The following is a 576,716-nucleotide window of genomic DNA, read 5'->3' as shown; positions in this document are numbered from 1 at the left end:
CTGTTAGGACCAAAGCAAGCTCTTCAAGAAAGAGCAAACCTATCTGGTGGTCAACTGCCATTAACAAGTTTTACAATGAAAGGAAGAAATTGCTGTCTAAGAGTAGAGGACAGGCTCTAAACTGGAAAAACTCCCTCCTCAGCTTAAATAAGCAAATAAGACTTCTTGTGAAGTCCTCCAAGGCAAACTTCGAATCCAAGTTAGTTTCTTCAACAAAGGACAGCCATAAGGCATTCTTTAGTTACATCTGTAACCTAAAAGGTAAGGCCCAGCTCTGCACCAGACTGGTAGTTAATAGTAACCCATATACTGAGCTGATGGACAGAGCTAACCTGTTATCTGACAGGTTTGGTGAAAACTTCACTCCCCTGTTCCCACCACAACTACCCCATGACATCCCTACCACCTGTTCACTACCTTGTATCTCTAAAGAGCAGGTTGTAAATGCCCTCTCTACGGCCAAAAACACAGTATCAATGGGACCTGATAACATCCCAGGCTGCATCCTACATGGGCTCAAACAAGAATTAGCATCACCATTGGGTACTGTTTTCAATCATAGTCTAAGCACCAGCTTTGTCCCAGCTAAGTGGAAAACAGCCACCATTATCCCCTTGCCCCCATGGACAAAGGTGGTGTTTCTACTGACCCCAGGAACTACAGACCTGTTAGCCTGACTAGTCTTATCTGCAAGACCATGGAGAGAATCATCATGGACCTTATCAACAAAGATATAGGTAATCTCCAAACACTAGAACCTACGCAGTTTGGATTTGTCAAGGGGAGGTCATGCCTGTTAAACCTAGTAGACTGCTTCAAGACAGTCTCCAGGGCCTTGGATAAGGGAAATCTGTGCATACAGCCTACCTAGATCTAGCCAAAGGCATTTGACACTATCTGTCACTCAGGCATCATTGACAAACTCTCCCAGCTAGACATCAACCCTTATATTGTAAGATGAGTTGTGATCTCTCTCACTGATAGAACTCATACAGTCAAAGTAAGGGAATCCACCTCCAATACCAGGACCCATAACCAGTGATGCTCCACAGCAATCGGTCCTGAGACCTCTATTGTTCAGAATCTATTTCTCTGAAGTACAAGCTAAAACCAAGGGGCTGTGGTCGACAAAGTTTGCTGACGACTGCAAACTGATTGTGGTCATAGAATCTCCAAACAATGTCAACATCCTTCAAGAAGGTCTTACTCAAACAAATGGCCTCAAACGCAATCCAAAAAAATGTATTATCATCCCTTTTGGTAAGAGCGATGTTCCTGCAAATTACCACATCTATGGCAAAAGCCTAAGTATGCACTCACTGGTGAGAGATCTAAGCACTCAGGTTGACAGCAACCTTGCCTTTGATCACCATCTTTCCACAGTAGTAAAAAGGGAATTATATATGGCTCATCTGATAAGAAAAGGCATTGCCTTGAGAAAAGGAGAAGTTATCACCTCCCTGTACTCTTCCCTCATTTAGGCCAATAATTGAGTACAACACTCCTTTTGGTATGTACCTTTCAAAGTACCTGCAGCAATTGGAGAGACTACAAATGTTCCTCACAAGGAAAATGCAAGGTTTTCAGCAGCTATTCCATGCAGATCGTCTGAAATCGCTGTCACTTTATTCTGTTTCATACAGACTACTCAGAGGAAATCTTTGCCTTGCGTATAAGGTGATCTCTGACCCTGCTTTATTGGAATTGCTGCATATCCAGAAGTCAAATGGCACATGGGTTACTCGCTCTAAGGACCTTAACCTGGTATGTGACATCAATAGAACCTGCTGGAAGGACAGATTTGTCTCTCAGAGGTTACCATGCCTTGGAATAGACTCCCACTTCACGTCAAACAAAACACCTCATTGGCCCTCTTCAGTTGCAATCTTGATGATTGGATGGGTAACCATAAATTCACCCCGGGAGTTCCACCTGTGTCCCTATTGGACAAGGACAATATATGCTGATCATGATAACAAGGGTAAATTTGGCAAGGCTTGTAAGGGCCCTTGGGCCATTAGCCTAGTAACTTTCTATGATCCTATGATCCTATGATAGTGCATTATAATCTTAAATTTGACCTGCATATACAATATTGCATAACAAAAACTCATCAAAAACTAAGTATGCTTTACAGAGCCAAAAACGTTCTCACCGACACAACTAAAGATACACTTGCCACTACTTATCACCTTCCTACACTTCTTTATGGTACTCCCATCTTTTCTAACTTTCAGGCATCACAAAAATCAAAACTCTACCAATGCTATAACAAAGTTGCTAAATTTGCAGCAAATACCCCTTTTAGAACCCACCACTATGTAGCACTAAAAAAGTCTAAATTGGTTAGAACTATCTCAACAACTAACATATACATAGATCCTCACTACCTATAAGATTATCCATTATCCAGCTGCTTGACCAACACTAGCTAACATTCTACACAGCTATGTTTCCGTGCAGTTATTACAATCCAATGACCAAAACTACTGTCTGTTCAATAAATTATCAAATCTGCTGGGCATTGTCTATATTGGTACCATGTTGCTAAGGCCTGGAACTTGTTACTTGTATCCATAAGGTCATTACCCTCCCTCCCATCTTTCAAAATCATTCGTAAGACTTCCTAGCCAAAAGCTGGCTCTTTTCTTGCTTAATACTAGGATAAACTATATCCTTAAATGTGAACAGGTACCTATTCTTACCTTACATCTCCTTCCTCTCCCTTTTTCACTTATTTCCTTACTTCAGCCAATTTCTCTCTCCTGGCTTTTTCTGTAAGTGTACCATTAGCCTGCTTTTCTCTCACTTCGTATTGCAATTCCTGTTTTGGGGGACACTGTAAATAACACTGAGTATAATGAACCGAGATGGATTATTGAACTGGGAGCCAACAGATACCCTGGTCTAAATGGCGTGGTGCCTTTAAAGCCTATACTCAGTAGGCGTAGACCATATGTAAAATAATTATGTTGAGTGTTTAATTGTTTCCATTTGGTGATTGGTCAGCATGTATATTAAATAATGTGACTGTTAGATGTTTCTATGTCTGAGGAAGGGTTTATACCCAAAAGCGCTAACTTCACCTTTGTTTTAAATAAAAAACTTTGATTTTAGCCTGGTGGTCTGTGGATTTATCTTCTTTATTTCTACATTGTTTTAAACCACAGACTTTTATTTCTGCCAACCTTATTATTTCGCTGACTGTTTAATACTCGGAATCTGTCCAGTTTGATTCTTCAGATGGTGTGCAGGTTCAAAAATCCAAACAGGTGTTCACTTTTCCACAGATGCCAGCTAGGTTTAGAGTTGTATTTTGAATGGAAGCAATCTGGAGCTGTGCCAGAGACTGGGAGAGTTTAGGACCTTGTTGATGATGAGATTCCAACATTCCAAATGTTTTGGCCTTTCTTCCTTTGTTACTGGCCTTAGAAAATGTCTAAAAAACTTCACGCAAAACCCCTTTGGGTGGAAAACCAGTTCCTAAAAAGAAAATGAGGAAATACATTTACTCTGATCTTGCAGCTGTCTTTGCTCCTTCGCCAGTGGATTCAGCTGGAGTTTCTCCAGCTCCCAACTCTAACAAGAGGTCCTTGGCTTCTTCTAACCCTGCACCCCTGGATAAAATTGACAAGGGGTTAGAATCTCAAGGAAAAAGTTGGTTCAGTCTAGTAATTTAGTCCTTAGAATTCTAATTTATCTAGCCTTTATATGGAGGTTTATTTTACAACCTGCTTACAGTTTAAATGACTTTGCTGTATCTTTACCTGCTGAACAGAAGTGGTATATGAATAAGATTGTTCCAGTGTGACTCAGGTTTCAAAACATGCTTTGAAAAGTGTCTTGGAAGTTGTGGACACAAGTTCTAGAAATGCAACCACTTCTGCTGGGTATTGAGAAGGTATGCTTGATTACATAACTATATTTTTCGGAGGATTTAATAAATGTGATTTTGAATGCTCCTTTAAATTTTAAATTGGTGTTTGGTCCTACTGCTACCCAGAGTCTCAAACAATGGGACATTAAAGGTAAATTGTTACTCGGGGCACATAGAATGTGTCATATTCCCAGGTTCTTTCCTAACTAGGCCTCCAAAGGCTAAACAAACCAAATTTCCAGCCTAACTAGAGTTAAGATAACAAGAGGAAATGGCAAGAGGATAACACTTCCAAACCAAATAAAATGGGTTTCTTTCTCCAAAAGGATCAATCCCCTACTAAATGCTGTGACTCATGTATTCCTTTCCTTCCTCTTGTCCCAGCCTCACCTTTCCTCTTCCCTGGCTTTCACTCAAACTCAGCAGCCTGGCCAAAAATTGTCTCAGACAAATTGGTACTGAGTGTAATTCAGGGAGAATATTCGGCATTTGACAGAAAATCCTCCTTCCTTCAGTGGAATTACCCCGCACCCACAAGCATGGACACATTTGTTCTCCCTGGTACTCCTTTACATGTTTCAAGGAGGGTTATAGATCCATTTCCTACACAACAAAAGGGAACATGATTTTATTCCAGAATCTTTTTGATACCCATAAAGGAGCTACTGGGGAGACCAGTGTTAGATTTGTCTTGCCTAAATACTTTTCTGAAAGTATCCATATTCAAAATGCTCACCCAGTAGATGGTCCTACCTCTTCTTCTGGACCACTGTTTCTTGGGGACTCTAGATCTGAAAGACGCTTATTATCACATTCCAATTGCTCCCAACTTCAGGAGATACCTGAGATTTGTTGTGTCTGGGTCATATTATCCTTTTTTGGCATTACTCTTTGAGTTATCTACTGACAACGTGCCTGGCTGCAGTACTTGATTAATGCAGAACCCAGGGCATCCACATTTTCCCTATTTAGATGATTTGCTGATTTGTGTAGAGTCTGTATCAGGTGTTTAGAATCATTAGATAAAGTTTAATCTATTTCAGCTTACCTGGACTTCTAGTTGAACCCAAAAAAGTTCTGTCTCACTCCCTCTGAAAGAATTGTCTTAATGAGGTGTATGACATGGAAAAAAGAATGTGATTTCCATCAGAAGACATAGTCATGCCATATCAGAACATTTTCAGTGATTTCTCTCTTCAATAAGCTGCCTCTGCAAGAGGCTTCATGGCATATGATGTCTCTCAGTCCAGGCTACCCTTCTCTCTCCAGACCCCAGTTCTGTCAGTCCATATGGACTCATCAGATTTTGAATGGGGAGCAATGTCCAGAGAAGTTCAAGTGTAAAGTGAATGGGGTCCTTCTGATGCTACAATGCACATAAATGTCAAAAAGATGTTAGCAGTGATTCAGACCTTAAATGTTCTTCACCTCTTATGGTCTCTTATGGTCTCCAGTCTCCCTTTTATTGACCACAGAGAACACCTTAGTCATGTTCATAGGTTCATAGGTAGGTACTAGGCTATTGGTTCTAGGGCCTATATAAGCCTAGCCAAAAAGGTACCCTGGCTTTCTCCACCCAAGAAAATTATTGTCCTGTGCCCCTGTTGAGCAGAGCCACAGAAGTGATCCCCGGGATGAATTTCCTATCTCCCATCCAGTCATCAAGATTTTTCTTGAAGAGTGCTAATGAGGAGCTTTGTTTGATATAGATAGGTAGTTTGTTCCAGAGTATGGCAAGTCTCTGGGACAGTAATCTATCCCTCCAGCATGTTCTGTTTATTGCAGTGACAATGTTTAGGTCCCTAGAGAGTGTAGCTCGGAGGGAATGGGATCTCTTTAAGTGGAGCATGTCCAACAACTATGGGTTTGACATAGCTTTGTATGTTAGGCAGAGATCGCCTCTGAGTAGGCAATATGCGACGGAGTAAAGCTGGAGTTTTTTTAGATGGCCTGCGTAGGGCATCTGTTTGAGGCCAGTAATCTTTTTTGTGAGGTATTTCTGTGGCCTTTCCAGTTGTTGTAGATGTCTTGTGAGGTACATACCAATAGGGGTGTTGTACTCTATAATGGGTCTAATGAGTGACTAGTAGAGGGGAACAATGACCTCTTTTTTCCTGGATGAGAAACCTTTTATGATGAGCTGTGCCATGTAGAAGGATTTCCTGACTACTATGGCGATGTGATTATCAAAGGAGAGACTACTGACCACCTCTGTCCCAAGGTCTCTTATCACACTTTCAGTGTTAAGTATACTACTACCTATGTGGTAGTTCATGGGTACAGAGTTTTTACCAAAGGGGATGACACTGCACTTTTTGGCATTGAGTTGAGGCCATGGCTTTGACACCAGGCATCTGTCTCAGTGAGGCCCTTTTCTTTTGTAAGATGTCCACATCGTTAGGAGTTTCGATTATGGCTCCTAGTTTGCAGTCATCTGTGAACTTCATTATCCAAAGCCCTTCTATGTTAGCCTGTACTTCAGAGAAGTAGATACCAAACAGGAGAGGACCCACGACTGAACCCTGTGGTACTCCACTTGTCACTGGTCTGAAGTCGGATTTGGAGTCTGCCACTTTCACAGTGTGGGTTCTGTCAGTGAGCCAGTTGGCAACCCATGTTGTGACATAGTGATTTATACCTAGTTTAGTGAGTTTATCTATAGTTCCAGAGTGGGGAATGGTGTCGAAAGCCTTGGGGAGATCTAGATAGGCTGTGTGAACCACCTTACCCTCATCTACTACTTTGGTGACCGCTTCAAAGAAGTCTGTCAGGTTTAGGAGACATGAGCTGCCTTTTACAAACCCAAACTGGGTGGGGTCCAGAGTTTGGAGATTACCAATATCATTGTTTATAAGCTTCATGATAATATGTTCCATAGCCTTGCAGACCAGGCTCATCAGGCTAATAGGGCGATAGTTCCTAGAGTCCGTGGTGGCTTCCCCTTTGTGGAGTGGGATAACCATCGCTGTGCTACCTGATACCTGAGCAGGTATTGAAGGAGACAAGAAATCCTCCAACTCGAAACTATTATGTTTACAAGTGGATGAAGTGTTCTAGGTGGTGCCTAACCAGTAACAGAGGTGTTTGCCTCTTGTGGTTCTGAAATATTTGTGTATGATGCTCAACAATGGCTTATCTTATGTATCTGTCAAGGTGCACCTTGCAGCAGTCTCAGCTTGTCTGCCCATGGATCCCCCTCTTTCATCTCTTTTTGAGGTTGAACAGTTTATGAAAGGAGTGTTATACTTGAGACCTCCTCAGTAGTATTTTCCTCCCCCAATGGATCTCAACTTTGTTCTTGAAAATTGACCTTATCTCCTTTTGAACCTTTCAGGCTGATTTAAAACTGTTTTGCTTATTGCTCTGACATCTGCAAGGTGAATCTGTGAGCTGCAGGATGTCAGGTTGGGACAACCTTATCTGAAATTCCACAAGGACAGAGTTATTTTATGCACTAATCCATGTTTCATGCCAAATGTTGTCAATCTCCCAGTTTCTTTTCAGAGCCTAAAACAACGATGTGCACAGGTATATCAGATACTACTTTGATAGAATTAAACCGTTTAGGGCACAGGACGTTTGGACCCCACCAATTCATTGTTTTTAGGCTCTGGAAAGAAACTGGGATATTGATGGTTTGATTTAGGGCAAATTCAGAAACAATTTTTGGCATGAAAGATGGATTAGTGCATGAAATAACTCTGTCCTTGTGGAATTTCAGATAGGGTACAGGACGTTTGGACCCCGCCGATTTGCCCCCGGATGATTTGCCCCTGACCAGTTTGACCCGGGACAGTTGGACCCGAATAAAAAAAATAATGTAAGTGAAGCCGAAGCACATCAAAGCATAAATAGAAAAGAAAGACTGTTTAAACATTCTTAAAATTGGTTTAGACAGTCTTTTTCTTTTCTATTTATGTGCTTCGACTACACTTACTTTACAAAAAATGCAATTAGTTAGTTGAATTATATAGAAAAAAAACAATAACTGCAAAAACAAGAAGGAAATAAGCAGTAGCAATTACATCTGGCCGTTTGCAGCACTAACTAGTCCGGAGTTACCGTATAACGGTAAAATTAACATTGTATAAAAATGAATAAAATTAACAATAAAAATACAATTAAGGCATTAAAAATAAAGTATTCCTACAAATATAACTTAAAGTAAAAATGTAAAAACACATATATGCAATAAATCAATGAACAGAAACTCCGGACTAGATAATTCTGCGAACATCCAGATTCGTTATCAAACCGTTGTAAAACATAAATATTCTATAAATTCTTGTAGCTGTGACTCTTTTACTGACCAGAAAATGAAAAGTCATCAACAAAACAACACTACACATGTATGTACTTACTTGAAGGAGAATTAGAATTTTTTCTCCAACACCATACATTTGAATAATAATTGCATAAATCAGTACTACAGTTGTGTCCATAGCTATTCCTTTTTTGATGAAAATATCGGTCTTTGTATTGCCTTTCTATATTTTGAATACTGTAGTTTGTTTTCTTTACCTTGTGTTTTGCTTGCATTCTGTTTTAACAGCATATTAAAACTTCAAAAGAGACCACAGCTCTCTCTGTTCTGAGTCAGGCAGAATTTTTTCCCTCCCTCCCATCCATTTAAGTTGTCTTGTTAAATACCACTGTCTTTCTAGTTGCCCGCCTTTTATGTTAATCTGACCATATATCTCATTTCTCTCTACTTTCACTGGCTTATGTGAGTAATAACAAAACCATCACTTTTGAAATCCCACCCCTTCAATTATTTAAATTTATTGGCCATCCTACAGTATTTCATAGTACCAAAATACAAAAGTAACCACCCCTTTCAGTCCATCTTGCTGTTTTAAAAATAGTAACTCTCCACTAAACCTTAACTTTTTAAACAGGTAAAACTCAAGTTACCTACTTTCATATCTAACTTCTCTAGTGCACACTGCAGAGTGCATTCTTTTCAATCTTACCTTTAAGCATCCCTGTTACTAGCACTTTCTCTAATACCTAAAAAGATCATCTCTACTTGACTCCAAGTAGACTTTTCTCTATCTGTTAAACCTAGCACTTGCTCCTACAGTACTTATTACCTTGATACGGCACTCTTATAGATAGCACCCCAAAAAGGCAAACCCCCATTTCACCCACGTCCCCCGGAATCTCTTTTAAAGTTTTTTTGTCTAGTCCTTCTAGCATGTCGAGGGATCAGTTGCTAGTGTCCTCTCCTGCTCAGCTGGTGAACCTGGGAATATTGAGGCAATGTTACAATTGCCTCATGTACACAGACAACCCTCTCCTCCTCCCACAAAACACAAATACATGCGAGAGATGCAACTATACGGCCAAACTGGAGGCTGAGCTCTCTCAACATAGGACTGGCAAGACCAGTCAGGAGGAGAAGGTTACCACACACACTATAGACCCAGTCTCACATAGTACCATCGCAACCTCAAATCATACACATAAACACACAAAGACATACTCAGAGGCTCTGATCAAAAATCTACCAAAACAGCAGAGGCCACCAAAGCAGACACCCAAACAACCACCACCTCAGAACACAACACCTGCAACACATAGACCTCACAGTCAGAGTGTCAAACAGTCACAGCCCTTAAGGCCAAACACAATGCCAGACACACTAGTCATTGGTGACTCCATAGTCAGACACACTGACGTCCCGCTCACCAGACTGAGTAAGGAGAAGGTCACAGTAAGCTGCCTGTCGGGCGCTAGAATCCGCCACATAACGCAAGCACTCAGGTCTCTCAACAGCAGGTACAAATACGACTCAGTCATTGTCCACGCTGGTGTAAACGACCTGAGATGTACCTCCTTGGACTACATGAAAAGAGACATTGAGGAGCTCTCTGATTACGTAGCCCAGGCAGGTATGACCCTGACCTTGAGCAGTATCCTACCTTCACCAAGAATGATGCCACAATACAGAGATAAGATGATCAGCTTTAACAATTGGCTTAAACTCTGGTGTCATTCAAAGGGGATCCAATGTCTGTCTGCCTGGGATGACATGCTGGACAAGCCACGCTGCTTCGCAAGGGACGGCTTGCACCTGTCACCCCTGGGATTCCGGATATTGGCAAAGGCTCTTGCCACCCCCATAGTGCCTTTTTTAGGCAAGGCTCAAATTCTAAACCTACCACCCTAGAACACAAAAAAGGAAAAAAATTAAGGGTAATGCGCTCAATGCCAGAAGTCTAAATCTCAAAATGCACGCACTCGAGGCTCTTCTCAGTATGGAGAACATCGATGTCTGTGCAGTGACAGAAACCTGGTTCAAGGCTCCTGAGAGCACCCCAGCACTATCAGGTTTTACCTCTTATCATGCGTTCCGGCCCCAAAATCCGGACAATACCAAGAAAGGAGGGGGGGTATCCATATTCATCAAGGACACCCACACCTCAAGACTGGTGGCAACGCACGATGCATCAGAGACCATCCAGGTGCAATTAACCATAGGCAAGACTGCTCTGCAAATTGTAGCATGTTACAGGCCACCCTCACAAACTCAGGAACCTCACATGGCCTTCCTGAAAACACTAGAGGGGATAAATGTATCACCAAACACCATCGTACTAGGTGACTTCAATTACCCTAATATAGACTGGGAACACTACTCAAGCCCAAACACCCTAGCCCAAAAGTTCCTGGAATTCATAAACTCAAATGCCATGGAACAACTAGTCACCATCCCCACAAGAGGAGAAAACATACTTGATCTCATCATCACGAACATGGGAGCACAATGTTCAACACCGGAAGTATACCCCTCACTGGTGAGATCAGATCACAAACTAATCTCGCTGGAGGTCCTCATCCCACCCCCACCTGAAATAAAAAAGACCACAGTAAAGAATTTCTTGAAAGCCGACTTCACACTTCTAAAGACTAGTGTGGTCTCCTTTAAGGCCCCCGTGCCGGCGGAAAACAGTACTCAAGCCGCTGAATCACTTACAAATGCCTTCTACCAGCATCTGCAGGACTGCATGGATAAGGCAATCCCAAGCAAAACAAAGACTCTTTGTACCAAAGGCAAGCGTCCAGTCTGGTGGACCCCAGCCATAAACAAACTCTACAACAAAAGGAGGAAGCTACTACAAGATAGAGCAAAATCCTTAAAAGGTAAGACACCCTTGATCACTATAAGTAAAAAACTAAGAGCTCTCATAAAATCATCCAAAGCAAATTTTGAGAGAAAAATAGCTAAAGACTCAAAAGACAATCATAAGGCCTTCTTTAGCTATGTTAGAAACCTGGGAGGAAACTCCCAGATATGCTCAGAACTAGTTCAAAATGATGTGAAGATTACTGATCCTACAGACATTGCCAACATACTGGCTGACAGGTTCAGTGCAAACTTCTCCCCTCCCCCAAAAGGAGAGATATCTATACCAAGCGATTGCAGCCCCCAAACATCTCCAACGCCCAAGTGAGAACTGCTCTCTCCAAAGCAAAAACACAGCATCCATGGGACCTGATGGTGTCCCCGGCTGTGTGCTCCACGAACTCAATGAGGAATTAAACCCACAGCTAGGACAGCTGTTTAATCATAGTCTTACCTCTGGATACGCACCCAGTGAGTGGCGCACTGCAACTGTGGTCCCACTTCACAAAGGCGGTGCCTCCACCGACCCTGGAAATTACCGCCCATTAGCTTGACAAGCCTTATCTGCAAAGCCATGGAGAGGATCATAATGGACCTCATAAATAAAGACATAGGAATTTGCAGACTTTGGATCCATCCCAGTTTGGCTTTGTCAAAGGCAGATCATGCCTTCTAAACTTGGTTGACTTTTTCAAACAGTCACCAAAGCCATTGATGAGGGAAAGGCAGTCCATACAGCCTACCTCGATCTGGCGAAGGCCTTTGATACAATACCCCACTCGGGTATCATTGAAAAACTCATCAGCTTAAATGTTAACCCATACATCACAAGATGGGTTGCAAACTGGCTGAGTGACAGAACCCACAGGGTCAGAGTTGCTGGCGCCATGTCAGACTCAAAGCCTGTCACAAGTGGTGTACCACAGGGCTCAGTCCTGGGCCCACTCTTGTTTGGCATCTACTTTTCCAAGTACAAGCAAACACAGGAGGGTTATGGCTGACAAAGTTTGCAGATGACTGCAAACTGGGCGCCATAGTAGAAAACACATCTGACACAGATATCCTTCAGAAGGGTCTCACAGAAACGGATAACTGGTGCCAGAGCCATGGCCTAAAGTTAAATGCCAAAAAATGCATAGTCATACCCTTCGGGAAAAACAAGGTTACCCCTAGCTACCAAATAGGTGGCAATCCACTGAGCACAGAAGAAGTTATCAGGGACCTGGGGACCCAGGTTGATAGTAGTCTGTCATTCGACACCCATGTAGCTAAAGTAGTTAGGAAGACCTTCTACATTGCCCACCTTATCATGAAGGGATTCTCATCTAGATCAAGGGAGGTCATTGTCTCCCTATACTCATCACTCATAAGACCAATGATTGAGTACCATGCCCCATTCGGAATGTATCTGACCCGACACTTGCAGCAGCTGGAGAGGCCACAAAAGTTCCTCACCAAAAGGATAAAGGGTCTCAAACATCTGTCCTATGCTGCCCGACTGAAAGAACTCCAGCTCTATTCAGTCGCCACCGCTGCTCAGAGGTGACCTTTGCCTAACATACAAGGCCATGTCAAACCCAGATTTGATGAATATGCTTCACCTCAAAAAATCTAGATTCATCAGAGCCACAAGGGCGGGAGACTTAAACCTCAACAGGGCTATTAATAGGACATGCTGGAGGGATAGATTCATCACCCAAAGACTCCCTATGCTGTGGAATAAAATCCCGGTATATGTGAGGCAGAGCACCTCGCTGGCCTTGTTCAAGAGAAATCTTGACCAATGGATGGGAGATCGCAGATATACCCCAGGGATTACCTCAGTGTCACTGCTCGACAGAGGCACAGCAAAATAATGGGTATAGTTCCCCATACTAAAGGGGTGGCGTAAGCCACAAAACTATGGGCTAGGCTTGTAAATGCCCTCGGGCAGATAGCCTAGTATGAACCTATGAACCTATGAACAAAAATTGTGAGGTACAAGATCCATAATTACACACACACACTGCCAATCATTTTTCTATTAAAATCATATATATATATATATATATATATATATACAAAAAATTATATATATATATATATATATATATATATATATATATATATATATATATATATGTGTGTGTGTGTGTGTGTATGTGTGTGTGTGTGTGTGTGTGTGTGTGCAAAATCTTTCTTAAAATATCCAACCCATCATCATATTGATTTCATTTAATTTTAAACAATTTATTTATAGTACATAATAGATTGATTAAAATATCAACATAATATAAAATAAAAAAAAATTTTAATTTTTTATAAAAATATGTTATAAAGTATGTTATAAAGTAACATTAACATAACACTAGTCATTATATGTTAAAAGTGTATGTGTTATATTTATACTAACCAATGTAATTAAATAAAAATATTAAAGTAAAAAAAATATATATTTACAATGAAAAATTAACAGTGTTATTATTGAATAATTGATTAAATAATAACCTAATGATAAAGTACTTACTAGAATATATTTGGGGTCAAACAGTCTGGGGTAAAATAGTCTGGAGTCGAAATGTTCACTAAAAAATCACATATACAATACATATACGTTTATACTTGAAATTGTATAGAAATGCATTGGGGTCGAACCGGCTAGGGGAGAACAGTCTGGGGTCGAATAGTCCTGCTTCCCTTCAGGAAGGCCAAACAGCTATTTATTTCCTATTCTGGGGCTAAGAATGGGTCAACCTATCTTTAAGCAAATGATTGCTCATGGGTTATCCTCTACTATTCTTTTTTTACTCCCACCTTGATAGATCTAGTCCAGGCAAGGTTAAGGCACATTCTACCAGAGCCTTATCCTCTTTCTTGCATATTGGAAAGGAGTGGACCCAAGATGCATTCTAGAGGAAGTAAAATGGTTCTCTGTTCATACCTTTACAAAGCACTAAGTTCCAGAGCAGGCTTTGCAAGGAACATTGTTCTCCAGGGGTTTCTGCATCCTTATCCGTCATCCTTCCAGGTAGGTTAAGCTTTGGGAGTCTACCCATATGCAACCGAAGCAGTGTGAATAACGGACGTAGTACAGTTGCGTAAGTCCTACTTACCTCTAACAGTAGATGTTCAAATTTCACTCTGCCTTAGTCCTTAGTGGCAGCATCCAACTACCATCCCACTTATTTTATATATGTATAGTTTGATGGTATCCAACTATGTTGTGTTGTTAATTGGTCTTGATTATTTGTGTTGGTGTTTTTAACTGTGAATTGGTTGGCTTCAAGCAATTCTTTCTTCTGTTCCTTCTTGGTTCTTCCTGCTTATCACTAAAAGCCTGAACAATTCACTTCCTGTGACAGGGGTTAGGCTTCTCCTGATGTGAGGGGTTTGCCAATCCCCTATCACAGGGATCCAGAGGAGGGAATTCTGAGCTCTGGAAAGCTACCAGTGTGGGTGTGTGCAGGCACAGAATGTATATGGCATTGAGGCAGTGTGGAATTCGAACATCTACTGTTACAGATAAGTAGGTAAGTAAGGGTGTTTAACATTTCCTCAACAAAAAAGCCATCACAAGGTCTTTCAGAGCCACAATGGCTTAACATTACTATTCTACTTACTTTCTGATGCCCAGGAAACCAAAATACTTAGGCTGACCATAGAGTTCAGTGATCTAAACATGGTCACAGTGGAGTCTTTTCATTTACTCACCTCCCTTCCCGTAGTTACTTTGGAGCAAGTCCTTTTGACACTTTTCAATATTAAAATTAAAATAAAAATTTCCATGGGCCCTGACAATATTCCTGGATGTTTACTGAAAAGTGCCAAGTCCCATCTAGCAAAATCCCTCCTTCAACTATTCAACTTCAGTTTCTCGACTAGTTACATCCCGAAGGTGTGGTGAACAGCTGTTGTGGTGTTCTTGCATAAATGTGGTCCATCTACTGACCTGGAAATTACAGGACTGTCAGCTTCACTAGTATTATTTGCAAGACTATTGATTGTATTATAGCTTTATTAATTAATAACAGTATAAGTAAACTTGTTTCCCTAGATAGATGCCACTTTGGCTTTGTAAAAGGCAGGTCATTCCTGATCAACCTGGTTGAGTTATCTGAAAGGATTCTGGGAACATATATAATGGTCATACAGTCCACACTGCCTACCTGGATTTTGTCAAGGCCTTTGATACTATCCATTGTGGTGGCATTATTGACAGAAATCTCTCAACAGTAACTGATCGATAGGAAACTGGCTGATAGAACCCATACTTTTAATGTCAGGGATGTTTGCTCTGGACAGAAAAATGTTACAAGTGAAGTTCCACAGGGTTCTGTCTTGGGTCACTGCTCTTTGGTGTATACTTCTCTAACATGAAAGATGATATCAATTGATTATGGCTGATATCTACAAACTGCAGGTAGTTACCAAATCCTATTCTGATACTCATATTCTCCAGCAAGAGCTAGACCAAACAAGTACTGGGCATGTTACTCATGGGCTTTTCCATAATGCCAAAAAGCTGCAGAGTCTCCTTTGGTAGATCTAGCATTACTACCCCATAACATGTAAATAATGTTCCACTTAATTCTGACATGATCATCATAGACTAACATGGTGATCAAAGACTGACATGGTCATCATAGACTGGATACCTATGTTGATAACAAACTCTGCTTTTATTATCTTGTCTCTCCTGTGGTTACATAATCTTTCTACCCTGCACAACTTCTAGTTTGTGGCATCTTCTCAAGCTTCAAATAAGTTATAGCCCACTTTATTCAACCCTCCACCCCCATTAAGTCCATCATTGAAAATAATGCCCTGTTTGATATTTACCCTGCTAACCTAAACTAACTTGAGAGACCTCAGTATTTCCTCACCCCAAAGAGATCTCATGTCTAAGTACCCTGAGCTACTGTGGTAAACTAAAAGCCCTGTCCAGCTAATGAGTATTGTCCATATTTATAAAGGGTGGTCTCAGCTTAGTCTTCCATGTTATGAATGACTCAACATTCTTTGAACTCCTTCACCTAAATAGAACCAGTAGTAAAGCAAACACCTGCCCTAAAAACCTAAGTTTGTACTACCACATCAACAACATCAGACAGCATAATAATAAAACAAGAAACCAAGGCGAACTGGAGCAGCGTAAAAAGTAAATCAATTTAATAAATGTTAGCGCTTTCGGAAATAGACAATGCTTTTCCTTCTTCAGACAAGCAAAAAACAGTTAAGAGTTCTTTTAAGCTTAGTAGTCTACGTAACAATTAATCAATTAAGTCAAAAAGTACGCCATTTTAAAATTGAAAAGTAGATTGATTAAAACCTTCCAAAATGTTAAAAAGCCTAATAGAACTGAATGAAAACAAGGTTAAACACATCGCAGCAAACCCTAATTTAACAAATTCTAAATTTCACATTATTCACTACAAAACAAGTAAATACTTGCAATAATAACTATGTAGTAACAAACTACTGCATCATAATTATTAAATGAAACAAAAAATAAAAATAAACATATAGCCAATAAATAAAACGTCACTAGGCTGTTGACAAACCAATAAAAATAAATAAAAAGGTGCCAATACATAAATTCATCTTTTTAAAGCCAAAAGCTTAAGAAAACATTTAATTGAAATTGTTTTATTAAGACCTAGAGGCAGGTAGGCTGCAGTGTTAATTTACCACCTCAATTCCTCAATTTCAAGTTTGATTTGCCAAAGGCCACCTCTCTCATCAACCCCTATCTGCTTTAATACAGTGAACTTAAAGGTATGATTTGGAAATTCATTAATATGCCTAGCTAAAGCATTGGTCTTATCCCCGCTACTTATGGCATACTGGTGCTCATATATACGTTGTTTGAGCTTCCTTTCGGTCTTTCCAATGTAGAAAGCTTTGCAATCTTGACAACAAGCACAATAAACCACTCCTTTTGTATCACATGAAAATTTACCCTGGACTTTGTAAAGAGTGTCCCTAATCTTAAATTGGTAAGCAGAATTTAAATGCTTACATTGGTGGCAAGATCCACATTTAAACATACCCTTGTTCTTAACAACTAATGATTTAGTGGAGTATTCTAGCAAAATTTTAAGATTGCAACCTCGTCTAAAGGTAATTTTTGGTTTATTGCCAAATAGCTTATGCAAAGTACTGTCCTCAGTGATGAGAGTCCAGTTCTTATTAAGGGTCTCCCTAATAAAAGAATGGTCTAAGTTATAAGTACATAAAAAACTAGTAGTATAACAGTGGGTTTTGTTAGTTGTAGAATCTTGGACCTCGTACAACAGAGTGTCCTGTTCTGCCAAAATGGCCATAGGTAGTAGGGGCCTAAAATGTCCACAATGCCTTTTAGTAGTAACTTCAGTGGAAATCCCAGAAGCTAGACTTAAAGGATAGCCTCTACTAAGAAACATTTTCTCCAACAAATGACATTCCTCCATAAAATCAGAGTCGTCTGAAATCATTCTGGCTGCCCTCACCATCTGACCCTTAACCACTGCTCTCTTTTGATGGTAGGGGTGGCAGCTAGAAAAATGAAGGAATGAGTTAGAGTAGGTAGGCTTCCTATAAATCATACTTTTAAACCTGCCTTTAACAAGGTCTTTGTAAATGAGAATGTCAAGAAAATTAATAGTATCACTTTGCAGGTTAAAAGTAAACTCCAAAAAGTTAGTTGAGGCAGTTATTATATTAATGAATTCCTGCACTACTTCAATAGGGCCTTTCCATAATATGAACATGTCGTCTTGGTAATGAGTGTACCAAGCGACATTGTTCTTAAAAATAGGATTCTCAAAAAGCAGGGTAGTCTCCCAATGTGTCATTATACAGTTGGCAAAACTGCCACCACAGGGAGACCCCATGGCAACCCCAGATTGTTGAAGGAAAAATTTCCTTCAAACCACATAAAGTTGTTAACAAGAACTAACTCTAGGAGGGTTTCTACAACGTAAATAGTGTTATTGTTGATTTTCCTTAATTGCAAAAAGTCCCTGATCCACTCAAGGCCCAAAGTTTGTGGAATCACAGTGTACAAATCCCTTACATCAACTGTCAGCAGCTGATAGTCCTGATGAAAAGGGATAGTGCTAAGTTCCGTTAGAAAACTCTACGAGTCTCTGCATATTTGATGCTCCTGCTTAACTAAAGGTCTAAGAATACTGTCAACATATTTGGCACAACCGTATGTAATAGATCCACGCCCATCAACAATGGGTCTAAAAGGTGGATCAACAACTCGCTTGTGGATCTTAGGTATGCCAAACAGTGATGCCATCTTGGGAGCTGGCATTGTTAAAAAGTTAAACAGGTCTAAATCAATAGCTTTTTCAATGAAAAGTTCAAGTGTGGACCTTATTTTTCTGTACGCCATATTGACTTCATTTAAACTAACTAGTTGATAAGTTGAATTGTCTAGATGTTCCATCATACTAGTAATGTATGTGTTCTGGTCCATACAGACCAAGCCACCCCCCTTATCTGGCTTCATCAGCCTAATCTTGAAATCCTTCAAAAGTTTAATAAAATCACGTTCCTTTTCGATAATGTTAAAGCGTCCTCTCCTATTTCTTAAACTTGTGAGAGCAAAAGACCTAAAGTCTATTTCACACATTTTTTCTAAAGCAAGAATATTAGGGTGAAGGGGTGGATTAAATAAACTAGAGACTCAGAGTGAGTTGGTAAAGGAAGAGCTGGTACCCTTACGAACAAATAGTTTAAGATCAGCTATCATGCTAACTAAGTTCATTCCTGAATCTGGGACAAAAGATAAACCTAATGCAAAAAAATCAATAATCTCTTGAGGAAACGTTACATCAGAATAATTATAAATGTGAAAGTCCCCACCAGAGTTAGAAAGAATTTGTGGGTTTAGTACATCGGTTGCCACTATCTCCTGCGCTGATTCCTTCGGTTCCGCTTACGCCCTTGGTACTTGGGCGTTCTCGGATTGTTCGATGAGTTGGGCTGATGCACTGGAAAAACCTGTTGGGAGCTTGATGTAGATTGATTATTGCTATAGTTATTATTATTGTTGTTGCCAACAGTCTGATTGTTAGAAGAAGAGTGATTATTTCCATTATTTCTAATTCTTTCACTTCTTCGTGGCATATTATCTTGCCTTGGTAGAGCGTTTGTCTCCATATCGGGATCATTAGTCTCCCCTTCTTCCACAGTATTACCATGTTCATTAGAAAAAACTTGAAAATTGTTAGAAGAAACAGGTGGCGGCGGGGGATATGCAGATCTAGTGGCATATTGCTGAACATCCCTTGCTATTTTTCTTTTCTTAGCATTAGCTAATTTAATCATGGTAGCCTCAATACTATTGAAAATCCTCGTGTATTCATATTTATACTGAGGAAAGTCAATACTGGACTTGATAGCGTGTACTAAAATTTCAAGTTCACTTTTAAGTGTCAAGACTTGTGATTTATGATAGTTAACTAAAACTTTAATAAACTCATACCCCTGCTTATTAAATAAGTCTAAACGTTCATGGTGAAACTCAGACTGGTTAACTAACCCAACAGGGTACCTCCACTGCCTAAGGCCCTTAGGAATGATCTCTTTTTTCAAACACTCCTCCAGATACGAAATTTCTAGCTGTAGTTTCCTACAGCGAAACAATTTCTGATCGAACAAGTTAATGTCCACTGAAAGATTATTTGGTATGGTCGATTGTGTTAAACTTGAGTTGGAAACAGAATTGTCACTAAAAAAATTTTCGTTACCTAAAAAATTCCCAAGAGATGGGGTCAGTTCGTTGGTAATCCTATTTGAGTTGCTGGCAACCAGCTGATTAGAGTCTCCCATTGCTGCCGGTAACTGCTCACCTCTAACTGTTTCAGTCCCGCTTCCTTCAGGTGGTGCACAATTCCTAAGGTGGCTAAGAGTTGGTGAAACACCATTAACAATAGCCGGTAAAGCAGTATGACTAGAAGGTGAATGTTGTACAAGAGGTTGCTGTGTGTTAACAGTTCCTTGTTTAGCAATACTTGCTAAACTCTCTACTTGTTGTGAGATAGCATGATAGATACCTAACTCAGTGTCTTTCCCATTTTTAGAAAAGGCTGCCATTACATATTAAGCAGTGTACTTCCGCGGCAATCTTTAAAACTTGACTGGATGACTGGGTGAGTGATTGCAAATTTTCCCCTGGGATATGTGGGAAAAATCTACTTAATGGGGGACATTGTTAGTCTCCCACCAGGACTGGGTGGTGTCAATGAGTTGCTGATGATCTCAAGTGAAGCTCTGAGTCTGAAGATTCTGAATATGGCTGGCTTCAGATGCGTGTCAGATCCGATAACTCACAGGGTGAGACAGACAGATACGGACAACTCAGATCAATCATTATGTAAACACATAACTTCTACTTCTCCAGTTCAAGTTCTCACATTCACCACACCCTGGATATAATTATTACCTCATGGGAGTCTCCTTCCCCTACACTATACAGTTTTTGTTATAAAATCTTTCCATGGGATGCCTGCAGAAATTTGTCTCAGGTCTCTGGGTTTAATAGCAATGTCAGTCTTCACAGCACATATATCTGGTTTCATATTAGGGTTGTCTAGTCGATTCTCTGCATTCCGTGACCTCAGCTTACTGTATTTTTCACCCCAACAAGAAATCTAAGCTGTGTTGTTCACAGCTCCTCATAGAAAACCCTCCCTAACTCAAACTCCTGTGGTGATAGCCACAGTAGATGTGTCTGCCTTGTGGTGGGAAGATGGGTATTTTCATGGGTAGACAATCCAGGAGAACTGTAAACACTGAAGTCTCATTTCATTTAATCAGCATCTTAGAGGTGAAGCAGTGCTTTGTACATAGGATATTAGGAGATTACTAGGCTATTGACCCAGAGGTCAGTTTAATCCTAGCCATTTCATCCCAATGTAATACCATAGAAATGCTAGGCAGTTCCCAAGATTTTATTTAGTGATGACTGCCCATGTCCAGGAGGATTGTGGGCTCTATCCCCTGTAAGAATTTATGGTGCTCCATCCACTCATCCAGGTTCCTCTTGAACAGTGTCATAGAGAGCTCTGTTTCATATGAATTGGTAGCCTGTTCCAAAGAAGCGGCAGTCGCTGGGAGATAAATTTGTCCCATCACCGGGTCCTATTTAAGACACAGGCCATATTTAGGTCCCTGGAATGGATAGCCCTAGTCCCATTTGATTTACAGATATGCAGCAAGTTCATTAGGTTTTCGACTTAGATTGCTCTGTAAGCCAGGCATAAGTCTCCCTTAAGAAGTCTATATGATACAGAATATAGTGACATGGACTTTAGTCAGTCTGTGTAAGGCACATGCTGGATCCCTTTGATCTTCTTTGTTAGAAACCTCTGAGGTCTCTCTAATGGCTGTAGGTGCTTAGTAATGTACATGCCAAATGGGGCATTATACTCAGTTATGGGCCAGATAACTGCCGAGTATGGGGGTGGGGTTATAACTTCTTTTGCTCTCCAGATGATGCCTTTACTAATCAAGTGTACTACGTAGAAAGCTTTCCTTACTACAGTAGACACATGGTGTTCAAAGTTAAGGTCACAGTCAACTTGTGATCCCAGGACCCTTACCACTTTATTGGTACTTAGGGTATTGTTGTTGATTTGATAGGGTGAGAGGATATTGTTTGTGCCGAAGGGAATGATGATGCGTTTCTTTGCATTCATTTTGAGACTGTGTCTAATACACCAGTCATTGGCCTGCGTGAGACCCTCCTGGAGTATACTGACATTATTTGGGGATGCAATGATTGCACCTAGTTTGCAGTCATCTGCAAAATTGGTCAGCCACTACCCCTTAGTTTTGACCTGAACTTCTGAGAAATATATACCAAACAGTAGGAGGCCCAGCACTGACTCCTGTTGCACTCCACTGCTAACAGGTCTGCTGATTGATGTGGAGTCACCCACTTTTTTAGTGTGTGTCCTGTTTGTGAGCCAGTTGACAACCCATCTTACCATGAATGGGTTTATATTCAGTTTGCTAAGTTTATTGGTAATTTATTTATTTATTTATTTCCAGTTGGATGACCGGGGAAGTCCACTGGGTCCAGAGAGCCCATTTTCAGTGGAGGGCCAGAGAGAAAAGCTCCACAATACAAAATACAAGTACAAATACAATTGCGAAATACTAATACACATACAAAGGAGAATATTTACAATAGTAATAAAGAATATCAAACAGAAATATCATGTAATAAACAGTAATAATTTTGAAAACATGTTCATAATAACATGGTGGAACGCACTAAATATTCCAATGTGATGAAATGGTTGTAATTTAGTGTTGGTGACTGTCGGTAGGCAGCATCAGTTTCTATACGTTAAGGGATAATAGTGTAAAATGGGTGGAGTATAGCTTAGTAATAGAAGGAGATTGTTGGGCTAGAAGGGAGGTATAAGAGAGTTAGGGATGGGTAATGCCTGAATGTGGGATTGTGTTGAAAGCCTTTGCCAGGTCAAGGTATGCTGTGTGCACAGACTTGCTCTCATCAATAGCCTTGGTGACATTTTCAAAGAAATCCACCAGATTTAGCAGGCAGGATATGCCCTTCACGAAGCTGAATTGGGTAGGATCCAGGGTCTGGAGGTCACCTATGTCTTTATTTATGAGGTCCATAATGATACGCTGGGTCTGTTGCTAGGCCACTTTTGTGGAGGGGAATAACTGTTGTTGTTCTCCATTCTGCAGGAACAAAGCCTGTGGTGAGGCAATGATTGAAAAGGGTACTTAGTGGTGATGCTAGTTCATGTTTTAGCCTGTTTAGAAGACAGCCTGGGATGTCATCTGGTCCCATAGAGGCCTTTCAGGAAGCATCTCCAGATAGAGCCTTTTTTTCCTTCATCCAGACACATGTTGTAGTCTGATATTTCAGCAAATGAGGTGAACACAGCCTTACCCTTTCTGTTGAGAGGCCATGAGTGACAGTAGGTGCTCAAATTCCTTAATTCCTGGTGGTAGTGCACAATGTAGAAGAAGACAGTTCTCTAGTGATCAGACTGAGTCACAGTGTTCTAATGGAAGCATCCAATATACTACCTGCTTCCATGTGTAACAATTTCAAGTGCTCTAATTACTATTCATTGATACCACCTCACAGGGTCTGGCAAAATATGTGGCTACCCTACCTGTACTCAAATAACCTTTTTTATGCCCTTCCCTCTTTTCCTGCAATGATGAATTTCATCCAGAATGAAAGATTACTCAGTGCCAAAACTGATTATCATAAATCGTTTTGTCCAAGCAAACATCATTCTGTCTTTTCTCACTCTTTGGTTACACGGAACTCTAATGCTACAGACTTCCAGAATGCTGCTGTCATACTATTACATGAAGTCACAGCATAGGTGGACATGGCCTCTTAAGTTTACTGCTTGGATTTTGCAGAACAAGTGTAAAGGTTTTTCAGAAAGGGTAGTTTGCCTTACCACCTATACCCAATGGCTATCCTCCCTCATGATGTACTATTACAAATGAACTTGGTTTTCCCTTTGATCATCTAAAAAGAGCGCAGACACCTTTTCTGCCCATATCATGCTGTGCCTTTGATCTTTATCCAAAATCCTAGATTCCATCCTAATTTATTTTTCCATAACTGTTTACCCCAGTGGATGTTACAGATGGCCACCAAATATAGATTCAGCTTCTCTAGCTTCGTTAAAGATTTGTAAGGCAGGGCTTTCCAGCTCAGGCCTCATATCAATAATATTATCACTGCTTAAGGTATTTACTTTTTATCTGCAAAGTTTGTCCTGGTGCTATTCACTCCTGCATCCTTGCCTGAAATTAAGTTCTTGTCCTGGAAGACCTTCTTTTTCTGGTGATAGCTGCTTCAGGAAGAAAATTCTCTGAGTTTCAGGCTCTTTCTTAGCAGGCCTCCTTATCTGATTTTCCATAAGCAAAGGCCGACACTTAGAAGTAATCTATCCTTTATACCTAAAAGTTGCCACATGGTCTAAACATAAACAAATCAAGTCAAACATATAAAACTCCAACCTCTTTACTGCATATAAAGTGTCTTCATTCAATAATTTACAAAATTACTGAATTTATTAGAGAACTGTGATGGTGGTGCTGCGGTAGTGTTGTCGTCTCACAGTTAGACATTGCCCATTCGATTCTCAGCTAGAGCATCTTCTGTGTGGTGACATATGTGAATGGGCGTTGCTTCGTTGAAGGTTGTGCGTTAGGCCCGGCAAGCCAGCACATAAAACTCTACTGCCAATCATTAGCGGATCGGAGTTCCGCTGTGGCGACCCCTAACCGGGAAAAGCCGAAAGACACAAACAAACTGAATTTATTAGAGAAAAACAAACTATACTTAGATACAAGGGACAGTTAAGTTTATACCAATCAATAAAGTTGTATAATAATAAAATTAATTATGATCAACCCATGTAAAGAAACAGCAGTGTTTCAGAGTCCTTTGTTTTGAAAGGGTTTTAAACTCATGGTTTCACTTAAACAGGAGAAACATAGGCATTCAGTCTGCCTGCCATCAATATTCTTTATATTTTAAACATGTATCTACTTTATCCATAGTTCTATTTTGGCGGACCATTATTGAGATTGAAAAATGAAACCTTTTGAAATTCTGGTATACTTTACAATGTTTTAATGAAGCAGTCTCTTCTTTCTTGGATCCAGTAGCATATAGATATGCATAAATTCTCTGTTTTGATCCTGTCATGAGTTTATCTACATGAAATAGATGTTTCACAACAGCAAGGTTGGCATAATGGTTAAGGTGTTTACCTTACAGACACAGGTGCAGGATTTGATTCTCACATGGGGTAACTGGCTAGGCTTAAAATGGCCCGCAAAGACAGTTAGCCTAGTAAGAAACTATGAAAAGTGACACAGTAGCTCAATATAAACAACACAGAAAGTTTTGCAAAATGAAAATATTAAACTTCACCTTGGATACAGGCCGCATTAAAACAGGTTTCAAAAATACATTTGCAGTATCAACTGTCTTTATAGTAAAATGTGCATGTCTTGCCTAGCTGCACCAAAAACTGTTCCTTTCCAGAATATTTTTGATTTTGGAGCCTTTGTATAAATAACCTTAGATCATCAATAATACAGGCTCTATTGTCTATATTACCAAATACAATATTTCATTTATTTGATATAGAATTTTATAAGCTGAGAATCTCTGATAGTCATCAAATTTAATGAGAAGACTACAAACTAGGAACGGTTCCTAGAATGTCTCCTCCTAGTTAAATGAAAGGGTGAAAAACGCTTGTTTCCTGTGCTTGCAAATTTCCTGGAAAGCTTTATCAGCTCATGCTTAGTATGACGACTTTCAGTATTTCAAAACAGCAATGAGTAATTCCCCAGAGTTCAAAATTCAAATAAATTGTGGATTTACCACAATTGTTTATAGAAAATGGATGTGTACTATCAAACTAAAAACAGGTGTTCTTTCAGCAGTCTTCTTGAAAATTTTACCGTTCAGAACATTAGCAAGTGCATCTTTGCTAATAATTACATCGAGGAAGCTGATCTCTCAGCACTATAAAGAAATAATGAATTTAGTAAGTTCCAGTAGCTTGGAACTGGAACCCTTCCATATAATAAAAATGTCATCAGTAAAATGAAAGCAACATAAAATATACTGAACTATGAAAAATGAAGTAATCTCCCAACAGGAAGCATGACACTTGGCATAGCTAGAGTCAATAGGTGCTCCATAACTGTTCCTTTAATTGTTCAAAAAGCATTTCTCCAGATAGGAAATACTGCATTAAGCTAGTTAAAGCTAAAAAAGGACGTGTTCACTTTAGAAATGGACGAATGAAGGCTCAAAACTATTCTGACTACCTCCACATCAGAATAACGCTGGACACCGGTATAGAGGGGTTCAGTGTAGATGGTAATAAACAAGGGAATGTGAGAAAGGTTACCACAAGGGATAAGCCTGTTTTACCCCTCACAGTACCCATTTCTAATTTAATGACAACCCTACCCCAGTGTTGTTACATGAAGTGATGCAGCACTGTGGTAGAATGTGTGGCCTACTGCAAATGCTAATGAGGCATTTGGGGGCAGTGGCCTATACTAATTAGTCATGGTCATCTCTCCCCATGGAATGCCTTTGGTAATGCATTTATGTAGCCAAGCAACTCAGATAATCATTTGGCTGCATAATTTACTTTTGCTGGCTGTGTTAATAAACACAGGCAAAACCTTACATTTGCATGTTCATTCCCATAGGTGAGATGACTTTAGAGGTGAGTGCTGGGGAATTTAGTGCTCAGATAGTTTTAGGGGTGTGTGTGTGTGTGTGTGTGTGTGTGTGTGTGTGTGTGTGTGTGTGTGTGTGTGTGTGTGTGTGAGAGTGCATGTGTGAGTTTATGCAGAAGGATGGGTGACCTCAGGTGGAAGTGTACATGCTTGTGTGAGTGTATGTGCGTGTGCGTGCGTACGTATGTGATTGTGCACCTACCTGGGTGGTCTCAGTGGGAGGGGTTAGTTGGGGATAGGTATAGTATAGCAATAACCCACGCCTGGGTGTGGGTAATGCGGGATTTAACCACGGTTGGCGTGGTTTGGTCCCGAGGGCGAAGCCCGAGGGACCAAACAAAGACAACCGTGGTTAAATCCCGCATTACCCACACCCAGAAGTGGGTTATTACTATTATACAATGACATTATTTAAGAAAAGAAAAAATTACTTTTCTTAAATAATGGCATTGTATAATGCCTCTTTGCTGCCCTTCCGCAGCTGTCTGGTATTCCGCGGCAGTTCTGATGTACTGCGCATGCCTACGCAGTACATCACAGCTGTGGGCAAAAGCAACGGAGAACGCAAGATCTTCGTTGCTTTTTACTGTTTCGCTATGTTAAATGGGTTTAACATAGCGAGACAGCTTTAAAATAAGCAAAGGAGAGTTCCGTTACTTATTTTAAAGCTGTCTCGCTATGTTAAACCCATTTAATATAGCGAGACAGGTTTAAAAAATTACACACTGTGTCGCTATGTTAAAGGAGTTTAACATAGCGAGACAGCTTTAAAAAAAGCAACGGAGATCTGCATTGCTTTTTTTAAACCTGTGTCGCTATGTTAAACTCTTTTAACATAGCAAGATTAGTTTATACTAACGGAAAAAGTCCGGGCGACTGGACCTTTTTCCGTTAGTATATTGAGGGATTTACAACGGGCATGCTGGTTGGGCTGGCCAATCAGCGTGCACGTTTTAGAGGAAGAATTGTATAATAAGAGTTTTGTGTGTGTGTGTGTGTGTGTGTGTGTGTGTGTGTGTGTGTGTGTGTGTGTGTCTGTGTGCATGAGTGGTATGGGTGAATGGGTGTGTCCATATGAGCAATAGAGTGTGTTAGGCTGTGAATATGCGAATGTGGGGGGGGGGTTGTCATACCTTCACACACTCCGAAACTAATAAGTAAATCCTGCAATATTGGGGGGTGGGGAACACTAGACATCAAGAATACTCTTTATATAATACCCTAAAAGCACTTAAAAAGCTAATATAACAACATTTTGCAGCATTAAAGATGTGCAGTGGGGGGGAACACCAGACACTTGGGGTACTCTTCATATCATGACTTAAATGCACTCGGAAAGATTCAAGCCCTGTATAGTTGACTTGACATTCACCAAAAGCTGTTTATCAGAACTTTAGCCCTCAGGACTGTCACTAGACAATAGGGAGTCTCTTACGTAATGCCTTAAATCCCAGTACCATACCCAGTACCATACCCAGTACCATAGTGGAGTGTTAGTTCTGTGCACCTGCACTAAACACCAGGAAAACTTTTACATAGTAAAAAGGATGGAAGTTTCAAATCTTGCACCATGGCACAGAAAGCAGCTAGGCAAACCAGAGCCTTAAACCTATACCCTAACTGATAAGGCTTGTGCTAGAATGTAATTTTTACTCTATAATAAGTATGGAAATCTAATGTCTGTCATTATTCACTGACTGTAACTGTCTGTGAGTTATGAGGTAAAAGGCACATGTAAGAGGCAACATCAGGAATGTTCTGTAAAATCAGGGCCAGTTTTAGACTATTACTTGGACTTCCTTAAAAAGTTAATAGAGCAACAGTTCTAGCATCACAGTGCACTTTATAAACAATAAGAAGAATGGAGGTCTAACATCTAGCATTACTGACTGACTGACCCCAAGGATCAGTAATTTATTAGGACAGGAGACAAAAGTAACAAGATACATCAGGGATGTTCTATCACCTCATGGGTTGATAAGGGGAATGTGTGTGTGTGTGTGGGGGGGGGGGTGAAAGAGAGAGAGAGAGAGAGAGAGAGAGAGAGAGAGTGCCATTCTGTGCCAAGATGATGCAGGGGCTGCCAGTGGTGACTACCACAGGAAAAAGCTGATTTGTACTCGTAATTATGTGTGACTCAGAGACATGCAATTTACCCAATAATGAGGTTTTTCCTCATTGCAGAAAACATGTCAAATAAACAAGAAAGGAGGCGGTGTAGCTATAATATTTAAACAGCATCTAAACATCCAGATCTTAAAATCATCAGCTCCACAAATAGGCAATGAAGAAATAATATATATACCAACCTCAAAATAAACCAAAACAAAACCATCAACATAATTGGATGCTACTTTCCACCTGGCCAAAACATCCCTCCACTAGAAAACCTCCTCAGCTGGTCTGCCCACCATCTCCACCAAGAAACTATAATTTTAGGTGATTTCAATATTGACTGCCAATCCTGTTTTGGCAACCATCCAACCCTTCACCCAACTAGTCCAGTCGCCAAACAGGATAAATAAAAACTCCAGCAAGCACACTACCCTGGATTGGATACTAGTCAGTAAGAGCCCCCAGTCATATATAACAGGCTGCTTATCAGATAGTCTCAGTGATCACTCCCCAACATTCCTACTCAAAAAATACATATACCACGCTAAACCTGTCATTTACCATCAAATACATAAAAACTAAATTTTAACCCACTCACATTCATCTCATCCCTCAAAGAATGTAACTGGCATCCTCTAAAGTACCTCAGTCTTGATGACGCAGTTGACTTTTTTAATACTACCTTCTAAGCATCCTTAATTACCATGCCCCCATAAGACTTTCCAGAACCAAAGCACAACCCTCCACATGGCTACAGAAAACCACTAAGTCAGAAATGAAAAACAGGGATAAAGCCTGGGAGCACTGGCGCAAAACCAAAACCCCCTCAACTAGACAGAATTGCTAGAACTACGCAATAGAGTCAAAAAGCTAATAAAACAGGACAAATTCCAATACTACCGTTTGCCCTAGACTCCTCACAACACAGCCCCAAACAATTCTGTTCCTCCATAAACTTCTTCCTCCACCCAGGTAAAGTCAGTACCCCTCCTCCTAACATCCCTCACTCCTCAGAAAATATTGCTACCTCATTCAACACACACTTCACACAAACCATACTATCACTAGCTAAACAACACAACCCCTCCCTCCAACCCACACCTTCAACTAGTAATCTCCCCACTGCCTTCTCTTTTTCTCCTGTACCTACCTCCAACATAAAAAAACTCTTAACTAAACTTAAGCCCACCAAATTAGCAGCAGGCAACCTCCCAAGTGAATACCTACAAATCGCAGCTGATGCTCTGACCTACCCAGTATCCATCTTGATTAACCGATCTCTGTCAGAAAGTTACGTTCCCACACTGTAGAAAGTATCACATATAATTCCCCTCCACAAAGGCAGAACCTCCACAGAACTAACCAATTACCGCCCAATAGCTATTCTCTATCCACTCTCCAAAATACTAGAGAGATGCATACACTCTCAGGTCTCAGACGACCTCCTTACTAACAGCCTCCTTTCCAGTACTCAGCATGGTTTCTGACCAAACCATAGCACCACCACTGCCTTACTCTCCTTTACTAACACTATCCTTCAGCATAAAAACAATGGCTATCTCTCCTCTGCTACTTTCCTAGACCTATCTAAAGCATTTGACATGGTCCCACACACACAACTTATCTCTGTCCTCAATAACCTATCCTTCTCTCAATCAGTCACCAAATGGTTTCAGAGTTACCTGTCTGACCGCCAACAATCCATTGTATGGCAGAATAACATATCTCCCCAACTACCTGTCTCCATAGGAGTTCCCCAAGGATCCATCCTTGGACCCCTACTCTTCTTTGTTTTCACCAATAATCTAGCCTCTGCCACCAAACATGGCACACTCATACAATACGCAGATGACTCAACTATCATCTGCTCAGCCCAGTCCCTGCCCAAACTGCAAAAAGTCACACAGGAAGCCTTTTCCTTTGTTGAAACTTGGTTATCCGATGCCCAATTAATACTCAACCCAAACAAACTAAACTACTCATCTTCTAACCCACCAAACATACTCAAAACAACTATCACTTTAACATCACAGCAAAATACAACACCACTATATACCCAACTGAACACACCAAATTGCTAGGAGTGGAAATAGACAATAAACTAAAATTTGACATTCACATATCCATGACCATAAAAAAGTCCACAAAAAATTAGGAGTGTTATACAGAAATAAGCAACTTCTCACCAAAGCAGCAAAGATTTCAATAGCAAATTCCCACCTTATCTCCACCCTACTTTATGCCTCTCCAATATATACCAACCTAATGCAATGCAATCTAAACAAGCTAGAGACCTGCTACAACAAAATCACCAAATTCGACACAGGGGCATCCTACCGTAGTCACCACTGTCTCTCACTTGTTGAACTGGGCTGGCTTGAATTCCCTCACCTCCTTTAATGGTATCAACTCTCACTCGCCCACAAACTAGTAAACCATCCACTAAATGTCCCATCCCTTCAGAATCTACTCCAACCCTATCGCACCACCAGACCACTAAGATCCAGCAACAAAAATCACTTGCAGATCACTAAAGCCAATAACTCTGCTGGTGAAGCACTATTCTCTTGCACCATAGCCAAATTCTGAAACTCCCTCCCACCCACAATTGCCTGCATACCATCATGCACCCACTTCAAAACTTTACTAAAAGCGCACTTAAAAACATGCTGGCTTGGCTATGCCTTTGCAACTCCCACTCTAATATCACCCACCCCATCCAACCACTACCTTTCTTTCCACTCCACTAACTACCTTGATTATAGCAAGCTCAGATGCTCATAAGCCTAGTACTTATTATACAGCAGGAACTTCTTATTGTAACATTTGTTAATGTCTATTATGTACTTCACAGATAAAGATTCTAGTTGTCTACTGATGTACTATGTTCTTCATCTGTAAATATGTTGTAAGTAATTGCTATGTTAAATTGTTAATCGCTATGTAATCCAATGTAACTACTGTCTGTTTATTTTAACTGTGGAGCTTTTCTCCCCGGGCCTCCGCTGAAAATGGACCTACGTCCAGTCGGACACTCCTGGTCAACAAATGTAAATAAATAAATAAAATAAATAAATGTCTGTAAATTGCATTTTCCATAAAACAGTCTCTTTTGGCCACAGCTGTTACCCATGGTGATGGGGTTCTTTCTATATGCCCAGGAAAGCCTTGTCAGACCCGTGTATATTTGCTTAAAAATCCCCTCTATCCAGAAAAAAGGAATGAAAATTGAGCATGAATTATTATAATTTATATTCTAAAACATAAGTAGCCATTGTCTTTGTAATCCAGCATTTATTTGAAATAACCCAGGCCTCCACTGAAAATGGGCCAGTTTTAGCCCAGTGGACATCCCAGTAACCAAATGCCAATAAATAAATAAGTGAATGTGAAGAATCTTTATGCAATTTTTGTTAGGCTAAATAAAAATGATGATATAGTAGACTCCCTCTTATCTGATCTCTCTTTAACCAGACATCAAATTTCTGCCATAGTCTTAGCAGAACAGAAAAGAACAAGACGTCTGCCTCCTCTGGGCTAAATAATGAGAGACATTTGAGTTTTAGACATCATATTCATTAGAAACAAGCATAGTAACACAAATCTTGTTATTCTAGCTGATTTATAACCTATAAATATTATTTTTAATGCTTTTTCTGATTAACCAGCCATTTGTTTATCCAGCCTAAGGTCCACTCCCAGAGAAAGCGGATAAGAGGAAGTCTACTGTATAATTTAATCTGTGGAAAAATAAACTTGTAACATATCAATTATGTATCCAGCACACAAAAGATCATCTGAAGTATTTTGAAAGCACTGCTTTAAATTTATAACCTTGATAAACTGTATTTCATTAAATGTTTCTACATCTCTCAGGAAAGATGCATGGAAAATAAGTAAAATGCATAATTCATAATTGTACCACTGATTTTACTAGTTTATGCAATCATTAAACTTTACTTGGCATAATTGTATCCTTGCACCCCTCATGGCTGGACTGTGCAGAAGTGGGCGTAGCCTGTGTGATTGACATGCCAAATGGATGTGATGTCATATGCAAATGACACAATTGCCTGAATTTGCCAGTGACATCATGCATACATTGGTTTTCGCACACACACGTGTGTGTTGATTATTAGTTATTAGAAAATGTGCACCTCATATTTATCCCAGTTTTTAGTATTTTACTAAACAGAGTTCTTCGTAAGAATCCTTGTCCAGTGCATCATTTCTGCTCGGATTTGATTTTAAAGTATTCATGCCATATTCATGCCTTATACCATAATTGTCTTCATATAAGTAACAACAGTTGTATATTTACTTCTGTAGTAAGTTTGTAGTTGTAGTAATGTTATATACTTTTTTACTGTTATACAAATTATTTAACTCACCAAACAAAACTTATACTGCGAGTTACACAGTTACAGTGTTGTTGAGAATTGCAAATCCTTCAAGAAATATACATTTGCACGGTTCTTTTAAAAATCAGTGTTTATTTCTATGAATCATATTTTTTGTTTGTTAATAATATGAAATTGTGATGTGATGAAATGGACAACACAACATGATTTAAAAAAAGACAGCCATTGTAGCAGCACTGCAAAGTGCCTGATTCCTTTTGTTTGCTTTTAACAGTATCAGCATAAAAAACTGAAAATGTGAGATTACTCAGCACAGTTATTTTTAAGAATCAGTGTTTATTTCCCTTCTTCTTCTTTCAGCTTTTTCCCGGTTAGGGATCGCCACAGCGGATGACCTGTCCGCTCATGATTAGCAGTGGAGTTTTACGGTGTCGAGTTGCCAGCCCGGCGCCCAACCTTCTACAGAAGGCACACACGCGCACACACTCACACCTAGAGCCAATTTAGAGTGTCTAATCCACCTACAACATGTCTTTGGAATGTGGGAGGAAACCGGAGCACCCGGAGGAAACCCACGCGACCACAGGGAGGACATGCAGACTCCACACAGAAGGCACCCCGGCCAAGGATCGAACTAGGGAACCTCTTGCTGTGAGGCGACAACGCTAACTGCTGCACTTTGCCCTAGTGACCAAACCACACCAACCGTGGGTAAATCCAGCATTACCCACACCCAGGCATGGGTTATTGCTTAAATAAATTCTGTAAAGTTTCTAACACTGATTGGTCACCCTTAAATAAAATTAAATAAATAATGGTGAATTTAGAGACCAGCACTGTAAAAAATTCTTTCTCACCATGTATTCAAAAAATGTAGTTGTATTAGTTTGGGGGGGAAATTTTCTGGACTTTTTGAAAACAAAATATGTATCAGCTTCTTTGCTAGATTTGAAAACACTTAAGTCACCTTGTAAAAATGTAATCTATCTTTTTGCTTGTTTGACGCAAATGACAATCACTTGTTTTTAATCAAATTTTGCTAGATGATCAGAAATATAAAAATATATATTTGTCATGTCTGTGTTTGCTGAAAATTGTGGTAGATGTTACCAGTCATTTGGAAATGTACTCTTTCTCTGTCTAAAGTGTTTTATGTTTACATGTCTTCCTGAATCTTGAGCTATGTCATTCATTGCTGCCTAATCATAATTACTGATTGGTTGATTATCCATTCAATCATGTTTTTCATTCTGAAATTTGTAAATCATTCTTCAAGAAACCTGCTTATGTAGAAGAAATCAGACTGTAGTTATTGTAGCATTAGAATCAACAGCTACTTTCTCTACAGTGGCCACATAACCAGTAATTTCAGTGGCCACATTATTGTCTTGAATCAAGTGTTCCACTTTTGAATCACAAATACAATTGTTGTTATATTCACTGAAATTTCTATTTGTTTTCTTTTCCACTACAATTATGTGTTATTCTAAGAAAAAGTATCAGCTAAAATTTTCTGAATTTTAAATTAATAAGCAAAATATAAAGGTGAACTTCAAAGCGTTTACTCAGTGAACAGGATATCATGTTAAATTTACTTTTCCTTGGCTCCATCGTGTTTACATACAAGGATAATCTACTCCAATTAGCTCATTCAGTTATTTGCTGTCTTACACAAACGATGGTCTACTGTAACCACCTTTTAGCCAATTAGTAATCCTCAAACCTCTGGAAATAACTTTTCTACCAATATAAATTTCAAACACAGTCCTTTGCCACTCTAATAATTTGAATATTTTTGTTATTGGTCAACAGCTTTCAGCCTTTATCAAAGCTAATGCTGGGATACAAATTGTCATTAATAACAGGAAATTGATTTAAACAATTAACAAATGGATTTGCTGTCATGGCAAACACTTGAACCAATACCGAAACAAACTGAGTAGGAGGAGATGGTAAATTTCAGGTAATTGTTCAACATCTGGAAAAGAAGCTGACATTTCATTAATATTTTGAACCCCAAATATAAATTCTCCAGTTTGATTTAGCTGTTGTGAAACTGAAAACTAACTATTCCAAATCATGCATGGCTTTATCCCAATGTTTCCCAGAGAGTCTTAAGTAGAAGCAGTCTGTCACTTTGTGTTTTCCCCAATTATGAGAAGTCTTTTCCACTATAGAGATTTCCACATACAGTTTAGCTCTTACAGGGTCAGAACAGTCTATATACAAGCATAATTAGCTGTTTCTCTCTTTTGCTAAGGTGCAACTGGGTAAAAATGTTATGGGGTACACCCTTTCCAAACTAATAGTGATTGCATTGTTTTTTTTCCTTTGTTTCATGAAACATGGAAGTGCTTGAGCTCTGCATGCAGCCTCCTGGGCTTAATCTGTTAGAGAAGTGGGTACTTTTAAGTCTGTTTCCACAATGGCACCGTAGCTAACATTTTTGCAGCCACACTTTGTCTTCGCTGAGCACATTCATGCGGTACTATAAGCTGGAATTTTTTTCAGGTCCGTATTTTCTGTTGGAGCTACTGTCTTCAGGGATATGCTCCTATGAATGTAACCACCCTGGGAGATTAAAGAAGGACTAGCTCTTCCTGGTTGCAGAAGATGAACCTTTTCTTAGTTATGAAAGCTATGTATTTACCACAATAACAGATCTGTAAGATGACTCATCTTTGGTAGCATGCATTCCGACAGCCACCACCATCTCCCTTCTTCTTTCCTCTCTCCTGCCTGCCAGACTTTGTAATGCATGATATGAGTGCAGATGTCTGGCAGCCTGCTAACGTTTTCTCTGCAGAGGAGTTGTATCTTTCGGATTTTCCCGGTTATGGGTCGTCACAGCGGAACTCCAGTCCGCTAATGATTGGCAGTAGATTTTTACGCACCAAGTAGCCAGCTCTGACACACAACCTTCAACGAAGGTACGCCCATTCACGCATGTCTCAACACAGAATACTCTTTAGCTGAGAAATGAACAGGACAACGTCATACTGTGAGGCAACAACACTACCTCAGCACCACAATCGTAGTAATAATGCTTATTGTGTCAGCTCTACTGGTTACTGAAGATGAGCTTTTTTTACAGATCTATCATTACAGTAAGTACATAACCTTCATACTGTGGTCATAAGGATGCATCCTTACAGTTTTAGGCCTTCAGTCCTAGAATAGTAATTTTAATGAACCATTAATATAGCCTGAAAAAAATCACAATTAACCGATCTTAAAAAAACCCTCCCCATAATAACAGTTTTAACAAATACCAAGGGTGCCAGAAACCCCGGTGAGAGTCTTTTCAAGACTTGTGCAACAAAAACTTGAGGCATCCTAATTTTCAGCCACCAATACACAGGTCAAGAAATTTATTATAGCAGTTTTGTAAGGAATAATAAACCTTTTCTGATTATAATTTGAAATCTGGACCTGTAGCTTAAACTGTACCAGCACTTTCAGAGGGACCTGGAACGTCTTCCATTCCAGCAGGTACTTTGCTCTTTGCTAGGGAATGAGGTCACTGGATAGATCCATTAAAAGGATTTATACCTCTAGTACTGAATTTATTTAACATTTGTTGACCAGGACAGAGCCTATTTTCAGCTGAGACACGGGGAAAAACCCTCCAGACACATGTCTTTGGAAGGAAACCCATGCCAACACAGGGAGGACATGTAGACTACACACAGAAGGCACCCCAGCTGAGAATCAAACCTGAGAACCTCTTGCTGTGAGGTGACAACATTAACCACTGTACCGCTCAAGCACTGAGAACTCATAATTACTTAGCTTACATGCTATCTTTTCAAAATTATGTCTTTTAGCAAATGTAGCAAGTGAGTAATGTAGCATTAAAATAAGAATTGCTTGCCAAAATGAAAACTGTTGAATCAATTGTTTTTCAAGCACTAAGTTGTGCTTACGATGCAGTACATGCAAGTACAACAGCATGCAAATGTATGCTTGGCTAGCACCTGCAAATCTGTTTGAGGATGATAAAGATCTAATTTTAGACTTCACTCACAAGACATTTTCTCTTTTGGTCTTCCAACTATGGAGTTCTTAAAGTCCTGGAAGGAGAAAGATAAATTAAGGGACACCAAGAAAGAGGAGTGCTGTCCAGGTGTTCATTCCCTTCATCAAAATGATTCTCTTCCAAACCATTACTATGAAGAATACCAGCTCAACGGCTTTTCTATTCTAAACATCATAAATCTAAATGAAGACAACAAACATAAAACTTGAGTGAAATATATACCCATGGGGAAATATTCAGAAACATTTAGCACACAGCATTAAACAAAATAGTGCAATAAGTAATGATGCTTGGGGAGTGTCTGATTCCAGGCACGTAGTGAGATAGCATTTTGGGAGAAATAGTGCAGTATTCATGGTATGTAAACAGTAGCATAATGTCATGCAAATTAGTGTCTACATGCAAATAAGATTCATGACATACGGAGCTGACAAAATAAGAAATGACAGAGTGCTTCAGAGTTGCATAAATCCAGCACCATTTGCCATGGCATTCATTAGTTTTGATACTAGGATTTTTCAGTGTACAGGAGCTTTACTCATCCTAACATGCTAGAAATAGCAACAGCTATAAATTAACATCAAATGATAAGAAGCTGCTCTCAGAGCCAGTGGCAGCAACATTGTGCATTATCACAGTCTGCAGTGCAAATGCATTTCCCAGCAGTTGCTGACCACTACTATGTGGATAGGGACATTATACAGGAGTTAGTAGACATGTGTTACTCACACACAGACTCAAGTAGGATGCATGGACTTCCTGTCCCTGTGGACATGAAGGCTTATGTAGCATTAATCTTCCTTGCTACAGAGACCTTTCAGCATCCAACAGTAAATACACTACGAAGGTCACAGGCATCAGTCACACGAATCTTAAACAATTTCCTTGCCATGATGCTGCTGCATGTGGAGAAAATTATATGATTTCCAGAGGTAAATAGAAGAGAGAACCAACACTATATATGTATTTTATAAAACAGACAATTTCTCTGAAGTCCTTGGAGTAAGTGATTGCATCCACATCACCATCAAGGTCACATCTCCTCCACATGTCCTGCACATCAACTGGGAGGGCTTCCACTCCATCAGCTGCCAGCTAATGTACGATGCACTGGGTATTATATAGAAGGTATCTGTCTACCACCCAAGAAGTTCCCATGATTCGTATATCTAACGCATGTGCAACCACTATCAGCATTTCATTTGAGGCGACTTCCCACAGGGTCATCTAGTTGGTAGGTGTCACATTCATGGGTACACAGGCCAGATTATATGATTTCCATTCAAGCAGACATCAGGCCACATATAATGGTGTCCACTATTTTGTGTGTTGCAGATGATGTTGGATATGCACTGATACCTAAAAACTGCAAAACAACCCTGCATATTCACAGGCATGGAATGTTGTTGAGTGTGTGTGTGTGTGTGTGTGTGTGTGTGTGTGTGTGTGTGTGTGTGTGTGTGTGTGTGTGTGTGTGTGTGTTGTGATTCCATAAAGGATGCTTCCAGTGCTTAGGTAGATGAGGTGGTGCACTACAGTATGCACCTGAGACTTGTGGTCAAGTACTTGGGATATGCACCAATTACACAGTATGGCAGTATAGAAGCAGGTACAATATAGAAACTTCATGGTAGTTCCATTGAGACTTGTTGCAGAGTGGATAAGAAGTCAGGTACATAGTGATCAGAGGAACCATCTATGTGGCACCCCAAGCAAGGTAGAGACAAATGCAGTGCATTATAGCACTGACAAAGAGGTAGTATCAGGTCTGTAACTGTGGACCATGATGCAGACAACACAGAATAAATTTGATGCTTGTATTATTACTTCAAGGCTTTGCATTACAGTGAACTGACTGGCCATGCTGTGCACCATACATTACCTTACCTGTACAAGCTAGAGGATGGGGACAATAAAATCACCATTTGTGTAGGTGAGGTGAGGCATAGTGACAAGTGAGAGCAATGTTACCATATGTTTAAGGGTTAAAGGAAGTGGATGTGTTAACCATTAAGGTGAGTAGCAGGTTTGGGGGAGTCAGGACTCACAACCTCCTGTGGCAGGGTAGAACTGCCATGTTGCAAACATTGGCCATGTGTACCAGAGTCCCTGCAGTTTCAGGACTTAATGCATTCTCTGGTAAGAATGGCATAACATCTTATGTGCATATAACGGGTCCCTAATATAATTTCCCAAGTTATAAACCAATAGATAAATGGCAACCATGACCTGGATGATGGACACAGAAAGACATGCCCTCTGTTAGCCAACAAGGGACAGAGATGGTGTAGAACTGTGGGAACTGGAGTGGGTGATCTGGAAAGGTAGTACAGGGATGAAACCTAAGGAGCTTTATTGTCTAAGACTGTGGGAAAAGCCACACTCAGGTGTATTGGCTGTGGCTAGGAGTGACAATGGTGCAGTCTCTGGAAGAGTGCGTGCCATCTATGTAAACCCAGTCTAGGCCCTTTTTCCTTGCAGCCAGACCCTTGCATAGCCACAGCTGGTATGGCCTGTAGAGGCATAATGGAGAGCTATTGCCAGCTGCCTAATAGATGCAACACTGGATCCTATGTGAGTTACCATTGGCTTGAACAGCCATTTGCTCCAACTCTGTATATCTCATTGTTTTTGACACAAGCATACTCAACAAGAAATCCAAGGAGCCCTGTAACCTGGAAGAGCATAGTCATCTGAACAGGAGAGTTTCCTTTACTCCGGGGTTGATTGTGCCTGTCTTCCACTTGTTTCAATCATAAGATACTGCGCCTAAAGAACACAAAGTAAATTGTACAGCACAAAGTAAGCTATATGTAGCCTGCAGTTTGGCAAGTTGCACAAATTATTAAGAACAGCAGATGTAATTCCTGTGGTGCATTGTTTGATTCCCCTCAGACCTCATTTACCTACTGTATGACCTTGAGCAAGTCGCTTAACCAGACAGTGTTTAGGAGCAACTGGAAATGTGGATTGGCTTCTCAGTGGCCTGCTGATCTGCAAAGCTGGTAACTAGCTATAAGTCTGTAAATGTTTAAAAGTTAGAAAATGAAAGCATTGTTAAAATCAACTTCTACACTGCTCCTTTGTGCCTCCTGCATTCAAAGGCAGCAATAACTTTCAGTAAACTGCACTTATTTTATTTAATCCCTAGCCAATGTTTCCATTTTATATAAATATGTACCTCCAGTTATCAGAAAAGTACAAAAAATCAACTTTATATAATAAATGGTGGTGGTGGTGTTTTGTATCCCTTGGTGCTGTTCAATTTACTCCCAGCTCTCTTTGAAAGTGGAAGAGTCACGCCTTTGTTTGGTTAATGCATTGTATAAATACCACCATATTGATACACCAAAGATATGAATTAAATGACATCAACAAGGTCTGTAAAATGACCTTATAAAAATCCCTTTTATCTCTACCAGGAGAAAAGTGTTTAGCATTAAACTGAAGCAGAATAGAATCCTTTTAGACAATATTGTTTATTCTGGTAAGTATGTAAGTATGACTGTGTGGGTATTCAGCCTGTTGTGTGTATAAAGTGTTTGTATGTATGCGTGTGTGTGTGTGTGTGTGTGTGTGTGTGTGTGTGTGTGTGTGTGTGTGTGTGTGTGTGTGTGTGTATTTCTCCCACCATATTTCATTTCCTATTTTTCCTATTTCCTATTTTTATTATACTAAACTTACCTTTAATTTCTCCAAACTGGCTAAAATTTCTCTAAATATTAAATCATTGCCATGTAAGTTGTATCTTTACTTAACCAATATATCATACCTCTCAACTGTATACATTTTTGCCTATGTTTTTGGTCTGTTCCTCATAGACTTTGTGCTTTTCTGACAGATCAGTGAAGATTAAATTCTCTAAATAATGACCCACATTTTAGTTTCAGACGTTATACCCTTCAGAAAATGCACAGTAACACAAAATCTTTTATTTATAACAACATTATTTAAAATTTGTCCCTGTTTTGGGGCCTTTGTATGCCCACTGTTTTTGGCTTTGTCCAGATTTCTTGCGCTAAGAAGCTAATGAGGCCGCTTGAGAGGTATGAGTAACAATAGTGGGCTTTCAACTCATTATTTTTAAATTTGCCCCTATTTATTGAGCAAAGAAGTTGAGAGCTGTGCAATGTATTTGTATAATGTCTAGTCTGAAATAAATATTTGAACTGTACGTTTTTGTATTATTTTTGAAGACTGTAAAATTGTTGTTCTTACAATGTTTTTGTTATACTTTGGAGCATTTCTATCCAGGCTTCCACTGAAAATGGGCACCTACCAACCTACCCAGTCAGATTTTCCAAGTAATCAAATGTCCATAAATAAATTAACAATAAATATAATTGTTAAATTTTGTACTGTCAGTTACAGGTTTCATTGTTTTATCTTCCTGCTTTGTTGCTGACAGCAATTTTTAATGTTCATCATTCTCGCTGCTGCAGTAGACTTTGAGTTATGTCCTACCTAGATTAGGTCACCTGGCCAGCTTTCCAAAGCTCTAACACCTCCCCCAACACACAGTCACTCAGGTTGTCTATAAACTAATCCCTTTTGGAGGGAACTATAAAGGTCACCAGAGTGACTAAAAATCTTTAGTACTTTCTTGCCATCTCGTGCAGATGCATCTCTGAGGCCTCTCTAGTGCAGCAGCTGGTCAAGGCTTCCTGTCAGTCAGAGAAGACCATTTTATAATAATTTTAGCATTTTCAAGTATTTTGGTGAGAATTGTGGTATGTGTCTTTAAGAATACTGTCGTTTTAGGCATGTTAATAGACACTCCTTCATTACCGTTATTGTCTGTCTGTGGATTGCTTTCTAGGCATAGACTATCAGTTGGTGCCTTAGGTCTTATTTTACATCTATTTATGTGTATTGTATCACCTTTGGACAGTCAGAAAGTATTTTTCTCGAGACAAAATGGGATTTTATGTGAATGCTTGTGTTCAATTATTATTTATATATTTACATTAATTTTACAGAGCAATTAACATCTATAAAAAGTCTATTTTTACAGAGAAAATTTCTGTTCTGCTTGTGTAACTTTGTTGTGGGGAATTGATTCCTTTTTGTAGGGGTTGTGTGCTGCTTGTCTATATTAAGTGACAACTTATCTTCTGATTCCTACAAGTATAGTTTGCCAGCACTCGGCCTTCTTACCTAGCAACAGTAAGGATACTTACCTCGGTCTTCCTGGTTATTCTTCCACCGTACCTAAAAGAAAAAAAACTGTTAAAACAAGAGTCATTGTCTTCCAGTGTGGGCTCCTACAATGCCTCAGTTGAAGGTTGGTGACTCTACAGTTGCCAGTACTGGTTCCTCAGACTACTTACCTGTTTCCTAAGTCCCTCTAGTGTAGATTTGCCAGCCACTATGGGTTAGGGGTCAGACATGTCCTGTGCAGCTGTTCCTGTAGCCTTCTTGGTCATGGGAGAAACATCCATTTTGGGCATGAGAGACACCTCAGGAGGGTCTTCTCGAGGTTCGCTGGGAAAAAGACCTCTTTCTCGGGATGAGATGCTTTCACCTAGTCATTCTTCCTTTTGGGATGCACCTAGGAAAAAAACAAAAGGTTAATCATATTAAAACTAGGGAGATGGTTCCTGTTTGTAAAAATTATGTTCTTACCTTAGCCAGGAGGTTATTGCAGATAGTCAATTCTAAGCACCATATACCTTCTTCTAATGTCTGTGCCCCTACTTCCAAGGAAGAGGACACCTTTTCTGATGCTTCAGTTGCAAACAGAGACTGGGTTATGTCATTCAAAGATTCCATACCCCAAGACTCTGACTCTCTTCATAGTGAGCCTGGAGCTGTACAAATGGAGGCTTTCTCATTTACTGAGACTGTTTCCAGACTAAGGGATGTCTATTCTTGGGCACAAATAAATGTTCCTCCTGATGTGGGCAGACATGATTTAACAAGAAGCCCCTAAAACTGCACCCACTTCTACTATTTTTCCAGCTTTGGGCAATGCCTTTAAAGCTGCCTGTAATGTTCCTTATTCTTTTTCATCAGTTCCTAAGAAAGCAAACAAACCTCATCGTGTTTATCAAGCTAATAAATGTTTTTACTCTCATCTTAGAGCAGATCTGGCTGCATTACTCATGTGGCTCCTACTGCTAGAAAACTCCTAACCACTTCCAATCCAGTTCCTGTAGATAAGGAGGGTAAATGACCGGACAGAGAGGGTAATAGACTTTTCTTTTTCAACTCTAGTTTTTATAATCCTGAATTAGCAGGGCTATATGTGGAAGTTAATTTTAAAATGTGCCAACAGTTTAGGAGAATTCTCTACTTCATCCCTGAAAGTAGGCATTATATAAATAAGATGGTGTCTGACCCTGAAGTTAGGTCTTATATAGGTTCATAGGTTCATAGGTTCATACTAGGCTATCTGCCCGAGGGCATTTACAAGCCTAGCCCATCGTTTTGTGGCTTACGCCACCCCTTTAGTATGGGGAACTATACCTATTATTTTGCTGTGCCTCTGTCGAGCAGTGACACTGAGGTAATCCCTGGGGTATATCTGAATATGAATCAGACAGTGTCTAACCTAGCTGAAGTTTCTAGGCATACCTTAATAACTGTATGATTGTGCTGATGCTATTTCCTGGTCAGCTACTTTCTTGAGGAGATCTGGATGGGTGTATAACCAAAACTTTTCAGAAGAGTTAAAATGAGAAATTTTGAGTTCCCCTCTAGATACAGAGATTTCATTTGGGCCTGCTGCTATGCAGGTCCACAAACAATGGGATGGGGGTATAAATTGATGCAGAGAGTTTCCAGTATTATTTCTGGTCCCAGAATTCTTCTGTTCCAAGCCCTCTACCTCCTTCATGGGGCATTGAGTACAACACTCCATTCAGCATGTACTTCGCAAAGCACATGCACTAGCTGGAAAGACCACAGAGGTTCCTCACAAGGAGAATCCAGGGCCTCAAAAATCTGCCATACACAAATAGGGTAAAAGCCCTATCCCTCTACTCTGTTTCATACAGACTCCACAGAGGGGACCTCTGTCTGGCATACAAGGCGATCTCGGACCTTGCCTAATGGGACTGCTACATATCCACAAGTCAAGCTCCACTCAAGTAACCCACACACGCAGCCTCAACCTGGTCTGTGACATCAATAAGATTTGTTGGTGGGACAGATTTGTGTCCCAGACACTCCCCATCTATGGAATAGACTCCCTCTCCACGTCAAGCAGAGTACCTCTTTACCCCTCTTTAAGCGCAACCTGGATAACTGGATGAGAAATAGAAAATACATCCCTGGGATTCCACCAGTGTCCCTGCTGGACAGGGGCATTGGATGCGGATTTGTCTATGCATGGGCTAAACTTTTGGCTAGGCTTATAAGGGCCTCAGAGCCAATAGCGTAGTAACTTCCTATGATCCTATGACTTCCTATGATCCTAAAACAAGCAAAAGCAGCTGCCTAATAACAGGCAAACCACAAAAAAAGAAATGGCAGGAGAAAACCAATTCCAAAGCCAAGTAACAAGGACCCTTTCCAAATAAATGGTCAAGCACCACTTGCAATGACTATGCTAGGGACTGGGTCACCTTCTCTCCCCTGTCTTCCTCTATATTTGCTCCTCTTTCACACAATCTGATCCTTAATCACCCAGCTTGATGTCAGACAATATTGGATAAATGGGATTTGAAGGTGATCAAGGAGGGTTACAACTAGTAATGGATAGAGTCCCCATCCTTTCAGGAGATTCCTTCTCATCCTTCCAGTCAAACAGAATTATTTCCCAAGGTTCTCCATCCAGTGTTACAGTCATGAGTCATAGAACTAGTTCCTGTAGAACACTTAGGAAAGAGCTTTTCTTCCAGAATATTGATGGTCCCAATAAAGGAGAACTTATCAAAACCAGTTTTGGATCTTTCCTTTCTCAATCTGTTTGTAAAAGTTCCAAAATTCAAGATGTTAACCATTCAAACTGTGTTAACACTTGTTTAAGACAATTTTGTTATGGTAATATTATACCTCAACTAAGATTTTGTGTTATCTCGGTCACATTACCAATTTTATGTATTACTTCTTGGGCTGCATACTGCACCAGTATTGTTTACAAAGTGTATAGCCCCAGTGGTGGCCCATTCCAGATCGCAAGGTATCCACATTTTTCCATATTTCAACAAATTGCTTATTTATGCAGAGTCTTTGTCCAGATGTCAGGAGTCATTAACAAAGATTACTTCTCTCATCACTCATCTGGAATTTCAGATAAACTTGGGAAAATCCTTCCTGTTTCTGTCACACCAGATTGTATTTCTAGGGTGCCTTAGAGACACTCACATGAAAAAAAAACTTTTTACTTCAGGACAAGGTGGATTCATATTGAGAACTTTTTACTTCTGTACCAAGCTTCAGCCAGAGAATTCCTCAGAATTCTAGGTATTATGGCTTCTATGATCCATTCAATACCACTTGACAAACTGCACGTGAGAAAGATTCAGTGGTATCTCAAAAACTTGTGGATCCATCAAAATTACCCCATAGAGTTTCAAATTCCAGTACTGGGTTTTATAAAATTAGAACTACAGTTGTGGAGAGATCAGATGTCTCTCAATCCAGGGCTCCCTTTTTTCCTCAGATTTCTCTTGGGGTGCACTTTCTATGGGAGTAACAGTGCAAAGTCTATGGGGCAATGTGGGCAGACAAAAACACATAAACATAAAAGAAATGCTGGTTGTAATTCATGCCATAATGGCTTTCCATCATCTTTGGGAGCAAGGCCGTCTTCAGGTGATTACAGACAACACAACAGTGATGTGGCACTTAAGCAAATGAGGGAGTATCAGATCATACCCTCTGTACTGGCTGGCAGTAATAGCTTAGGAGTTAGTTCTTCAGCATTCCCTTACTCTTCAGGCTTCTTATATAGTGTCAGAGCAGAATATTGCAGCAGACAAGCTCAGCAGATCCTGAACAGACCCTCACAAGTGGAAGCTCAATCCAGAGGTATTCCAGAACACGTCAAGTAGATCTGTTGGTCTAATTTCAAAACAGACTGCTAGACAAATTATGTTCCAGAAATCCTTGCAACCAAGCCTGGAGAACAGATGTTCTTTTTTCCCCTGATGACAGATGTTCCTATTTACTTTTCCACTCATTCCAATGATTTCCAAGGTACTTCTGAAAATTCAGAAATATTTACCAAATCTCATTGTGGTGACTCCATTTTGGCCCAGGCAAAACTGGATGTTCATCACATTGATCACTGCTGCAGTAGCCTTAGCTATATGGGTTAAATGCTGCCAAGGACATAACACCTGGCCAGCTGCCAAAGCTTCAGGCACTTTCCATGCACCCAAACTGTCAGGCAGCTTGAGCTGAGCTGACTAAAAGACAACTTTGGGCACCAAGCCCTTCAGAATTTTACTGCCACTGAAGGGTATGCTAATTAAGGTACTCATACTAAACCTAGAGTACTTGATAATAGTTTTCACTCTTACTCACAACACTGACTAATCTACAATGTATGTACTGTACCTGTGTACTATGTATGTATTCTACCTATGTTCCAAATTTCAGCTGTACACCACAAATCTATTAATTACCTTTATTTTTAAATTAATATTTTCTTGTTTGTTCTCTCCACTGTAACTGCTGATGTGCTGCATACCACTGTAAAACATGTCTGTTGTAATTTGTGTGTATACTGATCATGTCTAAATATCTAAACGTATCTGTAATTTTTCTATGTGGAGCTTTTCTCCCTGGGCCTATGCTGAAAAAGGGCCTTTTCGGCTCAGTCAGACATCCCCGGTTAACAAATGTAAAATAAAATAAATAAATAAATTAAAGGCTTGCAAGGATCGATGGTCAGCTTGTGCTGCTGCTTTGATGGGCAGATAAGTTTCCTCCATTTAATAATTTTATTGTTGATGCTTTCCTCTTCGGGAAAGCTATTTTAAAGCTAGGAGTTTGTATTTTAGCAGACTGTCATACGACTGTACTGTACTTTTAAACAGGAGCTCTCTCTTTTCCTGCCAGTTTAAAAGTTGCAACTTTAAGTAACTAACTGTAAGTTGCAACATCTGTGGAGAAAATGTGTTTATTTTACTTAGTGGTCCTGACAAAGTGTTTAAAGTGCCCTTTAGTTTGTTTGTGAAAAAGGTAATTTTATGCTTGACCATGGAACAGTCTGTCAGTCAGATGGTTGGTCCTTCTTCGAGCCTCAAAAAGAAAACGTTACACAAACAGCCTTTGCCACCACAACAGGCTAGCAATTTACCTCATCCGCAGGTCAGTGTCTATGCTGTGACCATTAGTTGTACCTCACACCACTCATCTTTTACACTGGAACCCTGTCTTCTAGTGCCTATGGACTGGGTATTATCCATGTCCTCTGCAGCTGTTGGGGTCCCCTCAGTGGGCAAAGGAGAGCCACTCTTGCTGCTCCTTGGAGAAGGAACAGGAAAGGCTTCCCTGTCAGAATGTTGTGCCCATGCCTGGGTATGTTTCTTCTGCCATTAATACCACTGTTGTTCCCATTTTTCCTGTCAAAAAGAAACAAAGCCTAAACACGTGTCTACACCTCCTCAAATTTCCTTAGATAAGAGTAGTTTAGTCTGTCTGGTTCTGGGTTTAATTCAGACTATTGATCCTTCTTATGAAGTAGTTTCTGGGAAAAGAAAGAGGGATGTTAACTTTCTAAAACAGATTCAAGATTCTGAATCTGGATAGGAGGTGAAGGGATAGATGCAGGTTTTTCTCCTCAGATTTCTGATATAAACTCAGAGAAGAGCTCAGTTTCTGACTGTCCCTCTTGGGGATCTCTTTCTCTGAGACTATTTCTAGAGTGTACCTGTGTTTTCAGTTGGAGAACAGTGAGGTTTTCAGTCCCTAAGAAAATACTTTGAGGTGTTACAGAGGGAAACTATTTCCATCAGCTTTGGAAGATGGGTGTGTTACTGCCTGCAATTTTCATGACAGTCAGTCAACTGTGCCTAAAAAGGCAGATAGGATATATAAAGTTCCTCATTTTTTTTAATTTCTGTATACTCTTCCCAAATCTGATCCTGCAGCTGTAGCTTTAGTTAATCTTTCTGCTGCTAATACCGAATTTCACTCATGGCTCGCACACTACTCCCCAGATATAGTAGCAGCTACTAAAACCTGGTTAAAACTACACATTCTAGGTACTGAAATAGTCCCTCCAGGATATAATATTTTAAGAAATAACAGAACCCATAACACAGCAGGAGATGTAGCATTAATCTATTGTGACACCCTTGCAATAACCCCCCCCACTCCCCAAATGGGTCTATATTAGAAGACCAAAGATCCATTTGAGTGAATCGCAATTGAGCGACACCTGTAGCATGAACTACGGTAACGCCGAACGTCCAAAACCATAAAACACGAAATGTTGAACTGTCATGGTTGACCCATCTGCGGTATATCTCCGTAAGGTAAGAGTGCGGTAGTTATGGTTAGGGTTAGGGTGCAGGTTAAGGTAAGTGCATAGATAGGTAATGTATGTAAGGTTTAGTGTAGGGTTAGAAGTGGGGTTTGGTTAGTGTATGTATGTGTTTTATTTATTATGTTTGGGTATGTAGTATGTAATGCGCGGTGGTGTTGGCCGACTATGACGATTCGAGATTTTAAATTTCGTGGTTTAGGGGGTTCGGCGTATTTGCGGTTCGGGCTATGTGTGTCGGTGTTGTGGTATTAGCTCAAACGAGTTTTCGATTTCCTAATATAGACCCTGTCCAAACCTGTTCCATCTTTTGGTAATGCAGGACTTCTCTTAGCATCCCTACAAATAAACAATTCTAAACCAATATCTACTGGAGTAGTCTATATACCCCCTGACCAAAACATCCCAATTCTTGAAGATTTTCTTTCCTGCACTACCAACAATATTACCAGTGAAACTATTACTGTGGGTGATATAAATATCAACTGGGAAAAATCTTATGACTTACTCCCCAATAAATAGCATAAACCGTCATAGCTTTATACAACTTATCACCAGCCCTACTAGAATGCAAAATAATAACCAACTAGGTGCAGCCTTAGATTGGATCCTAGTTAGAGATTCCCATAAATATTCCATTTCTAGCACTCACCCAGACAGCCTAAGTGACCATTTACCAACATATACTGTACTTATAGGACCAATCCCCTCAAGACCTTAAACTCCATACCTATAAAACATCAAAAAAATGTAACCAAATTAAATCAACAATTATTTAACAACATTCTAAAAGGTGAAGTAAAAACAGTCACAAAAACTGTAAATCCATAGAAACAGCGTTTTCGCTACTATTAAGGATGCAGCTTCATCAGAGATACAAATACAGGTGCAAAAGACACACCTTTATAAGAACAGGAAGTGACACGGAGACCACGTCAACTCCTTATACATAAAATGAAGATGTTATAAAATCTAAAGTGCACAATCAAACTGTCCTTAAAAAGTCAAAAAAAAAAAAAAAAAAAAAAAAATGTATTTACAAAAATATTTTTCCATTGTTATTGAACCCCTTATAGCGTTCCTTCTATTTACTAAAGGAAACCAAATCGAGGCTAGTATAGTCCATGGTCATGATTTTTTTTTGTCCTTCACTCCCTGTATTCCATCAACATTCGAATTCCCCGCCAGGTACTACCAGTAGTAAACCATGCTTCGCGTTGAGTTTTGTCACTACTTTTAATGTCAATTCACAGGCAATTTGGTCAATTATTTGCAAGAACTGGCATTTTATCTCCAACAACACCTTTCTCCTTGAGAAACTAGGTGTTCAACCTTGTGTGACTTACAAAAGGGGATGTAATTTGAAAGAACTATTACAAAGGAACCTGTCCCAATTTTCATATAGTAGACAGAAAGGTATGTCACCTTGTGGGTTTTGTAACTGGTGTAAAATGGTTAAATCGGGGAATTCTTTTGTAGTCAGAAACAAGAAATATCAGATTCATCACAAGTTAAACTGTGAGTCAAAATCTATTATTTATGTAGCACTATGTAATTGCTGTCCAGCCTTCTACATAGGGAAGACGGACCGTAAGGCCCGTGAACGCATTTACCAACACGTCTACGCAATTAGGAAGAACTCAAATGATAATGCATTAGCTAAACATATTAGAATTTATCCAGGACATAGTTTTTTTATTTATGGGCATAGACCATGTCCCTACTAGTATTAGAGGGGGTCCCCTTTCCTTGATTTTAGAGAACAGGGAACTTGAGTGGCAGTTAAAGTTAGATGCCTTCAAGTTCCCTGGGTTGAATGAAAATTGTAATATTTCAGCAGAGTTATTTTAGATAGATAGGATTACGCTTGTGGCGCTTTTTGTACTTAGAATCAAAATTGGTTTGACTTTTTCCGACTGCCATCTGTACCTAGCACACAGTGGTAATGATATAGGTTTTTTGTCTTATATTTTATGTATTCCATAATTGTCTTTCATAATTTTTATAAATAATGTCTGAAAATAATTTTTAATTACATGAAGTCTTTGGCATGATAGGTATAGGCTATGTTTCTCGCTGCTTTTTCCTTTAGTAAATAGAAGGAAAGCTATAAGGGGTTCAATAACAATGGAAAAATATTTTTGTAAATACATTTTTATTTATTTATTTATTTTTTGACTTTTTAAGGACAGTTTGATTGTGCACTTTAGATTTTATAACATCTTCATTTTATGTATAAGGAGATGACGTGGTCTCCGTGTCACTTCCTGTTCTTATAAAGGTGTGTCTTTTGCACCTGTATTTGTATCTCTGATGAAGCTGCATCCTTAATAGTGGCGAAAACGCTGTTTCTTTGATTTAATAAACGTGCGTTCAGAAAGAACTTTTGGTCTCCTGGATTTAAAGTTACCTGTGGTCTCTTGGTATTAAGCGTCTTTTTTTCTTTTTGGTATTAGTTTGTCGTGAATATGGCCACAGGTAGTCCTGTTAGTCCTACGAGTCCCAACATGTTTGGTACTAATCCAACGGAAGTGGGCAAAAATAATTTGGACATACCCACACTATTAGCCTCCTTGACACAAAGGCTTGAACAACTTCATACACGCATGGATGCTTTCGACAAAAGGAGGTCGGAAATGATGACATCAGGCATACATCTACCAGGTGTTTCTTCCTTTAACGGACACAGCAGTGGTAGTTTTGATGTACTGATCCCGGCAGCTCAACCACAAGCGACTCAATTACAGGCTTCTTATTCTGCCATTGCCGGCGTTTCTGGCCACAACGGTAATCCGCCTCCGAGCAATATTTCTTCTAGAGGCAATTCTGCCTCTGGTTTACCAGCAGGACAAACTACGCGCCTTCCTATTGCGAACGATGTGCCTTCCTTATCAGACTGGATTGGAAACACGGATAATTTTTCGTTCTCTACTACATCTAATCATGGGAGTGTGGTAAATACACCGGGACATGAACCGACCAGCAATGAAGGCATTGCTGCAAAACTTAAGGTACTGGACAACAAACTTTTAAAACTTAAAAAATTGCAATTGGAGTCAGCTTATTTTGAACAATGTCTAACTGAGAACTTGGTCCCAAAGGGGCTACGGAACAGTTTTTCCCTTTCTGGCCTCCTGACTGATCCAGCTTTTTCTGCCGACCTAAAGGCACTTTTTCAGCAACAAGGTGCCCAACTACTTGAACTTACAGTGAGGCATTACAAAGTTTTTATTTGTACACTTACTGGGGACATTAATGTCTTAGATAAAGCTATTAAACTTGACATTGATTTTCTCAGGTACAAATACGATTATAATCGTATTTTAACAAGTATTGATGCCTTTTTGGTTAAATTAAAGGTCAACAAATCTAAGAAACTGGTGAGAGACAGGCTTGCTTATAACAATCATACTGCATATCCTAAACTTGAAATTTTTAATCAAAAGCCAGGACTTGCTAGTGACAGTCCTGGACTATCAGACCAAGACACAGGGCTTGAACTGGTGGAGGATAGAAACAGTAATGAGATTAATGGAGATCTAGGCCAAGGACCAAGGTGCAGCAATAGAATTAAAGGGTACAACAATACAAACAATTACAATAATAATAATAATTTTTTAGGAGCACTCAACAAACGGGGACCTGGGAAGAAAAACAAGAACTGGTACAATTAGTTGGCATTAATAACCCACACTCCTCTATAAGTACTTTGGTGGACTCATGCCCCACTATCATCTATAATAGAAAAGGTGATTTTAAGACATATAACTTTTCGGGCATCACACTTGACAGTGATTTAGTGGAACTATTGGCTTATGGGAATACTTTTGTTCCAAGTAGGCAAGGTAATTTAACTAAGGTCATTATTGACCTAAAATGCTTTGTCCGTAAATTGAATTTAAAGGTCCTATTTTGTGATGAAACAAGGACTTCTGATTCCCAGTTAAAGTTACCTAGTTCTTTTAATCCACCTCTTCATGCAGCCCTCCACTTGTTTGAAAATGTTTGTGAGGCTGACTTTAGATATCAGTTTTCCCAACCATCTAGGAAAAGTGATTCTAGTAAATTTAATATTACTAAGGAACAACTATCTGCCTTGGACAACCTTTGCCAGCTACCGATTAGATTGATAAAACCCGACAAGGGAGGTGGACTGGTGATTTTTAATAATTCTATGTATAAAGAGAAGATGTTAAAAGTACTAAACTCAGCCGCTTACAGCGATGCCTCAATAAATGAGGTGAATGGGGCTCATCGTAGAATTAGGGGCTACTTTAGAGACCTGTATTTAGCAGGTAAAATTGATGTCAACATTTACAATTTCATTGATATCACTTTTCCCAAATTGCCGGTAATGTTCGGTATTCCAAAGATCCACAAGGACACCCTAAATCCACCTATGAGAGCCCTTGTGGATGGCAGGTCCTCTATGACCTACCCCTGTTCCAGGTTTATTGACAGTATTTTGTCAAAATACCTTAAGTTCATTCCGGGCCTGTGTAAGGATTCTTGGTCTTTCCTAAGAAGTATCAATGACATCCCATTTGGTGATATGTATAATTTCCTCACAGTAGATGTTGTAGATTTATATACGTCCATCCCACACCAAGAAGCTGTTGAATGGATTGGCCTACTTTTGAGCGAGTTTAACACCCCTAAAGTCGAAATAGAACTGGTCACTGAGTTATTGGACATCGTCCTTACTACAAACTACTTCATTTTTGGGGAAGGCTATTACATTCAGAAACAGGGGGTGGCCATGGGCTCCCCCTGTGGGGCGAGTGTTGCCAATTTCTTTGTTGCTTACTGGGAGAAGAACTTCCTAATGAATAAACCTGATCTTATGAAATACGTCAAGTTTTACACCAGATTTCTTGACGATATCTTCATTTTATTTCAAGGGGGCAGTGATGAAGCCGACCATTTCATCCAAATCCTTAATAAAACCACTGAGTTTCTAAAATTTACTTTTAAATTTTCTACAACAGAAATTGACTACCTTGATGTGAAATTAATTAAGGACTCCACTAGTAACACCTTTTCCTCTACTATCTACAGGAAACCTACTTACTGCAATTCCTTCCTCCACTTCTCAAGCTTCCATCCCTTTAAGCAGAAACGGTCCATTGTTAAAGGACAGCTTGTGAGAGCAGGGAGGATGTGCAGCACTATTACTGACTTCCGGGTTGAATGTAACCTTTTAAGGGAGATGTTTTTAAATCGTGGGTATCCTGTCTCATTACTTGACGAGCTGATTCAAGAAGTTGATATGAAAAGGACTGATGGAATTTATAAACCTATCCTTAACCAAATCGAGGCTAGTATAGTCCATGGTCATGATGTTTTTTTTCCTTCACTCTCTGTATTCCATCAACATTCGAATTCCCTGCCAGGTACTACCAGTAGTAAACCATGCTTCGCGTTGAGTTTTGTCACTACTTTTAATGTCAATTCACAGGCAATTTGGTCAATTATTTGCAAGAACTGGCATTTTATCTTCAACAACACCTTTCTCCTTGAGAAACTAGGTGTTCAACCTTGTGTGACTTACAAAAGGGGATGTAATTTGAAAGAACTATTACAAAGGAACCTGTCCCAATTTTCATATAGTAGACAGAAAGGTATGTCACCTTGTGGTTTTTGTAACTGGTGTAAAATGGTTAAATCGGGGAATTCTTTTGTAGTCAGAAACAAGAAATATCAGAATCATCACAAGTTAAACTGTGAGTCAAAATCTATTATTTATGTAGCACTATGTAATTGCTGTCCAGCCTTCTACATAGGGAAGATGGACCGTAAGGCCCATGAACACATTTACCAACACGTCTACGCAATTAAAAAGAACTCAAATGATAATGCATTAGCTAAACATATTAGCATTTATCCAGGACATAGTTTTTTATTTACTGGCATAGACCATGTCCCTACTAGTATTAGAGGGGGTCCCCTTTCTTTGATTTTAGAGAACAGGGAACTTGAGTGGCAGTTAAAGTTAGATGCCTTCAAGTTCCCTGGGATGAATGAAAATTGTAATATTTCAGCAGTTTTAAATCTTAGGAGTTATTTTAGATAGATAGGATTACGCTTGTTGCGCTTTTTGTACTTAGAATCAAAATTGGTTTGACTTTTTCCGACTGCCATCTGTACCTAGCACACAGTGGTAATGATATAGGTTTTTTGTCTTATATTTTATGTATTCCATAATTGTCTTTCATAATTTTTATAAATAATGTCTGTAAATAATTTTTAATTACATGAAGTCTTTGGCATGATAGGTATAGGCTATGTTTCTCGCTGCTTTTTCCTTTAGTAAATAGAAGGAAAGCTATAAGGGGTTCAATAACAATGGAAAAATATTTTTGTAAATACATTTTTTTTTTTTTTTTTTTTTTTTGACTTTTTAAGGACAGTTTGATTGTGCACTTTAGATTTTATAACATCTTCATTTTATGTATAAGGAGTTGACGTGGTCTCCGTGTCACTTCCTGTTCTTATAAAGGTGTGTCTTTTGCACCTGTATTTGTATCTCTGATGAAGCTGCATCCTTAATAGTGCGAAAACACTGTTTCTTTGATTTAATAAACGTGCGTTCAGAAAGAACTTTTGGTCTCCTGGATTTAAGGTTACCTGTGGTCTCTTGGTATTAAGCATCTTTTTTTTTTTTTTGGTATTAGTAAATCCATAGAAAGAAGTCAGGAATCCACACAAAGTAGAATTTAGCTCTTTCGTCTCTTTATTAAAAACTTCATCAGAATACCTTTTCTGATGAAGTTTCTAATAAAGAGACGGAAGAGCTAAATTCTACTTTGTGTAGATTCCTGACTTATTTCTGTTGATTAACATTCTAAAAGCCATAAACTGGTCCCCATTAAAAACATTAGCTACCCTTAACAGCTTAGCTCCCCTCTGAACCAAAAGGTCAAAAATAAACCACACCCCTTGGCTAACAAAAGTCACAAAACAAATATTACTAACCAGAGACTGAGCCTGGAAACAATAGCATAGAAATAAAATTGAAATCAACCAACTTAAATATAAGCAGCTATGAAATAAGGCAAAAAAAAAAACTAGTCATTGCTGACAAAAAAATCTCTTTTAACAAATATCCAGCCAGACCAATAAACCTTCAAAATTTAGGAAAACTTTCACTGCACTTCTCAGTCCTGGAACCTCACAAAACCTATCACCAACCCCAGACAAAGAGTCACCTTAAATAGCTGATGTTTAACTACCACTTCATTGATAGTATACTTGTAAACTTTTCTACACCTAATACTAACTCCAGCCTTATGAAAAATCTAATCCTAGAAGATTCAGTTAATAGGAACCCCAACTCACATAACTTCATTCTCCATGGAATCTCTACAGTTTGCCCTACATCCTCTGGTTTCTCTCTACAATCTGTACCTACCTCACTAATACATAAGCTTCTTACCAAACTAAAACCTTGTTCCCTATCCACTGATAACCTTCCTTTAGAATATTTAAAACTCGCTGCTCATCCAATACCCTACCCAGTTAGTATTCTGATTAAGATATTTATCACAGAATCTGACGTTTCCAAACGCTTGAAAAAAATCTCTCATAATCCCATTACATAAGGGAGGAAAAACTAACAAATTAGCAAATTAATGACCCATCTCTATTATCTCTCCTCTATCTAAATTACTGCAAAAGTGCATACACATTCAACTAATGAAATATATTTCTGATAATCTCCTTGCACCTTCCCAATATGGTTTTCGACCAGAACATAGCACAACCACTGCACTACTGTCCTTCACAGATACTGTCAACAAAGCCATGGACGCTGACCAACTAACATCAGTAATCCTACTAGACCTATCAAAGGCCTTTGATACAGTGTCACATCATAAACTATTGCAACAACTGTCTACATTAGGATGCTTTCACCTTACCCAAAAATGGTTCTTCAATTATTTAACCAGTAGATAGCAATGTGTTAGGTGGTAAACTAGTCTGTCAGAATACCAGGTTAATAGAACAGGAATCTCTGAAGAATCCATTCTTGGACCCTTGCTCTTCAATATTTTCATTTATAACCATCATACTGCCTCTCTTCAAAGTGCACTCATCCAATACACTGAGGACTCCACTATTATCTCCTCCTCCAACAATTTTCAACATCTCCTAAAAATGACACAAGATGCCTTCACTTCTAGTGTAACCTGGTTAAATGAAGTACAATTACTACTTAATCGTAATAAAACTAAGTTATTATTGTTCTCACCAAACCCTGTTTCACATGGTTTCAAAATATGCTCACAAAATATTTCAGAAATTGATCTCATAACTCAGGCAAAACAATTGGGTATCACTGTAGATGACAAACGTACCTTCGAGACACATATATTAGTACTATTAAAAAAACTCATTTCAAACTAAGTAAACTCTATAGACTCAAACAGTTCATGGACAACCCCCACCAAAAAAACGCTTATTAATACCTTTTTACTCCCCTCCCACCTGTATGGTGTCCCCACTCTCACCAACCTCTATATGACCCTAAGGAACACGCTTCAAACATGCTGTCATAAAATAGCTAGATTTGCAACTAGCACACCTCACCACATACAGCACTGTCATACCCTCAAAGAACTAAACTGCCTGGAATTCGCCCATCACTTTAACTTCATACAGTTATCTCTTGCTCGTAAATAATTTATAAACCAGCTGGTTCTCTTTCCTTAAAACTTATCGTAAAGCCCCTACACCCCATCCCGAAATCTCTGTTCCACAAATAAACAGATTTTAAATGCATATAAACCTAATAAAAGAACTGGACATAGCGTCTACCCCTGTGTCATCACAAGACTACAGAATGCCCTACCTCCTAATATCAGTGCCTTAGATTCTTTTAAGACTTATAAACGTATAGTAAGAAAATCATTTTTTCAACATTCATATTTGCCCTTGCTCCTTAACTAAAGACTACCACACTTATTTTATCTCCCATGACTCTCCCCAATGCTTCATGTCCCTGCCCAAGTAGCTGACACACACACGCTTTGAGATAAGAGTTTATACAACCACACATACACTCCTGGGGAAGGCTGGCACATCTTCTCCAGCTGTGCCCCTTTTACCCAGATTATATGGTAGAAATCACTGCCACCACCCAGCTAATATTTATCAGCTACTCAAAGGCCCTTAAAAGGGTGTCCATTTATTACTGTGCAATATTATTATCCAAATGGTAAGTCTGACTGAACAGTCAAGACTTTAATTAGAGTGACTTGGTACAGTATCACTATATACATGCAATGTACTCTAGAGCTTAAATTAACTCTACATAAAGCACCCACAGTTGAAAGGTTTAAAAATATTTAATAATAAATAATAAAAACACAAGACAATACTTCTTACTACACAGTGCTACTCAAGAGTTCAGAGATCACAGAGAAATACTTAAAATAATACAGTAGAAAAGTTCTAACATCAGCACAGAAAACACTTAGTCTAATCTTCCTAATTCCTAGCTATTTCTAAGAGAAAATACAGTTCTAAATAACCAATAACTTTTATGGTTCATGAAATTCCTGTGTGGATTTATAACATAAGGAGTTTTCTGTTTGGGACAGCTTTTTGGATTGTTGTTTTCCTATGCTGATACATTTCACCAGCCTTGGTTTGCACCTATACTTTTTATTTTATATTATACAGTTCTAAATAACTTACATCTAGAAACAGGCAGTGCCGGTGATGTTGGATGTTCTCAAGGCAAATGCTCTGAGCTCTCTGATTCTCTTTAAAGTGATAACACAGAGCTGCTTCACATGACATCATTCTTCACACTTCTCTGGTGTTCCCAGGCTAACAAAAACTACATTTACATTCTTTACACCTGGTAAGAAACCAGAGCAATAAAGGACATTTATACATGCAAATTCTAGCCATTAACTGTGGTCTCAAAACAATAGGCAGACGCCTCTCTCTAGACATATCGGCTCCAAATTTTGACATCAAAGACAATTATAAAGTGCTTGACTTAGCTTTCTTACAGCATTGTGGACTGTTGTTGCATTTTTTGCAGTTCAATATCCAATGCAGTTTTTCACATTTAAGAGAACAAACCTGTGGCGTACATTAATATTTACAAATGACAGAACTATCTACAAAATTCTATCTGGCTAGGCTGGCAGATCTTCACACATCTTCCCTCCTGAAGAACTCAAGCTAGTTTTTCAAGTGACCCTTGAGAAACACTGCTTGAGAGGGTTAGGTCTATCTGAGAATACCTTACCCCATTCCCTGTCTTAAGAGCCCATCTGCATTGGCGTTGCTAATCCCACTGCGGTGCTGCACTGACATATCATATGCTTGTCACCCTAGGCTCCATCTTAGCAACTTAGCATTTTGCTGGCTGGCTCTGTTCTTCCTTGTCAGGTCTGTGAGGGGAGCAGCTATGGTACTATAACTGGGGACGAACTTTCTGTAGTACCCTTCTGTCCCTAAGAATGCCTTCACCTGCTTTTTGGTAACAGGTGCAGGCCATGCCTGAATGGCTTCTACTTTGGCAGGTTCTGGCCTGATCTTACCACTCCCCACTCTGTGTCCCAGGTAGGAGACCTCTGACATACCTACCTGACATTTGATTGACTTAATGGTCAACCCTGCCCTCTGTAGTCTGCCCAGTACCTCCCTGACATGTTGAAGGTGATTTTGCCAGGAATGGCTGTAGATGGCAATATCATTTAGGTAAGCGAGGGCAAACCCTCCTGCTCCTGCTAGGATATGATCTACCAGCCTCTGGAAAGTTGCTGGGATATTTTTCATCTGAAAGGGTATCTTTGTGAACTCATACAAGCCAAAAGGAGACACAAAGGCTCATCTCTCTGTAGCACTGAGAGTCAAGGGCACCTGCAAGTAACCCTTGGTAAGCTCAATGGTTGTAAGATACTTAGCCCCACCCAGCTGCTCTAGGGCCTCGTCTGTCCTAGGCATGGGGTAAGCATCTGACTCTGTGTGACTGTTTCATTTCCTGTAGTCCACACAGAACCTGGTGCTGCCATCCTTCTTTGGTACCAGCATTACTGGGGAGGCCCAGGGACTGTTGGACTCTTGAATCACCCCTAGTTCCAATATTTCCTGTATCTCCTCCCTATGAGTCTGTTTGACTCTCACGCACCCTATAAGGGGGGCCTGCCTAATAGGCCTTTGGGGTCTGTTATCCACCTGGTGCTGCACCAGGTGGGTGCACCCTGGTTTCCCAGTGAACATCTCCCCAAACTTCTGTAACATGCTGAGAGTGGGTAGGACATAGCTGCTGGGACATCGCTACCCCTTCCATTGAGGTGTCAGTCTGAGCCTCACTGAGGAGATCAGCCACCAAATCTCCCTCAGAGTCATCCTGCAGTCCACTGCAAATGCTCAGCACAAGGGCCTCCCTATCATGGTAAGGTTTCACCATGTTAACATGATACAATTTGTGCCTCTGCCTTCTGCCTAGCAGTTCTTCCATGTAGTTAACATCACTTACATTTCTTACCACCTTGTAGGGTCCCACCAAAGCTGCTTGCAGCTTGTTGTGTCTGACAGGAATGAGAACCATTACCTGCTACCCCACAGCATACTCTAGCTCGAGCATTCCTGTCATACCACACCTTTTTCTGTTGCTGGGCTACTGCCAAGTTCTCCTGGGGCAAACCCATGAGTTCAATGAGCCTTGTCCTGAGGTTTAGGACATATACCACAACAGACTCCTTGTGAGGTTCACACTCACCTTCCCACTCATCTCAAATTAAATCTAGAAGTCCCTCACCCTATGCCCATACAGCAACTCAAAGGGTGAAAACCCTGTGGATTCCTGGGGAACCTCTATAAGCAACCAACAGATGGGGCAAATATACTTGTCCCACTCCTTCTTAAACTGGTCTGCAAATGCCCATAGCATGGACTTGATTGCAGAGTTTAACCTCTCAACAAGACCATTAGTCTAGGGATTGTAGGCAGTGGTCTTCAGGTACTTCACCCCACAGTGCTTCCACAGACAAGCCAGTAGGTCTGACATCAAACTGACATCTCTGTCAGTCAGTATTTCTTTTAGGAAACCTACCCTGCTGAAAATCTCTAACAAAGCATTTGCCACCTTTTCTGCCTCAATGGAGGACAGAGCCACTGCCTTGGGGTATCTTGTAGCATAATCTACTACCATTGGGATATACTTTTTCCCTATGGAACTTGGGGTACTCTGAGGCCCCACAATATCCATAGCTATCCCCTGAAATGGCTCCTCAATCACAGGCAAAGCCATCAAAGGAGCTCTCAACTTGTCTCCTGTCTTGCCTACCTTTTGGCACTGCTCACAGGTCCTGCAGTTCCCTGTTACATCTCTGGAAATTCCAGGCCAATAGAAGTTCTGCATAATATGTCTCTTTGTATGTTTTATGCCAATATGACCTGCAAATGGAATATCATGGGCTATGACTAGAAGAGCCAGATGGTAGGCTCTAGGCACTACCAACTGCTGTATCCCCTGACCTTCTAGCCCTCCCTCAAGGGTCTACTCTCTTTACAGTAACCCTTTGTCCCAGTATACATATTCCCACTTCCCTTGAGAATCAGGTGCTTCACTAGCTACCTGCCTCAGACCTTGTAATGTAGGGTCTGAGCTGAGCCTGTCTCAACTCTCTTTGTAACCTTTCCCAGCTCCCCTTCCACAGGAAGTCTGACATCCTCTGACAGCAGTGCCTCACTGTCGGCCTGGGTACTACTACTCACCTCTACCTTTGCAGTCACTCTGTCCAAGGGAACATCAGTACCCACAAGCAGCTGTGACTCACCTTCAGTCTCACTGCTACAGAGTAGCTCCCTCCCTGAAGTAACCACCTCACCAGTCCTGGCTGCAAGTATGTGGTCTGTCTGGGTCTCCCCCAGGCTACCAGACCCATATGTTTGTCTGGAAGCCTGACTGTATGTAACTGCATTATCAGATAGTACTGCCTCATCAAAACCCTTCCCTATCAAGACATCTGCATGATGGTAGTTTGCTACCCTGTTGTCTCAATACAACCTACTATTGGCATTTTATCTTTCCCACTTACTGGCTCCCTCACCTTTTGTTTCCCACCTTGCCTACTGAGACATCTGTATGCCTCATGGCCTCACTGGTTGCATTCAAAACATTTAACCCTAGGTCCTGGATGTGTCCCTGGACTAGTGGCTTCCCCTGCTACTGGCAGATTCTGTTGGGGCAGTCTGGGCTGCCCACCATGGGTTCCCTTAGACGCATGAGCAGTACTGGGGGTCTCTTTCCTGTGCAGGGATGCCCTGCTTGCTTGGTATAGGTCTCCCTTCTTCCCCAATTCATCTGAAGTAGTACATTATCTATCAGCTAACCAGATCTTCATGTTCTCAGGCAAAGTGCTAAGGTCTTGTTCCCTCACCAAAAGGTCTGCCAGCTCTTCAAAAGTGGTGACCTGACATCCACTCACCCACCTATGAAAATAAGTGCTCAGTTCAGCAACATATTCACACACACTTTCATTTGCCTTGCGTCTATGCTCACAAAAATTGTTCCTATAAGTTTCAGATGTTAGCTTAAAAAATTCTAACAAACAATTCTTAACAGCAGTATAATTTAAGAAATCATTGTCTGACAGTTTGGAAAGTACATTTACAGCTTTACCATGGAGTAAGGGAGTCCGGAACTGTACTCAGAGCCTTTGGTCAACATCATACTGTTTACATACCCTCTCAAACATATGAATGAAATTATCAAAATTATCTCCCACTGTAAACTGCGGAAGAAATTTACTAACATTTTGTGCTTCTGAGGTCCAGTTACTCCCTTCCCCATTACCTCCATGACTCTGGTGAAGAGTCAGCATCTCCTTTTTGTGCTGCCTCTGCCTTTCCTTCTCCGCAGCTTTCAGGCATAGCAGTTTCTCATTCTCCTAAGACTGTAGACATCTCAGTCTCTCTGCTGCTTCTGTTTCCAAATGCCTGGCCTCCAACTCAAGTCTCTTTAGCTACAGATGGATTTTTAAGTCCTTTGCAGAAAGGTTGAGCTGTCCATTCTCTGAGTGTTGTACATCTCTACAGCTAGTCTGATTGCCCTCCTGATTGCTGTTTTCTGATGCAGCTGTGACTAAAGCTGCAATCATGTCTGCCTTAGTCAGGTTTCCATGCACCATTCCCTTAGCCTGGCACATCTCAGCCAACTGGCTCCTTGTCAGCTTGCCTTACTCCTCTGCTGACATGCTTGTCTGCTCTCCCTGACTAACTAATCTAACAAAAGAAATAAAACAATTGTGATCTGAACTCTGAATATTCACTGCATGGCTGATTTGGAGTACAAAAACACCTTCAGAGATGACTGTACACAAGCTACATGAATTCATTATTCACAGCACTACAAGCCAATTACCAACCAATTAATATGTGGTGTGGATATCCCACCACTGCCAACCAAGTAATATGTGGTGTGGATATCCCACCACTGCCAACCAATTAATATGTGACATCCTTGCACTGGCCCAGTAATCAAGGAGCCTCAATCCTCACCACTAACACCAGTGAGAGGCGTCCACATTGGGAAGGATAACAAATACAGACACAGTAAATTACAATTTCCCTTAAGAGCACACAGAGATCACAGTCAGTCTGGGGCTGGTTTCTCCTTTTCTCTCCAGATCCCCAATAAGACTCCCTACTGGCACAGATAGGGTACAGATCTCAGCCGAGTAGTCAAGCCAAAACCTCCAGTGCTCTCTCTGTCCAACCAGTGCTTCATGTCCCTGCCCAAGTAGCTGACACACACACACTTTGAGATTTGTTTTTTTATACAAATACACAGACACTCTTGGGAAAAACTGGTACAGGTTCTCCAGCTATGCCCCCTCCTGCAAGATTATAAGGTAGTAATCACTGCCACCAACTCCTCTTATCAGCTACTAAAAAATCCTTTACCAAAGGGTGTCCAATTATTACTGTGCAATATTATTATCTAATTAGTAAGTGTGATGAACAGCAAGGCTTATTTGGAGTGGCTTTGTACAGTATCACTATATGCATGCAATGTACTCTAGAGCTTAAATTATCTCTACATAAAACAGCCACAGTTGAAAGGTTTAAAATATTTAATAATAAATAATAAAAACACAAGACAAGTCTTTTCAATTCAACACAGTGCTAGTCAAGAGTTTAGAAATCACAAGAAAATGCTTAAAATAATACTGTAGAATAGTCTGACATAAATATAGAAAACAGCTAGTCTAAACTTATTATTTTCTATCTATTTCTTAAGAGAAACACTAAAGTCTAAGATCCTACTACATACAGACAGAGCAAAGCAAGCGCTGGTGACTAGTCAGTTCTGAAAACAAATGCAAAATGCTCTAATTCTCTCTCTCTCTCTCTCTGAGAAAGACCTAAAAATAATACATCACTTCTGACTCATTTCAGCTTACATCATTCTTCTCTGGTTTCCAAGCTAACAGAAACTCAGAGTTTTAACATTTCTTTGATCTTGCACCTGGCCAGGAAACTACAGCAATAAAAGACAATAGATATATAAAATATAGCAATTAACTCTGGCATCAAAACAATATAAGGAATTCCTCAGTCCAGACATTATGTCTCCGAGCTTTGAGATCAAACAGTCATACAATGCTTGACTTATCAGCTTTCTTCCAGCAGAGTGCACTGTGGTTACAGTTTTGAAATTCAACATTTAACACAGTTTTCTTACATTTCAAGAGGACAAGCCGGTGGATTATATTCATATTTACAAAAAAAAAATTGCACTTTATTTTACTTTTGCCTCTTTTTAAAAGTGCTCAATTGTATTTATTCTGCTGCATTTATTACTGCTTGGTAGTAGCCTGATTAAATTGTAACTTTTTCTAAGCCTTTTGGTTTAAGCACTTGGGCCTCAGACCAGTTGTTTTTCATTAAGAAGGTTTGTGGTCTGCACTGTTGTAGCAGGACAGGTAGCTTACAACCTTCTAAATTGGGAATTGCTGATTGAAGGCTCGGTGTCTGTTATTCTAAAAGTGTATTAGTTCTGGTTTAAGCACTTGGGCTTCAGGCCAGTTATTTTACATTAAGAAGGTTTGTGGTCTGCACTCTTGTGGGAGGAGAGGATAGATTCTGCCCTTCTGAGCTGGGAATTTCTGGTAAAAGGATTATTGTGTCTGCTTATTTGAGCTGTTTCTTTCTGAAATTGGTGTGCCTTGTTTGCTGTAGCATAGACTAGATTCAGGCATGCTGAATCTAACTTTGTTTGTATAACTTCAGCACTAATCCAGGCCATCTTTTTTGAAGACAGTTCCCCTGCACCCTAGTGGCAGGAGTGTGCAGTTAGAACTTGTTTGATTGAAGACTGCTGGAACAGGGCTCAGTTTTGAGCTGTTTTACTGGTTAATTGGGTAATTTGTTTAAATCCGTTTGCTAGTTTTCTATTGTTATATAAAAAAAATTGCACTTTATTAATCTGCTGTTACTGTATTTGTGTTTCTTTCTACTTTATTGCATTTATTCTGCTGCATTTATTACTGCTTGTTAGTAGCCTGATTAAATTGCAACTGTTATTCTAAGCCTTTGGTTGAAGCACTTTGGCTTCGGACCAGTTGTTTTACATTAAGAAGGTTTGTGGTCTGCACTGTTGTGCAGGACAGGTAACTTACATCCTTCTAAGTTGGGAATTGCTGACTGAAGGCTTAGTATCTGTTATTCTAAGAGTGTATTAGTTCTGGTGTAAGCACTTGGGCTTAGGGCCAGTTATTTTACATTAATAAGGTGTGGTCTGCACTCTTGTGAGAAGAGAGGGTAGATTCTGCCCTTCTGAGCTGGGAGTTTCTGGTTAAAGGCTTGTGCCTGCTTATTTGAACTGTTTCTTTCTGAAAACGAATACACTTTATGCATCAACGCTTAGCTAGGGTTAAACTGCTCCTGGCACCATAAAGTCTGCTCTTCAAGTTTTCCCTTAGAACTAGCCATTTTTTTAGTTTTAGCACTCAGATCTGTTTCTTTGAGCTCAGCACTTGTTCAGAACTCGTAAGCACTAAATAAGCTACAAATTACTACAGCACTCAACTTTCCTCACTTGTCTAGGGGAAAACAGTTTTAAATATTTAATAAATAATCACCTATCCAGGCATGTCTAAGGGTCAGCTCCCGGTGTTTTCTCCCGTCTACCTGATGAATCTGGGCATCTTGGGACAATGCAGCAATTGCCTCATGTAGACAGACAACCCTCTCCTCCTACCACCCAACACTACAACCTGTGAGAGATGCACTTATATAGCCAAAATGGAAGCAAAGCTCACTTCACCCAAGACTGGACTTGACAGTCAAGAGGAGAAGGTAAACACTTGCACCACACCACACTCATCAGATAGTCCCTCAAAACCTACACCACCAAAACACACACATGGCAACACAAAACACACACCTACATTCGCAGAGGCTGTCAATAAAAATCTGCTCAAGCAGAGACCTCCAAAGCAGAAACACATGCAACCTCCACCCCCAACACAAGCCAAATGACACATAGCCCACAAACTCAGTGTGTCGCTCAACCACAGCTCATAAGGCTTAACAACATACCCAACACTCTAGTCATAGGTGACTCTATAGTCAGGCACACTGATGTTCAACTCACCAGGCTAAACAAGGAGAAAGTTACTGTCAGCAGCCTATCAGGTGCCAGGATCTGCCACATAATGCACACACTCAGGTTACTCTACAACAAGTACAAATATGACTCAGTCATTGTCCATGTTGCTGTGAATGACCTGAGACGTACCTCCCTGGACTACTTAAAAAGAGACATGGAGGAGCTCTCCGATCCTGTAGCCCAGGCAGGTATGACCCTAGCCCTAAGTAGCATCCTGCCATCACCCAGAATGATACCAGAGTACAAGGACAAAATGATTGACTTCAACAATTGGCTAAGCTTCTGGTGTTATTCTAAGGGGATCCAGTATGTGTCTGTCTGGGATGACATGATTGACAGACCATGTTGCTCAATGTTTTCTGGAATTCATAAAGTCCACTGCCTTGGATCAACTTATCCACACACCCACCAGGGGCAGCAATATCCTAGACGTGGTCATTACCAACATGGGCGGCCAGTGTTCCATACCAGAGGTCAATTCCTCATTGGTCAGATCCGACTACAAGCTAATCAGCATAGACATTCACATCCTGCCCCCACCCCCCATTAGGGAAATCACTGTAAAAAATTTCTCCAAAGCCAACTTTATGCTTCTTAAGACAGAAGTGGCAAACTTCATGACACCCATGCAGACGGACAGTAGAGGTACGACTGCTGAATCCTACACAAATGCACTTTATAAACACTTAGATGAGTGCATGGATTGTGCTATCCCTAGCAGAACCAAGATGCTATCATCCAAAAAAAGGAAGCCAATCTGGTGGTCCCCTGCCATAAGCAAACTCTACAACAGAAGAAAGAAACTGTTGCAGAAAAGAGTAAAATCCCATGACTGGAAGAACTCCCTGGTCAGCCTCAGTAAGAAGCTGAGATCCCTCATAAAATCCTCCAAAGCTAGTTACAAAAACAAAATCACCACTGATTCTAAAGACAACCACAAAGCATTCTATAGCTATGTCAAGAATCTCAATGGCAACACTCAGATCTGCTCTGAGTTACAGCACAATGGCACTAAATATACAGAACCAACTGATATTGCCAACATCCTGGCAGATAGTTTCAGTGCTAACTTTACCCCTCCACCCCCCTAAAGGGCCCATCTCTATACCGAAAGAATGCAAAGTTTCTGTAATCATGGCTACATAGGTAAAACCCACACTCTCCAAAGCCAATAGCACAGAATCCATGGGACCTGACAAAATCCCAGGCTGCGTTCTACATGAACTACAAAATGAACTGCCACCCCAACTAAGCACCATGTTCTATCATAGCCTCACCTCAGGCTTTGTGCCCACTGAATGGTTCACAGTGACAGTTATCCCAATCCACAAAGGGGGAGGCACCACGGACGCCGGGAACTACTGCCCCATTAGCCTAACAAGCCTGGTCTGCAAGGTCATGGAACGTATCATCATGGAACTTATAAACAAAGACATTGGTAATCTCCAGACTCTGGACCACACCCAGTTCGGGTTTGTAAAAGGCAGATCATGTCTCCTAAACCTGATTGACTTCTTTGAAGCAGTCACCAAAGCCATAGACGAGGGTAAGGTGGTCCACACAGCCTATCAAGAAATCGCCAAGGCTTTTGACACCATCCCCCACTCTGGAATTATAGCTAAACTCACTAAACTAGGTATAAATCCCTATATCACAAAATGGGTTGCCAACTGGCTCACTGACAGAAACCGCACTGTGAAAGTAGCAGACTCCAAATCCGACTTCAGACTAGTGACAAGTGGAGTACCACAGGGGTCAGTCCTGGGTCCTCTCCTGTTTGGTATCTACTTTTCTAAAGTACAGGCTAACACAGAAGGTCTTTGGCTAATGAAGTTCACAGATGACTGCAAACTAGGAGCCATAATTCAAACTCCTAACAATGTGGACATCCTACAAAAGGGCCTCACTGAGACTGATGCCTGGTGTCAAAGGCTCAAGCTCAATGCCAAAAAGTGCATTGTCATCCCCTCTGGTAAAAACTCTGTACCCATGAGCTACCACATAGGTGGTTGTCTACTTAATACCAAATGTGTGGTAAGAGACCTTGGGACACAGGTGGACAGTAGTCCCTCCTTTGATAATCACATTGCCACAGTAGTCAGGAAATCCTTCTACATGGCACACCTTATCACAAAAGGTTTCTCATCCAGGAAAAAAAAGAGGTAATTGGTCCCCTCTACTCATCACTCATTAGACCTATTATAGAGTACAATGCCCCTTTTGGTATGTACCTCACAAGACAGCTACAAAACTGGAAATGCTGCAGAAATACATCACAAAGAGTATTACCGGCCACAAACAGATGACCTGTGCAGACCGTCTCAAAAAACTCAATCTTTACTCCATCGCATATCGCCTACTCAGAGGCCATCTCTGCCTAACATACAAAGCTATGTCAAACCCAGAGCTGTTGGGCATGCTCCACTTAAAGAAATCAAAATAAACAGAACATGCTGGAGGGATAGATTCCTGTCCCAGATACTTCCCATACTGTTGAACAAACTACCAATCTATATCAAACAAAGCTCCTCATTAGCACTTTTCAAGAAAAATCTTGATGATTGGATGGGAAATAGGAAATTCATCCCGGGGATCACCTCTGTTGCTCTGCTCGACAGGGGCACAGGAAAATAATTTTCTTAAGTGGCGAAAGCCAGCGTACCTTTTTGGCTAGGCCTGTATAGGCCCTAGGGATGATAGCCTAGTACCTACCTATGAACCTATGAACAATGACATAGAATTATCTACAAAATTCTATCTAGCTAGGCTGGCAGCCTTCACATATCTTCACACTCTGTTTCAGCCTGAAAGACAAGTGGAAACATTTATTGCTAAAGGAAAAATGTTTCATTATATTCAGTGATCTCATATTTACTTGTTTCCACTTAAATTTTGTTATTAGATTAAGCTAAAAGTCTTAATCCAGACATTCACCTATGCAAAAGTAAGTGAAAACATATCAGCTTTTACATATGTGATATGTGTACTTTTACACCCTATCTCCCACCTGAATAATCCACAATTGCAGTCTATTAGCTTAGAGATGCTTTTGTCTGTTTTTTTTTCTCTTTTTGTACGGTAATGCCAGTTCCCTAATACCAAAAAAAGAAGAAAGATAAGAGGAAGAAAAAAGCATCTGTTTACTTTAATAACTTTATCACATACAAGAACACCTAAAAATACTTTGCTATAAAATATACAGTTTATATTGTGAAAAGTTACTTAGAAATACTGTTAAGAAAATAAATTGTTTTACTTACAGTTATCTTATTCTGTCATCCTCCCCTCCCCTCGGGGTCCTTCCAGACATTAATGACATGATGCATGGCAAATGCCTTTCAGTCCCTCACAAGTTTAAAACACCAAAAAAAGTGTACAACCTCTGCCGAATGTCATACACCAATAGCAGTCAAAAACCCAACCAAAATACTCCTGAGCAAACAACATGCAATCTAAATCCTGAACACTCTGTTAAAAGGCAGTGAATAATAATAACAAACTGACAAATGGTTAAAAATAACTGTTTAATAAAAATACATTGAACCAATCACTTTTGTTCATGTTTTTCACATACAGACTTCATCAGACTTAACCACAAAATGCAAATCTCTTCTAATTTTTAAAATAAAATAAACACATGCCCTGGGATTCATTAAAGCCTACACTAAGTGTACACTTTTCAGAGTGAACAGACAACACAAGCATAACTCACACCTTCTTCCTCCTATTTTTTTTCATACTCATTTTCTTGCAGCATTAAATAATGAGGGTGATTCTTAAAGGTTACCACATGTGCTCTTAGTATAATCTTTCTGAGTAACTACAAAGCACAAATAGGGTGGTAGGGATGTTCTTGAATACAGATTTTGTACATTTAGTGTACACTTAGTGTAGGTGTTATTTAATCTAGCCCATGATCTATACAATAGCCCACCTGATCACTGTCTAGTTGAACTGATTAGACAATTCAACAGTAACATTAAATAATTGTGAAATATAAATTACCATTTTGGAAACATAGACAATCAAAAATAAAAAAAATTAAAATATTTATATAAGTTGAATATCCAATCTTTAAAAATCCCATGTTAATAATTTATAATCATGTTTCTAACACAAAGTAGCTCGGTTTAAATACATTAGCCTAACTGCAAAATAAACCATAACACCAATAAAATGCAATACAATAAGTATTTTTTGGAATGTATAAAGGTCAAATGGGTTCCCAAGGGATTTTGTTATGCAAAATTTCCCAATGGGACTCAACCTAATTCTACATTTTCTTTCGAATTATTGAATTAATTTAATAAACAAAGTATAGAATTAATTCAACTTATGGTGAAATACAACAAATCACTTTTCAGTAAAAGTTTTTGGAAGTAAAGACCTTATATGATAAGATATCAAATTTCTTGCTTTTTTTACATGTATCAGGATGAATTAGACAAACTTTATGCTATAATTGATAACCATGGTGAAATTAAAAAGAAACAGGGATGTAAAATCCTGAAAGAGATGCCATGCAATATGAAGCTAAAAAGGCCTACCCATTAAACAATTTAAAAAAAAAAGGTTCCTCTTAATTTACTTCCAATATTATTGGATCAAGGTAAGCTAATGAGGTTATTCATCAAAAGGGAGAAGTTGCACATTTAAATAACAATCATGAAGTAGGGTTTAACCTTGAAGACCCTTTAGATTTCCTTCCACTCTGGATAGCAGAAATGTTGTTGAGCAGGTCCAAAAACATAGCTAGACAATTCAAGCAGAGAGGAGTATGAGTTCAATTGGAAACACAATCCAACAACAGGGACTCCTACAAGAGAGGAAGGGGAAAAGGAAGAAAGGGAACAAAAGGCAGTGGCAGACATTTAACCCAATGACTGTTTCAACTCCTCCATAGTTTGATAGTATTGTACTAATTAGGAATAATTTTAAGATATTAATTTATAATCAACTTGTTGTCACACCAGAATTCGAGGGATTTTCTGGGTAGATTAGAGCTTTGGGACAGAAATTTAAGATTTTTAACAGTAGACATAGTGGACCTCTTCACATGCATTCCACAAGAAGAGGGACTTGACTATATCAATGAAGTATTACTCTCCTGTTTTTTTATCGACTAGTGAAGTCAAAATGGTCAAGGAATTTATGGAAATTGTATTAAATAATAACTATATTTACTCTGAGGAAGAGATTTATAAGCAAATTGCAGTGTAGCAATGGGAGAAGCATGTGCTCCCTATTTTGTCAAGATGGTAATGCTGGCATGGGAAAGGAAATTTGTGTTCAGTTTTGAGTTTTTTCATATACTGTAGGCTATATTTGTGATTCCTGGATGATATATTAATATTATATACTTGACCGTAGAGTGAAATGTAATTGTTTATACAATGCATTTCGGGGACAACTAGTTTTTTAAATTTCACCTATCAGGAAAGCAACTATGAAATCAATTATGTAGAGTGAAATGAAATTGTTTATACAATGCATTTCAGGGACAACTAGTTTTTTAAATTTCACCTATCAGGAAAGCAATTATGAAATCACTTATCTTGACACTTATTATGTCAATAGTGGTAAAGGTTTTATATCCACTATTTATAGGAAACCCATGTTTTTCAACATGTACCTACAGTTTAACAGTTGTCATCCTTTTTCTCAGAAAAAAGGTCTAATCAAAGAACAATTTGTAAGACTAGCTCAGATGATTTGTAGAAAAATATTTTTGAGGAGGAAAATAAAAAAACTTGAATGTGTGTTTTTAAACATGGTTACCCTATTTTTTTTTGTTTGTTTAAAGATATCAGTACAGAAGTACTAGAAGGAAGGGGTACCAACTATAACCCCCATAGTGGGTGTTGGCTTAACACCAAATACAGCAAAAGAAGATTCAACATTATCAGACATCCTCCCAAAAACAAAACAAAACAAAAAAGCAAAAAAACAAAAAAACAACCTGGAAGGGCTTAGTAATTTTAAAAGAGCTTTAATGATTGAATACAACACAAGTGCTAAAATGATGAACAGTATACTATGAAAAAATTGGAACATTTTAATATGTATGGACAATATTTCAAAAGTGGTAGGAGAAGAATCACACTTTGTATTTAAAAGAACAAATAACATAAAGGGTATTGTAGAAAACAAAGATAAAACAAAAAAAAATCTTCAGGTATTAAATTAGGCACAAGTAAGTGTGGTGCATGTAATTAGTGTACATACATTAGTAAGGTACAATCTCTTAGATTAGATAATGGAGTGAACATAATTGTTTCTACTCAGGCTGGTAGTTGTGGTACAGTAGGTTTAGTTTATTTAGAGAAGTGCTCTGACTGTCCATCATTTTATGTTGGCAAAACAGAGAAGAGCCTTAGAAAGCGCAGTTTTGAACACAACTAGGATATAGTAAGGAAAAATCAAAATAATGTCTTTCTGTTGGATGTACACATTTCAAGTTTACTTTTTTATATTTGACAAAATTGAGAGGAACACCAGAGGGGGCTCGTGGGAAATATCTGTTGAGTTTAAAGTAAATGTTACAGTGTTACTTGGTATCAACAAATCAATTTCAATAGTTTCAGTACTTAAAAAGAGAGCAGCAAAGTTATGAAATGACTGAATTATATTTTATGGTTTCTTTTGCAGTTGAGCTAATATAATTACATTGAGGTGCTTTGTGTTAAAACATGGTTATAAATTATTAACATAGGATTTTTAAAGTTTGAATATTCAACTTATGTAAATATTTTTAAGTTTTTTTAAATTTTTGATTGTCTATGTTTCTTAGATGTTATTTAACATTTCACAATTATTTAATATTGCATTTGAATTGTCTAATCGAGTCAAATAGACAGCAATTAGGCAGGCTATTGTATAAGTCATGTTTAGTTTCTTTTAAAAACTGGATGAGGTTTGTATTTTGTGGTTAATTCTGATGATGTCTGTATGTAAAACCTTGAATGAAAGCAATTGGCTCAACATATTTTTATTAAACAGTTATTTTTAGCCATTTGTCAATTTGTTGTTATTTTTTGTACTGCTTTTTAACAAACTGTTTGGGATTTAGATAGTGTGTTGTGCAGGAGTCTATTGGTTGGATTATTGACTCCTGTTGGTATCTGACATTCTGCAGAGGTTGTGCACTTTCTTTTGGTGTTTTAACTGGTTGGAGTGCACTTACATGTTCTTCTGGAAGCATTACTAGTCCTTACAAGTTTAACAATGTCAACTAAAGTCCACTCTTTCCACGTATTCTTATACAGCTGTATTTCACAAATGTGATTGTTGCTTTGCACTCCCACATTTATTCACTAATTTCCTGTTGCTGGTCTTCTTCCTTTTTATCTCCATCTCCCACATACACACAAAAGCTTTGAAATATATTTTTAGCCATTTGTCAATTTGTTGTTATTTTTTTACTGCTTTTTAACAAACTGTTTGGGATTTAGATAGTGTGTTGTGCAGGAGTCTATTGGTTGGATTATTGACTCCTGTTGGTATCTGACATTCTGCAGAGGTTGTGCACTTTCTTTTGGTGTTTTAACTGGTTGGAGTGCACTTACATGTTCTTCTGGAAGCATTACTAGTCCTTACAAGTTTAACAGTGTCAACTAAAGTCCACTCTTTCCACGTATTCTTATACAGCTGTATTTCACAAATGTGATTGTTGCTTTGCACTCCCACATTTATTCACTCATTTCCTGTTGCTGGTCTTCTTCCTTTTTATCTCCATCTCCCATTTCCAGGTTCTGGTTCAATTCCATGGTGCTCTCAATTCTTCTGGTCATCTCTTATGCTTTTTTCTGTCTCTCAAGCATTTTCCTTTGGAACAGCATAAAATCTTTCACTGGTAGAGTCTTTCCATATGCTTTATTATCAGAAGTATGAGAAACAGAATCCTTTTCTGCTTGATGGTTATTTTTTTGTTGTAGAAACTTTTGCATTTCCTCCTTATCCTGTCCTGCATCAAAAATTAGTTTAATCCTCCAGTAAAAATATTCTGAATCTCATACTTGCTTCTTGACATTCAGTGATTATTAGAATATATTTGTTTCTGTTCTGCCTAGTGTACAGTGAATAATCATTCTCCAGAAACACTCTGCTGTCTCCAACTTTTAATACTTTGCCATTTTGACACAGTTTTGCCATGATCAACTCTTTATACTGGTAGGTCTGCATCTTTACTATTCGTCTTGGCTGCTTTCTCATGGTCATATTTCGAGCATACACACAGTGTGCCTTTTCAGTTAAAAGTTATTGCTTTGGAATACAAGTCCAGGTGCTTATTTTTGCCTTCATAAAATTAATATATTCTGTTCCTTCTAGTTTCTCTGGTACAGCAGAAAATCTCTGGTTTTCTTTGTGTGCTCTGTCCCCTAACGCTGCCATATTTTAAAACAGCTCCTCTTGAATAGTCTCATATTTGGACAGCCTTTTCTTCATTTCAACCTTTGATTTATGTAGTTTTATTAACTCATCTGAATAGCTGTTTAAAGCTTCTTCCATTTTCTTCAGCCTTTTGTTATTTGAGTCGATATACTCCTTCAATGTTTTATTTATTTTAATCATCTCTAGGACATTTGATTTGTTTATACTCTAAATTACTGGAAGCCATCTCTTGAACCAGAGCTGAAGCTTGAATTTCTTTTTGCTGAACAGCTTCACAATTCTTCCATCAGTGTTTTCTCTTCACTTTTTCTAGTTGATTTTCTTTAAGGCTGTCTAAGTTCTTTGCGGGCATCCAGGCAGTGTGCTTAGTAGCCAGTAACTGAATTTTACTAAAACTGGCAGAATTACTGGCTCTTATCTGTTAGTTTCTTTTTCTCCTACTGGGAAAGTCGAAAATAAGCTGTTGACCATTGTGCAGCCATCTAGGAAGTCCATGTGATGCCCCTGCACTGGCCCAGTAATCAAGGAGCCTCAATGCTCACCGCTAGCACCAGTGAGGGACATACATATTGGGAGGATGACAAGTACACACACAGTAAAGTACAATTTCCTTTAAGAGCACAAAGAGATCACAGTCAGTTTGGGTCTGGTTTCTCTGTCTTTCTCCAGATACCCAGTAAGACTCCCCATTGGCACAGCTATAGAGTTGAGTCGTTAGCCAGGGTTCCAAGCCAAGTCCTCCTAGTACTCTCTCTGTCCAATCAGTGCTTTGTGTCCCTGCCCACGTAGCTGGCACACACACACGCACACATACACACACACACACATAAAAGCTTTGAAATGTGTTTTATACACAAACACATACATGGGAAAGGCTAGCATAGGTTTACTAGTTATGTCCCCTTCTGCCCAGACCATAAGGTAGTTAACACTGCCACCAGAACCCCTTATCAGCTACTTTAAGGCCCTTCCCAAAGGGTGCCCAGTCTTACTGTGTAATGTTACTAGTATCCAAATGGTAAGGGTGACCAGGGCCTGGGCTATTTAGGAGTGGACTATACAGTATCACCACATACATATGCAAGTTCTCTAAGAGCTTAAATATATCAAAACAAACCATCCCCAATTAAAAGGCTTAAATATATTTAATAATAAATAATAAAAGAACAAGATAATACTCAGTAACTCAACACAGTGGCTACAGAGTTCATAATCACAGGAAATATTTTAAAACAGCATTGCAGGACAGTCTTAAATAAATACAGAAAACATCTAAACTAATCTTACTATATTCTTATCTATCTCTAAGAGAAATCACTGTAATCTAGTTACTTACTATTAGCAAGGCAAGTGCTGATGAGAGGATGTTGTCAGATCCAAAAACAAATACAAAATGCACAGACTCACTCTCTGAGATAGCTCTTAAATTAATAATATACACTACTGCTGGGTTATCTGGGATGGCCTCATTCTTTGTCACCTGGCCTCAGTTCCCAGGCTAACAGAAACTTAGAATTTAGCACCTCTGTGTCTGAGGTACATGTCTCTCAGAAGTTTGCCTAGAACTGGAAGTTGTAAAACAGTTAAACACTTTTACAATTGAAACCTAGTTATTATTTCTGTTTCAAGACAATAGGAAAACCTTCAACTCTAGACCTTGCGTCTGCTCTGAGCTGAAAGAGGGATAACAGAATCGTAAACCATTTCCACTTATTTTCTTGAGGTTTTGCAAGTTAACTCTGCATGCTCCAACTTCTACCATTAAAACACACATGGTTGCATTTAAAACATTTAACCCTTGGTCGTGGACATGTACCTGGACTAGTGGCTTCTCCTGCTACTGGCAGACTCTGTTGGGGCAGTCTGGGCTGCCCACCATGGGTTCTCTTAGACCCATGAGCAGCACTTGTTGTCCCTTTCCTGTGCAGTGATGCCCTGCTTGCTAGGTATAGGTCTCCCTTCTTCCTCAACTCATCTGCATTAGAGTATTGTCTATCTGCTAACCAGATCCTCATGTCATCAGACAAAGTGCTAAGGGCTTGTTCCCTCAACAAAAGGTCTGCCAGCCCTTCAAAATGGTGACCTGACATCCACTCACCCACCTATGAAAAGAAGTGCTTAGTTCAGAAACATATTCACACACACACTTTCATCTGCCTTGCGTCTATGCTCACAAAACTTTTTCCTATAAGCTTCAGGTGTTAACTTAAAAAATTCTAGCAAACAGTTCTTTACAATATTATAATTTATACAGTCATTATCAGACAGTTTGCAAAGAACAGTTACAGCTTTACCATGGACTAAGGGGTCAGGAACTGCACTAAGAGCCCTTGATCAACATTATACTGTTACATACCCTTCAAACATATGAATAAAACTATCAAAATTAATTTACTGACCTTTGTTGCTTCTGGGTTTGGTTACTCCCTTCCCCATTACCTCCATGACTCTGAGGAAGAGTCAGCATCTACCTTTCATTTTGCCTCTGCCTCTCATTCTCTTCAGACTGCAGACATCACAGTTTCTCATTTTTCTCAGCCTTGAGATGGTGCAGTTTCTCATTTTCCTCAGCCTCCAGATGTCTCAGTCTCTCTGCTGCTTCTATTTCCAAACACTTGGCCTATAGCTCAAGCCTCTTTAACTCCAGACAGATGTTTAAGTCCTCTGTGGAAAGGTTGAGCTGTCCATTTTCTGAGAGTCATACATCTCCACAGCCAGTCTGATTGTCCTCCTGATTGCTATTCTGCAGTGCAGCTGTAACTAAAGCTGCGATCATGTCTGCTTTAGTCAGGTTGGCATGCACCATTCCTTTAGCCTGGCACCTCTCAGCCAACTGGCTCCTTGTTAGCTTGCCATACACCTCTGTTGACATGCTTGCCTGCTTTCCCTGACTAACTAAGCCAACAAAAAAATAAACCAGTTGTGATATGAACTCTGAATGTTTACTAGGTGGCTGATTAAGAGTACAAGCACCGTCAGTGACCAAAGTACACAGGCTACAGGAGTTCAATATTCACACTACTACAAGACAATTAATATGTGATGTGGATATCTCACCACAGTCAACCAATTAATATGTGATGTGGCTGTCCCACCACTGCCAAACAGTTAATATGTGGTGCCCCTGCACTGGCCCAATAATCAAGGAGCCTCAATCCTCATCACTAGCACCAGTGAGGGATGTACACATTGGGAGGATGACATGTACACACACAGTAAAGTACAATTTTCCTTAAGAGCACACAGAGATCACAGTCAGTCTGGGGCTGGTATCTCCCTTTTTCTCCAGATCCCCAATAAGATTCCCCACTGGCACAGCTATAGAGTCCTTAACTAGGGTTCCAAACCAAGTCTGACAGAACTTTCTCTGTCCAACCACTGCTTCGTGTCCCTGCCCAAGTAGCTGACACATACACACACAAAACACACACACACACACACACACACACACACACACACACACACACACACACACACACACACACACACACACACACATACACACACTCTTTGAGATTTGATTTATACACAAACACACACCTGGGAAAGGCTGTTACAGGTTTACTAGTTTTGTCCCCTTTTGCCCAGTCCATAAGGTACTGCCACCAGAATCCCTTATCTGCTACTTTAAGGCCCTTCTCAAAGGGTGACCAATCTTACTGTGTAATGTTACAATTATCCAAATGGTGTGACCAAAGCCAAGGCTATTTAGGAGTGGCATATGCAGTGTCACCAAATACATATGCAAGTACTCTAATAACTTAAATATCTCTAAACAAACCAGCTCCAAATAACAGGTTTAAATATATTTAATAATATATAATAAAAGAACAAGAGAATACTCAACTGAATACAGTGGCTACAGAGTTCACAATCACAGGAAATATTTTAAAACAACATTGCAGGACAGTTTGTCGCCTCACAGCAAGAGGTTCTCCCATTTGATTCTCGGCGGGAGCACCTTCTGTGTGGAGTCTGCATGTCCTCCCCATGGTCGAGTGGTGTTCGAAAGACATGTGTGAATGTGCTTGCCTTCATTGAAGGTTGGGTGTCAGGCTGGCACCTCGGCACTGTAAAAATCAACTGCCAATCATTAGCGGACCAGCGTTCCGCTGTGTTGACTCCTAACTGGGAAAAGTTGAAAGAAGAAGAAGAACAACAACATTGCAGGACAGTTTTAATATAAATACAGAAAACATCTAAACTAATCTTACTATATTTCTATCTCTAAGAGAAATCACTTTAATCTAGTTACTTACTATTTTGCAAGGCAAGTGCTGATGAGAGGATGTTGTCAGATCCAAAGACAAATACAAAATGCACAGACTCACTCTCTGAGATAGTTCTTAAATTAATAATACACATTACTGCTGGGTTAGGTGGGATGACATCACTCTTTGCCACCTACTTTCAGTTCCCAGGCTAAATGAAACTTAAAATTTAGCACCTCTGTGTCAGAGGTACATGTCTCTCAGATGTTTGTCTAGACCTGGAAGTTGTAAAACAGTTAAACACTTTTACATTTGAAACTAGTAATTATTTCTATTTCAAGACAATAGGAAAACCTCCAGCTCAAGACATTGTGTCTGCTCTGAGCTGAAACAGAGATAACAGAATTGTAAACAATTTCCACTTATTTTCTTGAGGTTTTGCAAGTTAACTCTGTATGTTCCAACTTCTACCATTAAAACACATATTTGCACAGGCACATAGTCCATATAAGTTTCTGTTCTTTTTTGGTAGGTTACACTGTGGTTACTTTCTTAAAGCTCAGTACATAACATACAGTTCAACACACACTTCTGCACCAGTAGTTTAATACACACATATATCGTTCTATTACATTTGTAAGACAAACATATGAATCATATTAATATTCACAAATGACATATAATTATTTAGAAAATTCCAGATAGCTGGGCTGGCAGTGTCACATTTTTATATAAATCATATTAATATTTTCAAGTGACATATAATTATTTACAAAATTCCAGCTAGCTGGGCTGGCAGCATTTTGTTTTGTCACAATTAATTTCAGGTGTTTCTTGAGATTTGCTGTATATGGCATACAAAGTCCCTGTTCTACTATTTGGACTTTCCACTACACCAAAGGTTTTCACAAAACACATAGCTTCAGTGATTGCCTATTACAGACTTCAAGGCATTCACATTTTTTCATATTTGGACACCTGGCTTATATTTGCTGTCAAAATGCTTTAGCAACTGTTCAAGCACTGCTTCTCAATCTGGTTTTTCAAATACAGAAAGTCTGCTCTCATCCCTTCTTGCAGAATGATTATCCTGGGATGTTTGTAGAACTATGCTTTGGGAAGAACTTTTCTTCTTTCAAAATGGACATGTTTCAACATTTATATTCATTATTATGATCACTGTTGCAGTAGCCCAAGGGATATTTCCTGCATGGGATATAAGAGATAGCCAGTTTTGAAAGCTTCAGGACACCTTCCATGTGCCTAAATCATTAGGCAGCTTGAGCTGAGCTGACTAAAAGTCAGGTTTGGGCACCAAGCCATTCACTGCTTTCCTGCCACCAAGAAGAGTGCTCCTCTGCAGGCCTTTGAGGATTGATAGTCAACTAATGCTGTTCCATTGCTGGGCAGATACATTACCTTCAGGGAAAACAACTTCCACTTTATTTTTTTATTACACAGAAGTTTTTTTATCTAAAAGAGGTACTTTTAAGCTTGGGGGCAAAAGTGTTTTTATTAACTGCCTCATAACATTTATGAGCTTTTAAATGGGTCCTTCTAGCATGTCGAGGGATCAGTTGCTAGTGTCCTCTCCTGCTCAGCTGGTGAACCTGGGAATATTGAGGCAATGTTACAATTGCCTCATGTACACAGACAACCCTCTCCTCCTCCCACAAAACACAAATACATGCGAGAGATGCAACTATACGGCCAAACTGGAGGCTGAGCTCTCTCAACATAGGACTGGCAAGACCAGTCAGGAGGAGAAGGTTACCACACACACTATAGACCCAGTCTCACATAGTACCATCACAACCTCAAATCATACACATAAACACACAAAGACATACTCGGCGGCTCTGATCAAAAATCTACCAAAACAGCAGAGGCCACCAAAGCAGACACCCAAACAACCACCACCTCAGAACACAACACCTGCAACACATAGACCTCACAGTCAGAGTGTCAAACAGTCACAGCCCTTAAGGCCAAACACAATGCCAGACACACTAGTCATTGGTGACTCCATAGTCAGACACACTGACGTCCCGCTCACCAGACTGAGTAAGGAGAAGGTCACAGTAAGCTGCCTGTCGGGCGCTAGAATCCGCCACATAACGCAAGCACTCAGGTCTCTCAACAGCAGGTACAAATACGACTCAGTCATTGTCCACGCTGGTGTAAACGACCTGAGGCGTACCTCCTTGGACTACATGAAAAGAGACATTGAGGAGCTCTCTGATTATGTAGCCCAGGTAGGTATGACCCTGACCTTGAGCAGTATCCTACCTTCACCAAGAATGATGCCACAATACAGAGATAAGATGATCAGCTTTAACAATTGGCTTAAACTCTGGTGTCATTCAAAGGGGATCCAATGTCTGTCTGCCTGGGATGACATGCTGGACAAGCCACGCTGCTTCAAGGGACGGCTTGCACCTGTCACCCTGGGATTCGGATATTGGCAAAGGCTCTTGCCACCCCATAGTGCCTTTTTAGGCAAGGCTCAAATTCTAAACCTACCACCCTAGAACACAAAAAGGAAAAAACTAAGGGTAATGCTGCTCAATGCCAGAAGTCTAAATCTCAAAATGCATGCACTCGAGGCCCTTCTCAGTATGGAGAACATCGATGTCTGTGCAGTGACAGAAACCTGGTTCAAGGCTCCTGAGAGCACCCCAGCACTATCAGGTTTTACCTCTTATCATGCGTTCCGGCCCCAAAATCCGGACAATACCAAGAAAGGAGGGGGGGTATCCATATTCATCAAGGTCACCCACACCTCAAGACTGGTGGCAATGCACGATGCATCGGAGACCATCCAGGTGCAATTAACCATAGGCAAGACTGCTCTGCAAATTGTAGCATGTTACAGGCCACCCTCACAAACTCAGGAACCTCACATGGCCTTCCTGAAAACACTAGAGGGGATAAATGTATCACCAAACACCATCATACTAGGTGACTTCAATTACCCTAATATAGACTGGGAACACTACTCAAGCCCAAACACCCTAGCCCAAAAGTTCCTAGAATTCATAAACTCAAATGCCATGGAACAACTAGTCACCATCCCCACAAGAGGAGAAAACATACTTGATCTCATCATCACGAACATGGGAGCACAATGTTCAACAGCGAAAGTAAACCGGGCTCTGGTGAGATCAGATCAGAAAATAATCTCGCTGGAGGTCCTCATCCCAAGGCCACGTGAAATAAAAAAGAGCACAGTAAAGAACTTCTCGAAAGCCGACTTCACACTTCTAAAGACTAGTGTGGTCTCCTTTAAGCCCCCCGAGCCGGCGGAAAACAGTACTCAAGCCGCTGAATCACTTACAAATGCCTTCTACCAGCACCTGCAGGACTGCATGGATAAGGCAATCCCAAGCAAAACAAAGACTCTTTGTACCAAAGGCAAGCGTCCAGTCTGGTGGACCCCAGCCATAAACAAACTCTACAACAAAAGGAGGAAGCTACTACAAGATAGAGCAAAATCCTTAAAAGGTAAGACACCCTTGATCACTATAAGTAAAAAACTAAGAGCTCTCATAAAATCATCCAAAGCAAATTTTGAGAGAAAAATAGCTAAAGACTCAAAAGACAATCATAAGGCCTTCTTTAGCTATGTTAGAAACCTGGGAGGAAACTCCCAGATATGCTCAGAACTAGTTCAAAATGATGTGAAGATTACTGATCCTACAGACATTGCCAACATACTGGCTGACAGGTTCAGTGCAAACTTCTCCCCTCCCCAAAAGGAGAGATATCTATACCAAGCGATTGCAGCCCCCCAAACATCTCCAACGCCCAAGTGAGAACTGCTCTCTCCAATGCAAAAAACACAGCATCCATGGGACCTGATGGTGTCCCCGGCTGTGTGCTCCACAAACTCAACGAGGAATTAAACCCACAGCTAGGACAGCTGTTTAATCATAGTCTTACCTCTGGATACGTACCCAGGGAGTGGCACACTGCAACTGTGGTCCCACTTCACAAAGGTGGTGCCTCCACCGACCCTGAAAATTACCGGCCCATTAGCTTGACAAGCCTTATCTGCAAAGCCATGGAGAGGATCATAATGGACCTCATAAATAAAGACATAGGGAATTTGCAGACTTTGGATCCATCCCAGTTTGGCTTTGTCAAAGGCAGATCATGCCTTATAAACTTGGTTGACTTTTTCGAAACAGTCACCAAAGCCATTGATGAGGGAAAGGCAGTCCATACAGCCTACCTCGATCTGGCGAAGGCCTTCGATACAATACCCCACTCGGGTATCATTGAAAAACTCATCAGCTTAAATGTTAACCCATACATCACAAGATGGGTTGCAAACTGGCTGAGTGACAGAACCCACAGGGTCAGAGTTGCTGGCACCATGTCAGACTCAAAGCCTGTCACAAGTGGTGTACCACAGGGCTCAGTCCTGGGCCCACTCTTGTTTGGCATCTACTTTTCCAAGTACAAGCAAACACAGGAGGGTTATGGCTGACAAAGTTTGCAGATGACTGCAAACTGGGCGCCATAGTAGAAAACACATCTGACACAGATATCCTTCAGAAGGGTCTCACAGAAACGGATAACTGGTGCCAGAGCCATGGCCTAAAGTTAAATGCCAAAAATGCATAGTCATACCCTTCGGGAAAAACAAGGTTACCCCTAGCTACCAAATAGGTGGCAATCCACTGAGCACAGAAGAAGTTATCAGGGACCTGGGGACCCAGGTTGATAGTAGTCTGTCATTCGACACCCATGTAGCTAAAGTAGTTAGGAAGACCTTCTACATTGCCCACCTTATCATGAAGGGATTCTCATCTAGATCAAGGGAGGTCATGGTCTCCCTATACTCATCACTCATCAGACCAATGATTGAGTACAATGCCCCATTCGGAATGTATCTGACCCGACACTTGCAGCAGCTGGAGAGGCCACAAAAGTTCCTCACCAAAAGGATAAAGGGTCTCAAACATCTGTCCTATGCTGCCCGACTGAAAGAACTCCAGCTCTATTCAGTCGCTTACCGCTTGCTCAGAAGTGACCTTTGCCTAACATACAAGGCCATGTCAAATCCAGATTTAATGAATATGCTGCACCTCAAAAAATCTAGATCCGTCAGAGCCACAAGGGCAGGAGACTTAAACCTCGACACGGCTATTAATAGGACATGCTGGAGGGATAGATTCATCACCCAAAGACTCCCTATGCTGTGGAATAAAATCCCGGTATATGTGAGGCAGAGCACCTCGCTGGCCTTGTTCAAGAGAAATCTTGACCAATGGATGGGAGATCGCAGATATACCCCAGGGATTACCTCAGTGTCACTGCTCGACAGAGGCACAGCAAAATAATGGGTATAGTTCCCCATACTAAAGGGGTGGCGTAAGCCACAAAACTATGGGCTAGGCTTGTAAATGCCCTCGGGCAGATAGCCTAGTATGAACCTATGAACCTATGAACCTATGAGAGGGGGGAAACTGATTCACGGAATTTTGCAGATTTTTCGGCACTCCTTCTCTATGTTTTTAAAGGGATTCTTCGCTCTCTCATCTAACTTTAGTAAAAAATAAAATAAACAGTTTGAGCAAAATGATGGTAAGCAAGCATTTAAAAAGCAGTGTCAGGAAGAGTCTACAAATAAATTTGGAACCCTTCACAACAAAGGACAGTCCAATAAGTCAGAATGACTATATGAGGGACCTTGCCCCCCCACTACCAAACCTGGCAGTCCCTTAAACCTCCCAAAAACTTTGAATCTCAGTTTCTCTCTTTGGCACAGATTGTTTCAGACAAGTGGGTCCTAAATGTGATCCATCTAGGCTATAGATGTCAGTGGGAGGCTCTCCCTCCTTTTTAGGGCATTCTTCCTCATCCACCAAATCAATATCTTCTCTTTCCTCCCGTCTTACATCACATATTGTCTTAAGGGGTGCTAAAATCTGTTCTTCCTTCTCAGTCAGAAAAAGGTTTTTATTCAAGTATGTTTCTGCTGCCGAAGAAAAAAGACTCTTGGAGACCAGTTGTTGTCCTTCATGAACCAGTTTGTGATAGTGCCCAAGTTCAAAATGCTGTTACATCACAATTTATTACTGCTTCTTCCTCATTTGAGTGATTTAGTGACCTTAGATTTTAAAGATGCATGATATCACATGCCTGTTAATCTAGATTTCAGGCGCTTCTTAAGGTTTTCATAGTTTCATAGGTAATTACTGGGCTAATGACCCCAACAGCTCTTTTTAAGCCTAGCCATGCTTCTCATATATGAGACTCAAACCCTGTACCTTGTGTTTGCAAGGTAAACACCTTAACCATTATGCCAATGATACAATTGTTTTGTGTGTCTGGATCACATTATCAGTTCTCTGTCTTATCCTTTGGGCGAACCACTGCTCCAAGATTGTTCACAAAACGTCTAGCCCCTATGATAGCCCATTGCAGAGTGCAGGCATCCCACATTTTCATTATTTAGATAGCTTACTTATCTTTGCAGAGTTCAAAGTATCAGGCATCTCGCTCTTGGGTAATGGGTCTCTTATACAAGCTGGGATTGCAAGAGAACATTCAGGAGTCTTTTCTGACTCTTTCTCACATGATTGTTTTTCTGGGGTACCTGCTGGAAACCTCAGTACAAATAAGTTTTTTTTTTTTCAAAAGGAAAAAAATGGATCCATATTTAGATCTGTTTCTGGGGTTTTCCACACAAACTTCCATCTCAGCAGGGAATTCTTTAGGCTCCTGACTCTCATGGCATCCACAATTTTTATGATACCTCCTGCAAGACTCCACATGAGAAAGATACAATGATATTTGCAATCTCTATGGTCCCAGCATATTGATTTTTCAAATATCAGTCTTGGGATCTGTAAAAAAGAGATCATGTGGAGACATCAGTTTCTCAGAATCCAGGTCTCCCATTCTTCTCTCCTGCTCTAGCACAGTCAGTCACAACAGACACCTCACACTTTGCTTGGAGAGAAGTATCAATGGGCATAAAAGTTCAGGTTATTTGAAACAAAGAGACAAATCAAAATGCATAAACATAAACATAAATAGAAAATGATGCTCTCAACTTTCTTAAGCATCTGTTGTTGTGAAGACCTCTACAAGTATTTACAGACAACAGCACATCAACATAAACAAGCAAGGGGTGCCCAGATCTTACCCCTGTGCAGACTAGCCATGTTAGCATGGGATATAGCTTTACAGTATAATATCGCTCTACAGGCATATTACATCCCATCAGAGCAAAACTGTTGTCAGGCAAACTAAGCAGGAATGGAGCAGACCATCACATTTGGAAAGTGAATCGGGGGAGTGGTCTTCCAAGATTTGCTCCATCTGTGGGGAACACCTTAAGTAATTCTTTTTGCCTGTTTTCTAAATAATCAAGTGGCAAAATTGTGTTCCAGGACTCTATACAAGAAAGCCTACAACTTGAAGAGAAATGCCTTTTCTTTTCTTTCCCTTGGGCAGAAATTTTCCTATATGCCTTTTCATCCTTTCCACCAATTTCCATGTTACTTCTGCAGATTGAGAAGGACTCCCCAAAGATCATTGTGGTGACTCCCTCCTGGCCCAGACAACATTGAGTCTCCCTTCTTTTGGAAATGAACAGGGGCAATCACCGCAAGCTCCCTCACAGACTGGACTTACTCACACAAGATCTGGGTAATTCATACATCCTGGCCCCAAACAACTGCAGCTGACTTCCTGGATAACAGGATTTTAATATCTTTTAGGCATCTGTTTTTCTGAGGATGTGCAGTAGGTATTAATGGAGTTAGGAAAAACTGCTACTAGAAAATCATATATTAGCAAGTAGAAAAGGTTTTCTAGTTGGTGCCAACAAAATAACCAGCACCCAGTCTGGGCTGATATTTCTCTTTTTTTTAGTATCTGTGTGAGTTGGAATCCTATTATCTTATCCTCTGTCAAGGTTCATTTATCGGCCATTTCTCCAGTCTGACCATGGTTTCCCCTCTTTCAATGCACTCATGTGAAAATGTTTTTGACAGGAGTTCTAGATAAGAAGCTGTGATGATGTGAGGTAGGGACAGCTCTGCCAGAGCCAGAGTAGGGTAGTGCATGTGTGACATATGCCAGCTTAGCAAGCTGCAGTTTTGCAAAGATTTTTTTTGTAATTTGTATATCAAACTGATTTGTACAGATGCTTCTGTTAAAATGTATTTGTAAAGCTTTTTGTGTTAAAAATATATCAATAGTGGATCCTTCTGGACAGAAAAGAAATATACATGTATGTCAGGCTGTATTGTGGTAACTGCTGAAATATATATATGTTAACAGAGGATGCTAGAAGGGAAGGGGTTAAGCTCAGCCCAGCTTACCTTAAGAAAAATAACTTGACATTAAATGACTTGGTTTAGGCCATAAAGATTTTATCTCACAGACCTGAATGCATCCAGAGACACAATGTCTGGTCTGGGATCCTGCTCTTATTGTCCTTAGTGGTGAACTAATTGCTACTCTGGGTGCCAGAGAATGGCGGGTTATTCTCTACAAGAAGGATGAAAGTATTGGAATTGTTTTACAGTCTCCAGAAGCATTAGCAAAACTCTTGGTGTGTATTGTGACACTTTTGTGCCAGATTCTGGTTCAGCTTCTATTCAGGGGGGCAATGTGGAAACTACAGAGTCAGGTGACCAGCTGTGATGTCATTCTATAGCCAGCAGTGAAATTATTTTAGATACTAGTGAGAGATGTGATAGTGACACTTAGTACTCTGTTCTTGGGAACCTGACAACAAAGACCACTCACCCACTTCATCTTGCCTTGCTTTTTTAAGTAACTTAACTAGGGAACAGTAATTTTTCAGTTAGTTAGAGAATATAGTGAGATTAGTTAAATACTGTTTTTTCTGTATCTGATTGAGTCTTTCCATCTGTGTTATTTTTTTATATTTTCTGTGACTTGAAACTGGTGTTTATTGTAAGTAGATATTCAGTATTTTCATGCTTCCTATTTTTTTATTTAATATTAAATACATCTAAACCTTTCATTGTGGCTCGTCATTTAGAAATTAGACTAACATTTGAGAGTAATTGCTTTTATTTGGTGGTACTGTGGGCTTCATCTTCCTGAAAGTCTTGTTACTAGGAAACACTACCATTTGTATAAGTCTTAAATTTTACTAAGAGTAATTGGGTACCTTGGTAAGATCCTTAAAGTAGCTGGCTGGTGGCAGTGAATCTACCTTATAGTCAGGGCAGAGGAGGTATATCTTGGAAATCTGTGCCAGCCTTTCCCAGGCATGTGTGTGAAAGCCATATTTCAAAGAGTGTGTATGTCAGGTACTTGGAACAGGGACACAGAGCACTGGTTTCTGCAGAAAGAAAGATGAAGTCTTATTTGGGGCCTGGAGAGAAATACCCAGCCCCAGGTCTGGAGGGTGCTCCCTGTGTGCTCTTAAGGGAAATTGTGCTTGGTGCAGAGAGCTGCATCTGAAAATACTGTGTCTATTCATTTTGTCCTAGGTGACTGTCCCCAACCAGTGTCAGTGGTGAGGATTGAGGGTCCATGATTACTGGCCCAGAGGAGGGACGTCAAAGAAGCCTTCCAGAAAAATAATGTCTCTTCCTTGGGATCTTAATTTTGTGTTACAAAGTTTAACTCTTGCTCCATGTGGACTAACTCTTCAGGCTGACTTAAGGTTCTTAACATGGGAGACAGTCTTACTCCTTATTCTGACTTCTGCAAGATGAGTACATTGATTTGCAAGCTTTTTTCGTGGGTCACCATTATTTTATTTTCTGCAAAGATAGGATTTCTTTAAAAAATAACCCTTTTTTAATGCCTAAAGTGGCATCCAATTTTCCCTTAAGCCAATCTATCCATCTCCCTGCCTTCTTTCCAGAATCTAAAAATGAGGGAGAAAGGATACTTCATACCTTGAATGTCCCTAGACAACTCAGGTACTATCTTGATAGAATAAAATCTTTCAGAAGTTCTGTTTAATTGGTCATTTCTTATGAAATAAGAAGAAAGGCCAATCTATGTTAGAGCAGATCATTTCCAAATGGTTGTCTCAGGCTATAACTTTTTGTTATTCTCACCAAAACAAAACTACTCCAGGCAGGTTCAAAGCTCACTCTAGAGAGGCCTTGGCTTCATCTATGGCATTTTGGAAAGGGTTGCATTCTAGAAGAGTTCTAGAAGCAGCAACTTTGGTTATTTATGCATTCCTTTATAAAGTACTACAAACTAGATTCCTTCACTAACTCTACAGTGGACCTTCCTAGGACCATTCTCCAGGGCCTCTTAGACCCTCATCCTTCCTCCTCCCAGTTAGTATAAGCTATGGTAATCTACTGTAAAGCTTAGGCTGCTGCAGCAGTGATCAAATGATGAACATAGTACAGTTGTGTAAATAAACTTACTATAGCGGTAGATGTTCAAACTGACACTACTACAGTAGCTGCTGCCCCCCCCCCCACCTCCCTATTTTTGCATGTTTTTCAGGCCAGGATGAAGACTTGTATTTTTATTTTCCTAGCATAACCCTTTTCAGTGCTGTAGGTTCCCTCTCTCAGTTAACGCAAAAGCTCTGAACAGTTTGATGCCCAAACCACTCTTTTTCTTCAGATCTGCTTAAGAGGGCAGTGGTTTCAACATGTGGAATGTGCCCCTAAGCTTTTGAAGCTGGTCAGCTGTTATATCCATACAAGAATATAACCCATGGGTCTACTTCAGTTTACTGAATTAATATATGACCAGAATTGAAAACAACAAGATGACATTGAAACAGCACAACAACAAACATTTAGAAACCCAAAACTCAAGACAACGAAAAAACTGCTGCAGATGCTACACATAATTTTTTTTTGGAACCTCATAGTTTTTGAATGGAGATTGTAGTACAGTGAGGATCGGGAAATTCACCCTTTTCCCCACTGTAGTGTGATCTTGGAGTTGGTATACATGAGGGGTGCAGGGGGGATTGCCCCCCTGCCAAAATGCAGAAAAAGGTTGTGAATCTAAACAGAACACTGTGTTCATCATTTCACTAGAACAGTTATCATCTGGAAAGTGCTCCATGTTTGCCACAGAAGTTGCTGTAAATCACAGTGTAGTGTAAAGGGACAGAAGTCTATTTCTCCTGTAATGGATTGAATGTGCTTGTTTCAGTCTTGTAAGTTTCGCTTTTGTAAACACTCATTATTCTGCGGTTTCAATGTTGTCATCTCATTCTTTTCAGTTTTGGTCATATGTTAATTTGGTAAAGTGACATAGACCCTAACCCATATAGTTAAGGCTTCCTCAGCATTGATCTTGCAAACATCTACTGTGTGATTCTTACCATCAGGATCAGATGAAACACCTGCAAACTTTGAACCAGGAACGACAAAATAATACACTCAAAGAACCAACGAAAAGCAGCAAAGGACCATGGCTTATCCAAACCAAGTTTTATTCAAATACTGAGCGCTTTCATCTGCACTATCATCAGACTTCATCAGAGTATACAATGGAAATCACACACTTATTTAAATACCCTCTTAAAACATCACATGACTCTACACACCCAATCAAATAAAATACGAAATGAAATGAAACACATAAAATCATGTTATTACCCAATAAATTAAAAATTACTGATCACTACAAACACCACAGTTATTATCATTCCACAAAATACTGTTAATTATACTTGGTAAGATTTTAATTTTAGCACACTACCGATAGAGGTTTGTTCATTAAGACCAGGATGCACACCAGCATTTAACCTCATCTAACCACACCTGCAAACTTTACCATCTTCAGAGACTTTTCTAAGGCAAATTTACTTCAATTAGATGAGGACCTTAGGATGTTCAAGAGCCCCTTTCCCCTGGGAGACCCAACTTATTTTTTTTACTTAACATAATGTTGTACAGTCAGCCACTAGCACTATGCCAGTAGTGTTAATCCTGACCAGAAATCTTCATTCCAGATGGGACTTAGTGAACTCAGATGGGGTGAGGCAATTAAGTAAAGTATAATGTCAATATATAAATGAGAGGAAACTAAAAAGTTGTAACATAGGTCATAAAGTGCTGATTACAGATTACAAGACTGGCAAATGGGCCAAACTATGACAGTACTGGGTCTTAAGGATACATTGTTGATTTAGGATGTGATATCTGGAGAAGACACATAAATACTTTAATAAATATTCAACAAATGGGTGTTGTACGGCCAGTTATTAGAGAGATGAGTGCAGAAGAACCACCTGATCTGTAAGATGATAACACAGAAGTGATGGCTGTCAACATTCACCGTTTGGCAGCATCTATCCAGATCCATACATAACCTAACCCCAAGAGAGATATATAACCAGATGTGTAACAGAAAAAGAATGGATCACAGATACAATTTTCAGATAGAAAAGGAATGACAGAACATGTCTTTGACTATGATAAGTTTCAGAGGATGGTGAAAAGAAGGATTGATCAATTTCTCACTCCAGTGAGGCAACAGACCAGACCTTTGACCATGACTATTCTAGGAAGGTGACTGAATAGTTTCACAACTCAACATAGATGATAGAGAAGAACTTTGATCAGAGAAGACTTGATGATCAAAGTCAAGCGTGTCACTAAGCAATAGTGAATCTCGCACCAAGTCATCCCCTATGGAAAATATTCAGAGGCCCTATCCAGGCCACTGTCCCAAGTCCAATGGGCCACTGATGTACTGCCTTGATCACCTGAGGACATTCTCTTAGATGCTAAATTTATAAGGGGAGAGTATATTTTTGATTTAATAATTGTTGTAAACACCATTAAAATAAGTATTATATACCATTATTTTCAGTAAATAAGCACTGAAAAGTAATAAAATAATGTTGTGTAAAAGTATTTTGAGAAACTAAACCGATATTTATACTTAAAGTAGGATAACACCTGGATTTCAAGAACATTGATTTAGAGGCAGCACTGTCATGCTCAACTAAATGATATGTGCAGCTAAAGAAGTAATGTGAAAATGAGATGTATAACTGAGAAAGTAATGTGAAATGTATTTATGTATGTATTTTTGTTTCTTACCAGAGTAGTGCACTGATCACAACTTACCATTTTCAGACATAGCCCTGATAAAGTAAAAGAATTCACATGAATAACGCAACAAATATTAACATTTTAACATACTAAAAAGAGCAATTAAAGAATGTTAACATTTGCATAGGTTGCATAGTAATTTCAAAGCGGTATAGTTCCATTTTCCTGATAAAAAGATTTAGTCGATTAGGCAGTGCAGGAGAGAACAGAGAGGTTTAGAATAAGTGTTAATAGCCTATGGCTCATGCTTATGTAAGTCTCTTTCCCTTAGGGTCAGAATTTGAAAGAGAAGAAGGTAACATATGAGATAGTAATTTATGCACAGATATGAACTCATGTATCAGCTGAGTGTAACTGTTGAGAGTCGGTCAGTAGGTAAAAAAAATCACATTGAGTTATGTCTGTGGTCTCTGTGCATTCACTATCATTTTGCTATTGTATGTTGGATAAATACTCAAGAAAAGTCTTTTAGCTTTTACTTGCATACAGTGTTCAGTCATGTTTTGCACTCTGTTGACCAATGATTTTGTTAATGAAAACAAGGAAGCATGACTTCCTCTGGACAAATTATAAGCCAGAGAAAGGTAAAGGATGTAGAGGGGCTGGCTTAGCTCTGGCATAGCTTTGTCTTGTGGCAGTTAACTGTCACTTTATCTATTGTGACTGCTTACTTCCTGGTGCAGACTACTTACCCAGTTATGCTCTGGACTCTGTTGATAGTTCGTTTCCTCGATACAGAACTGAAGCTTGCCTTAAATAAAAAGGCTATGATGGAAAAAGGGCGATGTGTGGAGGAAAGAGGTTGATGGGTTTCTGGCATAAGTAACTGTCTTTCTTATCTGTGTCAATACCAACTGCAGCATTATTTTTATTAATTCCTTTGTGAACTAAGTACACTAACTAGTTCTTCTCAGATCCCTTCAGACACAACCTGGGCCACAAGACAAAAATAAATAAATGCCACATAGGGGATCATCAATCATGTTTTGGGGGAAGAAACTTAAATACTCAAAAGTACAAGGCATGTCATGCAGTTACAGGAAGACCATGCAAAACTCCACACAGATGGTGACCAAGGTTTAGGACTGAATCCTACAGATGTGAGGTGGGGGTCTTACCACTGACCCAATATATTGCCCCTAGTTATTTATTTAGGATCTTCAAACTGTAGATCACGTTGCATTATAAACGATTTGTGCAGTCTGCAGTCTCTATTTCTTCATATTTTGTTGAGAATTGTTTTCGCTTATAAAACAGAGGTCCTGCTGTTACAAAAAGGTTATTTCAGGAAAAGACAAAGTGAAACGAGTGTTGTGGCACAAATGAATGAAAGTTCTTTTCTCATTTGTTGCAGTATTAGCCACCTCCTTTTTTGTATGTGTATGTGAACAACAAACCTCTGAAATGCAAACTGTATGTCTATTCTGCAGTGTTATTATTCATTGCATTGAAATGGACCATATGTCCAAAGAGAAGACAGAATAAGAAAAACAGATGACGTGAAAAGATAGATTGACTAGTCGGTGGCAAAGGTGACTGCATATTTATTATCTGTGATTGTTAACCATCACATTATTAGTCTGTGTCTACATATTGCAAATGTCTATGTAATGACAACTTTGAATTCATTCTGCAGTACTCATTTTATTCCCTTCTTTATGTTGATCCACTAAAATAATTGCCTGTCCTCAATAAAAACACAGAACAAGAAAAAAATAAAAGTAAAGTATGAAATGAAGCATAATTGGAAGGGCTTGGACGAAAGCAACGATGGCTGTATGAATGACAGAGAAATGCTGAATTATATGTAAAATTACATTGGACTAACAACACAAAACATAGTCTAAAAAATAACCATCTGTTTCTACATCAGATGTAAAAAAATGGCTCACCCAGAATGTTGGACAATGCACTCGAAGGAACCACAGAAAAAACACCAAGGGACCACGGCTTCGCCAAACAGAGGTTTATTAATGAACTTCTGTTTGGTGAAGTTGTGGTCCCTTGGTGTTTTTTTCTGTGCTTCTTTCAAGTGCATTTGGAGTACTTTGTGTTCCTGGTTCCTAGTTTAATGTTGGACAATGACCTTAAATTAAAGGAATAGTTGGCACCAGAAGCAAAGTCAAGCCAAAGTAACAGCACTCTATGTACTGTAGTGCTAGCATGGATTTGAATAAAATGGATGGGGATAATAGAGCTCTGAAGGGTGCAATAAGATACAAATAGGAGAAGTTTGATTTGAAAGGAGAAAAGTAGAAGGAAGTGACAGACACAGAGGCAGCAGATATGTATGTATTTATTGGAGAAAATAGCAGTGGGCTTGAAGATTGGAAGGGGGGTGTTACTAATGGTGCAGATTAATTTAGGTAAGGGATTATCAAACACAGATAAAGGCCATGTCACTCATATAGACTACAGTACTGCCTAGAGGACAGAAGTGTTGAAACAGAAAAAAAACTGAGTAGTGTCCAACCTTTCCATAATAAAAAGACAGAGCAAAATGAAAATGCTGAGCTATATCTGATTATTCATAAAATGGCATCTAATGTGAAGTCTTATTTTTCTAAAGATGCCTATAACAAATTAAGAGTTTGCATCATCTATGTAAAAGTCATCAGCAGATAAAGCAAAAAACATGTTTTAGATATGTCACCTTTAAGAAAATCATGTATAAAGATATAACTCCTTGCATCGTAAGTAAACTGTTGTGATAAGAGAAAACGTGTTAGACAACACCTCAGCTTAAGCCAATCAAATCTAATGCATTTGAAAGTATATCTTCTGTTTTTTTGAGTATAGTGGTATCAACTCTTTCACTAGCCTCTTTTGCATTAAGCCCAAGTCCAGACAGAGGTGATAATATATGCATCATCATCTAGAGGACCTAAAGTTAGTTACCAAACTACAGTACCTGAAAGACAGCTCACAGATTTACAAAAAATTAAATATTAAGCGAGGTATCAGAATGGTTATCATGAAACAGCTGCCATAATGCAGTCACTTGAGGAGAGAGCAGATAACAATAGATCCAATGTTGTCTATTTTCATCTGATTCAACATTTGGGTTGTTAGATCAGATCAGACCTTGGCACCTTCACAGGATCATAGGAAGTTACTAGGCTATTGGTCTTGACGCCCTTACAAGCCTAACCAAGAATTTAGCCCATGTTCCAACAAGTCAGCATCCTATGCCACCGTCCAGCAAGGACACAGATGGAATCCCTGGGTTGTATTTTTGTTTCCCATCCAGTAATCCAGGTTGCACTATATAAGGCTCTGACTTTTCCCCTACCCATAATCCCCTCCCCCTTCCTAATTTACCACAGATCTCATTTGCTATCTGAGTCATCCATATGTATGTCAGAGATCTCTCAGTATTTAATGATAAGTGAAAAAACTTTAATATTTTTCCTACCTTTGACTCTTCCCTTTAGAATTTGAAGTGTAGTGTTAGATATTAGAATTTTAAATTGTTATATTGTTGGGATTTGATAGTTTTTATAGATTTCATTAATAGTTTTTTGGTGTGTCTTTTCTAGATCTATAACATTTTCTTAGTAGGGTTTAACATAATGTATATTTTTTGCTAAAGTCTGGATTGCTGTGTAATTAATATTTTTTTCTGATGTCAGACAAACCCTTAGGTTTTAACAAGTACTCCGATTGTGGACACAAGATCCCTCCCCAAAACCCACACTCTCTTTGTGTTTATAGGTTCACAGATTTATAGATGTTTATTGGCTAATGACCACAAAGGCCTTTATAAGCCTAGCCATGCATCCCAAAGCACTGACAAGTTCTGATACCTTTGATAAGTGTAAGCAGGGGCTTGGGAGATGAAACATTTATAAGCTAGGGCTGGGAGATGAACCATTTACACATTGCCTGTGTCCATTAGAGACACAGGTGCCAAACCAGGAATGAATTTCCTGTTCCTCATCCAGTTGTCTGAGTAGCACTTGAATTGAGTTAGTGAGGAACTCTGCTTCACATGGATGGGAAGCCTATTCCAGAGATGGAGTAATCTCTGGGATACATACCTGTCTCTCCAGGAGGTCCTATTTATATCACAGACAAGGTTGAAGCCCTTAGAATGGGTAATTCTAGTGGTCTTTGTTTTGGGGATATGCAGGAGGTCCATCAGAGTGGGGTCTGACAATGCCCTCTATGTCACACATAGATCTCCCCTCAAAAGCCTATAGGAAACAGAATAAAGGGATAGGGCCTTGAGATGGTCTGCATAGGACATTTTACTTAAACTCTGTATTTATTTAGTGAGGAACCTCTGTGGACATTCAAATTGTTGGATATGCCTGGTTAGGTACATAGCAAAGGGGGCATTGTACTCAATGATAGGTCTGATGAATGCCAAATACAGGGGAGCAATGACTTCCTTGGACTTGTATTCTATACCTTTGTTTATAAGTTGTGCAACATAGAATGATTTCCTAACTACTGCAGACTCATGATGGTCAAAGGCTAAATTACTATCTATGTGTGTCCCTAAGTCCCTGACTACTGGGTCAACGTTAAGGGGTGTGTTGTCAATATGATAGTCACCTGGAGTGGATGACTTCCTGAAGGATGCTATTATGCATTTCTTGGCATTTAGTTTTAGTCCATGGCTCTGACACCAGTTGTTTGTCTGTGTCAGCCCCTCCTGGAGAACATTTGTGTCAGTTTGGGATTCAATGACAGCTCCTAATTTGCAATCATCCGCAGATTTAGTCAGCCAGAGACCACTGACATTGTCCTTGACTTCAGAGAAGTAAATGTCAAAAAGGAGCTGTTCAAGGACTGATCCCTGAGGGACTCCACTTGTGACTGGCCACTTTTTAGGGGTGGATTCCCCAATTCTAACTTCCTGGGTCCTGTCTATGAGCCAGTTGGCTATCCACTGGGTGATATACGAGTTTGCACCTAACCTCTTGAGTTTGTCAACAATGCCCAAGTGCAGTATTGTGTCAAATGCCTTGGCAAGGTCAACGTAGGTAGTGTGAACCATTTTGGCCTCAACCATTGCTTTGGTGAACGTCTCAAAGAAGTCTACCAGGTTGAGTAGGCATGATCTGCCCTTGACGAAACCAAACTGGGTTGGGTCCAGGGTCTGGAGGTTTACTATATCACTATTGATCATTTCCATGATAATTCTTTCCATGGCTTTACATATAAGACTAGTGAGACTTCTGGTTCTGTAGTTTCCAGGGTCTGTAGATGGCCCACCTTTGTACAGAGTATGGAGTGTTGCTGTTCTCCATTCATGAGGCATGAAGCCTGTTTGGAGGCTTTAATTAAATAGCAATTCCAGAGGTCCTGATACATCATGTTTCATACTATTTAGAAGACATCCTAGGATATTGTTTGGGTCCATTGATGCAGTGTTCTTGGCCATAAAGAGAGCATTAAGGACCTGTTCCCTAGTGATAGCAGGGGTAGTTATATTTGATGGTATTTCCTGAGGGAAGGTTGATGGGGGGAGAGAGGGGTAAAGTTGGAGCTAAATTTATTGGCTAGTAGGTTTGCTATATCTTCTGGCTCAGTACAGGTGGCTCCATTTACAATGAGCTTCGCACACAATTGTGTATTGCCTTTGAGGTTGCAGAGAGCTACAGAATACCTTGTGGTTGTCTTTGGCCTGGGAGGCCAAATTCACCTCAGATTTGGCTTTGATAGACATTATTTGTCCTTTGAGTTGTTTGTTTAGTTTGATGAGAGTGCTTTTATCCTGTTGGGTGTTGCACCTCCTAATTATTGCCATGCTTTTCTTCCTCCTGTTATACAGCTGATTGATTTTGTGATTCCACCAGGGTGGCTTGTTTTTGAGTTAGTTCTGTACTTCTTCCTGGTGGGAACAGCTACCTCTGTGCAGTTATTAACATGCTTGTGCAGGGTTTCTGTGAACAGTTCTGCATAGGCAGCAGTGTTCTCAGGGTTCATGGGGGCTTGAAATGTTGCCAGGTTATCACTTAATAGCAGGAGGTTAGCCCTAGAGTAGTTCCTGAATATTCCAGGTTTAGCTGGGGATCCAGGTTTTATTTGTACTTCAAAGGAGACCATTTTGTGGTCTGACCTTACCAGGGAAGACATTACAGTAGAGGGCGTGCACTGATCTCCCATATTAATGAGGACCAGCTCCATTATTGCTGCACCCCTGGTTGGTGTATTAACTGTCTGGTTCAAGGAGTTTGTGTTTACAAAATTCAGGAATCTCTGTGCCTGTACGCTTGGTGTCATATAGGATTCCCAGTTAATAGTGGGGTAATTAAAGACGCCAATGAATATGGTATTGAGTTGGATGGTTAGTGTTTCTAATATGTTTAAATACATAGCATGGGTTTCCTGGGTCATAGAGGGGGACCTATAGCTGCCAAAGAAGTGATATTTGATTTTGCCTATGATGATTTGAACATGGTGCAGCTCAAGTGCACTTTCCTGTTTGACCAGTCTTGAGGTATTTTTATTTTTGATGTAAATAGAAACACCTCCACCTTTAGTCCCTGTCTGTGTAGTAGCTGGTCTAAATGTGTGGAAGGCATTATAACCTTTTACTTTTGGTGTGCTCTCCACGGCTTTAAACCATGTCTCAATGACCACACAGACATCAACATCTTTTTTGGGTGAAGAGAGCTTCCAGGTAGGTCTATATTATGTCTGCGAAAAATGAATTAGCTGAACTGCATCTACATTGAAAATGCAGTTCATCTAATTCGTTCTTGTGGGGGGCAGAGTCCCCCACACCTCCCGCTAATTATATATACCAACTCTGAGATTGCACAACAGTGAGGAAAGGGCAAACTTTCCGATCCTCACTGTACTGCGATTTCACTATTATCAATTCGCTGAACTGCATTTTCAATGTAGATGCAGTTCAGCAAATTCATTTTTCATGGACATAATATAGACCCCTTCCAGGTAGTTTTTTGTTTAGACTCCTAGCATTGAGCAGTAATACCTTTAGATTTTCTTGGTTTTGATTTGGTATGTTGAAAGTACTTTCAGTTTGGCATTGCCTAAAAAAGGCACTATGGGGGAAGACAATGTTTTACCTAATATTTGAAAGCCTAGAGGGGAGAGGTTGAGACCATCCCTAGCAAAGCAGTTTGGTCTGTTGACCATCTCCTTCTTTGCTCATAAATATTGCACCCACTAAGAATGACTCCAAAAACTAAGCCAATTGTTAAAGTCAATCATCTTTTGTTCGTATTATAGAATCATCCTTGGAGAAGGTAAAATGCACTGCTAGGCTCGTACCAGCCTGAGACACATATTCCTAGAGCTCCATGATGTCTCTCTTCATATAGTCTAGGGAGGTACATCTGAGGTCATTTACTCCCACATGGAGTATAACTGTGTCTTACTGGTACTTGTGGTCCAATGACCTGAGTGCGTGCATAATGTGGCAGATCCTAGCCCTGATAAGCAACTCACTGTAACTTTTTCCTTACTCAGCCTGGTGAGAGGGACATCAGTATGTCTCACGATGGAGTCTCCAATGACCAGAATGTTGGATTGTGTGGTGGCTTGCCTTACAGGTGTACAGGTAGACGCTCCATGAGATGCGGTTGTATGTGTTGATGTGGGTGTTGATTGGAAAGAATCCCTTTGGGGCTGCTGAGGGTATTTATTATGCGTACTTCATCTAGAAGGTCTTTGTGGTTTAGGAAGGTTACATTTAAGTGCCTCAGTATATGTGGGTCAATATGTCTGCTTTGAATTGTGTGTGATGGGTGCAGTGTATGTATTACTAATAACGTTATTGACATTAGGAGTACTTTTATGTGAGAGCTTTGACTGCAGTGACTTTGTGTAAATCCATCTCTCACATACCATATCAGTTTGTTTGAGAATTAACTGGTTGTTAGTAAACATAAGGTAATTTCTACATCACTTCAGGATGCCCATATCCACCAAGCTGGTAAAAGAGATAGTGAGAAAGTTCATATCCATGACAACAGACCTTTCTTATTGATGAAATAGCTGGAGTGTGAATATAAAGCAATGTCAGGGGTAGCTGGTTTGCAACTCTGGGGACAGTGCTTGTCACTGCAAACTAGTTGGCCTGTGTGCATCTAGGTACTTTTACAGGAAAAATGTCACTCAAGGTGTCTGACTCTGTCCAGGCATGGCCAAACACTTGACGTGAAGCTAATACGTATACCCTAAAATTTAAGGATGAAGTATTTAGGCAGATATTCTGAAGTTAGAAACAAATCGAGCAGTACTTAATGAAAACAAAGCATTAGCTTGTCAAGAATGATGAAAGGAGAGGAGTCACATGAATGACTACTGCTTGGCTACTACTAGTGCTGGTCTCACCACAGCTTCACTCTGCTGGGATACAATGCTCCTTTGCTTCTTCTCTCACCAGAAGCAAAACGTTAGCACCAATCCCAAGTTGAGAAGCAGGCCGCAGCCTGTTCAATGATCCACAGTATTGTCCCAGATGATGCAAGGGTCTGTAGGCTGGTTGTAGTCTTTTCCTGGTAGATACCTTGAATAGCAGCCAGACCAATCAGGAACGTTAAGTACAGATACTCACTGTCCAACCAGAAACATTCAGGAATCAATGCACTCTGCTCCTTCTCTCACTGCCTAGGTGATGTTTATTTATAGGATAATTGCGATATTTTTGTTGCTTTTGAGTCTAGGGGGATTCAAGGCAGGAGCAAAAAACTCATTTTAAAAGACATACTTGCCTTAGAGACGGAATCTTCTTCTGTAGTCTTCTGAATTCTGACCAACTCCAGCAGCAGGAAAGAAAAGAGAAAAGAGAAGGAAAAAGATAAGTTTAAAGAAAAGCACAGAGAAAAAGAAAAGTCTTCAGAAAAAACAGCCTGAGGAAAAGAAGTTGGAAGAAAAGAGATTTGAGAAATCAGTGAAAAGGTCCCTGGATCAAACAGGTCCTTTGGGTCTGGTACCTAAAACATTGAGGCAGTCAGATCCACCTGTTAGTCAGCTCTGAAATCTCTTTCCTTGTGCTATATTTTCTTCAGAGCTGATGAGCCCTTGGCTCCATTCACCCATTTTACAGGACAAATGCCCTTCCAGACCTTCTTCAACAGCACCATCATCAAGGTCAGTCCGATTTACCATAAGTCACGTAGAAATGCATGCCAGCTGGATGATGAGGACATTCTTAAGGACAACTGGGAGTCCTGTTGGTGCTGTCTCCAAAGGAAGGTCCAGTTTAAGGCCCATCAACTCCGTCACATTTTCCTCTAGTACCGGTTCAGTTTTGGAACCAGTTCCAATGGGTCCAAACCCTACCAGTGCACCTTAGTCAGATCCAACAGTTCAGGGAACTTGCATCAACACATTCCTTCCTCTCTCGACTTTGATGCTGTTAGATAAAGGCATGTTTGGAGCCAAAGCATCAGTGTTGGGTTTCTGGTGCTGGAGTAGACTCCAAGATTTTTGGAGCCATCTCTTCCTCTTGGGGCATCAGCACTCAATAGCTAATTTCTAAGGTCATCTTCAGGGCCCACCTAGATTGGAACAGGTGGAGTTCTTGAGATGTTAGATAGAGAGAGTACTTCCACAACATCATCTTTCGAGGCTGTTGAAAGTGCTTTGGCTGCACCAAGAAGGCAGTTGTGCACACCAGTTTCCCAATAAAACTTGTACCTTATTCCTGTCATTTGGATCAAGATGGGCACTCAGAACCCATAAGTTTTGAGACTACTCAATACATGCATTCCCAGTCTGATTCTGACATGTTTCCACCAGAACCCCAGAGGCATGTTCCCATGAAACAGGCATATAAATGAAAGCACTCAGATTTGGATGAAGTCAAAGGATCCCCCAGATCTTCCCCCTACAAGACTTCACTTTTGGAGACAACATAGAATTGATGAAGCAGAAAGGGGGCTGTCCACTAAAACTCCTTCCCCGATTAACTTCTCCTGTGGTTGCACATGTTAAGTGTTGGGCTGAAGTCCACATGGTCCTGGGTTCAACTACATGGATTGCAGCCTTTATGCACTCACTAGAGGCCATCCTCACACTGGAAGATGCTGATGTCTGTGCAGTCACATAAACTTGGTTCAGGGCTGAGGGGAGCACCCCTGCCTTACTAGGATATACCTCATTCCACGCATTCCAAACCCAAAATGAGTTTTGGAAGACTAAGGGTGGTCTCTATCTTCATTAAGAACAAGCACACCTCCAGACTGGTTTGCCAGCATGATGCACTGGAATTACTCCAGGTGCAACTGACAGTTGGCAGGACACCCACCCAGGTTATAGCCAGCTATGGACCCATCTCCATGACTTAGGACACCCACTCCTCTTACCTGGACCTACTTGACTCCATCAAGGTACCCCCTAACACCCTGATCCTCGGTGACTTCAACTACCCCACCATAGACTGGGTGAGCTATTCCTGCACTAATGCACTCACCCAACACCCAATGATTCCTTGACTTCATCATTTCTAATGCACTAGACCAGCTCGTCTCATCCCCCACAAGGGGAGATAACATTCTGGACTTGATTCTTACCAACATGGTTCTTCCCTGTTGAGATCAGATCATTGGTCCATCTTATTCAAAGTTTCTACCCACCTCCAGCCATAGCCAGGCTAAAAAACTTCTTAAAAGCTGACTGCAACCTCCTAAGGGAGGGTATCAGTAGCTTCACACCACCACCCGCCCTCAGAGCATGCAGACAACTATGCTGAACAGTACGCCAATGCAGTATACAAGCAGCTGTATAACTGCATGGACTCAGCCATACCCAACAGAACTAAAACCTGCTCCTCAAGGAAACACAAACCTGTCTGGTGGACATAGTCTATCAACAGGCTTTACAACAAAAGGAAGAAACTGTTGTCTAAGGGTAAAAAGGAACAAATTCCAAATTGGAAAAACTCCCTCCTCAGCCTCAACAGCCCAATCAGAGCACTAGTGAAGACCTTCAAAGTCAATTATTAATTGAAACTAGCCTCCAAAACACAGGGAAACCACAAAGCCTTATTCAGTTACATCAGGAACCTCCATGACAAAGCCCAGGTTTGTTCCGAATTAGCACTTAACGGTACCACTTACACTGATCCTGTTGACTTAGCCAGCCTGCTAGCAGATAGGTTCAGCACAAACTTCACCCCCCAATCCCCTCCAAAGGCCCATTCAACATCCCCAATACTTGTCCTGCACCTCACATCTCCATAGATCAATTGTTAAGGCCCTATCCAAGGCAAAGAACACAGCCTCCATGGGACCTGATAGTATCCCAGGCTGTATTCTGCACCATCTCCAGGAAGAACTAGCTTCCCCATTGAGCACCCTATTCAACTACAGCCTAAGTACAGGCTTCATGCAAGCAGAGTGGAGACTCACCATTATCATACCCTTCACAAAGGTGGCACCACTACTGACCCTGGAAACTACTTCCCCATTAGCTTGACAAGTCTGATCTGTAAAGCCATGAGGGTATTATTGTTATTATTATGGATCTCATAAACAAGGACATAAGCAATCTCCAAGCACTTGACCCCATCCAGTTTGGATTCGTCAAGGGCATATCTTGCCTACTGAACCTGCTTGACTTCTTTGAGACTGTCATCAAGGCCTTGGATGAGGGGAAGTCAGTACGTACAGCTTACATTGACTTGGCCAAGGCCTTTGACACAATCTCCCACTCGGGAATCATTGAAAAGCTAACACAACTTGGTGTAAATGCCTGTCTCATCAAGTGGGTAGACAACTGTCTCACTGACAGGACCCACAAGGTCAAAATAGGCACCTCCACCTCTGACAGCAGACCTGTCTCTAGTGGTGTTCCCCAAGGATCTGTACTTGGACTCCTACTGTTTGACATCTACTTTCCAGAGGTCCAGGCAAAGACAAAAAGGCCTGTGGCTGACCAAGTTTGCAGATGACTGTAAGTTGGATGCTGTCATTGACTCCCCAAATGATGTGTACTGCAAGAGGGTCTCACAGCAACAAATGACTGGTGCCAAAGTCATGGCCTTAAGTTAAACACAAAAAATATATATATTAGCATACCATTCTGCAAAAACACAACCCCTACTGATTACCACATCAACGGCAACCCCCAAAGCACACAACCTGTGCTGAGAGACCTGGGTACTCAGGTTGACAACCTCACTTTCGACCATCATGTAGTGGCAGTGGTCAGAAAAGCCTTTTACTTGGTTCATCTCATAAGTAAAAGGGACTGCATCCAGAAAAAAAGGAGGTTATTACCTCTCTGTACTCCTCCCCCATTAGGCCAGTAATTTAGCATAATGCTCCATTTGGTATGTACCTCTCCAAACACCTGCACCAACTGGAAAGGTCTCAGAAATACCTCACAAAGAGAATCCATGGCCTCCAACACCTGTCCTATGTGGACAGGTTCAAACTACTATCACTGTACTCGGAATCATACAGATTGCTCAGAGGTGATCTGTGTCTCATCTACAAGGCAACATCAGACCCTGCCCTACTAGAGATGCTACATGTCCATAAGTCTAACTCCTCCTGCATTACCCACTTGAAAGGCCTAAATCTGATATGTGACATCAACAACACCTGCTGGAGAGACAGGTTTGTCTCCTAGAGGCTGCCCCATCTCTGGAATAGATTTCCAATACATGTCAAACAGAGTACCTCACTGACCCTCTTCAAGTGCATCCTTGATGAGTGGATGGGAAACCACAAATTTGTTCCAGGGGTTCCACCAGAGTCCATAATTGACAGGGGTGACAGGTGCTGACTGAGGTTTTTTTTTGGGGGGACAAACTCTTGGCTAGCCTTGTAAGGGCCTCAGCTATTAACCTCCTATGATCCTATGATCAAATATGTGTTCCTTGAAGCTTACAGAACTGTCTCATCTGTGTCCTGGGTGGTTCCCATCCAGATGTCTTTATAGATACTATAGCAAAGAGGACAAGGTAGGACTGTGATGTCATAAAACCTATCCCAACAAAAGCTGGTAAGATCTTAGTAGCCTCAAGGGATAGGAAAAAACAGATGAAAAGACCCCCCCCCCCAGTAGATGCTATGGCAATAGCATCAGTCACAAAGAAAGAACCGTCTGAGGAGAGTTCTTCTATTCATCCTTCTAACATGGATTCAAGGATGTTGAACAGACTAGGGAAGCAGGCATATGCTTCTGTGACCTTTGCACTTAAGAGTGCTGAACTACCTTGTGCATTTAAATCATTTTCAGAGGGACTTAACCAAGGAGATTTCCAAGTCCCTCTCAGGTAACTTGCCTTTGGATGTTCAAAAACAGTGGACACCCAGTTGTCTAACCTACAATCACCTCTAGTGTAGCCATGCTCCTGCTGTCCAATTCAGCAGATGGTACAACAAGAGCAGCTGGCACAGGCATTACCATGCATCACCATCACTGCCCCTTAGAGGGTTCCACACTATTCAGACCAAGAGTTAAACAGATGCTTACTAGGAGTGTGCAAGATGCTGGCACTCTCTGCCATAGGAATCCATTTCTCCATACCTAAGAGGTCCTATTCTAGGAATCAAAGGGGTAGTAAGAAAATGTGGTTCAGAAATTCACAGGGTTTTCACCACAACAGTCCTGGAGACAGACCCCCCCCTGAGGCAGAGGGGGAGATAATTCAAATGGACATCACCCCAGAGTCAGTTGCGTACTGCATAATCAGGGCTTCTGTGGCTCTTTGACCAAGAAATCCATCAGCACCCAACTGCCTCATTCTAGAAGTATTCACGGGGCACTTAACCTTTCACCCACAAGCCTGGCAAAATGTTACATCAGACAGCCTGGAAAAACTTTACATCAGATTCTTTGGTGCTAAGGATAATCACCAGAGTTTATTTCAGTCCTTTTTTCTACCCTCCAAAAAATAGGTTAAAGATTCCTGATATTCCACCCAGTCAGTTGGAATCTGGAGCAACAGAAGCTTCAAAGTTACTAGAAAAAAAGTCATCCATCAGGTCCCTCAAGTCAACAGCATTAGTTGACCTTAAGTATCTCTCTTCGAAAAACATTTTTTTTCTGATTGCAATTGCATCCCCTAAATGAATTTATGAATTACACATTCTGTCATATGTATTACCATTCCACATTTTCCATAAAGACACAGTTTAAATGAGAACGAATAATCTTCCTTGATACCACTCAAGTCTTCTTTAAGCAGCTTGGGAATCTGTCCCAAAAGTTGAATCAGATGAAAATAGACAACAGTGGATATGAAAGTTATGTTCTTAACATAACAATAGATCCATGTTGTCTCAGTTTCATCCAGTTTAACATCCCTCCCTCCTTCCCCCCTTCCAAACTGTCACTGTAAACTTCTGATACTCAGACAGGCATCGAACAAGACCCTGTTTGTTTTAGGTTATATCACCCATACTGACATATTTAGTAAGCTGTTGGCTTTGATTTCTATAGGATGATATACTTTTCAAGAATACATATATATATATATATAGAGAGAGAGAGAGAGAGAGAGAGTCAATGAACTTGATCTGAGATAAATTAGGAAGGAGGAGGGAAATTATGGATAGGGGAGGGTCAGACCCTCAGATCCAAAAATCTGGAAGAAGGTGCCAAGGTTGGAAACAATCGGATCTGGCAACCCAAATGTTGAAGCCAAACAAAAATGTGGCAAAACAGATCTATCATTATGGTACATACATAACTTTCATATATATGGCTTTGCAGCACCATAAAGCATATTATTAACTCAATTAGCAATAACATTTCAAAATTATGGTGCAATTATTGAGTCCTTTAGTGAAGTTTCGACAAAATTTAAATGTAGTGTGCTGCATGACAAAAGTTGCTATGTAAGTAAAACATTTAGCTGTATATTAAGCACTACAGTGTATATAACATGTATCCTTTTAATACCAAAGCAAAATAGGGAGGGTAAACCTATTTAAGAAATGCATTGCCTGCATGAAAACACAACTAGCACAAACTCTTTAAAGATATGTGAACACTTATGATTGTATGTTAAACAGTTAACCATCGATCAGTTAACATCAAAACTTGACCATCAAACTACAACATCACATAACAGTGAAGAAAAAAAATACTTCCAGCCCCAATGTTATGCTTTCCTGCCATTTAACATGGGTTACAATGGAGATTCTACAATATTTCATCAAATTCAAATACACATCATTCAAAAACATAATCTCAAAAACACACATTATACTGCTAGAAAATAAAATTAATATTTTATTCCACCCTAGTTCTTCAGCAAACAAGCCTATTTGTTTGTGGAATGAACAATGACAATTACTTTCTCTTTGATGAATGCCTTATATAACATTTTTCCTCTCATTAATTGCCAAACAGTTGATGCTTCCCACTGCACTTAAAGAAACATTTCCTTTTTTTTAAACACAATAAATGTATATGTCACTAGAAACATTTCATATATTATATTAATTTATCATAAGTAATGGGAAGTAAGACATATTATAAAAATGGTAGAGGAATAAGAAAAAAAGGAGGGGAGAAAGAAGCAAACATTTTCTTCAATCACATAATGTCTTACAAAAATATAGGGCTAAATCCATTTATTAAATATTTCTAGGGCCAGTGTCAGATTATAATGGGGCTATGTGGACAGTTGCCCAGGGCCCTTGACTCCAGGGGCACTCATGGTTGGCTGACTAACTATTACTGCCCCCTGCCCTAAGCCCTAAACCGCTGCTGTTTGTTTTTAAACTAACCACTTTTCTTTCTTTAAAAGTGCCAACTACAAAGGGTGCAGTACCAGATGGCAGGGTATATTGGCATACATAAACCTCAAGATGTGCTTCTGCTTTTTCTTTAAATGAACCCTTTTTTCTTTAAACATATCCAATTGGTGCAGCAATGGAAGTATTAACACCCTTAAGTCCAGTGGCAGCTGGTGACTTCAAATCAAAGGGGGGCTGCAGGAGATAGCTGAATGGGTGGGGTCAATGGGAAGGGGTGCGGCCAACTAGAAAGGGGAGGAGCTATGCTCAAAATCACAACAACTAACTTTAATTAAATATGCTGCCCTGGGTGCCAAACCCTCATTATGAGAGTCCAATCAAGACAAATGAAGTGTAAAAGAATAAAAATATTTCAATGCATTGGCTGCATGACAGCTTAATTAATATCTAGATGGAAACAAAAAGGTTGTGAGGCATGAAAAAATAAATTACTTTTTAAATACATTACTGGAATGCCAGTCAAAATCAAGTATAAGAAAAACAAGCAGCACTCAACTCAAACCGCTTCTCCTTTCACTGCAGTTCTAATTATAAATTTATATTCAGCTTTATTAAAGTACCAAGTAACATGCTGAAAGTAGCAATCTCTGTGATGCCCCCACTTGTAAAAATGTTTCTTATCCAAAAAAGGCCTGCTGCCTGACAACTGTCTACTTGTTTAACGGGGAAAACATGATCAAAGTAAAAATGAAAAGCAAACAAGAAACAAGCTCAAGATACATTGTTAAAGGATTACTGTACAGGTTATGGACCACACATGAATGGCATTCTGTTTTGTTCACGGGTAAAGCCCTCAGAGATCACTAGAAGTCTCCAACAAGTGTAATGAGCTTCTTAAAATAATGTAATCCTGTCCTTTATTACAAATACTGTCATATGCATTTCAGTACCCAACGCTTATACATTATCTAGTTAAGTATTCTCTGCATGGCAACAACAGAAAGGCTTCAATGTTGGCAATTCTTTTAACAGTATGCTTATTAAAGCTTACTTGCATGTTATGATCTCAGACAAGCTTACCTGATGGTCATTAAAGCAGTGCTACTTAAAACACAGAGCAACAGGCACTTTGAGTAATAAGCATAAATCAACAGTACAAAAATATGACAGAAACCAGACCATTCTGCAAAATCAAGAACAGATGAAAAGCCACTGTAGTACTTGTGTCTACCTTGGATGGGGGGATACCCTGTGCATTTACACTGCATAACTGCTCCTTGCCTTGCTTGGACACATCCAGAGTCACTTCATGGGGGAGTGGGGTGCAACAAGTATGTCACAATTTGAAATGTCTCTGGCTGACGGTGATGGCCCTGACACATTTGTCATACCTCTCATCCTCAGAACAAGAAATCTGGGCAAAGCCATACATAGAAGTGGGGCAAAGGCCCAAAAATAAGGAAAATGTTTAAATATTGCTCTTATAAACTTAGAAAGATAATAGAATAGTAGGTCTTGCATTAGTATGAATTTTCTGAAGGATATGAAATCTGAAACTCAAATGTCTGTCATTATTTTCTAACTTCGGTCTTTAATGATTTACAACTAATTTACCAAAAAAACACAATTTTATGAAAAATGGACCAAAAATGTGATGCAAAAGTATAAAATAGCCTCACAATACAGCTGGGAACCTGTCAAAGAAGGGACACTTTTTTAATATTAGTACTGCTAACTAGTGCAGCTGACAAAATAAAAGAATCTACATGCATTTCTGAAATAAAAGTAATCTATAACTCTGATTATTACAGTTATTTCTTAATTGTAAACCCACCATGTTTTCTTCCAAAATTGCTATTTTGCGGAGGGATTATTAGGGGAAGAGCAACATTTTGAGCCAAATTCGGGGACAGTTGAGAGGTTTGGTTATGCCTAATTCTATAAAGCAATTTATTTGCATGTACCTCTCAACCTGTTAATGCAATAAATCTGGACAAGGCCAAATATACTGGGGGAACATATAAACAGTACTAAAAATTGCTCTTGTATAAACTGAGACAGTTGATAGAAAAACAGGTCTTACTTTAGCATGCATTTTTCTGAGGGTTATGAAATCTGAAGCTCAGTGTGTCATTATTTAGTTACTTAATTCCTAAATGATTTTCCAGAAAACCACAACTTTTATGAGGAACAAACCAAAAATAAGATGCAAAAATCTATTCATTCTGTGAAAATCTGGACAGTTGGGAGATATAGTTCAGCTGGGGCTGTCTTTGAGTTTGCCACTCTTCCCCCTCACAAAATCATGATCGAATGGAGCCCTTCCAATGATCCATTACTTGGCTATTTCGCTCCATTTACCATAAACACTAATGTGCATACTGCTTTACTTCTATGATGATTTGGATTTCATTTGAAAGTTTTATTTTGCATTTTACAGCACAAACACTAAGACATCTGCTAAACAAAGCAATGCAGTCTCAAAATGAAAACAGGCTTAGCATTAAAAACTTCTCTGCCCTTGAAACTCACATTCAATGAAACAGCATTGAAACCCACATTCAAAGAAAATACATTTTGCCAGTGGCAGATAAAGATTAACTTTGGGCTGTTTTCAAATCATGGGCCCCTTGCACATGAAACATACATGTGCTCTTTGATACACCTTCCTGATTGTACTAAATTATATTCCTTGTACAATACAGTACAGTTGTTAGACGGCATTTTAAATTTATTGTTTTGAACATTTTTCCAGTAAACAATGAAACGAAATGCATGCACCAATGACAAAACTACCCAATTCAGAACACTTCCATCGTAAAAGTCTACTCAACCTTCTACAGTCCACCAGTATCAGTAAATATGCACAATCTCTGAAGTAGTAAAAGTCATCTAAATAATTCCACATTAAAGAAATCTGTAACAATGAAGAGGTTGCTGCTAGCAAACAACTTTATATGTCATTGTTTATTCATCTACAAATAAAGTGCCTGTTGCCCTTGAGGAATAAATTGCCTATGTTGCATGCATTAAAAAAATGATAAGCTAGTAATATCGCAATAGGGACTGTATGGCAAACAGATAACAGGTTCATAGTTACTACTCTAGGTAGCTTTGCCAAAAAGGACTGCAGCATCCACCCACTTTACAAAACAGTACAGTACAGTATCAGCAATGCATCTATCTACTGTGGGAGTAGAACCCACAGTCTTCTGCATCAAAAGCAAGTACATTACCTGTTGTGCTATTAACAATGCAAGCCGACTCAGAATAAGCAGCACTAAAGTTTTGTTCCCCTGCAGCTCTCAGCTCCTTGTAAAATCTACTCGACACGCAGTTGTATCTCTGAACTTTGCAGCACAAGAAATCTGGAAAAAGCCGAAATTTATGGGGGGGGGGGACAAAAGCCCAAAAACTAGGGACACATTTTAAACATTGCTTGTATAATATTGGAAAGTTGCTAGAATAAAATGCTGTGTTACCACCATACATTTCACTGCCACGTCTTTAACCCAGGGGACCCTGTGCTAAACAGTCAGAAAACATACCACTATGCCAAATCAGCTGTTTTGTGAAAGAGAGGAAGACGAACTTAAATGGCTACCATTTAGTGAATTCAGTTCTCACCATAGCTGTCAACCTGTTGGCACAAAATACCTGAACAAAGTCAATAATGGGGGGAATACAGCCCCCAAACATATTCGGTGAATTCAGTTCTCACTATAGCTCTCAACCTCTTAGCAAAAAACATGTGGACAAAGCCAGTAATGGGGGGGGGGGGAATACAGCCCCAAAACATTCAATGAATTCAGTTCTCACCATAGATAACTCTCAACCTTAGCACAAAATACCTGGACAAAGCCAATAATGGGGGAATACAGTCCCCAAAATAGGGACAAATTTCAAATATCCATGTTATAAACTTAGGCAACTGCTAGAACAGTTTTGTGTTGCCATGTACTTTCTGAAGAATATGAAGTCTGAAATTCAAATGCCTGTTATTTTTAAACATTTAACCAGAAAACTAGTCTGACTTGGAACAAAAGACAATTTTCAGCAGAGCAGGGAGAAATGCCAGACACATCTTTGTAAGATGGGAAGACATGCAGACACCACACAGAAGGCACCCCAGCCAAGAATCAAACCAGAAAACCTGTAGCTGTTAGGCAGCAATGCTACCAGTGTACCACTGCACTACAGACTTTGCAAGGAAAAATGTAGATACACCACAGATTTTATGAGGAAAAGAACAAATATAAGGCAAAAATCTGCAAATTTTTTTAGAAATGGTGGTGGATAGGGAATTCAGGTCCTTGCCACCTGCATCCAAGGTACAGGGTTCAAGCCTGAGTATCTCTACCCACCACCATTTGTTCTCTCTAGCCACCAGTATATAGTAACTGGGGTATTTTACACACACACACACCCTTTGTCCAGCAAATACCCTAGTTACAAAGCCTTCACCTACCTGTTCGCGACCAAACACCCACCCGTATCACGAAGCAAGCCCACACTCCAGCCAGCGACCACCATTTCACAAGCAAGCAAGCCCACAATCCAGAGCACGGCCAAACACCTACCTGAAGCAGTAATCCATGAATGAAGCCACACCAAGCCCGCGCAATGAACCTCCCGCGAATGCAGCAGCAGCTCACCCCTCATTGGTTCTGCCTGCAGCCAGAGCAGTCCGGAGCTCTTCTTCTGTGTGGTGACGACTGCACAGATTCTTGGGTATCTCACAGCAATGATTGCTGGGTACCTCTTTGTCTCTATCCAGACTGCTGATAAAGGCAGTCTGAGTTCTTCTAATGCCTCTGTGCATGTGCAGAGGAGTTGGGACTCGTGATTTTTTTTTTTTCATTTTTGTTTTCCAGTTTTAAAGATTTTTCTTTTGTAATTTCTAGGTGGGAGGGCTGCAGTCTGGCAGTCCGATAGCATGAGCCACCCCTGCTTAAGTCCGAAGTTGTGTTTCCTCTTCTTTAAACACACCTGTGAAGAAGTCATTGCTGGGACTAAACTGCTGCTTTGGGATGTCTGTTGATATGTCAGTGCTTGAAATGCCAAGTGCCGATATGCAGAAAAATAAAGATCGAAAATGCAGGAGAATAGCAAATATCGAACATTGCTTTTTTCCTTTAAACTTCTTTTTTGCAGGGAGGGGCAAGTTATACCCAACCCCCCCCCCCCACACACACACACACACACACACACCCAAGCTTATATATACTGTACTAACTCCAAGATCTCCATACCTCAAAGAAAAGGGAATATTTTGTGAAAAGGCCAGCTAGAATGTTTTATATATATCTATATATATATATATATATATATATATATATGTATGTGTGTATATATATATATATATATATATATATATATATATATATATATATATATATGTATATGGCTGGTTTTTTTTTTTTTTTGGCCTTTCAGTCTACGTATATTGGGTCTTGACATTTCAAATGGTTAACTGCTTTGCTTCTGTTAACTCTGGAACGGGGTTGCACAGTGCAGACCTCCTCTTTGCACAACATGAGTTGATTTACCCTCAGATTAAACCTGGATTGCACAACTCATCTGGCTGATAAAGTAAAGTCAGTCAGTAAGGCTAATCATTAAAACTGAATTAATTAAAAACTGTCACTTATATAAGGATAGAGCCTCTGATACCGTCCCACTTAAAGGTAAATAAACACCAATTTAAATATATTCAGTCATGGAGTAGTTACCTAATAAAATAACTTGTTACCAAATAAAAAATATTAAGACAATCAGAAAATATAAACCCTTACCCTGTAAAACTAAAGAGTTAAGTCCAATTTACTTAATATGAGAAAATTACAAAAAGTTAACCTAGCAACTAAAGACAGTCTTACAGCTTAGCTGCTTGCAGTTTAAGAACAGGAATTATAGACATGTTGTCATTCAACCCTGGGGGGAGTGGTAGCATCCAATTTTATTTGCCATAATAGTTCTTTATATTCCAATGTGTCCCCCCCCCCCGGGATCTGGGGGTCAGAATTTCCAGTATACCAAATAAGATCCATTCAAAGCACTCACATGTGGAAAAAAAATGCTTAACTGTGTGTCATTTTTTTGGACTGGTGTTTTTTAATTAAATTAACAGTTCATTAAATTAATTAGTTTTACAAACCTTGGCTGTCATCTTTCACACTCTATGGATCAGGAGTGCTTGTGTGCTGTGTATGCATAGTTACTGTTTTTTCAGCATGCACACTAGTTGTTTTTTGTGGAGAGTTTTTAACTTCTTGTTATTCATAAAATGACATAATTTTTAGCTATATTTTTAATAAGGTAAACCCACTTTAAGACAACCCAGGAGCACTGCCTGGTTAAGTGACTTGATCGTAGTCACACAGTAGGCAAATGGAAGTAGAAAGAATCAAACCCTACCCTTGACTACAGAAAGCAGCTCAGTAAGAGCCTAGAGCCTTAGTGCTCTAATTGCAAGACCTCTATTAACTTCTTCATTTTCTGATAAACCTCTGAGGATTACATTCAGACAATAATAACAATGTATGTCAATATAAAAATGTTGTTCTGTTAATGTTTCAAGTGTATAAGAGCTGATTGCTAATTTGGGCTGTCAGTAGTTCACAAACTGCTTCCTGTAGTCAAAACTAGTGGGTTTGAATCCTCCCACCTCCATTTCTCAATTGTGTTACTTTGAACAATTCATTTAACCAGACAGTACTCCCAGGTCATCCCTGAAAAGAGACACTTTATCCAGATGGTTTACCTGGTTAACAAATAGAATAAAATAAAATAATATTTAAAATTTGTCCCCTTTTGGACCTTTGTCCTCCCATTATTTTTGGCTTTGTCTAGAATTCTTGACCAAAGGATTTGAGAGGTATTTTGGTCTCTTCCTTGTAACATTTTTGACTTTCTGGCAAATTGTTGCCAACTGCATTCATTAAATGATAGGAATGTGAATTTTAGATATTGTATCCTTCAGAAAATTCTTGCTAGTCTAGCAACTTTCTAAATTTATAAGCGAGAAATATTTAAAATATGTTCCTGATTTGAGTCTTCATCTCTGATTCTTGAGCTAAGATTATGAGAGGACAGAGGGGCCTTGTAATTGGTTGAACTATATGGTTCTGACAGCAGTAAGCTGAGATGCATTTCTGGACTATTTATGAATTTATTCATTCACTTGATCTCAAGCAGGTAACTGAGGTTTACAGTCAAATAAGGGGCTATAATTGATGGCCATGTGTGTATATACATACTTGGTTCCAGGTCCCAAAGTAGTTATGGTGTAAAGGAAGAACTCAATTTAAATAAACTGGATCATCATCATATTAGTGATGCTCTTTGAGTAAAATCCTTGGTTTTCTTGTTTTGTTGACTGTTGATAGTGTATTTATTATCTGACTGTGAATAAACTTGACATCCTGAAATCTATGGGGTTAGTGTTAATATTTTCACTAAGAATACTTTTTTTTTTTTTTTTTTTTGCAAGCACGTGAAATTTACTGTATTGGACTACAACACAGCAGGTTGTCTGGTACTCAGTGCAGATGAGTGAGGCTATGAGCTGTTAATGATCTATTTCCTGTATTGTAGGGTTTGATTGCCTCTGCCTATGTTTGTCTACTGTGTGACTCTGACCAAGTTATTTCACCAGACAGTGCTCCTGGGCTAACCCTGAAAAGGGACACTTGGTCGAAAGGGCTGTCCCAGGCTTTTAGCCAATGTATTACACATTTACACAGTTCACATAGTTGCTAATTAGTGCTTCATGCTATTTGATTATGAATCCCAGCATGTCTCTTGTGGTTTAATGGGATGTCACTTGCATTTTCCCTAAACATGAGTTTCAGAGAAGAGATGTTAACTGTTTCTCGTGTTAAGTTAACTCTTTTTTTTTCTTATTTTTGAATTTAATACAGAAGGTCAATGAAAAGTAGAAATGACAAAGTACTTGGAAATCATTAGCTGATAAGCCATGGACCACTTCCCATTCCTCCCAACCACCAGGCAGCAAAAATGCCAACTTTGCATCTTATATTTTTCACATTGAAGAAAATAATTTAAATATATCATCCAACTTTTCAGTGGTAAAACAGTACCTGGAGCAATCTCCACATTCCAGTACACAAGTTAATTATTTTAGTAGCTATAACAGATAACAGAACTAGACTTTGTGGTGCATTAATAGATATTGTATTCTATAAACTTGCCAAAATCCAACAATCATATGAAAAATGGATTTATATTAAAAAAAGGTTCAAAAGCTTCTGCAAGTTGCATTTTTTCACCAAGGTACAGTACCCGGCGAGTCCCACCATACACATTTCCATGTACATTTCGTCTCAAAACTGTCCCAACATAAGCTATGAGATTTACTCCACTTCAGTTTTTGTGAAGTCATATAAGCTCTTAAAATATTTATTGTTGTAGAATTCAGTTTATATATAATTTAATTCTCCTTTGTGTAAATGGGCCAAATATTTTTCAAAAGGTTAATCCTGCAGTATAAGATATGCTCAAAATATGGAAAAAGTGAGAGAGATTACTTATAACCTTTTAGTTTTAAATTATTAGGAAATTATACATTTGGAGAAGAAAGATTTTTTTTATGTCATATGTTCAGCCATTATTATATCTAATATTGTTAGGGAAACTAGCATAAACTGTAAGGTCTGCCATGGAAAAAACAACTTGGATAATAAAGATGTAAATGTATCTGTAAGAAATTTCAAATTTGATATATACGGATCATTAATTTTAACTAATAACAATGATTCAGTCCAATTGAAAATTTTAGTTGCCAGACTGAATTAAAACATATAATGGTGTACTAACTACTATTCCATTTATAAAAATTTATTCATATTTGGGTAAAAACTATTAGTTCTGGATCTTTAATGTTGTATCATATCATATCAGAAGGACATGATATTAACTTGCACATAGTTCATAGATTCCTACCCCTCCAAATTTTTTTTGGCCATAAGGATCTAACTTTCTTTCTATACAGTGGGTTCTGTTTGACAAATAATATTTTAATCAAAAAAATTCTGGAGGGAAAGTTTTCATCTTAAAGATAAAGTCTACCAGCAAAAAATATGTTTAAATTGTGGCACAAAACTACAAATGTCTTCATTTTTATCAATTGTTTCTTTAAATTGAGGAACATAAACCAGATCTTTACTTAATGAAAAATTCCAACCTAAAATGTTTAAATTCTCCTGAAATAGTTGACTCATTATGCACAAATAAAACTTTTTTTTCATTAACTGTAAACATTGCATATCTCTTAATTTTTTCTTTAATACTTCAATAATTCAGAACTGAACGTATCCATAAAATAAAATCATCCACATAAGCTAGAACCTTTAATGGAAGGTTCTTAATTTGATATGGAATAATATATTTGTCTGACCAAAATGATTCAATTATTGAGTTAATTACCAAAATAAATAATGTAGGCAACAAGGGATAACCTTGCCTAACACATGCACTTTGATTTTTAATTTGTTTACTAATATTATTAATTGATAAAAAAGTAGTCTGTTCTCAAAAATAAAGCTTTCATTAAATTAAACATATTTTGTGGAAACCCAATATATTTTAAAATATAAAAGTCTCTTTTGACTAAACTAAATGTTTTATAAGTATCCCAGGAACATAAAGCAAACTATTTTTATTATTATGAGCATAAAGAATAGTTTCTTGAATAATTTTATGGGTGTAGAAACAGATCAATTTGATAAAAAAGTTAAAAGGCAAAATTACATTTCCAACCTTATCCAAAAGAAAAATATTCACAAATTTAGCAAATATTTTATAATCAGAATTTAAAAGTAAAATCGGTATATAATTGACCATATTAATTTTATCCTTTTCTGGTTTCAGAATCAAAATAATTTTTTGCTAAAGAAAGCCATGGGACAGTTTCTTCAGGAGATTCTGATAATTTAAGAATACATTTCTGTAGGAATGGCAAAACTATATTTATAAAGATCTTATAAAATTATGTTGGCAAAGAATCAGGGAGGACCACTTTTTTTTTAGAGATTTTACCCAAATTATTTTCAACAAATTCAACCATTTTATCTTCCACTATCAAATCTGGGGTTGAATAACTTTTAGATTAAAAAAATGTCAAATTCCTGTAAATCTGCCTTGGATCAGTTAAAGTAACTATCTTTCTTGACACTGAGTGTAAATTTAGATTTAAATTAGAAAAATCTTTTTTTAAAAAAGAACCATGAAGCTCTGTCTGAAATTATTTATCTTATTTTGTTTCTCATACTGAGTCTATTTTCAGTGTGAGAATTGATGTTTTTGTTTAGAAAATAGCTGTCAGTGTTTTGATGCAAAATTTGAAATACAAGTTTTAAATGAAAATCAAATATCTGTGATAATTGTAAAAGTTAAAAAGAAATAGTGTGCGCACTGACAAGTTGGAACAGTGTTTTGTAGTAATAGGGGAGTGACAGCTAAGTAATGGGATGCTGGTTTGTTGCCTGGTTCATTACCTTGTATAAGGCCCCATTTGAGCACAGTCCATCCCTGTTCACTCTGGAGGTGTATGCTGCAACAATATGGCATTATCAGCCATTTAAGTAGGTTAGACCTGTACTGAGTGATGTCAGAGGGAATAGCTATTCTTGATGACAAGAAGGACATAAAGAAGTCAAAAGTGAGATGTAGATATCCTATGTGCATGTAAGCTGCATGCAATAATATTTCAGATTTTTGTTATACTTGTGGGTTGTTGAACAAAAGCTGATGAAACATCTATATTGTCTTTGTTTTGCTTTATTCATTGCATGGAAATGAATTCATTCATTAACAGGCTTATATTATGTAATATAGCCTAAACATATTGCATTTTAGTAATATATTATCTATCTCTCCTTTCATGAACTTTTACTTCAAGTGCTCCCTATATAGATTCAAACAACATATGTTCAGCTACTGACATGTCACCTTATTTTATTTACAGACAATCTTTCTTTTTTCCATCTTATGTTCAACTTCTGTTACCTTATTGTTTGAGTGCTACATCTTCCTTTAAAAGTTATTGACATTAATGTCTGTACAGTCCTAGTGACCTTATTATTCTTGTAAATGTAAAGACACACTGAATATCTTACAACTGTAACTTGTTTAGTATTGCATTCTGTATAATAGAACTTTCTTCCACTGTCTTATTTTACCAGTGTAAGTTTAACACCAAATGTATCAATGTATCAGACTTTCCTGGTAAACAAAAGTAAATATACTAAAAAATAAATACTACTACTACTACTACTACTACCAATAATAATAATAATAATAACAGTAAATATTAAATCCCCCAAAAATAAACTGTTGCTATTTACACCTAACAAATCTACCACAATACCCAGTCCATTTAATATTGTGTCCAGGGATGGGATTGTCATCTCCCCTGACACTTACACTAAATTGCTAGGAGTGACCATTGATAATAACTTCAAATTTTATCAACATATAAATCAAACCGTTAAAAATGTCCACAAAAATTGGGCAGTCTATATAAAAATAAACCATTTCTAACACAACCTGCTAGGATAACAATTGCCCAAATACACCTCCTTTACACACTATTTTATGCCTCACCCATTCTCACCAACTTACCCAAAATCAAAATTATCAAACTCAACACCTCTTACAATCAAATTGCAAAATTTGCTACTGGTGCCTCCTACCGAGGTCACCACTGCCATTCCCTAAAACAACTTGGCTGGCTTGAATTCCCTAATCTCCTAAATTATCGTCAACTTTCCTTTGCCCATAATCTCCTACTACTCCCAGACAAAACTCCAGCTTTGGCCAATCTACTAGAACTACCAGCTAAAACTAGACAACTTCACTCTAGTGACAAAAAATTAATCAAGGCTACCAAGACCAACAACACAGCAGGGGACTGCCTATTCCCTAAGAACATAGGCAGAATTTGGAACACCCTACCTACTGCTATTACCTCAGCAGTCTCAAAGATTACATTTAAAAGACTCTTGAAAGAACACATAAAGCACACATGGATATGCACATGTTCCCCACCTGGCTGACCCTCCCTTCTCCCACCCTCTCCATTTACTCTTGCCCTCTGACTTCAGCTTCTTCATCAAAAGAATGCAACTTCTCTAGCTTCCTTCCAGTTCCGCCTCTAATTCTAACCCCATTAGTCAATATCCATCTGTCACTGCTAGGACACTCTGTTATCTATCCACTACACATTTCTCTTTCCACTTCTACTCTTGCTCTGTACTTAAGATACTTACTCCTCCTTCTTTTTTACTTAATCTGTTATCCAATTTCCCATTTCTGTCTCTTCCCCTGCTACTGTACTCCCTACTATGTCTAATCTTTGCTCTTTTTGTTGCTATACTCCCTGCTGTGGCTAACTTGCTCACAAGTCAACTGTATAAAGCAAAAAATGCAACCCCCTGCTAACAATGCTCACCTTTAAGTAATGTCTCAACCTAAAACTGTAAAAGATGTGTTCAGTCTATGTAAATATGTTAAATCTTAAACTTCAGTGCTATGTTATAAGTCACTGTTAAGTTTGGTACTATGAAAATTTAAATGCTTCTGTAGACACCTTATATTTTCCTTAAAATTTAACTGTGGAGCTTTTCTCCCTGTGCCTCCACTAAAAATGGATTCCCAGTCAACAAATGAAAAATAAATAAATAAAACAAATAAACAAATAAATATTAGCAGTACCTTTTTTACAGTCTCCATCAGGTGTGAATGGGTTAATATTTGACAAGTCAGTGAAGTCTGTATTATTTGAGTGATGATCAGAACCATGTGAATTTCAGAATCTATATTATATGGTCATTTTTAAATATTACTGTGATACAATCATCTCTACAACATCAGATTGTAAAAAAATAATCTGTATTTAGTTAAAGGTTACTACTTGTTAATGAGCTGCTTCCTTTTCCAGGGGTGCAGGGTTTGAATCTTTCTACTTTCATTTACCTACTGCATGGCCTTGAGTAAGTCACTCGACCAGACAGTGTTTTGGGGCAATTTGGAATTTGGGCTAGGCTTTTTAAGGGTCTCCTGGACTGCATGAATAGTAACAAACTATGAACTTATGGTTGTGTTTTGCTAGCCATTCACAATGGCATATCTGATCAAGTTTATTGATTTATTTATTCAGTTAGTTTTTATTTGATGAGTATGGATATTAGTATATTATAATAATAGCAGCTTAAGTGGCCTTTTACAGTTGAAATGTTCTGAAATGGGTAATTTTGTCATTTATTGGTTAATAAAATTTAGTTTCACTGCTTAGTGGAAAAATGTTTGTAGCTGCAAATTTAAAACACACTAACAAATGTTGTATTACATATTAAATATAATTTAAAACAATCAGGAAGGTGAAGCCAAAAGAACACATGCATTTATGCTCAGTCCTAAAAATGTGCACAGGGGCCCATGATGAGAAATCAGCCCGGGGACCAAGGTATACTTAATCCACCACTGCCCAAGGCATTTCAACAGTTAACTCTCTAGGAGACACAATGTTATGTCTTAAATAAATCTAACTTCCATTAAAACAAGGTCTTATATTTTAATAAAAATCTTGCTTCCATCCTATATAATTCAAATAACTTTTCTCATCCCCTGGGTGAATAGGGGGATAACTAAAACCTAAAACCGTTGAAACTGCTTTCATGACTTTATTATATATGCATTGCTACCAAGGCTATTTTATTATTTCTTCAACCATTTAGTATGTGACTAAATGAAAAAATGGCACAAAGGGATGTTTCATATATGCATCAACTGCTGTATTTCCCATATACATTTTTGTATTATTCCTTTATGCAGTTCCACATGCAAAATTACTGAAATAAAATTAACGGTGCCTGCTAGAGGAACTCATTATTCAAAGTGTTAAGACTTACAACTTCATATTTACAGCTATAGCTATAGTAATTTAAATTTGAGAATGTGTCTTGGTAATCATTAGCTTGTACATGCTTTAGGCCATAGACATCTAGACTGCCTTATTTTGCCATGGGGTAACTTATGATTGGCAAAAGCATTTCTTTTTTCATACTCTTCATACTTTACATCTGCCTGTGCTCCTCAATACTGTTTTAACTTGCATTTCATGCCAGTGTGTATATAACACACACACATTCCAGAAAGCATACGCAATGTAAGACCCTCATGCTTTATTTGGTTATTTACTATGTATCTTAAAGTTTTTCCCCTTGGATACTTAGCTGTGTATATTATATCCTGCACAGGCATTCATTCTTTTCAGTATAAAAATCCTACATGCTAAGCACATTGATCTAGCGGGGAAATAAAAAAATGCATCAAGAAGTATTTTACGCTTCCTTATGAAAACAATTTCTGCTTCTATGACAGTCCTTGATAATATACATGTATCAGTCTATGTTTTGTAAACAGTGGAGTTAACTGGGTGTGGTTGGAATTTGAAACTTGCCAATGTATCACTTAGGAGTAGTTAGTTTGTCTTCGTGAAATTTATAAAGATACCTTGGGTGCAAGGGGTTTCTGGTTTCAGTTTTATTATGAATGAGATGACAGATGCCACTATATATATATATATATATATATATATATATATATATATATATATATATATATATATATATATATATATAAGAGGACAAGATCCAAGATGTTCAGCCCCCTAGTGGGTACTATGACTAATTATTCCAAGGCATTTGTATTGACAAAGCCAAGGAATCTTTATTTTCTGCACTAGTGGTGGTGTAGGTTTCTAGATAGTTTAGATCACCTAGGAAAATGGCTTTGGGTTTAATATTGAGTGATTCCAGTTCCTGAGGATAGGCTTTTTGGTTTTTATGGGTCATAGAAAGAGTTTTACAGCTAGCTAATATATAGTGTGGGACCCTTCTGATGGTTATTTGTACATGAAGAAGCTCTAGTGCATCATGCTATTTTACCAGCATTGATACAAGTCTGTTCTACATGAAGATTGAGACACCTCCACCTTTTTGTTCTGTCAATGGGTTTAGCTTTTGATTATTATTATTATTTTTGATTGTCTGGCTGTGTTTCTACAAATTTCAATTTGTTATCTATTTGTATACCTAGAAGTCTAGTATGTTGGACAGCTTCTGCTGTCATGTTATTGGCTGAGGTGATAGTTGGACCATTGTTGTTTGAGTGGGGCTTTGTTGTGACCAGTATTATCTTTGGTCTTCCTGAGGTTAAGAAGTAATTTTCCATTTTGTAGCCAACTTTCAAGTTGGCAAAAGTTGACTGGGTTTGTTTTTCCAGATTATTGGGAAGTCACCAGCATAATGGAAAATGGAGACTGATTTGATGGCTAAATGTGAGACATTTATAAATGTGAAGAGGATCCAGAATAGATCCTTGAGGCACACCTACTGTGACTGGGCAGAAGGTAGAAAATTCAATTTGCAATTTGACTGACTGTGTGTTCTATTGTGTAGGTAGCTGTAGAACCAGGTGGGGATGGATGTTTAAGGGCCAAGGTTGGCCATTTTATCTAGAACTATTTGGTATAAGATGGCATCAAATTCTTAAGGTCTAGGAACATAGAATAAACTATTTGAACTGCAACTGTTGTTATTTATTCTATCTAGGAAGGGGAGAACAGCTGTTCTTTTTGCTGTGGCATGGTCTAAAGCTGTGTTGCGTAGGCAACAAGAGGTTAAAGTCTGGAAGGTATTTTAATAACTGTGATGTGTGCACTTTTCTAAGATTTTGAAGAGAGGTGGAAGAATGGCTATCAACTAATAAAGAGATCAACCGAACTTCCTCCTTTATGTAAAAAAAATATTTATTTATTTATTTATTTTTACATTTGTTGACCGGGTTAGACCGACTGAGCAGAGTAGCCCATTTTCAGTGGAGACTCGGAGAGAGAAGTTCCATAGTAAAATACAATTGTTATACAGAGAAAATTAGATAATAAGCTATCATTATTATACAATATATACATACAATGTGAGTATAGTTTTACACAAATAGTTGGCAAAGAGGCTGTGATAAGAGTAAACATAATACCGTTTTTTTCTTAAAACTTGCATTTTATCTGTCTCTGGCCTAGCACTCAAGTGTGGGGTCATTTACTGCACTGTTCTAACTTGTTGATACTTGTGAACCTCTGCTTTCCTTAAAAAAAAACAAAAAAACAAAAAATCTTGCTTTTTTCCCACTTTTCTGAGATTTAAAAAAGTTCAGTTACAGATTTGCTGTTCTGAACTTTTTGTAAGTTTCTTGGAGGCCATTGTTTGCTTGGGCTAAAGGGAAGTCTCTGTGTTCATCAGTGGCAGTGATAAACATTGAGCAGCCTGCCTGCCCCTGTGGGAGTCGTTACAGCCTTGAAACTGTAATTTTATTGGCCATTTTAGGTCAATTCCAAACTCCTTGATCTCCCTCTCTTAAAACCCTCTTTTGTGTGGTTTTGCGTGTTTTTGCGCATAGTGGAACATTGGGCAGCGCCGCCTAATTGGGTTTAAACTATTCCTGGCTCCACAAAGTCTGCTGTTCACTTTTTCCCTTAGAACTGCTCTGTCTCTCAAATTAAACACCATATTCTCATTCTAAGGCCCCTCACTGGTCCAAATAAGTAATCTTACAAGTTAGCACTAATAAACCATAAGCACTACTTACTCTTATACTCTCTACGATTACCTTGTCCCCTATTGGTCCATTTTAATTCAGTTCCCTATATTACTCTAGCATGTCCAAAGGTCAGTCAATGGTTTCCTCTCCAGTCCAGCTGGTGAATCTGGGAATTTTGAGGCAATGTTACAACTGTCTCATGTACATGAACAACCCTCTCCTCCTCCAAACAGGTTCAAATATATGTGAGAGATGCAACCATATAGCCAAACTGGAGGCTGAGCTCTCTCATCTCAAAACTGGTGTAACCAGTCAGGAGGAGAAGGTAACCTCACACAACACAATTCCAGTATCACATAGTCTCACCACAACAGCGAACCAAACACATAAAAACACAAAAACATACTCGGAGGCTCTAAATAAAAATCTACCTAAGCAACAGAGACCTCCAAAGCAGACATCCAAGCAAACGCTACCCCAAAACAAAACACGTACAACACATAGCACACAAAGTCAGTGTGCCAGGCAGTCACAGCCCTTAAGGCTGAATAACACATCCGATACTCTTGTAATAGGTGACTCTATTGTCAGACACACTGACATCCCGCTCACCAGGCTGAATAAAGAGAAGGTCATAGTGAGCTGCCTGTCGGGCGCTAGGATCCGCCACATAACTCAAGCACTCAGGTCACTCCAAAGCAAATACAAATATGACTCAGTCATTGTACATGCTGGTGTGAATGACCTGAGACGTACCTCCCTCGACTACATGAAAAGAGACATAGAAGAGCTCTCTGATCATGTAGCCCAGGCCGGTATGACCCTGACCTTGAGCAGCATCTTACCCTCACCTAGAATGATGCCACAGTATAAAGACAAAATGATCGATTTTAACAATTGACTAAAATTTTGGTGTCATTCAAAGGGGATCCAGTGTCTGTCAGCCTGGGATGACATGCTCGACAAGCCACGTTGCTTCGCTAGGGACGGCTTGCACCTGTCACCCCTGGGCTTTCGGATATTGGCAAAGGCTCTTGCCACCCCCATAGTGCCTTTTTTAGGCAAGGCTTAAAAGTCAAACCCACCTCCATAGACAGCACAAGGAACAAGAAACTAAGGGTAATGCTGCTAAACGCCAGAAGTCTTAACCTCAAGATGCACGCACTCGAAGCTCTCCTCAGTATGGAGAACATCGATATCTGTGCAGTGACAGAAACCTGGTTCAAGGCTCCAGAGAGCACCCCAGCACTACCAGGTTATACCTCATATCATGCTTTTCAGCCCCAAAACCCGGACCGAACCACAAAAGGAGGGGGAGTTTCCATATTTATCAAGGATATCCACACCTCCAGGTTAGTGGCATTGCACGAAGTATCGGAGACCATCCATGTGCAACTGACAGTGGGCAAGACTGCTTTTCAGTTTATAGCATCCTACAGACCACCCTCTCAAAGTCAGGAATCCCACTCGGCTTTCCTGAAAACATTGGAGAACATGAAGATATCTCCGAACACCATTATATTGGGCAACTTCAACTACCCAAACATAGACTGGGAGCATTACTCAAGCCCCAGCACCTTAGCCCAAAGGTTCCTGGAATTTATAAACTCAAATGCTATGTAACAACTAGTCACCACTCCCACAAGAGGGGAAAACATACTAGACCTGATCATTACCAACATGGGGACTGTATGCTCTATACCAGAAGTATATCCCTTATTGGTAAGATCAGACCATAAATTAATTTCACTGGATATCCACATCCCGACCCCACCCCAGCCCAGAAAACCACAGTGAAAAACTTCTCAAAAGCGAACTTCACACTTCTCAAAACCGAAGTGGAATCCTTCAAGGGCCCCAGGGCCAGTGGAAACTACGGCCCAAACTCCAGAATCCTATATGAATGCATTCTACGGACATCTCCAGGAATGCATGGATCATGCTATCCCAAACAAAATCAAGACCCAATCATCCAAAGGCAGGTGTCCAGTCTGGTGGACCCCAGCCATAAATAAACTGTACAACAGAAGGAGGAAGCTACTACATGATAGAGCAAAATCCCTAAAAGGGAAGGCATCTCTGATCAGTACTAGCAAAAAATTACGATCCCTCATAAAATCCTCCAAGGCCAGCTTCGAGAGAAAAATTGCACAGGACACTAAAGACAATCATAAGGCTTTTTTCAGTTATGTTAGGATCCTGGGATGCAACTCCCAGACTTGTTCTGAGTTGATTCTAAATGACAAAAAATACACTGAACCCACAGACATCACCAATATCCTGGCAGACAGGTTCAGTGCAAACTTCTCCACCCCCTCCCCCCAAAAGAGCAAGTATCTATCCTGGCAGAGTGCAGCCTCCCAAACATCTCTGATGCTCAGGTGAAGGCCGTCCTCTCCAAAGCAAAAAACACTGCTTCCACGGGACCAGATGGCATCCCGGGTTGCGTCCTACATGAACTCCAAGAAGAACTAATCCCTCAAGTAAAACTGCTGTGCAATCTCAGCCTCACTACAGGATATGTGCCCAAAGAATGGCGTACAGCAACAGTAGTCCCACTCCACAAAGGTGGCGCCTCTACGGACCTTGGAAACTATCACCCCATAAGCCTGACTAGCCTAGTCTGCAAGGCTATGGAGAGGATCATCGTGGAACTCATAAACAAAGACATTGGGGACCTACAGACACTAGATCCTACCCAATTTGGCTTCGTCAAGGGCAGATCCTGCCTTTTGAACCTGGTCGACTTCTTCAAAACGGTCACCATGGCCATAGATGAAGGGAAGGTAGTCCACACAGCCTTTCTGGACCTCGCAAAGGCATCTGACACAATACCCCACTCGGGCATCATAGATAAGCTAGCCAGCCTAAATATAAACCCCTATGTCACAAGATGGGTCGCAAACTGGCTCAAAGACAGAACCCACAGAGTCAGAGTTGCTGGAGCCATGTCAGACTCGAAACCGGTCACAAGTGGCATCCCACAAGGTTCTGTCCTGGGACCTCTCTTGTTCAGTATTTACTTTTCTGAGGTACAGGCCAACGTGGGAGGACTATGGCTCACCAAGTTCGCAGATGACTGCAAACTGGGCACCATAATCGACTCTCCAGCTGACACAAACATCCTTCAAAAAGGTCTCGCAGAGATGGATAACTGGTGCCAGAGCCATGGTCTAAAGCTAAATGCCAAAAAGTGTATAGTCATACCCCTTGGCAAAAACAATGTGCCCACAAATTACCACATAGGTGGTAACCCATTAAGTACAGAGAAAGTAATTAGGGATCTGGGGACCCAAGTTGATAGCAACCTCTCCTTTGACAACCACATTGCCAAAGTGGTTAGAAAGACCTTCTACATAGCCCACCTCATCATGAAAGGATTCACATCTAGATCAAGAGAGGTAATCATGCCCCTTTATTCATCCCTCATCAGGCCCATCATAGAGTACAATGCCCCCTTTGGGATGTACCTTACCCGACACCTGCAGCAATTAGAAAGACCCCAAAAGTTCCTCACCAGGAGGATCAAGGGACTCAAACAGATGCCATATGCTGCTCGGTTAAAAAAACTCCAGCTCTATTCAGTTGCATACCGCCTACTTCGAGGCACTCTATGCCTGACATATAAAGCTATGTCCAACCCAGAATTAATGGGCATGCTCCACCTCAATAAATCTAAATCCCTTAGAGCCACGCGCTCGAGGGACTTGAACCTCAGCACAGAAATAAATAGAACATGCTGGAGGGACAGATTCATAACCCAGAGGCTCCCTTCACTCTGGAATAGAATTCCAATTCATGTTAGGCAGAGCACCTTACTGACTCTCTTCAAGAAGAATCTTGATGAGTGGGTGGGGGATCGTAGGTTTGTCCCGGGGATTACTTCCGTGTCACTATTAGACAGAGGCACAGTAAACTAAACTTTAAAAAGGGCACAGTATACTCAAATCAAGGGGTGGCGTAAGCCAAACACAATCGGGCTAGGCTTATAAATGCCCCAGGGCAGATAGCCTAGTATGAACCTATGAACCTATAATAAAAAAATGCATTATTGATAACAGCAATATTCCAAAAGAATTTGTTGTCATTTTGGCATATATGGATTCTGCAGAGGATAAAATGAGAGAAATGGAGAGGAAGAGTGATGGCTAATGGAGATTAAAAACTAAGGTAAGATTGTAAGTTTAGATAGTAACTCAAAGGAGGAGGCTTGTGAGATTATACAGGAAGAGTGTGTAAGTGAGAGGGGAGGAGGTAAACAGTCTTAGATGCATGGGAAAGCAGTTTAGGGAGGGTGAGTGTAGTGGCAAGACCAGTGAGTTTTTATGTATTCTCTGGTGGTTCTTTTGAATAGTGTTTGAGGGATCTAATTTCTAAGGGAAGTTTGTTCCAAGATATGTCAGGGTTGTAGCTGTAGAGGTTGCAACCAGTTTTGGTCTTGGGTTTATATATTTGTAGCAGGTTGTGATCAGAGCTATGTAGAGACCTAGCCGGGGAATATTTAGAGATAATAGGAGTAAGTCTAGGACAGAAAGATTGTAGGTATAGAATTGAGTGAATTATTTGTAGTTGAGAGAGGAGGAGCTGGTAGGGTAATTCCAGCCAGTCTAAGTGTCTTAGAGAAAGACAGTGATGAGACTTATAAGTATGGTGTGCAGCAAATCTAGCCACCTTGTTGTAGGTTGATCCGAGTTTACCTAAGAGTCTGGAATTCAGATTAGTAAGAATGTGACAGCTATACAATAGGATAGGAAGAAGGTATGCATGAGAGAGGGTTATTTTTTGCATTGCTTGTTAAGAACTTTTTGTTGCGGTAAAGGAGTCCAAGTTTTTGGTGTGCCTTTTTAATACAGTTATACAAATGTAAATCAAACTTAAGTTGGTCATCCATTGTAACTCCTAGAAGTTTTGAGCTGGATTCGACAGTGATAGATGTGTTATTGAGGGACAGTATAGTAAAAGTTGATTTGAGATTAGTGAAGTTTTTGGGGAGAAAAAGTAAGAGTTTAGTTTTCTTAGGGTTGAGAATTAGTTGGTTGTCACAGAGCCAGGATTCTACAAGGTTAAAAGATGTTTGGGTAGCAGAGTTAAGGTCAAAGGGAGAGTCAGCAATGGTGATAACTGTAGAGTCATCTGCCTGATGACTGGGGACAAGAGGTATGTAGTAGATTTGTGAAGATATCAAAGAATAGTGGGCCAAGGATAGATCCATGGGGGACTCCCATTTTCACTGGGAGGGGAGGCGATAGAGCTGAGAGCCATTTGACAGATTCTAGACTATCTGAGAGAGAGCTAGAAAACAAGGTAATAGTAGAATAGTTGGGTGGTATGAGAAGAAACCCACCTGTTGATATTACTGTTCCTTTCTTGGCCCAGTTTCTATTTAGTAGTTTAGAACAGACAGGAGGTCCCATGCCAATGTTCTTGGTACCCCAGGATCTATTTTCCTTTTTATCAATGCCCTCAGTGCCAGTGGCCAGGTGAACCCTGACTGTGTTAGTGCTGCCCCCCACTAAACTCAAGAGGGTCAGTGCCAGGAGCATCTTGTTGTCGACTCCAACACCAAACCTTTTGTGCCCCTTGTCAGTATTCATATTCTCAGCTTTTGACTTCTCAGTGTGGAAGCCCACCTTCGTTATATCAGTACCAGAGTCATCAGGGCTGAAGGATGGCACCGACTTTACTCCTATTTCTACCTTGATGTCTGGCCTTCCAGCACTGATTTCTTTAGCCAGGGGTATGACAGAAGAATTATTGGCATTGAGGAGACCAGTTCAGGTTCCCAGGTGAAAAGAGGCATTCACTCTGTTACATCTACCCTCACACACCACGGAAACTGACCCTCATCAGTGTTCTCATTGCAAAACAGGGGATCTTGTACACTATCCAGGGTTCTCAGGCTTGGTATTCCTTCTGTTGAGGTGAGTTTGGATGAGTCCTCACCAAGTCTTCCTTCTCGGGAAGAGGACATTCCAAAGGAAATGCTTATACTCCCTTTTGGAGTCCATTTCCCCATACATGGATCTTGATGAGGCAGAGGCTTCCCCACAATTCTTTATGTGGAAAACCACCTTTGCTAAGATTTTTGAAAAAAATGAGACAGAAAAGGACCTTGGACAGTTGACCCCACTTCTCCTGAAGAAGAGATCCTACACTGTGCATACAGTCCTCACCCCAGCAGCCTGGGTTGTTTCCTAACCTTTCAAGTTAATAGATATGGTCTATTCTAGAGCATGAAGAAAAGATAATGTTCATAGGTGAATACATGGCTAACTGCTCCACAGGGCCATTTTAAACCTAGACAATAACCCTAGGTTAGACTCAAGTTCTATACCTTGTGTCCATGAGGAAAAGACCTTAACCATTATGCCAAACACACCACATGTTACAGAACCTATCCCTGTAAATCAGACACAGAGCTCCAGACCCCCAAGGACAGACCCCAGTGAAGTAAGGGAACTCATGTAGATTTTGTTGCCGTGTTAGTGGCCACCAAGAAGGAGGCCCCATAGTACACTCAAGCCATTTATCCCCCAGTAAAGAATCTCAGATTATGGCTAGGCTGGGGAAGCAGGTATATGCATCAAGTACATTTACCGTCAGGGAGATAAATTGCTTGGTGCAGAGGAACCCAATGGACATGACTATGGAGACTCTGAAGCAGTTGCCCACTGGGAATCTCCACAAGCAGTTGCTGAATGAGATGGCCACCATTAACTCCATCTCTTCATTGTCCATCAGATTTATTACAACGCAGAAGGTGCAGCTCTGAGGTTAGTGGATTCAGGAATCACAATGCAGTGTTAAGACTAGATTTGCTTCACTGGGTTTGCAGAGCACTTTAGGGAGGGATTCATAAATGCCCCATTTGATGGATCATCCTTGTTTGCATGGAACATGAATGGTAAGCTACAATAAAGTGAGGAGGATGGCAAAATGCTAACATCCACTAGGGTCAAGGTTTTCAACACTACAAAGATCCTTTCAAAGAAATCAAAATGGCACCTAGAACCTTTGGTTTTTGCAAATTATTGCAGCCCCAGAACTAGCAGCAATACTGCAGAGAACCCTGTGACAGAGAAATTCCTATGGTTATCTTTTACCAGAGATATAGAGGTGGTTTACATCAGCAAGGTTTTCATTGGTCCTCTTATGGAAACCAATATTATCAACCTTGAACCACTGCCTGACTGTTTCACTCTGGAGGCAGTCTGGAGATTTATATCACTGTAGTCTGTCACATGGCTGTCCATCACGCAAAACATTTGGGTCAGAGAAATCACTTCCAGAGGCTACTTGTTACTATTTTCAGCAATATTCAAATACCCACCCACCCATCTACTGACAGCACCACCCCATCAGAAAAGGGTGGCAGAACATGTCACAGTGCAATCCATCCAGTGATGCGAGGAAAGCAGGAGTTTGCATGCACTCTGAATCTCCAGGACACATACCTACATATCAAGATTGCAAAATCACCCAGAAGATTCCTGTTCTTCCAGGAAGTAGCCATTCATTGAAAATTCAGAGCTTTGTTGTTTGGTTTCACCAGTGCCCCCCCCCCCCCTGGTTTTCACCAAATGTATGTCTCTAGTCACTGCCCACATGCCTCTTGTGGGAGTAAACAAATCCCCTTACCTAGACAACTGACTCATTGCTGCTGCTTGTTTTTGACAAGACAGTACTTTAATTATGTCTGCCCTTAGAAATTTCAGTAAACCTAACAAGATTATAGCTGGAACCTTCTCAGTCCCTAACATTTATAGTTTGTCAGTTCAACACAACAAATCAACTAGCTATCCTCCAACTAGAAATAGAAAGAAGATCTGCAGTCATTCAAGCAGTAAAGAGTCTCATACAGAATCCAAATGCATATACCATAATAGTTGTAAGAGTGCTCGCCTCATAGCAGAATTCACTCAAATAATTACACTTGTCAGCTTACACATGAGAGTACTACAATGGACACTCAAGAATCCAGTGGGGTCAAGCTGCAGAACCAATGACAAAAATGAAAAAAAATGTCAAAGCCTGCAGCCAGCCACTAACATGGTGGACGATTCCAGACAATCTTGGCTTTGGAAACTGTAATCACAGTAACCACAGATAAATCCTTACTGGGGTATGGGGCATTACTTGAACAGGGCAGTCCAAGGAACATGGACAACAAATGAGGGCAGACTTCACATAAATGTATTGTAGAGGACTGTGATCTTCCTAGCTTTGCAGCATTCTAAGACCAACTTTCCCAAGGTCCAGTGCCCATCCAATCTGACAATATGGCAGTGGTATAGTATATCAACAAGCAGAGGGGAACCTGATCCTACTCCCTTTGTCAAGAAGCTATGAGACAAAGGTAAGGGGGCAAATCTTTGCATCATTTTCTCTTAGCAACAGATATACTGGTGAAGTCCAACATGATAGCGAGTAGGCTGAGCAGGTGCATTTTACTTCCACACAAATGGTCTCTCAGCAAGACAGAAATTTAAAAAATCTTCTGCTAATTGGGATTCCTTGTGCAATCATTTGGCTACTCTTCTCTGTGATCCCCTTTAAGGGATCTTCCCCAAGGGATGCATTCACTCACATTTGAACCCTAGGGCTTCTTTATGCTTTTCCTCCATATTTTTCATATTCAAATTTTTCAGAAAGCCAGGCTGTATAAGGCTAAGCTCATTCTCATTCTCATAGCTTCCTTCTAGCCACACCGTATTTGTTTACCCCTGTTATGGCCTCATTTCAAAAGAAGACCCCTTCTTCTCCCACAGCATCCATTTTTGCTTCCTCACCATACCTCTCAACTGTCCAGATTTTCCCAGAATGTCTAGATTTTTGCCTTATATTTTCAGTCTGATCCTCATAAAATTTGTGATTTTCTGAATTTTTGAGGCAAATCAGAGAGGACTCAGATCACTAAACAATGACAGACATTTGAGTTTAACACTTCATAAGCTTCAGAAAATGCATGGTGACACAATATATTTTATTCTAGCAACTTTCTAAGTTTATAAGAACAATATTTAAAATTTGTCCCTATTTTTGGAGCTTTGTCTCCATTATTTTTTGGCTATGTCCAGATTTTTGTGCTAAGATGTTGAGAGCTATGTCCCTTACCCATCCAGCCAGACTCATCCAAACATTCATTCCCTTTGATTAAGTGTATGGTTTCTCCAATTACAGTATTCGCTATGGACCCATTGCTCCCAGTAAATGTAAAACATCTGATTATAGCCTCACAAAAACCCTCAACAAGAAAAAAAGGATAAAATTCTCCATATAGGCACACCATCATGACAGTGACCCTTTTCAGGCTCTTATCTCTCAAGTTTTATCCTTTCTCTCAGAACTCTTTTATAAATGGACTAATTATTCTTTCATCAAATTTCATTTGACAACAATTTTGTCCTTTCATGTAGGATTTAATTCCTCTTCACTAGCCTCACATAAGCTGTGTAATGCTTTTCTAAAAGGAATATTTCAGTCCAGATCACCTACATACCTCCCTTCCTCCAATGGGATTTGAATTTCATAATAGAAAAATTGACTTTGCCTCCTTTTGAGCCTGCCAGTTTAATTGATCTGAAGTCTTTGTTATGGAAAACCCTCTTCCTAATTGATATTACTTCATCTAGAAGAGTTTCTGAATTAGACAAGCTTTCTTCCAAATACATTTATCTGACTTTTTACAAGAACTAGGTATCTCTGAGGACTAACTCTTCCCTTATGCCCAAAGTTACTGTCTAGGTCAATTTGAATCAATCCATTCCCATGGCAGTATTTTTCCACAATTTTTGAACAAAATGGATATAGACTCCATTGCTTAGATGCATTCTGGCAACTTAGATTCTGCCTCAATAGAACAAAAGATTTTAGAAGAGATAACCAGTTGTTTATCTTATTCTCTAGGAAGAAAGAAATGCCAAAAAGTGACATAATTTTTGTTATTGAAATGTTTATCAGATTGCATTGCTTTCTGTTATAATTCCAGTGCAGAGTCTTACCCTCCATACCTAGGGTACACTCTGTCAGAGCTCACACTACCTCTAGACTGTTCCTTAGAAACGTACCACTGAATGACATTTGTGTTGCTGCCGCATGGTCTACCTTGTGTACTTTTGCAAAACTCTAGAATCTGGACACTCTGTCTTGGTCCAGAGACTCCTTTAGGAGCCCCATACTCACAAACATCCAGTTCTCTCTGCCACCACTAGCACACTCGTAGATGCATCTATAATTACCACACCAAGACCTAGATCACATCTGTCTTGCACATACTATTCATCTCCTAAATTTGTTCTGATAACTTATTTATTTTATTTATTGACTTACTTCCATACTAGTTTGTTATTTAGGTGCACATACTGGTCTCATTAGAGATGGTTATTGTACAGGAGGGACTGAAATCTTAAAGCAGGGAGTGATGTGGGGATAGAGTTTAGTGCAAGTTCCAAATGTTTCACTATACTAATGATAGTACAGTAGAGAGATGATTATCTGAATGTCTATTATTCGAAATGTCAATTATCCAAACCAAGCTTCCGAAGTTTTCTGGTAAGAAAAATCATAAAGTCTGAATATGTAAACAGTATATATATTCTCTTGAGCATGTTTTATAAGCTTGTAGCTGGCTCGTGTGTGAAAAATATTCTTTATTGTCCACTGGAATCACTGAATGGTTGCAAAGTGCATTCCTGCATGCAGAAAAAAACAAGATTTTATAAGTTTTTTTATCCAAATTACAAATTAGTGTGGATAATGAACTGTCTACTGTATATATGCTATACACTACGTATATAACATGTACATAGTGTATAACATATATACTATATGCATGTTCTACACGATTATATCATGACTAGTTGACAGCACAAATGGCCGACAAATGACTGAAGAAAAAAATGAGCAACAACTCAAATAAGTGAATGATAAAATAAAAACATTGACATCTTCACTCCAACAGTAAATGCTAGCTGCAAAACCCAGATCAAGCATCATCTGAATAGTGGTACTGTTAGGTAAAAGGTTTTTGCACACCTGAATAAGCGGAGGTAACCCTAACCCTACACACTACATTACTAAGAACCCTTTTCCTAACAGCAACACTTATCAAGACAAACACAAAACATGCACAGCAGCAAATGGGCACAACACTAAATCTATCTCCTTACCTAACCTTAAACTGCAAATACTCACAAATACATACTACCTGCTATAACAGAATCTCACATATTATCATAAACCTCACCTTTTCAGTCAAACATTATTTTTCCTGCATGCTCCTACATACCTACCCCTTATAAAGCTTAAATTCAACCAAATGTGTAGTCATCCACTTCTGCTGTTGCTCAATTTGTTGCCGGTTGTTTAAGTGTCACTCATTTGTGTTTTTAACTAAACGAATTGCAACCATTTTATACATAGCATATATTCTATGTATAAAATATGTACAGATCTGTCTTTGAAGAGATTTCTTCTAGCAATATTTATGCCCTTTATACATGGCTATATTGGTGTCATAATTTTCCACATGTACATTGCTGGGTTGTCTCACTGTATATTAAACCAAGTTCAAAACTGTTGATCATTCTATACTGTTTTGAGTTACTTTTAGTTTGTTTTGATCATTTTTTCAACCTTTTTGGATTGAGAATTACAATAAACAGTTTAATAATGTTATCCATGTACAGATAGTTACACATGAAAATATATTTCATTTTAAAGTTAGTTTTCATAAAAGCTGTCATAATTGCCATTATAATAGGCAGATAATGCCTACAAAGTTGCACACTGAATGTGTACTTTTTAACTTCTTTGCTCAAGAATTCTGGACACAGTCATATCATAGATAACCTTTCTTTTAGGTTATCTCAAGTCAGTGTGTGTGGCTGTCAGTTTGGAATATTTGTTCCTATTAGGAGAGAAAAACTTCAATATTTGAAGATGTACATAGTTTTATGTGTTATTGTTACGTTAATAGGTTTTAGGAGGTATTGGGAGTGTGTTTGCATTTTTTGAGGGTTTTCAATAAACAAGAAGTTCTGTAAGATGCAACATAGGCTCAAATGAAGATGGCAAGAAATAACTGTATAAAAGATTAACCTGCCAAATAGTTCATGCATGTAACACAAAAGTTGGAACTAGGCATTTAACAAAAACGCTGTTATACATAAAGGGTGGGAATAATCATTTTTCAAGAACATGATGTTTCTGTAATGTCTTTACATGTTAATAGTCTCACAGATAAATATAAGAAAAAGAGTAGTGAACTATGTTAAAATGTAGACATCAAATACCAGTACTGCAGGAGACATACTTGGAAAGAACTAAACATGTGAATTTGATAAAGAAAGGTTTTCAGGATGGTTATTCAGTGGAATACATGGGACAAAGGAAGACAGGAGTACTTATATTAATTGCAAGAGGAACTCTAATAGTCATGTAAGAAGATTCAAAAGACAATAATGATAGATATGTAGTATTAAGGAGCTACTGGCAAGGAGGAAGATTACACTGGCATGTATTTATATTCTACCAAAAACTGCTATAATAGAGCTTAAGAAAATTCTGAGAGAAATAATCAGCTTTCAGCAAGGAATATTACTTATAGGTAGGGGGCCTGGAAAGGAAAATACAACAAAGGAGGGTAGATTTTTAAAGAAATTTATGAAAATATTTGGCATAGAAGATGTGAATTCAGTACTATGAGTTCTGAGTAAATGTACATATTTTCCCCAAGATATAAAAAACTGAGCAACTGGTTTTTGATAATAACTCTAGAATACAAAAACTTTTAGCACAATGACTCAGGCAACAGAAAGTAGAAAGGGCTGTCACCAAGCTTAGGGAGCCTATAACAAACAAAATAACAAGGGATCCTGTAGAAGTATTAGAAATATTTTGAAAATTCTATAAAAGTCTGTATAAAGCAGAGAAATATGGAAATCAAGAAAATTTAAAAATGGAAATGTTTATGGAAAAATTAAATATGTTATGTTTAGAGGTAGAGGAGGCTCAGTTACTAACAGTTAGGATAGGAGGAGATGAGATAAAAAGGGTGATGTATAACTAATCTACAGGAAAGTCTCCAGTAATAGATGGCATTCATGTGGAAGTTTGGAAGCTAGGAGGAAAAAACTGATAAAGATCTGGAAGGTTTTGTTTAACAGTATTTTAAGAGGAGGAGAAGTACCAACATCTTGGAAGAAAGTAGGTAAAGATCCATTAGATCCAGCTTCATACAGGACCATTTCAATGCTAAACCATGCTTATAAAGTGTTAATAATGGCTAAAATATTGGCAAAAGTGATGCCAAAATTGAATAATATGGATCAATGTGGTTTTGTGGAGGGGATACAAACATTTGACAACATTAAAAGAACACTGATGATCCAGAGGAAAGCAGAATGTAAGAAAATATCACTTATGGGTCTTGATGCAGAGAAAGCATTTGTCAGAGTAAGCTTGGACTTTATGAGCAGAGCAATGGAAGCATTTGCATTCCCTGATAAAATTAAAAGGTTGATTAGTAGAATATATGAGGGATCAGAGGTGAAAATTAAAGTGGGGGGGGACCTCTTGGATAATTTCTGCTTGAGCAGAGGAACCAGACAGGGGTACCCTCTCTCCCCTTTGTTATTTGCATTATATTTAGAACCATTTGCAAAGAAAATAAGGGACTCAGAAAGTCAAGGATATAATTGGTATGGGAAGTCAAGAAAAGCTAGCTCTTTTTGCAGATGATATTATTTTATACCTGACAAAAACAGAAAGAGACATTACAGTGTTGTGGAACATACTGAAACAGTTTCAATTTTTTTTTGGGATACAAAATTAATGAAACTAAAACAAAGCCAATAGAGGTAAATTATGTACCCACACATGAATTGGTTCAACAATACCCATATTTATGGGGGTATGGTAAAATTAAGTATTTAGGAGTATGGATTAAAAATGATTCCATTGTGGCAGCTAAAGATATGGCAGAAGAGACTAAACAAAAGATAATATAAAAACTGAGAAAATTGAAGTTCTGTTATATGGATATCGACAGTAAGATACAAGCAGTTAAAATGTTTTAGTCCCTTTAGTGTTATACACAGGTCAGGCATATTGTTATCAACCAGAGGAGAAGTTGCTGATATCAATTAATAAAGAGTTGAAGGATTTTATCTGGGAGGAGAAGACAGCAAAAGGCAAGTGGGATAAGCTTATTCTTGCAATAGAACAAAGCAGACTAGGATTACTCAATTTGAAGGGGTATTTCAGAGCAACACAGATAAGGCTCCTATACACAGCACAAGCAGAAAACTATAATTCATAGTGGAAAATATGATGAAATGGGGGGGGCTCAAGAATCAAAGACAGACTGGGATTTTGGATGCAGACTTTTAAGGAAAATAACAATAATCATACAGAATATTAAATTCATAAAGTAGCAGAAATCATTCTAAGAACTAAGCTAACACAGGAATGGAGAAAGGCGATTCTGCTGATAGGGATGATTGCAATTAGAGATACAGACAATAACTAAAAGGGGGTTGGAATTTATTAGAGAAAACTGGAAAAGGAACCAAAGTATTGGGAGGAAATAACTAGAGAGGGAAAGGTAAAAGAATAGGAAAATGCCAAGAACTTATTTGGATTGCAAGTTAGAGATTGCCTTCCCTATCAATGACTGACATCAGATTATAGGCAAAAGAAAGAAATAGGGGGGTCCTAAATGAAACCAGCACTGGTGGAGTTTGTAGTAGAATGTATAAGAGAAGTTCTTGTTAAGAAAGGAATAATTAGTAGAGCATATAAAATATTGCATGATAACTATAAGAATCAATCAAAGGAGGTTAGAAAGGATTGGGAAGAGAGATTGGATAAGCAATTCACAAAGAAGCAATGGGGGACATATGTATGTTTCCCAAATATGCAACAAAATCTAGAAGTTTTAGGATCTTTGCTTGGAAGTGCTTATACCTCAAGTAGATTCCAATTAAATTTTCCTTAAGTAGACAGTAAATTTTGGAGGTGTAATGAGGAAGGAACAGGTAACTGGGGAACATATTTTCTCGGAGTGTAATGAGTTGACAGACTTTAAGGATTCTGTGCAGACTGCCCTGTCAAAGGTACTGGGTGAGCAAATTGGTGCTACTAAGGAAATAATTTTTTTGAGTTATGATACAGAATTGGAATTGCCTAGACATAGTAAAGCCTTGCTGAGTCTAATTATGATGGCTGCCAAGAAAGCAATTACTTAAAAATAGAAATCAAAGTCTAGACCAACTTTACTAGAAGTAGCAAAGATAGTAACAGAGATAAAACAACTGGAAATAGGATCTTTAGAAAAGGATAGGAGCAAATTACATAGGAAAAATGAGAATTGTGAGATCAATACTTGCAGAGGAGGAATGCGGTTTAAAAGAAAGCAGAAACTGAATGAACTATGTAACGTTTGACTGACATTGACTGGATATATTATAAGTGATGTATAAATTTTGCAGCTGCTGTTGTTGTCAGCATGGCTTGTAATGTATCATGTTTGCACTTGAAATTTTGCCGTTATGGTTTATTTTCATTTATATAAATGTACGATTGCCTATGTCATATGTCATAATTTAATAAAGATGTTTCTTGTTTTAAAAAAAAAAGAATTCTGGATACAGCCAAAAACAAAGAGAAAAATGGCTGAAAATTAGGGACATTTTAAAAAATTAATATAACAACAGGTTTCGCAGCAACGTATATTTTTAGAACAATGAGAAGAACATGTTAAAATGAGGTCCCATCATCTGCCTGAGTTGGTGGTATCTCAGGTGGAAGTAAAAGATCCCATGGTACCTATCAAAAAGAGTAGGAATCCTATATTTTATACAACATAAAAAAGACAGTATTTACATATTTATAAAATGTACTTATTTACAGAGGCATATATACACAGTCCAGCTTTTTTTCACTGTTTATTATTTTTCTTATAGCATCCTCATTGTTATTCTTCCATAATACACCTCCACTCCTTCTTCCACAACCATAATCTAATTTTTCACAATATATCTGCCAAAATCCATTTTCCATTAAACAAAATTTCATTCAATCTTTAATTCCAAAGAATCCATATTACATAAAATAAAATTGTATTGACCTTTCTCACATATTTCTTCTTGTTCTTATATTATCTATACTTCATCATATTCATAGCTATATTGTTTATGTCATTAATAGTCTCAAAAAAGTTTTCTTCACACAACTTTTTCCAAAGTTTCACTGCTCTTTTGTATTTAAAAAACATGCAAGGATGCTCTTCCTCACCACAAAACAAACACACTCTGTCAGCTTTCTTTTTATATGGCATATTCCCCTTTACTGGTAACTTACTCATTACCAGTCTCCACATGAAATCCTGACACTTTATTATCTTGGTACATCACTTTTTCCTGACTTTAATGTCTTCAGTCACTTCTGGTAAAATTTCCCATGGATTTACATAATAATATTGTTTCATCGCATTAATATACCACATCCTTCTCTCCTTCTCTATATCATCATTTTTTATTTTCCATGTTTGCATTTTTTTGATAATCCCGAATTTTTTTCATTTACATATTATTTTTCTCTTTTTCTTATTGTCATCATCTCCTAGATTTTTTGTATTTATATTTAAACATTCCCACTCCACTATTAATTTCTCATTCTCTTCCTTTACCCATTTTAATAATCTATACAACTTTAAAGAAGCAGAGTAACAACTGAATTTAGTAACCCCATACTTCACCTTCTCTTCCTTTCACACATCATCCTACCATTGAAAAAATACTTTTTATATTTCTTTTTAAATTCAATCCATCATTCAGATCAGTCTTTATAGAAGTCCTTATTATACTCTCTTTCTTCTGTCACCTCCATCCATATTGATAAATGGTCTGAAAAACCCATCACAACTGTATCACCATCTGCTACCCCCAAACCTTTCGATAATACAAAATAATCAATTTCAGATCCATGTATCCCCCTTATGAGTCCATTGAATTTTGTTCCACACAGTTAATTTGCTACATTTTATAACTCCCTGTATTTTTTTTACATCATTCTATTTCTTTTAACATTTCCCCCTTAATTAAATAAAGTCCCCTGGAATTCTAATTTTTATGTTAACCACCACAAAGTCTAATACCTGATGAAACAGATTCTCTTTTTCCTTGCTAATTATATATGCATGCAATGCTATAATTCTGTAAACATGTTTTTTCCACCTCATATCCACGTCAGTTAACCTTCCAGTCCTTACCAACGTTACATCTAGTATTTTCAATTTTTTTACATAATACTACCACTCCAGAACAATTTTCACTTCCTAAGTTCCAGGTTATTTTTCTCTTTGTAGTCTTTCTTCACTTTCAGGAATTTTACATCCTCTAACTGAATAACATCCACATCACATATAACACACTGGTCCATTATAAATATCCCTCTTACAGTGTTAATAATACTGTTCGCATTTACTGAAAGCACTCTAAACTTGTTGCTTTTCCTTCTTTTTAAGTTTAGGGGAAATATTTTTAAAATTTAATTTTCTTATTTTTACTTTCCCCAATTGAATATTTTTTTCTGGGTTCATGTACAAATAAACCTTGATCTTCAGAATCAGACTCTTCACTGGCTAGAACTTCAAAAAATTATTAGTATCACTCCCTTCTCCTGACCCCTCTTCCTGCACGAACTCTCTCTCTCCTCATTTTTCCCTCTTCATATTTTTTTTCTTCTTCTAGAGTTTCTTCTTCAACTAATTCACTCTCTCCCAGACTCTTTTTATCTTTCCTTGTGTATGTTTTCTTCCCTTTCCCCTTGTTTTTTATTATTTACTGTTTGCTCTCGACAATCCATCCAAAAGTGTCCTTACAACCTGTATTCAGGCACACACCTTCTTGCTATATGTCATTTCTCCCCACACTGGTTACATTGTACTTTGTCACAATAAATTAAATGAGAAAAGTTTGCACAAAAGAGACATGATTTATGCTGAACAGTATATCTTAATATCCCTATATGACCAGCTACAAAAATAACACTTGGCAAGTGTTTCGCCATGCTTTTTTTCACATTTCAAAACAGCTTTCAACCTCCACCCTCCATTCCGTAAGTTTCTCTCATCTCTAACTTTCACAATATTATCAACAGTTTCACAGAGAATCTGCATGCATTTTTCAACATTGTCTTCTTCCAGTTCATCAATTCTAAACTGCAAAGTAACATTTTTTAACATTTAAGTTAGTATCAGAAAGCAAATAATTGTTCCACTGATAACTGTCCTTTCTGTTACACAGTTCCAAAAATGTCATCATTTGACCATCAGTTTCAAATGTTAAGTCACAAAAAGTCTTCGTCCCAATATATATAAAAAAACTGAATTTCTTGAGCTTTAAAACCCAGAACAGTTACTAAATTGTCCCATACATAATTCATCCACCCAAAACCTCTTTTTCCCATTTTTTGCACATGAGATCAGGGTGTCACTTCTATAGTGAAAATCATCTAGAGACAAGGTTTACACCACTGGGTGGCTAGACCTGCTGTAGTAGTTCTTCCACATCACACACTTACACACACACACCTATAGCCAGTTTAGATTATACATTCCACCTAGTGCATGTCTTTGGAATGTGGGAGGAAACAGGAGAACCTGGAGAAAACCCACGTGAAATCAGGGAGGACATGCAGACTCTGCACAGAATGTACCCCAGTCAAGAACCACTGTGCCGCCCTTCCCATACATAATATCTGCCTATTCAGTGTCATGTTTTGTTCTGATTCTCACAGCTGGTCTTCTCTTCTTTTTAAAAACAGTTTAACCTCCAGTTTGTTGGCTGTTCTTTTTTCTTTATGTCACTGCTACATAAGTTTTAGTTCTGCATTATCTGCTGCCACAAAACCAGACACATTCTCAGTTTGTTGCTGCTTTCCTCCTTTAGTTTCTGTCACTGTTGCATACGTTTTAACTGCTGCTATCTCTGCTGCTACATCAGTTGGTTCCTTTTCCACATTGCCATCCAATGCACTTCCAAAAAAGTTATCTGCCATCTTACCTCATGAAACAGCAGAACTGTCAAATCATCCTGCTTGATTATGTTTAACAGAACATCATCTGCAAGCCCTCCTGACATTGTTATGTTACCTGCACCACTTCAACAAACACTTCCTCCTCCATGGGGAGAGCTAAATGCTGCTCATTTGTAACATCCCCCACACGGGTAAATGTCCTCATTTATAACATTCCCCACACGGGTAAATGTCCTCATTTGTAACATCCCCCACACAGGTAAATGTCCTCATTTGTAACATCCCCACATGGGTAAATGTCCTCATTTGTAATATCTCCCACAAGGGTAAATGTCCTCATTTATAACATCCCCCACACGGGTAAATGTCCTCATTTGTAACATTCCCCACACAAGTAAATGTCCTCATTTGTAACATCCCCCACACGGATAAATGTCCTCCTTTGTAACATCCCCCACACAGGTAAATGTCCTCCTTTGTAACATCCCCCCACAAGGGTAAATGTCCTCATTTGTAACATCCCCCACACGGGTAAATGTCCTCATTTGTAACATCCCCCACATGGGTAAATCTCCTCATTTGTAACATTCCCCACACAGGTAAATGTCCTCATTTGTAACATCCCCCACATGGGTAAATGTCCTCATTTGTAACATCACCCACACAGGCAAATGTCCACATTTGCAACATCCCCCACACAGGGATTTTTATTTACATTCAGAAGCTCCATATTCAACACATTTTTCTCCAAATTCTCACTTTCCACCTCCAAACTATCCATAGCTTTTCTCTCCTCTTTCATACTGCTTCTTCCCTTAGGCCTGTCTCTGACTGTAGTAGGAGGCCTGTGGTGCCATGTAGCAGCTCCAAAGAGTAGAGAAGTTCTCTAATGGCCTGGCCAATTTTACCCTTGTATTAATACCACCTCTGGTCTCCCCTGAAAAGAGGTTGCAAGCCTAGTGAGATTCATCTGGTCAACAAATGACAAAATTAAAACAAAAAATAAAAAAGTATGAAACTCTAATGTCTGTCATTATTGACTGACTGTAATTCACTGCAATTTATCAGAAAATCAAACATTTTTCAAGGGACAGGAAAAAATATTTGAGGCAAAATCAGGGACTGCAGAGTGGTATGAATGAAAGTAGTAGTATATTTTTAGGCATCTCATGATATTAAGAATTGTGACCACTGTACGAAATGTAATGGTGCATCAATGGCAAATGACTGAAAGCTTTAGAGACATTTCTGCTGAAGAAAACAACTTTCTTTAATCGAAACCTACAGACCTAACATAGAAGAGGCTGCTGTGAGTTAAATTGGCATCTGCAAAGATGCAGATGTCAGATATTCAAAGAAAAAAGTTACCAGTCCCCTCTAAGAAGCATACCACTTTGACAGCTTCTTCTGGTTAAAACAAGCCATACTGAAGGGAGACTCTGAGAATCATAGGCCTGAAAAGGAAGGGGAAAAACACAGGCATAACACTTTAAATAAACTTTCAGGCTGCTCAGTAAGCATTTGTATTATGCATGAATTTTGAGACTAACAAAGTTGACAAACCTTTACCTGCTCATTATTAGTGAATGTTGGAAATCTTCAGGGTACATTCCCTCGAGGAACCCTTATTAGCACATTTAGCAGTAGTTGCATCACTGACAAAGCCAAATCCTCAGAAGCCTCCAACAGAGTACTGAAGAGTGGCAAAAGAATATTTTCAGGTTGTTAAGGAACATGAAAGAGCACAACTGGTTTAGGTTTCCATTTCTTCTGCTTCAGAAAGGAAGTGATCTGTCAGCCAGTAAAAGAGGAGCACATGCATAGTTCTTCAAGAATGAATGAATGACAGAACACCAAATATAAAAAGATTGTATCCCTTCCCCTGAAGATTATGATGAAAATGAACAGTATTACAGAGGGCAGTTAAACACTCCATTACAGACCCACTCAGGCACACATAATGACCTAGCAGTGTCATCAAGTGCCCTTTCAGAAGATATTACATTTGTCACTAGAGACTATTTGGCCAGCTCAAATGGCATAGGGGGATAAAACTCTGATTACAATTCAGATAACATGTGTTTGATTAACAGCTCAGGTGTCTGTTGGGGCTGACATGGGGAAGAGGTAACTGATGTGGCTTAGCCAGATTACCTACCTTCAGGGTCAGGGCGTGGATCATGTGCCTCAGAGACACAGTCCTATACTCAAGTCCCTAATGGAGACTGGAGAGCACACAGGAATTCTGTCTTCAAGAGGGGGTCAGAGCAGCCTTGAGGTGTTACATCACTTGCAAAAGTGAGTAACTTGTCCTTGACAATGCCTGATGTATGCCCAACCCTGAGTAGGTTGCTAGGCATGTCATGTGCAGTGGGGGATAGAAAATCAAAGCAAAAAAAAAAAAATCCACCTCATAGATGATGGCCCTGCTTCTGAGCCATGTGACCCTCTTCTCCAGGAACAAGTGAGTTTTTAGGCTCTTACCAATGGTGGGGGGGGGGGGGATGAGTACAGTGACCAGTAGGGTGAGATCTTTGGACAGGATGGAGGATCAGAGAAAAATTAATTAGAAGAAAAAAAAAACACTGAGGACTGGTTTGACTGCAGCATGAAGGAAAGTTATTTCCTTTGGTTCATGCTTTTTGTATAATAACATTCCTATGATAATACTGCAGTGGTCTTCCCAGCTGTAGTCATTCAGCTGTCTCCTATCTGTCTGATAGCAGATAAAATTTATAGATAAAAAACAAATAGACCTAATTGCTTAGAGAGGCGAATGATGATTTAGGAGTTATTGGCATTTCATTCACATAATTTCAGGAAAAAATACATTAGCGCTGAGTAATCTGCTCTTCAATAATCATTCTCAGCTGATGTACAGGTTGGGAAGGGCATATACCTCTTTCACATTGGTAGTCACATCCATAAATTCTTACTTATATGATTCAGTAACAGGGAATTATATCACATATGTTGGCAGAGGGTTTTCTATAATCCAGTACCAAGGTCTGGTTTGCAAAACTTGTAGTAAGATCAGAGAACATACAGTTCACTGCACTTATCCATCTGCAAATGTTTGGCCACAACAATCAGGAAGCAAATGATTCTCCTACATTTATTTAGCTGAAACTCCCAGATGATCACAGTAGACACAATAGATGCATAATTACACAGCCTTATCTTGAGAATATGAAGGTGGTTTTGATTAATGATTCAGCAAATGGAGAAACATTGTTTAAGTAACCAGGACAATCACTTCCGATTTAGAAAAGAAAAAATAGGTAATCCAGAAAGCTCGAGTCAGTTCTGGTATTCCACCTGTGACCCAGAGGGTGACAGGACTAACAAACATCAGAGTACAAAGGATTAGTCCAGATAAAATCATTTAAGCTAAGCAGATCTAGGAGATTCTCTCTCTCTCTCTCTCTCTGTGATGCCCTCCTTGTTGAAGGAATAAAGATACCTTGCTGAAGTTTCAAGTAGTTTAGTCAGTTACGTAGTTAGATGGACAAGTGTTTTTTTTTCTAATACATTACATTCAACAGGTCAGTTATTTGAAGGCAGTTACAGACAACAGTCAGAGGGTCCAGAGGAGCTGAATGAAGAAAAATCTGAGACACAGTAATGCACTTTTGGCATTTAGTTTTAGTCCATGACTCATCACCAGTTAATTGTTTGGGGCAAGCCATCTTGCAGGTTCATAGGTTCATAGGTTTATACTAGGCTATCTGCCCTAAGGCATTTATAAGTCTAGCCCAAAGTTTTGTGGCTTACGCCACCCCTTATATGAAAAAATACTATGCCCATTAGTTTGTTGTGCCTCTGTCCAGCAGTGACACATAGATGATTCCCGGGGTAAACCTACGATCTCCCATCCACAGGTCAAGATTTGTCTTGAACAGAGCCAGCGAGGTGATCTGCCTCACATGGACCGGGATTTTATTCCACAGCATAGGGAGTCTCTGAGTGATAAATCTATCCCTGCAGCACATCCTATTTATATCCGTGCTAAGGTTTAAGTCGCTTGCTCTAGTGGTTTTGGTGGATTTGGATTTTTTGAGGTGGAGCATGTCCATTAATTCCGGGTTGGACATGGCCTTGTATGTCAGGCACATGTCACCTCTGAGCAGACGGTATGCGACTGAATAGAGCTGGAGTTTCTTCAATCTGGCAGCATATGACAGATTTTGGAGTCCCTTTATCCTTTTGGTGAGGAACTTTTGGGGTATCTCCAATTGCTGCAGATGTCGGGTGAGATACATCCCAAATGGGGCATTGTACTCGATCATTGGTCTGATAAGTGAAGAGTACAGGGGAACAATGACCTCACTAGATCTGGATGTGAATCCCTTAATGATCAGGTGGGCAATGTAGAAGGTCTTTCTAACCACTTTAGCAACGTGAGTGTCAAAAGAAAGGCCACTGTCAACCTGGGTCCCCAGGTCCCTGATAACCTCTTCTGTGCTTAGTGGATTGCCACCTATATGGTAGCTTGGGGTTACCTTGTTTTTCCCGAAGGGTATGACTATACGTTTTTTGGCGTTTAACTTCAGGCCATGGCTCTGGCACCAGCTATCTGTTTCCGTGAGTCCCTTCTGAAGGATATCCGTGTCCGATGCACTTTCCACTATGGCGCCCAGTTTGCAGTCGTCTGCAAACTTTGTCAGCCAAAGTCCTCCCATGTTGGCCTGTACTTCTGAGAAGTAGATGCCGAACAATAGGGGGCCAAGAACCGAGCCCTGTGGGACACCACTTGTGACCGGCTTGGAGTCTGACATAGCGCCAGCAACTCTAACCCTGTGGGTTCTGTCCTTAAGCCAGTTTGCAACCCATCTTGTGACATATGGGTTTACATTTAAGCTGGTAAGTTTTTCTACAATACCCGAGTGGGGTATTGTGTCGAAAGCCTTTGCAAGGTCAAGGTAGGCTGTATGGACTGCCTTTCCCTCATCAATGGCCTTGGTGACTGTTTCGAAGAAGTCGACCAAGTTCAAAAGGCATGATCTGCCCTTGACGAAGCCAAACTGGGTCGGGTCCTATGTCTGCAAGTTCCCTATATCTTTGTTTATGCGCTCCATTATGATCCTCTCCATAGCTTTGTAGACTAGACTTGTTAAGCTTATGGGGTGGAAATTACCAGGGTCCGTAGAGGCACCGCCTTTGTGGAGTGGGACCACAGTTGCCGTACGCCACTCCTTGGGCACGTATCCTGTGGTAAGGCTGAGATTAAACAGCTGCCTTATGTGCGGGTTTAATTCCTCATTTAGCTCATGTAGCACACAGTCGGGGACACCATCCGGTCCCATTGATGCTGTGTTTTTAACTTTAGAGAGAGCAGCTTTCACCTGCGCATTCAGTGGTTGATCCTAGCTTGCAGTTGTTTACAAAACTTGGCCAACCATAGGCTCTTAATATTTGCTTTGATGTCTAAGCAGGGTTACTGAAATCTCGAATTTCATATGGTCGAGACCATATGATCGAGATTTCAGTAAATCGAATATGTGTAGTGTTTAAAAATAAAAGTTTACTTACCTTAATACATTGCGTGCACACAGAGGCAAGGATTCTTGTACGCTCTGTGTGTACGTAATGTTTTATTTTTTTTTGCGGTGTTGACAGGAAATGAGAAATCTCCCGTTTTGCGCTTCCGCATACAGCGCAAGATGGGAGATTTCCCATTTCCCCACTGTAGCGCGATCTTGGAGTTGGTATATTTAAGTAGGGGGGGTGCAGGGGGGCAAAGCCCCCCTGCAAAAGCGAAGTTTGTCTTTTTTTTTTTGGTTTCATTTCAGAAGTTCGAGTTTACGAAACTCGATCTTTCGGTTTCGGTTATTTGCAGTTCGAGATTTTGTAAATTCGACCTTCTGAAGTGAATCCCTAAGCAGATACTATGTCTAAGTAGATTTATTTATTTATTTGTCATTTGTTGACTGGGATAATCCAACTGAGCTAGTGCCCTTTTTCACCAGAGGCCCATGGAGAAAAGCTCCACATGCTAGTGGTGGTATATGTTTCCCAGTCTAAGGCTGGAAGTTGTTCAGGAATATGACATTTGCATTAATGCTAAGTTACTCCAGTTCATTTAGGTAGGTGCTATAACATTCTTAGGTTCATAGGTAAGTACTAGGTAATCAGTCTGCAGAACATTACAATGAACAAACACTCCTCTTCTTCCCAAATTAAAACAACTCTGACCCAACTGGATAACACTGATAAAATCCAAAGTAATAAAGTGAAGCAAAGAATAAATTCACTTATTTTATTCACACTCTAGCGCCTCGGTGTTTCCACCTTCAAGGAATAACCAGAACATTACAAGCCTAGCCAAAAACCTATTCAAAAGTTCCACTGGCTTCAAGGAAAGCAAGACAATATAGACCATGGAAGGATTTGAGACTGCTCATCCAATTACTTTGGTGGCAAGGGTGCTACTCCTCTTGACATGTAGTGGAAGTTTGTTCCAGATGTTATAGATAAATTGGAAAATTAATGTATCATACCAGCATGTATTATTTATCTGCTGATGAAGGTTTAATTCCTTTAGCCGAGTATTTGAGGTACAGTCAGATCTGTAAAGGAATAGGAGGCTCAATAGGGTTGGATCTTCCATGGCTCAAAACGCTAGAAACAGAGCTCCTTGGAGGAGTCCATAAGAGACTGAGTATAAAAAAAAGGACTGCCAGTCTTTCCCAATAACTAAGATTTTTGAGGCCACTGATCTTTTTAGTAATGAATCTGTGAGGTCTGTCAAGCTGTGTGATGTTTTAGACAAATACATGCCAAAAGGTGCATTATATTCAATAATGGGTTTGATAAGATATGAGTAAAGGGGAATTAAAACTTCTCTAGATCTAATGGAGATTATTGTGGAAATTAGGTGAGACAGCTAAATGGCTTTCTGAACTACTGTTCACAAGGAATTATCAACAAGATTGTATATATCCCTAACAACAATGTCTGATAGGAAGAGTGTTTCATCTATATGGTATCTGAAACTATTTTGTTTATCAAAATGAACTATGCTACAATTTTTACATTTATTTTGAGATTTCTGCAATTGCACCAATTGTTAACATAATAAAACCCATGTTAGAGCAATTGTAAATCAGTTGAGGTTTAACAACACCCAATTTACACACATCTGCCAAATTAATTAATTATAGGCCAGCAGTGCTGGTCTGAAGGTCTGAGAAATAAATACTAAATAGGAGAAGGCCCAAACTGAGCCCTGTGGTATATTTTGTTTTCAGAACTGGCACCTGCCACTTTAACCAAATGGGTTCTGTTAACCAGTTAACTAACCATCATACAATATAAGGATTTATATTCAGATTTATAAGTATATCAATAATGACTGCATGGGGGATAGTGTTAAAGGTCTTGGTTATGTCTAGATATGGTATATGTACTGCAAAACTACTATCTACTGCTTTGGCTACTTTTTCAAAACAATTAATAAGGTTAAAGAGCCAGGATCTTCCTTTGAGCAAGCAGAATCGATGAGGGTTCTGGATTAAGAGGTTTTCAGTGCCCAAATTAATGAGTTCTGACATAAAGTACTCCATAGCTTTAGATACGAGACTAGTGAGACTAATGGGTCTATAGTTACCAGGGTCTGTGGTTGGGCCACCCTTGTGTAATGGCATTGCAATGGCTGCTTTTCGGGCTTCAGAAATGTAGTTAGTGGAGGCTTAGATTAAAGAAGTTAAGCAGAGGTTCAGAAATACCATCTTGCCATATTTAGCATTAAAATCAGGCAACCTGGTATGTTATTAGGGTTCCTGGATGAAGTATTCTTAGATTTTGAGAGGGCTGAGAGAACTTGTTCTGTAGTAATTAAAGGGGGGGTTGTGGAACCTCTGGAATAGCTGTAACTGTGGGAGAAGTAAACTTTGTACTGAATTTGTTAGCTAGAATATTAGATTTTCCTTTGGGTCAGAGTTATATTTGGTGTAGATATAGACTGCCTTATCAATACAGCTGTTTAAGTGGAAGGGGAAGTCAGAGACATAGGTAGCAGCTTTAGTAATAGGATCTTTCAAAGGAGGCTTACAGAAGAATTTATTTATGTCATCAAGTAATTGATGAAGGTTTACTTTGAGAAGTCATGGAGGGCATTTTGTAACTTGCCAAAATATGATAAGGGACTTTGTTGATGGTAAGTCAGACATGACGGATCATAAGGTCATCATGCTGCTTTATCAGCTGAAATGTGAGCCCTTTTTGAATGGGAATTGAGACATATCCACCTTTCTTCCCTTCATGTGTAATGGCTGGTCTGAATGTATGGATGGCATTGTAGCCCTACACTGCTAGAGTGCCGATTTGTACCATGTCTCTGTCAGTACACATAAGTCTATGCCCTCTTGGGTAAAGAGGGATTGCAGAAAGTGGAGTTTTTTGTTAAGGCTCCTAACACTGATCAGTAGTACTTTTAAAATTTTGATAGTTTGTTTTGCTACACAGGTAGTTTGGTCCATTTGGCATTGCCTAAAAAAGGCATAATGGGGTGGATAATGTTTTAACCAATATACAAAAGCCTAGAGGGAGCATACCAAAAGTTAAGTCCATTATTGAGGTAAATTATCTTTTGTTTGCATTGAGGTGTCCTCCTTGGAAAAGATAGAATTTTGTTCAATGTAAGGCTCATACTTGCCTGGGTCACATAGTTAGAGAACAGCATCATGTCTCCCTACATACAATCCAAGGAGGTGTATCTCAAGTTATTAATATCCACATACACTTTGACATTATAATACTTGCTGTTTAAGGACTTGAGTGCCTGTGTGATCTGGCAAGTCCTGGCCCCAGATAAGCAACTGACAGTCACTTTTTCCTTACTCAGTCTAGTGAATGGTGCATACATATGTCTCACTATGGAGTCACCTGTAACTAGAATATTAGTTGTGCGAATGCTTGCCTTAAGAGCATAATATCTGAAACAGTGTAACCTTGGTTGTTATTTGAGGTGGTAGGCTTTACCTGTTTTGCAAGACTGGAGTGTTGTCGAGGGTGCTTAAGGCCCTGATCTTATTTGAAGTTCTATGAGATTTGGGCAGGTTAAGCTGTAGGACCTTGGCATATGATAGAATATATATTTTATTTGAGTTGTGGAGGGGTGTGCTCTACTGTGAGCTGCTGACAATTGTTGCATCACTGTTTACAGTGTGAGTCTATTTCTTTCAGTGACATTAAAATAAATACATCTCTCACACACTGTGGTGTGCTGTTTGAATAGTAATATTTACACCATCCCAAGATACACATCTCAGTCAGGCTGACTACAGAAATTGCAGGAGAGTGATTTTCATGGCTCCTGTTTGTCAGATTTGGGGGGCTGGGGCTGGATGACTGGAGGATTTGTTTTAAGTGGGGATTGCGTTGGTTGGATACAGAGATGGAGGGTGGTGATGCCTGTCTGGTTACAAGTTCGAGGTGAGTACTTATAAAAGGGTGACTGATTTTCTTGAGCCGGGAGAGACTAATGTAGTTGCAACTGCAGAGCTGCCTTATCTGCTTAAGGTGATGGAAGGATTTTGCTAAGCAGATGTGTCTTTCTCATGCTAATTATTAGACAGTGTAATAATTAAGCTATATCCCACAGGACTGCTTATTCAAGGAAAAAGATACTGATTTTCATCATAATGATCACTGCTGCAGTGGCCTTAGCTATATGGGTTATATCCTGCCAAGGATATAACAGGGGACAGTTTCCAAAGCTTCAGGGCACCTACCACATGCTAAAACATTGGGCAGCTCAGGCTGAACTGTCTAAAAGATAGGTTTGAGTAACAAGCCCATTAGAGCTTTCCTGCCACTGAAAAAAGTGATTCTTTTCAGGCTTTCTAGGATCGATGGTGCGCTTGTGCTATTCCATTGTTGAGCAGATAAATTTCCTTTAGGAAAAAAAAACTTCCACATTTAAAAAAAAATATTGTTTAAATGTACTTTCCTGATTAGGAAAATTATTTTTCTTCTTGGAGTTTGTATTTTGTATTTTAGCGTACTGCCTCAAGACTTAACTGTACTTTTAAACATGAATGCACTTTCTTTCCTGTCAGTTTAAAAGTTGTTAAAAACAGTTTAAAACTGTTTTTCTCTGTGGAGAAATTATGTTTATTTTACTTTTAGGGCTGGCAATGTCTTTCAAAGTACTTTATCTGTGTTTTATTGTAAAAAAGTGACTTTTTACAATTTTAAATTTTTACCGGCTTTTGCTGCTGTACCATTTTCAGCTTGACCACTGAAAAAAGCTACCGGCCCCTTGGTTGATCCTTCTTCAAGCCACAAAAAGAAAAAGTTAAATTGATAGCCTTTCCCACTACAGCAGGCTAGCAATTTGCCTCAGCCACAGATGCTATGACCAAAGCTGGTTCCTCAGACTCCTCATCTTTTACCACTGATACTTTTGGTATAACATCTGCAGCCACTGTGGACTGGGATTAGCCATGTCCTCTGCAGCTGTTGAGGTCCCTCAGTGGGCAAGGTAAAGCCATTCTTGTCTGTCCTGGGAGAGGAAGTAGGGAAGCCTTTCTTGTTCAGTGAAAGTTTCGTAGGCATCCCTGAGGAAGCTGCTGCTGTGACTAACAACCCCCTGGGGTCCCCCTCTCCTGTCTAAAAGAAACAGAAAACTAAACATGTATCTGATCATGCTCAAATTTCCCTGCACATGAGTAGTTTATTAAATCTGGCTTAGGGTCTAATTCAAGCTATCGAGCCTTCTTACAAGGTGATTTCTGGTAAAAGAAAAAGGGACACCTCTTTTCCTGAGGCATGTCCTCCTTGTGAGGGTTTCACTTTCTCTGAGATTATTTCAAGAATATGCCAGCGTTTTTAGAGGGAGAACACTGAGATTTCACAGTCCCTCAGAAAAATACTAAGAACTGTTTCAAATGGAATTTTCAGAACCTTCCCCCATCCCTCCTGCACTGTCAACATTGGAGAACATGTGTATGTCACTGCCTGCAATTTTCCTGATAGTCAGCCTGCTGCCCCTAAAAAGGCAGCTAGATTGTAAAAATTCCTCAGTCTTTTAAGTTTTTATACACTCTTCCCCAATTTAACCCAGCACCTATAGCTTTAGTTAATCTTCTGCTGATAAACATTTAGTTTATTCTAGTCCTATACTTTATGAAAAGGATGGCAAAATAATTGAAAAGTATGGAAAAAAGTGTACGCTTCTGCAGCTGTGATTATCAGAATTTTGAATTGTCTGGCTTATATTTTAAAGCTTATTCTAATTGTGGAAGTATGAGGAATATTTTGTATACAGTTTCATTCTGTGAGGAAAACGTTGCTGTTTTAAATGGTTTAGTGTCTTCCATTTCGCAGGTCACAACCCATTGTTTAAAGTGTATGACTCTGTTGATACTTACTCCAGGGTTATGGCTTCTAAGAAGGTTTGCCTAACTGCATTCTTAGAACCTCCCAGAAAATTGACAAATGAGATATTAAATTCTCCTTTGGATAGACATTTAGTTTTTGGTCCCTCTGCTGCAGGGGTTATAAAAAATGTGATAAGAGGGGTAAGCAATGGAGAACCAGGTTGTATCCCTTTGCAGACCAGCCAAGTTAACTTGGTATAACACTTCACAGGACAATCTCATTCTACGAGCATCCTACATTCTGTCAGAGTAGAATTGTGTGGCAGACACACTGAGTAGGACGAGGGCAGACCCTCACAAATGGAAACTAGATCTTCCAAGATTTTATCCATCAGTGGGGATATCCTCAGGAAGACGTATTTGTCTCTTGTCTAATTAATCAACTGGCAAGATTCTGCTTCAAGATTCCATACAAGAAGGGCTGAAAGACAGAGACCTTTTCTTTTCCTTATGTTCCTGTAGCTTTTTGAACCTTTCCACTGTTTTCAAGGGTACTTTTGAAGATTCAGAAGGAATCCCACAAGATCATTATGTGACTCCCTTCTGGCCCAAACAACAGTAGTTCTCCCTCCTTTTGGAAATGGCCAGGGCCAATTACTACAAGCCTCCTCAATGGATTTATTCACACAAGATCAGGGCTGTTTGATACAACCCGATCCCAATCAAGTTCAACTGACTGCCTGAATGAGAGGGTCTTTATTCCTTTTAAGCACCTGTTTATGGAGGGTGCAGCAGGAACTAATGGAGACAAGAAAGCCTGCTACTAGAAAATCATATATTAGCAAATGAAAAAGGGTTTCTAGTTGGTGTCAGTAGCATAACCAGTACCCATTCAGGGATAGCTTTTACAATATTTGTGTGAACTACTATCCTTTAGCCTTTCTTACTCCTCCATCACATTTTTCACAGAAGCAGGGTTTCTTTGAGCAATAATCTCTCTTTTATGCCTAAAGTAGCATCTGAGTTTACTTTAAGCCAAACTATCCATTTCCGTTTTCTTTTCTGAACCTAAAACTAAGGGAGAAAGAATACTCCACACCTTGGATGTCCATAGGCAACTCAGGTACTATTTTGACAGAATTGAGTCTTTCAGATCTTTGGATCGATTGTTTATTTCTTGTGAAGGTAGGAAAGGACAACCTGTGTCAAAATAGACTGGTTCTAAATGGTTGTCTATATTCACCACAACAAAACTATTCTACAATTTTTACATTTATTTTGAGATTTCTGTCATTGCACCAATTGTTAACATAATAAAACCCATGTTAGAGCAATTGTAAATCAGTTGAGGTTTAACAACACCCAATTTACACACATCTGCCAAATTAATTAATTATAGGCCAGCAGTGCTGGTCTGAAGGTCTGAGAAATAGATACTAAATAGGAGAGGGCCCAAACTGAGCCATGTGGTATATTTTGTTTTCAGAACTGGCACCTGCCACTTTAACCAAATGGGTTCTGTTAACCAGTTAACTAACCATCATACAATATAAGGATTTATATTCAGATTTATAAGTATATCAATAATGACTGCATGGGGGATAGTGTTAAAGGTCTTGGTTATGTCTAGATATGGTATATGTACTGCAAAACTACTATCTACTGCTTTGGCTACTTTTTCAAAAAAAATAATAAGGTTAAAGAGTCAGGGTCTTCCTTTGACCAAGCTGAATCGATGAGGGTTCTGGATTAAGAGGTTTTCAGTGCCCAAATTAATGAATTCTGACATAAAGTACTCCATAGCTTTAGATATGAGGCTAGTGAGACTAATGGGTCTATAGTTACCAGGGTCTGTGGTTGGGCCACCCTTGTGTAATGGCATTGCAATGGCTGCTTTTCAGGCTTCAGAAATGTAGTTAGTGGAGGCTTAGATTAAAGAAGTTAAGCAGAGGTTCAGAAATACCATCTTGCCATATTTAGCATTAAAATCAGGCAACCTGGTATGATATTGGGGTTCCTGGATGAAGTATTCTTAGATTTTGAGAGGGCTGAGAGAACTTGTTCTGTAGTAATTAAAGGGGGGTTGTGGAACCTCTGGAATAGCTGTAACTGTGGGAGAAGTAAACTTTGTACTGAATTTGTTAGCTAGAATATTAGATTTTCCTTTGGGTCAGAGTTATATTTGGTGCAGATATAGACTGCCTTATCAATACAGCTGTTTAAGTGGAAGGGGAAGTCAGAGACATAGGTAGCAGCTTTAGTAATAGGATCTTTTAAAGGAGGCTTACAGAAGAATTTATTTATGTCATCAAGTAATTGATGAAGGTTTACTTTGAGAAGTCATAGAGGGCATTTTGTAACTTGCCAAAATATGATAAGGGATTTTGTTGATGGTAAGTCTGACATGAAGGATCATAAGGTCATCATGCTGCTTTATCATCTGTAATGTGAGCCCTTTTTGAATGGGAATTGAGACATATCCACCTTTCTTCCCTTCATGTGTAATGGCTGGTCTGAATGTATGGATGGCATTGTAGCCCTACACTGCCAGAGTGCCGATTTGTACCATGTCTCTGTCAGTACACATAAGTCTATGCCCTCTTGGGTAAAGAGGGATTGCAGAAAGTGGAGTTTTTTGTTAAGGCTCCTAACACTGATCAGTAGTACTTTTAAAATTTTTATAGTTTGTTTTGCTACACAGGTAGTTTGGTCCATTTGGCATTGCCTAAAAAAGGCATAATGGGGTAGATAATGTTTTAACCAATATACAAAAGCCTAGAGGGAGCATGTGCATTCCATTCCTGAAAAGCAGCGTGGTGTGTTGACTGTGTCCTCCCAGGCTGACAGATAGTGTACTTCCAGAATGACACCAAAAGTTAAGTCCATTATTGAGGTAAATTATCTTTTGTTTGCATTGAGGTGTCCTCCTTGGAAAAGATAGAATTTTGTTCAATGTAAGGCTCATACTTGCCTGGGTCACATAGTTAGAGAACAGCATAATGTCTCCCTACATACAATCCAAGGAGGTGTATCTCAAGTTATTAATATCCACATACACTTTGACATTATAATACTTGCTGTTTAAGGACTTGAGTGCCTGTGTGATCTGGCAAGTCCTGGCCCCAGATAAGCAACTGACAGTCACTTTTTCCTTACTCAGTCTAGTGAATGGTGCATACATGTCTCACTATGGAGTCACCTGTAACTAGAATATTATTTGTGCGAATGCTTGCCTTAAGAGCATAATATCTGAAACAGTGTAACCTTGGTTGTTATTTGAGGTGGTAGGCTTTACCTGTATTGCAAGACTGGAGTGTTGTCGAGGGTGCTTAAGGCCCTGATCTTATTTGAAGTTCTATGAGATTTGGGCAGGTTAAGCTGTAGGATCTTGGCATATGATAGATTATATATTTTATTTGAGTTGTGGAGGGGTGTGCTCTACTGTGAGCTGCTGACAATTGTTGCATCACTGTTTACAGTGTGAGTCTATTTCTTTCAGTGACATTAAAATAAATACATCTCTCACACACTGTGGTGTGCTGTTTGAATAGTAATATTTACACCATCCCAAGATACACATCTCAGTCAGGCTGACTACAGAAATTGCAGGAGAGTGCTTTTCATGGCTCCTGTTTGTCATATTTGAGGGGCTGGGGCTGGATGGCTGGAGGATTTGTTTTAGCTGGGGATTGCGCTGGTTGGATACAGGGATGGAGGGTGGTGATGCCTGTCCGGTTACAAGTTTGAGGTGAGTACTTATAAAAGGGTGACTGATTTTCTTGAGCTGGGAGAGACTAATGTAGTTGCAACTGCAGAGCTGCCTTATCTGCTTAAGGTGATGGAAGGATTTTTCTAAGCAGATGTGTCTTTCCCATGCTCATTATTAGACAGTGTAATAATTAAGCTATATCCCACAGGACTGCTTATTCAAGGAAGAAGATACTGATTTTCATCATAATGATCACTGCTGCAGTGGCCTTAGCTATATGGGTTATATCCTGCTAAGGATATAACAGGGGACAGTTTCCAAAGCTTCAGGGCACCTACCACATGCTCAAACATTGGGCAGCTCAGGCTGAACTGTCTAAAAGATAGGTTTGAGTAACAAGCCCATTAGAGCTTTCCTGCCACTGAAAAAAGTGCTTCTTTTCAGGCTTTCTAGGATCGATGGTGCGCTTGTGCTATTCCATTGTTGAGCAGATAAATTTCCTTTAGGAAAAAAACTTCCACATTTAAAAAAAATATATTGTTTAAATGTACTTTCCTGGTTAGGAAAATTATTTTTCTTCTTGGAGTTTGTATTTTGTATTTTAGCGTACTGCCTCAAGACTTAACTGTACTTTTAAACATGAATGCACTTTCTTTCCTGTCAGTTTAAAAGTTGTTAAAAACAGTTTAAAACTGTTTTTCTCTGTGGAGAAATTGTGTTTATTTTACTTCTGGGGCTGGCAATGTATTTTAAAGTACTTTATCTGTGTTTTATTTTAAAAAAGTGACTTTACTATTCCAGAGAGGGTCAAGGGCCACTCTACCAAGGCCTTGGCTTCATCTATGACTTTTTGGAAAGTGTTGTAAGTATTTTAGAAGCAGCAACATGGTTCTCTGTAAATATATTTACAAAGCAGTATAGGCTTGAATCTTTCTCTATGTCTAGATTAGGCTTTGCAAGAATCATTCTCCAGGGGCTCCTGGACCCTTCCCTTTCCACTTCCCAAATGTTGCAAGCTAGGGTGATATACCCATATAGCTAAGGCTACTGCAGCAGTGATCATTCAAACATCTTCTGTTATTGTAAGTTTACTTACACACTGTACTTTCTTCCTTATTTGAACAAGAACCGTGTTCTTATTTGGACCCTGGCAGGTAGAATACCATCAAAAACTCCTTAAAAATTCCTTTGGAGAATTTGCTTGTTTTTCATATAACAGAGTCATCACTAAGATATTTTTGGAGTGCTAAGATCATAAATTTTGTCTTATGGTCTTTTGATTCTGGTTATGGACCATCCCTATTGCCATGATATGTTAGTTTTACTGATGTATGTGGAAGGTCTGTGTAATAAGCATATGAGTTAACATTCTGGTTTTATTAAATTTATGGTATGCACACTGATAAATCTTGAACATTATTTTATGGTAATAGGGGCTAGATGGCCAAGTAGAGGGTACATGGCATGGCTAGGGGGCCCTGGTCCATTACCCTACCTAGGCACACATTTAACCACGATCCAGCTCTGTATGTAGGACTAGACAGTGCAGTTCTGAAAATATGTGAACTTCATGTGATTCATTACTAACGCTGTTGCACACTTTCTCCATTGTGTCTGATTAGGCCTTTGTACTCCATGACCAGTATTGCTATCCTGCCATGGAATGGATGCCTGTTGGGCTGTACTGCTAGAAGTACTGCCTACACTTCCTTACCCACGTAATTATGATACTGATGTACACCAGAGCCGGTTATAGGAGTACTTTAACATTGTGCTGGGCATGAAGTGCACTCTGTGTCTGAAGGGCTGTACTGTATATGTCTTATTGCTATTGTATTGTTCTGCTGTTCATACAAGCATATCTAAATATATTTCCATATGTCTTTCTCTTGGTATGGCAGAGGATATCTCAAACACGACTCGCTTCCAGTGCAGCAGAGCTGCCTTTGTTCATTGCACTGCATTGCCTTCACAGTTGCTTTTGCCCAGATGGCAGATCTCAGTAATTGTGTTATAGTGCAGTTTATGTTCGGTACTGCAGTTATTAGTCTAGCTATGGATTGCCTAACTGCTTTATTGATTTATTTACTTGCATTTGTTAACATGGGTGATCTATTTATGCTGAATCCATTTTAAGTAGCGAAAAAAATCATAAGCATAGATGTCCGTCATTTGCACAGTTGCAGCTGCCTTTAGGCTACAAGGGGTGTTTCCCATTTGGGAAACAGCAACCGTGTAGCTTTATAAAGATCTGCCCCCCCCCCCATACACACAAGCACACACACACACACGCACACACGCACACACACACACACACACACACACACACACACACACACACACACACACACACACACCTTCACTTTGACTTCTAATTGTCTAATCCTAAGGAGAAAAATCCACAGTCACAGTGAAGGTTTCTTCAGTACTTTCTTACAGTCACAAGAAGAAGCACTTTTTGAGTTTCACAGGAGCAGCAATCAGTTAAGAGGTTCTTTTCTGGCATTTAAGTCCCCATTTGGGATCCACCCTACACAAAAATCATTGTCCTTTTAAAAATATATATATATTTTTTTTATTTTTTTTTACGAAAAGCTGTATTTCCCCTTTGGGAAACATGGCATTTTTTTCACTATATTGGCATTTTCATATTGGGGACTGTTATTTTTACTTAGAAGTATCTGTTAATGTATTTGGAGCGAGTTTTGTGAGAAATTATGGGCTGCTTTTGTAAAATGTGATTGTTTTGACACAAAAAATATTTATGCTCACTTTGTGACAACCTGTCTTCCATACTGCTTTCTGTTTGTGTTTTTTTGAGTATTTGAAGGTACTAACAGGTAGTTTGTGTTCTGCTTGTAGTTTTTTTATGACAAAGGGACTGGAAAAAGTGTTGTGAGTGTAGGCATGCTGCTTGTGAACACTCAATGACAACTTACCTTCTGACTGATACACTATGCTTACCACTTTGGTTTCTTCATGTGTCCTTACAATGGTACTGCTGGCTCTTCTCCCACTGTACCTAGAAAAAAAATCACTTACCAAGGAGTAATTTCCCTTGTCCTGGACTCCATCTACACCTCAGCCAACAGTGGATGAATCTGCAGGGGCCATTGATTGTTCCCCAGACTCTCGGCTTCCTCTGTTCATCACGAAATAGGGGGAGGGTCAGCCACATCCTCTTCAGCTGTTCCATATGGGCATGGGAGAACCATCTTCTCTAGGCTTGGAAGACATTCTAGGAGATTATTCTCAGGGTGACCAGAGCAAGAGACCATTAGATGGGGCAGAAGTCCCCCCTTTGAGTTGGTCCTCTTCCAGTGGAACTGCTATTAAGAAAAAGCAAAAGATTAAACACTGTTTTTCTGAAGAAGTATAATTACTGTTAAGAAAGATGAGTTCCTTACCTTGGCAAGACAGGCATAGTAGGCAATGGATCATGGTACAAAGAAACAAAGAAACAAGGTCTAATGATTGCGACTTTGACAGAGATAGGGCTTCTTCTCCTGTATATCCCCAAGTCCAACTCTCTGATTATGAGGAAAAGTTTTGATTCTTACCTTCCTGTGGAGGAATTTTCTTTTAATTGTGTATTTTTTCTGGGAAAAATAGATGTTCCTCTGAATTGAGGAGATACTATGATATGTCACATATGAATATACCTCATTCCTCTCCCATCCCTCATATACTGCCTGCCATGGAAGATATTTTATTTTATTTATTTAACATCTGTTTACCGAGAAAGTCCGACTGGGCTAGTTGCCCATTTTCAGCAGAGGCCCGCGGAGAAAAGCTCCACATAAGAGTACACAGTATAACAGCAAAAAATTATACAGATCAGAAGAATTATACAGATCATAAAGAAAATATACTATACAATGGAATACTATTCAATGTTTATCTAACAACATACAGTAACATACAATAATTTTGTCAAAATTTATATATACATCAGAGAAGTAAGTGGGAGAAGAGTTAGAGAATGGACTGAGATGGGGAAATGTCAAGTAAGTTCAGCCTAGTAAGGAGCAAGAACTTAGCTAGTTGTCATTTAGATAGATCTTTAGCAGGTTTTTGAACTGTGCTGGATTGGTTGTTGTCGCTTGTTTTGTTTCCCATTAAAGATGAACAGGCGGGGTAGTTCATTTATATGCTTTATTACACAGAAATACATCAGGATGGACAGCAGCAGTACAAAATATAAATGAACTGATTAACTGACAATCTACACAAACATACATGCTTACATCTCAACAGCTAACTACAAAATGGCAGGCTCACATGTCCTCAGTATTTATACACATGTGCAAGCCCCTAGAAAGCTTAAATGTATGCATACATATTGATCTGCATCCTCTCTGTTTAATGAATTGCACACAGTATAATGACATTTGAAAAGAAACATGCAATGGCATAGACAATAAGAAATAAATACAACATTCATGTCCTTATGTCCAAGTTGCCATGTATCTGGAACATGGTCTGGAAATGCAACCATATCTAGCTATATAGCAATCAGAATTGGGTTTAGTTAGCAACAGGGACAGTCATTGGTGGACAACTTGCTTTGGGAGTTTCTGGATTCTTCTCAGGAACAGGGGTATTTACTGGAGTGTCCTCTGGAAATGGAACGCTGGATAACTCATTCTGAGATATAGAGTCTTTCTCGCAGGTATGATACTGCAATACAGGCTCATCCACCGGGATCAAATTTTTCCGATTCCACCTAAATTCAGCTCCTTGTGATTCCACAATGTATGATCTCAGCCTTGGGCATACACTTTTCATGACACCAATCCAATTGAGACCTTTGAACATCTGCATCCTCACTATCTCCCTTCTCGTAATGGAGTGAGCAGTTTCCTGGACTTATCATAATAGGACTTCTGGGCTTAGTGCTTTTTTAACAGACTGGCTTTCACTGATCTTTTTCTCTTGACACCTGGAACAAATAATGAACTACTAATTGGTAGTGTGGTTCTGGTTTGTTTTGACAGAAATCTCTTTGCAGGTGAACCAAGATGTTTATCATGAGGAACATTTCTGAGATTCAAGATATTCAAGAAAACATCACTATTGCCTAATTTTGACTTCTCTAGTAATGTTTTGTACTTTGAACTGCACATGGGTACTCAGGGCTACTCGTAACATGAGTAAAGTCCCACACTTCAGCAAATCTTTTGAACTGCTGGCTTGTAAACTGTGTACCATTGTCAGAAATAGCTTTGTCTGGACTCAACCACAGTAGACCAGGAATCTGCTTTAGCTGAAGTGGTTCTTTCTGTTGATGTGCCTTAGTACCATTACATACAGAACAAGATGAAAATACTGTCTCAATCTCCTGTGACAGAAGGCAAAAATACTAGTCCCCTCACCCTTCTTTTGGTAGAATCAGTTCCTGGGTGGCCACGATGCAAGATGGTAGCATACTCTTGTTGTAAAGACTTTGGAACAATCACTTTTGGACCTTTCATGATAATGATATCATTGTCAAACAAAATCTCATCACCATAAGAAAAATAAGGTTGCACTTCTACTGGTAAACAAGATTGCTTTGATGGCCATCCTCAACTGATAAAGTGGTTGAGCTTCTCAAGAACTGAATCTGAGGCTGTATGACTTCTAAACTCATCAAGATTTGTGAAAGAAAAATTGCTTAGTTCCATGACTTCAAAATCGAGTTTCTCATTTTCATGCTGTTCAGTGGTATTTCTAGGCAATCTGAATAAAATATCAGCAAGATAAAGAAGTTTGCCTTTCGTGTAGTCAAGATTGAAATTATACTTTTGCAATTTGAGCATCATGCATTGCAGTCTGGCAGGAGCTATATGCTCACTTTCTCAAAATAATGAATAGAAGTTGGTGATCTGTTTCAATCTGGGTAGGTCTACCATGAATATAATCATGGAACTTCGAACAAGCAAACAAAATTGCCAAGAGCTCTTCCTCTATCTGCGCATACTGCATTTCAGTTTGGGTTAGAGTTCTGGATGCACAGGCTACTGGACTACCCTCTTGAAGAATGACTGCAACAAGACCAAATTTTGAAGCATCACAAGAAAGAGTAACTGGTTTGTGAACATCATAGTATCTGAGAGTTGGTGGACTGGCAATTCTCAGTTTCAGGACATCAAATGCTCTTTGGTGTTGTTCTAACCATGACCAAGAAACCATGACCAAGATACATCTTTGTGAGTCAGCTCTCTAAGCAGTGCTGAAAGTTGGCTCAAGTCTGGAATGAACTTGCCTAGATAATTAACCATGCTGAGAAAATTGTGTTGGGCTTGAACATTGTCTGGAGCTGGCATCTCGAGAATTGTTGTTTGCTTTGAAGGATCTGGTCATAAGCCTAAACTGGTAAATAAATGACCAACTTAAGTAACTTCGTAGCCTGAACTTGCACTTCTGGGGATTCAACTTAAGATTCACTTCACGTGCTCTTGCCAGAACTTTCTTGAGGTTTCTGTAATGCTTGGCTTCGCCATTACCTCCTAATAATATCTTCCATACTATCATCTGCTATAATAGCACACGGATACCCAGAAAAAATTTGGTCCATTGCACGCTGGAAGACTTCACTGGCAGAATTTATCCTAAATGGCATTCTTAAAAATCTGTACCTGCCAAAAGGAGTACTGAACGTGGTTAGCAATGAAGATTCACGATCAAGCAAAATTTCCCAAAATGAACTCTTTGCATCAAAGACAGAACAAACAGTGGCATTTGGCATATGAGCAGCAACTTCTTTGACTGTACGCATTGGATGATGAGATCTTTTCAGTGCTTTATTCAAATCTTCTGGATCAATACACATTCTTATATTATCTGAGTTTTTCTTATGAGCAACGACCGTAGAGGATACCCATTCAGTACGTTCATCAGCTGGACAAATTACACCTTGCTGCACCATTTTATCTAGCTCAGTTTTGACTCTGTTCTGCTTAGCTACTGGAACTTCCAAATGGACTGACTTCAGGGTCTAACTTCATGGAGTAGACATCTGGGAGTTTGCCTAGTTTGTCTTCGAAAAGATCACCATAGGTAAAAAAAATGGACTGTGTGGAATTAGAACAGTGTTTTTTCAAGCTAACATGATGCACTTCCTTATTAAATTAAAGTAGTCCCATTTTCAAACTGTCTTTGAGGCCTAATAATGACTGGATGTGCATTTTTGACCACGTAAAAATGCAAGTCATAGCTGTTCCCAGTAGAGTAACACAAAAGCACTACTGAACCTTCAGTTTGAATTTCTTCACCTCCATAAGCAACAAGATTCACACGCTTTGCCAAATCAAGCTTCTCACCAGCACATACTCTAGCAAATGTTTCTGCTGACATAACATTGCACTTTAACCTGTGTCAACTTTGAGCTGTATGGGTCTTCCATTTATCTAAACAGTACAAAATACTTCATTCTTTCACCATAAATCTACTGCATTGACTTTTTCATTAAGCACTGACACACCATCAACATAAAACATAGGGTTAGAGCTTTCTAATTGATCAACTTGTCTCTTTGAATGTTCCCTTTTAATAAAAAAATGCCCCTTAATTTGATTTACAAAACCTTTTGAAATTATTCCACTTATTGCATTTGTGGCATTGTTGACTAAAAACTAAACACTTTTCTATTTTGGGTTCATGATTTGCACCACAATTACGAAAGCTGACTATGAAAATGGGTAAGGGTACATGCTTTGAGTTTGCTGACTCACTCTTATGCTTCACTGAGGTGCGATTTCCAGAGTGTGCCTTGGAACTTGCTAGAAAGCTACGGGGTTTCCCAGTGAGTGTTACAGGGTTTACATTTGCTGCCATGTGCTTGGGCCTGTTTCTTTTAACCACATGCTGCATACTATCAACATGAGCTCTAGAAGATACTGGAAACATGCATTTCTCATTTGTAAGCATATCTGTGTGCTTTTCTGTGAGCTTATATATCCAACAAATCTCAGTGGCCTTATTCAAAGTTAAAACAAAATGTTTCTCACAGCATCATTTTTATTACCACACACATGTCTGTCTTTTATCAGCTCATCCCTTAAATCACCAAATCTGCCTGTTTTAGCCTTGTTTCTCAAAGTAGTTATATATGCTGCAAAAGTTACTCCAGACATTTGATCGCTTGTGTAAAGTGCCTTTCCATTGCAACATTCATTTGGGGGTTACAAATTTCTCTAAATGTATGTTTTAAGCACTTGGGGTTTCCCATGACTCAGCTGGTACAACTATATGACACCCCCCCCCCCACAAATACAGCAGGTGCATACACAAATGAACATTCTCTTTCTGTGGCTTCTGAACCAGCTAAATTAAGCATAAGAAGTGCCTTCGTATGGTCGTCTTTATCAGAAAATGCAGCTTGTATGAAAATATCGTACTGTTGGTCAAACACTCTCCAATTCTCTGCAATATTATTATCAAAAACAAGTGGACCGGGTTTTTGAAATCTGTCAGCTATGCCAACAAATTATGCCCAAACACACTGAAAAATGTCCCTTGCAATTATGTATGAACGTGCACACACAGCCAGTACTTGTAATAACATTCAAATGCACAATAAACTCTTCATAGATTCATGGGTTCATAAGTTGGTACTAGGCTATCGGCCCTAGGGCCTATACAAGCCTAGCCATAACAATTCCGTGGCTATTTCTTCCCACAGTATTTACTTCCCTGGACCCCTGTCTAGCAGGGCGACTAATGTGATCCCCGGGGTGAATTTCTTATCTCCCATTCAATCATCAAGGTTCGTTTTGAAGAGGGCCAAAGAGGTGCTCTGCTTGATATGTATGGGCACTCTATTCCAGAGTCTGGGGAGTCTCTGGCTCAGGAACCTATCCCTCCAGCATGTTTTGTTCATTGTGATGACAAGGTTTAGATCCCTGGAGCATTTGGCTCTGAGGGATTGGGGATTTCTTGAAGTGTAGAGTGTCCAACAGCTCTGGGTTTGACATGGCTTTGTATGTTAAGCAGAGATCACCTCTGAGTAGACAATATGCGACAGAGTATAGATGGAGTTTATTTAGATGGTCAGCATAGGGCATCAGCTTTAGGCCTGTGATTCTTTTAGTGAGGTATTTCTGCGGCCTTTCCAGTTGTTGCAGATGTCTTGAGAGGTACATACCAAATGGGGCATTGTATTCTATAATGGGTCTAATGAGGGATGAGTACAGTGGGACAATGACCTCCTTTTTTCTGTATGGAAAGCCCTTAGTGATGAGATGTGCCACATAGAAGGATTTTCTGACTATTGTGGCAATGTGGTTATCGAAGGTGAGACCACTGTCCACCTGTGTCCCTAAGTCTCTTATCACACTTCCGGTGTTTAGTGTACTGCCACCTATGTGGTAAGTCATGGGTACATGTTTTTTTCCCAAAGGGGATAACTATACATTTCTTGGCATTGAGCTTGAGCCCATGGCTCTGGCACCAAATAATTAAAAAAAAAATCAAAATACTCTACTCCGCGAAATATGCTTTGAAATAGCTGTATTTTACGAAATAACTGTAGTGTAATACTGCAAAATCATGCCAACTCTCTGTATACTTCAGATGTCTTGAACAGCTTTAATTAATGTGAAAAGAAGTATGTGCTATAAGTTACTTCAAAGAAATGCAGTTGTTTTCCTTATTTTATTCATTTTATGTGATTTGGACTTTATTTCAAAATTTTCCATAGTTATTTGAATATTTGTTATCAATATGTTGCAGTGCCTAGAGAGGAGTTGTGATATTGTATGAAGAAGTTGGGAGTGTCAGAGAAGTATGTAAGAGTGGTACAGAATATGTACGAGAGTAGTGTGACAGCGGTGAGGTCTGCGGTGGGAGTGACAGATGCGTTTAAGGTGGAGGTGGGATTACATCAAGGATCAGCTCTGAGCCCTTTCTTATTTGCAATGGTGATGGACAGGTTGACAGACGAGATCAGACAGGAGTCCCCGTGGATTATGATGTTTGCAGATGACATTGTGATCTGTAGTGAGAGTAGGGAACAGGTGGAGGAGACCCTGGAGAGGTGGAGATATGCTCTAGAGAGAAAAGGAATGAAGGTCAGCAGGACTAAGACAGAATATATGTGTGTGAATGAGAGGTAGGACAGAGGAATGGTGAGGATGCAGGGAGTAGAGGTGGCGAAGGTGAATGAGTTTAAGTACTTGGGATCAACAGTTCAGAGTAATGGTGAGTGTAAAACAGAGGTGAAGAAGAGAGTACAGGCAGGATGGAGTGGGTGGAGAAGAGTGTCAGGAGTGATTTGTGACAGACGAGTACCAGTAAGAGTGAAAGGGAAGGTCTACAAGAGGGTAGTGAGACCAGCTATGTTATATGGGTTAGAGACAGTGGCTTTGACAATAAGGCAGGAGTCAGAGCTTGACGTGGCAGAGTTGAAGATGTTAAGATTTGCACTGGGTGTGACGAGGATGGACAGGATTAGGAATAAGTATATTAGAGAGTCAGCCCAGGTTGAAAGGTTTGAAGACAAAGCCAGAGAGGCAAGATTATGTTGGTTTGGACATGTGCTGAGGAGGGATGCAGAGTATATTGGGAAAAAGATGCTAAGGATGAAGCTGCCAGGTAACAGGAAAAGAGGAAGGCCTAAGATAAGGTTTATGGATGTGGTGAGGGAGGACATGCAGGCAGTTGGTGTGACAGAGCAAGATGCAGAGGACAGGAAGAAATGGAAACAGTTGACCTGCTGTGGCGACCCCTAACGGGAGCAACCGAAAGAAGAAGAAGAATATGTCACAGTTTCAGACATTTTGTGTACTTAGAAAGTCAATTAGAGCATTCTGAGTGCTTTGTTTTGTATTTTGCGAATAAGAAATCATTTAAGTAGGCTTTGATATTTGCAATACATTTCTGATCTGTGTTGTTGTGAATTAAACATACAGTGGGGATGATCCATTCCTCCACCTTTAACCGAGTGCCTTCTCGGTCCGGAATCTGGATTTCTGGATCCCATTCTGACACCATGTCACTCGTCTTGTTTCTCGTTAAAGATGAACAGGTGGGGTAGTTCATTTATATGCTTTAGCTTTATTACACAGAAACACACCAGGATGGATAGCAGTAGTACAAAATATAAACAAACTGATTAACTGATAGGCTACATAAACATACATGCTTACATGCCATCCTCCCACCACAGCTCAACAGCTAACTACAAAATGGCAGTCAGTTCACACGTGCTCAGTATTTATACACTTGTGCAAGCCCCTATAAAGCTTCTTAAATTTATACATACATATTGAGCTACAGTTGTGTTTAGTATATGCTACCTGTAGTCATCCGGATCATACCTCTCAACTGTACAGATTTTCACAGAATGTCCAGATTTTTGCCTCATATTTTTGGTGTGTTTCTCCTAAAATCTGTACCTTTCTGGCAAATAGCTGAGGATCTAAGTCATTAAATAATGACAAATATTTGAGTTTTAAGACTCCACATCCTTCAGAAAATTCATGTTAATGTAAAACCTATTATTCTATCAACTTTCTAAGTTAGTAAGAGCAATATTTAAAATCTGTCCCTATTTGTCCCCCCATCATTTTAGGCTTTGTCCAGATTTGTTTTCTGTAAGAGGTTAAGAGATATGATCCTGATACCTAAACATCAGTCCCTAAAAAAGCAAATTAACTGTATAAGGTACCTACCTCAGGCTAATAAATTTATTTTCGCTCACCTTAAATCTGACACAGTTGCAATTTCAACTGTATCTTCTGGCAATTTGGTTGGTCCTTAACACTAATCGTTCTCCTGGAGAAAAAGAAGACAAAATGTTGCACTGCAGAGGTAAGAAAATGTTTTCTTCTTCCACTTTAGCCTTCAGATTTCTGAATTATCAGGCATATATCTGGAAATGTAGACAAAAACACAGCAACAGCGAAACTATAACAGCAACACACCAAACAGCCAATGCCTTTCTTCACTTTATTTGGACCTGGTACCTCGGCAATTCGCCTTCAAGGATCACATTTACTTGCTACAAACAATTGGTTTTTATAGCACATATCCAAACAATTAAGCAATGATTCAATTAGTACAAAATTCCTTTTAAAGTGACCTTGTCAATAACAATGTTCTGCACATATTATAGAAAATACAAAAATAATACCCATAAATTCATTTTTGAATAGAAAACTCATTCTTTAAAAGATAAAAATTCATTTTGTGTATCAAAACATTATATATATTAATCAAAAAAATTTTTTATGTAAACACACACACAAATATATATATATTTTTTATTATAATGTTATTTTAAATTGATTTTATGTATTTGTTAAATATTTTTTCTCAAAAAGTATTTTCTTAAATATTTGGAAATAATTATTATTTATTTTCATTTATTTATTTCATGTCTTCTAAGTCCATCATATCCCCAATTCTAAATTTAAGCCATATGGCCTTAAAGTATTGAACTTAAGAATCAGTTTTGTCTCTAATTCTAATAGTTTGTTGGTGATGTTATCACCAATACAAACAAATGGTCTACCCAAGACTCCAAATCTTAAACTATCACTGTTACCTTCATGGATGTCCACAAAATGTTTAGCTACTGGACTGAGTAAGTTCAAGTTCCTAATGTCTTTCAAATGCTCTAAAATTCTGACTCTGACCATCCTCTTGGTCTGGCCAATATACCAAATATTGGCACAACTGCAGGTCAAGGCATATACTACCCCAATAGATTTACAACTAAAATAATGTTTAGGGGTATGAATGATACCATTAATGGAATTAATATTAACAACCTTATCACAAAGACTACAAGAGTTACACTTAAATGTACCTGTTTTAGCCAACCGTGTAATTCTATCATTACAACAGTTGTGGTTCAAAATGTTTTTCAAGTTTTTCCCTTTTTGAAAAGAAAAAATGACATGATGGGGGAACAATTCACCTATGTTATCGTCCTCACTTACCAAATACCAAAACCTTCTAACTATACCAACTAATCTATTAGAGAATGTAGTATACTTAGTAACAAAAAATAATTTTTCCACATTCTTCTCTATCAGTGGAGATCTACAGGTATCATGTTTAAATGTCATGGTGTCTTTGTCCTTCCCATTGTTTTTTACCTTTACCATTGTGTTGTTTAAAAGTAGTGCGTCATATCCTCTGTCCCTTAATCTCAAAAAGACATCATTTAATTCATCATCAACATCTTTCTGTATACTAGTGTGAGAATAAATTCTCTTGAATTCTCCAAAGGGTAGTGCGTTTAACAAATGAGGGGGGTGCATGCTTGACGCATGCAAAAACATATTAACTGAGGTGCTTTTTCTATAAGGTCTAAATTCAATGACATTCTCTCTTATGAACAAAGTCAAATCCAAATAATTAATTTCATTCCTATCAATTTCATAAGAGAAAGAAAGACCATGTGTATTATTATTCAAACTTTCAAAAAAATCATAAAATTCATGCATTTCCCCTTTACAAACAAAAATTAAATCATCAATGAAACGCTTATATAAAACTACCCTATTCTTAAAAAATTCAGTGGGATAAATGAAGCTTCTTTCAAAAAAATCCATGTATATAACAGCATATGTGGGGGCAAAAGCTGCCCCCATGGCTGTTCCCTTGGTCTGTAAAAAATATTCTTTATTAAACATAAAATAATTGTGCATTAAACAATATTCTAACAATAAGACCAAAAAATTGGTTCTGGGTCCCTCACCCAACATATTATTAATAGCTTCTAATCCCCATCTCTTATCTATGTTTGTATACAGTGACTTGACGTCAATGGTTACCCAATAGTACTCAGAATTCCACCTCAACTTGGAAATAACATTAATTAAATCATAAGTATTACTAATATGAGCACTAACTTTGTTTAAATGCATCTTTAACTGAGAATCCAAAAAAATATTAACATTCTCCATGTATGAGCCTATTCCCGAGACTATGGGTCTCCCAGGAGGGTTAACCATGTCTTTGTGAACTTTTGGTAGGGCATATAATATAGGGGGATTCGGTTCTTTAATATACATCTTCTTGACATCACCATGTGAGAAAAAACCTAATCGTTCTCCCTTTTCCAATAAAAATAACAAACCTTCATTATAAATTTTAAGTGGATCATGATCAAGTTTTTTGTATTCTTCAACATTCATAAGCAATTTATAAACCATGTTACAATAGTTTGATTTACTAAGAATTACCCAGTTTCCCCCTTTATCTGCACATTTAAAAATGTATTGGTCTTTAATATCTCTTAAATTTTTTAAGGCTAGCCATTCTTGCCTATTAAGATTAAATTGTTTATTCTCCCCACAAAATTCCTTAAATGATGCCTCAATTTCTTTCAAAATCACCTTTTGAAACAATATTATAGCTGGTACAACAATGGCTGGAGTAAAGTTACATTTAACATTCTTAAATTTTGGCATTTCTAATTTACCATACCCAGTCCTGTAGTTTTCTTTACATTCATTTTCAATTTGGCAACTAACTGACATTTCAATATTCTCTTCTAAAAAGCTTTCATCATGTTCATAATTATATATTGAAACATTCATAAGACTTTCATCCAACTCTATTTCCTCATTTTGTTCAATTTGTTCAAAATATTCTGCATTAGGTGTTTTCTTTTTAACACATTTACTGAAATACACTCTAAGTAACAGTTTCCGAATGAAAGCCTTAACTTCTAAATAAATGTCAGCATATGTCGGAAAGAAAGTGGGAACAAATTTGCTCCCTTTGTTTAACACACTAAGCATGTCATTATCCAAATGCAAATCAGACAAATTTATGCATTGTAGTGTATTAAAATTATTCATACATACATTTTCTATTATCAAATGTTCATTTGTAACGACCCTTGCGGCCATTTCTTCCGTTCTTTCCTTTGTTCCGACCATCATTTTGAAAATTGACAGCTTTAGCGGAATTGGAATTGGAAGCTTCAATTACATCCTCAGAAACTTCTCTATTCTGGACCCGGCTATTATTCTCGGTCCTGGCAAAAGAAACGTTCTTATTTGCAACATGGCGTTCAGCCGATGAAAACGAAGCTGACATGTTCCTTCGTTTGAAACCTCTCGTCCAGCTTCTCCCCCTCGATTGGTTACGTCCCGACTCACGTTGCCAGCTGAAAATAATGCCGGTGTCATAGTCCTTTAAGTCCCGGACTAGTTTAGCACGTTTTTTAAGCACAACATCCGCTTCCAATTTATTTATTTTCTCACTGATATCAAGCATTTGAGCTCTATAATTTACTTCAACCAAAAGTTCATTTTGCAGAGTGGAAATCTCTTGTTTTAGTTTCTCATGAGTTCTATTGTTACGTTTTACAAGCGTACGCAACCAACCCAAAGTACATTGAAGAGATGTTTGTTTCCACTCTTCAAGTAAGTCAGATTCTTCATCTGAAAAAGGTGCAGCCGGTAATTTATCTATTCGGAGCCCTCTGGGTGTAACATTTAGACTCAAATACTTTTCTAACAGTCTAGTATCATAATAAAGAGCGGATTCTTTAGCCATTAACTTGTTCAAAGTGCTAAAACGACCATCAGCTTCCACATTACCTCTCAGATTCCAAGGATCATTATCAATGAACTTCCTTTCACGTTCCGACACCATCTCCAAAAATGAAAGAGTCTCCATAGTAGAATTCCGCTCTATGTTCCCATTATGTGACATGATGGAAATAAAAGGCAAAATTGCTTGGATTCTCCAAACAAAATTCTCTTTAAACTTAACCTCAAGATCAGCACGGCTTGGAAAAGTAGACAAAAACACAGCAACAGCGAAGACATGAAATAAATAAATGAAAATAAATAATAATTATTTCCAAATATTTAAGAAAATACTTTTTGAGAAAAAATATTTAACAAATACATAAAATCAATTTAAAATAACATTATAATAAAAAATATATATATATTTGTGTGTGTGTTTACATAAAAAATTTTTTTGATTAATATATATAATGTTTTGATACACAAAATGAATTTTTATCTTTTAAAGAATGAGTTTTCTATTCAAAAATGAATTTATGGGTATTATTTTTGTATTTTCTATAATATGTGCAGAACATTGTTATTGACAAGGTCACTTTAAAAGGAATTTTGTACTAATTGAATCATTGCTTAATTGTTTGGATATGTGCTATAAAAACCAATTGTTTGTAGCAAGTAAATGTGATCCTTGAAGGCGAATTGCCGAGGTACCAGGTCCAAATAAAGTGAAGAAAGGCATTGGCTGTTTGGTGTGTTGCTGATATATCTGGAAATGTCTGCTTTGTCATATAGGCAGTCTGAGGGAATTGGCTTCCACTCTTCCTTCAGAAAAATATATATTTTTTGAACCAAACTGTTTCTACGCAGTCCCAATTATCTAAACATGCTTTGAAGAGTGTGTATGAGTGTGAAGGGTGTCTAGGGCCACTGCTACTGCTACAGTATTAAGAAGATATGCTTGGGTCCCTAGCCAAACATTTACTGATGAGGTAAAGTCTGAAATGTTACATAATGCTTTGGATAAGGAGGTATTGTTTAGCTCTTCTGCTACCCAGTTTTCAAACAATATGATGAAAGAGGAAAATTGATTCACAGAGTTTCTAAGCTCTTTCATGTACCCTCAGTACAAATCATATAGGCCCCCTCTTTCACTATAAAAACAAATAAACAAAACCAGTCTTTTTCTGGCAAAGTACTAAAAAGAGATGTCCAGAAGGAAATAACAAGAACCAGGAGTCTTTACAGAAAAAGGAACAGATGAGCAGTGCAAAATGACTTTGTCAGCATTCTTCCACCATTTCCTCTCCTCTATCCAATATCTCTACAAATCTATCCCTCAAACCAGTTATCAACACTCCCCTTTGGCAAAAGATTGTTTCAGATTCTTGGGTACTAAACATAGCACAAGGGGGTTACAGATGGCACTGGATATAAAAGCCTTCATTCAGGAGAATTCCTCCCCACCCTCCAAACCAAACAGAATATTTTCCAAATGTTCTTCAGTTTTTAGACACTGAGGACTCATAGAAATGGTGCCCATAAGTCAGAAGAGCAAAAGCTTCTATTCAAGAATGTATCAGGTACCAAAGAAAGATACCTCTTTGAAACCAATACTAGATCTTTAATTTTTAAACCTGAATGTGAGGATACCAACATTCAAAATGTTGAACTTACAGAACCTGTTATCTCTCATTCCTCCCATGCTAACACTAGGCCTAAAAGATGCATATTACTACAGTCCCATAGCCACAGGCTTCAGGAAATTTCTAAGGTTCTTTGTTTCTGGGGCACATATTCTCTTCTTTGCATTGCCTTTGGTTTATCTACAGCTCCAAGAGTATTCACAGAACACCTAGCCTCAGTCATAGCTTATTGTAGAGTTAATGGCATTCACATTTTCATTATTTAGATAACTTATTTATCTTTGCGGTGTCCTTATCCAGCTATCAAGTGTTTAATGTGGATTATTTCTCTTTTGACCATTTTGGGCTGTCAGATAAATATTGCAAAATCATCCTAGACAGGATTGTGTTTCAGGGCTGTCTTACAGATGCTTCTCTTCAAAAGGATTCTTTGATACAAGAGAAAGTGGATTTGTATCCATTTTATTTCCTGAGCTTCTCCAATCAGTCTCAGACTTCTGCAAGAGAATTTCCGGGATCTTAGGATTCATGGTTTTTGTGATTCTCAAGTTTCTTCTAGCCAAGTTACACATGAGGAAGATGCAGTGGTTTCTAAAAATGCACAGCATTTGCATTTTCTGAAGTATCAAATTCGAGTTTGGAGCTTTATAAAAAGCAAACTGGATTGGTGGTGACAAAAAATTCAACTGAATGCAGGTCTCCTCTTCTTTCCTCAGATCCCAAACCAATCTCTCACAACAGATGCATCAACTTTTGCTTGGGGAACAGTTTCCATGAGGGTAATGGTACAAGGTCTGTGGGGTTTTTTAGATAGACCAAAGCACATCAAGATAAAGGACATGTTGGCTGTGATCCATGCCATAAAGTCTGCCCATCACCTATGATCCCCAGGACCTCTTCAAATGAATACAGATAATACTACAGGGATGTTGTACATAAACAGACAGAGAGGTACAAGGTCATAGCCCCTATGTAAGCTGGATGTGATGGCTTGTGACTCAGCTGTTTACATTTCTTAATACTCCAAGCATCTTACATTCAGTAGTGGCAGACAGCAGGACCAGGACAACCATTCATGAATTCAAACTGAATGAGCGGAGGGGTCTTCCAGGAACTGATCCAGTTAAGGGAACACCTGAAATAGATCTGTTCACCTCCTTTCAAAACAGACAGCTAAAAAAAATTACTTCAGGATTCCTTTCAAGCAGGCCTGGAAAACAGATGCCTTTTCATTTCAAAAAACGCCAAACAATGCAGCACAGAATAACGATATCCAAACTGCCCCAGGTGGAATAATGCAGGTTTAATGTCCAACGCACAGAGTACAGCATAAAAAAGCACAAAACAACAGCTCAGCATTGACTTCAATGCTTTGAGACGAAACCTGGGTCATTGGTGAATTGGTGCTGTTGTTTTGTGCTTTTTTATGCTGTACTCTGTGCGTTGGACATTAAACCTGCATTATTCCACCTGGGGCAGTTTGGATATCGTTATTCTGTGCTGCATTGAGATGCCTTTTCATTCCCTTGGAAGCGGAATGTTCCTTTATGCGTTTCCATCCTTTCCACTGATATCCAGGGTATTTCTGAATATTCATAAGAATATTCTAAAAATAATTGTGGTGATCCCCTTTTGTTTGGCCTAGGCAATATTGGCTCTCTCTTTTTATGGAAGTGGTCAAAGGCAATTGCCACAAACTTCCTCACCGACTGAAACTAGTCACACAAGACAGAGGGGGTTTGATACAGCCCAGTATCAATCAACTTTGACTGCCTGGGTGATATTCTAATACCATTTAGACATTTATTTTATGAGGACGTGCAGCAGGTGCTAAAGTAGGCAAGAAAGCCTGTTACTATGATATCATATATTGGTAAGTGGAAACAATTTTCTAGTTGGTGCCCAACAAATAACCGGGGCCCCATCCCATCCGGGATTTTGTACCACTAAGGCTCACGTCTGTGAGTTATGTTCATCTGACCTCTGTTATTCCTTTATAAAGGTTAATCTTGCAGCCATTTCAGTATGTTTGTCTATAGGTTTTCCTCTGTCTTCTCTGTAGTAAAACAGTTTCCAAAAGGAATTTAACACCTGAGACCTCCTCATAAATAGGTTGTTCCTCTTGGGATCACAGCTTTGAGCTGGAGAAGATGCCTATGCCACCTTTTGAACCTATCATTGAGATAGTTTTCTATCCATAACCTAAAAACATAGGAGAAAGGATTACACATACTCTGGATGTACACATGCAGCTCAGGTGCTATCTTGACAGAACTAAGTCCTTTAGAAATGCTGATCAACTATTTATTTCTTATCAAGGGGCAAAAAGGGGGGCATCCTGTGTCTAAATAGCCAATTTCCGGATGGCTGTCCTCAACTATTGCCTTTTGTAATTTCCACCATGACAAATCCATTCCAGGCAGTATCAAGTCTATTCTATTAGAGCCTTGTCTTCTTTGATGGGATACTGGAAAGGAGTGGACCCAAGAAGCATTCTAGAAGCTACATGGTCCTCTGTACATATGCTTACAAAGTATTACAAACTGGATTCCTTTTCTAGGTCTAGGTCCAGCTTTGTTAGGCCCATCCTCCAGGGGCTACTGGATCTGTACCCTTTCCTCCTCTCAAGTTGGATAGGCTTTGGTAATCAAACCATATAGGCTATAGTTTAATGCAGCAGTGGAAATGATGAACATTGTACAGTTGTGTAAGTTACACTTATCCATAACAGTAGATGTTTGAATTCCTCACTTCTGCAGTAGTCACACCAACCATCTGCCCCCAAACTCTTATATATTTTGTCCTCCTTTTCCCCTACTACCTTTTACCAATCTCCTACACTCAGTACCACTTGCTCCCTTACCTCAGTACTGGACACTTCTAACCTCAAACTTCCTATGCCTTACTCCAGCATTCATTCATTCTAAGTATCTCTTGTATATTCTGTCATTTCCCTCCTATATTTATTTTATTTATTTTTTATTTTTATTTTATTTTTATATAAATCCTATATAAATCTATTCATAACATCATATGTTAAATTCTAATTATTTCTTTTTCCTTGAATGTAAAAATGTCTTTCTCATTACCACCTATGGAATCACAATGACCCTGACCCTGAGCAGTATCCTTCCTTCACCACGAATGATGCCACAATATAGTGACAAGATGATCAGCTTTAACAATTGGCTTAATTTCTGGTGTCATTCAAAGGGGATCCAGTGCCTGTCTGCCTGGGATGACATGCTCGACAAGCCACGCTGCTTCGCAAGGGACGGCTTGCACCTGTCACCCCTGGGATTCCGGATATTGGCTAAGGCTCTTGCCACCCCCATAGTGCCTTTTTAGGCAAGGCTCAAATTCTAAACCTACCACCCTAGAAAACAAAAACGTGAAGAAACTAAGGGTAATGCTGCTCAATGCCAGAAGTCTAAATCTCAAAATGCACGCACTCGAGGCCCTTCTCAGTATGGAGAACATCGATGTCTGTGCTGTGACTGAAACCTGGTTCAAGGCTCCTGAGAGCACCCCGGCACTATCAGGTTTCATCTCATATCATGCGTTCCGGCCCCAAAACCCGGACCACACCACAAAAGGAGGGGGTGTATCCATATTCATCAAGGATACCCACACCTCCAGGTTGGTAGCTACGCACGAAGCATCGGAAATCATCCAGGTGCAATTAACCATAGGCAAAACTGCTCTACAATTTGTAGCATGCTACAGGCCACCCTCTCAAACTCAGGAAACCCACACAGCCTTCCTGAAGACACTGGAGGGTATAAATGTATCACCAAACACCATCATATTGGGTGACTTCAACTACCCGAATATAGACTGGGAACATTACTCAAGCCCAAACTTTCTAGCCCAAAGGTTTCTGGAGTTCATAAATTCAAATGCCATGGAACAACTAGTCACCGTCCCCACAAGAGGAGAAAATATACTAGATCTCATCATCACGAACATGGGGACAAAATGCTCCACACCGGAAGTATATCCCTCATTGGTGAGATCAGATCATAAACTAATCTCACTAGAAATCCACATCCCCCCCCACCCCAAACAAAAAAGACCACAGTGAAGAACTTCTCTAAAGCAAACTTCACACTACTCAAGACAGGTGTGGTATCCTTCAAGGCCCCCGAGCCAATGGAAACCACAACCCAAGCTGCGGAAGCCCTTACAAATGCCTTCTATGAACACCTTCAGGACTGCATGGATCAGGCAATCCCAAATAAAACAAAGACTCTTCCACCAAGGGCAAACGTCCAGTCTGGTGGACCCCAGCCATAAACAAACTTTACAATAAGAGGAGAAAGCTATTACATGATAGAGCAAAATCCCAAAAAGGGAAGGCATCTTTGATCAGCACTAGCAAGAAACTACGATCCCTCATAAAATCATCCAAGGCCAACTTTGAGAGAAAAATTGCCATAGATTCAAAAGACAATCATAAGGCCTTCTTCAGCTATGCCAGAAACCTGGGTGGAAACTCCCAGATATGCTCAGAATTAGTCCAAAATTATACAAAAATCACTGAACCCACAGACATTGCCAACATACTGGCAGACAGGTTCAGCGCAAACCTCACCCCCCTCTCCCCTCCAAAAGGAGAGATAACTATCCCAACTGAGAGTAGCCTCCCAGACATCTCAAATGCGCAGGTGAAAGCTGCTCTCTCTAAAGCTAAAAACACAGCATCAATGGGACCGGATGGGGTCCCCGGCTGTGTGCTACATGAACTCAATGAAGAACTAAACCCACACATAAGGCAGCTGTTTTATCTTAGCCTCACCACAGGATATGTGCCCAAGGAGTGGCGTACGGCAACTGTGGTCCCACTCCACAAAGGCGGTGCCTCTACGGACCCTGGTAATTACCGCCCCATAAGCTTAACAAGCCTGGTCTGCAAAGCTATGGAGAGGATCATAATGGAACTCATAAACAAGGACATAGGGGACTTGCAAACCTTGGACCCAACCCAGCTTGGCTTTGTCAAGCGCAGATCTTGCCTTTTGAACTTGGTCGACTTCTTCGAAACAGTCACCAAGGCCATTGATGAGGGAAAGGCAGTCCATACAGCCTACCTTGACCTTGCAAAAGCTTTCGACACAATACCCCACTCGGGTATTATAGAGAAACTTACCAGCTTAAATGTAAACCCATATGTCACAAGATGGGTTGCAAACTAGCTAAAGGACAGAACCCACAGGGTTAGAGTTGCTGGAGCCATGTCAGACTCCAAGCCGGTTACAAGTGGAGTCCCACAGGGCTCAGTCCTTGGCCCCCTATTGTTCGGCATCTACTTCTCAGAAGTACAGGCAAACATAGGAGGACTATGGCTGACAAAGTTTGCGGATGACTGCAAACTGGGTGCCATAGTGGATAGTACATCGGACACAGATATCCTTCAGAGGGGTCTCACGGAAACTGATAACTGGTGCCAGAGCCATGGCCTGAAGTTAAACGCAAAAAAGTGTATAGTCATACCCTTCGGGAAAAACAAGGTAACCCCAAGCTACCATATAGGTGGCAACCCACTAAGCACAGAAGAGGTTATCAGGGACCTGGGGACCCAGGTTGACAGTGGCCTCTCGTTTGACACTCACGTTGCTAAAGTGGTTCAAAAGACCTTCTACATTGCCCACCTGATCATGAAGGGATTCACATCCAGATCAAGTGAGGTCATTGTTCCCCTGTACTCTTCACTTATCAGACCAATGATCGAGTACAATGCCCCATTCGGGATGTATCTCACCCGACACCTGCAGCAATTGGAGAGACCCCAAGAGTTCCTCACCAAAAGGATAAAGGGACTCCAAAACCTGTCATATGCTGCCAGACTGAAGAAACTCCAACTCTATTCAGTTGCATACCGTCTGCTCAGAGGTGACCTGTGCCTGACATACAAGGCCATGACCAACCCGGAATTAATGGACATGCTCCACCTCAAAAAATCCAAATCCACCAAAACCACTAGAGCAAGAGACTTAAACCTTAGCATGGATATAAATAGGACGTGCTGGAGGGATAGATTTATCACCCAGAGACTCCCCATGCTGTGGAATAAAATCCCGGTTCATGTGAGGCAGAGCACCTCGCTGGCTCTGTTCAAGAGAAATCTTGACCGGTCAATGGGAGATCGTAGGTTTACCCCGGGAATCATCTCTGTGTCACTACTGGACAGAGGCACAACAAACTAATGGGCACAGTATTTCTAACATAAGGGGCGGCGCAAGCCACATAACTTTGGGCTAGGCTTATAAATGCCCTAGGGCAGTTAGTCTAGTATAAACCTATGAACCTATAATGTGTTAAGAATTTTTTTTTACTTGAATGTAAACTGATACTGATTATGTTATTGTATTATGGGGTCTATATTACATCAACGAACGTTTAAATGTTCGAATCTCTAAAGGTCGATCTTTAGAGATCGAACATTTAAATGTTTGAAGATGTAATAAAAACAAAATAAACAAAACAAAATTACAGAAAAGGGTTTTAGCAGGAGGGCAAGCCCCCTGCACCCCCCACACCCCCCACTACTTAAATATACTAACTCTGAGATCGCACATCAGTGCACTACAGTGCAGAAATGGGAAATGTCCCCTTCACTACACTGTAGCATGATCTTGGAGTTGGTATATTTAAGTAGTGGGGGTGTGGAGGGTGCAGGGGGGCTTGCCCCCCTGCTTGCACCCTTTGTTTTTTGTTTTTATTACTTCGTTTTTTTTTTTTTATTTTTAAAGATTTTCGAACATTTAAATTTTCGATCTGTAAAGGTCGACCTTTACAGATTCAAACATTTAAGTGTTAGTTGATCTAATATAGACCCGTATTATATACTGGAGCTTTTCGCCTTGGGCCTCCTCTGAAAAAGGGCTTTCCAGCTCAGTCGGACAATCCCGGTCAACAAATATAAAATAAAATAAATAAAAAATATATAGTTGCTTTTGGGATATAAAGTTGAATTTTATATATTTCTACTTTATATGTTTCCTTGTAATGTTTGGTCGTTTGTTATTTCAGGATTGTTAAGCTCTTTTCTCCTTATATGGACAAAAAATTCCTAAATAAATCTTCATTCTGATTGCTAATTTCCTTCCTTGGGAATCTTGCAAATTATTTTCTAATGCCAGATCTGACCCTTCAACAATTTCCTTGGCAAATCTTACTGCTGCTGCTCCCCGTCTGATAAAGATGGGAAAGACTTTGATAGATTTGGAAAAAAAGTGTATGCTGATGCCACACTTCTTTTTAGAATTCAAGCTCACATGTTACAACTTTTGCTTGCATCATGTGAGAATATGAGGATCATTATAGCTTCTTTCCTGAATTTTGAGGAAAAAATAAATCTTCTACAAATACACGCATTACTTATGTATCTCAAGTAACCAGCACTCTTTAAATTATGGTTATGATTCAGCAGATGTCTTTTCTAAAGCAGCTGATACTGGAACTTATGAAAACATTTGCATGGTTACATGCGTAGAATCTATCTGAGTATGTTAAAGCTGAACTTTTAAATTCTTCTTTAGACAGAGAGATTGTTTTTGGACCATCTGCTACTAAGGTCTTGAAAATGTGTGATAGGAGAGGGGAAACTGATTGAGTAGGTTACTCAGATTTTCTCAAGCTAACTTCTCCAAGTTTGTTAAAGGTTTTGCACCTGCCTCTGCATCGTTTTATAAAAAGCAAAATAAGTAAACACAGCAAGCCTCTGTCAAGCAGGCATTCAGAAAACAGTGGCAACGGATGCGCTCACAAGAAACAAGGATAGTTCAACAAGTCTGAATGACTATCTGCAGAGGGTAACACCCACCCTGCCTCCACCCTGACAAGCCTTTAAATCTTCCCCAATATCTTGGTACTCCAGTTCTGTCTTTGGCAATAGATAACCTTAGACAAATGGGTTCTGAGAATGATTCAACATGGATTCAAATGACAATGGGAATCCCTCCCTCCTTTTCAATGGATTTCTCCTCTTCTTCCAGATCAGACTTCTTTTTTCCTTCCTGTCATTCATTATATGCTGACTCAAGGGAGTAATAGAAACTGTCCCTATTTTTCTGATAGGAAAAGGTTTGTATTCAAGAATGTTTCTAGTACCAAAAAAAAACAAGTCTCTTGGAGACCAGCCTTAGAGCTTTCTTTTCTAAATTGGTTTGTGAAAGTCCCAATGTACAGAATGCTATCTCTTCATGACCTGTTACATTATTATTTATTTCTTTAACATTTGTTGACTGGGAAAGTCTGACTAAGACAGAGTCTATTTTCAGCAGAAGCCTAGGGAGAAATGCTCCAGACACGTCTTTGGAATGTGGGAGGAAACCGGAGTACCTGGAGGAAACCCATGCCAATGCAGGGAGGAAATGCAGACTCCACACAGAAGGCACCCCAGCTGAGAATCAAACTGGAGAACCACTTGCTGTGAGGCAACAACATTAACTGCTGCACCACTGTGCTGCCCAATCTGATTCCACTTTAAGCTTCTTAGTAACTCTAGATTTAAAGGGCATTTATCATCACATTCTTATAACCTCAAAGTTCAAATGTTTCTTAAGGTTTTCTGGTTCTGGATTACACTTCCTGCTCTTTACATTTGTATTCACAAGATGTCTAGGCCCAGTGAGTGCCTATTGCATGCTGAAAGGTATCCACATTTTTCCTTACTTAGACAAATTGCTTATAGTTGCAGAGTCTTTTTTCAAAGTGTCATGAATTCCTCATGTGGGTCAGAAATCTTCTTCCCAGATATAGGTTTCAAAAGAACAATTCAAAAGTCTTGTTTTACTCTCTCTCTCTCTCTGACATGATTGTTTCAAGGAGTGTCTCCTATATACCTCATTTCAAAGAGCTTTTCTTCCACAGGAAAAGTTGCTCTATATGTAGATGTATTACTTAGGTTTGCCACTCAGTCCAAGACTTCAGCAATGGAATTTCTCAGGATACTAGGATTCATGGCATCCATGATTCTTATGATTTCTTTAGCCAGACTCCACATGAGAAAGATGCAGTCTTACCTAAAATTTCTAGGACAATCTTTGCTAGGACTGTTCTCCAGGGGCTCCTGGACCTCATCCTTCCTCCTCACAGTCTTTCTAGGCTACTACAGCAACGATCATAATGAAGAATACAGTACAATTAAGTAAACTTACCAGAACAGTAGATACTTGAATGATTTGCTGCTGCAGTACCCTTTTCCATCCCTCCATTGCTCTTATTTATTTTTGTATGTTTTTTTTCTGTCAGGGCATCAGAATTTGTTTTTCTTTTCCTAGTATTGTCCTTCTCAGGGTTTTTGGCTTCTCTCTCTCTCTTTTAGCATAAAGACTCTGAAGGAATTTGTGCCCAAACTTGACTTTGCTGATAACAGTTTTGTCACATGGAAGGTGTCATGAAGCTTTGTAGGCTAGGTAGCTGTTATATCCTTAGAAGGATCTATTTTGGAAGCTTGAACTTTAAAAAACTTCAAATTTCATATGATCGAGACCATTACCTCAGAGTTTTGAAAGTTCAAAACTTCAATAAAAAAAAATAAAAACAAAAAATATTTTTTTTTACATGTATGCAGGTGCAGGGGGAAGCCCTTCTGCACTTCCCACCCCATGCTAATTAAATATACCAACTCAGAGATTGCACGACAGTGAAGAGAATCATAATGTTTCCCATTCCGCTCGGTACGGTGATCTCCATTTAGGACATTCAGAGTTTCAAAACTTCAATCTTATAGTCTTGACCATATGAAGTTTGAAGTTTTGAAACTTCCAGCTTCCAAAGTAGACCCCCTTACAATGATATATCCCATATAGCTTAAGCTACTATAGCAGTGATCATTTGAACATCTGTTGTTATGGCACATTTATTCATACAGCCATTTTTTTTTGGAAGGATGTTATTGAGGATGTTTACTGCTGCATATAGAGAACCAATTAGTAGACAGAAGCAAGAAGTTCCTATATGCACATGATCAGTTAACTCTTTAACATCTAAGTGGTGTGGAATGTCACACCTTCACACATCTTGCATTCCAGGGCATTTTCTGAAAAATAAACATAAAAAAAGATAAAATTAAACAAAAGTAAATATTTTGTGAATAATAAAAGCTATTAAAACTGTACAAATTGCAATGTTATTAATAAGTATTCTTTGCAGTGATATTAGTAAGTGCATAAATTGTGTTTCCATAAATGCTAATGCTCACAAACCCAAAATTATATTTTTTTGCTAAACTTTCACAAACAGTTTGTTAAATCTTGGAAAATATTTAACCTAGACATATATTGTGAGAACATTTTTGTTAATGTAACATAAGTTTTCACATGACAAAAGGAAATTCTTCTATGAGTGCATGTTTATTGAGAGATTTACTGAAATATGAAAACAGGTCTGCTTCAGAAGACTGACAAACCAAAAGAATGAATCCCAAAAGACTGAAAATTAAAAATACTGAATGATGGAATTTGCCCTTCTCCACTGTTGTGCAATTTTGGAGTTGGTATTTATAGTTAGCAGGGGTGCAGAGGGGCTTTCCCCCTGCGTTAAAAATGTGTTCAGTATTTTGAATTTTCAGGCTTTTGGGATTTAGTCTTTTGGTTTGTCAATCTTCTGAAGTAGACCCATGAAGACATATGCATCATTGTATAATTAGCAGTATAAATAACATAGAATATTTTTCAAGATTTTCCACTTAAAGTGCAAATTTGAAAGAATCTTTTCTTCAACAACATTCAAGGTTTCACCTGATATCATGCAACCGCTTGTAAGACACTTGTTTTTTGAAGTATTAAAGGAGTACCGCACCCACAGACTCAAAAAACATGTTTAAAATATCATGGCATGATGTTTCCTACACTTTAACAGCACTCTGGGATTATTTACAGGATTTTAAATATTTTTATATGTAATTCCAGACTCTGACCACCTGGAGGATGGCATATTGACGTGGTTTGGATAACTCAGGTTGCCATCCAGTATCCCAGAAATCATTGTTTGGCTCAAAAATGTTACATCATGCAAGCCTCCGTTTGCCTAAAGTTCCTGTCATTTCATAGATGTTGCATGCGTACAAAATACTGAGTAAAATAGAACAGTGTAAGTAACATTCCCTGCTGCTGGATGACTACTAAAACAGAAACAGTGCAAATGCCACAGAACACACTCAAAGTGCTGTTTACTGCTGCCTTTTTTTCTAATTTAGTTTAAATGGCACTAATTTGTGAGACAATGAATTCCAGTCCCTTTACTTCTCCCCTCCCCCATAACACTTAGCTTCCCTAGCTGTCAAAGTCCTGAGGGTAATTTGACCTGGTAATTCCATTGATTGGCAAATCTCAGCAGGGTGCTTGACTCATGTAATTTAATCTTTGCTCTAACATTTCCTTTGTTAGAGGGGACATTTTTTGCTGCACTATAGCCATGGCCTTACTTGACTGCAATCACATCCAGTAAGGTCTTGCACCAAGGAGCTAAAGAATAAAGCATTTATACTATTAACCAGTTTAGATCTTTATTAATTTAAGTGTTAAGGTATCACTTCATGCTTACACCTTGCTAAAAATTGAGATTTACATGTGCAAAGTGTGTTGGTATGCAGTGTTTGCCTTCATATGTTTTTACTCCACTGGTTGATTTGCAAAAAAAAAAAAACCTTTTGCAGTGTCCCTGGATTTGTCTTTGTCCATACAAACCACATTGCTACATTTTCCCCTTCCTTTTTCTTGTGTCCAGAAGTCAGTTATAACAAAGTAAATTTTTATTGATTTTTTTTAAATAAAGAACATCAAGGTTAACTTACCTTGAATCAGATAATGGATGCCACTGCAAAGAATCACTGTTGAAATATTTGTGCATGGACAAAATCCCTTACTAAATCTATTTGCCAGCCTCCAGTTCAATTGGTGCTATGGCTGGTGTGTTTGCTCATGCCTTCCAAATATCTCCACCATTACATACCAGCTTTGCAATGTAGTAACCACCCGAGTCGACATGCCCATACACCTTTAGCCATCAATATGCAGCTACTCCTGTTAATGTGGATATGTGAATTCATTTTCAGACTTAAGGTGTGAAAGTTGCACTGAATAATTCTAAGTGCTTGTTCAGGTTTCACATGGTGCTTGCTTAGGGCTACTCTCATGTTAAGCCACTATGAATATGTTCATAGGTTCATACTAGGCTATCTGCCCTAGGGCATTTATAAGCCTAGCCCAAAGTTTTGTGGCTTTCACCACCCCTTAAGTTTGAAAGGTACTATGCCCATTATTTTGCCGTGCCTCTGTCCAGCAGTGACACTGAGGTGATCCCCAGGGTAAACCTGCGATCTCCCATCCATTGGTCAAGATTTCTCTTGAACAGAGCCAGCGAGGTGCTCTGCCTCACATGTACCGGGATTTTGTTCCACAGCATAGGGAGTCTCTGGGTGATGAATCTGTCCCTCCAACACGTCCTATTTATAACTGTGTTAAGGTTTAAGTCTCTTCCTCTTGTAGTTTTGATGGATTTAGATTTTTTGAGGTGGAGCATGTCCATTAATTCCGGGTTGGACTTGGCCTTGTATGTCAGGCACAGGTCACCTCTGAGCAGATGGTATGCGACTGAATAGAGCTGGAGTTCCTTCAGTCGGGCAGCATAAGACATATTTTTGAGACCTTTTATCCTTTTGGTGAGGAACTTTTGGGGCCTTTCCAATTGCTGCAGGTGTCGGGTAAGATACATTCCGAATGGGGCATTGTACTCAATCATTGGTCTGATGAGTGATGAGTATAGGGGAACAATGACCTCCCTTGATCTAGATGTGAATCCTTTCATGATCAGGTGGGCAATGTAGAAGGTCTTCCTAACTACTTTGGCAATGTGAGTGTCAAACGAAAGGTTACTGTCAACCTGGGTCCCCAGATCCCTGATAACCTCTTCTGTGCTTAGTGGATTGCCACCTATATGGTAGCTAGGGGTAACCTTGTTTTTCCCGAAGGGTATGACTATGCATTTTTTGGCGTTTAACTTTAGGCCATGGCTCTGGCACCAGTTATCCATTTCTATGAGACCCTTCTGAAGGATATCTGTGTCTGATGTGTTTTCAACTATGGCGCCCAGTTTGCAGTCATCTGCAAACTTTGTCAGCCATAATCCTCCTGTGTTTGCCTGTACTTCTGAAAAGTAGATGCTGAACAAGAGGGGGCCCAGGACTGAGCCCTGTGGGACACCACTTGTGACCGGCTTGGAGTCTGACATGGTGCCAGCCACTCTGACCCTGTGGGTTCTGTCACTTAGCCAGTTTGCAACCCATCTTGTGACGTATGGGTTTACATTTAAGCTGGTGAGTTTTTCGATGATACCCGAGTGGGGTATTGTGTCGAAAGCTTTTGCAAGGTCAAGGTAGGCTGTGTGGACTGCCTTGCCCTCATCAATGGCCTTGGTGACTGTTTCAAAAAAGTCAACCAAGTTTAAAAGGCATGATCTGCCCTTGACAAAGCCAAACTGGGTTGGATCCAATGTCTGTAAGTCCCCTATGTCTTTATTTATGAGTTCCATTATGATCCTTTCCATAGCTTTGCAGACCAGGCTTGTTAAGCTGATGGGGCGGTAATTTCCAGGGTCAGTGGAGGCACCGCCTTTGTGAAGTGGGACCACAGTTGCCGTACACCACTCCTTTGGTACGTATCCTGAGGTGAGGCTAAGATTAAACAGCTGCCCTAACTGCGGGTTTAATTCCTCATTGAGTTCGTGGAGCACACAACCGGGGACACCATCTGGTCCCATAGATGCTGTGTTTTTTACCTTGTAGAGAGCAGTTTTCACCTGAGCATTTGAGATGTGTGGGAGGCTACAATCCACTGGGATAGATATCTCTCCTTTTGGGGGGGGGGGGGGGAGAAATTTGCACTGAACCTGTCACCCAGTATGTTGGCAATGTCTGTTGGCTCAGTGATTTTTACATAATTTTGAACTAATTCTGAGCATATCTGGGAGTTTCCTCCCAGGTTTCTAACATAGCTAAAAAAGGCCTTATGATTGTCTTTTGAGTCCTTAGTGACTTTTCTCTCAAAATTTGCCTTGGATGATTTTATGAGCGATCATAGTTTCTTACTTATAATGATCAAAGGTGTCTTCCCTTTTAAGGATTTTGCTCTAAATTGTAGTAGCTTTCTCCTTTTATTGTAGAGCTTGTTTATGGCTGGGGTCCACCAGACTGGGCGCTTGCCTTTGGTGCAAAGAGTCTTTGTTTTGTTTGGGATTGCCTGATCCATGCAGTCCTGGAGGTGGCATTTGTAAGTGATTCAGCGGCTTGGGTAATGGTTTCCTCTGGCTCGGGGGCCTTGAAGGAAACCACACCAGTCTTAAGAAGTGTGAAGTCGGCTTTTGAGAAGTTCTTCACTGTGGTCTTTTTTATCTGAGGTGGGGGCGGGATGTGGACTTCCAGTGAGATTAGTTTATGATCTGATCTCACCAATGAGGGGTACACTTCCGGTGCTGAACATTGTGTCCCCATGTTAGTGATGATGAGATCTAGTATGTTTTCTCCTCTTGTGGGGATGGTGACTAGTTGTTCCATGGCATTAGAGTTTATGAACTCTAGGAATCTTTGGGCTAGAGTGTTGGGGCTTGAGTAATGATCCCAGTCTATATTCGGGTAGTTGAAATCACCTAATATGATGGTGTTTGGAGATACATTTATCCCCTCCAGTGTTTTCAGGAAAGCTGTGTGAGGTTCCTGGGTTTGAGAGGGTGGCCGGTAACATGCTACAAATTGTAGAGCAGTCTTGCCTATGGTTAATTGCACCTGGATGGTTTCCGATGCTTCGTGCGTTGCCACCAACCTGGAGGTGTGGGTATCTTTGATGAATATGGATACCCCCCCTCCTTTCTTGGTGTGGTCTGGATTTTGGGGCCGGAACGCATGATATGAGGTAAAACCTGATAGTGCCGGGGTGCTCTCAGGAGCCTTGAACCAGGTTTCAGTCACAGCACAGACATCGATGTTCTCCATACTGAGAAGGGCTTCGAGTGCATGCATCTTGAGGTTGAGACTTCTGGCATTGAGCAGCATTACCCTTAGTTTATTTTCTTTTTTGTGTTCTAGGGTGGTAGGTTTAGAATTTGAGCCTTGCCTAAAAAAGGCACTATGGGGGTGGCAAGAGCCTTTGCCAATATCCGGAAGCCCAGGGGTGACAGGTGCAAGCCGCCCTTGGCAGCGTGGCTTGTCCAGCATGTCATCCCAGGCAGACAGACATTGGATCCCCTTTGAATGACACCAGAGATTAAGCCAGTTATTAAAGCTGATCATCTTGTCTCTGTATTGTGGCATCATTCTTGGTGAAGGTAGGATACTGCTCAGGGTCAGGGTCATACCTGCCTGGGCTACATAATCAGAGAGCTCCTCTATGTCTCTTTTCATGTAGTCCAGGGAGGAACGTCTTAGGTCATTCACACCAGCATGGACAATGACTGAGTCATACTTGTACTTGCTGTTGAGTGACCTGAGTGCTTGCGTTATGTGGCAGATTCTAGCGCCCGACAGGCAGCTTACTGTGACCTTCTCCTTACTCAATCTGGTGAGTGGGATGTCAGTGTGTCTGACTATGGAGTCACCTATGATGAGTGTGTCTGGCATTGAGTTTGGCCTTAAGGGCTGTGACTGTTTGGCACACTGACTTTGTGGTCTATGTGTTGCATGTGTTGTGTCATGAGGTGGCAGTTGTTTGGGTGTCTGCTTTGGTGGCCTCTGCTGTTTTGGTAGATTTTTGATCAGAGCCTCCGAGTATGTCTTTGTGTGTTTATGTGTATGATTTGAAGTTGTGATAGTACTATGTGAGACTGGGTTTGTGGTGTGTGTGGTTTCCTTCTCCTCCTGTCTGGTCTTGCCAGTCTTATGTTGAGAGAGCTCAGCCTCCCGTTTGGCTATATAGTTGCATCTCTCGCATGTATTTGTGTTTTGTGGGAGAAGGAGAGGGTTGTCTGTGTACATGAGGCAATTGTGACATTGCCTCAATATTCCCAAATTCACCAGCTGAGCAGGAGAGGACGCTAGCAACTGACTCCTCGATATGCTAGAAGGAAAGGACAAAAACTTTATGTAATTGAGTTTGAAAGTTTATGTAATTGAGTTGCACTGCCACCTCTGATACCAGGGTAATGTTTTAATCTTTCTATTCCCGCACTGCACACTTGCAGTATCTGGTGCAAATACAACAGAGAAGTATGCAAGCCACCTAAGCATCATTTGCTGTGCAGAATGTACAAGTATGCATACCAACTTTCTGTGTTTCCAAACATTGGTGTTACTACACTACTACTGAATAAAATGAATACAATGAACAGCACTCAAGCTGGGGGAAGGACAAGGGAGCCATGACATCACAGAATGGGTGGGTCTTATTATTTTAGTTAGAATCAGATGACGGCTGTGGTGATGTCACTTTGGGGGAGGGAACTGATTAAAAAAAAAAAAAAAAGTACCTGCACTGCCTGGCCTTGATGATGTCAGTAATTGGGTGACTCCAGCAAGCTTTATTCAAATGTGAGAGAATCATTTTGTAAGTGAATCCATCACAGTATGAGAAGGTAGGCTTCTGTTACAGAAGTAAGGGGAATTATAAAAATTGTAAATGCTTTATTGTTGTTGCTTTACAGAGGATAATGTAAATAGGGAGGAAAAGGGCCATGAAGTTGAGGAATACATTACATTTCCTCTGTGTAATTATCTTTTGGCTAGTGGGGGCTGGTTCTTTTGTGTTCTTGTAAAAAAAAAAAAAAAAAAAGGAAGCTGTTCTGGTTTTTAAGCCCTAACTTTGATAGGGTTTCTGTCTTTACACACAGTGCAGACTGGAGAAGTTGTTGACCGCAACTGAGCTCAAAATATAAGTATCTTGATTTTTTTTTGATTATTTTTACAGATTACTGTTTTTACAATTTAATATATATAAAGCACTTTGTCTATTCAGTATCTTCACAAATCCTTATCTGTTTAAAAACTTTCATTTGTCTCTCTAGTGCTTGCTGTCTGTAGGCTATTTTGTCCCACCCTCCCTGTTGGTGTCTTGCTCTTATACTTGGTGGCTTTGCAGTTGCCCGCCCCTACTGTGACACACCTCCCAGTCTAGTGTCATTAGCTCATTCTGCCTAATACAGAGAGAACATTTGATAAGGCCTTCTGTTCCTCCTTTTTCCCTTTCAAAAAGTAAAACAAAACTTTTTTTTTTCTTTTGCCTGAACCTTCTTGTGTTCTGACTGTCCTTCTCAAACATTTTGGAAATATACAGTATATTTCAGAGCATTTGTTCTAACTGTATTTGCTATAACTAATTTAAGTATTTTTTTCTGGCTTTTTGATTATTTACTGCTTAGCAACTGCATTTTAGCCTGTTTATACAGCTCTGCATTCTATTTAAACTGTTTTTGTGTTGATTAACTGTTTTGCACTTTTAAAAAGTTATTTGTTGCTTAATTTTACCTGTAGGCTAACAAACTCAAGTGCGCTAGCCGTTTAAAAGCATTTATAGCATTTACTGTCTGTTTTTCCTCTGTTTTCTGCAAAAAAGACAAAAACAAAAAAACAAAAAAATCTTGTTTTCCCGCCTTACTGAACTAGAATAGTCCAGTCTTCAGAGTTTGCTGATCTCTGGGCCTTGTCTTGGTTCCTGTGCTATTCCATATCCTTATTTGGATAAAAGGAAGCTTCTTTGTTCACCAGTGGGAGTGGGGAGCACTGAGCAGCCTATGTGTCCCTAGATGAGTGGTACCAGCCAGAAACTTGTAGTCTATTGGCCATTTTGGGTCAATTCTTAGCTCTTTTCAACCCCCTGCTATAAAGCCCACTTTAGCACACTTTTTCGCTTGTATTCAACTCAGCACAGCTCCTCGTGGTGTCCTGCAGAGTTCTACAAGCAGCAGAGAGCAAAAGAGGGACTTTTTCCTGATTTAAGTATTTTTTCTGGCTTTTTGATTATTTACTGCTTAGCGACTGCATTTTCACCTGTTTATACAGCTCTGCATTCTATTTAAACTGTTTGTGTGTTGATTAACTGTTTTGCACTTTTAAAAAGTTATTTGTTGCTTAATTTTACCCTGTAGGCTAACACACTCAAGTGCGCTAGCCATTTAAAAGCATTTATAGCATTTACTGTCTGTTTTTCCTCTGTTTTCTGCAAAAAAATATCTTGTTTTCCCGCCTTACTAAACTAGAATAGTCCAGTCTTCAGAGTTTGCTGATCTCTGGGCTTTGGCTTGGTTTCTGTGCTATTCCGTATCCTTATTTGGATAAAGGGAAGCTTCTTTGTTCACCAGTGGAAGTGGGGAGCACTGATCAGCCTATTTGTCCCTAGAGCAGTGGTTCCAGCCAGAAACTTGTAGTCTATTGGCCATTTTGGGTCAATTCCTAGCTCTTTTCAACCCCCTGCTATAAAGCCCGCTTTAGCGCGGAGTTGCCCATAGAGCACCATCGGGCAGCGCCGGTTAAACAAGGTTAAACTATTTCTGGCTCCGTAAAGTCTGCTGTTCAATTTTTCCCTTAGAACTTCTCTACTTGCACTCTAAACAGTCTATTCTCATCTCAAAAGCTCAGCACTTGCTCCTAAAGCATTTTTATATAGGTAAAGTACTTATATACTAAACAAAGTACTACATTAGCCTAGAATCCCATTGAGTACCCATTTCCCTATAGGTCCCTTCTGACTCAGTTACACAGCAAACTTTTTCACTTTTTCTAGCATGTCGAAGGGTCAGTTGCTAGCGTCCTCTCCTGTTCAGCTGGTGAATCTGGGCATCTTGAGGCAATGCTACAATTGCCTCATGTACACAGACAACCCACTCCTTCTCCCACAAAACACAAATACATGTGAGAGATGCAACTATATAGCCAAACTGGAGGCTGAGCTCTCTCAACTCAGGACTGGCAAGACCAGACAGGAGGATAAGGAAACCACGCACACCACAAACCCAGTTTCACATAGAACTATCACAACTGCAAAACAAACACATAAACACAAAAAGACATACTCGGAGGCACTGATCAAAAATCTACCAAAACTACAGAGGCCTCCAAAGCAGACACCCAAGCAACTGCCACCTCAAGACATAAGACATGCAACACATAGTTCTCAAAGTCAGGGTGCTAAACAGTCACAGCCCTTAAGGCCAAACACAATGCCAGACACACTTGTTATAGGTGACTCCATAGTCAGACACACTGACATCCCACTCACCAGACTGAACAAGGAAAAGATCACAGTAAGCTGCCTGTCGGGCGCTAGAATCCGCCACATAACACAAGCACTGAGGTCACTCCACAGCAAGTACAAGTATGACTCAGTCATTGTCCCTGCCGGTGTGAACGACCTGAGACGTACCTCCCTGGACTACATGAAAAGAGACATAGAGGAGCTCTCAGATTATGTAGCCCAGGCCGGTATCACCCTGACCCTGAACAGTATCCTACCCTCACCAAGAATGATGCCACAATACAGAGACAAAATGATCAGCTTTAATAATTGGCTTAATTACTGGTGTCATTCTAAGGGGATCCAATGTCTGTCTGCCTGGGATGACATGCTTGACAAGCCACGCTGCTTCGCAAGGGATGGCTTGCACCTGTCACCCCTGGGCTTCCGGATATTGGCAAAGGCTCTTGCCACCCCCGTAGTGCCTTTTTTAGGCAAGGCTCAAATGATAAACCTACCGCCCTAGAAAACAAAAATGGAAAAAAACTAAGGGTAATACTGCTCAATGCCAGAAGTCTAAACCTCAAGATGCACACCCTCGAAGCCCTCCTCAGTATGGAGAACATCGATGTCTGTGCTGTGACTGAAACCTGGTTCAAGGCTCCTGAGAGCACCCCAGCACTATCAGGTTATACCTCATATCATGCGTTCCGGCTTTAAAATCCGGACCAAACCACAAAAGGAGGGGGAGTATCCATACTCATAAAGGATACCCACACCTCCAGGTTAGTGGCAATGCACGAAGCATCGGAGACCATCCAGGTGCAATTAACCATAGGTAAAACTGCCCTACAGTTTGTAGCATGCTACAGACCACCCTCTCAAACTCAGGAAACCCACACAGCCTTCTTGAAGACACTGGAGAGTATGAATGTCTCTCCAAACACCATCATATTGGGTGACTTCAGCTACCCAAACATAGACTGGGAACATTACTCAAGCCCCAACACCCTAGCCCAAAGGTTCCTGGAGTTCATAAACTCAAATGCTATGGAACAACTAGTCACCATTCCCACAAGAGTAGAAAATATACTAGACCTGATCATCACAAACATGGGGACAAAATGCTCCACACCGGAAGTATATCCCTCATTGGTGAGTTCAGACCATAAATTAATCTCACTGGAGATCCACATCCCGCTTCCAACCCCAGCAAAAAAGACCACAGTGAAGAACTTCTCAAAAGCAAACTTCACACTTCTTAAGACTGGAGTGGTATCTTTCAAGGCCCCCGAGCCAGTGGAAACCACAACCCACGCTGCTGAAACCCTTACAAATGCCTTCTATGAGCACCTCCAGGAATGTATGGATCAAGCAATCCCTAATAAAATCAAGACCCTTTCCACCAAAGGCAGGCGCCCGGTCTGGTGGATCCCAGCCATAAACAAACTCTACAACAAGAGGAGAAAGCTACTACATGACAGAGCAAAATCCCTAAAAGGGAAGGCATCTCTGATCAATACTAGCAAAAAACTATGATCACTCATAAAATCATCCAAGGCCAACTTTGAGAGAAAAATCGCTAAAGACACAAAAGATTAATGGTTATGGACATCAGCTGGAAGACCAAAACAGTCCACTTATACTGTGCTGATAAGATTAAAAAAAGGCAGAAATGTGCATGTCCTCAACTAGTGGCATTTGGCTTTCTGGCCTCAATCTGTCCATAAAGACTTAAAAAGGAAAAATTTATGGACAATCTAAAACCATTTAACTGAAACACATGATGCTCCTAAGGGGTCATTTGTATATATCCCATGGGCCTCTATTACAAAAAGTTTAAGGTATCACACAGTGAAATCTCTAGCTTTGCTAAGTTTTTCTTGTAGTCTTTCTATATCTGAAAATTGGTACAACAGAGATAAAAATGTGTTGGATATCTTTCTGTGTTTCAATGCAAGTGGAACAAATACCATCACCTTCTCCTCTGGTGTTTTAAGCCCTTGTTCCAGACTACATAGTTGTAGACATTTCACCAGTCACCTCCAAGAGTATATTTTCAGTCCACAAAGATGGCTGCTGAGATAGGGGTAACTTTAAAGGATCAGACCAAACTAGAGGCCTTATAATAAAAACAGAGAGCTGCTACATCTGAAATGGCTTAGTGATAAATCACTTTGGCTATAGTATGTAGGGTCCTGGGTTTGAGACTTGCATGGGCTGCTTATTTACTCATCTATGTCAAGCAAAGTTCCGCATTAGCACTCTTCAAGAAAAATCTTGATGAGTGGATGGGAAATAGGAAATACACCCCAGGGATTACTTCTGTGGCTCTGCTTGACAGGGGCACAGAAAATGAACTTTCTTGTGTGGCGTAAGCCAGGGATCCTTGTTCGCTAGGCTTACTTAGGCCCTTGGGCCGATAGCCTAGTACCTACTTATGAACCTAAGATATCCTGCTAATGAGCTTCATTCTCCCCCTCTGTTAAGTCTGGTAAAAAGTTACTAAAAACTTAGTATTCTTTTTTTTGTTTGTTTTTGAGAGAGAGAGGGACAAAGGGTAAGAAAGAGACACTTGCGATAATGTGAGAATGGTAAGTCAGTGTCAAAGAAAAACTAATAAGCAGTTATTGCCACAGAAGAAGACTATGGATCTGCATGGTCTGGCCTCCATGACTGTCGATTCAGAGTTAATGCACCAAAACGTATTAACAAAGAACGTTTTTAAGATGGACCTAACTGGTAATGCCATCAGACTGGATAAAATTCTACTGGACCTTTGGAAGATCAGTGCATGGCTATCATACTATATACAAAAGTCTAATCAAAGGATAAAGGACATGGAAGAAACTTATAAACAGCACTTGGTCCATCTGTTAGAAGTTGATATCAAAGTGATGGATGCCTAATATTGTATGGACTCACCAGAAGCCCAAACCGAGCGGCTGGAAGCAAAGTTAGTGGAACTGGTGGACAGAAGGAGAAGCAAGGATTTATATTTCACTGTTATACCAGAAAGTATGAAAGAAATGGATTGCAGTAATCTGTGGTACTGATGAATGTATTTCTATGTACTTCACTTGCCGCAGTTTAATGTATTTCACTGTAATGCAATAAAGTGTAGTACTGATGAATGTAATGTGTGGCACTGTAATGCAGTAATCTGTGGTACTGATGAATGTATTCCTATATGTATTTAATATGTAAAATTTTTATTTTCTGTTGGAGCTTTTCTCCTCGGGCCTCTGCTGAAAATGGGCATTTGTAGCGCAGTTGGTCAAACCCGGTCAACAAATATAAAATAAATAAAAATAAATAAATAATAAATGACATTCTCCAAAAAAATGTCTTCTGCACTTCCAGTAGCTGATGAGCAAGAGGCATCAGCTAGCTGCAACGGTAGATGTGAGAGGAATAGTGAGTAGAAAAATTAAGACAAGGTTCCAGAGTCGTTTGTGTTGCTTAAGATGAGAATGACAGAGAAAAGCAGGCAGCCTTTGCTATTAATTAGCTATATGTAAACGCTTACTCCACAGAAACAACTACCGTTTTCAAACTGTCCCAAACTAAATGAAAAGGTGCAGCATAGTAGTGTTTGAGAGAAATTTGTTCCCACTTCATATATTTTAAATGGTACCCCTCTTCAGACAGATGATGTCATAAGAGATGTAAGTACTTATGTGGACAGCTTTCTCTCATTCAGTCATCATACTTCCACCTCAGACAGGAAATACTTCTATCTGGACTACTTAATTTCCAAAGGAATCTCTTCAAGATCCAAAGAATTCATCCTACCACTGTATTCTTCCTTTATCAGATCCATCTTTGAATACAGTACCCCCTTTGGTGTGCACAAATCTAAGTATATCACTTAGAAAGGTCTCATAGTTTTCTAACCAACAAAAATAATGGTTTTAAATCCTGCAATGACCCTGATAGATTAGCATGACTGTCCTTATACTCAGTAGCCTACAGGTTGCTGCGAGGTGACCCGAGTCTCGCTTTTTAAGCCTTGAAAGACCCAGTCCTATTTGACCTCCATTTCTTTGCAAACATAGTGGCTCTATAAGACCCACACTAATGGCTTAAATGACTTTGGATAACTTTAATTGTAGTCTTGATGACTGGATGGGTAGGCACAAATTTACAACAGTGTTATCATGTACAGCTCTACAAGATTTGGTAGGCGAGCACTATTAAATGCTTGAAAAGGGTGGTAAGAACTTTTGTTTGTTTAAAGGTTAGGCATCTTATGGTCTCTGTGATTGCTTGCCTGGTATGTTCCTATGTTCCTACTGCTTTCTTTGTGTAAAGGAACCAAAGTAGCTGTGATGCAAAGTAAGCTGCAGTGTGTGTGTGTGTGTGGGGGGGGTGGGGGGGAGGGTAACCATTTGAAATGTCAAGATCCACTAGAGTGAGCCTTGAAATGCGGAGACTGAATGGCCGAAAGATCAGACTTACATATTCTAAATCTGAGATGCCATTTCTTGCACTGTTCCCTTTTCTCCAAGGTATGGTGATTTTGGAGTTGGACTATACAAGTCTGGAGTGGGGTACAGGAGGCCTTGCCCTCCCCTGCATAAAGAAATTTAAAGGAGAAGAGTGATTTTTGAGATTTGAGGGACCCTGAGAAGGGATACTCTCTCATTCTCACAGCTGTCTTCTTTGAGAAAATGGTAAGTAAATTTTACTAATAAAGTAAAACATTGTTAATACTATACACCATACATCATGTATTGTTTTATTATTGGTTTATTTTTCAATTTCCAGAAACTGGGTTCTTTAAACATTAAAATAAAACAGTGTAGGAGGAGTAACCTTTGACATGATATTTTTAACATTTAATTGATGATCCTGTTTTCAGACTTCACTGTCCCACTCAGTGGATTTAGCATCTCCTTGCTGTTTTCTGATGTTTAACATATTTTTTGTGCGTCTCCCTGCTGTTTTAATCATTTTTTAGTGTTCCTGCCTAAATGAGTGTAGATAGAAGATGTAGCACACTCCAAATACAGGTTTGCTGCATCTGGATCTGTTTGTAGTGGCTGTTGTATTCTGTCCACATTTTCCAAGCCATCTTTGATTAGAAGGCCCCAACAATGGAAAAGCACGCTGCTCAGCCTCACCATGCAAATAAGACAACATGTCAAATCATGTAAGGGTAACTTTGAGAAAAACTTAGCAATCAAAGCCAAGGATACCCATAAGACCTTTTACAGCTGCATACGGAGCCTAAAAGGTAGAAGCCAAGCATGTGCCGAACTAGTGGCTAATGGTAGCACACACACTGATCCTGCAGAGATAGCAAACCTGCTGGTGGACAGATGTGGTGAGAATTTCACTCCCTTATCCCCTCCAAACTTATCACAAACATTGCCCCCAACTTCCCTCCCACCCCTACATATCCAAAGAGCAGGTCATTAAAGCCTTGCCTAAGGCAAAAAACACAGCTTCTATGGGAAAAGACAGCATCCTAGGCTGTCTTCTAAACAAACTAAAACATGAGCTAGCACCACCATTAAGTACCCTATTCAATCACAGCCTAAACACAGGCTATGTTCCTGTGGAATGGAGAATAGCAACAGTTATTCCCATCCCCAAAGGTGGTTTAGCAACAGACTTGAGGAATTATAGACCCATAAGTCTGACCAGCCTCATCTATAAGGTCATGGAAAGTGTCATCATAGACCTCATAAATAAAGACATAGATGACCCCCAAACCCTGGCTCTAACCCGAGTTAGCTTTGTCAAGGGCAGATCCTGCCTGTTAAACCTGGTGGATTTCTTTGAAAATGTGACCAGGGCCACTGATGAGGGCAGATCTGTGCACACAGCATACCTTGACTTGGCAAAGCCTTCAACACAATCCCACACTCAGGCATTATTGATAAACTTAGGTAAACTGAACGTAAACCCCTTTGTTGTAAGATGGGTTGCCAACTAGCTCACAAACTGGTCACACACTTTCAAAGTGGGTGACTCCACATCAGTCAGCAGAACTTTCACCAGCAGGGTGCCACAAGCGTCAGTGCTGGACCCTCTCCTGTTTGGCAAATACTTCTCAGATGATCAGGACAAAACTAAGGGGCTGTGGATGACTGCAAACTGGGTGCAATTATCAAATCCCCAAATGATGTCTGTATACTTCAGTCTTACACAGACCAACGATTGGTATCTTAGTCACAGTCTCAAACTAAATGCAAAGAAATGCATCATCACCCCCTTTGGTAAAAACAATGTCCCTTCACTCTATCAAGTTAACAACAATTCCCTATGTACATACAAAGCGGTAGGGGATCTGGGGTCACAAGTAGACTGCTGCCATAACTTTGACCACCATGTGTCTATTGTAGTAAGGAAGTCCTTCAACATAGCACACTTGATTAGCAAATTCATCGCCTCTAGAGCAAAGCAGGTTATAACCCCTCTATATTCATCACTAAGTCTCATAATTGAGTATAACACCCCTTTTGGCATGTACCACACAAAACACCTGCAGCAATTCGAGAGATCTCAGAGGTTTCTAAGAAAGAAGATCAAGGGACTCCAGCATGTGCCTTACACTGACCAACTAAATTCTCTGCCACTATACTTAGTATCATGTAGACTTCTTAGGGAAGACTTAGGCCTGGCTTACAGGCAATTGCTGACCCAAACCTAATGAATTTGCTACATATCCATAAATCAAACGGGACCTAGAGCCACCCATTCCAGGGACCTAAATATAGCCTGTGACTTGAATAGGATGTGCTGGAGGGACAGATTTGTCTCACAGTGACTGCCATCTCTTTGGAATAGGCTGCCAATTCATGTGAAGCAGAGCACCTATTACACTATTCAAAGGAACCTGGAGGAGTGGATGGGGCACCATAAATTCATACTGGGGATAGCACCAACAACCCTCCTGCACATGTGCAGTCATTACTAAATACAGTCCTGGGTATTGACTAGAGTATCTATAGTATTACAGGTATTACATTAGGCTGAAATGGCTAGGCTTGAAATGACCTTCAGGTCGATAGCCTTGTAACCTCCTATGATCCTATTATCCTAAATATGAAGAAAAACAGTGGGGATGGTATTTTAAATTGCATTTGTTGCTACATCAGGGAATCATTGGTATTATTTTTTATGATGAAGATGAAGCAGAACATCAAAAAAATATAAGAAAGTACAGCCTAATTTCCTGGAATGTAAATGGCCTTACCAGCTCCATAAAGTATACTAGAGAGTTTTCTAATATTATAAAACATAAATTCCCATTTGTTTTACTGCATGAGACCACTTAATAGATGTTTAGCATTTTAGATTTGGTGGCATTAAAGGGGTTTTTCTTCCTATCCAGATGGAAGTAGAAGAAGGTGATAACACTGGCTGGAAGACCTTAAGGCAGATAATGAAGGTAGATATTTGATATGTACGGGGGGAATAGAATGGCAGAAATTAATCTTAATAAATCTATGTACTTCCTGGCATGAGCCAGACAGGTGTTATAGATCCAAGAGACTAGATGGTTACTCAAGAGGGAATGACTGTATGAAGGAGTGATTGAAGCGCACTTTTTTTGTCACAAGTGAAGTTTGTCCTGGACCTTGGGTTTACAAAGTTCCACTATTATTATTAATAACTATATCTCATTATTGGGTTGGTAGATGTCCATAAGTTATTGGCCTTACCTTAAGCTAGTTTTCACTTGCTTTTCCTATAGGATTTACACATACTTGTGGATAGAAAAAGTACCAATAGCAAGCAAATGTGGATATTTGATGGACTCTGTGAATGTATATCATATGCATTTACCTAGTCACATCCTGCTTCTCCTTAGATTTCACATAGCCTTAGGTCCATCTGAGAGATATTGGAGGATCAGCATCTCTTTTTTTCATAAGGGAGTGAATTTATTCTTTTCTACATTTTTCAAGTACATTATAATATAATCTGCAAATAAAACTAACTTTTCGTATTTGCCATGCCAGCTGTATTTTTGAATAGGTTAATAGATTCATAGGACGTTACTTGGCTATTGACCTGAGGCTCTTTACAAGCCTAGCCATTAAATTCCAAAATAATACTAGATGAGAGATAGCATCTATGCCCAAGGTTTTTCTAGCAAGGACTACCCATGTCCAGGAGAGAAGCTGGGACAACCCCTGGCAGAAATGTATGGTTTCCCATCCAGTCATCCAGGTTGCACTTAAACAGGGTCATGGAGGTGCTATGCTTGATATGGATTGGAAGCCTATTCCAGAGGAGTGGCAACCTCTGAGAGATGTATCTGTCTCTCCAGCAGGTCCTGTTTATGTCACAGGCTAGAGTGAGGTCCCTGGAACAGGTGACTCTAGTCCCATTTCATTTATGAATGTGTAGCATTTCCATTAGATATGGGTCAAAGATAGCCCTGTAAACCATACATAAGTCACCTCTAAGTAGTCTGTACACTACTGAGTACAATGACAGTGACTTCAGTCTGTCCATGTAAGACGTGCTGGAGACCCTGAATTTTCTTAGTCAGAAATCTCTGAGGTCTCCCAAGTTTCTGCAGGTGTCTGATATAATACATACCAAAAGGAGCATTACATTCAATAATAGGCCTGATGAGGGACAAGCACAGGGGAGTTATAACTTCTTTTGCTGTTGAGGCGATGCCTTTGCTAATCAGGTGAGTGATGCAGAATGCCTTCCTCACCACAATAGACACATGGTGGCCAAAGCTGAGCTCACAGTTAACTTGTGTTCCCAGGTCTCTCACAACTGAATTGGTACTTAGGGTATTATTGTTTATTTTGTAATCATACACTGGTTTTACCGAAGGGAATGATGATGCATTTTTTAGCATTTAGTTTAAAACCATGGCTTTGGCACCAATCATTGGTCTGTGTAAGCCCCTTTTGAAGTATACTGACATTGGTAGGGGGATTCAATGATAGCACCTAATTTGCAGTCATCCTCAAATTTGGCTAGCCATAGCCCCTCTGTTCTGGCCTGGACTAAGTATATGCCAAACAAGAAGGGAATCAGCACTGACCCTTATGGGACCCCTCTGGTGACAGGTCTGCTGGTAGAGATAAAGTCTCCCACTTTCACTGATTGTTGTCAATCTGTGAGCCAGTATGCAACCCACTTGTCAACATATGGGTTGATATTCAACTGGGTTAGTTCATCAATGATGCCCGAATGTGGGATAGTGTCAAAGGCCTTGGCCGAGTCAAAATAGGCTGTGTGCAAGGCTTTGCCCTTGTCTATAGCTCTGGTCACATTCTTGAAGAAGTCCACCACATTTAGCAGGCATGACCTGCCCTTGACAAAACTGAACTGAGATGGATCCAGGGTTTGGAGGTCACCTATATCCTTATTTATGAGGTCCGTGATGATTTGTTCCATTGCCTTACAGATGAGGCTGGTTAAACTTATGGGTCTATAGTTACCCAGGTCTGCTGCCACGCTGCCCTTAGCCTCCCTTGTGGAGGGGATAACAGTTGCCGTTTTCTATTCAGTGGGGACAAAACCAGTACTTAGGCTGTGCTTGAAAAGAGAGCCTAATGGAGTAGCTAGCTCTTGTTTTAAAACATTAAGAACACAGCCCGGAATACCAACTAGTTCCATGGAGGATGTGTTCTTAGCCTTGGAGAGAGCATTGATGCCTTGCTCTTCAGAGATGCAGGGAGGAGGAGATGATGAAGACATGGTTTATGGTATTCTTAGGGGGATAGGGGGTGTGAAATTTTTGTCAAACCTGTCTGCTAGCAGGTTTGCAATTTCGACAGGGTCAGTGTGTGTGTAATGCCATCCACAATTAGTTCAGCACACATCTGAGTCCTACCTTTTAGGTTGCAGATGTAGCTAAAGAAAGACTTATGGTTATCCTTACCTATGGTTGCTAAATTTTTCTCATAGTTGCTCTTTGAAGATTTTATGAGTTGCCTTATTTGCTTGTTTAGGCTGAGGAGATGAAGTTCTTTTTTTTTTTGCTAGTGGCTGTAAATATAAAGCAAATAACAAGAATGAGGACATCCATACCTTGTTCATCTGTTCAAGCACAACTTGTCAAAAAATCTGACATAACTGTTACTTTGTATTTAATATTTTCATCTCATTGTATATATTATACTGTTAGTTGTGATGTATAAAACTGTATGTATGTATGTATGTATCACTGTGGAGCTTTTCTTCCCGGGCCTCCACTGAAAATGGGCAATTTATGGCCCAGTGGACTTTCCTGGTAAACAAATGCAATAAATAAATGAATAATGAACCCTCACATCTTAATTCTAGCCTCCAACCTTTCATGTATCATCGCAATTAACCCTATTATTTTATCAGAAAATGCAAATGTTACCATTGCCCTGCAAATAAAATCCCAGCTTAGTTTATGTAATGCTTTCTGTTCGTGACAAGTAACCAACAGTAGCACTATTTTCATGCATTCTACTCCCCTATATATCATCATTGTTCTATTAATGTTCCTAAATGTTTGCCCGCCCTCAACAAAACCACATTGATCCATATCTACCAGTTTTGCCCACACCTTTGCCATTGATTTATCTACTATATGCAAAAACACTTTATAATCATGATTTAAAATTTCATCTGGTCTATATGAAACTGTCTCTGAAACTCTTTAATTTCTTTGGGTAATACAGCCACCATAGCTTTCTTCCAAGATGCTGGTGCTCTCCCCACCCCTCCATTTTAAAATACTGTTAAACAAAACCTTCTAGATCTTTTTTACTTTCTTCATTCTTAACTTCTAAACTTTCACTGGAATACTATATGTTCTGTGAGACCTCTATGTTGATTGAATATACATCACCATTTTTCATCTCTTCCTATCTGAGCTAGTAATTGCTTAACCTCATATCGCTCTAACTTTGAAATGATTAAAGTTATTCATAAGTGTTCCCATTTGAGTCTTTTCTTGGTTTCATATTCACCTGCTTTATACACATTTTCATATAATTTCTGAAATATCTGACAACCTTTTCAACTTTCTGCTGTCTATGTTGTTGTGCTAAAGATTTTTGTGCTTTGGAGGTATTTTCAAAAAGTAGTCACTTAAGGCCAACCTTTCTAAACTCATACATATTGTCAAATTACTCCCTTATTTTCTCTTTACCACTCTGCAGTTGCTCCTGTTCTTGTTGTTTGAGATTCCCCTTATTTTGCAATACATTAACCCTGTAAACAATTGCACTGTAAACAATCCCAATTATTTCTTTCCCATATCTGTTTCTCATTTATTTCTACTCTGTTTTTAAACCACATCTCATTTTCTCCCACTCATTAGCTATACCTTCTGAAGGAATTTCTATCTTCCCTGATCATTGTTAAATAATTTCCACTACCTGTTCCTTAAATTCATCTCTTTTTGAAAAGAATAGGAAAGCTCCAGTGTCTCATTTTTACTTCATTACCCTCCATCTTTATCTTATTTTTTATTGGTGCAGGATATGATCTTGAAATAGTAATTGGATGTGTGTCAAAGCTTTCAATTAAATACACATGCTTCTGTGAAATATAATTTCTATCCAGTCTTAACTTGTTATTGTACCTTGGGGAATATATGTAAATTCTGAGTTCCTTATACTGAATCCGGGTCTACATCAGTCCATCAAAACGGCTGAATATCAAATACCAGATGTTTGAACTGTAAAGTTCGAACATTGGTAATTGCGAAGCTGCGGAACACCAAATTCTTTCCCAGGGAAAGAATTTGGTGGGCCGTTTCTGTGGCTTCGCGATTATCAGGACTGTGGTGGGAAGTTACAGGCCGTGTTCAGTTGTCTGTGATTGTGTGGACGTTAGGGTTAGGGCGTGGGTTAGGTGAGTTATGGTTAGGGCACGGGTCAGGTAAGTGTGCGATAGTGATGGACCTTAGGGTTAGGGTATGGGTTAAGGTAAGTGGATACGTAGTAGTGTATGTACAGTTTAGTGTAGGGTTAGATGTAGGATTTTGAGTGTATGTGTGTGGATTGATGTTTTTTGGTGTGCTTGTGTTGTGTGTGTGTTTCTTGGAACAGTGTTTTTTTTTCCCTGGGAAAAAAAAATCGCTGTTCTAAGACTTCGATGTCTGTGCAGTTCATGGTTTGAAGTTCAAACATATGGTGTTCAAACTTCAGACGTTTTGATGAACTGATATAGACCCACTGAATTCACATCTTCCATACCAAATGTTCTCATGTATTTCTTGAGAATTCTAATCTCTTTTATTAAAGTTTTTCTTCTAGGTCCCCCGGTGCCTCTTGACTATTGCAAATCATGTTCTAGTCTCTACTTATAAATACTATTACCTGCTGAAAGCTGATTATATCTCCCCAAATTCTGTTATGCTCTATAATATCAGTTTTAGTCGGAGTAAAACTGATGGTGTAATCCTCCTCCCCGACAATAATTGTCTTTTTTGACTCTTCTATCACTATCGGAGTCCCCCTTGCAATTAATATGTATTACTTTCTTTTTCATTTATTCCTGACATTCCTGCTGAATGCCCAACATGAAATCTTTTCTTTGTTAAATTTGCATGATCATTTCTATTCAAGTGAAGCCTCCGGCAACATTGCTATTTATACCCTACATTTCTTAATATAATTTAGTACGCATTACTTTTTAGATACCTGTAAAGCCAATGGCATTCCTTGGTAATATGGAAAGACTACCGATTATGACAAAGTTAGTACTCTCAGCTATTATACACAAGACTTCTTTTTAATGTTTATTTCCAACTTTGTTTACATGTATACAATAATGATTTGCAGTTTATTGGATGGGAAATTGGAAATTCACACCAGGTCTGGCCCTCCCATGTCTTTGATAAACACAGGCAGACAGTAATGTCAGACTAACATACCTCCACACATAACCTCTAGAAACTTCCTAACTAACATAGCTCCTCTTAATAAATGCCCAAGATAATAGGGACACATTTGGGTTGGGTTGCACAACTAGGCTTTTAAAGGCACCGGTGGTTATCAGCCTTTTATATACCTATTACTGTATTCTTTTATATGAGGTTTCGGTTTCTTATTTTATTTGAATCTATGTCACATTTTTCAAGACTTTTGCTTTAATTAAAATGCTCAAACAAAAAATGAATAGATTTTGAGAACCCCCATCCTCTTTTAGCTTATAATAAACACACATAACTATGTATATTTAAAAAAATGACATATGATGTCATTTTCATTCCTCCTCAACTGATGGGTCTTGGCTCCAACCTCAGATCTGGGCCACTTTTACTATGCTCATGGATGCAATTCTCAAAATCCATACTCTACCCGTAATGGCCACCATCCTTGCATACCTCAGATCTCGTTTGCTGCCATATCCCTTGGACACAGATTTTCTGCTCTCGAGCTAGGTGGTCAAATAGGAATCTTTATCTCTCTATTAGTGAGTTATTTATTTTTATTTGTAATATCCTTTTCCTCTTCCTCCCTTTGTCTTTATATTTTACGTAACGCTAAAATCTTTTCAAATTTTTAAACATATCTAGTTAGGCCTCTCTACCCATATGAGGGTATTCTCCTAAATATTATCATTTGTATTCTATCTATCTTTTTCTTTCTACTCGTCCATAGGGTACTTCTCAAATACCATTGCTGGTATTTTTTCTCTGCTGTTGACTGTTGAAAAAGAAAAAAGATCTCTCTATTTTGTTCTACTTATTTTTTGATATGGCTGACAAGCCTGTGGGCTATAAGAAATGCACTTTCTATGGGCACAAGACCCCTAATTCTGATGCCCAAAAGGAGTGTATTTTTGTTTGGATGTTGCACATCTTGAAGTTGACTGTTCCACTTGTTCAGGATTCAACTCCTGTGTGTTGAGTGAATGGAGAAACAAATTACTGTTAAAAGACTTACTACCTTCTTCTTCTGTTTCTTTATTGGCTGAGGCTCAACCCCACTCCAAGAAAACCTGATAAAGGGAGGCATGACTCAGCTCCAAAAGAAAAGGAGTCCAGGAAACAGTACTCTGACTGTTCTCTTTGTTTGGCTCCAGTTCCTGAATCTCTGAATAAAGGTTCTAAGAAACCAGATCCAATGTCAACTTCGGATCCTACATCTCCATGCACCAAATCTCCTCGGACCTGAACTCCACATTTCTCCCTGGAGCCAGTATCTCTTTGGTTCCATTCACCTTTTTTTGTAAGAAATATCAAGGAAATCCTCCAGACCACCTTTCACTAGTTCATCCCTTAGGTTCTCCAGGAATTTACTAATGCAGAAGTGGATAGAATGATGAGGAAGTTTCTCAGAGCTCAGATCCAGATGGGGATAACTCTGGCTCCATTTTCTATCAGACCCATGAGCCTGGTCTCTTTTCAACCTCATGTTATATCTCTTTCTCCAATCTGACCAGCTGTTTTGGAACCCTTAGATTTGAGATATTTGAGAATGTCATTTTAACAGCCAGCATTTCATTGCTGGAACCTGTGTTCTGAGAGACTGCTTTTCAATCTATCTGGAAATATACAGAGCTAAGTATATATTTTTTTGGTTTTAGAGTTTGCACTGTTAATTGTTGCTTACAGTTTTTCAGATCTCTGCTGAAAGTGTTTTCCCCACCTCCCCCTATTTTCTGCTGTGTCTTCAGTTGATATAACTGTTTTTTACAGCTTGTGTGTTATCTAACTCAAGGATCACTTGCATAAAATTAGACCTGTTAATAACAGCCTGCATTTCATTGCTGGAGCCTGTGTTCTGAGAGACTGCTTTTCAAACTATATGGAAATATACAGAGCAGAGTATATTTTTTTGGTTTTAGAGTTTGTACTGTTAATTGTTGCTTATAGTTTTTCAGATCTCTGCTGAAAGTGTTTTCCCCACCTCTCCCTATTTTCTGCAGTGTCTTCAGTTGATATAATTGTTTTTTACAGCTTGTGTATTATCTAACTCAAGGTTCACGTGCATAAAATTAGACCTGTTAGTAACAGCCTGCATTTCATTGCTGGAACCTGTGTTCTGAGAGACTGCTTTTCAATCTATTTGGAAATATACAGAGCTAAGTATATTTTTTGGTTTTTAGAGTTTGTACTGTTAATTGTTGCTTATAGTTTTTCAGATCTCTGCTGAAAGTGTTTTGTCCCACCTACCCTCCCTATTTCTGGTTCGTAGTTTAAATTTGGTGGCTTTTGCAGTTGCCTGCCCCACTGTAGATTTGATCTGGGACACTCCCCCAGTCCCATCTCTTTACCACATTTGACCTAATAAACTCCTTCTGCACTTGCTTTTAGTCCTTTTTAACTTAATTGCATTTTTTAAACTGTGTTTGGTCTAATATTGCTACATACTCAAGTGTCCTAGCTTGCGCTGCACGTGAATTGTTTTTACTGCTGTTGTAGCTACTTTTCTGTAAAAAAAAAATACTGTAAGCCTGTTTCCTTCCATTCCTGTAACTAGTGTGCTCCAGATACAGATTTGCTGTATCCAGGACTGTATGTAAGCTTCTGAGTCCCTAAGTCTTTCTGTGTTGGAGAGAAGGCTTCTAGCTTATCAGTGGGAGTGGTAAGCACTAGGTAACCTGTCTACCACATAAGGAGTAGTTCTGGCCCAGAAATTGTAGTTATTGGCCGTTTGGGCAATTTTTTCCATCTCTCTCACCTTTCTGATTTGAAAGCCTGCATTTGCACTTGTTTCTGTCCTGTAACTCATCTAGTGCAGGTACAGATTCTTAGTTTTAGCACTTAAATTTGCTTATTCGTGCTCAGTACTTATTCAGAACTTGTAAGCACTAAATAAGCTACTAATTACTACAGCACTCAACCTTCTTCATTATCTAGAGGAAAACAGTTTTTGTACTTACTTTTCTCACTTGCTTAGATAAAAACAGCTCTTGTACTCACTTTCCTCACTTATCTAGAGGAAAATAATTTTTTATTCAGGCTTGTCCAAGGGTCAGCTCCCGGTGTTCTCTCCTATCTATCTGATGAATCTGGGCATCTTGATGCGATGTAGAAATTGCCTCATGTACACAGACAACCCTCTCCTCCTACCACCCAACACTACAACCTGTGAGAGATGCACTTATCTAGCCAAACTGGAGAGGTAAAGCTCTCTCCAACCAAGACTGAACTTGACAGTCAAGAGGAGAAGGTAAACATTTGCACCACACCACACTCATCACATAGTCTCACTAAATCTACACCACCAAAATCCACACATAGAAACAAAAAAACATTTGCGGAGGCTCTCAATAATAATCTGTCTAAGCAACAGAGACCTCCAAAGCAGAAACACAGGCAACTTCCATCCCCCAACACAACCCAAATGACACATCGCCCACAGACTCAGTGTGCCACTCAACCACAGCCAATAAGGCAAAACAACGTACCCAACACACTAGTCATAGGTGACTCTATAGTCAGGCACACCAATGTCCCACTCACCAGGCTAAACAAGGAAAAGGTTACTGTCTGCTGCCTGTCGGGTGCCAGGATCCCCCACATAACCCATGCACTCGGGTCACTCCACAACAAGTACAAATATGACTCTGTCTTTGTCCATGTTGGTGTGAATGACCTGAGATGTACCTCCCTGGACTACATGAAAAGAGACATGGAAGAGCTCTCCGATCTTGTAGCCCAGACAGATATGACCCTAGCCCTGAATAGCATTCTGCCATCGCCCAAAATGATACCGCAGTACAAGGACAAAATTATTGACTTCAACAATTGGCTAAGCTTCTGGTGTCATTCTAAGGGGATCCAGTATCTGTCTGCTTGGTATGACATGGTCGACAGACCATGATGCTTTGCCAGACAAGGCCTGCACCTGTCACCCCTGGGATGCTGGATACTGGCTAAGGCTCTTGCCGCCCCTATAGTGCCTTTTTTAGGCAAGGTTCAAATGATAAATTCACCACTGTAACAGGAACAGGCAAGCAAAAACTTGAGAGTAATGCTACTCAATGCTAGAAGTCTAAATCTCAAAATGCACTCACTCGAGGCACTCCTTAAAATGGAGAACATCGATATCTGTGCAGTGACTGAGACCTGGTTCAAGGCTCCAGAGAGCACCCCTGCACTACCAGGCTATAACTCATGCCACACTTTTCGGCCATGTAACCTGGACCAAAACACCAAAGGCGGAGGTGTGTCCATATTCATTAAGGATATCCACACCTCCAGGCTAGTTGCTCAGCATAATGCATCCGAGGTTATCCAAGTGCAACTAACTCTGGGAAAAACTGCAATCCAAATTATAGCTTGCTACAGATCCCCCATCATGCCCCAAGATTCTCACTCCTCTTTTCTTGATGTACTGGAAAATATTAGGGTTCAACCAAACACCCTTATAATAGGCGACTTCAACTACCCTACTATTAACTGGGAAAACTACTCTTGTACCAACTCCTTAGCTCAACGCTTTCTGGAATTCATAAACTCCAGTGCCCTGGATCAACTTATCCACACCTCCATCAGGAGCAACAATATCCTAGACCTAGTCATTACCAACATGAGTGATCAGTGTTCCACACCTGAAGTCAACTCCTCGTTAGTCCGATCCAACCATAAGCTAATCACCCTTGATATCCACACCCCACCCCCACCCCCCATTAAGGAAACCATGGTAAAAAATTTCACTAAAGCCAACTTCATGCTTCTTAAGACACCCATACAGATGGACAATACAGTTACAACTGCTGAATCCTACACAAATGCACTCTATAAGCACTTACACAAGTGCATGGATCATTCTATCACAAACAGAACCAAGATGCTATCCTCCAAAAAAAGGAAGCCAATCTGGTGGTCCCCTGCCATAAACAAACTGTACAACAGAAGGAAGAAACTGTTGCAAAAGAGAGTAAAATGCCATGAGTGGAGGAGCTCCCTGGTCAGCCTCAGTAAGGAGCTGAGATCCCTTATAAGATCCTCCAAAGCTAGCTACAAAAACAAAATTGTCACTAATTCTAAGGACAACCACAAAGCATTCTATAGCTATGTCAAGAATCTCAATGGCAACACACAGATCTGCTCTGAGTTACAGCACAATGGCCCGAAAATTACAGAACCAACTGATATTTCCAACATCCTGGCAGATAGGTTCAGTGCTAACTTTACCACCCCCTCACCCTCTAAAGGGCCCATATCTATACAGGAAGAATGCAGAGTCCCTGTAATCACACCTATGCAGGTAAAAGCTGCACTCTCTAAAGCTAAAAACACAGCATCCATGGGACCAGACAACATCCCAGGCTGCGTTTTACACGAACTTCAGAATGAACTGGCTCCCCACTTAAGCACCATGTTCAATAATGGCTTTGCATCAGACTTTGTGCCCACTGAAAAGCGCACAGCAACAGTTGTCCCACTCCACAAAGGGGGAGCCACCACTGATCCCAGGAACTGTTGGCCTGTTAGCCTGATGAGCCTGGTCTGCAAGGCCATGGAACGTATCCTCATGGAACTCATAAACAAAGACATTGGTAACCGCCAAACTCTGGATCCCACCCAGTTTGGGTTTGTGAAAGGCAGATCATGCCTCCTGAACCTGATCGACTTCTTTGAGACAGTCACCAAAACCATAGATGAGGGTAAGGTGGTTCACACAAGGCTTTCAACACCATCCCCCATTCTGGAATTATAGCTAAACTCACTAAACTAGGTATTAATCCCTATGTCACATGATGCGTTGCCAAATGGCTCACTGACAGAACCCACACTGTAAAAGTTGCAGACTCCAAATCTGACCTCAAACCAGTGACAAGTGGAGTACCACAGGGTTCAGTCCTGGGACCTCTCCTGTTTGGTATCTACTTCTCTGAAGTGCAGGCTAACACACAAGGCCTCTGGCTAACGAAGTTCGCAGATGACTGCAAACTAGGAACCATAGTCAAGTCCTCAAATGATGTGGACATCCTACAGAAGGGCCTCGCTGAGACAGATGCCTGATGTCAGAGCCATGGCCTCAAGCTCAATGCCAAAAAGTGCAGTGTCATCCCCTTTGGTAAAAACTCTGTACCAATGAACTACCACATAGGCAGCAATCTACTTAACACAGAATGTGTGATAAGAGACCTTGGGACTCAGGTGGACAGTAGTCTCTCCTTTGATAGTCACATCGCCACAGTAGTCAGGAAGTTCTTCTACGTGGCACACCTCATCGTAAAAGGATTCTCATCCAGGAAAAAAAGAGGTCATTGTTCCCCTCTACTCGACACTCATTAGACACATTATAGAGTACAGTGCCCCTTTTGGAATGTACCTCACAAGACATCTGCAGCAGCCGGAAAGGCCACAGAAGTACCTCACAAAGAGGATTACTGGCCTCAAACAAATGCCCTACACTGACCGTCTCAAAAAACTCCAACTTTTCTCCGTAGCATATCGCCTACTCTGAGGTGATCTCTGCCTAACATAAAGCTATGTCAAACCCAGAGCTGTTGGTCATTCTACACCTAAAGAAATCCCAATCCCTCCAAGCTACACGCTCTAGGGACCTAAGCCTTGTCACCACAATAAAAAGGACATGCTGGAGGGATAGATTCCTGTCCAAGAGACTTACCATACTCTGGAACAGGCTACTCATATATGTCAAGCAAAGTTCTTCATTAGAACTCTTCAAGAAAAATCTTGATGAGTGGATGGGAAATAGGAAATATACCCCAGGGAACACTTGTGTGTCTCTGCTCGATAGTGGCACAGGAAAATAACTTTCTTGGGTGGCGTAAGCCAGGGAACCTTGTTGGCTAGGCTTACGTAGGTCCTTGGGCCGATAGCCTAGTACCTACCTATGAACCTATGGATCTGAAGACGGGTCGTTCTTCCATTCTGACAATACTCCTGAGTTGCCCAGCACCAATCTCTTTGGAGTAGGATGACTCTCAGAGCCAAAGCATCTTCCCTGGCTCTGCGGAGTTGGGATCCACTGCAAAGTTTTTGGAGCCATGCTTGCCTCTCAGTGCCACTGCATTACACAGCTTTGCTTTGACTTCCTCCTTGAGTCAGGGGTCTATGGGGATTCAGAATTTGGTGCAGGTAGCTTTGGTGCCAGTGCAATGGCTGTTGTTTCTCTTGGACCTTCTGCCTTTGAGAAAGTGGAGACGACTTTCTCTATACCCAGAGAGAGGGCATCCTTACCCTCTTCATATTCAGTCATTCTTCCTTCATTGAATTTAAGCTCTGAGCCTCTCATGTCTAATCCACCAGGCCAGCTACCTTGTACTACCTTACAGACAGTCCTCATTCAAGAGTCTCCACCCACTTCTGATACTTAACCAGGCCATCCCACTGATGAGGTCCCTAGGAAGAGGACTTGCAAAAGGAGACACATGGATTCCTCTTAGGAATCTGTCATCAAAGACACAAACTTTGATGAAGGGGATGGGTCCCCCACATATCCACCTGATGATGTCTGCTTTGGAGAGATCATGGAATTTCTTAAGCAGAGAGGTGGATTGTCTTCCAAAACCCCTTACCAGGAGGATTTGGTGTCTCTGGAGACTTTAGGGGCTGGCCTAGCATTGTCTTAGGTAGTTTCTCCAGGATGCTGCCCATGGAAGGAGCTGGATAATATGGAACCCATACCTAAAAGACCAGGTAAGTTTTTATCTCCACCCAAAGATAGAGTCCACTGGAGCAAGGGAGTTCCAATAGATGCCATAGTGGTGGTGACATCCACTAGGAGGGAGCTTGCAGAGCAGATCTCATCTGTAAATTCCCCTAATAGGAATTCCAATCCCTTGGACAGATTTGGCAAGCAAATTTATGCCTCAGTGACCTTTGCTCTTAGGTCAGTGAATTATTTGGCATACTTCTTCAGGTTATGACAGGATCTGACCAAGGTGCTTTCCAAATCTCTTTCAGGGTCAGAAAACATTTTCTTCACAACTGGCTACCCTTCTGTCTATTTCCAATGCAGCCATGATACTGATCTCAAATGCAGCCAAGGGAGCTTCCAGGGCTGTGGGTTCAGGCATTTCAGTTAGGAGGCACACCTGGATGTGCCTCTGGGATTCTACAGAGCCCTTCAATTCTTTGTTCATCAATACTCCTTTTGATGGATCATCATTATTCAGCCCAAAGTTAAGGAAACATTCTCCAGAAGTGAGCAAGGTGGAAAGACCCTGTCTGCTATTGGGATCCATTTTTCTACTCCTCAGAGGTCCTTTTCTTGGAATTAACAAGGTGGTAAAAATATATGGTTTCACAAGTCCCAACAGTCTTTCCAGGACTCATAAGAGATAGTTCATTCCAGGGCAGAGGGTGGGGAACTCTATTGGAAGATGCTTCCCTCATGGCAGGGGTGGCCTGCAGAGCCAGGGCTTCAGAGATACCTTCTTTGATAAGCCCTGCCAGTGCTCCTGAAGGATTGCCCAATTGCTGTACTCTTAAGGCAGGCAGGGGTGCATATCTCTGCACCCTGAATCCTGGGCATCCTTCAGAAAAAACACTTGGGTGCAGAAGATTAAATACATATGTTATTTCATACCATTTCCCAAATTCATCCAACAGAAATGAAAAAGATCCCCAGTGTGCCACCCAATCAGAGGGAAGCAGCAGCCATGGAAGCAGTAAAGCTGCTAAGAAAAAGAGTCATCCAAAAAGTCCACTCAGACCAGCAAGGATCCAGAACTTACTCAAGATTTTTTTAGTGCCAAAAAAGACAGTGGACTTGAGAACATTCCTGGATCTCAGCAAACTAAACCAATATGTAAAATATTCAAACTTCTGGGTGGTCATGGTGCAATCCATGTTGTCTCTACTGTGAAAGGACTATTGGATGCGCTCAATAAATCTTCAGGATGTGTACTATCATATCAAAATGAATGGGTACTCCAGAAGGCACCTGTGCTTACAACTGGGAGCTAGTCATTAAAAGTTCAGAGCACTGCCCTTTGACCTTACCACAGCCCCCATGGTGTTCACCAAATGCATGGCAGTAGTAGCGGCTCACCTGCTACTGCTGGAATTCTGTGTATTTCCATACCTAGATGACTGGCTCCTGACCGTTCCATCCAGGTATCTACTTATACAAGCAAGGGATTACTTGCTCCAGTTATTTCATCAACTGGCATCATGGTCAACTATACCAAATCACAACTTGCAGCTACACAGACTCTGGAGTCAATAGGTGCTTATCTAGACACAATCAGCCAGATAGCTTCACTAGCTCTAACAAAAGTTTGCACTCTCAGACTACAGGTCATGGAAGTGATCCTCCAGCAAGGCTAGTCTTCCAAGCCTTAGAGTCAATGTCAGCAGCAATAATTCTAGTCCCATTAGCCAGATTTTATATGCAGGTCCTGCAGTGGACTTTCATTACAGTGGTCTCTTTGGCATCCTTAGAGCACTCGAGTCTAGATCTCTAATGTTCACAAGTCATATTCTTTTTAGTGGATTCATTCAGAAAAAGCTTGTCAAGGCTGTCCCCTTGTTCTCCTGCAGCCAGTAACCACAGTCAGCATGGACGCCTCCCATATTGGATGGGGGGATATTTCTTGAGAAGAATAGTCCAAGATATGTGGCCCCTGGAAGAGGCCAATCTGCCCATCAATTTTCTGGAAATAAGAGCAGTCCTACTAGTGCTGCAGGCTTTTAAAGATACTCTCCCCTCAGGGATGATTGCAGTACAAACAGACAACATGTCTGTAGTCTGGTACATCAACAAACAGAGGGAAAACAGATCTTACCCCTTTGTGTCGAGAGGCAGTGAGAGTGTGGCAATGTGTGATCTATTCCAGTCATTTTCTTAAGGCAATGCACATACCGAGGGAAACCAACATGCTTGCAGACAAACTAAGCAGATCCATATGGATGTCTTATGACTGGTCTCTCAATCAAAGAGTGGTGGAAAGGATCTTCCGATGATGGGACCAGCCATTCTGTGATCTTTTTGCTTCTCTTCTCAACATCAAGTGCAGCAGGTTCTTCTCCCAGGTCCCTCCACAGGGGGAGTCACCTAGAGATGTTGTAGTTCAGGATTGGCCCTCTGGTCTCCTTTATGCTTACCCTACATTACCTCTAACCCCAAATTCCTACAGAAAGCATCACAGTTGAAAAACACAGTCATCCTTATTGTGTCTTTTTGGCCCTGTCAGGTTTAGTTCAGCTTCCCGTGGCCTCATCTTCTGCACCCATATTGGATACTGGACCCAAGTCCAGACCTTCTGTCTCACCCAGCAGGAATGAAACCCCGAGACATCAACAGTCTCAAGTTGACCATATGGTTTCTCCATTTCCAGTGCTGGCTAGATAGTCCAGGCTTTCCTCCCCAGTCTGACATATTCTTTGATCCACTCGGAAGCTTTCTACTAGGAAAATTTACAATAGTAAATGGGAAAGATTTTCATCTTGGGTGTTTCAGAGAGACCTGGACCTCTTCTCTGCCCCAGACTCAGTGGTTCTCGATTTTCTGGCTTCCATTTTCTGGCACATTATTCTGCTATTAAAGTTCAATTAGCAGTCATTTCTAATTTTCACTCAGGTGAGAATCTTTCCTCTATGGCTTTTTTGAAGTTGTGTAAGGCCTTCCTTAAGGGTACCTTTTTACTCAGGTCCCCAATTAAAGACCCCCCCTTGGGATTTGACTATTCTATTGCAATCTCTTACCCAGCCTCCATTTGAACCTTTGGCTAAGATTCACCTGAAGTTCTTATCCTGGAAAACAACATTTTGGTCACAGTCTGCTAGATGAGTGGCTGAACTCCAAGCCCTCTCCTCAAGATCTCCATACTTTATCTTCCACAAGGGTAAGGTTTCATTATACATGAGCACATCTTTTTTTTCCTAAGGTGGCTTCTAAATCCAACATAAATCAGGTCATCAATTTACCTGTGTTCTTTCCGAAATTCTCAAACAAAGGCAAATACATGCTGCACCTTTTGGACGTACACCAGCAGCTTAGATTTAATCTGCACAGAATCCAAGATTTCAGAAAAACTGACCAATTATTTATATCCTTCTCCAAAAAAAATTGGCTAAAGCAGTGTCTAAAGTGACCCTGGCTAAATATTTGACTGATTGTATATCCTTTGTTTATAAAGAAAAAGGTTTATCTTTAACTAAGCCTCTCAAAGCACTTCCACAAGGGCTGTAGCCACTTCATCTGCTTTTTGGTCAAGAGCATCCATAGATGATATGTGTGCAGCTACCACTTGGTCCAATGCTCATACCTTTATTATTCATTACAAGTTAGACATAGTATCCAGAAACAGAGCAGCATTCGGTTACTCTGTACTCTGGAATATCCTTCCATGAGGATTATCCAAGGTTCATCTAGCTGGGGACACTGTCCCATCAGTTGAGGGGATGAATGAAAATGACAACATCAGATACAAAAGTTATGTACTCATCAAAACGATGCATCTGTGTTGTCCATTTTCATTTTTCCTCAACTTCCTGCCCTCCGACTCCCTTCAATATCTTCCTAGAGAGACCTAAGGGATGTCCTTTTGAGAACCCAGCTGTTCCCTGTTTGAGCTCCTGCTTTTCTGTACACTTTTGTCTTACCTTTTCATAATGATGTAGTGTCATGTATATGTTAGTTTTGTGACAGCAAGCTCGATCTGAGGTATGCCAGGATGGTGGCTCATTATCAGTAAAGGGAGGAGCTTGACAGCTGAATCCATGAGTTTAGTAAAAGTGGCGGAGCCGGATCTGAGACCCATCAGTTGAGGAACAAATGAAAATGGACAACACGGATGCATCAGTATGGTGAGTGCATAACTTTGGTGTTTACCTCTTAAGATTGGAGTAGGAGGCTGGTGTAATGGTTAAGGTGCTTACCTTAGAAACACAAGGTGCAGGGTTTGATTCTCACAGGGGGTAATTGGCTAGGCTTAAAATGGCCACCAAGAACAGTTAGCCTAGTACTAATCTATGAGTTGTTGCAAATTGATAGCTGCACCTAAAGCCATTGCCTGTTCTAAAACTAAACTTACCAGTGGTAAAGTGTATGATACAAAGTGGGGTGTTCCAGTTATTTGGACTATATCCAGCCAAAGATATAACCAACTGGACAACTTTTCAAAGCTTAAGGGTGCCATTCACATGCTGTAACTGCCAGCAGCTTGAACAGAGCTCCATATCAAAAGAAGAGCACTGCCAAAATATGCAACTTCTATAGGACTTCAAGTAACTGCCAGTCAGCTAGCGATCTTTAAAGGCTGGGCAAAATAACTTGCAGTATTTTATTTTTTCTGTGTAAAACTTGTGTTTTTTATGTGAAACTATTATTACTTACTCTAGTAAATGTATTTTGTTGGGACTGTTATTCTGTACCAGGGATTATTATTGCCATGAATGTGAGTGGAAACATATTGAGTTTTGATCTGATATTTAATTTTTTTATAATTTTTCATAATAGAATTTATGTGCTGGTGGCAGGACTGGTGTTTGTGGGGGATTGGATGGGTACTTCAAAGTCAGTCTTTTATCTAGTACTGATTTTATCAGCTCTTACAGGATCTGTTAGCCATCTTTTAGACTTTCTTCAGGGCTAGACCTATAGAGAAGTTATCAATCTCCTTGATTCTTTCTTCATCCAAATGCAAGAAGAATAAGAAAGTTGTCAGGCAGTGTTTGGGTATCAGGCTAGCTCTAGTTGTGCTTCAGCTACCAATGTGTGACTGCTGTGGCCATATTTGGCTCATTTGATCACTCATCATTTTCCCCTAGTCTCCCTGGTATAGCAGCTACAGTCACCAGGACCAGGGATATATGCATCCCCCTTGGCTGTAGGGTTACCCTCTGTGGGCAAGGGAAAACCACTGCTGACAGTCTCGAGGAAGGGATGGGTGAATGTCTTCTGCATAGCTAGGAAAGGGAGCCTGAGCCTCAGGATAATGTGCCTGCTTTGTTGTGGGTCCTTTTAAAAGGAGTTTCCCAGGAAATGAAAACAAAAGGTAACAGAAAATTGGCTTCTCCTGTTTCTTTTTCAATTGACAGGGTATATGCTAGGGAGTTCTTTTCTGCTTTTACTTTATCTACTTCCTCTTCAAGAAAGAAAAGAATCATACTTAAATAACATATATAATCTATTTAGAAATTTCTTAAAAACAAATTTTGATATAAAACTATGGTTTGAACTTTTGATACCTTTTAATACAACAAAGAATTTTAAAGAAAAAATTCAAGAAAAAAAATTTATTAAATGGGAAACTAATAATTTTATTTGTTGGTTCCAATGCTTAAACAATTCTAGCACATTAAACATCCAACAAGTAATAGATGAATTTAAAATACTTGATAAAGATAGAGAAGATCTCCAAAAGTATTGCATCACATAAAAAGTTTGTGGGAGGTTATTAATAATTCAAGTTTTAATTCTAAGCCAAAACTCATAAATTATATACAAGAAATAATTTATGACAAGCATAACAAGTTAATTTCTATATCTAAAATATATAAAATATTAATAGTGTATAAAACCAAAATAACTCAAAACACATGGAATACTATAACAAAAGATCTGACTACGAGCCTATCTCCTGAAAGTAAAAATGATCTTCTGCAATCAGTTAAATTAACCTCTAACTTCCAGATATGGAAAATCTTCACATGGAAATTTTTGCATAGAGCTTTTTATACCCCAAACAAAATTGCTAAATTTAATCCTAATCAGAAAGCTACTTGTTGGAGATGTACTCTAAATTGTGAAGCAGATTGGTTACATATATTTTACAATTGTATTAAAATGTTCTGGGATGACATTAATAAATTTCTTCAAGCCATTTATAATGATACATTTGTTTTAACAAAATCATTAATTTTTTTGAATGTTGATGCCTTAATAACTGTTAATAAAAGAGATCAACTTCTTTTATGGACTATTCTGGCTGTGGCCAGAAAATGTATAACAAGAAGATGGAAATCCACAATCTTTCCAAGTTATGAAGACTTAATTTCTCTTTTAAGGGAATCTGCACTAAAAGAAATAAAAGTTAAAGAAGAAAGAATTTTTCCCAGACGTTGGATTAACAACCCTTGGAATAGAGTCTTGATACTCATAGACACACTACAAAAAGACACAACTTTCTCTTCATGAATTTAAAAGGGACATGGAATAATGTGAACTTAAAGGAATATATAATTATAAATGTTATATGTGTTTTTTTTTTCTCTCTGTTTCCTTTCATTGGACCATTTGTAAATATTGTACATATTGTTATGATTATTAACTACTTCTGTTAACTTGATCTGTAATTAATAGTGACTGTATCACAATTTACTCATAAACATAAAAAAAATAAAAATCTGTTGAGTAAAAAAAAAAAGAAAGAAAAGAAAAGAAAAAAACGATTTCCCTCTCTCAATCCATTTCTATATCTGATTTTCTGTCAGAAGAGCAGTGGTTGTATGGAGGATGTTGTGTTTCAGGAATTTCTTCACAACCTGAAGATTCTGAGTTTGAGGAAAGTGTTGCTTTAGATTTCCCACCAGAAGACCTTTCCTTTTCTGAAACTTTATCTAAAATGAAAGAGGCTATCTAGTGGGATCAGTATGAAATTCCTGTTTCCTAGAAAATGTACAGCTGTTCCTCCCGTATTATCTGCTTTAGAGAATGTTTTTCTTCACAGGTTGCAGTTTACCAGAAAGTCAGATTCTTGCCCCTAGGAAGTCTGACATGTTTTTACAAAGTATCTTAGACTCAGTCATACTTGTTTTCTAACTTGAAAGCAGACCGTGCAGTGATTTCCCTATTGAAAACTACATCTACTAGACAATTTGCGAAAGCTAATTCTATTATCTTTGACGAGGATGGGAATGCTATTGACAAATTTGGGAAGAAGTTTTATTCTTCTGCTACTTTCACATTAAGAAGTTTAAATTGCCGGGCTAACATGTTAAAGTCTTTACTTCTGTCTTTTTAGAACACAAAAATGTTACTGCTAATCTTCCCTCTTCTGAGGTGCAAAGTGCTTTGAATGTCTCTTTTGCATCTGCTTTCATACAGCTAAATATGCCTTAAAATGTTCATAGGAGGTAGGATCATAGGAAGTTACTAGGCTAATGGCCCTGGGGCCCTTACAAGCCTAGCCAAGGGTTTATCCCCAAAAAAGAAACCTCAGTCAACACCTGTTGCCCCTGTCAATGAGGGACACAGGTGGAACCCCTGGGGCAAATTTGTGGTTTCCTATCCACTCATCAAGGCTCCACTTGAAGATGGTCAGTGAGGTACTCTATTTGATGTGTATGGAAAGTTTATTCCAGAGACGGGGCAGCTCTGGGAGACAAACCTGTCTCTCCAGCAGGTTTTGTTGATGTCGCATATTAGATTCTGACCTTTTGACTGGGTAATGCATGAGAAGTTAGACTTGTGGATATGGAGCATCTCTAGTAGGGCAGGGTCCGTGATTGCCTTGTAGGAGAGACACAGATCACCCCTGAGCAATCTATATGATACCGGGTAGAGTGATAGTGATTTGAGCCTGTCCGCATAGGACAGGTGTTGGAGGCCATGGATTCTGTTTGTGAGGTATTTCTGTGGCCTTTCCAGTTGGTGCAAATGTTTGGAGAGGTACATCCCAAACAGGGTGTTATACTAAATTATTGGCCTAATCAGGGAGGAGTACAGAGAGGTAATAACCTCCTTTTATCTGGCTGCAATCCCTTTACTTATGAGATAAACCAAGTAAAAGGCTTTTCTGACCACTGCCTCTACATGATGGTTGAATGTGAGATTGTTGTCAACCTGAGTACCCAGTAGGGGCTGTGCTTTTGCTGAATGGTATGATGATACATTTTTTTGCATTTAACTTGAGGCCATGAGTTTGGCACCCGTCATTAGTTGCTGCGAGATCCTCTTGCAGTATGTTAACATCATTTGGGGAGTCAATTACAACACTGAACTTAGTCATCTGCAAATTTGGTCAGCCACAGGCCTTTTATCTTTGACTGAACCGCTGGGAAGTAGATGCCAAACAGTAGGGGTCCCAGGACAGATCCCTGGGGAACTCCACTAGTGACAGATCTGCTACTGGAGGTGGAGGCACCTGTTTTGACCTTGTGGTTCCTGTCGGTGAGCCAGTTGGCCACTCACCTGATGAGATAAGGATTTACTCTAAGTTGTGTTAGCGTTTTGATGATGAGCATGGGGGATTGTGTCAAAGGCCTTGGCCAAGTCAAGGTAAGCTGTATGTACTGACTTTCTCTCAGCCAGGGCCTTGGTGTCAGTCTCAAAGAAGTCATCCAGGTTCAACAGGCAAGATCTTCCCTTGACTAATAAAACTGGGTGGGGTCAAGTGCTTGGAGGTTGCCTATGTCCTTGTTTATGAGACCCATAGTAATGCAGCCTATGGCTTTACAGATCAGACCTGTCAAGCTAATGGGGTGATAGTTTCCAGGGTCAGTAGTGGCACCACCTTTGTGCAAGGGGATGACAATGGCAACTCTACACTCTGCTGGAATGAAGCTTGTACTTAGGCTGTGGTTTAATAGGGTGTTCAATGGCGAAGCTAGTTCTTGCTGGAGATGGTACAGAATACTGCCTGACATACCTCAAAGCTGTACAGATTTTTGCAGAATGTCCAGATTTTTGACTCTTGTTTTTAGTCCATTTTTCATAAAATTGTGATTTTCTGTCAAATTAATGGCAGATCATTAAAGACTGATGTTAGAAAATAATGACAGACATTTGAGTTTCAGACTTCATACCCTTCAGAAAATTCATGCTAATGCAAAGCCTGTTATTCTATCAACTTTCAAAGTTTGTAAGAGCAATATTTAAAAATTGTCCCTATTTTTGAGCTTTTGTCCCACTTTTATTTATGGCTTTGTCCAGATTTCTTGCTCTAAAAGTTTGAGAGGTATGCTGCCTGAGATACTATCAGGTCCCATGGAAACTTTTTTTTTTGCCTTGGATAGGACCTTTAACACTTGATCTATGGAGGTGCAGGACAAGTACTGGGGATGTCAAAAGGGCCTTTAGGGGGGAGTCAAGGGGGTGAAGCTTCCGCTGAACCTATCTCCTAGTTCTTATGCTGCTGCTGATACTGTCTCCTGGGCTGCTGCTTCTGGGACTGTCATGAGAATATTTGCTTGGTTACATTTTCAGTATCTTCCTGAAAATGTTAAAACTGAACTTTTAAATTCTCCTATGGACAAGGAAGTTCTGTTTAGCCCTTCTGCAGCTGAGATGTGTAGGAGATTGAATAGAGAGAAATGTTGATCCAAGGTGTGACCCCCCCCCCCCCCAGCAATCTCTTCTTCTCTGCCTCTCTCTGAGTCTACATCTTCCTTTGGGTTTCAGATTTTTTCAGCTAGATGGATTCTTAAAGTCAGTCAGCAGGGGTACTGTTAGGAAAATGCATAATATCAATGTGCATGCTTAGTACATTAAAGGCTTAAAAGGATTAATACATTTATTCTGTTCATACTGCATGAATCTGCACAGCTACTAGAAACTTAATAAGAGACATTCTATATCTGCTTATGCCATGAGAAAATGTGCAGCTGCTAGAAGTCTTGATAAAGAAAACAATAGATGTTTGAAAGCTTAAACCATAGTCAGCACTACTTGTACCAAAGCTAGAAATGTACCTTGAATCTAGACAAAATGTATCGCATATATTAGAACCGTACAATGGAAAAATTGTAAAGACAAGGTGGGCTAAAATAAGCCCAAGGCCAGGTTGTTTTTCTCAAATGTTTTTGCAAGACAGCAATAATCTGATCATGTCAGCAATAAGCCTGGTAACATTTTCTGTGTAACATACAGAAAGCTGTGTTCGACTACGTCAGCAGTAGATTAGTAACGTTTTCTGTGTGACATGAAGATAATTGTATAAGAATAACATACTGACCACCAAATAATCAGACAAACCTTGTACCTACATGCTTTGTCTCCTTGCTGCAAGTAATAAAGGGTGCCTTGCTTGAACCTAACGTGTATTGATCTTTGAAGTTTTTCCTTTTACAGATTGGTCCTTCAGACCGGAACCCTCTCTTTGCCTCGGATCAGACGGCCAGGTGGCTGAAACCGTACGGGGAAGAAATCAAATCGATTCTTCTTATATGGAAAGTCCTCCGACTGAATTGTCGTCAAAAGAGGCCAGCCACTTTCTGATCTGTGACTGAAGGATCGGTCTCCACGAATCGGTGATCAATCACGTGGGCTCAGGTAATGTAAATCTACTTTTTTCTGTTTTCTGTTTTAGATCAGGGACTAGATGTGTATTGTTTTTTATCAGATTGTATTTTTCTTACAGTCAGGGATAAAAAAAGAGTACTGTCTTGTCATAGATCAGGAGAAACAGAATAAGTAGGCAGTCATTCTGAAGAGACTATAACAAAATCCGTGGTACACATGAAAATTAAGAGAAGTTACGTAACAATCAAAGGTAAAATAAAATGGGTAATAATTGCACAAAAACACCCCAGAACCCACCATTAACGGAAGATGCAAAATATACGCAGTCGCAGCACGCCGATAATATTAGATATTTTTCAAAATGGGTTAATAAATATGAATTTGACGGAAAATTAGAAAAAGCCTCACTTATCAAACTTATCAAACAACTCAAAAATGATTCCAAGGGTCAGGTAAAAAAGCAACGGTGGTTAGGAATTCCTCAGGCACACAGGTGGCTGGAGGAAGTAAACCGTAGGGACCAAAGGAACAAAGATTCAAAAGCAATGTTTTTAGATAAGGAGGATAATAACTTAGTAATAGCGTCAGCACCTCTGCCTCCCTTACCAGAATATGAAGCGAGTGAACAGGTTAGTCCACCCCCACTATATCCTGTGCTCACTGAAGATAGAGATATTATAAAACTAAAACTAACTAAGATCAGAGATCCCATCTGGACCAGGTCCCGAACAAAGGCAAGTAATTCAGAAGAAGGTATTGAGTTATGGCAAATAGTTAAGAATTCACGATCTATAAGAGAAGAAGAAGAAATATGCCCACTTATAGAAGTACCTAATCCTCAGGCAGGTCAGGACAATCAGGACCCAATTATCTTAGTATATAGACCTTGGACTTCGGAAGATATCCGGAAAGCCACTGAGGGAATTCCCCATCCGAAGATTAATTTTAGAAAATTCTCAGAAGACTTACAAGGAATGAGGTTAAGCTATAACTTAAACAGAGAAGAAGTAAAAAAAGTAGTTAGACAAATTGTAGGGCCAGATTGGTACATGATTTGTGGCAACTGGAATCCTCGTGATGCTGCACAAAGACACCTCCAACATAGCAGCACAAAATTAGACTCAAGAGTAAAAGGTCTTACAGACCGCATCTCTGAAAAATGGAAACCTAGGGCAGACTGGACTTGCATTAATCAATGCATCCAACAAGAAGGTGAAACAATTGATCAGTACTATGCCAGATTGTTAGAATGTTTTAATAACCACAGTGGAATGCAGGTTCCTGAAGATCAAACACAAGATTCCCCATATGAACAGCAGTTAAATAATGCATTTTTAAAAGGCAGCAGTGCACCTATAAGCAGTTTTATTACAAAACACATGGTAGACCATCGTACCAGCAGGTTTACAGTCATTACTTAAATATGCAAGACATGCCGAAAGGCATTTTAATAGCAAAAAGAAAAAGAAAGCTCAAGTATTTTCTGTAGAAGACGGAGCAGAAGTTTATGTAGTACAGTCTGGGAAAAAGGGCAAGAAAAACGCACAGGGAAACAAGCAGTCTGATCAGCGATCAGAGGACTTTGAAGGGCGTAAAAAAAGGGGAGAATGTTTTAAATGTGGTAAAAAAGGACAGTTGGCAAGGGATTGCAGGAAAAATAAAAAGACAACAACGGAAGACAAGGAGGATGAGGACTGACTATATGATAGTCAAGAATCACTAGAAGGGGCTAGTAAAGAAAGGACAAATGAGAATGTGAAAGAGGGAGTAGAGGAAGTGCAGGAAGTTAGTGACAATGAAGAAAACGAAATATTAGACCTAGCTTTATTGAGCTTGGAGCTCTATTTAGCAGACACAAAACCAGAAGTTACACTCTTGGTAGAAGGAAGGGAGGTCAAATTTTTGTGTGACTCAGGGGCATCATGGACCCTGATACACCCCTCCAAACTACCAGAAAACATAGAGTCACCTGATTACATACTGGTCAAAGCAGCTAATGGACAGCTGTATCGGGAGCCTCTCTCCCATAACATCGCAATAACTGATCCAGTTTCAGGATTAACACGAAAAAGCAAAATTGTAGTTTCTGCAAAATGCCCAGTAAATCTCTTGGGCAGAGACCTCATGTGGATATTTGGTATCGCAGTAGTCCCAACCATGCAGGGTATGGAAGCACAGCGACAAAGTAATACCTTGGTGGTGCAATCGGAGGGTAAAATGTTTTATTGGTACAGCCAGGACTTGGTTACGACTGGTCCAGGGACTGTGACCGAGGAACTAATGAACGTAGCCATCAGTAAGTTTCCCTCCCTTGACATTGACAAGTAACACCTGTTGCACTGTACCCTGTATTTTTGTAACACACCAGGACCTAATAAGGAACATGAGAAAAAATTATTTAAAAGTCATACAAATAGATTAATGCTGCGTAACCTGTACTGGGACTCAGAAGTGAACAGTGTAGCCAGCTGTTCACTGCCCCAGGAGTTCTTTGCACTTTTATAAATTGATTACCACATGTTAGCTTAACTAAAAACAAGGATATAAAATGGGCAGACCTAGGAGAAAAAGCAATGAGATGGGAGAAACAGACAGAACTAGAACTGTCAGGACAGGGGATACAAGTACAAAAATTGAATTGGATAACTCAGACCAACCCAGCTGTGCACTTGCAATCTAGCAAAGACAGCTGATGGACACTCCTATTAAAGGAGGAAGAAAACGCCTTGCGAGATATACCAGAGATTCTCTGGTCAACAGGGAAATCAGATGTAGGACTCATTCGTACAGCAGGGCCAGTTACTATTACACCAAAGTCAGTATTCAGACCACAAAAAAGACAGTATCCCTTAAGAAAAAATGCAGAGGCAGGAATAAAGCTGATTATAGCATCCTTACTTAAAGGAGGGATACTAGTAGAATCTCCCAACTCACCATGCAACACACCCTTATTTCCAGTTAAAAAAGCCAATGGAGAATGGCGTATGGTCCAGGATTTACAAGCTGTAAATGACGCGATAATACCAAGGGCACCATAGTGCCAGATCCATACACCCTGTTGAATGACTTAAAACCTCAACAAAAGTATTTTTCTGTGGTAGACATTAGCAACGCATTCTTTTCTATACAGATACACCCTGATAGCCAGTATTGGTTTGCATTTACATTTCAGGGAAAAAGATATACATATACACGCCTACCACAGGGATATTGTGAAAGTCCAACAATATTCTCACAAGAAATGGCAAGCAACTTGGCAGGATTCAACCCACCAAGAGGTAGCCAGGTTTTACTTTATGTTGATGACATTCTGGTGGCGGCCCCCACCCAGCAGGATTGTAAAGAAGATACCATAGCACTTCTACGATTTTTAGCTGCTGAGGGACATAAGGTAAACAAAGATAAACTGCAGCTCTGGAAAAAACAAGTTAAATACCTAGGATATGTAATATCCAAGGAAGGTAGAACATTAGATGAGGACAGAAAAGTAGCAATTTTACGAGCACCAAAACCCACTACCAAGAAGTAGATGAGGTCCTTCCTGGGTACAACTAATTTTTGCCGAAGCTGGATTCCAAACTATGCTTTGGAATCTGCACCCTTAACTGACCTTATATATAAGACGCCTATGGCAGCGCAGGATTTGTTACAATGGACACCAGAGGCAGAGTCTGCTTTTTGTAAACTAAAGCAGTTAATAGCATCCTCACTAGTTCTGGGATTGCCAAACTATCATAAATGTTTTTTCCAGACTGTAGATTGCAAGCAGGGTTACATGACATCAGTATTAACACAACAGCATGGGGATAAGCAACGCCTCATTGCTTACTATTCATCACAACTGGACCCAGTGGCATGATCCTTACCCCACTATGTACAAGCAGTAGTTGCAGCTGCAATGGCAGTACAGGCTTCAGCCTCAGTAGTCTTGTTCCACCCTCTCACTTTGAGGGTGCCCCATGCAGTCGCTATCATTTAACTGCAAGAAAAAGTGGCATATCTCTCCCCTGCTAGGCATCTTTCCTGCATGACTATATTGTTGAGCCAACCTCATATGACAATTGAATGATGTACAACTTTGAACCCTTCTGCGCTGCTCCCAACCCCTGCAGATGGCACACCCCACCGCTGCCTGCAGGTAATTGAGCAAAAGACCCTACCTAGAAAAGATCTCACGGACGTCCCCTTGGATAATGCCGAGGTGACATATTACGTGAATGGCTCGTGCAAAAGGGGTCCTGCAAGAAAAAGCCTAGTAGGATATGCAGTAGTCTCTGATACTGAGATCGTAGAAGCAAAATCTTTACCACACAATTTATCTGCACAGGCAGCAGAATTGATTGCCCTGACATGGGCATGTACCTTAGCAAAGGGTAAATGTGTAAACATTTTTACTGACAGCCAGTACGCTTTTTCCACTGTACGTGTTTGCACAACAGTGGAAAAACCAGGGAATGATAACATCTACTGGTAAACCTATAAATCATGCACAGTTTATTTTAAATCTTTTAGAATCTGTTCAGTTACCTCAGAAAGTGGCCATTTGCAAATGTACAGTTCACACCAAGCAACAGAATAGGATTTCAAAAGGTAATGTGAGAGCTGATACAGCTGCAAAACAAGCGGCCGCAGGACTATTTTTTTTAGATAAGGAATTGCAACCATCCGAAACTTTAGATCTAGACATGTTAAAACAATGCAGACACTCACTATGCAAGCTGAAAAACAGCGATAGATAAAACGAGGAGCGATCCTCGAAAAGGGGCTGTACATCTCTAAAGAAGGAAAACCGATACTACCCTCTAATTTGTTTCGCTATGCAGCATTGTTGAGCCATGCGCAGTGCCATGTCTCAACAGGGGGGATGGTACAGCTGGTGAACCAAGTGTTCACAACGTACGGATTTACAAACTACTCTAAAAAATTTTGTTTGATGTGTCAGATTTGTAACAAACATCATGCACAGGGGGCGATAAAGCCCAAGCAAGGGAGTTTCCCCACACTACCATATCCGTTTCACACTATCTGTATGGATTTCATAGAATTGAACAAATGTGAAAATAAATAGTATTGTCTTGTCATTATAGATATGTTTTCCAGGTGGGTGGAAGCCTTTCCAACCAAAAATCTGGATGCAGCTACAGTGGCAAAAGTACTTGTCAAGGAAATCATTCCTAGGTTTGGCATTCCGGAAAGAATCTACAGTGACAATGGTACACATTTTGTAAATCAAACCATACAGCAGTTAAGTAAACATTTTGGTATTTCTTTAAAAAATCATTGTGCATACCATCCACAGTCTGCAGGGCTAGTTGAAAGGCATAATGGTATACTAAAAAGCAAATTGAGAAAATTAATAGCTGAGACAGAAAAAACTTGGTTGTATTGTTTACCCCTGGCACTGTTGAGCATGAGAACTGTCCCTACAGCAAAAGGATTGACTCCTTTTGAAAAACTGTTTGGAAGAGTTTATTATACACCCCAGTGGAAACTTCTCATGTCATCAGACCAGGAAGCTGATTTTACACTAGCTGAATACATGAAAAAGTTGTTGAGTTCTAAATATCTGTTGCAGTCAAATTCTGTTTCAGATAAAAAACAAACCGAAACATCGGAAGTGGCAGTGACGCCAGGAGACTAGGTATGGATTAAAATTGTGAAGTGAAAGAACTGGGCATCGCCAAGGTGGGAAGGTCCCTACCAAGTGCTTCTTTCGACACCTACCGCAGTCAAAATAGCAGAACGAGCTTCGTGGATACACCTGATGCACTGCAAGCTAGTAAAGAACTTTGAATTGGACAAAGATCTTACCTCTCCATCGGGGCCCTAAGCACAAAGTCTGGCTACAAAGGGGGGGGGTCAGATCAATAGGACTGATCCGTCTCAAACCCAGTGAAGAAATCATCAGTGCTGAAGGTCCTATTAGGGCAGAGAGTAAGATCACGTGTCCAAAATAAAATGACTGAATCCAGTAAGATCCAAATACACCTACTTGGAAGAACCAGGGAAAACGGAAATGCAGAACAACCGTTTCCACAAAAATATTACATGGCCATCCTATTGACTGTACTGGTGACAATTATCTTTTTTATTATGGCCATTTCTTTTCTCAGCCACGCAAGTAGAACTGAATAAGCATGCAGAGAGGCACCCAAACTTTAATACTTACCAGGCAATCAAATATGTGTATGCTGAAACCTTCAATGTTTCGAATTGCTGGATTTGCACAGCTTTACCAACAGCATATGGGGGGCTACTGTTGACTGCAGTTCCCCTAGGGGCCAACAAGACCTGGGAAAACTTAATTCATGAGACATCAGATGTCACATCAAAAGATAAGGTAGCATTGCACTTGTCTATTCGACAGAAAGGAACTGTGTGTTTTTATAAGAATGATACAGTCAAGGTGGGTTGGAGCTATTGCAATGTAACTCTTCCCTATAGATGCTACACTAAATCCGATAACATCAAATTCTATTGCAACACGAGCTATGATTCATTTGTTGAACTGATGCATAGGACAATTGAAGAAATAAAACATAATGCTGATCTCTACAAACAACTGTCTATAATCGACAGAAAAATGTTTCATGCAGAGCAAGGGTATAGTAAAGTCACTACTAAAGTGGAAGATTGTTACTTTATATGTGAAAAAAAAGCATATAAATGGCTACCCGAGAATTAGTCCGGCAGCTGTTGTTTGGGATACCTGGTTCCGGCCATACGACACACTACAGTTTTACCTCAAGAGAAGATTCGGAATGTCCGAGAAATCAAAAAGCCTGTCAATCTAGTGGGACAAATCAATGCAGCCTGGAAAAACCATCAAAACTTAGGTCCAGGGAACAGCAAAGGACTGTCGCACATGGATCTGAGTGATATTGTTATATCGTGGGCAGGCGTATTACCAGCATATGGATCAACAAAATCAATCTGGGAACTGAGAAAATTACCTAAGCTTCTCAAAATAATGAGTAATGCAACCTTTTCTGCCCTAGAATTGGTAACCGATGAACTGACTGCCATGAAAACAGTGGTACTTCAAAATCGCATGGCTCTTGACTTCACCCTAGCGGCGAGAGGAGGTACGTGCGCTTTAATCCAGGAGGAGTGCTGTTCATATATTCCTGACCACAAACATGAGATAGACAACCATCTTGAGGTAATCCAGCAGGTGTCGGCCATGACCAAACCAGGACCAAATCCATTGACGGACTTTTTCCAAAATTGTTTGGGGGGTGGGGCAGTATCCTAATGAGCATTCTGATTGCCTTCTGCGTAGGAATAGCTCTACTGATGGTGTGTGTGTGCTGCTGCATCCCCTGCATAAAAGGACTAATCAAAAATGTTGTAGACATTTCAGTTTCAGAAACGTTATACCAAGATGCTGAACTCGAAGAGTTACTGAAAAACAGAAAATGCTTTCATGGGCTTAAACTAAATGACTAACTTAACTGCAAATCCTGAGTGGGAAGAGGTTAAGGGAAGAAAAAAAATTGTTTATGCTTGTTTTGAAAGTAGAATAAAAGTATTAAAAGGGGGGAAATGTTAGGAAAATGCATAATAGCAATGTGCATGCTTAGTACATTAAAGGCTTAAAAGGGTTAATACATTTATTCTGTTCATACTGCATGAATCTGCACAGCTATTAGAAACTTAATAAGAGGCATGCTATTTCTGCTTATGCCATGAGAAAATGTGCAGCTGCTAGAAGTCTTGATAAAGAAAACAATAGATGTTTGAAAGCTTAAACCATAGTCAGCACTACTTGTACCAAATCTAGAAATGTACCTTGAATCTAGACAAAATGTATTGCATATATTAGAACTGTACAAAGGAAGAATTGAAAAGACAAGGTAGGCTAAAATAAGCCCAAGGCCAGGTTGTTTTTCTCAAATGCTTTTGCAAGACAGCAATAATCTGATCATGTCAGCAATAAGCCTGGTAACATTTTCTGTGTAACATACAGAAAGCTGTGTTCAACTACGTCAGCAGTAGATTAGTAACATTTTCTGTGTGACATGAAGAGAATTGTATAAGAATAACATACTGACCACCAAATAGTCAGACAAACCTTGTACCTACATGCTTTGTCTCCTTGCTGCAAGTAATAAAGGGTGCCTTGCTTGAACCTAATGTGTATTGATCTTTGAAGTTTTTCCTTTTACAGGTACACTTGGCAATGGGCATCCATCCTTTCTTTCCACTGGATTCCTCCTTGCTTAGTAACCCAAATATCCCTTCTTCCTCTTGTTTTTTAACAAATGTTATTTCAGGGAGTCATAGAACCAGTATCTCCCTGCCAGATGGTCAAAGCCCAGATCTCTCCTTTCTCAGTCTTTTTGTCAAGGCCCTCAAGTTCAAAATGTTATCCCTTCAGACCTTGTTACCGCTTGTCCTTTACTAGCTTTCATGGTCAAGCAAAACTTAAAACTTTCTGCTATAACATTCTCATTGGCAAATTTTCAGATTTTTTAAGATTTTCTATGTCAAGTTTATATTATCAGTTCTCTGTCTTACCATTTGGAGTATCCACTGCTCCAAGCATATTTACAAAAGGCCTGACTCCTGTAATTGCTTTGTGCAGACTTTAAGGCAGTCAAATTTTTTCCCTGTTTACGTGATTGTCTTATATTTGCCTACTCTTTTTTTCCAATTTTCAAGTGTCCATAGCAAGTGTTCAGAATTTTCTACTTAGTCTAGCTTCCCAAGTGATCTTACAGAAATCTTCTCTCATTCCTTCTCACAGCATAGTTTTCCTAGGATGTCTGTTAGATTCTTCCCTGGGAAGAGCCTTTCTTTCTCCAGACAAAATAGAGATGCTCCAAATGTTCTTTCTGAAAATTTTCAGTCAAAACCAGATATTTGCAGGGAATTGGGCTTTATGATTCTTATGATTCCCTTGGCCAGACTTCATATGAAAAAAAACAAATTAAATGGTAGTTCAGGACACTCTGGGGTCAGCATTTACACCCTTTATCTTTTCTGTACCCCTATATTGGGATTTGTATTGAAAGAGGGTCTAAACAATTCTCTTTGAATACAGGTCTCCCATTCTCGATTCCACCTCCTCATCAGTCTGACACAACAGATGCCTCAGACCTGGCATGGGGAGCAATTTCCAAAGGTGCAAAAGTGCAGGTTTAATGGAACAAATACAATAGATAAAAGCACATAAATGTCAAATGCATAATGAATGTAATAAATGCTTTGAAAGCCCTAAATCGTCTGTACTTTCCAGGACCTCTGCAAATCTCAGACAACATTACACTGATGTTGTACATAAACAAACAGGGGTACTAGATCTACCCTTTTTAAAACTTACTACAATAGCCTCAGAGGTAGCAACTCAGCTTAATTGGACTCATCAGGTTTAATAGATTGTGTTGGAACAAAACATTGCAGCAGACCAGCTAAACAGGACCAGGACAGGCCTACACAAATGGAAACTTCACATTTGAGTCTTCTAAGAATTGATCCAGCTGTGAGGAACACCTCAAATAGATTAGTTTGTCTTCTCTCAAAGCAGACAACTGAAGACGTATTGCTCAAGAATTCCTTGCAAACAGGCCTGGAAGACAGATGCCTTCTTATTCTCATTGACGGGAATATCCCCCTTTGCTTTTCTACTGTTTCCATTGATATCAAGCATTTTTCTAAAGGTCCAGAAGGACCCCAAAAGATTGTGGTGGTGGCTGATTTTTTGCACAAATGACTGTGGTTCTTCCCAAAGGTGTCTTCAGAGAATGGATTGATTTTAGCCACCTTTTTTGTTGAGATTTGCTGCAGCTATTGATGGAGGCTAAAAACACTGCTACTTGGAAATCATACATGTGATAGTGGAAAAGATATTCTAGTTAGTGCCATTCAAAGAAACAGGACCATTGTAAGGCTTGGCTGATTCTGTTTTTTGATTATTTTTGTGAGTTACTGTCCTCTGGCTTTTGCTGCTCCTCTATCAAGGTTCATTTGTTGGCCATTTCAGCTTATCTGTCATTGCTGCCCCACTCTTTTCTACCTGTCCTCAAGTCAAACTGTTTTTGAAAGGGGGGTTGCATAGAAAACAGGTGGCTACTCTTGGGATATTAACTTTGTGCTTGAAAAGCTTATTCTTTTTTATTTGAACTAGCTCCTCAGGCTGATTTGAGGCTCTTAACATGGAAAACAGTTTTACTCATTGCACTGACTTCTGCTAGAAGAGTATATCAGTTACAATATCTTATGGTGACTCAAACCTTCATCATTTTCCACAACAACAGGGTTTCTTTGAGAACTAATCCTTCTTTTATACTTAAAGTGCTCTCAGAGTTTACCTTGAGACAGTCTGTTAATCTCCCTGTCTGTTTTACCAGAGTCCAAAAGCAATGGAGAAAAAAAAATCTTCATATTCGGGATCACCACAGATAGCTCAAATTTTACATAGACAAGGCTCAGTCCTTAAAGAAAGCAGATCAACTTTTTGTCTCCTATGTAGATAAGAGGATAGGCCAACAAGTATCAAAGCAGACAATTTATAGATGGCTGTCTCATGCTATTTCTTTTTTCTGTTTTCACCATAACAAGCCACTTCCAGACAGGATTAGGGCCCATTCCACCAGGGTTTGGCTTCTTCTGTAGGTTTTTGGAAAGGAGTGGGCTCTAGAAATATTCCAGAGGAAGCAACTTGTTCATCAGTATATTCTTTTCCAAAGCACTACAAACTGGATTCCTTTTTTCCAGGTCCAGGACAGGCTTCACAAGGACCATTCTCCAGGGCTCCTGGATTCTTAATTTCTTCCTCCTCACCTTTTGTTTCTAAACTATAGTGATGTACCCAAATATCTTAGGCAGCTGCAACAGAAATTTAATGTTGAACATAGTACAGATGTGTAAGTAAACTTAGCATAACAGAAGAAGTTCTAATAGATCACTGCTGTACCAGCTATCCCCTCCCTCCAGCCCCCTTTCTGTAGTTGTTATTTTGTAGTAAACTCTATGGCTAGTGGGATGCTTTCCATTACTATAAATCTCTCTTCAGTAGCTCCTCTCAGTTTCATTTTATCTGCTCATACTAGTGAGCACTGAAGGATCAAATTGGGAAGTTTCTTCCCTTTGACTACTAAAGCAATAGATACCCTCTCTTACATATTTCCCTACATGCTTAGTACTGCATTTTCTTTGGTCATCTAAACATCCAAGTACAGATAAGATGAATGGCTAGTCTGCTAGTTTCACCTGTGTTGCCAGCATTTTATCACTAAGTCTCTTAGGACCGTATGCAAACTGCTTTATGCTTTCTTATAACACATTTATACTCAGCATCAATAATTCCATTTGTGAGAAGTGGAAATACCTAATTAATCTGCTCTTTAACTGCACCAAAATGTGTTATGCTAAGGCTGCAAAATCTCTTTACATACTCTATTCAGTACTCAAAATCTATTTGGCTTCTTGTCCTGCCCCTCCCCCCATTTTTTAACCTCTGCTTTTCGGACACTGTTTTTCTATTCTGGTTAAACTCCTTTCCGCTCACACAAGACACCAAAACTCTAATGAGTAAAAGAGATAGTGCATGGAAAACATGGAACAAATCCAAATCCATTTCTGATCTTCATACCTACAGAGAATGCTGCAATTTAACCAAAAAAAGGTCATCCTTGACAAACAAGTTTTTTTCCTTAAACCACTTAACAACCCTCACTCTAACCCTCAAAAATTTTGGCAATCCATTAATAAGTTTCTGCATCCTGGGTGCCCATCTTCCCCTAATCTCTGCCCAAACAGTTCCCCCTCTGAGACAGCTAGACTTCTAAATTCCTTCTTCGTCTACTCCTTCCGCAGCCTCACCAAAACTGATACTATTTCCTGCCCCCCCACCACTAATCACTACCAGTTCTCCCACCTTCTCTCTTAAACCAGTCCCCACATCCTACATCAAATCTCTTTTGTCGAAACTTAAAACATGCTCACCATCAGTTGACAACTTACCTCCTCACTTTCTAAAACTAGCTGCTAATTCTATTGCTTTCCGTATCTCTATACTGATCAACAGATCTATCAAGGAAAGCTTTGTGCCCAATATCTGGAAAAAATTCTATATTATTCCACTGCATAAAGGTGGTACAGAAATAGACCCCTCTAATTTCAGACCTATTTCCATCTTATCGCTCCTGTCCAAAATACTTGAAAAATGTTTCTACAAACAGCTTCTTGATCATATTCTCCAAGAAAATCTCCTGACCCCCCACACAACATGGCTTTTGGCCAAAGCACAGTACTGCTACTGCTGTAACTTCCTTTATTAATACTATCGCAAAAGCATGTGATAATAAATTTGTTTCTTGCCTGTTTCTCGATCTATCCAAAGCCTTTGATACCGTTTCTCATAAACTACTATTATCCAAACTTGCTTCTCTCAACCTCTCTAACTGTACTATACCATGGTTCTCCAGCTACCTCACAAATAGATTCCAGGCTGTGAAATGTCAATCTAATTTCTCTCCCTTTCTACCAGTACAAATTGGGGTGCCCGAAATCTCCATCCTTAGTCCCCTGCTTTCAACATATTTATTAATGACCTCCACTCTTCTTGTCCATGCTCAACTATCATTCAATATGCCGATGATTCCACAATTATCTCCTGCTGTGACAGCATCACACACCTTCATACCCTCACCCAGGAATTCCTCCACTCAGTAGAAAGATGGCTTACTTCCCACCAACTACTACTGAACCCTAAGAAAACTAAACTCATCTTGTTTCTCCCTGTCTCTGTCTCTTTCCGAATAATACTATCATCTCATCTGAATTCCATACCAAACTACTTGGTGTTATAATCAATGACCACCTCAAATTCGATCTGCACACTCAGCAGTGCATAAAAAGGACCCATCAAAAACTAGGTTTGTGCTATTGACATAATAAATCTTACAAATGCTTCCAGACTCTCCCTTGCACAAGCCTTTCTACTCCCCACACTGCTCTATGCAGCCCCTATTCTCACACACCTCCAATCAAACATTCTCACTAAACTAGAACTCACCTATAACAAAATATCTAAATTTGCTTCCAACCTTCCTTACTGCATCCACCATTGCATCGCCTTAAGAAACCTGCAGTGGGTAGAATTTCATCACCAAATCCTAATACCACAGCTTCTCTTGACACATTCAGTTCTACATCAACCTTCTTCCTGTCCCTCACTCTCCACTCTCGTCCAGTCCTGTACTCCCAATCGATCTCTCAACAGAACCTACTGCAAGTCTACATGCCCAACAAAAACACTGGTAAATTACTTTACAGCTATTCAATAGCAAATGCATGAAACAAACTACCTCATAATGTCAGATGTATCACAGACTCTAACACCTTTAAAATAGCAATTAAAGACTACTTCCACAAATCATGGACATGTCTCTGCCATGACTCAACATAAGCTACCTTCTTCTACCATAGACTGCTGCCCTCTCAGATATTACCATACTTGTTCCTGTCATTGGCTCCCTACCTGTTCTCTTTCTAGTTCTTACTCCATTTACTTTTCCCTATGTTTTTTTATTTCTACTCTATACTAGCTACAGTCATATACCTTAGTACACTTCTCCAACCACATACTCTTCACTTTGGTGCTAGCTCATTATTCTTCTTACTCTTACTGCAACTTTCTTACTAATATACTCAAACCGTGCAGTCTGCTAGCTACAAGCATATACCTTAGTACTCTTCTCCAACCACATACTCTTCACTTTTGTGTCAGCTCATTATTCCTCTTACTCTTACTCCACATACTCTTCACTTTAGTGCTAGCTCACTATTCCTCTTACTCTTACTCCAACTTTCTTACTAATATACTCAAACTGTGCAGTCTACTAGCTACAAGCATATACATTAGTACTCTTCTCCAACCACTTACTCTTCATTTAGTGCTAGCTCATTATTCCTCTTACTCTTACTCCACATACTCTTCACTTTAGTGCTAGCTCACTATTCCTCTTACTCTTACTCCAACTTTCTTACTAATATACTCAAACTGTGCAGTCTACTAGCTACAAGCATATACATTAGTACTCTTCTCCAACCACTTACTCTTCATTTAGTGCTAGCTCATTATTCCTCTTCCTCTTACTCCACATACTCTTCACTTTAGTGCTAGCTCATTAGTCCTCTTACTCTTACTCCAACTTTCTTACTAATATACTCAAACTGTGCAGTCTACTAGCTACAAGCATATACCTTAGTACTCTTCTCCAACCACATACTCTTCACTTTTGTGTCAGCTCATTATTCCTCTTACTCTTACTCTGCATACTCTTCACTTTAGTGCTAGCTCACTATTCCTCTTACTCTTACTCCAACTTTCTTACTAATATACTCAAACTGTGCAGTCTACTAGCTACAAGCATATACATTAGTACTCTTCTCCAACCACTTACTCTTCATTTAGTGCTAGCTCATTATTCCTCTTACTCTTACTCCACATACTCTTCACTTTAGTGCTAGCTCATTAGTCCTCTTACTCTTACTCCAACTTTCTTACTAATATACTCAAACTGTGCAGTCTACTAGCTACAAGCATATACCTTAGTACTCTTCTCCAACCACATACTCTTCACTTTTGTGTCAGCTCATTATTCCTCTTACTCTTACTCCACATACTCTTCATTTAGTGCTAGCTCATTATTCCTCTTACTCTTACTCCACATACTTTTCACTTTAGTGCTAGCTCATTATTCCTCTTTCTCTTACTCCACATACTCTTCATTTAGTGCTAGCTCATTATTCCTCTTACTCTTACTCCACATACTCTTCACTTTAGTGCGAGCTCATTATTCCTCTTACTCTTACTCCACATACTCTTCACTTTAGTGCTAGCTCATTATTCCTCTTACTCTTACTTCAACTTTCTTACAAATATACTCAAACTGTGCAGTCTTTTTTCTACAACATTTATGTTTATGCCCATTATCCCGTCTTCATCCCTGATGATAAATCTCTAAGTTACTTATACTTTATCATCTTATACAGAATGTGTTTTTATGTAAAAACTGAACTAGTTATGTACAGGTAATGTTAATTATTCATTGTTTTTTGCAACAACTGTCTATATGTTAGTTATGTTTAAGTAATGTAAGATTGGAGCTTTTTTCCTCGGGTCACTGCTGAAAAAGGGCTCTGCCCAGTCAGACTAACCCAGTTAACAAATGTCAAATAAATAAATAAATAAATAAATAAGTAATACATTTCAGCAAAAGTCAGACCATTCATCCACCTCATGCATATCTCCAATAAAGAGTCACCCTGAGTAAAACACTCCAAATCCATCACTTTGAATCATAGCAGCAATAAAAACATTTTACAGTTAGGTGTCTGTATTGTCAATCACTGACTCTTCCCTCGCAAGCCGGGACAAGGACAGGGTTACAGTGAGTTGTCTTTTAGATGCTAGCATCTCTGACATTAAAAGGCTCAGGATTCTGATCTATCCTATGATATCATAGTGGTGCATGTCAGAGTGAATGACATCAGACATAGAACTATGAGGGGTATGCAGAGAAACACATCAGAATTTTCCATGTAAGTTACAAATGCATGTAAGAAACTAGTGCTGAGTGGAATTCTTCCTTCACCTCGAATGATAACTGTATATAAAAAAAAAAGATAATTGACTTCAATCATTAGTTTAATAGCTGGTATTATTCCTGGAGGCTCTGGTATTTGTCAGCATGGGATGAAATGCACAACAGTCCAGTTTGCTTTGCTAAGGATGGCCTACACCTCTTATTTCAAGGATTTTGCATACTGGCTAAAACCTGTGCTGACACCGAATGCCTTTTTCAGGCAGAGTGGAATTGACGGACATTCCAGTATAATTAACATATCCATCCCAAAATAAGAGCAATTAAGGTGGCTCACTTTAATGCTGCAGGTCTACACAATAAACTGTCTGATCTTGAGGCACTTCTCTATCTGGAAAACCTCTAAGTCTTCACGGTTACCACATCTTGGTGTAAATGTAAAGAGACCTATCATTGTACACCAGTGTTTTGCACCTTTCATGCCTTCAGGTCCAATGGCAAGTGTTCACAAGTCTCCACATTTGTCAGAGAATATATTACCTCCAGACAGATTATTGGGGATTTGCAAACTGAACTCACTGAACTACAAATCTCGCTAGGTCTTTCTTTCAGCTTTTTCCTGGTTAAGGGTAGCCACAGTGAAACTCCAGTCTGCTAATGATTGGCAGTGAATTTTTATGGTGTTGAGTTGCCAGCCCGGCACCCAACCTTCAAAGAAGGCACACCCACACATGCTCGCACCTACCTGCATATCTTTAAATTCACTCAAATCACTAATCACTCTAGGTAGGATTAATTATCTGATAATAGCTTACTACAGAATACTTTACCTGGTGACCTTGTAAGATTTCTCAGTGTGATCTCCCCATTAGCAAAAATTCCTTTATTTTGGGTGAATTTAACTACCTTTCAATGAACTGGGACTGAATGTCCAAAAATTCCTAGATTTAATAAATAAAACTTCCCATGAGCAAGTGGTTATTAAACCTACTAGGTGGTACAATATTCTTGACCTGATTTTTTACAAATATGGCTGCCTTACCTTAATGCAACAGCAAGCTTCCTTTATGAATTCTGCACTCATTTAGAAAAATGCACAAAGTTAGCAGTCTGTAGCATAACAATTATTATGGGATATTCAATAATAAACCACCCTGATGTTACAGTGCCATAAAATATACAACAAAAGAATGAAACGCCTTAAAGTACTTAGTAGATCCAAAACCCATCTTCTCAAGGATAATATCAGACTCATTACAAAAAAAAAACCTGGAGAACACTATCAGGTCTACTAAAGTTGCCCATGAACTTTGCCTTGCCTCTAATGTTAATAATAACATAATTATAAATCCTTCTTTAGCTATACTAGAAAACTTAAAAAATACCCTGCATTGGTCATAACGTATTCATAATGGTTCCTTCTGTTCTGATACTACTGACATTGTCAATATTTTTGGGAACAAATTTAGTGCCAGCTTCACCCCTGGAATTTCTATTTAAAGTCCCCAGATATCTGAATCCCTTACTTCCCCAGTTATCTCTAATGATCATTTGCTGAAAGTGCTAAGACCAAAAATTCTTCCTCCCTGTTACCTGACAATATACTTGTTTTTTTTAATTAATAGTATTAAATGCGCCATTGCAGACACACTCCTCATACAGTTTCACTTAAGTTTAGTTACGGTTTTGTCCCTGATCAGTAACACACAGCAGTGGTGATGCATCAGCCTTACAAGCCTCATGTATAAACCATGGAAAATATTATAGCTGACCTCGTAAACTGTGATATTAAGAATGCTTTTAGACTCAACTCCAGACAGTTTGGTTTTATGAAGAGTAGAGCCTGTTTATTTAATCTAGTATATTTATTTGAAAGGGTTATATGTAGATGGTGGCCATGAATTATGTTGATCTGTCCAGTGTATTCAATACCATTCCCTATGCTAGCATCATACAAAGGGTAAATGCTTAAAAATGACCCATATGTGGTATGACAGGTGTTACGAAAGGAAATACTGCCAGCCAGCTATCTGGAATTTTGTAAATAATTATATGTCATTTGTGAATATGCTTGTGTTACAAATGTATTAGAACTGTATGTCATATAAGCTAGTTTGTACAGACGTGCTGATGAAATATTTTGTAAAATATTGAGCAGAAATGTATATACACTATTGCTACTGTTTAAATGTATATATTTAAACAGGGGAAACTGGAACACAGGAGATTATCTTGCAAAACCTCAGACAAATAGTTTAAATTAAGTTGCTATATTGTTGGGCCATAAACAAAAGATGTTATCTCTCAGTTTCAGTGCGGTAACAAACACAATGTCTAGAACTAAAAGGTTTTTTTGCATTGTCTTGGAAGTGTTTATTGTTTTATGACTTCCAGGAGCTGCCTTAGATCTAAGAGAAGTCCTTGTTTATGTATTTTCAAAGGTAGATGCTAAAGGCTACCAGCTGCATCAGTGGGGGGGGGGGGGAGTTAACCTGGAATAGTCAGATGACAAGAAGTGATGTCATGCTGCAATCTACCCAGCAGTAATATTTGAAATATTAATTTAAGAACTCTCTGAGAGAGATAGAGCATTTTGCATTTTGTCTTTGACCTGACAAGAACATCCACTCATCACATCTGCCTGCTTGCTGTGTAAGTAAGTCTAGGGAACAGTATAATTCTTATATATATAGACAGGAATATAGCAAAGCTTAATTTAGATGTTATTCTTTATTTATTTGAGACTGTCCTGCAATGTTGTTTTAAATATTTCCTGTGATTTTGAACTCTGATACAACTGCAATTATTTACTTAGTGTTTTCTTGTTCTTTTATTATTTATTATGAAATATTTTAAGCCTTTCACTGTGGTTGATATTTGTGAGACATATTTAAGTTCTGAGAGTACTTGTATATTTATTTGGTGACTCCATGTAGGCCACTTCTAAGAGCCTTGCTCTTGGTCAAACTACCATTTGGATTAATAGTAACATTACACAGTAAGATTGGATACCCTTTGTTAAGGGCCTTAAAGTAGCTGTTAAGGATGTGGCTGGTGGCAGTGATAACTACCTTATAGTCCGGGCAAAAGGGGGCATAGCTAGTAAACCTGTGCCAGCCTTTACCAGGGGTGTGTGTGTGTGTGTGTGTGTGTGTGTGTGTGTGTGTGTGTGTGTGTGTGTGTGTGTGTGTGTGTGCGCGTGTGTGTGTGTTTGTCTATAAATCAAATCTCAGAGGGCGTGTGTGTGTGTCAGCTGCTTGGGCAGGGACACAAAGCACTTGTTGGACAGAGAGGGTGCTGGAGGCCTTGGCCTGACCACTCAGCTGAGATCTCAACCCTATAGCTGTGCCACTGAGGAGTCTTATTGGGGATGTGGAGAAAAAGGGAGAAACCAGCCTCAGACTGACTGTGGTCTCTGTGTGCTGTTAAGGGAATTGCACTTGATGCAGAGAGCTGCATCAGGAAATACTGTGTGTGCACGTGTTATCCTCCCAATGTACATCCCCCACTGGTGCTAGTGGTGAGGATTAAGGCTCCTTGATTACTGGGCCAGTGGTGGGGCGTCACAACAGGTAGCAAACTAGTTGAAATACAGAAAACACAGCATGAGCTGTAGATGCATTATCAAAAATTTGAAAGTAACCAGCAGTATCCTCCAGACTCAGTGCAGAGACCTCTCTTTTTTGATACACACTACTCTGATCTCCAAACAGAGATACCTCTGCCTGACTGCAAATTGAGGGTTGTTGTTAAGTTATCCTAGTAGTTAACTCACCCTAGTGAACTCTTTGTTTATTAAAAATTGGCTTAAACTAAATGGTAAAAATCATAGTGCCATCGCTGTTGGTAGACACCCCCCTTCCCTCATCAGACTGTCTAGACAACACACCTGTACAAATCACAAATGTAGTTAGTGACCAAGGTATTTGAGTTGATACTTTCCTCTCTTTTAACCATCATATGCCGAAGGTCGTCAGGAAATCCTTTTATTTAGGCCAGCTAATTTTTAAAGTAATATTGTCAAGGTCTAGAGTGGTCATCACTCCCTTATATTCAGCATTGGTTAGGCAAGTTATTGAGTGTAACACACCCTTTGGTATGTATCACATTAAACGGGTCTATTTTAGAACATCGAAGTTTTAAAACATTGAATGTTCTAATATCGACCCCGAAACAGCGAACACTGAAAATAGCGAAGCTGCAGAACACTGAATTTTTTCCTAGGGACAGAATTCGGTTGGCCATTTCTGTGGCTTCGCTATTTTCTACACTGTGGTGGAAAGTTAGGGGTTGGGTTCAGGTAAGTGTGCGATTGTGAGGACGTTATGGTTAGGGCGCGAGTTAGGGTTAGGGCGCGGGTGAGGTGAGTGTGCGATAGTGACAGACATTAGGGTTAGGGCAAGGTAGGTGAGTTAGGGTTAGGGCTCGGGTCAGGTGAGTGTGCGATAGTGACGGACCTTAGGGTTAGGGTTTGGGTTAAGGTAAGTGGATAGATAGTAGTGTATGTACAGTTTAGTGCAGCAGGGTAGATGTAGGATTTTAAGTGTATGTGCGTGAATTGCTGTTTTTTTGGTGTGCTTGTGTTGTGTGTGTGTGTGTTTCTCGGAACAGCGATTATTTTCCCGGGGGAAAAAAATCACTGTTCCGGGTGTTCAAGATTTTAAGCTTTTGCTTAAAAGGGGTTGATGAATTAGCATTCGCTTTTCTAAGCTTTCACTAATTCAGTATAGACCAAATTAAACATATTAACAGGTATGTATCACAGTAATCCTATCAATCAATTAGAAAAACCTCAAAGTCTCCTAACCAAAACAATTACAGACCTAAAGTCCCAGAGCTACTAAGAGAGGCTGGAAGCTCTATGCATTTATTCAGTGTCTAATAGACTTTTGAGGGGAGATATCTGTTCGGCTTACTGTGCCATTAGGAACCTAATTGTCTTTGACTTCCTGTTTCTTCACAAGTCCAATATCTTCACCAATACCAGAACCAGGACCTAAACTGTCACAAACAGATAAATAAAACATGGTGCAGGGAGAGGTTTATAACCTAGTACACCTCCTAGACCTCTGGAATAAACTTCCTCTACACGAGGGAGTGTATCTCACTATCTTCCTTTAAAAATAAACTAGATGAATGGATGTGTATCCATATATTTGCAACAAGATTGACAGTTATGGCCCTTCTGGGGAAATGAGGTGTGTCTTGAGGGAGGGTACTGGCAAGGCAAGAATAGTCCTGAGACTCATTGGCCTTGGAATATCTATGAATCAATAATCTGTGAATCACAAATGGTGAAAATACAGCAGTAGCTGTAACTGTAAGCTAAAACAATAACAGGAGTAAAGTGGCAAGAATATACTGAACATAATGATGATAGGGCTAGCTTAACAATCGCATGGTAATATACTTTTAACAAATAGTAATACTTTAACAACAAATGCTTGTTGTATTAATTGTGCACTTACTCTCAGTTGCAAGAAATGGGGCATGATTTCATAAATCTAGCATCACTACCACTTACCATAGAGATAATATTCTACTTATGTCTGACACAGCCATCAGGGACTTTGGTACCTATGTTGATAACAGACTCTTCTTTGAACACCATGCCACTTTTTGGTTAGAAAAGCCTTCAAGCTTGCAAAGCTAATAGCTCATCAAGGTCCAAATAAGATATAGTCCCACTTTATTTATCCCTTATTAGGCCAGTTAGTGAATATAATACCCCTTCTGGGTGTACTGCTCCAAGAACATAAACCAGCCTTAGAGACCTCAAAATTCCCTCACCAAAAAAAAAAAAAAATTTCAAGTCTCAGTTCCCTTAGCTACTCTGATAGACCAAAAGGCCTGTCCTGGGGACACAGTACTTTATGAACTTCTTCACCAAAATCAAGCAAGTTTCAAAGCAAACACCCCCTGTAGAGCCCTAAACCTGTACTGCCCCATCAACAACTCCAGGTGGAATGTCAGGTACTTAATGAAATGTATCTCATATCTCTGGAATAGGCTGCCCTTACATATCAGGCAAAGCAGATTAGCAACTTTTAAAACAAGTCTGAATTACCACGTGTGATTGCAAATTTCCACCTGGGATATGTGGAGGACATCTACTTAAATGGGGACGTTGTTAGTTGCCCACCAGTACTGGATCATGTAACTGTGCTTTTAAATGGTCTCCTTGCCTGTAACCTTAGCAACGAGTTATGAGCATATAAAGGTAACTCCTGAAAGTAATTCAACCCATTGCAAACATTAACATATACAAGACATCCAGCATGCAAACCAATGGACTGACCAGTGTTTGTTCTAGGCGGCCAGCTGTCACCACCTTGGATGCAAAAGTGATAATGCTTTATCTCACTCTGAAGTAGCATGCTTGAGTGACACAGATTTCTCAAATTCTGCAGTATTCTGGATCAACTGCTAATTAAGTTCACTTAAACTTATCTAATGGCTACAAATCATTTACACCTCCAGTACAGATGACCAACAAAGTCTGCCAGGCTTTGTAGTGGTGCCATTACTTTTGCCATGGTATGACCAGATGAATAACAATGCAAATGCTGCACTGCAGTAAAATGAAGATGACTTAACCCTTCTCGGTGATGGCTACAAGAAGTCCACCCACACTGACAGCTAACTTACATCCACGTTTTGATAAAACTGATTTTAAATAGGGAAAATAAAGATAACGCTGTTTGCTAAACTAAGTGACTCGCATAAGGGTGCAAATACAAAATGACTACTTCTTGGAGATTTGGGATGCATGGAAATAGCAAATAAATGGAAATGTTTATGATTAATTAGTGATGGCAAACTAAGCTGTCAAGGACATGTAGACTGTGTTAAAGCAGATGAATCAGAAGCGAAGAGTATTATGCTACTATTGCCACATCAAAAAACACTTGACACTACAAGCCTGAAAATCAGTGCCAAGCACTGTACTCTGTCCAAAACTCGTTATGGGTCTGTAATTTTTGCCAGCCTGTCTAAACCCACTTTCCCAAAAAAAGACATGGCTCGCAGTGGAATAGCTAAGGTCTCATGCTAATCTACCACCAAGTACACAGCAGGGCAGCAGTAATCAAGTTGCAGAAACATCAGGAATTACATTACTTACAACTAATCATCTCTTACCCTCCACCTTATCAATAAATATGCCCTTACCTAACATATCTACTGAGTTGGCACCATCCAAAAAAAGACATTTAAGATCAGCATCACAACATCCACTTAAAGTTCCAAAAATAAATTTGTCTGGACACAACTTATCTTGTCTATCGAACAACCTTCCACCTAATTGTAGGGGTTATCACCTCTCTTAATAAGTTTAAAAACAGTATCAAGAAATTTGACTACTGCCTGTAATTTGAACTGTCAACAGTGTATAAAAAGATAACCATTTCTTTTTGACAGGCAATATTCTTACTCTCTATATACATTGTTCTTAAGATATACCTTACTATAATAGAACTGACATCTTAATTACAACAGAAGAAACCCTGCAGCAATAATTGTTAATTACTGCATACCTCTTGACCATTAATGGTGGTACTATTCTGTGTAACTTGTGTTTAGTCAATGCAAGGCATATGCTATATTACTGTGTCATATAATTATTGTTATTTTTACAACTGTACCTATATTGAAGTTTTTCTCCTTGGGTTCCTCCTGGAAATGGGTCTGACCCACTAAACCTAGCCCTTTCAACAAAGAATAAAATTTAATTGGTGGCAAATTATGGTGGTGCTTCAGTACATATTGTCAAAATGGAGATGATATAAACATTTGATTCTGTGCTATGCCTGAGATTCAGAAAGATGTTAGCACTGGTGATGCGCTACTTGACCCATCCAACTGTTTTTTTAGACTGCTCTTATATCATAGAATGGGGATAAATATGGTCCTAAATTAAGTGTTTAAATGAATAACTAGATACATTACTCCATTCTGTGATCCCCAAAAAGACAGCTGATTGGGCTATGTCGCACTTTGCCAGAGCTAACTTCTTTCTGAATCTCAGAACACACTCCTCTATAATTAAAGCTAGCTTCAAGGCAGGACATGACTGTTAAAGATAGGCAATATAAAATGAAACAAATATAGCACACTAAGTGATGTACCTCAGGGATCACTCTTAGGGACATATTTATTTTATGTCTTTATGCCAGCTGTGCCAGACAATAGATATTGGATAGCAAAACCAGCAAGTATGGGAGTAACACTAATGGTTCAATCAGCATTTCAAAATTATGTTAATGAACTGTTTACATAAGCATCAACAAATAGATTATGTTTAATTGTATAAAGCATAGAGTATTGCACATAGTCAAGGAGAAGCATAAATATTCATATGGAAGAGACAATGACTTTATGTCAATTTGCGTTTGTTTTAATGATCTGGAGATTTTAATAACAAAGGTGGGAGGTTGGCATAATGGTTAAGGTGCATACCTTACAGAACAAGGTGCAAGGTTTGATTCTCACATGGGGAAATTGGCTAGGCTTAAAATACCTCACAAGGGTAGCTAACCTAGCACTACCCTATGAACCTATGATTTGAGCTTTGGAGGACATGCTAGGAAATAATTTAGAAACTGCTATGGTATTATTAAGCCAATATTATGGTATTTTACCTCCTAGAGTAGCACTGTGCTGATTCCACAATACAAAAATTTCGACACTCCACTACAGTAGCATAGTAGTTTATTTATTGACATTTGATTAGTGGGGAAAGTCTGACTGGATAGGTGCCCATTTTCAGCAGTGGACCAGGGAAAAATGCTCCAAAGTATTACAAAAATATTTTAAGAACAAACATTTTACAAGCTTTAAAAATAATATAAATAGCCACAAATTGGCTAGAACCACATAAGACATCATGGAATAATTTTAAGCTTGTGGCTATAAAGCATATACTAGCACATAAATTACTTCTGAAACAAACTAACAAAAATATTAATAACCCGAAAATATGGGAAAAGGTCTTCAATATTATATTAGCATGATACTGATTTTAGGAATATATTAAATATAGGAAGCATTTCATGTAGATATTGTATAAATGGTTTGTAGTAGTTATAGTGTGTTATGTGTGTGATGTTTATTGTATTTTTGTAATGTTTTTGGAAAATATATTTCAATAAAAATTTATTATGGAAAAAAAAATAATATAAAAACATCTACAGTTTAAATAATTATACCAAATTAGACATAATGTGAAAACAATAGTTAAAATAGATACAACATATACAACAATAATTTAATATTTAGAGAAACTTTAGCCAGTTCAGAGAAATTAAAGGTAAGTTAGTTTTAGTATGTTATGGACAGGAACTGTAATGTGAAGTGAGAGAAAAAAATGTGTTTTGCAATTATAATATAGGTGAAATGAACACAGTAAGAAGTGTTCAGAGATATTTTATTAGAAGTATCCCTTGTGTAGAAAGATTGATATGAAGAAAGACTTAAAATTTGAACTTTTATTCGGGACACTTTGGTTTGTATAAGAGTGATTTGGTACTGATATATAAATATCTAAAAAGTTAATCCATTGGACTTACTTCATATGTAACATTCTTGGCCCATAATAAATCTTTCAGTAAATACTAAATGAATAAAGAAGAAGGAATGTACAGAAACGTTTAAGGCTAGAGCAGGAAGATGATGGAACAAACTTGAATTAACAATTAGGCAATCTAAAAGCTTCGTAATCTTCAAAAAAAGAAACTGATATATGGCTTGGTGAAATGTTTTTGTTTTTTGTTTTTACTGTCTCATTGGGAACTTGGTTGGAAATGATCTATTAAGAGGTCGCTTAGCCTACTGTTAAATATTGAACATTGAGCAGGACAAATACATTTTATTAGTTGACATAGAGGATTAAGACTATGAGCCATCAGTAACCTGCTTCCTGTGGTCCTGGGTTTGATTCTTTCAACCTCTATTTGCCTAACTGAGCAAGTCCTTTAAGGGGCCTATATCATGAGATCGACATCTTAAAATGTTGATTCTCATTTGTTCGACACAAAAATGTTGAACTCCAACTTTCCAGAAACGGCCAAGTCACCGATTTCTTTCCAAATATGTTTGTTTTTGTGCGGAATTGGTGTTTGAAATCGGTGATTTGGCCATTCGGGAAAGTTGGAGTTTGACATTTTCATGTCAAACAACTGGAAGTCAATGTTTTAAGATGTCAGTCTCATAATACAGACCCCCACTTAAGTGCTGAGCCTAAAAAAGGTCCATATGGATCAGTGTTCAACCCTGGTTAATAAATACAAAAAAAAAAAAAAAACATTTCTAGGATAACTTGTGTCTTGCCTCTCTCAATGAATTGTTATTTGACTGGCAAGAGTCAGGTAGTGATTTCTAAGATGAGATTAAACCATTTATTAAATTATTGTTTTCATATTAAGCACCTGTCTTGTGGAACTCAATACTTTGCCAGCTTTACGAATATATTGCTTTGTCTGCCTTTCAAAGATCTGTTGTTTGCTGGTCTGGCAGCACAGATGACTAAACATCTGAGTTATTAATGACCTGCTTCCTGTGCCCATGGTACAGGGTTTGATTCCTTTCAACTTTTTTTGCCTACTCTCTGATTCTGACTAACTTACTTAACCAGATAGTGTTCCTGGGTTGCCCGTCAAAAGGGACATTTTGTCTGGTGGATTTACCCATTAACAAATAGGTAAACTAAGCCGTCTCTAAAGGCTTGTGTTTTTCTTCATGCCTATTACATTAGTGGCCTGGACTGATAAATAAATGGTGCTTTCTGTGTGGCACCCCATAAGTTCTGGACTCATTCTTTATCTTTGCACATAAATTCACTTTACTGTCCTCCAAATATAACTTATTGTACTTCAGTTGCACACCAGCCATTACACTTTCTACAAGATACACTGCAATGATGACAGCTTTTCAGTCTTCGATCCAGAATTATGGGAGTCCTTTTCACCTTGACTCAAGACTGTATCTTACTACAGGTAATCATGCTTGGATATGTATTCTTAAAAAAAATGCTACTAGTCACTTTTTGACAAGTTTCTTACTCCTATGTTAAAATGATAAACTGTATTGTCTTGCAGGATTTAACTTATCACAAAAAACAATAACTGGTATTTAATTTTTTATTTCTTGTTTTTCTTCTTTACAAATATCATTATTACAAAAACTATGACTTTTATAACTTACCTACTAGAATTATTATTAACTGTATTCACATAGCCGCTGTTGCATGCTTTATTAGTAGTTCATCATAAGTAGTTTAAATGTCTAACCTGCCCTATTTATTTAATATATATATATATATATATATATATATATGTGTGTGTGTGTGTGTGTGTGTGTATATAAGTGCACTGCACCTGGGCAATGCCTGAACTCAGTCCTCTGGGAGTGTGTCCCCTGGTTAACACAGCAAAATAAATATAAAAATAACTTATTCAGTCATTTCCCATTACCTGCTTAATCAAGTTCAGGGTCACAGGAGAACTGAGACTATTGTGGTACTCATTGGGTGCAAGACACAAAAACTAGTGTATGACAAGACAGCAGCCCATTGCAAGACATTGACACATACACAGTTTCATAGCATGCACACCTGCAGGCAGTTTGAAGCACTGCCAGTTTACTTAAGTCATGCCATTGGGATGGGGAAAAAACTGAAGCACCATGTAAAACCTCATACAGATACAAGGAGGACATACAGATTGTGCAAAGAAGGCACCCCGACAGATATCTGAAGTGGAAAATCAAGTGCTATGACACCAATGCTACTGCTATGCCCCTGTGCTGCATCTGTTTGTAGGGCCAGCATTAAGATCAAACTTCCACTTGTCCATGATCTATGTTCTCTTGAGTGGTCCCTAGTTACTGGAAAAATAATTAACTAATAATGGACAGATTGCATATAACAGCAAAATGAAGTCCTGGGCAGTAAACAAATCATGTTTCTTAATTGAAGCATAAACTGGACACCCTTAAAGAGATGTTGGTCTTTTCGGCTGGTTAGGGGTCACTACAGTGGAACTCCGGTCTGCTAATGATTGGCAGTAGATTTTTATGGTGCCGAGTTGCCAGCCTGACGCCCCACCTTCAGCAAAGGAACGCCCATTCACACATGTCTTTCGGAGGCCACTCGACCGTGGGGAGGACATGCAGACTCCACACAGAAAGCACTCCAGCCGAGAATCGAACAGGAGAACCTCTTGCTATGAGGCAATAACGCTACCGCAGTAGCGCCGTGGCTTACATACCCTTAAAGCGATGTTGATTACACTAAATTGTTTTTTTTTTTTCCTTTGTTTGGCTGCTTGCATGTGCAGTTGCTTCAGAAATACCTGTATGAGTGTTTCCAAAGTTTGAATGGTAATAGTTGCTGAGTTGCTGAAATGTTTCTAGTCTTATTCCCTCCAAGTAAAAGGGTAAGGTTTGATTGACTTGTGACTGTGTATAGGATAATGTGGGTAACTGGAGAATAAATAAAAAAAACAAGGAAATATATATTACCACAGTCATTTTAATCACAAACAGATATCTGAAATGAGATTAAGTCAAGCGTGTTTTCAGTTAAACTACTTTCCAGTCAAATTGCTTCAACCATTTGAGTTTCAGTCAACTGTCAGTCAACTGCAATTCTGTCATGTGATAGTAAACTGTATAAAGGGGGATATTTTCATTTTGTTGATTCTTATATCTCTGTGATTTTTAGTTGAGTTGCTATATTATTTCCATTTAATTTATTCCTTACAACAAAATGTCCATATATCACTCTATCACTATTTGCATTTTAAGTTAACTCTATATTGCTGTATTCACTTGTGAATGTATAGCTATCATCAAAGACAGTTTTTATTTATTTATACATTTGATAACCGAATATACCCACTGGACACAAGTGTCCGTTTCAAGGGTGATCCAGAATCAGTGCTTGGTTAAGTGATTAGCACAGTCATTTGATGGTGAAAGGAATCAAATATTGTACTCTGGGCTATAAGAATCATCTCAATAACAGTTCAGAATTTTAATCCTCTGTACTAACCGTCAGACAGTTCATACCATTGTTTCTTCTGAATGTGTGTCCTTTCATGCAATGTATTAAATTTACCAAAAAAAAATGTAAAATGATCATTGAAATGGCTTATACTTATGTGTATGTGTGTGCTTGTGAAATGCACTATATCTAGAAGTAACAAGATGATGAAGCATGAATGTGGCCATTATTACTTATTTTACTTGTCTTATAGGTTCATAGGTTCATAGGTTTATACTAGGCTATCTGCCCTAAGGCATTTATAAGCCTAGCCCAAAGTTTTGTGGCTTACGCCACCCCTTATATGAAAAAATACTGTGCCCATTAGTTTGTTGTGCCTCTGTCCAGCAGTGACACAGAGATGATTCCCGGGGTAAACCTACGATCTCCCATCCACAGGTCAAGATTTCTCTTGAACAGAGCCAGCGAGGTGCTTTGCCTCACATGGACCGGGATTTTATTCCACAGCATAGGGAGTCTCTGAGTGATAAATCTATCCGTCCAGCACGTCCTATTTATATCCGTGCTAAGGTTTAAGTCGCTTGCTCTAGTGGTTTTGGTGGATTTGGATTTTTTGAGGTGGAGCATGTCCATTAATTCCGGGTTGGACATGGCCTTGTATGTCAGGCACATGTCACCTCTGAGCAGACGGTATGTGACTGAATAGAGCTGGAGTTTCTTCAATCTGGCAGCATATGACAGATTTTGGAGTCCTTTTATCCTTTTGGTGAGGAACTTTTGGGGTCTCTCCAATTGCTGCCGATGTCGGGTGAGATACATCCCGAATGGGGCATTGTACTCGATCATTGGTCTGATAAGTGAAGAGTACAGAGGAACAATGACCTCACTAGATCTGGATGTGAATCCCTTCATGATCAGGTGGGCAATGTAGAAGGTCTTTCTAACCACTATAGCAACGTGAGTGTCAAAAGAAAGGCCACTGTCAACCTGGGTCCCCAGGTCCCTGATAACCTCTTCTGTGCTTAGTGGATTGCCACCTATATGGTAGCTTGGGGTTACCTTGTTTTTCCCGAAGGGTATGACTATACATTTTTTGGCGTTTAACTTCAGGCCATGGCACTGGCACCAGCTATCTGTTTCCGTGAGTCCCTTCTGAAGGATATCCGTGTCCGATGCACTTTCCACTATGGCGCCCAGTTTGCAGTCGTCTGCAAACTTTGTCAGCCAAAGTCCTCCCATGTTGGCCTGTACTTCTGAGAAGTAGATGCCAAACAATAGGGGCCAAGGACCGAGCCCTGTGGGACACCACTTGTGACCAGCTTGGAGTCTGACATAGCGCCAGCAACTCTAACCCTGTGGGTTCTGTCCTTAAGCCAGTTTGCAACCCATCTTGTGACATATGGGTTTACATTTAAGCTGGTAAGTTTTTCTACAATACCCGAGTGGGGTATTGTGTCAAAAGCCTTTGCAAGGTCAAGGTAGGCTGTATGGACTGCCTTTCCCTCATCAATGGCCTTGGTGACTGTTTCGAAGAAGTCGACCAAGTTCAAAAGGCATGATCTGCCCTTGACGAAGCCAAACTGGGTCGGGTCCAATGTCTGCAAGTCCCCTATATCTTTGTTTATGAGCTCCATTATGATCCTCTCCATAGCTTTGCAGACTAGACTTGTTAAGCTTATGGGGCGACATCAGCATTGTACACAACCAGAAGTTATTTTGGTAGTGTGGATAGGATGTGTGACTGCATGTATGTTGGCATGTTTTTTTGTGTGTGTGTGTATATGTGAAATTAACTGATCATAGGTAAGTGGCACAGTGAGCAGCGTTTGCCATTTCCTAGTGATTTGTTTCCTTTTGTGTGGAGTCTGCATGTCCTCCTTTTGTCTGTTTGGGTTTTATTTGGTAGATAAGGTTTCCTTCAAAACCCCAGACACCACTTACTGCCAGTGAAATAGCATCCCTCCACTTTGCCTGGAGGTGTAAATGCTGTATGTGTGTGCGTGCATGTTGACATTTTTGTGAAATACCTGGTTTGTCAGGGGTAGTGGCAGAATGTGTGTGTGTGTTTGGGTTTACTATCAAAATGTCGATCCTTACTCCGGCGAATTTCGTGTAATCGAAACCGGAAGTTCGAAAACGAAAACATCGATCTCAAAAAAACAATCTACGAACGCTTTTAACATGGGTCGAGGTAGGTGTTCAGTGTTATTCCAAACTACAAACATCTCCCCTACCTCGACCTATGTTAAAACCCGTTCTTAGATTGTTTTTTGTGACTCTGATAGTACTGCTTTCGACCTTCCATTTTCGATTATACGTAATTCGCCGGAGTAAGGATCGACATTTTGATAGTAAACCGTGTGTGTGTGTGTAAAAAAATAAACACATCTTATCGATGGGTATACACAAATAATGGAGTGTACATATGTAAATGTTCTGTCTAGCACTAAAAAAAAAGAAGGTCTAACAAGTAACTGTATTTCAGAAAAGTAGGACATTAAATGCATTTCAGAACATCTAGACCCCAGAGTTTCGGGGATGGGGGTGATGACCACTAGACCCCTGGCTGTATGAAGAGACTTAGATCTAGTATTACTTAGAGGGAACCTAACTTTAACTTCTGTATTAGGGCCCACTTAGTCTAAACTAGCCCTGCTTATTTGCTTTTTTTTTAAATGTTATTGCTTTTATTATTGCGCCTACTTAATATTTTATTTTTATCATCTATATATGTGCTTAGTGTATATGCACGCAAATATATTTTGATGCATTTATTTATTTATTTGTTCATTCAATGTCAGTGGATAAGGCTTGGACTCTAGATGCTGTTTGGATTGAATTTACATATTGCATGCATGTTAATAAATGCAATGGTGTGATTTCAAGAAATGAAAACTAATCAAAGATACCAAGTGAAGCATGAGACAGACAGAGTGAATGAATATTAGTCAACGCTCATCTAAGTAGCAAAATGAAAATAAATATATTTTATATATATATATATATATATATATATATATATGTATATATATATATATATATATATATATATATGTGTGTGTGTGTGTGTGTGTGTGTGTGTTTCAAACATGTGGAAGCTTTTGTTCTTTTCAGTTTTAACTAGAATATCCCATGTATAGCTTTTCAGAAATTTGAGGGATTTAGGTGCAGTAGAACAAGTGAGTTTTTATACAGTCAGCTGTAACTTTATTTTTCCTGTGAAAATGCAGTTCTAGAAACCAGGAAATGGTGATTATTGTTTCTATTTTTTTTTTTTTTGCAAGCTCTGTGTTTAAATGGCTAGCTAAATACAGCACATAGTAACTTCAGTTAAAACTCCAAACATTGTGGCAAAATTATAAACAAAAGCTCATACTTGGATGAAATGGATTCACAACATAGCTATGCACACATTACAACACCGACTCCACTGGAAAAAAAATAATAATAATCCTGCAGTGTATAACTAAAGTTGCAAAATTCCTCAAAAATAATTGTCATCCCTCTGCTGCAGACATAACATTCTTACAAAGTAACCACATATAGATCATTCTTAATAAACTGTTGTTTGTTTACAACTTTCCTTTTTAAATACATAAAAAGTAATTACATGGAACACTTCTAAAAAGTGAAATGAAAAAAAAGGTTAGCTTAGGCCATCACCATCCAAAAATGTTAGTAGGGGGGGGGGGGGGGGCAGAGACATTTAAAAGTGGTATGCAAGTTTGTCTGATGTAATCCAGCTCAGCACAAAAAGTTTTATTTGTTAAGGTGGGAATTTGTAAGCAGTGTGCCCTTACCTCTGTTTCTTCATAGAAAATATTCAGTAAGTGCACCACTGCTATATGTGCTACACTTTAACCACTGAGGCTTCTTATCTGTGGACAGAAGCACATTTCTTTGTCTTTTTATTTTTTTAAGTTAAGGGCTGCCTTAAAAATGGAGCTTCCTTAAAACTGGAGAGGAAGTGACGGGGGAGGTCAGAACTCTGGCTGTGAGTGGAGAGGCTGCTGTTTCTGCAGGGGACATTTGTATGTGGTCTTTTGAGCCCACCAGCTTGTTGCAAAAGAAAGCATGTTATGGATTTTCTTCAGGATATTTGTGAGACTGTGCATGAGATTTGCTTGAAATGCATAGTCCCCCTCTCTCTGAGGAGGGAAGGAGCTGGAATTGGAAGAATCTTAGTTTTATAACTCAGCAGCAGCCAGGATTGATTGTCCGTTGAGGGAATTCCTTCCGGTTAGGTAAGGCTGAGCACACAATAACTGAGCAAAAAAGGGGCAGAGCCTGGTAGTGGCAGATGAAGGCACAGAATGAGGTTTTATAACTGGAACTGTTACAGCCTTTGGTGAGAATGTAGTCAGGTGGGTGGGGAATGCAAACAGTGTACCTAACCTTTGGAAACTGCAGCTGCAAGATCAGTGCATTCAACATTTTGCAGGCAGTGGTATGTATACTTTTTTTTTTTTTTTTTTTTTTTTAAATGAGAGGTAGCACTGTGAAGTGAGTGGTGAAGAACTGTGACTGGGGAAATCAGTTCTGCTACAGCAGCTGGAGTGAAATGGGTATTTGAGAGATAGGTTTGAATCTTGCATGATCTGAGCATAATAATTTAACATGAGAGAATTTTGTGCTTAGTCTACAGTTTGTGTATCAGTTTCACCAGTACTGTTAGCTGAGTAGTAGTGCAGTCTGCAAAAACATTGCTGAAGTGCTGACAAGGTGGTTCAGTACTGGAAGTAGAACTTGCTACCCTGGATGCTGCTGTGCAATGGTTAGAGATTGGAGCTGACAAGTAGCCAAGTAAGGTAAGTGATCTAAGTGCACCCTCCCAGTAGAGATAAGACATTCTAATGTAGGAGCTGACAAGCAGCCAGGTAAGGTAAGTGAACTCGGTGCACTGCCCTCTCAGTAGAGGTAACACATTCTAATGTGTAAATGCATACAGTCTAAAAACATACTGCATTTCATAATGAAAAAAAGCATGCGTTGGCAAATCCAGTTAAAAAGGTGTGTGCAGGGCATTTTGTGATTTGTTAATGTATAACAGACACAAGTACAACCTATTTAATTCATTGTGTCTGGTTTGTAAGATCTGCATTGCTAACCATTTGTAGCTCAGGGAAATTTTGTGGTAAATTTAGATTTAAAGCCTATTCCTAGCATTCACAGGCACTGTTTTGTCTGTAAAGTCTGTACAGTAAATAATATTTTGTAGCATCCTGAATTAACGATTGCTGTTTACAAATTTTGTTCTGTCAGTGTAGTAGTTAAAAGATAACTCACAGTTTAGCCAGTTTCCATGAGAGCTTCACTAGAAGTAGGTTCCGGGATAGTGTGTGCTAGATTCAGATCTGTACAGAGCTCATTACATTTTTTTCTTAAAGTTATGACTGTGTACCACTTCCCTTTACCTTGTAACACTTACTCATTTTATTCTTTTTTTTTATGATTGTTTTCCCGTTCTTTGTGTTTCCTTCTTACAGTAGGTAGCTCACATTATATACACTGTTTTGCCATTAAACTCAGATGGTGTAGTGGTGTATTGTTCTGACTAGTGTGTACAGGGTCCTGGCTTCGGGACTTGGCAGGACTGATTATTTATTCTCAGTCTCATATCGCCTACTTGGAGGCTATCTCTGCTTGACTTATAAAGCCATGTCTGACCCAGCTCTGTTAGAAATGCTACACCTAAAGAAATCCCAAACCCTCTACACCACACGCTCTAGAGACCTTAACCTCATTACCACAGTCAATAGAACATGTTGGAGGGACAGGTTCATAACCCAGAGACTGGCCATGCTATGGAATAGACTTCCCATACATGTCAAGCAGAGAACCTCACTGACCCTCTTCAAGAGAAATCTTGATGAGTGGATGAGAAATAGAAAATTCACCCCAGGGATCACTCCAGTGGCTTTACTCGACAAAGGCGCTGGGAACTAAGGTCGGGTGGCACGATGCCAGGGTAAGTCTATGGGCTAGGCTTGTAAAGGCTCCAGGGCCATTAGCCTAGTACACACCTATGAACTGTTCTGCAGTAAACAGTTTTCCCTCTAATTTTCATGTCACCTGTTGTCAGATTGACTTGGCCTGTAATGATACTAACAAAGCAAATGATCCTCAAAGGAAGGTTTAAATGCTGATCAAGTCATGCGTAGTGTCCATAGGCAGTTTTGAGTCTTTTTCCAGACTTGATTGCTCTGCTTAAGAAGGTAGGGCCCTTTACCTGCTGGGTTGCTGGACAGAACCTGTGTGAGGTTCTTATATACTTTGTAAACAAAGACATCTGAAAAGTTGTTTCACTCTGTGGACTAGACAAAAAATAATAAGTTTCAGGTGTATAAATAAATGTGTAAATCCTATTAAAAGCTGTTTGCTTTTGAACCTGCATTTAAAAATAATGGTATTTGGTGTTGTAGAGAACTGCAAAACTCTGATAATTAATAATATCCAATAATGCTGAATTTTAAATTTGCAAAACTACATGAAAGTATACCTCTGTCATGCTCATGGCATAGCCTAGCTTGAATGTTCATAAATAAACATTATTAACTTTGAACTTTGGATGCATAAAATTACAAAAGAAAAGACAGGTGGAAGACCTGCATTTTTATTTATTTATTTATTCATTCATTTATTCATTCACGTTTGTTGTCCTAGTAGGTGGGCTGGGTTATTGACCTTTTTTAGCCATGATCTAAAATGAGGTAAACACATGTACCGTTAAAGTTCCAGATTTGCTATTTATTTTAATATTTGTTCAGTGTTTGTGTTGACTGAAATGCACCAGACAAAAATACATAAATAAAATATGCAAGAGGTAGGTAGCTACCTTAGCTTTTTCAAAATCTGAGAAATAGGACATTGACAGCCTTCTAAAGTTTCCTTAATAGTTTGTTCCACTGGTCTGTAGAATGAAAGTTGACAAGTCTTGTGCCAGTGTGGTTGTTTCTGTTCATGGAAGTTAAAGTTGGCAGGAAGTGATGGTGTGTTACCACATAACAGTAACTTGGTGCACCTGATTCTTCCTCCTTAGGCGGCTAATTTCTGTAGTCGGTCTCATTACGTTTTACAAAAGTGAATTGACTGAGAGCAGCTATTTATTTATATGGTAGTGATTCTGAGTGCATGTAGTAGTTGTGTTTGTATATGTTAAGTGATTGCTTGTTCATGTGGTGTTTGTGTGGTCTGACATGTACATTTTATTTTTGTTAAAAAATTATGGAGATTTTACAAGTTATGGTCTGTTATGTATCCCATATTATTGTGCATTGTTTTTGAAGGCCTTATGTGCCCTAGTTAAATATAGTGATTGTCTGGATAGTGTTGTTATAGCCTGTGTGTTTATTTATTTAAACATGTTTATTATATAAATATAATATAAATATATTTTGCCATTTCATGGCAAGTAACATAAAAACTGATGAGAGTGGCAGTTTTCTTGGTCTATCTTTTCTTCGATTTTCCTTGCTTTCTGTAAAATGTACAACTTACAAGTCATGCTTGACGTCACCATTTTTATTGCTAGGGTTATGCTGTAACTGTTATGTTTGTTCATTACCTCTTTAGATGTTTATCATTCTTACTGGCTGTAGTAGTGTATGAGTTGTATCTTGCCAAGGATACAGTTCTGGACCAGCTTCCCAAAACTCTAACCTTCACACATACCTCAGAATTGCTTAGTGCAAGAAGTCTGGACAACGTCTAAAGTAATAGGAGTCAAAGGTCTCAAAACAAAGACAGCTTTTAAATATCACTGTTATAAGCTTAGAAAGTTGCAAGAATAACAAGATTTATGTTAACATGTATTTTTCTGAAGGATATGAAGTCTGAAACTCTATTGTGTGCCATTATTTAGTGACTTCAGTCCTCAGTGATTTGCCAGAAAAACACAATATTTATGAGGAACAGACCAAAATATAAGGCAAAAGTCTTCCCATTCCATACCTCTTAACCTTTTAGTGCAAGACATCTGGACAAAGGCTGACATAATGAGGGGGGGGGGGGGCAAAGACCCAAAAATAGGGACACATTTTAAGTATTGCCCTTATAAACTTAGAAAGTTGCTAGTATAACAGGATTTCTGTTGGTGTACATTTTCTGAAGAATGTCAAGTCTGAAATTCAAATCCATGTCATTATTTAGTGAATTTAATCCTTAGATCATCCTGGTGAGTTGTCAAAAAGTAGTGTTTACGAGGAACAGACCAATAATATGAGGCATAAATGTATTCCTTCTGTGAACATCTGTATACTTCAAAGGGCCATTTTGTGAAAATCTGGATTGTTAGCTGTATCGCACACAGTCACTTTGATGCCTAGAGGTTAATCCCTTTTGGAGGGAACTATAAAAGTAGCCAGAATGCCTAAAAAATCTTCAGTACTTTCTTGCTGTCTTGTGCTGATGCATCTTTGAGACTTCTCTGGTGCAGCAGTCAGACAAGGCTTCCTATAGACTCCTTTGGGGGACCCCTTCCACACATATAAAGTATATATTCAATATTTTTTCATGTTTTAACTGATTTTTGTGGGAGATAGCAGTACGTCACTTTAAAAATATGAACTTTCAAGCATGTCATAATTTCCCTCGGTAACCATTACTGACTCTCTAGAGATTGTGTTTGTCATTTATTGCCCTAGAGCTGTATTTAAGTTTAAGTGCTGCTATTGAAGTGTTTCTGGACATTTTGGAAAGTATTTTTTCTGGGAGAGTAATGGGATTTTATTTGACTGCTTGTGCTTACACTCGGTTTGCTTAGATTTTATGTGATACCGCAGGGCAGATTATATATTTTTTACAAGGAATTCTTGTGTATTTTGTTTGTGTTGCTTTTTGTGGAGTAGTTTTGATTGGACTGGAAGGATAGTGTGCTGTTTTATGCTTACTAGTGACAACTTGCCTTCCCACCAACTTCTTTAGGCGTACCATACTGGCAGTCAGGTCTATATTATAATATCGAACGGCCGAAATATCGAAAGTGCCGTTCAAATAACTTGTTTTTGTGGGGGGCTGCACCCCCCCCCCACACCCCCCAGTAATTATATATATACCAACTCCGAGACTGCACTACAGTGAGGAAACGGCAAAATTCCCGATCTTCACTGCACCCCAATCCCACAAACCAGAACTCTATGAATGGCACTTTCGATGTTTTGGTTGTTCGACATTCGTTCCGTTCGATATAATCTAGACCCTGGCAGTCAGCCTTCTGGCGTGGCTACAGCTTGGATACTTACGAATACTTAGCTTGTTCATCTTGGTCCTGCTGATCTTTCTCCTAATGTACGTAAAAATAAATTAAAATACAAGTCCATGCCTCCTGTGTGAGTTATTATACGTTGGCCGACTGTGGTTGACTCTAGTGTCCGCTGCTGGTTTCTCAGACCACGTACCTATTTCTTCAAATCTGTCTGGTGTAGCCTTGCTGGCCCCTGTGGACTGAAGGATCAGACCTGTTCTCTGCAACTGTTCCAATGCCATGCTTAGGCATGAGAGAACTATCTATCTTGGGTACAGGAGATATTTCAAAAGGATCTTGTTGAGGTGCTAGGGGAAAGATCCCTTTTGTTTGGTTAGGGGACAGCATATTATCCCGTTTGGATGTACCTAGAAAAAAGTAACAAGTTCATCATATTAAAAATAAAGAAATGGTTCTTATCTCTAAAAATGATGCTATTTCCCTAACCAGACGTTTATTACATTCAGGCAACTCTGGATGCTATATGCTGCCTTGTAGTACTACTGCTGTCTCTCTAAGGAAGGGGGAACATATTTGGATGAGCCTGATATGGACTGAGACAGGATTATCTTGTAGATTCATATGTATATACTAGGCAACTGACTACAGGGGCCTTTATAAGCCTAACCATGCAACCCAGCCCAGTGGTGTCCTGTTGTGTCATGGGCATTTATTAGGAGGGGATATGTTAGTTAGGAAGTTTCTAGAGTTATGTAGGGGGTGTTGTGCTAGTTTGGGCATTACTGCCTACCTCTGCCTATCAGAGACATGGGGGCCAGCCCAGAGTGAATTTCCAATGTTCTATTCATTGGTTAAGGTCATGCTTAAATGGACTCTATTTCACTTGGATGGGGAGCCCGCTGCAGAGCATGGGGGTCCTCTGAGACACATATCTGACCCATCAACGTGTCCTAACTATGTCACAAGCAAATCCCAGGATTCTGTAGCCCAAGCTTCTAATTCTATGGATAGTGAACTTGAAGTAGTATCTCTGAAGACTTTCTGTTTTTCTGAAACTTTTTCCTGAGGGATGGATTTGCTTGGGAACAAGCAGCTGTTCCACCAGAGTTAGACAGACATTATGATTTAACAAAAACAAACAAAGACAGCACCAAGGGGCAAAAACTCCTGTGGTTTGGTATAAAAATCCAAGTACCAGTAGAACAAGCGACATCCACAGGAATCGCACACGGCAAAACAATATCAACTTCAAACGTCCCAGTGGAATAAACAGTGACGCGGACTTCTAAAAACAGTCCAAAATTTATTAAAGATTGTTAGCGCTTTCACCTTGCTGGCTTCATCAGACAAATGCTTAAGAAATTTGGAAGCATTTAAATATTGCATCCAACTCACCTATTGGTTCCAAAAAACTCTGACATCCTCATTCAATTCAATTAAAGTTGCAAGGCAGAAAAACATATGTATATAAAAAATATATTAACTGTGTATAAAACAAACACATTAAAACGCAGAATTGCAAATAAATATGTATATACTGAATACATATAAAATTCACAAACATAAAATAACGCAACTCTGTCAAAGGCTTAGATGTTAAACGGAAAATAATGCCCATATGGTAACACTAATTAGATAATTGTGTCAAAATCACTGGACACTCAGAAATAACATACTATGCAATTAAGGTTGTCCTAGTCACCTTCGAAACACTCAAGCCCCAAACTATATTCCCAACAGGGTAGAGTAGGGGCAACACGAAGTGAAAAACTTTACATAGTTCAAAAAGGTATAAAATTACACCCTAAATAAATACCGGGTGTTACAACTCCCACTTCATGTATAAATAAAATGAGCTTGTGGGTATCATACGATGCTATAAAACCACTGACAAAAGACACACTTCTCCTAGATGAGAATATTAGTAGAATAGTGGGTCCCAGACCCAGTTATGTGTTTAAAAACAGGAAGAACCTGAAATAAATTCTGTGCCACCGTCCCCTAAATGGTTTGAATGGGCACATTTTGCGTGACCAGGGTAACACTAGACCATGCCATCGTTGTAGACAATGTCAGTTTATAGACCAAAGGTGCACATTTGTGCATCCTGTATCAGGGGATGAGTACACCTTCCATACGAATACCAACTGCCAGAGTGAACATGTGGTATACCTCGCTAGATGTGTATCCTGCGAGACCTCCTATATAGGAAAAACTAATAGAAAATTCCGGGAGCGTATAAGGGTGCATATTTACCACATACGCATTGGTACGGATTCCAATGCATTGGCCAAACACCATAAAGAAATGGGTATCACACACTCATTTTCAGTTTTACAATTCATTAGACCTAATGAACAGGGGGGGCAATATTGAGACTTACACGGAAGAATGTGAGCTCAGATGGATTATCAGATGCAGAGCTGATAAGGTCTCGGGCTTAAATAATAAAGCTTCCCTTAGACCTATCTTGTGGAACAGAAGGTTAACCGTTTCTAATAGAAGGGTAGTTTAATGTTTTTTTTTTTTTGTGTTCTTTACCCAGGCTTTTTCTTTTGTCAGTGGTTTTATAGCATCGTATGATACCCACAAGCTCATTTGTGTTTTATAAGTGGTGGTGCCCGTCTTAGAATGTTAGAACTTTCATCTTTGTTTTTATTTATACATGAAGTGGGAGTTGTAACACCCTGTGTTTATTTAGGGTGTAATTTTATACCTTTTTGAACTATGTAAAGTTTTTCACTTCGTGATGCCCCTACTCTACCCTGTTGGGAATATAGTTTGGGGCTTGAGTGTTTTGAAGGTGACTAGGACAACCTTAATTGCATAGTATGTTATTTCTGAGTGTCCAGTGATTTTGACACGATTATCTAATTAGTGTTACCATATGGGCATTGTTCCGTTTAACATCTAAGCCTTTGACAGAATTGCGTGATTTTATGTTTGTGAATTTTATATGTATTCAGTATATATATATTGTTTTGCAATTCTGCGTTTTAATGTGTTTGTTTTATACACTTTTAATACATTTTTTATATATATATGTTTTTCTGCCTTGCAACTTTAATTGAATTGAATGATGATGTCAAAGTTTGTCTGTACCAATAGGTGAGTTGGATGCAATATTTAAATGCTTCCAAATTTCTTAAGTATTTGTCTGATGAAGCCAGAAAGGTGAAAGCGCTAACCATCTTTAATAAATTTTAAACTGTTTTTAGAAGTGCGCGTCACTGTTTATTCCACTGGGACGTTTGAAGTTGATATTGTTTTGCCGTGTGTGATTCCTGTGGATGTCGCTTGTTCTACTGGTACTTAGACATTATGATTTACTTGAACAAGAAGTCCCTAATTCTGTACTTATTCTTCCTATATTGCCTGCTTTGGAGGATGCCCTAAAAGCTGCCCATAATGCCCCTGAATCACTCCCATCAGTTCCTAAAAAAGCAGATAAATTATACGGAGTTCCCCTAGCTAATACATTTGTCTATCTTCATCTTAGAGCAGATCATGCTGCCATCACTGCTACAGCTCAAGCAGTTAAAAAGCACCTTGACTCCTCAAAACAAGTTCCTGAGGATAAGGAAGGGAGGTAGTTGGACAGACACAGTAAGACACATTTTTTGTTCTTCTACATTAGCCTGCAGAATCCATACCTACTAGGACTATATGTGAAAGTTCATTTTGAAGCATGCTAACAGTGTGGAAGGATTTATCTTTAGCTATGTCAAGAATCTAAGTAACAATTCTCAGATTTGCTCAGAGTTAGTGCAGAATGGCACAAAATACACTGAACTGACCGATATAGCCAACATCCTGGCAGACAGGTTCAGTGCAAACTTCACCCCCCTCTCACCCCCAAAAGGGCCCATAACTATACCAGAAGAATGTAATGCCCCTGAAATCACAGACACTCTGGTCAAAACAGCCCTCTCCAAAGCCAAAAACACAGCATCAATGGGACCGGATGGTGTCCCAGCCTATGTCCTACATGAGCTCAAAGATGAAGTAACCCCTCACCTAAACACACTGTTTAAACTCAGCCTTTCCACAGGCTACGTGCCCACAGAGTGGCGCACAGCAACAGTTATTCTACTCCACAAAGGGGGAGCCACAGCGGACCCCAGGAACTATCGCCCTATAAACCTGACTAGCTTGATCTGCAAAGCTATGGAGCGCATCATCATGGATCTCATTAACAGAGACATTGGAAACCTCCAAACACTGGATCCTATCCAGTTCGACTTTAAGGGCAAATCATGCCTCCTAAACCTGGTGGACTTCTTTGACACACCAAGGCTATAGATGAGGGAAAGGTGGTCCACACAGCCTACCTAGACCTCGCAAAGGCCTTCAGCACCATTCCCCACTCGGGTATTATAGACAAGCTCACCAGCCTGAACATAAACCCCTACGTCACGAGATGGGTTGCCAACTGGCTCAAGGACAGAACCCACATGGTAAGAGTTGCGGGAGCTAGGTCTAACTCTAAACCGGTTACAAGTGGCGTTCCCCAGGGCTCAGTCTTAGGACTCCTCTTGTTCAGCATATACTTCTCAGAGGTAGAAGCAAGCACAGTAGGACTATGGCTGACCAGGTTTGCAGACGACTGCAAACTAGGGGCTATAATTGACTCTCCGGTTGACACAGGCATCCTCCAAAAGGGTCTCACTGAGACAGATGCCTGGTGTCAAAACCATGGCCTCAAGCTAAATGCCAAAAAGTGCATAGTCATCCCCTTTGGAAAAAACAAAGTACCCACAAACTACCACATAGGTGGTAGCCCCCTAAGTATGGAAGACATAATAAGGGATCTGGGGACTTAAGTAGATAGTAACCTCTCCTTTGATAATCACATTGCCAAAGTGGTTAGAAAATCCTTCTATGTGGCCCACCTAATCACAAAAGGGTTTGCATCCAGATCGAAAGAGGTCATTGGGCCCCTCTACGCATCACTCCTCAGACCCATCATAGAGTACAGTGCCCCATTTAGGATGTACCTTACAAGACACCTGCAACAACTGGAAAGACCACAGAAGTACCTCACCAAGAGGATCACTGACCTTAAGTAGATGCCCTATGCAGCTCGACTGAAGAAACTCCAGCTGTACTCAGTTGCATACCTCCTACTCAGAGGTGATCTCTGCCTGACATACAAGGCCATGTCCAACCCAGAATTGATGGACATGCTCGACGTAAAGAAAACCATATCCCCTCGAACCACACGTTCCAGGGATCTAAACCTCACCACAACAATAAATAGGACGTGCTGGAGGAATATATTCCTGTCCCAGAGACTTCCCATGCTCTGGAACAAGATTCCAGTCTACATTAGGCAGAGCTCCTTGCTAACCCTCTTCAAGAGAAACCTTGACGGGTGGATGGAAAACAGAAAATTTACCCCAGGGATCACTTCAATGGTTCTGCTGGACAGAGGCACATGGAACTAATCTAAGGGGGTGGCAAAAGCCAACACATTCCGGCTAGGCTTATAAATGCCTTCAGGCAGATAGCCTAGTACCTAACTATGAACCTATGAATCTGCTTTCACGAACTGTATGCCTTATGTGAATCACATTGTGTTTAACCTGTCTCGAGTTGCTAAACATGCCTTGAAGAGTGTGTATGATTGCACAGATACTATTTCCAGGGCTTTAGCTTCAACTGCTGTTTTGTGAAGATTTGTTTGGGTGTGTAACCAAAACATTTCAGATTACTTAAAGTCAGAAATTTTGAGTTTTCCTCTTGACTAAGAAGTTTTATTTGGGTTGCAGCTACCCAGTTCAAACAATGGGATGAGAGGTAAATTTAATGCAGGGAATTTCTAGGATTTTTTTAGGTCCTCAAATTCTTCCCATTTAGAACCTCTACCCCTTTCAAAGACAATAGGTTCATAGTAGGTTACTAGAATAATGGCCCTAGAGCCCTTGCAAGGCTGCCATATTTATCCCAAGTTGCCCCAACAGTCAGTGGTTAGGTGAGAAGTTTGCTGAGGTAAGGGCCTGTGGTAGTTAATACATACTTCCCCTGTCCACCACAGGAGTGAATTTTTGGTCACCCTTCCATTGATCTAAGTTGCATTTGAAAAGGGTCAAGGAGGGGCTGTGGTTCACATGAATTGGAAGCGTGTTCCAGAGAAGAGGCAGTGTCTGGGAAGATGCATCTATCCAGCATGACCTGCTCATGTCAGAAGCTAGGTTAAGACCCCTGGAACGAGTGACCCTCCTACAGTTTGATTTTAAAATGTGTAGGGCCAGGTCAGAGACTGCCCTGTAAGCCTGGCACAGGCCACCCCTTAGCAACTTGTTGGCATAGGCCACCCTGTAGGAGCCAGAATACAGTGACAGCACTTTCAGTCTTAATGTGTAAGTCTTGTTTTGTGTACCCTGTAATTTCTTGGTGAGAAACCTCTGTGGTCTCTCCAGTTGTTGCAGGTGTCTGATAAAGTACATGAAAAAGGGAGTATTGTACTCAATTATTGTTCTGATGAGGGCTGAGTATATTGGAGTTATAACATCCTTAAATCTAGATGGGATGTCCTTACTTATAAGATGTGCCACATAGAAGGATTTCCTTATTACTGTGGTGGTCAAAGTTCAGATTGCTATCAACATGAGTACCCATATCACATACCACTGGCTCTACACTCGGGGTGGTGTGGGGGTGCTGTCTAGAAAATTAGCAAGGATGTCAGCTTTCCCAAAGGAAATTTGCACACAGTGCAGACTGGAGAAGTTGTTGACTGCAACTGAGCTACAAAATATAAGTATCTTGATTTTTTTTTTTTGATTATTTTTACAGATTACTGTTTTTACAATTTAATATATATAAAGCACTTTGTCTATTCAGTATCTTCACAAATCCTTATCTGTTTAAAAACTTTCATTTGTCTCTCTAGTGCTTGCTGTCTGTAGGCTATTGTGTAAACTGAAACATTTCCTCTGTGTAATTATCTCTTGGCTAGTGGGGGCTGGTTCTTTTGTGTTCTTGTAAAAAATAAAAAAGCTATTCTGTTTTTAAGCCCTAACTTTGGTAGGGTTTCTGTCTTTGCACACAGTGCAGACTGGAGAAGTTGTTGACCGCAACTGAGCTACAAAATATAAGTATCTTGATTTTTTTGATTATTTTTACAGATTACTGTTTTTACAATTTAATATATATAAAGCACTTTGTCTATTCAGTATCTTCACAAATCCTTATCTGTTTAAAAACTTTCATTTGTCTCTCTAGTGCTTGCTGTCTGTAGGCTATTGTGTAAACAAACATTTCCTCTGTGTAATTATCTCTTGGCTAGTGGGGGCTGGTTCTTTTTTGTTCTTGTAAAAAAAAAAAAGAAGTTGTTCTGGTTTTTAAGCCCTAACTATTTCTGTCTTTGCACACAGTGTAGACTGGAGAAGTTGTTGACCGCAACTGAGCTACAAAATATAAGTATCTTGATTTTTTTTTTGATTATTTTTACAGATTACTGTTTTTACAATTTAATATATATAAAGCACTTTGTCTATTCAGTATCTTCACAAATCTTCACAAATCCTTATCTGTTTAAAAACTTTCATTTGTCTCTCTAGTGCTTGCTGTCTGTAGGCTATTTTGTCCCAGCCTCCCTCCCTGTTGGTGTCTTGCTCTTATACTTGGTGGCTTTGCAGTTGCCCGCCCCTACTGTGACACACCTCCCAGTCTAGTGTCATTAGCTCATTCTGCTTAATACAGAGAGAACATTTGATAAGGCCTTCTGTTCCTCCTTTTTCCCTTTCAAAAAGTAAAACAAAACTTTTTTTTTTCTCTTTCGCCTGAACCTTCTTGTGTTCTGACTGTCCTTCTCAAACATTTTGGAAATATACAGTACATTTCAGAGCATTTGTTATAACTGTATTTGCTATAACTGATTTAAGTATTTTTTTCTGGCTTTTTGATTATTTACTGCTTAGCGACTGCATTTTAGCCTGTTTATACAGCTCTGCATTCTATTTAAACTGCTTTTGTGTTGATTAACTGTTTTGCATTTTTAAAAAGTTATTTGTTGCTTAATTTTACCTGTAGGCTAACACACTCAAGTGCGCTAGCCGCTTAAAAGCATTTATAGCATTTACTGTCTGTTTTTCCTCTGTTTTCTGCAAAAAAGAAAAAAACAAAAACAAAAAAAAAACCCAAAAAAAACATCTTGTTTTCCCGCCTTACTGAACTAGAATGGTCCAGTCTTCAGAGTTTGCTGATCTCTGGGCTTTGTCTTGGTTCCTGTGCTATTCCATATCCTTATTTGGATAAAAGGAAGCGTCTTTGTTCACCAGTGGGAGTGGGGAGCACTGAGCAGCCTATTTGTCCCTAGAGTGGTTCCAGCCAGAAACTTGTAGTCTATTGGCCATTTGGGGTCAATTCCTAGCTCTTTTCAGCCCCCTGTAATAAAGCCTGCTTTAGCGTGCTTTTTCGCTTGTATTCAACTCAGCACAGCTCCTCGTGGTGTCCTGCAGAGTTCTACAAGCAGCAGAGAGCAAAAGAGTGACTTTTTCCTGATTTAAGTATTTTTTTCTGGCTTTTTGATTATTTACTGCTTAGCGACTGCATTTTCGCCTGTTTATACAGCTCTGCATTCTATTTAAACTGTTTTTGTGTTGATTAACTGTTTTGCACTTTTAAAAAAGTTATTTGTTGCTTAATTTTACCTGTAGGCTAACGCACTCAAGTGTGCTAGCCGTTTAAAAGCATTTATAGTCTGTTTTTCCTCTGTTTTCTGCAAAAAAAAAAAATCTTGTTTTCCCGCCTTACTGAACTAGAATAGTCCAGTCTTCAGAGTTTGCTGATCTCTGGGCTTTGGCTTGGTTCCTGTGCTATTCCATATCCTTATTTGGATAAAGGGAGGCTTCTTTGTTCACTAGTGGGAGTGGGGAGCACTGAGCAGCCTATTTGTCCCTAGAGCAGTGGTTCCAGCCAGAAACTTGTAGTCTATTGGCCATTTTGGGTCAATTCCTAGCTCTTTTCAACCCCCTGCTATAAAGCCCGCTTTAGCGCTATGTGATTTAGCGGAGTTGCCCATAGAGCACCATCGGGCAGCGCCGGTTAAACAAGGTTAAACTATTTCTGGCTTCGTAAAGTCTGCTCTTCAATTTTTCCCTTAGAACTTCTCTACTTGCAATCTAAACAGTCTATTCTCTATCTCAAAAGCTCAACACTTGCTCCTAAAGCATTTTTATTTAGGTAAAGTACTTATATACTAAACAAAGTACTACATTAGCCTAGAATCCCCTTGAGTACCCATTTCCCTATAGGTCCCTTCTGACTCAGTTACACAGCAAACTTTTTCACTTTTTCTAGCATGTCGAAGGATCAGTTGCTAGCGTCCTCTCCTGTTCAGCTGGTGAATCTGGGCATCTTGAGGCAATGATACAATTGCCTCATGTACACAGACAACCCACTCCTTCTCCCACAAAACACAAATACATGTGAGAGATGCAACTATATAGCCAGACTGGAGGCTGAGCTCTCTCAACTCAGGACTGGCAAGACCAGACAGGAGGAGAAGGAAACCACGCACACCACAAACCCAGTTTCACATAGAACTATCACAACTGCAAAACAAACACATAAACACACAAAGACATACTCGGAGGCACTGATCAAAAATCTACCAAAACTACAGAGGCCTCCAAAGCAGACACCCAAGCAACTGCCACCTCAAGACATAAGACATGCAACACATAGTTCTCAAAGTCAGTGTGCTAAACAGTCACAGCCCTTAAGGCCAAACACAATGCCAGACACACTTGTTATAGGTGACTCCATAGTCAGACACACTGACGTCCCACTCACCAGACTGAACAAGGAAAAGATCACAGTAAGCTGCCCGTCAGGCGCTAGAATCTGCCACATAACACAAGCACTCATGTCACTCCACAGCAAGTACAAGTATGACTCAGTCATTGTCCATGCCGGTGTGAACGATCTGAGACGTACCTCCCTGGACTACATGAAAAGAGACATAGAGGAGCTCTCAGATTATGTAGCCCAGGCCGGTATGACCCTGACCCTGAGCAGTATCCTACCCTCACCAAGAATGATGCCACAATACAGAGACAAAATGATCAGCTTTAATAATTGGCTTAATTACTGGTGTCATTCTAAGGGGATCCAATGTCTGTCTGCCTGGGATGACATGCTTGACAAGCCACGCTGCTTCAAGGGACGGCTTGCCTGTCACCCTGGGCTTCCGGATATTGGCAAAGGCTCTTGCCACCCCATAGTGCCTTTTTAGGCAAGGCTCAAATGATAAACCTACCGCCCTAGAAAACAAAAATGGAGAAAAACTAAGGGTAATACTGCTCAATGCCAGAAGTCTAAACCTCAAGATGCACGCCTCAAGCCCTCCTCAGTATGGAGAACATCAATGTCTGTGCTGTGACTGAAACCTGGTTCAAGGCTCCTGAGAGCACCCCAGCACTATCAGGTTATACCTCATATCATGCGTTCCGGCCCCAAAATCCAGACCGAACCACAAAAGGAGGGGGAGTGTCCATATTCATAAAGGATACCCACACCTCCAGGTTAGTGGCAACGCACGAAGCATTGGAGACCATCCAGGTGCAATTAACCATAGGTAAAACTGCCCTACAGTTTGTAGCATGCTACAGACCACCTTCTCAAACTCAGGAAACCCACACAGCCTTCCTGAAGACACTGGAGAGTATGAATGTCTCTCCAAACACCATCATATTGGGTGACTTCAACTACCCAAACATAGACTGGGAACATTACTCAAGCAAACCAAGTCCTATGCACGAGGGAATGCACGGTCCAAACCAAGTAGAAAGCACCAAATAGACCAGCAAGGCAGCACAGAGTTCAATAAATTTATTAGATACTTGTATAAATAACAGACTAGTTTCGGCAAACAGCCTTCTTCAGTGTAAAACAGTATAGTCAAGTTCCTTTGAGTCATCATTTAAATACATACCAAGAGCCAATCAGAAATTAAGCTCATGAATATTCATAAATTTAAAACCTATTTTTAAGCACTTGAAGTTTGTCATACAAATATACAGTGGGTAACATATATACTAATAAAGTCCGTCCTTAACAGGGAAGATAACCACCCCAAATAAATACATGCATAAAATTTAACAAGTTGTTAGTATATTGTGGCATGTCCATCTAGCCATGTACTCATACTCATATTCATATTTTTGTCAATCTGTATTTGAATAGCCACTGGCACTAGCTATTGAACAAATATTCATCACAAGCACCAAAGGTATTGTATATCAAGTACTTATATTGAGAAGGCTCAGACATGCTATATCAAAAAAGGGGCATGTGTTTGAGGGGTTGAAGTGTATACGCGTGTGTGTGTATGTGGGTTTGCAGTTAAGCAAAACAAGTAATCAGCATTATCCATAATATGAAACTTTGACCAACAATGGTAAAGGGTAAAACCCTAAACATAAAGGCTTGACCTCCAAGACTAGAGATGTGATAATAAGTGCAACTAGTTTCAGGTGATGTTAAACTAACATATATGAATGCTAGTCAAAAGACCGGCATATTAGGTGCCTATTATTCCTACAACCACAAGAATTCAGATTGACCATTTACTACACATGGACACCGCCCATATCATAAATATTATTGCGGGAGGGCCCATATGGCTCAATATCCAGAACTCTGATCAATACCGAACCAGAGTATTTTTAGGTTCATAATCCATATATATAGAGCGACATGAAAACAAGAGACAAATAAAATCCACAACTTAGTGTCAGATTTGTCAACATTACTATTAAAGTATAATCATGTTCTCCTATAAATGATCATTCAGTCCGGGATGAAATAGACCCCCCAATGTAGTAATCCAATATTTCTCTTTTTGATCCAGTAACCCATGCCAACCCTGTTTGTTGGTTTTGTCTCCAGAAATACGATCAATAACCATAAAGGTGAACCTGGCCTGAGGATGTTTAAGTGTATGTTGATATAGGGCGCTGGTCTCCTTATGGTTTTTTATATCACTGCGGTGTTCATTCATTCTAAATCTCAAAGCTCTAGAGGTTTGTCCAACATAGAATCCCCCACAATAACAGGAGGCCAGGTACACCACCCAATCGCTACTACAATTACCAAAGATCTTGATATCAAAAATTCTACTTGTATTACGACTGGTACACTCCTTGGATTTAAGCATATGTTGGCAGGATCCACAATGGCCACAAGGGAATGAACCAATAAGTTCATCACCATGAAGTGTCAATTGTTTATGGGTAGTCCCCCCACTTGCCATATGTTTAAAATGTGAAAAGTAGGAGCCTAGGGTTTTACCACGTTTGTATGAAAAAAGACAACGGGGTCCCAAAATACTGCAGCTTGTCATTAGCCAGTAGAATATTCCAATGTTTATTGATAATGTTTCTGATCATATTAATGTTTCTACCATAAGTGGTGATGAATCTGACACATGTACTGCGAGAGGATTGATTTTTGTTCTTATTCTGATAATGTAATAAGTCATCCCTCTCAAGACTATTAGCTCTACTCTGAGCAGACACAATATCGAATCTATCATATCCCCTATTGGTAAACCTCTGACTGAGATCCCTACTGGCCAATTGATATTCCTCAATGTTGGAACTGAGTCGTTTGATACGTATAAATTGGGATATGGGAATACTCCTGATGGTGTGACGGGGATGTAAACTTGATGCATTGAACATTACTCAAGCCCCAACACCCTAGCCCAAAGGTTCCTGGAGTTCATAAACTCAAATGCTATGGAACAACTAGTCACCATTCCCACAAGAGGAGAAAATATACTAGACCTGATCATCACAAACATGGGGACAGAATGCTCCACACCAGAAGTATATCCCTCATTGGTGAGATCAGACCATAAATTAATCTCATTGGAGATCCACATCCCGCCCCCACCCCCAGCAAAAAAGACCACAGTGAAGAACTTCTCAAAAGCAAACTTCACACTTCTTAAGACTGGAGTGGTATCCTTCAAGGCCCCGAGCCAGTGGAAACCACAACCCACGCTGCTGAAACCCTTACAAATGCCTTCTACGAGCACCTCCAGGAATGTATGGATCAAGCAATCCCTAATAAAATCAAGACCCTTTCCACCAAAGGCAGGTGCCCGGTCTGGTGGACTCCAGCCATAAACAAACTCTACAACAAGAGGAGAAAGCTACTACATGACAGAGCAAAATCCCTAAAAGGGAAGGCATCTCTGATCAATACTAGCAAAAAACTACGATCACTCAAAATCATCCAAGGCCAACTTTGAGAGAAAAATCGCTAATGACACAAAAGACAATAATAAGGCCTTCTTTAGCTATGTTAGAAACCTGGGTGGAAACTCCCAGATATGCTCAGAATTAGTCCAAAATGATAAAAAAATCACTGAACCCAGAGACATTGCCAACATACTGGCAGACAAGTTCAGTGCAAATCCTCCCCCCCCCCCAAAAGGAGAAATTTCTATCCCACCAGAGTCTAGCCTCCCAAACATCTCAGATGCCCAGGTGAGAGCTGCTCTCTCTAAAGCAAAAAACACAGCATCAATGGGACCGGACGGTGTCCCCAGCTGTGTGCTACACGAATTCAATGAGGAACTAAACCCACACATAAGGCTGCTGTTTAATCTTAGCCTTACTACAGGATACGTACCCAAAGAATGGCGTATGGCAACTGTGGTCCCACTCCACAAAGGCGGTGCTTCTACGGACCCTGGAAATTACCGCCCCATAAGCTTGACGAGCCTTGTCTGCAAAGCTATGGAGAGGATCATAATGGAACTCATAAATAAAGACATTGAGGACCTACAGACACTGGATCCTACCCAATTTGGCTTTGTCAAGGGCAGATCCTGCCTCTTGAACTTGGTCGACTTTTTCGAAACAGTCACTAAGGCCATTGATGAGGGTAAGGCAGTTCACACAGCCCACCTTGACCTAGCAAAAGCATTCGACACAATACCCCACTCGGGCATCATAGAAAAGCTCACCAGCTTAGATGTAAACCCATATGTCACAAGATGGGTTGCAAACTGGCTCAAGGACAGAACACACAGGGTTAGAGTTGCTGGTGCCATGTCAGACTCTAAGCCGGTCATGAGCAGTGTCCCACAGGGCTCAGTCCTGGGCCCCCTCTTGTTCGGCATTTATTTTTCTGAAGTGCAGGCAAACATAGGGGGATTGTGGCTGACAAAATTTGCAGATGACTGCAAACTGGGCACCATAATTGACACTCCATCAGACACAGACATCCTCCAGAGAGGTCTCATAGAAATGGATAACTGGTGCCAGAGCCATGGCCTTAAGCTAAATGCCAAAAAATGTATAGTCCTACCCTTTGGGAAAAACAAGGTAACCCCTAATTACCACATAGGTGGTAATCCATTAAACACGGAAGAAGTTATCAGGGACCTGGGGACCCAAGTTGACAGTAACCTCTCTTTTGACACTCACATTGCCAAAGTGGTTAGGAAGACCTTCTACATTGCCCACCTGATCATGAAGGGATTCACATCCAGATCAGGAGAGGTCATTGTACCCCTGTACTCTTCACTTATCAGACCAATGATTGAGTACAACGCCCATTCGAATGTACCTTACCCGACACCTGCAGCAGTTGGAAAGACCCCAAAAGTTCCTCACCAAAAGGATAAAGGGGCTCAAACATATGTCATACGATGCCCGACTGAAGAAACTCCAGCTCTATTCAGTCACATACCGTCTGCTCAGAGGTGATCTGTGCCTGACATACAAGGCCATGTCCAACCCGGAATTAATGGACATGCTCCACCTCAAAAATCCAAATCCACCAGAGCCACGAGAGCAAGAGACTTAAACCTCAACACGGATATAAATAGGACGTGCTGGAGGGACAGATTCATCACCCAGAGACTCCCTACACTATGGAACAGAATCCCAGTCCATGTGAGGCAGAGCCCCTCACTGACTCTGTTCAAGAGAAATCTTGACGAGTGGATGGGAGATCGTAGGTTTATCCCGGGAATCATCTCTGTGTCACTGCTGGACAGAGGCACAGCAAACTAATGGGTATAGTATTCTCCTCCTAAGGGGTGGTGAAAGCCACACACACTCTGGCTAGGCTTATAAATGCCCTAGGGCAGATAGCCTAGTATGAACCTATGAAACCTATGAAATAATAATGCATTTTTTGCCTTTAGCTTTAATATGTGGCTTTGGCACTAATTATTTGTCTGTAGTATATTAACATCATTGGGGGTGTCAGTGATTGCTCCCAATTTGCAATAGTCAATGAACTTGGTCAGTCCAAGTTTGCCTGGACTTCTGAGAAATAAATTTTGAACAGTAAGGGACCCAGCAAGAATCATGTAGTATGCCACTAGTGATTGGTCTTTTGCTAGAGGTGAAATCACCCTCTTTGATAGTATGTGTCCTGTTGGTGAGCCAGTTGGCTACCCATCTGGTAATGTAGGCATTAATTCCAAAATGAGAGAGTTTCTGTAATATCTGAGTGGGGGATTGTGTCAGATGCCTTGGCTAGGGCAAGATAGGCAGTATGCACGGTCTTTCCCTTGTCTGGGGCCTTGGTGACTTTCTTAAAGAAGTCAACAATGTTTTTAACAGGCATGATCTAGCCTTAATGAATCTGAACTAGCTTGTGTCCAGAATTTGGAGATTTGTCCTTGTTAATAAGGTCCATAATGATGCTTTCCATGGCCTTGCAGATGAGACTAGTCAAGTGTATGGGCCTGTAATTCTCAGGGTTGGTTAATGGTCCCCCTTTGTGCTGAGGGATTACTGTTGCTGTCCTCCATTCCGCCGGAACATAGCCAGTTTGCAGGCTGTGGTTAAACAGAGGTCCAAGTGGGTCTGCTGGGTCATCTTTTATGTTGTTTAAAAGACAGCCTGGGATGTTGTCCTTTCCCACTGATGCCGTGTTTTTGGACTTGGAGAGTGCCAGGATGACCTGCTGTCTTTAGAAAATAGGCTGAGGAATGGTGGCAGGTGTACTTTGGGGGTTGACTGAAGTGGATAGGGGGGTGAAGTTTGCTCCAAATCTATCAGCTAGCAGGCTAGCTATTACCTTCGGTTGAGTATGGAAGGTACCATTCGCAACAATTTCGTCACATAGATGGGTATTCCCTTTTGGCTTTCTGACATAGTTAAAGAATGCCTTGTGCTTATTCTTAGCTAGAGAGGCTATTTTTGATTTGTAATTGGCTTTGGAGGACAGAAAAGATCTCCAATTTGTTTGTTTGAGCTAGAGACAAATTTCTTCCTCTGCTGAGCCAATTCCCTCTTGTTGTTGGACATTAGTTTCTTTAAATCTTGTCAGGTACAGCCAATTCTATACAACTGCATAAGTGGTTATGCATGGCATTGGTGTACACTTCTGCATAGGAGTGCATGTTATATGCGTTTGAGGCGGCTTTGCAACTTCCTATACCATCACTTAGTAGGAGGTAATTTGTCTTTGAAAAAATTCATAAGCATTTTTGAGCTTGATGGGGTATCTGGTCTTATAATTACATCAAACGAGACTGATTTACGGTCCAATCTTACCTTGGAGGACATCACACGGGGGGGGGGGGTGCAATGCTCACCCATGTTAGTGAGTACTATGTCCAGGACATTTGAACCTCTTGCGGGTGTGCTGGTAGCGGTTCCAGAGCATTTGCATTGACAAGTCCAAGAACCTCTGAGTAAGCATGTTTGTGGTTGTGTATGTTTCCCAGCTGATGGTAGGATAATTAAAATCACCCATGAATAAGGTGTTGGGCTCTATGGCTAGTGACTCCAGGAAGTCCAGATATGTGGTATGGGTTTCCTGCTTCATGGTTGGAGGACATATAGCTAGCTATGATCTGGAAGGGGGCTTTGCCTTTAGTTAATTGGACATGGAGTAGCTAAAGAGAGTCATACTATTTAACCAGTCTCCAGGTGTCCTCATCCTTAATGACGATGGATACACCTCGTCCTTTGGTTCTTTCACGCTCAATTCGTGGACTGAATGTATGGAAGGCATTGTAGTCCTGCACAGCTGGGGTGCTTTCCACACCTTTGAACCATGTCTTGGTGACTGCACAGACATCAGCATCTTCCAAAGTGAGAAGTGCTTCCAGGGAGTGCAGTTTTTTGTTTAGACTCCTAATATTAAGTAGCAGTATCTTGAGTTTAGAGAGGATTTTGTTATGTTGGGAGGTTGGTTATTTTGATACTGCCTAAAAAAGGCACAATAGAGGTGTATAATACTTTTGACAGTATCCGAAAGCCTAGAGGAGACTAGTGCAGGCCATCTGTGGCAAATAAATGTGGCCTATTAACCATGTCTTCCCAGACTGACCGCTTCTAAGCCAGTTGTTAAAGTCATTTTGTTATTTGTATTGTGGCATCATCCTTGCAGAAGGTAGAATGCTGCTTAAGGCTAGGCTTATACCTGCCTGTGACACATAATCTGAGGGCTCAGTCATGTCTGTCTTCATGTAATTTAGTGAGGGATGTCTCGTCATTCACCCCCATGGGGACTGATGGAGAAATACCAGTACTTGTGGTTGAGTGACTTGACAGATCCTGGCACTTGACAGGCTGTTGACTGTAACCCGCTCCATGTCAGAGCACTATAGTCAGAGCAATGTACAACTACACCATTTGAGGTGAAAATGCTGTGTTACCACCATACATTTCACTGCCAGGTTGAACCCAGGACCCTGTGCACTACAGTCTGAACAGCATGCTACTATGCCAAATCAGTTGCTTCTCACAATGGAATCACCTATGACTAATACATCAGGGTTTTGTGGTGTACACCTTATGGGCTTATTTGTTGAGACACTGGTTTGTGTGTGTGTGTTATGTATTGTAGTTGTTCTTTGCATTGTATGTGTGCAATTTCCATTTGGGAGGCTGTGATCTTTTTTGGTAAGTTAGTAGTGAGAACCTTCGCATATGTGGGTTTATGTAATGTCCTTATTTATTGTGGGAAGTGTGTGTCTCTGTGTGTGTGTGTGTCTGTGTGTGTGTCTGTGTGTGTATGTGTGTGTGCTGAGAACTTACTGTCATTCAGTTTGTCCTTGTGTGACAGTCTTGCCTCCAATTTCGTAGTTTAACTGTATGTCTGACATAAAGTATTTGTTTCTTTTCTGAGTAATTGCTTGTCCATATACCTGAGTCAATTGGTACATCTGAGCCCCTCAAGCCTTTCCGTGTTGGAGGGAAACCTTCTAGCTTATCAGTGGGAGTGATAAGCATCAGGTAGCCTATCTACCACACGAGGAGTGGTCCCTGGCCCAGAAATTGTAGCTATTGGCTGTTTGAGCAGTTTTTTTCCATCTCTTTCAACTTTCTGGTTTGAAAGCCGCACTTGTGCCCGTTTCCCGCCTTTCCTATAATTAGCCTAGTTCAGTTACAGAGTTACTGTATCCAGGATTGTTAGTAAGCTTCTGAGCCCCCCCAAGCCGTTCTGTGTTTGAGGGAAGCCTTCTAGCTTATCAGTGGGAGTGGTAAGCACTAGGTAGCCTATCCTCCACGGGAAGAGTGAGTTTTGGCCCAGAAATTATAGTTTATTTGGCCGTTTAGGCAGTTTTCCATCTCTTTCAACTTGCTGGCTTAAAAGCCTATGTTTGTACTTGTTCCCCGCCTTTCCTGTAACTAGTCTAGTCCAGGTACAGATTTGCTGTATCCAGGACTCTTTGTAAGATTCTAAGTCCCCCAAGCCTGTGTTGGAGGGAAGCCTTCTAGCTTATCAGTGGGAGTGGTAAGCATTAGGTAGCCTATCTACCACAAAAGGAGTGGTTCCTGGCCCAGAAATTGTAGCTATTGGCCGTTTGGGCAGTTTTTTCCATCTCTTTCAACGTTCTGGTTTAAAAGCTGCACTTGTACTTGTTTCCCACCTTTCCTGTAACTAGCCTAGTCCAGATACAGAGTTGCTGTATCCAGGACTGTTGGTAAGCTTCTGAGCCTCGCAACCCTTTCAGTGTTGGAGGAAAGCCTTCTAGCTTATCAGTGGGAGTGGTAAGCACTAGGTAGCCTGTCTACCATGACAGGAGAGGTTCTTGGTCCAGAAATTGTAGTTTATTGACCATTTGGACAGTTTGTCCATCTCTTTCAACTTTCTGGTTTAAAAGACTACATCTGCGCTTGTTTCCCATCTTTCCTGTAACTAACCTACTGGGTAGCACTAGAAAGCCTTAAACTGATACAAGCCTTCTAGCTTAGAAGAGAGGCTTTGGAGTGATTATCAGTTTTCTGCACTTTCTTGCTGTACTTAACTTTTTTCCGCCTAAACGCAGATTTTCCAGCATTTATTGTGATTTAAAAGCTTGTTTTTTTCACATATTGTACTTATTTGACTGCCTGCAAAAGTTGTTTTTTGTTTAAATAATTTAACTGTTGTTGTTGTTGTGTGATAGCCTTTTCTGATCGTTTGTATTCGTTTAAAGCTATCTTGTATATTTTTTACTGTTTTCCTTGTTTCCCGCCTTTCTAAACTAGTATAGTCCAGTTTTCAGGCTAGTGCTGAATTCAGGGCTGTGATACTAGTTTCCGAGTTGCCCATACCTTACTTGGATAGAAGGAAGTTTCTCTGTTCACCTGTGAGAGAGGGGAGCTTTGAGTAACCTATCCGTCCCTGGAGGAGTGGTTACAGCCCAGAAGTTAGTAGTTTATTGGCCATTTTGGGCTAATTTCTCTCTTTCATTTCCCTACTATAAAAACTGTGTTTGCATGGTTTTGCACACCGGGCAGTGCCGGTTAGCTACGGTTAAAGTATTCCCGGCTCCACTAAGTCTCCTCCTCAGTTTTTCCCTTGAAACTAGTCTAACTCTCAACCTAAGCACTCAAAAAGCATCTTGCAGCCCAGCACTTGCTCAGACCTAATAGCAAGCACTAATATACCCTGACACTGATTGCCCAGCAGGGCAAGGCACTTTATTAACCCCTCACCAACCAAGCAACTAAGCAGCTCACCCTACTATGCAGGCATGACCAAAGGGCAACTTCAGGTGCACTCTCCAGTCCAGCTGGTGAATGTGGGTATCCTGAGGCAATGTTACAACTGCCTCATGTACACAGACAACCCTCTCCCCCTACCACAAAACACTAACATATGCGAGAGATGCAATTATACAGCCAAACTGGAAGCTAAGCTGTCTCCACCCAAGACTGGAACAGACAGTCAGGAGGAGAAGGTTAACACTTGCACCACAACTCCAGCCACACACAGACCTACTAAAACAGCACTATCAAAAAATACACATAAATACACTAAATCATACTCGGAGGCTCTAAATAAAGACCTGCAAAAGCATCAGAGACCTCCAAAGCAGACACCCAAACAACCTGCACTTCCTGTCACAAACCAGACAACACATAAAACACAAAATCAGTGTGCCACACAATCACAGCCCTTAAGGCGAAATAACATACCTAACACACCTAGCAATAGGTGACTCTATAGTCAGGCACACTGACGTCCCACTCACTAGGCTGGACAAGCAGAAGGTTACTGTTAGCTGCCTGTCGGGAGCCAGAATCTGCCATAACAAAAGCACTCTGGTCACTCCAGAACAAGTACAAATATGACTCTGTCATTGTTCATGTTGGTATGAATGACCTGAGAAGTACCTCCCTGGACTACATGAAAGGAGACATGGAAGAGCTCTCTGATCATGTAGCCCAAGCTGGTATGACCCTGACCCTGAGTAGCATCCTGCCCTCACCAAGAATGATATCTCAATATAAAGAAAAAATGATCAATTTCAACAATTGGCTAAGCTTCTGGTGTCATTCAAAAGGGATCCAGTGTCTGTCAGCCTGGGATGACATGCTCGACAAGCCGCGTTGCTTCACAAGAGACGGCTTGCACCTGTCACCCCTAGGCTTTCGAATATTGGCCAAGGCTTTTGCTGCCCCCATAGTGCCTTTTTTAGGCAAGGCTCAAAAGTCAAACCCACCTCCGCAAACAGCACAATTAACAAAATGAGGGTTATGCTTCTCAACGCCAGGAGTTTAAATCTCAAAATGCACGTGCTCGAAGCACTCCTCAGTATGGCGAACGTCGACCTCTGTGCAGTAACTGAAACTTGCTTAGAGGCTCCAGAGAGCACCCCAGCACTATGGGGCTACAACTCATACTACACGTTTCGGCCACAGAACACGGACCGAAACACAAAAGGAGGGGGTGTATCCATATTCGTCAAGGATGCATACACCTCCAGGTTAGTGGCGCAGCATGATACCTCTGAGATCATCCATGTGAAACTAATATTGGGCAAATCTGCAGTGCAAATTGTGGCCTGCTACAGATCACCCTCCATGACCCAGGACCACCACTCCACCTTTCTGGAGATACTGGAAAACATGAAGGTCCTACAGAACACCCTGATATTGGGCGAGTTCAATTATCCTACGATTCACTGGGAAAACTACTCTAGTACAAATTCCCAGGCCCAGCGCTTCCTGGAATTCATCAACTCAAACTCCCTGGATCAGCTGGTAAACTCCTCTACCAGAGGTGAAAAGATATTCGACCTGGTCATCACCAACATGAGCTACAGGTGTTCCATACCGGAGGTTAACCTGTCACTGGTTAGATCAGACCATAAAGTAATCACTCTGGATGTCCACACCCCATCACCACCCCCAACTAAGGAAACCACAGTAAAAAACTTTTCTAAAGCAAACTTCAACTTATTTAAGACAGAGGTGGTACGTTTCACAGCCCCACTCTAAAGGATAACACTGCCCAAGATGCAGAAACCTTTACAAATGCACTTTGAGCACCTACAAGGATGCATGGATCGTGCCATCCCTAGCAAAACCAAGACTCACTCCTCTAAGAGAAGGAAACCAGTTTGGTGGACCCCTGCCATAAACAGGCTATGCAACAGAAGGAGGAAACTCATTCAGAAGAAAAGCAAATCCCAAGAAGGAAAGACATCCCTGATCAGTATCAGTAAGAAACTAAGGTCCCTCATGAAATCATCCAAGGAAGGCTAACTTCGAATGAAAAATAGCCAAGGATTCAAAATATAACCACAAAGCCTTCTTTAGCTATGTTAAGAATCTAAGTGGCAACTCGCAGATATGCACTGAACTAGTACAAAATAGCACAGAATATACTGAACCTACTGATATTGCCAACATCCTGGCAGATAGATTCAGTGCAAACTTCACCCCCCTCTCACCTCCAAAAGGGCCCACAACAATACCGGAAAAGTGTAGTGTCCCAAAAATCACAGACGCACAGGTGAAAATAGCCCTTTCAAAAGCCAAAAACACAGCATCAATGGGAACAGATCATGTCCCAGGCTGAGTCTTTCACGAACTACAGAATGAACTAACCCCCCACCTAAACACGCTGTTAAACCTTAGCCTCTCCACAGGCTACGTGCCCATAGAATGGCGCACAGCAACAGTTATTCCTCTCCACAATGGAGGGGCCACAACTGACCCTGGTAGGTATCGCCCAATAAGCCTGACTAGCCTGGTCTGCAAGGCTGTGGAGCACATCATCATGGAACTCATTAACAAAGACATTGGGAACCTCCAAACACTTGACCCGACCCAGTTCGGCTTTAAGGGCAGATCATGCCTACTAAACCTGGTTGACTTCCTCAAGACAGTCACCAAGGCCATAGACTAGGGAAAGGTGGTTCACATAGCCTACCTTGACCTCGCCAAGGCTTTCAACACCATTCCCCACTCGGGTATTACAGAAAAACTCACCAGCATGAACATAAACCCCTACATCATGAGATGGGTTGCCAACTGGCTTACAGACAGAACTCACACGGTAAGAATAGAAGGCTCCAGGTCCGAGACTAAACCAGTCACAAGTGGTGTCCCACAAGGCTCGGTCCTGGGACCCCTACTGTTCGCCATATACTTCTCAGAAGTACAAGGAAACACAAGAGGACTATGGCTAACCAGGTTCACCGATGACTGCAAACTGGGAGCCATAATTGACTCTCCGGCTGACATGGACATCCTCCAAAAGGGCTATACTGAAATGGACACCTGGTGTCAAAGTCATGGCCTCAAGCTAAATGCCAAAAAATGCATAGTCATCCCATTTGGGAAAAACAAAACATCCATGAATTACCACATAGGCGGCAGTCCCCTCAATACAGAAGAGGTAATAAGAGAACTGGGGACCCAGGTAGATAGTAATCTCCCCTTTGACAATCATATTGCCAAAGTAGTTAAGAAATCCTTCTATGTGTCCATCTAATTACTAAAGGGTTCGCATCTAGAAATAAAGAGGTTATAGTGCCCCTCTACTCGTCGCTCATTAAACCCATCATAGAGTACAATGCCCCATTTGGGATGTACCTCACAAGACACTTCCAGCAGCTGGAAAGACCACAAAAGTACCTCACCAAGAGGATTACTGGCCTCAAACATATATCCTATGCAGCCAGACTGAAAAAAAATCCGACTGTACTCAGTGGCATATTGCTTACTCATAAGTGATCTCTGCCTGACTTGCAAAGCCATGTCCAACTCAGAATTGATGGACATGCTCCACCTAAAGAAATCCAACTCACTGCGAGCCACGCGCTCTTGTGAGCTAAACCTCACCACAATAATAAATAGAACATGCTGGAGGGATAGATTCCTGTCACACAGACTCCCCATGCTTTGGAACAAAATTCCAAATTACATCAGGCAGAGCCCCTCACTAACACTCTTCAAGAGAAACATTGACGAGTGGATGGGTAACAGAAATACACCCCTGGGATCACTTAATTGGCTCTGCTTGACAGAGGATCAGTTAATTAATCAATGGGGTGGTGAAAGCCGACACACTCTGGTTGGGCTTATAAATGCCCTTCGAGAGATAGCCTAGTACCTACCTATGAACCTATTACCTCAGTATGCTTATGTCTGTCAGGCTGGCTAAAAAGATGATGGGAAACTGCCCATCCATGATAACAGGCTCTTTCTGTATGTTTTATCAGGGAAGGGAATAGGTTAATTTGACAGCACTGTGCTAGTAGCACTGAGACTACAAGAGGGGCCTATACTTTGTGTAGTCTAAGGTTGATCAATAAGGCAGTGCTGCTCAGTGCACAACCGAGTTACACCTAAGAGCAGCAGAAAAGCTTGGAAGGGTTTCACTGACAGCTGTTTAGGGAAAAGCTGAGCTGCTAGACTTTTTTTGTCTACACAAGGCACTACTAACTGCTGCTGTGCAAAGAACAGCACCACGTAAACAAGAGGGTTAAATACAAGCAAAGAGAAACAAGTTTTAAGCTAAGTACCAAGTGGGAAAGCACACAGTAAGCCCTCCACCAGCAGTCCCCAACTCATGACTGGTTAGATCAGCACACTTCTGCCACAAGGGTGCAGAAAAACACCTTCTTAATGTAGAATAGCTGGTTTGTATTCTGTCTCCTACAGGCTGTTGAGGTGAGATCTATGCCTGGTGTACAGAGCATTGTTAGACTCTCCTCTGATGGACCTCCTGCATATCAGCAAAACAAACAGCACCAGAATTGTCCATTCTAAAGACTTAAACATTGCCTGTGATATAAATAGGACCTTCTGGAGAGACAGGTATGTATCCCAGAGACTACCCCATCTCTAGAACAAGCTCCCATTCTGTGTGAAGCAGAGTTCCTCCATAACCCAATTCAAGTGTAACTTGGACAATTGGATGGGAGACAGGAAATTCATCCCTGGTTTGGCACCTATGTTTCTAATGGGCACAGGCAACCTGCAAATTGTTCATCTCCCAGTCCCCTGCTTACACATATCAAGAGTATCATAACTTGTCAGAGATTTCAGATGCATGGCTAGGCTTAAAATGGCCCTTGTGGCTGTTAGCCGAGTAAACACCTATGAACCTATGGAGCCCAAGTGTAACAAGACCACACCAACTATATACAGCAGTCCTACAGCTAACAGATACTTAAAGCAGCAGACAGTACAGTTTTTTTTTAAACTGCTAAAGTACAGCCACAGTATATAAGAGAATTGTAGCACATACTTGGGGCCCTTTTATGTGCTTTCCAGCTCAGATAGAGCAGGTTAACACTTACTGCTACTAGATAAATAATGTAAAAGCACAGTAAATGATTATCCAGTGTAAAATGCTACCAAAAAGCAAATTTAGAAGATAAGAAATGCTACCACAGACAAACTTGGATACAGATGTAGTAGTGCCCTTTAAGCAGCTTATGAAAGTGTGATTATTGAATAAAAGTACTTCATTTTATGTAAATGAGCCAAGAGCCACTCAGTTGTACAGAATTTATAAAGGCACTAAATGCAACAAACTCTTCCTAATAACAGGAATGCAACCAGTAAAAATTGGCAAGAAGATAATCCCAAAACAAAAAAGGGAATCCCCCCAGGGGTGGGAGGGTGGCGTAATAGTTAAGGTGTTTACCTTGCAGACACAAGGTGCAGGGTTTGATTTTCACATGGGGTAATTGGCTAGGCTTAAAATGGCTCACAAGGACAATTAGCCTAGTACTAATCTATGAACATATGAACCAAAAAGGGGGTCAGGCACCAGCTTCAGAATGACTATGCCAGAGACCTGGCTACCTTTCCCTGATGCTTTCAGATTATCTGTCCATCAATGCTCTGTCTTGACATCAGATCATTTCAAACAAATGGGCTTTAAAGATGATTCAGGAGGGTTAAAGGAGGGCTATAGCTGGCAATGGATAGATTCTCCTCCTTTTAAGGGGATTCCCCTCGCCCTCCATACCAAAAAGAGTTGTTTCTTCAGGTGCTCCAACTCATGTTAGAGGCAGGTGTCAAAGAACATGTTCCCACAGAGCAGTAAGGAAGGAGCCTTTATTCCGGAATGTTTCTGGTCTCAAAAAAGGAGCATTCGTGGAGACCAGTTTTGGATCTCTAGTTCCTCAATTTCTGTGTGTTGACTCTTCGGTCAGTGTTTAGTCCTTCTCCTAGACCACTGTGTCATGGTAAATGTAGACCTCAGGGGTGCTTACTGTCAACATTCTGATAGCACACAAATTCAGGAGATTCCTAAGATTTGTGTGTTTGGGTCACCTTGTTAATTCTCTGCATTAACATTTTGGGCTATCTACTGCAACAAGAGTGTTTACAAATTGGCTAGCTCCTGTGGTGGTGCACTGCAGACTAGAAGGAATCCACATTTTTCCTAATTTAGACAACTTGCTTATTTGTGCCAAATCTTTGCATGGATGCTTGGTGTCCTTAACAGAGGCTTCATCCCTCCTAACCCATAAGGGATTTCAGGTAAACATACAGAAATCCTTCCTGACTCCATCACACAGTATTGTGTTTTTAGGGTGCCTTATAAACACCTTCATGCAAAAGGCCTTTTTACTTCAAGACATAGTGGACACTTGGGCAATTGTTCCTACATGGAGAATTTATTTATATTATTTATTTATTTATATTTGATTGAAGTTAAACTTCACTTTATGAAGATGTACATAATTTAGTGTGTTTGTTATGAGGATGAGGGTGTTCTGAAAATGTATTTAGTTGAGGGCTTTCATTAAAATAAAGTCTTGAAAAATATGTGAGAGGTTCAAATGGAGATGACAAGAAGCAGCTGTATAAAAGATCAGCCTGTCAAACATTAGTGAGCGCATGGAATGTGACAGATTTTTGAATGTGTATTTCAAACTTTTATGTGTAATAGCTAGGAAAAGTAACTTCTTGTCATAATGGCTACACTGTTCATATGGTCTTTGAATGTAAATGAACTTACAGGTATAGCAGTATAATTCAGTGCTCTTTCCATTTTAAGAAATTCAGAGTACAAATAGCAGTGCTGCATTTGGAAATTCAGAGTACAAATAGCAGTGCTGCATTTGGAAAGAAATTAACATGTTAATTTGATAAAGAAAAGACTTCAGGATGGATATTCAGCAAAATATCACTGTGAAAGGAAAAGGGAGTAATTCTATTAATTGTTAGAAGAACTCCAGCAGTGATAGAAGAGGATAAAACTAATAATGGCAGATTTGTGGCAGTAAGGGAGGAATATTACACTGACATGTATTTATATTCTACAAACAACTGCTGTTATGGAACTTAAGAATATTTTGGAAGCAATAATCAGCTTTTAGCAGGGGATATAGGTTCATAGGTTCATAGGTTCATACTAGGCTATCTGCCCAAGGGCATTTATAAGCCTAGCCCATAGTTATGTGGCTTTCGCCACCCCTTTAGTTTGAATAAAAACTATGCCTATCATTTTGCTGTGCCTCTGTCAAGCAGTGACGCTGAAGTAATCCCTGGGGTATATCTGCAATCTCCCATCCATTGGTCAAGATTCCTCTTGAACAAGACCAGAGAGGTGCTCTGCCTCACATGTACCGGGATTTTGTTCCACAGCATAGGGAGTCTCTGGGTGATGAATCTGTCCCTCCAGCACGTTCTATTTATAACCGTGTCAAGGTTTAAGTCTTACTTGTATTTGGTGACTGGAATTTGATTTGCAGCAGTAAGGATGCATCTGTGGAGCCCAGATGGGAAAATATAACAAAAGAGAGTAGATTTCTGAAGAAAATTATGAAAATATTTGGTATGGAACTCTTGAGAGAATTTACATGTTATTCTCCAATGTATGATAACTGGGCTAGACTAGATTGAAGTTATATTTTAGAGGAGCTTGTGCGTTTAATTGAAAGCTTTGACACACTTAACTATTTCAGATCATGCCCTAATAAACATACAATAAAAATGTGGTGCTACCTGTTATAAAACAAGAGAGATTTAAGGAATGGGTAGTGGAAATTATTCAAGAGTTACTAGAGAAGTGAGTGGAATAAAATGAAAGTGGAGTTTAAAACTAGGTTAGAAATAAGAGATAGATGTGGTTAAGAAATAATACAAAATATTTAGAGGGGTTGACAAAGGTTAAAGTACTGCAGGAAAAGGGGGAATCTTACAGAAACAAAAAATGCGCAGCTGCAGAGTACTAAACAGGAAAAAAAGGGATTCTCTGCATGAATTTAGAGAGATTGCTGTTAAGCAACTATTTTTGATAATTTCAGAGCACAAAAATGTCTAGCAGAATGACTTGGTCAACAGAAAATGGAAAGAAAGTGCTGTCACCAAATTTAGGGAGCCTATAATAAAAAATATAATACATTAGAGATCTTGTAGAGGAATACTATTAGAGATATTTCAGAAATTTTATGAAAATTGGTATAAAGTTTGGAAGATAGGAGGGAATTAAGTAATAAAGATCCTGAATCTTTTGCTTAACATGGTTTTAAAAGGAGGGGAAGCACCAACATGTGGGAGGAAAGCTGTGGTGGCTGTAATACTTAAAGATGTCAATGTCCTGTCAGACCCAGCTTCATATAGGCCCATTTCAATTTTAAACCAGATTATAAAGTTTTTATGTCTATACTAGCTAAAAGAAGGCAAAGATATTGCCAAAATTGATAGATATGGATCAGTGTGGTATTGTGTTGAGGGGAAACATATGACAATATTAATAGAACAGTGACAATCCAAAGGGTTACAGATTGTAAGAAAACACTGCTGTTGGTGGGTCTTAATCAAGGTTGCCAGATACTTTTAAAAAAACAGCGTAATCAACTCCAAAAACCAGCCCAATGTATGTCTTCATATCCCCAAGAGTAAATGCCATAAATCAGCTGTAATTATGTATGTCTTTATGTCCCCAAGAGTAAATAAGAACAAAATGCCATAAAACAGCTATAATTAAAGTCAAAATAAACCTTATTGTAACAAGACACTGCACGTGCAGACGTGATAAAACTAATTGTAAAATATGTCGTGAATTCCTAATAATTATCTTAATTATCTGATACTTTTCTGTAACTGCAAAATATTAGTCAGGTAGAACATCATTGTCATCATGATCATGTTCGAATTGAATGTACTCAGTATTGCTGCTGTTGGGATAAATTAATTGCAACAGATCCCTTTGCACTTCATGTAGCTCTGAATGCATAACATTCTGTTTCTCAGTTTCGTTTTAATCAGATTCATTTCAGAGAAAGTTCTTTCTGTGCTGCATTATTGAAGGGCATCGTCAACACATGCAATGCAAAATGTCCCAGCTGTAGAAAGTCAAAATCCCCTGAAGCATCTGTGTGATTTCCTACAGTTATCCAAAACTGCTCCGTCATTATCGCTGAAGTTTGGCCATGGCATTGTGCCTATTTGCATCCACTGCTGCTCCACAGCTCCCAAGTTCCCTTTGTACAAAGGTAAAAATGACAACTTTGACAGGTTTGTTTTTGTGCCCCAAGGATGACAGAAGGCAAGAGATCAGCCAGAAACTCTAGCTGCTGCACATTTGCTGGCAATCTCTGACACACTTCCCTTAGGATTTCCAGCAGAAAATGACAGTGTTGTTTTATTTGCTGTGCCGAAGAGCATTCATTGTTAGACTCATGCAACAGTAATTGGAATTCAGTGCTATAGTTAATAACTGCTAGGGGTAGATGGTTAGACATGTTTTCCAGACCAAAAGCCATTCTTGCTCCCCACAGCGTAAATGTGGTTGGTCTTACAATTCACTGAATCATGTTTTGCTACAAAGCTAACAGTTCAGTTAGCAACTTTACAGGACTCTCTTTGTCTAACTAGAATACTTTGTTCAATCTTCTCAGTTTCTGTAATATGGGCTGCAAAAACAGCAAGCAAAATTTATTCTCTGGTGAACTGAACATCTGATACAGTAGCTCAGCCATGTAGTTACGCAGCTCGTTTTGGCTGTCCGAAAATGAAGCTTCGGTTCATTGTATTGATCAAGGACCCACTGAATACAGGAAGAGATTGACAGCCAACAAGTGTCTGACATCCTCAAAATCTTTAGTTGTTCTTCACCAACATTAATGCATTTGAATAATTGCTTTATATTTCAGCTGGCGAATGGTATTGTGGGGAAACCAGTTATAAGTCTGTAATATCATGAATTCAACGTTTCTTGGTATCGCCTTTAGTGCATGAGATTAACTTGGTTGAATTAAATGCACCATCTCACAGAGCTGTTTTTTTCCAGTCCAATGTCAATTAAGGAGTAGGCCATCTCCTTATTGTCTAACTGGACTAAGTCTGAGATCAATTCTTCATGCATTGCTGGGCCGAGAACATTCTTGATGAGTGCAGAACATTTTGTTCGGTGGAAGGCTATGTGTCTCTAATGGAAATGTCTTTAACAATCTCTCCTATGTGGTCTACATGTGCTGCCAACTTCAACTCCACTACCTTGACAGTGTTGCCTACAGGTTTTACATGACATCCGACATCATGTAAAGGTCATGCATTGAAAATGGTGCTGCATTTTGTTTGTTTCGTCATTCCAGCATGATTCACTAAATCGACATGATGGGCAAGAATGTTGACATCTGCAATACAAACAGAAAGCAATAGTATCATCACCAGGCAGACTGCATATCTAGTCTTTTAATGTGACATCTTTTTCACAGATTTTGCTATATCACTTCTCATACTGTGACTGCTTACCCATAACTGAGTGAAAGTGGTACACTTTGCTCTTGAAAAGGAAGTCCCACTGCCCTCCCTTGGGTTCCAGTAGTTTTTCCAATAGTTTTAAATATACAGAAGACAGTTATTTTTTCGGTTCCTGAAGTTATCAAAGCATAAAGGTATAGCTTCTTGATGTCGGATTCAGAATGATTTGCACTTGACTTAATAGGTTCATAGGTGTGTACTAGGCTAATGGCCCTGAAGCTTTTACAAGCCTAGCCCAAAGGATTACCCTGGCATCATGTCACCCGACCTTGGTTCCCAGTGCCTTTGTCGAGTAAAGCCACTGGAGTGATCCCTGGGGTGAATTTTCTATTTCCCATCCACTCATCAAGATTTCTGCTGGAGGCCCAGTGAGGTGCTCTGCATGACATGTATGGGAATTCTCTTCCATATCATGGACAGTTTCTGGGTTATGGACCTGTCCTTCCAGCATGTTCTGTTGATTGTGGTAATGAGGTTGAGGTCTCCTTAGCATGTGGTGTGGAGGGATTGGGATTTCTTTAGATGTAGCATTTCTAACAGAGCTGCGTCAGACATGGCTTTGTAAGTCAATCAGAGATCGCCTCTAAGTAGGTGATATGAGACAGAGAATAGTTGGAGTTTTTTTAGGCTGTCCATATAGGACAGATGTTTAAGGCCTAGGATCCTCTTTGTGAGGTACTTTTGTGGTCTCTCCAGTTGTTGCAGGTGTTTAGTGAGGTACATGCCAAATGGGGCATTTATTCAATGATTGGCCTAATGAGGGAAGAGTAGAGGTAGACAATGACCTCTTTCTTCCTGGATGCAAAACCCTTAGTAATGAGATGTGCCACATAGAAGGACTTTCTGACCACAGTGGCAGTGTGGTGGTCAAAAGAGAGGTTGCTGTCAACTTGTGTTCAGTGGACTACCATCGATGTGGTAATTCATGGGAACCGAGTTTTTCCCAAAGGGGATGATGACACATTTTTTGGCATTGAGCTTAAGGCCATTGTTCTGACACCAGTTGTTGGTCTCAGTGAGGCCTTTCTGTAGGATGTCAACATCACTCGGTGAATTAATAGCTCCCAACTTGCAGTCTGTGAACTTTTTAAGCCAGAGTCCTTTCACACTGGCCTGGACTTCAGAGAAGTAGATACCAAACAGGAGAGGACCCAGGACCGAACCCTGTGGGACTCCACTAGTGACTTGTCGGCAGTCTGACTTGGAGTCAGCTACTTTCACATTGTGGGTTCTACCTGTGAGCCAGTTTGCAACCCACCTAGTGGTATAGCGGTTGATGCCTAGCTTAGTGAATTTTTCTATGATTCCTGAGTGGGGAATGGTATCAAAGGCCTAGGCTAGATCAAGGTGGGCTGTATGAGCCACCCTGCCTTCATCCACAGCTCTGGTGACTGACTCAAAGAAGTTGACAAAGTTGAACAGACATGATCTACCCCTCACAAAACCAAACTGTGTGGGATCCAGAGTTTGGAGATTACCTATATCCTTGTTTATTAGGTTCATGATGATGCGTTCCATAGCTTTGCATGTCAGACTTTTCTGGCTAATGGGGCGATAGTTCCCAGGGTCTGTAGCCGCTCCTCCTTTGTAAAAGAGATGACTGTAGCAGTGCACCATTTGGTAGGGACAAAGCCTAAGGCGAGGCTGTGATTGAACAGGGCACACAGGTAAGGTGCCAGTTCACTCTGTAGTTCATGTAGAACATAGCCAGGGATATTGCCAGGTCCCATAGAAGCTGTATTCTTGGACTTGGACAGTGCTGTTTTAACCTGTGTAGCAGTAATACTGGGTGCCTGGCAATCTACTAGTATTGTGACTGGTCCCTTGGGGGGTGGGTAAAGTTGGCACTAAATCTGTTTGCCAGTATATTGGCAATATCTGTTGGCTCAGTATAGGAGGTACCATTGTGCAGTAGCCCAGAGCAAATCTGGGTATTGAGATTATTTACAGTAACTATAGAAGGCCTTGTGGTTGTCTTTACTATCTGCTGCAATTCTGTTTTCATAGCTAGCTTTAGAGGATTTGATGAGGGATCCCAACTTTTTGTTGAGGCTGATAAGGGAGTTTTTCCAGTCTTGGGACTTCACCTTATTCTGCATCAGTTTCCTCCTTCTGTTGTAGAGCTTGTTTATGGCAGGGGACCACCAGATTGTCTTCCTTTTTTTGTAGGAGAGCGTCTTGGTTCTATTGGGTATGGCGAGATCCATGCATTTGTGTATGTGTTCATACAGTGCATTGGTGTATGATTCGGCGATCATGCAACTGATTTCCATTTGCATGGGTGCCGTGAAGTTAGTCACCTCTGTTTTTAGGAGCCCAAAGTTAGTTTTGGAGAAGTTTTTCATGGTGGTTACCTTTGCAGGGTTGGGGGTGGGAGGGATGTGGATTTCCAAGGTGATTAGTTTGTGGTCAGATCTAACCAGGGAGGAGTTTACTATTGGTGTAGAGCAACGGTTGCCCATGTTAGTAAAGAGCAGGTCAAGGATGTTGCTACTTATAGTGGGGGTAAGAACGAGCTGGTCCAGGGCATTGGAATTAATGTATTCCAGGAAACATTGGGCAAGTGTATTGGTGCCTGAGTAGTTTTCCCAGTTAATGGAGGGGTAGTTGAAGTCGCCCAGTACGAGAGTGTTTGGTTGAACCCTAATATTCTCCAGGGTGCTTAGGAATGTGGAGTGTGAGTCTTGGGACATGGTTGGGGTCTACAGCAGGCTACGACCTGAATCGCTGTCTTACCCAGTGTTAGCTGCACCTGAAGTATCTCAGATGCATTATGTTTGGCTACTAGTCTGGAGGTGTGCGCGTCCTTTTATAAATATGGAAACACCACCATCTTTGGAGCTTTGGTCCAAGTTCTGGGGCTGAAAGGTGTGGAATGAGTTATACCCTGGTAGTGCAGGGGTGCTTTCTGCTGCTTTGAACCATGTCTCTGTTACAGCACAAATGTAGATTGTTCTCCATTTTAAGGAGTGCTTCGAGCGAGTGCAATTTTCAGATTTAGACTTCTAGCGTTGAGCAGCATGACCCTCAGATTGCATTTGTTTAGTTGTGATTTGATCTTTGGAACACCACCTAAAAAAGGCACTATAGGGGGTGGCAAGAGCCTTGGCCAGTATCCAGAAGCCCAGGGGTGACAGATACAGGTCATCTCTGGCAAAGCATCGAGGTCGGTCAGTCATGTCATCCCAGGCAGACAGATACTGGATCCCCTTAAAATGACACCAGAAACTTAGCCAGTTGTTGAAATCAGTCATTTTCTGCTTGTACTGTGATATCATTCTGGGTGATGGTAGGATGCTGCTCAGTGCTCTTTTCATGTAGTCCAGGGAGATACATCTCAGGTCATTCACACCCACATGTGCAATTACAGAGTCATATTTGTACCTGTTGTTGAGGGACCGTTATGTGGTGGATCCTGGCGCCTAACAGGCAGCTGACTGTTACTTTCTCCTCACTCAACTTAGTGAGTGGGACATCAGTGTGCCTCGCTATCGAGTCACCTATGACTAGTGTGTTGGGCATGCTGTTTTGCCTTAGGGGCTTTGGTTGAGTTTTAGTTTGTTTTAGTTTTGAGTTTAGTTTAGTTTGAGTTTTAGTTTAGGAGCGTTGTGTGTCTCGTGATTAGTGTTGTGTTGTGGTGGTCGAGTGCGTTTCTGCCTTGGAGGTCTCTGCTGTTTGCGTAGATTTTTATTGAGAGCCTCTGAGAAGGTGGGTGTGCAGTTTGTGTTTTTATGTGAAGGCAGTGCTGGTGTGATTTCTGGAGGGCTATGTGTTCCATGTGTTGTGGTGCAAGTGTTGACCTTCTCTTCTTGACTAGCTATTCCGTTCTTGGATGGAGATTGCGTGGCTTTCAGTTTGACTATACAGGTACATCTCTCGCAAGTCTGAGTGTTGGGAGGTAAGAAGAGAGGGTTGTCAGTGTACATGAGGCAGTTGCTACATTGCCTCAGGATGCCCAAGTTCACCAGGTTACTAGGAGAAAGCACAAGGAACTGACTTTTAGACATTCCTAGAGGGGTGGACATTAATAAGTACTGGAGCTGTTTCCTTGTAGAACGTTTAGTGCTGGTTGTACTTTTGTGTGGTACAATAATTGCTAAAAGTCTGGTAAAGTGCTAGACTAATAAGCTAGTAAATGTGCAGGAGAGGAGAGAACTAGCAGATCTAAGGGAAAATTTGAAGAGCAGACATTGGTACCACTCAGAAGCTTACAAACAGTCCTGCATACAGCAAATTTGTATTTGGACTAGACTGGTTACAGGAAAGGTGGGAAACGAGCACAAACACTGGCTTTTAAACCAGAAAGTTGAAAGGGATGGAAAAACTTCCCAAATGGACAACAAACTACACTTTCTGGGCTAGAAACCTCTCCTGTTGTGGTAGATAGGCTACCTAGTGCTTACCACTTCCTCTGATATGCTAGAAGGCTTCCCTCCAACACAGAAAGGCTTGGTGGGCTCATAAGCTTACATACAGTCCTGGATACAGCAAGTCTGTATCTGGACTAGAGTAGTTACAGGAAAGGTGGGAAAAGTACAAACACAGGCTTTTAAAACAGAAAGTTGAAAGACATGGAAAAACTGCCCAAACTGCCAATATACTACAATTTCTGGGCCAGAAACCAACTCCTGTTGTGGTAGATAGGCTACCTAGTGCTTACCACTCCCACTGATAAGCTAGAAGGCTTCCCTCCAATACAGAAAGGCTTGGGGGAGGCTCAGAAGCTTATAAAACAGTCCTGGATACAGCAAATATGTATCTGGACTAGACTAGTTACAGGAAAGGCAGGAAACAAGCTTAGAATTTAGAATTTTTTTTTTTAGTAAAGTGGAAAGGGAGAAAGGAGGAGCAGAAGATAATTCAAGGTTAAGAAACCAAGTGGGTTGGCCTTCTCAAATGTTCTCTCTGTATTAGGTAGAATGAGCTAATGACACTAGACTGGGAGGAGTGTCCCAGATCAAATTTACAGTAGGGGCTGGCAACTGCAAAGTCACCAATTTTAAGAACAGGATACCAGTAGGGAGGGAAACTCCGTTATATGATATGCTCCTTGGCAGGAAATCAGAACAAACAAACAGATGTTTAACAAATGGAGAAAATTTCCAGTTAATATCTCACACACAGTGAAACTAGATAGAAAAGATTTACAAACAGTGTTACAGTAAAAACTTAATTTATCAGGCCCTGTGAGGCAGACAGTTTTAGTGCAACTGTGCAGATTAGTTCATAGGTATAAAATACAGTAAAAAGTATGCAGCAGACAATAAAAGTGCTATAAATATCTATAATAATCAAAGTTTACAGCCAAAAAGCTCCACAAAAGAAACGCAAACGCAGTTCTATACAGTGCTTATCCAGACAGCTATGAAATCATTTTTTTTAATCACGTGCAGCCTCTTGTTACAATAGGCATTTTATGAATTTAATTATAGCTGATTTATGGCATTTTATTCTTGTTTACTCTTTGGGGGATATGAAGAAATACTGTCTTCCACTATCGACTGGAAAAGTGGCACAAGGTTTCTATCAAACTTTGTATAAAACTGGCTATTGGCAGCCTGTAGGATACCTAGTATAGTAACAGGGCTATGAGTTGGTCAGTATAAGACATGCTGTTTAGACCTCTTATCCTTTCAGTAAGGTATCTCTGCTGGTGTTCCAGCTGATGTTCTTCATCTCACATTGCTGCAGTCCTTACATATGGGTAGTCCGCTGTCCTCGGTCGGCCCGAATACCAAAGTATTAGGCTGACGTCGGTCAAGGCGCTTAAAACTGACATCAGGACGTCAGGGTACAAAAGCGCATGACCGACGTCATATCCTCAGTCTTTTTTGCCGCATGGTCCGATGCAGAAGCAGCGTTGCAAGTGCCGTTCGGCGTTCTGAAATTTTTCGAGTTCGGAGTTTCAGACCGAATCCAAGTTGGCTAAGTACCCGTTGGGAATATTTTGTTTTTCTTGCCTCAGTGTATTACCGGATGTCAGAAAAAGTGAATAATTGTATTTCTTGTGGGAAACAGATACCGCATAGGGATTACCATTCTTTGTGCATTCCTTGTTTGGGGCCTGAGCACGACGTAGTCGGGTGTCGCTTTTGTGCTAGGTTTAATAAGCGCACTATTAAGCGAAGGTTAGATTGTGCTAGGTTGGTCTTCGGTAAGCGGTGCAATTATAATATGCCGTCGGATACTCCGATGCCCGCTTCCACGAAGAAGCGCAAAGACAAAACGGTTAAACCCAGGCATGATGAGTCGTCCGTTCCGGACGCCGGTTCTTTAGAGGCTTCAGTGGAACCGGTGGTTCCGATGGAGGCTTCTCTGGAGTCTCAGGGGGAGACTTTAATTTTGCAGGATGTGGCCTCTCAAGAGGCAGGTCAGGCTGTAGGGGCTTCTCAGGTTTCTGTACTCCCCTCCCTTCCCAGGGGGGTTAGGCCCTCTCCTTCTGTTTCCAAGGCTTCTTCCAGAGGCAGGCCTGTTTTAGCTTCTGCTGGTGTCAGTCCTAGTTCAGCAGGGTCTGTGCCTAAGAAGCACATGCTTAAAATGGCAGAAGATTTGATTACTCTGATTAGAGGTTCTATGCCCCCTCCTGATAAGAGGCCTAGGGTGGAGCCAGAGTTGGAAGGTTTTGAACAGGCTTCGGATGGTTCAGAGTCTTCGGCTGAAGACTTGCAGGAGTACTCTCCTTATTCTGATTCTGATGCAGAAGATTCCACTCCTTCTGCTTCTCCTCCAGAGGATTTTTCTTTTTCAGAGACACTTCATTCTATGAGGGAACATTTTAAGTGGGAAGGTCAGGACTTCTCTGATTCATGGAAAAGGCTTAGGGAATTTTTGTTTTTACCTCAACATAGGCCCTTAGCTATACCCCCTGTTCTGGATGTTGTGCAAGATGTATTTTCAGAGGCTTCACTTAATCCTGATTCTCTGCCCCCTGTGCCTGTTAAACCGGATAGGTATTACAGGGTGCCTGAGGCTCATAAATATCTCTATAAGAGTCCTAGGGCGGACCCAGAAACTGTTAGTCAGGGACCTAAGGGTGTCAAGGCCTCTGTTGTTAAGAATCCGGTTCCTCTAGATAAAGAGGCCAGAGCTTTGGATAGATGGGGAAAGAAGGTCTATACATCTTCTACCTTAGCTATGAGGGCTTTGAATTGCCAGTTTCATATGTTGAAATATCAAAATTTTCTTCTTTCAATTGAAATCTAAGGTGGATGCTCTGGCAGAAGGCATTGACTGTAAAGAATTACAAGATTTGGTGCATGTCTCTGAACAGGTGGGTAAGCATTCTTTGCAGTGTGGTTTTGATGCTTTGCAGGCCTCTTCTAGGGTGGCTGCCACTGGTTCAGTTCTTCACAGGCACGCCTGGCTTAAGGATCAGAATTTATCTGACCATGTTAAGACAAGGATTTTGGATGCTCCTTTGCAGTCTGAAGTGTTGTTTGGTCCACCTGTGGAGTCAGTCTTGAAGAAATTGGAAGACAAGGCTAAGTCTATGCAGACTGTTAAAGATTTTTTGCAAGTTCAGCCTCCAAAGTTTAGTAGAAATTGGCCTGCTAAGGGGTGGACGTATCCTTCTTCTGATTCTCAGTCTAGGGGTAGATCTAGACGTGGTAGGGGCAGAGCTCAGAGTTCCTTCAGACCTAGAACATGGAGTTCACCTGCACAGTCTTCGAGTGAGGGCAGGGGCCAGTCCTTTCGTAAACAGGCCCAATGACCTACTTTTTCAGCTGCCAGAGCCTTCATGCCTGGCAGCACCTTTGGGAGGACGGTTGGCACTCTTCAAAGAAAATTGGATTTTAATTACCCAAGGCAAATGGGTATTGGATATCATACACCAAGGTTACAAGTTTTATTTCCATACCTTACCTCCTTTCCAAGGCATGCCAGACGTTCCTCCTCAGCAAAGACTAGAGGCTCACAAACAGATTTCTCTACTACTTCAAATAGGAGCTATACAACCGGTCCCTCTGCCAGAAGTGGGCCTAGGATTTTATTCTCGCCTGTTTCTAGTACCAAAGAAAGGGAACACGTGGAGACCAATTTTGGATTTATCTATCCTCAACACATATCTGGACATTCCCAAGTTCAAAATGTTGACGTTACAACAGCTTTTACCTCTACTGGGCAAAGATCACTGGATGGTGACTCTGGATCTCAAGGAGGCTTACCTTCATGTTCCTATCAGGCCCTGTTGCAGGAAGTATCTGCGCTGGGCTGGGACTTTTCATTATCAGTTCTCTGCATTGCCCTTTGGCTTATCTACTGCCCAGAGTGTTCACAAAGGTTCTGGCTCCAGTGGTAGCTTTCTTCAGGCTAAGAGGAATACAAATCTATCCTTATTTGGACGATTGCCTGATTCTGGCTCAAGGAAAGGACGAACTTCTTCATCATTTACAGTATGTGATGGTAGTGTTAAGATGCCTAGGGTATTCTGTGAACGAAATAAAGTCCAGTCTAGTACCCTCTCAGGACATGTGCTTTCTGGGTGTGAGACTGAATACAGCATCCCAGATGGCCTTTTTGACCCCGGAGAAACAAAAGAATCTTTCTCTTTACTTCCACCAGTTGTCTCGTCAGTCCAGGCTGACTGCAAGGACAGTCCTTCAAGCCTTGGGGTTCATGGCATCTTGTATTCTGGTACTTCCCAATGCCAAACTGCATATGAGGAAGCTACAATGGTATCTCAAAATGTATGGACTAACACTGCCAAGATTTGGACACTGTCATTCAGATAATACCTTGCATTCAAAAGGAATTTTTGTGGTGGGCTCAGGAATGTCACCTAAACAAGGGACTCTCTGTGACCCGACCAGAGGCGAGTCAGATTCTAACGACAGATGCCTCAGACAAAGCTTGGGGAGCTCATCTAAATGGAAAATGGGTACAAGACACGTGGCCTGCCAGACTTCAGCATTTACATATCAACTTGAAGGAGATGTTAGCAGTCCAATTTGCATTGATAGCTTTCAAGGATTTACTTCTTCCAGGGCAGGTGTTGATTCAAACAGACAACACAACTGTCATGTGGTACATCAACAAGCAAGGGGGGACACATTCTTATCCTCTATGCAGACAAGCAATGATTTTGTGGGAGACTGCTCTCAGTTTACAGCTACATCTTCAGGCAAGGTTTCTGCCAGGAGCACAGAACTCCTTAGCAGATGTGTTGAGCAGACAGATTATGGATCCCCACGAGTGGAAATTGGACCCTCATGTATTTCAAAAAATTGGCAGTGTTATGGGGAACTCCAGACATAGATCTGTTCGCTTCTCCACTAAATTACCAGCTGCCAAAGTTTTGCACAAAAAGGTTTCATCCCACAGCTTGGAAAGTGGATGCTCTCTCATTCAATTGGAGCAATTTTCACGTGTATGCCTTTCCACCACTGCCTCTCCTCCCAAAGGTACTCCTGAAGGTCAGACAGGACAAGCCAACCATGATTCTAATAGCTCCGGATTGGCCTCGACAGCACTGGTACCCATTACTGAAAAGTCTGGTACGGGAGCCTCCATGGCCTTTGCCTTCGATTCCACACCTGCTGTCTCAGGAGAACAGTCATCTACTCAATGTCAAACTTCACTCTCTACATCTAACAGCCTGGCATATTCTGTTTTAAACCCTGGAGGGTCTCAGCTTCCACAACAAGTTTTGAATGTTATTTTGGAGGCCAGAAGGCCTAGTACAAGGAAAGTTTACGCAGATAAATGGAGGAGATTTTTAATTTGGAGCACAGCAAAGGACTTTGATGTTTCTAAACCTAATTTAAGTGTTGCTCTTCAATACCTTACTGAGTTATTGGACAAAGGTTTGTCCTTCTCCTCTATAAAGGTTCATGCTGCAGCAATTTCGCTCACTATGACTGTGACCCACCATTATTTTCTCATCCTTTGTTTAAGCAATTCCTTAGAGGGGCAAAGAATATAAGACCCCACGAGAGCTCCTACTCCTGCTTGGGATCTCAATTTTGTGTTGGAGAAACTCACTCTACAACCTTTTGAGCCTGCAGCAACTGCTGAGTTGAAATATTTATCATGGAAGACTGCTTTTTTGTTGGCCATTACCTCTGCGAGAAGGCTTTCTGAATTACAGGCCCTTATGGCGGTTGAGCCTTTCTTAATTTTCCACAAGGATAGGGTGTCTTTAGTACTAACCCTTCTTTTATGCCTAAAGTGGTTTCTAGTGTGGCTTTAAACCAAACTATTCATTTGCCTACTTTTTATGCAAACCCCCAAAATAAAGGGGAGAAGATTTTGCACACTTTGGATATACACAAACAGTTGCGATATTATTTGAGCAGAACTAAGGGGTTCAGGCAGTCTCAGCAGTTGTTTGTTTCATTTGCTTTGGGTTCTCAGGGCAAACCTGTTTCAAAACAAACTATTTCTAAGTGGATTGGTTTTTGTATTGCTTTCTGTTATTCCCATCATGGTAAGGAGATTCCAGCTGGGATTAGGCCTCATTCCACTAGGGCTACTGCCACTTCTACAGCTTTTTAAGGGGTGGCTACTAAAGATATTTTGGAGGCAGCTACTTGGAGTTCAGTGCATACTTTCTCTAAGCATTACCACCTTCCACTTTACTCTAAATCTAGGGCTGGATTTGCCACTGCAATTTTACAGGGCATTTTGGCAGCTCCTAATGCTTTTAGTTTTGCCATCCTCCCTTACCTCTGCTTTGGGATTCTACCCATATGTAAGGACTGCAGCAATGTGAGATGAAGAACATAGTACAGTTTTGTACCTACCATAAATGTAGATGTTCGAAGATCCACATTGCTGCAGTCCAATTAACCCTCCCTCCTTCCCCTCTGTAGTTAGAGGTGGTTGTGTGGTTTGGGTTGTAAATATTGTAAATATTGTAAATATGGTTAGTGCAGGGGTGGTTGGTTGTTTTTTTGCTGTTTTTTGGCTTTGGCCTTTCCTTTTAGGGCCTTCTGACATCTGGGGCAAGAAAAGACTGAGGATATGACGTCGGTCATGCGCTTTTGTACCCTGACGTCCTGATGTCAGTTTTAAGCGCCTTGACCGACGTCAGCCTAATACTTTGGTATTCGGGCCGACCGAGGACAGCGGACTACCCATATGTAAGGACTGCAGCAATGTGGATCTTCGAACATCTACATTTATGGTAGGTACAAAACTGTACTTTCTATGTATCTGGACAGATACATGCCAAAAGGGGCGTTGTATTTAATGATCAGCCTAATGAGGGTGTTGTAAAGGGGGGGGAGCAACAATATTCCAACATGCAGATACAATGCCTTGTATGTAAGCTGTACAGTAGAAGAGTTCTTACAGTAGAGTAGACACGTTGGTCAAAAGTGAGGTCACTGTCCATATAAGTTTCTTAGGGATCCACATTGAAAGGGTCTGTTACACTTAAGGTTTTTTTAGTATATGTCCGTGGTAAATAATACTGAAAAAGATTAATTCATGAAAAGAATGCTTTTTAAGTCATCCTGTGAGCTTCTTTGTTGATGTTATTCGTAACTTGCACACAGTTATTCCACATTATGAAAGATGACTTTCCACCGAATGCACTACCGAAAGGAGTAAGTGTACCATTTTTATTTCTTTCAACCATTGCTTCACCTGTGGAGTTATGTTGCACAAGGGAGGCACAAGTCTGAGACATTTCAGGCCAGATGTGGGGGGGGCACACAGCAAAATTCTGAGCCAAAAGTCAAAAACAGTTAAAAGCGCTACTGATCCATACCTCTCTATCTCTTAGAGCAAAAAATCTTGACAAAACCTGAAATAATGGGAAGGCAAAGGCCCAAAAATAGGAACAATTTCTAAGTATTGGACTTGCAAACTTAGGAAGATAATAACAAGTTTTACATTAGCATGAATTTTCTGAAGGATATGAATACTGAAACTCAAATATCTGACATTATTTTCTGACTTCAATCCTCAATGATTTGCCAGAAAACCACAGTTTTATGAGAAACAGATGAAAAATATGAGGTAAAAATCTGGACAGTCTGCGAAAATCTGTACATTTCAGAGGTAAACCACCATAATGTAACAGTTTTACCCTAACCCAACTAAAATAATGTAACAAATTATATCATTTACACGTAATACCCGTGCGCTTTCATAATACAGCATGATGCATCTTTAAAGAAAATTACATATATACACTGACTAATGGCGTAGGCATACTAATTGCTAAAATAAATAGACACAAATGTTACTTATCTCAACAAATTAATTTCACCAGTGTCATCACCACCGTGCCAGCAGTCATCAATGACAATGACTCATTAGTTCGTCAGACTAGAGTTCAACAGAATACTTCTACTTAGTTAAACTATGGTTAATGGTACACACACCTCAAGTTAGAAGAAAAATTTCTTCTCATAATTACCAGACTAGACTCGCTCACCACCACCATGCCAGGAAATCATTCATTTTTTTTTTTTATCTTCAAACATTAATTAAATGATCAGAGAGTTGAAGTTCAGCAACTTTATGGGAAGTCGGGCCTGGATGGGAGTTGAAGTTTAGTAACTTACAGTAAGTTTAGTCTGCTCCTGCTGCTTCTGGCTGCTTCTTCAGCAAAAAATCTAGTTTGCGCGCCTGCTTGTTGGCTCAAATGATCATTGAATAAGTTCAACAACTTAAACTTATGGGAGCTCGGGCCGAGCGGGAGAAAGTTCAGTATTAACTCAGCTCTGAGTCTGCACGCCTGCTGGCTGATGCTGCTATGTGTATGATTGGCGTGCGTCATCATGGCACTTTAGGCCAAATGGAAAGCCACCACATGACTTTTGCCTTTCTGCCCAGCTCCACCTCGAAGAAGTTCCAGTGAATCCAGCCTGTTTCCAGCCCCCCCCCCCAAAAAAAAAACATCCCCCAACAGTTTCCAGCCCAAAAACCTACAAACCACAGCTGCTCCAAATTTCCTGCAGGCAACTGCCAAAACCATCCCAACTGGAAGCGGAAAACTGCAGACCTGGCAAACCTGGTCTTTATGCAGATAAAATGTTCAACAGAGTAAGCTGGGATTTTGAGTAGGGCAGTGGATCCATTTACATTCCCTGATGCAGCAGTAAGATGTCCTTACATTCATTGCTGCAGTATTAACATATGGGATACCCTGCCGTGGAAGCCAATGTCCCAAAGACTTCTGTTGCTTTAAAGGTATGCTGAATGTCACCCAAACAGTGTATGGTATAAAGGTGACATTCAGGTTATCATAGTAATAACTTCTTTGCCGTCATTCTGAACGTATCTTTTCACCATTGGTCTGTTTACTTGCATTTGTATTCTGGCTGTTGTAGCAGTGTTTATTACATTTGTACAAGTTGCACTTGCCCTTAACAACAGATGTTTGAAATTTTCACTAATGCAGTAGCCACAACCTCCCACCATCACCCTTGTTGTACATAACTGGTGTGGGGTACATACAACTTTTGTTGTTGTTGGTAGTTTTTCCATTGGTTACTATAGTTGTAGTTAGTTCAGGATGAGTTCCCTTGTTTTCCTCTTTAGGAGCAAAGAGCTCTAAAGGAGCTCTTTAGGAGCAAGAAAGTCCTGAAGAATTTTAGTCGGGCTGCTTTTATAGTTCCCTGCAAAAGGTACTAGCCATTAAGTAGCCAGAGTGTTGGAGGGGGGGCGGGTTAAAGCTTTGGGAAGCTGACTGAGTACTGTATCCTTTATCAGGATACAGTCTATCAAACATCTACTGTTATGTGTAAGTGCGACTTACACAACTGTACTTTTGTGTTTGTGCTTACTGTTCTATTTCTAGTGAGAATATAATGTTTTTATTCAACATTCCTTCTTGAAAAATGTTTCACAGCGTAGTCTTTTACCCTGTTTCCACTACTTCCCCTGACCTGTTATATCACCTTTATCTTCTTCATCTTTTTCATCTTTGTCTTCATCTTTTTCATCTTTGTCTTCATCTTCATCTTCTTCTGCTTTTTCTTCTTCATCTTCATGTTGCTCTTCAGAGGCTATGCTTGAGGTATTTGAAAATAACTAACCTGACTAACTTTCTGTATTCTGTAGTTATGGTTAAGTTAATTGATTGAGAGCAATTATCATTTTTTTATGGTAGTGATTATGAGTACACATGGTAGTTGTGTTATATGTGTTTTATGTGATCACTGGTTGGTGTGTCATTGTGTAGCCTGACATGTAGGTTATAATCCAGGGTTTCCTGGTAGTAGCATAATTTCTTGAGTTGTTCAAGGTACCTGAGCTGTAGCTTTGTATTTTGTAGCACAGTGTTATGCCTGCATGACACTCCACTGTGCTGTAGGACAGTTGCTACACAAAGTCTTATCAGCCTGGCTGTGAATTTGATCTGTATTATTGGGTTAAAACATTCTTCCTTTGAGTAAGTAATACCAGAAGTAACTGGTGGGCTTTGGTCCATTTCTGTAAAGAGTTATTTCATTGTGGCAGTTAAAAAGCTGCGTGATGGCAAGTCAGCAGGAGTAAATGAGATCCATCCAAAAATCCTGAAAGCCGTAGATATTGTTGCTGTGTCATGATTGCTGCACTTTTTTAGTGTCGAGTTGAAAGCTGGTTTGATGTCCCCTCTCTGGGCCATTAATTAAGGAGCCTGAATCCTCACCATTGACATTGGAGAGGGACATTCACTTGGAACAAAAATAGATACACACATTTCCAGATGCATCTCTCTGCATCAAACACAATTTCCCTGAAGAGCACACTGGGAACACACTCAGTCTGGGGTCTGGGATTTCTCTGTCTCTCTGTTCCTCTCTCTCTGTCTGTCTGTCTCTCTCCCTCTCTCTCTCTCATCCTCTAGGTCATGAGTAAGACTCCCCACTGGCACAGCTGTAGAGTTGAGTCCTTAGCTGAGTGTCCAAGTCCTCTAGCACCCTCTCTGTGAATCCAGTGATATCTGTCTCTGTTCCAAGCACCTGATACACACTCTTGGAGATTTGATACACACACACACACACACACACACACACACACACACACACACACACACACACACACACACACACACACACACACACACACAAAACTGGGAAGGGCTGGCACAGATTTACTAGCTATGCCCTCTCCTGCCCAGACTGTAAGGTAGTTACACTGCCACGAGATGCTCTAAGGCTCTTACAAGGGTACTCAATTATAATGAGTGAAATTTAATATTAGTACAAATGGTAGTGCTTGACCAATGCAGTAAGGCTTTCAGGGGTGGCCACAGAGTCACCAAATATATATATAAGTACTCTCAAAGTTTTAAAATATTCTCTAAAGGACCAACCACAATGAAGAGTTTAAATATATTTAATGATAAATATTAAAAGAACATGAAAATAGTAAATATCTATTTACAATAAACACAAGAGTTTCATTCACAGGAAATATTAAAATAACACAGATGAATAGATTCATACAGATACAGAAAAACAGTACTTAACTAATCTCACTGTATTTTTCTGACTGATTTAAAGAATTACTGTAACCTGGTCACTTACTAGAACATAGAACAAGGCAAGCTGAAGTAGGTGAGCGGTCCTTCCTTGTCCGGTTCCAACAACAGAGTGCTTTGAGACTTCAGTCTCATCTAGTATTAGAATGACATCACACATCTGGCCATATGACTTCTGGTTCCCATCCTACCCCCTTGGCTAGAAGCTGCCAGAATTTCGCAGATATGTGTCAATAATACACACACATAGAGCTTTGCTAAGATCTGTTGCAGCTTCTGGAAGTTGTAAAACAAGAAAACACTTCCACTCTTCCTACTGGAGCACTGGAGCTAATAAACCATTCTCTGGCACACACATTTCGTCTTTGGCTGCAGTCGGAACTGTAAGATACAATATTTAGGCTCTAAATTAAGTAATTTAATTTCTTACTGTTTTTCAAAGTTGGCTGGACTGAGATTAACCTCTTCTCTTCCAGTATCCTCTGTTAAAATGTATACTTTTAATCCGTTAAAATACAGTTAGGACCCACTGTTGGTACATTTTTTTTAACACAAGCAACTTTACAAATACATTTTCAACCCAGCATCTTTATAAATCAGTTTGATTTACAAATGGCATATAATTCATTACAAAATTCCAGCTAGCTGTGCTGGCATATGTTACACATCTATTGCCCTACTTCTCGTGGCATAGGTGGCAGAACCTCACATCATCAAAGTAGGAATAATGCCTCTGGATTCGCAAAATAGAATTGTGATCCTCATTTTCAAAAAAGGAGAGAGAGAGACGGATGTGTTCTATTTACAGAGGGTTCAAGTCTGGCACTCTTGGAATGCCTGATGTTCGTCATATCAATCAATGATGCAGTAGACTAAGCTATATGGATTATATCCTTCCAGGATATAACAGCTGACTAGCTTTGGAAAGCTTCAGTGCACTTTCCATGTGATCTAACCATTAGGCAGCTTGACCTGAGCTGTCTAGAAAGACAGGTTTGGGAGCCAAGACCATCAGAGCCCTGCCGCTGAAGAGAGCACTCCTTTGCGGGCTTTCAAGGATTGACTTTTAGCTTGTGCTGTTTCATTACTGTGCAGCTAATGTTCCTTGGGAGAAAAACCTTCCATATTTAATATTTATTGTTTTTTTGTTTTACTGGTTAGGAAAGTTGTTTTTAGCTTAGGAGTCCATGTTTTAACAGACTGTCATGAGACTTAACTGTACTTTTAAAACACTTTTTTTCCTGTCAGTTTAAAAGTTGTTAAAACATTGCCAAATCATTTTTTATCTGGTAAAACTGTGTTTATTTTATTTTTGGGGGCTCAGAAATGTAAAGTGCATTTTACTGATTGTTTTCTACTACTGGCTTGTGCTGCTTGTTTTCCCGGGAAAAAGGCACCATTTTTGAGTTGACCAATGAACAAACTACTGGTACTATGATCTGCCCTTCTTCATCCTCAAAAAGAAAAAATTAAGTAAACAGCCTGTGCCACCACAACAGTCTAACAGTTTGCCTCAGCCACAGGTGGGTGACTCTGCTGTGGCCAGAGCTGGTACCTTAGACCACTCATCTTTTACCCTGGATCCCTGTGGTGTAGCACCTACAGCCACTATGGGCTTGGGGATTAGCCACATCTAGTGCTCCCTTTGGTGTCCCTCGGTGGGCAAAAAAGAGCTACTCTTGTCAATCCTGGGTGAAGTTTCAGGGAAGTATTCACTGTTTAGTCAGAGTGATGTGCACATCTGTTGAGAAGCTACATGTGTAACAACCCTGTTGGCACCATTTTCCTGTAAAAAAAAAATCAGAAAAAATAAACATGCATTTGCTACTGTTCAAATGTCTCTGCACAGGACTAGGCTATTAGGTCTGTCTCAGGATCTAATTCAGGTCATTGATCCTTTTTCAAAGAAGGTTGTTTCTTGTAAAAGAAACAATAAATTCCTTTTTTCCTGAAGAGATTCAAGATTCTGAATCTGAACAGGAAGATGAAAGTACGGATGCAGTGTTCTCTTCTGATTCAGACTCTTAGGAGAGCATGGTATCTGATTCTCCATGTTAGGGATTCCTTTTCCTTGAAACTATTTCCAGGATGTGCCAATGTTTTCAATGGGGGAACACTGAAGTTTCTCAGTCCCTCAGAAATACTGTGAGCTGTTTATAAATGGAATTTCCAGAATCTTTTCCCATCCCTTACATGCTGTCAGCACTAGAGGATGTGTCTGACTAATTGTGAAAGTATGGGAAAGTTTTGTCTGCAATTTCTTCTTGTGAGGAAAAATATACATTGAATGGTTTGGTTTCTTCCATTTCATAGGTTCAAAGGTTCATAGCTGTTCATAGGTTTATACTAGGCTATCTGCCCTAGGGCATTTATAAGCCTAGCCAGAATGTGTTTGGCTTTCGCCACCCATTTTAAATTTATTTTGCTATGCCCTTTATCGAGGTTGGTATACTGTGCCTCTGTCTAACAGTGACACAGAAGTGATACCCGGGGTAAACCTACGATCTCCCATCCACTCATCAAGATTCCTCTTGAAGAGAGTCAATGAGGGACTCTGCCTAACCTGGACTGGGATTTTATTCCAGAGTGAAGGGAGCCCTCTGGGTTATGAATCTGTCCCTCCAGCATGTCCTATTTATTTCAGTGCTGAGTTTCAAGTCTCTCGAGCACGTAGCTCGATGGGATATGGATTTTCTGAGGTGCAGCATGTCCATTAATTCCGGGTTGGACATGGCTTTATACGTCAGGCACAGATCGCCTCTGAACAGGCGGTATGCCACTGAGTAGAGCTGGAGTTTCTTTAACCGGGCAGCATATGGTATCTGTTTGAGCCCTTTGATCCTCTTGGTGAGGTACTTTTGAGGTCTTTCCAGTTGCTGCAGGTGTCTGGTAAGGTACATCCCAAAAGGGGCATTGTACTCAATTATGGGCCTGATGAGGGATGATTAAAGAGGCACGATGACCTCCCCTGATCTAGATGTGAATCAATTCTTGATTAGGTGGGCTATATAAAATGTTTTTCTAACCACTTTGGCCACGTGGTTGTCAAATGAGAGATTGCTATCAACTTGGGTCCCCAGGTCCCTAATTACTTCTTCTGTACTTAATGGATTACCACCTATGTGGTAATTTGTGGGCACTTTGTTTTTGCCAAAGGGGATGACTATACACTTTTTGGCATTTAGCTTGAGGCCATGGCTCTGGCACCAGTTGTCTGTTTCTATGAGGCCCTTTTGGAGGATGCTTGTGTTGGCTGGAGAGTCGATTATGGCGCCCAGTTTGCAGTCATCTGCGAACTTGGTCAGCCACAGTCCTTCCGTGTTGGCCTGTACCTCCGAGAAATATATACCGAACAAGAGAGGTCCCAGGACTGAGCCTTGTGGGACACCACTTGTAACTGGTTTGGTTTGGAGTCTGACATGGCTCCAGCAATTCTAACCATGTGGGTTCTGTCCTTGAGCCAGTTTGCAATCCATCTAGTGACATAGGGGTTTATATTTAAGCTGGTGAGCTTATCTATAATGCCCGAGTGGGGTATTGTATCGAAGGCTTTTGCGAGGTCCAGGTAGGCTGTGTGGACCACCTTCCCCTCGTCAATGGCCTTGGTGACTGTTTCAAAGAAATCAACCAGGTTTAAGAGGCAGGATCTTCCCTTAACAAAGCTGAACTGGGTAGGATCCAGTGTCTGTAGGTCCCCAATATCTTTATTTATGAGGTCCATGATGATCCTTTCCATAGCTTTGCAGACCAAGCTAGTCCGGCTTATGGGGCGATAGTTTCCAGGATCCGTTGAGGCACCACCTTTATGGAGAGGGACCACTGTTGCTGTACGTCACTCTTTGGGCACATATCCTGTAGTAAGGCTGAGATTGAACAGTAGTTTTATGTTTGGGTTTAGCTCTTCTTGGAGTTCATGTAGGACGCAGCCCGGGACACTGTCTGGTCCCATTGATGCTGTGTTTTTTGCTTTGGAGAGGGCGGCTCTTACTTGAGCATCTGAGATGTCAGGGGGGCAGCACTCTGCTGGGATAGATATTTGCCCTTTTGGTGGGGAGGGGAGAAGTTTGCGCTGAACCTGTCAGCTAGGATGTTGGCAATGTCTGTGGGTTCAGTGTATTTTTTGTCATTTTGGACTAATTCTGAGCATATCTGGGAATTACCACCCAGGTTCCTAACATAACTAAAGAACGCCTTGTGATTATCCTTAGTGTCCTGTGCAATTTTTCTCTCGAAGCTGGCCTTAGACAATTTTATGAGTGCCTGTAGTTTTTTGCTAATACTGATCAGTAATGCCTTCCCTTTTTGGGATTTTGCTCTATCATTTAGTAGCTTCCTCCTTCTATTGTATAGTTTGTTTATGGCTGGGGTCCACCAGACAGGACGTCTGCCTTTGGAGGATTGGGTCTTGGTTTTATTTGGGATCGCATGATCCATGCATTCCTGAAGGTGTTCATAGAATGCGTTTATAAAGGATTCTGCGGCCTGGGACGTATTTTCCACAGGCCCGGGGGCTTTGAAGGATTCCACCTCGGTTTTGAGGAGTGTGAAATTTGCTTTAGAGAAGTTTTTCTCTGTGGTTTTCTGGGCAGGGGCTGGAGTTGGGATGTGAATATCCTGTGAGATTAGTTTATGGTCTGATCTTACCAGTGATACACTTCTGGTCTGGAGCATAGAGTCCCCATGTTGGTGATGATCAGGTCCAGTATGTTTTCCCCTCTTGTGGGAGTGGTAACAAGTTGTTCCATAGCATTTGAGTTTATAAATTCTAGGAACCTTTGGGCTAGGGTGTTGGAGCTAGAGTAATGCTCCCAGTCAATGTTTGGGTAGTTGAAGTTGCCCAATATAATAGTGTTTGGAGAGACCTTCATATTTTCCAGTGTTCTCAGAAAGGCCGAGTGGGGTTCCTGGGTTTGGGAGGGTGGTCTGTAGCAGGCTATAAACTGGAAGGCAGTTTTACCCACTGTTAGTTGCACATGGATAGTCTCTGATGCTTCGTGCTTTGCCACCAACCTGGAGGTGTGGGTATCTTTGATGAATATCGATACTCCCCCTCCTTTTGTGGTTCGGTCCAAGTTTTGGGGCTGATAAGCATGGTATGAGGTATAACCTGGTAGTGCTGGGGTGCTCTCGGGAGCCCTGAACCAGGTTTCTGTTACTGCACAGATATCGATGTTCTCCATGCTAAGGAGAGTTTCAAGTGCATGCATCTTGAGGTTTAGACTTCTGGCGTTGAGTAGCATTACTCTTAGTTTCTTATCCCTTGTGATACCTATGGAGGTGGGTTTCTCTTTTGAGCCTTGCCTAAAAAAGGCACTATGGTGGTAGCAAGAGCCTTTGCCAGTATCCGAAAGCTCAGGGGTGACGGGTGCAAGCCGTCCCTAGCGAAGCATCGTGGCTTGTCGAGCATATCATCCCAAGCTGACAGGCATTGGATCCCCTTTGAATGACACCAGTACTTAAGCCAATTGTTGAAATTGATCATCTTGTCTTCATATTGTGGCATCATTCTTGGTGAGGGTAAGATGCTACTCAAGGTCAGGGTCATACCAGCCTGGGCTACATGCTCAGAGAGCTCCTTTGTCTCTTTTCATGTAGTCCAGGGAAGTACGTCTCAGGTCATTCACACCAGCATGGACAATGACTGAGTCATATTTGTACTTGCCTTGGAGTGACCTGAGTGCTTGTGTTATGTGGCGGATCCTAGCACCCGACAGGCTGCTCACCGTGACCCTCTCCTTGTTCAGCCTGGTGAGTGGGACGTCAGTGTGCCTGACAATAGTCATCTATTACAAGTGTATCAGGTGTGTTGTTTAGTCTTAAGGGCTGTGACTGTTCGGCACACTGGCTTTGTGAGATATGTGTTGCATGTGTTTTGTTTTGGGGTAGCGGTTGCTTGGGTGTCTGCTTTGGAGGTCTCTGCTGCTTAGGCAGATCTTTATTTAGAGCCTCCGAGTATGTTTTTGTGTGATTATGTGTTTGGTTTGCTGTCGTGGTAGGTCTATGTGAGACTGGAATTGTAGTGAGTGTGGTTTCCTTCTCCTCCTGACTGGTTATGCCAGTACTGAGTTGTGAGAGCTTAGCCTCCAGTTTGGCTACATGGTTGCATCTCTCACATGTGTTGGAATTTGTTGGGAGGAGGAGAGGGTTGTCTGTGTACATGAGGCAGTTGTAACATTGCCTCAAGATTCCCAGATTCACCAGCTGGACCGGAGTGGAGATTGACAACTGACCTTTGGACATGCTAGAATAATATTGGGAATTCCTTAATAATTGAAAACAAGGGCCAGTGGGGAGTGAGGGTGTAGTGCTTTTAATTTTTAGTGCTGACTTATATAATTGCTTTAGCGAGCAAGTGCCAAGTAACTTAAGTGCAATGTGTTACAGGTAACTTAAATGCAAAAATGACAAACAGTAACTTTCTTTCAAGTGAAACAAGGAAATAAGTACAGTAAGCAATGCAGATATCACTAGTGATCCACAGAAGCTGAGAAGCAGTATTAGGTGGAATTAGCATTCCAGGGAAATAACAAGCAAACAAACAACAAGCATATAAACAAAGCTACATTCAGCAGGCCTGGATCTAGTCTATGCTACAGCAAACAAGGTGTACCAATTTCAGTAAGATACAGTTCAAATATTCAGGCACTATAAACCTTTAACCAGAAATTCCCAGCTCAGAAGGGCAGAGTCCAGCCTCTTCTCACACAAGAGTGCAGACCACGAACCTTCTTAATGTAAAATAACTGGCCTGAAGCCCAAGTGCTTAAACCAGAACTAATACACTTTAAGAATAACAAACACTGGGCTCTCAATCAGCAGTTCCCAACTTAGAAGGATGAAAGCTACCTGTCCTGCCAACACAGTGCATGCCACAAACCTTCCTAATGTAAAACAACTGGTCTGAAGCCCAAGTGCTTAATCCAAAAGACTTAGAATGATAGCTACACTTTAATCAAGTTACTACCAAGCAGTAATAAATACAATTGAATACTTTAGAGAATTCCTGGATTAGTGCTCAAGTTAGACAAACAAAGCTAATTCCAGCAGGCCCGAATCCAGTCTATGCCACAGCAAACAAGGCGCACCAACTTCAGTAAGAAGCAGTTCAGATATGCATGCACTATAAGCCTTTAACCAGAAATTCCCAGCTCAGAAGGGCAGAGACCTGCCTCTCCTCCCACAAGAGTGCAGACCACGAACCCTCTTAATGTAAAATAACTGGCCTGAAAGCCCAAGTGCTTAAACAAGAATTAATACACTTTTAGAATAACAGACACTGAGCCCTCAATCAGCAGTTCCCAACCTAGAAGGATGTTATCTACCTGTTCTGCCACTACAGTGCAGACCACAAACCCTCTCCGTGCAAAACAACTGGTCCGAAGCCCAAGTGTTTAAACCAAAAGGCTTAGAATGAGTTACACCAAGCAGTAATAAATACAATTGAGTACTTTTAAGATGATGCAAAAGTAAACTAAAGTAGGTAGAAACACAAGTACTGTAAAAGCAGATGATTTTTTTTTTCTGAACAAGTGCTGAGATCAAAGAAACAGATTTGAGTGCTGAAACTAGAAAAGTATAGCCATGCATCCCAAATCTCAGACAAGTTCTGGTACCCTTGATTAAGTGTAAGTTAGGGCCTGGGAGATGGACAGAGGCAACCTGTAAATGGTTCATTAGAGACACAGGTGCCAAACCAGGGATGAATTTCCTGTTGCCCATCCAGCTGTGCAAGTTACACTTGAATTGAGTTAGGGAGGAACTTTGCTTCACACAGATGGGGAGCCTGTTCCAGAGACGGGGTAGTCTCTGGGATACATACCTGTCTTCCAGCACATCCTGTTTATATCACAGGCAAGGTTTGTCTTTAGAACTGGTAATTCTGGTGCTGTTTATTTTGTGGATATGCAGGAGGCCGTAAGAGTGGGGTCTGACAATGCCCTGTATGCCAGGCATAGATCTCCCCTCAACAGCCTGTAGGAGACAGAGTACAGGGATAGGGCCTTGAGGCAGTCTGCACAGGACATTTTATTTCTGCCCTGTACTCTTTTAGTGAGGAACCTCAGTGGATGTTCTAATTGTTGGATATGTCTGGTTAGGTACATACCAAAGAAGGCATTGTACTCCATGACAGGTCTGTTGAATGCCAAGTATAGTGGAACAATGACTTTCTTGGACCTAGATGCCATACCTTTGTTTACAAGTTGCGCAGCCTAAAATTATTTCCTCACAACTGTAGGCACATGATGGTCAAAGGCTAGGTGTGTCCCCAAGTCCCTGACTACTGGGTCAGCTCTAAGGGGTGTGTTGTCAATATGATAGTTACCAGGGGCGGATGACTTCCTGAAGGATACTGTTATGCATTTCTTGGCATTTAGTCATAGTCTATGGTTCTGACACCAGCTATTTGTCTGTGTCAGCATTTCCTGGAGAACATTTGTGTCTGTGTGGGATTCAGTGACCGCTCCTAATTTGCAATCATCTGCAAATTTAGTTAGTCAGAGACCATTGACATTAGCCTTGACTTTAGAGAAGTAAATGCCAAAAGGAGTGGTCCAAGAACAGATCCCTGAGGGATTCCACTTGTGACTGTTGTCTTTGTAGAGGTGGACTCCCCAATTCTGACTTCCTGGGTCCTGTCTGTGAGCAAGCAGGCTATCCACCGGGTGACATATGGGTTTATACCTAACCTCTTGAGTTTGTCAACAATGCCTGGGTGGGGTATTGTGTCAAATGCCTTGACCAGGTCAAGGTAGGCAGTATGAACCATTTTGCCCTCATCCATTTCTTTGGTGATCTTCTCAAAGAAGGCCAACAGGTTGAGTAGGCATGACCTGCCCTTTATGAAACCAAACTGTATTGGGTCCAGTGTCTGAAAGTTTACTACATCTCTGTTGATCATTTCCATGATAATTCTTTCCAATGCTTTACATACAAGACTAGTGAGACTTAATGGGTCTGTAGTTTCCAGGGACTGTAGATGGCCCACCTTTGTGCAGTGGGATGACTGCTGCTGTTCTCCATTCATGAGGCATGAAGCCTGTTTGGAGGATACAGTTAAACAGTAATTCCAGAGGGCCTGATAGGTCATATTTCATGCTATTTTGAAGGTATCCTGGGATATTGTCTGGGCCCATTGACGCAGTGTTATTGGCCTTCAAGAGAGAGCATTAAGGGCCTGTTCCCTGTTGAAAGCAAGCGGAGTTATATTTGATCATATTTCCTGAGGGAAGGTTGAGGAGAGAGATGGGTAACGTTGGAGCCAAATTTATCGGCCAGTAGGTTATCTTTTGGCTCAGTATAGGTGACTCCATTTACAATGAGCTGTGCACTCAATTGTGTATTGCCTTTGAGGTTGCAGACATAGCTTAAGAATGCCTTGTTTTTATCCTTTGCCTGGGAGGTCAAATTTACTTCAGATGTGGCTTTGCTAGACTTTATTTGCACTCTTGAGTTCTTTGTTTAGTTTGAGAGTGCCCGCTAGGGGCTGCACCACTCAATTTTTGCCAGGATTACAAAGACATGTATCTGGTGCATTTCTCCCTGGGCCTCTGCTGAAAATTGGCTTTGTTCCAAGTCGGACCTTCCTGGTTAACAAATGTTAAATAAAAAAAATCAAATTTTCTTCCTTCTGTTATACAGCCTGTTGGTGGTATGATTCCACCAGGGTGGCTTGTTTTTTTGAGTTAGTTCTGTACTTCTTTCTGATGGTACAGCTGCCTGTATGCTGCTATTAACATGCTTGTATAGGGTGTCTATGAACACTTCTGCATAGGCAACAGTATTCTCAGGGGTTATGGCAGCTTGAAATTTTGTCAGGTTATCCCTTAATAGCAGGAGGTTAGTCTTAGAGTAGTTCCTGAATATTTTGGGATTATCTGGGGGTCCAGGATTTAGTTTGACTTCAAAAGAGAGCATTTTGTGGTCTGACCTTACCAAGGAAGATATTATACTAGGGGATGTGCAGCACTCTTCATACTAGTGAGGACCAGATCCAGTATAGTTACACACCTGGTTGGTGTATTGACAATTGGGTCCAGAGAGTTTGTGTTCATAAAATCCAGGAATCTCTCTGCCTGTATGTTTGGTGTCATATAGGGTTCTCAGTTAATACTTGGGTAATTAAAGTTGCCCATAAATATGGTATTAGTAGTTTAAATACATTGTATGAGTTTCCTGGGTCATAGAGGGGGACCTATAGCTTACAAGCAAGTGGTATTGGATTTTGCCTATGGTGATTTCAAAATGGAGCAGCTCAAGTGCTTTGTCCTGTTTGACCAGCCTTGATGTATATTTATTTTTGATGTAAATCAAGACACCTCACCTTTAGTCCCTGTCTGTGTAGCAGACGGAGATCACAACTCGTTGTTTAAAGTGTGTATATGATTCTGTTGAGACTTCTGCAGGACTATGACCACTGATACTGTATTGAGGAGTTTTGCCTGGATGCATTCTCAAACTCAGAGAAGATATAAGAAATGAGAATTTAGATTTTCTTTTGGCTAGAGCATTAGTTTTTGGAACCTCTACTGCAGAGATTATCAAAAAAATGTGATGAAAGGGGTAGGCTGCTGATTCAGAGAATATCTCAGATTTTTCAGCACTCTTTTCCAAGTGATTCTCTGACCTTTTTTTTTTTTTTTTTAATTTTCCAACAGATTCCCTACCCCCTTGTCTTATTTTGGCAAGAGACTAATTGAACAGTCCCAGCAAAATCCTGGTAAACAGACATTTAAGGGGCAATAGCAAGGGAGTTCTAAATATACATCAGAAACACCCCCAAACAAAGGAAAGTTTAAACAAGTCAGAATGACTTTTTAAGGGACCATGTCCCTCTTTCCTACCTTGGTGGTTCCTTATCCCTTACAGAAAGTCTGAATTTCCATTTTGTCTTTGGTAACAGATAGTTTCAGAGAAATAAGTTCTGAGGATTATTCATCAAGGTTACACATGGCAATGTGGGAGGAAATTTCTCTTTCTTCTAAATCCTGTCCCTCATCACAATTCCCACACCATTTCTATCATGTCTTCCTCCTCCTGAGTAGTACACACTGGATCCCAAGCCAAATGGCTTTGCTGCACTACCTTTCCATCTTGTCTCTTGGACACATTGGATGTCCAGTCTCATCCTTACTGTCATGTCATCCACTTACAAGTTGCATCCTGTCAGTGAACCTACATTTTTAGTTCATTTGGCAGGTTGATTGTTTGTTTTTTTACATCTAGCTTTTGCTAAACAGAGCTATCCCAGGTAACCCATGGGCAACTGATAACTTGCTGCTGACTTTCTGGTGGGCACACACTGGCCATTAGGGGCACATACACCCTTCCTACCATTATAATGGGTCCCTGGCATAAGTCAGAGTAGGCCATGTCCTCAATCCACTTTTCATCAAGAAATACCTATGCTCATTTAGCGACATTAGTCAACATGACTGAATCACCTAGAGCCATATTTTGACATCATGGAGTGGTTAGCCCTGCCATGGCATGCAGTCTGTGATTTGTGTTCTCCTGTCTTGAGAATACTGTGCACCCCAGTAGATGCCCAAAGCAGTTTGTTTATACAACTTCTCCCCTTATAGAGCACCATGTAGAGTCTGTATTGCTGACCAGAACTCCATTCTTAGGTGAGTTTGAGATGGAAACACTAAGAGTTTTACAGAGGTGGGAGGGATCCCACAGAGATAGAGACAGAACATGCAGACTCCAAACAAACATTGGCTGGAGGTCAGGATTTAACTTTGCACCTTGTGCATGGAAGGCGAAGACGTTCACTATTATGGCAGCTAATCTCATGTGAAGAACAAAAATTCAGGAATATGGTATGAGGAGTGCAAGCCCTAATATTAGCCAGATTACTGATTGGAATTAACAGTGATATGTGTGTAAATGTATAGGGACACCAGCTTGTTCACATTTGTGTAAGGCATGTTGTAGGCATAATGTCTCTAACCTGAATATTTTTCAGCAGTCAAGTAGGGTGGGTATGTGCAGGATGACAATGTATTTATTTTTTTTATCTTTAACTGGGTAGGTGAGCTGGTCCACAGATCTTTAGTCACCTGCTGGGCTAGAGACCAGACAGTATTACTAAGCATAGAAAAGAATGTAGTTAGCCCACCTGGGACACATACTCCGAGAGCTACATGATGTCTCTTCATATAGTCTAGGGAGGTACATCTGAGGTCATTTACACCTACATGGACTATGACTTAGTCATACTGGTACATATTGTCCAATGGCCTGAATGTATGGGTAATGTGCTGGATCCTAGTCCTCGATAAGCAGCTGACTGTGACTTTCTTCTTACTCAGACTGGTGAGAGGGACATCAAAATGTCTCACAATGGAGTCTTCTGTGACCATAATGTTGGCTTGTGTGGTCACTTGCCTTATGGGCTTAGAGTAGAGGCTCCATGAGATATGGGTATATGTGTTGATGTGGGTGTTTTTTTGAAAGAGTGCACCTGGGGCTGCTGAGGGTATTTGTTATGTGTACTTCATCTGGGAGGTCTTTAGGGTTTAGGAAGGTTACATTTTAGTGCCTCAGCATGTATGTATGCGTGTATATGTGTGTCTGTGTGATGGGTGTAGTGTGTGTACTAGTGATAATCTGATTCACATTGGGAGTGGTTTTATGCGAGACCTTTCCTTCCAGTGCCATTGTGTAAATACATCTCTCATGTACTGTATCAGTTTGTTTGAGAATTAGCTGGTTGTAAGTAAACATGAAGCCATTTTTGCATTGCCTTTGGATGCCCATATGCACCAAGCTAGTAATGGAAATAGTGGTAACGTTTATATCCATGGCAACAGACCCTTTTTTGTAGTGTAGATGGTTGTGGTGAGAATATAAAGGAATGCCAGGAGTGTCTGGTTTATATTTCTGGTGGCAATGCTTGTCACTGCAAACTAGTTGCCCTGTGTGCAGTTAGGTATTGGTGAAATTTCAAGGGTACTTTTACAGGAAAAAAACAACTCAGGATGTCTGCATCTATGCAGGGACTGCCAAACACTTGAATGGAAACTAATAAGTAGACCCAGATGATTTATGGATGAAGTATTTAGTGATATATTCTGAAGTTAGGCTAGACAGCAGCTAAATTTATCTATGAACTTGTATAATCATCAGTACTTGCTGAAAACAATGGTGGAAAAAGGGGATTTGCCTGATTGGCTACTGTCTGGCTGCTAACTAGTGCTGGCTTTACCACAGCTTCACACTGCTGGGATTCAATGCTACTTTGCTTTTTCTTTCACCAGAAGCAAAACAGCACCACCAATCCCAAGATGAGAAGCAGGCCACAAGCTCTTTGGTGATCAGCAGTCTTGTCCCAGAGGAAGCAAGGGTCTGTAGGCTTGTTGTAGCCTTCACAGATAGATGCCTTGGATAGCAACCAGACCAGTCAGGAAGGTCCAACAAAGCCACTCACTGCCCAGTCAGAAAGTCTGGAATCCATGCCCTCTGCTATTTCTCTCACCGGGAGTAAAATAGAAGCACAAATTCCACGCTGGCACCTGTGAAGCAGTTATCAGGTTTCCTGGTCATCAGCAATCTCCAGGAAATAATGTTCCTATACCCCCTTCTTTCACCAGGAGCAAAACCAAAGCACTAATCCCAATATGACTACTGAGAGGTAGAATATGGGCTTTCCGATAATTGGTGGTCTTGGACTAGAAGTTGCAGATTTTAAAGGTAAGATGGAAAAAGTGGGTTAATATCCTAAGAGTTGCAGTGTGCACTTGGCAATTAGATATGAAAGAGGGGATTACCTGAGCTTTAACATTCTAATTGGAATGCCACTAATTTTAAAAGAGCAAGAAAGACTGCAAAGGAGTGGACACTTTGTATTCTGCTTCTGTGGAATACAGTGGGATAACCTATAAATTTAAATAGCTGAAGGGGAGTGATTTGACAATAATTTTGTGCTTACTCACAGTAGCCAATGAAAGAGGAGTGGGAAGGAAATATATGGCGAAATTAACATAAGGGGCAGCCATCTAGCAAGGCAGATGAGTTTAAAAACACAACAGCACCAATGTGGGAAGATGAGAGAAAATTGAATTACTGTGTGACTCACGAGATACAGCTGTGGTCTCTTTCCTGGTTTAAATATGCAATTAAAAGCAGAAACAACTAAAATACAGTGTAAAGAAAATAGACCGCAGTATACAAAACAGAAGAAGGTAATGAACATTACAAGAAAGCAAAAACAGACTAATGTTTCCCTCGCAGCAATCTACAGCAGAGTCTGAGTGAGCTTTTCCAGTAAAACTTCACTGGACTGTAATAGTGCAAATAAGAGACAGTGTCACACACACACACATTCCTGGTAATTAAATATTTCTCAGCCTTTGGATGGGGAAAGCGTTTCAGGAAGCATTCATTATAGGACCAGTGATCACAAAAAGAAAGAAAACTACATTTGAATCTACTTAAGATGAATGCAGTTCTTGCTAGTTGACTGACTGATTCAGCACTTCTTACCACTTGGAAGCATTTCTACCCATACAGTAAGATACATCAGCAGGCATAAAGAAATGTACTTTTGTACCATTATGCAGAGAGGCAACAAAAGTGCAGGAGTTGGCCTTTGGGAACAATCACTTCCACTGTCCATATGCAAGAAAAGTCACAGTTCCCTAGGTGAGAGATTGCATATATTAGGAGACTCACAGTTCCCTAGGTGAGAGATTGCATATATTAGAAGACTCGCAGTTCCCTAGGTGAGAGATTGCATATATTAGAAGACACAGTTCCCTAGGTGAGAGATTGCATATATTAGAAGACTCACAGTTCCCTAGGTGAGATATTGCATATATTAGAAGACTCACAGTTCCCTATCTGGCAGATGGGATATGAACAACTAATTATTCTGTGTGTTTCCTGTGTGTGATCACTTTGCCTCACCTACCGCTGTCACATTTGATGCTTTTTCCTTTTCCTTAGTGGATTGTTCCAGCCAGAGTAGGAATGACCCAGATTTGGTTAAAGGGTCTGTTGTCATACCTCTCAACTGTCCCTGATTTTCATGGACATCTCTGATTTCGACTCAAATTTTAACTCTGTCCCTCTTAATCCCACCTAAAACTAGTGACTTTGGAGGAAAGGTGGTGAATTACACTTAATGAATAATGACAATAATTAAGAGTAATAAACTTCTTTTACTTCAGAAAATTTGTATTAATTCATATGCTCTGATTCTGTCAATGTTTCAAGTTAATAGCACTAATATTTTAAGTGTCCCTGATTTTTTCCTGACTTGTCTCTGATTCTGTTGAAATTTGTCCCCAATTGGTTGAGAGGTCTGTCTGTTGTATGTTTTTTTCCCTTTTCACTGATTATTAACCACTTCCTCAAAGTGAGACTGTCAAGTAAAAAGCTGATTTTTATACTCCATCCCGTGTCCTAGAGAGACAGTTTCACAGCTATCCATGGTCTGAGTAGCCCACCCTGCTGTACTACTTTGTCACCCTTGACTCCTGGCCCACCTGTCCAGGAAGCTTCATCCCAATCTATATACTGTTAAGCTGGCTGCATGGCTTCTTCAGTTCCCTCTTTTTTATGTAGTCTTTATTGCTGTTATTAGTGAAATAAGAACATGTTTGTCTTCTGTCTATTCCATCTGCTTTAATTACTACAGTTATGTTATCACAACAGCATTTGTCTTGTATTCAGTGGTACTAAATATTTCTAAAAGAGCATTACCAGGTTTTACCTGGCCACTTTTGTAAGTAACATATCAAATCTAATTTCAGCTTTATACAGAGCTTCGACCATACTGTTTTGTACTCCTTGTCACATAGTCAGTATCTTGTGGTGTAAGTTGCATACACAACGTTTCTCTATTCCCCTATATCTTCATTGCTGTTATTGCAGGTATGTGTTGTCTTTCATAAACCATACAAGTGATCCACAGATTCCAACCTTGCACAAATATGCAATACAACAAGAACAATTAGTTTGCAAAATCAAAACCGGTTATACGCAGAGAAATATAATCACTATGGTGATTTATTGTATGCAGTAATTATCCCCAAATTATGGAACTGTAGCCCGACAGATATATGCATAAAAACAATGCTTTAACATTCCTTAAGAACAATAGTATTTTCAAAATGCAGGCTTCCACTTCACAGGGATTGTTCTACTTGGTTGCTACACCATCTATGGTGTTTTCACTGTTCTGTAAGTTAACAAGTCAGAATAGATGTCAACACTGGTCTTTGTTTTTCAAACTGACTGTGGTAGTTGCAAACGCTTCACCTAATCTATTCACACAGGTCCGCACAAACTAGTATACTCTTTGTCGTCTTTCATGGTAGCCTTATTTGAACTCCTGAACGATATTACCTTCATAATAACCCAGTTATAGCATACAGTCTATTTATTTCTCTTATTGAGCTAAGAAATGACATCTTTATGTATTGACTGTCCTAAAATTCTTTCAAATAAACTGCTTCAATTTTGATATTAAGTGGTTATAACTTTTTAAAAGATAGAGCAGCCCAAGGAGGTGATTTAACTTCAAGAAGCATTATACAAGTCTTCAGTTCCCTTGATTGTCCAATCCGTGGAATTCCTGAATGGGAGGGTGTCCGTACTTTCTTCATCCCAACAAACCTGTACCAGAAAACATGCATGACAAGTGGAAGTGGTTCGCCACCCTCTGATGATAAAGGAATGGTTCCATATTCAGCATGTGTTACAATGGTCCTTGCTTAACAGTCAGATGTGCTTGACTCGGCTCTCTGCTGCTCTTTGATAACCAATACATCCAGTGGGAGCCTTGTATTACCTGATATGCCAGTTCTCTCCAACCTTAGCCTTACTATGGTGTACAAGGCACTCATTATGGTGCTATTCCTGCTGAGACCCCAATGTAGACCTACCATTTGAGATCTGTACTTTCATGCTTGAAAAGTTCATGCTTCCATCCTTTGAGTTGGCATCTTCAGTAGAAATATCTCTCATGGGTGGCATGATTTTTATTCACCATCATGTTGGCCAGACAAATCTCTGAACTGCAGGCCCTGTCAGTATGCCCACCCTCCCCCAATCTGACGTATGACAAAAATTAGTAGTACTATACAAGGAGATCCTGTTTATGTAAGAGGTGGTCAGAGAAAAAAAACTTGAATCAAGCACCACCCATCCAAGTGTTTATTTTGTCAGAGGAGAGTACTTAATGTCACATGTAGCTGTTTATAGGCAACTCGGATATTACATTTTTAAGACTAAAGCTATTTGTAAAGATAACTAGCTCTTTTTTCTCAATGGCTGAAATGAGAGTTTTTTGAAATGGCTGGCTAATTGTCTAGTGTTTTGTACTAATATGGGGAAGGATTGCCTAGCCCCCCTCCCAAAAAAAAAAAGTGCATTCAGCTGTTAAGATGGCCATGGCCTTTATTCCAAGTATCTTGTTAAGTGACATTTGGGCCACAGCATCTTTGTTCTTCTCTGCCCATTTTCACAAAATGGCTTCCAAGAGAAGAGACTTGGCAACATGGGAAGATTATATCTGTGGAACAGTCCTGACAATTGCAGCAAGGAATTGTGCATGTCATACAGCTGCAGCTTTAATGACAGATGTAGCATTGTGCTAAGTTCCCATAATTTTGTATAGAAGACTGAGATGGTGACAACATTTCAAGTAGAACTGGAAAAGCGTCTTTCTATATAGATAGAATAGCTTTTGATCTTCTCTGAATTTACTAGGAATCTGATGAGACTTTTTAGGAGCATTTGATCTCCCTGAATAGTTGCAGTGTTAACTAATTGGGAGGTTGAAACAGATCAGAGAGGCAGCTCACAGCACAGTTGCTTAGATCCGCTATGTCTTCTTGATTTTTTACTGGAACCTCGGAGTACATTACTCCAGTTCTGTGGATGAGCTTGAGGGAAAACTCTATCCTCCGATGTATTTCACCTTATCCCAGGATTATTTTCTTTCCCTGCAATATTGCTTAGATATTGCATATTGCCTCTGAGTACATTACTCCAGTTCTGTGGATGAGCTTGAAGGAAAACTCTATCCTCCAATGTATTTTACCTTATCCCAGGATTATTTTCTTTCCCTGCAATATTGCTTAGATATTGCATATTGCCACTTATTAACGAGATACAACCCCACAGAGAACCGTATTAGTGGACTCCGCACCTAATATTAACTCGGAAGTCTAAAATTTGTAACTGTGATTGTCTATACTCTGTATCCAATGCTAAACTCTGGAAGAACTCATTCTCAACAGAAATTGGAAGAATCTTGCCCCATGTACAATTTAACATCTCCCTGAAAACATGCCTGTCAATAAAATGTCTCTGCACTTGTAGCAACCAAATTACTAAGCTCCCCTTCTTATTCAAATTGTCATCCATTTCCAGTTTAAAGTCACTGAAAACGTAAGCATTAACAAAATGTTCCTGTCCTTGTACCAGCCTCATTACCGCCATTTTTTCTGTAATCAAGCAAAACAAGCATCATAAAAATCTGTCGATTTCCTGGTTACAGCTATTAAGTAAATTTTAATTGTTTGATTAAAATATGCTTGTACTTCATTGGCAGTCTGTGCACTAAAATTTTTGAATGGATAACTACTGTAAAATGTTGAACGTTCTGTAGATATATGTGAGCTTAGCATGCTGTATGAATTATGTAGTATACATAATGTGGCGATTACCTGCATACCTCAGTATTTTATTGCATATTTTCACTGTTAATTCATGTAAAAATGTGTAAGGTGGAGCCTTTCTCCTTGGGCCTCTGCTGAATAGGAGCTTTGGATTGTTGAACTTCCTTAGTAATCAAAGGCAAATAAATAAAGGGTTGGTAAGACTGGCATATTGCTCTATGTTGACTACAGAAGAGGGCATTGTATTTGCTTAAATAATATGTCACTAAATTGCTTACTCCATATGAATACTGTGTGATGGTGTACACAAATAAAATTCTTGGGTAAAAACTGTCAGTATAAAAAAGCTAATGATGAAAAACCCAGCCAACATCTGTATTTCAGTCCTCTTATTGAACTTAAGAATGTAGCCCTTCTTCCCAAATAAGGAAGCTTAAGGTTTGGCTTTGAAAATCAAAAGTGGTTATTTCCAATATGTTATCCTTTAAAGTGCAGTAAACTCTCAGTTCAACAGAGTTCAAGCAACCAGAAAAAAAAAACTGAAGAAATACAGTACAATTTTCATGTGTTGCACTTTCTACCATCCCCTGCAGAAACATACCTCGCAGCTTTAGAGTTTTAAAAAGGAAGATGGGACTAAATTCCCTCTCTCCTGAAACTAAGAACAAGTCAAACATAACATAGTATAGGGTATAGTGTTAGTCAGGCCTGTTTTTAATAGTAACTGTCAAGCAACCAGAAACTACAGTTGTCCGACATTTACCAATTCCCATGGGTGCTGGTTAACCATAAATGACTAGCCACAACTCCTCAAAATAAGTGGCCGTGGGGTCTGACTCCTGCACTCTTACTGTACGGTATATTGTAGACGTTTTGGTTCTTGTAGTTAGTATTGGTCCACACCATTTCCATTGGTTTCTCTGAATTTCCCAAACTTAAAATTGAGAAGACAAAAGTTTACTAATTGTGGTTTTGAAGGAGTGGGCTTTATAAATTGATTTGAATCTTGATTTCCTTCTCATTATCTCAAACGAGCAAAGTATGTCCTCACTTGCTTTTTTTCATTAAAACTGATACAGTTCCTTGAAAAGGAAGCAAGTTGTGTAAATGAATTATATTGTATAGGGTTGTACATGCATAATAGACCAAATGTGGGGGTACAGTACACTGTATCATTTTACAGTGCCTTACCCCATCTAACTGTTTTGAGAATAGGATAGGCACATCAGTTGTGAAACTGTTCGAACAGAGTGCTTGTGCTTCATGAGGTATGGCCTGATCAATACAATTGGCAATTGTTTTTAATAAATTCCTTTGCAAAGGGTGTGCCTTCTCCATTTAACTCCTTTCCCTTCCCTTTTTATAACTAGCAGGGCATGCGTTGAGGGGTACCAGCCCCCACTTAAAATGGAATTAACTGAAAGCACAGTATGCAACAATGTGTTGCAGTGATTTACAATGTTTTGCTGCTCATGAGATAATTTGTACCATATTCTTTACAGTGTGAATTTTGTGCATATGTATGCTTATATAGATAGCTTGATGCATAACTATACATATATCTAGATATGGCTATAACTAATATGTATGGGTATAATATAAAACATATGGAATGATATAGGTGTATTATATGTATGCATATGGATATCCATGCAGGTTTCCTCATGTAAGGATGTTTATGTAAACTGTGTTTTTTTTTTAATTTATGCAAACTGTGTTTTTTTTCCTCATATATGTTAATCTTTGGTCCATGCCATTACTGAAGCGTCTTTGATAATTCTAATAACAAGCCCTCATGGCCCATTTTTGATAGCGCTGACCTAAAATGGCTTTTAATAAGTGAGCGAGATGGTTGACTACGATGCAGAATTTTATGTGAAGAAGTATATAGGGTGTGATGCCCTACCACTGGAACAGTAATCAAGGAACCTCAATCCTCACCAATGGCAACTATGGGGGAAATTCACTGGGAGGATGACAGGTACACACACAGTATTTCCAGATGCAGCTGTCTGCATCAAGTACAATTTCCCTTAAGAGCACACAGAGACCACAGTCAGTCTGGGGCTTGTTTCTCACTCTTTCTCTAGATCTCCAATAAGACTCCCCAATGGCACAGCTATAGAGTTGTGATCTCAGCTGAGTGATCAAGCCAAGATCCTCCAGCACCCTCTCTGTCCAACCAGTGCTTCTTGTCCCTGCCCAAGTAGCTGACACACACACACACACTCTGAGGTTTGATTTACACACACACACCATGGGAAAGCCTGGCACAGGTTTAGTAGCTATGCCTCCTTCTGCCCAGACTATAAGGTAGTTATTATTGCCACCAGTTACTCCTTATCAGCTACTTTAGAGCCCTTAACAAAGGGTGTCCAATTTTACTGTGTAATATTAATACTAATACAAATGGTAGTTTGACCAAAAACAAGGCTATTAGGAGTGGCCCACACAGTGTCACCAAATTAAATATGCAAGTACTCTCAAAACTTAAACATCTCTACACAGATCAGCCACAAAATAAGGCTTAAATATAATTAATAATAAATAATAAAAGAACAAGACAATACAATATATATATTCACAGTGACGTCAAGAGTTCAAAACCACAGGAAATATTTAAAACAACATTGCAGGACAGTCTCAAATAAATAAAGAAAAACATCTAAGCTAGGCTTTACTGTATTCCTGACTGAATCTAAGAGAATTACTGTAGCCTACAAACTTACTTCATTAGAGCAAGGCAGATGTGTGGTGAATGGTTCTTGCCAGGTCCAAGAACAAATACAAAATGCTCTGTCTCACTAAGAGAATTCTCAAATTAATATCTCAAACATTACTGCTGGGCTAGCTTGCAGAATGACATAATTTCTTATCTGATTTCTAGTCCCCAGGCCCAAAGCAACCATTGATGGCAGCTGGTAGCATTTAGCATCTACCTGTAAAATACATAGACCTCAGATCTTTGGCAGATGCTGGAAGTCATAAAATAATTGCATTCCTTCACATTTCAAAACTATTAATTAGTTCACTCTAAGGACAATACAGAAAGCTTCTCAGCACAGACTGTCTCTAGCTGCATTAAAAACTGAAATATACCGTATTTTATTGTGAAGCCTATAAAGTAATTTCATTTCAGCTATTTTCCTAAAACTAGCTGCATTGAAAACTGAAATATACCATCTTTTATTGTGAAGCCTATAAAGTAATTTAATTTCAGCTATTTTCCTAAAACTTGCTGGACTGAAGTTACCTCCTGTATTCCAGTTGCCAATGTTAAAATATATACATTTAGACAGTTACAGTGGTGTATTTACATTTCTGTTTTCCTCCTGCAGGGCACACTGTAGATGCATCTCAAACATAAACACTTTACAAAATATCCCTTCAACACACGTGTGTACAAACCAGTTTGATATACACATGACATACAGTTCTCATACAGTTGTAGCACAAGCATTTTCTATAAGTTATTTTGATATTCACAAATGACATATAATTATTTGCAAAACTCCATCTACCTGTGCTGCCAGTATCTCCTTTCATAACAGACATCACATCTACCAGAAGAGGGCCTGATGATTTTTGATGCGAGCTTACCACCTGAGACACTGTTCTTAGGAGGGCTGTATCTCCTCCTGCTGTATGACGGTGTCATGCTATGTGAAGTACCTAGATGGCAGTCTCAGATGCTGAAGTGCCTGGATTTGTGAGTAGCACTTACTATCTTTTAATCTAGCAAGAAACTTGACTGCGCATTCAGCTGAGTCACAGACATTGCTAGAAACCCCAGCCTTCCCATGGCAGACCAAGACACTTAACTAGCTTAACAAAGGCATGCAGTGCTATAGCCATATGTGTCCTGTGCTGTTTTACTGAGGAAAACAAGGGCATTTCCAAGGATAGTAGATGAATGGGCAGGTGTGAGGAAGTGACTGCATTTTGCAAAGGCGAGAAAGTTAGCACTTCTTTATGAAGCATAAAAAATATGGATCAACAGCTTGCAGTACACAAATGAAAGTACAGTGTGCTTAGAGCTATTTCAACAAACCTATTTGCTATTTGCTTTACTTTTTTTATTACCACTGTTCTCCTGGTACTAAAACTGCTTGCTTCAATTTACAGATGATGCTGTCTGTGCTTGCCTAACTGCTCTGATTAGACCACGGCTTGACTATCATTACGTCATACAAACGGAAGATGTTGATAAGAATATAATGACCATTCCAGAGCCATGAAATGGATTAATCACATAAAAGGTTTACATTGTAACAGAAGACTGGTCATGCGGAATCATTTCTAACAAGTGGAATAAATTCTGTGAATGAATACAGACTGTAATGGCAGGATATTGTGGGAGCATGCGACTTTAAAAATGGTAAGTTTGTTCCTTAAACTTTGGAGTTGGAGTGACCCAGGGTGGCAATATTCTGCTTCTGATAACAATGTTTGTTACCATACTGTTTCATTTTTTTTTGTTTGTTTAGTACCTTTTTTTGCATATTGTCCACTTGCATCTACTCCAGCCTCTGCCCAGACCTCTCAACTATACAGACGTTTGCCTAATATTCTTGGTCTGCTCCTCATAAAAGTGTGTTTTTTTAACCCCGGGATGATCTAAAGATGAAATTCACTAAATGATATGCATTTGATTTTCAGACTTCATAGCTTTCAGAAGATGCATGCTAACACAAATCCTGTTATTATAGAAACGTTTTATGTTTATAAGAGCAATATTTAAAATGTATTCCTATTTTTGGGCCTTTGTCCCACCATTTTTTCAGGCTTTGTCCTGATTTCTTGCTCAAAGAGGTTGAGAGGTATGCATCTGCCTCAGGATCTCATTCATAATCTTTGATATGGTTACTGGCGCTGACCTTGATATACTTTTAACCTCATCAGCACTACTACCACCAAAGGCTGAGCAGGTCTTCTGGATTAATGCAGTGACTCCTTCACAACACAAGTAATGAACCATTGAGGGCACTGGTAGAATGCAGTGTTCGCCTCCCCTACCTAATTGTGATTTTTTTCCCCTATACAATTTCCTGTATAATTCCACTTCAGTTAACATTTGAGTTATGTACTAATGTGAATCACACTACCTAATTGTGATTTTTTTCCTATACAATTTCTTATACAATTCCACTTTGGTTAACATTTGAGTTGTGTACTAATGTGAATCACACTCCTGTGTAAGACACTGTTGGCACTCACTGCTGTTTGTGCCACATTTTCAGTGTTTACATATGAGTTCCACTCTAAGATGCAGATTTTATGCTGCTTTTGTACTGTGATCCATTCTGTTTCAGAGTAAGTATTTCCCAGTAAATAACAAAATATATTATTAAATAAAACTCCCAAACCGATAAAACAACCAGTGAAAAAGCAAAACGTACTAAGAAAAAACAATAACAGTGGTTGTAACAAGGCTGTAAGTGTTTCACGGATACACCACTTCTTCAGAATACAATCAAACAAACAGCATCACATTTAAATACTAAAACAATCTAATTATGACATCATGCAATTAAAACATAGCTTACTTAAAGGAACACTGTGTAGCAACTCTTAAAAACAATAAAATCAATGCTTCAGTGGCTTTGTCTTGAGAAAGGGTTTAAGTGAAACCATGCTGTTCAAGTCTGGAGGCTTGTCAGCATGCAATCGCAAAATCCATTCTTGTTCAACTAGTTCAGTAGTATTTTTAAAATCTCCCCCCTCTTCTTAGCACCTACAATTTGAAGTACTAAAAACTTAATTGTGTGGTCCATGCCTTCCGTCATTTTATGCATAGCTAGTGCACTGTTTTCTTTCATATTCCTGATGTGCCTGGTGTGTTCTAGTATCCTATCTTTAAGGCAACGATTCGTCTTACCTACATAGAAAGAAAAACATTTAACACAATAGCTAAAATAAATAACATTAGAGGTCCTACAGTCAGCATACATATTGGGGTCAATCTTAAAACCTAGACTGGGATGTGTAAAAGGTCCTCCCGTGTGTATATGTCTGCACGCCATACAATTTCTTCATAAATAAGTACCTTTTCTCTCTGACCTAGGAAACTTAGTAAAAACAGCAGTTCTATAACACAAATGGCTTTTCAAGGACCTATTATTGCGAAAGGTAAAGTTTGTTTTTTCACCTATCACCCCTTTGAGCCCTTCCACTGTAGACAAAATGTCCAAGTTCTTATTAATAACCTCACATACCACATTAAGACAAAATGTCCCAGTTCTTATTAATAACCTCACATACCACATTAATGTCACTGGCAAAGGTTAAAGGCATCCGTAGCACATTATTAATGCTACATCCAACATCATTCCTACTAACTTCCATCTGTAAGTGAACAATATTCTCATTATAGTAAGGTTTACATCTATTATGTCTGGTTCTCCAGGCCTCAAGTATACATTTATCAATGTCATACCCTTTATATCCTCTCTGAATTAATTCTGATTTAAGTTGATCCAGAGCAAGTTGCAACTGGTTGTCATCATTATGTAGACGCATCATCCTAAAAACTTGTCCTTGTATAATATTCTGTTTATGTTTTTCGGATGCATACTGTTGTTGTGCAGCAGGTTGTTCTTCCTCACTGGCTTCCTATACAGACTAGTCCTGATAGAATCTAACCGATGCTTGCTGACTTTAACATAAAGAAAATCTATTTCATTAGAAGAATATTTATGTGTAAACCTCAGAAAGCTCATAGTCCCATTCAGATATACGATGAAATTAGTAAGAGCTTGTTCAGAACCCTGCCACAACAAAAAAATATTGTCCACAAATCTTATGTACTTGGCAATGGATCCACTAAACAATTCACCAGAAAGTATATACTCATGTTCCCATTTGACCAAAGAAAGATTAGCGTAGCTATTGGCATACACAGTGCCATAGCCACGTCAACCTTCTGTAAATAACACGTGTCCCCCAAAAACAAAAACATTGTTATCCAATACAGTGTCAAGCAATGTACAAGTTAACTGCACTTTATTATTCTCCATCTCCTTGTCACAAAGCAACTCTTTCACCTTCTCTGTACCCCATTCATTGGGAATGACAGTAAACAATGACTCAATATATAGACTCACAAAATAGCAACTGTGCTCAACATCTCTCCATTTGGAGCTGAGCATATTCAAAAAGGTCTTAGTTTAACACATCCCAATCTAGGTTTTAAGATTGACCTCAATATATATGCTGTGACTGTAGGACTTGTAATGTTATTTATTTTAGCTATTGTGTTAAATGTTTTTCTTTCTATGTAGGTAAAACAAATCGTTGCCTTAAAGATAGGATGCTAGAACACTTTAGGGACATCAGGATTATGAAAGAAAACAGTGCACTAGCTATGCATAACATGAAGGAAGGAATGGACCACACATTTAAGTTTTTAGTACTTCAGATTGTAGCTGCTAAGAAGAGAGGGGGAGATTTTAAAAATACTACTGAACTAGTTGAACAAGAATGGAATTTGCGATTGCATGCTGACAAGCCTCCAGGCTTGAACAGCATGGTTTCACTTAAACCCTTTCTGAAGGCAAAGCCACTGAAGCGTTGATTTTATTGTTTTTAAGAGTTGCTATACAGTGTTCCTTTAAGTAAGCTATGTTTTAATTGCATGATGTCATAATTAGTTTGATTGTTTTAATATTTAAATGTGATGCTGTTTGTTTCATTGTAGTCTGAAGAAGCGGTGTATCCGTGAAAGCGCTTACTCCATTAAATGCTCTTGTTTTTAGCCTTGTTACAACCAGTGTTACTGTTTTTCTAAATAACAAAACATCATCACTTAAGCAGTAATAATATACAGTAGAGGCTCCAACCTTAAACTGAGCAGTACTTTGCCACTCCTTGTATTTCCAGACAGTGCAAATGCATCTTGCTGTTTAGGCAGTTAGATATCCAAATGAAATACAAGTTGCAGCATAATGCTATGACTGTACAACATCATTTGTGCTGAAATCCTGAGAGTGAGTTTTCTGAATGTTGTAAGGATAAATGCTGATATTAGACAAAGACACACTCCATCATTCATGTCTGTCTCCTTTATGGAGCAGCCAAAAGACTAACAGGTGCGTTTTAGGTTCATAGGTATGTACTAGACTATCGGCCCAAGGGCCTAAGTAAGCCTAGCCAACAAGGTTCCCTGGCTTATGCCACCCAAGAAAGTTAATTTTCTGTGCCCATGTCGAGCAGATCCACAGAAGTGATCCCCGGGGTGTACTTCCTATTTCCCATCCACTCATGAAGATTTTTATTGAAGAGTGCTAATGAGGAACTTTTGCTTGACATAGATGGGTAGCTTGTTCCAGAGTATAGGAAGTCTCTGGGACAGGAATCTATCCCTCCAGCATGTCCTGTTTATTGTGGTGACAAGGTTTAGGTTCCTAGAGCGTGTAGCTCGGAGGGATTGGGATTTCTTAAGGTGTAGCATGTCCAGCAGCTCTGGGTTTAACATAGCTTTTTATGTTAGGCAGAGATCTCCTCGGAGTAGGCGATATGCTACTGAGTAAAGCTGGAGTTTTTTGAGACGGTTAGTATAGGGCATATGTTTGAGGCCAGTGATCTTCTTTGTGAGGTACTTCTGTGTCCTTTCCAGCTGCTGCAGATGTCTTGTGAGGTACATTCCAAAAGGGGCGTTGTACTCTTTAATGGGTCTAATGAGTGCCGAGTAGAGGGGAAAAAATTACCTCTTTTTTCCTGGATGAGAACCCTTTTGCAATGAGGTGTGCCACATAGAAGAATTTCCTGACTACTGTGGCGATGTGATTATCAAAGGAGAGGCTACTGTCCACCTGGGTCCCAAGGTCTCCTATCACACATTCGGCGTTAAGTAGATGGCAATTTATGTGGTAGTTCATGGGTGCAGAGTTTTTACCAAAGAGGATGACTATGTACTTTTGGCATTGAGCTTGAGGCCATGCCTCTGACACCAGGCATCTGTCTCAGTGAGGCCCTTCTGTAGGATGTCCACATCATTTGGGGACTCTGCTGTGGCTCCTCGCTTGCAGTAATCTGTGAACTTCGTTAGCCAGAGGCCTTCTGTGTTAGCCTGTACTTCAGAGAAGTAGATACCAAACAGGAGAGGTCTCAGGACTGAACCCTGTGGTACTCCACGTGTCACTGGTTTGAAATCAGATTTGGAGTCTGCAACTTTTACAGTGTGGGTTCTGTCAGTGAGACAGTTGACAACCCATCTTGTGATGTAGGGATTTATACCTAGTTTATTGAGTTTTTATATAATTCCAGAATGGGGGATGGTGTCGAATGCCTTGGCGAGGTCAAGATAGGCTTTGTGAATCGCCTTACCCTCGTGTATGGCTTTGGTGACTGCCGCAAAGAAGCTGATCAGGTTCAGAAGGCATGATCTGCCTTTCACAATCCCGAACTGGGTGGGGTCCAGAGTTTGGATGTTACCAATGTCTTTGTTTATGAGTTCCATGATTATAAACTCTGGCCGAAGCACAAAAGGAGGTGGAGTATCTATATTCATCAAAGATACTTACACCTCCAGGTTAGTGTCACTGCACGAAGCATCGGAAACCATCCATGTGCAGCTAACAGCGGGCAAAACTGCCTTTCAGTTTGTAGCCTGCTACAGAACACCCTCCCTATTACAGGAACCCCACTTGGCATTCCTGAGAACACTGGAGAATATGAAGGTCTCTCCAAACACTATGTTTTTGGGTGACCTCAACTACCCAAACATTGACTGGGAAAACTACTCAAGCCCAAACACCCTTGCCCAACGGTTCCTTGAATTTATAAACTCTAACACAATGGAACAACTGGTCACCACTCCCACAAGAGAGGAACAACATATTGGACCTGGTCATCACCAACATGGGGACTCTATGTTCCACACCAGAGGTAAACCCCTCATTGGTAAGATCAGACCATAAACAAATTTCCCTGGACATCCATATCCCGTCCCCACCCTCAACCAAGGAAATCACTGTAAAGAATTTCGCAAAAGCCAACTTTGCACTTCTCAAGACTGAGGTGGAATCCTTCAAAGCCCCTGGGCCAGAGGATAATACAGCCCAATCCGCAGAATCCTTTGCAAATGCATTCTATGAGCACCTGCAGGAATGCATGGATCATGCTGTCCCAAATAAAACCAAAACTCACTCCTCCAAAAATAGGAGACCGGTCTGGTGGACCCCGGCCATAAATAAATAAGCTATACAACAGAAGGAGGAAGCTACTACATGACAGAGCAAAATCCCAAAAAGGGAAGGCATCTCTGATCAGTATTAGCAAGAAACTTCGATCCCTCATAAAATCATCAAAGGCCAGTTTCGAAAGAAAAATTGCCCTGGACACTAAAGATAATCACAAGGCCTTCTTTAGTTATGTCAGGAACATGGGTGGAAACTCCCAGATATGCTCTGAATTGTTGCATAACAGTACAAAATATACCGAACCTACAGACATAGCCAACATCCTGGCAGATTCATTGCAGACTTCTCCCCCCCTTCCCCCCCAAAGGAGCAAATGCCTATCCCAACTGAATGTAACCTCCCTGACATCACAGATGCACAGGTGAAAGCTGCCCTCTCCAAAGCAAAAAACACAGCATCTATTGGACCGGACGGTGTCCCAGGCTGTGTCTTACACGAGCTCCAAGAAGAACTGAACCCTCACATTAAGTCACTGTTCAAACTTAGCCTTACTACAGGATATGTACCCAAAGAATAGCGTACAGCTACAGTGATCCCACTCCACAAAGGTGGTGCCACAACGAACCCCAGAAACTATCGCCCCATAAGCCTGACTAGTCTGGTCTGTAAAGCTATGGAGCGTATTATCATGGAACTCATAAATAAAGACATTGGGAGCCTCCAGACATTGGACCATACCCAATTCGGTTTTGTTAAGGGCAGATCTTGCCTCTTAAACCTAGTTGATTTCTTTGAAACAGTTACCAAAGCCATAGATGAGGGCAAGGTAGTCCACACAGCCTACCTGGACCTCGCAAAAGCCTTCGACACAATACCCCACTCGGGTATCATAAATAAGCTTACCAGCTTAAATATCAACCCCTATATCACAAGATGGGTTGCAAACTGGCTCAGAGATAGAACCCACATGGTCAGAATCGCAGGTGCCATGTCCGAATCCAAACCAGTTACAAGTGGCATCCCACAGGGCTCAGTTCTGGGACCTCTCTTGTTCGGTATATACTTCTCTGAGGTTCAGGCTAACACAGGGGGATTATGGCTGACAAAGTTCGCAGATGACTGCAAACTGGGGGCCATAATCGAATCTCCAGCTGACACAAGCATCCTCCAAAAGGGTCTCACAGAGACGGATGCTTGGTGCCAGAGCCACAGCCTCAAGCTAAATGCTAAAAAGTGCATAGTCATCCCCTTTGGGAAAAACAAGGTGCCCACAAATTACCACATAGGTGGTAATCCATTAAGTACAGAAAAAGTAATTAGAGATTTGGGGACCAATGTAGATGGTAATCTCTCCTTTGATAATCACGTTGCCAAAGTGGTTAGAAAGACCTTCTATATAGCCCACCTTATCATGAAAGGGTTCGCATCTAGATCAAGAGAGGTCATTGTGCCCCTCTACTCGTCACTCATCAGGCCCGTAATTGAATACAATGCCCCGTTTGGGATGTACCTTACCCAACACCTGCAGCAACTGGAGAGACCCCAAAAGTACCTCACCAAGAGGATCATGGGCTACAAACAGATGTCCTATGCAGCTCGACTAAAGAAACTCCAGCTCTACTCAGTTGCTTACCGCCTACTCGGAGGCGTTCTATGCCTGACGTACAAAGCCATGTCAAACCCAGAATTAATGGACATGCTCCACCTCAAAAAATCCAAGTCCCTTAGAGCTACACGCTCCAGGGACCTAAACCTCAGCACAAAAATAAACAGGACATGCTGGAGGGACAGATTTATTTCCCAGAGGCTCCCCTCACTCTGGAATAGAATCCCAATTCATGTTAGACATAGCCCCTCGCTGACCCTCTTCAAGTGAAATTTGAACACGTGGATGGGAAATCGCAAATTCACCCCTGGGATCTCCCCAGTGTCCCTGCTAGATGGAGGCACAGTAAACTAATCTTAAAAGGGTACCTTCTGTGACCTACTTTACAGAGGCACAGTAGGCTAATCTAATAGGGAGGCGGAAGCCAAATACACTCTAGCTAGGCTTATAAATGCCCTAGAGCAGATTGCCTAGTATCTACCTATGAACCTATACTTTCCATGGCCTTGCAGACCAGGCTTGTCAGGCTAATAGGGCGATGGTTCCCAGGATCAGTGGTGGCTCCCCCTTGTGAAGTGGGATAACTGTTGCTGTGCACCATTCAGTGGCACAAAGCCTGACTTGAGACTATGATTGAACATGGTGCTTAGGTGGGGAGCCAGTTCATTCTGAAGTTCGTTTAGATTAGAGTTTTGATTTTTACCTTTGACTGGGTAGTTTTATATGGTAGTACTTGCTTGTATACTTATGTTGTTAACTTTGTCACTTTCACTACTTAAACTGTCTTAGTTATAACACATCAGGCTCCAAATAAAAAGCACAGGCAATGGCATGCATGATAGATATCTATTTCTGTCCCTGAGCATACCTTTCAGCTGTTCAGAGTTTTGCAGAATATCCAAAATTTACCTTGTGTTTTTCATCTGTACCACCTAAAATTTGTGGTTTTCTGTTACTTCATTAAGGAATGCAGTCACTAAGTAATGACAGCCATTTGAGTTTCTGACTTCACATCCTTCAGAAAATTGATGCTAATGCAAATTATACAGTGATGGCTCATTTGTATTCAAAAATGAGCATGCTGATTGGACAGTCCTGTCAGCATGTCAATTGTAAATTTATACCACTAGAATAAAGTCCATCCGCTGAAGTACCATTGAGCGGCTGGACTTTCTGTTGGAATATGCTGAGGAACAGAATAAAGTAAATGCAAAATCAGGTATGTTCATAAAATAAAGAAACAGAAACGTACCTGATTTTCCTTCTATTTCTCCACTGTCCTTCTAAAATGTTGACAGAAAAAAAATAACAACATAGATTGTGTCTTCTCTGTTGTTTCTCCTGCACTGCACTGATGTACTGTGCAAGTGTGGGGATGCGGGGGATAATTATATTTGCATTACTTTTGTTGTCCTAAGATAGCATGAAAACATACTATTCCTACAAATTTTGGAATAGAACAACCATTACTGTGGAACCTAACAACTGGTATGGTGAAAAGATTTGGGACTTGTTTTTTAATCTACATACTCTTTAAATAAATAAAAGTTGATTGTTTTCGATATCATTAATTACATGAGCTGAGATATGGCTGGTCTTTTAGACATGCCACCCATTCCGTCTTATAGGTTCATAGGTGTGTACTAGGCTAATGGCACTGGAGCCTTTACAAGCCTAGCCCATAGGATTACCTGGCATCGTGCCATCCAGCCTTAGTTCCTAGTGCCTTTGTCGAGTCTTTGTGAAGGTTTGCAGTGCATTCCTGTGTTGTCAGTTTTATTTAGCTTAACTGTAGCATATGGAATACTACCGTTTGAGTAATGCACGTCAGTGTATGGTAATCTCATACTGACTTTCTTGGCAGTATTTTTTAAATTGATATGTAAATGTGGTGTCTGATAAACATAGAGATATTGGCAATGTTTGTAAATGCTGGACATTTGTACTGTGTATGAGTAGCAGTTAACCGAGTCATCCAAGATGTAGTGGGTAAATTAGTCATTAGCAGGGAGGTTTGCTGTGATTTGACGCAATTAAGGGACCCAGTAGTGGTCGTGGAGTGAGCTTGGACAGTGGGAGTATGAAACAGAAGTACGTGCCACTGACTTTGTCTTAAAGATGATTAGGTATGTGGATGTGTGCCTACGTTTCCTCAGGCTTTAGAGCACAGCATAGAATTGATTAGGTTTTATGACCGTTTTTCTTTTTTTTTTCCTTTGAATGCAGGAAATACTTGACAAGCAGTTGTCCATTCTTTGTAGGTAGATCTACAGGCTAAAACTGTTGCAGTAGAATGACTATGGTGGCCATTAAGGGGAAAATAGTAGAATACAGGGACTAATTATATAAATGAGTGAGATATAGTCGAAAGAAATAACAGGTTTTGCATTAACATGTAACTCAAATGTCTATCATTATTGTCTAACTTCAGTCCTTACTGATTTGCCACTAATTTACCAGAAAACAAAAATTTTATGTAAAATGGACCAAAAATATGAGGCAAAAATCTGTGCAGTTGAGTGGCATGAGCACCATGAGAATCCATGGACAAGGTAAAAGGTAGGGTGGGATAGAAATACTAAACTTTGTAATACTAGCAGTATCAAGTCAAAAGGAATTGCTATCACGTTAGTTTATGAGCATTATATTGTAGTACCCCTAAGCAAAGGTGCCAAATACTCAATGAATAATCATGAGGCCAGTGAAAACATCACCATGAATATTCATTCATTTTTCAAACACATCACTGGGTGTTGGGGGTAGATGGGGTTTGGGTGGGCCTTGCTACTGCAAATCCAGTGGGGTACTACAATTCAATATTGCCATTGTAAATAACTAACATTTAATGCTTAGCATTTCAATCCTGTGATGCTACTTATGTAAATTTGTTAGAAGAGATGACAGTTGCCTTTAAATCCCTGACTGATCTAATTGCTTTGCTTTTCTATGAAAGGGGAGTGTTAAGTTCTCCTCCTCGTTGCAGTAAAATAAGTGGAAAATATCTCCACAGCTTTCTGTCTTTTTTTTTATAGGAGTGCGTCTGACATTAGCAGGATAATGTCTATGTTGAGCTCTCTCAACATAGGACTAGCAAGACCAGACAGGAGGAGAAGGAAACCACACACACTATAGACCCAGTCTCACATAATACCATCACAACCTCAAATCATACACATAAACACACAAAGACATACTTGGAGGCTCTGATCAAAAATCTACCAAAACAGCAGTGGCCACCAAAGCAGACACCCAAACAGCTACCACCTCAGAACACAACACCTGCAACACATAGACCACACAGTCAGTGTCAAGCAGTCACAGCCCTTAAGGCCAAACACAATGCCAGACACACTAGTCATTGGTGACTCCATAGTCAGACTCACCAGACTGAGTAAGGAGAAGGTCACAGTAAACTGACTGTCGGGTGCTAGAATCCGCCACATAACACATGCACTCAGGTCTCTCAACAGCAGGTACAAGTACGACTCAATCATTGTCCATGCTGGTGTTAACGACCTGAGACGTACCTCCTTGTGGACTACATGAAAAGAGACATAGAGGAGCTCTCTGATTATGTAGCCCAAGCAGGTATGACCCTGACCTTGAGCAGTATCCTACCTTCACCAAGAATGATGCCACAATACAGAGATAAGATGATCAGCTTTAACAATTGGCTTAAACTCTGGTGTCATTCAAAGGGGATCCAATGTCTGTCTGCCTGGGATGACATGCTGGACAAGCCACGCTGCTTCGCAAGGGACGGCTTGCACTTGTCACCCTGGGATTCGGATTTTGGCAAAGGCTCTTGCTACCCCATAGTGCCTTTTTTAGGCAAGGCTCAAATTCTAAACCTACCACCCTAGAACACAACAAAGAAAAAAAACTAAGGGTAATGCTGCTCAATGCCAGAAGTCTCAACCTCAAGATGCACGCACTCGAGGCCCTTCTCAGTATGGAGAACATCGATGTCTGTGCTGTGACAGAAACCTGGTTCAAGGCTCCTGAGAGCACCCCAGCACTATCAGGTTTTACCTCATATCATGCGTTCCGGCCCCAAAACCCGGGCAATACCAAGAAAGGAGGAGGGGTATCCATATTCATCAAGGACACCCACACCTCAAGATTGGTGGCAACGCATGATGCATTGGAAACCATCCAGGTGCAATTAACCATAGGCAAGACTGCTCTGCAATTTGTAGCATGTTACAGGCCACCCTCGCAAACTCAGGAACCTCACATGGCCTTCCTGAAAACACTGGAGGGGATAAATGTGTCTCCGAACACCATCATACTAGGTGACTTCAACTACCCTAATATAGACTGGGAACACTACTCGAGCCCAAACACTCTAGCCCAGAAGTTCCTGGAATTCATAACCTCAAATGCCATGGAACAACTAGTCACCATCCCCACAAGAGGAGAAAACATACTTGATCTCATCATCACGAATATGGGAGCACAATGTTCAACGCCGGAAGTATACCCCTCACTGGTGAGATCAGATCACAAACTAATCTCGCTGGAGGTCCTCATCCCGCCCCACCGAAATGAAAAGACCACAGTAAAGAACTTCTCGAAAGCCGACTTCACACTTCTAAAGACTAGTGTGGTCTCCTTTAAGGCCCCTGAGCGGCGGTAAACATTACTCAAACCGCTGAATCACTTACAAATGCCTTCTACCAGCACCTGCAGGCTGCATGGATCAGGCAATCCCAAGCAAAACAAAGACTCTTTGTACCAAAGGCAAGCGTCCAGTCTGGTGGACCCCAGCCATAAACAAACTCTACAACAAAGGAGAAAGCTACTACAAGATAGAGCAAAATCCTTAAAAGGTAAGACACCTCTGATCACTATAAGTAAAAAGCTAAGAGCTCTCATAAAATCATCCAAAGCTAATTTTGAGAAAAAAATAGCTACGGACTCTAAAGACAACCATAAGGCATTCTTTAGCTATGTCAGAAACCTAGGAGGAAACTCCCAGATATGCTCAGAATTAGTTCAAAATGATGTGAAGATTACTGATCCTACAGACATTGCCAACATACTGGCTGACAGGTTCAGTGCAAACTTCTCTCCCCCCTCACCCCCAAAAGGAGAGATATCTATACCAAATGATTGTAGCCCCCCAAACATCTCTAACGCCCAGGTGAGAACTGCTCTCTCCAAGGCAAAGAACACAGCATCCATGGGACCTGATGGTGTCCCCGGCTGTGTGCTCCATGAACTCAATGAGGAATTAAACCCACAGTTAGGACAGCTGTTTAATCTTAGTCTTACCTCCGGATACGTGCCCAGGAGTGGCGCAGCGACTGTGGTCCCACACCACAAAGGCGGTGCCTCCACCGACCCTGGAAATTACCGTCCCATTAGCTTGACAAGCCTTATCTGCAAAGCCATGGAGAGGATCATAATGGATCTCATAAATAAAGACATAGGGAATTTGCAGACTTTGGATCCAACCCAGTTTGGCTTTGTCAAAGGCAGATCATGCCTTTTAAACTTGGTTGACTTTTGAAACAGTCACCAAGGCCATTGATGAGGAAAGGCAGTCCATACAGCCTACCTAGACCTGGCGAAGGCTTTCGATACAATACCCCACTCAGGTATCATTGAAAAACTCATCAACTTAAATGTAAACCCATACATTACAAGATGGGTTGCAAACTGGCTGAGTGACAGAACCCACAGGGTCAGAGTTGCTAGCGCCATGTCAGACTCAAAGCCTGTCACAAGTGGTGTCCCACAGGGCTCAGTCCTGGGCCCACTCTTGTTTGGCATCTACTTTTCTGAAGTACAAGCAAACACAGGAGGGTTATGGCTGACAAAGTTTGCAGATGACTGCAAACTGGGCGCCATAGTTGAAAACACATCCGACACAGATATCCTTCAAAAGGGTCTCACAGAAACGGATAACTGGTGCCAGAGCCATGGCCTAAAGTTAAATGCCAAGAAATGCATAGTCATACCCTTCGGGAAAAATAAGGTTACCCCTAGCTACCATATAGGTGGCAATCCCCTGATCACAGAAGAAGTTATCAGGGACCTGGGAACCCAGGTTGACAGTAGCCTTTCATTCGACACTCATATTGCTAAAGTAGTTAGGAAGACCTTCTACATTGCCCACCTCATCATGAAGGGTTTCACATCTAGATCAAGGGAGGTCATAGTCTCCCTATACTCATCACTCATCAGACCAATGATCGAGTACAATGCCCCATTCGTAATGTATCTGACCTGACACTTGCAGCAGCTGGAGAGGCCACAAAAGTTCCTCACCAAAAGGATAAAGGGTCTCAAAACTCTGTCTTATGCTGCCCGACTGAAAGAACTCCAGTTATATTCAGTTGCTTACCGCTTGCTCAGATGTGACCTGTGCCTGACATACAAGACCATGTCAAACCCAGATTTGATGAACATGCTTCATCTCAAAAAATCCAGATCCCTCAGAGCCACAAGGGCGTGAGACTTAAACCTCGACACGGTTATTAATAGGACGTGCTGGAGGGATAGATTCATCACCCAAAGACTCCCTATGCTGTGGAACAAAGTCCCGGTTTATGTGAGGCAGAGCACCTCGCTGGCCTTGTTCAAGAGGAATCTTGACCAATGGATGGGAGATCGCAGATACACCCCAGGGGTTACCTCAGTGTCACTGCTCGACAGAGGCACAGCAAAATAATGGGCATAGTTTCTCCAAACTAAAGGGTTGGTGTAAGCCACAAAACTATGGGCTAGGCTTATAAATGCCCTCGGGCAGATAGCCTAGTATGAACCTATGAGCCTATCTAAGATTGACAGCAGTACCTGACAGGGTAAACTAAGGATTTATCTGTGTCTATGGTATGTCATGCAGGCAGATAAGGATTCCTCTGCAAAGTATGTGAGAAGCTGAACTTAAAAAAAAAAAAGTAGGTGTTCTTTCCCTTCCTTTTGATTCTGGTACCTACGCAATACTGGAACTGTATTGTATGAAGAAATGAAACCCAAGGATTGAGTTAAACTGTATGAGAGGGTGGAGTTTTCCTTTAATCCTGCATTGTAGAATTACTGATCATTTTGCCATTCTTATGATTTGTTTCTTATTTTTCAGCTGAGCCAGTACATTTCCCCACTAAATTTTATTGTATTTATTTATTTATTTTGTTACGTTTGTTTATCAGGAAAGTCCGACGGGACAAGTTGTCCTTTTTCAATGGAGGCCCAGGGAGAAATGCCCCACATAAATACATAGAGAAAGTATGCAACAATAGAGAAAGTATGCAACAGTAGATTGTAGTAGGAATGATAGTAGATATAAACATGATAAAAAATGAAAATGATTGTCTGTCTGTGTACGAAGATATAGAACAGACAGAACAACATTTTTACATCTTGACAGTACACCATTTTTATAGTACGCATAGTTTTAAAATAACAATTTAGCTAGTTTTTGATAGGGTTGAAAAACTAAGTAAATATTTATTATTTTTTTGAGGCTGTGCACCAGAATTTTTTTTGTCCTACTTGATCCACCATCCCCAATTTTTCTTATGGAAATTCAACAGGGTGTTAAGCAGTCCAGCTTCTTCCCCTTTTTGAAGTTGTCTTACAATTTATTCGACCACTTGTACTGAGGAGGGGGGAGGGTAGCAGCTTTATATTTCGCCACGGTGGTACAGCGGTTAGCGTTGCCGCCTCACAGCAAGAGGTTCTCTGGTTTGATCCTTGGCTGGGGTGCCCTCTGTGCGGAGTCTGCATGTCCTCCCTGTGGTCGCATGGGTTTCCTCCGAGTGCTCTGGTTTCCCCCCACATCCCAAAGACATGCTGTAGGTGGATTGGACACTCTAAATTAGCCCTAGGCGTGAGTGCGTGCGTGTGTGTGTGTGTGCTTTCTGTGGAAGGTTGGGCGCCGGGCTGGCAAGTCGACACTGTAAAACTCCACTGCCAATCATGAGTGGACAGGTGATCCGCTGTGGCGACCCCTAATCGGGGAAAAAGCTGAAAGAAGAATAAGAAGTAATGCCTCTTTTAGCACCAGTCATTGACATCATTTGACTCTTGGTGTAGTTTAGATGCACTTCATCTCTTATAGCTAAAAGCAGCATCTCTGGTGACAAGGCCATTTATCAAAAAAAGAGAGAGAGAGAGAGAGAGATGGCCAATTCCTGCAATATCTTCTTAAATCTCGGAAGCTTGGAATAGTCCCAGAAAACATGATACCATGTTTCTCTCATAAATGAGACAGTAATTTCCTCTGCACTTTTCTTCCCTAGATTATGTTTTCAAACAAAAACTGGGATAGAAAGTGTCACACACCTTTTCCTTTGCTGCACTAATAGTCTAAAAGGAGCAGCAGCTATAAGCAAAGTCTTTTTCAGGCCTGTCTTGAATCGGTTAGTCCAGCTGAGATTATGTGAGCTCAGGAGTGTACTCTAGTCCTTTATTTGCTGGCTATCCTCTGAATAATGATTTTAAAGTTAATCCATTTACATCCTGTCCCTTGTTTATTGGTAATGCTTAGTTCTGCCACACTTTAATTTTAAAAGCTTAATCTTTGCGTACGTCTCTACCTTTGTATGCCTAAATGTGGAACAGTACCTCTTAAAATGTGAAGAAACAAAATGTGTTCGTTATTAACCATTGATCTCACATTATCATTAAATGCTTTATGTTGTGCTTACAGAATCTTTTTATGAAGCAACATGGCTCCATATTATTTACCCCTAGTTTTGCTTAGAAAACTGAATGCAGAATGTGTGTTAAACTACTTTCCCATGAAAGATCGAGGCAAAAACAATTTCAGAACAACTTATCCTGCACAACTTATCAAGAAGTTAATTCACCTAAGTTGTCACTGAAGTACTTCAAAAAAAATAATTTTTGCGCGGGGCACACCACCCCTGTACCCCCACATATAGGGCACTCTCCCTCCCATGCCTCCTTATTTATCCATGCTAATTCATAGCTGCATACCAGTAGGGAAAGGGGAAGATCACTAATACAATTCACAGTGGTCTTGCACAGGCAGCAATGCCACACTCATAGCCAGCCTTAGGCATAGGCTAACTAGGCAGCCACTGGGGGTGCCACTGGAGCAGGGGCACTTTTCAGGTGTTTTTTTTTTTTTTTTTTTAGAAAACAAATATTTCCTTTAAAATTTATTGACTGGATGCAGGAAAAACTGAACAGTAAGACAAACTATGAGAAAAAGGAATAAAAAGTAATCTGGATGGTGTAGGTACACCAAGATGGGGGCACCAGGTGGGGTTGTGTGGCGCCCTTTTGCCTAGAGCACGAGTTGACCAAAGGCCTGCCCTGCACATGGTCTTGATTACAGTGGGAAGAACTAGTGAGCAGGTGTGATTGGGCATTTGGAACCTGATGAAATGGCCACTGAGCAATTGTTGTGAAGCCACAGCAAACCATTTTTATTGGAATCTTGTTGTTTTGTGAAGCAAAATGAGGATGAATTCCTTAAAATCAGGTTTAGTTGAAAAGTGGTATTTATATCAGCCAAGCAGTAGTGATGTCATGAGAAGACCAGTCCAAACAAATAAAAGGACCATAAACTGCTGCAAAAATCAATACACTGATCAACATTTAACAGAAATTTTCTTCAATGCGAACAGTACTTTACAAGATGAAGATGCAAAAACATTAAAAAAAACATTAAGTAGTGAATTGAAATTGAATAATTAAAAACTTGCTTCAAATAAAATGGTGTGATTTTCAACAAGAGTATCAATGAAAAGTCTTTGTGCATAAAATTGTTTATTTCAGTAAATCATTGTTTTTTTCATACAACCATATAACTTTGAAATGCCCATAAATTTAAAGTCATGTAAACCATGGGTATTACAAATGTGTTGAAATATTGCACTATTAACATAGAAAATAAGTAAGAGGGGGCTGAATTTATTGGAGAACATTAACAAAGGAAATGAGGTATTAGAAGTAATTGTGAAGGGGTGTAATTGAACAAGATGAAGTCCAGTGGAAGTCTGGGTTGTAAATTAGAGACTGCATTCCCTTCCACGGATTGATAGCACTCTCGTTTACCTTTCTCTTTGCCTATATTCTGCCAAGTGAAAGACCAGCTGTTGTTAAGTTTTTAGTTGGGTCTAGAACAGCAGCTACTATTAAATAGGAGAAGTATTAGGCTATATAAAATATTGCATGGGAACTAAAAAAATTGATCGGAAGAGGTTAGAAAAGATTGGGAAGAAAGACTGGAAAGGCAGTATACAAAAGACCAATAGGAGAACATCTGTTTGTGTCTTTTGGCTTTTCCTGGTTAGGGGTCGCCACAGCGGAACTCCGGTCCGCTAATGATTGGCAGTAGATTTTTACATATTGGCTTGCCGGGCCTAACGCACAACCTTCAACGAAGGAACGCCCATTCACATATGTCGCTACACAGAAGACGGTCTAACTGAGAATCGAACGGGCAACGTCTAACTGTGAGGCGACAATTCTACCGCAGCACCACCACCGCAGTCAATAGGAGAACATCTGTACAGCTCTCAAATATGCAAAAGTCCAAAAGGTTTAGGATTTCTCCATGGAAGTGTTTGGATAGGTATATCTGATGTCTCTTTTTTGTCTGTTCCACAACTGATGGGTCTCAGATCCAACACTTTGTCTATCTTTGGATACTCTGCTAGACTAAATTTTTGAGTACGTAACAAAAATTTTTATACCCCAAATAGACTTTTTCCTCAAGCAGATAGCAATTGCTGGAGATGTAATGGGAAAGAAAGGGGTAATTGAGAACATGAATTTTTGGCAGTGTAATGAAATGGCACATTTAAAAGTTGCCCACAGAATGCTCTGTGAAAAATTTTAGGAGAGAACATGGTTATAACTAAGGAAATACTTTTTTTTAGCTGAGATATTCTAAATTGCCGAAATGTAGCAAGACCTTGGTAAGTTTAATGCTATTGGCTGACAGAAGTGGAAATCTAAACCAACTGTAACTTAAGTATTGAATATTAAAAAGGAAATAGAAGTGGTTAGAGAAGGGAAGGAACAAATTATAAAGAAATAAATTTTTGGGAACAATACATGCAGAATAATGTTCAGAAGAGGTGAGCAATTTATATCATGTTAGAGTGAATGATAATTGTTAAGAAGGAAAACGTGGATAATGTATCAAGTTAATGAAAATGGTTATAGTGTTTTGTTTTCTTTTCTATAACCTATGTGTACCAATATTTTTAGAAATGTTTGAAATTAATACAAGTGGTTAAAAATGATTTATTTTTGATATTGTGTAAATGATGCTCATTCTTACTGCTACAGTAGCCTTTGGCTAGTTGGGCTGTATCCTGCCCACGATACCACAACCAGCCATTCTTCAAAAAAACGTGGCTCACTCCCACACCTACAGTCTTGAGTGTTGCTTGGCTAACCCCTTGTAGGAAAATCACCAGTAAGAGTGCAGACAAACTACACTACTTTCTTGCCCAAACAAAAAAGAAAGCTGGCTTGTCCTGAAACCACAAAAGGATGTAAACATATAACTTTTTATCACACTAGCCAACTATATAAAGTAGAAGAGGGGGTGAAAGATGGGTGCAGCTAATGCAGCAGTTAGGAATTCCAATATTTATTGTTATGGTTAAGTGCAACTTATGCAGCTGTTCTATGTTCATCACTCTTACTGCTGAAGTAGCCTTTGGCTATTTGGCTTGATTGCCAAAGCCTATGCAACTAGAGAGAAGGAAGGCAGAAAAAGGATGCAGGAGACCCTGGAGAATGGGCTTAGCATAGCCAATCCTGGATCTGGAAAAGGAATTCAGTATGTTATGCTGTGTAAAGCTATGTACAGAAGACCATGTAATTGTCTCTAGAATGCTTCTAGAGTGCACCCCTTTGCAATATGCCATCAAAGAAAACAAGGCTCTGTTAAAATGTGCCTTAATATATATATATATATATATATATATATATATATATATATATATATATATATATATATACACACACACACACACACACACACACACACACACACACACACACACACACACATATAGTAAGGAACAACCAATTGGAAATGAATTGTCTGAAATTACCATTTGTTGTTCCTGTATGCATTCAGGTCAGCCCAAAAAGAAGTAGGTGAAATGAAGTTATAATAAAACAGCTGCAAACAGCATTTGTTAAATGCATCATTTCAATAAGAATTCTAGGGAAAGGTTAGTTCTGTAAAGACTAGAAAAGGAATTATGTGATGGAGTACTAATGTAAGAAACGCATCTTAAAACAATACAAGAAAGCAAAGGAAAGAAATGGTTAGTATGATGGGTTATTTAGGGATTGAACAACTAACATGACAAGAATGTTAATTAGAAGTAGGAGTGAATGTAGAGAAAGTAGCTTAAGGAAAGGAGAGTAACAATAATAAAGTTTCTTACAAAAAGGATAAATGCACAATGAATAATGCATTCAAATAAATGCTTATGTAAATCTGACAGACTTGGACAGTTCACGTACATAAACAGCAGTATATGTCATACACATGAATAGATAATACAGGAGGATAGGGATTCAACTGTAATTTAGGTAAAGGAAACATTAAATGCAGTACTGTGTAGTAATGTCATTTACAGACTAGACTAAGAAATGTTCTGAAGCGTGGTAATGTAAAGGTACAGTTCGGTCACATAGCATATTATCATTTTTTTTTGGGGGGGGGTCACTGAATGTCAAAATTAAAGAAGTAGGAAAGGATTATATTTTCGTATTGTAATATGGCAAAGATAAATGTATGTCAAGAGAATGAAACCCAGAAATTATACAATGATTGGCCATTAATATTCAAATACGAGCATGCTGATTGGCCAGCCCAACATGCCCATTGTAATTCTGAGATTATACTAATGGAAAAAGATCCGGTCGCCCAGGCTTTTTCCCATTAGTATATTTCCTGATTTTTTTTTTTACTTTTTTTTTTTTTTTTGCCTCCCCCAAAAAGAAAATGGAAGACCTAAAATGAACGAAGAAAACCGCGCCGACAAAAAAAAGGATAATCGGGTACGCTTCTTTAATTTTTCAGAATGTACCTGATTATCCTTTTTTTTTGTTTGCTCCGTTTCCTCACTTATTTTAAGTCTCCCGATTTTCTTTTTTTTTTATTTTCAATTTAAAAAAAAAAGCAACGGAGGTCTTCCATTCTCCGTTGCTACCTCTGCACAGCACTGATGTACTGTGTAAGCATGGGATGACAAGTACCTTACACATGCGCAATACATCAGAAATGCCCCACGATACCAGAAAACTGCAGAAGGCCAGCACGGAGGCATTATAGAATGACATTATTTAAGAAAATTATTTTTTTTCTTAAATAATGTCATTGTATAATAGCAATAACCCATGGCTCGGTGTGGGCAGTGATTACCCTCGTGACCAGACTACACCAACTGTGGGTAAATCCAGCATAACCCACACCCAGCCATGGGTTATTGCTTAAATAACTGATAGGAACATCACATGCTGTAAGACTCGTTATAATGAAATTCAGAATTGTTTACTCATATTCATTAAAGGGCTCTTAATAGTGGGGTTATCTTGAAGGATTTCAGAAAAGACTTATGGTAGAAATTAATTGTCTGGCAAGAAATAAAGGAAGTTTCAAATTAAATTAAATATTTGTTAACTGGGTATGCCAACTGATCTTTTAGTCAGGTTCTGGGAGGCGAATGAGTCGTCAGAGGAAAAGTAAGATACACCAATTTATATCTCATTTAAAAGATAACAAAGCAGCAATAACTAAATAATGGGAAAATGATTTACATAAATGTTTTTGAACAGAAGTATTGGACAGAAGTAAGTTGTACTTGAAGTAAACCAAAGAACATTCACCCTCTATGAAACAAGACGATGCCCCTGACAGCTTTGGAATTCTGGATGCAAGTATTAAGCAGTCTGAGGATTCAAGTGTTTAGAAGGAAACAAAGAAAGAAAGGAAGAAGTTCACAACAAATAACAAGGAAGAAAAAGAAACTACTGCCTGTAAAGTCAAGAGAATACATGCTAAAAAGGACACTGCTTTGTTATGTAACACGTAGATTACAAGTAATGATAATACTTTTTCTGTCAGAAAACTTTCAGTCTACAGAAAAAGGCATCATTTTTCCAAAAGAGAAGGTAGAAAAAAGAGGCAAGGGACAGGTGAAAAGGAATAAATCAAAATTGAACATGGAAGGACTGAAGAACATTATTGTAAGAAAAAAAAAAGAGAAAGACAGATGTTGACAACATGGCTCAAGCTGTGGCTGTATAAAGCCAGCTGGATGAGATTTGTATACTTGCAACTGTAATAACTAATGAAAACAGTGGGATTAATAAGACTAATGGTGACAAAGGTCATTCCTTTGTAACAATTGATAGAGCAGATACTACTTTATTAGAAGCTGAAGATTATTCAGATGTGGTCAGAAAAGATATTCTTGTAATTGGAGGTTTAGTTAGAGGAACTGATACTTACATTTGCAGAGAAGATAATAAACATTGAATAGTATTATGCTTGCCAGGAGCAAAAATAAATGATGTGAGACGAGCCTTGGAATCCCTTAATGTAAGGAAATATGGATCTGTTTTTATTCATGCCAATACAAATGATCTCATCTGCAAGGACTCTGACTGTTAGTAGGGAACTCACAGCACTCTTAGATAGTATAGCTTGTACTGGAGTTTGGACATATTTTTTCACAAATCCTATATAGAAAGGATAGTCTGGTCACTGAATGAAAAGATTTTTAGGTAAATACCTACAGGGAAAAGTGTCCCATTTAAAAAAAAATTGAAATGGGTAGAGCATCCAAGCCTCGTTTTGGGTACACGTGCAGGATGGAGTGCATTTGTCAAGATCAGGGAAGAGAATTTTTACAGCAGATACTTTGCAATAATTGACAAACACTAGGCAGGATTTTTGTCAGGTTCAAAATGTACTAGTTCACAGATAGCAACATTTGATGTATCTGTGATCATTGTTAATGCTAGCAGTATTAATAATATTTTTTTATTGGAAAATTTGCTGTGTTTCCACAGGATTGTTGTTTTTGTTTGTGAAACATGGTTAAAAAACAATGACTGGAAATCAGTTCTTTCAGGGTATAAATATTTTTACTGTAACAGACATTCTAACAAAAATCAGGTGGTGGTGTTATAACAGGGATTAAAGATAGTTATGAGACCTGTGATTATTACATGTTCAGTGATAACATCAATAGTATAGACAGTGTAACTGTGACAATAGATGACTGTGGAACATATAACAATTGTTGGAGAGTAGAGACCCCCAAATTCAAGTGCTGATGACCTAGATGAATTCATAATTTTCTTGCATGAAACACATGAGGGAAGAGTAATATTAGGTGGGGAGTTAAATTTACCAGAAACAGACTGGAATAATATTGATTCAACTGCATTAATAAGGAAATGATTCACAACTTATGTTCAGTTACAACAATTGCTTTAGATTTGAAAAAAAGGGGGGGGGCATTAGACATTGGGCTAGATTCAATAAAGTCTACACTAAATGTACACTTCAGAGTGAACAGACAACACGGACATGACACACATCTTCTTCCTCCTAATTTTAATTTTCCTACTGATATTCTTGCAGCTTTAAATATTGATAGGGATTCATAAAGGTTACCACAAAGTGTAAAGCACAAAAATGTGCTAAGAATTTTTATTGATACATATTCTGTATGCATGGTGTACATACACTTTATTGAATCTGGCCCATTGTTTACGTTCCTAAAGAAATTACTGCTAGTTTAAGTCAAGGTTTACCACTGTTGATGTTCAGTGATCATGGGGTTATAAAGGTTAATTTGTTGCTAGATAATTCTTCCAAACTGAAATCTAAACCAATGTATAGATGATTAATTATGGATTATATGGAAGCAAAACAAACTAACTGGAGTGATGTGTTGAGTGGAAAAACTGCAGATGCAGATGAAATGTGGAAAGTTTTGAAATTGCAAAAAAATCAGAAAAATATATTTAACATTAGGATGTAGGCATACAACTTCAGGGGGTTATATTTTTATAAGAACAACATACCTGATTAAGGTGAGAGACCAACAATTTAAGAAATGGAAGATAAGTTGAACTACAACTTTCGAAACTGAAATGAAGCTGGGCAAACAAATTAAGCATGGTGTGAGACAAGATCAAGAAAAAAATTGAAGAAAATTTATATAAAGATATTGAGCATAATAGGAAACCTTTTTATAGATGCATAAGATGTGGAAGGCGTAAAGACATACAAATTGATAAGCTATGTGTGGATTCTGAAATTTAAAAACAAACCAAGCAGAAACTTTGCAGTGTAGAGGGTATGAAGGTCACTTCTTGAAATTATCCACCTCATTCACTAATAAAAAAAAACAAACTGTCAAATATGTACTGCAAAATAATAAAATAGTAGGTAGTCCACTGTTGAGTTAAAAATGGAATATCCTTTATTGAAACAAACAAGCGATCCTAGTTGAGTATAATGAAGAGCATTAAAGATGCTGATTATTTGTATATAGTCAGGTTCTAAAATTTATTCTCAGATACAATAGATTATAGATATATTTAAAAAATCTTATGCAAAACAGTTTGGCTGTACAAAGGTGGTGATAAGTTGTCATAGTGACATCAAGGTAACCCCGTATACTGGAATCAAATTAGATTATATTGAAAAAGAACTGCACAAATTGGATCCAAACAAAGCACTGGGAGGAAACGGAATTAGTAATAATGACCTGAGAACACTTCAGCAAGAACTTGCAGTACTATTGTATATATTATTTACTAGGTCCTGTAAATATGAGAAAGATTTCTCAAGACTGGAGACGTGCTTATTAAAACCTTTCTTTAAGGGAAAGTGGAGTAGGACAAACCCAGAGAAATATAGACCCCTAAGTCCACTTTTATGTTGTGGAAAAATATGGAGAAGGTAGTATTGGATAAATTATTGTCAGAATTGGGTAGGTTGGGACTTGAAACCATATTATCAGCATGCATATGTTGAAAATAGATTGATTACCACCTGTAACATGGTGTTCTATAACAATATAATAACTATGAATGAAAAATTGTGCTATGACATACTTTATATAGATTTAACTTCAGCATTTGACAGGTTCGTACACAAAACAAATCAATAAAACAGTACAAGTAGGTATCTATGTACTGTTGATAAGGTGGATAGCTACATGGCTTACAAATATGACATGGTAAGTATGCAACAATTAGGTGAAATTCTTGGTTACAGTCAGGGTATCCCACAGGACTCTTCTAGCCTGTTATTTGTTTAGATTGTATATCTTTCAGACCTAATTTTTTTGTATGAGGTGTTCTAAAGTCTATATGCAGATGACTTGAAATTGGGTAAACTGATTACACATGTTAATTAAGGCATGTCTGCAAAAGAAATTGACTAAGTTGACCATTTGGGTACAGGAAAATAATATGCTGATAATTTAATCAAAAACTTAAGCATATGATATTTGGGAGACATAAATTGAAAGGTGAATATTTAATACAGCACACAGTGATTGAAGCTGTAGACTCATTTAAGGACTTGGGTATGTGGGTAGATCCAGCTTTGAGTTTTTCTAATCATATCAACCAGTTGGTTAATGATAGTTATAAAATTTTATAGGTTTTATAAAAAGATTTATAAAGTCTAGGAAATCAGAAATAAAGTCATTGTTATATTAGACCCAAACTTCAGTATGGAATAACAATATGGAACTGTTATAAGAAAACAAGCATGAGTAAACTGGAAAGAATACAGCGGAAATATAGCAAGGGCATCCATGGATGTGAAAATTTAAGTTATGTGTCTCATATAGATATTTAAGTGGAGACCTTATTCAGGTATATAGGGCATTTAGAGACTACTACTTCTGGGAATGTTTGGGGTTATCAGAAAGAAGTAGAGAATCATTAGACAACATGTCTAGAAGATTCTATTGAAATGAGAAGTGTACTAATTGGTTCTCTGAGAGACCAGCTGATGCATGGAACAGACTACCAAATTACATTATAGCAAGCGCTAGTTTAGATACTTTAAAAACAGCCTGGACACTTATTATGGAAGTGAGTATTTTGGTATATTGTCAGGCTGGAAGGGAATTGATGCCTGTGTGTGAAATATTTGTATGTATGGATGTAATGTAATAAAAGAAATAGGCATGGTTATTGATATCCTCAAAAAATGAATCAAGAAGATGAGGTCTTGAAAATAACAAGGCTAATGGATTAGCTTGATTCCCCATTGATGTGTACAGGCTGTTTGTACATTTTTCCCCCCAGAAAAACTGCATTTGGAACACGGGGAGTGTTTAGAATGGATATTTGTAGATTTTTAATGATTCAGGGATGAATTTGCTCTTTAGAAAGTAATTTTAGTAAATATGAACATGGAGAACTTTTAAGTATCGTGCTATGATTTTAAGGTTTTGTGTGTGTGTGTGTGTGTGTGTGTGTGTGTGTGTGTGTGTGTGTGTGTATATATATATATATATATATATATATATATGTGTGTATGTATATACATATATACATATATACACACATACACGTGTATATTTATGTATGTATGTGTATATATATATATATATATATATATATATATATATATATATATATATGTGTGTATATGTGTATATACGTGTGTGTGTGTGTATGTGTGTGTGTGTATATATATATATATATATATATATATATATATATCTACCATGTCTATAACTGCAGGGAGCCAAAAATCCCAGGTTAGCAAAAGTGTAAATTATTCCACATTCACATTTGCATAATTTTGGTTGTATACTAAACTAGAGAGAGTGGGGGAGGGAATAGAGGATAACATTTTCGGGTTGGATTGCATTTCCCTCCCTAAGATCTAGTGAGAGAATATTTTTTTTTTTTTCAGTGATAGCACCCCAGTGTAGAAAATTATATAGCCCCCACAGTAACAGCAGCTATGAATGTAAAGCTTTCAATGAGCAAAACCTTAACTTTTTTGATGAGAAGCTGCCCCTTCCACAGATGCAACCCTTGAGGTAGTTAATAAACTCATTCTTAAAATGGAGCTGTACTGTTGATTAATATATCCCAGTCCAAATTTCTCTGTAATGATGGAAGCATGTATCTTGTATATATCCTGCTAAAGGCATACTATGCCCAGAATGCGTTTGTGTGGTTAAAATAATAACTATACCTGTCCTGGCAGTCAAGATTGCTCTGGTGACAGTTTTTACTAATTTAAAGTAAAATTCCATTTTGCACTGCTATGCTTTGATGTTATGACTACGGGTCACTTTTCATAATAGCTAAACAGTGTGTGATGCTGTTGCATCATTTTTATTGAGTTATGTTGTGGTCAGAAATTAGAGAGCAAAAGGATGTTTGCATGCTGAGCTCAGTTTTCAATGCACAGCATCTAGTGTGCCTTTTTCCCTTCCCACTGGGTAAGCTGCAGATCCTACTTAACAGCTTACTTATATGTGTCAGAAGAATTGCCTTCTGTCCTGTGTGTTTTTGTGTAATGTTTTATTACTGATTAGTGTCTCTACAGAAAGGCTGTTCCTGTCTCCCACCACCCCTTGTCTGAAAAAAAAACTTCCTTGCATTTGCCTGTGCTGTCTGTTTTGTATTGTTGTATTGTGTCCTCTTGTTTTTAACTGCAACTCTTTTCTTAAAAGTCAGATATTTGGACTCCTTTGTATGTTTCACTCATATTTCCTAAACCCTCAACTTTTAGATTAACCTGATGATGAAACTAAATCAGATTTACAGCAAAGTACTTACTGATCTAACTGAACTCTGTAAAGTCAGCAGACAATTGTGATATGACATTCTGGAACTTATGTTGTGAACTCTGAACTTGACATCATCTTTTTGTCCAACAACTTCTGCATTCAGGTCGGAAGATAAGCGGTTGTTACATATTTTTATAATATGCCAGAACTGTTTTATATTAGTAACCGAACATAGTAATATTAAGGTGTAAATAAAAATCTCTTGGATGTAACTTTAATTATCAACTGAATGGTAGCATTTTTAACAGTCAGGTGCACTATCGTTTGCACCCTTTTCTTGTGTACAGTACTGTGTGGTATTTGTAGGGTACTGTGGGGGTATTCAGCGAGGACTCAAAGGAAAGTAAATTGTAAAAGAACTGTTGTAACTGCTGTTAGAAGTAGCAGCACTATTCCTGCTGCTGCAGATTCCTCTTCACCATAATTTGCAGAGCAGTGAAAGAGCCACGTATGGGATTTATTATTAACAGTGTTAACACATGTCACATCTAGTCTATATCAAAGCTGTGTTTCTTTTGTGATCAAATGCAGTGAATATTAGAATTCAGAGAGCTTCTTTGCTGTTTTGGTCCTTTAGTTCCCACAGGCTTCAGTATCTTCTGACTCATGTTTTGGGGTCAACTACAGATGTTTCTGTTGGACCCGGAAAGATTATTATTCCTCTGCCAAACCACTTTTCTGAGTACTGCGTCGAATATTTATGCTCCCCATTAGTTCTGCAGCACTGGCCATTTGTAGTAGGTTATGTGAGATTTATGACATTACTTTTTCCCATCTGAGTGTGTTATGGTACTATGCATGCATTCCCAGTGCTTGTCTTGACAGTCTTTTACATGTACTTCAGTATACTTTTCATCTGTCTTGACAGTTTGATTAATGGCCAGCCTTCTGCATAGGCATAGCAGGCTGCTTTTCCAGTATTTATCTATCTATCTATCTGTCTATCTATCTATCTATCTGTCTATCTATCTATCTATCTATCTATCTATCTATCTATCTATCTATCTTAAAGTAAAGCAACACAGCATTTCTTTACTTTAAGAAAACATACAAGCTGCATGTGGTGCCCCTGTTCAAAGAAGCAGTCACATCACCTTGGGGGGAGGTGCTGTAACCTGACCATACAGTTTGTCTGTTTTCTGCTCCATCCTGCCCATAATCTACCTGATATGTTAGATCATGGATGGAATGGATCAGAAACCCAGCAAATGTGAAAGTGTAAAGTGCATGGAATAGCATCAGTGTAAAGAGAAGCTGATGTTTCTGTTGGTGGTAGTTCATAGGTTCATAGATTAGTACTAAGCTTACTGCCCTTGTGAGCCATTTTAAGTTTAGCCAATTATCCCTTGTGAGATTCAAACCTTGCACCTTGTGTTTGTAAGGCAAACACCTTAACCATTAGGCCACGCTCCAAACCCTTGAGGTAATTCTAAGATGCTGGGACTGGCAGACAACCAGATCATCTATTTCAACTGTACCTCATTTCAAGGATCATTCCTTATCCACACTGTTCCACACTGAAACAGTCTTGTCACCATGGCCAGTCACATAGGTGAGTTAGATGGCAATCTAGGGTGCAGCTTGCATACTCATTCCTTTATTCCATTTATATATTAAAAATAAGGGGGGCGCGGTGCCTAATGGCAGCAGCTGCTTCAGATCTTATTAGGAAAATGCTTCTTTTGTCTTCTTTTTTACCAGAAACTTCAAGAAAAGCAGTTAAAGAGGAAGGAAACATGGTTAGATTAAGTTACAGTGCTGAGAATCTGTTAAAAATTGGATCTGCATTCTCATTATGCAGTGGGTTTACACTAACATCAAAGGTGCATATAAAGCAAAACCTTATCCACATCTAGGGAGCTCTGACCACCTAGCCATCATGCTGGTTCTAGCTTATAAATCCATACTGAAAACCAGTACACCGACTAGAAAACAAATAAGGATCTGGCCTGAGGGAGCAATCTCAGCTCTACAAGACTGCTTCTACTGTACAGACTGGTCAGTGTTTAGAGAGGTGGCTGTGACAAACAACCATGTTGACTTGGACACATACACTGAGTCAGTCACAGCTTACATTTCTAAGTGTGTGGAGGATGTAACAAACACTAAACTCATCACCATACGGGCAAATCAAAAACCCTGGCTAACTAATGAGGTGTACGAGCTCTTGAAAATAAGAAATGCAGCTTTCAAATCCAAAGATATGGAAGCTTTAAGTGTGGACAGAGCCAAACTGAACAAAGGTATCACAGAGGTGAAAAGATCCTATGGCAGAAAAATCCAAAGCCACTTCAGGGACCAGAAGGATACCAGGCAACTGTGGAAAGGAATTCAAACCATCACCGACTACAAGCCTACATCAGCTTCATGTAATGACAGCATCAAGTTTCTGAACCAACTGAACAAATTCTTCAGTAGGTTTGATGCTAACAGCATGCAGAATCCCTCAAGACAAGGATGCAGTGGTACTGCACTTCAATACAATCGATGTCACCAGAACCCTAAAATGTGTCAACTCGAGGAAAGCAGCTGGCCCTGACAACATCATGGGCAGGGTACTAAGGGAATGTGCGACATTCTGAAATGCTTCAAGGAGATGAATATCATTCATATACCCATGAAACCACAAGCCAACAACTCTGAATGACTACTGACCAGTTGCGTTAACCTCAATGGTAATGAAGTGCCTGGAGAGGCTGGTCAAAGATCATATAGCCTCAATCTTACCTGTGTCATTGAACCCACTGCAATTCACATGCAGGAAAAACTGCAGTACAGGGGATGCCATCTCACTAGCTCTCCATGAAACACTGACCCACTTAGAAGGCTGCTGTACAAGACTGCTATTCATCAATTTCAGTTCTGCCTTCAACACTGTCATCCCTCAAAATCTGATATCAAAGCTACTTCAACTGGGCACAGACTCTCATTTATGCAATTGGATTCTGGGCTTCCTTACTGAAAGGGCTCAAAAGGTTCGTGTGGGAGATAACAGCTCCGGAAGTATCATCCTGAACACAGGAGTACCGCAAGGGTGTGTCTTAAGCCCTCTCCTTTTCACTCTGCTGACATAACTGCATGGCCACATATGAGACGAATAGGGTCATCAAATTCGTGGATGACACCACTGTTATAGGCCTGGTCAAAGATGGACAGGAGGAGGCCTACAGGAATGAGATCAACAATCTAGCACTGAATGCCAACAAGACAAAGAGGTGATTGTTGATTTCAGAAGATCTCAAGTACCACACAAACCACTAGTGATGAAAGGGATGACAGTGGAAAGGGTCAAGAGTGCAAAGTTCTTGGGTCTTCATCTCATGGAGAACTTATTCTGGTTAGTCCATGCATCCAGCACAGTCAAAAAAGCTCAGCAATGCTTGCACTTTCTAAGGAAACTTAGGAAGGCAAAATTACCAAGCTCCATACTTCAGACCTTTTATAGGGGTACCATTGAAAGTGTCCTGACCAACAGCATTGCAGTCTGGTATGGGAGCTGTAATAATCAGGATCGGAAGGCTCTCGAGAGTTGCAAGGTCAACAGAAAAATTAATTGGCACCTTCCTTACTCCTCTGGAAGATCTACACAAATGCCAGTGCATAGACAGGGCCAAAAAGATTTCCAACGATCCAACACATCCTGCCAGTAGTCTGTACACTCGCCTATCCTCTGGCAGGAGATACAGAAGCCTGCATTGTAAGACCACCAAACAAAAAACAGTTTCTTTCCGCTCTTCGTTCGACTGTTGAACTCTTGAAAAAATGAACCATGACGTCTGTTACATAACTAGCCTATCAAGGGGCTTATTTTATGGATGTGCAATAATGAAGTGCAATACTAAGGTGGCTCACCTACACATTGAAGGACTGTAACGTGCAATATACAAACTGCAATAATTCAGTCTAATCATAGATATGCTGCTATTGTTTCAATTTTAATTTGACAATATTACCTTCATATTGTTTCCTGTCTTCCTTGTCTCCTGTTCTGGGAAGGGTGTGGGTCACTGCTGTCCTACTTTACTTACAAATTGCTACTTATTAAATTTCTACTGTGATATTTTAATAATTTTTCTTATCTATATGTGCAATTGTTTCCTACCTTCAGAATGAAGCATTGTAATTTTGTTCCTCTACACTGCTGTGTAGTTCTGAATGACAATAAAGTTTTCTTTGATTTATGTATTTATTTCAAATTTCATATTTTTGTCCTGTCCCTCGTAAAGTTTTTAATTTTTTTTTCTGGTAAATCAGTGGCGATTCATTCAGTCAATAATGCCTAATGTTTTTTACTGATTATTGTTCAGTATATGCATGTTGATGCAACATATGTTCTGTTACCTTTGTAAATGTATTAAAATAATTAAAATTTGTCCCATATTTTTGGGCCTTTCTCCCCACTCCCATTATTTTTGCTTTTGTCTCTAATTCTTAAGTATTCAAGTTGAGAGATAGGAGTGTCCTATGTTTGTGTCATATCTTTGGTTTTTCATTGCATAATATGTATCTTGTCAGTCATAGAGGACTACATTTGCTAAATAATGACATTGATGGGAGTTACTGTGAATAGTTTGCAAACCTGTTTATTCTCTCAACTCCCCAAGTTTGAAAAAGAATATTTAACATTTGCCCCTGATTTGTACCAGATGTTGTGTCTTTCGGCTTTTCCCGGTTAGGGGTCGCCACAGCGGAACTCCGGTCCGCTAATGATTGGCAGTTGATTTTTATGTGCTGAGTTGCCAGCCCTAACGCACAACCTTCAACGAAGGTACCCCCATTCACGCATGTCTCCACGCAGAAGACGCTCTAGCTGAGAGTCTAACCGGTCAACATCTTACTGTGAGGCGACAACGCTACCGCAGCACCACCACCGCTGACTGATTTGTATATTGTTCCTTTATTTCCACAATATTGTTGGTTTTGTCCTTGAGTATTTCACTAAGAAACTGAGAGCAATTATTTATTTTTTAATAAAGTCTGACATCTGAGCTGTACACAGAGAAATTAGAAATACTTGTCCCTTACCTAGCTACCCTATATGAAACCTGGTCTTACATAGGCTTTCACCACCCAGGCTACCAAACCAACCCCTCCCCCATAATTAACAACAGAGACCATGACTCAACTCCCTACGCACCCACCTTGTTAGAACTCGAACGCTATGTAATTATCAAACCTACCAATATTAGGCCAAATGATAAACATTACTACAAACTTCTACTCAAAGCCCTCAAATTCATTACCACTCTGAATCACAGACTAGCCACAGATGGTGATATCCACCCCAAACCTGGCCCTTCCCCTCCACTCAATTCTAATTCCACCCTATCCTCCCCTCCCACGTCTCAATCTAAACTCTAGACCCTTTAACTCTCTTCTGACCTGTCATCTAAACATCAGAAGTGTAAACAATAAGATTCACAACCTACATGCCCTTTAGCTACTTGTTCCCCAGACCTACTATGTCTCACAGAAACCTGGCTTAAACCAAGTACGAAAGACACACAGATAATCCCACCGGGTATGATATACTAAGAGCAGACCGAATAACTCGTAAATGTGGCGGTGTAGCCATACTCTACAAAAATACATTACAAATCTCCCTTGCCTCTCCACGACCCCTCCTAACAAACAATGCCGAAATTCTACTTGTAAAACTTCAACCAAACAAACATAAAAGCATAAATATAGCATGTATTTACATCCCCCCAGGCAACAATAATAACAAAACCTTAGAGGACTTTCTCCACTGGTTAACTCAAACTCACCCCCAGGAATCCATAGTGTTAGGTGACTTCAACATCGATTGGAATTCCTTCTCATCTAGCTCCCTATCTAGCAGCATAAATCTATATGGCTTTTCTCAGCTTATATCCACTCCTACCAGACTAGGTAAACCCCAAAACAAAGACAGCATCCTGGACTGGATCCTTACTAATAAAGATCCTGACCAGTACTCAGCAGGTACTCACCCAGAGGACATGAGTGATCACTTACTCACCTATGTTATCAAATTCAAGAAAATCACCCCCCTTCTTACAACCATAAAAAAAATCAGGAACAATAATAAATGCAACGCCTCCATTTTTCAAACTGAACTTAAAGCCCACAACTGGACAATACTCAAGTCTCTTCCTCTTGAAGAGGCAGTTATCTACTTCAACACCACCTTCCTCAAGATTCTAGATTCCCATGCTCCAATACGGTCCATTAGAACTAAAACCAAAACTGCACCATGGCTCTCTAAGGAAACAAAATCCAAAATCCTATCTAGAAACAAGATGTGGGTCACATGGTGTACCTCTAAAGACCCACACTCCCACCAAACCTTCCGCAACTTAGAAATGAAACTAAAAGAATGATCTTAAATGATAAAAAAACCTTCTTCCTCCACCTCCAACACAAACACCTTAATAATCCACAAAAATTCTGGGCAGGCTTAAACAAGCTCCTGCACCCAGGCCAGACAACCACCCCCACTCCAACAACTTGCAAACAACAGTGCCCTGTAAACATTGCTAACACATTCAATAGTTTCTTCACAGAAACTATACAATCCCTGGCCACACAATTCAAACAAACAACCAGCCCACTCCACTACCCATGCCAGCAGAATACTACAACTACATCAGATCATCTATTTACCTTCGATCCAGTACCCATATCCTCTATAACATCTCTTCTTAAAAAAACTAAAACCCACTAAGCTAGCAGCTGACCTTCTCCCAGCTGAGTTTCTGCAAAAAGCAGCTGAGGCCATTTCCTATCCCATCTCCATAATCATAAACCGTACCTTGTCAGAAGCCTTCATCCCCTCCATATGGAAAATGTCCCACATTATTCCTCTCCATAAAGGTGGTAGCTCACTAGAGCTAACCAACTACAGACCTATAGCTATACTCTCACCCCTTGCCAAAATTATGGAAAAGTGGGTCCACAAACAATTGATGGAACACCTCACCAAAAATAAAATTCTAGCCAACTCCCAACATGGCTTCAGGCCAAATCACAATACCACATCAGCCCTACTATCCTTTTCTAATACCATCAATAACTTCAGAAACAATAATAAACTATCATCTGCTCTTTTCTTAGACCTCTCCAAGGCCTTTGATATGGTGAACCACATTTAACTCCTCCATACATTAAAAAAACTATCACTCAGCAATTCCACGCTGAAATGGTTCCAATCCTACCTGTCCAATAGGCAGCAGGCTGTTCTATGGCAGGACAAATTATCCACATGCCTACCTGTTACACTGGAGTTCCCCAAGGATCTATTCTTGGCCCTCTTCTCTTCACCATCTTTGTTAATGACCTGCCCACAATCACCCCCCATGCCACATGCATTCAATATGCAGATGATTCGACTATCATCAGCACTGCCTCCAACCTGGCAGACCTCACTGCTTCAACCCAAGACACCTTCAACCTAATAGAAAAATGGTTCTCAAGTCGTCAACTAGTTCTCAACCCCAACAAAACAAAACTACTTACTTTCTCACCCACTAACAAGACTCTTCCCCCCACCTTCTCTATTACATCCTCCAATGGAATCACTATATCACCAGAAGCTCAAACAAAAAGCTATTAGGTGTTACCATTGATAACTCCCTTAAATTTGACACCCATTTCAATCTTGCCATCAAAACTGTCAATAAAAAGCTTGGCTCTCTCTATAAAGTAAAACACTTTCTCACTCCTCACGCTAAAATTACAATTGCCAGCACACACCTACTATCAACTCTTTTCTATGCCTCCCCCCTCTTTACAAACCTAAACAAGACAACCCTTAACAAACTTGCTTCTTGTTACAATCACATAGCTAGATTTGCCACAAATTCCACCTTTAGAACGCACCACTGCACTAACTTGAAGCAACTAGGGTGGTTAGAGTTTTCCAGCCAACTCCATTTCAACCAACTCAAAACGGCTCACCAGATACTGTATCACCCAGAGAAAACACCAGCTCTGAAAAACATCATTCACCCCTATATTAACCTGCAATCTTGACGCTCCTCCAATAAGATCTTAGCTCAAACTACCAAAGCCAATAATTCTGCTGGGGATTCTCTATTCTCAAACTTTGTAGGTAAAATGTGGAACTCCCTACCGACCATGCTTACCTCAGAACCTTCACTCCTACAATTCAAAAAAAAGCTTAAACCCCATCTCAATACTCTCTGGCAATGTCCCTGTTCCAAACCTGATTAACCACTATCATTTACCCTTCTCTTACCTCACTATCCTTAACTGCTTTTTAACAAGGCGCCTCGCCTTTGTAACTGACCTATGTTTTTTTTATATGCTGCTGTTATTTTTTCCCAAGATGTGATGTATCTTTATATTGTATTTAGAACTCAACTATCTTCCTTTTTTGCATTAACAATGTTCATATGTCTGTTATGTACCTGGAGCTTTTCTCCCCGGGCCTCCGCTGAAAATGGACATGTATCCAGTCGGACTCTCCCGGTTAACAAATGTAAAATAAAAAATAAATAAATTAGCTGTCATTGCTGGGTCTGTCTGTGGTAGAAAATTGCTAATTGCTATTTGCTCATTATTCTGGCTTTAAAAGACTAGTGTGATTTGTGTAAAGCAGCATGGAATATTTTAATGTGTGGCTCAAAGTTGAATTTATTATGTGGCCATAATTTTTTTTACAGCTATTAGATATCTGAAGTACACACAAAAGTAGCTGTAACTGCTGAGTGGTGGTTGGAGCTCTCTGTGGATGAAAGAAACTTACCTTCTTGTCATTTTCTCAGTTTAAAATGTCAGTGATCTGGCTTTGCAAGAGTAGTGTACACTTGCAAGAAGTAAGACAAATTATTTTGTTATTGTGATATTTATTTATTTTACCACAATTTGATGTCTGAGTTGTATGCAGTAATATGGCATGGCTGGAGTAGTGTCCAACAAAGTATTTATTAAAATCAGTATTAAACAAGTAATGGTTGCTTGTGTGTGAGTGTGTGTGAGTGTGTGTATGCACGGGAAGGAGGTGCAGTGTATTTAAAAGTATCAAGTTGGCCATAATTTCTTTCACTTTCCATAACAACTATCAACATTGCACATAAGTGGCTAACTTTGGTGGTCTGGCAAGAGTGGGATGTGCAGAAAAGTAACTAGTCAGTGGTATAGAGGCACTGTGAGTGAGTAGTGTTGCCATCCACAGTACATAGCTTTGGTAAAATTACTGGCTGTGGCTTCTTGCATGTAGTCTGCATTTATCTGCATACTCTGGTTTCTTACAACACCCAAGATCCCCAGCTTAGTTCAGTTAATTGTAACACCCCAACCTCTCCTGTTTAATTTGGTTATTTCTTCTCCAGTTATTAAAGTGCCATCTGGCCCATTTACGTTATTGTGAAAGGGTGCAGGAAAAAGATAAAGAATAAGACAAAATGTGCAAAAATGTAGGAAAATATGAGAAAGTAGTAGAAATAAAGTAATCTGGATGATATGGAGAGACCTTGATGGGAGGAACTTGGGGTGGAGGCAGTGGGGTATGTGTTTGTGGGGTGGCTGTGGGCAACAGTGGGCACTGGAGCCCTTCAATAGAGTGCTATTTCAAATAAGGCTGGTGCTGTCACTATCACTCTGAACTGGTCCTGATATTTGCTTTATATTTGTGATCCATTCCTTGTACAATTTGTGACTTTTTTTCCTAGCCAATTGCAGAAGACTGCAGTCAGTAAGTAATAGTTTCAGGCTTCATATCATTTAGAAAATAATGCAAATGCAAAATCTGTTATAATAGCAACTTTCTAAGTACTTGAGAGCAGTATTGAAAATCCATCTCAGATATCGGCCTTTGTCTAATGCAGTTTTTTGTTGGCTTTGTCTTAGATTCTTGAGCTAAGAAGTTGTGGTATGTTATTCAGTGTTAATATTTTTATCAAATATTTGTGCTATATAATAAATAATGTCTCAGAATAACAAAAGAACTTTTTGGAAGTAAGTGTAAAATATTTATTTATTAACTATTCTGTAAGCATTCTGATTTAAGTTGTTAGTAAGTGTTCAACTTTTTGCGCACGTTTCACATTGTGAAAAGTAATGTTCCACATTTTGGAGACAGAGGATTGAGAACTGTGGATCTAGCAACAGTGTGTTTGTGCATTCATTGTATGAAACTGGTATGGAATAGATTATCATGGCTGTTATGTTATTATTTTTTTAATTTTATTACGCTCAGGTATCCAAATGACAGCAAAGTACTGTAGCTGTAATTGATGGTCAGTGCGACTTTCTGCGGATGAGAATGACTACTGTGGTGCCACTTGCTCATTATTCTGGCAATGCAGGACTACAGTGATTTATGTGAAGCAAGTTGGAGTACTTTGGCTTCTGTTTTTATATGAAACAACACTGAAAAAATGTACTGGGGCCATTAAGTGGTGCAAAGATTGGCAGGGCTGTTCTATATTTGTGTGAAACAAAGCTGAAATAAATTGTGGTTATCTTTTATCACAATCAGACCACTGAGGTGTACAGAGTCATTAATTGCTGGATGGATGGGGCTGTCTTTTGATAAAAATAACTGACTCATTTGTTTGCATGGTTTAAACAATCAGTAATCTGCCTTTACAGGACTATGCATTTGTGTGAAGCATGTTGCAATACTTTATTGTGGCTACACTGTGTTTGTGTGAAGCAAACTCAAAATGCATTGATATTGCATTACCGTGGCTATTATCGTTTGTTTGGTTTATTTATTTATTTTATGTTTTTATTTATTTATTTACCAGAATTTGCTATCTGAAGTGCACACTGTCGGCAGTGTGGTGATTAATTGCTAGGTATGGTGGCTGCCTATAGATGAAAAAAAACTTACTTGCTCCTCATGCTCAAGATAAGCAGTCATTAGTCTGTATTTATAGGATTGATGTACATTTGTTTATAGCAGGTTGGAATACTTTACTACGGCCATTTACATTTATCACAATTGGACATTTCAGGTGTACACAGCCAATAAAAATGGATGTAATAGATGTTGTCAGAGGCCTTCCCTGGACAAACGTTCCTTGTTAGACTGTTGTTTGAATACTGTTAAGCAGTCAGTGATATGCTATGTCAGGGACAGAGTCAAACACTGTATTGTATTTGCTGAAATCAGTGTAAAATGGTCATTGCTATGGCTTTTGTGTGTACCTGTGTAAGCAAAGTTGATCTCAATTTATTTTGCCTTCCATCACAGTTGAACATCCAGCATTGTATACAGTAAGTGCCTAACTTTGTTGGTTTGGACAGGATGTGTGTGCAGCAGATCCTTGGCACAGTGAATAGCATTGATATCTCACAGCTCTTAACACTCTAGTTGAGTTTTCAACTGTGGCTCCTACTAGAGTCTACATGTCCTCTGTGTCTCTGTGTGGATTTTATCCAGATGCTCTGGTTTCTTTGGATATCTTAGACGTACAGCAGGTGAATTGATCTGATGGTGTAATTTTAATTCATTCCTCAACTGATAGGTTTCAGATCCAAACTGTGATCCGTTTCGGAAGCTTTACTAGACTCACAGATCCAGCTCTTGAGCTCCTCCCTTTACCCATAATGCTCCACCATCCTGGGATACCCCAGATCTTCTTAGCCACCACATTATTCATAGGTTCATAGGTTGGTATTAGGCTGTCAGCCCTAGGGCCTGTACAAGCCTAGCCATAACAATTCCCTGGATATTTCTTCCCACAATATTTACTTCCCTAGACACCTGTCTAGCAGAATGATTGACGTGATCCTTGGGGTGAATTTCCTATCTCACATCCAATCGTCAAGGTTCCGTTTGAAGAGGGCCAAGGAGATGCTGTGCTTGACATGTATGGGCAGTCTATTCCAGAGTATGGGGAGTCTCTGGGTCAGGAACCTGTCCCTCCAGCATGTTTTGTTCATTGTGATGACAAGGTTTAGATCCCTGGGGCATGTAGGCTCTGAGGGATTGAAGTTTCTTTAAGTGGAGCATGTCCAACAGCTCAGGGTTTGACATGGCCTTGTATGTTAAGCAGAGGTCGCCTCTGAGTAGACAATATGCCACAGAGTATAGCTGGAGTTTTTTTAGATGGTCAGCATAGGGTATCTGCTTTAGGCCTGTCATTTGGTTTGGAAGTGGATTTTCTGTTCTCAAGCTAAGGTTTCAGTAGGATTCTCTTTACTCCTTATTTGTGAGTTTTTTTTTATTTTTAATTTCCTTTTTCTCACTATATCTCTTACTCAGTTTGCCTTCAGCTTTAGTAGCGAGGTTAATAACATCAGGAGTTTCCAAATTTTTTCTACTTAGGCCTTTTTACTCTTGTGAGGGTATTCTACCAGTTACCATTGTTGGTATTCTATCTCGCTCTTTTTCTTTCTATCTGACCGTAGGGATCTGTAAAAAAAAAAAAAAAAAAAACACTTCTGTTCTTCCACTTGTTTTTTGACATGGGTGACAAGCCTGCAGGCTTTAAGAAATAACTTCCTATGGGAATAAGATTCCTAATTCTGATGCCCACAAGGAGCGCATTTATTGTTTGGGTATTGCCCATCTAGAAGTTGACTGCTCTATCTGTTTAGAATTCAACTCCTATGCTTTGAGTGATAGAAGACACATGCTAGTATTAAAAGGCTTGCTACCTTCTTCTTCTGCTTCTTTATCAGCTGGGGCTCAAACCTCCTCCAAAAAAAAACAGTAAAGGGAAACGTGACTCAGCTGCTAAAGAAAGAGTTCAGGAAATGGTCCCCTGACTATTCTTCTCATTCGGCTCTGGTACCTGATCCTCCAGCTAAAGTCTCTAAAGAAACAGGATCCAAGGTTGCCATAAGATCCAACCACTTCCATCTCTAAATCTCTTCTAATCCATTCCCCACATTTTTCCTGGAACCATTATTTCCTTGGCTGGGTTCACCATTTTTACAAGAGGCACAGAGGAAACCCTCCAGACCATCTTCCACAAGTATATCCCTTAGTTCCTCCAGGAGCTTATTTGAAGCAGAGGTGGGTAGAATGATGAAGAAGCTTCTCCAGGCTCAGATGCAGATGAGGGCGATTCTGGTTCCATCCTCCATCAGACCCATGAGCCTGCCCTCTTCGCAGTCTCATGTTATATCTCCTTCTCTAATCTGACCTGTGGTTTCGAAGCCCTTGGATCCAAGATCTTTGCGAATGTCCTTGTCAGATCCAAACACAGGCTTATTCTTCCCTTCTGATCATGTTTCTGAGTTGCCCAGGTCTGATCTTTTCAGAGCAGGATGACTCTTTGGGCTGAAATATAAGCACCGGCTCCAGAGCATTGGGGTTGTCTCCAGAACTTTCTGGGCCGTCCTTGTCTCTTTGGGCCTTGATGTCAGACAGCTCAGATCAGACTCCCTTATCAAGGTAGGGGTCTACTGGGATTCAGAGATCATCAGTGTAGGTAGCAGTGTGACTGGCTGTCATTTCTCCTGGACCTTCTGCCTTTGAGATAGCAGAGAGGCTTTCTCTTTATGTGGAGAGAGAGGACATCCTTACACTCCTCGTATCCAATCCTTCTTTCTCCATCAAATTTAATCTCTGATTCTCTCATGTCTATTCCACTGGGACAGACACCCCATACTAGCCTTCGAACAGTCCTCACATAAAACTCCTCACCCACTTCTGATACTTCATCAGACCTCCACACTGATGAGGTCCCAAGGAAGAGGGTGTGTAAAAAGAGACACCTAGATTCTCCTCAGGAATCTATCACCGAAGATATGGACTTTGATGACTTGGAAGGGTCCCCAGATCTCACCTGACAATGTCTCTTTTGGACAGATCCTGGAACTTCTTTAACAGAAAAGTGGATGGTCTTCTGAAACCCCTTCCCAGGAGGAGTCTGTGTTTATGGAGGTTTTCAGGGTCAGCCAGGCTACGTAATGGGTGGTCTGTCTGGATGATGAGTTGATTTGACCTTATTTCACACTGAGCTTGATACTATGGAACCCATACCTAAGATGTCTGATAAGTTTTTAGCTCCATCCAAGAATAGGGTCCACTTGAGCAAGGGAGTCCCAGTAGATGCCATGGTGGTGGTGGCAGCCACTAAGAGGGAGCTTGCAGAACAGAGTCTGTCCCCGTAAGAAAGTGGTTTCCAACTCTCTTTCAGGTCCATGTCTGTGGAGGACCAGAAAATGTTTCTTCACAGCTGGCACCCCCTTTAGTCTATTTTCCATTGCTTCCATATGGCTGATTTCTCATGCAGCCAAAGGTACTTCTAAGGCTGTGGGTCCAGGGACTGTGGTCAGAAGGCACACCTGGATGTGCTCATATGATTTTGCAGAGCTCTTAAAGTCTTCATTCATCAATGCTCCTGTTGATGAATCCTCCTTCTTCAGCCCCAAAGTTAAGGAAACACTCCCCAGAAATGAGCAAGATGGAAAGACCTCGTCTGCCATTGGGATCCATTTTACTACCCCTTAGAGGGCCTTCTCCCAGAATCAGTGAGGTGATAAAAAGACATGGTTTCTCAAGTCACAAGAGCTTTTCTAGGACTCTCAAGGAGATGGTTCTTCTTAGGGTGTAGGGGTAATCTCTAATGGAAGAAGCCGGCCTCATGGCAGAGGTGGCCTGCAGAACAAGGGCTTCAGATATACCTTCTTTGATAAGCCCTACCAGCACTCCTTAAGGGTTGCCCAGCTTCTGTACTCTGGAGGCAGTCAGGGATGCATCTCTCTGCACTCAGAAGCCTGGGCATCGATCACGCATGACACTTGGGTACAGAAGATCATTATGCAGAGATTATTTCATGCCATTTTTCCAAATTCCTCCAACAAAAAATGAAAAAGATCCCCGATGTACCACCCAAGCAGAGGGAAGCAGTAGCCTTGGAAAAAAAGTGATTCAAAAAGTACCCCCAGACTACCAAGGATCCAGAACTTGCTCTGGATTATTTTTAGTGCCAGAAAAGTCAGGGGAATTAAGACCAATCTGATCTTGGCAAACTAAACTGATATGTAAAATTTTCAAAGTTCTGGGTGGTCATGGTTCAGTCCCTTTTCCCTCTGCTGCAAAAAGTTGATTGGATGTACTTGATAGATCTTCAGGATATGTGCTATCTTATCAAAATACACAAGTACTCCAGAAGACACCTGCACTTCCATATTGGAATCCGTCATTACCAGTTCAGAACACTCTCTTTAACCTAACCACAGCCCGCAGGGTTTTCACCAAATGCATGGTGGTGGTAGTGGCTTACGTGAGACTGCTGGGATTCCATGTGTTTCCATACCTAAACAGCTGACTCCTGACTGCCCCATCCAGGCATCTACTTCTGTACAAGCAAGGGAATACTTGCTCCAGTTGTGTGTCTAGACATGATCAAGCAGTTAGTTTGCTGTCTGTAATGAGAATTCATACCCCCAGACTACAGGTCATGGAGGTGATGTCCCACTCCTATCCTCCAGCAAGGCTAGTGTTATAAGCCTTCGGATCGATGGCAGCAGCAGTAAATCTAGCCCCTTTAGCCAGATTTCATATGACGGTATGCATTGGACTCTGTCAGTGCAGTGTTCTGATGTTCTTTATGCTTCACTGTTGCAGTCATCACCTGTGGGTTATCCCTGCTGTGGTAGCCCTCACCAGCCCGAATACCAAAGTCAATGTTTTTCTGCGTCGGCTGCTGTCGGTTGCTGTCTGATGTGGGGTTCTCAGTGCTATAAAGGAAGGCAGCCAACGCCATTACATCAGTCTTTCTTGCCGTGGAGCCTGTAGCAGATGCAGTTCACAAGTGTGCCGGGCGGTCGCTACCAGAGTTTGAATTATAGCTGAAAACGTTTGAAGCTAAGTACCCTGTTGGGGATCCTTTTTTCTTGCACTAACCAATGTCTGAAAAAGTTAACCACTGTCTCGCCTGTGGAAGACAAATACCACACCGAAACTTCCATTCATACTGCGTCACTTGTTTAGCCCCAGATCATGACGTCCCCGGTTGCTGGTTTTGTGCCCTCTTTAATCTGAGAACCATTCATCGTAGAGCTCTTACTTTAGCCAGGTATTTTCATCTTCCATCTTCACTTTCTGAAATGGTGTCCATCAGCCAACAATCCGTAGACATTCTGAAAAAACATAAGGATAAAGATAGAGACAGATCACTCAAGGCTAAGCCTTCTGACGACTCTCCCGCTAAGCAGGTTGTCAGTTCTCTGGAATTCAGTGAGGCGCCTTTGCAGCCCCTGATGCCCGGTTCGGTACCTTCACAGGCCTCTACTGAGACCCTTTCAGAGTCCAGTATGCCACAGAAATCTTCTTCGTCTTCCGAGCCTTTGGTTGTCTCTGCCTTGGTTGGGTGTGGAGCCGCGATGCACGCATCACCTTCTTAGGAGGTGTTTCGCACTACCGAATCTAGACAAAAAAACACGTCTTCTCTTCTGACTACCATTTCTCTCAGACCAATGGATACTCTTATAAGGCCACTCCTAGTAAAACTACCTCTAGCCACCATTTTACTCCTGCTCCACCACCACAAACTCAAATGCTTAAAATGGCAGAGGATCTTATCACCCTTATCAGGGGTAGTCAGGCCACATCTTCTAAAAGAAAAAGAGACATTTCTCCTGAAATACTGACAGAACAGGATTCTGAGGAGTCTAAATATTCAGATTTTGAAGAGGAACAACAACCTCCAACTGCTTATGAGGATTCAGATGCAGAAGAATCCATTCCTTCTGTCTCCCCACCAGAAGATCTTTCCTTTAAGGAAACCCCTCACACCCTCAGGGAACATTTCCACTGGGAATCCGAGGACTTCCCTCAGTCTCAGAAAAGACTCAGAGAGTTTATAGACCTGCCACAGCACAGACCCTTGGCCATCCCACCAATCTTATAGGTAGTTGATTATGTCTTCCATGAATCCAACTTAGCTCCTGATGCCTTCCCACCTGCTCCCAGAAAACCTGACCGGTATTACAGGGTACCAGATTCTCACAAATATCTGTACAGAAATCCTGCTGCAGACCCAGAGGTCATTACACAGGGACCAAAAGGAACTAAGGCTAATTCTGCAAAGAATCCTACTGCTTCTGACAAGGATTCCAGAACTCTGGACAGATTGGGTAAAGAAGTATATGCCTCTGCAACCTTGGCTATCAGAGCACTCGGCTATCAGTTCCACATGTTAAAATATCAACAACACATTGGAACTATTAAAGCAAAATATTTCAACCATTCCTGACTGCCAATTTGAAAGAGTTAGCAGATTTACTGCACTTTACTTGTCAAGTGGCTAAACACTCTTTACACTGTGGATATGATGCCCTAGAAGCCTCAAGCAGGGCAGCAGTGTCAGGATCTGTCATGAGGAGACGTGCATGGTTGGAGGAACAACCTCTCCCTGATCATGTCAAATCTAAATTACTTGACGCACCCTTGGATAAGGACAGCTTGTTTGGAGCAAATGCAGAAGAGGTGCTTAAAAAGATGGAAGACAGAAACATTTATAAATTTATCCTTATGTGGATGACTGCCTCATTCAGGAAGATTGCAAAGAAAAGCTTCTCAAGGACCTCCTCTTTGTCAAAACCCTCCTGACCTCCTTAGGGTACACCATCAATGAAAAGAAATCAGGGCAAACACCCTCCAGGAAGATCACTTTCTTGGGAACACTGCTGGACACAGCATCCCAAATGGCCTTCCTATCCCCAGAAAAACAGCTTCTGGCCTCTCTATTTTACACAGCTGGCTTCCAGAAGTCACCTCACTGCGAGGAAGTTCCTGCAAGCCTTGGGGTACATGGCATCTTGCATCCTTCTAATTCCTTTGGCCAGGCTTCACATGAGAAAACTTCAGTGGTATCTAAAGAACCTTTGGTGTCAGTACTCACAACGTCTAGAGACCTCTCTACCTCTGATCCCCTGTATAAAGGCCAAGTTTCTCTGGTGGGCAGGGGCCTATGCCCAGAACAAGGGTCTTTCCTTCACCCTCCGCCCAACCAGGCAGATCATTATCACCGATGCCTCAGACATAGCTTGGGGTGCTCACCTAGAAGGCAGGTGCACCCAAGGTCTTTGGGATGCCTAGCACCTTCCCTTACACATCAACCAGAAGGAAATGATGGCAGTACAAAAGGCTCTGACATCCTTCAAACCCCATCTCAAGCCAGGGGTTCTCCTTATAAAAACAGACAACACCACAGTAATGTGGTACATCAACAAACAGGGAGGGACCCAATCTTATCCTCTGTGGAGTCTAGCCATGAACCTCTGGCTGACAGCCTCTTCCATGGGACTACACCTGATAGCCCATTACCTGCCAGGGATCAACAACATCCTGACTGACCACTTAAGCAGAAACTTAATGGACCTCCACGGATGGCAGCTCCACAGAAATATCTTTTTACAAATCACTCAGGTGTGGGGGACCCCAAAGGTGGATCTCTTTGCTTCGCATTTCAACCATCAGCTAAAAAATGTCTGTACCAGGGAGTACCACCACCCAAGGAACTGATCAGAATAAGGGAGGAGGGACCAAAGGTCATCCTCATTCCTCCAGATTGGCCCAGAAAACATTGGTACCCCTTACTGCGCAGCCTGACCTTACAGCCTCCCAGGCAGCTTCCCCTGATCTCAGACCTCTTAACTCAGGTGGGGGGGGGGGGATGCTGCACCCAGACTTACAGATTCTCAGACTATCAGCATGGCTAATACTCTCAAGGCAAACAAGGGGCCCCTGTTAAGCAAACAGGTCCTAGACATTATTGCAGAGGCCAGAAGGCCCAGCACCAGAAAATCTTATGCAGGAAAATGGAAAAGATTCTGCTCCTGGAGCCAGTCCAGAGGGGGCAATACCTCTCAACCTTCCATCCCTCTTATCCTGGACTACCTAGCGGAGCTACTTAATGGTGTGCCCTCTCTTTCTCCTCTATTAAAATCCACACCTCAGCCATTTCTCTCTTTCTCCTCTATTAAAATCCACGCCTCAGCCATTTCAGCTCATTTTGATACAGAACAGCCCCTGTTCTCCCATCCTTTGATTAAACAATTCCTCAGCGGGTCTTCTAATAACAGACCTTGCAGAAGGTCACCCACTCCAGCCTGGGACCTGAATTATGTTTTGGAAAAACTTACTTTACCGCCCTTCGAACCTGCTGCTTCAGCAGAACTAAGATAACTCTCTGGAAGACTGCTTTTCTTCTAGCGATAACCACAGCCAGAATGGTTTCAGAACTTCAGGCACTGAAGGCCATTGAGCCCTTCATCATTTTCCATGCAGACAGGGTCTGCCTGAGGACTAATCCCTCCTTTATGCCCAAGGTGGTATATTTCCAAATGGATGTCACACTGTGTCCATTTCTGCTACAGATTGCATGGGATACCCGCCTCCCCAAAGTCTGTTTGAACCCATTCCACTAGGGCAGCCTCCACTTCCACAGCATTCCTCAGAGAAGTTCCCACCAGGGACATCCTGGAAGCTGCCACCTGGACTTCTGTCCATACCTGTACCAAGCATTACCACCTACCTCTATTTTCTAAGGCTAGGGCAGGGTTTGCCTCTGCAGTTCTGCAAGGCATGCTGACCCATTCTTAGGTCTCTTACTAATCCTACCACCCCTTTCCTCAGCAAATCCTACTGCCCCTCTCCTCAGCTTTGGGAATCCTTCCACAGGTAATGATTGTAACAGTGAAACATGAAGAACATAGTACAGTTGTGTACACTTACCACAAATGTAGATGTTCGAGTGTATTCACTGTCGCAGTCCTGGTTTTCCACCCTCCTTCCCCCTCATATCTTTCTTTAGGGAGACATAAGTTGCTAACGGTGGCTTTTAGCCACCAGGACCACTTTACCATATTTATTTGGGCCTCTGACTGGTTAGGGCAAGAAAAATTGATGTAATGGTGTCGGCTGCCTTCCTTTATATCACTGACGAACTGATGTCAGACGGCAAGCGACAGCAGCAGAAACCGAAAAACATTGACTCTGGTATTCGGAACAGCTGAGGGCTGCCACAGCAGGGATAACCCACAGGTGATGACTGCAACAGTGAATACACTCTCTAACATCTACATTTATGGTAAGTGTACACAACTGTACTTTCTTCAGCATCTCTTGAACACTGCAGTCAAGATCTCCAAGGTTTGCAAGGAATATCCTCTTTTGTGGCTTGATTCATAAAACATTTCTGAAGGCCATCCCTTTGTTCTTCTACAGCCAGTAGCCGCAGTCACCACAGACACCTCCCAAATTGGATGGGGTGGGGGCATTTCTTGGGAAGAACAGTCCAGAGTACATGGTCCCTAGAGGAAGCCAGTTTGCACATCAATGTCCTGGAAATGACAGCAGTCCTACAAGCTTTTCAAGATTTATTCCCCTCAGGGAATATTGCAGTACAAACAGACAATGTGTGTAGTCTGGTACATCAACAAACAGGGGGAACCAGATCTTATCTATTGTGTCTAGAGGCATTGAGAGTGTGGCAATGGATAATCTGTTCGTCATTTTCGTATGGCAATGTACATACTGGGGAAAACTAACATGCAAGCAGAGAAGCCTCATGAGTAGTCTGTCAGTCAGAGTGATGCAAAGATCTTCCATTGATGGGGCCAGCCATACTGTGAACTTTTTGCTTCTCCCCTCATCAACAAGTGCAGTAGGTCCTTTGCTCTGTTCCCTTTTACAGGGGAGGTCACAGAGAGATGCTCGAGTTCATGATTAGCTCTCTCGTCTCCTTCATACTTATCCTCTGTTACCCCTAATCCACAAATTTTATACAGAAAGCATCCCAGTTGAAGAGCATCCACATTGCGCCTTTTTTGGCCTCATCAATTTGGGTCCCCGTCCTCTGGCCTCATCTTCTCTATCCACCTTTGATACTGGATCCACATCCAGATCTTATCCCTCATCCAGCAGGAATGAAACACCTGGACATCAACGTCCTCATGTTAACTGCATGGTTTCTCTAGATCCAGTGATGGCTAGACAGTCCTGGCTTTCCTCCTCAGTCTGGTATATTCTTTTATCCTCTCAGAAGCTTTTTTTCTAGGAAAATTTACAATATTAAATGGAAAAGATTTTCAGTTTGGGCCTTTCAGAGAGACCTGGATCCCATCTCTGCCCCAGTCTTAGTTATCAATTTTCTGGCTTCCATTTTTAACAATGGGATGAGTTATTCTACTATTAAAATTCAATTAGCAGCCTTTTCTGTTTTTCACTCTGGTGAGAATTATTCCTCTTTGGCTTCTCTGAAGTTATGCAAGGCCTTTTTTAAGGGTACCTTTTTACTCAGGCCCCCAGTTAAAGATCCTACCTCCCCCTTGGTATTTGACTATTCTATTGCAAGCTCTTAGCCAATTTCCATTTGAACCTTCATCTAAGATAGACCTTAAGTTCTTGTCTTGGAAAGCATTTTTTTCTGGTTGCTATCACTTCTGCTAGATAAGTATCTGACCTCCAAGCCCTCTCTCCAAGATCTCCTCACCTGACCTTCCATAAGGATAGGGTTTCATTATGCATAAGCTTATCTTTTTTACCTAAGGTGGCTTCTGAATCCAACATAAATTGGGTCATAAATTTGCGTGTTCTTTCTGAAATTCTCAAGCAAAGGCAAATACATGATGGATTTTTTTTGGATGTATATCAGCAGCTTAGATTTTCTGCACACAACCCAAGATTTCAGGAAAACTGACCAATTACTTGCATAATTCTCCGAGAACAAATTGGGTAAAGCAGTGTGTCAAGTGACACTATCTAAATGCTTGACTGATTTTGTGTATCCTTTGTTTATAAAGAAAGAGGTTTATCTTTACTAAAGCCCCCCAAAGCACATTCCATGAGGTCCGTAACCACTTCATCTGCTTTTTGGTCAAGAGCCTCTATAGATATTTGTGCAACTGCCACTTGGTCCAATGCTCATTCCTTTATTGTTCATTACAAGTTAGATGTATTGTCCAGAGATAGGGCAGCATTTGGTTCCACTGTACTCTGTATCCTTCCCCGAGGACCACCCAAGGTTCATTTAGCTGGGGACTCTGTCCCATCAGTTGAGGAATGAATGAAAATTACATTATCAGATATAAAAGTCATGTACTTACCATAATTATGCATCTGTGTTGTCCATTCTCATTCATCCTCAACTTCCAACCCTCCACCCCCCTCCCTCTCACACTAGTAATACCTAAAGAATGTCCCTTTTTGCTGCATCCTTTTTATGTGCCTTTATCTTGCCTTTTCATAATGATATGATGTCGCATGTACACTGTTAGTTTTGGGCAGCAAACTCGATCTGAGGTATGCCAGGATGGTGGGGCATTATGGGTAAAGGGGAGAAGCTTGAGAACTGGATCCATGAGTCTAGTAAAAGCAGCTGAGACCCATTAGTTGAGGAAGAATGAAAATTTACAGTGCAGATGCATATTTATGTGGAGTACATAGTTTTGTTTTCGCCAGTTTGCCTGTAGGTAAGCATGCTGTGTGTGTGTGTGTGTGTGTGTGTGTGTGTGTGTGTGTGTGTGTGTGTGTGTGTGTGTGTGTGTGTGTGTGTGTGTGTGTGTGTGTCATATACTTGACTTGTTAGGCGCAGTATCAGTGTGTGTATGTGAGCTTGTGTGTTTATGAAAAACTTATTGATTTTAATATGTGGACATGCATAATCTTAATGTGCGTACATCTAACATTGTTATCTTTCAAAAATAAGGCAGAAAATGTATTACAGGACATCTAGACTCTCAGAGTTTGAGTGCCTGGTATTCCTCACACCCCAGGTTATATAAGTGGAGTATGACACATGCTTAGTACGGGCCGCTGCCCTGTATCACACGCAGTCTAAAATCATCCCTGCTGAGAGGTGTGCAGAAAGTTACTGTAGCTTATGTTGGGAGCTGTGACTGGCGGGCTGGGGGCAGTGCGGTAAGTTTTTCTTTAACTTTCTTGCAATCAAACCTCAGAGATGTACACAAAGTCACTGTAACATGTTTGTGGGTAGTGTAGAGTCTAGGACCAACAAGTTGGGATACAGGTGGCTATCTTTTGGAGGTAAGGGTAAGGGTGGCATCCTGTGTATGTACAGTGTATTACTGCATTCTGTTTGATGTTCTTCTTGTTTCACTGTTGCAGTCATTACATTTGGGTAATCCTGCTGGCAGGTTGCCCTCAGTCGGCCTGAATTCCAAAGTCTTGGGTCTTGTGTCGGTTGCTGCCACCCCTTCCCTGACGTCAGGTCATCAGGGGTATAAAAGATGCAGCCGACACCATTTTCTTCAGTCTTTCTTGCCGTGTAGTGCCTGAAGCAGAAGCAGTTCGCAAGTGCCGGTCAGCCGAATCCTGAGATTTTCGTGTTTGAGTTTCAGATCTGAAGTCTTCATTAAAAGCTAAGTACCCCGTTGGGGAAACTTTTTTCTTGCTCCAGACCGATGTCAGAAAAAGTTAATTGTATTTCTTGTGGGAAGCAAATACGTCATAAGGACTTTTATTCTTACTGTATTCCTTGCCTAGGCCCTGACCACGATGTTTCAAGTTGTCTGTTTTGTGCTAGATTTAACCAACGCACTATTAAGTGTCGGTACAATTTTGCATTAAGCTATTTTGGCCGCAGATTTAATTATACAATGTCGTCAGATAGCCATCCGACTATCGGAATTCACAAAAAGCGCAAAGAAAAAGACAGGCAACCGAGGTCCAAAACCGATGACGAAGCTTCTCCTAAGCCAGTTGCCGCTTCTCAGTGAGGTGCATTCGCAGCCCCTGACACCCGCTACTTCAGAGTCACAGGCCGCTGCTGACTCCCATGTGGAGTCGGTCAGGCCTCTGGAAACTCAAGGTATTGGAGCCTTGGAGACTATTCCCTCAGATGGGTCCAGAGCCGCTGAGCAGGCATCGGCTTCTGAGGGTGTATTAAGACCTAAACAATTATGCATTAAACCGACTTCAGCAAAGACTAAAGCACCTGTAAAGGCAAAGAAACAAGTTCACCAGCCACATGGACAGGCCTCCATGCCCAAAAACAGATTCTCAAAATGGCTGAAGACTTGATTACCTTGATCAGGGGTTCCCATCCCCCTCCTAATAAGAGGCCTAAGCAAGAGACAGACTATGAATCTTCAGATCAGGTTTCCATTTCCTCTGATTCCTCTTCTGATCAGGAATATTCTCTTCCCCGCATAAGGATTCTGATGCTGAAGAATCTATTCCTTCAGCTTCTCCTCCTGAGGACGATTCCTTTGGGGAAACCTTGCATACCATGAGGGAGAATTTCCACTGGGAGAGCCAAGACTTTTCAGAATCTAAAAAGAGGCTCAGGGGACTTCCTTCTACTACCTCAACACAGGTCTCTAGCTATTCCACCTGTGTTAGACATTGTAGATGATGTGTTTTCAGAGTCTAGTCTGACCCCTGACTCCTTACCTCCAGCTCCTGTAAGCCCAACAGATACTACAGGGTTCCTGACTATCATAAATTCCTTTTCAAAAACCCTGCTGCAGACCCAGAAACTATTTGTCAGGGTCCCAAAGGGGTTAAGGCTTCCACTGCAAAAAACCCTACCCCCTCTGACAGAGATTCTAGGGCACTGGATAGATGGGGAAAAAAGATTTACATATCTGCTACCTTGGCTATAAGGGCCTTAAATTGCCAGTTTCATATGCTCAAATATCAGCAATATGTCATGACACTGCTTAAACAGAAAATGTTGGTAAATTCTGAATGTGCAGAAAACAAAGAAATGCAGGATTTATTTCATGCAGCTGAACAAGTTGGAAAGCATACTTTGCAATGTGGTTTTGATTCTCTGGAGGCCTCCTGCAGGGCCGCTGTTATGGGTTCTGTAATTAGGAGGCACGCTTGGTTAAAGGAACAAAATGTGCCTGATCATGCCAAGGCTACGTTATTAGATGCACCATTACAGCATGATACCTTGTTTGGTGTTAAGGCAGAAGAGGTTCATAGGTTCATAGGTTCATACTAGGCTATCTGCCCTAGGGCATTTATAAGCCTAGCCAGAGTGTGTTTGGCTTTCGCCACCCATTTTAAATTAATTTTGCTATGCGTTTTTTGAGGTTAATATACTGTGCCTCTGTCTAACAGTGACACAGAAATGATAGCCGGGGTAAACCTACGATCTCCCATCCACTCATCAAGATTCCTCTTGAAGAGAGTCAATGTGGGACTCTGCCTAACCTGGACTGGGATTTTATTCCAGAGTGAAGGGAGCCTCTGGGTTATGAATCTGTCCCTCCAGCATGTCCTATTTATTTCAGTGCTGAGGTTCAAGTCTCTCGAGCGTAGCTCGATGGGATTTGGATTTTCTGAGGTGCAGCATGTCCATTAATTCTGGGTTGGACATGGCTTTATACGTCAGGCACAGATCGCCTCTGAGCAGGCGGTATGCCACTGAGTAGAGCTGGAGTTTCTTTAACCGGGCAGCATATGGCATCTGTTTGAGCCCTTTGATCCTCTTGGTGAGGTACTTTTGGGGTCTTTCCAGTTGCTGCAGGTGTCTGGTAAGGTACATCCCAAAAGGGGCATTGTACTCAATTATGGGCCTGATGAGGGATGAGTAAAGAGGTATGATGACCTCCCCTGATCTAGATGTGAATCCCTTCATGATTAGGTGGGCTTTATAAAATGTTTTTCTAACCACTTTGGCCACGTGGTTGTCAAATGAGAGATTGCTATCAACTTGGGTCCCCAGGTCCCTAATGACTTCTTCTGTACTTAATGGATTACCACCTATGTGGTAATTTGTGGGCACTTTGTTTTTGCCAAAGGGGATGACTATACACTTTTTGGCGTTTAGCTTGAGGCCATGTCTCTGGCACCAGTTGTCTGTTTCTATGAGGCCCTTTTGGAGGATGCTTGTGTTGGCTGGAGAGTTGATTATGGCACCCAGTTTGCAGTCATCTGCGAACTTGGTCAGCCACAGTCCTTCTGTGTTGGCCTGTACCGCCGAGAAATATATACCGAACAAGAGAGGTCCCAGGACTGAGCCTTGTGGGACGCCACTTGTAACTGGTTTGGAGTCTGACATGGCTCCAGCAATTCTAACCATGTGGGTTCTGTCCTTGAGCCAGTTTGCAACCCATCTAGTGACATAGGGGTTTATATTTAAGCTGGAGAGCTTATCTATAATGCCCGAGTGGGGTATTGTATCGAAGGCTTTGCGAGGTCCAGGTAGGCTGTGTGGACCACCTTCCCTCGTCAATGGCCTTGGTGACTGTTTCAAAGAAATCAACCAGGTTTAAGAGGCAGGATCTGCCCTTAACAAAGCCAAACTGGGTAGGATCCAGTGTCTGTAGGTCCCAAATATCTTTATTTATGAGGTCCATGATGATCCTTTCCATAGCTTTGCAGACCAAGCTAGTCAGGCTTATGGGGCGATAGTTTCCAGGATCCGTTGAGGCACCACCTTTGTGGAGAGGGACCACTGTTGCTGTACGCCACTCTTTGGGTACATATCCTGTAGTAAGGCTAAGATTGAACAGTAGTTTTATGTTTGGGTTTAGCTCTTCTTGGAGTTCATGTAGGACTCAGCCCGGGACACCATCTGGTCCCATTGATGCTGTGTTTTTTGCTTTGGAGAGGGCTGCTCTTACCTGAGCATCTGAGATGTCAGGGGGGCAGCACTCTGTCGGGATAGATATTTGCCCTTTTGGTGGGGAGAAGTTTGCACTGAATCTGTCAGCTAGGATGTTGGTAGGAGGTGTTAAAGAAAATGGAGGACAAAGCTAAATCTATGCAAACAGTCAAAGATTTTTTACAAGTACAGCCACCTAGGTTTAGCAGACACTGGCCTACAAATAATTGGTCATTTCCAGTGTCAGACAGACCTCAAAGGGGCAGATCCAGATGCCCTAGAGGCAGATCCCAGCCACAAGGTTCGTACAGGTCTAAGCACTGGGGTGCTTCTACCTCCAAAAGTGGAGAAGACAAATCACAACCATACAGGAAACAGTCCCAATGACTTCCCCCTGCCTGCACCAGGCACTTATCTACTGGCAGCACCCTTAGGGGGAATAATAGCACTTTTTTCTCAAAATTGGAACATTATAACCCAGGACAAATGGGTTCTATACATGGTGTCACAAGGTTACAAGTTTCACTTCCATACCCTGCCAAAGGCAAACGGTTGGCCAGACCTGCCAAAAACATCAGTGGACAGAGGCTCAAAAACAAGTCTCATCCCTCATGGACATGGGGGCTAATGAAATGAGTTCATTGTTCATACCCTGCCAAAGGCAAACGGTTGGCCAGACCTGCCAAAAACATCAGTGGACAGAGGCTCAAAAACAAGTCTCATCCCTCATGGACATGGGGGCTAATGAAATGAGTTCATTGTTCATAGGTTCATGGGTTCATGGGTAGGTGCTGGGCTATCGGCCCTGGGGCCTATACAGGCCCAGCCAAAAAGGTACCCTGGCTTTTGCCACCCAAGAAAATGATTTTCCTGTGCCACTGTCGAGCAGAGCCACAGAGGTGATCCCCGGGGTGAATTTCCTATTTCCCATCCAATCATCAAGATTTTTCTTGAAGAGTGCTAATTAGGAGCTTTGTTTGATATAGATAGGTAGTTTATTCCAGACTATGGGAAATCTCTGGGACAGGAATCTATCCCTCCTGCATGTTCTGTTTATTGTGGTGACAAGGTTTAGGTCCCTAGAGCGTGTAGCTCGGAGGGATTGGGATTTCTTTAAGTCAAGCATGTCCAGCAGCTCTGGGCTTGACATAGCTTTGTATGTTAGGCAGAGATCACCTCTGAGTAGGCGATATGTGACAGAGTAAAGCTGGGGTTTTTTGAGACGGTCTGCATAGGGCATCTGTTTGAGGCCAGTAATCCTCTTTGTGAGGTATTTCTGTGGCCTTTCCAGTTGTTGTAGATGTCTTGTGAGGTACATACCAAAAGGGGCGTTGTACTCTATAATGGGTCTAATGAGTGATGAGTAGAGGGAAACAATGACCTCTTTTTTTCTGAATGAGAAACCTTTTGTGATGAGGTGTGCCACGTAGAAAGATTTCCTGACTACTGTGACGATGTGATTATCAAAGGAGAGACTACTGTCCACCTGTGTCCCAAGGTCTCTTATCACACTTTCGGTGTTAAGTATACTACCGCCTATGTTGTAGTTCATGGGTACAGAGTTTTTACCAAAGGGGATGACAATGCACTTTTTGGCATTGAGCTTGAGGCCATGGCTTTGACACCAGGCATCTGTCTTAGTGAGGCCCTTTTGTAGGATGTCCACATTGTTAGGAGTTTCGATTATGGCTCCTAGTTTGCAGTCATCTGTGAACTTCATTAGCCAAAGACCTTCTGTGTTAGTCTGTATTTCAGAGAAGTAGATACCAAATAGGAGAGGACCCAGGACTGAACCCTGTGGTACTCCACTTATCACTGGTCTGAAGTCAGATTTGGAGTCTGCTACTTTCACAGTGTGGGTTCTGTCAGTGAGCCAGTTGGCAACCCATCTTGTGACATAGGGATTTATTCCTAGTTTAGTGAGTTTATCTATAATTCCAGAGTGGGGGATGGTGTCGAAAGCCTTGGCAAGATCTAGATAGGCTGTGTGAACCACCTTACCCTTGTCTATGGCTTTGGTGACTGCTTCAAAGAAGTCTATCAGGTTTAGGAGACATGATCTGCCTTTTACAAACCCGAACTGGATGGGATCCAGAGTTTGGAGATTACCAGTGTCTTTGTTTATAGGTTCCATGATGATACAGGGTTGGGAGGGCAGCCTAATGGTTAAGGTGTTTGCCTTACAAACACAAGGTGCAGGGTTTGAATCTCACAAGGGATAATTGGCTAGGCTTAAAATGGCTCGCAAGGTGCAGTTAGCCTAGTACTAACCTATGAACCTATGAACCTATTCAACAAGTGCCACAGCAAGAGCAGGGGCAAGGATTTTACTCAAGACTGTTCTTGGTACCCAGAAAGGACAAAGCATGGAGACCAATACTGGACCTATCTACTCTAAACACTTTCCTGGATATACTAAAATTCAAGATGTTAACCTTGCAGCAGCTTCTGCCCATGCTGGGCAGAAAGGTTTGGCTCCTCACTTTAGACCTAAAAGAGGCATACCTGCATGTCCCAATCAGACAATCATGCACAAGATACCTCAGATTCAAGGCTGGTTCAAAGCATTACCAATTCTCTGCACTGCCCTTTGGCTTATCTACTGCGCCCAGGGTCTTCACAGAGTGCCTGGCACCAGTAATTGCTTTCTGCAGGCAAAGAGGAATACAAATAAATCCTTACTTGGACGACTGCCTCATTTAAGCAGAGAACAAGGACATTCTACTACAGCATCTGGCGTTTGTGTACCCTAGGCATGTTAAAAGTCTTTTCACAGTCAACAAAAAGAAATCAAAACTAGTACCCTCTCAAGAGATAATATTCCTGGGTGCAAGCTTAAATGCAACTGCCCAGATGGCTTATCTCACGCCAGACAAACAAAGGCAACTGACTACATATTTCAAGGAAATGACAACAAAGGCCCAGTTATCTGCAAGACAAATTCTGCAGGCTTTGGGCTTCATGGCATCCTGCATCCTACTAATTCCATATGCAAGACTGCATATGAGGAAACTTCAATGGTACCTAAAAAGTGTCTGGACACAACATTGCCACAGCCTGGAAACAATGATTACTCTTATTCCCTGCCTGCAACAGGAGTTTCGATGGTGGGCAAAGGCTTGTCACCAAAACAAGGGACAGCCATTCTCACTACCCCCAGCCAGGCAGAACCCAACAACGGATACTTCAGATTATGCCTGGGTGGCCCACATGGCAGGAAGAGGCATTCAGTGCACCTGGTCCACAAATCAAATGCATCTACATATCAATCAAAAAGAGATGCTCGCTGTTCAAAATACCCTGACGGCCTTCAAGGACCTAATTCATCCGGGACAACTACTGATAAAGACAGACAATACCACGGTCATGTGGTACATAAACAAGCAGGGGGGCATGCATTCTTACCCCCTTTGCAGACTAGCCATGGCTTTATGGGACACAGCATTGACTTACCAAGTTCATCTGCAGGCACAATTCCTGCCAGGAAAGGACAATACTCTGGCAGACGAACTAATCAGAAACCTCATGGATCCCCACGAGTGGCACCTGGATCCACAGGTCTTCAGCATGATAACAAAGAAATGGGGAAACCCAGACATGGATCTATTTGCCTCCCCTCACAACTATCAACTAAAAAGATTCTGCACAAGGACTTATCACAGACAAGCATGGAAAGTGGACGCCTTATCTTTCAATTGGAAAAACCTATCAGTATATGCCTTTCCTCCACTGCCTCTCCTCCCCATGGTACTCCTAAAGGTGAGACAGGAAAAAACAAAAATGATTCTGATTGCCCCAGACTGGCCCCACCAGTACTGGTATCCAATCTTAAGGAACTTGTCTCAATGCCCAGCCTGGACCTTGCCTCAAATACCTCATCTACTGTCCCAACAAAACAATCAGATTCTGCACAGCCAACTCAGGACCCTAAGCCTGGCAGCATGGCGGATAATGTAGCCATACAAACCACACCTCTCAGTAAAGCTGTGAAGGATGTCATTTTGGAAGCCAGAAGGCCTAGTACTAGAAAATCCTATGCTGGAAAATGGAAGAGATTTTGTGCTTGGAACCAAGCTCAAGGAACTGACACAGCTGTACGAAATATTCCTCAGATTTTGCAATACTTAACTGAGATGCTGGACAAAGGCCTATCTTTTTCATCAAATAAAATTCATGCCTCTGCCATTTCGGCTCATTACAATACAGAGCCACCACTCTTTTCTCATCCTTTATTAAGGCAGTACCTCAGAGGAGCCAAAAATTTAAGGCCTCCAAGGAGATCACCAATACCTGCATGAGACCTCAATTATGTCTTGGAAAAACTCACCCTACCTCCTTTTGAGCCAGCTGCAACTGCGGATATAAAGTTTTTATCTTGGAAAACAGCTCTGCTCCTAGCAATAACTTCTGCAAGATGAGTATCAGAGCTACAGGCTCTCATGGCTGTGGAACCTTTTATAATTTTTTATCCAGACAGGGTCTCTCTGAGGACATACCCTACATTTATGCCTAAGGTGGTGTCCAGTGTAGCCCTAAACCAAACTAGTCATTTGCCAAGTTTTTATCCAAAACCACAGAACAAGGGGGAGAAAATTTTGCATTCTTTGGACGTACACAGACAACTTAGATTCTATTTGGACAAAACTAAAGTTTTCAGAAAAACAGAACAATTGCTAGTGGCATATGCTGAAGGATCACAAGGAAAGGCCATCTCCAAGCAGACTATTTAAAAGTGGATAGGTCACTGCATTCGTTTCTGCTACTCTCAGCATGGCAAGCCAGTGCCTAAGGGCATTAGGCCACATTCAACCAGAGCTGCAGCCACTTCTGCAGCCTTTCTCAGGGGAGTACCAACCAAAGACATTTTAGAGGCTGCTACTTGGAGTTCAGTGCACACCTTTACAAAACATTACAATCTGTCACTTTACTCTAAATCCAGAACAGGCTTTGCCACTGCAGTTCTGCAGGGCCTCATAGCTGCTCCTAATGTTGTTTAGATCCATCCCCCCCCCAACCATAGCTTTGGGACTCTACCCAAATATAATATCATATAAAAAATGCTTTAACATAGTTTTTGCAGCTTATGGGTACATGATCTTTAGCGGTCAATAATAAATGGACTTGATTATTCATCTACATTTGATCTATTTGATACTTATGTTTTCATGTGTTCACATCTTTATGTAATTACAAAATTTTTCTAGAGATAACATTGGTATAATTTCTGTTTTTTACTTTATTTTTATTTCTACTTTCTATGGCATTTGGTTTTAATTAAGCCAATATCTCTATTAATAATACTTCATTATTTAAACTATGGGTACTGACATAGACATACAACTGCATACATATATTTATTTACATATATACATCTATATTCGCTGCTGTTTATATATTCTTGTTTTTTTATATACAAGCACTACAGATGTCTTATGCTCCTTTAGCATTATATTTATGGCTCCGATCTTGATTTATAATAGTTAGCTTTGCAGCTCCAACACTTACGCATCTCTCTATCACATAAAGTTACCGTCCCATCGGATGCGCTTATACTTCAGGATACTAGTACACTTTAGATGATTTTGTTTAGATTTCTATCTATGAGGATATGTACCTTCTGTTTCTTGTTTGGCTTTTTACACACGTTTTAAAAGCTATATGTCACTTGGTCTTTAAGTGGTTTTGTAACAGATCCATTTGTGTTTTTACTTGCATTTCTATAGTAAGGTTTAGTTAGGTTTATAAAACCATCTAACTGATTTTACTAAAGGTTTTAAAAATATAAACAATGCTCATAATAACTACGGATTCCTATCGGTTCCTTAGGTAGGAAAACTTAGAATTGTTTTTTGTATAATTTATTGCAGACACTTTTAACTAGTTCGCGCCTAATGAACCAAGTTTTCGGTTGCGATGGTAACCGTAAAAATGTCTCCCTTTATGGCATACTAGTTAGAATTTAGATGAGCAGGGACTCTATTGCTTCTTATTTATTTAAATATAGTACTACTGATGATATGCAATAAGTTCTCCAATTATTTGAAAGTTAAACATTTTTTAGCTTACAAGTTGCATTAAGAGTTTTGTATAAGCTATATTTTAGATTTCACAAACTTCCATAATGACTGTAATGCCTCTGATTGCTTGATAGCATTGCCGTTTTAAATAACAATTGAAGCACCTAATTATATAGGGCTTGGTTTTTAAACATTGTATTATTTAAGCACCTTTATGTAGGGTTTTCATTTGTCTGATGAAGCGTGGCTGTGACCACGCGAAAGCGCTTACCTTCACTAATTATACTTGCAATAAAGAAGAGTTTTATACTTTTACTACGGCTATCGACAATCTTTTGGAATTGTGACTTTTGGAACTGCATCTTGGAATAGTATTTGCATCTCATTTTACTAACTGACTACATCGTGGTGAGATCAGGTTTCTGCTTTCTACAGTGTATTCGTTTGTGTTACCTGATCTCTTGGAGTTGCAGTTACCTCTTGGTTTTTTACAGTTTTGTTTGTGTGGTAACTGCTCTACGCGATGGATTCTACAACTGTAGAACTTGACTACAGACCAGAGTCGAGGGAATTCTCAGCTATACCAGAAGGATTGTTGCATCATGTCGCTAACCCTTTATTGGCTTTGGAACTGGGTGGGTCGCTTAATACTCCGATACCCACTTTACCTGAAGAAAACCTTGCAGACTTCAACTTGGCAGTAAAAGAGTTTGAAGACAAGTTGTACCTACTACAAAGGTATGCCTGGCAAAGGCAACACCTTGAAGCTTCCATACACCATCGCATCGTACCCCGAGGAATGCGTGTTTTTTGCATGCCGTCGTATGGGACTAATCATCCGGTGCTTTTGAAAAAGTGGCAGGACCTAAACATTGAGCAAGGCTTCAGGTATATGTCACTTTTAAATGAATATTTTTTACCACTTGAGACTAAGTTACGTACTGAAATAGACATAACTCATAAAAATTTAACTGACAAGTTTAAATCAGACTATGCTAGAAATAGACTGCAAACTATTTTCTCACAAGTGAACTTTTTTAGTGAGAAATTAAAACAAATAAAATTGAAAAAAACTGCAGAGGGATTTTAATGATTTCCAAACAGGTCAGATTTTTGTCTGGCCCAGACATAATAATGCACAAACTCAAGTGCAAAGGCCAGCTTCTCCAGCACATACCAATGATAATGTTATACATCATGATGTTGCTTCCTCATCTGTTGGAGAATTAGCCCTGCCTACTTTATCTACAACTGATAACAATTCTGCTCAACCTAGTGAGACGGATTTTCCTAGATTAACTGCTTATTCTGCAACACCACCACCTAACCAATTAGCTTTTGCTAATATGCATAATGACATTCGTTTAGGTGCGAAACCTAAAGTTGCTCAAGAAGCAAGTCGTTTTTTACCTTATCCCATAAAAATACAACACCAAGGGAGAGGACGCTCTCAAAGCAGAGGGCCAAGAAAAAGGAAAATTTCCGAAGAGAGATATGGAACGACACGAAGGCAAAGGATGTGACTGACTTATTTGTCAATTTTTCTAATTATGACATGTGTATATCTGATGTTAGTTTGATCAATAAGGGCCTAAACTTTATACCAGCACAGTGTAGCAACTTGGCTGAAGTCTTATGTGAGCTACGTATTTTTTGTAGAAATATAGCCCTTAAAATGTTTTTTAAAAACACTACTACAACACACAGCAATGAACCTTTACATCCTGACTCAGTGTTTCTAAGACAGAAAAGTAATTTTTCACCTCCACTACCTTTTAGCATAGACTGTTTCTTAAAGGCTTGTGAGAGAGATTTCTACAAACTTTTTTCCACTAAAAAGAATAAAATAGCCTATGTAAATTTAACATCTAGTGAAATGGCATCCCTGAAGAAATTTAAGCAGCTTTCTGATATCACCTTTAGACCTGCTGATAAAGGTGGTGGAATCATAGTTATGAATACTGTAGACTATGTCACGTTGATGTTAAATATGTTATCTGATCAAGAAACTTATTCTATTATTTCTCAGAAAAAAGTTTGCTCCATTATAACTAATGTACATGCAACTCTACATGATCTACTAATGTGCCGACAAATTACGCCAGAAGAATATAAATACTTGTACATTGAGTTCCCCACTACTCCTACAATAAAAGGCTTGCCAAAGATTCATAAACAGATACACCCTATACCTCTTAGGCCTATAGTTTCAGGCTGTAATTGGGTAACTGCTACTATTTCTACTGCTCTTGAAAAATTCCTTAGGCCTGTAGTTGATTCAGTTCCAACTCTATTAAAAGACACCTATGATTTGCTAAATAGCCTCAAAAATGTAACATTGGATATTGGGACTGATGAGTATACGTTAATAACTTTAGATGTAAAAAATATTTTTACGTCCATCCCCAATGATTTGGGTTTGGAAGCAATTAGAGAACTACTTGTTAGAGATACCAACTTCTCTACAGATAAAGTCATTTTAATTTGTCAACTACTGGATTTAGTGCTCAACAATAACATCTTTATGTTTGATAACACTACGTATTTGCAGACATGGGGTGTAGCTATGGGCACCCCATGCGCAAATACGTATGCAAATTTAGTAGTTCTGAATTGGGAAAAAGAACATTTGTTCACTAATCCTGCTTTTGATAAAATCAAGTTCTACAAACGTTTTGTAGACAATGTTCTTTTAATATGGCAGGGCACCCTAGAGGAATTTACACATTTCTTACAACATTTAGAAACCACTACCACTTATTTGAAATTTACAGTGGAAGCCTCTATGACACAGGTAGAATTCCTGGATGTTTCCCTGACACTTAATGAACATGGAGAAATCACATCTTCCATTTTCAGGAAACCCACATGGACTAATACACTACTTCATTACAGTAGCATGCATCCTAGGCATATGTTCCCAGGAATAGTTAAGAGCCAGTTCACTAGACTGACTAGACTTTGCCAGGATAGTATCATTTTGGAAAAAGAATCTGATTTACTAGAGCAATTCTTTTTGGATAGAGGTTATGATTCTAAGCTTGTTAATTCTATTAAAAATAACACTATACATCCCACAGAATTTACACCACATATGGTTAAGAAACCCATTTCTTTTACTTATAAAAAAGCCAATGATTTTATAAAAATACCATATATCATAAAGTATACTAGTGATGTGAAGTGTTTGGAGAATATTATACGGAATAACTGGAACATATTGCAGACAGACATCTCAGTAACTAGCTTGGTGGGCAACTATCCTTCTTTTTTGTACAAAAACTGTTCTAATCTAAAACAAATCCTATGTAAAGACTTTGTATTAACTGCTAAGAAATCTACCCCAAATATGGGGACAGTTTCTTGTGGCACTTGTACCAGGTGCAAATCGATTTGTTCTGATTTAACTTTTATTCATCCTACACTAGGTTTCACCTACTATATTAATGTTTCAGCTACTTGCCAGACCACAAACCTGGTATATTTAGCAACTTGTACAAAATGCACAGTATTTTATATTGGATTGACTAAAAGAAGACTAACTGATCGCATCTACGATCATTTGTACGAAATAAAGAAAGAAATAGACACTAATGCATTAGCACAACATGTAATAGAATACAAAGAACACACTTTTTTATTCAGGGTACTTGAAAAAGTAACTCTGAATCCCAGGGGCGGTGATAATATTAACAATCTAGCCCTGGCAGAATTAAAGTGGATTTTAAAATTTAATGCCCACAGTTACCCTGGATTGAATACTTCAGTTTCCATCAAACCAATCTTAAATAATAGAAAACGTTAAATTTCATGATCAAATTTTGATGCATGTTCTTTAATCTTTAAAAAATATCTTAACATTTCTTATAAATTTTTTCTAGTTCTGCTATAAGATACATAACTTAATATTTTTGCTATAATATTAGTTTAATATTTAATATTTATTCATTATTTCGTACTTAATATTTTTATTTATTTTTCATATAATTCTACTCATCATATTTTGTATTTCATGGGTAACTAGTACCTTTAGTTAACTCAGTTTTTACATGCATATATTTTTTACATTTATATATATTTTTTACATATATATACATACTCTGGAAGCAAATTAATTTAATCTAAACAGTCATATTTTTTTAGCTTTAGTTAAAAGGTATACTTCGACACAAAATATTTTAAAATTCTAATTAAAACTGAGGCTTTTACAACTAATATTCATCAATTGTTATTCTTGCATCTATTTTTTTATTTAGTATTCATTAATTAATTATTAAGAATTCTCTTAATTAAATAAAAAATTTTTCATATAAAAAATGCTTTAACATAGTTTTTGCAGCTTATGGGTACATGATCTTTAGCGGTCAATAATAAATGGACTTGATTATTCATCTACATTTGATCTATTTGATACTTATGTTTTCATGTGTTCACATCTTTATGTAATTACAAAATTTTTCTAGAGATAACATTGGTATAATTTTTGTTTTTTACTTTATTTTTATTTCTACTTTCTATGGCATTTGGTTTTAATTAAGCCAATATCTCTATTAATAATACTTCATTATTTAAACTATGGGTACTGACATAGACATACAACTGCATACATATATTTATTTACATATATACATCTATATTCGCTGCTGTTTATATATTCTTGTTTTTTTATATACAAGCACTACAGATGTCTTATGCTCCTTTAGCATTATATTTATGGCTCCGATCTTGATTTATAATAGTTAGCTTTGCAGCTCCAACACTTACGCATCTCTCTATCACATAAAGTTACCGCGTCCCATCGGATGCGCTTATACTTCAGGATACTAGTACACTTTAGATGATTTTGTTTAGATTTCTATGTATGAGGATATGTACCTTCTGTTTCTTGTTTGGCTTTTTACACACGTTTTAAAAGCTATATGTCACTTGGTCTTTAAGTGGTTTTGTAACAGATCCATTTGTGTTTTTACTTGCATTTCTATAGTAAGGTTTAGTTAGGTTTATAAAACCATCTAACTGATTTTACTAAAGGTTTTAAAAATATAAACAATGCTCATAATAACTACGGATTCCTATCGGTTCCTTAGGTAGGAAAACTTAGAATTGTTTTTTGTATAATTTATTGCAGACACTTTTAACTAGTTCGCGCCTAATGAACCAAGTTTTCGGTTGCAATGGTAACCGTAAAAATGTCTCCCTTTATGGCATACTAGTTAGAATTTAGATGAGCAGGGACTCTATTGCTTCTTATTTATTTAAATATAGTACTACTGATGATATGCAATAAGTTCTCCAATTATTTGAAAGTTAAACATTTTTTAGCTTACAAGTTGCATTAAGAGTTTTGTATAAGCTATATTTTAGATTTCACAAACTTCCATAATGACTGTAATGCCTCTGATTGCTTGATAGCATTGCCGTTTTAAATAACAATTGAAGCACCTAATTATATAGGGCTTGGTTTTTAAACATTGTATTATTTAAGCACCTTTATGTAGGGTTTTCATTTGTCTGATGAAGCGTGGCTGTGACCACGCGAAAGCGCTTACCTTCACTAATTATACTTGCAATAAAGAAGAGTTTTATACTTTTACTACGGCTATCGACAATCTTTTGGAATTGTGACTTTTGGAACTGCATCTTGGAATAGTATTTGCATCTCATTTTACTAACTGACTACATCGTGGTGAGATCAGGTTTCTGCTTTCTACACTCTACCCAAATGTAATGACTGCAACAGTGAAGCACGAAGAACATAGTACAGTTGTGTACACTTACCATAAATGTAGATGTTCAAGTGTATTCACTGTTGCAGTCCAGGTTACCCACCTGCCATCCCCCTTATTTCTGCTGGAACTTATCTTTACTTCTCTGATCTATACAACCTATGTGGTGTATTTGCTTGTAGATTAAGGTAAAGTTTGTTTTGGTGTATGTATGTTTTATATATATATATATCTAGCCTACCCTTTTGAGGGCACCTGACATCTGGGGCAAGAAAAACTGAAGAAAATGGCGTCGGCTGCATCTTTTATACCCTGACGACCTGACATCAGGGAAGGGGCGACAGCAACCGATGCAGGACCCAAGACTTTGGAATTCAGGCCGACTGAGGGCAACCTGCCAGCAGGATTACCCAAATGTAATGACTGCAACGGTGAATACACTCGAACATCTACATTTATGGTAAGTGTACACAACTGTACTTTCTTTCGGTTTGTCTCAGTCTGACATCAGAGGGGTACACAGAAGTCATGCTGTAGGCAGCCATTTGAAATACATCACTATGGCCATCTGTGCCTTCATTTTCATTCCAGTCTAACACCAGAGGGATATAAAGAAGATGACTTTTTTTTTTGGAGGAGGCAGGCAGACAGATGCTATTTCACTAATCTTAGATATGATTTATATATTTTTGCAAGTGTTTGAGAACAGTTTATTGTGAGCTGCTATTTTTGCCAACTTTGAACATTAAGTCTTGGACATAACTTCTTTTTTTCAGTCATAATGTTTGTTCAGGCCAGCATTAGTTCAAAATGTTGGGGGGAAAACCTCTAATATACACAATGTACATCGGAGAATTTTTGTTTGTCTAGTTGTAGTAATACCAGCACAGCATGCTGGCAGTCTTGGGTTCGAGTCCGAGATGAGAGCTAGGATTTTAATGTATCATTTCTTACATTCATTGAGGGCCAAATTCTAAATGGCTTGTTTTTAGTGTTAGTGGCTTACTCTGGTGTCAGCCTGCTTTATAGGTGGGCATCACATGGGAGTAAGAAACTGAGAGAAATTCTTGTGGTGTCTGGTCCTGATTTTTTTCCCTTAGTCACGATTTTTGCTCAGACCATCATTAGGTGAAAAGGTTGTATAAAATAAAACCTCTAAAATACACCTTAGAGCAGCTAAAACTGCATGGCTTCTTGGGGCTAACAGCCACAAGGCCTCCAGCTTATTTCAGTTATTTCCTCCACAGTTATTACAGGTTCCTATCACATAGTCGAACTTGTACACGTTCGAACCCCATATGGTCGAGACCACAACGTTCGAGCATTTAAACAGAAATCTCCGTAAGGGGAGGTTTCCATTCATTTCAATGTGGTATGATCTCGGAGTTGGTATGTTTTAAGTAGCAGAGTGGGGGGTGGGGATTGCAGGGCGGCTTGCCCCCCTGCTTACAACAGTTTATTTTGTTTTTACTTTTTATTTTTTGTTATTATCACTAGTCAAAGTTTTCTAACTTCAATGGTTTAAACATTCCGTGTTTGAAGTTATAAAACTTTGACTATGTGATATAGACCCGTAATTACAGTGTGTAGTCATGGCCAATTAAGGATGCAGGAAAATGCTGAACAGCAAGACTGAGTGTGAGAAAAGGGAAAAACATGTTATCTAGATGGGGAAGAAGATGTACCAGAAAGGGGGGAGTAGACAGTCAGGTGCCATGGAGACCTTTGCCTAAGGTGCCATTTCAGCTGAAGCCGACCCTGTCTGCATTTATACTGCATGTAATACACTGCTGTAAATGGCAAGTTTGGATGTGTGCTATGCTTTAGTTTCTTTCCAGTAGTGTAATGGGATACTTGTGTACAGGTGTTGGATGTGTTTTAAGACTAATCCATTGTGTTTGTACCATTTTATTCATTCACTTATTTATTAATATACTTACTTGATTACCAAGTGAATGAGTTGGTCCAATGAACCCTTTCAGTTAGAACGTAGTTTATGCTTTAAATAGGAATACAATCATTAGATCTGAAGTAGTTTACTTCATTTGATCTTCAACCTGTGGGTATCGGATCCATAACGGATCCGAGCCGGCAACTTCACAAGCATCTGCTCCAAGCTCAAAGCTCCTCCCCGTACCCATAACACACCACCACTAACTTCCAACCCTCAGATGTCGTTTGCCGCAGCTTCCAACGCATTTGTGATTCTTGAGCTCCAGGTTGTGAGTAGGGTTTTGAAGTATTTCTTAGTGTTTAGTGTGTGCTGGTAGTGTAGGTTTCCTCCCCTCCTTCCCCTCACTGGTGCTTCGAGTGTAGGTACTTTTCTTTAGTTTTCAGGTATTTTTGTAGTTGTTAGACTTTTCCCCTCCCCCCCTCAGCCTTTTGTGTGCTTGTGGTTCTGAGTGCGTGGTGAGTGGAGTGTCTTCTAAAAATCCCTTTTTTGTTTCTTGGGATTAGTATGGCTGACCTCCCTAAACAAGTCTTTAAAAGATGCACTGAGTGTGGCCACGAACTGTCACCTGCTGATGGCCACACTCTTTCTGTTCTTTGTTTGGGTACTGCCCATCTATCGAAGGACTGCAATATTTGTGCGGGTTTTAACCCGCAAGCCCTTAAAGATCACAGCACTAAACTTATAAAGAAGGGCCTGCTCCCTTCTATGGACTCTGCTGCCTCCACTTCTGCTATGGTTACAGCCACGGGTGTGACTGCCTCTCCTTCTACTCCTGCCCTTGCATCTCCTCCCTCCCAGGCTGGGACTCATCCTCCTGCCTGTAAACCTGTGGAAGGAGAGCGTAGAAAGGGCAGAGAGAAGTAGAGAGTGCATAGGAGTGACAAGAGAAAGAGGTTGCTGGACCTTTCGGCTCCGACCGGGCCTCCCACCAAACTTCAGTCTAGGCAACGACCTGACTCCCCTCGGCTCTGATCTCCCAGATTTTCTCTGAAGTCAGAGGAGCCCAGGCCACCTTTTAGAACTTTGGTTTTTCGACCCGCCAGGTCAGAGTCTTGGCTCCGTCGCGGTGTACCCGCAGTCTCTCAGAAGCTTTCATGGATAAAATGATGCAGATATTTATTCGCACACAAACTTAGATGGGAGTCTTGCCGGCCCCCCTCTCTCTCTGAAGGGGGGAACTCACTTCCCTTTTTTACACCTATATCTCCTCTGATTTGACCCCCCAGTTTCGGAGTACATGGATCCAAGAGTCCCCCTAGTCAGGGGGTCTGTACCAACAGTATCTGTTTCCTCGACTCCGGCAGCTGCCTGGAGCTTGTCGCATCTGACTAGTTCGGATCCAAGTGGCTCTTGGAGCTGGAGCCTGGGTGTCGGATCCGAGGGGGTGGAGCTTTTTCCGTTGACTCTGACCTTGATGGGTCACGACGATCCCCTCGGAGCTCTGTCTACTTCGGGCCCGGCTCCGATTCCGGCATTGGATCTGGGGTGAGCAGTTCCATTAATGGTGTCCCAGGAAGCTCACTGTCCTTTGGCGTTCAATGTTGTGGAAAGGGTTCTCTCCAGTCGATCGAGGCCCCGGACTATATCTTCAGACTCAGCCCTGACTCCCTCTGCTTTGTGTGTGAATGCCGTCATTTTACCACAGGGACAGCCCGTGCTTGAGGAGCCTCAGGCGGTTTCCCTTAAGGAACAACAAGCAGTTTGTGAGCCCCCTCTGGAAAGCCCCACCGGAGAGGTTCCTCGCAAGCATACATGCAAGAGGAGGCACTTGGACTCCTCTCAGGAGTCCCTCACTGAGGACACTGATTTGGATGATGGGGAAGGTTCCCTCAGATCACCTTTGGAGACATCATGGAAATCTTGTGCCAACGGGTAGGTTGGTCCACCCCAAAACCTTCCTCTGATGAATCGGTGTTCCTGGAGGCTTTCAGCATGGGCCTGTCTACTTCCTGGGTGTCCCCTCCCATGAATCCATTAGGGGACTTGGTCTCCTTGTGGGCTTTGAAGGAACCGGACACTATGGAACCAATCCCCAAATGCCCGGACAAAATATTGAGCCCCCCTGCAGACAGACCGGCTTGGAATAAAGGGTCCCCGGTAGATGCTATGGTGGTAGCACCTGCCACCAAGAAGGAACTAGCCCAGGAGAGTTCCTTGGTTCATCCTCCTAACCGTGAGTCTAGGATGATGGATCATCTAGGGAACTGGGTTTATGCATCAGCAATCTTTTCTATAAGGGCGCTGAACTATCTGGCCCATGTTACTTGACTACAGCTTGACCTGGTAAAGGAACTGGCTGAGTCTCCACCAAAGTCCATGTTGCAGGAGGACAGTGCTACATTCTCCGCGAGGATGGCTACCTTGACAGCTGTTTCAAATACGTCTCATTGACTCCTCTCGCACGCTACCGAAGGAGCGGTTAGGATGGCTGGGTTCGGTGATGTTCTTCATCTCACATTGCTGCAGTCCTTACTTATGGGTAGTCCGCTGTCCTCGGTCGGCCCGAATACCAAAGTATTAGGCTGACGTCGGTCATGGGCGCCTAGATCTGACATCAGAGCGTCAGGGTATAAAGGCGCATGACCGACGTCATATCCTCAGTCTTTTTTGCCGCATGGTCCGATGCAGAAGCAGCGTTGCAAGTGCCGTTCGGCGTTCTGAAATTTTTCGTTTTTGGAGTTTCAGACCGATACCAAGTTGGGCTAAGTACCCCGTTGGGGAATATTTTTGTTTTTTCTTGCCTCAGTTACTTACCGGATGTCAGAAAAAGTGAATAATTGTATTTCTTGTGGGAAACAGATACCGCATAGGGATTACCACTCGCTTTGTATTCCTTGTTTGGGACCGGAGCACGACGTAGTCGGGTGTCGGTTTTGTGCTAGGTTTAATAAGCGCACTATAAAGCGGAGGTTAGATTGCGCTAGGTTAGTCTTTGGCAAGAGGTGTAATTATAATATGCCGTCGGATGTTCCGACGCCTGCTTCTACTAAGAAGCGCAAAGACAAATCTTTAAAGCCTAGGCAGGATGATTCGTCCGTTCGGACGCCGGACCTTTAGAAGCTACAGCTGAACAGGTGGATCCGGCTGAAGTTTCTGTTGAGTCCCAGGGGGAAACTTTGATTTTACAGGATGTGGCCTCTCAGGAGGCAGGTCAGGCTGAAGGGGCCTCTCAGGTTACTATTCTCCCTTCTATGCCTAGGGTGGTTAGGCCTTCTGCTACTGTTTCTAAGGCTCCTTCTAAAGGCAGGTCTGTCTTGCCTTCCTCTGGTGTCAGTTCTGGTTCTTCAGGGTCTGTGCCTAAAAGCACATGCTTAAAATGGCAGAGGATTTGATTACTTTAATTAGAGGTTCTATGCCCCTCCTGATAAGAGGCCCAGGATGGAGCCAGAGTTGGAAAGTTTGGAGCAGGCCTCAGATGATTCAGAGTCTTCTGCTGAAGACATTCAAGATTTCCCTCCTTATTCTGATTCTGATGCAGAGGATTCCACTCCTTCTGCTTCTCCTCCAGAGGATTTTTCATTTTCAGAAACTCTGCATTCCATGAGGGAGCATTTTAAGTGGGAGGGACAGGATTACTCTGATTCCCGGAAGAGACTTAGGGAGTTCTTGTTTTTACCACAGCATAGACCCTTAGCTATACCTCCGGTTTTGGATGTTGTTTCAGATGTTTTCTCGGAAGCTTCCCTTAATCCAGATTCTGTGCCTCCTGCCCCAGTTAAACCGGACAGGTATTACAGGGTGCCTGAGGTTCATAAATATCTGTACAAGAGTCCTAGGGCGGACCCAGAAACTATTAGTCAGGGGCCTAAGGGTGTTAGAGCCTCTGTTGTTAAGAATCCGGTTCCTCTGGATAAGGAAGCTAGAGCTTTGGATAGATGGGGTAAGAAGGTGTATACCTCTTCTACTTTAGCAATGAGAGCTTTGAACTGCCAGTTTCATATGTTGAAGTATCAGAATTTCCTCCTTTCTCAGCTAAGATCTAAGGTGGATGCTTTGGCAGAGGGCATAGAGTGTAAAGAATTGCAGGATTTAGTGCATGTTTCTGAACAGGTGGGTAAGCACTCTTTGCAATGTGGTTTTGATGCCTTACAGGCTTCTTCTAGGGTGGCGGCCACTGGTAAAGTTATTCGTAGGCACGCCTGGCTTAAGGATCAGAATTTGTCTAAGCATGTTAAGTCTAGAATTCTGGATGCCCCTTTACAGTCTGAAGTTTTGTTTGGTCCTCCTGTGGAGTCAGTCTTAAAGAAAATGGAAGACAAGGCTAAGTCTATGCAGATTGTTAAAGATTTTTTGCAGGTACAACCTCCAAAGTTTAGTAGAAATTGGCCTACTAAGGGGTGGACGTACCCTTCTTCTGATTCTCAGTCTAGGGGTAAATCTAGACGTGGTAGGGGCAGAGCTCAGAGTACCTTCAGGCCGAGACAATGGAGTTCGCCTGCTCAATCTGCTGGTGAGGGCAGGGGCCAGTCCTTTCGTAAACAGGCCCAATGACCTGCATTTTCAGCTGCCAGATTCTTCTTGCCTGGCAGCTCCTTTGGGAGGAAAGTTGGCTCTTTTCAAGCAAAATTGGCATTTAGTCACCCAGGACAAATGGGTATTGGACATTATAAACCGAAGTTACAAGTTCTATTTCCATACCATGCCTCCTTTCAAAGGCATGCCAGACGTCCCTCCTCGGCAAAGGATAGAGGCTCACAGACAAATATCTTTACTTCTTCAAATAGGAGCTATACAGCCAGTTCCTCTGTCAGAAGTGGGCCTAGGATTTTATTCTCGTCTGTTTCTAGTTCCAAAGAAAGGGAACACGTGGAGACCAATTTTGGATTTATCTATCCTCAACACTTACCTGGACATTCCAAAGTTCAAGATGCTGACTTTGCAACAACTTTTACCTCTGTTGGGAAAAGATCACTGGATGGTTACTCTGGATCTCAAAGAGGCTTACCTTCATGTTCCTATCAGGCCCAGTTGCAGGAGGTACCTGCGTTGGCTGGAAATTTACATTATCAGTTCTCTGCATTGCCCTTTGGCTTATCTACTGCCCAGAGTGTTCACAAAGGTTCTGGCTCCAGTGATAGCTTTTTTCAGACTCAGAGGAATACAGATTTATCCTTATTTGGACGACTGCCTGATTATTTCACAAGAAAGGGACGAACTTCTTCATCATCTACAGTATGTGATGGCAGTGTTAAGATGCCTAGGGTATTCTGTGAACGAAACAAAGTCCAGTCTAGTACCCTCTCAGGACATGTGCTTTCTGGGTGTGAGACTGAACACAGCTTCCCAGATGGCCTTTTTGACCCCGGACAAACAAAGAAGCTTTTCTCTTTATTTCCATCAAATGTCTCTACGGTCCAGGCTGACTGCAAGGACAGTCCTTCAAGCCTTGGGGTTCATGGCATCTTGTATTCTGGTACTTCCCAATGCCAAATTGCATATGAGGAAGCTTCAATGGTATCTCAAAAATGTATGGACACAGCACTGCCAAGATCTAGACACTGTCATTCAAATAATACCTTGCATTCAGAAGGAGTTTTTGTGGTGGGCTCAGGAATGTCACCTAAACAAGGGACTCTCTGTGACCCGGCCAGAGGCGAGTCAGATTCTAACGACAGATGCCTCGGACAAGGCTTGGGGAGCACACCTCAATGGAAAATGGGTGCAAAACACGTGGCCTGTCAAACTCCAGCATTTGCATATCAACTTGAAGGAAATGTTAGCAGTCCAGTTTGCATTGATGGCTTTCAAAGATTTACTTCACCCAGGGCAGGTGTTGATTCAAACAGACAACACTACTGTCATGTGGTACATCAACAAGCAGGGGAACCCATTCTTACCCTCTTTGCAGGCAAGCGATGATTCTGTGGGAAACTGCTCTCAATCTACACCTCAATCTTCAGGCAAGGTTTCTACCAGGAGCACAGAACTCCTTAGCAGATGTATTGAGCAGACAAATAGTGGATCCTCACGAATGGAAATTGGATCCTCTTGTATTTCAACAGTTGACAGTGTTATGGGGAACTCCAGACATAGATCTGTTCGCTTCTCCACTAAATTACCAGTTGCCAAAGTTTTGCACAAAAATGTTTCATCACACAGCTTGGAAGGTGGACGCTCTATCATTCAGTTGGAACAATCTGCATGTATATGCCTTTCCACCTCTGCCTCTTCTTCCCAAGGTACTTTTGAAGGCCAGACAAGACAAGCCAACCATGATTTTGATAGCACCGGATTGGCCTCGACAACACTGGTACCCACTACTGAGGAGTTTAGTACGAGAACCTCCATGGCCTCTGCCTTTGATTCCGCACCTTTTGTCACAAGAGGACAGTCACTTCCTCAATGTCAATATTCAGTCTCTGCATCTAACAGCCTGGCATATTCTGTTTTAGACTCTGGAGGGTCTCAGCTTCCACAACAAGTTTTGAATGTTATTTTGGAGGCCAGGAGGCCTAGTACCAGGAAAGTTTACGCTGATAAATGGAGGAGATTTTTTATTTGGAGCAAAGGAAAGGACTTTGATGTCTCCAAACCTGATTTAAGTGTTGCTCTTCAATATCTTACTGAGTTATTGGACAAGGGTTTGTCTTTCTCCTCAATAAAGGTCCATGCTGCAGCCATTTCTGCTCACTATGATTGTGACCCTCCTTTATTCTCTCATCCTTGGTTTAAGCAATTTCTTAGAGGGGCAAAGAATATAAGACCCCACGTAGAGCTCCTACTCCTGCTTGGGATCTCAATTTTGTGCTGGAAAAACTTACTCTACAACCTTTTGAGCCTGCAGCTACTGCCGAGTTAAAGTATTTGTCATGGAAAACTGCTTTTTTGTTGGCCATTACCTCTGCAAGAAGGGTTTCTGAATTACAGGCCCTCATGGCAGTGGAGCCTTTCCTGATTTTTCATAAGGATAGGGTATCTTTGCGTACTAATCCTTCCTTTATGCCTAAAGTGGTTTCTAGTGTGGCCTTAAATCAAACTATTCATTTGCCTACTTTTTATGCAAACCCCCAAAATAAAGGGGAGAAAATTTTGCATACTTTGGATATTCACAGGCAGTTGCGTTATTATTTGAGCAGAACCAAGGAGTTCAGACAGTCTCAGCAATTGTTTGTTTCTTTTGCTTTGGGTTCACAGGGTAAACCTGTTTCAAAACAAACTATTTCTAAATGGATTGGGTTTTGTATTTCTTTCTGTTATTCCCATCATGGTAAGGAGATTCCTGCTGGAATCAGGCCTCATTCCACTAGGGCTACTGCTACTTCTACGGCCTTTCTAAGGGGGGTAGCTACAAAGACATTTTGGAGGCAGCTACTTGGAGTTCAGTGCATACCTTTTCTAAACATTACCACCTTCCTCTTTATTCTAAGTCTAGGGCTGGATTTGCCACTGCAATTTTACAGGGCATTTTAGCGGCCCCTAATGCTTTATGATTTTACCATCCTCCCTTTCCCGTTGCTTTGGGATTCTACCCATAAGTAAGGACTGCAGCAATGTGAGATGAAGAACATAGTACAGTTTTGTACCTACCATAAATGTAGATGTTCAAGATCCACATTGCTGCAGTCCAATTTACCCTCCCTCCTTCCCCACTGTAGTTTGACTTGGTGCTATGCTTTAGGTGATGGTTGTTGTTGGGCATGTTTTTGGGAGGTATTCTGTTTTTGGCTGTGGCCTTTCTGGTTTGGCCTTCTGACATCTGGGGCAAGAAAAGACTGAGGATATGACGTCGATCATGCGCCTTTATACCCTGACGCTCTGATGTCAGATCTAGGCGCCCATGACCGACGTCAGCCTAATACTTTGGTATTCGGGCCGACCGAGGACAGCGGACTACCCATAAGTAAGGACTGCAGCAATGTGGATCTTCGAACATCTACATTTATGGTAGGTACAAAACTGTACTTTTCCATGAGGTGTAACACCTAGCTCAGACTGTGTCAGTTCACGGAACCCTTCAAGGCATCTTTTGCAAATGCCCCATATGATGGCTCTTCCCTCTTTGGTAAGACCATCCATGACACCTTGGTCCAGAGTGAGAAATGCGGGAAGACACTGTCTGCCATCGGAATCTGCTTCTTGAACCCTCAAAGATCCTTTTCCTGGAATCAGCAAGGGCAAAAGAAGATGTGGTTCCAGAAGTCTCAGTATTCCCAGGACACACAGGGCCCTTCTTCCCCTAGAGGCAGAGGGGGACAGGACAGACGCCAGCCCAGAGACAGAGGGGGTCAGAGGAATTTTGGGTTTTGAACCGTTCTCAGACAGGCCTGCGCAGCAACCCTGAGGGGTTGCTCGACTGCTCTGGAGGCAGTCTGGGGTCGCATGTCATTGCACCTGGTGGCATAGGAGTCCATGTCTTCAGACCGTTGGGTGCTTCAGATAATTTCCAGAGGCTATTTGATCCTGTTTGTGGTTCCCTACACCTTACAAACACCTCCCAGATATACCACCCATCCAAAGGGAGGCAGGGAGGCAGCAGTGCTAGAGGTTTACAAGCTGCTAAAGAAACAAGCCATCAACCCTGTCCCCCCAGATCAGTGCGGATCGGGCATCAGGTTAGTTTTGGTGCCAAAAATGATGGGGGACTTAAGGCCCATTCTGGACCTGTCTACTCTGAGCTCATCAGTTGCCAAAGAGAAGTTCCAGATGGTCACCTTACAGTCCATCCTGCCATACTTGCAAGAGAGCGACTGGATGTGCTTGTTAGACCTCCAGGATGCCTACTATCACATAAAGATGCACAGAAGCTCCAGGAGGTTTCTCCACTTCTGGCTAGGAGCCCATCATCATCAGTTTCAAACCCTGCCCTTTGGTCTCACCACAGCCCCCAGGGTGTTCACTAAAAGTGATGGCAGTAGTAGTGGCTCAAATTCAGGTCTACCCTTACCTGGTCGATTGGCTCCTTACTGCTCCCACCAAGCATTTACTTTGTCGACCAGAGACTATTTCCTATGTCTTGCACACTATCTAGGGCAGGGGTGTCAAACTCAATCACATAAGGGGACAAAGTAAAAAAAAAAGTCGTGGGCCAAATTTTTTATTAATTTTTTACTAAGATATAGTAGATTCTACTAAGACTAGTAGAAGTAAAGATCCTTCCTCACCCTGACACACCATATCTCACGCCATCCTGGTGCATTAATCAGTGCACAGAGCATTGAATTCCATCAGCACCATCACTGTGTGCCTTAGCAAGGTGTGTTAATCATGTTCTGAAAATAACAACAAGCACAAAACAAACTGTAAGCAAAAAAGTTAAAAAACAAGTTTTTTTTAATACATTGAAATTTAGGTTTTAAAATTGCTCACCTATTTGTTTTCTGGCCAGATGACTGAGACCGTTTTCCCATGGTCAATGAGTCAATGTCTGGTTTTATGTCTTGTGCTGTGGCAATCCGCAAAACAGCGTGGAGGTTTTCATCGGTGATGCATGATCTATGCATGTTCTTGTTTAGATTCATTATCTGTTCACACAGATAGATGCTCGCAAACATGGACATAACACAGGCAGCATGAAGTCACAGCTGTGGCATCAAGTCAGGGGGCAGTAGACGGTAAAAGTCCTCTATCGCGACATCCTGGAACTTTACTTTCAGGCCACTATCGGTTTGAAGCTCTATCAACTCCATCTGAAGGTGATGGGGTGCACTGTTGATGTCGGCTGTGAAAGGGTTAGCAAAGATGTCAAACCCACAGTGGTGTGCTCTGAAGTCAGAGAAGCGCGGATCAAACTCATCAATTAACCGGCTCACTTTAGTAGCCAACCGAGCACAAGGAAAAGCACTGGATAAGGAGGCCGATATACTCTGACAAACAGAAAAGTGGGCAAGATTGTCCTGTTCTATTTGGGACTTCCATAAGACAAGTTTACGCTGGAATGCTTTGATCATATCAGACATCTTTGTGATGACTTGTTTGTATCCCTGCAGCCTCCGAGTCAGTTGGGCGAGATGCTCTGTTAAATCACACATCATAGCAAAATCACAAAGCCAGGTTGGATCTGGCAGGTCAGGCAAGGGCTTTCCTTTACATTGCATGAAAAGAGCCATTTGTTCCCTGAGCTCAAAAAATCATTTGAGGAATTTGCTCCTGCTCTGCCACCTTACTTCTGTGTGGTATGGCAAGTCTCCATGCTCTGCCCCTACCTCCTGTAAAAAGAGCTGGAACTGGCGATGATTCAGGCCACATGCCCATATAAAGTTTGCTGGTTTTGTGACTGTGGTTAGTGTACAGCTGGAACTGGCGATGATTCAGGCCACGTGCCCGTATAAAGTTTACTGGTTTTGTGGTTGTGGTTAGTATATTATCAATTTCCAGAACCTTACCACACATAGCTTCATGATGGATAATGCAATGATAGGTAATCAGATGTGTGTGGCAGTCATTATTTAGCATTTTCTCCTTCATTAGTCCAACCAAGCCTTTTTTATTTTCTCCACACATTGCAGGTGCACCATTGGTAGTTAGCCCCACCAAATTTTCTCAGGGTAATTTAATATTATTTGTGGACTTGTCCACCACCTCAAAAATGTCCTTCCCTGTTGTCATCCCATGCATTGCAGATACACCCAAGAGTTCCTCAGTGACAGAGAGGTCCATCTTCACGGTTCTTATAAAGATGGACAACTGCGCTGTATCAGTATTGTCTGTGTTTTCATTGACTGCTAATGAAAAAGCTAGATAACTGCGTGCCTGTTCAGCCAGCTGTGTTGTTAGATTTCCTGCAAAATCTCGAACTGCAATGGTATTTCTTGACAAACTGACGTTTGGAAAGTCTGCATCTGGTCGGGGCACACCTGCTCACACACTTTTAGCATGCATTGCTTCAAAAAAGCACCCTCTGAAAAATACCTGGAAGCTCGGGCAATTTCTTCAGCCACAATATATCTAGCTTTCACTGCTGCATCATTTTTGGCTGTAGCTTTAGTAAACCTGTTCTGCTGCGATTGCAGTCTGCCTTTTAATTCTTGGACAATGTTGTCTTTTGTGAAGGGTATATTTAGCATACTTAGCTCCATGTTTGGTGTCAAAATGCCGATGTATATTGTAATCCATCACTGACACCGCCTCATAACACAAAATACACACCGGTTTGTTTTCGCGAAGTATGAACATATATTTTAATTATGTAATTAATGTAATTAAAGATAGTTTAATTGATTTATTGTTGGTTTAAAATGGTATATAAAGGGACTTATTGGGAAGTTGTAAATGTTCCAGCAGAAGGCGAAAAGCCGAGGTACCAGAACGGTTGTAATAAAGAACTATTTGTCCTGATGGTGGATTTCCTTGCCTTTCTTTCGTGTGGTATGAAGATTTGGTCCTTTTATGTTTTTGTGGAATGCCAAGACTATCCTCAGTCCCAAAAGAGACTCAGAGAATTTCTAGATTTGCCACAACATAGGCCTTTAGCAATACCTCCATCTTGGATGTTGTGGATGATGTCTTTATGGAATCCAGTCTAACTCCTGATACTTTACCCCCTGCTCCTAGGAAACCAGACAGGTACTACAGACTCCCTGACTCTCATATATTCCTTTTCAAAAATGCTACTGCTGACCCAGAGGTCATCTCCCAGGGGCCTAAAGATATCAAAGCAACTACAACTAAGAATCCCACCCCTTTGTACAGGGATTCCAGAGCTTTAGACAGACGGAGTAAGAAAGTATACACCGCTGCAACTCTCGACATTAGGGCTTTGAATTGCCATTTTCACATGCTGAAGTACCAACAATATGTTATGGAACTTATTAAGCAAAAATTAGCTACCTTTACAGACTGTGCAAAAAAAAAAGAATTACAAGAGCTTATGCATTCTGCAAGCCAAGTCAGTAAGCATACTTTGCAATGTGGCTTTGACGTCCTAGAAGCATCTTGCAGGACAGCAGTCACTGCTTCTGTACTGAAAAGGCATGCTTGGCTTAAGGGGCAGACCTTGCCAGACCATGTCAAATCAAAATTACTAAATGCTCCTTTGAAGAAGGGCAATCTGTAAAACAGAGGAGGTTCTTAAAAAGATGGAAGAAAAAGCTAAATCTATGGAAGAAAAAGCTAAATCTATGCAGACAGTCAAAGATTTCTTGCAAGTACAGCCTCCTAGATTCAGTAGGCATTTCCCCTCGAAGCATTGGTCCTTTCCAACCCCCTGAAGGCCATCTCAAACTAGACCCAGGGGAAACAGACCCCCCCCCCCAGACTACAATCTGAGGGTATGCAGAGCTCTAAGCAATGGAGTGCCTCCACTTCAAAAACAGGGAGTGGTAAGCCACCCCCTTACGGAAAGAATTCACAATGACTTTTCAACTCCACTCCCCACCTTTGCCCAACTGCTTGTGCCCCTAGGAGGAAAACTTTCCCATCATGCAAAAAAATAGACTTCCATCATGAAAGACCGATGGGTCCTCAACATTGTATCCCAGGGGTACAAATTTTACTTCCTCTCACTGCCAACACCAAAAGGGTTCCCAGACCTTCCTCCAAACCAGTGGGCAGAGGCACAAAACCAAGTTCAATCCCTGCTCTCCATAAGGGGAATTCACCGTGATCCTGCGGAACAGATAGGTCAAGGGTTCTATTCCAGACTTTTCCTGGTACCCAGAAAAGAGGGCACTTGGCGCCCAATCCTAGATCATTCCATTCTAAACACCTTCCTGGTAGTACCAAAATTCAAATTGCTCACCCTTCAGCAGCTTCTTCCAATGATGGCCAAAGATGCCTGGTTAGTCACCCTAGACCTAAAAGAAGCCTATCTGCGCATCCCTGTCATGGACTCATGCAGGAAATACCTACGCTTCAGGGCAGGATCTATGCATTATCAGATGTTCTTCGTGTTTCACTGTTGCAGTCATTACATTTGGGTAATCCTGCTGGCAGGTAGCCCTCAGCAAGGCTGACTCCTGAGATTTTTGTATTTGAGTTTCAGATCTGAAGTCTTCAATAAAGCTAAGTACCCCGTTGGGGAAACTTTTTTTCTTGCTCCGGACCAATGTCAGAAAAAGTTAATAACTGTATTTCATGTGGGAAGCAAATGCCTCATAAGGATTTTAATTCTTACTGTATTCGTTGCCTAGGCCCTGATCACAATGTTTCTGGTTGTCGGTTTTGTGCTAGATTTAACCAATGCACTATTAAGTGTCGGTATGCTTTTGCTTTAAACTTTTTTGGACGCCGATTTAATTACCCTGAAATGTCGTCGGATAGCCATCCGACTACCGGAGTTTACAAAAAATGCAAAGAAAAAGATAGAGGAAAACAACTGAGGCCTAAAATCGACAACGAAGCTTCTCCTAAGCCAGCTGCCGGTTCGCCAGTTCTCAGTGAGGCACTTTCGCAGCCCCCAACACCCGCTACTTTAGAGTCACAGGCCGCTACTAACTCCCACGTGGAGTCAGCCATGCTGCTGGATACTCAAGGTATTGGAGCCCCGGACGCCAATCCCTCAGATGGGTCCGGGGCTGCTGAGCAGGTACCGGCTTCTGAGGGTGTATTCAGACCTAAACATCTTTACATTAAAATGACTTCAGCTTCAAAGGCAAAGACTAAAGCACCTTCTAAAGCAAGGAAACAAGCTCAAGAGCCACGTGGACAGTCCTCTATGCCCAGAAAACAGATGCTCAAAATGGCCGAAGTCTTGATTACCTTGATCAGGGGTTCCCATCCCCTCCTGATAAGAGGCCTAGGCAAGACACTGACTATGAATCTTCAGATCAGGTTTCTATTTCTTCTGATTCCTCTTCTGAACATGAATATTCTCTTCCCCCCTATGAGGATTCTGATGCTGAAGAATCTATACCATCAGCATCTCCTTCTGAGGACTATTCCTTTGGGGAAACCTTGCACACCATGAAGGAGCATTTCCACTGGAAGAGCCAAGATTTTTGAGAATCTAAAAAGAGGCTCAGGGATTTTCTATTACTACCTCAGCACAGGCCTCTAGCCATTCCAACTGTGTTAGACATTGCAGATGTGTTTTCAGAGTCTAGTCTGACCCCTGACTCCTTACCCCCAGCTCCTGTTAAGCCTGACAGATATTATAGGGTTCCTGACTCACACAAATTTATTTTTAAAAACCCTGCTGCTGACCCAGAAACTATATCACAGGGTCCAAAGGGGGTTAAGGCTTCCACTGCAAAAAACCCAACCCCCCTCTGACAGAGATTCAAGGGCACTGGATAGATGGGGAAAAAAGGTTTACACCTCTGCGACTTTGGCTATAAGGGCCTTAAACTGTCAATTTCATATTCGTAAGTATCAGCAACATGTCATGAGATTGCTTAAACCGAAACTGAATGTGCAGAAAACAAGAAAATGCAGGATTTATTGTATGCAGCAGAACAAGTTGGAAAACATACTTTTCAATGTGGTTTTGATTCTTTGGAGGCCTCCTGCAGGCCCGCAGTTACGGGTTCTGTAATTAGGAGGCATGCTTGGTTAAAGGAACACAATCTGCCTGATCATGTTAAAGTTAAATTACTAGATGCACCTTTACAGCATGATACTTTGTTTGGTGTTAAGGCAGAAGAGGTGTTAAAAAAAAATGGAGGACAAAGCTAAATCTATGCAAACTGTCAAAGATTTTTTACAGGTACAGCCACCTAGATTTAGTAGACACTGGTCTACAAAAAAATTGGTCCTTTCCTGTGTCGGACAGACCTCAAAGGGGCAGACCCAGACGCCCTAGGGGCAGATCCCAGGCGCAAGGTCCTTATAGGCCCAAGCAATGGGGTGCTTCTACCTCCAAACCTGGAGAAAATAGATCACAAACATACAGAAAACAGTCCCAATGACTTCCCCCTGCCGGCACCAAGCACTTAACTTCTGGCAACACCCTTAGGGGGGAAATTAGCACTTTTTGCTCAAAGTTGGCACATCATAACCCAGGGGACAAGTGGTTCTAAACATAGTGTCACAAGCCTACAAGTTCCACTTCCATACTCTACCAAAGGCAAACAGCTGGCCAGATCTGCCAAAAAATCAATGGGCAGAGGCACAAAAACAACTCTCATCCCTCATGGACATGGGGGCCATTCAACAAGTACCAGAGCAAGAGCAGGGACAAGGATTTTACTCAAGACTGTTCTTGGTACCCAGAAAGGACAAGGCCTGGAGGCCGATACTGGACCTATCTATTTTGAACACTTTCCTGGATATTCCATATTCCAAAATTCAAAATGTTGACTTTGCAGCAGCTTCTGCCCATGCTGGGCAAGAATGCTTGGCTTGTGACTTTAGACCTAAAAGAGGCATACCTGCATGTTCCAATCAGACAATCGTGCAGAAGATACCTAAGATTCAAGGCTGGTTCAATGCATTACCAATTCTCTGCACTGCTCTTTGGCTTATCTACTGCGCCCAGGGTCTTTACAAAGTGCCTGGCACCAGTAATTGCATTCTGCAGACAAAGAGGAATACAAATGTATTCTTACTTGGATGACTGTCTCATTCAAGCAGAGAACAAGGACATTCTTCTTCAACATCTGGCATTTGTGAAAAGACTTCTAACATGCCTAGGGTACACAGTCAACAAAAAAATCAAAACTAGTACCCTCACAAGAGATAATATTCCTGGGTGCAAGCTTGAATACAACTGCCCAGATGGCTTATCTCACGCCAGACAAACAAAGGCAACTGACTACCTATTTCAAAATGTTGGCAACAAAGGCCCAGTTAACTGCAAGAAAAATTCTGCAGGCTTTGGGCTTCATGGCATCCTGCATTATACTAATTCCATATGCAGGACTGCATATGAGGAAACTTCAGTGGTACCTAAAAAGTGTTTGGACACAACATTGCCACAGACTGGAAGCAGTCATTACTCTCATTCCCTGCCTGCAACGGGAGTTTCGATGGACAAATGCTTGTCACCAGAACAAGGGACATCCATTCACATTACCTCCAGCTGGGCCGACACTAACAACGGATGCATCAGACTATGCCTGGGGAGCCCACATGACAGGAAGATGCATTCAGGTTACATGGTCCTCAAACCAAATGCATCTATATATCAATCAAAAAGAGATGTTAGCTGTTCAAAATGCCTGACAGCCTTCATAGGTTCATAGATTAGTACTAGACTAACTGCACTTGCGAGCCATTTTTAAGTCTAGCCAATTATCCCTTGTGAGACTCAAACCCTGCACCTTGTGTTTATAAGGCAAACACCTTAACCATTAGGCCACCCTCCCAAGGACCTACTTCATCCTGGACAACTACTGATAAAGACTGACAATACCATGGTCATGTGGTATATAAACAAGCAGGGGGGCACACATTCTTACCCCCTTTGCAGACTAGTGATGACCTTGTGGGACACAGCTTTGACTTACCAAGTACATCTGCAGGCACAATTCCTGCCAGGAAAGGAAAATACTCTGGCAGATGAACTAAGCAGAAACCTCATGGATCCCCGCGAGTGAAAGCTGGATCCACAAGTCTTCAGCATGATAACAAGGAAATGTGGATGTCCGGACATAGATCTATTTGCCTCCCCTCTCCATTACCAACTAAAAAGATTCTGCACAAGGACTTATTACAGACAAGCATGGAAAGTGGATGCCCTATCAGTATATGCCTTTCTGCCACTGCCTCCCCCCCCCAAGGTGCTCCTAAAGGTCAGACAGGAGAAGCCAAAGATGATACTGATTGCCCCAGACTGGCCACACCAGTACTGGTATCCAATACTAAGAAACTTATCTCTATACCCAACTTGGACCTTACCTCAAATACCTCGACTACTGTCCCAGCAAGACAATCTGATCATGCACAGCCAACTAAGGACATTTAAACTTGATAGCATGGCGAATAATGTAGTCACACAAAAAAACACCTCTCAATAAAGCTGTGATGGATGTCATTCTGGAAGCCAGAGGGCCTAGTACTAGAAAGTCTTATGCTGGAAAATGGAAGAGATTCTGTGCCTGGAACCATGCACAAGGAACTGATATAGCAGTACCAAATATTCCTCAGATTTTGCAATGCTTAACTGAGATGCTGGACAAAGGCCTATCTTTTTCGTCAATAAAAATTCATGCCTCTGCCATTTCGGCTCATTACAATACAGAGCCACCACTTTTTTCTCACCCTTTATTAAGGCAGTACCTTAGAGGATCCAAAAATGTAAGGCCCCAAGGAGACTACCAATACCTGCATGGGACCTCAACTATGTCTTGGAAAAGCTCACCCTGCCTCCTTTTGAGCCAACTGCTACTGCTGATATGAACTTTTTATCTTGTAAAACAGCTCTGCTCTTAGCAATTACTTCTGCAAGACGAGTTTCAGAACTACAGGCACTCATGGCTGTGGAACCTTTCATCATTTTTCATCCAGACAGGGTCTCCCTGAGGACAAACCCAACATTTATGCTTAAGGTAGTGTCCAGTGTGGCTCATAACCAAACCATCCATCTGCCAACCTTTTACCCAAATTCACAGAACAAGGGGGAGAGAATTCTACATTCTTTGGACGTACACAGACAGCTTAGATTCTACTTGGACAGAACCAAAGCTTTCAGGAAGAGCAATTACTAGTGGCATATGCTGCAGGATCACGAGGAAAGCCTATCTCAAAGCAGACTATATCTAAGTGGTTAGGCCACTGCATTCGTTTCTGTTACTTACACCATGGCAAACCAGTGCCTAAGGGCATTAGGCCTCATTCCACCAGAGCTGCAGCCACCTCAGCAGCCTTCCTCAGGGAGTTCCAACCACAGACATTTTAGAGGCGGCTACTTGGAGTTCAGTGCACACCTTTACAAAGCATTATCATCTGCCACTCTACTCTAAATCCAGGGCAGGCTTTGCCACTGCAGATCTGCAGGGCCTCATTGCCGCTCCTACTGCTGTCTAGTTCCAGCCTCCCAACCATAGCTTTGGGACTCTACCCAAATGTAATGACTGCAGCAGTGAAACACGAAGAACATAGTACAGTTGTGTACACTTACCATAAATGTAGATGTTCGAGTGTATTCACTGTTGCAGTCCAGGTTATCCACCCGCCTTCCCCCTTTTTTCTTTTGGATCTTATCTTTCCTTCTCTGATTTATACTACCTATGTGGTGTATTTGCTTATAGATGAAGGTAAAATTTATATTGGTGTATTTCTGAATATTTATATAAAATTTGGCTACCCTTTTTTGGGGCACCTGACATCTGGGGCAAGAAAAACTGAAGAAAATGGCGTTGGCTGCTTCTTTTATACCCCTGACGGTCTGACGTCAGGGAAGGGGTGACAGCAGCCGACGCAGGACCCAAGACTTTGGAATTCAGGCCAGTTGAGGGCAACCTGCCAGCAGGATTACCCAAATGTAATGACTGCAACAGTGAATACACTCAAACATCTGCATTTATGGTAAGTGTACACAACTGTACTTTCTCTTCACTTCCCTTTGGCTTATCCACTGCTCCCAGAGTATTCACAAAATGCCTGGCTCCAGCCATTGCCTACTGCAGACAGAGAAAAATTCAAATTTACCTGTACTTGGACAACTGCTTGATTCAGACAGACAGTCAAGAAATGCTGATGTTCTTTGTGTTTCACTGTTGCAGTCCTCACATATTGGTTATCCGGCTCCGGTAGCCCTCAGTCAGCCCGAATACCAGAGTTCTTGGTATATGATGTTGGCTGCTGCTGGTTGTAAAACTGATGTCAGTACGTCCGGTATAAATGGAGGCAGCCGATGCCATTTCTTCAGTCTTTCTTGCTGCGGAGCCCAAAACAGATGCAATTCGCACTAGTGCTGGTCAGGCCATTTACCTTTGTTTCGCTTTCCGACTACCAAGTTGAAGATGCCTTCAAATAAGTACCCCGTTGGGGATCCTCTTTTCTTGCTTTAACAAATGTCAGATAAAGTTAATAACTGTCTTGCCTGTGGAAAACAGATTCCGCACTGTGATTTCCATTCCTATTGTATAACTTGTTTGGTCCTTGAGCACAACATCCCTAACTGCGATCTCTGTGCTTCCTTTAACCTGCGTAACATATGCCGTAGAGTTAAGATTTTGTATAAGCAATTCGGAGTCTGGCCTAAGTTTGTTGGTATGGCGTCTTCTGGTCTCCCGACTTCGGATCTTCCTAGGAAACGCAAAGACAAGGACCGCGACAGGCCTAGGGTTAAATCTACTGACGACGCACTGATGAAATTGGTCATCAGCACAGTGGTAGACAGTGAGGCACTTTCGCAGACCCTGCAGCCTGCAGATTTTCAGCCGCAAGCCTCTGCCGAGACCTTTGCTGAGTCTTCCATGCCGCGGGCTATTTCATCTTCAGACCCTCTGCCTGTCGCCACCTCAGATGGGTCCGAGAGCCGCTTTGCAGGCACTGGCTTCTGACACCTCTTTTTTTCGACATGAGACCAGAACCAGACCGACTACCTTCGCTCAGACTTCTGCAGATGTTCTTCGTGTTTCACTGTTGCAGTCATCATATTTGGGTTATCTGCCTGCAGGTAGCTCTCAGCCGGCCTGAATACCAGAGTCTTGGATACCTGCGTCGGACGCTGTCTCTTCTTCCATGGCATCAGGTCGTCGGGGGTATAAAACATGCAGCCAATGCCATTACATCAGTCTTTCTTGCTGTGTGGTGCTCGAAGCAAAAGCAGTTCACAAGTGCCGGTCGGCCAACTCCTGAAATTTTCGTTTTCGAGTTTTGTCTTCAAAAAAGTTAAGTACCCAGTTGGGGATCCTTTTTCTTGCTCTAACCAATGTCAGTAAAAGTTAACAATTGTCTTACCTGTGGAAAGCAAATACCTCATAAAGATTTTCATTCGTACTGCATTCCTTGTTTAGGCCCAGACCACGATGTCCCTCACTGTCGGTTTTGTGCCTTGTTCAACCCCCGAACTATTCATCGTCTGGCTGTCTTTGCAGCAAATTATTTTGGTACTTAGTATCCATACTACGAAATGTCTTTTTTAGGCCATCCGACTACTGATCAACCGAAAATACGTAAGGATAAAGACAAAGACAGACTGTATAGGTCCAAAACTGCCGCCGACACTTCCATTAAGCTAGTCGCCAGTCCGCCGGTACTCAGTGAGGCGCTTTTGCAGCCCCTGATACCTGCTACTTCAGGTTCACAGGCTTCTACTGAGACCCATTTGGAGTCCGGTATGTAGCGAGATGCTTCTTCAACTATGGAACCTGCAGATGCCTCTACCTTGGATGGGTCCGGAGCCGCTGTGCAGGCACCGGCTTCGGAGGGTGTATTCAGGCCTACAGACTTGCATTTTAAACGAATGCCATCTTCTTCATCTAGGCCTAAAACTCGAACCACGCCTAGAAAACCGATGTCCAAACCACATGCTCAGGCCCATATGCCTAAAAAAACAAATGCTTAGGCTGAAGACCTTATTACCTTAAGTAGGGGAAGCCAGCCTTCCCCTGTAAGAGACCTAGAACTGATTTTTCTGATCAGAAATCTGATATTTCTGTTTCTTCTGATTACCAGGATTTGCCCTCATCTACCTATGAGGATTCTGATGCAGATGATTCCATTCCCTATGCTTCCCCTCCAGAAGATTTTTCTTTTGATGAAACCTTGCACACCTTGCATTTCTGCTGGGAAAGCCAGGATTGCTCTGACTCCAAAAAGAGGCTTAAGGAATTCTTACTCCTTCCTCAACACAGGCCTTTGTCTATCCCCCCTGTTCTGGACATTGTGGATGATGCTTTTTTGGAATCTAGCCTTTCACCAGACACTTTACCTCCAGCTCCCTTAAAACCTGACAGGTATTACAGAGTACCTGACTCTCACAAGTTCCTCTTCAAGAATCCTATTGCGGATCCAGAGACCATTTCCCAAGGACCAAAAAGCATTAAGGCTACTGCTGCCAAAAATCCTACCCCTTCTGATAGAGATTCTAGAGCCTTGGACAAATGGAGTAAGAAGGTATACACTTCTGCTACTTTGGCCATTAGGGCTTTAAATTGTCAGTTTCATATGTTAAAGTACCGGCAGCATATTATGGGACTACTTGAACAGAAACTTATGTTGATTCCTGACTGTGCTGAACACAAAGAATTACATGATTTAATGCATTCTGCAGAACAAGTTGGCAATGTGGTTTTGACTCTTTAGATGCATCTTGTAGGTCTGCTGTCACTGGGCCTGTACGTAGAAGGCATGCTTGGCTTAAGGAGCAAAACTTGCCAGATCATGTTAAAGCTAAATTACTGGATGCTCCCTTAAACCAAGACCACCTGTTTGGCAACAAAGCAGAAGAAGTCCTCAAAAATATGGAGGAAAAAGCTAAATTTATGCAAACTGTTAAAGATTTCCTACAAGTACAGCGTCCCAGATTTAGTAGGCATTGGCCTTCAAAGAATTGGTCCTTTCCAGTCTCTTCCAGGCCTTCTCAGTCCAAACCCGGGAACAGGAACAGCAGACCACCTAGGTTACAGTCTCAGGCTACGCACAGGCCTAAGCAGTGGGGGGCTCCCACTTCCAAAGGCACTCCCCTACAGAAAACTGGCACAATGACGTAACCTTAACCATTCCAAGCCCTCCTCATCTGCTTGCCACCTTAGGAGGAAAACTCGCCCTGCATGCAAAAAACTGGGAACTCATTACCCAGGACAAATGGGTTTTGAATATAGTTTCCCAAGGATACAGATTCCACTTCCACACCCTACCAACCCCAAACGGTTGGCCAGACCTACCCCCAAATCAGTGGGCGGAGGCCCAACAGCAGGTTCTCTCTCTTCTAAGTATCAGGGCCATTCAACCTGTCCCAGCAGAACAAAGGGGACAAGGTTTTTATTCAAGACTTTTCCTGGTACCCAGAAAAGACAGCTCCTGGCGTCCTATCCTGGACCTCTGTATTCTAAACACCCTTCTGGTAATACCAAAATTCAAAATGCTAACACTTCAACAGCTACTTCCTAAGCTAGGCGAAGATGCCTGGTTGGCAACCTTAGACTTAAAGGAAGCTTACCTGCACATTCCAATAAGGGAATACTGCAGGAAATACCTACACTTCAGGGCAGGCTCCAGGCAATATCAGTTCTCTGCACTTCCCTTCGGCTTATCTACTGTGCCTAGGGTATTCACAAAGTGTCTAGCTCCAGCCATTGCATTTTGCAGACGGAGAAATATTCAAATATACAATATTCAAAAATACTTGGACGATTGTCTGATTCAGGCAGAAAGCCAGAACTTGCTATTAAAACATCTGGCATTTGTAAAGAAACTTCTAACCTCACTGGGGTACACCATAAATGAAAAGAAATCTTGCCTAGTACCCTGGCAATGGATTGTATTCCTGGGAGCAAGCTTGAACACAACTTCCCAGATGGCTTTCCTCACTCCAGAGAAACAAGTTTATTTGACAACCTACTTCAAACTACTGGCCACAAAGACCCAGCTATCTGCAAGGAAAATTCTGCAAGCCCTGGGGTTCATGGCCTCTTGCATTCTACTAATTTCATATGCAAGACTGCATATGAGGAAACTACAATGGTATCTAAAAAGCCTATGGTGTCAACATTATCAGGACCTGGAATCAATGATTCCTATCATTCCTTGTATAAAGACAGAGTTCTGTTGGTGGGCAGAGGTCTGCTACCACAACAAAGGGCTCCCTTTCACTCTACCCCCTGCCGCCCAAACCCTAACAACAGATGCATCAGACTATGCATGGGGGGGGCTCACTTGGCAGGGCAGTGCATTCAGGGCAAATGGAACCCGAGACAGATGCACCTGCATATCAACCAAAAATAAATGTTAGCTGTGCAGAATTCCCTGACAGTCTTCAAAGACCACATTCTTCCAGGACAATTATTGGTAAAGACAGACAACACCACAGTTATGTGGTACATAAACAAGCAGGGGGGGACCCACTCCTACCCTCTCTGCAGACTAGCCATGGTTCTGTGGAACAGAGCCTTGAGCTACCAAGTGCACCTACAAGCTTAGGCAAGCTAAATTCACTGGCAAATGACATAAGCAGAAATCTCATGGACCCACACAAATGGAAACTGGAACCAAAAATATTCAACCTCTTGAGGAACAAATGAGAGACTGCAGAGATAGACCTGTTTGCCTCCTCTCAGAGCTACCATTTGGACAAATTCTGCACAAGGACTTCCCACAGTCAAGCTTGGAAAGTGGATGCCTTGTCCTTTACCTGGGAAAGCCTCTCGGTTTATGCCTTTCCCCGTCTGCCTCTCCTCTCGAAGGTTCTGCAAAAGATCAAACGGGACAAGCCAAGGACAATACTGATTGCACCAGACTGGCCACACCAGCACTGGTACCCCCTCTTGTGCAGTATGACATTGCTGGAACCATGGCACCTGCCTCAGACCTTTCCCTGCTGACTAGCAGGTGGGCCAGATTCTGCACCCTCAGCTTCAAACCCTGAACCTTGCAGCCTGGCTAATTCTTTGAGCTCTCCAATAGCATCCCTCAGTAAGCAGGTGCTAGATGTCATTCTGGAGGCAAGGAGGCCTAGTACTAGAAAATCCTATTCTGAAAAGTGGAAAAGATACTGTTCCTGGAGCCAGATTCAGGGGATGGGAACAATGGTGCCCAGCTTACCTCATATTCTTCAGTACTTAACAGAAATGCTCCAAAAGGGCCTATCCTTCTCGTCAATTAAAATTCATGCCTTTGCCATTTCAGCACATTGTAATACTGAGCCACCCCTCTTCTCTCACCCTCTGCTAAAGCAATTCCTTAGAGGGGCCAAAAATTTAAGACCCCCCAGGAGAGCCCCTACTCCAGCCTAGGACCTTAACTGTGTATTGGAAAAGCTCACTCTCCCTCCATTTGAGCCAGCTGCAACTGCAGAGTTGAAATTCCTTTCTTGGAAAACAGCCTTCCTTCTAGCCATCACTTCAGCAAGAAGAGTGTTTGAATTACAGGCCCTCATGGCAGTGGAACCCTTCATTATCTTCCATGTAGACAGGGTTTCCCTCCAGGACAATCCTTCCTTTATGCCCAAGGTGGTGTCTAGTGTGGCCCTAAATCAGTTCATTTATTTGCCTACTTTTTTCCCTAATCCACAAAACAAAGGAGAATGAATACTGCACTCTTTGGACGTGCACAGACAACTTAGATTTTATTTGGACAGGACTAAGCCTCTCAGGAAATCTGAACAGCTGCTAGTTGGCTTTGCTGCAGGGGCAGAGGTGAAGGCCATTTCAAAGCAAACCATTTCTAAATGGATAGCCCATTGCATTCATTTCTGCTACAAGCACCATGGAAAACCTACCACACAGAGGATAAGATCACATTCTACCAGGTCTGCATCTACCTCTACAGCCTTTCTCAGAGGAGTCCCTACCAGGGACATCCTAGAAGCTGCTACCTGGAGCTCCGTACATACCTTCACCAAGCATTACCACATGCCTATTTTTTCCTAAATCGAGAGCTGGTTTTACCACTGCAGTCTTGTAGGGCTTAATAGCTGGCCCTAATGCTCTCTACCTTCCTCCTCCCTTCCTTGGCTTTGGGAATCAACCCAAATGTGATGACTGCAACAGTGAAACGCGAAGAACATAGTACAGTTGTGTACACTTACCATAAATGTAGATGTTCAAGTGTATTCACAGTTGGAGTCTTGGTTACCCCCTGCAGCCCCCTGACTTCTCTTGTCTCTATCTTTCCTTCTTGTTTGGTGTATTTAACCTTTCTGGTGTATTTGCTTTTTGATGGAGGTGTACCATAACATATAATTGCTTCCCATTGTGGGGGCACCTGACATCTGGGGCAAGAAAAACTGATGTAATGGCATCGGCTGCATGTTTTATACCCCTGACAACCTGACGTCATGGAAGAGACAGCATCCGACACAGGAATTCATGACTCTGGTATTCAGGCTGGCTTTGGGCTAACTGCAGGCAGATAACCCCAAATGTGATGACTGCAACAGTGAATACACTCGAACAGCTACATTTATGGTAAGTGTACAGAACTGTACTTTATGTGGTACATCAACAAGCAGGGGGGAACCCACTCTTACCCACTCTGCAGGCTAGCCATGGCCCTGTGGAACATGGCCTTAGACATGCAGGTCCATCTGCAAGCTCAATTCCTGCCAGGCAAACAAAACACACTGGCAGATGACTTAAGCAGAAATCTCCTAGACCCACATGAGTGGCAAGTCGAGCCCAGCACCTTCAGCCTACTGATCCAGAAATGGGGGACCCCAGAGGTGGATCTCTTTCCCTACCCCTGCAATCACTAGCTCAGCAAATTCTGCACCAGGACACCTCACAGCAGGGCCTGGAAAGTGGATGCCCTATCCTTCCAGTGGGTAAACCTCTCAATATATGCATTTTCCCCTCTGCCCCTTCTGTCAAGGATATTGCTCAAGATGAGACAGGACAGACCAAGGACAATCCTGCCCGCCCCGGACTGGCGATCTCGGAGTGGTATAGTTAAATTGCAGGGGGTGGGGCGCAACGTGTAGGTAAGTTTTTGTTTAGTTTTCTTTTTTTTTTTCTTTTTTTTTTTTATATAAAGATGTTCGAAATTCCAAAAGTCGATCATATGGGAATCGGCTTTTTGGAATTTCGATCATCTATAGTAGACTATATAATATGGGTCTACTTCATATGGTCGACAGTTCATATGGTCGAAACTCATTTGGCCGACGGCTCATTTGGTCGACAATCAGTATTCAAGGCACTTAACAGGGATTTGCCCCCCCACATTTGGTCGACAATCAGTATTCAAGGCACTTAACAGGGATTTGCCCCCCCTCCCCAAAGTTGTGCGACCGTGGAGTTGATATATATATATATATATAGTTAGGGGGGAGTGTGGGGAGCACAGCCCCCCACTAATATTTATTTAATATTAGTTTAAAACATGAAAATACAACAAAAACTAAACATTTTAAACGAATATAGGTAAGGGGCTTCGCATCCCCACACCCCCCAATGTAGGGGGCTGTGCTCCCCCACCCCCCCAACTATATATATCAACTCCAGGGTCGCACAACTTTGGGGAGGGGGCAAATCCCCATTAAGTGCCTTGAATACTAGTTGTCGACCAAATGAGTTTCGACCATATGAACTGTCAACCATATGAAGTAGACCCATATATATATATATATATATAGAGAGAGAGAGAGAGAGTGTGTGTGTGTGTGTGTGTGTGTGTGTGTGTGTGTGTGTGTGTGTGTGTGTGTGTGTGTGTGTGTGTGTGTGTGTGTATAATCTATATGTGTAGGGAGAGAGTGAATCTGTGTGTGCTCGCATGAGCACTGCCAAATACCACTTTCTTGTATTTTATTCAAAGTGCTTTCCCTGTTTAGCATTTTTACAGTGCTTCACAATACTTAATGTTTCTTCTTTCCTGTCAACTGCATAGTTAGGCCAAGGCCTACTATTTACTGAACTTTGAAAAGTTTAATCATTTGTTCACCAAACGTGCCTTCATTTTGGCCATTCTTCCCACCAACTGGCACATTAAATGGGTTTATTGTTTGTGTGAAACTCAAGATGTTGAATATTGTAAGATTTGTCAGTTTTAACAATGTTACTAGGACAAAATGCAGAAAAGCCTTGTAGACTTCCCTCCTTTCTGTGGGCCTTTCTGCTCTATGCTGCCTTGATCCTACAGCCTCTGTTTTCATAAGGCCCTCAAAAAATAAATAAATAAAATGGGCTGTCATTTCAAGCAGGTATCTACTTAGTATGAATCTGCTTCTTCAAAAATGGAAATCAGACTCTACCTGTTGTGGACATCCAGTGTTGGTTTTATAGGATGTCTGTGAGATTTCAGGAAACTGATAAAATCTCTCCATTCTGGCCAGTGAAGTCTAGTTTCAGTTTAGCTGCTGCCTCTTCTACTTTCATGGGCTTTGCTGAGTTTACTCGTAGGCATGTGATTCCTTCCTTCTGGAGGTGGTCCCCTGTATACCCAGACATAGATTATGATATGTTGACTGAGGCTATGTGTATGTGTGCTTTCTACTGAAAAAGTTGTATCCTTGTCTCCAGTCAATACCTTTGGCACCCTCTTGGCAGACTGAGAAGGCTGTTGTTTTGGCTACCCTCTCTTCTCCGCTTAGATCTTTTTATTTTGTTCAGTGCTACTAAAATGCTGTTGGACTGCTTCAAGTCTAAGCCAACATTCATGAGACCATGGAAATGTGTCTAAAAGATCAAATATCTGGACCTGCTTTAGACCTCTGTCAGAGTTTTTAGATGAAGATGGGACTAGTTTCTTTCTCCTCCTGCAGATGATCCTAGATTCAAGGAGGTACTCATAATTATGCAAAGGGAATGGCCCTACAGTCCCATTACTTCCACACAGTATAAGCTGCAGTTGAGTCACTTCATTCCAAACACCTCCTGGGTGGTTCTTCCTTTATTGCATATCCTCTGTGATGCCACCAAATGTGCTTGGGTGACTCCAGACTCTGTGGCCCATGTCTCCAACAAGCTGCAGTTGATTTTTTTGTCCTGTAAGCAAATGCATGATTTGGCTAGTCGCCTCCCAAACCATATGTCACTGTATGTGTAGCTGCCATCTCTCAGGCTTCTGCTGTTGAAAACATCATTTTTCATTACCGTGATGAGGAATCAAAGGCTATAGGCATATTTTGGGAAGTTTAGCTTTGCATCTACCACTTTGACCCTCTTGCACTTAATTATCTGAGCCAAGTGTGATATTTCAGAGGTTAATAACATGTGAACTTCAGGATGTGTTGGAAGAATTGCCAGAAGGCTCACTAAAGGGAAAGAGCAGGACTGTAGCAATTAGTGCTGTAGCAGTGTTATGAGCCATGTGCAATACTGTGCAACAAGAAAGCATTTTAAAACAGCAGAATCTGACATCACTTTAGTCCAGCACTCTTTGTTACATTTAACATAATTTTTCCCTGAAATATTTTTTATTAAACAAATCTTTAAAAAAAGAGAAAAAAACCAGCAGAAATCAAAAACCTCCAAATATCATACAATCAAGGAATACAGTGAATTAAAATAAACTGTTCATATACATAATTATTTAGACTATTGTTATGATTTTTGTCTTGTTTTATTTACCACCTTGTTGTTCTCAAGCTTATTGTATACATTGTACATTTAACATACTTTACTGACTATACGAAGGTAATCTTTCTTGACTCGTTAAAGATCCCTCTTTTTCATACTTGATGCGACAGCGCACCTTAAAAATATGAAGAAACAAGGGCAAACTGTTTCTACTGTGTATGTCACGTTTCTGTCTGCAGTGCATCTTTTCTGGGATAAAAAAGTGCCATAGTTTGAAATTACTCGCAACAGCAATCAGAGAATGCTGTTAACAAGACAACCTCCCCTGTCTGTCTCTCAAGGTTGCAGAGCCAGAGATTCTGTGGTCAGCCTCAGTGCTGATTGCTTAGTTACCACCCATCATCCAACTGCCTCCCTCTAGAGACATTCAAGAAACAATCTGCCTTTCTTCTAAACCTGTAAAAGGATCTCTAGAAGCAAGTAGACAACTGAGCTCACAAGTGGAGAATACCTTCTCCTTTTTCTTGTCTCAATCCATTTCCAGTGTTGCTCTTGCAGGATGTTCCACCCCATCAAATATCATTGCCAAGCCAGGAGGGGTAAAAACTTCTTAGTGAAATAGCCATCCAAGAGTTTCCATATGCCGAAAAAAGATTATTATTCCATCTTCTTTTTGTTGCTCAAGAAAATGGAGGCTCTCAGGACTTCTAAGATGGCTGCACACTGTAACACCTTAATTTCATCTCTTCCAGTGTGAATTTTTTGTTTTGGGTAAATTTCAGTTAATGGCAAGTAAGTGCACAGCCTGGATGCCAGCAAAGAAGAAATTTAGAGAACCTAAAGCTAGCTGGGAAGAATCCTGTAACTCTTCAGCAAAAGCAGTTCAAGGTCCAGAGTTAATGCAAGACATGACTTCCAGTAATCTAGAAGAAAACAAAATAAGTCAAATATGCTCAGAGCTGATTAAAATAAACAGAACACAGAAGGAGTATATCAACTCAAATAAAATGAATGAAAAATGTAAAAAGTTTTAAACAGATATTCAGATGAGCTGGTAAAACTTCAAAAAATCAGAAAGTCAAAATGAAGAAAAGGCTGGCTAAGTATGAGACTGCTCAAGATGAGATGTTTCAAAAAATGGTAGAATTAGAGCACAGAGCACGTAGGGAAAACTTTACGGAAACATGTCCTTTTAATTGAAAGTTTGGATGTGCATCCAATAACTCTTTAGTCAGTTCATGTGACAATAATAACTAAAATAAAAATGCAGGGTAATGAGATAAAAATGGGACATTGGTGCTTCCCCACTCTGTTAAAAAGAGAGGAATTCAAGGAATGTGTACTGAAAATTATTAGGGAGTTATTAGGGAAAATAGAAATTTCTTCTGAAAATATAGCTAGAGAATGGGAGAAATTAAAAGTGGATTTTAAAATCGGGTAGAAATAAAAGAAAAAGAGATTTGATTAATAAGTGACAGGAATTTAGAGGGCCTGACAAAGGTTAAAGTATTGCAGGATAAGTGGAATCTCACAGAACAAGAACATGAACAGAACAAGAAGAGGCACAACTGCATTGTGCTAAAGAGAAATTAAGGGACTACCTGGATAATATGCTTGAGTTTAGTAAGACTGTCATTAGGCAACTGTTTTTTGATAATAACTCCAGAGCATAAAAGCTTTTACATTAATGACTCGGGCAGCAAAAAGTAGAAGTCAGTGTTGACACAAGGAAAATAACCAGAGATCCTGTAGAGGGAATTAGAAGTATTTCAGAAATGTTATGAAAAATCTGTATAAATGAGTGAAAATCAAGAAAAAGTACAAATGGAAATATTTATGGGAGAATTAAATATGCCATATGCCGAGGTTAGATATAGATGAGGTTCAATTATTAACAAATGGGACAGGAGATCATGAGATAAAAATGATTATGTATAGCCAGTCCATAGGAAAGTCTGCAGGAAGTTTGTGGAAGTCTGGAAGCTAGGACGGAAAGTGCTAAAGATCTGTAACATTTTATTTAACAGTATTTTTAAAGGAAGAGAAGCTTCAATATCCAGGAAGATGGCTGTAGTGGCTGTAATGCCTAAAGATAATAAAGACCCATTGGATCCAGCTTCATATAGGCCCATTTCCATTCTAAACCATGATTATAAAGTGTTTGTCTATAATGGCTAATAGAATGGCAAAGGTTGTGCCAAAATTAATAGATATGGATCAATGTAGTTTTGTGAAGGGGAGGCAAACATTTGACAACTTTAATAGAACAATGATGATCCACAGGGAAGCAGAATGTAAGAAATATCTCTGTTGTTGGTGAGTCTTGATGCAGGGAAAGCATTTGACAGAGTAACCTGGGAGTTTGAGTAGGGCAATGGAAGCATTTACATTCCTTGATACAATAATGTGGATATATGAGGCATAAGAGGTGAAAAGTAAAGTGGGACAGAGGAACTAGGGAGGGGTGTCTCCCCCCCCCCTTTATTTGCGTTCTAGTTAGAACTATTGGCAAAGAAAATATGAGACTCAGAAATTCAGGGATATAATTGCTTGGTAGGTTGGTATAATGGTTAAGGTGTTGGGTGCAGCGTTTGATTCTCACATAGGTTAATTGGCTATGCTTAAAATGTCCCACAAGGGCAGTAAGCCTAGTACTAATCTATAAACCTATGAAGAAAAAGTTGACTTTATTTGCAAATGTTAGTATTTTGTACCTGATAAAACTAGCAAAAATACATTTCAGTGTTGTGTTATATTCTTTTTTTTCTCAAAATGTTTTTTTTTTTTATTTTTTAAATACATTTGAATGAATTTCATAGTATTTATACATATCTTAAATAACTATGTACACTATTTACATTAGCCTGACACTATAACAGATCTTAATGTATACAATTACTTTATAAGCCTGACACTATAACAGAGCTTAATGTATACAGTTACTTTATAAGCATGTCCAATCCATTATCAGAGTGTCTGATCAGTTATTGTATAGTGTCAATCAACGTTAAGACTTTTCCCTAAGGGTTGTTGATAAATGGCTTTGGATAAATTCGTAGTTCTTTAATTTTAATTTCCAATAATGCTGTGGTATTCAGTAGGCTGTAGAAGTCTTCCAAAGTTGGTATTGTATTTGTATTCCATCTTCTTCTTATACACTTCCTTGAAATTGCAAGTATAGTCCATACTAGATGCATGTTTAACCTATTCAAATGAGGACCTCCGTTCACATTTAATCATACAAGAGCCTCAGTTAAATAAAATGATTCATTAAATAAAGCTTGTAGAAAGTTATTAATACCATTCCAAAATGGCTTAATTTTAACACAATCAAAGAAAATGTGGTTCCAGTCTGTATTTTGTACTTACTTGCTCACATCTCCAACATATTCCTTTTATGGAAGAACTAATTTTATTCATTCTGTCTGGGGTTAAGAATGCTCTGTTCAATCATTTCCAATTAAAAACTTTCCAGTTTTGTGTAAACGATGTATATTTTATCGATAATAAGATATTTGTTTTAATATCTTGAGTTAACTGTATTGAGTGACCTTTTGTTATATATTTCCAATATGAGGTTTTGGGTGTTATTTTATAGTTTATCAATATTTTGTAAAATTTTGAAATACTGTTTCCCATGTCAAAGTTATTATATATGATTTCATATATGTATTTCATAAATTTAGGTATTTCTTTAAATGAAGAATTGTTAATTATTCTACTTAAATCTTGCAAATATGACAGAATACTCCGTAAAGTTAGCCAGTCCTGTTGTGGAATTTTGTATGTAGTTTTTACTTCTTGCATATCTAAAACTTTTAATTCTTTGATACATTGGAGCCAACAAGCAAATCCTTTCTGTTCCCAGGAATTAATAATTTTTTTATATATTTTATGTGGAAAGTTATTTGTGACTATAAATGGTGCTAAAAGATCAAACCAGATTTTTAAATCTATGTTTGCATTAATAATTTTCCTAAGTGAGTCAATGTAATAATTAATCATATGAGTTTTAGTGGGTTTAGTTATGTTATATTGCATACTAATACATAATATGTGCCATGGCAAATTGTTTTTATCTGTTATTTGAAATTTGTTTTGTAAATCAAATTCATTTATTGATATTACAGTTAGTAATTCTTTCCAATTTGCAGAGTAATTTGGACTTATCCAATCTGAGATTGTTTTAGATATTGATGCTTTTATATATGCTTCTATATCAGGAATGTTTAATCCTTCCTGTTTCCATGGTCTGATATGATATATTAAAGCTATTCTGTTTCTTTTGGGAAACAAAAATTTTTTTAGGCATGAATTTATTTCTTTAAGTGTATTCCTTTCTGGTAACAGTTGTATTGCCAAGGCTATATATATAGGGTTTTGGGCAGTAAAAACATTTTTATTAACTGTAGTCTATCTTCAAATGTTAATATTATTTTGTTCCATTTTTTTCCACAGAGATTTTAATTGTATTGATGATATTATTGTAGTTTTTGAGACTAATTTATTATTATCCTTGCATAGCTCAGTTCCTAGATATTTTAAGGTAGATTCTTGTTTCCCTATGATGTGATCCCCCTTAGTCTGCAGTTCTTTATTTTTAATTTAAAAATAAAATTTTTGATTTTGATTTATTGAAATGGAGTGCTGAAGTCATGTGAAATTTGTCAATTAATATTTCTCATTCTTCTGTCTCTTTTGTATTCGATAATGTTAGTAATATGTCATCAGCAAATAGCATTACTTTAGAATTGTTCATAAATGTTTATTTCTTTGATTTTTATATTGTTACGAATTGAATATTCCAATATTTCAATAGCCAGAGCAAATAGAATTGGTGACATGGGACATCCTTGTTTAGTGCCTTTTGTTATATGTATGGATTCAGAGGTAAAAGGACCTAACTTGACATACGCTAATTTATTTGTGTGTGTGTGTGTGTGTGTGTGTGTGTGTGTGTGTGTGTGTGTGTGTGTGTGTGTGTGTGTGTGTGTGTGTATTTGTATGTATGTGTGTGTGTGTGTGTCTATATATATATATATATATATATATATATATATATATATATATATATATATATATATATATATATATACTTTAGGAGATGAGCAGATGAGCAGAGGATGAAGCAAATTCTAATAGCATTAGGATTTTGAATAAATAGTCCCAATATAGGGACTCAAAGGCTTTCTCTATATCTAAGCCAATTATGAATGTTACTTTATTTTCTTTATTAATATAATATATAAGAGAAATTATCCTTTTAATATTGTCATGTGTGTGTCTATGACATATAAATCCAGTTTGACCATTACTTATTGTTTTGGATAGTGGTATTTTCATTCTGTTAGTTAATATTGTCATAAATATTTTATGGTCATTATTTAATAATGATATAGTTCTATATGAGGTACAGAGGTTTGGGGATTTGTTTTCCTTTTGGATTGTGTGATTAAGGAATATCTCCAAGTGGGTGGTATTAAAGCTTGTGATTGAATTACTAATAGAGTTTATGGAAGAGGGATAGTATCTTTGAAGGAAAAAGTTGATATATTTCCATAATTATGCCATCTATATCTGGAGCATTATTATTTTTACCCTATTTTATTGTATCTGTAATTTCTTATAGGTTCATAGGTAGGTACTAGGCTATTGGCCCAAGGGCCTATGTAAGCCTAGCCAGCAAGGTTCCATAGCTTACGCCACCCAAGAAAGTTATTTTCCTGTGCCACTGTCCAGCAGAGACACAGAAGTGATCCCCGGGGTGTATTTCCTATTTCCCATCCACTCATCAAGATTTTTCTTGAAGAGTGCTAATGAAGAACTTTGCTTGACATAGATGGGTAGCTTGTTCCAGAGTATAGGAAGTCTCTGGGACAGGAATCTATCCCTCCAGTGTATCCTGTTTATTGTGGTGACAGGGTTTAGGTCCCTAGAGCGTGTAGCTCAGAGGAATTGGGATTTCTTTAGGTGTAGCATGTCCAACAGCTCTGGGTTTGACACAGCTTTATATGTTAGGCAGAGATCACCTCGGAGTAGGCGATATGCTATGGAGTAAAGCTGGAGTTTTTTGAGGCATTTGTTTGAGGCCAGTAATCCTCTTTGTTAGGTACTTCTGTGGCCTTTCCAGCTGCTGCAGATGTCTTGTGCGGAACATTCCAAAAGGGGCGTTGTACTCTATAATGGGTCTAATGAGTGACGAGTAGAGGGGAACAATGACCTCTTTTTTTCCTGGATGAGAACCCTTTTATGATGAGGACTTCCTGACTACTGTGGCGACGTGACTATCAAAGGAGAGACTACTGTCCACCTGGGTCCCAAGGTCTCTTATCACGCATTCAGTGTTAAGTAGATTGCTGCCTATGTGGTAGTTCATGGGTACAGAGTTTTTACAAAAGGGGATGACACTGCACTTTTTGGCATTGAGCTTGAGGCCATGGCTCTGACACCAGGCATCAGTCTCAGTGAGGCCCTTCTGTAGGATGTTCACATCATTTGTGGACTTGAATATGGCTCCTAGTTTGAAGTAGATACCAAACAGGAGAGGTCCCAGGACGGAACCCTGTGGTACTCCACTTGTCACTGCTTTGCTTTGAGGTCAGATTTGGGGTCTGCAACTTGTACAGTGTGGGTTCTGTCAGTGAGCCAGTTGGCAACCCATCTTGTGACATAGGGATTTATACCTAGTTTAGTGAGTTTAGCTATAATTCCAGAATGGGGGATGGTGTTGAAAGCCTTGGCGAGGTCTTTGTAGGATATGGGTGCTTGCAGATCTAGTTTTAATTTTTCTGGGATTTTTTTTTACATTAGAACATTTTTCATCTAGACATATTTTTTCTTTTTGGAAATGTTCCGTATAGTGATTTCTATAGGCACCAAGAATGTCATCTGTATCTGAGACATTTTTCCCTTACTTTTCATGGAAGATACTGTATTTATTGCTTAATACTTCTTTCTTTTTATCTCCAAATGATTTTGATTTTTTTCAGCTTTTACTGACAAAAATTTGGATTGTTCCCATTCTCTGATTTTTTTTTTTTTTTTTTTTTTTTTTTTTTTTTATATACCAATTTAGGGTTCTACCATATATGTAAGTTTTAAATGAGTGAGTCTCATATCATTATTTTATTTATCTCTGTGGTGTAATTAATATCTAAGAAAACTGGAATTCAGAAAATAACCAGGGTTTGAACTCTTCAATTTTAGTTATATATGCTGGAATTCTGGAGTTAAAGATTAATGGTTTGCACCCATTTTGAAGTTTAGTATCAATGAATTGTGGTCTGAAAAGGTGCAGGGAGTGATTGAGAAATTAATGATTTTCGCATGTAAGTCATGGGCAGCAAATATTTTATCTAACCAAGTCTGTGATCTTGATGGGAGAACAACAAGGATTTATCATCTTTAAATCTGAAAGTATCTACAAGATGAAATTATTCTACCCACTTGTTTAAAGCTTTTGATACAGCAGATGTATGCAGCAGTCTTTTATTTGTAGTTTCAGAAATATCAAATATACAGTTAAAATCTCCTAATATTAAGTTGCCTTTATAATTATTGGAAATGAAATCCAAGTGTTCTTAACCGTTCCTGTTCCAATGCCTGGGAACCCGTATAGATTGGCTAGGGTCCATATTCTCTTATTATATTTAACTATTATGAATGCCATAAGGCCTTCTTTATCTTCATTCTTATAAATGATTTCTGGGTTAATCACATTTGTTTTCCATAAAATTGTTACCCCTTTTGTCTTTGTCTTATAAGTGGATTGCGCCAATGTGTTCATTGGGATTCCATTTGTAATTGTCATTTGTTTTGAAATGGGTTTCTTGATGGGAGACAATTTGTGCTTTGTTTCAATTTTAAATATTTCAGTAGATTTGATCTCTTGCTAGGATTATTTAAGCCATTGGTATTTAAAAATAATAAAGTTAAATCCATCTTAGGTTATTTAGACTATGTATTTTTTGTTTTATTGTTACTATTAAACATTTTTCTCTGATAACGATAAAGTATATGTTTGAGCTTTTAAAGGAAATTATCAGATTTATACTCTGAGTGATCAGGCATACTAAAAATGTTTTTGTGAAATAAATTTAAATTAATAAATGTTAACAAAACTAAAATCCGCACTAGCCATGGAATGAAAATCATTCCTAATCTGATGGAGAAACCTAAATCCGTCAGATTATTACTCATACCTTGACAATCCAGAACATCTGAACCCATAAATTGAATTGTATGGAGAATATTTGTAACAGGAATAAGCGATATTTATATTATTTTGAACATCTATAGTACTATTGTAGATTAGACAGAATTCTAATACAATATAAATGTCTACTTATTGTATAAGCAATTAATATTTACATGAAACATAGATGACAACCAATTCAATCATAGTAAAGTAGGATGTATCATATATATAAAACCTCAGTAAAAGATTACAACACACAGTTATTTAACGTATTCACCCTTATTGATGAAGTCTTTCAAAACTTATTACTTAATATAAATAGATGGTAATGATATTTATACCTAATGGTTATAATACAGTTTATTTTACTGGATATATCAGAAGTTATATTTCATTGTTTGCCAGCATTTAAGTAATCACTTTGTTGCTAACTTAAAGCATCAAGTTTGTTTTATGTGAACATTGATGAAAGTTAGTGCATTTTAATTATCATTTCATCCCTCTTCCCCCATTTCTTACACATAAGGATTTTATATCGGTCATCTCTTTTTATAAAATGAGTGAAATTATAGGTTCATAGGTGTGTACTAGGCTAATGGCCCTGGAACTTTTAGAAACCTAGCTCATAGGATTACCCTGACATCATGCCATCCAAACTTAGTTCCCAGTCTCTCTGTCGAGCAGAGCCACTGGAGTGATCCCTGGGGTGAATTTTCTATTTCCCATCCACTAATCAAGGTTTCTCTTGAAGAGGGCCAGTGAGGTGCTCTTTTTGACATGTATGGGAAGTGTATTCCATAGCAAGGGTAGTCTCTGGGTTATGAACCTTTCCCTCCAGCACGTTCTGTTGATTGTGGTTATGAGGTTGAGGTCACTGGAGCATGTGGTATGGAGGCATTGGGATTTCTTTAGATGTAGCATTTCTAACAGAGCTTGATCAGACATGGCTTTGTATGTCAAGCAGAGATCACCTCTAAGTAGGCGTTATGAGATAGAGAATAGTTGGAGTTTTTTTAATCTGTCCATACAGGACAAGTGTTTAAGGCCTAGGATCCTGTTTGTGAGGTGCTTTTGCAGCCTCTCCAGTTGTTGCAGGTGTCTAGTGAGGTACATGCCAAATGGGGCATTGTACTTGATGATTAGCCTAAAGAGGAAAGAGTAGAGGGAGACAATGACGTCTTTCTTCTTGGATGCAAAACACTTAGTAATGAGATGTGCCACATAGAAAGGCTTTCTGACCACAGTGGCAATGTGGTGGTCAAAAGAGAGACTGCTGTCAACCTGTGTTCCCAGATCTCTTATAACACCTTCTGTGTTCAGTGGACTACCATTGATGTGCTAATTCATGGGAACCGGGTTTTTCCCAAAGGGGATGACGACTCATTTTTTGGCATTGAGTTTAAGGCCATTGTTCTGACACCATTCGTTGGTCTAAGTGAGGCCTTTCTGTAAGATGTCAACATCACTTGGGGAGTTAATAATAGCTCCCAACTTGCAATTGTCTGTGAACTTTGTCAACCAGAGACCCTTTGTGTTGGCCTGGACTTCAGAGAAGTCGATAGCAAACAGGAGAGGACCCAGGGCCAAACCCTGTAGGACTCCACTCATGACTGGTCGGCAGTTTGACTTGGAGTCCGCTAATTTCAAACTGTGGGTTCTATCTGTGAGCCAGTTTGCAACCCACCTAGTGATATAGGAGATGATGCCTAGCTTATTGAGTCTGTATATGATTCCTGAATGGGGAATGGTATCAAATGCTTTGGCCAGATTAAGGTAGGCTGTATGAACCACCTTGCCTTTATCCACAGCTCTGGTGACTGACTCAAAGAAGTCGACCAAGTTGAGCAGGCATGATCTTCCCTTCACAAAATCAAACTTTGTGGGATCCAGAGTTTGGAGATTCCCTATATCCTTGTTTATTAGGTTCATGATGATGCATTCCATACTTTTGCATATCAGACTCGTCAGGCTAATGAGGCGATAGTTCCCAAGGTCTGTAGTAGCTCCTCCTTTGTGGAGAGGGATGACTGTAGCAGTGCGCCATTCGGTAGGGACAAAGCCTGATGAGGCTGTGATTGAACAGGGCACACAGGTGAAGTGCCAGTTCACTCTTTAGTTCATGTAGAACACAGCCAGGGATATTGTCAGGTCCCATGGAAGCTGTATTCTTGGCCTTGGACAGTGCTGTTTTAACCTGTGCAGCAGTAATACTAGGTGCCTGGCAATCTACTGGTATTTTGATAGGTTAGAAACAACAAATTCATTTTATGGCCTATACTGAAAGTTTTTAAAATTAAATGGCAACATTCCATTTTGTATAATCAGCAAAGGTTAAACTAAGTGATTGTCAATTTAATACTATTTGTTCAGAATGTGGTTGTTACATTCTGTGACATTCCTAGTTCAGGCTTCTATTGTTTCCCTTGAACAACTTTGTCAGTTTTATGTCCTGTATAAAACGTTAGTTACCTTGGTAACAGCTTAAGTATTATGTATGGTCAAGATGGGTTACAAAACCACAATTCAAGTTAAAGCAATTATATGACTTGTGATGCACATTTACTTATATGAGAAAATCATCATGCTTCCCCTTGATGTTAACTATAGTGTATGTCATTTATGACAAGTTAAAACAGTACTGTTATTATACAGAAGCCCATGTTATTAAATCCAGTCTTTAATATCTAAATTCAGCAGACTGCTTCATCTTATATGACGATTATATATTTTATGTCTAGATGTACTAAAATCATATATTACATAACTATTGTGTGTTTTTTTGTTTTTTTTTTTGGCTGTTGCTTAGTTATTTGAGACACGACAAGATGTAATGCTTATTCTTATTATTAGCTCCTTCCAAGCATGTTATACAGTCCATAGACTTTAAATTATGAGACCCTACTAGTTTCTTATTTGTTATAAGTATATTTCCATCCTTACATACACACATATTAGTACTTTAAGCACAGGCAACGATGCCCATCCAGTTTTGCCAGAATACCATTCACTAGTTCATGTGGTGTGCTTCTAGGCTGTTCTTAAAATATCCAATTCAATATTTGTCCTGTTCCATTTTACCAGCCTGTTCCATGCAGTGGCCACTCTGCCAGTGAACAACTCAGAACACCTTCCATTCCCACAGATATTTCCATGAAGGAAATCTGATGACTCTCTAGCACTTCCCAGCAACCCCAAACACCACTAGAATCAGCTATCCCCATATGCCCAACACGACCGAGCAAGGTCACCTCCCAGACCACTGCAAAGGGTACTGCACAAGAGCAAGTGCACTTAGTCTTTCACGATAACTCAGACTTCCACTCTTATGTAAGTCCTTAATGTGTTTGGACCAAAATACTTTTTAAATATAAAATTGAGCTTATATATATATATATATATATATATATATATATATATATATATATTTTTTTTTTTTAACAAGAATCAACTTAATGAGCTAAACAAAGTGTTGGGAGACCATCAGTATGTGTACATGTGGTTTAAAACAGCCCCTTCATGTTTTATATATATATATATATATATATATATATATATATATATATATATGGATCTAGGACATATCACCAAAAGCACATTTCACCGAAACTCAAATGACCGAACACAAATCACCGAAAGCACAATTCACCGAAAACACAATTCAATTGGTATAGCTCCCCCACATATTTTAAGTATATATCATGTTTGGATAAGAGTAATATATTGCAATTGCAAGTATGCATGTATATAGTTAAAAACATTTAAAATATGTGGGGTGCTACACCCCCCACACCCCGCTACTATATATACTATCTCCAGGGTCACACTACAGTGGGGACAAGGCCATATACAACTTTCGGTGAAATGTGTTTCGGTGAATTGTGGTTTCGGTGAATTGAGCTTTCGGTGAAAGGTGCACACTAATTTGACTTTCGGTGAAATGTCTTATTTTTTTTTTTTTTTTTAAAAAAACCAAAAGCTACGTTGTCGAGAATCTTCTTGGAAGCTCTTCCGAGCCGTTAAGCATTATCATCACTCGATCTCCATTACCATAGCAACCTGGGTTTGTCTGCTTCTGTTAGTGTGTACGTGTACTGCATATCAGAGGCTCATGATGCACCTGAAGCAAAGCTTCACTTCACTGCAGTTTCAAGCCTGAATTCCCTCCCTTTCAGCAAGGCAGCAGGCAGGAAAGGAACGGAGAGCAAAGAGATAAAAAAAAAAAACCAGCAAACTGCCACAACGAAAGATAACTCATTCTTCCAGCCTTCCCACCTCTCACTCAGCAGATGTATTAACAAACTATTCTCTGCCAAAGTATCCCAAATCATAGTATTATCCACCCCCTTCCCCTGGATCCAGGCTAAAACACCAAATGTCTCTTCCTAATACACAAGCATCAGTAAACCTTGATCACAAGCCGCAACCCACAGCTTCCCAGAGATGAAAACTGCAACATACAACAGCTGCATCCACACACACCATGTCAGGCTTAATCAAACAGCGCTCAAAGCTATGATACCTGCAATAATTGATATCAGCTATGTTTAGACAGAATAATGAGATTTGTACTAGCTGCTAGACACAGCTGCATCCACACACACCATGTCAGGATTGATCAAACAGCACTCGAAGCTATGATACCTGCCATAATTGATATTAACTATGTTTAGACAGAATAATAAAGACGTACTAGCTGACAGACACAGCTGCATCCACACACACCATGTCAGGATTGATCAAACAGCACTCGAAGCTATGATACCTGCCATAATTGATATTAACTATATTTAGACAGAATAATGATGACATTTGTACTAAGAGCTTATTTAACCAGGATATACATGACATTTCTAAATCATACTTTAACTGAAGAAGACATTAGTCTCCATGACAGCATTTTTTTTTCAAAACACTCTGCTGTTACTGCTATTATATGTGATGTTAATCTGTTACATTTGAGTCTGAACTCTGATGAATGGTATCTTGTCCAATTGGTTAATTAATTACTTAAATTATTATAAGTAAAAATCAATGAAAAATGAACAAGATAAGTATTCACTGAGTTCAAGTAGGGGAATAGAAACTTCTATGTTTTTATTATATGTTGCTTTGTTTGGCTTGTATATAATGTAAATAGTAACCCATATTGACCTACCTTTGTTTTGTGAAGAATTATTGGACTCTTTGAACATTCTGAATAAATCATTACTGTTTCTCAGTTGTTTAAGAATCCCTCTTTTTTAAATAAAAACAGATGAGAAGTGATGTACCATATCAGTTGATACTTTGAGAGATGTAGTTGTAAGAGTTATTTTTTGGGACCGCCATCTTAGAATCATTTTTTTGTTTCTTCTTTCTAGCATCAGTCCAAGGATTTGTTTCTTTTATTCTTTTAAGAGTAGAGGCCATCCATTCAATTTCTTCTGGGATAGACACTATGTTGTTGTTTTTGATGAATATAGTAGCTTCTTCCAAGTCCTTAAAGGTTCTCATCTCATTGGCAAAAAGTATTTTTATATTGGCTGGAAAGGCCAGCTGTGTTTTGATGTTGTTTTGTTTCAACAGTTTTATTATTGGACAGACTTTTTTTTTTTATCTAGTATTCTGGAAGAAGCATAATCCTTGTCAAACCTTATCAGGCTTTGATTGTATTTTAAGGGTGATTTTCTGCAAGCAGATTTTAATATTAGTTCCTTGGCCAGAAATGAAAGAAATGTTATAACTATGGATCTAGGTGGAGTATTTGTTGAGTTAGAAGCAGGTTTCCTCAGCGCTCTATGTGCCCTTTGAATTCCAAATGAAAGTCCCTCTTTCAAGTAAAAAAATTCAGGAATCCAGGTTGTTAAGAATGAAATAATGTCTTCTCCTTCAGTGTTTTCAGGCAGACCAGAGATCCTTATGTTGTTTCTCCTTTCCCTGTTTTCTAAGTCCTCTATTTTGTTAAGCAGCCACGTATTCTGTTTAAGCAGATATTCTTTTTGGAATTCTTCCTCTGAGTCTCCCTTCAATGTCATTTAGAGACGTCTCTATATTTGTTATTTTTGTATGGTGTTGCTGTAATAGTTCCTTGAGTATCAGTCTGTTTTTGAGAATTTAATTTGAGGTTTACAAAGTCATTTTTACAGCCATCCATCTTCAAAGATAGTTCCTGTAAGGTAGATGTCATCAATTGCAGTTCTTTTTTCAAAGCAGCATCTGGATGAGAATTATTCACATTCAGTGACACAATATATCTCCAAGTTACTTGACAGGAAAATTTTTGTACATCTCCACCAAACTGATATTTATGTATTTTTGTAGTTTATCTATAGATTTCTGAGGTTTTAAACTTGAAATTAATAACATTTTCCTACATTATTATACTAGTTTATGGTGCTCTCAAAATTCACTGCACTCAGTTGGCCATCTAGGCTTTGTCCCCCCCATTGTGGAATATTCTGACACAGTTAAAGTCTTTTCTGGGGCACAATTAATGAAGACAAAACAAAGGCAGTAGCTGTAAACTATGTACTGACACATTAATTGTTTCAGCAATACCTATATTTACGGAGACATGATAAAATGAAATACTTAAAGAGTATAGGTTAAAAAGAATTATGTTATGGCAGCTAAGGATATGTGTGAAGAGACTACACAAAAGACAATACAAAAACTGAGAAATTGGAAGCTCTCTCTTATGGATATGTATGGCAAAGTGCAAGCAGTGAAAATGCTTTTAACGTGACATTGAAACATCTGCATTTTGTGGGCACAATATTAGAATGTAAACCGAGGCAGATAAACTTTAGACTAAAGTTCAGCTACCTCCATTTACTTTCAGTGGTTTTCTACTGGCTCTGCAGAACCTCTGATCCAGTCATAACCATTCCCAAATGTTTCATGTATATGTCAACTAGTTTAGTCAGATTTAAAAAATCAGTCCAAATGGCTTCCAAAATACTTCCTTACACAACATCATTTAGTCTAAAATCTTTTTAAGTTCTCTGCTAGTGGAGCAAGAAACTTCAATGGCAAACTCATTCCGACCTGTGACCTTCTTCTCTTTTCTAGCATTCCTTGTTCATTGGCAGGTTATGGTGTATATCACAATGCTGGATGCATACATTTTTATGTTACTGAAGCTATACTGTTACACGTTTGCATTCACAAATATTCATAATTAACAACATGTATGTTGGCCATGGCAGTCAAGTGGACCCTTTGGTTGCCTGTTGGTAATTAGTGTTACAGTATAAGGGGGGCAAGTAATCAAAAGTGTAAGTTTTAACTTGGTCTGGCTCATGGCCTTGAATGTGTTAATTTAGTATATAATATTTGGAAACAGACGCACTTGGCATAATGGCTAAGGTTCTTTCCTCACATGAATATGGTGCAAGGTTTCAGCCTGATCTCCAGCCAGTGCCTGTGTGTTTTTTGCATGTTCCCTCTATGTCTGCAGTGTTCCTCCTAACTCCCAAAAACATGACTGGTGTTTCCACATCAAACTCACCCAAGGAGTTGTGAGCAGCAGCAGCAGCACAGACTTTACTTGGGGTTTGTGGGGTGATCAATTGTACCGACCAACCACTTTAGCAATTAGTAGTGGTGCATGTTATCCCCCTAACAAGGAGAGCACAGATTGCAGACTGTGTGCCATGTCAGGGCTAGCCACTCCATTTGGAACTACGTGATTTGGTCATGTTGATTAATGCCACCAAAAATGGGCATGGATATATGCTGGTGATAACTGGTCACTCTGCCCTAAGCCAGGGACCCATGCTTGTGGCGAGAGGGGTATATACGCATCTGTTGGCCAGTGTGTGCCTGCCATAAAGCTGAGCAGCCCAGAGTCAGTAAGCTACTGACTGGTCAGTGTCCTGTTGCACAGCTGTTGAGTGAAAGCTGGACATAAGTCAAATAAATCTGCTAAACATGAACTAAAGCTTGCTACACTCAAAATAGGTTCACTGACAAGGGTGCAGCTTGGAAGTGGATAACATGATTGTAAGGAGGAGTCTGGACATTTTGTGTATCCGGAAGACAAGATAGAAGAGCAGTGTGAGGAAAAGAGTGCAGTATAGCAGCAGTTGCAGGACCTACCAGATAAAGCAGGACAACATGAGCCGATATTGATAGAGATATCTAAATGCTGATATCAGAGCAGACAGAGCGGTCTGTGAGGACTGCTTGGGTCCACATGGGGTTTGGCAATGGGAAGTAAGAAGGAGGAGCCATTCTGAACCTCTGTCTGGCAAATGGTTTTATGGTGGCCAACATATGGTTCAGCAAGAAAGATAGTCACATGAGCACTTACAAGAGTGGCCAACATGCGTCTCTGGTGGATTTCATCCTAGTAAAGAGATTGCAAAGTCATCCTCAGGGAAACAGTTTGCCCACAGCATAAACCAGTGGTGGCCTCAGTCAGGTGAAAGAAATGGGTATAGAAGGCTCCATGGTCAACTGAAACTATGTTAAAGACCTAGAAGATAAATGGAGTGAAAGTACTAGAGTGCAAGGAAATACTCGGCAGCAACTCAAAACAGCATGTCAGGACTGTAGAACATAAAAATGGCTGAGCTCTGTATGGAAATAAGGGACATAAAGAAAGCTGGTGGTGCAATGTGAAAATCCAGGAAGTTTTTAAAAGAAAGAAGTAGTTTAGGAAAAAGTGGAAGACAGAAAAGAGATATCAGGCTGAGAAGGAATATTGGTTGGCTAACAAAGGGGTTAAGAATAACAAAGAACAAAGCAGCAGAGGCATGTTATCAGCTTCTAGAAGGTGACCCCAGCAGGTGACATAAAGAAACTTTATTAGGTTACAAGGCAAGGACAGAAAAATAGTGAAGATGGTCTTCAGACACTCTTCAAAAGGGATGCCAGTAACAACCTGCTCACCATTCCACAGGATATCAAGGGCAGATGGAAGGAGATGTTGGGTGAATTAGGATCAAGATGCAGTCCAACTGGCCTGCTGTTTGCAGTGAGACAGATAGTTGAAGAAGCTAAAGGTGTGGAAAAAGTTGAACTAAGCATTCCTAGACTTGGAGAAGGCATATGACAAGGTCTCAAGAAAGGTGATTTGAGCAGACCTGCAGTGGTTCGAAATCTCTGAAGCACTGGTCAAATTAGTGTAGACTTTAGACAAGGACCCGATGACAAAACTACAAACAATGTTCGGACTTCCAAAGGGGTTCCAGTGGGGGTGCATCAGGTTTCACCTCTGACGCTACTGATGTTCTACTGGTGATGGAGTACACTGGAAAACAGGTTAGAGGGACAGATCAACAAAGTTTGTGTTTGTAGATGGTGTAACATTAATAATAATAGTGATTTTGTAGTTTGTAAAGACTAAATAAGAACTTCAGCAAATGATTGGGGAATAGAATGCAAAACTGAAGCACATGGGATGAAACTGAGTGTGGACAAGACAGTTGCCACGGCAGTAAACAGGTGAAATCAAACCGAAGATGAAAATTGAGTTAGATGGGAAAATAGTGGAACAGATTAACAGCTTCATCTGTCTGCGAGGGGAGGTTGAAGAGAAGGGAAAGCTGAATGAGGAGATCAGAGCTTGAATCAGAGGGGCTGCAACCAATGGACACAGAGTGGAGGGGCAGCATGTGACAAAACAATGCCAAATTGAAAGGTAAGGTGAACAAAACAGTGGTGCAACCAATGCTACTGTGTGGAACAGTAGCCTGGGCAATGAAGGCAGTGCTGTTGCAGGTGATGGAGATGATGCACCTAGGAGAAGTGATAGGATGCGCTTTGCAGGACAAATGAAGAAATAAAGACATCAGAGGAGAAGCTGAAGCAGCTTAAATTGCAGAGAAGGTCAAATAGAACAGATAAGTGGTATGGGAACACATGCAGAAAAGCAGAAGACAGTCTGGAGAAGAATATTTGGGAGAGACAGGAAGAAGGCAAGAGGAAACAAGGGTATCCAGCAATGGGATGGATTGGGTGAGAGAAGACCTGTGATAATCAGGCATGACCATTGAAGAAGGTAGGACAGTGGCACCGAATTGAGGAAGATGGAAGCATTTCACATGGCACCTTGACCCCCATGTAGAAAATGGGGAAGGAGGGGATTGATGATGATTTAGAAAGATGTTACTGACTAACTTGATTGTCTGAAAGTTAACACAGAGGATTAACGCTATGAGTTGTTAACAAGTACTAGTCTATGGTGTGATTTCATCAGTCTCCGTTTGCCTGCTGTGCGACTCTGAGCAAGTCGCATAACCAGACAATGCTCATGAATCGAGTCTGTAAAAGGTTCCATGTTGATCAGTGCTCTCCTGGTTAATAAATCTGAATAAATTTAAATGAATAAATAAGTTGTATGTTGAAGTAGTAATCCTACTAAAAATGTGTCTGAGATAAATATTTATGAAAAGCAGTACAATCCTTAATTACTGTTTTTATGAGACATATAATATGCTGTGGAATGATTTTTAAACATGTCTTTTGAGAATTAGCATGGAATAGTGAGTTAAAAGGTTTATTTTTCAGACAAAGATCTAGATTTAATTTTTTTCTTTAAAATGAGGAAATCATACTATAACTGTAGTACTAAAATTTAGTTAAACAGTGGAGGGTGAATTATTTTTATTATTTTATTTATATTTGTTGACCGGGAGTGTCCGACTGGACGTAGGGATTACAGTAGAGATTTTCTTGAAAAGTGTTATTGTAGTTAAACTGCTATAAGTTGAAGTTACTCATGATAATTACAATTAAAAGATTTTGTGTGCCAGTTATAATACCTTGAGTAAGCTGTTTATTATGCATGATACTAATTAATGGCAAAATGTGTGGGTAGGCGTGACTATTCCAGTTCCTAGAGATTTAACACAGAGTAATGTGCAGTATTGCTCAACCTGAATGGTGTAAATGGAAGGTATATATATGGCTGTTATATTATAGTGTCAGTGATGCACCGGATAGCACATTTGCTTTTGGTGCAGAAGGCTGTGAGCTCTACTCCCACACCAAGTAGATGGATTGCTGACACAACAGTACAGTACAGCATAAGAGGGGTGCTACACTCCTGAGTGCGTCAACTTTTGGATGAGATGTTAAACCGAAGCCCCATCTTTTTAAGTTGGTGCTAGGTATTGTGGAATATTTTATATCCATCTGAACTATCAAAAAGAGTAGGAGTCCTTTTTAACACAGCATGAAAAACATTATTCAGATATTTACAAAATGCACATATTTACAAGCACATATATACACATTTCTATTTTTTTTACTATGTCATTTTTTTTTCTTATAACCATCTCATTGTTCTTCTTCCATAACTGACCTCCAATCCTTCCACAACCATAATCTAATTTTTCACAGTATATCTGCCAAACTCCATTTTCCATTCAGCAAACTTTCATTCAGTTTTTCATTCCAGATAACCCATATTACATAAAATAAATTATCTACCCTTGTCACATATTGTTTATTCTTGCTGTTATAATGCCCATACAGAGATCTGGATCCAGCACCAGGCGACCTTAGCAGTTGCCTAGGGCCTGGTGGTTAGGGAGGCCCACTGGCCAAAGGGCTTCCACATTTACTTTTGAATTGATTAAAGAAACAGTTCTTTGGCATCTTTTCCTTTAAGAAGCAAATCATACACATGCACTCTGCATCTGTTGTCCGTGTATGCGTCTTTAATACGATGAATGCACAACATGGATGTAAACATTTTGCAAATGCATGTGGAACGTAAGTTGCCATTCTTTCATTTGAAGTACCTGCAGCAGGCCATTTTTAGAATTTAACGTGTGTGTGTGTGTGTGTGTGTGTGTGTGTGTGTGTTTATATAAAATGACTAGTTAAGGATGGCAGGTTAATCGGTTGACTTAGTCATGCTCAAACCCTGTACCATAGTTACAGAAGGCAAGAGCCTGAATCCTGTACACCAACTGTACACCAACTGCCAACACTGCTCAAGGATTTGAGTTTCATTGCAATCAAGAACCTGAATATGCTACACCAATTACCAGACTGCTGAAGGAATTGTGAGTTTTGGTGCATTTTCAAGGAATTGTAAGTTGCAGTGAATTTTCAAGGAATTGTGAGTTTCAAGGGCAGAGAAGTTTACTTACTGCAAAGTCTCTTTCCAATGTGCAACTGTTTTGTTTAGCAAATGGCAGTCAATGTTTGTGCCATAGAATTTCATAGCATAGTAGCATACTTATCTTTGGTGCAGAAGGCTGTGGGTTCTACTCTCACACCATATGAATGAAGTGCTGATACTGCAGTGCACTTTAAAAGGGGGGTGTAGGTGCTGCACTCCTGATTGTGTCCTCCTTTAGATGAGATGACTAGTAACTATGAACTTGTGTGTTTAGCAGCCATTCCCTATTGCAGTTTTACCAGCTTGCCAACTTTTTGCTTTAATATAATATAGTCAATTAATTCAAGGGCAGCAGGCACTGAATCTGTAGATGAAACATTGAAATATAAAGTTTGTTTGCCAGTGGCAACCTCTGTATTAATTGCAGATCTCTTTAATGTGGAATTATTCAAATAACTTTTACTTCTGCATAGATTGTGCATATTGACTAATATTGGTGGACTGTAATAACAGATGTTTATATGTCCTTTTATGGTTAAAATGTTTTGAAATGGGTAGATGTCCTTGTATTCACTTGCTGCAGTATTCTTTACTTGAGGGATCCCTGCCAGAAGGCACCCAATGTCGGCCAGTATACAAAACTCCTACAGGGTATGTGGTACATCTGACATCAGCTGCAGTCAGACGTAGGCCATAAAACAGATATATGCACATACCATCAACAAAACTTTTCTGCCACCAGTCAGAACGCCAGCTCCGACCATCGGTTGTACAGTTTCTAGCATTTCTGATTTCTGCTTTCAGATAAGTGCCCCGTTGGGGAATTTCTTTTCCTGCTATTTATTTATGTCATCCAGGAAGGGCAAGGGCCAGTATGGAAGACAAATTCCACATAAAGACAGCCATGCCCAGTGTCTTTTTTGCCTAGGCCCCAACCATGACCCTAAGTCGTGCAGTATTTGCCAGTCATTTGTTCCTAAGACCCTTAGAAATAGGCTTTCATCACTAGCCTTGTATCTGGAAAACCAGCGACTTAAATTGCTAAGTGCATGGAGGGTACCTCGAGGCCCGAAGCAGAGCCACAGAAGTATAAGGTCAAGAAACCTCAGCCTACACCTTTTGCTGCATCTCTCCCATCCGACATATCTCCCGAGGCGCTCGTTGACGTAGGCGCACATCCGATTCCAGGCATGGAATCACAGGCCAAACCCACTTCTGAGGTTGCCTTGACTTCTGCAGTGAGCACGTCTCAAGAGACTTCCGATTTGGATGTCGAGAGGGGAACCCAGGCTTGAATGCATCGAGGAACCTGGGGAATAACCACAAACGTCTGCTATCAGTCCACTCCAGTCTGAAACCTTCAAACTCGGACATTCATCCGGATCCTCGTCATTACAAAAGATAGTACCTCCAGTGAAGAAAAAACAAAATACAAAGCATATCTCCACTGCTAAAGAGGCTCCTGCAGATTGGCAAGCCTTTTATGAGTTTTTTTCAGGCCTTCATGGCTCTTAAACAGCCTGTGATAACCTTCCACTGCCAATCCGTAATCAAGGAGCCTCATTCCTCACCACTGGCAACAGTGGGAGATGTTCAGTGAAAGTATAACAGGTACACACACAGTATTTCCACCTCTCTGCATCAAGTGCAGTTTCCCTTAAGAGCACACAGAGATCACAGTCAGTCTGAGGCTGGTATCTCCCTCTTCCTCCAGATCCGCAGTAAGACTCCCCACTGGCACAGCTATAGAGTTGAGATCTCAGCTGAGTGACAAATACAAGACCTCCAGCACCCTCTCTGTCTAACCAGTGCTTCGTGTTCCTGCCCTGCTGACACACACACTGTTTTAAGGTTTGATTTACACACACACACACACACACACACACACACACACACACACACACACACACACACACACACACACACACACACACACACACAGACAGACAGACAGACAGACACACACACACACACACACACAGACACACACACACACAGGAAAGGTTGGCACAGGTTTACTAGCTGTGCCAACTTCTGGCCAGACTATAAGGTAGTTTTCACTGTCACTAGTCATTCCTGCCAGCTACCTTAAGTCTCTTCCAAGGTACCCAGTTTACTGAGTGATGTTAATATTAATACAAATGGTAGTTTAACCAGGATCAAGGCTATTAGGAATGGCTTGCACAGTGCCACTAAATAAATATGCAGGTACTTTCAGAACGTATATATCTCTACGCAGATCAGCCACAATAAAAGGTTTAAATACGTTTAGTAATAAATAATAAAAAAAAGACTATACTAAATATATATTCACAGTGACATCAGAGTTCAAAACCAGAGGAAGTATTTAAAATAACATTGCAGTACAGGCTCACACAAATAAAGAAAAACATCTAAACTAAGCTTTACTATATTCCTGACTATATCTAAGAGAGTTATACTGTTCCCTAGAAGCTTACTTCATTAGAACAAGGTAGATGTGGTGAATGTTTCTTATTGTTTTTATCAGGTCCAAGGCAGAATGCAGAATACTCTGCTTCACTAAGAGACTTCTCAAATTAATATCTAAAATATTAGTGCTGGGATAGTTTGCAGAATTACATCATTTCTGGTCATCTGACTTCTAGTTGCCAGGCCAAAATGCCCATTGCTGTCAGCTGGCAGTATTTAACATCTACCTGTAAAAATACATAGACAAGAGCTTTTGCTCAGATCTTTAGCAGATGCTGGACGTCATAAAATAATTGTATTCCTTCATGCTTTCAGACTAGCAATTAGTTCAGTCCAAAGACGATACAGAAAGCTTTCTAGTACAGACTTTGTCTCTCTAGCTGCATTTAAAACTTGAGAGATAGCCTCTTTATTACATAACCTATAAAGACATTTAATTTCAGATATTTTTCTAAAGTTTGCTGGACTGAGTTTAACTCTCCAGTTTCCTCTGTTAAGTATATACATTTAAACAGTTACAATAGTGCAGGTACATTTTTGTTCTCTTCCAGTAGGGCACACTGTAGTTACATTTTAAACACAGCACTCTGCCAGTACCTTTTCAACATGCACGTCTGTACAAGCAGTTTGATATACCCATGACATACAGTTCTAATACATTTGTAACACAAGCATCTTGTATAAATCATTTTGATATTCACCAATGACATATAATTATTTACAAAATTCCAGGTAGCTATGCTGGTAGTATCTTCTTTTGTCCCACAACCTACCTCTCAGCCTAGCCCCACCCCAGCGACTCCTCTTTCCAAGAAGAGAACTACGGACCCAGACTCTTTGGATGAATCCTATTCTGATGAAGAAGAATCTTTAGACTGCTCTACTTAAATCCACTCCCCTCAGGAATACATCTCTGCTGAGGACGAGTCAGTGGGTGCAGATTCTTCCATGGAGGAAATGTTCTTCAGGAAAAACATTCTAAAAATGTGTGAGCACTTTAAGTGGAATCCTTCCCAACTCTCAAATGTCCAAAAAGATATTACCAACTTCTGCAAGTGGACCTTCCCAGCTCTTCTGCAGTGCCACCAGTACATCCAGACATTTTGGATGCTTTCCACCATATGATCTTAGGAGATTACTAGGGTATTGGCTCTGGTGCCCTTACAAGCCTAGCCAAGAGTTTATCCCCAAAAGAGAAACCTCAGTAAGCACCTGTCGCCCCTGTCTGTGAGGGACACAGGTGGAACCCCTGGGACAAATTTGTGGTTGCCCATCCACTCATCAAGATTTCGCTTGATGAGGGTCACCGACATACTTTGTTTGATGTGTATGGGTCATCTGTTCCAGAGACTGGGTAGCCTTTGGGAGACAAACCTGTCTCTCCAGCAGGTTTTGTTAATGTCGCATATTAGATTTATGCCTTTCGATCGGGTTCTATGCGAACTTGCAGATATGGAGCATCTCTAGTAGAGCAGAGTCTGAGATTGCCTTGTAGGCGAGACACATCACCTCTGAGCAGTCTGTACGATACAGAGTAGAGTGATAGTGATTTGAGCCTGTCCACATAGGAGAGGTGTTGGGAGGCCATGGATTCTCTTTGTGAGGTATTTCTGTGGCCTTTCCAGTTGGTGCAGGTGTTTGGAGAGGTACATACCAAATGGGGCATTGTATTCAGTTATTGGCCTAATGAGGGAAAAATACAGAGAGGTAATGACCTTTTTTCTGGATGCAATCCCTTTACTTATGAGATGAACCAAGTAAAAGGCTTTTCTGACCACTGTCGCTACGTGATGGTCAAATGTGAGATTGTTGTCAACTTGTGTACCCTGGTCTCTCACTACAGGTTGTGTGCTTAGGGGGTTGCTGCTGATGTGGTAATCAGTAGGGGCCGTATATTTGCCGAATGGTATGGTAATACTTTTTTTTTTGCATTTAACTTAAGGCTATGAAAGGTCCAAAATGCTCGGTGCTGACTAGATCCAACCAAAGGAAAACAGTCCAGGCAATCAAATAAGAAAAAACCTCCAGAAGGATACTGCTGTCGTATAAAAGGTCTTTATTAAAACCAAAACAAAAATTAAAATCCAAAAAACAGATGGAGAAGATGTTAGCGCTTTCGGGTGTTACCCTTCATCAGACAAAGTATAATCATCCTAGGTCTATATTTAAAACAAATCTAAACCAATCAAAATCAGTAAAAAACCCGCCTATTTCTAAGGGTGGGTTTCATAGGTACAACATCATTTAGACCCGGCCATCTATGAGCCATAAGTTCAATGATCCACCTAGACTCAGCAAGTTCTGTTTGTAGTTTTATATCGCCCCCTCTCTTATTCAATGTGATATTGACTATAGCCCTAAATGTAAAAACATGTGTGGGAAAATCACTAATATGCCTGAATAGGGCATTGTGAACATCACCATTTCTAATGGCTGATAAATGCTGTAACAATCTCACCTTAAACATATTGTTAGTCTTGCCCACATAAAAACATGGGCAAGAATTGCACTCAGCCAGATACACAATGTTCTTCGTCCTACAAGTTGCCCTGGCTTTCAATTCTATGGTCTTACCTGTAATGTGATGCTTAAACAGTGTACCCCTATTAAGGTGAGGACAAGCTTTACAAGCTCCACAGGGTGCGCTACCAACTTGTTTAATAAAAGCCCTTTCGGGCATAGTGCGTTCCCTACACAAAATATCCTTTAAATTTTTGTTTTTCCTATAGCCAAAAGTAGGGGCTTAAGGCTATGACTTTGGCACCAGTCATTTGTTGCTGTGAAACCTTCTTGAAGTATGTTAACATCGTTTGGGGACTCAATGACAGCACCCAACTTACAGTTGTCCACAAACTTGGTCAGCCACAAGATTTTTGTCTTTGCCTGGACCTCTGAGAAGTAGATGCCAAACAACAGGGGCCCCAGGACAGTTCCCTGGGGGACACCACTAGTGACAGGTCTGCTGTTGGAGGTAGTGACACCTATTTTGACCTTGTGGGTCCTATCAGTGAGCCAGTTGGCTACCCACCTGATGAAATAGGGGTTTACGCCAAGTTCTGTTAGCTTCTTGATGATGCCTGAGTGGGGGATTGTGTCAAAGGCTTTGGCCAAGTCAAGGTAACCTGTATGTACTGACTTTCCTTCATCCAGTGCCTTGGTGACAGTCTCAGAAAAGTCAATCAGGTTCAACAGGCAATATATGCCCTTGAGGAATACGAACTGGGTGGGGTCAAGTGCTTGGAGATTGCCTATGTCCTTGTTTAGGAGGTCCATAATAATAATGTGCTCCATGGCCTTACAGATCAGACTTGTCAAGCTAATGGGGCAATAGTTTCCAGGGTAAGTAGTGGCAACACCTTTGTGCAAAGGGATGACAATGGCAGTTCCCCACTCTGCTGGAATGAAGCCTGTGCTTAGGCTATGGATGAACACTTTGTGGGATTCTTCCAAATTCTCAGATGTCCAAAAAGGTATTACCGACTTCTGCAAGTGGACCTTCCCAGCTCTTCTGTAGTGCCACCAGTCCAAGTGCAGAGATACTCTATCAAATGCAGCTGTGATGCTGCTGAGGCCATGCATCTCAAAACCCAGGTTCCAGCTTCCAAAAATCCAGACAGTTTCTATAAAGTCCCTGTCAATTATTTATTTTTAGGTGCCCTGCTTCAGACCCGGTAGTCATCTCTGTTGCTACTGACAAGCCTTCCAGGATGCTCCCTTCTACCTCCCTACTGCCATCAGACAAGGAGAGGAGAACCTGGGAAAGGCTAGGGAAAAAGGCATACACCTCAACCACTTTGGCTTTCAGAGCCATCAGCTGCCTGATGCACCTGATTAAATACTCCCTAGAACTTGGGTCTCAAGCAACTTCTGTTGTCTCAGACCTCCCCAGATTCTGAGGGGAAAACCCTTCACCCTGAGTCTTGTAGGAACTTCTTCTTAAGTGCAAAGATACTCCATCAGATGCAGCTATGATGCTGCTGAGGTCTGTGCTAGGGCAGCTGCCACTAGGACAGTGCTGAGGAGACTCTCATGGCATAGACTTCGGCCACTGCAGGATGATTTTAAATCCAAATTAATGGATGCCCCTCTGGACAATACATCCTGGAAAATACAACCTTGTTTGGGACAGCATTAGCTGCTGTTTTCAAAACCCTACAAGAAATGTCTAAAGAGCACAAAGAGTTAAAGCACCTTTTAGTTTCCCTGGTACCCAGATTCTGTAGGGATTTTCCCTCCAAGCCTGTCTTTGTACACAGCTGATGTTCATCGTGTTACACTGCTGCAGTCATTACACTTGGGTTATCTTGCCGTCAGGCGGTTCCCCAGTCAGCCTGAGTTCCAAAGTCTTGGTCTGGCATCGGTTGCTGTTGCCTCCTCCCTGACATCAGTGCGACAGGGGTATATAAGATGCAGCCGATGCCATTTTCTTCTGTCTTTCTTGCCACACGGTGCCCGAAGCAAAAGCAGTTCGCAAGTGCTGGTCGGCCGTCTCCTGAGATTTTCATTCCAAATCCAGAACCAAAGTCTTTTACAAAGCTAAGTACCCCATTGGGGAAACATTTTCTTGCCTCAGACCAATGTCAGTAAAAGTTAATAACTGTATTTCTTATGGGAAGCAAATACCTCATAAGGATTTCCGTTCCTATTGTATCCCATGCCTAGGCCCAGACCACAACGTCACTGGTTGTCGGTTTTGTGGTAGGTTTAACAAGCACACTATTAAACGTCAGTTTGATTTTGCCTGACATTATTTTGGTAGAAAATTCAATTATACCATGCCGTTGGAACTTCCGACGGCCGGAATACGCAAAAAGCGCAGAGACAAGGATAGGCATCCGAGGCCCAAAACTGACGACGAAGCCTCTTCTAGGTCAGTCGCCGGTTCTCCAGTTTTCAGCGAGGTGCCTTCGCAGCCCCTGACGACCGCTTCTGTAGAACCACAGGCCGCCTCTGACTCCCACGTGGAGATGGCTGGGCCTTCGGACGCACAAGTTATTCAGCCTCCCGAGACTAACCTTTCAGAGGGATCCGGAGTAGCTGAGCAACCCACAGCTTCAGAGGGTGTCTTCAGACCTACTCAGTTAAGCATTAAACCCTCAGCTAAGTCTAAGCCTCCTTTAAAAATCAAAGAAACAAATACAGCATTCTCCAGGACAGGCCTCCATGCCTAAGAAACAAATGCTCAAAATGGCCGAAGACCTAATCACTCTGATCAGGGGGTCCCATCCCCCTCCTGATAAAAGGCCTAGACAGGATGCAGACTATGAGTCATCCGACCAGGTGTCCATCTCTTCTGATTCATCCTCAGACCTAGGATACTCTTTACCCCCTTATGAGGATTCTGATGCTGAGGAATCAATTCCATCAGCCTCACCACCTGAGGACTACTCCTTTGGGGAAACCCTACATACCATGAGGGAGCATTTCAAATGGGAAGGCCAGGATTACTCAGAATCCAAGAAAAGGCTCAGAGACTTCCTTTTATTACCTCAACACATACCCCTTGTTATTCCGCCAGTGTTAGATATTGTGAATAATGTGTATACTGAATCAAGCTTAAATCCTGATTCCTTACCTCCAACCCCTGTTAAACCTGACACAGGAGTCTCTGACTCACATAAATTTCTGTATAAAAGCCCTGTAGCTGACCCTGAAACTATTTCTCAGGGACCCAAAGGAGTTAAGGCCTCATCAGCCAAGAATCCAGTTCCCACTGACAGAGATTCCAGAGCATTAGACAGATGGGGAAAGAAAGTATATACTTCTGCCACTTTACCAATGAGAGCCTTAAATTGCCAGTTTCACATGCTAAAATATCAGCAATTTTTACTGTCTCAGTTAAAACAAAAAATGTTTCCAGAATCAGATCCTCCTAATTTTAAAGAAATGCAGGATTTATTACATGCAGCTGAACAAGTAGGAAAGCATACTTTGCAATGCGGTTTTGATTCTCTAGAGGCCTCCTGCAGAGCAGCAGTTACAGGCTCTGTCATTAGAAGACATGCTTGGTTAAAAGAACATATGTTACCAGATCATGTTAAAGCAAAATTATTGGATGCACCTTTGCAGCAGGATGTGTTATTTGGAGTTAAGGCAGAAGAGGTATTAAAGAAAATGGAGGATAAGGCAAAGTCTGTGCAAACGGTGAAGGATGTCTTACAGGTTCAGCCTCCTAGATTTAGCAGAAACTGGCCAACCAAGAATTGGTCCTTTCTAATTACAGACAGACTTCAAAGGGGAAGATACAGACGTCCAAGAGGTAGAGGTCAAACAAAAGGTCCTTACAGGCCTCAACAGTGGGTTGCATCAGACCAGAAAGAAGGGGAAATCAGGCCCCAACCATATAAAAAGCAGCTCCAATGACTTCCCACTACAACTGCCAAACAAATCCCTCTTGGCAGCCCCCTTGGGAGAAAAACTGACACACTACCAAAATTGGCAAATGATCACCAAAGACAAATGGGTTCTAAACATTGTATTTCAAGGTTACAGGTTCCACTTTCACACTCTGGCAAGGTTAAAAGGAATGCCAAATCTGCCACCAAATCCATGGGTAGAGGCTCAAAAACAAATTACAGCACTCATGGATATGAGAGCTATTCAAAAGGTACCATCACAGGAGCAAGGACAAGGATTTTATTCAAGACTCTAGTACCCAGAAAGGACAAAGCCTGGAGGCCCATTCTGGATCTTTCATCTTTAAACACTTACCAGGATGTTCCGAAATTCAAAATGTTGACACTACAGCAGCTTCTTCCCATGCTGGGCAAGAAAGCTTGGCTCGTGACTTTGGACCTCAAGGAGGCATACCTGCATGTCCCTATCAGACAAAACTGCAGAAGATACCTCAGATTCATAGCTGGCTCAATGCACTACCAATTCTCTGCACTGCCCTTTGGCTTATCTACTGCACCCAGGGTCTTTACAAAGTGCCTGGCACCAGTAATTGCATTTTACAGACAGAAAGCAATTCAAATTTATCTGTAGCTGGACGACTGCCTGATTCAAGCAGAGAGCAAGGACATTCTTCTAAAGCATCTGGCGTTTGTAAAAAAGTTATAAAGTTGCCTAGGGTACACAGTAAACGAAAAGAAATCAAAACTAGTGCCCTCACAAGAGATTATATTCCTAGGTGCCAGCTTGAACACAACGGCCCAGATGGCTTATATCACGCCAGACAAACAAGGACAACTGACTCAATACTTTCAGTTGATGGCAACAGAGACCCAACTCCCTGCAAGAAAAATTCTGCAGGCCTTGGGTTACATGGCATCCTGCATACTACTAATTCCATATGCCAGACTGCATATGAGGAAACTACAATAGTACCTAGAGAATGTATGGTGTCGACACTGTCAAAGTTTGGAAACAGTTATACCACTGATCCCTTGCCTTCAACAGGAGTTTCATTGGTGGGCTCAAGCTTGTCACGTCAACAAGGGACAGCCTTTTACACAACCCACAGCCAGGCAAACACTGACAACAGATGCATCGGATTACGCCTGTTGAGCACACATGGCAGGCAAATGTATTCAGGGCACGTGGCCCGCAGAACAAAGGCATCTTCACATCAATCAAAAAGAGATGCTAGCTGTACAAAATGCCCTTTTATAGCTTTCAAGGACCTGCTGCATCCAGGACAACTACTGCTAAAGACAGACAACATCACAGTTATGTGGTACATAAACAAGCAAGGGGGCACTCACTCCTACCCGCTATGCAGACAAGCCATGACCTTGTGGAACACAGCTATAAACCTTCAAGTTCATCTACAAGCACAATTCCTGCCAGGAGAGAAAAACACACTGGCAGACGACCCAAGCAGAAACATCATGGATCCCCACGAATGGGAATTGAATCCACAAATATTCAGAATGATAACACAGAAATGGTGGAGCCCGGACATAGATCTGTTTGCATCCTCAATAAACTGCGAGCTACAAAAATTCTGCACAAGGAGTTACCATCCACAAGCATGGAAAGTGGATGCCCTCTCATTCAGCTGGGAGAACCTACAAGTATACGCTTTCCCACCACTACCTCTCCTGCCAAAGGTACTCATAAAAGCCAGGCAAGAAGAGCCGAAGATGATCCTGATTGCACCAGACTGGCCACGCCAGCACTGGTACCCAATCTTAAGGAGCTTAGCACAAAGAACCACCCTGGATTTTGCCTCAAATCCCACATCTGCTGACTCAGCACAAAAATCAAATACTACACAGCCAGCTAAAGACCTTAAACCTAGCTGCATGGAAGATTCCTTAGTCAAGCAAACAATGCCTCTCTCCAAAGCTGTTATGGATGTCATTCTGGAGGCCAAAAGGCCTAGTACCAGGAAAGCCTATTCGGATAAATGGAAGAGCTTCTGTGCCTGGAACCAAGCTCACAGCCTTGACCCTCTTGTCCCAAACATTCCTCAGATACTACAATACTTAACTGAGATGTTGGACAAAGGCCTCTCCTTCTCATCCATCAAGATCCACACCTCTGCCATATCTGCTCATTACAACACGGATCCACCAATTTTCTCTAATCCTCTGTTAAAACAGTACCTCAGAGGGGCAAAAAACATAAGACCGTCCCGTAGAGCACCTACTCCAACTTGGGACCTCAATTTCGTTTTGGAAAAACGAACTTTACCTCCTTTTGAGCCAGCTAACACAGCAGAATTAAAATATATCTCTTGGAAAACCGCTCTACTCCTGGCAATTACATCAGCATGAAGAGTTTCAGAATTACAGGCACTAATGGCAGTGGAACCTTTCTTCGTTTTCTACCAGGACAGGGTGTCTTTAAGAACTAACCCTACTTTTATGCCAAAGGTGGTATCCAGTGTGGCTCTAAACCAAACTATTCACCTGACAACTTTTTATCCTAAACCACAGAATAAAGGGGAGAGACTACTGCACTCTTTGGACATTCACAGGCAGTTACGCTTCTACTTGGACAAAACCAAAGCTTTCAGAAAATCTGAGCAATTATTGGTAGCATATGCTGCAGGAGCACAGGGAAAAGCCATTTCAAAACAGACTATTTCAAAATGGATAGGACATTGTATACGTTTCTGCTACATATACCATGGAAAACCTGTACCTAGCAGCATTAGATCTCACTCCACCAGGGCAACAGCCACTTCAACTGCCTACCTCAGGGGAGTACCTACCAAGGATATTTTGGAAGCAGCAACTTAGAGTTCTGTACATACCTTCACCAAGTATTATCATCTGCCTCTGTACTCTAAATCCAGAGCTGGCTTGGCCACTGCAGTGCTGCAGGGCCTTATAGCCACCCCTAATGCCTTATAGAACCAGTCACCCTACCTCAGCTTTAGGATTTTACCCAAGTGTAATGACTGCAGCAGTGTAACATGATGAACATAGTACAGTTTTGTACCTACCATAAATGTAGATGTTCGAGTGTATACACTGCTGCAGTCCAGATTACCCTCCCTCCTTCCCCTCTTACTGGCTGGTACGTACCTAGGTCTTCTACCCTTTACAACCTGTGGGGAGTATTTGCTGGTAGCTGTAAGTTGTTTTTTGCTTTTCTTGTGTATGTTTTATTAGCAATTGGAATTGCCTACCTATTTAGAGGCACCTGACATCTGGGGCAAGAAAAACTGAAGAAAATGGCGTTGGCCGCATCTTGTATATCCCTGTCGCACTGACGTCAGGGAGGAGGTGACGGCAACTGATGCCAGACCAAGACTTTGGAACTCAGGCCGACTGGGGAACTGCCTGACGGCAGGATAACCCAAGTGTAATGACTGCAGCAGTGTATACACTCGAACAACTACATTTATGGTAGGTACAAAACTGTACTTTCTCAGTACCAACAAAGCAAAGCTTCTACGGGAGGTAAGAGACCACAAGAGGACTAGGGCGGCTCAGGCACCACCCCAACAAAAACAGCCCTTTGCGGACACAGCAGGGAGTATGCAACTACCCTGCAAATGATCCCACTCCCCCCTCTCCTCCACCTCTCAAATGCTGTCAAAATATGGCAAACTGTTACCCAAGACAATTGGGTCCTTTCCATTATCAAAATAGAGTACTTCATGGTTTGGCACTCCACTCCCACCTTTCGGGTATTCTGCAACCACCAAGAGAACAACTTCATCTCTTCCCAGATCTCCTGTCAGATTTGTGGCAATAGGGCTCTATTCAGAGAGTTCCTATACCTCCAGAGGGAAAAGATTTTATTCAATAATTTTCTTAGTGCCCAGAAAGTATGGCCTCTGGAGGCCAGTTCTAGACTTATCTCTTCTCATCACCTTCTTAAAGGTTCCCCTCCTTTAGAATGCTAACTTTACAGACAATTTTTACTGTGCTTCTACCACAGGGATTCATGGCCTCCCTAGATATAAAATATTCCTATCTTCACATTTCCATTCACCCCAGGTACAGGAAATGTTTTTTTTTCTGTTGGTTCATGGCATTTTCAATTCTCTGCATTGTCTTTTGGCCTCTCTACATCCCCAAGAGTTTTCACAATACATTTTGCTCCAGTGATTGCTCACTGCAGGCTCCTGGGTATCTAGATTATCCCATACCTGGACGACCTGCTCTTAGGCCCGAAATCTTCAAGTTCTTCAACAGAACCTACAGACTGCCATTATCCTTCTGGAAATCTGGGGTTTAGAATCAACTTTAGAAAATAAACCCTCACCCCAGCCCAAGACCACTGTTTTTCTAGGCTGGTGAATCCAAACAGGCATAATGACAGTGTCTCTGCCACCCCAAAATGCAGAGGACCTTCAGGGCTTCTTTTTATCTCTCCTCCCTTTAAACCACATCACGGCCGGGGAAGTCCTCAGGGTACTAGGTTTTATGGCCTCAACCATACTCGTGGTACCCCTGGCAAAACTACATATGAGGAAATTCTAGTGGTTCCTCAGATCAGTCTAGACCCAACATTCTCATCCACAAGAACACCTCATCCCATGCTTGAAGTGGGAACTTCTCTGGTGGACTCATCAGGTAAAACTAAACCCAGGGCTACCTGTACATCCTCTAGACCCAGTCCAAAAACTTTATACAGATTCATCAGATGTTGGCTAGGGCGCAGCACTGGGAAAATTTACAGTCCAAGGAAGGTGGTCCCTATCACAGAAAAGGGAACACATCAACGTAAGGGAGATGTGAGCATTGCTCTTAGCTCTACAAACCTTCCATTCCCTCCTTCACCCAGATGCACTAAAACTGTTCATAGGTAGGTACTAGGCTATTGGCCCTAGGGCCTATATAAACCTAGCCAAAGGTACCCTGGCTTTCGCCACCCAAGAAAATTATTTTCCTGTGCCACTGTTGAGCAGAGTCACAGAAGTGATCCCGGGGTTCACCAACAACATGACTGTACTCTGGTATGTGAACAAGCAAGGGGAAATGGATCCTACCTCCTGTGATGTCTGGTTCTTCTAGTGTGGGAATTTCTGGCTCAATACAACATGACAGTCCAGGCTATGTACATTCCTTCCAACAGGAATCTTGTGGCAGACTCTCTGAGCAATTCCTGGACCCTTTCCTATGAATGTATGTTTCACAGGGATGTGTTCCTGGACATAGTCCACCAGTGGGGTACTCCACACATAGACTTATCTTCCTCCCCCATGAATAGACAGCTTCCAAACTTCTAAGCCATAGTTCCAAGTCCTCTGGCTCAGAAAGTGGACTCTTACTCATTCTCGTGGAAGGGGATGTTCCTATATGCATTCTGTCCCCTTCCTCTAATGTAAAAGCACTGCTCAAAATCAGGCAGGATAAAGCAAAAATCTTGCTGGTGACTCCCTTTTGGCAAAGACAGCATCGGTTCCTCCTTCTCCTGCAATTAGCCAAGGGCCATCACCACAAGTTACCCCACAGAGTGGACCTCCTCGCACAGAACAGAGGATCCCTTGTACATCCACATTTGTTAACACTACAAGTGACACTAAGGGTGATAGGATTCTAAGTTCTTTCAGACACCTCTTCTCTGAGGATGTGCTTAGGATTTTGCAGGAGGCCAGAAAACCCAAGACTAGAAAGTCTTGCTTTCCCAAATCTTCTTCTTTCAGCTGCTCCCATTAGGGGTCACCACAGCAGATCAACTGTTATTTCTTCCTGTCCTCTGCATCTTGCTCTGTCACACCAACCACCTGCATGTCCTCTCTCACCACATCCATAAACCTTATCTTAGGCCTCCCTCTTTTCCTGTTACCTGGCAGCTTCATCCTTAGCATATTTTTACCAATATACTCTGCATCCCTCCTCAGCACATGTCCAAACCAATGTATTCTTGCCTCTCTGGCTTTGTCTCCAAACCTTCCAACCTGGGCTGACCCTCTAATATACTTATTCATAATCCTGTCCATCATTGTCACACCCAGTGCAAATCTTAACATCTTCAACTCTGTCACGTCAAGCTCTGACTCCTGCCTTTTTGTCAATGCCACTGTCTCCAGCCCATATAACACAGCTGGTCTCACTACCCTCTTGTAGACCTTCCCTTTCACTCTTACTGGTACTCGTCTGTCACAAATCACTCCTGACATTCTTCTCCACCCACTCCATCCTGCCTGTACTCTCTTCCACACTCACCATTACTCTGAACTGCTGATCCCAAGTACTTAAACACATCCACCTTCATCACCTCTACACCCTGCATCCTCACCATTTCTCTATCCTCCCTCTCATTCACACACACATATTCTGTCTTAGTCCTGCTGACCTTCATTCCTCTTCTATCTAGAGCATATCTCCACCTCTCCAGGGTCTCCTCCACCTGTTCCCTACTCTCACTACAGATCACAATGTCATCTGCAAACATCATAGTCCACGGGGACTCCTGTCTGATCTTGTCTGTCAACCTGTCCATCACCATTGCAAATAAGAAAGGGCTCAGAGCTGATCCTTGATGTAATCTCACCTCCACCTTAAACGCATCCATCACTCCCACCGCAGACCTCACCGCTGTCACACCACCCTCGTACATATCCTGTACCACTCTTACATACTTCTCTGACACTCCCGACTTCCTCATACAATACCACAACTCCTCTCTAGGTACCCTGTCATATGCTTTCTCTAAATCCACAAAGACACAATGCAACTCCTTATGACCTTCTCTGTACTTCTCCATCAACACTCTCGGAGTGAAAATTGCATCTGTAGTACTCTTTCCTGGCATGAAACCATACTGCTGATCACTAATCATCGCCTCCCTTCTTAACCTAGCTTCCATTACTCTTTCCCATAACTTCATGCTGTGACTGATCAGTTTAATCCCTCTGTAGTTACTACAGCTCTGCACATCACCCTTATTCTTAAAAATCGGTACCAAAACACTTTTTCTCCATTCCTCAGGCATCCTCTCACTTTCCAAAATTTCATTAAACAATCTAGTTAAAAACTCCACTGCCATTTCACCTAAACACCTCCGTGCTTCCACAGGTATGTCATCTGGACCAACGGCCTTTCCGTTCTTCATCCTCTTCATAGCTATCCCTACTTTCTCCTTGCTAAGCCACTGCACTTCATGATTCACTATCTGCACATCATCCAACCTTCTCTCCCTCTCATTCTCTTCATTCATCAACCCCTCAAAGTACTCTTTCCATCTGCTAAACACACTCTCCTCACTTGTGAGTACATTTCCCTCATTGTCCTTTATCACCCTTACCTGCTGCACATCTTTACTAGCTTGGTCCCTCTGTCTAGCCAGTCAGTACAGGTCCTTTTCTCCCTCCTTAGTGTCCAACCTTTTATACAACTCTTCATACGCCTTATCCTTAGCCTTTGCCACCTCTCTCTTTGCTATGCACCTCATCTCCTTATACTCTTGTCTACTTTCTTCATCTCTTTGACAATCCCACTTCTTCTTCTTCGCCAACCTCTTTCTCTGTATACTCTCCTGTACTTCTTCATTCCACCACCAGGTCTCCTTGTCCTCTTTCCAGATGTCACACCAAGCACCTTTCTAGCCATCTCTCTTACTAGCTCTGCTGTAGTTACCCAGCTATTCGGTAACTCTTCACTGCCACCCAGTGCCTGTCTTAACTCTTCCCTGAACATCACCTCACAATTACCCTTTTTTCAATTTACACCATTTGATCTTTGATGCTGCCCTCACACTCCTCTTCTTCTTGATTACCAATGTCATCTTACAAACCGCCATCCTATGCTGCCTAACTACACTTTCCTCTGCCACCACTTTACAGTCTCAAATATATTTCAGACTGGCCCTTCTACACAAGATATAATCCACCTGTGTGCATCTTCCTCCACTCTTGTTTGTCACCCTATGCTCTTCCCTCTTGTTAAAATATGTATTCATCACAGCCATATCCATCCTTTTCGCAAAATCCATTACCGTCTGACCTTCTGCATTCCTTTGCTTAACACCATACCTACCCATCACTTCCTCATCCCCTCTGTTCCCTTCACCAACATGCCCATTGAAATCTGCTCTAATCACCAGTCTCTCACCCTTGGGTACAGTCATCACCACTTCATCCAACTCCCTCCAAAATTTTTCTTTCTCATCCATCGCACACCCAACTTGTGGAGCATATGCACAAACATTCATCATTACACCATCAATTTCCAGCTTCATAAACTTCACTCTATCCAACACTCTTTTCACCTCCAAAACACTCTTAGCATACTGTTCCTTCAGGATAATGCCTACGCCATTTCTCCTCCCATCCACACCATGATAAAACAATTTGAAACCACCTCCGATACACCTAGCCTTGCTTCCCTTCCATTTGGTCTCTTGCACACACAATATACCAACCTTCCTTCGGTCCATCATATCAGCTAGCTCTCTCCCTATACCAGTCATACTGCCAACATTCAAAGTTCCGACCCTCACTATCACAGTCCTAGCCTTTACCTGCCTTCGGGCATGCCTTCCCCCTCTTCTCCTCCTTCGGCCAACAGTAGCCCAATTTCTGCCAGCACCCTGTTGGCCAACAGTACTGGTGGGGGTCGTTGTTAACCCGGGCCTCAACCAATCCGGTATGTATTTCTGTACTGTTGTCTGCATGTATGCTTTGGCATATTTTACGCCGGATGCCCTTCCTGACGCAACCCTCCCCATTTATCCAAGCTTGGGACCGGCACAAAGAAATGCACTGGCTTGTGCATCCCCAGTGGCTGGGTTTCTTGCTTTGGATTTTTACTATGGTGTCTTTCTAAGAACCAAGACCCACTGGCAGTGAGAATACCACTGGTTCTGAAGTATTTGTGTGATCTGCTCTCATCTGGCTTGGGTTATTCATCAGTTAAAGCTCACATCCACTATTTCTGCTTGTTTGCCTTTATTCCCTCCTCTGGCATCCAGGTTTGAGGTAAAACAATTCCTTAAAGATGTCCTGCACATTCGGCCTCCGAGGAAAGCTGTTCTTCCTTCTTGGGAGTTGAATTTTGTTCTCGAGAAGTTGACATTCTCCCCTTTTGAACCTGCTGCTTTCCACCTCCTTCAAACATTGCTCATGGAAAATTGTCTTGCTAATAGCTCTGACTTCAGCTAGAAGGCTATCGGAACTCCAGGCCCTGATGGCTGTTCCCTTCTTTTTGGTCTTTCATAAGGACAGGGAATCCTTGAGAACAAGCCCTTCCTTTATGCCAAAGGTGGTTCATGAGCTATCCCTTAACCAATCTATTCAACCACCAACCTTTTTCCCCTCTCCACAAAATCACAGTGAGAGGATTCTGCACTCCCTTGATGTTTACACTTGATGTTCAGAGACAACTGAGATATTACCTGGATAAGACAAACCCCTCAGAAAACCTGATCAGCTTTTTGTTAATTTTCACCTTAGGGCTCTGGGTCTTCCTGCATCTATGCAGACCATCTCTTTTTGGATCTGTAAAACTATCTCCTTTTGCTACACTCACCATGGAAAGGATCTTGATGCACCTATGAAAGCCCTTTCTACAAGAGCTATGGCTTCATCAGAGGCATTCTTCAAAGGATTGGATAACAGCTCCATCCTGGAAGCAGCCACCTGATCTACTTTTCATACCTTTACCAAACATTATAAGCTGAATGCTATCTCCAGAGCTAGAACCAGTTTTGCCAAAGCCATTTTACATGACTTCATAGAGAATTTCTCTACTCCTTCCTCCTCCCTTCCTGCTTAAGGTCTAGTGTTCTCCCTCTAGTAAAGAATACTGCAGCAAGTGAATAGAAGGACATAGAAAAGTTGTGTAAAATCTTGCCATAACCATCGATGTCCTCCTTTTCACTGTTGCAGTACTCTGTCCCACCTGCCTTCCCCACTGGATTCTTGTCTTTCCTAGATGTATTGACCACTCACATCCTTAGTATGGCTTCCCTCCTTGGGCATTCCATTCTGAGGGTGGAACGTGCATATGTCTGATGTTCTTCGTTTTTCACTGTTGCAGTCATCACCTGTGGGTTATCTCTGCTGTGGTAGCCCTTGGCTGGCCTGAATACCAGAGTCGATGTTTTTCTGCATCAGCTGCTGTCGCTTGTTGACTGATGTCAGGTTGTCAGTGCTATAAAGCAAGGCAGCCGATGCCATTACATCAGTCTTTCTTGCCGTGGAGCCCGTAGCAGAAGCAGTTTGCAAGTGTGCCGGTCGATCGCTACCTGAATTAGAATTTTCAGCTGGAATCGCCTAAAGCTAAGTACCCCATTAGGGATTCTTTTTTCTTGCATTAACTGATGTCAGGAAAAGTTAACAATTGTCTCGCCTGTTTAAAGTAGATCCCACACCGAGACTTCCATTCATACTCCGTCACTTGTTTAGGCCCAGACCACGACATCCCCCATTGCCGGTTCTGTGCCCTCTTCAATGCAAGAACCATTCATCATAGAGCTCTTACTGTAGATGGGTATTTTCATCTTCCATTTTCACATTCCAAAATGGCGTCCATCAGCCAGAAATCCATAGACAGTCTGAAAAAACATAGAGATAAAGATAGAGACCACACAAGGATAAGCCTTCTGACGATGTTACCGGTAAGCAGGTCGTCAGTTCTCCGGAATTCAATGAGGTGCTTTCGCAGCCCCTGATGCCCGATACGATATATATACAGGTCTCTATCGAGACCCTTTGGGAGTCTGGTATGCCGCAGAAGTCCTGTTCGTCTTCCATACCTTTGGTCATCTGTGCGTCGGTTGAGTCTGGAGCCGTGATGCAGGCACCAGCTTCCGAAGAGGCCTCTCTCTCTGCCGATTCTAGACAGAAACCAATGTCCTCTCATCCAACTGCTGCTTCTCTCAGACTGATGGATTCTCTTATGCCTAGAAGCCGGGCCACTCCTAGGAACTCTACCTCTAGTCTCCATCTTACTCCTGCTCCACCTCTCCAAGCACAAATGCTTAAGATGGCGGAGGATCTTATCTCCCTTATCAGGGATAGTCAGGCCACATCTTCTAAAAGGAAAAGACGCCCTTCTACTGAAATACTGTCAGAACAGGATTCTGTGGAATCTGATTATTCAGTTTTTGAAGAGGAACAACAACCTCTTACTGCTTATGAAGACTCAGATGCAGAGGAATCAATTCCTTCTGCCTCCCCACCAGAAGATCTTTCCTTTGGGGAAACCCTTCACACCCTCAGTGAACATTTCCACTGGGAATCTCAAGACTTCCATCAGTCTAAGAAAAGACTAAAAGTTTTTAGACCTGTCCCAGCACAGACCCCTGGCCGTCCCCCCTATTTTAGAAGTGGTGGATGATGTTCTCCATGAATCCAGCTCCCTCCTTCCTGCTCCCACTAAACCTGACAGGCATTACAGAGTGCTGGATTCTCACAAATACTTGTACAGAAATCCTGCTGCAGACCCAGAGGTCATTACATAGGGACCTAAAGGAGCTAAAGTTATTTCTGCAAAGAATCTTATCCCTTCTGACAAGGAATCTAGAGCTCTGGACAGATGAGGTAAAAAAGTATACACTGCTGCAGCCTTAGCTATTAGAGGACTCAGCTGCCAGTTTCATATGTTAAAATATCAACAACACACTTTGAAACTATGAAAACAAAATATTTCCTCCCTTCCTGACTGTGCCATTTCTAAAGAGTTAGCAGATTTACTGCACTCTACTTGTCAAGTGGCCAAACTCTCTTTGCACTGTGGATATGACGCACTAGAAGCCTCAAAGAGGGCTGCAGTGTCAGGATCTGTTTTAGGAGATATGCATGGTTGAAGGAACAACCTCTCTCTGGTCATGTGAAGTCTAAATTAATTGATGCACCCTTGGATAAAGACCACTTGTTTGGAATTAAAGCAGAAGAAGTGCTTAAAAAGATGGAAGACAAAGCAAAATCTATGCAAACAGTAAAAGATTTCTTTAAGGTCCAACCTCCCAGGTTCAGCAGGAATTTCCCCGCTAAGCACTGGTCCTTTCCTGCCCCTAGTAGACAGGGGAAAGGTAAGCCCCACAGGAATAGACCACCCAAGACTTTATCCCAGGGACAGCAGAGAACCAAACAGTGGACCTCCTCCACTCAGGCAGGGAGTTCTAAGCAACCGTTCTATGGCAAAACGTCTCAATGATTCCATTTCCCCACTCTGCCCTCCTTTCACCCACCAAATGTTAGGAGGAAGGCTCTCCCTCTGCAAGGAAAATTGGCTTTTTGTAACCAAAGACCAATGGGCCTTAAAGATCATTTTTCAGAGATACAATTTCTCTTTCAACGAACTCCGAATTCCAAGAAGATACCCAGACTTACCTCCAAATCAATGAGCAAAGGCATTAAAAGAAGTCCAAATTCTCATATCCCAGGGGGCGGTAGAACATGTTCCCATAGAACAAACAAGCAAAGGCTTTTATTCCAGACTATTCCTTGTTCCCAGAAAAGAGGGCACTTGGCACCCCATTCTGTATCTATCCATTCTGAACACCTCCCTGGTAGTCCTCAAATTCAAAATGCTAACTTTGCAGCAGCTGCTGCCTATGCTGACAAAAAATGCCTGGTTAGTGACCCTAGACCTATAGGATGCCTACCTCCACATCCCCATAAGGGAATCCTGCAGGAAATTCCTGCACTTCAGGGCAGGCTTGCAACACTTTCAATTCTCTGCACTACCCTTTGGCTTATCTACTGCACCCAGGGTATACACCAAATGCTTAGCCCCACAGTATACACCAAATGCTTAGCCCCAGCCATAGCATTTTGCAGACAGAAATATTCAGATTTACCCTTATCTGGATGACTGCCTCATTCAGGCAGAGTGCAAAGAAAAGCTGCTCCAGGACCTCCTCTTTGTCAAAATCATCCTAACCTCCTTAGGGTTTACCATCAATGAAAAGAAATCAAGGCAGACTCCCTCCAGGAGAATCATTTTCTTGGGAGCACTGCTGGACACAGCATCTCAAATGGCCTTCCTATCACTAGAAAAGCAGAGCTACCTGCCGCTCTACTTTACTCAGCTGGCTTCCAGAAGTCACGTCACAGTGAGGAAGTTCCTGCAAGATTTGGGGTACATGGCATCTTGCATCCCCCTAATTCCTCTGGCCAGGCTCCACATGAGGAAATGTCAATGGTATCTAAGAATCTCAGCCTCTAGAGACCCCTGTCCCTTTGATCCCCTGTATAAGGGCAGAGTTTCTGTGGTGGGCAAGGGCCTGTGCCAAGAACAAGGGTCTCCCCTTCATCCTCTGCCCTACCGGCCAGACCATCACCACCGACCCTCAGACATGGCTTGGGGTGCTCACCTGGCAGGAAGGTGCATCCAAGGCCTTTAGGATGCCCAGCACCCTCCTTGACTCATCAACCAGAAGGAAATGATGGCAGTACAAAAGGCTCTGATATCCTTCAAATCCCATCTCAGGCCAAGGGTCCTCCTTATCAAAACAAACAACACCACTGTAATGTGGTACATCAACAAACAGGGGGGGACCCAATCTTACCCTCTGTGCAGGCTAGCCATGAACCTCTGGCAGACAGCCTCCTCCATGGGATTGCACCTAATAGCCCAATACCTACCAGGGATCAACAACACCCTGGTAGACCACTTAAGCAGAAACTTGTTGAACCCCCACGAATGGCAGCTTCACAGAAAAATCTTTTTGAAGACACTCAAGAGTGGGGAACTCCAGAGGTGGATCTGTTTGCTTTGCACCTCAACCACTAATTAGAAAAAATTTGTACCAGGGAGTATCACCGCCTAGGGTGGCAGGTGGATGCCTTGACCTTCCACTGGAACTCCCTCTTTGTGTATGTATTCCCTCCTCTGCCCCTTATCCCCAAGGTACTGATAAGATAAGGGAGGAGAGGCCAAAAGCCATCCTTATTTGTCCAGATTGGCCCAGGTAGCATTGGTACCCCTTACTATGCAGCTTGTCATCTCAGCCTCCCAGGCAGCTTCCCCTCATCTCAGACCTCTTGGCTCAGGTGGGGGGGGGGGATGCTGCACCCAGACTTGCAGACTGTCAAAATGACAGCAAGCAAACAAGGGGCCCCTGTTAAGCAAACGGGTCCTAGACATTATCACAGAGGCCAGGAGGCCCAGCACCAGATAATCTTACACAGGAAAATGGAAAAGATTCTGCTCCTGGAACCAGTCCAGAGGGGGCAGTTCCTCACATCCTTCCATCCCTCTTATCCTGGACTGTCTAGCAGAGTTACTAAATTCTGGCCTATCCTTCTCCTATTAAAATCCATGCTTCAGCCATTTCAGCTCTTTTCAATACAGATCCACCCCTGTTTTCACATCCTTTGAGTAAGCAGTGGGGGTTCGAATATCAGACCTCCCAAAAGGCGACCCACACCAGCCTGGGACCTGAATTATGTTTTGGAAAAACTAACCTTACCACTCTTCGAACCTGCTGCTTCAGCAGAACTAAAAATACCTCTACTGGAAGACTGCTTTCCTACTAATATCACCTTAGCCAGAAGGGTTTCAAAACTTCAGGCATTGATGGCCATTGAGCCCTTCATCACTTTCCATGCAGACAGGGTCTCCCTGAGGGCTAACCCCTCTATTATGCCTAAAGTAGTATCTGATGTGACTCTCAACCAGGCCATACATCTACCCAACATCTTCCCTAGCCCTCAAAACATGGGAGAAAGAATTCTGCACTCACTAGATGTGCACAGACAGCTCAGATACAACCTAGACCATACTAAAACCTTCAGGAAAACAGACCAACTGCTGGTCAGCTTTGCCCCAGGGGCAGAGGGAAAAACCCATTTCCAAGCAAGCCATCTCCAAGTGGATATCACTCTGCATCCATTTCTGCTACAGATTTCATTGGAAACCTCCACCTAAGTCTATTCACACCCATTCCACTAGGGCAGCCTCCACTTCCACAGCATTCCTGAGAGGAGTCCCCACCATGGACTTCTTGGAAGCTGCCACCTGGACTTCTGTCCACACCTTTACTAAGCATTACCATCTTCCTCTTTTCTCTAAAGCTAGGGCAGGGTTTGCCAATGCAGTTCTGCAGGGCGTGCTGACCCAGGCCTAGGTCTAGTACTAATCCTACCACTCTTACCCTCAGCTTTGGGAATCCTCCCACAGGTGATGACTGTAACAGTGAAACACAAAGAACATAGTACATTTGTATATACTTGCCATAAATGTAGATGTTCGAGTGTATTCACTGTTGCAGTCCTGGATGTTCATCGTGTTACCCTGCTGCAGTCATCACACTTGGGTTATCTTGCCGTCAGGCGGTCCCGCAGTCGGCCGAATTCCAAAGTCTTGGTCCGGCGTCGGTTGCTGTCGCTTCTTCCCTGACGTCAGTGCGCCAGGGGTATATAAGAGGCATCCGCCGCCATTTTCTTCAGTCTTTCTTGCCGCACAGTGCCCGAAGCAGAAGCAGTTCGCAAGTGCCGGTCGGCCGACACCTGAGATTTTTGATTTGAATTTCAGTCCGAAGTCTTCAATAAAGCTAAGTACCCCGTTGAGGAACATTTTCTTGCCTCAGTCAGATGTCAGGAAAATGTTAACAATTGCATTTCGTGTGGGAAGCAAATACCTCATAAGGACTTCCATTCCTGTTGTATTCCTTGCCTAAGCCCAGACCACGACGTCACAGGTTGTTGGTTTTGTGCTAGGTTTAATAAACGAACTATCAAACGCCGTTTTGATTTCGCACGGCATTACTTTGGTAGGAAATTTAATTATATCATGCCGTCGGAGCAGCCAACGTCCACCATACATAAAAAACACAAGGATAAGGACAGGCAGCCTAGGAACAAGCCAGACTCCGAGGCCTCAGCTGGGCCTGTCGCCGGTACTCCGGTTTTCAGTGAGGCACCTACGCAGCCCCTGACGACCGCAGAACTGGAACCCCAGACAGCTGCAGATTCCCAAGCGGAGCCTACTAGGCCAACACAGCCATCTTCCGACACGGGAGCAGAAGTAGACACTGGTGCAGTGGAAACACCTTCGGTTGCAGAAGGTGTCTTCAGACCAACTACACTCACCATTAAATCTTATGCTAAGCTTAAAACTCCTTTAAAACCTAAGACAACTGTACATCAGTCTACAGTTCAAGGCCCCATGCCTAATAAACAGATGCTTAAGATGGCTGAAGATTTGATTACCCTTTTCAGGGGTTCCCATCCCCCTCCTGATAAAAGACCAAGACAAGAGGAGGATTATGCATCCTCTGACCAGGTTTCACTCTCCTCAGATTCTTCTGAGGAGCAGGATTACTTAGATTCTAAGAAAAGGCTCCGAGAGTTCCTTTTACTACCCCAGCACAGACCTCTGGCTATCCCTCCCGTTTTAGATATTGTGGATGATGTTTACTTGGAGTCTCGTTTAAATCCAGACTCTCTACCTCCTGCTCCAGCCAAACCAGACAGATACTACAGAGTACCTGACTCACACAAATTCCTTTATAAAAGCCCTGTAGCTGACCTAGAAACAATTTACCAGGGTCCTAAGGGAGCTAAAGCTTCTATGGCTAAAAATCATGTGTCCTCTGTAAGGGATTCCAGAGCCCTAGATAGATGGGGAAAGAAAATATACACCGCAGGAACTCTGGCTATGAGAGCAGTAAATTGTCAGTTTCACATGTTGAAATATCAGCAATTCCTAATGTTTCAGTTAAAACAAAAAATAAGCACACATTCAGAACAGTCTGAATTCAAGGAAATGCAGCATCTGTTGCATGCAGCTGAACAGGTGGGCAAACATACTTTACAATGCGGATTTGATTAATTGGAAGCTTCCTGTAGAGCAGCTGTTACTGGCTCTGTCATACGTAGACATGCTTGGTTAAAAGAACAGACCCTTCCTGACTATGTTAAAGCAAAATTATTGGATGCACCTTTACAGCAGGATGTATTATTTGGTGTCAAAGCAGAAGAGGTTTTAAAGAAAATGGAGGATAAGGCAAAGTCTATGCAAACGGTCAAGGATTTTTTGCAGGTACAGCCCCCTCGTTTCAGCAGAAATTGGCCAACAAAAAACTGGTCCTTTCCAGCTTCTGACAGATCACAGAGGGGCAAATACAGACACGCAAGGGGCAGAGGTCAGTCACAGGGCCCTTACAAACCTCGCCAGTGGGGTACTGCTACCCAGAAAGGAGGAGAAGACAGGCCCCAAGCTAGCAGAAGACAAACACAATGACTCTATCCTCAAACTACCAAACAAATCTCTCCTGGCAACTCCCTTGGGAGGAAAACTAGCATTTTTTGCAGACAACTGGCACATCATCACAAAAGACAAATGGGTTTTAAACATTGTCACTCAAGGATACAGATTCCACTTTCATACCTTACCAAGGATCAAAGGAATGCCAAACCTGCCACCAAATCAATGGGCAGAGGCACAAAAACAAATTACAGCTCTCATGGACATGAGAGCCATTCAACAGGTACCTACACAGGAGCAAGGACAAGGATTTTACTCAAGACTCTTCCTAGTCCCAAGAAAGGACAAAGCATGGAGACCCATTCTGGATCTTTCAATTCTGAACACCTATCTGCAAGTACCAAAATTCAAGATGCTAACACTACAGCAGCTTCTTCCCATGCTGGGCAAGAATGCTTGGCTAGTCACTTTGGACCTCAAGGGGGCATTCCTGCATGTCCCTGTCAGACGAAATTGCAGAAGATACCTCCGCTTCATTGCAGGTTCAACGCATTATCAATTCTCTGCACTGCCCTTTGGCTTATCTACTGCGCCCAGGGTCTTCACAAAATGCCTGGCACCAGTAATTGCATACTGCAGACAAAGAGGAATTCAAATATACCCATACCTGGATGACTGCCTTATTCAAGCAGAAAGCAAGGACATTCTTTTAAAGCATCTGGCATTTGTCAAACACCTTCTAAGTTGCCTAGGGTACACAGTAAATGAAAATAAATCAAAACTAGTGCCCTCACAAAACATAATATTCCTGGGTGCCAGCTTGAATGCAACAGCCCAGATGGCTTATCTCATGCCAGACAAGCAACAACAGCTGATTCAATATTTCAAAATAATGGCAACAAAGACCCAACTCCCTGAAAGAAAAATTCTGCAGGCCTTGGGATTCATGGCATCTTGCATACTACTAATACCATTTGCAAAACTGCATGTGAGGAAATTGCAATGGTACCTGAAAAGTGTATGGACTCAGCACAGCCACAGCTTGGAAACAATGATACCACTCATTCCCTGCCTTCAACAGGAGTTTCTATGGTGGGCACAGGCATGTCACCTCAACAAGGGTCAGCCTTTCACCTTACCCACAGCCAGGCAAACTATGACAACAGATGCATCGGACTGTGCCTGGGAGCACACATGGCAGGGCAGTGCATTCAGGGCAAATGGACTACAGATCAGAGGCATCTGTATATCAATCAAAAAGAAATGCTAGCAGTATAGAATGCCCTAACAGCTTTCAAGGACCTTCTACACCCAGGACAGCTAATGATAAAGACGGACAATACCACAGTAATGTGGTACATAACCAAGCAAGGGGGCACACATTCCTACCCTCTATGGGCACACATTCCTACCCTCTATGCAGGCAAGCAATGACCTTGTGGAACATTGCACTGTCTTACCAGGTTCAATTACAAGCACAATTCCTGCCAGGAAAGAAAAACACATTGGCAGACGACCTAAGCAGAAATATCATGGATCCACACAAATGGAAACTAGATCCACAAGTATTTGCAATGATAGCTCAAAAATGGGGACGCCCAGACATAGATCTGTTTGCAAGCCCCCACAACCACCAAATTCAAAAATTTTGCACAAGGACCTTCCATCCACTAGCTTGGAAAGTGGACGCCCTCTCATTCAGTTGGAAAACATTAACAGTGTATGCCTTCCCTCCACTGCCTCTTCTAGCAAAGGTACTGCTGAAAGTCAGATTAGAGAGGCCACAAATGATACTTGTTGCACCAGACTGGCCACACCAGCATTGGTATCCAATTTTAAGGAACATGGCCCACGGCCCACCATGGACCTGCTCACCCAGCGAGACAATCAGATTCTACATAGCCAGCTCAAGACTTTAAACCTGGCTGCATGGCAAATTACCTAAACATTCAGCCAACACCTTTATCCAAAGCTGTTATGGATGTCATTCTGGAGGCCAGGAGGCCCAGCACCAGGAAAACCTATTCAGACAAATGGAAAAGATTTTGCGCTTGGAACCAGGCTAAAGGCCAAAATCCCCTTGATCCAAACATCCCTCAGATTCTACAATATTTAACTGAGATGTTACACAAAGGACTTTCCTTTTCATCTGTTAAGATCCACGCCTCAACAATTTCAGCTCATTACAGCCCGGATCCTCCTTTATTCTCACTTCCACTCCTAAGACAGTACCTCAGAGGGGCTAAGAACTTAAGACCACCAAGTAGAGCTCCAACACCTACTTGGGATCTCAACTTTGTTCTGGAAAAGCTTACACTGCCGCCCTTCGAACCAGCTTTTTCAGCTGATTTAAAATTTCTTTCATGGAAAACTGCCCTACTACACGCAATAACCTCAGCTAGAAGAGTCTCAGAGCTACAGGCACTAATGCCAGTGGAACCTTTCCTCATTTTTCATCAAGACAGAGTCTCTCTATGAACTAACCCTTCCTTTATGCCAAAGGTGGTATCCAGTGTGGCCCTAAACCAAACCATTCACTTGCCCACCTTCTTCCCAAATCCCCAGAACAAAGAAGAAAGACTCCTGCACTCTTTGGACATTCATAGGCAATTACATTACTACTTGGATAAAACTAAGGCTTTCAGAAAAACTAACGAGCTCTTTGTAGCCTATGCTACAGAATCACAAGGAAAAGCTATCTCAAAACAGACCATTTCTAAATGGATAGGGCATTGCATACGTTTCTGCTACACACATCATGGGAAACCAGTACCTGCTAACATTAGGTCCCACTCCACCAGGGCTACAGCTACATCAGCAGCCTTTCTCAGGGGAGTGCCAACCAAGGATATTCTGGAAGCTGCAACGTGGAGTTCAGTGCACACCTTCACCAAACACTATTACTTACCTCTATACACTAAGACTAGAGCTGGTTTTGCCACTGCAGTTTTGCAGGGCCTACTAGCTTCTTCTAACCCTGTTTGACTCCACCTCCCATCCTTAGCTTTGGGATTCAACCCAAGTGTGATGACTGCAGCAGGGTAACACGATGAATATAGTACAGTTTTTTACCTACCATAAATGTAGATGTTAGAGTGTTCACCCTGCTGCAGTCCAGGTTACCCTCCCTCCATCCTCTCTGAACTAGCTGAACTTATCTCTACCACTCTATCCTATACTACCTCTGTGGTGTATTTGCTTGTGCCTAAGGGTTTTGTTTTATTTTTATATAGCTATATGTGTATGTATATGTATATATATATATATATATATATATATATATATATATATATATATTTATTTTTTTTTTTTTTTTTGCCTACCTATTGGGGGCACCTGACATCTGGGGCAAGAAAAACTGAAGAAAATGGTGTTGGATGCCTCTTCTATACCCCTGGTGCACTGACGTCAGGGAAGAAGCGACGGCAACTGACGCTGGACCAAGACTTTGGAATTCGGGCCGACTGCGGGACCGCCTGATGGCAGGATAACCCAAGTGTGATGACTGCAGCAGGGTGAACACTCGAACATCTACATTTATGGTAGGTACAAAACTGTGCTTTTCCCTCCCTCCTTCCCCCTTATATCCTCTTTTCTTAGGGAGACATTAGCTTCTTATGGAGGCTTTTTGCCACCAGGTCACCCTTACTATTTTTCCTGGGGCTCCTGACTGGTTAGGGCAAGAAAAACTGATGCAATGGCGTCAGCTGCCTTGCTTTATAGCACTGATGACCTAACGTCAGTCAACAAGCGACAGCAGCCGACGCAGAAAAACATTGACTCTGGTATTCGAGCTGGCCGAGGGCTACCACAGCAGGGATAACCCACAGGTGATGACTGCAACAGTGAATACACTCAAACATCTACATTTATGGTAAGTGTACACAACTGTACTTTTTATAGCCTATGTCTGACTGCAGGCGACGTCAGACATACCATGTACCCTGTAGTGATAAAAGACTTTTGTATACTGGCCGAAGTCTGGTACCTTCTGGTGGGGGATATCCCTCAAGTAAAGAATAGTGCAGCAGTGAGAGAGAAGGACATCTATGGTTATGGTAATATTTTACACAACTTTTCTTTTTGTCATTATTGGTTCATACATTTTGTTTCATTGCTTACTGCAAAAATATTCAAAAATACTAATTTAAAGCACGTCCTCACAAGTGGTGCTGTATTACACATGGAATATAATTTAATACAATCTGGAAGGTGAATTAAAGAACACAAGCATGTATGCATGTTTCTAAAAATGTGTTCAAGGAGCCTATGGTTTGAAAGCAGTTCAAGGATACACTGGGCAGATGCATTTTCTTTGAATGCGAGTTTCAATGACGTTCCAATGAATGTGAGTTAAAAGGGTAGAGAAGTTTACTGTTTATGCTAAGTCTGTTTTCATTGTGAGACTGTATTGCTTGTTTAGCAAATGGCTATCAGTGTTTCACTATAGCATTGGAAATAAAAGTTTTAAATTGAATCTAAATATCTGTAGTCATTGTAGAAGTAAAGAAGAAAGTAATATGTACACTAACAGGTTTGAACAGTGTTTATGGAAACTGGAGAGAAATAGCCCAATAATGGAAGACTGGAATGGCTGTTGGGTAGTGGGACTGCTGGGGGCAGGGGCAATCCATTACCCTGCCTAGGGCCCCATTTGACCATGATCAGGGTCTGCACATAAAGAATCGTATTTCTGTCTACATTATTTATTTCATTAATATTCTCAAAACCATTTTTTCCCACAACTTTCTCCAGAGCTTCATCCCTCTTTTTTACATTTCATAGAATATGCTGTGTGGTCTCTTCCTCCCCACAAAATAGACACACTCTCATCTTTCTTTATATCAAGCATATTCCTCTTTACTAGTAACTTGTTTATTATCAGTCTCCTTAGGAAATCCTGATACTGTTCTATATTGGTACACCACTTTTCCTTACTTTAATGGCTTTTTCTACTACTTCTGGTAAATTTCCCAGTGGATTTACATAATAATTTTTTACCACATTATTATACCACATCCTTCTATCTTTCTCTATATCGACTTTTTATTTTCCATGTTAGTATTTTTTCTTAATAATTTTAATTTCTAAATTTACATATTCTTTTTCTCTTATTCTCATCATCTCCCAGAACTTTTTGTACTTGTATTTAAACATTCTTAGTTACTTTGTCATTCTCTTCCTTTACCCCCTTTAAGTTTAAAGCAGCAGATTGAACAACTGGATTTAGTAACCCCAATCCCCTTTCATCTTCACACACCTCTTTCCACTGGGTTTAATCTTGAACTCTATAAGAAAGAAAATACCAATTGCACAATCTCCTTTTCATATTTTTCTGGGATCGTACAAATGTTTGACATATGTGCAATTTTCTCATTACTACAGTATTCACCAGATAAACATTTTCCCTGAACATTAATCTTTGTCCTCCACAGAAGACATATTTATTTTCTTTTATCAGACCCTTCCATTGCTTCATAACAACTACATATTTTCCCAAATTTTAACCCTAGCAAAGACACTTCATTCATTGAAGTATAGACCCCCCCAATGTTCACGACATCACCCAAACCCTTACTTTTATCTTTATTCAAGGTCATTCCCATTTCCTTTAAACATCCAAACAACCAACACTTCCCTCATCTTTATTTTGTTCTTAGCAACTACAGCTATGTCATCTGCATATGTCAAACTTACTGGGATCACCACCTCCTTTTTATATCACATATCTAGCATCTTTCATTTTATAAGCTATTTCACTCACCATCTCATTCATTACCAGTGCAAACCGCATTCCACTCATGGGACATCCTTGTCTTATACCACACTTCATGCATATTTCTTTACTTAGCCTCCGATTCACTAACACTCTCGCTCAATTATTTTTATATGCTGAAATACACATACTCTTAAATCTGTTGCCTATTCAGTACTTTTCCATAGCATCCCACAAAGCATCATGTCTTACTGTATCACATGCCTTGCTAAGATCACCTACCATAAGGTTCATATCCTCATTTCATTATTCATAATTTCTTTCACAATGAACTCTTGACATTCCTTCTCTTTTATGCCATATATACATTCTTCCATGATATGCGTCCTCCTTTCTTCCATTCTCTTGTGTATTATTCTCATAAAAAATTATAATCTGTGTTATTTAGTTTAATGGATCTCCAATTTTTATTTTATCTTTTTCATCTTTCTTCTATTTTAGTTTTACTATTCTATTTAACTCTTTATAAAAAAAAACCCTACATTTGATAATTCATTCAGTACATTTACAAAATAATCACTTTGCCAATCCATTACTTCCTTGTAACATTCCATACCCTGTACCATCTGGGCACGAAACTGAATCATTTACTTTCCTCAATTACTTCATCCAATTCACTAGTAGTAATTTATTTTTCAAACTCTTCCTTAACTCTTTCTAGATTTTTTTTTACTTTCCATTTTCTCTTATTTTCTTTCTTTTTACTCTTTTTAACTCCTTTATTGAACTACAACTTAAGAGATAAGAAAACATGACTTTATGTAAAAGAAAACGAACCATATTAACGTTCCCAGTCACGTACATTGTGCATCATATATGCTCTTTTGTATAACTATCCTCACTCCAACATTACTTAAATTGCTCACTTAGTACTTCCTTTAACCCTCTTCCTCCAGAATACCTCTCAACTGTACAGATTTTCACAGAATGTCCAAATGAACGACCAGGGCAGGGCTAGCCACCCGGTGGTGTAAACCTTGGCTCAAGGTGACTGTCATTGTTGAAGTGACACCCCAATCCCGTGTGCAAAAATGGGAAAAAGGGTTAGAGGATGGAGATTTTTGCCTCATATTTTTGGTCTGTTCCTCATAACATTTGTGGTTTTCTGGACTTCTGTGGCAAATCAGTGAGGACTGAATTCACTAAATAATGACAAGCACTTGATTTTCAGATTTCATAGCCTTCAGAAAATGTATGCTAACACAAGAACTTTTATTCTAGCAACTTTCTAAGTGTTTATAAGAGCAATATTTAAAATTTGTCCCAATTTTTGAGGCTTTGTCCCCCATTTGTTTGGCTTTGTGCTGATTTGTTGTGCTAAGAGGTTGAGAGCTATGCTGCAGATTGTTATTATGCATATATTGCCCCCCATAATTGCCATTTATTTGTATTTAATTCACTCCAACCCTTTTCTAAAGATCATATGTTGCAATGGTCCATACTTCAAATACAGTTGATTTAGACTTCGATTTACATTTTCTAGTAATTGCTGTTTGGCAGCTACCAGAATTAAACTTAACAAGGCCTTACTATGATCAAGCAATTCAAACCCTGTGTTCCAACTCAAAAGAATAATTTCTTTAGTTGCACCCATTTGCTCACCCAATATTTTTGCCAAAGTACTCTGAAAGGAATTTTTTGAAGTCTGCCAACTCATTATACTCCTACAATGTATATTTCCAGTTATCTGTTTCTTCCCCAGCACACCTCCGACATTTGCCATCTACCTGAGGAAAAATTATTTGGAGTCTATTTGAAGTATAAAAATACCTACACAAACACTTCCAAGTAAAAATCCTAAATCTTCTAAACTTTGTTGCATACTTGGGAGCCATATATATGTCCTCCCATTGTTCCCTTGTAAATTACTTATCCAGTCTCTCCTCCCAATCTTTTCTAACCTCCTCTGATTAATTCTTATAGTTACCATGCAATAGTATAAATGCCATACTAATTATCCATATTTTAACAGCAGTTTCTGTACTAGCTTCAGCTAAAAACTCTACCAGAGCAGGTGTTTCACTTAGGATCCCCCATCCCTTTCTTTTTCGCTGTACTCTATCAATCCCGGGTAGGGAAAGCAGTCTCAGGAATTATCTGGCCAAAGCTTGAGCCAGAGGAGAAAAGTTAAGAAATATTCTCATTGAGTTTCCAGTTTGTCTTTTTTTTTTTCTAGCATCTTTATTGAATTATAACTTAAGACACAGACAGGCGTACATGAATACAGAAAACAAACCATATTAACATGTTTCTAGTTACATACATTATATATCATGCATGTTCTTTTTTATAACTATCATTAGTCCAACATAGGTTCATAGGTTCATAGGTTCATACTAGGCTATCTGCCCGAGGGCATTTACAAGCCTAGCCCATCGTTTTGTGCCTTACGCCACCCCTTTAGTATGGGGAACTATACCCATTATTTTGCTGTGCCTCTGTCGAGCAGTGACACTGAGGTTATCCCTGGGGTATATCTGTGATCTCCCATCCATTGGTCAAGATTTCTCTTGAACAAGGCCAGCGAGGTGCTCTGCCTCACATGTATCGGGATTTTGTTCCACAGCATAGGGAGTCTTTGGGTGATGAATCTATCCCTCCAGCACGTCCTATTAATAGCCGTGTCAAGGTTTAAGTCTCCCGCCCTTGTGGCTCTGATTGATCTAGATTTTTTGAGGTGAAGCATATTCATCAAATCTGGGTTTGACATGGCCTTGTATGTTAGGCAAAGGTCACCTCTGAGCAAGCGTGGCGACTGAATAGAGCTGGAGTTCTTTCAGTCGGGCAGCATAGGACAGATTTTGAGATCCTTTATCCCTTTGGTGAGGAACTTTGTGGCCTCTCCAGCTGCTGCAAGTGTCGGGTCAGATACATTCGAATGGGGCATTGTACTCAATCATTGGTCTGATGAGTGATGAGTAAAGGAGACTATGACCTCCCTTGATCTAGATGAGAATCCCTTCATGATAAGGTGGGCAATGTAGAAGGTCTTCCTAACTACTTTAGCTACATGGGTGTCGAATGACAGACTACTATCAACCTGGGTCCCCAGGTCCCTGATAACTTCTTCTGTGCTCAGTGGATTGCCACCTATTTGGTAGCTAGGGGTAACCTTGTTTTTCCGAAGGGTATGACTATGCATTTTTGGCATTTAACTTTAGGCCGTGGCTCTGGCACCAGTTATCCGTTCTGTGAGACCCTTCTGAAGGATATCTGTATCAGATGTGTTTTCTACTATGGCCCAGTTTGCAGTCATCTGCAAACTTTGTCAGCCATAACCCTCCTGTGTTTGCTTGTACTGAAAAGTAGATGCCAAACAAGAGTGGGCCCAGGACTGAGCCCTGTGGGACACCACTTGTGACAGGCTTTGAGTCTGACATGGCGCCAGCAACTCTGACCCTGTGGGTTCTGTCACTCAGCCAGTTTGCAACCCATCTTGTGATGTATGGGTTGACATTTAAGCTGATGAGTTTTTCAATGATACCCGAGTGGGGTATTGTATCGAAGGCCTTAGCCAGATCGAGGTAGGCTGTATGGACTGCCTTTCCCTCATCAATGGCTTTGGTGACTGTTTCGAAAAAGTCAACCAAGTTTAAAAGGCATGATCTGCCTTTGACAAAGCCAAACTGGGTTGGATCCAAAGTCTGCAAATTCCCTATGTCTTTATTTATGAGGTCCAACATTACATACATTGCTCAGTTTCTGCCTTCCCTTAAACCTCTCTCCTCCTTCTGAACATTATTCTGCATGAATTGTTCCCACAATTTCCATTTATTTCTATCTAATTTGTGCTCCCCCTTTTCTAAAGATCTCACAGGTTTTTTTATCTCTGTTATAATATTCAACACTTAAAATACAGTTGGTTTAGACTTTGTTTTTCTTTTTCTAGTAATTGTTTTTTGGCAGGGATCAGAATTAAACTTAACAAGGCCTTATTATGTCTAGGCAATTCAAATCCTGCATCCCAGCTCAAAAGAATAATTTCTTTAGTTACCCCTAAGGGTCAAGTGGGATAAATTGATCCTTCTAACAGTTAAAGGTGGTTTAGGATTACCTGATTTGAAGGAATATATTAAAACTACACAGTTAAGGTTCACACACACACACACACACATATATATATATATATATATATATATATATATATATATATATATATAAAAACACAGATAGAAAACTATAATTCAAAGTGAGAGGGGGGTGATGATGGTGAAATGGGAGGGATTTGAGAAATAAGGAGAGAGGATGATTTTGGAGAAGATCCTTAAGGAGAATGACAACAGCCATGCAGAATATTATTCATAAAGTAACAGGATTCTAATAATTAAGCCAACACAAGAATGTTAAAGACATTTTGCTAATAGGAATGATTTCAATTATGAGTACAGAAAATAGGCAAAAGGAGGCTGGAATTTATTGGAGAAAACTGGCAAAGGAACAAACAGAGGGAAAGGTAATAGAATGGGAAGAGGCCAAGAAGACATGTGGAATTTGGACTGCAGGCTAGACACTGCCATTCCTATCAGGAATTGATACTGGAGTATAGGCAAAGAGAGGGGATAGGGTAATCCTAAGTGAAAGACCAGCAGTGGTAGAGTGTTTAGTTGAATCTAGAATATAAGTTGCTGTTAAAAAAGGATAATTCGTAGGACATATAAAATATTACATGATTTCTATAGGAATCAGTTGGAGGAGGTTAGAAAGACTGGGAGAGAGAGCGAGACTGAATAAGCAATTCACAAGGAAACAATGGAAGGACATATGTATGGCTCCCAAGTATGCAGCAAAGCCTGCAAGATTTAGAATGTTTGCCTGAAGTGTTTGCATATGTATTTTTTACACCCCAAGTAGACTCCAAAGAATTTTTCCTCAGATGGCAAATGTTAGAGATGTGATGGGGAAAGAAAGAAAAAGTGAACTGGGAACATATGTTTTTGGAATTTAATGAGCTGGCAGACTTCAGAAATTCCCTACAGAGTACTCTGTTGGAAATATTGGGTGAGCAAATGGATGTAACTAAGTAAATGATTTTTTGAGATGGGATACAGGATCTGAATTGCTTAGACATAGAAAGGTCTTGCTAAGTTTAATTCTTGTGGCTGCCAAAAAACAATTACTAGTAGATGGAAATTAAAGTCTAAACCAAATATATTTGAAGTATTGAGTATTGTAACATAGATAAAAGCACTTGAGGTAGGGGCTTTAGAAAAGGGTACAAAATTATTTTCTAATAATTCAACCATTGAGTATACACTACTGTATTCCTAGAAGATCTAGATTTAATTGTCATTGATTCTAACTTGGATACCTCCAAGAGAAGATCTTTAAAATTTTGAAAGGAAGGAATTTGCGATGACTTCCATTTCCTAGTAATTTCTTTCCTGGCTATGGACAGCACAGACCAAAGGAGCGAATATTTACTAGATTTAACACTTGTTGGGATTGTGGAATTAAATAAAACTAATGATTTAGTAAGGTGAAAATTATCAGTAAAAATTGGTTGGAAGAAATTATTAATATCTTCCCAGAATTTTTTCAAATATAAACAATCCTAAATATGTGTGACCAATCAGCATTCTGAACCTTCATACATCTCCAACAGAGAATATTTTCCTTGTACATCTTATTTATGTTATATGGAGTAATGAAAGATCTGCTTAAAAATCTCTAGGCAAAGATTCTCCATTTAAGTGATGATGCAGTTCTACCTGCTGATTGAAGAAAATTCAGTTTATCCTTATCCGAAGGGTTATTATTATTAATATTGGAGAAGTATTTCCAATAATTATCAGGAAATATATCAAGATCAGATTTGATAATTTTATATATAAATTTGAAAGGCTACTTTTAATTGTTATTCTGTTGAGTAATAGCAATGAAATAATGAATACGTTTGGGGAATTACATTTTTAACCGAAGAAGGTATTATATCAAGTCTATTTTTAATATAATTTCTGACTTCTTGTAAGTCGAACCTTAATGATGAATCTAGATCATTCTCTGTCAGTAAAGTACCAATAAATTGCAATTCACTATTCTTAAACATTTGATGCCAATAGATTTTGTTCAAATATTGACATTTTATGAAAATTTGTAGAGAAAATAACCCCTTGCGTGTATGCTATAGGAAAAATAAGGAATAAACAAGCATCATATGATTGAGACCTAAGAATGAAAATTTTAAAGGATTTTAAAATTAATATTGACATTGTTTGATATAAAGCTTAGGCTAGGGCAAAGTGCAAAATATTCCTTTAGCTTCCATATGAATATGTTGTTTACTAGATTTAACTTAAGAAGATCATTATTATTATTTAAATGTTGTGATGAAGATAAAACCTTTCCATTTTGCTGAGCAATTACTTGTCTATAAGGTACAAAATAGTCTTAACAACTGAAGAAATAGAGTATATTTCTAAGTTTGGAAATGCAATACCTCTATTATTCCAGCTATACATATATGATAAAGATATCCTAGGTTTATGTCCATATAACTGAGTGCCAAAGAATTTTTTTAATCATAGTGCTAAACTTTCTGATTATTGTATAAGGCGGAGGGATGGAGATAGACTGAACTATATATAAGATTTTTGGAAGAAGCATCATTTTTATAATAGTTTCTCTTCTATTGAGAATTTTATTTTAGACCATTTCTGTATTGGTCTGTCTATTTCTATTAATCAATTTTCAAAATTAAATTTTAGTATTTCTTTTATGTTGCTAGCTATTATTATCCCTAAATATCTTATGTGTTGGGATTGGGGTATACATCTTTCATATTCATTTTGAATATTGTACTTTTTTGGGGGCCAGTTAGAAGGATTGTGTTTTGTTATGGTTACATTTAAGAATTTTTCTGAAAGTAGTCTATATCATCAAATAATTCCTGAATTGTTGGGTTTACACCTCCCAAAGTAATCAGAATGTCATCTACAAACAATTGAATCTTTGAAGATTGATTAAAACTTGTATCGAAACCTTTAATATTGCTATCTCCTCTAATCAGATTCCCCTAAGGTTCCATAACTAAAGTAAATAAAAGAGGGGATAAAGGACAGCCTTGTTTGGTCCCTTTAGTTATAGGTATGGACTGAGATATATTTTGATATAAGCTTTAGAGCCTGTATATAACTGGGTGGTACGATTTATAAAATTATTTGAAAACTTAAGTTCCTGTAAGAGAGTGAAAAAATAATCCCAATTGTGTCAAAAGCACAATTTAAGTCTAAACTAACTATAGTTAAATTATTTTTTAAGTTTTTAGTTGATTCAATTAAGGTTATTATTCTTTTAATATTATCAAAAGTTCTTTTCATTATGAAACCTGTTTGGTCTTCTACTAAGTTGGGAAGAACATTTTTAAGCCTTTTTGCATATATGGACATAAACATTTTATAATCCGTGTTTAATAACTATATTGGACTATATGAATTACATTTAGTAGGGTCTTTTTCAGACTTTAAAATGGGACAGATAAATGTATATTTCCAGGATGGAGGGATAGAATTATTATTTTGTATTGTGTTAAACACTGAACGTAACAATGTTAGAGCTTCCTTCGGTAAAAGTTTGTATATTTCTGGAATAATACCATCATTACCGGGTGCTTTGTTTTGTTTGAGTGTTTTAATTTGTTCTTGAATATACTTTAAAGTGATTTGACTATCAAATACATTGGTTTGTTCTTCTGTTAATTTCTTTTTAATGTTTTTATTAATAAAAGCTTGAATATCTTTATTTGGATTTATTAATGCAATAGTTTGGTTCAGCTTAAGGAAATATTCTATTCTCTAAATTCATTTAATATGTTATGTAAGTCAGATACTTTTTTTTCTTATGAGATGAATATATTTCTTTAATGTGATTAAATTTGTTTAATCTTTTTACTTTATTGGCTAAGATATTCAAAGATCTGGGATTTATTGAAAAATTAATAAATTTAAAAATTTCAAGACTGATCGTAGTTTTATGGTTTAAAATTTCAAGATATTTCTTGTTTAGGGTCTTTCTTTCCTCCAATTTGGATTTGTCTAGCTGTTTTTTTTGATAAATCAAGATTCAAGGTATCAAGTTTAGATTGTATCTCTTTTAAATCTTTGTCCTATAAAAGTATTTTTATAGCAGTTATTCTGCCATTCAAATATGCCTTCATGGCATCCCAGATGAAAATTTCAGATGTAATATTATTGGCGTTAAATTCAAAAAAAATTATGAACTTCCTCTAATATAAAGTTGTTAAAATCCTTTAATTTAGTGATATATGCTGGTATCCGTTTTTATCTGAACATTGTAACGAGTATAGCTATGTGTATCAAAGGTTATATTGTTATAGTCTGAAATGGGACAAGTAATAACTTTCACATTACTTAGAGAATCGGTTAAACCATTGGAAATAAAGAGTCTCTATATTCTTGAGAATGAGTTATGTCTGTGTGAAAAGAAAGTATAACCTAATGATTTTGTGTCCACATAATTATCAATGTCCTTCAATAAAAATTAATTTGTAAATTCTTTTAGGAGTTTGGCAGAACTGGAAACTTTTCTGTTACCTTTAAAAGAAGAGTCTGAACTATCAAAAATGCAGTTGAAGTCCCCAGCTAATATAATTTTACCTTTAGAGAATTGAATAATATGATCTGTATGTTGCTGAGCTGAGCTTTGACCAAAGGCAGGAATCCAGTGCATGTTAATTAGAGTGAAGATTAAGTTATTAAACTATATTACAATAGACACTATCATACCTTTATTATCTTTGTATGAGTCTATAATTTTATGTTGTGGTAATTTGTTATTCCAAAGTATTGCAACACATCTCTTTTTTTGAGAGTGTTGAGAGCTATGGAGTATTGAGAGGGATTTAGATTCCAACTTGGAAACATCACCCTCTAACAAATGAGTTTCTTTCAGAAAGACTAATTGTAAGTTATTTAACTAGAGATATTTATTTAAAGATCTTCTCTTGTTAGGGTTATTCAAACCATTTATGTTAAGCGAAATATAATGCAAAAAAATTCATATTGTATGAGTATTGAAGAGAAGTATATACTGATAGGAGCTTTCTGTAAACTTAGAGCTATGAGGTAAAACTAGCAAAATGTTGGAAATACAGCAATATATACAGTATGAAACAAAGATAAGAAGATATAAAATTGAAATGACATGAATATATAAATTTATATACTTGTTTTAGTAAACATCAAAAAGAAAACTAACAAAAAGTAGTAACAGTGTTTTATAACATTAAATCCCTCAAAAGAGGTTGACGTAATGGTTAAGGTGTTTAGCTTATGAACACAAGGTGCAGGGTTTGATTCTCACATGGGGTAATTGGCTACGCTTAAAATGGCCCACAAGGGCAGTTAGCCTAGTACTAATCTGTGAACTAATCTATGAACCTATGAACCTCACCTGGAGTTATAAACTCCTAGGAGTTTATAAACTCCTAATTTGAGTGACATTAATCACCCAACTTGACTAACCTACTAGCAGCACTTTTCTGTCATACTCCACCTAAGTATGAACTAGTTCATAATTAAAAACATGGCTTGTGGACAGTACTGTCTATGTTATGCAAGGGAAGAAGTTATCAAATAATCTATGCTTAATTAACATGAAGACAAGATAGCTTAAATTGAGTTTTAGCAAAAAAAATAACATGGTGTAAGGTAACAAAATCTAATATTATAAATTAGTAGTACTATAAGAATGAGAAATTGCAATGATTGCAATAAAGATTTCTATAACTAAAGTTATCAAAAAAAATGTTAGAGTTAATACATAGTTATGTACTGTGTTAAGTGGCGATATAATTAGGAATTTAAAATTAAATTATTTAATTTTAAAACTGTAGAGTTATGTTATTACCAAAATAATAAATCTATATTCGATCAACTTACTACAAGAAAACTTCATATTATATAGGAAGTAGTATAACAAAGTTATTTTGAAACAAGAGTGTAAGTGCGTAAATGTATATATCCATATTTCCTTTAAATAATTAAATTATTCTATTATAAACAAGAGATATAATAAACCACTCATTTGTAAGATATAACATGAATTCAACAGAGGATATATCCTATAAAGGCAAACCAAAATCTATTTAACGTAATTTAAAAAAAAATATTTGACTATAAGTATAGAAAGAGTAAAATAATTACTGTTTTACAAGCTTTTAACCAAAGATATATCCTCCTTAAATGTACAGTAGGAAAGAACCAAATCTATTTATTAAGCTTTCATAAGTATTAAAATACAGATAACAAAGTAGCACTATATTAAATGCTAAAAAAATAAATAAATGTGCAGTGCTACTTTATACCCTGTAATAAGACTGCAGCAAGTTTGCTTTAAATTAAATAATAATGATTGATGCATGACATAATGAGACCTTTCTCTTTTGATTTCTACTGAGGAGAAAAAGAAAGCCTCTCAGCTCAGAAGGAGAATCCCAAACAACAACTTTAAAACATATATAAACAGAGTTGTCACCCTATCATATGCCCAGAGAGGGACATTCTTAGTACAGATGTCTGATTATGCTAGGTGAAACATATCTATGATCAGTACAAAGGACAGAAGTTTACTTTTTTTTCCCTAAATAACATCTTAGTCTTGTAACATTTTAGTTGCTAATTCTGTTTCATATAACATATACAAGTCTCAGATACAGAATAACTATTTTATGCATTTTCTAAACAAAATATAGGCAATAATCTTATCCCAAAATCTCAGTGCACTTGTCATTCATCCAAAGATTTATAGGACACAGCTACCCAAAAGGAGACTGTCTTTCGCAAAGTGGAACATGTGGCAACCCTGTGTATAATCATTCTATTAGAGAAAAGATTCTTGTTGCTTCAAAATTGCAAGAATACAACCTCTCACTACTTACTAATTAAATAAATATATCAAATACTTTTTATATTATAATAAAGGAAGCTTGCATATATCAAAGATTTAGTTGCTTATTTAGAAATGTTTTTGCCTTATTTAAACTGCAAGAACTGATTAAAATATGTTGCATGGTTTGAACAAAGCAGGGAAGGATAAAAAGAAACCGTTACTTCCTTTTAACAACAGCCGTCAGGCTGAAGATGACGTCAAACGGCTCATCAGAGAAGCTCAGCTGTGCGTATGGTCTTGTGTTCAGGCTGCAGGAAGCGCGAGCACCGTCCAAATCTTCGGCTGCAGGAAGCGTGAGCAGCCTCCAAATCTTCGGCGGGAAGCAACAGTTATTTGAGACAACATCTGAAGGTAGCATGAGTCTCAAGAGGTTCATGGGATACTCCAGCAACCCTTAATCTCCTCACTGTGAAAAAGCAGCCGAGACGGGCGAAAAAAGAAAAAAAAAAAAAAAAAAAGGGAGCTACAACTACCGTGCTCCAGTATTGGGGGAGCTACAACTACCGTGCTCCAACATTAAATCAAGCCCACAACCACCAACGAACAGGGCTTAAGCAAACAATGGAAGCACCACAATAAAAGCACCAAACAAAGCCACCAAGCCCAAACCAACAAAAAAAAGACATTATAACTGCAAAGGTATGTGAAAACAGTCACCCAAAACATAATCAAACACAGGCATTCAACAGCCCCCACACAGAAACAAGCAATGACTCAAGAAACAGAACTGCAAATCAATGCCAAGAATTAACAGCCAGATAACTTTTTCTAAATACCAACAACTACTCAAAAAACATATACCAAAGCTAATCATAGGTTGTGAATAGAGAGGACAAATGAAACATACCATTAAAACTTTAACATATGTATCAGATTAATGAAATAAGGGAAGGGACTGTTATCAGAACACCTACCATAGAGTCCCAGTAATATGCAGCTAATTAGTATCAGTAAACAAAAGCAAATTAAGTAATGCACTCTATATGTTCAAGGGCATAAGTAAGCAGGGGACAATAAGCGAATATGTTTCTCTTAATAAACAGAGTATATTTTAAACAAAGCTAAATATGTACTATAAATATGCAAGAAATAACTGTAACACAAAGAACTAAAGGTTATTAATAGAGATAAATGATAAAGCAAAAAACTAAAGGCAATTATGAAAATGTAATAAACTATTCAGTAAGAAACATAAGTCAAAAACACAATATAATAAAGAATACATCACTCACCTGTTGAACCGTTTTCATTTGCCCAGACCATTGGGTCACAAGGAAAAATTCCTATGCAAGGAAAAAGAAAAAGACCATGAAGTAACATTTTTTAATTTTCTTCTTGTGGTCAGCAGTTTTCCAGGTTCCATTTTCAGCAATTCTTTTGAGACTAGTACTAGCCCAGTCCACGTCATCTATTTTACCCCAAATTTGTTAGATTTGATACTTAAGAGCTGTATCCATTTCTTCAAAAATCTTAGGACCATCTGGAAGGAAGATTCTCAGACTTGCAGGGAAAAGCAGGTGAGATTTTATTTGTGCTTTTTTTTAGTTCTTTGAGTAAAGGTAGGAATTGTTTCCTTTTGGTTATGGCAGGTGTAGAATAGTCATTGTCAAAACGGATGGTGTTATCTTTGTATGTAATAGGTGACTTAGACCAAGCAGTCTTCAATATTATTTCTTTACTATGGGATGGTAAACATTTGACTATGACAGATTTTGTGGAATTACTTCTGACAGATTTGGATGCAGATAAAGACATGTGAGCTCTTTGTATACCAAAAGATAGTGCTTCATGAAGCTGTAAAATATCTGGTAGCCATGAGGTTAAAATTTCTCCAAGTTGTTTTCTTCTGGGTTGTCTGGAAGCCCAAAGATCCTTGTGTCATTTTTTTGAGATATGTTCTCAAGATAATCTATTATTTTTCACAGAAGGAATTCTAAATTGTGTTCATTTTGTTGTATTCTGCTGTCCATGTCATTTAAAGACGTTTCAGTACCTGTAATTTGTTTCTTTTGCTGCTTAAGGTCTTGATGTAAAGTCTCCATTTGTTGAAGTATTTTCTTTAAAAACATCAATCTTCACATCCATTCTGTCAATTTTTGTGGATAATTCCTGAATAGTAATAAAAAAAAAATAAGTAGTTAAAAGAGTTTGAAACTCTTTTTTTATTGCTGAGTCCTGGTGAGAGGATTTTGTAAAGCTGATGTTGAATCCAGATCTCAGAAAATTGTCTATTATTTTTTGACAGGAAATGTTAAAAAAACTTAAAAAATAATTTAATACTAACTTAGTAAAATAAACTAAATATATAAAAAATGTATTTAAGTACGTTTTAAATAAAAATTCCTGTCATAAGAAATGATAAGGCAGAGCTGAAAGAAAGTGCTGCTACTCAAGGCACATCCTTGGCCACACCCGTCCCTTACACTTAGAATTCTTAATTATCAGACTTGTATCTGGAAGTTTGTGTTTTTTGTGAAAACAGTTTGGAAAAAAATAACTTCCACACTTCCTCCTGATAGTCCCTATATGAATTGTATTGTTTCTAACATTTCTCAAGTATCTGTAAGTGCTTAAGGAGTGTGTATGATTCTGTAGATTCTTACTGGTTACTGCTACTGCTACAATTTTGAGAAGGTAAGACTGGGTACTTAATCTAAAGCTTTCTGATGTGATGAAGTTTGAAACTTTGAATTCAGATTTGGATGAAGGTTTATTTGTCTCATGTGCTACTCTGGTCCTCAAACAAATTGATGAGAGAGGGAAATAATTCTGGGAGTTTGCAAAGTTTTCCAGGCCCTCCCTTACAAATCGCCCAGAACCTCTTTTATGTCTAACAAGGAATTCCTGCCTTCTGAAGCCAAATAGGGAGCCAAAAAAAGATGGAAGGAGGGCACCAACAAGAAACAAGCCTCTTTTCCTTAAAAGAGACAGTCTGCAACTTCAGAATGACTATACCAGCATTTTCCCCCAACCCTTCCCCTCCTGTCCCTGTCTCGCAAACTCTGTAGCTGGCTGTGTACATTCCCCTTTGGTAGTAGATTGTTGCTGTTAAGGTGGGTACAATTGGCAGTGGAATAGAAAATGCCTCATTTCAGGGTGGTTTCTCCCCAAAGTCCCCAATCATTTGAACCAAACAGATTTTTTTCAACAGGTTCTTCAGCACTTACTCACCCTAGGAGTCATGGAACAGGTGCCATTAAATCAAAAGGGCAAAGGCTTCTATTCCAGAATGCTTATGGTACCAAAGAAAGAGTCTTCTTAGTGACCAGTTCTAAATCTTTCATTTCTAAACCTGTATGTGAAAGAAACAAAATGTCAGGATGTTGACCCTTTAGAATCTGTTCAGGATGTTGACCCTTTAGAATCTGTTACCCAGGAAAGTTTTATTGTAGCATTAGACCTGAAAGATGGATATCATCACATTTCAATAGTAAAAGGTTTCAGGACATTTCTCTTTTTTGTCATCATCCCATTATTAGTTCTCTGCATTAACCATTAGGTTTTCTTCAGCTCCAAGGGTGTCTACAAAATGTCTAGACCCAGTCATAGCTCAGTGCAACAATTTACTCATCGTTACTGAGTCTTTCCCCAGATGTCAAGAGCCGTCTTTCCCCAGATGTCAAGAGCCATTACAATTGGTTTCCTTTCTGATGAATTTTGTTTTTCAGGTAAATGTTCAAAAATTCTCCTTGACTTTATCACACAGGATTGTCTTTCTAGGATGATTTATAGATATGCTTCGGCAAAAGGTCTTCTTGACATAGTAGAATGTGGAATTTTATCTGAACTGTCCCGAGCTTTTTAAATCATTAGCAGACTTCAACCAGAGAGTATCTCAGGATCCTGGGGTTCATGGCATCTATGATTCTCATGATTCCTCTTGCCAGGTTACAACTGAGAAATATTCAGTGGTTGCTAAAAAGCACATAAACCCAGCACTGGCATTATCTGGAATCTCAGATTCAAATCTTGGACTTTGTAAAAAAGGAACTGCACTGGTGGAGACTACAGATAAAAGCAAATTCTGGTCTCCCCTTTTCTCCCTTGCCACCAAGCCAGTCTGTAACTACAGATTCCTCAGATTTTGTTTGGGGGCAGTTTCAATAGGGGTAAAGATGCATGGCCTGTGGAGCTACTCAGACAGACCAATGCACATTAATGTCAAAGAGATGTTAACTGTGATGCATGGTTTAAAATCTCCGTCATCTGTGGTGAGGTGATAATGTTGTACATAAGCAAGCGGTGGGGGCGCTACCAGGTCCATACCCTCAATGCAGGCTGGCTATGATGGCTTTGGAGGTAGCTCTTCAACACTCCAAGCATCTTGATTGTGTCAGAGCAAAACATAGTGGAAGACTAACTGAACAGGACCAAGACACACTCTCATGAATGGAAACTGGATTACAACGTTTTCTTCAGGATTCCTTTCAAGCTGGTCTGGAAAATAGATGCATTTTCATTCCCATTTTAGGAATTTGTTTTTATGCATTCCCACCTTTTCCACTGATATTCAATGTAATTCTGCAGATTCAGAAGGACTCTCTGAATAGTACTTGGCCCTGGCAACATTAATTCTTCCTTCTTATGGAATTAGCCAAGGTAAGTTTTATTACAAGCTTCCTCACAAACTGGACCTACACATGCAAGACAGGGGGAGTCTGGTACGCCCCAGTCTCAAACATCTTCTAATAACTGCCTGGATGATTCAGTTCTAATTCCTTTTAGGCACCTCTTTTTGGAGGGTATGCATTAGGTACTAAAGAAGGCAAGAAAACCTGCTATTAGAAAAATTTGTATTGGCAAGTAGAAGGGATTTTGTAATTGGTGACTAGCCAATAACCATGGCTGTATCATGGATTTTGTACCATTGTTTAGCAAATATTTGTGTGAGTTACTATCCTCTGGCTTCTCTTACTCCTCTACCCATATCCATCTTGTGGACATCTCAGCATGTCTGCCCATGGATTCTCCACTTTCTGTTTTTGGTAAAATCATTTCTTAAGGAAGTTTTACACCTGAAACCTCTCTGTAAATAGATCACTCCTACCTGGGATTTTAACCTTGTGCTGGAAAAGTTTAACCATGTCTCCATCTGAATTTGCACATCAAGCAGACCTAAGATTCATTACATGGAAAACATGTCATTGCTCTGACATCTGCTGAAAGAGTATCTGAGTTGCAAGTTTTCATTGTGGATGAACCCCATCTGGTCTTCCACAAAGATAGGATCTCTTTAAGAACGAATTTCTCATTTATGTCCAAGGTTGTTTCAAAGTTCATTTTGAATCAAGCCATCAATCTCCCAGTGTTCTAAACAAATTCTCATAACCAGGGAGAAAGGAATCTATATTTTCTGGACATGCAGAGACAGCTCCAGTAATATAATAACAGAAGTAAGTGGTTTAGAAGAACTTATCAGCTGTTTGCTCTGTGAACAAAGAAAGGACAACCATGTTAAGAGTATTTCCAGATGGTTGTCCTCGATGATTGCCTTTTGTTATGCCCACCATGGAAAAACGTTTTCTGGCAGTATCAAGGCTCACTCTAGTAGCGCCTTGTCTTCAGTGGCATATTGGAAAGGGGGAGGACTTTAGAAGTATTCTAGGGGCAGCTACATAGTCCTCTGTGCATACATGTACAAGGCATTGCAAACTGGATTCCCTTGTGCTTATGTTTTGGATAGGCTTTGGTAATCGACCCATAGAGCCTAAATGGTACTGCAGTATTGAGAACTATGAACACAGTACAGTTGTGAAAATTGCACTTACCCATAACAGTAGATTGCCAAATTCCTCACTGCTGTAGTAGCTACACCCAGCCTGCATCTGATTGTTTTTGCATGTAATTACTTGTTGGGATATAACATTTTGTCATTTCTTATTTTTTTTTTGTAGTGCAGGATGAGTACGCTGCTTAATAAGTTTTGGGTAAGAAAGTACTGAATATACTTCACTCTGCTTGGAGATTTCCTTCCACAGAACTGCCCAATCAGCAGTCACAGTGAAGGTGTTGGTGGGACCTAGAGCTTTTGGAAGCTGGCTGGTTGTTGTGTCTTGGGCAAGACACAACCAATGTAATCTAAAAGTTACTGTAGCAGTGAGAAATTCAAACATCTACAGTTATAAGTAAGTGTAACTTATGCAACTGTACTGCCCTATAAAACAATTGATGCACTGGAAACTTTGTCTGTCAGAGTGAGCAGAGAATGATCTGTGAGCTGGCACCAACAAAAAAAAATCAGAAACTGGATATTTTAAGAGATTAGACCTGCTAGGAGCCATCCCCTGGCTAATGAAGACTGATATGATTGTGGACATTGCAATAGATGTCTTCAGAAGTCTAAATATCTTTGAGTAGAACTGTTTGCAGGAAGGGAACAAGTACTTTTGTGTTTTCAACCCTTAACTGTAAAGACATTGGACAGTATTTGTTTACTTACTTCGATAAGGTGCTGTTAAAAATGATGCACTTGTCAGAGTACTATCTCAGCAGGACCCTCATGACAGTTAAGTGAGTAGGTGGATGAACATCATAGAAATTACTTTTTATCCCTCCGGCACCAGAAAATTCCTGTCCAAAAAAATGTACTGAATTTGATTAATATAATAGTCAGAATCTTTGCTAGAAAGTTGTGTTCTGGTTTCCTGATGTTTTACTATTAAAAAAGTAAATTAATCTTTAGGCCCTCTCCTCTAACATCAGAGGGCAGAGTCGCAATATAGCTAAGGAGGGGAAGGCAAAGGATAGAGGCGAGTTTAATGAGATGAGGATTAAAGGGATGATGCAGGCAGGAGAGCATCTTGTTTTCATGGCATCTAGCCTAATGTAGCATTTTAAGATGCTAGCATTTCACTTCCTTTGCTCCATTGTTTATGAATAGTTTGTCTCTATCAGTATGGGGGGGATGAGGCACATAGAAATATGACCGAAGGATATGGTTTGTAAGTAGTTACTAGATATACAGTCAAGGAGACCATTGAGGAGCATAGCCCAGTCTCCCACTTGCCACAGCAGACTGTCTGGCGTAGTGACTTGCTCAGAATCACATAATGGGAAACAGACACTGAGAGAATCGAACCCTGTATTACAGGAAGAAGCTAGCTCGTAGCCTCAGTCCTGTGTGCTGCCAGATCAATTATACCTCCTCATATAGGACTCAAACCCACAATGGCATTGGGGGCTCTTGGCATATCTATTAGGTCACTAGGGCTTGATGGATAGAATTCAGAAGAAAAACTCAGAGATTAAAAGAGGGAATTGTTAGAAGAAATTATTTTAGCAAGAAAGGCCCTTGATAAGAGGTTGTGCAGTAATTCCCCAGCAGCTCAACAATCATTAGATTATGATACCCGGTGAAAGACAGGAGAATAACAAAAGTAAAAAAAGGCTACTGACAGTCTTTACAGAGTTCTAGAGGCTTCCTGCAGAGCAGCTGTCACTGGGTCTGTTATACGTAGACATGCTTGGTTAAAGGAACAAGCTCTGCCTGATCATGTTAAAGCAAAGCTTCTAGATGCACTTATCCACTGCACCCAGGGTCTTCACAAAATGCCTGGCACCAGTAATTGCATACTGCAGACTAAGAAGAATTCAAATATACCCATACCGGGATGACTGCCTCATCCAAGCAGAAAGCAAAGACATCCTCTTACAACATCTGGCTTTTGTAAAACATCTTCTAAGTTGCCTAGGGTACACAGTAAATGAAAATAAATTACCCTCACAAAATATGACATTCCTGGGTGCCAGCTTGAATACAATGGCCCAGAAGGCTTATCTGACACCAGACAAACAACTACAACTGACTCAATATTTCAAAACAATGGCAACAAAGACCCAACTCCCTGCAAGAAAAATTCTGCAGGCCATGGGCTTCATGGCATCTTGCATTCTACTAATACCATTTGCAAAGCTGCATATGAGGAAATTACAGTGGTACCTAAAAAGCGTATGGTCTCAACACAGCCACAGCTTGGACACAATGATATCTCTCATTCCCTGCCTACAACAGGAGTTTCTATGGTGGTCACAGGCATGTCACCTCAACAAGGGTCAGCCTTTCACCTTGCCCCCAGCCAGGCAAACTATGACAACAGATGCATCAGACTACGCCTGGGGGCACACATGGCAGGACAGTGCGTTCAAGGCATATGGACTGCAGATCAAAGGAATCTGCACATCAATCAAAAAGAGATGCTAGCTGTACAGAATGCTCTGACAGCCTTCAAAAACCTATTACATCCAGGACAACTTACAATAAGGACGGACAACACCACAGTAATGTGGTACATAAACAAACAAGGGGGTACACACTCCTACCCTCTATGCAGGCAAGCAATGACCTTGTGGAACACAGCACTGGCTTACCAAGTTCAGTTACAAGCTCAATTCCTGCCAGGAAAAAACAACACATTGGCAGACGACCTCAGCAGAAACATCATGGATCCCCACGAGTGGAAACTGGATCCATAAGTATTTACAATGATAACTCAAAAATGGGGCCTTCCAGACATAGTTTTGGGGGCTGGCAAACAGGTCTATCAGCTGACAAAATTTTGTACAAGGACACTTCCCCATCAAGCTTGGAAAGTGGACGCACTCTCATTCAGTTGGAAAAACCTGACAGCATATGCCTTCCCTCCATTGCCTCTCTTCACAATGGTGCTTCTGAAAGTCAGAAAGGAGAGACAACGACTGATCCTCATAGCCCCAGACTGGCCACGCCAGCACTGGTACCCACTATTAAGGAATATGGCCCAGGTCCCACCTTGGATTTTACCACAAATTGTTCATTTGCTCACACAGCAAAACAATCAGATTCTACACAGCCAGCTCAAAACCTTAAATCTGGCTGCATGGCAGATCACCTACCCATCCAGCCAGCTCCTCTTTCCCAAGCAGTTATGGATGTTATTCTGGAAGCTAGGAGGCCCAGCACCAGAAAGGCCTACTCAGACAAATGGAAAAGGTTTTGCGCCTGGAACCAAGCTAAAGGCCAAAATACACTTCAGCCTCACATGCCTCAGATTCTACAGCATTTAATGGAGATGTTGCACAAAGGACTTCCTTTTTCTTCCATTAAAATCCATGCATCAGCTATTTCAGCTCATTACAACACGGATCCACCCTTATTTTCACATCCACTTCTAAGGCAGTTCCTCAGAGGGGCAAAAAACATTAGCCCCCCCCCCCCAGGAGAGCACCTACACCAACATGGGACCTCAATTTTGTTCTGGAAAAACTTACGCTACCTCCCTTTTGAACCAGCTTTCTCTGCAGATCTACAGTTTATATCATGGAAGACTGCTCTGCTGCTAGCAATAACTTCAGCCAGAAGAGTCTCCGAGCTGCAGGCTCTAATGGCAGTGGAACCTTTCCTCATTTTCCATCAAGACAGAGTCTCTCTACGAACTAATCCTTCCTTCATGCCTAAGGTGGTTTCCAGTGTGGCTTTAAATCAAACCATCCACTTACCCACCTTCTTCCCAAATCCACAGAACAAAGGAGAAAGACTTCTGCATTCCTTGGACATTCACAGACAACTTCGTTACTACTTAGATAAAACTAAGGTTTTCAGAAAATCTGACCAGCTCTTTGTATCCTATGCTACAGCTTTACAAGGGAAGGCTATATCAAAACAAACCATTTCCAAATGGATAGGACACTGCATTCGTTTTTGCTACACCCATCATGGAAAACCAGATGTCCTTCAAGGATGCATCTGCAGTCCTTACAAATGGGTTGTCCTGTCGTCAGGCAGCCCTTCGGTCGGCCGGATTCCAAAGTCTGGGTCTGGCCTCGGATGGTGTCGCACTTCACCCGACGTCATAGCTGCAGTTATTCGGGTATAAAGGCATCAGCCGACGCCATTTTCCTCAGTCTTTCTTGCCGCGTGGCACCCGAAGCAGAAGCTGTTCGCAAGTGCCGGTCGGTCAGAACCAGAGATTACTACTACCGAATACTACTACGAAGACTTCTAAAAAGCTAAGTACCCCGTTGGGGACTCTTTCTTGCCTCAGCCGATGTCAGAAAAAGTGAACAACTGTTTAACTTGTGGGAAACAAATACCTCATGAAGATTTCCACTCTTACTGCTTACCTTGTCTAGGCCCAGACCACGACGTCGCAGCTTGTCTAGCCTGTGCTTCTTTTAACCGGCGGACGCTTAGACGTCGGTCGGAGTTTGCTGAGGAGTTTTTCGGCTCCGATTTTGCTTATATTATGCCGTCGGATCCTCCGACTTCGCAAATATCTAAAAAACGCAAGGAAAAGGACCGACATTCGCGGTCCGCGGTTTCGGCCGAAACTGTGGTTAAGCCAACCGCGAGTGTCTCGGTTTCGGCTGAAACCGAGCAAGCGGTTCCTCCTTCAGCCGAAAACTTTCCTTCTGCCGAGGCCTCTTCCAACCTCGTGGAATCGGCTTCTGATATCCCACCTGCTGTTACAGTTTCTCAGGAATTATCAGACACTATTCCCTTGGATATTTCAACCCCTGCACGTGGAGCTGCTAGGCCACCTGCAGCCATGTCCATTAAGGCCTTTGCCAGGGCTAAAGCAGCTAAAACTACTAAATCTGTGCCTGCTAAGCCCCCCTCTCACAGGCCTAGCTCTAGTTCACAAATGCTTAGTTTAGCAGAGGATCTCATTTCTTTAATCCGAGGATCCCAACCTCAACCAGACAGGGCCTCTCACCCGCCTCCAGAGAAGAGGCCTAGAGCAGAGCCCCCTGAGCCAGTGTCTTCAGATGATTCCTCTGATGACTCAAATGATACAGACCCTCCAGAGGCTCCATACTCCCCTTACGAAGACTCTGATGGTGAAGAGTCCATCCCTTCTGCCTCTCCGCCTGAGGAATTTTCCTTTGGGGAAACCTTGCATGCTATGAGGGAACATTTCAGTGGCAGGGCCAGGATTTTTCAGATTCCAGAAAAAGGCTTAGAACTTTTCAGCATTTACCACAACATAGGCCTTTAGCCATACCTCCAGTTCTTTCTGTTGTAGATGATGCATTTAATGATGCTTGTACTGCTCCTGATTCTCTGCCTCCGGCCCATGTTAAGCCCGATAGATACTACAGGGTCCCGGACACACATTACCACTTGTATAAGGCTCCCCTTGCAGATCCAGAGACTATCTCCCAAGGACCTAAGGCTGTAGCAGCCACCTCTGCCAAAACCCTCCCTCTGAAAGGGAATCCAGATCCTTAGAGATGGGGTAAAAAAGTTTACACTTCTGCTACTCTTTCAGCTAGGGCCTTGAACTGTCAATTTCACATGATGCAGTATCAAGAATTTTTGCTAGACCAGTTAACCAAAAAAGTGTCCTCAGATGAAACAGTAGACAAAAATATGTGCAGGAAATGGTACATAACATTCAACAAGTCAGTAACCATTCCTTAAAATGCGGCTATGATGCACTGGAGGCTTCCTTTAGATCAGCCATGACTGGCACAGTCATCAGAAGGCATGCATGGCTAAAAGAACAGGCCTTACCAGACCATGTCAAATCAAAACTATTAGATGCTCCTATGGATAAGATCAATTTGCTTGGCTCTCCTGCACAACAAGTGCTGAAGAAGATGGAAGAGAAGGCAAAATCTGTCCAAACAGTGAAAGATTTCTTACAGGTCCAACCTCCGAGGTTTAGCAGGAATTGGCCCTCCAAGAATTGGTCCTTTCCAGACTCCTCCAGAACTCAGAGAGGCAGGAATAGGCGTTCAAGAGGCAGAAGCCAATCCAGGGGTGCCTACAGAGGACGTCAGTGGCAGGGCAACAACCAGCGAGGCACAGCCACAGACACAGCCACCACCACAACTACAGGTCAATCACAGTGACTTGGCTCTGGCACCACCTACCAGGGAACAACTGCAAGCACCCTTAGGCGGGAAGCTAGCCTTATTTACAACAAACTGGCATTACATCACAAGAGACAAGTGGATTTTACAGATAATAGACCACGGTTACAGGTTTCACTTCCATACTCTACCAGGGAAGAGAGGAATGCCAAACCTACCTCCAAATCAAAAGACAGAAGCACTAAAACAAATATCCCAATTATTAAGGATGAGAGCTGTAGAAAAGGTACCATCTATGGAGCAAGGGAAGGGATTTTACTCCAGACTCTTCCTGGTACCAAGAAAAGAAAACAAATGGAGACCTATTCTCGACTTGTCCGCTTTAAACACATTCCTCATTGTTCCAAAATTCAAAATGCTGACCCTACAGCAGCTTCTTCCCATGCTGGACAAGGAGTCTTGGCTGGTGACTCTAGATCTCAAGGAGGCATACCTGCACGTCCCCATACGACCAAACTGCAGAAGATACCTCAGATTTCTTGCAGGATCAGAGCATTATCAATTCTCAGCATTGCCCTTTGGCTTATCTACTGCGCCCAGAGTGTTCACGAAATGCCTGGCATCAGTAATTGCTCATTGCAGGCTTCAGGGAATCCAAATCTACCCCTACCTGGACGACTGCCTGATACAAGCGGACAACAAAAGCAAGATTTACAAAGGGTCATTTATCTGCTACAAGCCCTGGGATACACAGTCAATATAAAAAAGTCAAGACTGATACCATCCCAGAGAATAACCTTTTTGGGTGCAGAGTTGGACACATCAAGGCAAATTGCATTCCTAACAGTAGAAAAACAGGAACAGCTACCTTTCTACTTCTTGGCTTTAACAAAGCAGAACCATCTGACAGCAAGAAAAGTACTGCAAGCCTTGGGCTTCATGGCATCCTGCATAATATTGGTTCCTCATGCCAGACTGCATATGAGAAAACTGCAGTGGTACCTAAGGAATTTATGGTCTCAACACAAGCACAGCTTAGAAACCCAGATTCCCATTATTCCATGCCTGAAGCAAGAATTCCTATGGTGGGCTCAGGCTTGTCAATCAAACACAGGATTGCCCTTTCACAGTACTCAACCAAGCCAAACCATCACGACAGACGCCTCAGACCTCGGTTGGGGGGCACACATGCTGGACAAGTGCATACAAGGCTTATGGTCTCAAAACCAGCTGCACCTACACATAAATCTAAAGGAAATGCTGGCAGTAAAACTGGCAATTCAGACATTCAGACCATTCCTTCAACAAGGTCTATTGATGATAAGGACAGACAACACCACAGTTATGTGGTACATCAACAAACAGGGAGGCACACATTCGTATCCTCTTTGCCGGATGGCACTGGATCTCTGGAATGTGGCCCTGAGCTACAACATTCAGTTAAAAGCAATTTTTGTACCAGGAAAAGAAAACATCCTAGCAGACATATTAAGCAGGACTACCACGGATGCCCACGAATGGATGCTGCATCCGGACATCTTCAAAACCATTACAAGAAAATGGGGACTCCCAGAAATAGACTTATTTGCATCCCCACGCAATCACCAACTACAGAAATTCTGCACAAGGACGTACCACCCACTTGCTTGGAAGGTGGACTCCCTATCCTTCAGTTGGAGAAACCTGACAGCATATGCATTCCCACCACTTCCTTTGATGCACAAGGTGCTATTGAAGATCAAAGAGGACCGTCCAAGGATCATTCTGATAGCTCCAGACTGGCCAAGGCAACATTGGTACCCATTACTGAGGAGCATGTCTCGGGAACAAATATGGCCACTACCCCTGGTTCCCTTGCTGTTAACACAGAACAACTACAACAATCTGCATCCAAACCTGAAAACTCTGCAGCTGACTGCCTGGAACATTACAAGACCCTCAACAAGAAAAAATTATTCAGCAAAATGGAAAAGATATCTCATTTGGAGTACTGCAAAAGGAGAAGATGTGTCACTGGTAAACATAGCCAACATTCTGGAATACTTGGCAGAGCTCTTCCACACAGGCCTGTCCTATTCCTCCATCAAGATTCATGCATCAGCTATTTCAGCAGAATACGACTTGGATCCTCCTGTCTTCTCACATCCTCTGCTCAGACAGTTTCTGAGAGGAATTAAAAATGTAAAGCCTCCTAGGAAACCACCATTACCAGCATGGGACTTGAACTTTGTGCTAGAAAAATTGACACTTCCTCCTTTCGAACCAGCAGCAACAGCAGAATTGCAATACTTATCATGGAAGACTGCTTTCCTGCTGGCAATCACTTCAGCAAGAAGGGTATCTGAACTTCAGGCATTAATGGCAGTACAACCCTTCCTGATCTTCCATCAAGATAGAGTGTCCATGAGAACAAATCCTTCCTTTATGCCTAAGGTGGTCTCCAGAGTTTCTTTAAATCAGGCTATCCACCTACCTACATTCTTCCCTAACCCACAGAACAGGGGAGAAAGACTGCTGCATACCTTGGATGTACATAGACAATTGCGCTACTACCTGGACAGGACCAAGGGCAATAGGAAAACTGACCAGCTACTGGTAGCATATGCAACAGGAAGGGAAGGAAAAGCAATTTCAAAACAGACAATCTCCAAGTGGATAGGAAATTGCATTAGATTTTGTTACTCCTACCATGGAAAGAAAACTCCAGAGAACATCAGGCCTCACTCTACAAGGGCAACAGCCACTACCACAGCCTTCTTACGAGGAGTGGCTACCAAGGACATTTTAGAAGCTGCTACTTGGAGCTCCGTGCATACATTTGCCAAGCATTATAATTTACCTTTATACTCTAGATCCCGAGCAGGTTTTGCCACTGCTGTTTTGCAAGGGATCCTAACTACACCATAACTTTATTTTTCCACCTCCCCCAGTTTGGCTATGGTATTCTACCCATTTGTAAGGACTGCAGATGCATCCTTGAAGCACATAGTACAGTTTTGTACCTACCATAAATGTAGATGTCCGATAGGAATGCATCTGCAGTCAGGATTATCCACCCGCCTTCCCCTCTGTGGTGCTCCTAGGGTATTTGCCCATCTTATAGCTAGCTGGGGGAATCTATTATGGTGTATTTGTTTGTATATATGTACATACATGCTTATTTTTTGTGATTGCTCTCTACTATTTGGAATCATTGGCATTTATCCAAATTTAGCCTTCCAAGAGGGCACCTGGCATCTGGGGCAAGAAACACTGAGGAAAATGGCGTCGGCTGATGCCTTTATACCCGAATAACTGCAGCTATGACGTCGGGTGAAGTGCAACACCAGCCGAGGCCAGACCCAGACTTTGGAATCCGGCCGACCGAAGGGCTGCCTGACGACAGGACAACCCATTTGTAAGGACTGCAGATGCATTCCTATCGGACATCTACATTTATGGTAGGTACAAAACTGTACTTTCCTGCTACCATTAGGCCCCATTCTACCAGGGCAACAGCTACATCTACAGCCTTCCTCAGGGGGGTTCCAACCAAGGAGATTTTGGAAGCTGCAACTTGGAGTTCAGTACACACTTTTACCAAACACCATCATTTACCACATTACTCTAAGACAAGGCCTGGCTTTGCCACTGCAGTTCTGCAGGGCCTTCTAGCCTCCTCTAACCCTCTATGACTCCACCACCCATCCTTAGCTTTGGGATTCTACCCAAGTGTGATGACTGCAGCAGGGTAACATGATGAACATAGTACAGTTTTGTACCTACCATAAATGTAGATGTTCGAGTGTTCACCCTGCTGCAGTCCAGGTTACCCTCCTTCCTTCCCCTCTGATCTAACTGGCTAAATCTCTACAATACCTTCCTGATGTATTTGCTTATAGCTGGATGGATTTTGTGTTTGTGCTAAAATTTCTTATTTGGTACTAATTACTGACCACCTTTTTGGGGGCACCTGACATCTGGGGCAAGAAAAACTGAAGAAAATGGCGTCGGATGCATTATTTATACCCCTGGCGCACTGACATCAGGGAAGAAGTGACAGCAACCAATGCCGGACCAAGACTTTGGAATTCCGTCCGACTGCAGGACCGCCTGACTATAGGATAAACTCAAGTGTGATGACTGCAGCAGGGTGAACACTCGAACATCTACATTTATGGTAGGTACAAAACTGTACTTTTCTAGTGATTTAATTTATCTGAGGTTAAGTAGGCATTGTAATTAATCATTAATTGTGTATATATAAGTTTCTTGAAGGGTGTAAGTTTGACAGTATTTTTGATAGCTTGAGATTTTTCCTTCACACAATAGTTTTCAGTCTTAAGAGACCACTACTTTTTGAGTATACCAGTGTTGATTGATGTCTTTTGGTTATCAGGTTATCAATTTATACACATTTGCCAGCACTTTCTTTTTTAATAGTAGGAGTTTCCATACCATGTCAAATAGACATGCCTCATCTTCACTAAAATCCATGTTTTCCCCTAAAGATAACACAAAATATCTTAATTGCCATACTATTATTGCATAGATTTGTTAAGGTTATTAAGAGTTCTGATTTCCTCAGTGGGTTTCCCCGCATATTTTAATATGTCCCACAGGTTCCAATGTTTAATTTTTGGATAGTTATCTAAATTAATCATTTTTGTTCATCATAATGTTTGGGTTAAGGTGCAGTGGTTGCAAAAAGATTAGGAAATTGGATTGTTTTATTGAACTCAAAAGCTTTTGGAATATAATTAATTTATTTTAAGCAGGGCGTGTATTTTCATGTGTTTTAAGATTTTCTTGATTACTATAGGGAAGGACTTTAGGATTTATTTTACGTTTTTTTAGTTGTACCATATTTTAATCCATACTGGAGATCATTCCTTTCTTTTAGGGTCAAATTCATCAACTTGCAGAGAATCCTGTAAGAGCAAATAATATAATAAGCTCGAAGTCGGGAAGGCCTATTCCAGCATTTTCTAGGACATATTCGTGATAGCTAATTCTGGAAGTTTTAGGGTACCAAAGGAATTTTGATAGCATGTTATAATAGATTTGAAATTTTTTTAGGGAGCATTACTTTTGATGCATTAAACTGATATAATAATTTAGTAAGTATATTCATTTTTATGACTGCCACTTTTGAAAGAAAAGGCAAATTAATTTTACTTAGTCTATGTATATCTTTTAGTATGTTTGCCCATATTTTAAACAAATTTGTTTGCAATGATGAGTTATAGTTGTTATCAAAGTTTATACCAAAGTATTTTAAACTGTATATTATTTTTATATCTGTTTCTGGAAAATAATTTTCTTTATGGCCAAGTGGGTTTATTGGGAAGATAAGAGATTTAGTCAAGTTTGATATACCTGAGAACTTATTTATAGTTGAGATAATTTTATTTAGGTCTGTATTGGGAAGTTCCAATTTTATACTCAAATCATCAGCGAATGCGGTTAGAGATAATTTTGTGTTTAATATTTTTGGTATGTGGTGATAAGTTTTTTGGCTTAAATATAAAAAGAGGGGTACTATATAAAAGTTAAATAGGTGTGGGGATAGGTGACAACCTTGTCTGGTTCCATTTAAAATTCTTATAGGTTTTGAGCTTGTTTTATTTGTACATAAAGTCGTATGGTAATTTTTTATATAGTAACGGAATCATTTCTATATATTTCTTTGGTATGTTATAATGGGATAATACCCTAAATAAAAATAAGTTCATCCTATCAGAAGCTTTATTCGCATCAAGTACCAGTGCATATCTAGGATTTTTCTGTTGTTTGGTAAGCTGAATTGCAGCATCAAGTGTAAGAGTATTGTCCCAAGTTTGTCTGCTGTTCATGAACCCAGATTGTTCAGGTGATATTATGTAAGATAGAATCTTTTCCAGTCTTTCCACTAGCATTGATGCATAGATTTTAATCTCTAGGTTAATCAGGGTTATTGGTCTGTAATTTGATGTTTTTTTTTCTTATCTGAGTTATTTTTTAATAAGTATTGTTTTTTGAGTTATTTAAGTATAAATCAGTTATGCCATGCTCTCAAATATTATTGTAAACTTTTAGTAAGATTTTTATTAATGTTTGAAATAATTCAAAAATAAAACCGTCTGGTCCTGGAGACTTATTGTTCTTTAATTTGTTTATTACCACTAATATTTCTTGAACTGTAAAAGGCTCCTCCAGGGCTTTTCGTTGTTCATCATTGATTTTAGGAAAAATTATGTTGTTTAGAATTTTTTTGCATTCTAATTGTGAAGATGTTAGATCGTGAGGGCCATATATTTGGGTGTAAATATTTTTAAATGTTTCAATTATGCTTGTTGTTACGTTATACAATTTACTTAAAGAGAAAATTTCTGGGATTGTTGAGACTTTTTGAGTGGTGTTTATTATCCTTGTTAGCATTTTGAATGGTGTTTGTGCCCATTCTGAATACTTATGTAATGTCCTCATTTCTGCCAGTGAATTATGTTGCAGATGCAGATGTTAAAGATCATTTGTAGACTATGCATAAGCGATTCAAGTCCCAGGCTATTTTCATTTTGAATTTGTTTTTCTATTTCATTAATTCTATCATTTATTTTTTTTTTTCTTTTTCCTTTGATCCTTTTTTTCATGAAAGGGTGCTCCCTGGATCAGAATTCCCCTGATCCTGGCTTTGCTGACCACCCATTGAATATCATAGAGTTTTATGCACATTTTCGTTTAGTTCTTGCAGAATGTTCTTTATGTCTTGCTGAATGTCCTTTTTTAAGTAAGTTTGGATTTGGAGACCAATTAGCTTTCATTAAGTTTGATTTTACCAGTTTCAACCAATTAATCTTAATAGTAATTCTGAAAAGAATCTTGGTTCTATAGAATGTTTAATCTCCAAATCTATGAAAGATTCTGATATTAAGAAAAAAATCTATTCTGGACCAAGATTTGTAACATTGGGAGTAATATGTGTGGTTATTTGTATAACGAGTAACATCTGTGAAACAGAAAGGGTCAAATAGGTGACTCTATTGTCAGGCACACTGACGTCCCGGTCACCAGGCTGAACAAGGAGAAGGTCACGGTGAGCAGCCTGTCTGGCGCTAGGATCCGCCACACAACACAAGCACTCAGGTCACTCCAAGGCAAGTACAAATATGACTCAGTCATTGTCCATGCTGGTGTGAATGACCTGAGATGTACCTCCCTGGACTACATGAAAAGAGACATAGAGGAGCTCTCTGAGCATGTAGCCCAGGCTGGTATGACCCTGACCTTGAGTAGCATCTTACCCTCACCAATTTCAACAATTGGCTTAAGTATTGGTGTCATTCAAAGGGGATCCAATGCCTGTCAGTTTGGGATGATATGCACGACAAGCCACAATGCTTTGCTAGGGACGGCTTGCACCTGTCACCCCTGGGCTTTCGGATATTGGCAAAGGCTCTTGCTACCCCCATAGTGCCTTTTTTAGGCAAGGCTCAAAAGACAAACCCACCTCCATAGGTATCACAAGGGATAAGAAACTAAGAGTAATGCTACTCAACGCTAGAAGTCTAAACCTCAAGATGCACGCACTCAAAACTCTCCTTAGCATGGAGAACATCGATATCTGTGCAGTAACAGAAACCTGGTTCAGGACTCCCGAGAGCACCCCAGCACTACCAGGTTTTACCTCATACCATGCTTTTCGGCCCCAAAACTTGGACCAAACCACAAAAGGAGGGGGGAGTATCGATATTCATCAAAGATACCCACACCTCCAGGTTGGTGGCAAAGCACGAAGCATCAGAGACTATCCATGTGCAACTAACAGTGGGTAAAACTGCCTTCCAGTTTATAGCCTGCTACAGACCACCCTCCCAAACCCAGAAACCCCACTCGGCCTTCCTGAGAACACTGGAAAATATGAAGGTCTCTCCGAACACCATTATATTGGGTGACTTCAACTACCCAAACATAGATTGGGAGCATTACTCTAGCTCCAACACCCTTGCCCAAAGGTTCCTAGAATTCATAAACTCAAATGCTATGGAACAACTTGTTACCACTCCCACAAGAGGGGAAAACATACTGGACCTGATCATCACCAACATGGGGACTCTATGCTCCAGACCAGAAGTGTACCCCTCACTGGTAAGATCAGACCATAAACTGATCTCACTGGATATTTACATCCCGACCCCACCCCCACCCAGAAAACCACAGTGAAAAACTTCTCTAAAGCAAATTTCACACTCCTCAAAACCGAGGTGGAATCCTTCAAAGCCCCGGCCTGTGGAAAATACGCCCAGACCGCAGAATCCTTTATAAATGCATTCAATGAACACCTTCAGGAATGCATGGATCATGCAATCCCAAATAAAACCAAGACCCAATCCTCCAAAGGCAGACGACCTGTCTGGTGGACCCCAGCCATAAACAAACTATACAATAGAAGGAGGAAGCTACTACATGATAGAGCAAAATCCCAAAAGGGAAGGCATCTCTGATCAGTATTAGCAAAAAACTAAGGGCACTCATAAAATCGTCAAAGGCCAGCTTCGAGAGAAAATTGCACAGGACACTAAAGATAATCACAAGGCTTTCTTTAGTTATGTTAGGAACCTGGGTGGGAATTCACAGATATGCTCAGAATTAGTCCAAAATGACAAAAAATACACTGATCCCACAGACATTGCCAACATCCTAGCTGACAGGTTCAGCGCAAACTTCTCCCCCCCCACCAAAAGGGCAAATATCTATCCCAGCAGAGTGCTGCCCCCCCCGACATCTCAGATGCTCAGGTGGGAGCCGCCCTCTCCAAAGCAAAAAACATAGCATCAATGGGACCAGACGGTGTCCCAGGCTGCGTCCTACATGAACTCCAAGAAGAGCTAAACCCAAACATAAAACTACTGTTCAATCTCAGCCTTACTACAGGATATGTACCCAAAGAGTGGCGTACAGCAACAGTGGTCCCTCTCCACAAAGGTGGTGCCTCAACGGACCCTAGAAACTATCGCCCCATAAGCCTGACTAGCTTGGTCTGCAAAGCTATGGAAAGGATCATTATGGACCTCATAAATAAAGATATTGGGGACCTACAGACACTGGATACTACCCAGTTTGGCTTTGTTAAGGGCAGATCCTGCCTCTTAAACCTGGTTGACTTCTTTGAAACAGTCACCAAGGCCATTGACGAAGGGAGGGTGGTCCACACAGCCTTTCTGGACCTCGCAAAAGCCTTCGATACAATACCCCACTCGGGCATTATAGATAAGCTCACCAGCTTAAATATAAACCCCTATGTCACTAGATGGGTTGCAAACTGGCTCAAGGACAGAACCCACATGGTTAGAATTGCTGGAGCCATGTCAGACTCCAAACCAGTTACAAGTGGCGTCCCACAAGGCTCAGTCCTGGGACCTCTCTTGTTTGGTATATATATTTCTCGGAGGTACAGGCCAACACGGAAGGACTGTGGCTGACCAAGTTCGCAGATGACTGCAAACTGGGTGCCATAATTGACTCTCCAGCCGACACAAGCATCCTCCAAAAGGGCCTCATAGAAACAAACAACTGGTGCCAGAGCCATGGCCTCAAGCTAAATGCCAAAAAGTGTATAGTCATCCCCTTTGGCAAAAACAAAGTGCCCACAAATTACCACATAGGTGGTAATCCATTAAGTACAGAAGAAGTCATTAGGGACCTGGGGACCCAAGTTGATAGCAATCTCTCATTTGACAACCACGTGGCCAAAGTGGTTAGAAAAACATTTTATATAGCCCACCTAATCATGAAGGGATTCACATCTAGATTAGGGGAGGTCATCGTGCCTCTTTACTCATCCCTCATCAGGCCCATAATCGAGTACAATGCCCCTTTTGGGATGTACCTTACCAAACACCTGCAGCAACTGGAAAGACCCCAAAAGTACCTCACCAAGAGGATCAAAGGGCTCAAACAGATGCCATATGCTGCCCAGTTAAAGAAACTCCAGCTCTACTCAGTGGCATACCGACTGCTCAGTGGTGACCTGTGCCTGACGTATAAGGCCATGTCCAACCCGGAATTAAGGGACATGCTGCACCTCAAAAAATCCAAATCCCATCGAGCTACACGCCGAGACTTAAACCTCAGCACTGAAATAAATAGGACATGCTGGAGGGACAGATTCATAACCCAGAGGCTCCCTTCACTATGGAATAAAATCCCAGTCCAGGTTAGGCAGAATCCCTCATTGACTCTCTTCAAGAGGAATCTTGATGAGTGGATGGGAGATCATAGGTTTACCCCGGGTATCACTTCTGTGTCACTGTTAGACAGAGGCACAGTATACTAACCTCGAAAAAGGGCATAGCAAAATTAATTTAAAATGGGTGGCGAAAGCCAAACATACTCTGGCTAGGCTTATAAATGCCCTAGGGCAGATAGCCTAGTATGAACCTATGAACCTAAGTCTGAGATCAGGTCTTTTAATGCAAATGAAGCTTGGGTATTGTATACCTTAGTTCTCCCTGTCCCATCTGTTTCTGGAACTAAAATTAAATTCCAGTCCTCTCCTAGTATGAATAAGTGATCCAAAAATGGGCTGTAGAGATTTAAAAACAATATTGGTTTTGACAACCCAGATTTGGGAGATGTAAAATTGCACCATCTACCTTTAGTATCAGATTCCCTAGTACTTATCTGACCATTAAATGATTAGTTAACTGTAATTGTCACCCCTTTACTATTTGTTTCACTTCTGGCTGCTATTATTGTTTTTATCTGTTTTTTCTCTTTATTTTTTCCATTTTTCTGGCAACATGTGCGTTTCTTGAATAAATGTTAAATCTACCTTAGATTTAAATGTTAAATGCATTAAAAGTTTCCTTTTCTGTTTATCCTGAAGCCACTTTACGTTCCATGAGTCTATAGACCATAACCCTTTAAAGCTGTTAAGTGTATAGTAGTAAGTAATCTATCAAATTGACTGTTCTTCATGTTTCACTGTTGCAGTCATTACATTTGGGTAATCCTGCTGGCAGGTTGCCCTCAGCCGGTCTGAATTCCAAAGTCTTGGGTCCTGCGTCGGCTGCTGTCACCCCTTCCCTGACGTCAGGTCATCAGGGGTATGAAAGAAGCAGCCGATGCCATTTTCTTCAGTCTTTCTTGCCACGCAGTGCCCGAAGCAAAAGCAGTTCGCAAGTGCCGGTCGGCCAACTACTGAGATTTTCATGTTCAAATTCCAAAGTCTTCAATAAAGCTAAGTACACCTTTGGGGAAACTTTTTTTTTAAATAATTGTATTTCTTGTGGAAGGCAAATACCTCATAAGGCCCTGATCACAACATTTGTGGTTGTCAGTTTTGTGCTAGATTTAACCAACGCACTATTAAATGTCGGTATGATTTTGCTTTAAACTATTTTGGACGCCAGTTTAATTATCCAGAATTGTCGTCGGATAGCCATCCGACTACTGGAGTGCACAAAAAATGCAAAGAAAAGGAGAGAGAGAGAGAAACAACCGAGGCCCAAAACCGACGACAAAGCTTCTCCTAAGCCACTCGCTGATTCGCCGGATCTCAGTGAGACGCTTTTGCAGCCTCTGACACCCGCTACTTTAGAGTTGCAGGCCGTTACTGACTCCCATGTGGAGTCGGCCATGCCGCTGCAAACTCAAGGTATTGGAGCCTCGGATTCTATTCCCTCAGATGGGTCTGGAGCCGCTGAGCAGGCACCGGCTTCTGAGGGTGTTTTCAGACCTAAACATCTTTACATTAAACCGACTTCAGCTTCAAAGGCAAAGGCTAAAAGCACCTTCTAAAGCAAAGAATCAAACTCAAGAGCCACGTGGACAGGCCTCTATGCCCAAAAAACAGATGCTCAAGATGGCCGAAGACTTGATTACCTTGATCAGGGGTTCCCATCCCCCACCTGATAAGAGGCCTAGGCAAGAGACTGACTATGAATCTTCAGATCAGGTTTCCATTTCTTCTGATTCCTCTTCTGATCAGGAATATTCTCTTCCCCCTATGAGGATTCTGATGCTGAAGAATCTATTCCTTCAGCTTCTCCTCCAGAGGACTATTCTTTTGGGGAAACCTTGCATACCATGAGGGAGCATTTCCACTGGGAGAGCCAAGATTTTTCAGAATCTAAAAAGAGGCTCAGGGATTTCCTTTTACTACCCTACCTCACCACAGGCCTCTAGCCATTCCACATGTGTTAGACATTGTAGATGATGTGTTTTCGGAGTCTAGTCTTACCCCTGACTCCTTACCTCCAGCTCCTGTTAAGCCTGACAGATATTACAGAGTCCCTGACTCTCATAAATTCCTTTTTAAACCCTGCTGCAGATCCAGAAACTAATTCACAGGGTCCCAAAGGAGTTAAGGCTTCCGCTGCAAAAAACCCTACCCCCTCTGACAGAGATTCTAGGGCACTGGATAGATGGGGAAAAAAGGTTTACACATCTGCTACCTTGGTTATAAGGGCCTTAAACTGTCAGTTTCATATGCTTAAATATCAGCAACATGTCATGGCATTGCTTTAACAGAAAATGTTGTTAAACTCTGAATGTGCAGAAAATAAGGAAATGCAGGATTTATTGCATGCAGCTGAACAAGTTGGAAAGCATACTTTGCAATGTGGTTTTGATTTTTTGGAGGCCTCCTGCAGGGCCACAGTTACGGGTTCTGTAATTAGGAGGCATGCTTGGTTAAAGGAACAAAATCTGCCCGATTATGTCAAAGTTAAATTATTAGATGCACCTTTACAGCATGATACTTTGTTTGGTGTTAAGGCAGAAGAGGTGTTAAAGAAAATGGAGGACAAAGCTAAATCTATGCAAACTGTCAAAGATTTTTTACAAGTATAGCCACCTAGGTTTAGTAGACACTGGCCTATAAAGAATTGGTCCTTTCCTGTGTCAGACAGACCTCAAAGGGGCAGATCCAGATGCCCTAGAGGCAGATCCCAGGCACAAGGTTCATACAGGTCAAAGCAATGGGGTGCTTCTACCTCCAAAGTTGGAGAAGACGAATCACAGCCATACAGGAAACAGTCCCAATGACTTCCTCCTGCCTGTACCAAGCACTTATCTCCTGGCAGCACCCTTAGGGGGAAAATTTGCATTTTCTTCTCAAAACTGGCACATTATAACCCAGGACAAGTGGGTTCTAAATATAGTGTCACAAGACTACAAGTTCCATTTCCATACCCTTCCAAAGGCAAACGGCTGGCCAGATCTGCCAAAAAATCAATGGGTAGAGGCACAAAAACAAGTCTCATCCCTCATGGACATGGGGGCCATTCAACAAGTACCACAGCAAGAGCAGGGACAAGGATTTTACTCGACTGTTCTTGGTACCCAGAAAGGACAAGGCCTGGAGACCAATACTGGACCTATCTATTCTGAACAAATTCCTGGATATACCAAAATTCAAAATGTTGACTTTGCAGCAGCTTCTGCCCATGCTGGGCAAGAACGCTTGGCTTGTGACTTTGGACCTAAAAGAGGCATACCTGCATGTCCCAATCAGACAGTCATGCAGAAGATACCTCAGATTCAAGCCTGGCTCAATGCATTACCAATTATCTGCCCTGCCCTTTGGCTTATCTACTGCGCCCAGGGTCTTTACAAAGTGCCTGGCACCAGTAATTGCATTCTGCAGACAAAGGGGAATACAAGCATATCCTTACTTGGACGACTGTCTTATTCAAGCAGAGAACAAGGACATTCTTCTAGAGCATCTGGCATTTGTGAAAAGACTTCTAACATGGCTAGGGTACACAGTCAACGAAAAGAAATCAAAACTAGTACCCTCACAAGAGATAATATTCCTGGGTGCAAGTTTAAATACAACTGCCCAGATGGCTTATCTCACGCTAGACAAACAAAGGCAACTGACTACCTATTTCAAAATGTTGGCAACAAAAAGGTCCAGTTATCTGCAAGAAAAATTCTGTAGGCTTTGGGCTTCATGGCATCCTGCATCCTACTAATTCCATATGCAAGACTGCATATAAGGAAACTTCAGTGGTACCTAAAAGGTGTTTGGACTCAACATTGCCACAGCCTGGAAACAATGATTAATCTCATTCCCTGCCTGCAACAGGAGTTTCGATGGTGGGCGAAGGCTTGTCACCAGAACAAGGGACAGCCATTCACATTACACCCAGTCAGGCAGACACTAACAACGGATGCATCAGATTATGCCTGGGGGGCCCACATGGCAGGAAGATGCATTCAGGGCACATGGTCCTCAAACCAAATGCGTCTACATATCAATCAAAAAGAGATGCTAGCTGTTCAAAATGCCCTGACAGCCTTCAAGGACCTACTTCATCCAGGACAACTACTGATAAAGACAGATAACACTACGGTCATGTGGTATATAAACAAGCAGGGGGGCACACATACTTACCCCATTTGCAGACTAGCCATGACTTTGTGGGACACAGCATTGACTTACCAAGTACATCTGCAGGCACAATTCCTGCCAGAAAAGGAAAATACTCTAGTAGACGAACTAAGCAGAAACCTCATGGATCCCCACAAGTGGCGCCTGGATCCACAAGTCTTCTGCATGATAACAAGGAAATGGGAATGCCCCGACATAGATCTTTGTGCCTCCTTTCACAACTACCAACTAAAAAGATTCTGCACAAGGACCTATCACAGACAAGAATGGAAAGTGGATGCCCTATCTTTCAGCTGGAAAAACCTATCAGTATATGCCTTTCCTCCACTGCCTCTTCTCCCCAAGGTACTCCTAAAGGTCAGACAGGAGAAGCCAAAGATGATACTGATTGCCCCAGACTGGCTCCACCAGTACTGGTATCCAATCCTAAGGAACCTGTCTCAATGCCCAGCGTGGACCTTACCTCAAATACCCCATCTACTGTTACAGCAAAACAATCAGATCCTGCACAGCCAACTCGGGACTTTAAACCTGGCTGCATGGCGGATAATGTAATCATACAAAACACACCTCTCAGTAAAGTTGTGATGGATTTCATTTTGGAAGCCAGAAGTCCTAGTACTAAAAAATCTTATGCTGGAAAATGGAAGAGATTCTGTGCTTGGAACCAGGCACAAGGAGCTGATACAGCTGTACCAAATATTCCTCAGATTTTGCAATACTTAACTGAGATGCTGGACAAAGGCCTATCTTTTTCATCAATTAAAATTCATGCCTCTGCCATTTTGGCTCATTACAATACCGAGCCGCCAATCTTTTCTCATCCTTTATTAAAGCAGTACCTCAGAGGAGCCAAAAATTTAAGGCCCCCAAGGAGGACACTAATACCTGCATGGGACCTCAACTATATCTTGGAAAAACTCACCCTGCCTCCTTTTGAGCCAGCTGCTACTGCTGATATAAAGTATTTATCTTGGAAAACAGCTCTGCTCCTAGCAATAACATCTGCAAGATGAGTTTCAGAGCTACAGGCACTTATGGCTGTGGAACCTTTTATCGTGTTTTATCCAGACAGGGTTTCCCTGAGGACAAACCCAACATTTATGCCTAAGGTGGTGTCCAGTGTAGCTCTTAACCAATCTATTCATCTGCCAACTTTTTATCCAAATCCACAAAACAAGGGGGGGAGAGAATTCTGCATTCTTTGGACGTACACAGACAGCTTAGATTCTACTTGGACAGGACCAAAGTTTTCAGGAAGACAGAGCAATTACTAGTGGCATATGCTGCAGGATCACAAGGAAAGGCTATCTCAAAGCAGATTGTTTCTAAATGGATAGGCCACTGCATTCATTTCTGCTATTTTCACCATGGCAAGCCAGTGCCTAAGGGCATTAGGCCACATTCAACCAGAGCTGCAGCCACTTCAGCAGCCTTTCTCAGGGAAGTACCAACCAAAGACATTTTAGAGGCTGCTACTTGGAGTTCAGTGCACACCTTCACAAAGCACTATCATCTGCCATTCTACTCTAAATCCAGGGCAGGCTTTGCCACTGCAGTTCTGCAGGGCCTCATAGCCGTTCCTAATGCTGTTTAGTTCCAGCCTCCCAACCATAGCTTTGGGACTCTACCCAAATGTAATTACTGCAACAGTGAAACACGAAGAACATGGTACAGTTGTGTACACTTACCATAAATGTAGATGTTCGAGTGTATTCACTGTCGCAGTCCAGGTTACCCACCTGCCATCCCCCTTTTTTCTGCTGGAGCTTATCTTTCCTTCTCTGATTTATACAACCTATGTGGTGTATTTGCTTGTAGATGAAGGTAAAGTTTATATTGGTGCATGCATTTTTATACATATATATAAAATTTTGGCTACCCTTTTAGGGGGCACCTGACATCTGGGGCAAGAAAAACTGAAGAAAATGGCAGGACCCAAGACTTTGGAATTCAGGCCGGCTGAGGGCAACCTGCCAGCAGGATTACCCAAATGTAATGACTGCAACAGTGAATACACTCGAACATCTACATTTATGGTAAGTGTACACAACTGTACTTTTCTTATATTTGTAAGAGATTTTTGCTATAGATATGTTTTGTCTTTTATATTTGTCATACCAGACCCTTTCAGTACTAACTCTGTGCCTAACCACTTTACCAACTTCACTGCAAGAGAACAAACTTAATTCGGAGAAAAAAAATCATCTGACTTTGTATGTCTGTTTTTATAAGACATTTTATCTTTGAATTTGTGCATTGTGATATGAATGTTAATGCAAAAACTCAACCTTACAAACTCGAAAATCCTATCACCCTATCAGTACTTCATGCTCCTAGTAAAAAGCAGCTTAGATATTCTTAAAATAATTATGAAACCTTTTACACCGACATATGTTTAATTTAACTAGAAATTAAATGTTAATAATGGCGATGTCTACATTTTATACTACAACATTTCACTTGGTGAGACCATAATAAGGAACAGACTTTTGTATGATTTCACCATGTTTAGTCTGCTTGTGTCAAGATATGAATACGTTTCTCCTTAATTCAGGAAGGTAAGTTGTGTGATACCTTAATATGAGCTTAATTTACTTAACATAGACATGTCATTGTTATAAATTTCAAATATAATACTTTATATTGTCAAATATATTATTTATGACATCTGTTTATTAAGATAGGGGTAAATTTACCCAATATTTGGGGGTGAGGAAACTTTTCCCCTTTGTTCTTTTCGCATCATATATCAAAACTACACTTGAGTTATACATTGAGAACGTAACAGATTGACACACAAATATATAGTTAATACTTACCACTCCAATTTAAAACAGAAAATGATTGACAAACATCAAATAAAATTTGCAGATTCGAGTTCACCATGACTGGATGATGGACTTCAAACAAAACTTTTGTAAGTGATATTCTCAGTATAAACCGCCTAGCTTGTCTGCGACTATAAGTCTTGCCCATAAAAGTTACATCTTTACTTTACAGTTAGCTTCCTTCTCTTGCAAATCAAGGGAGGTGACAAGATTGTGATGTAACATACTTCAAGTATTTATTTTTGTAGTCTGAACATGACATAATGTCTCTACATAACCTTTATCTTCCTTTTAGCTCTTTCTTGTATACTGACTTCTCTCCTTACTCCATTTCAGACGTAGGCTTTGTATTCAGTATTGAATCCTGGTGTACAAACAAATTTTGTAATATTATAGCTTTAGACAGTTCTGAATATTGAAGTTATTTTCTACAGTCGTGCTAGTTTTATGCCACCAAAGGATGAGATGTAAGGTAGCAGGTAATTATTTGCACTGGCGCAGATATGCAGTGTTATTGGGTATTACAATAGTATTCTTTTACATCCAGGATGGAAAAGATCCATGTAGTTAACTAAGACTGAGAATACATAACAGTCTACCACACAGCACATCATGGAAGAGCTTTATAAAAATGGATGCAGTCCAAAGCATTGAGTGGCTTAAGGCAGTGTTGAGCAAGCATAGTTTTATTTCCATTTTCCTTTCTTAAGTACTGATTTAATTTCAGTTGTGTAGATTGTGGATTCCTTTTAAGTGCTTCCACATAGTACAATGGGCTACTGTAGACTTTGGATTATTTGTATCATCAATCCATACACTCGGAGATCAATTTGGAAAGTCTAAATAACAGCTAGAGTGTTGATTGGTGGCAGACCGGCTGTTTTTATCCATTTCTTAAGGTCTTGGAAGTAAGTAATGTCTTTCAGCTTTTCCCAGTTAGGGGTCACTACAGCGGAATGCCGGTCCGGTTATGATTGGCAGTAGATTTTTACGGTGCCGAGGTGCCAGCCAGATGCACAACCTTCAATGACGGCACACCCATTCACGCACATACCTACCTGCATGTCTTTAAATGTCAGTCAACCGCAGGGAGGACATACAGACTCCACACAAAAGGCGCTTCGGCCGAGAATCGAACCGGAGAACCTCTTGCTGTGAGGCGACAACTCTAACCACTGCTCTTGGAAGTACTTCCTGTAAAAAGAAAGCTGAAATGGAGAGAGGTATTTTTCATTATTTTTTTTGAGTTTTATAAACATAGTAATTTATTGCTGAGATATCTTGAGTGTATTTTGTTAGATTCAGTGACCAAGTTCCGGTATTTCATTAAAATCGTAATGGAAGGCTGTTTTTGCCACTTTGACTGAGGATGCTTGGTAATTATGGTCTTTATATTGGAAAACAAGTCTGTTTGGGTATTTCATTTGAAATCTAATTTTTTTCTCTATTAGGTCTGTGCAAAAAGGGAAAAGTTCTTCTCTGTTTAGCTTGAATTGCAGAGGGAGGTCTTGTGCGAACATCATCTTATGCCCATTCCAGAGGATAAATCTTTTTCATTTTGCTTCCTGTAATATATTTTGATCGTCTTGGAAGTTTAAAAGTTTCATATAAATTTGTCTAGGTTCATCTACAACTTGTGATTTATGTAAAGCTCTATGCACTCTTTCTGTTATGGATGTTGCTGCTGCCTCATTTTCTAATAATGTACTCATGATTTGATGTATCGTAGTTATTAGCTGGGCATGTTCATATTTTTCAGGTGTGCCTCTAATCAGTAGATTATTTTTATGACTTCTTGCTTCTAGATCTGTAATTTTTTTCTTGTAAATCCTTTATGGCTTTATCTTTTTCTACTAGGGCTTCCTGACATTGCTTGATTTTAAGTTCATTGTGTAGTGATCTGTTTTATGTTTCGTCTAAATGTGAGGCAGTGCGCTATATCTTAGATATGAAGTTTGTTAACTGCTCTGAGATATTTTGAATAGCCATTTGTAATGGCAGCAGAGCTATTTTCAGATCGTCCATGTTATGGGTTTGTTCCGTTGCTGATTTTGCAGACTGTTTATGGCTTTCTTGCTGTTTTAAGGTTTTCTGCCTTTTTACAGTTGTTCCCTTTCCAGGAGAGAATAGTTGAGATGGTTTGGTCTTGGTTGTTTATAGATCCATGATTTCAGGATCCTTTGACATTTTGCCGAACACAGCTTGTTTTCCTCCATTATCTTAGCAGCGTTTGTTTAGGCCCCTTGCACTGGATCTTCAGACTTTATGCACTGAAACATTTATATAGTTTAATTTGAACTTTTTTTTTTTTGTTTCACATTCGTTGAAGATTGATTAGGTTTCACCAAGCTTAATACTGCTGAAGTAGAACTTTGTCAAGTTCTAGTATGGCAGTTTTTGTAAATTTAACTCACATGAGAAGGAGCAATGTGAATAGAGTGTTCACCGGGCTTCCACCATCTTGAATCCCCCATGATGATGCATTTCTATGCATTTAGTTTGAGACCGTGATTGTGACACCAGTCATTAGTCTGTGTAAGAGCCTTCTGAGGTATATTGATGTCATTTGGTCATTCTATAGATAGTTTATAATAACTGGTAAACCAGGTTTGAAAAGGTTAAGTGAAACCTAGATAATCATTGAAAACGATTTAAAAATCATGGTGAAAATATGTAAAGTCTACATGAGCGTTAACTAAAGTTAATGGTTGAACCCCAAGCCCTGGGATTGTTAGGCAGAAGCCATAACCTCTGTAAGTGCGTGTGTGTGTGTGTGTGTGAGTGTGTGTGTGTGTGTGTGTGTGTATGTGTGTGTGTGTGTGTGTGTGTGTGTGTATACGTACTACTGCTGTTTGGATGATTCGTTTTATGAGTTTCATCACAGGAGCTGTAAACGTTTTGTAGTACAAGGAGCACAGGGAATATGTAAAAGGTAGTCACCATTTCTGTCATCAGAATCTTTCAGTTGTGCTTTAGTTTCACACTACAGTACATGTGGCAGACATCACAGAACAGCTGTGAAAACCTTTACCGATTTTGAAAGCTACAAAACACTTAATGTTGCTACATAAGTGTGCCGGAGTGAAGTATACAACAGCTTGTAAAGCTTTGGTTTGATCAGAATTGTAGTTTGTTTCAAGCCACTGTGCGGCAGAACTAAGTGGCTTTCAGCATTCAAAGCTATAAAACACTTCTCATTCTTACAGTTTTTTTTCTGTAACTGGTATTACATTGGGGTAGGTAAAATTCTTTCAGATTTTTCCAACCATAACCAGCTAGTCATGTATCCTCAAAATGGATGTCAGAATTCACCTCTCAAGCTTTGCATTGCTCCATTCCTAAGGTGAATTTCTTGACATTCTTTTCTTAAACATGTAACCTGTTGGTTATGTTTGCAGCCCCAGTTGTAGCCCTCTGTGTTTTAGTCTTTGATCCATATTGTTCCAGTCCACATAGTGTAATATGTTGGACGGGTTCAGGCACCTAGACAGTGAGACATTTCTCTGTGGTACCTTTGGTTGGGAACACATGTTTGAAGTGGCATTCAGCTGCAGAGAAATATGGCTTTTGTATAAAGCTGTAGTGAAGGCAAAATGCCTGCCTGTTACAAATCCTGATGTACCTTTCAACCTCTTGCAACAAAAAATCTGGACAAAACCATAAATAATGAAGGGACAAAGGCCCAAAACAGGGACAATTTTTAGATATTGCTCTTATAAACTTAGAAAGTTGATAGGTTTTGCATTAGGATGTTTTTTCTAAACGGGATGAAGTATGAAACTAACATGTCTGCCATTATTTTCTGACTTCAATATTCAATGATTTGCCAGTGATTTGTGAGAAAACTACAATTTTATGAAAAACAGACAAAAATATGAGGCAAAAATCTGGACATTATGGAAAAATCCAGTGGAGAGGTATGATTGCAACTAAACAAATACTAAAATATATTAAACAGGTACTGGTAGAACAATATAACCAGATCCAGTATTACCTATATATAGTGTAAACAAATTCATTCAAACATGCCCACAAACATGAATTTTCCAACTAAATGAATGAGTATGTTCTGACAAAGTACACTGTCTCATCCCCAAACATCATATATCACCCATGTGGACAGGCATTTGGTAAACAAGCACTCTGCCTTCTCAGTGAAAACTAGCATGTGATGAGCAAAAAGCCCACACACTGTTTTTTTTTTTAATTTTGATTATGCATATACACAAAGCGTCACATTAAAGCAAAATGCTTAATAATACAATTCATAATTGCAAGCCATCAAAATGAAAAAAAAAATGTTAAGACATCCACAATATAACCAGACCCAATGTTACATATATAGTATAAACCGATATAGCCAAACATGCCCATAAAACATACATTTTATAGCTAAATATATATTGATAAAATGCACTTCTCATCCTTGGGCATCAAATATCACTCCTGGGCAGGAGCTTAGTACACAGACTTCAGGGTGAAAAATAACATCTAATGAACACATATGGATGGCATAATATTAAGTCATTTACAAGAACAAAATCTTGATTAAACAAACACACAGTCTTCTCAGTGGAAATAAGATCTGATAAACAAAACATGGGTATACTTTTTTTAGTTTGGTTATGCATGCACACAGAAGGCATCACATTAATGCAGTTACAAAAGTAAAATGCTTCCTAATACAAACTTGCCCATGCACATGATTTTTACAACTAAATACATAATGCGCTTCTCATCTTTATGCTTCAAAAGTATCACTCTTATGCAGCAGTTTAGCAAGCAGACACACTCAGTCTTCGTCATGAAAAAAAATTCTGATAAACCAAAAACCTGCACACTATTTTTTTTTTTATTTGATTACAAATACACTCAAAAGGCATATCATTAAAGCAGTTGCAAAAGCAGAGAGCTCATTTAACAAACATGCAGCCGTCTCAGTGAAAGATAATATTTGATAAACAAGTCTATACAGTGTTCCATTTATATGATTCATGGCTATAGTAAATCAAAAAGAAAGAATGTGTTTGACAAGCTCAGAAAGAAATATTTACTATCCCACATAATTAGATTTGTTCATTCTACCCATGGCTGAACAACACTTCTGTTTTTATTGCCCACATTCTTTCTTTATTGTTAAGAATGGATTAAATGTACATTTTACTCATACAGGAATTATATACCACAGCATCAATGCCCATGCATTTGAGTTTTGCCCCGAATGTATTACTGTATGCTTATAGAGTGCATTTGGTATACCTTGTTTGCTGTAGCATAGACTAGATCCAGGCCTGCTGAATCTAGCTTTGTTTGTATAACTTGAGCACTAATCCAGGCATTCTTTAAAGTATTCAATTGTATTTATTACTGCTTGGTAGTAACTTGATTAAAGTGTAGCTATCATTCTAAGTCTTTTGGATTAAGCACTTGGGCTTCAGACCAGTTGTTTTACATTAGGAAGGTTTGTGGCCTGCACTGTGGTGGCAGGACAGGTAGCTTACATCCTTCTAAGTGGGGAACTGCTGATTGAGGGCTCAGTGTCTGTTATTCTAAAAGTGTATTAGTTCTAGTTTAAGCACTTGGGCTTCAGGCCAGTTATTTTACATTAAGAAGGTTCGTGGTCTGCACTCTTGTGGGAGGAAAGGCTGGACTCTGCCCTTCTGACCTGGGAATTTCTGGTTAAAGGCTTATAGCGCCTGCATATTTGAACTGTTTCTTACTGAAATTGGTACACCTTGTTTGCTGTAGCATAGACTAGATCCAGGCCTGCTAAATCTAGCTTTGTTTGTATGCTTGTTATTTCCCTGAAATGCTAATTCCACCTAAAACGCAGCTTTTCATCGCTTCTGTGGATCCCTAGTGATATCATTGCTTACTGTACTTATTTCCTTGTTTCACTTGAAGAAAGTTACTGTTTGTCGTTTTTGCATTTAAGTTACCTGTAACACATTGCATTTAAGTTACCTGGCACTTGCTCACTAAGTCGGCACTAAAAAATTAAAAGCACTACACCCTCACAAACTCCCCTTGAGTACTTTGTTTCCCCATTGGCCCTTTTTTTCAATTATAAAGGAATTCCCAATACTATTCTAGCATGTCCAAAGGTCAGTTGTCAATCTCCTCTCCGGTCCAGCTGGTGAATCTGGGAATCTTGAGGCAATGTTACAACTGCCTCATGTACACAGACAACCCTCTCCTCCTCCTAACAAATTCCAACACATGTGAGAGATGCAACCATATAGCTAAACTGGAGGCTAAGCTCTCTCAACTCAGTACTGGCGTAACCAGTCAGGAGGAGAAGGAAACCACACTCACTACAATTCCATTCTCACATAGACCTACCACGACAGCAAACCAAACACATAAACACACAAAAACATACTCGGAGGCTCTAAATAAAAATCTGCCTAAGCAGCAGAGACCTCCAAAGCAGACACCCAAGCAACCGCTACCCCAAAACAAAACCCGTGCAACACATAGCTCACAAAGCCAGTGTGCCGAGCAGTCACAGCCCTTAAGGCTAAACAACACAGCTGATACGCTTGTAATAGGTGACTCTATCATCAGGCACACTGACGTCCCGCTCACCAGGCTGAACAAGGAGAAGGTCATGGTGAGCTGCCTGTCGGGCGCTAGGATCCGCCACATAACACAAGCACTCAGGTCACTCCAAGGCAAGTACAAATATGACTCAGTCATTGTGCATGCTGGTGTGAATGAGACGTACCTCTCTGGACTACATGAAAAGAGACATAGAGGAGCTCTCTGAGCATGTAGCCCAGGCCGGTATGAACCTGACCTTGAGTAGCATCTTACCCTCACCAAGAATGATGCCACAATATGAAGACAAGATGATCAATTTCAACAATTGGCTTAAGTATTGGTGTCATTCAAAGGGGATCCAATGCCTGTCAGCCTGGGATGACATGCTCGACAAGCTATGGTGCTTCGCTAGGGACGGCTTGCACCTGTCACCCCTGGGCTTTCAGATATTGGCAAAGGCTCTTGCTACCCCCATAGTGCCTTTTTTAGGCAAGGCTCAAAAGACAAACCCACCTCCATAGGTATCACAAGGGATAAGAAACTAAGAGTAATGCTACTCAACCCCAGAAGTCTAAACCTCAAGATGCACGCACTCGAAACTCTCCTTAGCATGGAGAACATCGATATCTGTGCAGTAACAGAAACCTGGTTCAAGGCTCCCGAGAGCACCCCAGCACTACCACGTTATACCTCATACCATGCTTTTTGGCCCCAAAACTTGGACTGAACCACAAAAGGAGGGGGAGTATCAGTATTCGTCAAAGATACCCACACCTCCAGGTTGGTGGCACAGCACAAAGCATCAGAGACTATCCATGTGCAACTAACAGTGGGTAAAACTGCCTTCCAGTTTATAGCCTGCTACAGACCACCCTCCCAAACCCAGGAACCCCACTCGGCCTTCCTGAGAACACTGGAAAATATGAAGGTCTCTCCAAACACCATTATATTGGGTGACTTCAACTACCCAAAGATAGACTGGGAGCATTACTCTAGCTCCAACACCCTAGCCCAAAGGTTCCTATAATTTATAAACTCAAATGCTGTGGAACAACTTGCTACCACTCCCACAAGAGGGGAAAACATACTGGACCTGATCATCACCAACATGGGGACTCTATGCTCCAGACCAGAAGTGTATCCCTCACTGGTAAGATCAGACCATAAACTAATTTCACTGGATATTCACATCCCGACCCCACCTCCTGCCCAGAAAACCACAGTGAAAAACTTCTCTAAAGCAAATTTCACACTCCTCAAAACCGAGGTGGAATCCTTCAAAGCCCCCAGGCCTGTGGAAAATACGGCCCAGACCGCAGAATCCTTTATAAACGCATTCTATGAACACCTTCAGGAATGCATGGATCATGCAATCCCAAATAAAACCAAGACCCAATCCTCCAAAGGCAGACGTCCTGTCTGGTGAACCCTAGCCATAAACAAACTATACAATAGAAGGAGGAAGCTACTACATGATGGAGCAAAATCCCAAAAAGGGAAGGCATCTCTGATCAGTATTAGCAAAAAACTACGGGCACTCATAAAATCGTCTAAGGCCAGCTTCGAGAGAAAAATGGCACAGGACACTAAGGATAATCACAAGGCTTTCTTTAGTTATGTTAGGAACCTGGTTGGGAATTCCTAGATATGCTCAGAATTAGTCCAAAATGGCAAAAAATACACCGAACCCACAGACATTGCGCTGAACCTGTCAACTAGGATGTTGGCAAACCCCCCCCCCCCACCAAAAGGGCAAATATTTATCCCAGCAGAGTGCTGCCCCCCTGACATCTCAGATGCTCAGGTAAGAGCCGCCCTCTCCAAAGCAAAAAATCAAAAATCAATGGGACCGGACGGTGTCCCGGGCTGCGTCCTACATGAACACCAAGAAGAGCTAAACCCAAACATAAAACTACTGTTCAGTCTCAGACTTACTACAGGATATGTACCCAAAGAGTAGCGTACAGCAACAGTGGTCCCTCTCCACAAAGGTGGTGCCTCAACAGATCCTGGAAACTATCGCCCCATAAGCCTGACTAGCTTGGTCTGCAAAGCTATGGAAAGGATCATCATGGACCTCATAAATAAAGATATTGGGGACCTACAGACACTGGATCCTACCCAGTTCGGCTTTGTTAAGAGCAGATCCTGCCTCTTAAACCTGGTCGATGTCTTTGAAACAGTCACCAAGGCCATTGACGAGGGGAAGGTGGTCCACACAGCCTACCTGGACCTCGCAAAAGCCTTCGATACAATACCCCACTCGGGCATTATAGATAAGCTCACCAGCTTAAATATAAACCCCTTTGTCACTAGATGGGTTGCAAACTGGCTCAAGGACAGAACCCACATGGTTAGAATTGCTGGAGCCATGTCAGACTCCAAACCAATTACAAGTGGCGTCCCACAAGGCTCAGTCCTGGGACCTCTCTTGTTCCGTATATATTTCTCGGAGGTACAGGCCAACACGGAAGGACTGTGGCTGACCAAGTTCGCAGATGACTGCAAACTGGGCGCCATAATCGACTCTCCAGCCGACACAAGCATCCTCCAAAAGGGCCTCATAGAAACAGACAACTGGTGCCAGAGCCATGGCCTCAAGCTAAATGCCAAAAAGTGTATAGTCATCCCTCTGGCAAAACAAAGTGCCCACAAATTACCACATAGGTGGTAATCCATTAAGTACAGAAGAAGTAATTAGGGACCTGGGGACCCAAGTTGATAGCAATCTCTCATTTGACAACCACGTGGCCAAAGTGGTTAGAAAAACATTTTATATTGCCCACCTAATCATGAAGGGATTCACATCTAGATCAGGGGAGGTCATCGTGCCTCTTTACTCATCCCTCATCAGGCCCATAATTGAGTACAATGCCCCTTTTGGGATGTACCTTACCAGACACCTGCAGCAACTGGAAAGACCCCAAAAGTACCTCGCCAAGAGGATCAAAGGGCTCAAACAGATGCCATATGCTGCCCGGTTAAAGAAACTCCAGCTCTACTCAGTGGCATATCACCAGCTCATAGGTGAGCTGTGCCTGACGTATAAAGCCATGTCCAACCCGGAATTAATGGACATGCTGCACCTCAGAAAATCCAAATCCCATCGAGCTAAGCGCTCGAGAGACTTGAACCTCAGCACTGAAATAAATAGGACATGCTGGAGGGACAGATTCATAACCCGGAGGCTCCCTTCACTCTGGAATAAAATCCCAGTCCAGGTTAGGCAGAGTCCCTCATTGACTCTCTTCAAGAGGAATCTTGATGAGTGGATGGGAGATCATAGGTTTACCCCGGGAATCACTTCTGTGTCACTGTTAAACAGAGGCACAGTATACTAACCTTGAAAAAGGGCATAGCAAAATTTATTTAAAATGGGTGGCGAAAGCCAAACACACTCTGGCTAGGCTTATAAATGCCCTAGGGCAGATAGCCTAGTATGAACCTATGAACCTATTTATTTTTTTTTATCTTATTTCACTGATATGGGCAGAAGTATGTTCCTTAAATGTTCTGGAGGTCTATCCAACATAGTGTGCTCCACACCGGCAGTCCAGCACTCTCTCAACTAAACTGTGACAAACCTATTGTTGCAGGTGATCAAAAGCCTAATGAAGAAGGGTGTACTAGAATTTCTAGTAATAAAGTTTGTTCTGGGAATATACTGACGCACACTATCACATTCTCTTCATCAACAGGCATTTTGCCTTCACTACATCTTTAATATGATGTCACCCATTTGCTTTCATTGTGAACCCATATAATAGTGTGCTGATTGTTTGCTCGTTAAATATTAAAATACACTGAGGAAGTTTTGTATCTTGCAGTGAAACCAGTTTAATTTTGTATTGATAAATTGTTTTTTACAGTCAGTGAGTTTATTATTGTCTTGAAGTGCTGGAGTTTTGGTGTCATAGATATGTATGTGAAATTATTACTACTGTGCAGTTTTTCATAACTGATAAGTACTCTGTTTTTTTTTAAATGCAAAAGGTGAGGTCGTAAAATTCCATCTCGGGATCTGCGCAACCTTTGTATGGTATGTCTGAGGTTGGACGGTCTAGAGACTGACTGCAATATTTCATAGGTTCATAGGTGTATACTAAGCTAATGACCACTGGAGCCTGTAGAAGCCTAGCTGTGGAACCCAGATGTGACTTACACATTTGATTTATATAGGAAGTGGTTTACTGAGTGTCTCTGGCCATCAGAGATATAGGTGCCAGACCAGGGTGAATTTCCAATTACCCATCCAGTTGTCCAAGTTGTACTTGAATAGGGATAGAGAGGAACTCTGCTTCATGTGGATGGGGAGCCTGTTCCAGAGAATGGGAATTCTCTGTAAAATGTATCCATCTCCCCAACATGTCCTATTTATGTTTCAAGCAAAATTTAGATATTTTAATCTAGTAGTTCTGATGCTGTTTATTTTACAGATGTGCAAAAGGTTGATCAAAACAGGGTTCAGAGATCTCTTGTATGCCAGACAAAGATCACCTCTCAGAAGCCTGTATGATACTGAGTAAAGAGACAGGGCTTTGAGGTGACCAGTGCAGGACATTGTGTTCACCCTCTGTATTCTTTTTGTAAGGAACCTTTGTGGTTCTGGGCATATGTTGGTCAAAGGCTAGGTTACTATCTACATGAGTTCCCAGATCTCTGACTAGTGAATCAATTTTTAAGGGTGCTTTATTTATGAGAGTCACGCCAGGTTGTCAATTTCCCAAAATGTACTGTTATTCTTGGTATTGTGTTTTAAGCCATGGCTTTGGCATGTGTTAGACCTTCCTGAAGGGTGTTCTCATCTTAGGGGGATTCAATGACTGCTCTCAGTTTGCAATCATCTGCAAACTTGGTTAGCCTGAGACCTTTGACATTGATTTTGACATCTGAGAAGAAGATTCCAAAGAGGAGTGGGCGTATCATAGAGCCCAGGGGGACTCCACTGGTGGCCAGCCTCTTTGTGGAAGTGGCTTCACCATTTCTAACCTCCTGGATCCTATCAGTGAGTCAGCTAGCTGTCCAGCATGTTATAAAGCGGTTTATACCTAGTTCCATAAGTTTGTTGATTATACTTGAGTTGGGTATTGTATCAAATACTTCAGCCAGATCTAGGTATGCAGTATCCACCATTTTATCCTCATCCATTGCCTCAGTGACTTTTTTAAAGAAGTCTACCAGATTCAGTAAGCATTGTCTTCCTTTGACAAAGCCAAACTGGGATGGATCCAGTGCCTGGAGGTTTCCTCTGTCATTGTTGATAATTGCCACAATTCTTTCTATGGCTTTGCAAATAAGTCTAGTGAGATTAATAGGTCTGTAATTTCCAGAATCTATTAAAGGTCCTCCCTTATGAAGGGGAATGACCATCACAGTCCTCCATTCATGTGCACAAAGCCTGTTTTAAGGCTATAGTTAAATAATGACTCCAGAGGTCCTGATAAGTCATACTTTAGATTATTCAGGAGGCATCCTGAGATGTTATTGGGAACCGCTGATGCTGTGTTCTTGGCTTTAGCAATCGTAACTAGTACATGCTCCCTAGTTTTAGTTGGTGGGGTTATGTCTGGCAGTATTTTTGGTAGAGACGAGTAAAGTTAGAACTGCTTTTGTCTGCTAACAGGTTTGCTATATTGCCAGGCTTGGTGAATGTGTCACCATTAGCAGACACTTCAGCACATTGATTGTGTGCTACCCTTGAGGTTTCTGACATAGCTGAAGATGGCTGTATTGGTTATCTTTCACCTGGGAGGCTATATTACCCTCAAAGTTAACATTGCTTGATCAAATTACCCTGCATATTTAGCTTGTGAGAATTTTTATCTTTATGGGAATTACCGTTCTGATTTTTGCCGCAATATAGTTCCTTTTGTTGCATATCCAGTTTACTTTAGGATGCCACCAGGGTGGTTTGTTTCTGGGGCTAGTCCTGGAAATATTTATGGGAGGTACAGCAGCCTCTATGCAGCCATTGACATGGTTGTACAGAGTTTCTGAGAGAAATTCTACATAGGTTGTTGTGTTCTAAGGGTTTGGAGGGGCATTGAATTTTGACAAATCATCAGTTAATAAAATGTAATTTGCCTTGGGATAGTTCCTAATTGTTACTGGGTTTAATAGGAATTACAGAGTTGATTTTGATTTTTAAGGAGATGGCTTTATGGTTGGACCTTATCAGGGAGGATGAAACATAGGGTTGTGGGGAATTCTCTCGTATTTGTGACAATGAGATCTAGTATGTTGAAGCCTCTAGTGGGCATATTCATTGTGTGGTCAAGGGTGTTTGTATTTACAAAGTCCAGGAATCTCTATGCCTGAAGGTTTGAGGCCATGTAGGATTCCCAGTCTATAGTCTCCCAAAAGTAAGGTGTTAAGTTGGATGGTAAGCGTCTCCAGTAAGTCCGTATGCAGTGTGAGTTTCTTGGGAAATGGAGAGTGATCTCTAGCTGGCTAGGATATTGTACAGGATTTTGTCCATAGTGATTTGCACATGGAGGAACTCCAGCATGTCATCCTGTTTGACCACCCTAGAAGTATGCTTATTATTGATTTTATATTTAGAAACCTCAACCTTTAGCCCTTGTCTGTGCAGCTACTGGTATTAAAGTGTGAAAGGCATTGAAGCCTTGCACTGCTGGGGTACTCTCTGCCTCTTTAAACCATGTCTCAGTAACTGCAGATGTCTGTATTCTCAAGTGTGAAGAGGGCTTGGAGGGAGTGTATTTTTTTATTTAGGCTATTGGCATTGAGCAATAACACCTTGAGGTCCTGTTGAGTTGATTTTGCTATATCGGTAGAATTGTCAGTTTGGTATTCCCTAAAAATGCAATATGAAGGTGGGTAAAGTTTTAGCCAGTATTCAAAATCCTAGAGGGGAAAGCTGCAGACCATCCTTTGTAAAGCAATGTGGTCTGTTAACTATGTCTTCCCAAGCTGAAAATATTGGCTCCCCTTAGAGTGACACCAGAAGGTCAACCAGTTTTTGAAACTGATAATTTTTTGTTCATTTTGTGGCACCATCCTCACTGATGGTAATGTGCTGCTCAATGCTAGGCTAAGACACATAGTCTGAAAGCTCATAATGTCTCTTTTCATATAGTCCAGGGAAGTGTATCTCGGGGGATTAACATCTACATGATCTATGATGGAATTGTACTGGTACCTGTGGTGTAATAACTTGTGTGTGCATGATTTGGGTGATCTTTGCTTCAGATAAGCAAATACATTATCTTCTTGTTCAGCCTGGTAAGGAGGCATCATAGTTTTGTACAACAGAGTCCCCTGTGGTAGGAGTGCTGGGAAGTGTGTGTGCTTCCCTTAGGGGCCTAGTATTTAGGGTTCCTTTGGGCTTGCTGAGGCATAACTTTGACAATGCGTGGTCTAGGTGACCTTTGTTGTTATTGCTTTCAAGTGCCTCAGCATACTTTAGTCTTCATGTGTGTTGTGTTCTATGTGAGGTGGGTGTTGTGTGTGTGGTTTTGACAAACTGATGTGCACTTACATGTGGGAGTTTAACCTCCAGTGTCATTGTGCAAGTACACCTCTCGCATACTGTGTCTATTTTTTAAGGTATACATGGTTATCAGTAAAAATAAGCCCATTGCTACATTGTCTGAAGATGCCCATATCCACCAAGCTGGTTACAGAGACATTGGGAAATTGTATATCCATGCTGTTCAGTACTTCAAATGGTGAGCTACAAGGGGTGATGTATTGGGGTTACAAGGCTATTGAGATTACTTTGTTGATGCAGACTATTAAGGGTGCTTTATTGGGGTAGAATATGGTTTGCAGTGCTAAATTCTACTAACTTTAATGTTAATGCAATACTGCATCCTACTAAATCTCCAGATATTGTTACTCAGTGCCCAACTAGCTGCTCTAAGCTTGTTGGCTCACAAGGTATTTGCTCTATATTGCTGCTTTACAGGGTGCAGTTTTATGGTGTGTTCTACAGGGAACATTTGCTTTCTAGGTAATTGCTTCTGTGAAGGGCACTGTAACACAGAAAAAAAACAGAAAACTGAATCCTCTGGCCAATAAAATGACTACACTTTAAGTCCTTTTGTGTCTTTCCCAGTTCAGATAGATGTAGCAAATACCTCCTGCCAGAAGGTGAGAAAATCCAGTCCTTGTGATGTTAAAGCACAGTAGAAGAGACTCCCAAGTGCAATGCTACCACAAATGAATTAAACAGCTAGCCTTGAATCTCTCTGAAGATGATTTTAAGACAGTCTTACAGCAGTAACCCTTGCAGGAGGAGCAATTTTTTTGCTAAAAATACAGAAAAATGCAGTTATAAAAGCAGATAATAGTAGTGATCTCTTAAAATAACATAAGCAACTGTGATTTAGCAATCAAAGGTACTTAACTTTGCCTTGATAGCAGTGAATACACTCAAAACACTTCTGAAAGACAGGCTACGGCTCCAAGCTTTGCTTAGCTCTAGGAAAATCAGCAGGAGGCAGTATGCAGTAAAGGATGTTAACTCAAGAGCAGAGCTGGTTTGCTGGGTGGGCACTCAGTGACATGGATCAATGGAAAACAATGGGTGGGATGGGTACATAGATAGCTTATACAACAGACAGCAGCAATGAAAGAAGGAACAGACTTAGGAAATCTGATTGCCATAAGGGTTGGGGGGTCTGAGGCACAGCCTTGTTAAAACCACCACAGCAAAAGATTGGGAGGATTGCGAAAATGTTTCAAGGCACAAGCAGGCTAGCTAGAGAGGCAGGCAGTCAGCCAATATTGGAGCTCTATTAGAAACCGTAGTCAAGGGACACTTTTGACTTATTTTTAACTGTTTATTGAGGCATATCCTCCAAAGGACATTTCTCATCCTGAGAAAAAGAAAGAGAAACATTAGCACCTGGAGGGGAGTGATCCTTACCTATCACTGGTCAAGACATCCATAATAGAGGCTTTCCATTCCACTCAGCTAAGACTACTTTCTGCCACCTGTATCTCTTTCTCCTACAGCTAGTCCTAGACCTGAACGTTTGGGCTTCCCAGAATGTGCTGTTAGGATAAGACTGGGGGCCTTCTCTTTGGGGTGGGACTTGTATTTGATTTTATATCTGAGACCAGCTTCAGCAATGCCCATTAGTTCCTCCAGGTCAGTGCATAGTCCTGCTAGTGTTCATTATTCCCTCTGCTTCACTGGTATTTTAGGAACATATTTTCTTTATTTAAAGAAATGGCTAGTGTTGCTGAGGTTAGACTTCGTATTGTGTTTAGAAGGGGTAAAACCCTAAAAAACTATTTTGAACATCCTACTATTGATTGTGGGCCAAACATTACACATAAAAAATGGGGCACTTACAGTTGTGGTAATTGCCCACAATGTAGGATGGTGTTGGAAGGGGACCAGATAGAGGTCAATCATCGGGTCTTTAGGTTCAAGTTCCATTGCACTTGTAATACAATAGGGGTTATATATATGCGTAAGTGCCTCATGTGCCAACATTTTTATGTTGGAAAGACAAAAAGAAAATTCAGGGAATGCCTATACGAACATGGTTTAGATATGAGGAAGGGGGATATGAAAAATGCCCTTGCTAGGTACATCAGTAGTAATATTGGTCATGTTTTTTTTTTTTTTTTTTTTGTGCTGGAATGCGTTCAGAGGGATTTTGGGGGGACCCTTGGAAGATATGCTTGAGGACAAGGAATTAAGTTGGCAATTGAGACTGAATAGTGGCATTCCTCCTGGTCTCAATGATAATTTGTCTATAACTAGTGTACTTAGATTGAAATCCTATATTGTATACAGTGACCAGATATTTAGTGTACAATGATTTAGTTTAAAATATTTTTATGTGTTTTTTTATAAATGTATTTTCATGATTGTTTTGTATTTGTATTGTGTGTCACTTTAACATATTTTAGTTTCTTAATTGAAGGAGAAATTTCATTGGGCATGAATTTATGGGTTGGGCATTTATATGTGCTGCTGTTCTGTATTCTGTGATTCTGATGAAGTTTTTTACGAAAGTGCTAAATCTGTGGAGCTTTGTGCAACAAATTTTTATTTAATTCCTTCTGCGTTGTGTGGTTGCCTTCCTGGTGTGTATTGCTGCCTGTTTCATCATTTTGGTGCTCTACTGAGACCCGTTCGGAGTCCAGTATGCCGTGAGACTTTTCAACTATGGAACCTGCAAATGTCTCTACCTTGGCTGAGCAGGCACCGGCTTCTGAGGAAGTTCTTTGCACTACCAATGTTCGACACAAATCGATGACTTCAGTTCTGTCTAAAACTACCGAGTTTCTAAGGCCAAAAGTACTCACTACGCCTAGAAAACTGATGACCAAGCGCATGCACCTGCTCCCTTGCCACAACATCAAATGCTTAGAATGGCAGAAACCTTATTCTGCTGATTTCTGCTGATTAGGGGAAGTCCGCCTTCCCCTGCTAAAAGAAAGAGATCAGTCCCCAGCAGCTTCAACAGACCAAGAGTCTGACGACTCTGAGGGTTCTGATTATGAAGACATGCCCTTATCTGCTTATGAGGATTCAGATGCAGAGGAATCCATTCCCTCTGCCTCTCCTCCAGAGGATTTTTCTTTTTGTGAAACCTTACATACTTTAAGAGAGCATTTCCAATGGGAATGCCAAGATATCCTCAGTCCAAAAAGAGACTCAGAATTTCTAGACTTGCCACAACATAGGCCTTTAGCAATGCCCCCAGTCCTGGAAGTTGTTGATGATGTCTTTATGGAATCCAGTCTTACTCCTGATACTTTACCCCCTTCTCCTAGGAAACCAGACAGGTACTACAGAGTACTTGACTCTCACAAATTCCTTTTCAAAAATCCTACTGCTGACCCAGAGGTCATTTCCCAGAGGCCTAAATGTATCAAAGCAACTACAGCTAAGAATCCCACCCCTTCTGACAGGGTTTCCAGAGCTTTGGACAGATGGGGTAAGAAAGTATATACCTGTGCAACTCTCGTCATTAGGGCTTTGAATTGTCAGTTTCACATGCTGAAGTACCAACAACATATTATGGAACTTATTAAGCAAAAACTAGCTACCTTTACAGACTGTGCAAAAAATAAAGAATTGCAATAGCTTATGCATTCTGTAAGCCAAGTCAACAAGCATACATTGCAGGGTGACCTTGATGCCCTAGAAGCATCGTGCAGGGCAGCACTCACTGGTCCTGTAGTGAGAAGGCATGCTTGGCTTAAGGAGCTGACCTTGCCAGACCATGTCAAATCAAAGTTATTAGACGCTCCTTTGAACAAGGACAATCTGTTTGGCACCAAAGCAGAAGAAGTTCTTAAAAAGATGGAAGAAAAAGCTACATCTATGCAGATAGTCAAATAATTCTTGCAATTAAAGCCTCCTAGATTCAGTAGGTATTGTTCCTCGAAAGATTGGTCCTTTCAAGCCCCCTCAAGGCCATCTCAAACTAGACCCAGGGGAAACAGACCCCCCCAGACTACAGTCTCAGGGTATGCAGAGAGGGTATGTAGAGATCTAAACAATGGAGTGTCTCCACCTCTAAAGCAGGGAGTGCTAAGCCACCCCCTTACAGAAAGAATTCCCAATGACTTCTCAACTCCACTCCCCACCTCTGCCCAACTGCTTGTGCCCCTAGGAGGAAAACTTGCCCTTCATGCAAAAAACTGGATTTCCATCACCAAAGACAGATGAGTCCTCAACATTGTATCCCAGGGGTACAAATTATACTTCCACTCACTGCCAACCCCAAAAGGGTTCCCAGACCTTCCTCCAAACCAGTGGCCAGAGGCACAAAACCAAGTTCAATTCCTGCTCTTTAAGGGCAAGTCAACCTGTTCCTGCGGAAAGATAGGTCAAGGATTCTATTCCAGACTTTTTCTGGTACCCAGAAAAGAGGGCACTTGGCACCCAATCCTAGATCTTTCAATTCTCAACACCTTTCTGGTGGTACCAAAATTCAAAATGCTCACCCTGCAGCAGCTTCTACCAATGCTAGCCAAAGATGCCTGGTTAGTCACCTTAGACTTAAAAGAAGCCTATCTGCACATCCCTATAAGGGAGTTATGCAGGAAATATCTACGCCTCAGGGCAGGATCTATGCATTATCAGTTCTCTGCACTTCCCTTTGGCTTATCCACTGCTCTCAGAGTATTCACAAAATGCCTGGCTCCAGCCATTGCTTACTGCAGACAGAGAAATATTCAAATTTACCTGTACTTGGACGACTGCCTGATTCAGACAGACAGTCAGGAAATGCTGTTGCAGCACCTGACATTTGTAAAAAAAACTTCTAACCTCCCTGGGGTACACCATCAACGAAAACAAATCAAAACTAGTCCCCAGTCAAAAGATTGTATTTCTGGGAGCTAGTTTGGACACAGCATCCGAGATGGCATTCCTCACTCCAGAAAAACAAGCCTATCTGATGGACTAATTTACTCAAATGGCCACCAGAACCCAGCTATCCGCAAGGTAAGTCCTGCAGGCCCTAGGGTTCATGGCCTCATGCATCCTACTAATTCCATATGCCTGACTGCATATGAGGAAACTTCAGTGGTACGTAAAAAGTCTTTGGTGCCAGCATTCTCAGGACCTGGAAACAGTCATTCCTATCATACCCTGTCTAAGGACAGATTTTCTGTGGTGTGCAGCACCATGCAACCACAAGGGATTCCCCTTTACTCAACCCCACGCTGCCCAGACCCTAACCACAGATGCATCAGACTATGCCTGGGGGACATATATGGATGGCAAGTGCATTCAGGGCCACTGGAGCTCAAGTCAAATTTATCTGCACATCAACCAAAAAGAGCTGCTAGCTATGCAGCATGCTCTGACAGCTTTCAGATCCCTACTCTCATCAGGACACCTGCTAATAAAAACAGACAACACCACAGTTATGTGGTACATCAACAAGCAAGGGGGAACCCACTCTTACCCACTCTGCAGGCTAGCCATGGCCCTGTGGAACACGGCCTTGGACATGCAGGTCCATCTGCAAGTTCAATTCCTGCCAGGCAAATAAAACTCACTGGCAGATGACTTAAGCAGAACTCTCCTAGACCCACACGAGTGGCATACAGAGCCCAGCACCTTCAACCTTTTGATTCAGAAATGGGGGACCCCAGAGGCGGATCTCTTTGCCTCACCCTTCAATCAGCAGCTCAGAAAATTCTGCATCAGGACACCTCACAGCAGGGCCTGGAAAGTGGATGCCCTATCCTTCCAGTGGGTAAATCTCTCAATCTGTGCCTTTCCCCCTCTGCCCCTTCTCTCAAAGAGTATTGCTCAAGATAAGACAGGACAGACCAAGGACAATTCTGACTGCCTCGGACTGATCACACCAGCACTGGTACCCACTCCTGCGCAGCCTGTCACCGGTGCCACCTACACCAGAACCCAACCCTGCTGTCTCACTGGGGGGGACAGATCTTGCATCCGCAACTGCAAACCCTAAATCTTGCAGCCTGGCTTATTCCTTGAATTCTCTCCCAGTAACCAGCCTAAGCAAGCAGGTGCTGGATATCATTCTTGAAGCCAGAAGACCCAGTACAAGAAAATCCTATGCTGATAAGTGGAAAAGGTACTGCTCCTGGATTCACTCTAAAGGAGAGGACACAACTTTGCCCTCCCTGCCTCTAATCCTGGATTACTTAGCAGATCTACTCCACAGGGGCCTATCCTTCTCCTCCATTAAGATCCATGCTTCTGCCATTTCAGCTCATTACAACACTGAGCCACCGCTCTTCTCTCACCCTCTTATCAAACAGTTCCTGAGAGGGGCTAACAACTTAAGCTGCCAAGGAGAGCACCCAGCCCTGCTTGGGACCTTAACTTTGTCATAGAAAAGCTCACACTTCCCCCCTTTGCACCTGCAGCATCAGCAGAGGTAAAATTCCTCTCGTGGAAAACAGCCTTGCTTCTGGCCATCACTTCAGCTAGAAGAGTGTCTGAGCTACAAGCACTTATGGCTGTGGAACCCTTCATTATTTTCCATGCTGACAGGGTTTCCCACAGGACTAACCCTTCCTTTATGCCTAAAGTGGTGTCCAGTGTGGCTCTCAATCAATCTATCCATTTTCCAACTTTCTTCCCTAATCCTCAAAATAAAGGGGAAAGGATCCAGTGTACATGCATTTGTGTGTACGGCCGATGGCGAAAATGCCAAAAGCAGAACGCCAGGACCGCGGAATGTCGAAGCTGTGGACGTCGAACCCGAGATTACCGAACGCCGGCCAGGCTACTATACCCCCTCTTGACCATGTTAGTGCTTGTTGCGGCGGCTATGCGATCGGGACTTTCGAATTCAACATTGCACATGACATTATGAGCATTCACGAGTCTGAGATTCGACAATTCGGTTCGGAATTCCGCCGATCGACCTTCGGTCGCATGACCAATTGGATGTAAACCAAAGGATCCTGCACTTCTTGAACATGCACAGACAGCTGAGATTCTACCTTGATAGGACTAAGCCCTTCAGGAAATCTGACCAGTTACAAGTCTGCTTTGCACCAGGGGCAGAAGGCAAGGCCATTTCAAAACAAACAACTTCCAAATGGATAGCACACTGCATCCATTTCTGCTACAAGCACCATGGGAAACCAACCCCTCAGGGGGTCAGAACACATTCCACTTGGGCAACTTCTACCTCTACAGCATTCCTCAGGGGAGTCCCTACTATGGATATCCTGGAAGCTGCTATCTGGAGTTCTGTACCCACCTTCACCAAGCATTACCACCTGCCTATCTTTTCCAAATCCAGGGCGGGTTTTGCAACAGCAGTCCTGCAGGACATACTAGCCAGCCCCAACTCTTCTTGACTGTGTCCACCCTTCTTCAGCTTTGGGAATCTACCCAAGTGTGATAACTGCAGCAGTGAAACACTAAGAACATAGTACAGATGTTCTTCATGTTTCACTGTTGCAGTCATTACATTTGGGTAATCTGCTGGCAGGTTGCCCTCAGTCAGCCTGAATAACAAAGTCTTGAGTCCTGCATCGGTTGCTGTCTCCTCTTCCATGACGTCAGGTCGTCAGGGGTATAAAACATGCAGCCGATGCTATTTTATTCAGTCTTTCTTGCCGTGCGTTGCCCAAAGCAGAAGCAGTTCGCAAGTGCCGGTCGGCCGACTCCTGAAATTTTCGCATTCGAGTTTCAGAGCCAAAGTCTTCAAACTAAAGCTAAGTACCCCGTTGGGGAAACTTTTTCTTGCTCCTTACCGATGTCACTCTACCTCCTGCCACCCAAACCCTAACTACAGATGCATCAGACTATGCTTGAGGGGCCCACCTGACTGGGAGATGCATTCAGGGCAAATGGAGCCCAAAACAAATGCATCTGCATATCAACCAGAAAGAGATGTTAGCTGTTCAGAATGCTCTGACAGCTTTCAAGGACTTACTTCATCCAGGACAACTTCTGATAAAGACAGACAACACCATGGTTATGTGGTACATAAACAATCAGGGGGGTACACATTCCTACCTCTTTTGCAGACTAGCCATGGCATTGTGGAACACAGCTTTGACTTACCAAATACATCTTCAAGCTCAGTTCCTGCCAGGAAAACAAAATACTCTGGCAGACGACCCAAGCAGAAATCTTATGGACCCGCACGAGTGGAAACTGCATCTACAAATCTTCAGCATGTTAGCACAGAAATGGGGGAGCCCCGACATAGATCTATTTGCCTCTCCCCAAAATTATCAGCTGGACAAATTCTGCACAAGAACTTATCACAGAAAAGCATGGAAAGTGGATGCCCTATCCTTCAGTTGGAAAAGCCAGTCAGTCTATGCCTTTTCCCCTCTGCCTCTTCTCTCCAAGGTCTTACTAAAAGTCAGACTGGAAAAAACAAAAATGATCCTAGTTGCTCTGGACTGGCCTTGCCAGCACTGGTACCCAATTCTAAGGAATATCTTCCTCCTTGGTAATTGCCTCAAATACCTCATCTACTGTCTCAGCAGAACAATCAAATTCTGGACACTCAGCTCCACACTCTGAACCTTGCAGCATGGCTGATAATTTAATTATTCAAACAACACCTCTCAGTAAATCTGTGATGGATGCCACTTTGGAAATCAGAAGGTCTAGTACTAGAAAATCTTATGCTGATAAATGGAAGAGATTCTGTGCTTGGAACCAAGCATAAGGAACGGGACACAGCAAAGCCCAATATTCCTCAGATTTTACAATATTTGACTGAGATGCTGGACAAGGGCCTATCTTTTTCTTCAATAAAAATACATGCCTCTGCCATCTCGGCTCATTACAACACAGAGCCCCCCCTCTTTTCTCATCCACTGCTTAAACAGTATCTTAGAGGGGCCAAAATTTTAAGGCCTCCCAGAAGATCTTCAACTCCTGCATGGGACTTCAGTTTTGTGCTGGAAAAACTCACCCTGCCTCCTTTTGAACCAGTAGCTACTGCGGATATAAAATTTCTATCTTGGAAAACAGCTTTCCTCTTGGCAATCACTTCAGCAAGAAGGGTTTCAGAACTACAGGCTCTCATGGCTGTGGAGCCTTTTATTACATTTTACCTGAACAAGGTGTCCCTCAGGACCAATCCTCCTTTTACACCTAAGGTGGTATCCAATGTGGCTCTTAACTAGACAGTTCACCTACCAACATTTTACCCAAATCCGCAGAACAAGGGGGAGCGGATTCTACATTCATTGGATGTACACAGACAGCTAAGATTCTACTTAAACCGAACCAAATCTCTAAGGAAGTCTGAGCAACTACTGGTAGCATTTGCTGCAGGGTCAGAGGGGAAGGCTATATCAAAACAGACTATTTCTAAGTGGATAAGCCACTGCATTCGTTTCTGCTACTTGCACCATGGTAAATCTGTGCCCAAGGGGATCGGGTCTCATTCCTCCAGGGCTGCCTCTATCTCAGAAGCTTTTCTCAGAGGGGTTCCAACCAAAGACATTCTAGAGGCTGCTACTTGGAGCTCTGTTCATACCTTCATAAAGCATTATCATTTGCCTCTCTTCTCCAAATCCAGGGGAGGCTTTGCCACTGCAGTTCTGCAGGGCCTTATAGCTGCTCCTAATGCTATTTAGTTCCATCCTCCCATCCATAGCTTTGGGATTCTACCCAAATGTAATGACTGCAACAGTGAAACTCGAAAAAAATGGTCTGCAAGGCTATGGAGCACATCATCATGTAACTCATTATCAAAGACATTGGGAACCTCCAAAGACTTGACCTGACCCAGTTCGGCTTTAAGGGCAGATCATGCCTACTAAACCTGGTTGACTTCTTAGACAGTTACCAAGGCCATAGACGAGGGAAAGGTGGTTCACACAGCCTACCTTGATCTCGCCAAGGCGTTCAACACCATTCCTCACTCGGGTATTATAGAAAAACTCAGCAGCCTGAACATAAACCCCTACATCACAAGATGGGTTGCCAACTGGCTTGCAGACAAAACTCGCACGGTAAGAATAGCGGGCTCCAGGTCTGACTCTAAACCAGTCACAAGTGGAGTCCCGCAAGGCTCAGTTCTGGGACCCCTACTGTTCGGCATATATTTCTCAGAAGTACAGGCAAACACAGGAGGACTATGGCTAACCGAGTTCTCAGATGACTGCAAACTGGGAGCCATAACTGACTCTCCGGCTGACATGGACATCCTCCAAAAAGGCCTTACTGAGACAGACACCTGGTGTCAGTCATGTCCTCAAGGTAAATGCCAAAAAATGAATAGTCTTCCCATTTGGGAAAAACAAAACACCCACAAATTACCACATAGGCAGAGCAGCCCCCTTAATACAGAAGAGGGTAATAAGAGATCTGGGGACCCAGGTAGATAGTAATCTCTCCTTTGACAATCATATTCCCAAAATAGTTAGGAAATCCTTCTATGTGGCCCATCTAATTACTAAGGGGTTTGCATTGAGAAATGAATAGGTTATAGTGCCCCTCTACTCATCACTCATCAGACCCATCATAGAGTACAATGCCCCATTTGGGTTGTACCGCGTAAGACACTTCCAACAGCTTGAAAGACCACAAAAGCACCTCACCAAGAGGATTACTGGCCTCAAACATATGTCCTATGCAGCCCGACTGAAAAAACTCTGGCTGTACTCAGTGGCATATCGCTTACTCAGAGGTGATCTCTGCCTGACTTACAAACCATGTCCAACTCAGAATTGATGGACATGCTCCACCTAAAGAAATCCAAGTCACTGCAAGCCACACGCTGTAGTGAGCTAAACCTTGCCACAACAATAAATAGAACATACTGGAGGGATAGATTCCTGTCACAGAGACTCCCCATGATTTGGAAAAAAATTCCTAACTACATTAGGCAGAGCCCCTCACTAGCACTCTTCAAGAGAACCCTTGATGAGTGGATGGGCAACAGAAAGTACACCCCTGGGATCACTTCATTGGCTCTTCTTGACAGAGGCTCAGTTAATTAATCAATGGGGTGGTGAAAGCCGACACACTCTGGCTAGGCTTATAAATGCCCTCGGGCTGATAGCCTAGTACCTGCCTATGAACCTAAGTTGTGTACACTTACCATAAATGTAGATGTTCGAGTGTATTCACTGTTGCAGTCCGGGTTACCCACCCTCCATCCCCCTTTTCTATAACTTTTCTTTCCTTCACTATATACTAAAGCCTTTGTGGTGTATTTGCTTTTAGATGAAGGTAAGGTTTATGTTGATAATAGTGCATTTTCATATATTTGTTTAATTATTTATAGATATATATTTTTGCTCCCCATTTGGGGTGCACCTGACATCTGGGGCAAAAAAAACTAAATAAAATGGTGTTGGCTGCATGTTTTATACCCCTGACGACCTGACGTCATGACGTCATGGAAGAGGAGACAGCAACTGATGCAGGACCCAAGACTTTGTTATTCAGGCCGACTGAGGGCAACCTGCCAGCAGATTACCCAAATGTAATGACTGCAACAGTGAATACACTCGAACATTTACATTTATAGTAAGTGTACACAACTGTACTTTGTGTACACTTACCATAAATGTAGATGTTAGAGTGTATTCACTGTTGCAGTTTGGGTTTCCCTCCCTCCAGCCTCCTTGTCTCTCTCTCCTCTCTATGTCTATTACTCACCCCTTTCAGGGGTATTGGTATTTACTTTTTACTGGTGGTATTTTCCCCACCATAACTTAGCTCCCTATTTGGGGGGCTCATGACATTTGGGGCAAGAAAAACTGATGTAATGGTGTCTCCTGCCTGTTTATACCCCTGATGACGTGATGTCAGTCCTGGAGAGACAGCAACTGACGCAGAAATACTAAGTCTCTGGTATTCGGGCCAACTAAGCACTACCTGCAGGCAGATAACCAAAGTGTGATGACTGCAACAGTGAATACACTCAAACATCTACATTTATGGTAAGTGTACACAGCTGTACTTTTTGGGCTTTGTCCCCCCATTTTTTCAGGCTTTGTCTAGATTAATAGCCCCAAGAGATTGAGAGGTATGCCTGGATGATTATACTTTGATAACTTTTAGGCATTTGTACCATGAAGATGTGCAGCAATTATTTGAGTAGGCAAGAAAACCTGCAACTCGAATATCTTACATTTACAAGTGGAAGATGTTTTCTAGGTGGTGCCTTGCCAAAAACAGAGATCCTGAAAGGGGTTTGCCCCCTCTGGTTTTGAAATATTTGCATGATCTACTTAGAGATGGTTCGTCATATGCGTCTGTCAAATTGCATCCTTTGGCCATCTCAGTTTATCTGCCCATGGACCCCCTCTTTCATCTCTTTATATGGTCAAACAGTTTATGAAAAGAGTGTTGCAGGTGAGACCCCCTTGAAAGCAAATCCTCACTGGGATCTCGGTTTGTTTTAGAAAAGTTGACCTTACCTCCTTTTGAACCTCCCTCTCAAGCTGATTTATGGTTCTTTTGTTAGAAGACTGTCTGCACATTACTCTGACATCTGCATTGTGAGTCTGTGAGCTGCAAGCTCTCGTGGTCGGCTAACCCCATCTGTTTTTCACAAGGGCAGGGTTATGCATTAATCCATCATTCATGCCTAAAGTTGTTTCTGAATTTACCTTGAATCAAACCATCAGTTTCCCAGTGTTTTATCCTGATTCATAAAACTAGGGAAAAACGATTCTACATATCTTGGATGTGCATAGGCAGCTCAGGTACTTCCTTGACAGAACAAAGCCCTTTAGCAATGCTGATCAGCTGTTTCTCTCCTATACAGAGCTAAGAAAGGTCAACCTGTCTCTAAGCAAACTGTCGTGCAATGATTGTCCTCTGCTATTGTTTTCTGTTACTCCCACCATGGGTAAATCTCTTCCAGGAAAGGTAGAGGCTCACTCGACTAGGGCCTTATTTTTTTTTATGGGATACTGGAAAGGGATGGACTCTATATAAGCATTGTAGAGGCAGTAACCCTATCCTGTTTATACGCTCACAAAGCACTACAAACTGGATTCCTTTTCAAGGTCTAGAGCTGGCTTTGCTAGGACCATTCTCCAGGGGCTCCTGGATCCTTATCCTTCCGGTGGGTAAGTTTTGAGAATCTGCCTAAAATGCTGCTTAGGCAGTGGGAGTGATGAACATAGTACAGTTGTGCAAGTCCTACTTACCTGTAACAGTAGATGTTTGAATTCCTTACTACCTCAATGGCAGCAGCTACCTGCCACCCCCCCAAATTGTGCATAGCTGACTTCACTGTTGTTAGATTTAGTTTTCATATGGTGGTGTGATTGGCTATGACTTTACTCTTGCCAGATGATTCTGGTTTCAGGTACTTTCATCTCTTTCTTTCTGGAAGCGATAAAACCTGAACACACACTTCCTGTGACAGCTGAAAGATTCCCACTGAGGATATTCTTAGCGAATCACCTGTTACAGGAAGAGGGAGGGAGGAGGAGTCGGAGCTTTTTGAAAGCTGGCCAGTGTTGGCTAACCTTGGTAGATAGCCTAAAATGCTACTGAGGCAGTAAGGAATTTGAACGTCTACTGCTACAGGTAAGTAGGACTTGCAGAACTGTACTTTCCACTATATTGGGAGAATATGATAATGGTCTAATTGAAGGCCCAGCTAAAGTTGGGTGTTATCTTTGCCTTGTCTGTTCCCAGGAAGACTGAAATTGAGCCTGCGTCATCCACATTAAATGTTTGCCCTGCAGGCCTGGTCTTCGCACCGGTTGTAGTGGAGCCAGTAATTGAAGCTGTGCCTTTTTGTCTGCACCAACAGTGAATGTCTTCACTGTTTTTTCAAAACCAGTTGCATCAGAACCAATTCCATTGATGACAATGCCCATTAGGAGGCCTAAGGTTGTTGGCACTAGCATGTTTTTAGCACAGAGATAAACCTTAATCCCTTCAAGGCCACTTTTGGTGATGACACTGTCAGCATTCACTTCACAGAAGAGTAGGTCACCAGCTCTGATGGCCATAGGTTCATCTTTGAGTATTGTTAGGATTGAGGGATTTTTGCTAACTTCTATGTTTGAGATCCTAGGTGGTCTGAGTGCAGACAGTCTTGGCACTGTCAGTTGAGTTAGGGGTAATGGTGACAGGAAGAACATCAGAACTTCAGATGTTCTTTGTGTTTCACTGTTGCAGTCCTGACTTATGCAATTTCCTGCTGTGAAAGCCCTTGGCTGGCCCAACTACCAGAGAAAAAAATCTCCCTCCTTCAAAAGCTGTTTGATGCCCTGACCGACATCAGTATGCTTGAGTATATAGGGAGCCAGCCAATGTCATGATTCAGTCTTTTCTTGCCATTGGAGCCTGAAGCAGTGTTTGTGTGTCAGTCAGTCCGCACTAGTGAGAAGTTGTCTGAAGCTAAGTACCCAGTTGTGCAACCTTTTTTTAATTGTTTGACTCATGTCAGATGAGGTTAATAATCGTTTCCGTTGTGGTAAACAGATTCCATGTGGAGACTTCCATTCTTTTTGTGTCACCTATTTAGACCCAGATCACAATGTACCTAACTGTTTCTGTGCCCGATGTCCTTCAAGAATGCAACTGCAGTCATAACGTATGGGTTGTCCTGCCTCAGGCAGCCCTCGGTCGGCCGGATTCCAAAGTCTGGGTCCGACGTCGGCTGATGTCGCATTTCTCTCCGACGTCAGAGCGGCTGGAGTACATAAGCATCAGCCGACGCCATTTTCTTCAGTCTTTCTTGCCGCGCGGTGCCCGAAGCAGAAGCAGTTCGCAAGTGCCGGTCGGTCAGCTCCTGTATTCTTCGATACTGAAGTCATCAAAAAAGCTAAGTACCCCGTTGGGGACCTTTTCTTGCCTCAGCCGATGTCAGGAATTACTGAAAAAGTTAACAATTGTCTTTCTTGTGGTAAACAAATACCTCATAAGGATTTCCACTTTTACTGTCTTCCTTGCCTTGGCCCAGACCACGACATCTCGGCCTGTGTAGCCTGTGCTCGCTTCAACAAGCACACTGTCAGGCGCCGGGCGGAGTTCGCTGAAGATTTTTTCGCCGAAAAATTTGCTTACACCATGCCGTCGGAACTTCCGACATCGCAAACTCCCAAGAAACGAAAAGACCGGGACCAACATCCTCGGCCCGCGTCTACCACCGACTCCACGCCAAAACCTAGCGCGAGTGCTCCGGTTCCCTCTGAGACGGTCTCTCCACCGCTCCGAACCGAAGACACCGCATTACCGATGACTCCGATTCCGGATATCACTCCGACGCCAGTTATTGATTTTCCTCCGGATACCGAAACCGAGGAAATGCCCGAGACCATTGCTGTAGACAAGGTCACTCCTGCACGTGGAGCTGCCAGGCCTCCTATGGCCATGTCTATTAAGGCCTACACTAGGGCTAAGGCAGCCAGCAAAACAAAACATCTTACTACTAAAACCTTACCTCAGCCTACTCCAGAGACACAAATTATGTCTATGGCTGCTGACTTAATTTCTATGATTAGAGGTTCACAGGCCCATCCTGAGAGAGGATCCCAACTTCCTTCTGATAAAAGGCCCCGGGTTGAACCCTCTGACCCTATTCCGTCAGATGAAGATTCTGAGGGCTCTGTCCACTCTGATAGCCAGGAAGAGCTCTTCCAGACCTATGAGGACTCGGATGCAGAGGATTCCATCCCCTCGGCCTCCCCTCCTGAGGATATTTCTTTTGGGGAAGTTCTGCATACCATGAGGGAACATTTCAAGTGGCAAGGACAGGAATATTCTGATTCCAGAAAACGCCTTCGGACTTTCTTTAAGAAGCCCCAGCACAGGCCCTTAGCTATTCCTCCTGTACTTGATGTTTTGGATGATTTATATTCTGACTCTAGTGCTACCCCTGACTCTCTTCCTCCTGCTCCAGCCAAGCCAGACAGGTATTACAGGGTCCCAGAAACACATTCCCATTTATTCAGGGCCCATACTGCTGATTTGGAAACTATTTCACAGGGGCCTAAAGGAGTTTCAGCTTCCACCTCTAAAAATCCATTGCCCTCCAACAGGGAAGCTAGGTCATTAGAGAGATGGGGCAAAAAGGTTTACACATCCACTACCTTATCTATGAGAGCTTTGAATTGCCTTTCTCATATGTTACAATATCAGGATTTCCTGTTAGAAGATTTACAAAAAACATTGGCCACTCCTGATCCTTTAGACAGGAAGGCTTTGCAGGAAGCTGTACATAACACTCAGCAAGTAAGCAATTACTTCCCGCAGTGTGGATATGATGCACTGGAAGCTTCATGTAGGGCAGCTATGACAGGGGCAGGCATTCGTAGACATGCATGGTTAAAAGATCAACCTCTACCAGATCATGTAAAGGCAAAACTTCTGGATGCACCTTTGGAAAAGAACAAGCTTTTTGGTGCTAATGCTAAGGATGTGTTAAAGACCATCGAAGAAAAAGCAAAATCAGTTCAGACGGTGAAAGATTTCCTCCAGGTTCAACCCCCCAGATTCAGTAGGAATTGGCCTTCAAAAAACTGGTCCTTTCCTAATCCAGAAAAGTTTCAAAGGGGTAAAAACAGACGTGGCCGAGGAAGAGGCCAATACAGAGGTCCTTACAGGGGACGACAGTGGCAGCCAGGAAACCAAAGAAGTGACGCAGGGGTTTCACCTGCCCCACAGCCACAATCTCAATGACTTTCCTCTACTTCCGCCTACCAGGGAACAATTAGAAGCTCCCTTGGGCGGGAAATTATCTCTGTTTGCAGAAAATTGGCACAGACTGACAAAGGACAAATGGATTTTGGACATTATAGACCGAGGCTACAGGTTCCATTTTCGTACCTTGCCAAGAAAACAAGGCATGCCAAACCTACCACAAAATCAGAGGGCAGAGGCTATCAAGCAAATCTCTCTGCTGACTCGGATGAAAGCAATAGAAAGAGTTCCACAACAAGAACAAGGCCAGGGGTTTTACTCAAGACTGTTCCTTGTTCCAAGAAAAGAATCTCAATGGAGACCAATACTGGATTTGTCCGCATTAAACACCTTTCTCATAGTACCAAAGTTCAAAATGCTGACTCTACAGCAACTCCTTCCCATGCTGGGCAAGGGGTCTTGGCTGATTACTCTGGACCTCAAGGAGGCATACCTGCATGTCCCTATCAGACACAGCTGCAGAAGATACCTCAGATTTCTTGCAGGGCCAGAGCATTATCAATTCTCAGCATTGCCATTTGGCTTATCTACTGTGCCCAGAGTATTCACAACATGCCTGGCTTCAGTAATTGCTCATTGCAGGCTCCAGGGGATACAAATTTACCCGTACCTGGACGACTGCCTCATACAAGCGGACGACAAATTGATGTTGACAAAAAACTTGGACTATGTCATACGATTACTTCAAGCTCTGGGATACACAGTCAACTTCCAAAAGTCAAGACTGCAGCCATCCCAGCAAATAATCTTCTTAGGAGCCAAATTAGACACAGCCTCTCAAATGGCTTACCTGACAGAAGACAAGCAAGAGAAGTTAACTCATTACTTCAAAGGTTTAGCAAAACTCACCCAGATGACTGCAAGGAGATTCCTACAGGCCCTGGGTTACATGGCATCCTGCATTCTCCTGGTTCCATTAGCAAGACTACACATGAGAAAGCTTCAACGGTACCTAAAAGCATTTGGTCTCAGCACAGCAACAACTTGGAGACAACCATACCGCTCATTCCATGCCTACAAAAGGAATTCCTATGGTGGGCCTCGGTGAGCCAGGCAAACACAGGTATGTCATTCAAAAACCACAGATAACACAGACCATGACCACAGATGCCTCAGACCTTGGATGGGGGCGCACATGGAAGGCAGGTGTATACAAGGACAATGGTCTCCAAAGGAAACACATCTGCATATAAACCAAAAGGAAATGCTGGCAGTAATGCATGCCATCGAGGCCTTTCAACACCAACTTCAGCAAGGCCATTTACTGATACGGACAGACAACACCACTGTGATGTGGTATATAAACAAGCAAGGGGCACCCACTCTTACCCCTTTGCAGACTGACAATGCATCTTTGGGAAAAATCACTGAGCCTAAACATCCAGTTACAATCCCAGTTTGTTCCAGGCAAAGACAATGTGTTGGCGGACAGCCTAAGCAGGAATTTCACAGATCCACACGAGTGGAGGTTACATTCGAAGGTCTTCACACAACTCACTTCGACATGGGGCAGGCCAGAAGTAGACCTATTTGCCTCTCACCTCAACCATCATCTACAAAAATTCTGCACAATGACATACCATCCAAAAGCTTGGAAAATAGATGCTCTCTCATTCAACTGGAACTTCCTAACAATCTATGCATTCCCACCTCTGCCACTGATGACCTCAGTATTACTAAAGATCAAAGCAGAGAGACCCAAGGGAATCATAATAGCTCCGGACTGGCCAAGACAACACTGGTACCCACTACTACGGAGCATATGTCACACCAGGAGGTGGGCCCTTCCCCAATGGCCTCTACTTTTGACTCAACACAATTCCAAAACAGTGCATCCAAACCTTCAGACACTGCAGCTAACAGCCTGGGAGATCCCATAAATAACCTCAACCTATCTCTCTCCAAGGAAGTTCAGCGGATACTAACAGAGGCTCAAAGACCATCCACCAGAAAGGTTTACTTAGCAAAATGGAAGAGATTCAGCAATTGGAATACCAGCAAGGGACATGATGCATCATTGTTGAACATCCCACTCATCTTGGAATATTTTGCAGATATGCTAAAGAACGGCCTCTCATATTCTTCCATAAAGATACATGCATCAGCTATTTCAGCTAGATATAACACTGATCCTCCTGTCTTTTCACACCCTTTGCTAAGGCAATTCCTCAGGGGAATCAAGAACATTAAGCCACCAAGAAAGGCCCCAGTGCCAGCCTGGGACCTCAATTTTGTCCTAGAAAAACTGACTTTATCTCCATTTGAGTCAGCAGCTTCAGTTGACTTGCAATTTCTCTCATGGAAGACAGCTTTCCTGTTGGCAATTACCTCAGCAAGAAGGGTTTCGGAACAACAGGCCCTAATGGCAATACCACCGTTCATAATTTTTCACAGAGACAGGGTTTCATTAAGGACCAACCCTACTTTTATGCCAAAGGTGGTATCTAGGGTTTCTTTAAATCAAGCTATTCATCTGCCTGCTTTCTTCCCCAATCCTGAGAATAAGGGGGAAAGACTGTTACATACCTTGGACATTCACAGACAACTTCGATACTACCTGGACAGAACCAAGGCCAGTAGGAAGTCTGAACAACATTTTGTAGCTTACGCCCCTGCAGTCCAAGGAAAAGCAATTTCAAAACAGACTATTTCAAAATGGATTGGACATTGCATCAGATTCTGTTATTCCTTTCATGGAAAGACTGTACCAGCCAATGTCAGACCACATTCCACCAGAGCTACAGCCACCTCTACAGCATTCTTAAGAGGGGTGCCTACTAAGGACATTCTAGAAGCTGCTACATGGAGCTCCGTGCATACATTCTCCAAACACTACAATCTCCCTCTATACTCCAGATCCAGAGCAGGCTTTGCTTCGGCAGTCCTGCAGGGTTTGATTGCCACACCATCTTTTTCCTAGAGCATTCCTCCTCCCCCAGCTAAGCTGTGGTATTCTACCCATATGTTATGACTGCAGTTGCATTCTTGAAGGACATAGTACAGTTTTGTACCTACCATAAATGTAGATGTCCGATAGACATGCAACTGCAGTCAGATTTTCCCTCCCTCCATACCCCTCTATGCCTAGGGTCCACTCCTATCCCTGTTTCTCTTAGCTGGGGATATCTGTTATGGTGTATTTGTTTTATTGCTCATTTATTTGTCTGGAATCCTGTTTTTGTCTTCCAATTTGATTACAGCCTTCCTTGGAGGGCACCTGGCATCTGGGGCAAGAAACACTGAAGAAAATGGCGTCGGCTGATGCTTATGTACTCCAGCCACTCTGACGTCGGAGAGAAATGCGACATCAGCCGACGTCGGACCCAGACTTTGGAATCCGGCCGATCGAGGGCTGCCTGAGGCAGGACAACCCATATGTTATGACTGCAGTTGCATGTCTATCGGACATCTACATTTATGGTAGGTACAAAACTGTACTTTTCAACTCTAGTACTATTAGGCGTAGAGCCGAAATCTTAGCTAGCCACCTTAGTGTTGCATCTGGTGCTAAGGGTCCAATGGCATCAACCAGTCATTCAGAGGTTGAGCTTCCTAAGTACAAAAGGGATAAAGAAAAATTGCCCAGGCTTAGGGCCTCAGGTGACAATCACTTTCCTTCGGCTAGTCCTCCAAGGTTCATGATTGCTAAAGAAGACAAGGCGTTTTTGCAGCCTCCTTCCACAACTGAAGTGGTGGTGCAGGTCTCTATCGAGACCCGTTCATACTCTGATATGCCGTTGGGTCCCTCAACTTCTGCAGAGGCCTTATGGTTTGGTTCATCTGTCCAATCCAGGGCTGCTCAGCAGTTCTCTGCTTCTGATGAATGTGGTTTAAACTGTGATGCTTCTTTGCGGCATTGGCCAATACTGGCTGCACATTCTTCTCGAGAGACTGGCATCAGAATTGTGGTTATGCCTAGCCCTAAGCAAACGCTACCCCAAAGAAGGGAACTTCCTCTGGGCATATGCCTAAGCCTAATAGTTCCCACACACAGGGTTATCTGCAGGATTTGGTTAGGTTAGCTGAAGATTTAATTTCCCTGCTCAGATTCAGACAACTCTATGCTGAGTCTCCCCTAGAGAAAAGGAAAAGGGAACCTACACCAGAAGTCCTTTCTGATCCTTTTGAATCTGCTGAAGATTCTGACCAGGTGGAGTCTGTTTTTGATGAAGGAGCCTCCCTGACTTCTTTGAATCAGATTCTGAAGAAAACCTGCCTCCCCCCAAGGACATTACCTTTTGGGAAACTGTTTATGCCAAGAGGGAACATTTCCTGTGGGAAGCCCAGGATTAGCCAAAATCCAAAAAGTGGTTTAGGGAATTCCTTGACCTGCCAGAGCACAAGTCGTTTGCCATCCCTCCAGTTTTAGAGGTGGAAGAGTATGTTTTCCTGGATTCCGCTTTGGATCTTGATTCTCTTCCTCCAACTCCTTGAAAACCAGACAGGTTTTATAGAGTACTAGACTGTCATAAACATCTCTTTAAGAACCCGTCTGCTGACCCAGACGTGGTGACCCCAGGACACAAAGGATCTATAGCCAGTTCTTCCAAAAACCCTCTGACAACTGATAGAGAGTAGGGCTGTTGATACATTTGGCAAAAAAAGTTTGCACCTCTGCCACCTTGGCTTTGAGGGCCCTTAACTGTTAATTCTACTTGATAAAATACCAGCAGACTGGTCTGGATCAGTTGAAGAAAAAAGTTCAACCATTGAGGACAAGAACCTTTCCAAAGAATTACTGGACCTTTGTCACTCCATTTCTCAAATTGCTAGGCATTCTTTACATTGCTACTGTGATGCTATGGAACTTTCCATCTGGGCTGCAGTCACTGGTTCTGTTATTAGAAGACATGCATGACTAAGAAAACAGTCCCTTCTTGAGCATGTCAAGTCAAATCTTTAGCATGACCCACTGGACAAAGAATTCCTCTTTTGGCACTAATCCGAGGTTGTACTCAGAAAGGAGGAAGGAAAAGACAAATCCATGCAAACTGTTAAAGACTTTTCAGGTTCAGCCTCATAGATTTAGCAGGAACTACCCCACTAAACATTGGTCCTTTCCTTCACAAGCCAAAAATAGGCAGAGAAAGCCCCATAGGGAAAAGATACAAAGGCAACAACAACTACAAAGTCCCAGGCAGTGGACCTCGGACACTTCCAGGCGAGGGAGTTCTAGGCCATAGGCCCCTGGCAGAAGGCAATGTACATCCCAGTCTCTCTGAACCCCCCCCCCCCCGACAAGCCTAGGAGGAAAACTCTCCCTGTTCAAGGAAAATTGGTCTCTCATCACTTTGACAGGTTGGGTTATAAGCATTTTTCAAATGGCTACACACTCTTTTCAAAGAGCCACTAAAGCACTCGGGCTATCCAAAAATTCCTCCAAACCAAAGGACAGAGGCCCTTTCCCAAATTCATAATTTGTGCTCACAGGGCTCAGTGGAACCAGAGACAGAACACCAAAAATGAAAGGGTTTCTACTCCCAGGCCCTTCCTGGTTCTCAAAAAGGAAGGCTCTTGGCGTCCCATTTTAAATCTGTCTGCCCTCAATCAGTTCCTGCTGGTTCCAGAATTCAGAATGTTAATTCTTCAATAGCTTTTACCCATGACTGCTACTCAGGCCTTCTTGGTCACCGTGGATCTAAGACACCTACTTGCACATTCTCATAGAGGAATCACACAAAAGGTTTTTATGCTTCAGAGCAGGTGCCAGTCATTATCAATTTTCTGCACTGCTCTTTGGCTTGTCTACTGCTCCCAGGGTCTTCACAAAGTGCTTAGCCCTTCTAATTGCCTTGCAGGACCAGAGGGATCCAAGTCTACCCCTACCTGGATGATTATCTAATACAAGCCACGAGTAAAAACTCCACTCAGATCTGGTGTTCATCCAGAATCTTTTGACCTTCCTGGGCTTCACCATTAATCAACACAAATGAAACATAGACCCCACCACTGGGTTGTCTTCCTGGGGCTCTTTTGGAGTAATACCATTAAAAGGCCTTCTTACCACCAGACAAGGTCTCTTTTCTGACTCAGTACTTTCAAAAGATCATGCAGAGACAATGCTTCACAGCCAGGGAATTCATCAGAGCACTGGACGACATGGCATCTTGCATCCTCATGGTCCCCCTGGCCAGGCTGCACATGAGGAAGCTCCAATGATACCTAGGGACCCAGCATACACAGCCCTTTCGACCAAGTTGCAGCTTATCCTATGTCTCAGTATGCATGGTTGGCACACACTTGTGCTCATAACCAGGGTCTTCCTTTCAGGTTCACTCTCAAGGAGCAAACCCTCACCACAGATGCCTTGGAGACAGCCTGGGGAGCTCATGTCAAACAGTTCCCAACACAAGGAAAGTGAGAAAATTAGTTCAGAGACAAACACATAAACTTGAAAGAGCTTACAGCAGTTCAAAAAAGCCTGGTAACATTCAGAGAAAAATGGAAACCAGGGGTCCTACTAGTAAAAACAGAAAACACCACAGTGATGTGGTACATAAGCAGGGGGGGTACCTACTTCTACCTCTCTGTCACCTAGCAATGCAGGTTTGGGAGCTCGCTCACTCTCTGGGGTTACACCTTTTGGCACAATACGTTACAGATGCTCAAAACATTCTTGCAGATCACCTCAGCAGAAACCTGATTTACCCCCATCTGCAGCTGGAAACGTTTCTCATCATAGCCAAGAAATGGGGAATCCCCCCAGCTAGACCTCTTTTCTACAAAGCAAAATGTTTAACTAAAATGATTATGCTGCAGGAGCAAGCTACTCTTAGCCTGGAAGAAATATGCCTTTTCTTTCCCTTGGACTCGCCTTTTCATCTGTGCATTCCCACCTTGCCTCTATTTCCTCTGGGTGCTTCTAAAAGTAAGGAAAGAGAGGTCAAGGGCAATACTGATAGTCCTAGACTGGCCCAAGCAACACTGGTATCCTCTGGTACTCAACCTAACCAATTGTAATCCATGGCAGTTACCTCAGAGAATGGACCTTCTGACTCGGGGGGAAAAACAAAAGATTGTGCATCCCAGCCTGCAGACACTCAGACTCTCAGCATGGATAGTTCCTCAACATTCTGGACCAACCCTGCCCTAAGCAAGAAGGTTCAAGACATCCAAGAGGCCAGAAGGCCCAGTACTAAGAAATCTTAGCTAAGTGAAAAAAGTTTTTCAATTGGTGTCAGCAGTAGGGCCACAATCCTCTCTTAGCCAAGATCTCTATCATCCTAGATACCTGGCTAATCTGGTTGACAAGGGCCTATCCTATTCATTACAATTCATGCCTCTGCCATTTTGGCCTATAGCCCTGTTCTTCCTCCTGTCTTGTCACACCCCCTTCTCAGACAATTTCTTAGGGGATTGATTCACATCAGGCCTCCCAGGAAACAACCTATCCCTCAATGGGACCTCAGTTTTGTTTCGTTAAAAGTGACCCTGCCTTCTATCAAACCAGCAGCTTCTGCTAATTTAAAGTTTCTAACTTTGAAAACTGCCCTTTTGCTATCTATCACTTCTGCTAGAATAGTCTGTGAGCTGCAGGCTGTCATGGTGGTAGAGCCCTTCCTCATCTTCCATCCAGACAGTCTCCCTCAGGATTAACCCTTCCTTTATTGGTGACAGACACATCTTTGAATCAAACCATACACCTGCCTACTTTTTTCCCAAATTCACATAACCAGGGGGAAAGAATCCTTCATTTCTTGGATGTTCATAGGCAGTTCCATTACTAGGTCGACGTAACTAAAACTTTGAGGAAAAACAGACCAACTCTGTGGACTTTTCCACCAGTTCTGAAGGAAAACCAATTTCTAAACAGACTACCTCCAAATGGATATCTCACTGTATCTCATTTTGTTACAGCCATCATGGTAAGAAGCCACTTCATGCTGTCAGGAATCGCTCTACTAGGGCTACTGCTACCTCTACTACCTTTCTAAAAGTAGTCCCTACAAAGGAAATTTGGGAAGCTTCTTCCTGGTCATCTCTGCATACTTTCATCAAACACCAACACTTACCAGCCTTTTCCAGGTACAGAGCAGGATTCGCCACTGCCGTTCTGCAGGACAACCTGTCTTCTCCCTAATCTACCTTCCACTCTCTCTTCAGCTTTGGGAATCATCCCACAAGTCAGGACTGTAACAGTGAAACACGAAAAACATAATACAGTTGCGTACACTTGCCATAAATGTAGATGTTAGTGTATTCACTGTTGCAGTCTTCATTCCCTCCCTCCTTCCCCCTAGCCTACAGGGTAGTCTGGTACAAACCTTCTTCTCAAGCCAAGGGGGCACCTTCTTTTTGCCCCTTCTCTTGCTTAGGTTCTCTGTCTTGGGTCCTTTACTTTAGGACCCACCTTGGGGGGCACCAAGCTTCAGGGGGCAAGAAAAAACTGAATCATGATGTCGGCTGGCTCCTTATATACTTGACACATGCATACTGACATCTGTCAGGGAGTCTGCCAGCTCTTGGAGGAGGGAGATTTTTTCTCTGATAGTTGGGCCAGCCAAGGGCTTTTGTGGCAGGAAATCCCACAATTCAGGACTGCAACAGTGAATACACTTGAACATCTGCATTTATGGTAAGTGCACACAACTGTACTTTCTTTTGGAAGTGGAAAAGGCATGCATCACATTGCCCCACCCATACACACTACTTAATCCATCACGTTTAGTAATCACTGTTCTTCTCAATAGGACCAAGGAATGAAATGTCGCCTGACACCCAAAAGATCCAGGGTGAGTCTTCTTTCACCATTTAGATAACTCTCCTTCAAGAGGACTATGAAAGGGGATATGCAAGAGGAAACACCTGGACTCTTCCTTGTAGTCCTCCACCCGGACACAGATTTTGTTGAAAAAGAGGCTTCCCCTCATCCCCATCCAGAAGACCCCATATAGGAAGATCAGTCAAATGATATGATAGAGCAGATCTTACCCTCCAATCCACCCTGTCCTGAGGAAGAGATCCTATAAGAGGTGTTTTGGGCAACTCCACCAGCAGTTCAAGTGGTTCACCCTCCCTGAAAAGAAGATGTATGTAGTTTGCCAGTGTGCAAAGAAGGAATCCAGTGGTGCAGAATATATTCTGTTGAAGTTAGACATAATTGTGTCAGCTCTCAAGGGCAGAGTCTATTGGAAAACGGGACTGTGATGATGTGAGTATTGCCAGCTATGCCAGGAGAAGTAGGGCGGGGGATGTAATAGATGCCAGCATAGCTTGCTGGAGTTTTGTAAATAATTATGTCATTTGTATATCAAACTGATTTGTACAGATGCTTTTGTTGAAAAATGTATTCGTAAAGCTGCTTGTGTTAAAACAATGTACCAACAGTGGGTCATGACTATATTGTAACTGATTAACTGTATATGTTTTAACAGAGGATACTGGAAGAGAAGAGGTTAATCTCAGTCCAGCTACCTTTGAAAAATAGTAAGAAATTAAATTACTTAATTTAGGCCACAGAGATTGTAACTTGCAGATCTGATTGCAGCCAGAGACTGAATGGCTGTGCGAGAGAATAGTTTATTGGCTTCTGTAGGAAGAGTAGAAATGTTTATGGTTTTATAGCTTCCAGATGCTATAACACATCTCAGTAAAGCTCTGTCTGTGTGTATGTTAACACATGTGCTAAATTCTGGTTCAGCAATGGGGATAGCATGGGAACCAGATGTATGTGATGTCATTCTTTAATCTAGGACATAAATTAAGTTTTAATACCATATGAGAGAGAAGTCTTAGAGCAGTCTGTTCTTGGAAGCTGACAAAGAAGGATCCCTCACCTACTTCATCTTGCCTTGCTCTAGTAAGTGACAGGGAATAGTAATTCTTTAGATCAGTCAGGAAAATATAGTGAGATTAGTTAAGTACTGTTTTCTGTATCTGTATGAAATATGTGTTATATTAATATTTCCTGTGATTGAAACTGCTGTTTATTGTAAATAGACATTTAGTATTTTCATGTTCTTTTTAATATTTATTACTAAATGTATTTTAACTTTTCAGTGTGGCTGGTCTTTTAGAGAATATCCAAGATAAAATAATTTCAGTGATAGGAAATGCTTAGCAGATAAAAAACTTTAATTATGCAAAAAAAATCACAAAGCTTTCAGGCTGTCATTCTTTAGTATGTAATAAACTTAAAATAAAATCAATTAATGACTTTTGTATAAATTAACTACTCATGTGACACAGTCCCTACTTTTAGAGAATATTTTAACATTTGAGAGTATGTATATGTATTTGGTGACACACTGTGGCCGCTCCTAAAAGCCTGACTGGTTAACATTACCATTTGTATGAATATTAATTTCAGTCAGTATAATTGGGTACCCTTGTAAGAGCTCTAGACTAGCTGGCTTTGGAGTGTCTGGCGGAACTGACTACCTTATAGTCTTGGCAGAAGGGGGCATCGCTAGTAAATCTGTGCCAGCTTTTCCCAGGTGTGTGTCAGTGTGTGTGTGTGTGTGTGTGTGTGTGTGTGTGTGTGTGTGTGTGTGTGTGTGTGTGTGTGTGTTAGCTGCTTGGAACAGGGATGCAAAGCTCTGGTTTCACAGAGTGGGTGCTGGAGGACTTAGCTTGGTCACTCGGCTGAGGACTCAAGTCTATAGCTGTACCAGTGGGGAGAATTATTGGGGACCTGGAGGGAGACAGAGATTGAAATCCATACCCTGGACTGAGTATGTTCCCTGTGTGCTCATAAGGGAAATTGTGCTTGATGCAGAGAGCTGCATCTGGAAATAGTGTGTGTATCTGTTTTTGTTGCACGTGAACATCCCTTCCCAGTGTCAGTGGTGAGGATTCAGGCTCCTTGATTGCTGGCCAGAGAGGGTGGTCTGTGACCCAGATTACCCATCCTGGGTGTCCGAGTTATTATTAACATCTCGGAAACCCATCAAGAGAAAAACATATAAACAAGCGACTTAAGTTGTCTTTATGGGCTAAGCAACAAAAGTTAGACCTGATTATAGCCCCCATTCTTTCAATACTTTGCTTTTGGTAGAATTATTTGATTAAGACGTAGGCTTCTGTTCTTTCAAAGTTCACTGCACTGCCATTTCTGCTTGTCATAAAGGCATTTAAAGCTCATACTTGGCTTCTCAACATACCTGTAAAGCCTTTGTAAGAGAAGTTTTTTTCCAGATCACCTTACAAAGATCCAATCCATTCCTAGGACTCAAGTTTTGTTCTTAAAAAATAAAATAACTTCATCCCTATTGGAACCCACAGCAAAGTTTGATCTTAAATACCCTCTTGGAATACACTTTTCCTAGTCGTAATAACTTTAACTGGAGGAGTTTCAGACTGTAAGCTCTCTTTTCAGCCACCATTTGGTGGTGCAGTGGTTATTGCCTCACAGCAAGAGGTTCTGTGGTTCAACTCTTGGCTGGGGTGCCTTCTGTGTGGAGTCTGTATGTCCTCCCTGTGTTCATGTGGGTTTCCTCAAGGTAATTTTTTCTCCTCCCACATTCCAAAGACATGCGTCTGGCGTGTTTATTCCTGGGTGTCCATTGAAAATGGGCTTTGTCCGAGTCAGACTTTCCCAGTAAGAAAACGTTAAATAAATAAATATCTCAATTTTTCACAATGACATGATAGTACTTTGCACTACCCCATCATTTTTGTCAGGGGTATTTTCAGAACTTAACCTGATTTAGTCCATTAACCTTCTAGTATTTGTTCTAAAGGAGAGTTCAGATTTCATTATCTGGATATTCACAGATAGCTGTGATGTTGTCTAATTCACACAAAGAATTTGAGGCAAGTTGACTTTCTCTTCCTTTTGCCCCTAACTGACTAGGTAAAAGGGTAACCAAAATCACAATGTACAGGTAGTTTCCTAACTGTATTGCCTTTTGCTATACATCTAGTAACAAACCCTTGATGCTGAAATGTACTTTTGCACACAAGGTCTGCAGTAACCTTGGCAGCCTTTTTCAAAGGGTTATTTATGAATAATGTATGTGCTGCAGCATCATAGTCCTTTTTGCACACCTTTGATAAACTGTCTGTTGGATATCATATCAAGTTCAATAGTAAGATTTGTTGTTGCCATGTTTAGGGGTTTATTGTCATGAGACCAGCCTTTCCTGTTTGGCTGGGGACTCTGTACAGAATGCAGACTGGATCAGCTTGGATACAACATTTATTTACCCTAATGATAGATCCAGCCGATCATTTGTCAGCATCCTGTAGTATATCCACTCACCTGTCTACCATTCAAATTGTCACCTGTGCATATATCTGGGGGTAGAACAGAAGCTTTTAGGTCATGCTTCTCCTTTCTGGGCATCCTTTGCCATGTCACATGGTTATAGAAGCCACACTGGGTCTGGAGAGGGAATCAGAGCATCATGCGAAGGGGGAAATAGCCTGAACTATCAAGAGAGTGAAATGTTGTAGAAAATATGCCAGCAGCAACCAGCCCAACATATTATAAAATGTGAACAAAGGATCAACTAGCACTAGCTCTGTCATTATGGTTCATACATACATACTTCTGTACAAATAATTCAAGTTTGGGGAATAATGACCTTCTAGCCTACAAATATACCAAAACATTTGTTCCCATAGTAAGCATCCAGGCCATTCTTAAAATTATTTGAACTAGTGCTTGCATGAATGTAATTTGGTAAATTATTCCATGGACCAGCTATTCTCTGAGAACCAATTATTACACTTCTCATTCCTATAGAATCTTCTACATAGGCTCTCTGATTGCTCTCTATTACTTTTTGATGACCCCAAACATTCCTAGAGGTAGTTGCCTCTGTATGCCCTATATACTTGAATTACATCTCCTCTTAAATATATATATGAGATACTGCACAAGCTCAGATGTTTAGTCTTTCATAATAACTTAAAAGTTCATATCCATGGATGCCCTTGGTATATTTCCACTGTACTCTCTCCAGTTTACTCATGCTTGTTCTCTTATAAGGTTTCCATTGTGTTTTTTCATACTCAAGTTGAGGTCTAATATAACTAACAATCAATGTCTTCATCATTTCTGATTTCCTACACTTCAGAAATCTTTTATACAACCTATAGTTCTGCAACTGAAGCTTGTTTATTCAGAGCTTCCTTGTGCCTGACTTGGACACCTGTGACTGCAAGACTTGGATTGCTTCTAAAGTCATCTGGCCTACAGAGCTGATATAAGTATATATTTTTTGCACTTGCTCTGTTTTAGTGATATTTAACAGTTCTGTGCTGCATTTATTTATTTTGTTGAATTTATCACTGGTCTTCAGCCTGCACTTGTTAAAGAAACCCCATCTTTTTGTTACTGTACTGCTGTTTTAACAATATTCTGATATTTCCTTACCTCCTCTGAAACTGTAAAAGCTGTACTAGTGTACTAAAATATTTCTAAGTTTTTGTGTGCAGTGAACATTTCTCAGGGTTAGTGAACTTGTTTCCAAGGATTCCTGATTTTTCAGGAATTCTTACTTCTGTTGTAAAACATTTGTTACTGCACTTGAGCTCAAATTCAGTTTGTTTTACATTGGAATGATTCATTTGCACTGTGATAGGAGCAGAGAGCTAAATTTGACCCATCCAAGGTGGGAACTACTGGTCAATAGTTTGTTTTTATCTGATTGGCCTGAGGGTTAAACTTTATAAAAGTCTTTCATCCTACTTGTATAAATACGATGAGCAAGCATGGTTCCTCATGCTTGCATATAAGCAAACCTCTCCAGTTTAAAATCCTCTGTAGGAAATGTTCTCCATAGTCTCCCACTGTTCACAGCTGCTTGAAGAGCTGCTAGATTGTGCATGTGTAGAGGGTGTACTACAAGTCATCTAATAATATACTAATAAACACTCTCTCTTTGACCTTTAATTGACTCTCCCTTACTCCTTCCCATGAGAACTTGTGTTTTTCTTGCCTTACATAGCATAGGCTATTTTCAGACCTACTGAATCTAGATTGTCTGGTGTCACTGTGCTCTTAGACCAGCTGTATTACATTAAGAGGGCCTCCCTGCACCCTTGTGGTAGAACGTGTAGCTCAGGACCCATCTGAGTTGGGGATTGTTGGAGAAACGCTCAGTTTGGGACTTCCCATTGGTAGTTCTGTTTAAAGCTGTTTAAACTTGCCTGTATAAAAGCCTCACATTTGCCCAGGTTTGCACTCAGTATTTGGGAACTTTTGCCAGGGGTCTGGAGTGCATCTGCACTGAAATCCAAGGCATCCACTGAAAAAAAAATGAAAATAAGTATGTTTTAAGCCAGCACTACACTTTAACTGTATTTAATTGAATTGCTGCTTCATTTTTGCTGTTTGTGATCAAGTCCAGCTAGCTCACTTCCTTCCAAAATATCACATTCAGAAAAATCCTGCCACAATGGACGGGCAGTTTCCAATCATTTCTCCTACCAGCTTAATTGATATGGGCATCTTGAGGCAATGTAGCAATTGCTTCATGTGTACTGACAACCATTTACTCCTAAAGCAAACTAACACCCTATATGAGAGATGCAAATACACTCTGGAATTGGAGTCAATTCTCTCACATAAAAACAAACTAAACATCAAACAGGTTGTCAGCACATACACCTCAACTGTCACTTAAACTTCACCTCTCCCACAAAATAAGAGCACAACACATAAACCCACATCCATGGAGGTACTCACTAAAAGCCTAGCAAAAGAACAGAGACCGTCCAAATGCACACCACCCAGACTCACCACTAAGCATAAAAAAAAACACTGCACATATCAACAAACACACCCATGTTTCAACAGATAAGCCCCTGAGGCAAAACCATCAAATGTCTTGGCCATAGGCGACTCCATAGTGAGATACACAGATGTCCCCCTCATCAGAATGGACAAGAAGGTCCCAGTCAGCTGCCTATCAGCTGCCAGGATCCGACAAATCATGCATGCACACCAATCACTCAACAACAAATACCGTTATGACTCTGTCATAGTCCATGTTGGAGTGAATGACTTGAGACATATGTCTGTGGACTATAGAATGATATATCCCTAGCCCTAAGCAGTATCCTGCTGTCACCCAGGATGATGCCACAATATAAACAAAAAATGATTTGACTTCAACAATTGGCTCAGCTTCTGGTGTCAGTCCAGGGGGATCCAGTATTTGAAAGCCTGGGAGGATATGGTAGACAGATCTCGCTACTAGATATGGTTTGCAACTGTCCTCCCAAGGCTTGTGGATACTGGCAAAGGCCCTTGCCTCCCCCATGGTTTCTTTTTTAGGCAATGTCAAAACCACAAATTTTTCAATGTAACAGAATCTAATTGAGGCAAATTCAGGACCATGCTGCTTAGTGCTAGGAGTTTAAACATGAAACTGAACTCCCTGGAAGCACTCTTCACCTTGGAAGTTACTGATGTATGTGCAGTTAACGAGATATGGTTCAAGGCCACTGAGAGTACCCTGGCCATGCAAGGCTGCCATTATCACATTAATAACAACATGCTAAGCATGCAATCAGTCGTGAGGGACTTGGGCACCCAGGTTGATAGCAACCTGACTTTTGACCACCACGTTGCTTTCATTGTACGGAAGGCTTTTTACATGGCTCACCTCATAAATAAGGGTATTTCATCCAGGAATAAGCAGGTCATAACATCCCAGTACTCCTCCCTTACCAGCTCCAGTATCGAGTACAATGCCCCCTTCGGTGTGTACCTTGCCAAGCACATGCAGCAGTTGGAGAGACCACAGAGTTTTCTAACAAGGAAAATTCAGGGTCTCAAAACACCTATCCTATACAGAAAGGCTAAAAGTCCTGTTTCCTCTACTCAGTCTCATACAGACTGTTCAGAGGTGACTTGTGTCTGGCATACAAGGCCATTTCAGACCCAGCCTTGATGGAGTTGCTGCATATCTGTAAGACAAACTCCACAAATGTAACCCGCACGCAAGGCCTTAACCTGGTTTGTGACATTAATAGAACTTGTTGGTGGGATAAATTGGTGTCCCAAAGACTTCCCCCATCTGTGGAATAGACTCCCTCTCCATATCAAGCAGAGTACCTCTCTAGCCCTCTTTAAGAGGTACCTGGACGACTGGTTGGGAAACAGAAAATATACCCCTGGGATCCCACCTGTGTCCCTGCTGGACAGGAGAAACAGGTGCCGACTTTGAGGGAACATGGGCAAAATTCTTGGCTAGGCTTATAAGGGCCTCCGGGCCAATAGCCTAGTATCATCCTATGAACCTATAAATATAATTTGTGTAATGTATGTATTTTTTAGGTACATTTGGTACTAAGTATTTTTAAGATGTCTGTACAGATATTTTTACAGCCTTTACACTTCAACAGGGTTTCTTAAATCGGAGATGTATTTAGTTGCTAGGGAAGATCAATTAAATGAATGAATGGGGTGGGTACTTGATTGGTTTTGCAGTATAGCTTGAACATTCTCCTTTAATTTAGTCTGAGGAAGTCCCGTTTTACACTCTGTGACGAAAGTGCTTAGTGTTTGAATAAAAATTTGTGGATTTTATTTCTTTGTAGTGTGGTTTGCTGTTACTTTCTTTGGTACTGGGTGTGGAACTCTTTGAGGGCTAGTTATATATTTTTCACTATTTTGTGTGAATTCTGCTGTGGTTGTTCTTACCTTGCATAAGATTTTGTAAATATATCTATAATCTCTTGTGTCTAAGAATAAATTTTAGAATTTGCACACAGTTTATCAATTTGTATGTCATTACTCCTACCAAATCTTGTGCATCTGTAAAATGGTTTCCCAAGTCCCTCAGTATGCTGATTATCTTTCTACAAATTTTCTTCAAATTTTTCATGATATTGTCTCATACTATTTATTTATTTAACATTTGTTTACTGGAAAATCTGACTTGGAATTTGATGGTCCATTTTATTAATTACATTTTTCAAAGTTGTAGTTCAAACTTCTATGTATTTTTGTCTCTCACCTTAATCAAGTATCTTGATCTTGTGGAAAAAGTCCTGCTTAAGTTGTGTGCCTAAATCCTGATGATAAACATTTTTTTGTTTGTTTGCATTCAAACAATTACTGTTTCAAAACTCTTCACATTCGTTCTGCAGTTTTTAAACTGAACACATTACTCCAATTAGTTTTACATAGTGAACGTTTTGCTTCCATATAACCTAGTATTAATATGTGCATTTGTTTAGATTTCAGTTTGGAAGAATTATCTACCAATGAATTAACCTTTATAACCGCATGATCACTGTACATTAATGGTAGCAAAACTTGACATGAAGTAACAATTCTTTAGGACCGCAAACAATGTCTAGTATGGCTGGTTCCCTGTTAGACTTTTTTTTTTTTTTTACAATCTGAAGCAATTGTTGTTCCTGAACATACATTGTAAATAATTTCCTTGCTAATATTGTTGAATCAATATTATTCCAGTCTGTTTCTGGTAAATGTAAGTATCGCACCAGTATTGCAGCGGTAGCATTGTTGCATCACAGCAAGAGGTTCTCCCGTTCGATTCTCGGCTGGAGCGCCTTCTGTGTGGAGTCTGCATGTCCTCCCTGCGGTCGAGTGGTGTTCGAAAGACATGCATAGAATGGGCGTGCCTTCGTTGAAGGTTGGGCGTCGAGCTGGCACCTCAGCACCCGTAAAAAATCTACTGCCAATCATTAGCAAACCGGAGTTGCGCTGGGGCGAACCCTAACCGGGAAAAGCCGAAAGAAGAACACCAGTGTTCATCTTCTTCCCGTCTTTCATGCAAGAAATGTATGAATTCCTCTTGGTCACGAGCACCTGACTTTGGTGGTACATGCACTCCACAACTGTTATGTGTTCACAGATGTCTTTAGCATCATAGTTGCACAATCTGCAGTATTGGTGCTATCACTGAACATGTAATAATCACAGGTCTCATTATAATCTTTAATCCCTATCAAAACAACTCCAACTGATTTTTTGTTAGATTGTTTGTTACAATAAAAACATTTATAGCCTGACAGAACTCGTTTCTAATGTTTAACCATGTTTCATAAGCAATGACAACATTATTCTTTTGGGAATGTAGCAAATTGTTCAAAAAAAACTTTATTATTAATGCTCCTAACATTAGCAACTGTCAGAGATGCATCAAAAATTGCTAACTGAACATTTTCGACTTGGCAAAAATCCTCCCTTGTGTTTGTCAAATATTGCAAAATGTCTGCTGCAAAAATTCTCTTCCTTGATCTTGGCAGGTGCACACCACCCTGTCTAAACACATGTGCCCAAAATAAAGCTTGAATAATATACACATTTTTGTTTTTTAAAAATGAATATTTTTTCATGTAGGCATTTACCAAAAGAAATATTTTCATTCACTGTGACCTGACTGTCCTTTCTATATGTGATTGAGAAAAATAAATCCTAATACCTTTACTTGATGTGCTATCTAAGAGGGTTGTAGGTTGCCTACTAACAGTCAGAGAGTCCTTGTGGATGAGATCATTTGTACAAACATGAATAAAAACAGATCCGTACTTCCTAACATTAAGGCATTCTAAAGTTTTTCTCACAACCTCTGCTTTTACTCTTGGCAAGCATAACACTATTTAATGTTCATTATCTTCTCTGCAAATGCTAAGTATCAGTTCCTGTAATAATTGAATCAGCAATTACAAGAATATCGTTTCTGACCAGAGCTAATTAAGTAATATACTTTCTGTCAGTCGTTACAAAGAAATGAGCTTCATCAGAGTTATTCTTATTAATCCCACTGTTTTCGTTGCTTATTCCATTTGCAAACATACGGTTTTCATCCACAGCTTGAGCCATGTTGTCAACTTCTGTCTTTCTCCTCTTTTTTTCTTGCATGGTAAGTACATAACTTTCACTTATAAAGTGTTGTGCATGTTAGTTTACTGGGTAACACTAGTGCAGAGTTAGCATTGCTGCTTTACATTTCTTGGCCCTCCCATTCATTTCCCAGCTAATGTGCTTGCTTGTGTCCTCACATCTGCTCTGTTTTTTTGCCAAGGTCCAAAAAGGCATGTAGATGGATGAATTGGTGATTCTGTAAATGGAATATATAGATGCAGGCTAGGTTTGTGAGAAAGCGTAAAAGCGTAAATCAGGTGTATAATAAAATGAATGGACTGCTTCAGCAGTTGCATGACTCCGTAATGTAACCTGCAGTTCTTCTAATATTTCTATCTTTTGTTTTAAACTAGCACCCAGAATTTCAATGATATGCTCCACAGCAAAACACTTACTTGCATTATCAATTCTTTACTATGTCTTTTTGCTTTAAAAGTTGATATTTTTCTTTTTTATCCAGGGACTAAATCTTCAGAAAGACTGTGACCGTAAAGTGCTATATTCCTGCTTCTGGAAGTTTCATGTGCACATTGCTACTGGAGCCAAAGTCCAAGTTTATTTGAGGCCATCCCAATAAAATGATAATTTAATTTTACTAATGCTCGATGTTCCCGAAAAAGGTATTGTTGATTGCATTATTACTTTTTCAAGTGTCTGATGTGTGTAAATTGAGTGGAATTAATTTTTAACATAAACATCCATTAGTTGTGCAAGAAGTTTGTTAATTCAGTGACATTTAATTCTTTCAGAAGATAATTTTGCTCCAGGAATTGAATAAAGCTGCAGTGATTTTGTTTCTAACAAAAGTATAACTAATTCAGCTGGAGAATCACATAAACACAAGCAGAATAATGTTTTTAGTTGATTCAGCCTTGTCACCTTTAATCTAAGCATAGCTCATTTTTCTTTGCCAAGGGAAACTACAATGCATAATAACTCACAAAGGTAGAACTGTGGAAATGTAGTTAGTTAACCTGTGTACTGCTTTGTTGTGAATCAGAAAGGTTTCAGTTTATACAGAAAATATATTCACTGTTTGAAGTCTGTTATGCTTGCATTTAGAAAATGGTGTGTTATTTTGAGTTATGGTAATTGGAAATTTGTGTTTTGGGCATTATACACAAAATTTATTTCATATGCTCTGGTAGAGTTTCAGTTGTATCTAGAACAGAAGTCCTATTGAAAAAGGGATAATTAGTAGGGCATATAAAATGTTGCATGATAAATATAGTAATCAATCAGCGGAGGTTAGAAAAGATTGAGAAGAGAGATTGAATAAGCAGTTATCTAGGAAACAATGGGGAGGACATATGAATAACTCCTAATTGCGCGACAATCTAGAAGATTTAGAATTTTTGCTTGCAAGTGTTTGCATATGTATTTTTACACCCTGAACAGCCTCCAAAGATTTTTTTCATCCGGTTGATGGCAAATATTGGAGGTGTGATGAGGAAGAAAGATGTAATTGGGAAGATTTGATTTGGGAGTGCAGTCAGTTGGCACAGTTCAAAAATTCCCTACAGAGTACTCCTGTCAGAAATATTGGATGAGCAAATGGATGCAGCTAAAGAATGTATTTATTTATTTTGTGAGCTGGGATGCAAGATCTGATTTTACCAGACATGGTAAGGCCCTGCTAAGTTTAATTCTTGAGGGTGCCAAAATAGCAATTACTATAAAATGGAAATCCAAGTCTAAACTAACTGTAGTTGAAGTATTGAATATTGTAACAGAGATAAAATAATTGGAAGTGGGATCTTTAGAAAAGGGCAACAGCAAATTAAATAGAAAAATATAAATTGTGGGAGCAATTCATGCAGACTAATGTTTCAGATGATGAGGAGTTTTAAGGGAAGGCAGGAACTGAGCATTTATATAATGTTAGATTGATGATAGCTATACAAAAAAACATGATGCATAATGTTTGTAACTAGGAAAATGATAATATGGTTTGTTTACTTTTTTATGAATGTATATATTTTCCTATGTCTTAAGAGAAAATTAAATAAAGGTGTTACAAAACTTTCTAAAAACATAAATTAGAACATCCAGGTTTTAGTATTTTAAAATTGACTGACAACTGAAATTAAGACCATTATCTGAATAGGTGTCTTATTTAAATATTTAAGCAGTATGTTGTTTTGGCCCCTTAGAGCAGGCAGTGGATCCTTTAATTTAAACAAGTTGAGAAATCTGAAAGAATGTTTGGTGCAGAACTTTAGAATATATTTGGTTCATGCACTTCAAACATTTCCAGTTTCAGTGTTGTAAACATGCTCCTTGATTCTGTCTTAAAAATGAGATATGTTTCACCTATATGAAAAGAGCTACTGGTGAAGTCATTGGTGATTAAAAAAAAAAAAATCAGAACTGGGATAAACGCAACTTCCTGTACTGTGTATTCACTTACATTAGTTACAGTTAAAATGTTTATCTGTATTTTTGCTAAAATTGGATTCAGACTTTTCTTTTTGCTTAACAAATGCTTTATGGAATTTGTTGTGGGCAAGGGGTACTGACCTCCGTAAACCTCATGTTTCTTCTAAATTATTCTATTGGGTTCTAATAATAATCTGAATTTCCCTGTAAATGAGACTGTAAATTAGTCTTACATCTGGAAAGTGTTTGTTCTGGAACTGAAGGCTGAAAAAGCTTGAAAAATGTTTCTATTTAATGTTATTGATGCTGTTCATACAAGTATTGAGTTTGATACAATTTGCTTTAAAAAGTTTCACTGCACCAGTATGGAAATTCTGTTGAAGCATTGTTCAACCTTAGAAAACTATTCTTAAGAACTGCTCTGAAATATGTCCTGGGCAACCACTTTTGAAATAAAAAGTTTGTTGCGTAACATTTTTCCAGAAAAAAAAGAACATATATTTCCTGGATATTACATTATTCACAACCAGTGAATATATTACAACAGGTCTTTTTAAAGCCTAGAAATTCACCCCTGTATTTGTTCTTGGAACTACTACCATCCAGTTTTTTTGAAGAAGTAGACAAACTCTTCCAGAAGGTGTTTCAGTCGCAAAAGTAAATGCAGAATTAAATCACAAAAAATAAATAATAAAATAATAATAGATACAGTTCAATTTAAACATATTCTTGTACAAAATACGGTAACAAGAGCAGAGGCAAGCCACTGATATCTAAAGTAATAATATTTTTTGTAAAATGTTATTATATGCCATGTGCTTACCTATTGTGCATTTTTTCAAATCTTCCTCCAGTTTCTCTATTCCCTCTTTCATTCCCTACAGTTTGCCTCCTCCTCGTTCTGTTCCTCTTGCTGTCATGGTCTGTCCACCTAGTTAGATTATAGGCCATTGCCTGTGTGGTAAAGTGTGGGTGTCCCCATCCTCCCTTTTTTTCCTTCTCAGTCTTAGTTCTTCCCTCCCTCTTCTTTTCTTCTTCTTCCCTTTTGCCACCCATTCCTCTATCTTCTTTGGACTAAATTGAGATCTCTCTCCAACCGAATGTGTTACCACTGGATCGATCATCATCCTGATTACATTTGCTTTACGTAACTTCATGAATGTTCTCATTTTCTCCTCTTTGTAGTGTCTCTTTTGTTTTGCTTTTCAATTTTCCTCCAGATTGTATTTTTTCTCACCACATCTAACAATGTGTCCCAACTCTTATGCCTAGTTACTTTGGGCACTATTTTACTCTAAAGGCCCTGTTCCTCCATTTTCTTTCTCTGCCCCCATCCTCACAATCGCCATTTTTTCTTTCATATTACACCTTAGGCCTGATAACAGTTTGAACCTGTAGAGCATCAGGATTCATAGGAGTTTCAAGGCAATTTAATCTCACAACCATCAATCCACAGGCTGTATCCCCTTTTTGAAAGAGGGCTAGGCTAGTTGTTCCCTAGGTAAGTTAGAGGATGCCCACCCAGTCATCTAGGTTCTGTTTTAAGGATAATAGTATACTGCACTACTTAACCTGCAGGGCAGATTATAACAGAGCAGGGGAAGGTGCTGAGTAATGAATCTGTCAATCCATCACTTTCTGTTTACCTGCTGTTGAAGATTTATGTCCTTGGTTCTGGTGTTTGCTAAGCTAGAGGTATAGGAAAACAGGGTCTTCGGTGGCACAATAGGCAAGGCACAAATTGCCCCCTCAAGAGTCTAGAAGATGTAATATATAGGGATAGAGCTTCTAGCCTCTCTATCTGTCAGGGTCTTTAAGCCTGAAATTTCCTTAGGAACCTTCAGAATTTCCCTAGTTGGTTGGTGTCAAGTGAGGTACATCAGAAAGTGGTTATTGAATGAAGGGAAAATGATGTCTGTAGTTTGGGATGATATACCCTTGGCTATTAGTTGCACTAAGTAGAAGGTTTTTCTGTCTGAGTTGTTGCATGATGGTTAAAGGAGAAGTAATTGTTAACCCAAATACCCAGGTCCCTGACTACATTTTTGTTTAGTTATGGAGTATTGATTATACTCTATGTTGAAAGTAAGGGTTATTTGCCAGATAAAATTTTTCACATTTAATTTCAGTCCATTTTCAGTACACCAGGTAGTAACTAGGGTACAGGTGTCAGAAGAGAGTCTTGAAAGTAACACCCAGTTTGCAATCTTGTGCAGACTTAGTTAACCAGAGGTCCTGGGTTTCGGTTTGAAGATCAGAGAAATAAATTCCAAAAAGACAGGGTCCCAGTACAGAATCCTGGGAGCTTACACTAGTTACCGTCATACTTTCAGCTGAAGCACCCACAGCATGAAATGTTTGAGTTCTTAGCGAATTTGCTATCCATGTTACCACATAGGGGTCTGGTAGATGAAGCTCAGCTTCTCTATGGTCTCCTTGGCCATAAGCTAGTAAGAACCTATGAATCTATTTAGCTTGCTTACAGTGTTCACATGTGGGTATGTTATCACATGCTAAGTTGAGATGGACTTTGTGGACAGCATGACCACTGTCAACAGCCTCTGTGACCAACTAGAAGAAGTTAACTAGATTTAATAGGCAGAATATCCCTTTGATGGTTGACCTTTTGCGGATCTATCCTAATGAGATTTTTGATATCATAATTGATAAGATCAGTTATGATACATTCCGTAGCTTTGTAAATCGAGCTCATGAGGTGGATGGGTCTATAATTATTGATGTCTGTGACAAGGCTAACCTTTTGGAGTGGTATAGCCACTGTGGTGCACCGTAATTTGGGAACAAATCCTGTGGCTAAGCATAGGGTAAATTATTAGAGAGGGCATGTTTGGTGCTATTTATTAAACATCCAGGTATGTTGTCAGGTCTCATGAAGGAAATATTGTTGGCCTCTGATAACACCTTCAGAACATATTCCTTGGTTGTAGTAAAAGTTGTAAGGAATTTTGAGCTATGTGGCGTTTGTATAGATGTTTTGGGAGTGAAGTTTGCATTAAATGTATTAGCTGTTATACTGGTGATATCTTTTGGGTTGGAGTGCATAGTCCCACTTAGGGTAAGTTGTAAGCATAGTTGGATATTGTTCACTGGTTTCCTAATGTAGCTAAAGAAGGACTTGTAGTTACCCATAGACGCCGTCAAAAGCGTGTTTAAGTTCATGGGTTGCTTTACTAGTACTGATAGTATTTTTCAGTTTCCCAGTTAAAATTTTTACTATCCTTGTTTTGAGGCATTTTGAATCTGTTCTGTAGTTTTTTTTCTTCTCTTGTTGTAAAATTTTTATATTGTAGGACCACCGAGTTGGTTTGTTTTTTAATTTGCCATTGTATTTTGCCCTAGTTGGACTGCTAATGCTATGCATTTGTCTAAGTGGGTGTAGAACTTCTTTGTGAAACTGATTGTCAGTCTCAGAAATGGTGCTGTCAGAGGTGAGTTTTGAGATTTCTTCATATAGGTTCATAGGTAGGTACTAGGCTGTCCGCCTGAAGGCATTTATAAGCCTAGCCAGAATGTGTTAGCTTTCTCCACCCCCTTAGATTAGTTCCCTGTGCCTCTGTCCAGCAGAGCCACTGAAGTGATCCCTGGGGTAAACTTTCTGTTTCCCATCCACTCGTCAAGGTTCTCTTGAAGAGTGTTAGCGAGGAGCTCTACCTAATGTAGATTGGTATCTTGTTCCAAAGCATGGGAAGTCTCTGGGACAGGAATCTATCCCTTCAGCATGCCCTGTTTATTGTTCTGGTGAGGTTTAGATCCCTAGAGCATGTGGCTCGAGGGGATATGTTTTTCTTTACGTGGAGCATGTCCATCAATTCTGGGTTGAAAAGATCACCTCTGAGTAGGCAGTATGCAACCGAGTACAGCTGGAGTTTCTTTGGTCGAGCTGCATAGGGCATCTATTTGAGGCCACTGATACTCTTGGTGAGGTACTTCTGTGGTCTTTCCAGCTGTTGCAGGTGTCTTGTAAGGTACATCCCAAATGGGGCGGTGTACTCTGTGATGGGTCTGATGAGTGATGAGTAGAGGGGCACAATGACCTCTTTTTGATCTGGATGCGAACCTTTTTGTGATTAGGTGGGCCACATAGAAGGATTTTCTAACCACTTTGGCAATGTGATTATCAAAGGAGAGATTACTATCTACTTGGGTTTCCAGATACCTTATTACCTCTTCCATATTTAGGGGACTACCACCTATGTGGTAGTTTGTGGTATATATATATATATATATATATATATATATATATATATATATATATATATATATATGTATAAAATCATAAGAGGTTTATTTGTCTGAAGCTCTTAAATTCAGAGATGTTGGTTTCAGTTGCATTGTAGATTTTGAAGATCAGTGTCACAAATTTGTGGCCTGGCTTAACTGGAGAAGGAGAGATCAGATGAATACATCTACAGGCTATGTTTGTGAGGACCAAGTCTAGAATATTATGCCCTTTTTTGTGAGTTTGCTATCTGTTCCACGATATTTTTGTTTATTAAGTCTAAAAACCTCTTGGGATACCCCATGTTTGAGGTATAGGTGCTCTAGTTAATTGCAGGGTAGTTAGTCTCCCAGGACAGTTGAGTTCAAGTTAATAGGGAGTCCTTCTTCTACGTTCAGAAATCTGGCTTGATCATCTGGAGATAAGGAGGATATTCCTTAGCAGTCTTTAAGTCAGTAGTTTGCCCTATTTATGGTGATCTGGAGTTCTATGAATTCTGTTTGTTTATCTCTGGGAATCTTTCTGGAGGTGATATGATCCTTGACAGAAAGATGTAGTATGCACAAAACACAGGTAAGGAGGGAGTACTTTACATTTAAACCAATTGTCTATAATTGTACAAACATGGATATGTTACAGATGCAGAACCTCAAGATTAGGCAATTTGTTCTTCAGATTTCTGGTGCTGAGAAGAGCCACTTTAGTAAGGTCCATACTGGGGTTTGATGAATGTACTGCATTGAGTTGTCCATTAAATTAACTTTGTCTAAAAGTACATGATAGAGGCAGCAAAACATTTAGCTAGTGTGTGTGCAAGCCTTTGAATGAGTGGTGCAGGCCATCCCTTCAAAGCAAGTTTGGACTATTAATCATCTCATCCCATGCTGACACAGATACTGAACCCATACCTCTCAGTTCTCCATATTTTCACAGAATGTTTAGATTTTGCCTCATATTTTTTGGTGTGTTCATCATAAAATTTGTGGTTTTCTGGCAAATCATTGAGGAATGCAGTCATTAAATAATGATGGACATTTCAGTTTCAAATTTCATCCATCCATCCAGCCACACATAACCCCTTTTCCCATTTTTGCATATGGGATCAGTGGGTCACCTCGACAGTGACAATCATCTAGAGCCAAAGATTACATCGCTGGGTATATAGCCATATGCTTCAGAAAAATACATTCTAATGCAAAACTTATTCTAGCAACTTGCGCAATTTGTATGACAAATAATTAAAATCTGTCATTGATTTTCGACGTTTGTCCCTCTCTTATTTTTGGGTTTGTCCAGATTTCTTATGCTAACAGTTTGAGAGGTCTGTCTGGATCGCCCCCAGAATGACACCAACTCTTCAACCATTTGCTGAAACTGATGATCTTTGATGATGATGATCTTTTCTTTGTGTCTAAGAATTATTTGTGGTCGAGGAAGGATTCAATTCAGAACTGGAGCCTTACCTGCATTTGTCACATGCATAGGAAGCTGGGATGTCCCTCAGAGGTTTGCATCCCAGGTCATTCACTACCACATGGACTGTCACCATTATGTAATCATATTTGCCCTGGAAAAGGGTCTTCAGGGCTTTTGTAATATCAGAAATCTTGGAACTGAATGGCAACTGACTGTAACCATATCCTTGGCGATCCTGTAGAATGGGGAATCTTTATGATGTCACTCATATAGGTCAGTG

General features: G+C 40.5%; 1 long non-coding RNA gene across 1 annotated transcript; it reads left to right on the top strand.

The window, feature by feature from the left end:
- The first annotated feature begins 257,731 nt into the window (after window positions 1-257,731).
- LOC122809394 lies at window positions 257,732-569,023 on the top strand. Its single transcript, XR_006365896.1, has 3 exons — window positions 257,732-257,960; window positions 331,543-331,795; window positions 568,862-569,023. It is a non-coding gene; the product is annotated as an uncharacterized LOC122809394 (long non-coding RNA).
- Window positions 569,024-576,716: the final 7,693 nt, after the last annotated feature.

The sequence above is a fragment of the Protopterus annectens genome, chromosome 1.part1 (assembly GCF_019279795.1).
Source record: "Protopterus annectens isolate FY-2018-M chromosome 1.part1, PAN1.0, whole genome shotgun sequence".
Taxonomy (NCBI): Eukaryota; Metazoa; Chordata; order Ceratodontiformes; family Protopteridae; genus Protopterus; species Protopterus annectens.
This window is presented reverse-complemented; position numbering and strand designations above follow the sequence as displayed.